General features: G+C 35.9%; 27 protein-coding genes and 1 long non-coding RNA gene across 58 annotated transcripts; 12 read left to right on the top strand and 16 right to left on the bottom strand.

Annotated features, from left to right (window-relative positions):
• The first annotated feature begins 6,565 nt into the window (after window positions 1–6,565).
• Window positions 6,566–14,831, top strand: LOC135689562 (uncharacterized). Of its 4 annotated transcripts, none has more exons than XM_089116308.1 (5): window positions 6,566–6,751; window positions 8,030–8,091; window positions 10,423–12,135; window positions 12,963–13,230; window positions 14,463–14,831. In XM_089116308.1, exons 2-5 carry the CDS (start codon window positions 8,036–8,038, stop codon window positions 14,628–14,630), a joined length of 2,205 nt encoding a protein of 734 aa, XP_088972434.1. In that variant the 5' UTR covers window positions 6,566–6,751; window positions 8,030–8,035; the 3' UTR covers window positions 14,631–14,831. The 4 variants fall into 4 exon arrangements, with proteins under 4 accessions (XP_088972434.1, XP_065062888.2, XP_065062887.2 ...); XM_065206816.2 differs by having other exon boundaries at window positions 8,027–8,091; XM_065206815.2 differs by having other exon boundaries at window positions 7,878–8,091.
• Window positions 14,832–20,053: 5,222 nt separating this feature from the next.
• LOC135689563 (growth/differentiation factor 6-B) lies at window positions 20,054–33,513 on the bottom strand. The gene is made up of 2 exons (XM_065206819.2): window positions 32,469–33,513; window positions 20,054–22,624 (listed from the first exon to the last, which is right to left on the bottom strand). The coding sequence occupies exons 1-2, from the start codon at window positions 32,773–32,775 to the stop codon at window positions 21,714–21,716; spliced, it is 1,218 nt and encodes a 405-aa protein (XP_065062891.1). The 5' UTR covers window positions 32,776–33,513; the 3' UTR covers window positions 20,054–21,713.
• Window positions 33,514–56,944: 23,431 nt separating this feature from the next.
• Window positions 56,945–70,145, bottom strand: LOC135689633 (33 kDa inner dynein arm light chain, axonemal). 4 transcript variants are annotated; one of them, XM_065206929.2, is made up of 8 exons: window positions 70,004–70,145; window positions 60,237–60,397; window positions 59,749–59,830; window positions 59,330–59,417; window positions 58,858–58,972; window positions 58,549–58,612; window positions 57,688–57,852; window positions 56,945–57,090 (listed from the first exon to the last, which is right to left on the bottom strand). In XM_065206929.2, the coding sequence occupies exons 1-8, from the start codon at window positions 70,082–70,084 to the stop codon at window positions 57,052–57,054; spliced, it is 795 nt and encodes a 264-aa protein (XP_065063001.1). In that variant the 5' UTR covers window positions 70,085–70,145; the 3' UTR covers window positions 56,945–57,051. The 4 variants fall into 4 exon arrangements, with proteins under 4 accessions (XP_065063001.1, XP_065063003.1, XP_065063002.1 ...); XM_065206931.2 differs by lacking the exon at window positions 70,004–70,145 and adding an exon at window positions 64,581–66,192; XM_065206930.2 differs by lacking the exon at window positions 70,004–70,145 and adding an exon at window positions 61,082–61,330.
• A 61-nt stretch (window positions 70,146–70,206) lies between these two features.
• On the top strand, window positions 70,207–70,825 carry LOC148960178 (mitochondrial import inner membrane translocase subunit Tim29-like). Its single transcript, XM_089116240.1, has one exon. It carries the CDS (start codon window positions 70,207–70,209, stop codon window positions 70,795–70,797), a length of 591 nt encoding a protein of 196 aa, XP_088972366.1. The 3' UTR covers window positions 70,798–70,825.
• A 233-nt stretch (window positions 70,826–71,058) lies between these two features.
• LOC135689689 (lysine-specific histone demethylase 2) lies at window positions 71,059–91,589 on the bottom strand. Its single transcript, XM_065207003.2, has 19 exons — window positions 91,324–91,589; window positions 90,488–90,577; window positions 89,538–89,739; window positions 89,005–89,040; window positions 88,351–88,507; window positions 87,577–87,706; window positions 87,205–87,268; window positions 86,576–86,752; window positions 86,291–86,365; window positions 85,137–85,271; window positions 84,576–84,750; window positions 83,861–83,919; window positions 82,973–83,173; window positions 82,555–82,629; window positions 81,717–81,833; window positions 80,212–80,337; window positions 78,033–78,152; window positions 75,714–75,866; window positions 71,059–73,673 (listed from the first exon to the last, which is right to left on the bottom strand). The coding sequence occupies exons 1-19, from the start codon at window positions 91,485–91,487 to the stop codon at window positions 73,584–73,586; spliced, it is 2,346 nt and encodes a 781-aa protein (XP_065063075.1). The 5' UTR covers window positions 91,488–91,589; the 3' UTR covers window positions 71,059–73,583.
• Window positions 91,590–95,070: 3,481 nt separating this feature from the next.
• LOC135689484 (uncharacterized) lies at window positions 95,071–106,958 on the top strand. Its single transcript, XM_065206722.2, has 17 exons — window positions 95,071–95,746; window positions 96,722–97,352; window positions 97,809–98,065; window positions 98,538–98,699; window positions 99,165–99,275; window positions 99,536–99,677; window positions 100,250–100,392; window positions 100,663–100,832; window positions 101,171–101,302; window positions 101,678–101,948; window positions 102,407–102,700; window positions 102,925–103,064; window positions 103,183–103,401; window positions 103,897–104,151; window positions 104,450–104,822; window positions 105,269–105,424; window positions 105,929–106,958. Exons 1-17 carry the CDS (start codon window positions 95,381–95,383, stop codon window positions 106,121–106,123), a joined length of 4,017 nt encoding a protein of 1,338 aa, XP_065062794.1. The 5' UTR covers window positions 95,071–95,380; the 3' UTR covers window positions 106,124–106,958.
• Window positions 106,959–107,478: 520 nt separating this feature from the next.
• Window positions 107,479–120,964, bottom strand: LOC135689485 (uncharacterized). Its single transcript, XM_065206723.2, has 17 exons — window positions 120,240–120,964; window positions 118,632–119,073; window positions 117,548–117,804; window positions 117,010–117,171; window positions 116,305–116,415; window positions 115,774–115,915; window positions 115,393–115,535; window positions 115,015–115,184; window positions 114,565–114,696; window positions 113,674–113,992; window positions 112,861–113,163; window positions 111,456–111,595; window positions 110,701–110,919; window positions 110,246–110,500; window positions 109,555–109,927; window positions 109,124–109,279; window positions 107,479–108,494 (listed from the first exon to the last, which is right to left on the bottom strand). Exons 1-17 carry the CDS (start codon window positions 120,723–120,725, stop codon window positions 108,294–108,296), a joined length of 4,011 nt encoding a protein of 1,336 aa, XP_065062795.2. The 5' UTR covers window positions 120,726–120,964; the 3' UTR covers window positions 107,479–108,293.
• Window positions 120,965–121,379: 415 nt separating this feature from the next.
• LOC135689487 (AP-5 complex subunit sigma-1) lies at window positions 121,380–130,366 on the top strand. Its single transcript, XM_065206726.2, has 7 exons — window positions 121,380–121,499; window positions 122,519–122,661; window positions 123,466–123,498; window positions 123,883–123,942; window positions 124,511–124,628; window positions 126,219–126,278; window positions 126,417–130,366. Exons 1-7 carry the CDS (start codon window positions 121,413–121,415, stop codon window positions 126,489–126,491), a joined length of 576 nt encoding a protein of 191 aa, XP_065062798.2. The 5' UTR covers window positions 121,380–121,412; the 3' UTR covers window positions 126,492–130,366.
• On the top strand, window positions 130,233–152,981 carry LOC135689486 (uncharacterized). Of its 3 annotated transcripts, none has more exons than XM_065206725.2 (16): window positions 130,233–130,366; window positions 132,525–133,474; window positions 143,044–143,643; window positions 143,897–143,983; window positions 144,186–144,286; window positions 144,807–144,909; window positions 145,513–145,606; window positions 145,808–145,905; window positions 146,511–146,654; window positions 147,271–147,968; window positions 148,797–148,953; window positions 149,154–149,259; window positions 149,367–149,415; window positions 150,175–150,357; window positions 151,427–151,623; window positions 152,477–152,981. In XM_065206725.2, exons 1-16 carry the CDS (start codon window positions 130,276–130,278, stop codon window positions 152,515–152,517), a joined length of 3,699 nt encoding a protein of 1,232 aa, XP_065062797.2. In that variant the 5' UTR covers window positions 130,233–130,275; the 3' UTR covers window positions 152,518–152,981. The 3 variants fall into 3 exon arrangements, with proteins under 3 accessions (XP_065062797.2, XP_065062796.2, XP_088964820.1); XM_065206724.2 differs by having other exon boundaries at window positions 143,894–143,983; window positions 152,477–152,980; XM_089108694.1 differs by lacking the exons at window positions 130,233–130,366; window positions 132,525–133,474 and adding an exon at window positions 139,071–139,777 and having other exon boundaries at window positions 143,894–143,983; window positions 152,477–152,978.
• A 1,378-nt stretch (window positions 152,982–154,359) lies between these two features.
• LOC135689975 (uncharacterized) lies at window positions 154,360–185,225 on the top strand. Of its 2 annotated transcripts, none has more exons than XM_065207347.2 (28): window positions 154,360–154,634; window positions 158,604–158,688; window positions 159,119–159,319; window positions 160,032–160,170; window positions 160,579–160,702; window positions 160,851–160,899; window positions 161,361–161,387; window positions 161,838–161,990; window positions 162,598–162,643; window positions 162,881–162,955; window positions 164,146–165,535; window positions 167,364–167,508; window positions 168,057–168,257; window positions 168,600–168,738; window positions 168,898–169,021; window positions 169,198–169,246; window positions 169,688–169,714; window positions 169,924–170,076; window positions 170,718–170,763; window positions 172,899–172,970; window positions 177,726–177,912; window positions 178,640–179,673; window positions 180,216–180,431; window positions 181,786–181,874; window positions 182,208–182,301; window positions 182,542–182,673; window positions 183,167–183,275; window positions 183,406–185,224. In XM_065207347.2, the coding sequence occupies exons 1-28, from the start codon at window positions 154,598–154,600 to the stop codon at window positions 183,729–183,731; spliced, it is 5,469 nt and encodes a 1,822-aa protein (XP_065063419.2). In that variant the 5' UTR covers window positions 154,360–154,597; the 3' UTR covers window positions 183,732–185,224. The 2 variants fall into 2 exon arrangements, with proteins under 2 accessions (XP_065063419.2, XP_065063418.2); XM_065207346.2 differs by having other exon boundaries at window positions 154,598–154,811; window positions 183,406–185,225.
• A 4,535-nt stretch (window positions 185,226–189,760) lies between these two features.
• Window positions 189,761–196,286, bottom strand: LOC135689976 (uncharacterized). The gene is made up of 5 exons (XM_065207348.2): window positions 196,126–196,286; window positions 194,938–194,968; window positions 194,700–194,755; window positions 191,251–192,786; window positions 189,761–189,905 (listed from the first exon to the last, which is right to left on the bottom strand). Exons 1-5 carry the CDS (start codon window positions 196,144–196,146, stop codon window positions 189,888–189,890), a joined length of 1,662 nt encoding a protein of 553 aa, XP_065063420.1. The 5' UTR covers window positions 196,147–196,286; the 3' UTR covers window positions 189,761–189,887.
• Window positions 196,287–202,299: 6,013 nt separating this feature from the next.
• On the bottom strand, window positions 202,300–220,452 carry LOC135689977 (uncharacterized). 3 transcript variants are annotated; one of them, XM_065207350.2, is made up of 11 exons: window positions 220,299–220,452; window positions 218,949–219,584; window positions 214,664–214,772; window positions 212,841–213,184; window positions 210,662–210,943; window positions 210,128–210,259; window positions 209,455–209,580; window positions 209,123–209,227; window positions 208,273–208,511; window positions 207,903–208,080; window positions 202,300–207,544 (listed from the first exon to the last, which is right to left on the bottom strand). In XM_065207350.2, exons 2-11 carry the CDS (start codon window positions 219,465–219,467, stop codon window positions 207,149–207,151), a joined length of 2,430 nt encoding a protein of 809 aa, XP_065063422.2. In that variant the 5' UTR covers window positions 219,468–219,584; window positions 220,299–220,452; the 3' UTR covers window positions 202,300–207,148. The 3 variants fall into 3 exon arrangements, with proteins under 3 accessions (XP_065063422.2, XP_065063424.2, XP_065063423.2); XM_065207352.2 differs by having other exon boundaries at window positions 209,123–209,209; XM_065207351.2 differs by having other exon boundaries at window positions 218,949–219,632; window positions 220,299–220,440.
• A 3,515-nt stretch (window positions 220,453–223,967) lies between these two features.
• Window positions 223,968–243,358, bottom strand: LOC135689978 (uncharacterized). 2 transcript variants are annotated; one of them, XM_065207354.2, is made up of 7 exons: window positions 238,755–243,358; window positions 235,726–236,338; window positions 232,131–232,176; window positions 231,034–231,101; window positions 229,561–230,436; window positions 227,854–228,125; window positions 223,968–226,697 (listed from the first exon to the last, which is right to left on the bottom strand). In XM_065207354.2, exons 4-7 carry the CDS (start codon window positions 231,098–231,100, stop codon window positions 225,942–225,944), a joined length of 1,971 nt encoding a protein of 656 aa, XP_065063426.1. In that variant the 5' UTR covers window position 231,101; window positions 232,131–232,176; window positions 235,726–236,338; window positions 238,755–243,358; the 3' UTR covers window positions 223,968–225,941. The 2 variants fall into 2 exon arrangements, with proteins under 2 accessions (XP_065063426.1, XP_065063431.1); XM_065207359.2 differs by lacking the exon at window positions 238,755–243,358 and having other exon boundaries at window positions 235,616–235,727.
• Window positions 243,359–243,629: 271 nt separating this feature from the next.
• LOC135689919 (chitinase domain-containing protein 1) lies at window positions 243,630–257,760 on the bottom strand. Its single transcript, XM_065207280.1, has 15 exons — window positions 257,575–257,760; window positions 256,177–256,224; window positions 255,460–255,603; window positions 254,364–254,449; window positions 253,792–253,838; window positions 252,647–252,691; window positions 251,712–251,818; window positions 250,902–250,963; window positions 250,038–250,130; window positions 247,212–247,310; window positions 246,098–246,234; window positions 245,135–245,150; window positions 244,613–244,690; window positions 244,077–244,122; window positions 243,630–243,741 (listed from the first exon to the last, which is right to left on the bottom strand). The coding sequence occupies exons 1-15, from the start codon at window positions 257,758–257,760 to the stop codon at window positions 243,643–243,645; spliced, it is 1,293 nt and encodes a 430-aa protein (XP_065063352.1). The 3' UTR covers window positions 243,630–243,642.
• A 1,454-nt stretch (window positions 257,761–259,214) lies between these two features.
• LOC135689760 (beta-1,4-galactosyltransferase 1) lies at window positions 259,215–278,066 on the bottom strand. Its single transcript, XM_065207093.2, has 8 exons — window positions 277,376–278,066; window positions 268,961–269,079; window positions 266,298–266,414; window positions 265,278–265,465; window positions 264,126–264,248; window positions 263,698–263,793; window positions 260,947–262,875; window positions 259,215–260,385 (listed from the first exon to the last, which is right to left on the bottom strand). Exons 1-7 carry the CDS (start codon window positions 277,575–277,577, stop codon window positions 262,707–262,709), a joined length of 1,014 nt encoding a protein of 337 aa, XP_065063165.1. The 5' UTR covers window positions 277,578–278,066; the 3' UTR covers window positions 259,215–260,385; window positions 260,947–262,706.
• An 11,702-nt stretch (window positions 278,067–289,768) lies between these two features.
• Window positions 289,769–298,883, top strand: LOC135690144 (beta-1,4-N-acetylgalactosaminyltransferase bre-4). The gene is made up of 7 exons (XM_065207621.2): window positions 289,769–290,870; window positions 292,140–292,264; window positions 293,238–293,354; window positions 294,179–294,366; window positions 295,527–295,649; window positions 296,109–296,204; window positions 297,404–298,883. Exons 1-7 carry the CDS (start codon window positions 290,660–290,662, stop codon window positions 297,591–297,593), a joined length of 1,050 nt encoding a protein of 349 aa, XP_065063693.2. The 5' UTR covers window positions 289,769–290,659; the 3' UTR covers window positions 297,594–298,883.
• Window positions 298,638–333,027, bottom strand: LOC135690140 (poly [ADP-ribose] polymerase tankyrase). The gene is made up of 46 exons (XM_089108593.1): window positions 332,699–333,027; window positions 330,483–330,734; window positions 329,686–329,848; window positions 328,777–329,029; window positions 328,549–328,654; window positions 328,003–328,163; window positions 327,336–327,420; window positions 326,910–326,996; window positions 326,311–326,448; window positions 324,096–324,170; window positions 323,546–323,709; window positions 322,974–323,256; window positions 322,495–322,651; window positions 321,875–322,119; window positions 320,880–321,032; window positions 319,309–319,482; window positions 316,821–316,970; window positions 316,098–316,196; window positions 315,554–315,586; window positions 314,822–315,049; window positions 314,426–314,501; window positions 313,997–314,178; window positions 313,478–313,560; window positions 312,990–313,105; window positions 312,307–312,550; window positions 311,760–311,940; window positions 311,043–311,119; window positions 310,504–310,599; window positions 309,908–310,067; window positions 309,566–309,727; window positions 309,234–309,351; window positions 308,989–309,106; window positions 308,178–308,385; window positions 307,733–307,882; window positions 307,014–307,166; window positions 306,135–306,322; window positions 305,279–305,384; window positions 304,513–304,682; window positions 304,080–304,236; window positions 303,209–303,333; window positions 302,732–302,789; window positions 301,360–301,537; window positions 300,903–301,016; window positions 300,064–300,260; window positions 299,579–299,671; window positions 298,638–299,189 (listed from the first exon to the last, which is right to left on the bottom strand). The coding sequence occupies exons 1-46, from the start codon at window positions 332,912–332,914 to the stop codon at window positions 298,905–298,907; spliced, it is 7,017 nt and encodes a 2,338-aa protein (XP_088964719.1). The 5' UTR covers window positions 332,915–333,027; the 3' UTR covers window positions 298,638–298,904.
• A 3,085-nt stretch (window positions 333,028–336,112) lies between these two features.
• Window positions 336,113–353,643, bottom strand: LOC135690143 (protein PHTF2). Its single transcript, XM_065207620.2, has 20 exons — window positions 353,271–353,643; window positions 351,376–351,432; window positions 351,076–351,157; window positions 350,860–350,956; window positions 350,527–350,635; window positions 349,787–349,822; window positions 348,812–348,924; window positions 347,927–348,069; window positions 347,150–347,386; window positions 346,842–346,927; window positions 346,341–346,439; window positions 345,567–345,649; window positions 344,979–345,075; window positions 343,047–343,178; window positions 342,343–342,429; window positions 341,620–341,693; window positions 338,206–338,302; window positions 337,583–337,678; window positions 336,996–337,121; window positions 336,113–336,412 (listed from the first exon to the last, which is right to left on the bottom strand). The coding sequence occupies exons 1-20, from the start codon at window positions 353,307–353,309 to the stop codon at window positions 336,389–336,391; spliced, it is 1,914 nt and encodes a 637-aa protein (XP_065063692.1). The 5' UTR covers window positions 353,310–353,643; the 3' UTR covers window positions 336,113–336,388.
• Window positions 353,644–354,678: 1,035 nt separating this feature from the next.
• On the bottom strand, window positions 354,679–365,499 carry LOC135690141 (cubilin). Of its 2 annotated transcripts, none has more exons than XM_065207619.2 (11): window positions 365,304–365,499; window positions 364,617–364,795; window positions 363,190–363,534; window positions 362,297–362,500; window positions 360,951–361,277; window positions 360,212–360,565; window positions 359,439–359,771; window positions 358,825–359,160; window positions 357,129–357,482; window positions 356,466–356,711; window positions 354,679–355,957 (listed from the first exon to the last, which is right to left on the bottom strand). In XM_065207619.2, exons 2-11 carry the CDS (start codon window positions 364,684–364,686, stop codon window positions 355,731–355,733), a joined length of 2,796 nt encoding a protein of 931 aa, XP_065063691.2. In that variant the 5' UTR covers window positions 364,687–364,795; window positions 365,304–365,499; the 3' UTR covers window positions 354,679–355,730. The 2 variants fall into 2 exon arrangements, with proteins under 2 accessions (XP_065063691.2, XP_065063690.2); XM_065207618.2 differs by having other exon boundaries at window positions 354,680–355,957; window positions 362,297–362,653.
• A 3,059-nt stretch (window positions 365,500–368,558) lies between these two features.
• On the bottom strand, window positions 368,559–412,652 carry LOC135690145 (uncharacterized). Its single transcript, XM_065207623.2, has 23 exons — window positions 412,534–412,652; window positions 410,689–410,802; window positions 409,257–409,604; window positions 406,609–406,962; window positions 405,821–406,150; window positions 404,406–404,762; window positions 403,872–404,207; window positions 402,164–402,499; window positions 400,623–400,958; window positions 399,950–400,189; window positions 383,754–383,804; window positions 383,113–383,351; window positions 382,437–382,526; window positions 379,190–379,513; window positions 378,987–379,060; window positions 376,711–376,774; window positions 376,239–376,424; window positions 375,513–375,727; window positions 372,633–373,095; window positions 372,046–372,423; window positions 370,598–370,873; window positions 370,282–370,390; window positions 368,559–368,982 (listed from the first exon to the last, which is right to left on the bottom strand). Exons 2-23 carry the CDS (start codon window positions 410,762–410,764, stop codon window positions 368,780–368,782), a joined length of 5,385 nt encoding a protein of 1,794 aa, XP_065063695.2. The 5' UTR covers window positions 410,765–410,802; window positions 412,534–412,652; the 3' UTR covers window positions 368,559–368,779.
• Window positions 386,176–394,543, bottom strand: LOC135687257 (uncharacterized). Of its 6 annotated transcripts, none has more exons than XM_089108705.1 (4): window positions 393,994–394,543; window positions 393,737–393,841; window positions 393,357–393,393; window positions 386,176–388,149 (listed from the first exon to the last, which is right to left on the bottom strand). In XM_089108705.1, exons 1-4 carry the CDS (start codon window positions 394,115–394,117, stop codon window positions 388,062–388,064), a joined length of 354 nt encoding a protein of 117 aa, XP_088964831.1. In that variant the 5' UTR covers window positions 394,118–394,543; the 3' UTR covers window positions 386,176–388,061. The 6 variants fall into 6 exon arrangements, 4 of the variants coding, with proteins under 4 accessions (XP_088964831.1, XP_088964830.1, XP_088964829.1 ...); XM_089108704.1 differs by lacking the exon at window positions 393,357–393,393 and adding an exon at window positions 388,861–388,897; XR_016143800.1 differs by lacking the exons at window positions 393,357–393,393; window positions 393,737–393,841; window positions 393,994–394,543 and adding exons at window positions 388,861–388,897; window positions 389,242–389,343; window positions 389,466–390,200 and having other exon boundaries at window positions 386,179–388,149.
• Window positions 394,990–399,940, bottom strand: LOC148960177 (uncharacterized). Of its 2 annotated transcripts, none has more exons than XM_089108707.1 (4): window positions 398,812–399,940; window positions 398,584–398,689; window positions 398,195–398,231; window positions 394,990–396,778 (listed from the first exon to the last, which is right to left on the bottom strand). In XM_089108707.1, the coding sequence occupies exons 1-4, from the start codon at window positions 398,920–398,922 to the stop codon at window positions 396,712–396,714; spliced, it is 321 nt and encodes a 106-aa protein (XP_088964833.1). In that variant the 5' UTR covers window positions 398,923–399,940; the 3' UTR covers window positions 394,990–396,711. The 2 variants fall into 2 exon arrangements, 1 of the variants encoding a protein (XP_088964833.1); XR_016143801.1 differs by having other exon boundaries at window positions 396,295–396,778; window positions 398,584–398,692; window positions 398,812–399,931.
• Window positions 412,653–435,914: 23,262 nt separating the features above from the next.
• LOC135690047 (uncharacterized) lies at window positions 435,915–474,047 on the top strand. 6 transcript variants are annotated; one of them, XM_089108692.1, is made up of 26 exons: window positions 435,915–435,930; window positions 442,067–442,155; window positions 443,611–443,958; window positions 447,321–447,674; window positions 453,826–454,155; window positions 455,639–455,995; window positions 456,139–456,474; window positions 460,230–460,562; window positions 461,048–461,383; window positions 462,146–462,391; window positions 463,270–463,515; window positions 463,756–463,926; window positions 464,252–464,455; window positions 465,018–465,077; window positions 465,452–465,690; window positions 466,193–466,282; window positions 466,519–466,842; window positions 466,972–467,045; window positions 467,173–467,236; window positions 467,572–467,757; window positions 468,387–468,601; window positions 468,884–469,346; window positions 470,785–471,162; window positions 472,331–472,606; window positions 472,813–472,921; window positions 473,524–474,047. In XM_089108692.1, the coding sequence occupies exons 2-26, from the start codon at window positions 442,080–442,082 to the stop codon at window positions 473,736–473,738; spliced, it is 6,030 nt and encodes a 2,009-aa protein (XP_088964818.1). In that variant the 5' UTR covers window positions 435,915–435,930; window positions 442,067–442,079; the 3' UTR covers window positions 473,739–474,047. The 6 variants fall into 6 exon arrangements, with proteins under 6 accessions (XP_088964818.1, XP_088964816.1, XP_088964817.1 ...); XM_089108690.1 differs by lacking the exon at window positions 435,915–435,930 and adding an exon at window positions 436,717–436,871; XM_089108691.1 differs by lacking the exon at window positions 435,915–435,930 and adding an exon at window positions 436,733–436,871 and having other exon boundaries at window positions 442,070–442,155.
• A 1,385-nt stretch (window positions 474,048–475,432) lies between these two features.
• Window positions 475,433–491,566, top strand: LOC135690052 (uncharacterized). Its single transcript, XM_065207500.2, has 19 exons — window positions 475,433–475,994; window positions 477,299–477,367; window positions 480,710–480,783; window positions 481,861–481,930; window positions 482,703–482,818; window positions 483,070–483,191; window positions 483,349–483,427; window positions 483,762–483,929; window positions 484,041–484,145; window positions 484,486–484,591; window positions 485,199–485,322; window positions 485,623–485,754; window positions 485,987–486,198; window positions 486,855–486,924; window positions 487,148–487,307; window positions 487,706–487,855; window positions 488,875–488,965; window positions 490,227–490,325; window positions 490,433–491,566. Exons 1-19 carry the CDS (start codon window positions 475,614–475,616, stop codon window positions 490,511–490,513), a joined length of 2,409 nt encoding a protein of 802 aa, XP_065063572.1. The 5' UTR covers window positions 475,433–475,613; the 3' UTR covers window positions 490,514–491,566.
• Window positions 491,567–493,801: 2,235 nt separating this feature from the next.
• Window positions 493,802–513,676, top strand: LOC135690048 (cubilin). 5 transcript variants are annotated; one of them, XM_089108696.1, is made up of 17 exons: window positions 493,802–494,171; window positions 495,797–495,874; window positions 497,178–497,513; window positions 498,053–498,397; window positions 498,516–498,851; window positions 500,073–500,420; window positions 501,086–501,430; window positions 502,108–502,455; window positions 503,466–503,813; window positions 505,256–505,501; window positions 505,918–506,091; window positions 507,796–507,999; window positions 508,707–508,769; window positions 509,959–510,180; window positions 510,632–510,709; window positions 512,358–512,421; window positions 513,596–513,657. In XM_089108696.1, exons 1-14 carry the CDS (start codon window positions 494,156–494,158, stop codon window positions 510,153–510,155), a joined length of 3,384 nt encoding a protein of 1,127 aa, XP_088964822.1. In that variant the 5' UTR covers window positions 493,802–494,155; the 3' UTR covers window positions 510,156–510,180; window positions 510,632–510,709; window positions 512,358–512,421; window positions 513,596–513,657. The 5 variants fall into 5 exon arrangements, with proteins under 5 accessions (XP_088964822.1, XP_088964821.1, XP_088964824.1 ...); XM_089108695.1 differs by having other exon boundaries at window positions 510,632–512,421; window positions 513,596–513,676; XM_089108698.1 differs by lacking the exon at window positions 493,802–494,171 and adding an exon at window positions 494,182–495,278 and having other exon boundaries at window positions 510,632–512,421; window positions 513,596–513,676.
• LOC135690056 (uncharacterized) lies at window positions 497,145–501,171 on the bottom strand. Its single transcript, XR_010516570.2, has 3 exons — window positions 501,069–501,171; window positions 497,638–497,820; window positions 497,145–497,279 (listed from the first exon to the last, which is right to left on the bottom strand). It is a non-coding gene; the product is annotated as an uncharacterized LOC135690056 (long non-coding RNA).
• Window positions 513,677–515,468: 1,792 nt separating the features above from the next.
• Window positions 515,469–523,991, top strand: LOC148960176 (von Willebrand factor D and EGF domain-containing protein-like). 3 transcript variants are annotated; one of them, XM_089108700.1, is made up of 5 exons: window positions 515,469–515,644; window positions 516,531–516,914; window positions 518,464–518,733; window positions 519,196–519,304; window positions 523,647–523,991. In XM_089108700.1, exons 1-5 carry the CDS (start codon window positions 515,594–515,596, stop codon window positions 523,850–523,852), a joined length of 1,020 nt encoding a protein of 339 aa, XP_088964826.1. In that variant the 5' UTR covers window positions 515,469–515,593; the 3' UTR covers window positions 523,853–523,991. The 3 variants fall into 3 exon arrangements, with proteins under 3 accessions (XP_088964826.1, XP_088964828.1, XP_088964827.1); XM_089108702.1 differs by lacking the exon at window positions 515,469–515,644 and adding an exon at window positions 515,655–516,067; XM_089108701.1 differs by lacking the exon at window positions 515,469–515,644 and adding an exon at window positions 516,074–516,357.
• A 9,377-nt stretch (window positions 523,992–533,368) lies between these two features.
• Window positions 533,369–535,593, top strand: LOC135690053 (uncharacterized). Its single transcript, XM_065207501.2, has one exon. The coding sequence runs from the start codon at window positions 533,941–533,943 to the stop codon at window positions 535,072–535,074; it is 1,134 nt and encodes a 377-aa protein (XP_065063573.2). The 5' UTR covers window positions 533,369–533,940; the 3' UTR covers window positions 535,075–535,593.
• Window positions 535,594–536,890: the final 1,297 nt, after the last annotated feature.

The following is a 536,890-nucleotide window of genomic DNA, read 5'->3' as shown; positions in this document are numbered from 1 at the left end:
CATCCTTTGAAAATTACAATACAAATTCACAAGTAGCGCTGCGCACGAAAAAGGTCAAAGGGATGATACAACGGGGATGCAATATACAACGGGGCATCAAAAAAGCTAATATTTACATATGTGCTATTAGAACGGTCTAAATTTGAACTTCTAGAAATGTAAAACAACATTGATGGCTTACTTAGGTATAAGGCAAGAAACTATGTTGAAAACAGCTAGTTCTGTTTATAAAACATTTGTTCTGTTACCTTAACACTGCATCTATTCAGTTCGTTGCAAACGTGGAGGTGGGAGGTGGGATGTTGTTGGGGCACATGTAAGCAAAAAAATATCCGCCTCAACATGCAAATAGGCACTTTTATTTTGATCCTAAAAAGTAGGGCTAGGTGCGTTCCCATTGTGACCCCTGGAAGCTAGGTCCATGAGAAAATATGCCACATCACCTGGTAGCATTAAATCATATACAGCAATTTATGACAAGGAGCAATTTGCCAAAGGGTAACATTTGCCAAAAGCCAACCAATTCTGTCGGTGACTTTTTTCCATATTTGTAGGACTCGTGTCATCGGGCTATACAAGCGCTTTGAGAATCTAAGATCTAAAATCATTCAAGTTTCTTCTAAGATAAAAAGCGATACCCTTATTTTATTCATAAAATATTCTAGCTTGTTTCGATTTCTTCAATTTCCAAAAATTGGCAAGAGCTTCCATTTGATCTGTTATTACTATATTATCCTGAACTTTCCCTTCTTAAAAAAGAAACTGGAACATGAAACACCTCAAGATATGTTAAGAGGGCTCAGTGGATGTCTCATAATTAGATGGAGTTGGGCAACAAGAAGTAAAGGAAAAGATGAATAACAGGTACATTTCCGAGACCATCTTAGTGAGCACGTGACTACAATTATCAAATCGACCCAGTCTCCTTTCCGGCTCTTCTGTCTAATCTGACGTCACATTGATATCCACTAGTACCGACCAGTTGCTGATTATCCTTCACTTCTTTTCGAGTTATTTATCGACCAGAGGTATTGTTCGTTTCGGAGTTATCTACGATTTGGAATCATATCCTTTGCAACATGATTAAGTTCAGTATCGGCGGGTTGTTAAAGACAGCCTTCGCCGGTTTAGTTCTAGCGAGTGTCGCGTCAGTCACGACGCCACCGCCAATCGTGAAGACGATTTTTAAAGGCAGAAAGACCCGCCTGTCGGAAGAGAGGAGAAAGAGAAGAGAAGAAAAGTTGGTAGAATTGGAGAAGAAGTTGATAGAAGAAGATCCGGAAATAGCAAAGTTGAAAGACGATAAGGAAGAACTACGCCGAAGAGCATTAAAAGGTAAAACTACGATTAATTCTGTCCCCTTTGAGTGAAGCATTTATTTGTAACTAATGTTTTATATCTCGTAAATATCCAGTCAGCTCTATCTATTCATGTACTCAAAAAAGGGGCAAAAGAAAAAAAGAAATCTTTAGAAGCTAAACTTTATTTGCAGAAGGACTTCAAAATGTGTAATTCAGCAATAGGCCAGTTCAAAAAATTTTCATTTTTCAATTCACTGTATACTTATGAGAAAATACAAGCGTGAAATGAAAATTTTGCGACCTATTACATAGCAATCCGTACATATGTGTGTGGGTTTCGTGATGTTGCGAAGAACTAAATCACAAAACATGCTACAAATGAGGCACAAGGAAATTATTAATGTTTTGAAAACAATTTTATCGACTGAAATTTAAGAAATGGTATTCTGATATTTCAGAAAAAAGAAAGCCCCTTGTTATCAAACCGAAGAGTGTTCTTATCAATGAAACGATGTGTTTACCCCTGTTTAAAGAGCTGCAAGAAACATCGACTCCATTTGGCTTTACACTAGACCAAGCTTTGGTAAGAACACCTGGTAGAGTAAATGGTAACATCATCGACTTCATAGCGGGAGATGTTCACTGCTACAAAATGTTCTCCAAAGTGTATGAGCCAGTGTATATTCCAAGGGCTCTAAAGGAAGAAAGACACCCGTTTTGCTTTGACTACACCAAACTGGAAATGCCTTTTGGCCACGAGCCAGAGATCGTCAAGTCAATACAATTTGCTGTTTCGAGGTCCATAAAGGAGCATCGGTTCATGTCCGTTTCCAATGTAAGTGAAAAAGTCGACTTGGAAAAAGGTTTGCTGAAGTCCTTCTCGTTTTTACCAGAAAAGTACCAAGGTTCTTATTTTTCATTGAAGAAGAGGATGTTTGGTGGACTCATGGGACTGTTTGAGTCTAGAATCTATGGTGATATGAATCGATTATACAAGTTTCTGTGTGGTCTTTTGTGGGTTAAAACGGTAATTGCTGCAAAAAGTGTTTCAAAAGATAAACAAAACTCAGCTTCTATCTGCAACATTACCCCAGAAGAACTCTCCAAGGTTCCATGTACCGATTTAAACAATGGTGCCGGGATCAACAGAGACTGGCCAGATGGGCGTGGCATTTATGTCAACGAAGACCAAACGTTATGTATTGCAGTCAATAGAGATTGTCACCTAAAAATTTATCTCAAATGCGAAACTAATGACACTCTGGATTCCTTCAAAAATCTTTGTGCTGTTTACCGCGGGATTCAACGCGGGTTACAACGGGAAAATCTTCACTTTGCATATGATGACAAATTCGGCTTTGTAAACTGGAATCCAAACAAGATTGGGAGCAATTTGCAACTCTCGGCCAAAGTTGATCTTCCTTTGTTGCAAAACCACGAAATGCTTAGGGTATATCTTTGTGTGAACGGCTTGCAAGGAAAGTTTCTCAATGACGAAGTTGATTCTGTGGAAATCTTCTATGAATCATCGTACGGAGAAGCAGAAACTGAAATGGTACGGTCCATGACTTTCGCATTGCGCATGCTCACAAGATTGGAGAACAGATTGGATGCCGGGGTATTCTCAGATCTTGATATTCCTTCAAGGTTTTTTGTCGAAAGGGCAGCCCCTTATTTAGATGACACCATCATCACCTGATGTTTCAAAACTTTAGTATCAACGGAAAAGGGAAAGGACAATGGCGGGAGAACGATTTATGGCTTTTAATGAATATCAGTTATTGAGAAAAAAGACTCTTAACTAGTAGGAGGTTCGCAAGAAAAGACAAGACAGATTCGAAGTGACTCAGGAATGATTGAATTCGTTCGTAGAGACACTAATGTCATGGAGGGAAAGGAGATATCGCAACTCTCTAAAGGCTTGTTGTTGCTGTTTTAGCAACTCGTTTGCTTTTGGACTGTTGTGGTAGTTCAATTGAACCTTCTTACTACGTTTAACATCATATTTGATATTCATCATTGTCCTTGCTTATTTTGTATTTATCAAATGTTATTCTTTATAATGGAGAATTGTTTTCTATTGTTCTACTTAACTTAACACTAACATATTATCGCGATATATTAAAGGAACGGGGCTCATCTCCAAGCGAGCTTTTGATAAAAATATACAGAGTAACCCTTTTCTTTCACCGCAAAAAGTTTGGTTTTCCGAGATCACTTTTATACAAAATCTATGAGAAGTAGGATAGCTTTTAGAACTGTAACCCCCGGTGCTTACTTCGTGAAGTTATATTTTCTGGTGGGGGACTTTTTGAAAGGGGAAGACATATGCAACGGTAGGGGTTTATCTAGAAGCAGCCAAAAATATAATTAGGGTAAATTTTCTTTCTCTACTTAAGGCTGGTCAGTATTCTCAAAATGCACATATATTCGGATAAATTTATAGTTGCCAAGTAAATACCTCAATTCATGGGGGCCTTTTCAAAGTCGGGGAGTATTTAACAAAAATAACTTTAGGCGGGGGGTTGTTAGAGGGAGGGGGTGCTTATCTAAAGATTGGGGCTTATTTGAGGACTGACGGTAAATTTTGGAAGAAGAGATACGCAGCAAAATGTATTTCTGTTATAAGACAAAGATTGATTACCAAGTAGTGTTTGCCAAGAATGTAGTGATTGAAAGAACATTGAAAGATAAAATTTCCTTGTCATTCGGATGTTTTAGAGTCTATTTAAATCTACATTAACTACAAAAAATTTCTTCGTGACAAAATTTCGGACAAATATTTTGACGAAATTTTTTTCGATGAAATTATAAATAGGACTTAATTTGGCCACGACGAAATTTTTCGCATTTAAGATTTTTGAGAATTTGCATAAAAACACTCTTATATGAGGATAGGAATAAAATTGATGTGTCCTTTTTATCTTTTCAATGTCAACTACGTCCTTTTCCTCACTGACAAAGTCTCCGTAATTATCTTTACTGTCGGCATCATGATCATGATCATCATTTTCTGACGTTCTAAAGGGTGTAGACTCTAATTTTCCTATGATCAAAGCGTTTTTGCCTCCCCCCCCCCATCTTACCACCTTGGCTACCTGTTCTAACTGTCTTTTATCGCCGGTTCAAACGATTCCACCCTTACCTTCTTTTATTCAATTTTACTATTTCTTTCATTTGCTAAAGGTATTTGCATTTTTCAACCCAAGGAGATAGTTTTATGCTTTTCGAATCTTATACTTATATTCACACTTTTACTTTAAATTATACTTTGCCTATAAACTGTCATACCATTTAGATATAGAGTAGAGACTCTTTGAATGCTAAAGCATTTCTGTTGACCCTGCCTTTGCATAAACTGAGTAAATAACCGCTTTAATTTGGTTTTTCTGACATGCTGCCTGGGGGGTTGGCCAAATTCCAAGCGGGTGCTCAAGCCCCTAAGTCTTTACGAAGTCGGTACCTTTGGGATTGAGTAAAAAGCAACCTGTATAATTTTTCCTTTAAAGATTTTTGTAATATGTTGCTATCTTTTGCTTAAAAATTCCCGACGAAATTCGGAAAAGTTGTCCAGAATTTTTTTCTAATTAGCCTTAAGAAAAAAAATTCTCTAATTAAGGCGCCACGTAATTGAGCCTTAAGGGAGGGAGGGGGGGAAGTTGGCTAAGAATCAAGTTTAGTGACATTGGGTCCGACGCGGAACAACATTTTTGAACAATTAAGCCTTCTAGAATGGCTAAAAATGCATCTCCCAGACTAAAATTCAACAAATTACTATGCTGCTCAAAATAGACAATTAGAGGGTTTTCAGAAAAAACATTGATTGTTGATTTTAAGAAAAAATTTGGGTGGGATAGAGTCATACTAAAACTTTAGTGACAGACGTAAAAGAAAGAAAGAATGGGCGACCTTTGGTTCAGATTGCACATCGATGTGAATAGCAAGAAGCTGTTACATTGATTTTGAGAATTTTATTTCCAGAATAGAAGTATGCATCCACTTTGTCTCGAGTATTTTCAGTAAGCCGTGTTTATTCACAAAAAATGCAAACATTGCATTGATACGAAAAATTATCTACTGAATTGATGCAAATGATAGAGAAATGACTCAAATTTATCTATATTAGTGAGTAAATAGATCAAATAAAATCAAGCTGTATAAAGACAGTTTGTACTCATTTTTAATTCATACTCTGTTTTTAAAAATAATAAAAATGACCGTCAGAAAATGCGTATCTCTGAAAGTGTTGGGGACTTAAGCTCTCCCCCCCCCCACCAGCTGCACCAGTGGTGCCGTGCCTGTAGGGAAGCATGGACCAAGGTACAAGAATCACTCTTTTTAAGTATTTTTTCTAAAAGAAAATTCATCAACAAGGGTAAATCAAGAAGTAGAAGGAATCGAACTTGACGATTTGAAACGAAATACCCAATTGACATTTATTGCACTGCACTGAATTCTATTGCTTTTTCCGTATGATATCATCTTCTAAAAAGTTTTACCCATAAAAATATTTACAAGAGATCATACAATGAATTTGTAACTGTAACCCTGAAAAGAATCCATGGTTAATTTATTGCTTGCATCTGGTGTTTGATAAATTTTGCATGATGAACAAATTTAAGGAGAAAAAAGTAAACAAAAATTTCAAGAAAAATTGACATTTTTAGTTTGTCGCATAAGGAGCTGAGATTCACATTCTAAAACAGATGCTTGCCTCAAATTTTTGAGCATAAAATTGTCAAGGACACTTAGTTGTAAGCTCTGAAAATCATCACAATGCGTTACCCCACCCCTACTGACTCCACCTTAAAGCTACATGCATATTAGAAAGCTAGATACAGAAACAAGCAGTCATTAAAACTCAGCATATCTGCAGAGGGTGAATTAATGCCTATATTGCCTATATTGACCGTACAATTGAATGTGGCATGAGAAGGCATTAACCTAAAAACCGATGCTTCAAAAATCTTGATTTCATCGAATGTATCATATAATGTTATTTTGGGTAAGTTTTTAGGTAATAGAATAATACAGTCTATAGATGAATTTTTATAAGTTGCTTTCGCCAATCATCGTCAAATGACTTAACTAGTTGGCAAAGAACAGCGATAAACAAAACCCCGTTCACAACATGCTAGCTTTCGATAAACCCTGCTGAATTTTACATATCACAGTCTTAACTTTAGTAAATCCATTAGTAGCAAATGTAATAAGGATGATCAAAATTAAGAACAGGCTAAAGCTTCTTAACTCAGTCGTCCGTCAGCATCGGCTACGAGTAATGTTCTAATCAGACTAGGACACTGGGAACGCTCAACAAACTCAAGGCCTGCTTGTAAAGGAATTCCTCTCAAAGTTGTTGCCTTGCTTGTTGAAACAAGACTTAGCATGAGCCACTAGTTACTGTCTATGGCAATGGTTCGATTAGGCCTGAAATCAACCGGTGACAGGTAAGGCTGTTTCTTACATTGAGATTTACAATGAGAGATTCTTATGAACCGAATATCCTCCATATTTGGGCAACCTTTTTTGTAAGAAACGATCAAGCGAAATGGAACTTCTAGAAAATGTTTGTCCGAAAGTAACATTAATTTTTCCCGAAGTTGTGGAGCAAACATGTAGCGAGTGATCTTGTCAACGTGATGGTACAATCTTGCCAAAAAAAGCTGAAGTGCCTTAACCTGAAGACATGCAAACGGTAAAAGACAAACCTAGAACTGCCTTTTGCGTATATTACACTTGCTTCCAAACGTTTAGCACCCCTCCCAATCCAGTGTTGATTTCTTATCTTAAAGGTTGCTACAGAACCAATTTGTTACAGAACCAGTGACAAAATTTCTATCTTTAGCCAAAAATTGGTGGGAATTAGCAACTTTGTGATAAGGAAACAACTCTGCATTTGTTCTCTAGCAAAATTTGGCAAAAACTATAGGCTACATGACTCTATACCAATTAAGAAATTACCGCAGTAAATAGTTCACTTAAGAAAACAAATACATAAACACTGTTACATACGACAAACTACGGACAGATATTATCAATTTTATGTACAAGTAATTATATTAGAAATAACTTTACTTAAAAGCTCAATTCTTGTGGTAGCATCCTCATACAGAGAGCTGTTTACGTTTATATCTCGCTGCAACCATTTTCATTTTGTGAACTATTTATAAATTAATGATAATTTGGAAGCTGCAAATTACCCATTCCAAAGGTTAGGCCTAAAATTAATGAGCAAGTGCCTAACATAATAAATTGACTTTTGCTGAGGAGAGTCCCTTATTCAACCACTCTCGGTATGGAGACCTATTCAATGCCAAACATCGATATTGGGACAAATCAGAGAGCTTTCTATCGAAAAAATATTTTCGTTAGAAGTCGTTCTTCAAAATTTACGAGCGAATTTTTAAAAAAATTTAATAAACCTCCCTTGCTCTCATTTTTAAAATGTAAAAGCACTTTAATGGTACTTCCCCCAAGAATATATCGAAGCTATGTTACTGTTTGACGGTCAATATTAGATGTAAACAAAAAATCGGCTTATTGTAAAGTAAGTATGTTTTATTTTCCATTTAGCCTGCAAATTGAGAACCGATTGTAAGCTGTCTTGGACAAGAGGGCGGCGTCCATCTTTACTGTCTTCGTTTGCTAAGCTAGGAATATGATCCAACACATCGTCTATCCTTTTGTGTATTAAACAACCACAATTATCTTTCTTCAAAAAGCAGTTGGGCATGGAAGCTGTAAGAAATCGTCGCTTTGCGCCGAATCCGACCAGGAAACACCACCTGTGAGTTGCATTGTACTTGTGATTGTTTATGGGATGGCTAGGCCGACGAAATTCTAGTAAAAATATGTTGAGCATTGCTTTAGTAGCATGATACTGATCTGTGTTTTAGAGCTACGGCATATTTTCGGCATCTAGTTTACAGCTTTGTATTTAGGCTGACAACTCATTATTCCATTTAGGCACCTTCTCTTGTGTTTGTGCGTTTAGTAAGCCTGAAGCACACGTAGAACGCTGTTATACTTCAACTGTAGCATGTTTGCTGCTTCTGAAAATTTGCATCAGTGACGGACTATATGATATTTACTCAGTACTTATAAGAAAGATACTATTTAATTCTGCAATAAAACCACAGGTTCTTTAAAGCAATTAACATAAATAGTTTATCTGCCTTAACTTTTAATGAAATCCGTAACAATTTTACTTCCCAAATTCAAGAGTAAATAAGTTACAGCCCGATGAAAATATTTCGATTTTTCTATCATATTTAAGCTTAAGAGGTAGTCTTTGTTCTCATTGAAAATAAATAGCCATGGATCAGTGAATTTTTAATCAGATTGCTACTTATCGTTTTTGTATTCTCCAGCTTCGTTTAAATCGTTTTAAGAGGGCTCTTATTTGCAAAATTCTTAAGGTCTGGTCTCATTTTGGATGTTCATGAAAAGCTACTGTTGCAAAGCCTCACCTTCTCATTAACCATAGATGCAGGAGGTATGGAGCGCCTTTTCGCAGGATTTGAAAACATTGCAAGAGCAATGCCATATTTGCATGTTTCACACCGTGGTGCTTGTGCCCTTATACACGAGTGCTCCTTTGTAGTTTAAAACAGAATTTGCAAAGGACCTGTCTGCTAATAGTTATCCAACGATAATTTGTTCTATCGAATTAAGAAAGTTAAAAAAGCCACAGTTATCTTTCTGCTTGCTTCTCACGACTAGGCCTTTCTGTATCTTCTAAACCTAATTTAAGTCTCACATTTCTTTAATTGCTAAATATTTCTCTCAAAAACTTGGGTTATTCTCTAGAGCACGTGGATTCTTCTCACCGTCTCAACTTTTAACAATGTATAAGTCCCAAGTCCGTCCTTCCTTGGAGTACTGCTTCCATATCTGAGATAGTGCTCCTAAATATTCCTTGCGCCTGCTTGACACAGTCCACTCCAAAGCAATTCGCCTCATCAATAAAGGTAGCCTCACCAAGTCTCTTCAGCCTCTTTCTCATCGGCGCTTTGTTCTTGATATCGCTATTTCTATAAATCTTGCCATGGCCATTACTCTCAGGAGATCTAAGATATGATCTCAGGTCCCCCTGAAACATGCTCGCGATACCAGCCATTCTTCCAGTGCTTACCCTTTCTAAGCCTCTTTGCCAAACGCACTAACTCAATCCCACAACTCTTCCTTCCTTCCAAGAACTTGTAAACTTTGGGAGGAATGCTCTACCATCTTCCTGTTTCCCAGACTCCTACAATTTGCTTTATTCAAAGCCAAAATAAACAAGTAGGAAATAAGAAACACCGCAATGCGCCCAGAATAAACAACAATAAATTCACGTAATTTAGTGAAGGCTAATATTTCGTTCAGGCATACGGGGCTTCATCAGAGCAAAATTTAACGGACTAAAAATGTATACATCTAAATAAGAAGTGTACATGGTGGCGTCGGATTACTGAAACTGAACGACAAACGATAGAGTGTCCGACGAGCCAAAGAGCAATACCTCATTGGCCTGGCAAACACTCTCACACCGAACGGCATGAACAGAACCACTGACCGTTAACCTTACAGCAACGTTATCATTATTTCATATTATAGTACTTCATCCTCATAACATTTTTATTCCACCACCACCACCCACGCTTTCTCATTCGCCACCCTTCCCTCCTCCACCGCTGCGCTGCATCCACACCATTCCACAACAGCCAATCCGACAAATTTACATTTTTATCGGCTTTTCGCCGCAGGAACTCCTTAGAGCCCGTCGAGCAGTTTGGTTCCGTGACCTTTTCTTCATTCAAAACAAAAATAAACAATCTTGATATTCTCCCTTTCTCTTTCTATTCCTCCTCCCCTTCCCTTGTCAAGGCTTAGCTTTAGGTTTTTGAGCCTTTACCTGTCTTCACCAACTAAAAAAAAGAAATAAAACAAAATTGTGTGTATAGGTCATCAACGCTTCGTAAGCATGTCAGCTTTTTAGAATAAGTAATCACGGAGTTGACAAAATGATTCAGAAATTACATCTTGTAGGCTTATGCTGCGGAGGTATTTATTGTTTTCAAACAAGTATTGCATCTCTTTTAGTTGCTTAAATGGTTCATTGATTTTTTTCGATTAGTGATAGCCAGTCAACAAGCAAGGGACTAACGCACCTGGAGACACGCTCTTCACTCGCAGACGGAAACAAGCGTACACGAGAAACCTTGCCGTTTTCTTCCTTCAAACAAAGATGGACAGGCGAAAAGCAAGCAGTCGGGACAGACACCCACAAGAGTCTTGCATCCTTACGAAGCATAAATAGTGAAAATAGGAGCCTTGGATCACTGCTCGGGAGGAATAGGGGTGATAATGCCGGGTTAGGCACGCCTCTCTCAAAGTTAAAAGAACTGCGCCAAAGTGAGGCTCGCAATGCGAGTAGAACGTGCTCTGGCATCAGCAGCCGTTCGAATTTCAGTTTAGCTGAACGGTTATCTCAGACATCATACGGTCGGGACAAACCTCTTTTTCAACATCGTCGCACAGCAGCTTCTCAGCTGAGGGAAATTAAGCAGATATCGCGTGATGGAAGCATTATAACGAAAACAAGTCAATCTGCTTCACTAAGTCAAGAGAAAAGCACTGGAACGAGATCTCGCGCAGGCAGTGGATCTTTGAAGGAAGACGTTCTATTGGGAAAAGCTATCAGTTCAAAGGTATCCGGGGAGTGGACGACATTAAGAAGAGAAACTACTGAAATTGATAATGATGAGAATGCTGAAGGCCAAACTGGTATTGGCAGCAAATTGAGAAGCCGAAGATACGAGCGTAGCTACGGTGATTACGTATCAAAACGATCGGAAATCAGCAAACGATCAGAGCAAAAAGGTGACAGGGAAACGTCAAAAACCCCTCGATCGGATTTGACAGACACAGCATCAAGGGCAAGTGAACTTTTGCAACGAATATTAAGTGATAAAAGCCGCCCGTTTCCCAGTTTGCCTATTGATCCTAACTTGGAAGTAAAGGAAAAAATCGAACCAAAACCCGAGGAGAACCTTAAAAATGAGCCAAAATGTAGTAGTCTGACCATCAAACATAAATCTGAGCACATCATACATAAAGAAGTTCAGGCAATAAGTGACAGCAGGGTGCAGCATACACAAACAAGTGCTTTAGCCCAAAGGATAGAAGAGAAGGTTCTGCGTATGCCAGAAGATTCAGTAAGCAGCGAGACCCCAAGCTTTGAACGATCTCGTGAAATTGCCAGTAAGATTTTCCAAAAACTTGATTCTAAAAAGGACATAGAAGCAATTCCTGCATTGCAACGGTTGAATAAAAGCAAATTAGACAACGATTCTACAACTGAGCAGCTTATGGTAGAGGAAGTTAAAGCAGCCGAGAAACAAGACATATTCAAGAAGGATGAAGTTGAAGTAGGTAGTGATCACAAAGAAGAACAGAAATCTGAGAGAGATAGGCAAGAAGTATTATTGAAAATACATAAAACAAAGGCTATAAGTATACCGCCAGCCGTGTCCAACATAATGAAATGCAGTAAATCTGCCGAGGCTGAAGTAAAAGTCATGAAAAAAGACGTAGGGGACAAGGAACCCAATGTTGTGTGTTCGGTTGAATTTCAAAGCGATGTACACGGAGTTAGAAGCCATGATAAAACTGATGCAGGAGGACAACGCCCCAAGACAGAGCCTATAAACATACCACCTGCTGTGTTACCAAAGCCTAAATCGCCGAAATCGTCTATAGTTCTTGGAAGTGCAGACAAAATAACAGTTTCAATCGAGCAACCAAAGGAAGAGGAAGTAAATGACAATGTCTTCAGTTCACCAGAGAGGTTTGTTCTGTTTGATTAATATGAGATTTGGAAATATGTAAATTTTCATAAGACGAACAAACCAGGGCTAAAATTGACTGAAATTCAACTTAAGTAGGGAAATACATACGCATAGAAAAAAGTGGGAAGCTGTATTTTTAATCGACATATCCGTTACTCGATCCAAGCAAATTAGACATAATGAATTATATCCCAATGAATTTCGGATATAAGGTCACTGTTGGAAAAGGATAAGGAATGCGGAACTATTTCTAAAAAAATATATGAATAGCAAATGCGCCCCAGAGGCTTTTATTAGCAAGAACTGTGGACTGCCGGGAAAAAGTAATGATATCTGTGAATTTTAGCTGCTTATCAAGCCACAAAATCAAAATGTCTTTAGAAAGAAATAATGAAATAAAATTGAAAATTAAGAGGATGAAAAATATTCTATTTGCTGTTGAACTGTTAATTTCATCGACGTGATATCGACGTAAAAGTTTGCAAATATTTCTATAAAACAGTCATCTATATACAACTGGAGAGTCTCAAGTTTTTAACAATGATTGAGTAGTAATTTTTAAAAAAACTGTGATCTGTCAGATACTTTTTAATGGCTATTGGACAATCTGTATTTCATTTCCATCCAAGAATTGGAGAAAGTGCTGTTACTTTGAAGTACGTGAAGTACAAGCAGTTCTGTTAAACTGTTAACATTGTGTACTTTGTATTTCTCTCATTAGCCACAAAAACATCAAACTTTGATGACGCATTTCAAATCTGCATAACTAAAGAAATACTTTCTGGCAATGTTTTCTCTTAACGGCCTTTTGTCTTTTCTCCAACAGATGCGAGAGTTCGATCGAGGAGCCTGAGCAGATGAGTGTTGCCAGTCTTAGAAATTCTTTATTTGGTGGAAACTCTTCACTAGACAAGATCTTTAGCAGAGGTATGGGTGGAACACTTACTGGCTCTCCAGTTTTATTAAGGAAACAATTGATGGTTGAGAGGAGGCAGGTTGTGTCCAGTGTGGAAATAACGCAACATGGCAAGACTGCTATGTCAATGGCCCAGATGTCATTTAGAGTGGAAACAAAGAGCGAGTCTGACTCTGCGGTAAGACGTTTTTCAGATCATTGTATAGAGAAAATAAAACACTTTTACTAAACCCTTTTTTTCAAGATAAAGCCTGCTAAGAATCTTTTTGTTACATCAACCTAGAGGCTACATCACCCTGGAGGCCTAACTAAGAAAAGCTTGTGTAAGAAGGAAGACACGCAGGATAGGCTGTCCGCCGGATTGTGTGAATCTTGCAATGAGTAATAATTTTAAGGTAATTGTAAGGATGAAGCAAAATGACGATGAGACTCCAATGTTGTGTAATAGAATTTTAAAATGAATTACATTTAATATATAGACGACATTATAGTTGCTGTTGTGACTAGTATTGATTCTGGCGGGAATTTTTAAAGTGTAAAATTGCTCCAGTTAATGTAGGAATTTTGCAAGGTTTTGCCATTTAGATATCCAATCATTGGAATAACAACAAAACTTGGAGAGCTAATAAGTCTTACTGAGGTCTCACAACCGCTGGTGATTTTCTTCAACACCACTAACGTTTTTTGAGATGTGGAAACTTGTGTTCATCATCATACCTTTTTCCAACCTTTCAGGGTGATTCAAATTGGGTTGATTTGTAAACCCAGCAACTTATTTGCAGAGATTGCTTCATCATAAATTGAAAAAAAGTATCTCAATTAGTTTGATACACTATATAATCTGATAAACAGCCCAAATATGTGAAATGTCAAAAGAAAGGAGATCTTAACAGCATTGACACTGCAAGACTTCGCATCGATCTTTCTTGAGCTAGATTCTTAACCTAATGTATTTCATGTTGACGATACTTTCAATAAAATTTCCAGGCTGAAGATAGTTGGGCTTGAAGATTGTAATCCAGTAATAATGGTTTATTCTCAGAGTGTGAAATGCACTCAACAAACGTTGGGCGCCAAGTATTGTAAACCTTAAGCCGTGTGAGTTGAGAAGTATAAAACCGAAGAATAACTACCATGAAATGAACAGAAACGATTTCATTATAAGTTCTTACTAATGCTTGATTCAAAAACCCAAATTCAAAAACCACACCTCGTCACACGTGCTATATCGTTAGAAAAAGACTGGGGAGAGTGCAGAATAACGACCAATGGCTAAAGCTGCGAAGCCACTTTACAATAACAATCAATGAAAATTTATATTTAGAAAAACGTCTAACATTCAGGAAATTGAAGCATAATTAGAAATGATGCAGTATAGCTACATAATTAAAGATATTGTTTTAATTGCAGATATCAACAGGCGATTCAGAGCTACTTCCTACACTGTTCACACGTTTTGAAAAACCTAAAAAGCCAAAGACGTCGCCCAAACCACGTGTTGGAATGAAAACAAGTCTTCAGCCAGTAACCTTGCAAGTAAAGCTAAATGAAAAAGATGGCGCCGAGAAAGGATCATAAAGAATTTATCATATAATCAAATGATGATTTTGTTACATAAGCGAACACAGGTTTTCAGTTTTTGATTGGTAGCATGTCTTTGAAACATTAATATACCAATTATGTGAGTTGGAAGAATGCTCTGCACAAAAGGTGGCTTTGCAGCGTGCATCATCTTTGTACATTATTGTAGTTTGTATATAAATACTCTTTTGCGAGGTATAGCTGTTCTCTTAACTCAACAGAACCTGCTCGATGTTACAATGGTAACATTCTTGAATTTCATGCCATTTCTGCAAAGCCGCTAGCAGGCTGTGTCGGGGCTTGGCATTCTCTTGCAAAAACATTTAAATTGTTTTCTGTTAGGGCTATTAAAATGTCAAAGTCAGCTGGCACAAGTACTCTAGTATACTAGTATACTAGTACCCTAGCAAGTTTGGTAAGAAATTTGAAATGAAACCTCTGCAATGCTATCAATGGTAGGTTTTTCCAACTGTATGACTGGGGTATGTTTTCTTGCAAATAGCGCGAGTGGTCGTGAGTAAGTTACAGAATAGAGAGCTTCTTTAGTGCATTAAAAACCAAAACTTAATCATTCAGGTAAGAGGTTTTAAGCCAAGTGCCAAGTCAACTTTATTCAGTTTAAAAAGAAAAAAGAGATGCTATTCATTTCGTATTTTATCACATTTTCATTAAATCCCAAGCCACAAAAATTTCACTCAACCACAAAGTTGGTTTTGATCACTAACTTTAAAAGAAACCTAGTTTTAAAGAAAAGAAACCTTTCGTAAAATTTTGATATGAATCAATTTGGAGCAACTGTTTAGCCCAGGTCGTTATAATTATATGTTGTACTGTTATCTCTGCACTTTACAATAAGTGTTTGATAACCAAACATAACTAATTAAACGTAAGTTAGACCACAAAAAGTCTGTTCATATGGAACTGTCAGTATACATTGTTCAAAGCAGTAATAGGTACTAAAAGTCCAATCTGATCCGCAAAAAAGTCTTTACTCTTTGGCAGCACCTCTGAGGTATGTCGTAAGCTGATAAGCATGATTTCTTTTTACTTGCATTCAATTTCTTGCTTCATAAAACTGCCTATATACGTAATCACCTGTCATTTTCTTACCAACTTTCCTTTCTCGCAGTTCTAACTTCCTCTTACCTACAAATGCAACATTTAGTTGCTTCTTTCCATATTTTATTTTCATTTGTCTTTCTTTCGTAATTGCACAAATACTCATTTACACTTTCATAGGCTACCTATGTCCTTCTAACCACATAATTTCAATCTTATGTCTTGTTGATTAAGATATTCAATTTTCTTACTTATTTATTAAGTGTAGTATAAACCATAACAAGGAGAATTTCGTAGGAATTTATATTTTTGAAACTGTTGTAAGTCTTCTTGAACAAGGGGTTCATATGTTTTTCTTAAAAACCAATGACAATGGAACATATTATTGTTCCTCAAAATTTCACTCATTGCAATGTGCACCATAAATAATGCGCCATCTTTTGACTGGGTATCTTCTTCATTGCGGTCCAAAAAAGGCCAATATATTGAGTCATATTAGCGCTACACAATAAAATACTTTTAAAAAATGGCTTTGTTTGAAAGCAAGGGACATCAAAACAGAAAAGGCAATTTTGCTGAAGAATATTCATCCGATCAATTTTGCCTAGAATAATACTTTATGGAATAATCTCATTTCACATTGCTAAAATAAACCTTCCTGTGGGCTCACTACTCAATCTTGAACAGTAATAAATTCCTTGGATATTTCTGTACAAAGTAATGTGCTGTAGTCAAATTACTATTCAAATTTTACCCACTGATTGTCTTTAAGTATACCCTCTTGCAGAGCTTATGAGATTTACTGGGTTGAATAACCAGGATAAGCAGCTGCATTGGAAAGATCAAGAGGACGGAAAAAATTCATATTGTATTGCTGTCTCACACTTCTAGCTCTGTTTAAGATATAAAGAATTCAGGTTATTGCAAAAGACCTTCAAATGCTTCTTTAAATCTGAAGATTACTCTTATAGACATCAATTTTGCTAATCTGTTAAGCTGACCCAAAGAACGAGAAAACATCCAACTTGTCGAAATAATTGGCGTGGGTTAAATGGCAGTTCTAACTACCTACCTGACAATCTTGAAACAGCCTTGGGGAGCTTCGTATTTTGGCGGCCTTTTGTTTGCTTATCATGGGCGGGATTTTGCTTGGGTGGGCCTGCCATAGCAAAAGAAGCATAGAAAGAGAGAGGCTTAGATGATTTTCAATCAGATAAATGATAAGATTTTGATTCTGAATAAAAAAGCTCGTTATTGACTTTGTCCAAGCCCAGAACAAATACATATCATAAGCTGATAACCGGGTGGCCCTAATAGCTATGTAGCCTAAATTCTGATTGGGAACAGCTTGTGAGTATCTTTTCGACGAAAGAGAGGGAGTAGCGATTGGTCTAATCGGGGATTCGCGTATGCTTAAGCTTAAGTGAGTCATGATACATAAGAAGATGAGAAGTACATCGCGTATTGTTTGTAGGAACAAAATACCTAAAACCCAGGAGGAACCTTTGATTTCTTTTGAATCCTAGTGGAGAACATAAACAACAATATCGAAATGAGAAAGTTTTCATTATGCTATTTCCAGTGCTAAAATCGAGTAAAAATGTATACTAGAATTAGAATGAAATAAAAAATATATCATTGTACTAATCTAGGTAATCATAAAACATTGAATTTGTTGATGTGATGTTTATGTGGATGGGAAATGTAAAACAAGAATCGTTTAGCATACAACAGCAACACATTATCCCTAAGAAGTGACAAGAAGTGCCAGGTGAAGGTTTGTCAGATCTTTGTTCTTGGTGATTCTTGAAAAAATTTCTCAAAATGTTTTGCCAAACCACAAATCATAAGTTTCAAAACAAACAATGTTAATTTTAAGACCTCTATTTGTGTGTAAACCTTTTTTTATCAGCTAGATGAATTTTGTTAAACAAATTCCATTCCACAAATTTAGAACCGCTGTTAAATGAGATCTGATTACAAGTTGATATGTTTTTTCGTTTCGAATTTTCAGAATCCATCAAAAGCACGTTATTAAGTGGAAAACGAGCATGAAAATAACTTACTAATGATATAATTGAAAAAGTCTGGAGTACCCTCTTAACCATTGATTAGCTAATTCTAAGCAAATGTGAACAAATGTGGCTTGTATTTATTCAGCCTGTACCAATATGACGTCAAAACAACTAAAGAGCACAAATGAAAAGAGACATATGACCATTGAATAGGGACTAACAGTTACTGTGAAGTTACTTGGCTAGTTCGATCCAACTTTTTTAAGTGGCTTGCACGTGCCTTGATATCAAAATGGGAAACGTTTTCTCTAAATTGCAGGCAGTCGTGAAAAACACTCGAAAAGAAATTCAACACAGATATTATTTATGTTTGAGTTTTTTTCAAATATTCTGCTAGCATCGATGTATTAACATATCATTATACTGACAAAAGACTTGTGTGTCCGTATCCCTTAAACAATTTTTAAAAAGATCATGAACTAGTTACTTGCTATGGGAACCATGTTGGTTGGCAATGAATTGGATAACACTGGGCCTTGGTTACATCATTTGAAGAGCATATAGAGTAGTCCTTTTCTACTCAAAACATCGAACATGCAAATTGCCTGTCGTTAGATCATTGGCGTAGCGAAAGTGACCGTAAAATTATGCTGAGAGGGCAGATAGAGAGAACCAGATATCTCTCTGGTTCATATTTTAATGATTTCATTAATTCTTTATCATAGAAAGATTATCTTACAGGTTTGTTTAAATTGACATGGTGTATTATTTTCAGTTCTAAATGAAACGCACGAATTTGCATTGTTTGTTGAACTTTTAGCAAATATCATCCCGAGGGTCTCTGAAATATTCGATTCACGACTCAAGTATTCTAATCAATATTGACAATGAGTGTTATACTTAAGATTAAGTTGGCTAACTATCATGCGTAAAGATTAATATACAAAACTGGCTCTAATTGCACAAACATATTTGAAGCTTTAGGTAGCCTATCACCAGTATTACGCCAGATGAAAGTTTATCAAAAATGGGAAAATTACAACATTATGTGCTTTAGATGCAGCTCATATCAATTTAGCAACCAGTAGGGTGCCTGAAAGTGGGTAAAGATATTCTTTGAATGACATCATGGAAATACAAACCAATCATCAATCAACCAAATAACTCGTGATAGCCGACTATTTTTCGTGACCGTTAGACAATTCGACATATTCTTACCACGCAATATTTGTGGAAGATATTATTATGAAAAGCAGTTATACATATTTATAAATTTTAAACGGCTCTTAAAACAGACAAATGTGTTTTGGCTACTGACTGAGTAGATAACAATATTGGACGGTAAAATTTGTAAGGTATTTTCTATTTGGTTATGACCAGTATTCTGTTTGCTGCACGAGAAAAAGCCTTAGTTCAAGAAACTAAAAATAAACCGTACGCAAACACATAATTCAGATATGGCAGAAGCCCACACATGTGGTCACCACTTTCTGAAATCAGAGTCCTTTGTAATGAGGTACCTCTAGATTATAGCGTGTGGGTTTACAATATAGGATTTAAAGGAAAATTCTTAGAACGGCAAGTTGGTATTGAAATATGACAAAATGATAGTCTACAACACCGGTCTTGGATTTCAAAAACAACCCTGAAGTCCTTGTATCTTTGGTTTCTGAATGCTGAACCATTAACCAGCATCATCAAATACTCAGCTATTCAAACTCCATGCAAAGCCTTAGTTTTCTTCATGACTACCAGTTATTTTCTTCGTCAAAGCAGCTTTGTTCTCTTTGCATATTTTTTGTGTCCATCAAAGATTATTTGGCAATCATGGGGTTCTTTTTATCCAAACGAATAAATGAAACCATCTTGACAAGGGCTCTTTAAAAAGGAAAGTGCCGTTTTTCAATGACCTAAAGCAGTGGTGGGCGATTGATTTTCAAAAGGGGCTACATGAGAAACCTGAATCATGCCGGAGGGCCAAACCAAGGATAACTTTTTTCTGTCCAATTACTTTCTCCCAATGCAATAAATAATACCATACAGATATAGATGTTGCATACATTTATTAAAACATGAGATTGTGGTGCAGGTCAAGTGTGAAAATATGTGTCTTCAAAAGTTCATTTTCTGATTGACCTAACAGTCACGCGGGCTGGACAGGGACGTCCAAAGGACCGGACGTGGCTTGCGGGCTGTAAGATACCCTGGTCTGGTCTAGAGCATTGAGGGCGACAATGAGTGGGAATTTTGAACTGTATGAATCCTTTTCTTCGGCAATGTTGACAGACTTGCTCAGATAGTTGAGCACAGGCTCACATAACGCAAACAATGAAAAAAGACAAAGTCTGCTCCATACGAATATTTCATAATTTATCTTTGATGATTATTAGCGTTAATAATACGGTACACCGATAATACAGATACAAATGCGCGAATTTTCCATTACGAAATCTTTGGTCGTATCCCGATGGACTCTAATTATTACAATTTACTTATTTTCACAGTGTATAAATATTCAAAATGAAGGGATGGCTGCCCAGAAACACAGAGACTACCAGCTTCTGCCTTCCTTGTTTGGACCTAAAGCCACAAAATAGGCAGTTACGGCCTCATGATTAAACTAAGTGCGTATATTGCCCTCGGAAAAATTGCTTCTGGTCGATAAAGAGGGAGGCTTTGTGGGTTTTAGTACTACTCGAGTGGATGTTCAAAACCACATCATTGATAATAAGTTAAAACGTGACGTCAAAAATGGTTATGAGCAAAAAAGGATTGAAACATTGACATTTCCTTGAAGAAACTAAGGTACCTGGTGATACAGATATGGCACTAAAGTATCTGGAACTTGGGCTGTAATTCCTTTTGATTAACCGAATGTGAATGCAAATCCTATTCACCGAGTGTGAATAGGGTTGGTACAAGGGTGAACTCTAACACCATTCCTACTTACAGCTATAGCTTTCCCATTTTGTTTGATGTACAAGGGAAAAGGTGGGGTCACAACTTTACGTAAAGACCATGCAAAATATATTTGATGCTAAAACCCAGCTGAAGTAATTTACATGTTTGCTTTTTCTAACGCTCAAAAGTTTATAACGTCTGCAATGCATAACGATGTCAAAAAGAAAAACAACCTCAAAGAAGCAGCTCCTGCTTTATACATTTTGGGTAAAAATATCAATGTCCCATCGTAAAGAAAATGGATCGGTTTTTGTTGAAGAAAGATGCCAGGGGACTATTGATTGACGAAATCTTCATTGTATGGAAAAAACTCACGTCAACCTGGACGATAGTATCGAGCTAATAAAACACCATGACCACGACATAATAAAGATTCCAATGGTCGGTAGCTATATCTTGGAACATCTTTTTGTAAATTCTTTGATCAAAATGCGATTGCCTAAATGTTGAACGTTAATGTGATCGCTATGCAATGAGATCGGAAACTATTCTAAAAGCAAGCAAGCATCAAAATGACGACTAAACACGGGATTATCAGGGATATAAATGCACCTTCGCATTTTCCTGATATATCCCATAGAGTTGAGGTGAACAATTCACTTTTGCAACACAAGTAGTTGAATTTGTTCTTGGAAAGGCTGCTGGTGCTGACATATTAAGATTATCTTTACACAACTACTCTGTCTAATTTTTATTTTACATTATTTCTGGTCATACACTCCCGTCTTGTTCGCACGATGAATTCAAGGAAACTAAAGGGAAATTGACCCTGAGCCAAACGTTTAGGCCTCTTCACTTGTAGAGGTAGTTTTGGGCTCCATTTCAATGTTCGCTTCACAGAATCACGTAAGTTCATCAAATTTCAGTAGGTATTTCATCAATATCTGACTTGGCGTACCTCGTTCGTGCTGGACAATCCCTGAGATTTCATGCCTACTCGAATGAATAGCCGAGTGGTCGCTCTTCCCTGCACACGAATCGGTGGTTGCGGCTGGCTTCGTATCGCCTCATTACCTCTGCAGGATTCCGATCGCAATGCACCTATTTATTTGCAGGCGCAACTCACGACTACCATGTCCTCCTTTTTCTGGTAGACTACTCGATCGTTTGTGTCTAAATATAGCATTGCTATGCTTTTTAGTTTATCGGGCACGCAACAAGCCGGTTTCATGAACTGTGAGTTCATGCTGCTAATAGTACTTTGGATAACGGCGTGACTTGTTGGATTCAAGTGCCCTGGAATAGGAAAGGCGCAGCTTCCACGACAGTAAAATGCCTCGTAGCCTTTTGGTGCAATTATCCAGTTTGTCCATCCGAAATCATCGAAATTCACATACATTTTGCGTCTTCTGCATAAAGCTTTGTTTCGCCGTCTTGAGTGGCTTTTTCGATCTTTCCTTCGACCCCGTCGCGCACCTCGTTTCGTTCGCCCTTTTAGAAACTGCTCTTCCTCGTTTTTCTTTGTTTTATCGTTGGAAAACATGACAACTAGGCCGTTTTCTTTGTCTTTTCGACCCATTTTGTTGAAACCAATTTCATCAGGCGAAACGATGTTGCCATTACTTCTATCGACAACGTACGCCGCAAGCTTCATAACACCGATATTTTTGTCCTTTAGAAGCTGTGAAAACTTGGCAATTTTGTCGAATGAAATCCACTTTGGGGTTGGCATCGTAAGATCGAAAATGTGAGTTGCCAAGCGCATAATCTTTAACCGTTTCGAGACCGTCGAGTTTGTCTTGAACTCGTTGGCATCAGGTAAAATACCAAGTAAGACTAATTGATAGGATTTTCTCTGGTTGAAGTTTCGCCATCGTCGAAACCTTGACGCAACTTTGAAGGGACTCCAGAGTAACCGAAATTCGCATCCAAGCAGTTCTTCTTCTTTCGGCAACCCAGAGATGTCGAAATGATATATTTGATGGAGTATTCGAAAAAGTGACTCCTTGTTTTTATCTGCAATGAGAAATAAGTTTACTTTAGAACTTTTATTGAGCAAAGAGTTTATCCAATTGTAATTATAAAAAATATCCACAGCTGGAAAATGCAGTACCCATAACTGTTGATTGCAACAACAAGAAAAAACAACAAGTTTAACAATTAAGACTAACAAGGTTGCCAAGATAAAGTGCACCCCCCCCCCCACACACACATTACCAAGCAGTTATGTCAACCCCCACCCCCTTTAGCTTCTGTTCCTTGGAAAGCTTTAAATTCTTTGCGTTGGACTTCACGTTTTTGACGTTTCAACAACTACTATCCCTGTGGAAAGCGATCTCAAAGAGGTCTCTGTGGCTTCCCCTCTGACTTAATCAAGAAGGCTGGCGATTAAACTTTCTGTCCCATCGCTGACCATGGCTATGGTAAATTGCCTTGCGTTTTGTTCTAAGGTGGTTTCGTTTTCACATAAGGCAATGATAACTCCATAATGACGAAACACTTTTTATAAACACGCCTCTCGCAAAGGTGGCAATCTCACGGGCTATATCGAATTCAGAAACAACTAGACAGCAATTTTCTTGATTCTCACTAATTCTAGTTAGCATCTTGTCGTATATTTTTCATAACAGAATGGAATTTTGCCAGGAACAGAGTATGAATTAAGAGTTTATTCGCAAGGAGACTAATTTAACTCGACGTTTAACTACCTTGAACGACAACATATCAAAAACCTTTAAGACTTCTGGCTTTTGTTATTACAAACGATTGCAAAAATGTAATGATTTATAATGAAGAATTTACATTAAAAGTTATTCTATACATTAAATGTTTACCATGTTAAGAAGGTTAAAATATTGCATCTTAACCTTGATTATTGAGCTAATTGCCCCTAGCAAAAAAGATTCCTTTTTAATTCCATTCAAATCTAAATTCAACACTTCTAATTAAAAGAGCATGACAATAAGAAATCTATCCTAGTTCTAACCAAGATTCACTAATGAAATACCCAATGATTAGAAAGAGCAGGCTATAGGTTCAGTTCACTAGCCTCAAGGTCGTTCTGACACAGAAACCCACTGAATGCAGAACTAGAAATGCTCCTCTGGTTTTCGCGAAGTCGTCTTTGAATCTCGGGGTATCTTACGGAGAGGAAGGGGGTTTGTTTGGATAGTACGGTCTATCAATCTTTTGTGCTGAACATATCTTCGAATTCTTTTTTAATTTAACTATAAGTTTTTGAATCACAGAACCTTTTTTGCCTTGATGTTCATTAAATTTTTGATATTGAGTCTAAGTTCATTCCTAAACTTCTCTTAATTGAAACCATTGAATGAGAAAATATTTTTCTTGGGTATGTTTGATATTTTCCCCAGAAAATTACATTATTTTCAAAAATAACTTGTGAAAAAAGTTCATAAGTAGTAGAGACTTTGATTACTCTTAAATTACTTTGATAACTTCGAATTATATACTAGGCAAAAATATGTCTGGGGACGAAATTTTAAGAGTGAATTTTATTTGATCGTGTGCTAAAAGCGAATCCTAACTATTTTAGCGGTAACAGATACTAATTTGAAGGAAATCGTTCCGGATTCATCCATTTTCAGCATGGAAGAGCTTACAGTTACGAAAGAGGAAGTCAAAATCAGGTAAGCATTCAACGTATCCAGCCCCGGAAGCTTCTTAGTGCCCGGTGTTGTTACTGTTACAAAACAAGAGTGAAGGTGCCTGACATGGCCTAAACTACGAGAGGGGGTCGGGGGATAGAGGGGTGGCACCTCTCTTGGAAATAAAAATGTCATTGTAAAAACAAGGAGTCTTTTGAGATTTAGGGGTGCTTCTTCGGCAAGTTTTCAGATTTGTCAGCAAATAAAGGATGACTTGCCCACTTTGTCGACAAATGAGTTTGGAGCATACCACGCTCTTAAGCTCCATGGCTAGGCGACAGCACTGGTGCCTTGTTTGAAAGAGAGAGAGAGCGAGAGAGGAATCTTTCGTTAGAAGGGTCAAACAAGAGAATCTGAAGGTGACACAATGCTGATTTGTAAAACTGCCTTCTACTTACAGCACACTATAATTAGGATCATCTGCAAGGGTATTACAGAGAAGTGAAGATTTGATGCAGGTCGCGAAGACGGGGCGAGATTGCATTCTGTTCTCAAATAGGAGGGCACAATCAGTTTAACAACTCGGCAGAGGATTGCTTGACAAGATAACACAAGCCTATGGCATTCACAAACAAAATTGCCCGAATGTGAAATTTGGTCAATGACAAGCTCTAGCAAGGGTGTTTATTTCCCAATATTGGTCAGGCACTTGAAATAAATACGCCTCTTGAGAATAGCTCGTGTGGCGAAAAATGTAAATAAACAACTGTTAAAACATACCATTGAGTATGGCAATAAAGAAGAGGCATAATCAGGAATGTACTACATCATGATGATTATTATGAACAATCTGTAATGATTATGATGATTTTGCCAATGATGTTTACTAATGAAGATCATATGATCAAAGGTGATTGCTGTAGAAAAATACCTATTTTGTGCGTGCCAGACGGTCATCGCAGGTTAGACGATGTATACGTATAGATGCCTCTTAATTCATCCCAATTCCGATTTGAATCGCACAATTAAAGACAAGGCGTGGTTAGTCCCTTCTGACGCACAAATCTCTGCTGGCATATTGGTTATAGGCAATGCATAGGCATTTGCACAATTCAGGGGAAATTTTTGACCTTGCTCATATGACGCTTGTTTTGTATATTGACTTAATTTGCGAAAGGGCGGCTTGCCAAGTGCTAAAACAAACGCGCGGTGAACCCAGCAAGGCAGGAAATTCTTGCACAAATTTGATATGGCGTTGCAAGCTTCAAACCGGTAGTTCTGACATTGCTAGATTATCCAGAGAGATCGGTGTTTCATTCACCGCATGAATAAGCAAGGGAAAATCGCAGCAAGGCCTAGTCCACTTATATACGAAAACAGGGACAAATGACTTGGTCAAATTCAGTAGATATCTATATGACGTCGCTCTTCTCTTTCCAAACGCATACGTAAATATCCCAACAAGTTAATACATGCACATAAATTAAAATCGTGGCAACCCACTAAGCTTTGTGTTAGCATAAAATTTTATCTTGCCCGCAACATCGCACCGATGAAAGAGGAAATGCACACCGTAAGCCCTAGAAAAGACTGCGTTATTTACAGCTGCCAGTTTGTTTGATTGCAATGAAGAGATAAATAGGCACTGCAATGTATGTGAACAGTGTATGAATTGAAAATTTGATTTTAACCCTATCGGCGTGAATTTGGAAGTGAGGTACCGCTCAGCGATGTCGGTAGGGGCTTCAAACTTGAAACAGGTGTTCGATGATTGATATCATGAAATACTTTACGATCTTTTCGCCGCTTTTTATATGTAAATAAAGCCTTCGCTGCAATGCTTTAAATTTCAATGAAATATGATTTTTCATACGAATCATATTATGAAACAAACATGGAGATGTTCCGAAAACATAACTTCAAGGAGAGACCAGATGTCAATTATGGGGTTTCGTTAATAGGAAAGCAATGTTTGGGTAGCTTTTTGACAACTAAATATCTCAAAAGGCACGATGACAGCTGAAATTATGATTCAAGATTTATGGAAGACCTCCAGACCGACGAGATTTGTCTGTTTTGCTTTTCAAATAAGTCGACCCAGCGCACACAGTGTCTCATGATGTCACGCTAAACCAATATGCGGTAATTCAGCCGCGCGGTACGAAAAATTGCCGCGCAAGAATGGCGGGCAAATACTGATATTGATAGTGATAATGTGAGAAATTAATAGTCTTAACTTTTCATTTATTTTGAATATTGAATCAAGTTTCAAAAATGAAAATAAAACGCGACAAAATGATCGTATTTCATAATTTATCATTTTTTTGCGTAATGCTTTCAATATTCTGGCCAGTTGAATATTCACAGGTTGAAATATTGCCAAAACTGGCAAGCACGCTTACTTTTACCAATTTATTACCAGTATTGACACGAGGGAGACAAGTTTGCTTAGGGCACTTTGAATGAGCCAAAAAATTAGCGATGGTAAAAAGTTCACTAAAAAAGAGATATAAGAAAGACAAAGCATATATTGTAAGATTTAGTCCGATGGTAACAAAAATCTTTCGTAGCATGCTTAGGCTGCAAAAACAAGCAAAACCACTCAAGCCCACTCTTTTCTTGGTAAAGAAAAAAATTTGAAAAAAGCAAAAGAATTATCGACCAAATGTATTTAGGGAAATCAATAGTTGAACGGATCAGTCTTTATGTGATGCCACAAGTGTGTCATGGACTCCTATTGTGAATTAAGTGACTAAATTTTGTATCATTCGTCTAAAAGCACCGATGAAAGTATTGGTTTAACAAAAAGTTTTTCAAACTTTAGCTTCCAACTCATTGGTGTAATTGCCCTACAGAGCGAGAGCAGCAAACAGCCTGTCGACATTAAAGTGTTATAAAGCAACACACTTCGATGATGTCGACTTCTCATAGTGGTTTTCATGCCATTCATAGAAAGTCTGTGCCACGGTGAAAGACCAGGGAAACGTTATATATGTGGGACTCTTCGTGAAAATTGTCGTAAAACTTTCGTTTCGAAACAAATGGCCGTTTCTGAAGAGTTCCCAGGCTGTGTTTTTGACGAAAAAGCAAAACAAATAGACACGGAATAGACATGGAATAGACATTTTATTTCTCTAAATCTCCGTTGAATGAAAAATGGCTAATGAGCCTTCTTTTTCTTCGCGCAAACAGCCTTTTAAGTGGAAAATTATAAACAATTAAGGACATAATACGAAGAAATGCATGGCTACTAACACTTAAGATTGAAGTCCTATTGCACAGTGAATGTGTGGGTAGATTAAGGGATTGAAGCACTAATGATGGTTTCAAACAAAATGATTCGGTAAACTTGAGCACATGTGTATGTCTCATTGAAACGACTAATCCCAAAGTGAACAACATCTTAAGTGCTAGATCCGAGTAATCAAACAAACCAAGGGCCTGATCTCCGCAGATCGTGACTTAGCAAAGATAAGTGCTACCTCAAGATTAAAAATTCAATTTCCGATTTCAAAGGTAAATAGAAAGAATATTCTTGGCTTTGCGCAACGGATAGCATAGCAGATTGAAAAGGAAATAATAGATATTTTGGTATGGTACATCTTGTGACTGTTATGATGTGCGCTGGCTGGCAAGACAGCGTAAAGAGAGGTTTCAAGTTAGAAGAAAGAGGTTCAAGTTGGAATTTTAAAGATATATAGCGGAAGTATAAGAATTGAGCACACCTATTGCGAATCTTCAAAATATATCTGATCATTTCTTGGGCCAGTTAAGTACCAATGAAAATATCTAAAGGAATATGAAAATAGACTGCTGTGAATGACAGAATATGGCAATCTGTCTAGTCTAGTCAATTGACAGGAATTGTAAATAAATGGTGGCTAAAGAGTGACGTGTCATTTACAGGACTTGAGAGATTTGAGGGTATACTTGTGTTAGACTATTGACCTTATGACCAGGTCAAGAGGTAGAGTTTGTGAATAAAGATAGTTGACAGGCAGAGAGCAACTCGAAGCAAAACGATTAAAATAAATCCAACTAGTTAATAGCAATCGGAAAAGGCCTTTTAATAACAAGGCTGTTGCTTTCGTAGTTTGACAATGTTAAATTTTTTTTCAAATAAAGCGAATGAAGTGACTTCTAAGCTAGAAAAAGGCTTCACGTCGTAAATATTCGAACTGTTAGAGAGGTGAATGACTGACCTTGCAAGTCATCCATAGAGGTTGAATATAGATGTTTAACATTAGTGCGGTGAAAAGTACCGTTTTTGCTTGTTAATCCAACAGAAACCACACTATGCCATTTTTCGTAGCCAATGATAAAGTGCCAAGAAACAATTTAGGCCAACTTTTGGACGGAAATGAGCTTATGGTTTCGTGGCACAATGAGTGTTTGCCAAGTGTAAGGCTGTGTTACAACAAAAAGATAAGGAAGAAACTCAAATGACAGCGAATACACTCTTTTTTATAAGAAACTGGCTATAAGAAACGAGTATTGGACAGTCAGAAAAAATTAAGAAACTTCAGTACTCGAAGCAAAAATATTGAGAAACTATTAAATCGTGATAAAACTGAGAACAACGAAATTTTGCAAAATCAAAGAACATGATTGCCCTGATGGCCTAGAAATCAAGACACAAGGGATAAAAATATACTTCCCGCGTCTAAATACAGCGTCAGAATGGAAGCGAATCTCTTGACGTGAAAAAAGGTGACGAACATTTCATAACATCATTCATGACATCATAATTAAGAAACTCTTAAGAAACAGTGAGTATTGAAATTTCCAGAACATTAAGAAATTGGAGTACTCAACATCGATCTTTGTTTTTTATAAAAAAAATGAGTGTAGCTTGTCAAAGCACCTGACTCAGCTTGATGTTGTTATTAAGCAAAGCTTTTTTCTTTAAAAGAGTTGGGCCTACACTGGCCTACATAGATTCTTTTCTGAATCGAAACAGTAATGAAATAAGAAACATTTTCTTATCCGTTCAAAAACCAGGCCTTCGATAAACTTAGCTTTTAGAACTAAAGATTATACAAGATTAAATATATCATACGAATATAACATAAGCATTTTGATAGTGGGTCTGGTAATGGAAAATTTTGACGGCGATTTCGAGATTTTCACCAAAGATTTTGAGATGGCTCCTCCACAGCAAAAGCTGCAAGGGATCCAAGAAGTGAATTTATACGGTGAATTAGCAATGGTCAACTTAACTTGTGTTCGTACAAAATTGGCAGATTTACGGATCAACAAAAAGATATTTTTAATAATTAAGACGTGAATTATATAAATTGTGGTCGGTTTTTCCCAAAAAACAACGTGATGTTTCAAGCAGATGTACGTCTCCAGACAATTCAAATGTTAAGGATTATGGAAGGGTTATTAAACGACGTACAAAGCCTCAGCAACTGACTTCACTTTTACTTCTGGTTTCCTGTCATAAAATTATCAAGTCTTTCAAAACACATTAGGAGTTGTTTGTCATCTTCCCACACCCTCTATCCCATACTTCATAATTTTATTGGAAATAATGGGCTTAAAGCATTGTAGGATTCCAGCCATGAAATTGCACAAAATATCACCCACAAAAGGGGTGGCGTTTTCAATAATTTTAAATTACATGTTAAATTACATTATGTCATGACCACCAAGGAAATCGTCTGTTATGACATTTGTAGTATTTTCAAACTTGCAATTAGCCCAATTGCATCCAGCATGTTAGATGTGCAACAGCAACAACAGCACTGGTTAGGAAATCACAACATGAAAGCGAGAAGGAAATGTGATAATGGAAGAGAAAGGTGAAGGAAAAAAGGGCAGGATGTGAGCATGGCAGAAAAAGGTGAAGGAGAAAAAAGTGAAAGAGAAAAAGGACTGTCATTGCAAGAAGGTTGTACAAAGTATCACCAAAAATATTATAAAAACCATTCTACCATCGACTAAAACACCACCCCCCCCCCTCTCTTCAGTGTTATTTCTTGTCAACATACGAAAGCAATTAGGATTAGGTTTGAAGCCAAAGCAAGTGGGATTTGTCTATTACGCAATATTTCCAATGTCCTGTCAAATTGCTGAGTAAGGAGGCTTAGGAAAGACTGACGTCATCAGCCTCACATGAGCTATGGCAGCATGACTCATTACAACAGAATTTTAGGTATCGAAAAGTAACAGATATAATGAAACCGGAAAGTGGTAGAAAAAGTTTTTTTGATATCAGAGTGCTTTGAATGGCAAATCGGGTTTGGCTATATGGTGATGCTGTTGTGTTGGTGTCGGTATGCAGTACTGCCGATGTCTCACGCAGCTCTTCTGGATAGGTGGAATTATTGAGCTGAGAAGTGATATAAATAGGATGAAGTAGTTTACGTGGCCCTTATCTTAAATCTGATTTGCTGAAAATTGCCAAATAGTGATATTTTGAAAAAGGGACTAAAATTGGTAGTAAGGAAAACTTAATTAAAGCTAGAAGAAAAAGCGCTTTACCAAGTAGCAAAAAACCTATATCCTTAGGCATGCAACTGATGCTGGTGCAAGATTAAATCTCTTGTGCAGAAGAAATAAATTTCACGACTCTTTTGCTGATGCAACGTACAAATTTCATGCCATTTCCAAGAAACGTTTCAGGAACTCGTCTTAGCCTTCCCCAATTTCAGAGAAAATACTGTTTGATGTAAAGTTTGGCATTAACGTAAAATTGACACTGATTTACACTTCGAGCCTATATTTAAAAAATGTCTGTATGTAAGATATTAATGTATCCTCACACAAAAGTATGTAACGGACGTTTCAAGATTGCAAAAAAAGCCGTGCTTGCAAGTCTTGGGTGAACACGTGCCTTGGATCTTGTGGAATCGCAGTAAAAAGAGCTGGTAGAAATACTTTGCTGATCCTTAGATCTTAATCAAAACCAGGTGTCAATTTTACTCAGGAAATGCGGTAAGTGTGAGAATAAAGTCCTATGCTAGGTGACGATTTGATTCGGGAACTGGTGTTTTAATGTCAAGATCTATCCACCGAATATTTCAAAAGATATCGCTTCAGCTCTCCTATCTGTCTGTTAACAAAGTTTTGTGAATGGTTTGCTCGACTGGACACTCGACTCGCCTACTTCTAACAAATTTCCCTATTCTTGTTACCCGGTCTAACAGAATAACGGTAGCTATTAAGACAAATGCCTGCGCTTTCAACGTGTTAAACTCTCGCCCCAGGATTCGAGTCTCAAATACTTGAATTTCAAAAACTGGGCTTTTTGTCTGTGGTGATTCAGGAGCTGTTAGAAATTCTGAACCACTAGGAGATGATAATAACCGAACTTTCAAGCACATAGTAATTAAATCCCTAAGACCAATGCGACATTTTTTCATTCATTAATTCCCATGAAAGCTAAACGATCACGTCACAATCCTGACATTAAATACAGAAATTCTTATAGCAACAAGAATTTGCCAATGGAAAGAAAAATAATTAGACTTAATATAAGTCTCACAATGATATAAAGGTTAGTCGAGCCACAGTATTAAGGAAGGAAAAATGCGTTTGAGAATGAGTCTGAAGATGGTTCGCTTTCCAGCCTCAATAGGCGTCGAGACTACGCTCACTCGAAAACCACCATCAATAAACATGACAGCAATATCCACATCAATTACATTTTAAACATCTTTGTTTTTTATCGTTTTACAATCTTTTTGGTGGATATTGCAATCTAAATTTTAAACGATTTAGTTCTCTGGAGTGGGAAATCCATTTACTCTGAATTTGGTTTTAAGTGAATAAATATGTAGATACCGCAACGCGAGAAATATTACACTGGAAGTGATCGTGTGCCTTGTGGATCGAAAGATTTGCTTCTAAATCCATGCTATAGTTAATTCACTGGCTGACTTCCTAGCGGTTCCTAACTGTCAGAAATCTTTCTCACGATATTTTAGCAAAGTCGATATTCATAAGTTTGTCTTGCAGTTTTCGATATTCATAAGTTTGAATGTCGCTCAGAAGCTTAAGGTTTCAATTCTACGGAGAGACCCTTGATTTGAAATTGACTGATTGGGTTGCTTAATGCGTTCTGAGGCATTCATGAAAAGGCTACACTACTGTGACTAATGTTGGGGAAATAGATAGATGAACCTAGAAATGAACCTAAGTATATTTGGTAAAAAAGGATCAAACTAAACATATGACTGATGAAGTTTACAAAATTTTGTACATTTTAAGGACAGCTGAATTTTGAATGATTAGTGCAAACTTACCGGTGTCCATTATTCCACGCACGGTGTTAATTTTGGTTCTTCGCGCCACATCACCATCGCCGCTCAACAGCGAGTAAACCTCGATCATGTAATCGTGCGGTGTGAACGATTTGGATGGTTTTCGCTTCATGTCCATTCCAAACGAACGCAGCAGACTTTCTTGCGTCATATCAATGAGAGTCCTTGTGATGTTTTCTTCTGCAGGACGGTAATGTCTTGGGCTAAATGTTCCTGCTGTCCAAATACATGTAAAGTATGTCATTAATGGCAAAAGTGAAACAACAAAAGGGTGTTTTTGCCCTGCCATTATTGAAGATTTTAACAGCTTGTGCAGCACCAGTGACCAGAATCACAGCAGCTAGTGCCAACCAGTTCCAAATAGCTCCAAATGAAAAGAGACGAGATTGGAACAAAAATGTTACAGATGACTAAATCCTCCTTAGATTTTGATTATAAATCCGATATTCTTAAGATATCAGCTAAATAAGTAACTTTAAAGAACTGCTCAGATTATAGCAAATATTTTACACACTTCTTCCAACTGGGTCTTGATCAGCAAGGTTCGATGATAGAGAAATCGTTTATGCGCCCGACAACTTTGAGGCTCTTTTGAACAGAACTGGTCAATATCTGCGATTTTTATACTGGCCCACGTTGGTAGCACAAAATCCCACTGTATTGTGCCTTTATATGTGCTTTCCAGGGTCAAGTTAATCAAATCTCGGAATCCTTTGTTATTCGTACACAAAATCCATTGTATGTTCTAAATTGCTCCACCTTCTAGCATCTAAATCGCGAGATGACGGGTGTCATTCAAAACCACATTCATATCCCTGATTTGTTTCAAATAACCAATTGTTTACTATAAGACGAAAACGCAATTTCTCAAGCAAAAATTCTAATTTCTCTCCTTCCACAAAAGTATGTTGCGTTTGTGTGATGTGAAACCGTTCTATTGAAGAGTGTGCGTCGAACAACCCAGTCCAGTGACCTACCACTAGTGTTGAGAACGTGTTGACGCTATCCGCACCAAGTGTTAAACCTTCAGGATGGCGAGAAAATTAAAAAGCTATGCACCCTGTGATTGGCCAACAGGGATCCCGGATCGTCCACTAAGAACCTTACTAAAAATCGGACCACAAATCAAGGAAGAGAAGCTTATATGTCATATAGCGAAGAATTGTGAAGTTTCCTTTCGATAAATCGCCAAAAATAATTAAGTAAAAACATTATGAAGAAACAGTGTAGAACAAAATGAAAAAAAATACTTTTCCAATATATAAATGTAATGATTCTGCACAAGAAGAAACTATGTATAAAGTGAACAATCAACACGAAAGTTGGACCTCCGGATCCACAGAAAGTGATTGAGAACGATGTACTGTAATCAATCAATTCTTTTAGAAAGTTATTATATTATATTATATTATATTATATTATATTATATTATATTATATTATATTATATTATATTATATTATATTATATTATATTATATTATATTATATTATATTATATTATATTATATTATATTATATTATATTATATTATATTATATTTTATTTTATATTATATTATATTATATTATATTATATTATATTATATTATATTATATTATATTATATTATATTATATTATATTATATTATATTATATTATATTATATTATATCATATTATATTATATTATATTATATTATATTATATTATATTATATTATATTATATTATATTATATTATATTATATTATATTATATCATATTATATTATATTATATTATATTATATTATATTATATTATATTACATCATATTATATTACATCATATTATATTTTAGTATTGTATTGCATCATATTAAATCATATTACATTAAATTACATGTGATAGAGCAAACCGAATATATTGTTGGCAATGATGTTCTTAGACAACTTTCTTTCTGAAAAGAAAAATGTCCAACATTCATGTTTTCTTGATGAAAGATGAATTTAGATGAAATCCAGGAACAGCAAAATAGATAGGGTCTATAAACTTTCGATGGCCATTCCATTAAAACCGTCTGCAACACACCTATATCTTCTTTTTTCATACACATTCCGTACTGAAATTTTATGTCAATTGAAAGCTTTTGCGATCATCATATTCCGTTCTCAAAAGAATTTTTGTAAAATTATTTCTCGTCTTACTTTTCACGAACTTCATCTAGCATGTGAAGAAATAACTTGGTTGTAACTGTTGTTGCCTTTTTTTTTTAACATTCACCTTTACAGGGCCATAAGCTTGAAAAACCTCAAAAAACCAACTCAGGAACCTCAGCCCAAAAAGCCCTTTATTGCCCGTGGCTATTGTTTGATCCAATATTTATTCGAACTTTTCTTTTCAGAGTGGAATTGCGAATAAGAGCATCAAAAAGGTCGTTTGTCCTGTATTGGCTCAGAAACCTGAGGTAAAGAAAATAGGGATCTGTATCAGCAAAACTAGTCAAATTGCAGGATATAGCTCTTCCATCGCAAATTTGCATGCAGAGATTCAATACCACAAATTATTTCGACTATTCCTTAGTAACACTAGTGGTTAAGTTTCAGCAATTTATAAACAGTTTTTTAAGAACATAATCAAAAATATAATCTTATCATTATATTTGTTAAATATAATTACGGAGTAGATATTAGTGTGATTAAATGATTGGTTTTCCTTTTGATTGCGTATGTAGGAAATGCCCTGACGAGAGAATTTACAAAACATGCTCTTTTGCCGGAACTTTTTCACTGTAGAAAACTGCGTCGATTGCGGACAGTAATAACTGTCCAAGTGTGCTAAAAATAGGAGAAATCGCTATAGAAGAGAGAAAGCGAGAAGGCGCATTAAGAGCAATACAAAGGTACGCTGTTTCTCGGTTGTGAATGCAGGCTTATTCTGATCAATAGCAGTGTTTAGCAAAACCATTGCAGGCAGATCAAGAGTACTGAGACACATAACAAGGCAACTGTTTAGGTCTAACGGAAAAATTCTAACAGTATTTCCGGCAAGATTTTGTCAATAGTGGCTTGCGGCACTTTATACTCTTTGGATTTCACAAGGTGTATATTGAAACATCGATCTATTCACTGTATTGTTCCTTATTGAAACTTATGCAACGATGCAGACAAATTCTGATCCAGGTACTTCACTGAATAGGCTAACGTCCCTTGTGAGCATGAATTATCTGCAAAATGGTAGTTTAGACTTCAAGCAAGCTGCAAAATAGCATACATCTGGAAAACTGGGTCATGATGTATTAGAATATAGCAGAATCATGTCGTTTAAACAAATGATTGTAACATTAAATTTAGATAGCTAGTTTTACCAAAATGACTGCTTTTCAGGTATATATTTGCAGATATGAGTATAAGAGTAAAAGAATAACCCAACAAGATGGAACTCGTTGAGTGAGATAATCAAAACTTTCCAAAAATAGTAAAATTGTTACCCTATCATGGCTGGCTGGCTTAAAAGAGAGGACAACACTAAACACTAAAAAATGAATAAATGGCTGGCAAAGGATAGAAAGCTAACTGTTTACTCGAAAATTGAAGTAATTATACATATGCAGTAAAGAGGAAGTCGTGTGGGTCCATTATGGTAGAGTGTATAAGATGTTGATCAGTTTATATCTAAAATGGAGAATAAGTTGAGTAATGTTGAATCTAAAATGACGTGATCTGTTCTGCGATTTCATAAGTAAAAAACGGATTTTTGGAAAAACCGAATTACAGAGTATGGGAATAAAAAATGTTTCATTTTGCTTTTGTAGTTGTTGAACTGTAAAAATGATGATTTAAAAGAAGTCCACATATTTGAATGGTTTGAAAAGTTGGGCTAGTGGATATTTTTCCAGAGGCTTCATCCTAGCTTCTTGCCCTTGCGTTGCCTGGGTACCAGACCATCTCTTTCACTGAGGGTAGCGCTTGCGATAACAATTGCCCAGCATTTGTTGCAGAATGACCTTGGACCAAAATGATAACTTTGAGACCTTTCTTCGTTGGCTTTGTTGGTGTAAATACATTTACAAAATATAGATTAAGTCGTTTAACTATCAATCTTTTATTTATCCACAATATATTATTTTCCCACGTTAATCCTGTCAGATGAGACTGACTTGCCATCACGACGCCATTTTAGAGTAACATTCTCTTGTATATAAAATCTGTGTTTACTGTAACGAATTAGCTGGCAATGGTTAGAAAACTGAAACAATCGAAGGATCAGCAGAGATTAGTAATTCAAAGGGTTTTTTGCGCCCGCATAATAGTGTGATGTGGTGTTTATGTTAATTTAACTAGCCCTGTGCTTAAGTTTCATGAGAATCAACCATTGAGAACACCAAGCCGGATAATTTACCACTCAAGAAATAAGAAGTAGATTTTGTTTTTGAAAGTTGTGTTGAATAACAGCCAATACCTTAAGGTAAAGAATAGTAAAAGGCAGAGACGAGAGAAAGAATATAAGATAAAATTGATTTCAAGTCACCAATTTGCAATAGCTAAGAAATTGAACACCAAAGCAGCAATGAGGGCAAAAGATAAATCGAGAAAAAGCTTTACATTTTTACAAGCAACTTTAACGGATCTATTCTAAATCAACCCTTAATCCCAGTTTCATATTACTTGGAAGTCTTTCAAAAAATTTTTTTTTTGAAGTAAGCAGTTACTGCTGAAATGGTCATAAAGGAGGCTAACAACGCCATTTCAAAACCGCACCTCCCACGAACAAGGGTATCAAAATTTTCGCCATTAAGTCAAATGCTTTCTTGGTTTTCAAAATTTAAATCAAAGCAATCAAGGTATTTCAGCAAAAACACCACAGAGATTCGTATCCAACATGATCACAAATCACGTGCTAACTGATACACAAGCAGCCACAAAATGGTTGCCATGATTTTCGTGCATTGCTGATCTTATTTTCAAAGTTCTAATGATAACCACAGATATGGATTGGCTTTATCTTTATTCAAATGTCGCACCAATGCATTAGTTTCAGGAAAGCATTATGAATTTCCGATACTTTAATCTTAAGCCTCTCTTAACTTTCCAATTAACATTTTATATCTATAATAGTATTCCTGTCTGTGCTTTGGACTTGCACTTTTTCTTCCAGACCAGCACAATCTAAGTCTCTTACGGATGCACGATTCAACGAAATCTTAGTAGGCCCTACCATGGTTATATTTAGTTAATGAAAATGAGAGCAAAACAATACATTTTAAAACATCGTGCAAATTCCTCGACCTAGGCTCTTACGATCGTTTAACAAATCAAAATTTTATGAAACATTTCATAACTTGGCTCTTCGATTCCTTGATTTTGTTCATGAGTTACTTAAACAATTTTATATTACCTACTTCTTATATTGCCTTAAATAGGCCTAACTTCTTTAGCGTGCCCATCAATTATCCGACAAGAATTTGCGTCCTTAAAAATCATATTTGCCTGAAGGGGTGTTGATATTATTATCATGAAATTTTTTTCCAGTGATCTGATTATCTGAGATCTCATAACATATTGTTTGCGCCTTGTATAGATGAAAAGGGAAACCCATCTTTACCAATCTGCCCGATCAATCAAGAAAGTTACAAACGACTGTAGGTTTTGCATGTTCATCATTTGGCTTAAAATTTTTATTCCATAAAACCAGTTTTGTTTAAGATTTGCACATTAAACTTTGAAATGAATGGAAGTGAAAAGATCGTTGCTACAGATTGGCTCTGAATCAGAATCCACGACTGTTTATATACATCTAAGCAAACGATTACATCATGATCTGCAAATAAGCCGTGCTTTCCTGGTCTAAATCTTTTGAAATATATCTTAATCAAGGTCCCTCTTTCAATATCATCCATGATGGAATTAAATTCTTTAAAGCGAGCAATTTGACACCTATTTTGGCGAAGGAAACGCCTTTCGCCTCCCGTTTAGCTAGTACAAGGTTCTTAGCGCTCTTGGCCGGCTGGCTTTGAAACGAGAACACCCATATTTCGCTTGGGTGTCCTTAAACGGATTTCGCACAAATCGGTGCATCCTTCACGGAGCTAACAACATTTCATCGCTCTTATCAATAATAAAAATTATAATCCAGCAACTATTTTCTTTCTCGTTTATTGCCTATGTTTGTTAGTTACTCATATCTAACAGTGTCCGCTTCAATCTGTATTGGGTTGTCAGACAAGTACATATTTAATTTTACGAGGCAGTCAAAGCTTCATTTGTCACGCTAGAAATATGCTAAGTAAATGCTTCAAAGAGAAACAATTCGTTGAAATTCTTTAATTTTGAAGAAAGTTTACCATAAGCGACAATTTCCGAAGCCATCTTGCATTTTGACAGACATACTTGTCAAAATACAATTACTTTGAAGTATGGTGTATATCATCTCCTAGGAAATACACAATGAGTTCTTCATTAATTGCGAAATTTGACTTTCTGTTTGTTATTCATTGGTAAGTTACCAAGATGAAAATTACGGATGTCGAAACTCGAAAGAATAATTTCACTTTGGTAGGGGAATCCGAGGACAAAAATTGGATATTTTATTGTTGAATCATTTCAAAGCCTCCGTTCCCGTTAGAAATCTGAAACATTTTCTTATCTATACTGAGTTGAATTATTGTATATTGAGATGAACAATCTAAGGATCTTTCAGGTAAAGCAGCTCTCCAGGAAAACTTACATTTCTTTTGCTGTTTGAGGGCAGTTTTCTCTGGGTCTGCTGCCATAGAACATAGCAGAAGAGCTACCCTATTCTCCTATTTGTTAAATCAAGTATTACTTTGATGTTATTGGTATTCCTAGACAGAAATGGTGGGTAATATTTTGAAAAATGTAGATTATCAACTGTTAGACTTCTTTAACCTGAACATCGCAAGAAACATTATTTATATTAGCCATCTTAGGGTTTGGCTGAGTGGCAAACAACAAAGACTCGTCTGCTTGCAAATCACCCATGATCTACAGTTGATAAATTTTTTATTCATTCAATCTTAAACTCAAACCCCTGATCTTAGAATTATCTTCAACTTAATTCAATTTTGGTTCAAATAATTAGTTATATCCTTTTATCAGGTTGACTTTTTGGATGGTTTCTAAAACACTAAACAACCACCAACTTGACCGTTGCTCTAAACATTTTTGAATGAAAATTTCTCCAAATGATAAATAGCCTAAGTTCACATCATACATACATTGACAGGTCACGTGACGCTTTTTGGTATCCGATTATGATAATCAGTGAGAGATAAATTTAAAACTCTTTATATAGTCGTAATCAAAATTCTATACGATTGGAACAGACAAAAAACATTTTAAAAGAAAGTCTCCGCCATGTTGATTTGCCGTAGCAACTCGCAAACTCAGTCTAATTAATCTTATATGTTGATAAGGTAAATTATAGAAATAGTGAAGGGCCTTAGGATTCGATGAGGATTAAGATAAATGTAGGAACAATCCAGACGGAAAAGAATAAATAAAAAAAATACATTCACAATTTTTAGAGGGATATTCAAAAATATCTGATGCATTGAAAGAGAATATAGGATAGATGTATTAGAGATTTTGTTTTGAGGGTGTAGGAAAAATGATGTTAACAGAAGTAAAATCTCTTTTAGTAACACGTCAAGGCCGCTGGAAAAGATAAGATATTCAAACCTGTATATGTGGTAAACTTTGAGTTAATTTATACCGGGACGCCGTATCACAGTTTGCGATGGGGGAGGGGGGTTGGTGTGGGATCTAGACAAATTGGCATACTTCTATGGAAGTTTTCCCGTCATTATCTTTGATATCATAACATCATTATAATGCCTTAGCAATAGATTTTATTTGTTAATGGCTTGTATATATTCCAAGTTCTGAGACAAAAAATGGTTGTGCACATCGGTCAAAAATAAATTTAACATTTGTTGATATTAGAACTTGTTGAGTTTTTCAGGAAGATGACAGATTCTAACAGTAAGTTTCAAAATTATTTCCCGTCAATCCACGTAGTTGTGCTAGGGTCTTTTGAAATTGAATAGTGCATCTTAGAAAATAGTTGATACAAAGGGCAAAGAACAATAAAAAACTGAGCAATATCAGATTAAAATCAAATGGATGGTAAATAGGACCAATCTACTGGAACAAGAAAAACAAAACGGTGACCTACAAGATCCATCCTGCTTGTTTTTCTGTTTGGACATCTGTTTGGTGGAGGTTGATATGAAGTCGGTACTTCGTAAACAGATACTCAAGGTTCGGGCATTGTGAGCTTGAAATTTGTAGTCATGTAATACTATTTTCAGTTAATAAAAAGGAAATTGATACTTGATATTAAATAGAAAGTGTCAAAGGAAAATATAACGAGCTCCAAGACGGAAAATGAAGAGTTTGTTGATCAATTTAGCAATAATTTCTCTGGGGTTATTAAAGCATTCACCGCTCCGTCCTTGTAATTGCGGCACTGCTTAGAAGAAATGCGGCACGTCATGGCATCTATTAGGGCAAAAAAGACTAAACACTTTAATTACAGTTTACATTTGATCGCTACACAGGGTGAAGGGGCGACTGCGGGTGAAGGGGTTATGATTGCAGGTTGAGGACAAGGAGAATATTTCAGTGTTCGTCAAAAATCGAGTGAAAGTTTATCAAGACCAAAGTCATAAGAAAAGCTTAGGGTGGCCATTTGACGTCATATCTTGGTTCTATCTACAGCTAAACTAACAGCCTGAAAGTTTTGTCATGATCCAATGTGAAACGTTCAAAGAAAATCACTTCAGTTTTATCACTACGGCACTATCACGATTTCTCGTTACTGATTTCTAAATTGCAATATCTGGGTGCTTTAAATAACGATTCCCCTTAGAGGATAACATCCAATAAATAAAAAACATGCAAAAAAAACCAAACATAACAGAGGGTTCTGGAAAATAAAGCTTTTAAAAACGGAATCATGAGAAGTGGAATCGCGCGCGTTTCCAATTTTACATGGATGAAGACTTGCCAAAACTTTTAGATTAGAAAACAAGGGGAGGAGCAAGTTAATCATGGGATAAAAGCAGAGGACTAACAGAGCGATATTAGTTTAAAAAATTTCAATGATAAAAGGTGTAACTGATACTTAAGGTTAATTTATGCCTAACAACGATTTTTTTCGTACTTCCATCGTTAATGATTTCCGTTTTGCAGGGGCACCAAATATGAAAATGTGATGCTAACACGTTATCATGAAGAGACTGTTTCAAGAGAGCAAAGATCCCTTCAAAAGTGTCTCTTTAAGTTGAAAATATTAAATTGCAATTTAAGAGTGCATTTGTTAGTATGATTTGCATCAAAACATAGAGAGCGTTACATTGACTTGAAAAAGTGATGCAATAAAAGTATGATGACGTCACGATGACTCAAACGAAAAACAACGATCAAGCTTGAAACTTCCAACTTTACAAAAGCGTTAGTTTAGTGCAATATTTCTATCTTTTTAACAGTTTCTTAGCCATTATCAGCAAGAAATTTTATATCTAAAAATTAAACTTGTCAACTATTCCTTTGATTCAATGTGTTACAGAAGACATTGAGAAAACGCATTCTTGTGGGAGCTTGAATGGTCCACAAGGAACTATTTACAACTTGTTTAAATAGGGTCAAACTTTAAATCAAAGGAAGGCGGAGATTTTCAGCAAGAGTGTAGGATTCTATTCCAAAACGAGAAACCACTAGGAGTTCTACCGTTATGGTCAATGCAGGAGCAAGAAAGTTCATTGCATGGAATTGATTGGCTGGGTGTGGCCGGTAAAGAAAGACTTGCTGTTTTGTGTTTTGAGATATGAAACTGACATTCAGTTACACATGATCAGATGAGATCACTAAGTTTCTCATTTGTATGGGATACTGAAATAAAGAATATTGTGACCCTAGTTATTTTGTATACTAGGGAAAAGATATTAGTCGTTTGTTTTATGTCCAGGGGGTCATGCATAAGTCAGATTATATGTGTTTTGGGCTAGATTAGTCACAGACAGTAACTAACTCTTCTACGACATACGGTTTTTTTAAGCAGGTCGATCAAGAAATAGTGTAATTTGTTTTCCACTGACTTTTTGGCATAATCGCTACTGTTAATTTATTTAAATAGACCTCACTCTTAGGAAAGCACTTCTTAGGAAACGTTGATTTTTAGTTTAAACTTTCGACGTTAATCATGGATGGAAGATATAAAATTCACTAAGTAGCATTCGTTTTATAGAAAACCTTTTGTTTAAATGCGTCTGTCTTAAAAGAGTAAGAAGACTTGATCGTTTTGGGCGAAGATCCACAGATGAATGACTGCATATCAAAAGCCTTTTGACAGAGGTATTTCCAATATGGTAGCAGTGAACTAACCATGCTAACAGAAGGGAGGGTGGAGTAACGTTGGAAAGGTCTTGAGCCATCGTCAAAGAGGTACAGTTAAAGAAAACAATGCCAGTGAGTGATTGCAAGTTGTGAGTTAAAAAGAATGGCCTAACTTCGTTTTGTATGAAGTTGTACATAAGAGGGGGCTTGAAATGTAACTAAGTGAGGTCAAGAAAATTGACTTTCTCGTCCACGAAAAAACTAACTCGAGCTTGCCTTCATTGTTAATTGTGAGATAGAATGAGAAAGTTTCGTGGTTATGAAAATAAAGTTCTTACACTTGAAAGAAAATCGACGACGGTAAGAGGATTACATAAGGTTATAGTTCAAATGCATAATGAATAATTGTTTAGAAAAGGTTTTTCCACAGCTTGCTGTGAGTCAATTTAATTAGTACTTTAATAAAACTTAATGTAACCACTTACGTTGGATGGGTGTTCACTTTCTTCAATCGTACCAAAAGTTAAGCCCTGAATTCCCATCGACACTGGAGGTTTAGCATAGGACTATAGTTTGTGAGCACAAGATGACCAAAAATCGAAAGAATATTGGAAAAAAACAATCTCAAATAATACAAGGAATAAAATGGTATTTCTTTGACAAACAAACCGTTAAGCCAAACCAATCTCTATTTCCTCTAAGGTGTAATGTATTGAATCCAATGTTCATATCCTCCGAATCAAGATTGATTCTTCATATTAATTGGATACTGTACTTACTAAGTGGAAAGCAAACACGCCTTAAAGTTTGCAACCCAAAGCCTATAGTGACCCCAGTTACAGGATGTAGTAACTATGAAAAAGATTGAGGCAAATTATGACTGCATATGTCGGAAGAGATTTAGAGACGTCGAAAAGAGGCGCTGTGCACCGAGTGGCTATCTACGAAGGACCAAGTGCATCACAATTCCCACCAGACATCGACGTTACACAATATACTAGAGCCTTGAAATTTCATTACCAGGCCTTTTTAATCAATTGTAGGTACTGTAATAATTGTGTTTTTGGTATTATATATTGGATATTTGTTTGTGTCAAAATTAATTAATTTGCAAGTTTAATAGGATTGGCTGTGGTGGCATGGGGTTGAATGACGTGGGGCTTGTTTACTTGGGAATAATTTCAATGTACCCAGCTACATTTGGTGGAAATTACTTGCAAATTAACATTTATCTGGAAACAAGTTAAATATTAAGAACTTCCTAAATATTCAGGTTTTCATTTCATGCTAGAGATATAAAATAAAACAATATTCAAGTGATGTCTAGGTTTATGAAAACAATATAGATCTTCAATTTTTCATGCGCGGCGAAGAGCTATGCGCGCAGCACTCTCTCTCCGCGCGATTACCCGCTCATTTCCGTACGGAAACATCTGTGCGGCTGAAGTGTTCGCCGACAGAAGGACCATACAGTACTGCCTTCTCTTTTGAATGCAGCTAATTCAATTAAAAGTGCTAATAACAAACGATTATTACGTGTATCTTATCTTTCCTCTGCACCCTGAGCCCACAAGCAGCGATGGATTAGCAAAAATTGCCTAATTAAGAAATGATTCAATGAATGTACGTAAACATCCATGGGTCAGATGGAAGCAGCTCAACATCAGATATTTCTGCGTTATGTTGACCATGAGGTAGGAGCCTTATACACAGAATAGCCTTATAACAACGACCATGAGCTAAATATCCAAATATGAGATGACCAGCAGAGGCTGTCTGAGCACGTGCTCGAGCTATTAAGAATGCAGTACCTACCGATTATCGGTCGCTGGAAACCAACTTACTACATCGATTTAACAAAAAATGTCATTAATTTAGAGCAAGACGGACAAATGTTGAGATTCTCAATGACCTTCCCCTTTCTAACTCATGCGAATATGGTGTAAAATGGACCAATTTTCTGTGAGAACATATCCATTTTGGTTTGGTTTATAATATGTTGCTTCCAAAATCAACGAAAGTTTTGTGTAGGAGTATTGAAACTAGACATTCTTGACTGAAATGAAATTGTTTAATATTCTTAGTCTAGAGGTACAGGAATCTTCTACATAACGTGGAAAACCAAAATTATAATAACATCTAGGCCTAGTGTGAAGAAGGGGGTGGGTGCAATCGTCCTGAGGGCTGGCACTGGCAAGGGGTATTTATATTACAATAATATCCCTACGTTAGTTTGAATTTCAATCATGGCTTCAACATTTTTGTGTAGAAAATACATCTGGATTCATTCTGTCTGCTTTCAATCTCTGTGATAAATTTGCAACATTAAACGATTGAGGGCTCTCCTGTCCTGCCTGTGTAGCTCAAGTGTTCATATTGTCTCCCAGTGGGCCTAGCAACATGGCTCACTACAATTTTAAACTCGCAATTTGCAGTTTAGCTGTGTCTTGCTTAATCGTGAAGGGATCAACAAAACTGAAAAGGATGTGAGCGCTTCATTATTGAGGGATTCCATTGCATTAAGAAAAACCAACGTGTTAATGATGGGTTTAAGAATCAAATCATCTCTAAGCAATAGCGCACCGTGTGGTATATAAATTTTTCACTTGCTTACGGCACATTCTCGTCATTCGTCGCTTCGGTGCTAAATACACTTCAAGAAAGCACAGTACAGTGTGAAATCTGCCAAGCCCCGTACTGAAGACGAGGTTAATGGCAAAAGGTGAAAGAGCATAAAACCATCACGTACATTGCTTTGTGGAAACTTTGTGTTGTTTGAGAAAAGCTTCGAGGCGCTCTCAAAAATAGGCCAGGTAGAGGGCTGTTCGGAAATTTCTGAAGCTGGGACATAGAGAAGACAGGAGTTTTTTTCTAAAGAAAGAACCGCGCTTGTGCTTGAAAAATAGCGTATAAGGTCCACCGAGGCAACGATAGCACAAACGTATACACAGAAGAGTAAGCATGGACAAACAACCAATTTCCCTGACTAAAAACCGAAAATTGTGACAAATGTGTTTTTTCATACATAATGCAAAACCTTGGCAAGATTAAAGTATATCCCATCTTAAACCTACGAGAACACTTCCCTTGAGTCTATAGATCGATAAATTTGAAAAACCCCTTGGGTCTATAGGTCGATCCATTACAAACACTAGCACGTTTGGCCGAGGCACGGAGCAGAGAGATGGACACAGCTTTGGTGAGTTTGAAATACAAACCGGCTAAAGTTCACATTTGATACCTCCTACTTGACAGAAAAAGCCATAATATATATGCTGCGAAGTTTTTCTTAAAATGGACTTGATTTCAAGTGCTAATGACAATAGCATTAAAGCTTAAACAATCGAGGTGAGATGCGTGGCAGCTAAAATACTTAGAACGTGGCTAGCTGGGTTTACCACAGAACCGAAGGTGCGTGCTTAGCGCCCTGCCAAACACGGCTTTGAGAAATAAGCAGTTGGCACATTGCAATTTGCAAAATTCAGTTGGTAGTTTGTTATATTCTCACTTCACGAAGTGGCACAAGTCCCGTGTTGCTTTTTGACAATTTGGTTTGAACGAGAAGCACAAACACACTGTAGAAGTGAACAATCTCAAGCACTGTAGCCAGGATATATTGTCAAGGGGGATGGTATAAGCGAGGAAATTGAAGAGTTTTGTATGAGACTACCCTGGGTTCCAGAGCATGAAGTGGGTGGGGGGGGGTCTGTAGGGAAATGGGGCGTTGTTGGAGAGCGCGGACGCTCTGGTACCCAGGGTAATATCTTGATTTGACGTAATATCTATGAAATCAGGGGGCTAGGGGCTCCCACACATACACGCAAATACTGTGGCTACCTCACTGCCTCCCAAGTGCTTACATATTTGGGCTTGCATAGATGTGAAAAGGGGCGATAAGCTGATGCAAATTGCAGTATAGTATTTGGAAGATCTAAAATGTTCATAATAGTCTTCCACTTCAGTTGCTGTAGTTATTTCTGACAAATGACGTTTACACTATTGTTGGTAAATTGCATAATGCCCTTTTCGGACCGCATGGAATTTGCCATGATATTTCTTGCGTTTTCAAAAAATGCTCGTTGTAACAAGCTCTGAGAAAAGTGGACCGAATCTTCTTTCAAATCTTCGATTTTTCCTGAAGACAGAATTTCAATTATGGGGCAAATTAAATGCACCACTCTAACGACGGTCAAAATTGCATCGTACCTGTCCTAGGTATTCGTATACAGCTACTGTGAAAATCGTATTGAGTTTCAAGGCATTGAGTTGTGCAAATAATCTTTTTGCGCAATTGATTACCTTGTACCCCTTATCATGCAGAAACCCAACTGAAGCTTCCCTAATTTGCTCATTTGATGATCTAATCGAAAGAAACAATGAAAGGGGTGGTCAACAGACAGATAGCAGCATTTCTCAACAGATTATTTGTTCCGGAATGACCAATAATCAGATCCACCAAACTAAATCTTTGTTCGTTAGAACCTCCCCAAATTAATATATTAACCAAATGTAATGAAGAAAACCATTGATAAATAAATTGTTCCATTCATTGATACAAAACAAGACATTGATTCGTCAGATTAGCTAATTTAGATTCTATATCAATCAATCAATCAATCAATCAATTAATCAATTTATGCCATCATTGATTGGTAAGCCAACGCTTATCTAAGTCTCTTCCATAGAGAACTTCAGGATATAACCCTAATTTCCTGATGAATTTATGAAACTGCGAATGAATGATGAATGTTATGAAGAATCCTTGGTCTCGCTTGGGACTAGCTATCAACAGAAGGATTTGGAATCCAATAGCCATGGATGAAACCGCTACGCCACCCACTTTTGCAAGAAATACGAATCAGGATTAACACTACTGCAGCAGGTTCTTGGTAACTCAAACTCAACGAACCAGCTTGTTCTCGATCAACCATTAGGCAAGTGTAAAATCCGCACCTCTGAGCCAAGCACGCGTTCGGTTTAAAATATCCTCATCTACGTACAGACACTTCGTCACTTTGAGGGAAACAAACTGAAAGCGCGGAAATTAACAATCTGGTATAAAAAAGGGGTAAGGGTGCCATTATGCATAAGGTGCGAAGGACCAAATGTCCTGTCCCTTGATTATGTCACTAGTTAAAGTCCTGTATGATATAAGACATTATAAAGAGACCTCTTATCTAAAATATTAACCTTTTCCTACATATCTATTGTTAAAAAGCATAACCAAAAGCATCTTTAGTATCTAACTTCCAATCATTGCAAAGTATCCATTTTTCAATATTTGGGCCTGCCCGCCGCACCAAACAATCTAAAGGAGGCTCTGATAATAGCGTTAGAATAATCCCAAATAGTGGAAAATACTCGAATAAAGTATTCATGATTTAAAATAAAGTATTAATGACAAAGTTTCAGAATATAGAAATATCATTGTCAAACATTTAATTATCCAACATCAGCAAGCGTTTTGCATCTTGCTGCGCATTTTCTTAAATGGTCTTTTGCCCTAAAGTTGTCATTACTAAACATATTCATTAAATTTTCTACAACTTCTGACACCAGAAAAAAGAAGCTTTTGTATTCTTACTATTGGAAAGTTTACTAACAATAGCAAATGCGTCTTCTATCAACCAAAGAAAGTGTCATCAAAACATGCATTGAACAAAAGGCAACGTTTGAAACAGGCATTGATCATTTACTTTTGATTTTAGGTGTACCTGTGTGTATATTCTACCGTTTACTCTAAGCTTAGTTAATTAGAGAAGAACAAGCTCCGCTTCAAAAGTTAATCCAATGAATCTGTGATTATCTGCTCGGAAAGAGAAGGAGGGGCATTTGTGAAGGTCTCATTTATTCTGTAGCAAAACAGGCTAACAAGAGCAAAAGTCATATTCTTATCCGTATAATGGATGTTTATTTTGGATTCTACGAACCTGAATGTCCATTTGTTTCATAACAATGGATACAATACAAGGTAAGTGTCTAAGTCACGTTTATCAACGTTATCATACTGATATCATTTCAACCTGCTTTGATTGATCAACCAAAGAAAATACGAAGCCTGTTCTCAGGTGTATCTCCTTTAATCATTTCAAGTAAGCAGTCAATCCCCAATGACGTCACAGATTTGAACAAAAGTTTCTATGTGGGAAAAGCTTAACCAGCATTGCTAGCTTTTCCGTTAGTTAAACACAATCCAGAACCAAGAGTGGCGTTTACACCTTTTTAGAATGACTGAAAAAGCGATTTGGATTTCCAATTTTTTATTTTTAATCGGTCTCTTCTACAATTTAAAATCCTCCTCTACTTCAAATTATATGTGACATGGGCAGTTATGCACTTTTTAATGCGCTCATTTAAAAAAAACCACAAATAAAAACTGATCCCTAAGATGAAAAATGCTTGAAATTGCTTGAAATCCTACTTGTAAAGATGGAATGGAAGTGACTCTGTTCAACCTACTTTCTATTTAACTTGCATAGATGAGTATAAAGAAATGCTCCATCCTTCTTACCTTCAAGATGTTCTTTTCATGATAAATCGTGTGGCTTTTTTGGGTTTATAAAATATAGCTCTTTAGAGTCTATGATAATAAGTCTGGTATATAAGAGACTTTAAAGAAACTCTCAGTCCTGAGATCATTAAAATGTTCAGAAACTTAGTGCTAACCCTGAGCTTAGTTTCTAATAAAAAGGAGTTAAAGTCTGAAAAATGCTTTATTTTCTTTGCATCGAGTCTTCGCTACTCGTGCTTGAGGAAATAGATTTCTAGAGAACAGAATAGAATTTGAGGGCAGTCCATTTTATCACACAAATGAAATTTCTTTGCAAGGGAAGACGTTAGTTTCCCCTTATTATAAATATAATACTTGGCTTGCTGCCTAATTTTGCATGCTTAAATTACCACCTGTTAAACTGCCGCGTGTTTTTTAGGTCTTTGAAGATTTAGTCGTAATTCCATAAGATAGCTGATTAAAACAGAATAGGTTAAAACTTTTAAAGTCCTTCGGGATACCTTTTTACAGATTACTTAAACATCCAAAAACAATCTTTCTTCTTTAAGTTGCTGTCCCAATAATGAAAGCATAAATGCAAAAGAACTTACGTTAGTTCTGAAGCCTGTGTTTGAAAACAAGCTAAAGAGCATATCTTGCTCTCGTCTTTCAATCGACAATGGTTCTTTTGTAAAACTTCTCACTATGTTCTTAGACCCCATTAAAATAGTGACAAATTATGATGCAACTTCAGAAATGACAAGGGCAAATACCTGGATATTTTTCTGCGGTATCAAAAATTAGGATCGACATCTGTGAATGTAAAGGCGACACTTACATCTACCACCACTGAATCTCGTATTCATACCGACTCTGTTCTTTGGCTAATGAAAGTTAGAGCTGAACAATTTTACAGCATCGTATTTGCTTATAAATGCATTCACATTGTGACATTTAGCATCCTATTTCTGACAAAACCTGTAAATTTTCATTTACAATGGCAAAGAAAACACTTCCTTGAATTCTACAATGTTATGGGCACGTGATAATGATGGTAGGGACAATAATTACGATTGAAAATTACATTGGAGACCTGATCGTACCTTATAAAAGCAAATGATTCATTTTTTAATCAAAGGCCATCATTTCTTTCAGTCTGTTTAGGATCTAGAAATATCCATAATTTTCTTTTGAGAAACCGTCTAAGGTGTGTACAGATTATGAAAAGGTGGAGTACACAATCTAGCCAGGTTTGTCATTTTTTGTCATTCGTAGTATCTTTGATGATGATTATGACTCCATTTTCAAGCATCAAATCAAGCACCGCGTCGAGTATTGAGAGTTTCAAAAGGTATGATAAGAACGTGCTTAATTGATGGAACCCGCGTTTTTACGTCATTTCTCTTCTTACTTACTCTAAGGCCCTTAATAGAAGGGGGTCTTGATAGTGGGGGAAGGGGGGGGGGTTGGGAGGTGGGCAGAAATTTTTCAAAAATTAATTAAGCGGGGGAGGGGTCTTAGTAAGTCGCGGGAGGGGGTCGGAAATATGAAAAATCTTAAAAATCACGTGATGATTCTTTTTTGGGGTCAAAGTAAGTTTCCAACTAAATTTCTAAATATACTGGCATTCATTTCAAACCCTTGGGAATTGTGCGAAAGTCATTGGAAATTGTGTGACGTCAAAGTGCAATTTTCAATCACCCGTGGTAATTTTTTCTGGGTAACCCAAATATCAAATATCAACAAATGTCAACTTCAAATTATCAGAACAAAATGAGAACAAAGTAAACTTTTTAAAGCTCAAAGAACATGTCTACCCAAAAAGGTTTTCAAAAAGAATTGGCATCCGCCTCCCCAACAACAACTCCTTACTGTAACTATAACCTGTTTTCCTGAAAGAATAAAATCCACTCATTCATTAATAATGCAATGCAATGTTTTCCTTTACATGTTAAAACTTTGTACAATGCAACCTCTTCATTTCAGAGAAACTTTACAGAAATTTCACAGCTGGAAGAACAAAGGACAAATGAAAAAAGGGATATGAATGACTGCATATAAAAATTAATCAACGGGAGGGGGTCCAAATAAGCCCCGGGGGAGAAAATCAAAACATTAATAAGCGTCCCCCTTCTATTAAGGACCTTAGAGTAATTATTCGAATCAAGGAGCTGAAGTTTATCCTCAATCTTGCTGGATATTTGACAACACTTCCTAACCCCTCCCCCTTGTAAACCCCCTGATTACACCCATTACACTTCTCTAAACATTTACTACCCTGTCTGCTGAGCATAATACTTCTTAAGGACCTTCACATCCAGGATATTCTTGAGAAATTCACTTTCATTAGCTGAATGGTAACTTTATCACTAAAATTTTTCATGATAAATCTACTACACAACCTAAGCCCTGGTGACTACCAAGGGTAGAAATACAACTTTTTGTTTGGAGGGGGCAATCCCTAACGAATAAGTGTAACAACAGCCATATTTTACATGCTACCAAGGCCCCTCCCCGGCCCCCCGGTATCTCGGTCCTTTGTGACTACAATTACCGTAACAAAGCAGGCTACGCTACAGAGTTGATAATATCAAGGAGATTTTCGTAACAAAAAACAAAGGCTCGCTATATTCTAGAGATCTTGAGATTTAGCAACACTACTTCCATTCCCTTTTAAGGTAAAATGCGTTAGTGAAGTGAGATTTAACATTAATTGTAGAAATACATTTGCACCAGCTTTATTAGACTTTGTTATCGTGTTGTGTAAAAGTAAACTTGGTGAAGTGCCTTTTACAACGGACCACCAATACGACAGAGTTATTTTTGATCTACTTATCAAAGATTTCCTGAACATTTATGAAGCTGAGGAATCATATCAAACCGAAGAAGAAACACATGATTAAGGCCTCTGTGTTAATGCGAATATGAAGAGCTAGATTACAGGGTTTCCGAGTGGTAATACGTAGGAATCGATTAGGCAAGTGTCAAGCAGAATCATGAAAGCATACGAGTTGATAGAGTACTTGGTAAGAAACCATTTGTCACAATCGTTCAAAGAATTTAAGGATGTAGCAACCGGACAAGAGACGAGCAACACGCCTTATCCAATCTGCTGACCATGCTCACAATATTATCTTTATAATCTTTTTCCTTGTTCTGCTTTTCTCACTCTCTACTTATTAATGCTCGTCTCTGTCAGTGTTCCTTTGTGTTCATATTTCTACTACACTTTGCTGTTACATCCCTTCGATAATGTCCCTCTTCATTCATACTAACCCTCTTTCATCAAACAACTCTCTCTACATGTACCCAGTCATGCATACTACTGTCTATGTACGACTTTCTCTGCTAACACCTCTTTTTCTTTCCCTTTTCCTCTGTGATTTTGCTTCTTCGTTTAACCTCTAGATGTTTCAAAGTCACTAAAAAGACAGGCTGACCCTAGATACTGCAACCACTATCAGAACATTTAAACATACAATATAGAAAGAATTCTAAAATGGGAAGCTCTAAGACTTAGAACGGCAATTTTCAATTGAATATCTAATTACATTTAACAAACGATAAAGAAATCCGGTTTTTTCCAAAACCTAATTTGAGGGCTTTCCAGCTATTACTCAAAAGCAAAATTCTCAAAGCCTTGGCAAGTGTTGTGACATGATTTTAACTCGATCGATTCAGCAAGAAGACGTGTTCTATAAAAATCTAATTTATGGCACAAAATCGAAGTATTTTCAATTGAGAACGCAGACCAACAAAACATTATTGTAATTGAATGTAGAAATAGAGTTAATTTATGAATGGTTTTCAAGCTGAAATCCTCAATGATCTTTAGCGTAATTCTTTTATGTTAACAGGGTTACATTTCATGGCAAACCGATTCACGGTTGTTTTAAAATAGATTTGAATTTGAGCATTGAGAGATGTGGGTTTTGATATGATCAGAAATACGGCTACTACACCTTGATTCCATACACATCTAATGATAAAAGATATTTTAAGATTGCAAAAAAATCAAGGCCATCATTAATGATATTTAAATCCAATCTTGGAGGCAAAGCTTTTTCATTTCTTGGAGTGCCCTGGACCTCAGCGATCTACGGATAAACTCACGAGATGAGGGTTCTTTAAAAAAAGCCTGTTGGCAGTTGAAGAACACTCTCGTTTTACAAGTGAGAAAAAATATTTCAATTATCTGAATGCAAAATGGGTGATCTGAATTGAATTGCTTTAAAACAAAATCGGTATTTAAACTGGCACATGCATACTATAGAAATATAAAATTTTCACAGCAAAAGTGCCTTTCGTTATGTGTTTTCAGTCTAACGGAAAGACAAATCAAGTTTTAAGGTCGAATTCTAGTTGAATAAGCCTGCGTGCAGACTTTACTTTCCGTTGCGATCCGTCTTTGCTCTCCTTCGCGCGGGCTTTAGTTTTATCAATGGGCGCAGAACGTAGGACTACGAAAGATATTCTCTTTAAAAAACGAAGCTCGCCTTTTTTTGTATTCTCAACGCAAATCCGTAGCATGCAATAGAATTTTGAGCAAGCAATACATATTTGAAAACCTTAATGTTGAGAAAGAATATAATTATAGACATGAAATTGAGAATGCCTGTTACAAGCATTGAGTTTGTTAAAAGAAGGAAAATCTTTTTTATATCAATAAATAAATTCATTTTGACTTTGGCCAAAAAGTGTACATTTTCATACTGTATATGAAATAACGCTTGTGTGTTTGCAGTTTCAATGAATACAAAGAAAAGTATTATCCCAAGCGAAAGAAGATATCGGATAAAACCATAACCAAAATCTAGATCCTGTTGCAGTTTGTTTATCAAATACAGATGAAAATAACAAATCCAAAAAAAGGTATTCATTTATTCAATTGGGATTTATTTAAAGATATGAGATTTGAGGTACATCTGACCCAAGAAACAACCTCAAACATCAGCTGAAGGCACAGTAACATAGGCAACATGCGTGCGACCTCCAGATACGCAATTCCTCATTCCTGTTCTTCACAGAGATTAATAAAACAAGAATAATTTCTTAAAATAAACAAATATCTCCGTTAATAGCCTTAAAATCAAGATTTCGTGTTATCAAATTAACATTTTGAGTAAGTATTCTAAAAACCACCATGACCCAGCAGTCCAATATTTAAACTTAAAATAGCAATGCCATAAACTTTCAAATTTGTTCCGTAAATTCGATAGATTGAATTTTGACCTCGTCTAGATGCTGGAAACAAATTTAAGTCTAGATGAATTGTTTTCAACATCAACATAGGTGGCCCGGGTCACTCTCTGTCTTGAAATCAAATCTGCTGAAATTATTAATAAATGTGATTTATATAAAAAATACAAATAATCAAAGGGGAATTATTGATTCCTTCGAAAACATATTCCTGGAAAATAGAAACATCATCTTAGCTAGCTTTGCCTAAAATTTCTCAAGCTAATTGTTGGTGATTCTGTGGTTTAATTTCTTAATTAGAAATAATGATTCCCAAAATAAATCTTCTTTTTATAGTCTGATTCAGACAGTTTATCTTAAGGCAACATAAATAAAAGTTTGTTCTCAAGACAGCAAGTCTAAGCATTCTTAATGAATGCTGAAACAAACAAATTAAAGGCAAAGTCTGAATGGAATGCATTTCTAAGCAAAAAGCATTCACTTATTTCATCAGAGACGCATCAAATAACACTCTTAAGAAAAATTCAAATTTTAAAATTCTTTTTAGACCTACCCGGTTTACAATTAAAGACTAAAAAATGAGACATTTTTCGTGTTAACAAAATAACTTGACACTGATAAAAAATTGATAAAATATAAGATTACTGCATGGGAAACTCTACAGATCCCTTGTAATATCAAACCTGCCTCTAGCAAGAGGGAAAATGGGGAATGTATTGTCACATAGATGTGTGAATAAAAAGAGCTGACGATTGTCCAAGCTGGTGAGCTATCAGTTATGTTAAGTACTTGCTATAAGTGTTCAACAGTAATAAATTCAACAACAACTAGCAGGCAAAGACATTGACACTTCTGCCGGTTCTCCTTTGCTTTTCACTAAACATGGCGTGAAGAATATTTCAGCTTCAAATTTCTATACACAGATTAATAATGACGACTATATTTTAGAGTTGATTTCAATAGAAAGCTTACGGACATTGACACTGGAGTGTGACTAAGAATGAAATGAAGTGACCAAGGAAGAGGACGCGTGAAGAGCCACGTGCAAGATTCCAGAAAGCCAATCAGTAGGGCTTTATCTGAGAAATCTAGGAAACTCATATCTGTTGGCTGTTTAACCCGTCACGTTTACATCCATTCCTTGCATCTTTCGACTAAAAGATTTACTGCAATTCATTTATTTGCCTAAGTCAAAATGACATCAATGACGTAAGGTATGATGATATCAACTGTCGATTCATAACCATCGAATAACGGACGTAGGTGACTTAAGTTGAAAGGAAAGGTTTTGCTTTGACTTTAACTATTCACAATTATACAACTTAATATGAAAAAAAATGAAAAGCTCCAGGTGCCAAAAGATAATACCTGAGATTCTCAACAATCGATACTTTCTACAGAAGATTTCGCCTGATCGACTCTTTACTAACAAGATTCAAACCTATACTTTCTGAGTATATTAAAAAGTGCCTCCAGTGCGAAAAAGTGTATTTTTTCACTGCAACATCACGAAAATTTTCATTTGTATATAAGTTGTGTGAAAAGATCTGCAGGAAGGCATTCATCAACAACAAAGATGGCTCCTGCTGAAAGCTGTCAAGTTTATTGTGATTGATATTGTATAAAGATAGACTGTGTAAGTTGCGTGTAGAGAATACATGCCCGAAACGTCCTGTATTTAACAGTCTATTTCATGTTGGTACTTAATTTATACGCTCATTATATTATCGAATAAAAATAGGCTTATCATAGCGACATTGCCAAACTGTGTAAACAAAGGTGCTTGGAGGCAAGAGGAAAGCATTCAAAGCATGGCCATATCGAATACTTCTTCGTGAAAACTATGCAAAAAGGTTTGGTACAGTTTTAAGACGAGACCAAGCATACAGTTAAGCAACATTTACATGTGAAGACTTCCCATATACACGATAGCAGGCAAAATCAATAGTCATGAAGCTAGACGTAACAAGAACAAACCATGCGAATAAAGAGCCTAGTTAACAAGCATACGGTAGCCAGTGTCTGCGACAAGAACTGATACCATAACTGGAATTTGGCTCAAATCTCCCTCAAGTTCTTTATGAAATAAAAATGAGGAACAGAAGATGTGCCAAATTCAACTGTTATTATAGTTTGTAGAAGAGTGTGTGGACACGCGGACACAAAGAAAACTAATTTTACTTTGTTTGATGATTATTAAGGAGACATACACAAATGATTTGATATAATACAACAATGTCTGGAATATTTGATAAACATGAAGCATCTTTTTACTAAATATCATAAAAATAGCTCGAGTCAGCAAAAAATTCAATGCCCTAAATAATTAAGTAAGCCTTTACGTGGCTTTCTTGACAACCATCAAGCATTGTTACACCTATATGAAACTTAGATAAAATAAATCTAAAGTATGGTTAAAAGGTTTTCAAAGACGGTGACAGAGAAAAGAAAACATCTTGGTTAAAATAGTCCAATATCTGAGCAAAATTTACATTAGCAAAACTTCAACTTTAAACGACGAGACTGGGAAAAATGATGTTTCTTAAGATTGAGTACTTCATTCTTACTTTTTGGTTGGTGCAATTATACCTTCCAGCTGGGTCTAGGGAAGAAAAAACAACGTTAATGCTATAGTACCAAAGTAAGGAAAAAAGTAAGGTACTTGTGGAAGGTACAAAATAAGGTACTAAAGTAAGCAGTAAACTAAGGTAATAAAGTAAGGTACTAAAGTAAGGTATAGTAGAATCGTTTGGTTGAAAACATCTCAACGGCAGGCAAGAACGTTAGGAAAGCATGAACGTTCTGAAAATAGTTAAAAGCAGCTATGATTATAATCCATATTTGCTGTGTTTGAAGATACACAGGGCAACTTCAGCATTTGATTAAAGAGATTGTTTAAAAATTGCGAGACTAGTTCTCATGGGACTTAAGAAGCTAATGCTGTATTGACGTCATCATGACGGTATGCTCACTTGATTAACCTCAAGAATTTTGCTGGTAATCTTTTTGTGTTCAGATGTAAGTAAGGGTTAACGCAAAATGTTTTCATTTGAGGAATTTGAAACTGAAAATATTCGAAAACTCTATGGAAGTTTGATAACAGATTAAAATTGAATCATTTTATCTAAAAACCACTAGATTTACCAGAGAAAAATTGACAAAACATTAAACAGCAAACAGAAGTACAGTAAACACTCACTTTGAGTTGCTGGTTGGTTCTCTTCAAAAACTGTATCTCTTCAGCGTGTTTTTTCTCCTCGATTGCGCGTCTCTCAGCCTCTCTTTTCTCGATAGCCTCGCATTTGGCTTTCAGTTCATTCACTTGTCGTTCTAAGTCCTTCTTGTCATCCTCTAGCTCTTGTATCTGGGTAAGTGGACAAATTTCAGGTGTTAATTACTTCTAACAACTGCTTAGGCAAGGTTAGCAACTGTCGGAGCAAAGTAAGCAACCACTAGATTAAGGTGAGCAACTGCTGGAATAAGGTATAGAACTGCTGGAGTAAGGTAAGCAACTGCTGGAGTAAGGTAAAAACTGCTGGAGCAAGGTAAGCAGCTGCTGGAGGAAGGTAAGCAACCGGTGGAGTCAGTCAAGTAGCTTGTAGAGCAAGGTAAGCAACATGTGGATTAAGTGAAGGAACTGCTTGGGCAATGTTAGAAGCAGCTAGGTCGTATTTTCAGTGTGAAAGAGGGGGAGGGGAGGGGGGGGGGGTAAATAAGTTGCTTTAGCCATCTGTAAATTGACCAATCAATGGCCAATCAATAAACGTGCGAGTAGTAGTAGTAATAATTGGTCAATTTTTATTTGCTTAAGCCACTTTAAAACCTGTTGATTGCCTTAAAGGAGATTCTGAAGTGAAATTTTTCTTTCAAAAAAACGACTGCCACATGTGTAAAGAATTTTAGAAAACACTTCATATAAATGTAAAATAAAAACGTTAAGTCTGTTTGAAAATCTGCTTGAAGAAATTTAAGTGACAATAGATAAAAGGTTTAAACGAATACTCATTCATCATAGATAACGTTGAAGATGAATTCTTTTTAGAGTGCAAAATACAAATACCTTTTTCTCCATATCTGACTTTCCTTGCTCTGCCTGCAAAGCCTTTCGCATGCCAAACGCAACGCTGTTATTCAAGAGTAAAAATTCATGAAATTAGATTTATCAAATTTTCAACAGAAGACAATAAGATTTCAATAAATTATAAATATTCCCACTATATCCCGGAAACTTCTCTTTAGAAGCTAAAGAATAAGTTGTAGTGATAATCTTAAAATGAGCAATATATGTGATAGATGGGTAACATGAGTTGAGTCAGCTGTAGGTGGCACAAGTCAGTTTGAGAAGATCCACATTTTAGATGTTGATTACCTGCTCTCGTAAAGAGTCTGGTAAGCAGCGATTGTCATTCGTATTTCATCTCTCACACGCAGCAACAACAACCCTCTCTCGGCGCAGTTGATTGTAACTTGTCTGATCAGCTCGTCTAAAAGAAAGTCGTTTAAACATAAAAATAGGTTCATTTGTTGAAAACCTGGAAGACTCAGAAATATAAAGTAGGAGAAACGATATATTACAAGGGCACGGTGTGCAAGCTTGGATTTGAAAGCACAATGACTTCCTAGGCCTGTTGAATCCCGCAGGAATTTCGTATCGTGAGTGGAAAGGTCGAATCTAAGAAAACTATCGAGGGAATCGGCACTCGGGGCCCTGGGATGCAATGCTTATGATGTATGGCTGAATAAATGTGCTGAATGGATTGAAAAATGGCATGATTGCTAAAATTGACGTTTTTCTTGTGATCTCTTATCAAAGAATCTCTTATCAATCGAAGAATACTAACCGAAGCATTGTGAATACAGCTCTCTCCTCACAGGGCAAATGCCAGTTTCTCTTGCCTGTCGTTGCTGCAAACGCATGTCAAGTTGCTCCTGTGATGGAGATGGAGGGTAAGATGGCTTAGCAGAGCATAATACATTTATATCTATGAAAAAGTGATTGCGTTTCTATGAAAAGTGAAAAGTGTTTCTACAAAAGTTTCTACAAAAATAAATATATCTGGCAAATAGCCAAAGCCATAACGAAAGATGCTCTGCAAACCAGATAAAAAGTACTCAAAGAACTGGAGCCGAAGTTTCATGTATCCCTTGAAGGTATCTTTTAAATGAAATGTCGGGTTTTAGACATTACCTACAATTAAAGCCTTAGAGGTCATGTTAACTAGCAGTCATTTAAGTGAAAGTTGGCAAAAATGAGAGTTACCTGAAGATTGACAACATCGAGTCTAGTTGCTGGTGTGCTTGAGACCTGCTGTATCCACAACTGTCCATTTTCTGTCCATTCTCTACAAAAGAGATCATCACTAACATTAGACGTAATTAAAGGCAAAATTATTTTGCAGCATATCGAATAGCAGAAACATCACGTCCATATCAAGGCAACAATTTAAAGCAAATCAGACAAGCAACCAATGGACAAAGGTTTAGATTCTGAAATCACGCTTACAGGAGCTGCCTTTCATAAAAACGGCTTCAATTGACCAGAGCCTGTTAGTAAAATCTTAGGTAATCAGCTGAGGTTGTGGAGCATATTGAATTTTCAAATATTGTAAGTCCTTTTGTCTCTGACTCTTAAAGAAAAATTTCAACGGAGAGGAAATATGAGTTCTGCACTGTGATTAGCCCAACTATGACACATGTCGAGCAACAGTGAATGAAAAAAAACTGGGCAGTTTTCCCGCCGAATATTACCTTGGTGGAAGGATGGCATTCAGGATTTCTTCTGTTTGATTTTTATTCAAGTCGGAGGACATCGGAGGGAGTTTCCCAGTCCGTGGAGCAGGAGGCACCGGGCTTGTCGATCCTCCATTTGCGCTTGAGTTTGGCGGTTGACTTGCCTTGAGAGGCCTAGCCTGGAAGGTAGAAAGGAAAATCACAAATTGTTACTTCTAAACTATGCATTTTCAACGGTGGTACGTTACCAACGGCTAAGCTGCTTGAAAAATAAGCATGGTGCATTTGAGATATAGTAGCCAGACGAAGTCCCCGTAGTACCTTTTTCTTTTTGAACGAATAATAAATTCACTATAATTTAAGTATCCTTTAACATCTAACGACATTGAATACTTCACAGTGTATCCCCTGATTCAAACAAAATTTGGTTTACTATGACGCAATGAAATACTGATACATAAAATCTACCAACAAATGGGCTAACGTAAAAGGCACGGTGTATAAATCTGAACAAACCTGAACAACTTTGCCCGTTACAACAAGCATGTGTACAAAGTAAGGCGAATAGTAACACAGACATTAAACGGTCACCTTAGCAAAGCGACGACCCACTAAGCCTCTATTGCCAAGTAATAATAGTGCAACATTAACATTTAAAAGGCTAATCTTGTAATGCTTAGTGCACTAAGGCCAATTTCAAGAATTCCTGACAAAGCGACGAGCTACTTTCTAAACCAAAAACGCAAACCAAAATAACTATGATGAAAACGAAAGAATACATGTGATATAAGTGTAAACATTCCCTATATCTGTCCAATGTCGATTGGTAACCAAGTTAAAATGCATTGGCTGTATGTATGCACCTCTTTCAAAAGCAGATCCAACGAGATTGAGATGTCTAGAATCATCCCTTGCAATTTGAAGTGTCAATCCCGCAAACTAGCTGACTTGCTTGAATATGGCGTTGTCCTTCATTGAATATTAATGATGCTACTTCAGAAACATATGTCGTTACATATATGATTTATGCTTATCATTACAAAACAATCAAGGGTCTCTTTTCTTCACCTGCAAAACCAGTAGCCTCATGGCCTGGGGGAAAAAGCAGAGACGTTTATCTGCTATTCGAAAAAATTTTGATGAAAAGTCTCTTGAAAATTGCCTAGCACTGCGAATATGATATTTCTTGTTCTATTGTGCTAACATTGATCAGAGATTTGGGCTTCTTTGCCCCAATCCCAAGAAGTCGATCACCTCTGTGTAAAACAGAAGACTTCGTCGCACATCGTTAGATATGCTATGCAGGACCCTAAGAGAGACAACATGCTTTGACCGATATCTTTAAATATGAACTGATCTGAAAATTTCTTTTCTTTCATTATATTGATTTCGGGTAAGAAATCCCTAATGTGGTGTCAACTGCTAAAAACCTCCTATTACAACATATTGTCTTTTTATGTTTTACAGTGCGAATCATCATTTAGCCAATTGATCTAATTTTCATACCATGATTTACCCAGCAATTCCCAAAAAGATGGGTCACATTGTGCCTTCTTCGTTGGACAGAGATACATTGTGAAGGTCAACCTCAAGTAGAATTAACAAGCTTAATTTGGCACAAATTATTGCAAGACCAACATCAATTCGACTGTATATTGTTTGCAAATACCAGTCGACAAAAAGGCTTTCCAATGTGATAACAACATGAGACACTCTTAAACTTAAGGAGAATGAAAAAGGCCTAGCAGAGAGATTGGGATGTCAAAATGTTTAATCGGTGTCCGCAGGAGATTAAAGTTCCAAAAATGGAGATTCCTCGCTTTAGATTCAAAATATTTCCAGGCTGTGACTTAAATAACCTAATCGCATTTCAAGCAGATTTGACCCAAACCCGAGTATGCGACCTCCTCTTCAATTTATTGCTTAACAAAAAACGCCCACCACAATTAACGTTGCGTTTTATAAATTATTACAATTCTAACCATTTGGTTTACAAACACGAGTCTTGCAGACAAAATTTTGGTCAGCTAGGCAGCAAAATTCTGTAAGCATGATTTTAAGATAATCTCTTAAGGCAAACATATACCATACATTCTTAGCACTATAATTAGGGAAGCGTAAACAAAACGAGGATTTAAATATCAATGATAAAATATAAAAATGAAAGCTCTAATCGGCGGTGTATTTTAGATACATCTTATTTAATGACAGCCTTTAGCAATGTGACCTGTATGTTATGACATAGATTCTTGCACAAAATATTACTTCTGTGTGGTTTCCAGATACACTGCAAATAGATGGTGTTTCTTGGGAAAGATGGCAGCAACGGGAAGCATTCAAATCAAGCAATAAAAAATACAAGGCCAGCTTCTAAAAGCATGCTACTTGACCTAGGATCGGCACTAGCAAATTTATCTTAATAAGAGCATTTTCTTTCTCCAAAATGTTTTTGGGGAGTTTCTATGTATTTAAATGTTATGTGCCTGGCTATTTCGAACGAAATCTCATACCCTTTGCCATTACATCACATTCATCTCCATTACATTCATTAAATACATTAATTTACCTTAGAAACAAAGGTCAATGTCGAGAACTCTTAACAATTCAGCATATGTCAATACTCATTTATGTAAAGAAATTCTTAAAAGATGATGTCATTGATTTTAACGTTAGGTTCTTCTATTCAATTCTTCACGCCAGTAAGTTTCCAATAGAAACTTTTTGAGGAAGGTTTTCGCAGCTGCAAACATTGAAACTCGTCAATGCGTTTATTCTTTCTTCAAATGCTCATGACATTCCTATCAAAAGATTTACTTCCTTTCTAATGTCGTCCTAAGGTCAGGAAAGCTTATTTTTCATTCGGTGTCTAAAGTTTTGTGCAAACCAACCAACCATATCAATAGATTATGAAATTTTGGAGCTCTGGTTGTTTTTAAAATCCGAGTGATGAACTTAAGGGCATGAACTTGAAAATATTTAAACATTTATAGGATATGAGCCAGTCACTAGATGTCCTTGACAGAGTCACGTTTGATTTGGCAAATAAATGTCAAGAATGGAACATGGAATTACAACCCGCTGGGACTAGTAAGATAGGATTTGAGTATTTCAGTAAGGTGGGTTTGAACTCTTTTCTTTTTTGGCTTTATTCTTTTGCTGCTTCAGCTTGGGCAATGGCAGTAGCTTCAAAAATTTCATTCAAATCGAGGAAAAGCAGGTATTGAAGAGAAAATTTTTGGGATAAGACAAATAGTATCACGTGGAACAACTACCTCTTCTACTTACGTCAAGGAATATATCCAACTAGAAACTTATCTGTATTTGCTTGTCTCTTGAAATTCCTAATTTCTTCAAAAATTCTCGTTTACAAAGTAGTTGTGGCATAGGTTTTCGAATTCAAACAAGATTCAAAATGTTCACGCTAATGGCACGAACAAGTAAGCATGTTATCGGTTTTTTCCTTCTTCACACCTGCTTCTCCACTTAGCCGAAAATGCAATTCTCGTTCAATATTGCTCGCACTTCTGTAACCAAAGAAACACGTTCAGGTGTAGGAAAAGTCAGATTTCTCCAAAGGGGAACTAGTGGTGAAGGGACAAAGTCGAGAAGGGCAGGCACTTTTGAAAATTACGCTATCACACTAACATAAACATTTGCAGAAAGAAAGTTCCCAGCAAACATACTACTTTTTGCTGACACCAGACAAAACTTTCCGATGTACTTGAATTGCGTCCAGTTATTGATAAATCAATATCACGATATTTTTAGTCAGTAGGATCAATAGATCTGCTGACTGATAAAACGGAGCAAAAAAATTGTTGATTGGGTAAGAAGGTTGAAACTGCTCTGAGAATTCAGTTTTGGGGAGGGATGGATGTATACACAGTCAAATAGATCGTATAGGGCAGCCCATCATGCTGCTGCAATACTGCCAACGCAAATATCAGTCTCTTGGGTTCCAAGGTGCTACCTAATACACCCAACAAATATAACAATGCCAAAAAATTGAATAAAAAGCCAATTTTAACCTACGAGATGGATCATGTGCACTTAAGCGCGAATGTTGGCTCATGAAATAAATCCGAACCAGAAAGAGCAATGGCTGCGATGAAAATACTGGTGAATCTGATTTTAGCATTGTAAAAAGGACATGCTCTATATTCTCAAGAGACAAAGCAAGGAATTTTTCAAAATGCTTCAGAACGAGCTGTGGCCTTCCAGGTGGACACAAGTAACATTAAGATGCATGTGTAGTCTGTAGACACCAGTAACATTGGGCAAGAAAGCTTATGCCTATAACTACAAAGAGAAGTAACAGGCTAACAATACGTTAGCAAAATATTATAATAAAGAGATACATACATGTTGCCAGAACATATCAAACGAAGCTGTCGACATTTCTTGACCAAATTAACACACGGAATGAATGTTTCCAAGCAAAATTTTCAATGGACGAGTAAGTGTATACTGGCTGGATATTAACGAAGCTGTGTGCGTGGGAACTCACGACCTAGACACCAGTACTCAAAAACATTACGAACAACCACAAAACCCGAGCTTTGATGTGAAGAGAGCTGGTAGATCGCGATATAGTGTCACCTGTCTTTATAGTAGGGTAAAAACATGCTTTAATAACATAAAACCGAATTCTCAGACCTGTTAACACATTTCACAACACTAAAGATAGGAAAAATCAAATGAAACTTCACAAAGCAAGTTTGCTCTTCAGTATAAAGAGGCAAGACAGTAGACCTTAGCATACAAATGTACAAAAAAGGCCTTTGTGGATTTTAGCGACATTAAGGAACATGATAAGAGCAGTACTGAACATTGCATATTGAGAAAGCGTTTGATGGCGGTTCAATATAGAGCGACACAGTCAAGAAATCAATAATGACAGTCTGTGAATACTTTTTATTGAAAGCTGAATACGAAAAAGACAAGAAAAAGGAGAGTTGATTTCAAAGGTACGCAAGGACTTTGATAGAAGCTTTAAATCTCGAAAAACCAAGTGAAATGGAAACTGAAGACCACATGTCCAGCCTAATGATCTAACGAGGCTAATTGGCAACTCTTTCCAGAAACGTTTAGCGACAATGACAGACAGTCGAGCTCAGAAATCCAAGAAAAGAATGCGACTGTACACTTTTCATTCAACATGAATGAGGTCAAAATCCGATTAGCATTTTTTGAGCAAAGAGCAGCTGCTATGGTGCTAATGACTATGCTTCTAATTGAAAATCAACACATGCTTACGTGTCTTTGTAGCAAGATCCCTAATTCGCAGTTGTAGCAGGTGATGAAGTCCACACCAAGCTATACCAATTCTTTGTTAAAGAGCTACGTTTCGTACACAGCAACGAAAGAGAAAGCAGCGTAGGTCATGCTGAAATTGTAGTGAAACTCTCTTTTGGGATTTCATCAAACAGGTAAAAATTCTAATTCACTGAAACGTGAAATTTATGACATTTATCGTATCAATGAAGAATATATTTTTTAACAATTCTGTCCAATAGTGCTAGATGCGGTATAAGGGTAGCTGCAGATAAATTGGTACATAGAACAAGCGGTTCTAAGACAGGTGAAGACAGCATAACTTGGCAAAGACATCGCAACTTAGACAATTCTTTTCTCTACACTTGTGTGTTAATATATATGATACAATGATTGTCAAGAAATCCATAATAAATCTGCAAAAGAAATTTGCAAATGACCTCTATCAATATAGCGAAAAAACGTGATATCCAAAAATTAATTCACGGAATTTAAGAGGGCAAAAAATCTTATGAAAAGAAGTGAAGCTAGGATGAAGAGAACAACAAATGTAGAGCAGTAAGATAAAGCCAAAAAATGTAGAGATGGATTCTTTGGTGCTCAGAACTCAGTCAGTTTTACAGCAAAAATTTATAAAAATTATTGTATAAAAGAAATGAGATTAAACCGTGACTTTGAAGCTATAGCGGACAACAGATTACTAATTCAGATTGAAAATGTTCAGTCTTAGAATTCAAGAATATATGCTTTGTGCCTCAGTAGTACAGAAAAATACAAAGTTTACTTTAAAAGTTTTCCATAAATTCAACAATAAACTAATATAAACTGTTTAAATAAAAAGGTAAGTGGAATCATGTGAAGAAATTAACCAATGGTGTTTGAAAATAACAGGAAAACTGACTAACATGGTATAAGCTAAAGTGGCGAGAACATGTAAAAAACAACAAAAAGAATGAAAACAGAGGGCAGCAGTAGTTTGGGTGTATCTTTGGAAACAATTTGCACCAGCTTTAATTTATTCTATTTCTTGTATGTATACATGTAAAAAATTTTTGGAAAAAAATTACTTTTGGTCTGTACCACAAAGATGATGAAAGCAAGAGTGAAATCACAATGTGGCCCCAGGTAGAAAGTGCTATTGGGTCCTGGGAAACTTCATTACAGAAAGCTGTTATCAAAGACTTGTTGGCATGCTGGAAGTTTATTTTCATTGGTATCACTTTTTACTGGCATGCTGGAATTTATCATGATGGCATGATAAATTGGCATGCGGCATTTTTTAAAATCAATGAAAACCGAGAATTGGTTTGAGGGTGAGCAGCAGGTTAGATGCAGAAGTGGCTCAAACCTCGACTAGACTAGATGTATCCAACAAAACCTTGACTCAACTAGATGTATCCAACAAACGAATCATTGAAAAAGTTGATGGTGAGCAAGTGCTTTTTGCAAAGGATTGCAAATATGATACCATGTTGAATGGAGTTAGCAATTAGCTCAAATAAACTTTCAGAATATTTTAAGCAATTGTTTCAGATGATTCGCTATTTTTTTAGGCATACTTTTGTAACATTTGATAAATACCATTCTTGAAATGGAACATGTTACTTCAAGTTTTTTCTTCAGGTAAAGAGCAATAGAATGAAAATTTTGAGGGTTCCTTCTCAATATTTATAAGAAGTGGGGCGAGTACCCTAAAATGCCCTCAAGTTCATCTGTCTTTGATTGCAATACTAATTTGATATTATGAAACATTAATTTGGATGTCAGTCAGGGCTCAACATTGTGTATTTTCAATTGGATTCAGGCTGGTGGATTATGCTTAGCCTTACTTTTAGTATATTGCAATAAAGTTACTCCATCCAATATCACAATAAAGTTACTCCATCTTTAAATGAATATGAATTTATGAATATTTTATTTTTATTCATAGATCTAGATGTCTAGAGAGTTTTGATAAAGAAATTCAACAACAGACACTTAAGTTAACAGGCTAACAAACAATGGTAAAATGATTAAATTATACTGAATGAAGAAAGATGATATGAAAAGTCATAAATAGACAATGACATTCATGAATTTGCCATCATAAATTTCCACAAATGGTTTTTAGTGAATCAATGTAATTCTTCCAAGGGGTTTTTTACTTTTTTTGCTCAACAGCAATGGATGCAAACAGTGGCAGCACCAAGGGGCGTATGGGGTGTAATTACTCCTTCCCCTTACTTTTGCAGAAACATGTTCTACATATTTGGTCTCAAAATGGATTTAAAAGCCCTAAGGAAATATAACCTGGTAAAAGGCATTGAAACAAGGTGAAAGAGGCGTGGTCTCACTGGCCATGCCCATTGTCCTCCCACTCTGCAGTAGCTAGCGCCACCCCTGGATGCAAAAGAAGGTAGATGGTGATATAGTCTTTCAAATGGTAATGTCAATGTAAGCTGCTCTTGTTTATAAGCAACCCTTGCAGCTTATGATTGAATATACATAACAACAGCCATTTTCAATGCAAGCTTTTATCTCAACTGTTTAGGTAAGTGGAACAACTTGCTACACTACAATCTACAATATTTGCATTTGAGATTGGACTATTATCATCACTTTTTAGCCCTCCTCCAAAACAAGTTTTCAATATTCACATTACAAAAGGCCAACAAAACTGCTGTGGTTAGGGTCTTAAACACCAATTGATTTAAACAGAAATAATCAAGGCAAGTCTGAGATACATTCAAATGCATATAAACCTAATCAGTAAAATGCCATTACCCTTCCTCCTTGTAGACAGACTGTATCATGCTATTTAGTTTATTTCCTTTTTCCATCATTGATCTTATTGATCTTTTAATTTGTAGCAAGCCTGTGTTCCAAAAAAGTAGCTGGGTGCTGAGCATAACCCTACTAGGTCCCTCACCTGTCTAGTCCTTGTAATTTTAGTCATCCAGTCTTATATACACCCCTCAACACAGGTCTAGAACTCCTTAGGCTTGCTCTCTATCACCCATGCAGCACCATATTTTAAAATTTCTGTTTTGCCTTTCTTTCTCTTAAATTCTTATTAGTTTTCAATCTTGTTTGATTTGTTTTGTGTGTTTTATCTTTTTGCTGAATTTCTTTCTTTTTGTCAAAAAATTCTTTTTGTTAAATCGTTTTGTTTTCATGAACCTTCTTCAAAAATTCAGGAAAAATTATTTGGTTTATAAAGCCTTGTACACCTTTTCAAACAATGATACACCCCTGAAGCTTTGTTGAAGTTTAAGGTACAGTTAACTTTTTTGCATGATTCTAATTCCCGTTTAGAATAAATTTGAAATAGTTTTGAATGGCCACAAGGTTGTTATATTCCATGCTCCTGTAGTCTTGTTGTGCAGAAGGTCTGTAATAGTGTGATAAAATTCTATAGCATGAAAATTCAGCAAGGCTTCTGAAATGGAAACATCTGAAAAAGGCACTCAATGAAGCGCCAAAACTCAATGAAGTGCCAATGACACCTAATTAAAGAAGTAACTGATCTTCTATGGTACTTGAAATTTGAAACAAAATGAGACTAGCAATCTACATGCAATTTTGAAATTGATTGGAATTTTACATTTGGGGGAAATTCGGTACAGGCTAGGAACAGGGCCACTGAGAGCCACATCTAGCCCAGCAACAACAGTGGTGTAACGCATGGTGTGCACATTTATGCACAAAACTAAGGGCCCCCAAACATTTGGGCTCAGAAAGGACCCCAAGAAATTTCTTGGAAGCAGATTTTTGGATGAAGATATATGTTTCTAAAAAGCATTCACAGCATTATTTAAACGAGTGACTTAACGTGAGCAACCATAAAATAATGATGTAAGATATAGCATGTCAATAAGGTTTCTTTTTAATGCACATCTACGTCAGTCATGAAATTTAGTATTAAGTCAGGGGTATCACAGCCAGAGGGGGCAGGGTTGGGGAGATGGGTTTAACTAAATCAGGTTATAAAGTGGGGTCTTTTAATTGGTTGTTCCAACCAATTTGGTGCATTTGATTGGTTGAAATTCAACCTAGCCTAAATATTGCTGATTTAGCTGTGTCAGTGTGAATGCAGCATAATCAAACATTTATTATTCATACCAGCATAGCTTTCTTTAATACTTTGATAAGTTTCACATTCAAATTATTAGGGAAAGAGAGGAGTTGTTATTTCATTTCATGTGCCACCATTAGAGAACATAAAAGATTTTAGGCAGCATAATTTTTCTTCATATGTTGTTGTATGTTATTTCCTGATCTGTTATTTCCTTGCCATCCTGATCTAGTCAGAATGAGGAAACTAAGGTGAAAGCAGATTGAGCTTTCGGTTGTTATTTGCAAAAAGTTAATAATTTACGTTTGGCATTTCAATTTTCAAGACTAATAATCTAATTGTATTTTGCCCGAATCAAGTTCTTAGGCCAATAATGATAGGCCTTCTTTCTAACTTTCAAAAGCCTGTTTTGAAAAATCCAATAGACAGAAACACATAAACCCTTTTTCCTACTTACCCTTGGTGATTTCTTTTCTGTGTTTCGGCTAACCAAAACTGGATTATCATACTTGACAAGTGAGGCACTAGGAGGAATCATGGTTTCTGCGCTCTTCAACAATCTGGAAAATATTGTTTAGGGCTCAAAATTGCTGAATCCTTCCACTTTGTACATGTAAACGTTGTTGCTATGACGATAAAACGAAACCGAGTCATCATGCAATGAGAGGCTCTGTAGCTCTAGCAAAGATGGCGGGTTGGAAGCAGTTATCACGCGTGAACCAAGCATTGTTTCCACAGTTCGAAAGTCTAAAGCATGGTAGATTGGCTAAACTGTTCCATCTTGTACGAGATTATAAAGCTGTTGCTATTTCAGGCGTCAAATATGCTCGAAAAAGGCCGATAAAATTTGGTTCCCAACTAATTATATTAGGCTCTTGCACTTACTTATGGACAAAAACGCCGGATATGCAGTCTTATGAAAATGACCTATTTGACAATTCAAATCAGTTATTGCAAGTAAGCAGTTTAATAAGGAACAGGAGGTCTGAAAGTTATATAAGAGAACTTATAGAGTGTTACTATCAAGGGAGACTTATATGCAAAAATTTCGGAATATTCTCTCTCGTTATGAAAAGTGATTTTGGAAATGAATGTGACACTTTTGACAAGAACTGTTACTACAGGCAGCCAAGATGGACAACACTGCAAGAAAGAATTGTTGATATTGGTTTCCACGGAAGATGGTTATTCTTGGAAAGTTATATGACGGATTTTGATGTAAATGACGAACAATTTAGTACACAGAGCTAGACATTTTAAATGAATGATATTTAGAAGAGCTGTTGTTGTGATCTTGTTGTATTGCTCCAATTCTTCAATAATTTTTTTTAATTTTATGACACTGCGTAGTCAAAAGACGTATAGCTTCGGACAATGATAAACAAATTTTCTCTCTATTTAGCTGCCTTTCTACAAATCCATGTTTCCTATAATTTGAAAGTTCGCCAGTAGATAGGAAGATTTACCCTTGGACTGGGAAAGGTTATAAAATGTCATTGGTTTGTCATTAAACCATAGAATTTCATAAAGAATCAGTCTTGCTTCAGTTTGTTGTCTGTAAACAAGTCCATGTCAAAAATCACAATATAAAATCTGGAGCCTACTAAGGCTAAGAACTTCTACATTGCAAAAATTGTCATATTGTCCACATGAAATTTAGCACTTTCATGCTTCTAAACTTAGAACCTTTTAAATTTCTATCCTAACTTAAAAAATGTGGCCTCTTGCTGTTTTCTGAAAAATTTAAAAGAAAAATTCAGATTTGATTTTCTTGGCACTGCTTGAAGTGAAATTACATGATAGATATTCCTAGAATAGGAAGCATTGCAGACAAGTCTTTATTTGCCATTAGCTAGATCAACTTTGTGGAAATCTTTCAAGAAACCCACCAGTTACATCTAAGATACCCTTTGTTTGAAACCCTGGTTTAAAATCTGCCAACATATCTTTGATAATATTCTGATGAAAATAATCTTGATTTGATTTGATTTAATTCAATCTTGAATATTTTCCCTAAAAATATACTGTGTAATTGACTTGATTTGTGTTGAAAAATAATCATGATTCAATTTCATTGAAAGTTATGATAATCATTTTCTTGACATTTGTCAACTCATCTTCTTTGTTAAGATAAGTCCTTTCTGCAAAAAACATTACAATATCTGAAATTTTACTAAAACAGGACCCAAAACAGAGCCTCGAGGTACTCCTGATAGAAATGACTGAAAAGATCCTAACAGACATTTCAAGAAAGTGTTCCATATCTAAGTAAGAGTCAAGTTGGGATTTTGGCAAAATGATGGGGCAAAATTGATCAGGCAAAAGTTAAAAACTAATGGTACATTTCTCCTCTCCTTTACCTAAGGGAAAAAGTGGTGCATTTTCTATCAGTTAGAAAACTAAAAGTTTCACATACGTGTATAAACTGCATCCGTTTAAGTTATGCAAGATCTTCTATTGTTAATAGCATAATAGTTTGGTACTTTTAATCTTGAACTGCTCACTTCTCATGGTTCTTAACTTAAAGGTTTATGGAACTTAAAGGCCTTGCACAACAGGCATGCTTTGCAATTATATTTTCAAAGCTGCCTAATATCTTATCGCATGAAAAACAAGATACAGTCAATTTCTTTGCGTCTAAGGAAAGAGTTACTGCAAAGCATGCTGGTTGTTCAAGAGCCTTTAACAATTTTTTTGAGTGAGGCTAAATTTCAATATTGTAAAAGAGTTTTGAACTTTCAGTCAAAAGTGAAAGACATACCCTTGATAAGTCAGACATTTACTCAGTCAGGTACCCTCAATAAGTCAGACATTTACTCATTCAGACTATTTCCTTTTCCCTTTCTTGAAGACCTGACTTAACAGGATTCAGCTGTAGATTATTTCAAATATCATTTTTATCAAATGCTTGATGGTTGTGAAAAAGCTTGATTTGTGAGAAGTTGTCAACTTTGGTTCTTGTTAAATAAGAATGCAATTTTTATTAGTAACATTTTATAAGATCTTCTGCTTCAAGTTAGTAGGCATTTAACAACAATAGAAATACCAGTAGAAAACAAAAAATCAATTTTTTGGATGAAATTAAAAAAAAATTCTCCTTTCTCAGCTGACAAATAGAAAATCAATTTATTACAATATACACAATAGTATCTTTTGACAAGGAATACAAACAATAATACAAACATCGAGAAGCAAAATATTCTGGAAGATGATTAACCCAAGCAAAGTTGAAAGATACCCTGGGAAATTTGATGTTCTGGTGGATATTGTAAATTTGCTGAACAATGAGATTTTATGGCTTTTGCTAAAATTCTAATATGATGCTATAAACATGCTTCTCTTTTTGGCAGCACACTGCTATTTTGTTTGGCAACCATTAAGCACAACAATTTTTATATAATCATTAGGATTGCTACATTTGGTATTATTAAGAGTCACTGCCTCACAGAATTATAAGAGTGATTTCCAATTGTCGTAGCAACATTATCACAACTCTTTTCCTGTCAGGTCTTTATCAACTCTCTTAAAAACCATAAAAATAATTTTGTACAATAATCGCCTACTAATAATGAGTATTTTCGCATGCTATTTGCTGTTTATCAAATACTAGTTGCAGTACAATGACAAAGCTTACAAAGTGGCGAAAAAGTCACCACAGGCATTTAACTTCACTGTCAACACGATTTTACCAAGATTTGTTTTGAGAACCATATCAATGTGTAACCAACGAGTCCAAATCAATACTGAAATTCTAGAAAACCCTGACTTATTTCCACTGATCACAATATGACATATCAAGATAACTGTTTTGAGCTATTATTTGATACAGCTACACTAGAAATGGATATTTATTAACAAAAGTAAAGTAGAAGGTATTATTTTACACACAGCTATACGATAAAGAGCAAATCGTTTTCAGTTTTCACAAGGCAAGGGCACAATCCCGTTATATAGCCTTGATTTATCTGAAATTTACAATTTTATTGAACCAGCCAATGTTTAATGAAGCAGTCAAGCAAGGTATTATCTGTGTGAAATCATTGAACACACTTCAAGATCTTCCTAGCTTCCCGAAGACCACTGATAAAAGCTCCTGTGACAGTTTGAGGAAATTGTCGATTTGTTGCCTAAAAAAGGAAGTTTCATCAAAGTTTTTAATGCGTATCTCAGTTTCATCAATACAAATGTGACTAAGACACAAATGTATATTTAACCGCTTCTAAAAAGTAGCAAAAAATGTCAAGAACGAAAATTAATGCCCCAACAGATACAGAAACCAGTAGAACAGTGACATTCAAGCACTTGAAGGCAGTCTGTCCCATATTGTGCTCAACTTTATTTCCATGGGAGTGAAATTCACGCACCGTCGAGCTTGATCGATAATTAAATGATTTAAAGCAATCAGAGACAACTTCGATTCAAGAGCTTTTGGATCAAATGGCTGTGTTCCCATTGAAGTGAAGCTGTGGCTAGAAAATTTTTATTCCCTGTTTGATTTGTGCGACAGATATGTCAAGACCGAAAATAAAATGCTTCCAGTATCATCATTCAATTCCTGTAATTAAATCTCCTTGCCATTTCCGATAGCTTTTTCCTCGCAGTTTCAAATATCGCTCACTACCGCAGCTAGGCCAGCCAAAGCGAGCAGTGTAATCCGATAAAGCGGGCAGACCAATGGTACAGTCTGCCTTTAAGTACAAAGCAGAGAAAAAAAGGAAAAATCGTGGTCAAAATCCAATGAAATTGGAAGTTTACGATTCACATAAAGAAACAGTATTTGACTAGCTAAGTTGCTGGAGCATGCAGAGGTTCTAGGAAAGCTGCTCAAGCAGGTATAAGAACAAAAAGTAATTGCATTGCTTTGACCACGTTCAAACCTCGTCCTCTAGCAATAAAATTTATTCCCCAGATGATTTCTTTATTTAATAATGAACCCCTAAACCCTTTAAACTCGAAGTTACGGGAGATAAGTATATTTAAGAGAATCCATCACTAAACAGAAATTCTATTCAATTAAACCTTGAATTAACCTGACAATCGGATTTCCTCTTCATTTTTGATTTTATAAATATTTCATAGATCTTATCTATAATTTTTTCTTAAATGTATTACGTTATCCTTGTGTTTATCATTTGTTTCCACCAATTCTGTCTAAAATGTTTGGGCTAACTGTGATGACTAGCTACCGTAACCTGAATATGATGAATCAGCGTTCGACATATGGCTATTAAAAAAAATAATGTTGTTTAACACGTCAAATGTCTTTCATGTTTCAGAAATTTTGGAAAAGCGTTCAAGCGCTAAAATTAAAAAAAAATCCCCTTTAAATCTTGTGCTTGAATAAAATTATCAAAAATTGATGAAAGATTTTGAGAAAAATAAAATTGAAAGAAAAGTAAAAAAGAAAAATAAATTACTCTATTACTTTTTACTATAATGATAATTCGTTAACAAAATTCTGTAAATTCCATTGAAGATCAACAGATATTAACAAACTAAAGTTTTGTGCATTTTTTTAATATCGTTTAGGCTTGGATGAAAATAACAAACAAAGATTACCACAGCTTCTTGGATGTTTGCCAAACCCAAACAGAAAAATATCATCATAGATCATTGGACCCATGACGCATTGGAAAGTACTTAAGAGATGAGGAAATTGCTTTAAAGAAATTAGTATTTTTTATGATGTTTTCGCATTGAAGTTTAATCTAAAGGCCTCGCAAATAAAAAATCTAATTTACGAATTTCGTCGTAAAGTGTCGGTTTTCTTGAGCATCGATTGATGTCTCTACATTGCAAATGTTATATTTCACATTCACGTTCAACACTAATTCATCAAAGTTCCCGTCCACATGGATGACTAGGAATTTCGAATAATTAATAGTAGCAGTGAAAGACGGTAAAGAAATGGCTAATATCTAGTGAGCTGTCAAATAAACAAGTAAAAATATCTGTGGAATCCGAAAAATCTAGACCTAGAGGAAAATATCGTGTTTCATTGAATTGGTTTCTTATATTTTTCAAGAAGTAGAAATTATTCCAGGAATATGACATCGACATTTGGCCAGTAGAGAAGTCAGTGCATGTAGGAAAAGCCTTCTTACTTTGCTTTAGATTTCTAGTAACTTGCGTTCACGATTATCAAAACCTAGAGATTAGAAATGTACCTCGCCAGCAAAATAGATTTTCTCGTCGATTGTCTCCGCAAGAACATCGTAGTCTTCACCAGACGCATTGACTCCAATATATGAATACGTCATTTCAATGTGCTCTTCAGAACCCCAACGTGTGACAAAGTACTTTGAAGGTTTATCGACAGTCTAAGAGTTGAAAATTGTGATTAGTCGAAAAACCAAATACAGATCAATTATAGACAGGAAGGTGGATTCAACCCATGATAATTCTGAAAATGTAGCTGGGAGAGTAACTAAATCTAAAATCTTCTTTGCAATTTAAAAACGACCAATTTTAAACCTCTTGATATGTTCTTTATTTACTATTAGTTAGCTTTTCATTTAGTCAAGTTACTATCAGTCAACATACTATTGTTTATTTACTATTAGATTTCTTGCTTATTTTACTTATTTAGTAAATAAAGAATAAGACAATTAAGTAAATAAAAATATTTAGTAAATAAAGAATCAAATTGAGGGGTGCAATTTGAGAATTTACGGTAACAGTGGGGGCTTATTCGAGGGGAGGGGGGGAGGTTATTGACAATTTTTAGTTCTAGGGTGGGGGCTTATTCGAGGGGGGGGGGAGGTGGGTGGCCGATTCGAAGATTTACGGTATCCGTAAGAAAAACCTAAAACCTGTTTTAATAACTAATCAAATATAGATAGTTTGCATCTACAGTCCCTGATAGACGTTGGCAAGATTTTTCATCCCCCCCCCCGCATCAGTTCAATGTTGCTGTCTCTACTATTAAAGGGCATATATACCAACATTGAATATGGGGTTGAATGGACCTTGAATAAAGGGGAGGGTGTGGGGTTGATGCATGCTACCCAACATGTGTTTAGGTGCTTGTCTCAAATACCATGAAACAGGACAGCAAAACATATTTTTTTCTTTCTGTGAACCTGTTCAATTATATTACAGAAATTATATTATTATATTACATTACAATTACAGAAAGTACCAATCAAGAACTCTCAATCTTGATTGGATTTGCAACTTTTTATCACCTGCATAGAAAATTCAAAGACATTTTTATAATATTCTTTTGGCATAAAAGTAATGCCAACATATTTCTCCTTGGTTAAAACAGCAGGCAGCTTCATTCCAGCTGGACTGAACACACAAGTGTAATAACAGAAAAATCGAGTTTCAAACTATCCTTCAAATTAAACCAGCCACTACAAACAGCCAAAGAAGGTCAAATTCACGCACTTCTAATGGTATGTTTTTTCATTAAACTTAAATGCAAATAACCCAACCTCTCGTTAGAGTGAAAAAATAGCAAAAGTGGTTAGGCTTGTGTATTTGCGGCTGCAATAACAATCTTGATGGTATTGATGGAGCAACATCTGGGAACCATGTCTTTCAAAAAAAGACTTATTTTCTGATTATAAATGAAAATTCTGTTTATGGAAATTTTCAAATTGAAAATCGCAGTGTGTTTTTCCTAATCAAAATGCAAACGAAGAAAGAAAAATGGCTTTGTGAATAACAGTAGATCCCTGCCAAGAAGGAGCCAAAATCTAAGAATCAACAAACTGCCTTTAATTAAGCACTTTGTATTTGATAGCCTATTCTAGCCTGATCCTATTTTATATTTGACATATAGTATATCATTATATACTATATTGTATGAATCATTTGATCCTATATTCCTTCTAGAGCCTATTATATTTAAGGTAAAAATGCCTTTATTTCAAAAGGATTCTCCTCTGAACCATCATAAACAAACCGAATAACGTTAATTAGACATTTCTTACAACTGATTAACGCCAATATGGACAGAATCAACTACTGTTAGTAAGTTCTGAGCAGTTGCACTCATTACCAGAAAATCAGCATTTATATACCATAAAACCCGTTCAATCTCATAAAGCGATACCTCTTTTGCCAGGCATCAACGGCCAAATTCACCATCAAAGTAAAACATTTATACAAGAATTAAGTGTTATAGCCCCAAACGCTCCAACTTTCATATGCATCTTTAAAACAAGACCCAAGAACAGTCTGAATCACGAAAAATTAGGTTCTTCAACGCAGGGGTTTATCACACTGTCCTAGATATAAAGCTGTGAAGGAACACGTTGGGCGACTGGCTGTTGTCAACTTGATTCGGAATTCTTAAAGAATAGGAATAGTGGCTGTCTTCTAACGTTACTACACAAAAATGTTTAACAACGTTTTGTGAAGTATAACAGTGCTTTCTTTTTAGGCAAATTAATCTTGAAATGACATTTTAAACTTACAACGAGAAAGCAAGGGATACAGGTTAAGATATAAACGAATGATGTGGTCGATAGGCCTACCTGTTTAGGGAACATCTTTGCTAAAGTTTGCAGACAGCGATCAACAATATTTTCATCGCTCAGTTTCTGAGCTTTCAAAGCAGCATCGCCGGCTAACAGAGCCATTAGAACAGGACTGTCCTAAGGAGTAAAATAAGTGCTTTAATAAATGAGGCAACCTTGGGAATACAAAGGCTTAGATATATATCATAGCACTACTGAATGCCATACCTGAATTTGCTTTCAATTCAACACGTGATGTACAAAAATCAGACAAGTTATTTGATAGAGGAAGGCACTGTATGAAATTCGATACACAATCAATGGTAGACAAACTGATCTAAAATCGCTGCTTGCCATCTAAAAGCATTCTAAAAAGGTAGGTACGAGTCATATCTCCATACGCTCATTGCATGTTTTGCATAAAAGCTTTGAGAATAATCCCATTGAACTGAAAATGCACTTGAAAAGAAAATCTTTATTTAGTCTTCTATACTTTGTCACACGACTCTTCTTTTTTGCGATATTGATATTCAAGGACTCCTAGATGATTGAATTTTTTCACAAAGTTTCTTTTCGTAACAATGATAACTATCTTTCAACAAGCTTTTTCTAGGAGCAAGTTCGGAGCTTATTTGGAATAGTAGTTGTGGAAATTAAAGTTTCAAAACAGTTTGGCTGCGAAACAGCAGCATACACACGAGATGGTATCATGTTGAGTAGAATTTTACGTTAAGAGCCTGGTAACTAGAATTTGGTTCATAATTCCTAAGGGTAGAGTCACATTTCTTGTTATTAAGATGAGTCGCGAAAGTTCATGATTGCATAGAAATGCAAGGATAACTATGTCAGTTTCGTAAAACTTCTGTATAAACTGTCTTCTCAATACTTAAATTCTATTGTCTTAGGAAAGAAAAGCATTAACAAGATAAAGGCGTATGTCTATAGGCAAGAAAAATGAGACTGATTATTCAAAAAAAATAAGTCCAAGATCACTTATAGTAAAACATGAAACGTTCTGTTTATTGAATATAAACAAGAAAAAACTGTGATGAAAAGACTAAAAGATGTTGCGAAACTTTGAAAACTGGGGGTTTTATCATAATTTACATTATCAGTGTTCATGATAAATAAACTCACAGAGTTCAACATTTGCGACGGCGGGATCTGAGGCAATGGGAAATTGCCTTGAATTTTAACATCATTAAAAGATAATTGCAGTTGCAAAGATCATCGGAAAAGTAGAAAAATTTGTCAGTAGGAAATGAATCCAATCGAGTCATTAATTCCGATTTAATTTACCCAAAATAAAATCAATTAAAATCAGGATTCATGTGGAAAAAAACAAGTTATCAATGGCTAAAACTAATTTAGTCTAAAACCACAAGCATTTGACGCAAATGAAAATTAACATACATTTTTCATAAGAAAGTTAAAATCTGAATTATTTTTAAACAAAGTAGAATCATTTCTGTAGCCATCTATGCGGTTAGAGCATTTGTTATCAAGGGTTTGACGAAAACAACTGAAACTGCAGGAGATGATCTCCTGATGTCTCATCCGTGGACAAAACTTATCAACTAAAATGAAAAAGGAACAAACCCGGACAGCTGTTTTGGTATAACATGAATAGCAACTCAGACTGAAATTAGTTTCTGTTACCAGCTAGCATCAATCCCAATTTAAAGAAACTAATATAGTTTTTGCCTGCCAAAGTTCCTTGGCGAACCGAACAAGAGGCGCTGTATTTTTGTATTTATCATTCCTCTTTAAAATGCAACCCTTCCCCCTTCTAAAGAGCAGTATTGGTAGTTTAAGCAAATATTATAGATCTCCTACGACGTTTTATAGAAAACCATTATTGTTCCAAAGGGTGGCTGAACTTGCTTTTGAAAAATGTCATAGTGCTCTAATGCATTTGACAGGCATTGTGGCTCTTTCACCACTTTCCCTGGCAATGTCTGTTGAAATCTTGCAAAAAAGATGAACTATAAATCTTATCTCAGAGCAGCATCTCAAAAATACCCGACAAAGCAGTGCAAGACTAATAATGGTATTGCTGGTGATTTGCAATGGGCAAAACGTTAAGCATATGTCCTTAATCACATTCCAAAATTCGGTGTTTTGATGCTTCTAACAAGTCAGCAAAAGAGGGAATAACAAACGATGTTTGATCGGTATCTGTGATGACAACACATACCTTTCCTGATACATCATAGAACAAACAGCCAAAACCTCTGTCTTCGCATGAATCCGGAATGTGACCGAAATAGTCTGCAGTCTCAATTTGATCACTCCAGAATTTTTTCTTAAACTGCATCACTACCTGAAAATAAATCTTAAAGATCGAAACATTTGAAGCTATCAAGCAGGGTAGCGAGTGAAAATCAGGGTAACGTGTATTTACATTTACACATTCATAATACATATCGGTTTTTGGGTATATTTTATTGCAAATAAACAAAAAGTAAAACATCATGGGCATTTCTTAACGATCTGTTTGCTCGTTACCAAGTTGCAACATACAAAATAACAAGAGAGGCAGGAAATGGTTTGTGCTGTTGCAGAAAAGGTTTAAGCTCCTTAAATTATTTGAAAGAATTAAGTGCTAATCTGTTATACCAGCCCATCAGCAGTCAGCAGTAATTGAAAGCACAGCACGATAAATACCTCTACTTCCAATTTAATTTGTGATGCAAAGTTAACATTCATTTGAAGGAAATGATTTTAGTCTAATGTGAATCAAATTAACTTCTGATTTACTATGCAGTATCCACATAAAACATGGCATTTCCCCACACATTTTAATCAAGTAACAGTACTTTGGGGTCGATAAAAGCAGCAAACGAGGAATACAAACGATAACTTGAATCGATTATACAGATGATCCAGTTAAATGAAAAGCATTTGGTGGTTTTCTCCAACAGGATGCAAGATGTCTGTGGATCATCAAATCAAAACCATTCGAGGATTTTTTGAATACATTGCCAATATAGAATTTGCATATTGAAAAAAATAAGAGATGCCAGATGCATTGGACCCTGGGATTGTTGTAAAATGACACTGTCAACTGGCAAAAAATGAGCAAAAAAGGTTTGATTGAAAGCATATCCTTGTCCGGTGTCAGGCAAATTGGTAATATCGAGACTGGCCAAATACATACAAAAATGTTGGGTGTTAATGAAATTTTTACATGATAATGATAGCATGTTCTTGCCACTGACGCTGTCAAGATTTATATGTTACTGGTATTGTTAAAAAGAGGCCAGTTGGAGAGAAACGGCTCAAGCCTGGCATTGAAGCATCAACTATGCAATCATAGCTGGAGCATGGGCAACAAATATTACATGAGAAAATGTCGGGGTGATTCCATTTAAATTCATAGGATGATGACTGAACAAATAAAAGTGTGTACTTAATTTTACAGAAACAGACAGGTATCATGATGCTTCATATAATGCAGTTAAATGAGTCTCAGGTCAGGTGACTTTTCAGAACCTAAAGACTTTTGAAATGGCATGAAATAGCAAATAAATCGAATTTACTTGGAAAATTGTTAGAAGAATCGCACAAAAAAGTATTATAAATCTTGCCAACATTTACAGGAAAGTTTGGAACAAGTTGCCTGATGATCGCATTAAGCGTGAAACTACACCAAAAGCGGAATTGTTGTAACAGATATAAACAAACTAGAATATTTCTAACCTTTTCGATGACACCAGCACCAATTTTTGATATTGACTCCTTCTTTGGTTCAGGAAACGACGGTAGAAATTCCATTGATCCTTTTTTGAGAACAGATAGTGGTACCGCAACGACAACCTTTAAATATTCAAAAACATTTTAAAGTTTTTCGAAAAAGTGTTCGTATCAAGAAAATACTAGCAACAAGAAATTTTGCTTGCATAAAAAGTGTGAAAACTGCATGTTAACTGCGAACAGTGTGACCAATTAAAACTTACTAACTTTTTTAAGATACGATATACGAGAGCGAGTATCATTGAGTATTTGAAACAAAAAGTCCTTTTCGTGCTGAATTAATATATGTATATAACAACTTTAAACACGACAAATCTTCTTGCAGATTGCAAGGGGAGCGCCTGCAGGCCCCTCCAATCGCTATAAATTCCTCAACTGCCTAAAAGTATGAAAAACAAGATTGCTGGTTGAAAGTGAACTGCTTAAATGCAAACCAGGGCATGAATTAAACGTACAACAGGCGTTTTAAAGCCATAGTAAACAGCGCACGTGATAAAGAAATAATTACGCAGAGATACACGTTTTTAAGGTGGTGCTGATGGAGTGCAAATGGGAACACGAAATAGTCTTAAGTAGACTTAGGATACACGATAATTAAATACGGTAACAATTACTTCTGATCTGTTAAATATAGTTATAAAACACAATTATCCAATGTCTTTCCAAGATGTTTCCAGCAATTGGCTTTCAATGAGATGTATACAGAGTTGATATGAGAACTGCCAGATATGACAAATACAGTTAGAAAGCTTAATTTCGTATTACGAAAAATCCAGATGATAACCTTATCAGCTGAAAATGTTTCCCCACTGCGAGCTGTTACTTGCACTTGGCTCTCAGCGTAATTTACAGCTACCACCTGAAATAAAATTTGCGTTCGATTGGTAGTAAATTATACTCATATGGTTTCATAACTATTAAGAAACGGGTAGGCACACAAACGGAGTGACATAATTATAACTTGGCCTAATTAATGGTAGTTGACATTTTTTATTATAATCTCTGTACTATTCATACAATTTTATATTTATGACAAGAAAATTTCTCTACGATGTCCGGTTTCTTTTCTAGAGCGTAACCTATTTCAAACAACTGCAGACAATAAATACAATAAAGAAATCTTTGTATATTCATAAGACTAAAACAGGTCTACCTTTTTTATTACTGCCCAATTTGCAGACAGAAAAGGATAAAAAACCCACCTCACAGGAAAGATTAATATCTAGATCTTTTGATAGAGCCTCGGTGACAGAGCCAAAGCCTTTCTCAACCCAGGCATGATCTCCAGCGAATTGCAGCATCGATTCGTTTTGATTCCAATTTAGCGCAGAAACATTTTCAATAGGGGCACCAAATGCATACTCCAAGTTGGCAAGGTGAAATTGCAGTAGACCTTCTTCTTCCTTTAATAACAGAGGCGACAAAATGAAAATTAAAATGCAAATACAGAAGAGAAGAGAGGTACGATCCTTTGAATCTTTTTATCGAGGAAAATATACTAACAACCTAATCTTCAGAAAATAAAGAATAGAAATATGAAGAATAGAAGTAAAATTCATTACTGGCAGAGGCTCGCTAAAGGTAAAAAAAAATTGATATGAGATTGTCTTGTTTGGATCTTTAAAACAGGACTGTCAACAACATTGCAGACACAACATTGACATTAGAACAATGTAATCTTTATTACTATTTAAAAGTATGATCTTAAATATTTGAAAGTATGATGGCAAGTTTTTGCTGCCTTTAAGCTTCATTGGTACAGCTTTCAAAATCATATCTTTCTCTTAACTATAGGTTATTATTAATTACTCTGATAAGTCAATATTAAATCTGTAAATCTGTAGTACGTAGTTCTGCGTACAGAATGCGAACAGAATTGTTTTCAAATAAGAACATACTATAAACCCAGTAACCGAAATCCTATGCTTATTCTGCCAAGCGTGCTCTGGCCTACGATCATCTTATGACTGACTTTCCTAGCATTCATAAGAAATTCAGAAAGGTTGCTTCTAGCAATAAGTGTTATCACCAGTATAAGCAGGTGAAACGATGTGAAAACGCAGCCATGATAACACGCTGACTAGACAAACCTTTGTCAATTTGCGATAAATTTGAGCCTCTAGGTCTAGCTTCCTGGCGTCAAGGTGATCTAAAACAAGCAAGCATCGAATCAAATGCAATTCTCGTCTCTTCAAGTAGTTAAAACTGTGAGCAGACGTACAACAAAAATTAATTATCTGCAAAAAATGAATTGAATGCAATATGACTAAATTTCTTCCAAACTGCTTTAATACCTTGTTGATAACTATCGAAAAAATAAGCTCATTGCTGATCAATACTAATGGAGCATTTGAAAATACATGGAATAAACAAATTATTTCTCATTCATTTAGAACAGTATTATTTGCACTTCCAAATAAGTGAAACGGGTTTAGACTTACTATAAATATCGGACCAAAACAACTTTATTTTGGAAGTCTTGCTTACCGTGCAACCAATGAAAATTGGCAAGTAATGACAAAAATTATTTTATTGTTGATGAATTGCTTAACGTTCCTCGGCTTAGTCAAGTGTTACGAGAGAATGCTTTGATCTCATAAACAACTTTCAAGATAAATCAATTCACCTTTTTTACGCAATCAATATTAAGTTATAATTTCCTTCTTTCAGATTTTCAGATAGAACACATTTCTATGTTCTTCCTCTCCTAAAAATTCTCCTTTCTATGCAATTATATTTAAGGGCGATTATTTGTTTCTTTCAAAAATTTCCAGACACAAATCGAAACAATTCCAAGCAGCTTACTTTTTAATGAGATTTGCTGTATGCCTTGGTTTTCGTCATTCCTTTGATCTTCATCAGGCTCAAGCATCAGATTGAAATAAAACTCTACTTTCTGATCCATCTCTTCTCCAGCAACTTCTCCGTTTTCGTCAATCAGATTGCACTTTGAGCCTAAAAAGCGCAACGGCTTGCTAAGCTGAAATCAAATCGAAATTCAAGTTATTCATATATCATAGAGAAAATATTGTTAGATCAGAGTATTCAAAAGATAAAGGATGCAGATATTGTATATAAGTAGTTGGAGGCCTTCAGCAAATGAACCACTACAGACTGATCGTTTAAATTTATAGAATCTTAGTGCACAAGAGCTAGGCATCTACATTTTAGATGGAATGCATGTGCGAATCAAGGGAATGCAACCAGCCCTATGCAATAGAAATTGCGTCAACAAATAACAAATAGCGTTAGGTTTACCATGTATCTTAAATGATATTTTCAATGCTCACAACAAATGAAAATGCAAACATAACCGCCCAATAATTCGACTAAAATTCTGTAGAGACAAATAAACACACAAATCACCTGTCTGTTCATTATATACATTGGATTATTGATGCAGCCAGTTATTATTTGAGGCCCTTTGCTAACGCAAGCGCCTAAAGAAGTATCGTCTTGAACTCTTCCACCAACAGAATCTCTCGCTTCTAGAACCTTAACCTGCAAGCAAAACAATGAGGCTTTTGGGGGATGACATTTAATCAATCTCCGGTCATTGTACAGTTGCTTGTACATCGTAGCATAGAGTAAAGCTCGATTAATCAGCAATTTCAGAATAAAAGGAAACTAGATGCTAAATTGGTATAGAATTACAAACATAGTTGGGCGTACAACGACATTTAAGAGGTAAACACGGGTGTCGTTGATAATACACGAGGAAATGCGTCACCGTTATTTATCACTGTTATCTATAGTGCAGCTTAATAGACCACCTACTCCAAGTAGCACATATGTTAAGGGCACGTTATCTCCAGAGCGATTATAGAAATAACCCTGCTAGAAGTGGAAGAGAGGAATTGACGAGGCAGATATTATGTTTCTGGACGTCCTATCTATGACCCAACAGAGCAACTGGCAAGAGTTAAAGTAGAGTTACTTCGATAGAAAAGGTTAGATGCACTGAGGGAAAGGTTTCTCAAGCCCTGAAGTATCTGGGAATTTGCTTAAGCAGAAAGATATCGAGCAGCTAGAAACTGCAGGTTATTGCAGTTGTACACCCTTTTATAGCGTAATTCTAGACACATAAGAGCATATAATTACCATAATTCTATGCAATACACAGTAGAATAGTTACTTTGAATAGCAGTACATGCTGGTTCAAATTCATATACATTGCGCAGATCCTAATACGACAGGTTTTCACTGACAGTAAACATAAGCAAATAATCGTAGTGACAAAAAAGAGAACCCGGATATTACTGATAAATACTGTACTACAGACATAGTACAGAGAAAATACAGATATTTTGGGGCGACGTTTGATGACCTGGGGTTGACATTTCCTCAATTTTATAACTGTGGCTCCAGAGTTTATAAGTAGAATAGCTCAGGGTTTGATGGTTTGGAATACTAAGATGGATGTGGCCATTTTTTTAGAATATCACCAACAAGAATCAAGTTTATGGAATGCACGATAAAAACAAACATTCTTATTTAATAATCTGATGAAAGGGCAGTACCTTACATCCAGCTCTTGTTAACTGAACCGCGGCAGAAAGTCCAGCAAAGCCTGCGCCAATTACTATGACAGAGCCCTGAAGAAAAATAAAATAACAATGAAAGAATGTGAGGAAATCATATTGATTAGAAATCACTGACGAAGAAGAACGCGATAAAGGTTTAGATTCAGTAAACAACACATGGAAATAGGATTTACACTATGTTTTTAAAGAAGGAAGATTTCATAACAAAGACTAAAACAGAAGTAAAATGAAAAAGAGAGTGAAATAAAAAATCATACTTACCATGAAATATTCTTTGTTCAGAATTCCATCTCTAGGTATATCTGACATAACGCCAAAATTTATTCGTCCACTAATCGTTAGAAAATCCAACACATCTTTCAGAATCTCGCACATCGTAATTCGCGTAAGCCCTCTGATCACAACGAATGGTAGGCAGCTCTCCAGAGAAAGAAAAGCCTTAGAAAAGGAGGAAAATTATATGGCAACGAAATGTTTTGCAGGAACGTTTTCAGATGAAGAAAAACAAGAAAAATCTTATCAGGTATTAACTCACGCTCTGTAATATCAAAGTCGAATTATGATATTTTTGTAATATGTGATATCAAATGTTTTGAGTAAATTTCAGCAAATGACATTGATAAGGAACTGATAAACATTATCACTACTTATCTTTAGAAATCAAATACAAAAAAAACAAAGTTTGGAAAACTTTTACTTTTCTTTGATTGAAGTTAGAAGCCAGTGCAATTAGGCTTTACTGCTCTTCGGTATGAGGAGCTTCTTGATAGGGCTCTATAAACCATCTTCAAAAAGATATTATTCCAATTTCCGCAGCTGTTTGGTTACTTAGATTGGAGGTACTTTAAATTTTCACCGTTGCTTTAGGATAATAATGTTTTAAGACGTACCTTAACATTCGAATTCCAAATCGACAAAGCCAGATTTCTCAAGCCAAGATAGATGGACGAATATCTATCAAGGTAAAATGTATATGGAATAGATACTTTGGGAAAAAATTAGCAAATACCATAATGATAACAAAGTAACTAAGAAAGTTTTTTTCACATCTTTTAAACATTTCTGCCACCTCTGTTAGAGAGAAGATTATTTACAAAACATATGTTCACGAACACTTTTAACATATTTGGTTGTTTTTTCAAGTAAAAGTGACCATTTTAGAAATCAAGGCAATTTTGATTAACGAAACAGGGGAACGACAATCAACAGACAAAAATCACTTTGTAGATTCACCTTAAACAAACTAATTTCCTTTAACATACTTTAAAAGATAAGGGAAAGCATCTTTTTCTTCGGGTAGCATTATATCAGGGCTGTAGCAGCCGGCTTTCTCTGTGTCATCAGGTGCATGGAACGGTTGAATGAAATCCTTGTCTCTCTCACTTTCAGTGTCTGTGAAAAGAGAGAGGGTTTTATAGGAGCATCATATTGTCTCTACTTTTGTCACATGTGAAGCACCTAGGTACGTCTGTCAAACAATTATTGCAGTTATTTTTGTCCAGAGCATGCAACTACAAAACAGGTCTACAATTGACTAAAATCAAGAGAAAAACTTCGAAAACTTAACAGAAAAACTGGACGTTTTAAACAATAGAACCTAAAGCATTTCTATTTCTACGCCACGTGAATCAGCTCAGCTACTTCTGACCGGAGCAATACTTCTGTTCGGTGTTTTAGACCCTCTCGTAACAAATACTGAAGGAGGAGCATATAGGATTTACCAAAATACTGTCAACATAAATGAACATTTGTCAGCCGTATGTGAAGTCTTTGAGATCGGGAATACCTCAAATAAATAGCCATTTGCAGAGGTGCAGGAGCAATAAGTAAATGAGGTGGAGTGGTAGATGTAAAACATCCACCAAAACAAAAAATTGTCGAAAAATGCCAGATATTGCTATTTTGTCGGAAATGGTAGAACAACTTCATCTTTCGCATCACCTCCATCCCCGACTTCCTTAACGAAAGAATATTAACTCCCACTGCACCCCTGTGGAATTGCAAAATAGTATCAAAGGGAATAAATGGGATCTAACCATTTCCATTTTGCTTCTCAGACGACATCGATAAAGCACTGAATCCAATGCCATCTGGAAAGTATTCTTTTAACACTGAGAAGGGCGAGCTGTACTTTAGCAGGGGTAGATACGTTAAAGTGTTGAGCCAGTCTATCGATTTTGCTTCTTGTGCTTCCTGTGACAGGAGATAAAACAAACCGCTACGATGCTTGATCTTGCGCAAGGGCATTTTCAATTTTTGACACTTATATTATCACTTTTAGCCTAATGAAAACAGTTCATATTTTTAAATGTTAACAAGCATAAATAATTGTAGTATAGCTTGATATTTACTTACAAAGAACGAGAGATTACCTTTCACTGCAGCTAATAATGTAGATAAACATGTGATCATCGATTTAATTGTATTAGCCTACTTTAAGTATATTCCTTTTATGGATATAAATATACTTACATACAATAACAGAAGAATAAGAAATTTCCTTTTGTCATTGTCCTCTTACAGCATTTTTTATATATAAAAATATATTATTTTATAAAAGAATATTTAATAGTTAATATTTTCAATATTTAATATAGATGTATTTGCTCATTATATATATCTATTATATATATATATATATATATATATATATCATACAATTTTCATGCATGTGTCAAAAAACTACCAACCTGGGCCTCTTCTTCCATACATATCCATCCGCTAGCCTTGAAAAAAAGGTTATGAAAGGCTTTTAATTTTGGCAAATATAGATTTTATCAATTAGATTGTAAGTGCAAACAGTGGACTTAATGGGAAAGGTTCTATTCAAGAGATAAACATGAAATAATGTGAAATAAACATGAGAGCAGTACTGAAGAATGAAACGTTTTTGAAAATTTCACACCAAAAGTCATAAATATGAGGTTAACATTAAAGGCATATTCAAATGATATTCATTCCTGCTATACATAAATCATGGTATACATAAATTTTCATGGTATACATAAATAAACCTTATTACCAATTTCTCTAAACTTTTAAAAAGCAATGATAAAATCAAAAAGCCAAGTGCAAAAGTAACATTCTGTAAATTGAACAATTATCTAAAAAAGTTTAAAACAACTGAAGTCAGCTTTGTCAATACCAGATACACTTTGAATCAACCCAAAAATAATTGCAAATTACTTTTCTGCAGATAACATGATTGCAGACATGACCCTACCTTTGAGCAATGCCATTTGCTTTTAAGAACACCATTTTGCACTACTGTATCAGAAACACTGCGCCATTTCTTACATTTGTGACATAAAACCCAATAATTTAGAACTTCTTCAGCAAAGAATAGTTTTAATGACAGCTCTTTCTGGCAATTTGCAGCAGCTTCCAGCTTCCAATCCGTAAATCTTTTATTCCCTTCTTTGTGACTGAAAATGAATTGATTAATATGCAAATTAAACTATATATATTTGTGGGACTTAAGGGGTGTTTGTTAAACAGAGAAAACAATTGAAAGCTCAGATATTTTAGCAGAAAGAGCTATAAAAGAAACTCAAAAAAGCCAATAAGCTTTTCGCTTATTGCAATCTTGGCCACAGCATCTAAGAAACCCATAAACCACACAATTTGAAAGAATATCACAAAAAAATGTTAATGCATTTTAATTTTTATTTCAATGTCCAATAAAATATTCTGCAATACCTATAAACAGGTGAAAATAATTTTCAGCAGTTTAAATATTGTGTCATTGCCCCCTCTACAACTTATTTCATTGCCTCTTCATACAAAAACCTTTCAATGGCTTAGCATGGCCATGCTGGCAGCCTCTGTTTTTTGTCTACCAATTGGAATTAATGTCAAAATCCAGAATAGGTCAGAGTGTAAGTGTCCATGGCAACGTTGTTGGCCTAAGTTTTCACAAAATACAATATTTATTACAACTGCAATAATTTGGAATAGCTTATGTATTTAAGATTAAAGCAATCATAAACTACATTGTCACAAGTGCCTTTTGGCAACAATTATCTTTAAGAAGGAGTTATCTTCTTCTACCTCCTCTTTGATATTAATTTTCCCCTGTGTGTCAGCAAGTTTCTAATATTGCAATGATGTTTTGTAAACATTATGTGAAAGTTGAAAAACTTTACTTTGATGACATCACATAATGTTCAGTACCTTCTATAAGTATAGTCAAAGCATTCATTACAGAAGTGTTCTCCATTGGACAAGTGGTACCATCTTGATGTATACCCATCTCTTGCACAACTAAAAATTAATAAGACAAACTTGATACAAAAGAACCAAAAAATCCTGATATTTTTTAAAAAAATTGAAATACATTTTCCAATCTGTTTGATTAACTCCAACCAAAACCAATATTTTTTATAAATGTTCTCTTTTTCAATAAAGCATACTTTAGATAACAAAAATTTAAGATGGTAAACATTCTGTTTTGTTGTTAAATATGGATTTGTCTTTGTAAAATGATAGAGTTCACCAACGAATTCATAATTTTGTAGATGGTCAAAATGAAATAGATCTATTTATTTTTTTAAATAACATACAAATAAGCACATTCTTGCAGTCATTATTACACAGTGTCTGAAGATTCTTTGCCTAATCAAGTGACATAAGAAATAACTCAACAGTGAGGGCTCAGCAGCGAGGGCTCAACAGTGAGGGCCCAGTGGGACTTGGGTACACCCTTCATGCTAATATTCTAAATATGAGAGTAAATAGATATTTTGCTGTAGTTTGTCCCGAGACACCTCATTTATTATCTACTCTCCGGCTTGCACAAAATTTAACTGGTTTACCTTTACACTCGTCTCCTGTTTTTATCACGAGAAGCGGAACAAAATGTCTACTTTGTATGATTTACAGCCCTGCTTTAAGATTTTCAACGCCGATTGATGGTAATAGTAAAATCAAACTGGGCCTAGGTGCTAGTTAGAGCTGGATAAAAATTTCCATTTAAATTCTACGTACTATATCAATGAAAAAATCGATACCCGCTTGTTAGTTTGGCAAAGCAAGCCGGTTGTTCACGTGGACATCCGGTCTTTTCACATTTTCTGTAGGTTCTTTTCCTTGGTGAATCCTCAGTCTTTGAAGATTGTTTTCTTTTGGGTGTACGTCCACTCCTTCTACACTGCGCTGCACTCTCTGATGCCATATTTGATCAATGATTTATTCTGGAAACACTATTATCCATCCCTGCATGGTGATGGAACACAACCACGAGTTCGAATCACGCGCCCTTTTTGTAGCGCCTCGCTTTGGCTACTACTTTTCGCTATCAATGATATATAAGCGACTTGTTCGCTATATACCAATACGTATTTGTAATTAATTTTGCAATATTTAGTCCAACTTTATGCATTTCTTGCTGTAAAAGGGCATATTAAATGTAGAGAGACGAGGGCCATCTCGGCCTATATGCCTAATGAAATAAGAAAATAGAAAAAGATTGACAATTTGATAGCAACAGTACGACTTTAGCCCTCCAAAATCTACACCTTTTCCTTGGGAATTTGGCTGAAAATATTGTAGTAGGGTTTCTTAAATAATTTCTTGAAACTTACACCATGTGAGCTGCTAACACGCGTGTTTGAGGAGAGAGAGAGGAGAATGGAAACGCATGGATGTGCTACCGGAACCACGCCCCTTTTTGGAACTTCCCATTCTCTTCAATAAAATTCAAGTTGGTTATGTTCGTTTTGAAGGGTTTTTGCATCTGCTTCTCGCAGTCGCTGGCTTTTCATAAATGCAGCTAAAGAAATTTTCATGAGCTCCGCCACTGTTAAGAATTGATACCATTTTATAAAAAGTTTGAAGTAACCTACTACTTTTGATTCATCCTGTCTTTATGGGTGGAATTTTAGAAGGAATGAGACTTTGACCAAGAATTTGACCGTATTAGATTATTTTCATCTTGAAAATGGATATTTTTACTGCGCACGCGCAAAAATGATAACGAAATAGTTTAAAATAAGCTGTTTTCAAAACCTTTTCTTCCGTTTCGGTGCTATTTGAATTGATTTTTTTCAGAGGGGGGGGGGGGGGGGGCTCAAAAAATTAATGACAATTCCTAATGCAGCTGCTGATGTCAATTTGTCCATAGCTATTATCACGTCAGCAAAGATCGCACGTTGCTTCCTCTGATGCTTCCAGCCTCTCTGAAGGATTGGCCTCGAGTGGGATCTGACCTACCCTGGGTACCAGACTCACTTGAGCCTGGTACCCAGGGTAGATCTGACCATGTTCACGATAAATTCATACTATATTTTGCTGAAAACGCAATTATCTAATGCAACAAATCTTATGCGTGAAACCAATAATGTAACAAACTAACCTAAAAATTGGTAAAGCACTTCCTTATTTTCCAGGGGGGCTCAGCCCCCTCGGTTTTCGTCAGGAGGGGCTGAAGCCCCCAGAGCCCCCCCCTGAGTTTACGCCTATGTTTCCAACGTCTTTATCTTCGAAGAAGTTCATCGTTTCCAAATCTTAAGCTTCTACAGGTTACCAATCAGGAGGTATGAGTAAGAAGGCTAAGGTAGCCCACCCGTGGCCTTGGGATGCTCCAAAAATCTTTGTTCAGATAGGGTTAAGCTTTTCGCTTGACTTTTTTTGCCTGAGTATACAACATCAAAATAAGAATTGAAAGGTCAAGAAAGAAGATTCATACCCAATTGTCGATCGAAATAATCCAATCAGAAAAATGCTTCCACATGACCGGTATAGTTACCCAATCAGTACCGTGTGCCTAAAGAACAATTACCATTGGAGTCTTATAGTCTGAAGCATCTTACATGAACAGCTTACACAAATAGCAGCCCACACAAGTAGCAGGTTAGCTTTTTTGCGACTATGACCCATTATGAATTGAATTGATCAGAAATATAAAAGAGGAGCATAATTAGAGTTTCAACTCAGCAGATTGCAATTGGAGCGGTCGGAGCGGAGTAACTTTTTCTCGAGAATGATAATTGGGGTTGCAGTTACACTACGATGCTCCTCCGCTTGCTTGTACGACTTCATTACTTCCTTTGCTGCTTTCCTGGTCAACAGTGCTGTGCACTTTTGCGATCATTTGCGAAGCGCGCAGTGCACCAGATTAAATTATTTCGTGATTATGTACTGTTATGAATTCTTTCTCAATAAAAACTAAGAAGAATGACGAAAAAACAAAACCCCTCAACTCCCCACCCGCTTCTGTGCGGTCCCTGCTCAAAAAGGCATTCCCGAAAAACTAGAAGGCGCGGTAAAAGAAAAGTTCCTGGGGATACGCCCTTGGACCCTATTTTTTGTTGTGTGGCAGTCAGGACCAAACATTTTCCCTTCCTTTTAAAAAATCTCACTCATTTTGAAACTTGACAGGTCTGCATTCATTTAGATGCATTCATGAAAGCACTTTCTAACTATACAGTCATACTCAAATTGAAAATTGAACCAAAAGCGGCAAATTTTCTAAATTTTAGATTTTAACGAAATAAGATGGGGGAGAGAAATAAATAAAACATGGATTAATAAAAAACATTAACTTTGAAATATCAACAGGAGAATTGACAACTAAAAATAAAAAGTTAAGCAATTTTGTAGAGTTGAGATATAACTTTGTAACATCTGATCTTAACTTTTTCGGAAATTAGGTGCTTTCACAAAAATTTGAAAAATCTTCAAACTGGGCTTGTCAAAATGATTTTAGACAGAATTTATGATTGCGTCGATATTTGCTCTTTCTTAGTAGGAATACATTATCCAAACGATCAAACACTTAAGTTTTCTTGATGATACTTTTTAAGAACAAATCTGCCCATACTTTTTTCTCATATCCTCAAAAAAGTTCTTTCCAGCTGTTTCTTTTTCTTCAACAGCCGATTTCCCTTTTTTTGTAATGTTTCTGAGAAAGTTTTCGTTAACAAATAGACCTTGTGTGCCAAGTTTAGGCAATGGAAAAAATGAAACTCCGTCAATTTGTGCTGGCATCAAGTTATTCTGGACTAGGTTTTTCGATCTATTTGCTAAGCCAAGCTGTTACTCGTTGTAAAACTTAGACAATGAACGATTTCTCCAATCTACATAATTTCCATATTGAAATTGATGTATGTCATCTATGGAAAAGACATAGCAACCAAGGTAAAGCTAAGGACACATTTAAGAGAATACTAGACAAAGTTACTTACATAAATCATATACTACATCCTGTATTTCCACTTTTGCTTAAAATTTTACTTTAGCTCTGCAGAAAAGTGGAGGGGGGGGGGGGCATGGCGCCCGGCCCCCCTGTTTCGCCGGCCCTGTTTGCAGAGTACTCTAGCAGATTTGAAGCTACTTTAGCGGAGCAGCGAATATTCAGTCGGAAAATTCATCTATTGAGATACTTTCAGTCATGCTGTATATCATTGCTTTGACACAATTATTATGACAATTTTCTTAGAACGTAAACAGAGAGCCTTCTGTTAATGAAACCCAAACACCTGTTTATGAAGCAGCAAAATTATTTACATGCTACTTTAGATCATGTCTCGATTTCTTTTTATAGCCAGTAATTTCTGTAGTTAATGTCAGAGATGAAATACATAGATGTTTATGGAAGATTTGTTTACTTGTCCTTGAAAAATCATTTTTTTTAATTCGTCCCATGACATCAGTTTGTTGTGGGTCTTGGTTTTGAGTGGGTAGTATTACCATGGCAACTTTTTTATGTGGTGAGGATATTTTCGCGTTTCATTATTTTCCCCTACAGTTTTCGCGTTTTTTCTACTCTGGCCAATAGCTCGATAATTTCGCGATGATTTGTAGACTCGCTAAATGGTGCGAACAAAATGGCAGCACGACTTTCATCCTTGAATTAAGTTTGAACGTTGATTACGGCACAACTCGAGCGAAGGTTTGATAAAATCACAAGTATTTTCTAGAACAAAAATATTAATATTGTATTCAGGAATTATTTGTTGGTTCTTATGACTTAGAGATAGGGGAGCTCAACAGGAGCTGCTTAGGCCCTATCAACTCGTTGTTCCTCCGTATTAGACAGGAAGTTAACGTAGCCTCAAGAGTGTGATAATGCCGGGTAAAAAGGAAAAGAAGGGTAAAGGAAAGGCCAAAGTTGTTCGGAAATCGCTTGAAGATCAGAATAAGGATTCGACAGAGAGCATTGAAGCTGGACCTTCACAAAACTTTGAGCTCAAAGAAAATGTTTCGGTTTCCAGCAACGAAGTCGATGGGTCGTCCTTGCTTGGTTCGAGAGAAGCTTCTAACTCGAGTATTGCCTCAGGAAAGCAAAGGAAAGGCGACGAAGAGTTAGAAAGGGAGACCTCATTTGGTAAAGATGAGGTCGGTGAGCTAGAAAAGGAGAAACCTTCCGCACCTGATGTGGTAACAACCGAGCTAGAAACAGATGAACTGCCTTCGAATTCAAATGGCAGCACGGTGAGAATCAATTAAGTCTCTATTCTTAAATTTGCTGGAAATGAAACATTAATGTGACCATTTTTTGAAGAACCGTAGGTAATGCATTTGAGGTCTCTTTGGGATACGATATATACATATCAAGAATCAAGCTAGCTTGCTGAAATGTTCCTCGGAAAATATTTTTTGGAATTTTTTAAAGAAAATGTTGCTGTGTGCTTGGCATATTTTGAAAAAGACGGTAACTTTAAATGCATGATTCAATGGTTTTTAAAGAAAATATCAAGGAAGAATTAATATTCAGATAATTTTTTAGATGAAATATTGCGAAAATTTTGGTCTAGTGGGAATGTGAGTCCAGAATGGCAGATAAATGGAGATGTGGCACCTCCAAATCATAGTTAGCAATGGGTGCAGGGAGATGTGACACCTCCAAATCATAGTTAGCAAGGGGTGCAAGGAGGTGTGACACCTCCAAATTGTAATTAGCAGGGGGTGCAGGGAGATGTGACACTTCAAAATCATCATGATTTGGATCTTCAGATGGTTCATAGAATCCTATGTTTGGTTGTTGAAATTACTTTTCAGTAGATGAATTGACCCCCAATTTTTTCTTCATATGTCTTTGTCAGTAAACTTAACTATTGATGATCCTAGTCTGGAAGGTCAAGCTAACCACTGATGTCTTTGTTTATCTTTGTGTTAAATAAAGTTCCCTGTCCATATTCCCATAAGTCTCAAAGACTAAAGGGTTGTATGTACCATATTCCACACCATTTACCATATGATTGTAGATGCTATTATTCTCAGCTTGTATAAGAGCATTCTGTTCTAGGAACTTTAGCATTGATTCTGCATTTTTCAAAGCAAGCTACTTGCCTCCAGCTGTAAAAGCCCCTTGGAAGTAGGTCCAGTTCAGCTTTATCATTAGAATTGATTACAATATCATTTACTTTTCTTTACAATTCCATGAATTCATATATTTTTACATTTTAGGAGGATGATCAAGGAGTACAAACAGCTATTTTGATAACAAATCAAGAAAAAATTGAGGAGAAAATAACTTACACTGTAGAAACCAAAATGGAAATGAAAATTGAAGGGGCTGTTTTAGATGAAAGCTCAACTGATGCACCCACTAACCTAGAAGATACATATCAGTCAATGGGATCAGAAAGGCCATTAGTTGAGAACATTCCCACTGATGAAGAAAGAAGAAATCTCTTGCCAGGTGATATGACAGGTGCAGACCATAGCCAAGGTCCTAAAGAGTTTAGCCAAGCAGACACACAAGACACTAGTGGAGGTGGTGCAAGTGAAGTGCAAGATGATAAACGTGAAAGGAGAAATCTTGATCCAGATGGAAAACCAGATGGTACTGAAGTAGATTCTTTTGAAGTTTCAAAGCCAGAAGATGAAAATGACCATGAGGTAAAAGTATCTACTGATTTGAATAAGAATGAAGTAATAGAGCATGAGATTCCAGCTGCAAATGCAAATATAAATCAGACCGAGAATGAAGAAGATAGTGAAGAAGAACTTCCATGGGCTATGTACAGAGACATAAAGAAGAATGAAAGACCTTCAGACGCTGAAGATGAGCTTTCTGATGATGATGAAATAGCTGGTAAGGATTAAAAACTTTAATCAGTTCAACTTTCTTAAGATAGAATCACTTGGAAATGAATTTCCTCAATTGAATCATGCAATATTTAAAAGTTTGTATTGAAAATTTGACATTGTGATCCACTTGTTTGCTGAAAAATTATAAACTAACTGAATATGAGTATTGCACCTTTACTGCATTCATATTAATCATTACGGTTATTTTCACATTTGATAATTTGGAGAACGTAGGTATTTCCATGATTCAATACCAAATTCCTAAGCCCTTAAAGACAAACTCCGCCATTCAGCTATTGCACTGATGCAACAATTTATTGAGTGTAATCTGTCATTGTCTTTGTCAATAATCTTTTATTTGGTGAAGAATAGTGGAGCTGGTATCTCAAATGTATTTGTCTTATCATCAATGCATTCTCTAAGATTTTCATCAATGCATTCATAATTTTCTTACAAACAGAACCTCCAGAAGAGAAGAATTACCCAGAACTCTATGAGTATCTTGGATCTCTTGACAATGGAGACACAGAGTTGGAATCAAAGCATATTCCACCACCTTTGTTTGAAAATGAAAATCAGCAACATATGCACAAAGATATTGACCGTACTAAGCTGAGTTTGGCAGAGGAAGAAATTGAGGACTATTTGGATGTGTTTGAAAGACAAGTTGAGGAAGAGGTCCTAATGATTGGTAACATTGGCCTTAATGAAGTTCAGGTACAGCTTTAGTTGTATTTTTTTAGAAAGCATTTTGTTACAAAATTTTCTGCATTTAAATATGCTCCTGTCATGTTTGAAAAACATGCTAGGGTACATATATTGAAATAAAATCTTGATTGGAAAAACTTCGGGAGTTCCTGTAACTTGACTCCTTTTAGGTAAAACTTGGCTCACTCATTAGTTCAGCATCCAAACCCAAGTCCTTGCCACTGCATTCAAAGACCTGAGCATTTGGTTGTGAAGAGGGCAAATTATATAATTTGTTTATTGTAAATGAATTTCTTTAATGGAACGGCTTAAAGATGAAATATACCTACATCTATGGCAAAAATATCTATATTCAACTAGAAGCAAGCCATAAGAGATAACCATTGAACATGATTTAGCCAAGGATATTTCGATATGCCTGTTGTGCTTAGTGCAGTTTTTGAAATTGAATATGTGATCTATAAAAAACACTAATTTTCAGGATGAAGAACGCAACATAAGAGAGGAGCATGTAGATTTCCAGAAAGCAGAAACCAAGAAACAGAAAGAAAAGAAGCAGGAATTAAGTGCTGCAATGGATAGGGCAAAGAAGCACGTCATGAAAGTTTTCAGGGAGAAGTATGGGAGAGTAAAAGACAAGGAGGTAATGTTTTCAATAGCTGGTATTCAATATATTTTATTCTATTTGATTATTCTGTTTATTCGACAAGCTGTTTATTCTGCCAGCTGAGCTATTCAGAGTCACGTTTTCAAATCCAACCCCAATGCTATGCCACTCACCCACCCTGCCCCCTTTTCACCAAGCGTGCAAGCGAGCCATCTACCTGACCTACTTTGAAAGGCGACTTCCAACATTTGGAGGGGGACATTTCTGCCTCCAAAGCTGGTTAAAGTTGAGAGGATTTAGTCGAGAATATAGTATAACAGGATTTGTGGAAGTTGTCTGAAGAAATGCAGAGGGACTTGTACAAATAGAGCAAAACTTGAACCAAAGACCAGTGACGCTTTAGGTCGTTGCGTTAGAAGCTACGTTATCCGGTCACGTTTTCAAATTCAAGCCCAAAGTTCTCCACTCAACCATTATCACATTTTTGCTTTTAATGTTTAGGCCGCTTTGATGAGAAGAGATCGACACATCCAAGGCCAGATAACCAAGGCATTCAGACGATCAGAGAACCAGCTGCAAAAGGCACTAAGGAAGCGGAAAGCTGAAGTCATGGTAACTCTCGTCTTTTGAATGTTATTTCCTGGAATATTATCCAAATTTAGGCATGGAATTTTTCACTGTTGGATGTCATATACGACAAGCTCTTTTCGTATTATCAACTCGTCAGTCGTATAGTCTATGCCATGTGTTTTTACATATCTGTCTCTTCAACAAATTAAAATTTTTGCTCGTATTTTTGCACTTATAAAATTATCTTTTTAACAGCTTTGGATTAGATGTTCGGTTTTGCAGTAACTTATTTTCTCATGCAGGCAATGTATGGCGATCTAGTTTTCGCTGATCGCGAATTTGGCGGTGGTAAAGGCAAACGATGGAAAGTGGACTGGGACAAAACTCAGCAACCTATTCAAATCAAGCTGAAATGCCTCCGGAGTGTCAGAGATAAACTGCCCTGTAAGTTTTCGCCGATATATCAACAGGGGTGGATAAAATGTTTTTCTTGCTGGTTAAAAAAATGTTTTTCCCAAAAATTAGTAGAATAGACAACTGCTATTGCATGAATTGAGCTTTTTGAGCATTCTGGGAGCCAAAATATTTCTGAGACCACAGGTTTCATGGCCCAATACTTTTTCTACCGCAGTATATTAGCAACTAAGCAAAGCAAACACTTACTTTTTATTTATCATCATCTTATGGGATATTAAACCTGTATAAGAGGCATCACATGCATATTAAACCCGCATCAGATCTTATTGTTTGAATATTCATCTTGAAGAATAATGTACAGCAATAGGCTTTAATGAATAGATGTATTTTGCTTTCAATAAGAGGCATGGTAATAATTAAAGGCGCTTGCCGGTTTTAGCAAAGCATAAATTAATGTGATTTTTAAATTATATTTGCTCCAAACGCTATGATAGCACTTGCAATGCTGGTGGCTTTGTCTTGTGTCCCTCTAGTGCTTAACAAAACATTTGCAAACTTTTCTTATAATGGTATTTCTAGCATAACTATTTTGTGTTTAGGTGGTGAATATGTTTTAATGGTGTCGCTATTCAGTCGACTTGGTGGTCACGTGATGAAATGGTCAAATCTGCGAGGCCAGCAGTGGGGTGCTGCAACTTTGCCTCTGTTCCATGATGGGGAATACTACAATATAGAACTGAAGGTGAATTAAGCACCATGGTGTCATTATAGATGATCTTCATTTCTTATTAGTTCTATATATTTTTTAACTGTTGTTCAGTTTATTCCGGGAAAAAAATTGATACTAGATGTGTCGTAGTACTGGAGGCAGTTTAATGTCACGCGATACATGTGGATAATTTTGTTGTCTTTTGTTAGTCACTTTGATAATCAGGTTGAATTGAATATAGTATGGTTTGATTCACGGGGCTGGTTTAGTATGCTTTAATAGCCTGTTTTACTTTTTCATTAGATTGACCAGAGCGTCTTCACTGTTTGCCCGTCGAAGCCAGATATAAGACCAGGAATGATTTTAATGTTCGAGCTGTTTATTCTAAGTGGATCATTCACCCCAACGGATAAAGTTGTTGCCTGGGGCAGCTTTCCGATTTGCGATGGCTCTTTCAATGTTATTGAAGGAAAGTAAGTTACAAGGGTTTGCCAGTAAATATTTTTTCATTTCTCCTCTTAAATTTTTCTATCCAACAATTTCAGCTCGAATAAATTATCTTTCCTGTTTTTAAGAAATCCGGTAAAACCCACAATGTTATATTGGCAGTTTTGCATTTTTTAATTCAATGGACATTCATCATTGCTTGATTTTGTTTTATATAAATTTTTCATTCCTTGAATACCAATTCTGATAGGATCAAAAAGCCCTAAAATCCCTTGCTTATTTACAGGTTTGAGCTACTTATTTTATAGCTTGATAATCCTGTAGCAAAATGCTTGAGTATAGTAACAGTGTTTGTTATTTTCAGGTACAAAACTCCTTTGCTGCGCGGTACAATCGATCCATCAATCGATAAATTCCAAACGGTTGAAGAGCTGATAGCGTTCGATTTAGAACATTGGCTTTGCAATTTGTACTTTGAGATCAACAAGTTGCCAAGGTTCATTTTGATAATCCTTCTCTTGAAATTCTTGCTGTTTAATTTTGTTTTCGTTGTTTTTTTTATTACATCTTAAAAATTGCAGTTTGAAGATGTAATAGAAGTGATTTAGTATACAAAAATGGTAGCAAAAGAATAACCTATAATGCGTAGATATAAAGTGCTTTCCTCAAGTATGTCATCATCCCAATCTTCAATTAGCAAAGAAATATGTGGCAAATAGAATTTCAAAAAATCCATACCAATTTTTTGTATGATTATTTGGCAAATAAAAGTGCTTAAAATTACATGTTTATTTAATCTCCAGATGTTTTGTAGAACGTACCTTTTCTATTCTTGATTCAATGTCACACCACCATTTGTCATACTACTCAGGTATCTAATGGGCCAGAAGGAGTACGAAGTCGAGCTTCAGTTTACCTCTGGTTTGGTAAGCTATCCCATAAGAACCAAAACTGGTGAAGAGTTCGTGGATGGTGAGCAGCCAGTATATGGCTCCGTAAGCGATATGGCTTCAATTGCAGCAAGCAGGGTGTCATTGCCGAACTCAAGGGCCAACAGTGTTCTTAGTTTTCAAGAGAAGAATGCCGATGCCAAACCTGGAATGAGCAATATCAAAGTCACTGTAGAACCTCCCAATAAGAAGGTAGGTATTCCTTTTTTATCTTTGCTTAAAAGTAAGAATTCCTCGATGATAATGGCTCGTATTAATTTGTGCCGTGCTTCTATGCTTTTTGAGATTCTAGGGACAGACTCTAGAGACTTTTTAGCAACTCCTAAAAAATTTTTAGTTTGTAGTTTAATATTTAGTTGGGATTTTAATCAGTCAACTGATCGTAGGATATTATCAAGGAACAAAATTACATTGCTTTTAAATTCCCCAGAATTTATAAAAATCTCGATTTATAGTATCTATCGGAAATAAAGTTTTCTTAATTAAGTACGATAGGTGACCAGAAAGTCACTATAAATAGTCACTAGTGTTTGCCAGTTCGCCTCTTAATAGACAAAACAAGCCTATACTCTTTTGCAAATAGCTCGTTATTTCCTAAATAGTTTGTTTGGGTATTCTATCCACTATGTATTTTTTCTGTTAATTGTCAGCCATCAAGGCCTGGGTCAGCTGTGTCAGTGCTCCAGAAGGCGAACGAAATATCAACAGAGCTCCGACAGAGAAGAACGTCTCGCACTTCCATAACTTTTCAGCCATTAGATGATACAGCTTCTCGCAAGTTGTCCGCGTTTGGCTCGCGAAGATCCGTGGGAGAACGCAGTTTTGCGTATAGTGATGATACGGATTCGGGCAGTGGAACAGATTACAATGATGATGATGTCTGTATTGTCAAGAAGGACTTTGGGTTCAGGAAGGTCAATGGGCAGCCTGGAATGTACTACAAGGTTAGTAGCGTATTCCTCCAATAGTTCTTGGTGCTCTTGGTTTGAATTCGTTCTCATCCACCGTATTAACCGTAGGTGCAATTCACTTTTTCTGTTATCTCTGCTTCTTAACGTCAGTAGATTTCAAATTTTTATCTAAATCGAATTTTTGTAACGGTTGCCGCAGTAATTAACTTTATTGTAGCTAGAAATCACAAAAAGATTTTGTTACGATTTTGTATCAGGTGCATCAAAACAATCCAGTCGATGTCTACAACCGGAAACTTCTGAGGACAATACCGCTGACAGCTCAGCCATCAATAAGACGGAAGAAAAAGAGACTCACCCATCAAGACGATCTCAAGCAGCACACGTATAATGTCAAGTAAGTAATCTTGTAAACTTGTGAATGTTGAATCCTTTTCCGAATACAACCAAATAAAAGTATATACTTTTGCTCAGTAATGGAGCCATCATTGTAAAGGTTTTTTTCTTATCTAAAGATCTATTTGGTCAAACAAAGGACACATGCCTCGCAAAGGCCGTGAAAAAATTCAGTACATTGGCAGAATGATGCTTGCAGAACTCGGATTGTCTCAATGGAGAAAAGGTCAGTTCTGGGTGACGTTGTTCATGTTGCTGATCACGTGGTTCATGAGAATGTACCTGCATTACTTCGGTCAATGGGTGCTACTCAAGGCACTGTCTATTCCAATTAACAAGTAGGTATTATGTAAGTTTTACATAGAGTGCATTTTCATTATTCTTTTTGCTTAGATGTAGGCAAGTTACGTTGCCACTTTCAATTATATCTTACTTATAATGCCGGTACTAGGAAAGCGTTGGCAAATAGCATTACACATTTTTTGCTGCTCCTTTCGCTCTCATTTGCTTTTGGCATGAAATAAGTCTTGAAGTTAAAATAATTGCAAAATCAACGCCCAGCAATGAATTTAGCGATACAAGTACATTTACTATTCGAGACTATTCATTTCCTCCATGTTTTCCACTTTCTTTCTAATTTCTTTGATACGTGGCCTACTGAAGCAATCAATCAATTAATAATTACTTTGATGTCCCAGTGATGTCACAATGCTAATGACAATAGTTGTTATTCGGAGTAGAATATGATATTTGCTACCAAACGCTTCTTCTTTCAAGCAGCAAAAGCATTTGCGCTAATCCTGAAAACTTCTTAATAATTCTTCCTTTTCTAGGTACAACTTCTATCCACACACTGTGAACTTGAACTACCAGGACACACTGCTGCAAGCGAGACATGAAGTCGGCGTGGTCATTGTTGGACCTTTTGCCAACTTACTTTTGTTCCTGCTATTTATTCCAGTGACAATGATGTTCCAGCGAATCTTCAAATGGTTCCCTGATATCATTACTCACTTTATACTCGCCTTTGGACTACAAGCGCTCTTGGATCCGCTGTCAATTTTGATCGTTGACTGCATTCTTGGAAGGTTAATTCAGTCACTTCATTTACCCTTCTTAAAAACAATTACTGCTTTGAAAGTCAATTTTTTTCTCTTTTAAACTTAGTTCAAACTAAAAACTCTTCTGTCAATGAATTTGAATTTCTATATATGTATTTGTATATAGACACCAATGAAATGTTTTTTGTGTTCAAAATGGAAAGTTTGTATTTTCCGATTTACATGGCTTCTAACATGATATCCCTTCTGTTCATGATTTAAAATGTCTTGCTAAACTTCTGCTAACATTTGGTTTTCTATTTAATGACATGCTTTTTGCTTCTAGATATCAAAATACAGGAGGAGTTGAACCAATCGGCGATGCATTTAAATTGTACTGGCATTTCTACCGTAACTACAGAAATGATGACGTCACATTGTATGTGAGCATTTCAATGACAACGTTCCTTTACATCTGTATTGCTTTCTGCATCGCTGCCTTGTGGTATATGTTCTTTATACGACTGCACAACAACGGCCGGTTGATGGACGTGTATTGGAGGCTGCATGGAAGTGAGGATGAGTTCTTCCTGCCTTATGATTTGGAGGTCTCAAATGAAGAGCTGAACTTTATTTGTCTTAAAGCAGAGCAATGGCGGGGAGAGGAAGGAGAGAGAAAGAAAATCGCAGTTTATGATTATGTTTGGGAGCAAGAAGAGGTGATGTAATTTTTGGTGTCTTCTCGCTTCATTTATCTTAGCGTATTACTAAAGGTAAAACTGATATTTGCATTCACGTTAATATACCGTAGAAGCTCTCTTCTCAAATTGGCCCCTACATATATTAAAAAAATAGTCAGTTTATAGCAATTTCTTTGCGATGGTTTTTGGCATTAGGAAGCATGTAAAGTTTGAGTATGTAATTTGACTTTTTACCCTCTTCATTTTTATCTAGTTTTTTGGGTAGCCAATTTTGTTCTCTTTAAAGATATTCTGCATGTCAGATAGGCCTTTTCGAAAGAAGATCAAGCTGCAGATAAGCCCCCCCCCCCTCATTTTCAACCCCTCTTCTTGAGGCTTATACGCATTTTTACAGTAGCCTAGAAAGCATTTACGCTTCTATCTGTTTGTTCGTATAATGAAGATTAACATTAACCGTCCTATAGCTGGTCGATGAATTCTGGGATGACCCGAACGCGCACGGCCAGAAGACTGGAGCCAAAGAAATAACATCCCACGTCTCAATTCATTCCATCCATACTGATGGGCTTATTGAAATATACAGGCAGTTCTTGCGATTGCCAGATGGTGCAGTTATTGAGGTAAGATTGTGAATTAGCTGACTCAAGTAGTGACCTGAAGCATAGACGTAGAAACCGGTAGGGCACAGGAGACTCGTACCCGGCTCCCTTTATTTTACAAATAGGGGTAAAGTGCTTGAGGTACACCTTTACGTCTACAGGTGCCATCCTCCTCCTCCCCTCTACTTATAAAGTGCTTCCTACTTCCACAAGGTGAAACATTTTGTTTCTGAGACCTCTATTCACAATTAATGAAATTCCGCCTATTAAGAAATTAATCAAGATAATCTAACTGCAATTGCGATGTTGTTCATTTTTTCACAATAACTATAGTCTTTAGATAATAATGAAATAGTAGAGAATGGCCAAGTTGTATATTTGCATGATTTAAATATTGTTTGTTTATCCGCTAAGTTATTACTGCATAGCATGATAAGAAGATCTTTGGGTAGTTCAGAGTTAAGAAAACATGGCTTGATTTATCCGGTTCATCATATCATAGCTCTCTGTTATCCTTTCTTAAAGGTCTTTGGTGAGATGAACATGCCAGGAATCGACGAAGGAGTCAAGCAAGCTCTTCTAAAGAGCTCTGGCTTCAAAGGCGTTTCCAATACAGTGAAAAGGAGCAGATCTCTCAGTGTATCATCGCTTAGTAGCTCATCTGGTCGGAAAACCTCCTTGAGGCGTATGTCATCAAATCGTCTGGATGTTCCTGTGTAGAGGGGTTCTTTTGTATATATGTAGATATGAGCACCAACGTTTAACTTATGTATTATCATCAACCAGTAATTTAACATGTGTAAATAGATACATCTTGAGTTGCTCTTAAGTGTGCCAGTAAAAGACAGGACCTAACTAGACCACGTGTCATAAATAGCTACGTTATTTGAAATAGGTTTCCTCTCGCATCTCCATTTCCGTGTTTCTTTGCTTAATAAGCAAGCCACAACATTTCTAATGATAATTATTCTATTTTCAGTTTTAACCTTGATAAAAAGGCTTCTTACCCCATCGATCAAACATGTGAATTTTTCTTAGACCCCAGAAGCTGCAATCTAGAGTCTATGCCAATATTTTTAAATTGCTTTATAGCTGACGCAAAACTTATACGTTGAGCTGTGTCATGAACTCGTGTCTTCTTTCAACTAGAAGAGTTACTGTTATGCAACTATAATATATAGAGCCCAACCAACCAAATTTCTAAATTTTTACCTATGACAGAGGTCTTTTTAAGCGTGGCAGTTTAAATAAAATATTCCCATTAAAGGTTCAATCGTGCTTCAGTCATCAAAATGCCTTACTTTTGCCTTACTTGCAAAATGCTGAAATCTTTTTTCTTTACTGAAAAGGCCCTACTTAACCTTGACATTGCATCACTGAAATAATAGGATCGTTTGTTTATTATGCTTACCATTTTTAGTGTGTGTCATTATGGATATAAAAACTAATTTGGAAGTGATCTTGTTGTTCTAAACCACCTTGCAGCTATTTAAACTGATTTAACAATCACTACGAGACGAGATGCATTTTGCCATCAAATATATATATATTTCTACATGGATTTGTAATTATTTGTCTCTTATTCTTACTTATTCTTACCAAGGCCTTTTTATATAGATTTTAACTAAAATTTTTTCCCCTTTTTGAACATCCTTTTTGACCTACTATAATTGTCTGCAAAAAGATATACTTTGCAAGCCTAAGAAAGAGAATACATTTGCAAATTTCATATCTGTTTTCTGTAGTTTTTTGCAACCATAGAAAAGAGAATTCGTTTGAAAATTTAATTATCTGTTCTCCTTGAGTTTTGGGTATTTTCCAGTCGAAATTTGTTTGCTAAAGTCAAGTATAGACAAGAGATTTTTCATATCTTGCGAGGCAATGTCTCTAGTTGAATGCTCAATCGCTCATGGAATGCTGAAAAAGCTGCCGAGGGCATGCCATTTTTGGGCAAGTAATAAGCCAAAACAGCGAAATCTCAAGCTACATTCTACAGGCTTAAAAGTTTTTTGAGCTCATCTATACAAACTTGCTTTTACAGTATACTAGAAGAATCCATGCAGAAAAAAGACAGATTTGTGTCTAAAATGTTCCATAAGAGTGATCTTGATAAAACATGCTATTTACACTATCTACAGCATTTTACAGCTTTTCTAGGTCCTGCCTCTACACGTCAATGTTAGCATTAAATGAGGTTGAGCAAAACATCAAATAAATTAAAACCACACATAATTATTTCATTCCAAAACTACAAACTTGATTTGCATTAGCTAAAATCACACTTAAAATCATTAAAATCGTTTAATGCAACGGTAAGTAAACGAACCCTGTGGAGAATGCCACTACAAATGGACAATGCATGAATAAAAAAAGAAGAGAACACGCAACTCTGTAACTTGACTGGCAATTGAAAGGTGATTTTATAATCTTATATTTCAGGCATCGCTGTAAAATGTTTCCCTTGCCTCCTGTTTCGCGGGTGAGAACAAAAAGTTCCGAGTGCAAAACTAAGCAACTTCCCTTAATTTCAAGTGCTCTTTCCAGTTATACCACTCACTAATGATTCTAAGGCACTATTTCTTTGAACAATGATTGTTAATAATTAGCAGTTGCATAGTGAACACAGCTGGGGCTGTTTGATAAGAAAGTGGCACGAATGACTACTAACAGTCCAGGAAAATTGTACTTGCTACAGATGTTGTGCCTTTAACAAGATGTGGATTAGCAGCTGATTAAAATAAGGTGTGATGTGGAATTAAGGTGGACAATTGATCTCACCATCTAAGACTCCAATGTAAGGCATGAGGTTGCCTGCATGAGAAGCTAATACACACAGATATCTATGAGTAGCTCTATATACACATATCTATGTGCTAATAAACACATATCTTCACTTGACCATCGATGGTAGGTCCAAAAATTGTGATGGTCTTCTCTCCTTCTCCGCAGCAGGTATGCTACCACTGGAGGATGCACTGTAGGACCGATTCACCCGCCCGTGCACAAATGAGCCACCGTGCAGATTGCTTTTTGGTAAGCCTGTTAGTTGAGTTCTCTGAGCTTCATTAGGCATGCTGACCTCTCCAAAGACCTGGGAGAAAAGCACACATTTTCTTACAATAGCAATAATTATTCGTAATGTTTGGGACCTTTTACCCGCAAGTAATGGTTTCATTGTCAACTTTGAAAGCCCTAATTTTATCATTCTAGATGTCTTATAAAAGATTAATTTTTTGGCTATTACTTACTTGTTTAGCGTTTAATTAACTAAGTTAGCTTTGTTACGGACATGTCTGTGATTCTATCAAAACTTTACACTTTGACTTGACTGCTGATACTATAGGTTTATCTCTAGTTTTTTTAGGTTCTCCAGATCAGGTGTTAGCCAAGGACAGTGCATTTGTGATACTCTACGTAGTGGCAGGGGGGCATGTTTCTTTAACAAAAGATTTAGAGCTTACTGTATTGATTAACTAAACCGCTTAGCGTATTAAACCGTCGTATAATATATTAAAAGGGAGATTTGGAACATCCATCAAAATTCTGTCTCGTCAAATTGGGGAAAAACTTATCAATATTGGTCTATGTTCTGAGACTGAAGACTGAAGGGGCAAAACTTCCATAAATATTGCTGACACTTGAAGATGGTCCCTGAATAAAATAATCAGACTAAAACCTTGATATAACAGCTTTCCGTGCAGTATAACAAATGCTGCTTACCTCAACTATTGCTCCGTTGTTTAGCTTCAGAAAATGTCTGTGAAGTTCCCTTAAACCATCCAGATGTATAGTGTGGATTGAAATATGGGTGATTGTTTCCGTCCGAGGTATTTTCTTCTTCTTTGGCTTTGTGTTCTCCCAGTCTTCTTCCGGGACCTGTTCATGTGACAGAATTCAATGAAAGTGACAAACAAAGAGGAAGAAGATAAATTAAAAAAAGCTTTATTGCTTGACAGGTGATAATGCAACAAAGAAATGAAATGCTATTCCAGCAGCCAACAGTAACTATTAAAACAAACAGGCTACATAAATGTTTCATCGTTTTCAGTTTTGTCTTTGGCAGCTCTCAAAATTTCTCTCAAGACTTAAGAAGTACGTAAAAAACTTTGACGATTGAAACACAGCATCGTTAACATCTAAAAGCAACCCACCTCTTCTTCCTCCCAGGTGTAATGGTAGACACTGACTTTCCGCTGCTCGCCTTCTTGTCCTCTCCATTTTTCTGCTTTTCTGCAGATGAATGCAAGCTCCTCATTCGACATTTCCAGGTCGTAGGGTACAAAGAAATTAGTCTCGATTCCATGTAGCCTCCAATAGATATCCATCATTCTGCCATTGTTGTGAAGGCGCATGAAGTACAAATAGAGTATGGCGCATGCGCAAAACACGGTAACGGCGTACAGAAACAGCGTAATCGAAATGCTGATGAACAAAGTAACTGCTCCGTTGCCAAAGTAACGGCTAAAATGGTAGAACAGCTTGTAAGCATCACCAATAGGGTTATCGCCGCCAAGATTTATGTACCTGAAACAAGACAAACAGCATTGAATGGGTTGTTTGCATTCTCTTCTGCTTTAGATATAGACACGATCGTTGACCTTATATTTCTGCGTTGCCAAAAGGTTTTTTATCAGAAATTGCAAACTAAATGTAATGATATGAAGAAACAAGGTTGTAAAAACTGTCATTGACAACATGATCGGGAGATCCACCTCGAAAGCAAGGGAGACTTAGAGCACTAATGAAAAAAACCGGCATTTTTGGACTGCGGCCAGTCAATGATTAATCATAACATTATTTGTTGTCATATACTGATGATTAAAGATAAATAAGAACTATTACCTTCCCTTGGCTGTATCAACGACGAGAATCCAAAATGGATCAAGCGCAGTTTGAATTCCGTAAGCGATTATGAAGCGGGAAAGTAGATTTGGAAATCGGTCGTACAGAAGCTGGAAGAAATAGCAGAAGAGGATCATCACGATAAGAACCATGATGTTGGTGAAAGGACCCATCGCAATGACGCCGATTTCCTCTCTTGTTCTTAGGATGGTGTTCTGGAAATGGATGCTCACAGTGTACGGCAAGTACTGAACGCTGTAGAGAGAAAGAAGATTTATGCTACAATACTGAAAGAACATCTGGAAGATATGCGAAGCAATAAGTACATGCAAAGGGGAATGACTTGGTGTTGGGGAATGGCAAAGGAGGAACGGTAAATACACGAATTGTCAAGTTATCAACGAGGAAAACCAGGTATCTAATGGATATATAGATAATTCAAAAAAGAGGCATACCTATTGATGGGAATGAGCTGACCAACCAAGAAGATCCATTGTCCCACGTAATGCAAGTACATTCTGATCCACCATGCGAGGACTAAGATCAAAAGCATTGACCAGAATTCTTTGCTCTTGTACTGCCACAGATCAAGCTCAATTGGCATCATACGCCACACATAGCGCATTCGTCGTTGACTTTTGCGAAGCATGCTGTCCTTACCTGACCACTTTGTCCTGAAAAAGCACAACAGTGAAAATCTGAGTAAGAATTCTAAAAAGACAGCAAGTGAAGTCTCATTTAGTTAACGAAATAGTCCATTAATGAGTAGCTCCGGACAGCGTTAGACTTACAATACATAGTTGAATCTCGTCAAGTCGGACCTTCAAGGAGGCAAAAAAATGATCCGACTCAGCAAATGTACAACTGACCCTTGGAACGACTTTCCCCTTCAACGTGAAAATAACAAAATGAGAATCATCTGTTATCAACGATTATTTAAATGGCTTTGAAAAAAGCAAACATTTTAAAACATACAATAGCTTTTCGTCTGACACTCCCCTGTTTGTATAGGCCGTCAGAACATAGATCGAAAACAATACGCTAGGAAAAACATAAATCATAAACTATAAACATGGACTATAAACTATAAACTCTAGCGTGGAGTTTTCAATCTATGTTCTGACGTTTTATACTCTGGCGTGTATGAGACACCCATTTTGTCTTTTAAACAAACAATTTGACTTGAACAACTTAGGGAGTAGCAGCTTACTTGATGGAGTAGTTGTGTTGCTCTAACTCCTCCAGATGTGTTAGCTTTTTCTTCTTACGTTGCTGTGCAAGCAGGGGTGTCTTTGGCAACATCGTGTAGAATTTAGATTTCTCGTCTTCACCCTGATGACTTTGACGAACCTGAGAACAAGATATACTAAAGGTTAAATGACAGGCATCACAATTTAACCGTGTCATCTAAGGAAAGCATGGCGCACCACCATTGCCAAAACTAATCGAGACCTTCACGAAAACAACAGATATTCGGTACAATGTTTGTAAGAGAATGGAAAGCGACTATGATTTCCTTTACAGTAACCATAAACAATGAGATTCATCTGCATGTCTTAATGTATAGAACTTAGAGTTCGAGTTTCATGCTTCATGGGATCATCAGGTAACTGTCAAACTTCTCTTTGTATTAATATCCGTATTCATACAACGAAACTTTGAAAAACGTAAAAAGAAAGGATCTGTGATAAAATTCAATATAAATATTTGATGTGAAAGCAACGTAATTGCCGTTAGGACCTATTCACTACTCTACAAGGGGATCATGTTTTATTGTTAATACAGTCCTTCAGATGAGCATTTTGAAACAGCTTTGAATTACAAGAAAGTATGCAGTTCCATAATAACGATGCTGTTCCATGCGACAAAAGTTGTATGATAAACGCCTTTTTTAAACATATTCACGGTTACTTCTAGAAATTAGGATGCCCTTGCAGTTTCTCGAATCGTAGTTTGAATGCAAGGGTACCTTTTCTGAAATAATTTCCGAGATATTCTGTCCATGATCTGGTACCTTAACGAGTTTCCTATTTTTAGCTGATTGATTGCATTCGACTGGCTGTTATGCGTTGAGCCATTATAGAGCCATTGGTTTTTATCGTCAAATTCGTAGGTTTGGTTTTGTAGATTTTGTAGAATCCTTATTGTGGAGCTAGGCATATTTTCTCAAAGTAAATTGTTATTGTTCATGTCAGTTTATTCCGATGGTTTTAAGCTGAACAGTATGTAAATGGATAGAGTTTAAGCAACGAAATGAACTGACTTTACACGCATGAATTTACTATATGTCATGACCCCTGATATAGAATAATAAGAAAGTTGTTATGGAATGATGAAAACTAATATGGAAAGATGAACGCGAATAGTTTTTACACATTGATGACAGGCATGCTTTTTCAAATTTTCTTCATCACTCCATGTTATCCATAAGATCTTTGCATGCCTCATTATTTGATAGTTCTCGATACAAATTTCATCAATGATCTTAAATATTACAATGCCTAATGATTCAAAACTTTTTATCCATCAGATAAGACGCTCCTTCGTTTATCACCATTGCCATACAAGCTGATATTATGTGAAAAGAATCCCAAAACTGTAGATATTTTCTTTACCTTGTAATAGATCCCAGGTTGTCCTTCAACTGGTTTCAATCCACCGCCCTTGCCAATGATATAAACTTCATCTCCAGAATACTCTGAGTCACTAGAAGACTCCTCGTCACCCAAATAAACACCCTGCTCCTCGACTACTTTCCTAGAACCATACACAGTGAAAGGCCTTTCGCCTTCAGCATCTGGAACCTGCACTTTTGCTGGCTGCCTGGACCCTTTGCGTTGCCTCAAATCAGTTGAAAGTTGTGAAATCTTCCTCAGTTTTGAAATGGAGGGTGCTGGTGAAACACTGCGATCAGAAGTCTGTTGGGCGAAAGTAATTAAGTTAGCCTGATACCAAACACACTTCAACAAAAATAATCATAAATTGCTGACAACCATATTCAGGACATCACAAAAAGTGACTTGTAACAAAATTCGAGGCAAATAAATGTGAATGCGCATCAGTTATAGGTATATCTAATTTGAAAATTCAGTTATCGGAACTACCATAGGAAATAAATTATAAGCATAAACGTCCAAGGGATGGAAAAGAAAATTTGATAGACCCAAGAAGAAGATGAAAATTTAAAAACGATATCAGCTTTTTGGTGGTTAAAGAATTAATGAAGCATTCTGTCAAGCTTTAGGATTTTACAAAAAGTTGAAATAGTCACTTAAAATTGAAGTTGTTACGTGGAAACATGGAAATTTTGGTACAAATCCCTGCGAGCGTCAGTGACAATATAAGAAAATCTAAAAACTGAGCTTATAAGAGTACGTATTCAAGTGTCTTCTATAATGGAATGGAAAAGAGAAGCGAGAAAAAAGTACCTTTCGTTGAGGAACGGCTGGAACATCAATAGTTAGATTATCTGCAGGAGCGTGGCTTGGGCCGGGTTTGACATCATCATCGTTAGAAACCAAGTTATTCTCAGTATATATATCAGAATAAGCAGGAGGTCTGAAGCTCTGTATAGAAACCGTGCTCGCCACGATTGACGGTGGCATGGCTTTTTCGACTTCAGAGCTGGCGTCTTTACTTATAGAAGGTGCGGGCTTCTCATTCTGTGCTATTTCTTTATTAAGAAGTTTCGACGTCTGGCTTGAAAACTGCAATTCGATTTCGTACTCCTTTTGTCCAGCTAGGTACCTGTAGGTAAAAATGCAATAACAACTTGCCATACTTGAGCACAGAAGAGGAAAAATATCTCCAGCGTTTCTCTCAAAAAAAGGGGGGGGGAGAGATGGGAAAAGCAGAGGAAATTGTTAACAACTAAGGTACCGTGCCGGAGAACTGGAATTCTTATCATAATGTGAACAATTTTTTGGCTGTACAGAACTTTAAAATGGCTTTGAAAAATGCAAACATTTCACAACACACCACTAAATGATCTTTCTACTTATTCGATCTACATACAAACGAAAAGCCGCCATTATGTAGACAGAAAAAGTTCGTGTTCGTGGCAGAATACGACTTATGCTTCTCTAACAAAGGAGTCCAGAGGAATTTTATCTGTTATGGGATTGTATCAAACAGCCTGAATTCTTAGCACATTGAATTTACGTATTCTGAAACGATCAAAGCAACGTAAGACCAAAAAATATATTGAGCAGGGGGGCATGGGTCTGAATTTTATGTGGAGTCTAGGTGGTTAGTTTATGGATACCTAAGTGATAGATTACGTGAAAGTAACAAAGTTGCTTGGCTTATATTTTACTTACTTTGGCAATTTCACAATCTCAAAATACAAATTGCATAACCAATGGTCAATGTCCGAAGCAACCAATTTCTCGATTGTTTCGAACTTGTCGATGGCAGGATCCATGCTCCCACGTAACAATGGTGATTTGTGTCTGTAAAAAATGTCTGCCTGTTTAGAGCAGCTGTTGCTCGTGGAATCATTAACAGTTAAAAGGAAAGATAACTAAGTTGCATATCATGAATATTGATACAGAATGTATCAAGCGACATGGACCTTTTATAAAAGATTGAGACCGTTCTGAAGCTAGCAATATCTTCTAAAACATATCAAAAATCAACAATAAATTTAAATTTACGGGTATAATATCAACAGTCGCTTTACTGTAGTGTTTTGGTTTCATACACCAGCTTCTTGCAAGTGAATTATGACAGGTAAATAAATTGAACTTGAAAATATCATTCTGACTTACTTTCCTTCAGCGACGTTAAAGTTCCCATCGCAAATGGGAAAGCAGCCCCAGCCAACAACTTTATCAGTGGGTGTAACTGAGCCTCGTAGTATCATCAACTCGAAAACGAGGATCATCCCTGCTTTCATATCAGGTCTCGAAGGGCAAACGGCAAATACACTTTGATCCATCTATAGATGCAGAAAAATAAGGATACAGTTTTGGGATGACGGCATACATACATACATACATATATGCCATCAGAAGATACATACATACCACAGGTATGGAAAAAAGTAGGCTTCTATACGAACAAGATATAAGCAAAACAATTATTCAAAGAGCTTTGATTTTCATAGGTTGATCCTCAACAGAATGACTTGCAACGGTGAAACCAACCTTCAATTCTATATTGAAAAATTCACCATCATGATTCATAGGCAGTGTTGCGCCACCCCATTGCTGTCCCTTTAGATTTGCCCATTTCATCACGTGACCACCCAAACGGCTATACAAGGAAGCCATAAGGACGTATCTGCTAGCTGAAAGATGAAAAAAAGGAAGTTTGTAATTTCGCAAGTGAGATTGATTGGAAGCTAACAAGAGATAAGAAACTAAAGAGTTGCAGAATTAATTACATGGATCTCTCAAAGTATTGAAAAGGGTGGCAGCCAAACATAGACAACATCTACTCTATTGAGAAACAGAATATGAGGTCACTGAAACAGCAAGGCAGAAGACAATAGGAAAATGGCTGTATTTGATTATACCAAAATGTACCTGGAAGCTTATTCTTGACACCACGGAGGCACCTCAGCTTGATCTGAATTGGCTGCGGTGTCCGAATCCAATCAACTTTCCACCTTCTGCATTTACTCCCCTCATACTGGCCATCAGAGAAGACCAGGTCACCATACATTGTCTGCAAACAAACAGGATGGGAAGTTCAGACATATAGTGACAAAATTGACATAAACAAACAACATTATCTCAAATGGCTCAGTAGATAATTAAAACTGGCTCAGTAGTTATGGTCACGGACTAAGATCCATGGGTCTGGGATTTAAGTTCCTGACATGATCAAATTGTCACTTAGAGCAAGGAGAGTCATCAGCTATCTGTAATTCCAGGCGTAGTAATCATGTAAAGAAAAGATCAGGACACTGCTCAATAAGCTTAGCTACTCTGTGCCAAAAACGTGTCGTTGGAAGGTTATAGCAAATTACATATTATGAGCACCGGTTTAACTTTCTAAAGCAAAAGCAGGAGAGCATTGGCAATAAATTTTTATGTAAAAGGAGTTCAGCTCACCTTAACCTCTCCCATCTTCTTTGCGAGGGCTTTTAAAAGATGGTTCTCTGATCTTCTGAAAGACCTGTGAATACGATCTTGCAGCAACCTGTCTCGCTGCATCAGATGTTCCTAGCAGAGACAAAGAAAAAATCGATGAGCAGCTGAATACAGGTAAAAATTCATATGAATATCAGGAAAGTAATTAATCAAACTACGATTTCCAAGAAAATCTGATCTAGTGAACAATTTTTGCAACCACACCCTTTAGGCTAGCTTAAAATACATTTCAGAATAATCCTTGCGGTCCTTTTTTGCAAACATCTTCCTATTTTTAAGAAATGGTTTCTTATGTTTGATTAATTCCAGTCTTATAATGGAATCCGTTAATTTATGGGACACTATAGACCCTGGCTTGTTCCTTTGAAAGAAAGCAATACTGTAACAGGATTTATCGCACTAGTCTTTTCTTCTATTTCCATTTCATCTAATCTTTTCATTCTTATAAAAACACTCTTTTGCAAAAAAGAGGGAGAGCTGAAGCCCCCAGCCCCCTGCCTCATACAGCCCATGTAAAAAGCCTTGACTGATTCCAAAATCCTATCGTTTATTTGCATCCATACAGGCATCTGTTTCTATGTCACACCAACTCACAGCTATGATTGACTAAATATATAAAAATATGAAAAACATGGGTTGAGGATATATACAAAATTACAGACAAACCTGTCTCATGAGAATGAGCTTGCACTTCTGCCTGAACAGGTTCATGACATGTTTCTTGGCTTTTTCCATGGCCATCATGATTTCATTCTGTCTGTCTCTCTCGACTCTTGCCTCTCTTTGTCGAAAAGCTATATGCTCTTCTCTCAATCTTCTTTCCTCTTCCTAAAAATGAAAGAAATGCGCTATCACCGTTGATAATGAAAACAGCAAGGGTAAAGTCAACTTACCATAGGAGCATACTATCCTGCCTTGAGAAGGCAGCACAAGATGAACTGCCTACTTTTGGAAAAAACAAGGCAAGCATTTTCCCAAAAAACAGAAAAAAATTTACAAAAATTAAAAACAATCTGGACCATGATTAAGTAAGCAACTTAACCAACCTGTCATAAAATCTTTTGGGGATGCAAACTGATCAAAAGATTGATTAAGAAAGACAATAAAGATGTCTTTCATGCAAATAAGAAAATCTGACTTCTTTAACTGCCTAGATTCATATACTTCTTCCTGTACAATCAATTCTGAGCTATAATTGGCTTACCTGTACATCCTCAAGGGAAATATCACCAATTTCAATTATTTCCTCTTCAATCTTTCTTTCAAACTCAGCGAGGTAAGATGCTATCTCTTCATCAGCCATGCCTTGTCTAAGTTCATCAACATACTTGTGCATTTCTTTTTGTTGCAAGTTATCATAGAGTGAGGGTGGGGGCTTCTTAGTTCCCAGATTAGACTTCTCATTCTCCAAGTCGTCTGCAAAGCCATCCAGGCTCTGCAAATCTTCTGCCTCTTTGTAATCTTGGAGAAAAATAGATCATAATAAATTAAATTGAGAATTACAGAGTAACTTGACAAAGCAAATAAAAAAATAATGATTAATGACAGAATATGGTTCAAATTGAAATTATTTCAATAAAGGTTTTTTCAAAATTATAAAGTATTCTAAATTCAAGGATTAGTCTTTTTCCATTTTTTTTGTAAGTGATTGCTGTATTTTATGGCAATTCATTACAATAAAAGACTCTCTTCTAATAGAGGACTTTGAAAATTATGTTGAAAATTTTTCCAAAAGTTTACAAGATCAAGCAGTCATTGTTTGGCTAAAGGCATATTTTTCTCCTGACATAAGGCTCCAGACATAGTGGATTTATAACCAACCAACAAAGGGCCTGGGTCCCTCTGCTAATTTCTGAGGGTCCCAAAAGCAAAAGGTTAAAAACCCGAGTTTGACAACTGAGAATGCTGAAAATGCACACATACTGCCCCCAAACCCTATTTCCCATGACCGTGTTGGTTTTTACATGTTTGTGTATTATCTCTTTATGTTATTTTTGCCAAGTCATTTCTATTTGTTCTTAAAAAAATTGTGGGCTCTTTCAATTTCAAAATCTTAACTACCACATGCTAATTAATGCAATATGTTACTAATAAACAACAGACATGCTCTACAACAACAAAATACATATATACCTAACATTTACACTGTAGCAAAAATCACAGTATCAAATTGCATGGTCCTACAGTTATAATAGGAGATCCGAGATGGTAATGTAAGATTTGAGGCAAGAGACAGAGATGATAGAAAAAAAGTAAATGATGAAACTAAAGAAAATATATAAACTTACCATTTCCAGTTTTTTGGCCATCATACTCCTCAAAATCAGTATCTTCGTCTTCTCTTTCTTTCTTTTCAACATACCTATACATCTCCCAAGGTAATGTGTCACTACCTTCAAAAACATCCTCTTTTGCCACTTCTTTTTCCTCATCTATTTTATGATCTTCATCTTCTTCCTTCAACTTTTCAGGTGCCTGCATGTTAAGGGCTTCATCTTCCATTACTTCAGAACCATCTGGAACTGGGTTTCTCATTGGGGCATCATATTCACCAACAGTCTCATCTGAAAATGAAACAGCTTTGAGTTGGAGCTCATCATTTTCTTGAGTATTTTCAACCTCAACCTCAACCACTTTTCCTGGGTCATCTTCTACTATGGTATTTTCTTCCACCTCAACTTGTTTATCTTCTTCTTGTTCTTCCTCTATGGAAATTGAAACATCCATCACCTGCAAATTGGAAAAGAAGAAGGTAAATTTCTGATTCAATTGACTTGTAGAAGGGATGATAAAATCTTAATTGAAGTTAAATTTTAAATGTTAAAGTACCCACTTTTTGTCTCACTCCTCAGATTCTAAATGTGGGATAATGACCAAAGGTAAGCAGAAATTTATATGCAAATGCAGATCAAAAAAGTATGAGAGAAGGAATGGCATGTTTGAGTTGTACCTTTAGGCATCATCCTATGTTTATGATATGGTGTATAAGACAAAAATTACTTTAGCACATTATGTTTTCTGCTTTCAGGTGCTATCTTCGAATTATTTGGTACCAATGGCTTACATAGAAATGCAAGAATTATGGGCAAAAGATCATGCTGTTGCAGTCTTGGTCATTATTTACATACTGATTTCTATGTCATGCTAGCTCTGCAAGTACAACAGTATCACAACAGATCTTTCATGCAGAGAAGATCTGAACACAGGTAGTCTGTGGGCTGGCCACTCTGTGCAGGCTAAACGCAGGGGCATCATGGCTGGGGATGGCAGGAGGGCATGTGCCCCCTTAGCATTGACCATTCAGAGATTGCCTTGGAACCCCAAAAATTAGGTATTATAAGTAAAATACTTTCAATGTGTAAAATATGGATGTTTTTCACTAATCTATCAGGTCTGCCCCTCCCCCCAAACAAAAAGTTGCATCTCGGTCTTTGTTTGCCATTCATAGAAAGCTAAGAAAGTTCAAAGAAACTAATCATTATAGCAGGTGATTGTGAAGAATGATGTAGACAAGAAAAATCTTCTGACAACTTACAAACCCTAACTGAGAAAGTGCAAGTAAAACTAACAAAAGATACACATTACCGTTTTATAAGTCTTTCAGTATTTTGAAAAAAGTGTGCATGTCCTTAATGACATCATTTTTTTATTTTAATTGATTTTCAGAAAATTGGTAAGTTATGTAAAAAAGAGACTTCCTGCAATGTCCCAGTCGGAGCTCTGTGCTATTTCAGGTTGGCAAGCATGTTTAGATGATTTTTTGCATGCATACTTGGTATGAAAATGATTTTTGTGTTGCCAGAAAGAAAAAAACACATATTTGTTCATAGAAATTAATTTGTTTGGCTAATTCTCAATCAGCCCATACTTGCACCTCTAAACAATAATACACTTACATTTTCATTTATTTGCTCAGGCTCTTCAGTGCTATTCTTTCCCTCGCCTGCAAGGCTAGCCCCTGAGTCGAGCCTTGACAAAGTCGCTTTTCGTCGTGGCGAGAAAGCTTCTTCAGCCTGAATAGGGCTTTCTGCTTCTGCTTTTTCTGCTTCAGAAACAATTTCTATTTCGCCATCACTTTGTTCTATGGTTACAGATTCATCTTCGGCTTTGACAACAACTATGCTTGTAAGTTCAGAATCTGATCTTGCAACTGACCTTCGAGGAACCTCCGCTCCAATGTCAACTTGTTTCTCTGTTGGTGGAAACGAAGTTTCCGATAGTTGTTCTAAACTGGGACTTCCTTCAAGACTTGACGATGATTTTGTTTCCTGTAACCTTATTTGATCAGCGTCTTCAGTATTTTTCGTCTTTTTTCCTTGCGACTTTTTTCCCTTTGCTTTTTTCCCCTTTTTTGTCTTTATTCGTTCTGCAGCCTCCTCCATTTTTCAAGCTCTGTGTGTTGGCCTAATGAGAGTTTATCTCCACAAAAACTTTACAAAGCCAAGTTTACCATAATACAATCGAACTTACAGTTCGCTTAAACCACTTATCTTTTTACGTGAATGATTGCTGTCAAATAGTTTAATTCCACCAAGATATTTTACGAAAAATGTTACTAAAACCCTAAGGTTCGCCGTCCGCCATTTTCTGATTTTCAATTCTTGTTGCTATGGCTACAACTCCCACTCAAGTCGCAAAAAACATTTTGGGATTCAAAAGGACATCCTTTTCAAAAAGATTACGATTTTTGATAAACCAGAATTTATTGCGTTTTTAAGTTGAAAGCCACTACACTGAGCACTGACTGCTAAAAAAGTGACATTATGTACGTACATATAGGGTAAAAAGCGTAATAAGGGTATTTTCTTGCTGCAATTCCTACAAGTACGTAGAGCAAGAACTAAAATGAATTAAACAAATTCACTTTTATTATCTTATCCGTTATATTCCCCTATATTCTGTACGTGTTATAAACCCAAGAACTTCAATGAAAATCTTCAGATCAAAATAAAAACGGTCAGTCACAACACCCTTCAGAAAAAACAAACAGCGACCTCCTATTCCAAAAGAGGCGGTTGCTTCTTTGAAGGCCTCCTTTTGGCACAGAATTTGACTGTGTTTTTGTGACCATGGTTTATGCATTTCTTCTCCAAAGCGTTGGTATAAAAGAGGAATCGAATAAAATAGTCTATTCAGAAGTGTTTGGTACGGGACTGGTATGTATATTTCTCTGCCAGAGTGTATTTGTGGGCAGTGACGAATCTAGCCTTAAAAATCTGAGGGAGCTAGTGCTAGCCGAGCCGTGGCCAGGTTTCACTTAAATAAAAGAGCCTTTTCCCTACGTGACAAAAGGGTTTTAATGGAATGCAGAAAAGTTTAGTTTGGGCTTACTCTGTGCACCTCACCTCAAGAAGTGCTATCTTGTGATAATATATAACAGAGATAGAATCATATTAAAGAAAAAAGTGGTAGTCAAGAATGAAATTTGGTTTTCACCACGATTACAAACCAAAATGCTGATCAGGGCCCCTATTTTGTCAGATAAAAATGCAATAAAGATCGTATTGAGAAAAATAGAAGGGAGCTAAGCCATAATGGCAAAAATGGTTGAACAGTTATGTAAGAAAATATCAAATTAATCGTAGTAACTTTTGCATAAAATTTGGGGGGGGGGGGGGGAAGCAAGGTGCCTTGAAAAATTCTGGAGGAATCATCACTGTTTGAGGGTATTCAGTTTTATACCAGACTGCAGAATACGTCAGTTTCCAACAAGATGTCAGGTGTGAAAGTGCAAAATCTCATGTGTGCACTCTGATGTAAATGTGGACTTCAGTCACATATTAGTGTGCAAACTATGCTAGAGCAGACCAAAGGATATCAATCAAAAAGGGCAAAAGAGCAAAGATAATAATGTACATGACGGTTGACAGTTATTTTGTTATCAAACCAATGCACAAGGTTATGTCAATCTTGAGGAAACCTAATTCTCATTTGCCCAAAGCAACAAGACACACTCTTGTCCAGCCCTGATCTCACAAACCCACATCCTTTACCAAGTGTGCAGGAACATTTAAGAAAACAATATCCATGGTGTGCACTTGCCATACTTTCATGCAAATATTGATAGTGCTGCACCTGCACTTGAAGTACATGTGGGGCTCTTGGTGCAGCCAACATCTAATCAAAATCAGCCATACTCTGCAAGTTGGAGAAATTGATGTTTTTTTATTTTCAGAATCTTGATGTGCCACCCTCGGATCAAAGGCAAGTGAGAAAGAGACAGCTTATGAGAATTGCTGAAAGAATCAATTCAGAGTACAGGTTTAAGAAAGCATGTCATTTGGAGGCTGTTGAAAGTGATCCATCACATGCTGAAAGGTCAGTTGTGGCTTTTTGATAATTCAGGTGGTGATATGGCTGAATTTTTCTAGCACTGAAGTTTTAGGGTTTGTTGTCGACAAAGAAGGATGAGCTTTCCATAAGCTTACAGCCACAGGAGCCAGAGAAGTTGCAGGCGTCCTCCCCCTTCCTAGTTGGACATAACCTATACCAGTCATCAACTGTTTGCATAATTTATTTTTATGTGAAGTTCATATGTGGCTTCTAAGGAAGTATGCGATATGAGAAAGGAATGTGGCTGTGGAAATGAAAAATAGATGGAAAAGGGAAAATCACAGAATTTAAGTTGAGCACAAATATTTTATGTACATATGTCAGAAGATGATATCTAGTATATTCGTGTATAATATCAATATGACAGGCCACTTAGCAGCCAAAGGTTGACATTCAGCTTGCTACCAAAACCCTAACATGCATTGGTTCCCAAGCTCATTTGAAGAGCTCGGCAAACCCAAATTGAAACACGACTCCCAGGAAGATTGTTGTTTAATTAAATTCACTTAAATTATTAAAAAGTTTTTTAAATTTTTGCCTTCCATTTTTAGTTTTTTTAACTTATCATAACTTGTACTTAACGTTTCTGATGGGATATCGTGTTGAAATAAGAATTTATTAAAGAAAATAATAGAATAAAATTGGTAAAGGCAATCTGAAGCCCAAAGTTAATTCATTGTAGTTCATTTGATATCAGAATAGCAAAATAGCAGTATTACAGTTCCTTAGTTGTTGTAGAACAAACAGTCTCTTTTAGCTTGTCTAAAGTTTTACTTCCCTTGAATACAGACTAACACAGGCCGAAGAATCTGGAGTATTTAGGTAAAACCTTTATTTACAAAATGTTTTTCAGTTTTATACCTTAACTTTCCTTTTGTGTGATACACTTTCTATATTTTTTGTGAAAATATATTTTTATACATTAACATCTTTATCAAAGAAATTAATTTTAATTTTCTTAAATCTTAAAATATTCTGAAAAAATTGATAGAAACAGTTAAATGGGGGAATGTGATCGAGGAAATATTTGAAAATGTGTCAAAGAGATACTTCTCAATTCTCACTTTATATCAAACCTTTTTGCCCATTGAAATAATAGAACCAAAGTCATCTGTTTTCCAATTTCTATTCTTTTTAATGGAGTTTACTTCTAAGGTGAGGTTTCAATATTACACAACCTATATGGACTTTTAATTTATTTTTTAGATTGCCAGCTGGAAAATTCTTGCCTGCAGAAAAGCATGTTGTCTGGAAAGCAAGCGATAGGTACTAACTTCAATGTTGAATATTGTTTAATATCTTTCCATGTTTAATGCCAGCATTTAAATAAGCAAATACTGTAATTTCTTTTTTATCATTTGAAATGCAATGCTACAGGAATTGGGATTGAAAGAATTTCCCTCCTCAGGGCTAGTTTCTTCATTATTCTTGAGTTTATTTTTATTTTTTCACTGAAGTATTTTGCTTTCCAAGTATAGAGAAAAGTCTTATGCATGGTATGACATTGCATTATACGACTTATATACAATAAGACATGGTAACAAGTTGTTTCTTATAATTCTGACATAGATATCAGAATGTATCTTTTACAAGAATGCATCTTATACATGGAGAATTATGTTATTTTTCATGAGACAGCCTATTAAACTTACAGAAGTTTATGTCTGGATATTCCTTGCTGAAATATAATGAATTTGAAAGTTGCCCCAATTTTCAAAGCCCAAATTTTCAAAAGCCGGAATTTTCTAAAGCTAGAATTGTGTTTAAGATTTTTATATCTTATCAGAGCTGTATTTCTAATAACTATACATAATTCTTTTGTTTCTTTTTTTAGTTGCTGCTTTTCTATGATTCTTTCGCCCTCTGAAAACAAAGCTCTAGCTGAAAATGTTTTGAGTTTGATCATACGCTATTTATTGCAAACATTCAAACATTTTGATCAAACTGAAGAGGTAAGGTTTTTTACTCCTGTATTATTTCTACGCAATTGTAAGAGCGATAGGATTATTGAAGCGTAGCATTGCTTTGAGGTTTGAATGTAATATAGTTTAAGATACTGTCTTAAGAATGTTATAAAATGCTGCTGCACATTTACATTATCTTGTGAAAACATTTGCCTTGAAATTTTGAGAAAGTTACAAATTACACCTTTAATGATCAGGCGCAGATCTAGCCAAAATTTTGACCGGTTTCAGGGGTGTTTTACCCCATTACAGCCCTGTGTGTCAATGGTACATGAATATTGCTAAAAGATGCACTGGTAATGAACATTTATGAGGTCAGTAAATTGTGATTAATTTGCCATCCCTTTATCTGAACTGTCAAAGTTTTACTCCGTTGAGATGGTCTTTGATCCTCTTCTTGCAACTTCGATTCTAATTTTCATGAATTTTCCAAGAAAGAAAGTCTAATACAAGAATCCTAGGACTCAGATTCTCATTTGCATCCATGTTTCACTTTGTTTCATGTTGTATCGGAGCCTCAATATTTTCGAGCAATGGATATCAATATGGAATATGCTTTTTAGCCACCAGTTTTTTTCGCATAAGGGAAACATATGGGGGCACCGGTTTTCACAGGTTTTCAGATAGCATAGATGGCATACTCAAAACTGTCTCTTCAAATGTTGACTGATTTCCTAGATTTTGAATTCCTTGGATACTTAGGAAGAAAAGACGAATTAGAAAGCTGGGATCTCTATCAGAACGAAATTAAGCAATTGTGGGGGGTGGGGGGTGAAGCACATGGATATAACCATGGATATAACACTCTTCTTTAATCTTATACTTCTGCTGCTGCTTCTTTGATCAATGTTTTGTTGCTTCTCATCAGCTTTATCATAGCATTTTATGATAAATTTTAAGGTTGTCTACAAAGTACAGGGGAGCTTAGCATACACTCGTTAAGATGCTTTGAGAACTTCTAGCAATGACAGATCTTTAATGTTTGCAATGAAAACTCCCACTTCCAATTGTTCTGATCAATACAGGGTATTATTTTTTCAAAACTGCAGGCTAAATCAATACTGGTAGTAAAATTTAAACTTTTTATCCAGAAATTCACCTTGCCTGTTCAAAATTATCCAGTTTAACTTAACTCCTGTCAAAAAACAAAACGGTGTAATGGCGCAATTTGAGATCCAGGACTTCACATTTAAAAACGATTAGAAGATGTGTCTGCTCCAAAGTTCGAATTATAATAAAGTCTAAGATTTTACGTTTAAAATCCCAAAATCCCTTAGCTATAAAGTTCACATATTTGGTCATGAGAGTTAGAAAAAAATCCAAGTGAACTTTTAATTTTTCTAATTTTAATTGGATTTTCCAACCTTTGGGGGGGTCGTGCCCCCACGCCCCCTAGTATTTACGTGCCGGCAAATAGGGCTTAAGAGATGGGGGTGTTTTTTTTCTTTACGTTTATTCTCTGGCAGAAATAGACAGTAGGCTTTTATTAAAAGAGCAAGGGAGTTCCTTAGATGATATATTGCACCCTTTCTGTCGGTTTCTTAATTCCTTTTGCATCTTGTTCTTTGTAATTTACAGATGGCTGTCCATCCAGATAAGATTGCAGCGATTTTACACAATTTCTTACCAAACGGACAGGTATGCACATTTACCTACAGCAGCAATGCATAGTGTAACTCTTTGCATGCTAGATAATAGAAATTCGACTGTAAAAATAAATTGCTTGCAATTGATGTCTAGATTAATTCTATTGTCCAATTTCTCTCTGATTAACAGCTTGTTTTTATGAACCATCGAGTTGTGAAACAACTGGAAAAAGAATTATATCGAATCATCAACGACAGCAAGTAGTGACTGGAAGCCATTTCCGATCCACTGAAGTAAGGAACTATTTTACGAAAAGTGGAAAGATTAATCTTGTTTATATGACTGTAACACAATAATAATGTTGTCCCTTTAGTTTGTTAAAAGATCTGTAGAGTTTTATATTTTAAAATTATTGAATATTTGGACAGGAAATGAATTGTTATATAGAAAGAGATTATATCATTTGTTTAAAATTATTATAACAAAGACGATAGCAAAGAGCTGGTGTTTAAAATTTTGTATATTGTGCCTAAGAACATTGCCACTGTTACTAGTTTTCATGCGTCAAATTACAAAGTATTTTGAATCGAGAGTGTTTTAGAAAAGGATTCTTTCATCTTTTGCATTATTTCTTCCAGCCTTTCAATGTCAAGCTCTATCTCTTTAAATATTGTTTATTCCCTAATATTTATCACCCTTTCGCCTTGTCTGACGGAAGATGTTTTAGAAATTATGTTGCACCTCCAGGGACGCCGGAACGACCAACGGGCAAGGGGAGGCAGGCTTGAGTAAAAGAGCATTTGAAAAAATTATTTCCCAGCTACCAACAATTCTTTCGTAACTGTCATTTTGTTTCGATCTTCTGTCAGTATCTTAAAATAAGGCTAAATTTTGGCATAAGGAATTTCTTCACAAGTTTGGAGTAATGTCGTCATAAATAAGACACTACAGTCAGGATTTCATATGAATCTCATTGACTTTTTACAAAAGGCCGGCGTCAAATGCACTTCTATGAAAAGGGCACTTTAGCCCCCTTGCCCCTCCTATCAAAAGGCAACAGAGGCGGTTGACCCCCCGTGCCCCCCTCTCCGGCGTCCCTGTGCACCTCTCCCACGTTGACTGTTTTATGATATGGATATTTCAAACACATCTGCCCCGCAATATCTTTGTCTGGATGTGTGGTGGGTTCAATATAAACTTGCCATGTATAAGCAGTCGCGAGTCCTTTCCAATGTCACAATTAATCCTTGGGTTTTATTTGCTTTTTGATAACGTGGCGTGGCTCTTCAGTTTTTGGTTTTGTTTAGTTCACAAGATTTGCTCCTGCCGAGTTTTCTAAACTGGCAGTAAAGCCCGAGTTGTTTTAGTGGAAATGGAACTGCGGGTGTTTGGGCCGTTTCATTTAAGGATGCATATACATATCTAAGAGCACCCGAAGATGTCGCTTAGGTTGTACATGTCCCAATAGTGGCCTTGCTAGAAAACTATTTAGCAAATTGGGTTTTGACTTTTAGAGGACATTAAAATGCTGCATGTTCAAAAGTTGTGCACTCAATATGTGTTTAATAAATGGCCTCTCCAGCCAAAAAAAAAAAATTTTTATTGACTAAAAAGTTAGCATCTGGTGCGTGTATTATGGCAAAGTCGTTGTTTTTGCAAAATTCCAATTAGATTACAAGTTATAAGGGTTTAAAGTTGCACCTTTCCGAGAAAAAAAACGATAAAAGCCAAATCAATTTGGTGACATTCTGACGTCACAGTGTGCGGCTCTCGTTCGTCAGGAATTTCGTATATCTTCCACCGAGTCGTGAAGGAGTCATGGTCACGCGTTGATAACTGCATCTAAGTCTACAACAGGAGCTTTTTAGGATCGAAAAATATTAAATGTTTACAATCATTCTAAGTTTGCGGGTCGGAATGTGTCCATGCTGTGTCACGACTTTGTTTTGATCACCTGTGTAGGCCCACAAAGCTACGGCTTCCTTTTCCAGCTCTTCCTTCGCGTATAATTAATGGAAATTGACACTTCAGTTGTTCTTCCGAAACGAGGAACAACTAAAGGCTTCAGAGTTGATATCTGAAATGCTCAAACTAAAAGCCGGTGAAACAGAATATCAGAAATTGTATTTCAAAATGAGCTGTTTAATTTAGACTTGGAATGCTCTGCTGATAAGCTTTTGCTTGTGTATCCCGCAACTGGCCCAACTGTTTGCATGCCAGAAAAGTCGTTTCCAGTGCTGCACGTGCAACAATGAAACGCAGGCAGATAAACGCCTTAAAAACAGGGGCTCACATGCGCCACTTTCCCAGAATGAATCGCCAACAAGTAAAAGTTGAAGGAACGGCCCGGGGTGCGATGATATCCCAACATCCCTTGCCAGTTCACTACTACACTTATTTGCTTTTTCTCACAAAGGCTGCCGATTGAAGTGATGCATTGAAGCGATGTAACTAACAGGACCCGCGCCACAGGGGGAGGGACAGATGGGCCATGGCCTCCCCACTTTTCCGCTAAATGAATTATTAAGATCAGCCATCTCCAATTTAGAATCGGTGGTGCAGGCTCTGATCAGGATTATTAACGAACATCAGAAATTTTTTGTGTCACGATATTTTTCAAAATACCCCTTCAGTTCAAATTCGATTTTTTTATCACAAGCAATAACGAAAATAAACTCACTAAAAATATTGCAAAATTTGTGATAAATTTTCTAGCCATCGAAAATGGATCTCTGCACCCCTGTAAAGAAAGTCAACTTCCATTTTTGTGCTTCTGTTCAGTTCTAGTTATTTCTGTGGATAATTCCTTCTTTCTTTTCCCTCACTTTTGAATTAATTACTTAAGCTATTTGTACCCTGTTTTGTGTTATAAATTCTAAAAAAAGCTTCTTTATACTGTTTCATTGATAAATTAATAAGTGACAAGCTTAGCAATATGTTTAGTTACTTAGTGATCTAATTCAGACCTTAGAGTACTTGGCTCGAAAACTTTCATGGTTCTTCTCAGGCCCTCTCAGTGTCCTAGACAACATATTTTTTGTCTAACTAACGTGATTTAAATGAATCTATTTCTCATGTACAACTGCAGCATCTTCATGTTCCTGTTCATGTTCATCTTCAATATATTGTAATTAATGTTGTTGAATTGAGTGGAATTTAAATCCTGCTTGCTCATGGGCTTCGACACAGGTTGGAGGGAGGGGGCAGGGCATAGGGAAAATTCAACATCCATGGCTATGCCCCCTTCATCTGAGGCCCTGTTGCTTGCTATTTTGTATTAAAGGTAATGTGTCCATATAAAAGGACTGCGTATACCCAACTTGTCAAGCCACCCATCAAAATAACAGTTTGCGATTGGTTAGTATTCTTGCGATGCAAAACTGCTCACATGAAAAGCTGACCTCGCAGCAGTATAGATAAACAAAACGACCGTAATGGCTGGGGCGATGACATGAAAATCACATGTTTCTAAAAACCCCCGCAGAGTCGCTTGCTTTAGCTGGACACATTACCTTCTAATGTAATTACTTTTTGTGAAAATGGGGCCCCTATGGCTATTCTACCACTAGCTGGCATGCGGAGCCTCGTTACATTGAAATATTTTATAATATGTACTGATGAATTGTACTTATGATGATGATGATGATGATTAAGACAAAGATTTGAGGTGAACGGCGAAATTGAGACTCACAGTTGCGCAACATGGAGTCTGGGATTTTGTTTTTCCACTGCCGTATGTTTTTCCTATCTCCACATGAATGTGTCACATTTCATCAATCATGCGTCAACAACCAACCTACTGTCCTATCAACAGTGGATATATTTATACTAAACTGTGCTGTTCTTTTCTCAATAACAAAATAAAAATCACTTTACCAGTCAGTATTGTGTTCTCCAAGAACATCGACCAGCAAACAGACGAATTTCTGATTTTGAAAATGATGTGATATTCACCAGGAAGTGGGGTCTTTTCCATCGAGGTCTTCACGTGAGGCCAACTTTATCTTCAGAGCGTCGAGCTGGTGTTTTGGTCTTGTCTCCACGGAGCATGGATCCGGACCAGGCCCAAGATGAGCCATCTACATACAGAGGGCGCACTGTTTCGGATTTGGCCCACATGTTTGAGTCGAAAGTTAGAGGTATTTTGTGTTCTTTAAAATTTCTTTCGATTGCATGTCGTGTTTTTGCCTTCAGAATCACAGTCGAGTTTTAAATTAATAAACAATTTTTAGCGGGAAGTAGGAAACCCTAATAGATTTGCTGCAATAGGCCTGGTAAAAAATGAAAATATCGAAGAACTGTTAAAGATGAAACCATCGCATTTGAGAACATAAGGGTCTGGTCAAGACATTGAAGATGCGTTTAGCACAACAACAACTACAGAAGAATATTACTATAAAAATAACGGAACAATTCAGAGTTTAGATTCTAGTTTACGAGTAGTATTGATGTGTTGTTTTTATTCGCGGCATTGTCATGTCATTGCCAATAGGCTGCTTGTAAAGGGTTATCACACTAAACCTTCCACCAATCAAATGCACGAATACCATTGATACCCATGAGCTCCCCTTTAATGCTTTGGACCAATAGCAGAGGACCTTACGCACGAGAGGTTCCAGATATCTGTAAAACTATGATATTATGTATACAGTAAATTTTTAATTTTTTTGTTATATCTTAATGTGTATGTAACTGTTGTTGTCAAATTACAATGAAATTGAATTTGAAAAATTTGAATTTGGAAAATTTGAAATTAAAAAATTTGAATTTAAATTTGTTACTATGCAAACGAGGCTAACCTGAACTCAAGTGTCGAAGCCCGAATATAGGCCTAAATTTATATAGGTATAAGCCAGAATATAGGCCTAAATTGCAAGGTAAAGATTTTCTTGTCTTAACTTATTAACACCAAGTGATTGTCCTTATATGAGAAAGTATTTATGTAAATCCTTAACGGTATAGTTAAAGGATTTTTACTTTTAAAGGATTATCTCAGATAATTTAATAACGAATTTTTTCCCATTTTTAAACATATTTAGAATTAATGGTTTCGTAATATGACCTCAGTTAACATGTCCTCTTTAGAGCTTGCACACTTTTTCAAAGATCTTTGCATTTTTCTGAGTTTCTTAGAAGGGATCTTAGAACCTTTCTCTACCAGAGGGGTTGTGGATCCTAGAAAAAGGCCGGGAAAAACTGAATAATCTCCAATCAAAAACCACAGGTCACCAGAATTAAAAAGAAACCAATTTTTATCATTATCAAAGGTTCATCTGCATTATTTGGTAGGGGTGTATCCACCTTAGTCTCTTTATGACTTGAACAAAGCCATTGCTGCACACTTGATATAAACACAGATGAAACATAAATTTTTTGCGACCACGCCCTTTGAATTAGTTCGAAATACATTTCAGAATGTTTCTTGCAGTCATTCTCTTGCAATCGTTTGCAACGTTTTACAATTTTGTACAACGTGGTACTTTGTTGTGTTTCGTTACGTTAAAATTCAGTGCTTTAAATGGAATTCCTTACTTTAGGATGCCCCCTAGACCTGGAGGCCCTGGGGCCTCCCTTGTTCCCCTCTCATCAGCCCTGTTCATCTTTCACGTATCCTTTTCACAGGGTCAAGTTTGTATATGCTATCTCTAAGTCTTTAATTCTAAACTATGAACTTGAGTCTACATGTAAGTGAGTGATTTTTTTCGCATGGAACATTTTCCTGGGTTATAAAAACTCACTTGAAAGGGGCCAACCGGGAAATTTCCCAGTGTCCCGCCCAGCCACAACAGATTCTCACCAAGAACTGAGCAAATAAAAATATTTTTTTAACAAGGATGAATCCTTTTTTTGGAAATAAAGATGCGCAGCTGGAGCACAATTTTTTTTGTTTGCATATGACGCGATAAAAAAATTAGAAGGATAGGTTATGTTTAGAAAGAGGTTTTGGGTGCTTTATCTGTATCTGCCCTCAAGTTAGGAATTTTCATGCTGTACTTATTTTCATGCCGTTTCCATTTTCTCGCTTTTCTGCAGTTAATCAAAAGGTATTCCGGGTTTCAATCCACGTGGTTGGATATCCCCAAGCTTTTAGAAAAACTTTCTATAATGAACTTATTTCAACCACTTTGAAACTGCTTTGAGGTCTCGTAAAGCATTTTAGAAACTAATTTAGTATGGCATTTTTCAGATACCTGTTAAGGCTACAATTTTCAGTATTGATAGCATTTAAGTTCATCGACAAGACTTTAATCCCTTTTATTGTAGTAGGTAATATATGCAGCTCTCTTTCCGCCGTAGAAAAAGTGAGGTCAAGTCCATATTTACGACACTATGAGAAGTTCAATGCTGCTAAATTCAGTGCAGAAAAGCATCTACCGCCTACAGTCAAATCAATGACCATGCCAATTAAGATACAGAATCATTTTGATGAAAAACGCCCTTCAACTCCTGATGGAAAAGAAGCCTCAGGGGTCTACAGTGAGCCTAATGTGAAAGTTTCGTCTGTGGCAATCAAACATCGAGTGGAGAGCAAAGCTTTTGTTTACCAGGGCTCGTTGGAGTCAGCTGATCAGCAACGACCTGTTGTCTTAGTGAAGGAGCCAGAGGAGCCGATCGACAGTTCCAATGTTTTGGGCGCAAATTCTTTGAAGGTAGTTTCGAATCCCCGTCGCTCAAAGTCGTTCACAAACGGAATTCAGCGGTTTTTAAAAAGGGAAAAACGTAGAGGCTCCTTAGATGCACGTGATACAGATAAGTTACGTCAGAATGAAGATCTGGGTCACGACTTTGAGGAGGCTTTCCCAAAAACTGACAAGCGAGCACCTCGTTTGAAGGCAGGGCGTGACAAGCAAGCCAGTGCAGCCACAGTCACTCCAAAAGTCTCTTTGAGTAAGAGAAGATCACGATCTGACAACGATGAATCCACTGAGGGCTGCGAGGCTAGTAAAAAAGAAATGAAGAAGAAAAGCAGTAAATTTAGAGGGTTATTCAGGGCAATTTCACTGAATAATATTGGTGAAGCGAGAAAGACTGCAACCTTATCACATGAAAACTGGTGTGCAAACTGCCATGGAGAAATGCCAACCAGAAAGAAGGTTTTGTCCCTAGAAAGGTTCAATACTTTAAAAGATGAAAGAGACTTGCTACGAAATGAAAGAGATCGAGCAGTCGAGGAATGGAGCGAGACTGCTTCAAGATGGGAGCGTATGCTGGATGATATGGATTCACTGATGAACGAATTGGTGCAGGTAATACGTCTTTCCTTTCAATATCATTATGCAATTCTCGTTGATTTACCAAATTGCCTTAGAGAGCCAGGGCTGTCGCTATGGGGATATTGGGACATTATACCCACTTGGGAAACGTTATGTTGGAAAAACAAGAACACTTTCGCCATCTGGGGGTTTTGTCGGCAAGTTTAAAAAATCCCCAGCAAATAATTGATGGCCTTTTGCCTTTGTCCATAAATAGTACCTAGACCAGTGTTTTTCAACCACTGTGCCATGACACACTAGTTAGCCGTAAGATATTGTATGGTATGCCGCGGAAAATTCTCCAATTTTTCCTAATTGGTCTGTAAAATTGAAAAAAATTGCATCTTCCATTCCTCCCAGGACATCATCTTTGTGTTCATCAAAACAGGCCTAGATCTCATACTTTAGTGAATAAAAATATTCTATTTTATTCTTAATATTTTCCTCTGTGTTTGTTTGAGTGTTATTCAAGAAGCTTTGATAAAAATTACTATAAATTGTGAATATGGGTCACAGAGTTTCATTTTTCAACATTATCTGTTGTTGGGGTACCTCGTGATTTTTTCTACAGAAAATGTGTGCAATGGGTCAAAGAAGGTTGAAAAACACTGACCTAGACATTTCACTCGTGCACAGTAGCTTGCGACGGCTCTGAACAAAACATAAGACTGAAGCAAACTTCTGTTTGTCACTTGTAACTGTTGGTTAACGTCAGGGATGTAGTGGTTTGGGCTCAGGAGGGGCGCAGCCCCTAGCTATTTGTGCTTTGACAATGAGAAGGGTACTGTAACGCATAGAAAGTTTCGATAAAATGGTTGCTTCACTACAGGTCTGCCATTGACACGATAGAACTGTCACACTAAAATGTTATTGTCATTGAAATGTAAACAGCCTGATATACACACATAGGAAAGGATGGCTCACAAATCTTGAAGATTCCTTACTGAGTACGTTTATTTCCCATTTTTTCTAAAGAAAAGAAAGGGTTTCTTAATTGTTGCTCTGAAAATGGTTTAAGATTAATTTCTTGGGGCCAAAGCTGTAACTTTAAAGACGGGTTTCCACTTCATTTGCTCTGGTCGCGCGTCTGAACGAATACACATTGGAGTATGCGCAAATTGGACTTCCTCATTCGCTGCGAATGTGCGACCATATGGTGCGTCCATACGCGGAGTAGTTCGACTAAGTTGAACGACTGGTCGCGTTCGCCGATTCGCTGACTTGTTGATTCGATTTTGCCAAGTCGCGCGAACAAAGCGAATCAAACGGAAACCGGCCTTAAGAAGTAACTTTGATTTAACTCTGTCTGGCCTCGTTTTTTATAGTTAGTAAAATAGAAATGGGGTTATTAAGTTATAAAATTATTCAATATCAAGGGCCTGCCGTGTTGGGGCTGTATGGGGATGCGCCGGTAATGTCAGTAAAAGTTGAAATTGTGTTCGGTTGGACAGTCCATTAACCTCGTCACTTGCTCTGTGATAACAAACAATTTGATTGCAGATTTGCCGGGAAAATAGTTTTTTTCATATTATAGAGATTGAGACGCCCCTAAACAATCTCCATTAAATAAATTCCTTTTCCTACAATGGTATGATTTTGTCTTACCTCTTATCTCATGTTAGAATTATATCTCGAGTGGAAATCCCTCTTGCTAACCTTAACGACTTCACCCCCTGGTTACTGTGTCACATTGCTACTCATACTTCTTTGCAAAAAACAAGTATTGACTTTGTACGCCTCTCTGATTGTGCATAATAAACAGCTGTTGCTGAAAAAGAAAATTCAGTGCTCCAGAAGTGACTATGTTCAATCAGATCACATTATAGTTTGTGTCCGTTTGTTTATATAGTCATCCATATAAATTCACGTGGCATTGTTCAATTATAAACATTAAATAATTCACTGATATACATTGCTCAATCAAATTTTGGTAAAATTCCGAAACTCATTTTTACCAGTTTTGTAAGATCAAAATAAAACCCATTTGATGTAGAACACAAAGTTCGCACATTTTGCCATTTGATGTAAAAAAGGCGACATGGTTTTCTATATGACATTTCTATATGACATATAAATGACATTTCTATAATACTATGATACTTAAGGGTTTCTATTCCACTGTTTAAACTGATAACAAGAACCAGATGCAATCATCATTCATACGAGAATTGTGACTCTGGTAATGTCATTAGTTCATTTCGATCAACGCGGTCCCTCTAAAAGTATCGAAATATCATCAAAATTTTATGCTGACGTTGATTTTGCCTGATATAACCCTCCTAACGAAGCTTCAAAACCTACACAACATGCAATAGTCAACCACGCGGCATTTTTATGAGGACCGCAAAGCGCGAATGAAGGTCAAGATGCCGAGCAAATTTTCTGGCCATGTTGATTTTCCTTCGCTTGCAATTAACCTCTGCCCTATGCAGTTGCATTTTGATGCAATATTTCAGAGTCTTGAAAAATCATATTAGTTTTTGCGTGGCCAACACATTTTCCCACCAAAATCAGATAAGCAGATGGTGGGTGTTTAAGATATTCTCTTAGCGACATCAAACATATCATTTTCATCCCAGTGCGAAATGATATCATTTTCCTCATTGACCTTGCTCTACAGACTGTTCCTTAATTGTACTACGTTTGATATAAGGGTTAAGTTTTGCTATGGATGTGGAATTTTCACGTCTAGATCGTTGGGGCAAGATAGGCTGATATCGTTACTGTTTATCCTTGAAATGGAACCAAATCAAAATTAGTTTACCCTCGTTAAGGTCTGTCCTTTAAGAAATGAGTAATTGAAGTTGCTCTACTTGATCAATACCACACCTAGAAAGGCACTTTAAAGCTTCTTTGAAACAGGGTCCAATTAAGATTTGTATGTTATACAGCCCCAATGATTCACCGCAAACATTACTCCGGTCTCCCCTTGTCCCCACAATAGCTCCTAGAATACATTTGATCAAAGATGATGCTCACTTGTTAAAAGGGATCCTTTTTTTTAGCAGCAAAATAAACCATGTTGCATACCTGCTCTGAAAACTGTTTAGATAAGATCACAATGATATCAGCTAAGATCACACGTGGAGTCAAGAACCGATAATCTTTCTAGAAGCGTCCATTGATAGTGTTAATATGTGACCTATAAACTATTGGGAGAGGCTTACTTATAAGCCATTTCTGTCATACATTGTGAAACATTGTCAGCCTGGCCATGCTTAGACAAGACGTAAAATTTCTTGCCTCTCTTTCATACGTATGATATTTCTGCCGATGGAAAAAATTAGATGGAATAACGAAGGTATGTAGTCATATATTGTCCCGAAGCGCTTGCACCTATGTTCCCTTGGACGTCTATACAAGTACTTCTATAAGAAACTAAGCTTAGAGTATGTAGTCAGTTCCATAATATACCCGATATAAAACTGACTAACTTTTACATCTGTAATTATGACTCAATGCCAATTCAAATTGAATGGGATTTGAAATTGTTTTTAGAATACTTGGATATATTGATTCTTTTTTAATATTATCAGAGATTTCTAAAATACCAAGTGCGTAAGAGCTATTTTATAAAAATATGAAAGTGAGAAATATGAAAATATAAAAATATGAAAATAAGAAGCAAAATGTGGCATGATGTAACCAGGTGCAATATAAGCAGGCACCCATGTTTAATCGCAGTCTGCTCAAGAGAGAATTCCCACAGCAGTAGAAATCAGCCCAGGGGTCATGCCTGTTAAAAAGGCCCTGTTTTGTTGAATTTTTCGTGCTAGCGATTAAAGTACTTTATCCATAGTAGAATTGGAAGAATGAAATTTTTAGTCAGCTTATCCCAACACTAAATGGACCTTGAAGCTTGGATTAGTGTCAGGTGAAAAGGAATAATGATAAGGATATTTTTCTTTAACAGCTAAAATCCTTTTACGAACTTTTCCGTGAATTAAAACGTTGAATGACGTCACATGTGTTTTTTAAGGTGATGTTCATTTGCAAGTGCAGAAAACAGAACTGAATTGCAATTATGGCTAAAAATGGCATTATGTTTCATTGCTAATCTATTATTTGATAGTGACATTTTCTTGTTCATGATAAAATACACAAAATTTGGCTCCTGGAAATCGCAGGATATCTTTCATTTTTTTTGTAAGTAAAATATATTAAAAATATGGAAAGAAGTCAAGGGAATATGGCACTTGGCCGCAAACTGTGTATAGTGCCAAAATGATAGGATGGACTACATAGAATTTTTGGTATATGCTCTAGAATAATTTTAAGGGTTCAAAAGTTTTGGGATAATGAAATGGTTTTCGCTTTTACGAATCATGTTCTGAAATTTTCATTCTTTTTGAGAGATTATTGGTCGAGATGTCAAAATTTTCATTCTTTTTGAGATGACAAGCATTATAAGCAGCGTAGAGCATTTTCAATTTAAAATGCTGGTTTATAGAAAGTGTACCCGAAATATACTCAAAAATGTCCTGTTCTCGGGAAGAGAATAAAACCTCCAACCGACTTAGAAACAAAATACCATTTCCAGTAAGTGATTTGCAGTCTCTGCGTCTTGAAACGATGTGTATCATGGGAATTTTTTTAAAAAAATTACCTGTTAAATGGAGTATATATTAAATGTTGTGATTGCATACTTACCAAGGTTTCTAATATGTTTTCTGAATCCTGAAACAAATAAATGTTTATGTACTTGATATGCAAAGCATGCAAGTTGACATTTTCATGTTTCTTGGATCTCTAAAATGAGAAACCCTCATGAGTTTAACTGCGATCATGCATTCTGCTATAAAACCTCTTAGGAGGTGAATTTGACAATTGTTTGCTTGTTTGTTTTTTTGAAAAAAAGCAATTATGCAAAAGTCTTTCTTTAGCTTTAAACTACAAAAATTTTCATATCAATCAAATTCATATAAGTAGTTTAAAACAAAGATCGATGTTTAATGTTTTATATTGGATTCAAATTATATATTTATAGGATCGGTTGATTTTCTAAAAAGAGGCATTATCGGATTACAGTCTGTTTGACCAAGAAACTTTTAAGCTCTAGTTTTCCTTGAAATGTGCCTTGGTCAAAGCTAGCGTTTATCAGCTAAGTGAATATGTCCTTTGTTTAAAGCGGCTGCTAGGCCTCCCCCTGACTTGACCCGTTGCTATGTCGTTAACAGAGAGTGCAGCTAATCTGGTATGAACTAAGTAATACCACTAAAATCAAGGGATCGATAAATACCATCAGCATTAAAGTTTCAGTTGTCTCTATCCACGGAACGTAAAGTGATTAGGCAGAACAGCGAATTTTGAAGCCACTCAGGCCAAGATCTTTTCAACCATTTTTTAAATCTGTTGTTGGGCAACAAAATTCTTTTACGCATTGGTTTGGAGTGACTGGAGAGCAGGCCTGTTATACGGACGAGTTTGTGAAGGGCAGGTGGTAAGAGAGGATTGTTGTGACGAGAAAACAGCTCGCAGCAGCACAGACTTGCTTGCATGCTCGTGAGCGGTGTATGGACTGAGGCATCTATGGAGAAGTAAATTCTACTGAAAACAGTCGCCTTGGGGACTGCCTAGGTATTTAAGTTAATATTTCATCTTGGTAATTTTTTAAATTTAGTGAGATGGAAAGAAAACTTTTTAGATGATTCTCTGTATTGCCAGGGGCATTATGCATATAAAAGTATTTCTTACATGATTACACATCAATCTATGAAGCATATTCATTTTATATACAATATGAACTACAAAATTATTGTTGACTTTGCATTTGAAAGTGCTACATTTTAGCGTGACACCATACACCATATCGACTTTATATGTATGAATTACTTTCGGGCTGAAAACTTAGTTAAATGAATTTGACCATACACCATTTCGGCAGGTGCGTTCGAATCTGCTACCAGACTATTTTATTTCATAACCATGTGATAAGTACAAAAGTTTGGAAATTGAATCATATCGAAATTTGCCATTTAAGTAATAAAGCTCATTCTTTTTATCATCAACCGTGACATGACCAAATAACCTTTGAAAATGGCTGAAAGAATTACCAAAACAAATAAGTTTGAACTTCGGTAACTTTTCACATACAAATCCTACAACTTGAATAGAGAAAACCTGGAATTTTCAATTCAGAACTGGGTTATCACGGATCAGTCCGTCAAATATCTTATTGGTAGCTTTTGAAGCCTTTTATGGATCGTCTAGACTGCTATGGTACTTCATGGTATGTCAAAATCATTACGGTATTCGTTGGCTGTGTGCTTGTACTGCTGTGATTTTTATTGGGAGGAGGTGAATAATATTGCTTGTCTAATCATTTTCAAGCCTACTGCTCGAACTGCTAGCTTAACAGGACCATTTGGCATGTTATAAAATCCTCTTGTGTTGCTTTTTATACTCAAAATGTTATCAAATGAAGAATTGCTTTAGATCAGATGAATGTGCATCTTCTGGCAATCGGAATTGGTTCGAATATGCGTTGTCTTGGTCTCCCATTATAAAGTTGACCAAAAATGCATCGTTTTGCAGAAAAATTAAGTTGCTTGCTTTTTAGATATTGATTCATGTGTATGTTAATTTACTTGCGGTCAAAATATATTTTAAACACTTTGGTTTCATCATACCAAATTCCTTCATTTCTTTCATTAAATTGTGGCTATTATTCACACTCTTCAAATGCCGTAATATTTTTCTCAATTAAATATGACGTTTTTATCAATTTATACTTTATTAGAATCCATTCGTGCATGTAATTTGTTGGCAGAGAATGCATGGAATATGCATTTTCATTTGTCTGCCATATCTGCCGAACTTTTGTCTGATTCAAGCGGCATAACAACGCTGGAAATTCGAGTGTGATCAATCAGTCTTTTTTGATATAATCAACAAATCATAATTGCTATCTTCTTCTATAACTGCATTCTCGAATCTATATGCAAATCTCTCTGTTTTGAAACAATACCGGCTTAAGTTTGAAAATAATGGAAAACGCTTTATTTTATTCACTTTGAGATTTTTGGAGATAAACAGTCTGTTTAAATTTCCAGTAACCAATATGTGGAGCATTCCTGTTAATCGTCCCACCAATCTGTGCGGATCGGGTAGGGAACGACTCCCTGGAAAGCTTTTCTTATTTTGAACAAATGAGAAGACCAGAAGATGAATTTTGATGTTTCAGGTGACGATTTAATCGAGCGAATCACATAACGGATCTCTCACAAGGCTAAAAATGTAATTTTGGACATACCTTTTAAAGGGCATGTGTCGTGAACATGATTGGCTAATGCAACACAATTATCTCTTGTTCAGTACAAAGCATAGAATCGAGGGTGAATTTTTACGGCAGTAAAAATTGTCTAAGAAAAAATGAAAAGTCACGAAACAATGGAATTCCAATCCAAACGCTTTTGTTTTAATAGCCAACTGCTAATGCGACATATGTCCTTTAAGCCAGTATTATGCGAATGAACGGTGCTAAAAATTATTAAAAGAATATGACATTTGATACAAGACGAAGTAAATATTTTATCTAACTATAAGGAAATAGTCACCTATTTAGTTTGTCCTCCTCAAAGAACATCAAAAGAGTTTTTTCATTTAGTTTTATCTTGGTAAAGACTTTATTTTAGCGTTATTACTTGTTTTATAATGCATCTAAGACTGTATGTTTGTGGAAGTTAGAGTAGACTGAAACTTTATGGTAGGAAGAATCAATTAAACACCCAATTGTCTGGTTATTAGGGCTCTCGAAGGCCAACAGAGCTGAATAAGACGTCTTAAAATTAAAAAATTTTCCGGAGCAGAATTTTACCGACTATGTTTTCATAAATTATGTCAAACATAAATTGTTCTCATGTCGTCACTTTTCCATTCCATTTCTTTCTCGTTGCAAACTCTTTTGATATTGCCTGGTCTCTGGCGATCTCTGTTTAAACTTTTACTGTTCTGGAATGCAAAAGGCTAGTACAACCAAGTACAAAAGCACTTTTGACAGTTACAGGAATGGACCCTTATATGTGATTATCGTTTACGCTGATCCTCAAGTGATCATAATGCACACGTGAATTATCATATTTTTGATTAATGATTCATCACAATCGTGATTCATGATTCAGCATACGTGATTCATCACATTTGTGATTCATGATTCAGCACACGCGGTTCATCACATTTGTGATTCATGAATCAGCACACGCGGCTCATCACATTTTTGATTCATGATTCAGGATGCGTAATTAATCAAATTTGTGATTCATGATTAAGAACACGCGACTCGTCACATTTGTGATTCATGATTAAACATACGTGATTCATCACATTTGTGATTCATGATTCAGGATACGTATTTCATCATATCTGTGAGCTGTTTCCACCTGTGAAGAAGATTGGGGATTTCTTAGGCGTCTTGCATGTGATAAATTTAGACCCTTGATTTTAATTTGCTCGATAATTCACATCTGTTAATTTGAATTCCCTAAAATTAGGTGTCTGGTGAAGAGATTCTAATCGCACACCTTCCGCTTCTTAAGCAGAATTTTCACCGAACATGTGTTAGAATAGGCACCTTTTTTATTGCGTGCAAATCACTTCTTAAGCTTCTGGCCTCCCTAAGCTGTTGCCTTATGTTGGCTTTATGTCGTCCTACCTTGTACCTATTCTCATTTGGAAAAGACTGTATAATTTCCTGAATCATTCATATAAGAATTACTAGTATACAAATACATATTGTATGGTTTGTTTAGGCTTGGGATGGCATCGTACTTCTAAGCGTTCAATTCATACAAATCAACAAAGATTGTGTTTTACAAAGTTATTTCAAAGAATCTTTTTCAGTTTACAAAGACTTCTAGCTTCTAAAGCTAGGCTAAGATGTATAAATTGGTTTTGTAGATGTTTTTCCAAACCCGTATTATAATGAGTGCGTGCTCTATGTGATTTGTCTTGCATGAAAATAAACACCTGGCAGAGATTAATTAGCGCCTTTATTTTGGGTGTCATGGAGATTCTCACAATAGGTTGTTAGAGATTCTCGCAAAAAATATTTAAGCTACTAACAGTTCTGCTTTCGTGAATATTGGTGTTAGTGTTACATGGTAACTACATGCATTTGACGATTGGTAATGAGGAGCTACTCAGAAAATTAATTGTGCAACAGATCAGTTAAAGATTGATGATGAAAAAGGCAAGTGAAAGAAAGAAGGAAAATTAAGGAGTATGAGGGTTGTTGAAAACTTTTGAGATTTTTTCGATCGCAATCTTTCTTGTAGAGAAAAAAAAACAATGCATGAATTTGAGTTTCGATATATTTGAATTGATTAGAAACGAAATATGAACAGCTAGCTAAAAGGTTCTACACGATGAAGGACGAGGATATTTTTGTTATTTTATTAGTTTTTGATTCATTCCAATTTTAGTGGTTCTCATGTTCAACATATCAACATGTTGATGATCAACACGAGGAAAAGAGGTAGATATCAAATGGTGTTAGTATTGTGAAGTTTATAAATTTAACACATTAATCAGTGGAGAATGAGGCCAAGTGTCAAATTGTTTTTCAGGTGAAGAATGATCGTGACGAAAAGGCTGCTGAAATAGGCGAACTCATTAACGAGTATGAAGACGAACTGAAAATTAGGGAAAGCGAAAACGATCGACTATACGCCGATTTCGCTGTAATGGAAGACAACCTCGCTGTTGCAAAGAAAGAACGAATAGAGGCCTTGACAGAGTACGACGAACTTCTTAAACAAAATTACGATTTGAGTAAAGAGATCGAAAGATTTGAAGATATGTGCATGGAATTGCGGTCTTGTGTAGCAGTCAATGAACAGGACGTTGCATCGCTGAAACACCAACTCGATAATCTGCAGGAAGAAAGGGACCATGCGTTGGAACTATGGAATTCATCTGTGGAAGAACGAAAGAAGTTACACAAGGAAATGGCGTCTTTGATTCAAGCACGTGATGAGTCATTGCGCAAAGCTTTCCAGCAAGCAGAGGAGATTAACAAAATAAGAGAGGAGAGAGATTCCTTGCAGCGAATGCTCGATTCTAAACCAGTTAATGGACACTTTGACTTGATTGATTCTGTCCGCCTGTCTCATGGTAGTCCGCTCCATCATCAAAATAACGATATTTCGTCGAACCGGAACCACGTGGTATGTTACATTTTCTCCTTGAGAACACCTGCTGTTCTCGGATACTTCATTATTTAGTGGTCATCTGTTACAAATTTAATTCCTGCGTCTGTGTTCTAATTTTTTTAGCAACATTTCTCTTTTTAGAATGATTCTATATGCTGCATTGTTTAACTTCTTAGTGATAACAGACTTTTTCTTGATGATATTATTTTCTACAATTTACAGTAATTTATTTTAGAATTGATTATTTTGCTTGTAACTTTGACAGCAGGGCTCGAGTGAAACAAAGGAAGTTGCTGTGAGCAATACAGAAGACTCTGTTTCAGAATTCGAAGAGTTGGCAGTTTCTTTGGAAAGAGTAAGAACTGTTATGATTTTTCCTAATTATTTTGGCTTCACTGCTGTGCAGACCCACGTCATGTTTCCAGAAATACAGTGCACGCTCCTGTTTCAGATATATTTACTGATTTTTTTACAAAGCTATTCATAAATTACTGTTCAAGTTTGACTAGGCTCTCGTTGGAATGTCAGTTTTGATTAAGAAGTATAAACTCTTGCAGCTCGACTCAAAATATGGTATACGAATTGACACTGCGGTTGATGAGCCAAGAATAATGGTTGTTCACGTTGGAGCCCACGCAGCGTCTACGAGCAATATAAGGTAATGCTCTTTTTTGTTTCCTTTTTAGACTTTGGAGCTTGCAATGCCTGCCAAAAGTCTAGGAACACTGACATCAATTTCCAAGGTCAAAATCAATCACCCCCCTCTCCCCTACAGAACAATGTTGGTTTACTATCAAACGGGTTAGGATTGTAGGAAGCACTTTCTTTTGCGCTTCTTTTATGATATTTCTCTAAATCATCAACATTGTTTTAGGGGGAAGGGGGCGAAAGTAGCAATTTTTTTTCATGAAAGGAATGAAATATATCAAATGCAGCATAAAATGCTGGGTGTTCCTAGTACTTTGGGCAGGCATTGTAGATGTTTTTCATGTTTTTTAGATTATTTCTTTTTCATTTTTTGATTGAATTTTGGAGAGATGATATTTCATCCTGATGTCAGCTATAGACCTATTCACACTTGTATAATTATTTATCGTACCAATCATGATTTATTAGCAGTTCTTGAAGAAATATCGGATATTTTTTTTCTCGTCTTATATATTTTCTTTGGCTTTTAGGAAATATGACAGAATAATTTCGATAAACGGAATTTCTGTTGTGCGCGCTGACAAGAAAACGACTGAAAAGATGATCAGGGATTGTCCGGGAAGGCTGACAATGGTGGGATAGATTCTCCTTGTATTTTATGCCTGTTTTTTGTGGTTTACTCGAATATCACTCAATATTTCTTTGATTTTAATTTATTTGGATTTATTCATGAACGTTGACGTGAAATTAGTGCATACTGAGAGAAATTTGAGAAAAAAAGCCTCCGTTCTTTATTCAAAGCCTGTCATTTCTAGATTTTTATTGCAATCTCTTTGAACTGCACTCAGAATTTGTAAAATCATATCGAGTTTTCGTATCTATCAAGAACGTTAAAGTGAACATTACATTCATTTCTAGAGAGAAAAATTCATTATTATTTTTAAGGTTTTAATTTGCCTTTTATCTTGTTTCAGCACTTCAAAAATTAATTTTACTTTCAAACACAGTTTTTCTCATCATATATCTTTTGCAAGAAGATGATCAATTTTATTCAAATTGACAGCAATAAATTGCTTATTGTTGTCTTTTCCAAGATGTATGCTACCCATTTTGAAATCTATGTAATACACGAATGGGTGGTAGCGTTAATTTGTTGTCGGTTTGTTTATTTTGAGCTGTTGCAACAAGAACGACTTATTTGCGTGTGATATAGTCTTATTCGCCTTTTTGTCCCAGGTTTTACGTCGAGAAACATCTGCTGAGAAGTTTGAAAAAACGAAAGATATTGAATTCGCATTGCCAAAGACATCATACCGTAAAGGACAAAGAGGTGAATTTTTAAAACAAATTTTATACTGTAAGAGTTAAGCATAAATAGATTGATAATAAATGAAAGAAAATTCAATTTGTTTTTTGGGTGACTTGCAAACCGAAATTATTAGTAGCTACTTATCAGTATTTTATATGCTAATACGGGGCTTGATCTGATTCGATTTCTCACCATTCTAATATGTTCGTTTTTATGTGGTAGATCTTGGGGTAACGGTGAAGGTTCAAATCTTATCAATCGATGAGCGATCCCCAATTGCAGGCAAAGATATGATTGAGGACGGGGACCTAATCAACAAGGTGCGACGTTTGCTTTCAGCCCTGCTGCAATTCGTTCAGCCTATTTCATATTCTTCTTATCTTACTCTTTATACTACAGTTAGGTCAAGAATAAGCTGAACATAAAAGGTTGTTAAAGTTGAAAAATGAGACATTAGATTCCTTTAAAGTATTGCTTGTACTTCATAAATGTTGGCAGCAAATTTTTTCGTACATCTCACAGTCGCACTTTTGAGAAATTGTTCTCACTTGTCGTGTAACTAACAAATATTTCTGCTTTATAGCCTTTGAGCATCTCTCTTTTCTTTTACCAGGTTTTCAGAACAACATAGACTTAGATAAAATCCTCATTTTTGCAACAATACATTTCAAAATGCTGCATGCGAATCGGTAACATAAACAATTTTCAGTTTCAGGCTAAATTTCCAATCAAACATATCTCCAGTATGACATTTCAGAATAAACAACATATGTTTGTCTTAAAACCCGTCAAATTTTTGAGTTAATCTGCTATAAAGCACAGTGTCCAACTAACAGCCAGAAAATATACTGAATTGTTATGCTGTTTAATGTTTATTCGTTATTGTGTAATCAATGGTCACTCCTCACCGGTTATCTTGTTATAGATAAATACTCAAGATATAAGCAAAATATTTGAGGCAGTTTTGTACAAAATTGCAAAGAAGCATGGAGGGAAAATTGCAATGAGGGTGCAGAAGAAAAATTATGCAACTCGATCTAACAATGACGTCATATCCAGTTCGAAAAAGGTATCTTTGCGTTGGTAATAATCTGTTTAAAAATAGAGTTCCGAAGTGATGACGTCAAAAAAAATATTTTTAAAATTTTTCAGTTTTGACCATATATCCCAAAAAAATATTGCAAAATACATCTATCTGTACATTTGAATCATTTGAATATGTCAAAAGTTGGATGAGATATAGCAAAATGAGCACAGGTTCATAACTTTTTAACCGGGCCAGAATAACAGATATTCTTTAGCAAATTTGAAACCTTTCGTTGGCCATTTTTCGCCCAGTTTTGAACATAATTAAATGATTTTGCACATCGAGAGTTATTTCATGCTGTTCTTTCAGATTATGTGGCCAAATTTGAGAAATTCTAAAGATATTTTTGATGACGTCATATCTTGGTACTCAAGAACCACATCTTTTAACCCTATCATTACTGCACGGACAATTTATTAACTGCATATGTAGAATCCTTTGTTAACACCAAGGCAACTCCTAACTTTTCCTCTGCGTAGCCCTCTTTATTGCCCTAGTCATTTTATGATTCCAGTTTATATCGGATAAAATTGCATTTGTTCCTTGCGCTTTTTATGTGTTCTAAGAAAGCTGTAACAATATTTTACAACATTTGCAGGGAACGAAAGTAAGCGTCCCTGGTTCTTCGAATGAACATGGGATGGTATCAACATCATCCACAGGTTCAACGCTTTCTTTGTCATCCATGACATCAGAGCGAACATTTACTTCAGCATACACCGACGACGCTGAGAGTCTCTTCAATGGCAGCCTAACACCGTCCATAGTCGTTTGTCCGTGTGATGAAAGCGAGGATGATGCTGCATCGATTCAAAAGACAAAGGATGCTCCTTCCGACATTCCAAATGAAAATGGATCTGCAGATGAAAAAGGCGAACGAAAGAAAAGCGAACAAGAACAGTTAATAATTGACCAAAAACAAGAAGAAATAACATTAATCACTAAACAGGCTCGACCGAATGGTCATGTTAAGCTTGCAAAGAGGCATTCTGATGTCAAAAGCCTTCGTTCTCTAAAAATGGCAAGCTCAGCAAAGTCCAACAAGCAAGCATTACGGCGAGTGAGAAGCGACGCAGTTGACCGAAGAGCCTCGCCGAAGTCGGAATTATCAAAAAATTTGTTATTTGCTGTGGAGGAGGATGAAACGGACTCGGAAAGAAGAGAAAATTCTTGGCTATTACCAAGTCCTGCGCGCACCCCAACTGAAAATCGTAGAGGCAACGATGCAGTCTCTGTCTTTGCTACTCTGCCGCGACAGAAAAGAAAAACAGTCAACGAAGCTGACTGTAATAAAAGGTGCTTTTCCTTATTTCTTACTTAAAAATTTCTAATGTATACAAATTTCTTAAGCCTCAGCTTGTCAAACAGGCATGCAATATATAAGTGATATGCTAATGAATTTCTGTATGAGCCGAATCATTGATTTTCACCGGCCAGGCCAGTTTCCTTATGATTAATAAGGCGAAAACTTGAATCTATTCTTGGTTGAAGTTCTAGCTACAAGCATTTCTATCTTGTATTTTTATCAAATTGTCTTTAGGTTTGAATTTACAATTACAGCCACCCTTCCGTTCTCCAATAATAATCTAAGTTATCTGCACTATATTTATTGACAGTCTAAGAAATGACCTAAGCCTGTTATCTTTTTGGCTTTCCTTTGCTTGATCATGCTGGATACTCTGGTATATGTGGTTTCGTATCTTGGCTTGAGACGACAGAAATATTAAGTTTTACTGCAAGCTCTGTTCAGTTTCTTGTTAGTATCAACAAGTTTTGTTACATATTGCAAAATCAAGCTCAATTTTTAAAATGTTTTAATTAGCGACGAAGTCATGAAATAGCCTCATTTTATGCTAGTCTTGGTGCAATACGGAATGCATGCATCAACAACAAGAACGGGATTCTTCACACGAGTTGTACAATATGCATCGAACAGTTGCATTGATGTTTCAAAATGCGCTAATGTTTACAAGTTTTTGAATTTATCAAACTTTAAAGATAGAGCTTGTGATAACACATTATCTTGCACGTCACTGATGGGTTTTGCCTACTTTAGTTTTGTTTTAAGTAAGCTTGATTCATGTAACTAACTGAATTCTAAGCTGAAATTCTAATTTTTCATAGAACTACGCATCGTGTTCTTCGCTTAGAGAAAATTGCCAGTCAGCCACTTGGCTTTGAAGTCTGTGGTGGCAATAAAGTTGGAATTTTTGTCAAGGAGATCAAGGATGGTAGCATGGCTGCAATAGGAGGAATGAAAGTTGGAGACAGGATTTTATATGTGAGTTCGTAAAGAGTCCTCTCATAGATTTATTAAGATTCTCTTTTATTATTCTAAGAATATCATTATGTTTATCAGTCGTAGAAAGTCTGAGAATTTCTGGACAATGATCTTTTAACTTTAGCTGGCTCAACCTCTTCTGTCTGTATTTCATCAACATTTAAGCAAATACAGAATAATTATATACCATTATTTCACAGATAAATTCATTTGACTTACATTGTGCAACTTTGGATTATGCGACGAGAATCATCTTCAAAAGCGAGCGATTAACACATTTTAGGATTGAAGTTAAATTTGAAGAAAGTAAGTAGAAATCGCCTCTGTTTTTCTTCTCCACAGTTCACCAACAATCTCGTAAGTTTTGAGGCAATCTTTTCTTATTACCTGTTATTGTTTCGATTTCTTTATAGAATTCAAAGATATCCTTAAAGAAGGATCTCAAGATTCACTGTACGTCAGGTAAAATTATTTCATACGTTATATTTTATACGTGAAAGTATATGATACAAAAAGGATTCATGTCAAACAAATACTTTGGCATCACAAAAACACATCAATGCTAATGAATTATTCAGGTGCCAGCACAGTCTCTTCTCAGTTTCTCTTCTCATACAAAACACTCTCTCTTTTTCCTTGCTACTTGGCAGATGGTTATATTTCGAAATATTCGGAAATCTTGCCAACAATATCCTAATGCTGTTACTAAAAGTAGCAGCCTGCAGAGGATCAGCTGTCAAAATCCAAATGATAGATCAAACTCTTAGTTCTCGCCCACGTATAACAGCCCTGAATTAATTCTTTAAATTTTTCGTGCGTGTTTATATTTCCAGCATGTTCGTCCATATTTTCCTTACTTGTACTCTTTCATTGGCATCAGTAGCTTCAATCTAATTACAGACATAAGGTGTCTTTGAATTAACTTTCAAAATCACAAAAATCTTTTTCCAAACATCAAACGTATTCAGTATAAATTTTATACTCCCATTTACTGTAGATAGGTTTTTATCGAAATGCTATCTTGGTTTAGCCAAGCAAAGAATACGTTTTTGAGATTCTCTTTGCTCAATTTTGGTTTTATTGCAGTTTTTGTCTGATTTTGAAGAAAAACCATGTTTTCCATGGCTGCATAAAAAATGTATGTTATACTAAACTCTTGTAGGGGCAGAATTTATTCGTAAGGTACTGATTCAACGTTATAAGAACAGTTTTTTATTTCAGAACACTGCGATCCTCTGACTGTAACAAAGAAGGCTCGCTTCAGTTTTGTGTTGGTGAAATATTGCACGTGACCAATACGTTAGCAAACTATAACAAGCAAAAACGAAATTCATGGCAATGGAGTGCTGAAAAGGTCAGCAGGAACTCTGCTGGTCAACGGGGTTTTGTTCCACGGCTGGAAAGGTAATATAACATCATTTAACATAACATAACATAACATAACATAACATAACATAACATAACATAACATAACATAACATAACATAACATAACATAACATAACATAACATAACATAACATAACATAACATAACATAACATAACATAACATAACATAACATAACATAACCTAACCTAACCTAACCTAACCTAGCATTATGCGTATAATTTTTGTCGACGAGTCATTGATATCACCTATTGTGGCTAAAGTTCATTTTTCATATCAAATAGCTGAAATAATTGATACGCAAAGATTAAATAGTTGAATTTATGAATAATTTTAAGCAAACACATTTTTTCAGTGGTTTTTGAACTTGACTGTGATTGACAAGTTGCGGGGGCTCGACTTTTCGGAATGTAATCAGTGGCTTTAACCGAATTATACTTTGACGCAGATATTTTCCCTTTGAATGTTTCCTGGTTTAAGAGCAAGACAGAGCTATCGTAATCGATTTAATGAAAAAGATTATTTCTTAGAAGCGATTTCTTAGAAAATCACGAAAATATACCGATTGACAAACTATTTTTTTGAGGTTAAGCAATAGAGGACTGCCAATCTTTATGGTTTCTTTTACCTTACCGGTATATTTGAGAGAGCCAAGCTGATTAAATAGTTACTTTTAAATGTTCCATGTTCACAGCTGGGTGAACTTTTTGTTGTTGCTCAAAACCGACAATAATTATCAAGTGCGGTGAAATATTTTATCTCACATTAAAAAGCCATACTTTCTTGTGACTTTTCACTTTCAAGGCTGATTTTTAAGGTGACAATTTTTCTGAAAACAAGAGACCGTCAATAGGCAAGAAAGTCTGGGGTTTAGGAGAATTATGAATCGTAGTCGCCTGAGTTCTAAGCATCACGTTATCTTTTTACGTAAGGTAGACTTGTGACCTTTTCATCTGGTACATGCCAATAAATCATATGCTAGACGATTGCCCGGTTGTCAGGTGTTTCTAGGGTAACTTAATTATTTAAAGGTCAAATGTATTTGGAATTTTCTTCACAAGTACACACTGCTATTGTCATTCCACAGTTTTGAAGAAACTGAAGAACAACCCCCAAAACAGCCTCATAGTGAGACCGAGTGCAGCCCGCAAAAAAGTGCAACGTTTGACAACAGAAGGCGACGAAGGCGCTCTGCTTCTGACGTCAGAAAATGGTTACTCAGAAAACCCAGTATGAGCAAAAAGAAAAAGGATAAAGAAATTCAGCCTGCTGTTGTTGATGTTGGTAAGAAAATGTCTTGGTTGATTCTTACCTTGATTCACTGCTTGAATCTGAAATTTTGAAAGAAGGAAGAATGAAGCTGTGAACGTACAAACTTGTTTTCAATGTGGCTTTTTAAAATATGATAGAGCTTTAAAGACACACAAAGACAGAAACTGATATTATAAATTTTTAATAAAATTAGGCGAAGAGTCTAATCCAACTCTTTCAATACAATCTCCGAGGTACATAGGCATACTTAAAGATCATTTCCGTACATTTAATTTGTTTGTTTACAAAAGAAGGTGATCAGAAATTTCAAGTGAATCATCCTTTGTTGAAAACAAATTATTGTCAGACACAGCATTATAACACGATTTTGTACTGAAAAAATTTTGCCCACATTTACGTTTTTATCTTGAAAACTGGTATTAATGTTCGATTTTACTGCTTTGCTGCAAATTGATTAAGTAACATTTGTAAATTCTTAAAACGTTTAAGATTTTAAGGAACCCCCAATGATCTGATATACTCATTTTTCTTTTTCATTTCTTTTTTTATTGATTACATGATTTTCTCTATTTATTTATTTTTTGTGCATTCAAATTCTCAATAGTCGATGAAATATGTTTAGCTATTGGCTTTTTAATATAGCAATGACTTATGTTCTATGTTGATTGCAATTACTGCTTATAAGAATTGTTTTGTACTTGTTAGTTATTAGTTATTTTAGTGAAATGTAGAACTCAAAATATTATAATTGATAATTACATATAGCATAGAGAAAGCAGATTTCGAAATATTGTAATCAATTTCATTTTCTTTAATTCTTTCGCATATTCATATCTTTGATTCTTTCGCGCTTTTTTCATTTCAGGTGAACAAGGCCCTTATTACGAGATTCTTTGGGACAACTGATAAACATGTCGAAGAGGAAAATACAACGAATCAGAAGAACAAAACTTTTCAGATGAAAATTGGCATTGTTTCCTATGTTTGTAGACCAATTGGAGTTTATGAGAGGCACTAAATTTTTGGTTTGCTACTATTTTCTGCCATTGCCAGCCATTCTAGCAATCTCATCTTTAACAAAGACAATCTTCTTAATATGGCTATTATCATGTAAATACATACAGGCACTTAATCTAAAATTATGTAAAGAATAATTTTTTCATTATTTATGATAATTTTGTCTCCAGCGCTGGATTTGTTTATCAGCTCACCATGACAATAAATACGGGCAGAAGGCTTATTAAACTGAGAAGATATTATTTAGGTTTTTACTTTGCATTTTAAAATTTTATCAAATGATCTATATAGTTTTTTATACCACGAATAAATTTGTCTTGTAAATGATGAATAGAGAAGCAAATGAAGAAAGCAAAGTGTGTTGCTTTTTCGGCTCCTTCCTTTTGTAATTCTAGAAGTTTTTGGTGTCGAGTTATATATCGGAACATTTGGGTATCAACTCGATTGTTAATTAATAGCCGGAGGCCAGGGTGAATGAGGCCATATTAAAGTTGAGTTTTTAGCCATGGTCAGGTCCACAAACGGTTTAAGAGCCATTGTAAAGGTGGTGACTCCAATACGAAATTTTGATCTGAAGCAAAGAACTTATTTTAGTGTGCCATGACCAAACATTCTACCAGAGCACAGAGCGCTAGCTTCTATTAAAATTTATGCATCACAGAGAGGTACTGAAGACAGAGCACAGAACCTCACAATACGAAAACATTAAAAACTGTCTTAGAAGTATTTGCATTGCAGATTTCGTGAACCAACAAGCATTAGGTTGTATCAATCTACCATCCGGCTCTGGATGTGTTTATATTTTGGCAGGCTATGTTAAATGTGATCGCCTTTCTGTTTGCGCCAATGACCTCTCATGCATTCAATTAAGCTTTCTATGCATACACAATAAGCTCTTCAGGTCGATTCCAGTAGAATACTGAATACGAGAGAAAGAATGCAAATGATATTCAGAACGAGGTTAACCTCCGGTATTTGTCGACAAACTATTAAACAATGCGTTGCGCTGGTATTTAAATTGTCAACTGTAAAAACCAACTTCAAAATAAACTCACCTTATGGCGTTTGCTCAATATCCATGCAACACAAACAGATTCGTGTCATGATTGACGAAATTTTGAAACAAAACAGGCTGGGATCCCTTCCCGAATATTTTGCAATGAACTCCGTATCCATGATTTTTAGCAAACCCGAGCAATTTTATGAAAATTTGACATCTAGAAGAGATAAGTAGACATGCGAAGGTATTTTAGGAAACGCCATTTTAATGATTGGAGTCTACACTCCTTTTTCTTTAAAAATCCTATAGATTTTTCCAACCTCTATATTCTTAGGAAATTTTTCGTTTTGTGCCTGGACATATTCTTAAAGTATTGTTACATTTTTCAAATCTGATTTGGTTTCAGGGTAACATCGAAAAATATCCATCATATTTTATAGGGTCAATAGGGTCAGACTGTATCAACATCGCTTTGTGTGCAGCAATCAGCTTCTTAAACGCTCAAAGAGGGCATAATCTCAACATCTAAGCTAGAAATATCACACAATCTTTCAATTTGCTATTTGGATAATGTGTTTAAATTCCCGCATAATGAATGACAAGTGTTCTCTGAATATCTCATCAGATTTTTCGTATGTTTCATCCATCTTTTGTTGCTCTCTTTGCATTGTAAATATTGTCATTCTACTGGTGACACTTAATCGTGGGCTAAGTTTAGAGCGTGCACGTCAGTTACGCGAGCAAGTGAATCCACGCTCTGGAAGCTAACATTTCAAGTTTCATGGGAACAAAAAAGGAATCTCGCATAAAAGGAAAAGGAAAAACTGCTTCTAGCCGATGAAAAATATGCCCGTGATTTCACAACATTAACCATTTATAAGGCGTAAAAGAGATAATTAACTCGAAGGATGCGTCGATTTGAATCAAAACCACAAGACACAAGATCATGAAAATTTGATAAGCGGTGAAATGGCCCAAATTGAGGACGACTGTGAATATATCAAAGGTTTGTTGTTTAACAATATTTCAACGATTATGAATGAGTTAAAGGCCTGTCGAAAAATGTTAAAACCTTGCTTTGATCAAAGAAGTTTGAGGACTTTATGATGAAGGATGAAGCTAAGAGCAATTTCGAGGCATTTTGAAAGCAGTGCTTTTGCTGGTGTCAGGTCATCACGTAAAGGTTTGTTTTAAGTATGGTTTCTTTCAAGGCAAGCATAAGATATTCTGGCATTAACATGGAAGAACGATAATTTAGTATTTCTGTCCAGGACAGATAACGACAAACTAGTCTAGCACGTTAATTTCTATAACCCCAGATATGCTTCTTGTAAATAAAAGCTTCAGTTAATTCTGACAAAAAGCTCAAACAGGAAATGTCATTATGAATACAAATTTCAATATTGTCTTAAGAGAATGAAAGTTAAATCATATGAAACTGCGCTATCATCAGAAATGATGCTTGGTAAAGACAGTACTCAAGAATTTACAGCAATAAGCAATTTAACCTTCTGTGTTAACATTTTCATTGTCCAGCTGGAAAAATACTTAAGGTTCGGTGCCCTAATCTCCAACATCCTTCACCGCACGGAGAAGTTTTGTCCTTCTATACAATATTATACTTTTCCACTTGTTTTAACAGTTGAAAGATTATGAACATAAACGAAGAATATTCACATTTTAAATTGATAGTTTCAGTCTCATGGATCAAAGTTATTTATAACACAGGACGATGAGAATGAAATTTTATTTCGTTGCAACTATGAAGAAACTTTCGTTGCAAGAGCATATTGAAGAATTGTATTTACTAAGAACGGTTTCCTTGAAGAGCCATTCGATCTCGCATTCATTATCCAGCTTTAGCTCATTTGAAAGTAACAAAGAACTGAAAATCCGTCACATTCATCCAGTCATTCCAAATAGTTTCAATCTTGAATCCTATCAGTAGCACATTCCATTTTACTAACCATCCTCTTGCATTATTCATCCAAGTAGAACTCCGATTGATCCCTTTATAGGCCTTGATAACAAGACGAGTTTCACAGCACATTATAAATCTGACCTTGCCTTTAGACTCGCTTTGTTCTCGACTTCAAAATAGCGACGAAGATCACTTTTCCAATTCATTTTCAAGAAGAAGAGCTCAACATCACGCCAGAAGTGAAAATAATGTTCTTACAGAAGTGCTGCAAATATTAAAGCTGATAAATGCTATAGAACAATCGATTGAAACATCTAGATCAGGCAATAGCTAAAATTGTCTGAGCCCCTTATGTTGCATTGAAGTCCAACTATCACGAGTGTTGTACGTTATTGCAATCCATCATGGCTTTACAGTATCGTTACAGTTCTAAAACTTTTCTTAAGCTTGTACAAAAATATGAAGCAAAAATTTAAAAATTTTATCATTTCGAGGCTATAAAATGTTCAAGTTATTCTCTTAATAAGTTATGAAATATATTTTAATTTTCTCTCTCTTGAAAGTTCCATGTACTTTATCCCTTCTCAATCCTTTCACTTCCGTATCATTACATACAACCAACGCGGTCGTGCTCTTTTTTGATGTTTGTTCTTTTCCATTCTTTGACTATCAAATGTGATCGTGGGATATGCATACATAGACAAAGTAAGCACAACCTTTGCAAGGCTTTAGAAGAGAAATGACCCTGTAATGTTTGGCTCCGAAAAGAGGTATGTCATCATTGAAAGCTTAGCTCCAACGTGTCAAAGTTAATTGAAGTTAATTTTTTTGGTTTGGCTCAAATTACCGTCCTACTAATCTAAGCAGTGTCTGGGTCGCTCTTTTATTGATATTTGAATTATTTTGAGTTACATAGACAGTATATTATGATGTTTCTTTAAGCGGCAATGTTGGGTGTTGGGAAACTGTAGCTATCTTGCAGTTTTCTGAGATAAGGTTTTTCAGTAACATGCCTCATTCATTCCGTATCAGTTGTCATGCAACCAGCGAATATGGCACAACAAAAAAGCAGAAAAGCAAAGGTTAGAACAAAAACAGCAAAAAGCAACAGAAACAGAAGCAACAACAACAACAATGATTGCAACCATTGTGTTGCTTTTGTTTCTATGACAACAAAAATCGCAATGTTGGATTCAATATATCAAGTCATTTCATATTTTTCCAAGCCAAAACATATTCCGGAAAACATTCATTTCCAGCATGCACTGATGCCTTTGATATCATAATAGTATCAAAATCATAAAAATCGTTAAATTTTCACTTAAAACTCAATTTAGGGCGTAAATGATATATTTGAGGTACTGAATCTGAAAAACAATACTCAAAGCCAAAAATTTCAAGGAAACACAAATTCTTGAATTGCAGAATCCGAAAATCGAAGCTTTAAATTCAAAGTTTTCAAAGGAATATAAATAGCGAGGGTTAAAAAAACAGCATTAAATTTATTGCTAGCCTACGTGGAGACTAATAGAGGGAAATTGTAAGGTCTGCGTATGTTAAAATCAAGGAAAGACATCCTATTGGCTCTAGAGACATAAAGAGTTTTGAATAAGACAATAGTCTTATGTAATAAGTGGGTACAAAAAAACTGCGCTATTGCGCAGACCTCACAACTTCCTCTATTTGTAAAGGCTGCACGCAAACTAATTTCTTGCAGCCATCGATGACAACAAGACTGGTCTCAAACCGTATTTTTTAAAGTTTTTATCGCAGATAAAGGGTAAGATTTCCCACTGGATAAAACATTGAAAAAGTGACAAATTGCAGAAAAAGCCTTTCTTGAGATTATTTTAAATCATTTATGGGCCAAAGCCCAATTTTACCAGTTTCTTTGTACCATTCTACTAGTTTCCAGTTTCTAATCCATTTTACTGAAAACAAGTTATTCTTAGGTATCAAAATTGATCTTTCGAATCGATAACTTGTGTTTACTTCTGCTCGTATTCCTCGCCATTTTCATCAGAGTCTCGACAACGAGTCCAAAGAATACTTTCATTTTGGTAGTGTACATAAAAATTAACCTTGCACGATCTTTCTCTTTCGAAGCAAACAGAAGCGTTGTTTCTAGCACAAGAAACCGAAAGGGAATTAGCTTTTCATTACTGTGTTGAAAAGGGTTATAAAAGTGCAGGTACGTTCGGGCTCAGCACCAAAAGATTCTTTAGTATATCGAATGAGCCAAAATCAATAAATTCTTACCAAAACTTGGTATGTGAGCTAATTTTCACAAACACAAGCATGAATTTACCTTAATCCTAGATAATCGGAATGTACTACTTTGTAATCGGATAATTTTCCACTTTTAAAAATAATTTTTATTAAATACCAGCATATTCGACGATAGGACCCTAAAAAGGCAGTTCAGGCAGGCTACTTTTACTTTCAAGAAAGGCTATCAACGTTTCCTTAATCTTATATAAAGGAAATAAATATTTCTTATATAAAGAAACGAAAAGATGAATAAATGAATGAATGAATGAATGAATGAATGAATGAATGAATGAATGAATGAATGAATGAATGAATGAATGAATGAATGAATGAATGAATGAATGAATGAATGAATGAATGAATGAATGAATGAATGAATGAATGAATGAATGACGTGAATCCACATCAGCCGTATCTTTATATCTTCATTTCAGTTACAGTTGTATCTTCGTCTCTTGCTTGCTTGCTATGACGTCATTATTTAGCAACTCTTTGAAATCTCTTGCATAATCTCACGCATATTGACAACAAATGATCCCAAGACTAATTGCTTTCAACTATGACTATGTTTAAACATACTGATCAGAGAAACATACAGGAAATTAACATTTTACAAGGAATGGTTTAAGGTGTAAATAAAATTTTTGTGCCTGTTTACATTTGGAACTTTCTTCGAAGCATTTTGTTTCTAGACAAAGTATGAAGATCTTGTGAGAATGTTAAATAAACAGCCCCAAAGCCAGTCAAACATGAATGATAAGTTTTTTTCTTCATTATCTTTAGATGTTGCAAAGGATTTGAAAAAAGAAATAACAGTGAAAACTGATGATCTTCGTAATGGATATCACGTAAGGGAAGAGCTTGGCAGGTGGGTAATAAAGAGAAAATGAATTTTGAATTGATTGAAAAAGTTCCCAGAAAGAAATATTTCTGACTTTCTATTTATCGTTGAACAATTAAGAATATCAAAAAGATCACATGGGTAGTAATTTTCCTTATTTCCTCAGATGTCACGTTAACTTTCAGGTTACTGCCCTCCTATAATTTCCTCGATTATCTTTGCCTCTCCAGTTGTTGAATTCAATGTTTATTTCTTTGCTGCGCATCGGAAGTTTCCACAAAATGAAAAAACTTTTTATCATGTGCTGTACAGATTGTTTTAGGACATGACAATAGAGCACTTATTATATAAGTAAATACATCTTTGAGATGCAAGCTATAACCATTAGTCGTGCAAGAGGAAAAAATCATGTTTCTGAGAGCAGACATTATCTATGTAAATAAACATTAATTTGTAGAGGAAAGTTTGGAGTGGTTCACAAAGTGATCAACAAGGAAGACGGAGGGATATATGCTGCGAAGTTCATCAAAGTGTCTGAATCCAAAAGAAACGAGGTTTTGCGGGAGGTTGAAATTATGAAGAAGTTGAACCATGAAAATCTTATCAGCCTTACTGATGTGTACGACATGAAAACAAGAATTGTAGTTATCATGGAATTGTAAGTTGTTTCACATATCTTCGAACGTGTCAGAATTATTTCAGGTGTTAAGTATTCTTTCCTATTAGAGAGTTTTTGGAGAAATATGTGTAGTGTTTAAGCATCTGAAGAACACTAGATCAAGATATCTTTTATGTACGTATGTTTTGTCCACGTTTAAGTAAGAATCGTCGCTGAAGCTGAGTAAACAATAATTTTCTATAAACACGCTGATTAAGGCTACTTAAGTAAAAAGAATAAGAAATTACAGTCGTTGCACTTACTGCTACCTCTCTGGCTCGTGCTTTTATCCCTGCTTTTCTATTTCTTCTCTTTGCTATACATTAATTGGAGAGAAATTTTGTTATTCTTAAAATTTGGAAGTGCTTTTGGAAATGAGTGTTTAATGAATTTCATCTTTTTTTAAACAATAGGCAATATTCTATAATTTTTGCAAAAGATCTTGAAACTATCATTTTTCTACCTTGAAGAGTTAATGTCGTAAAAAAGCTAATCAAAAACGATAGTCTACGACATACAACTATAATGCAACGATAATGGGGGAGATTGCGACTTACGATAGATTGTACTGCTAAGGAAGTTCAAAGATAACAAAGCTTGCTTTTAATTTTCATTCAATAATCGAAACCGGTCGATAAACAAAAAACTCAATTGAATGCTTTGCAATGACTTGCTTTCCTCTATCCTGTTTTTTCTGCTTGTATCTTCATAGTATATCAGGTGGTGAGCTCTTTGAGAGAGTTGTCGAAGAAGATAATCTCACAGAATCTGAAGCTGCTATTTATATGAAGCAAATTTTAGAAGGGCTAAAACACATGCATCAACAGTATATTGTTCATTTGGATCTCAAGGTAAGAAATAAATTTATTACACTTATAGGTGATAATATCAATTTGCTGTTTCAAATCTAGTTTTTGATATCAGCAAACATCCCTTTCAATTATGATATTCAGGGAAACTGTGGCTAAGGAGCACAAAATGTTTTGAAAATCGTGGAGATTTTGCACGTTTGTTAGAATTTGTATGAAAATTCGTTTTTAGCACCTCAAAGAATAAAACTATCCCTACACTACCCCTAAACATTTGATTCATTAAGAGACTAAATAAATTTCTGATTTTTTTCATCATTTCTTTTATGTGCAGTGCACGACATATGTGCAGTGAGTACTCCAAAGTTTGATAGCCCTTATGTTTGTTTTTTTTCGTTATAACGCTTGAGGTTATTTCTTCAAATTTTTTATCTAATGTTAAAATTGCAGCCAGAAAATGTAGTTTGTGTGCAGCCAAGAAGCACAAAAATCAAACTGATAGATTTTGGCTTGGCCCGTCAGTTGGAGCAAGGAAAGGAGACAAAAATCACTTGTGGAACACCAGAGTTTGTAGGTTTGTAAAAGAACATCGCTCATTAAACAACATAACTTTATGTATTTAAGGAATCTTAACAAACATTGTAGAGTAAATTCTGGCACAATAGAGTTTGTTGATAGAAACATACAACTAGACTTTTATTCACCTTTCCTTCTCTTTTAAGCACCAGAAGTACTAAATTACGACCCAGTTACATTGGCCAGTGATATGTGGTAAGTTTCTCTATTATAAAATAGTCTTATTGTAGTCAAATGTGATTATTGGGGACTTTCTTCTTACACCGAACCATAAACTGATCACCACCAACGTTAAGAAACTCCTCGAAAGATCTTCTTTTAAAGATGGAATGGAAATTATCCTTTTTCGAAGATTAGGCACCTATTCCCTGCATATTTGACATTGATAGTAAGAAAAGCTTATTGTGACTTATTAGGTAGTCTTTTTAATGTTATATCGTGACACGTTTTTGTTTTTTCTAAAAAGTAGCTCTCTTGAATTTGGTATGCTAAGAAACTGTTAAGAAACTTTTCACACTGAAATTTACGAAAATATTAAAAATCTGAGTACTGATCCTGTGTTTTACTCTTAAAAAAATAAGTTTAATTGTTTGTAAACTCACGAAGTAATAAAACTTCTTGAATTAATGTGAAATTTGTATTTTGTTTTGCCATAGGAGTGTTGGAGTGATCGCTTACATCCTGTAAGTTGTTCTTTGTTTCTTTGGCCATGTACAAAGTCTGTTATTTTTCGCTTGCGATTATTGCACTAAATTTCAAGTGCTTTGCTAATGTCATATAGAACGTTTCAATTTACATTTCGCAATAACATTCTTGCATATGGGATGTATTTTTGCCATTGAAATCTTAAAAAAGGAATCTTGTCACTATTAGGCAAGAAGGCAATAAGATATGTCCTCAAATCAACATGGAAACATTTTACCGGCAGTGCAAACATCTTTACACTTAATCTTCATTATCTGCTTATTTGTGCCAGCCGGAACTCTTTTTTGCGATGCATCTTCTTTTGCCAGCCATTCAGTTACAATTGCATCTGTAAAGTTTTTTTCTTGCAAAGAGCTCCTTAGTTAGAAACGTTTACAAAGAATGTAAGAGATACTCGTTGAATGATAATACTATGCTTGCTTTTCCAGAATAAGCGGATTGTCACCTTTTCTCGGTGACACGGACACCGAGACATTTGCCAATGTGTCATCTTGCGAGTGGGATTTTGATGACGAATGTTTTGATGAAGTTTCCAAAGAATCAAAAGATTTTATCGAAGGGCTGATCATAAGCAACCCAAGGTTAGTTTGACACTGATACCTCGTTTAGGCACACTTTCTAATAATGAACACCTTCTTCTTGACGACCAAGGTCTTGTACAAATAGTCTCCAAGCAAAGACACTTACTTGCGCCGGACACTTCTCTACAACGGACACTTCCGTATTGCGGACACTTTCCTACAACGGACACCACTTTCCTGCAACACACACCACTTGCCTACAGCGGAAACTTTCGTACAAAGGATATCACTTTCCTACAACAAACACTTCCATTCAACGGACATCACTCTACAGTGGGCGCCCCTCTAAAACATACACTTAACCGCACCAGACACAGCTGGCACTTGCTGTGTCTGCCTACATTGAACCCTTTCGAACAACAGACACCATCCTGCCACCAACAGTATCTCTTATCTCTCTTTTATTTGTCACATTGAGCTTTCAACATCTTTTAGAACATTAGCCACACTAAGATATTTATCTTTTTCATGTACAGACCATCCATTTTATGCACTCCCAAATAAAAACTTTCTATTCATTTTTTTCATTCCACTTAATGGATGCTTAAAGAAACAGTTTATAAATCCTATATCAATAAATTCAGTGAAAAACAACCATTATCTCTAGGGATCGCAGAAACGTGGACCTTTGTCTTGAACATGATTGGATCCAGGTAAGGCCCAGGCTTCTTATCTATTTTGCAATAATGATTTTTTATTCGTTTTAGCTGATAAGATTAATGTTCAGGCTAACAAAGCAGGTGCCTCGATCTCAAAATAGTTTTCCTTCATTTCTAAGAATTTATCTCTATATAAATAGCGCAAAAATCTCTTCATATAAGTGGAAGATCTCGATATGCTATATACGAATTTTATACCCAAGGTGATGATATATTCCTTATGTTTTCTAGAATCACAGTTTTAAAAAGAAACGGAAGCTGAAGATTGACAATTTGCGTAAATTTCTTGCTAAGAAGCGATGGCAGGTACGGAGAACCACGTGTTTATCTGATTGTTTATACACGTTAATTTGTATATACTCATATTTTTAGTCGCAAAGCAATATAGAAGCGGAAACTCTATCACTGCTAGGCAGCCAGCACGCGCAGAGAGGTTTTGCTTTTGCTGGCTCCACTTAATTGTTGATATTTTCCTAAATGGTCTTAGTAAATGAAGCTAAAAATGTCGTTCACCTATGCAATTTCTGTTGTCCTGTGAATTTTGTGCATGAATACCTTTTGCGTGCACCTGCCGCTGGGGGCGAATGCTTTTTACGAAAAATTAGTCTTGTTTTCTCTAAGCGATTGCTGTCAACCAAATTCACCCCGCTTTCATCATTTTGCTTTTGCGTGAACCCCTAAAACTTAGCATCTGATTCAGTCTAAAAAGTAATTGACAACGCATTAAATAAATGTATGGCAGATTGAGTTGCTTGTTAAACACCTCAAACCAATTATCATCCTTTCATCCTATTCATAATGGGCTTTTGATAAGCGCGGCCATAAGCAGAGCAGATACTTCAACAGAGGAGCCTTATGCATGGCAAATTGCTGCTGTGCAACAGTTCTCATAAACTTCCATATAATCGCAGTCGCCTGCTAAAGACGCTATTATAATAAGAAATCTTCTGATCCTGCAAAAAGAACATTCCATATGCTCTTTATTGCAGCTTAGAGTGCGATGTTCTTTCCGTGAATATTCCTTGAGAGTGATTAGCCAGCATTCCTCGCTATAACAACCCTCCAGCTCAACTATTAAGTCATTATTTATGTACGATAAGCCATCGATAAACCGAGCAATCTCCTTTCTATTTCTTCTATTCAAAATTTGATACTGTTTATGTGTTTGTCATTTGGGAATTCGTTTGCATCACACGAAGGGGAGTCGACCCTCTATCCTAACGTAAAATATATTTTTCATTTCGGAGTAAAACCAATTCCCCTTCGTTAAGCTAGACTGGAAGGGGAAGTAAGAAAAAAACTAATTTCTCTGCTAGATTGCATTGCTTCTTTATCAGCTACATAGTAATATTTTTAGATTAACGATACTAGTTAATTTCTATTTTCAGAAATTGAATGTAATTTTATTTTTTATCCTTTTCCTAATCAAATTCTTCGCTTAAAGGTCAATTAGGGAGATTCATAAATTTTACCAGATTTTTGTGTTTTTAACCTAGAAATCAGTCAATGCAGTGCGAGCAGTTCGCCGCTTAAGTTCTTTCGGAGCCTCGCTTTTGGGGAAATCGTCGTCGTTATTACGCGATAAGCCGAAACTTGGGAGTCTTGATTCCCCAACTTTGTCGATATCAGAAGACGGAGAAGGCCCAAATGTAGGTGAAAAAGTATCAGATTCGCAAGAAAAGAAGTGCGTCTCTATAGGGAGCAGAGAAAGTAAAGGAAAGATAGATATTGCCAAGCTAATTGTAAACAGTCCTGAGAAGGACGCAAATGCAAATGAAGCCGACAATTTGAATGAAAGCACCGTCCAAAGTAATGAGAACAAGTCTTCAGGAAAGAAATCTGATGAAAACGATTCGTCTCATAGTCTAGCTAATATTTCGCAGCTACGACAAAAATTCGAAACAGTAACGGGAACATTTCGAAACTCGCGCACTTGTACTACCAGAAGTAGATCAAACAGCTGGGACTGGGACCGTAAAAGCGAAAAAGACAAGAACGATAAAAAGGAAGCGAAGCCAAATATTGATAATGTCAATTCAACCGGTTTTTCAAGTAACGGAACAAAAATAGATGAAGGTGAACGTTTTTGGAAAGGAAGGTCTGAGAAAAATACAATGTCTTTGGGACGAAAGTTTCGAATGGCTGATGCTATGGCAAATCTTTTAGCTGCAGAAAAGAGTAAGGAGAAAGCTTCTTCAATTGAGACATCAAGAACTGGCTCTTCGTGGAGCACAAAGGTTCCCTCAGGCAACGACGCCCTTGCAAAGGACTTCGCCATGCCTACCAAAGAAAGGAAATGTTTAAACGATAAAAGTGATGTCTTAAAAGATCCTGTTTCAAAAAGGAAGGCTGTTATGACTGAGGAAAGCCCTGTTAGGAAAGCAGTGATTAAAGAAAATCCCTCGAGTAAAATTGGAAATTTGCCAAAAGATGATTCTCATAATAGGAAAGGTAATTTGTTAAACGAAGAAATCTTAAAGGAAGAGTCAGTCTATAGTCAAGGACACCATAAGGAGAAGGTCATTGAACAGCAAAGCAAGCAACGCCAGAGTGAATGTCAGGTGTCTGACACGGTCCTCGAACGAGGCAATGCTGATCATAAGCCTCCTTCTGAACCTATTATAGTCAATCGGGAAATCTTTAAGAAAAATGGAGAAACGATTAGCGAAAACGCGTCTGTTGTATCTGCGAGAAAATTATTAGAACGAAGCAAAGCTGAAGGACTGCAAAGTTCAAAGAAACTACAGGAGGATTTGTCGACTGAGGTTGGATTGCGCTCTTATCTCGAGCGTATGATAAAGGAAGGTAAACTCCCAGGTGGACAGGTTGACATTGAAATGCCTCATAAAAAGAGCTGGGCAAAGTCGAGTGCTGCTGATAAAAGAGGTTTGTGTGATTGAATTCGTTTCTCGAATGTCAGTTTCATACAGGCATCGGACTTTCTTGTGAACATTTTTAACGCCATGCCAAAATAAAAAGCTTCACCGAACAGTTAGATTTTGTTGCATATTCATACGGTTGTTAAAGAGGATTTTGAACATCAGGTTATTGTTTCTTAAATGTCCGAAGCAATTGCTCAGCGAACAGAATGTCTGTGAAAACAAAAATGTTCTTCACAAACGGCGAGCAAGATTCCTCTAATAAGTTATTATCCGGTTTTTTGTCATTCTTTCGCAATAATATCTGTTCTATACTCATTTTGTGTTGTCTCGGATTTATTTTCGAGCATTTTTGTTTGGTCTTTCTATTGATACAAAGAATCAATCGAGTAAAGACAGTTACAATTTTTTTGAATAGGAAGAAAAAAAACTATCAAAATTTCACGAATGAATGCTAAACAAAACATGTTCAGTTTTTAAAATGAATGATGTATTTTAATAATTTGTCTTTTGACAGTTGTGAGAGAACAACAACTCCATGTGGCTATTTATTACCGTTTTGCTTCTTATTTATCAAGATTATTTTTTCTATCTGTAATTCCTTTGCAAATTGTCATCAAACCGTGGAGGCGAATAACTTAAACATAAATGGAAAATGTTTGGGACACTTAGGACGGGAAACTACGAGAAAGGAGCAGAACCACGTTGTTTTAACTTAAGTCAAGTTTCTATGATAAAATTTGCTCAAATGAATTGTCTCGATTAAGATTGCCTCAACAGAAAATTTTTCAGTCGAAACTCCAAAGAATCGATCCCCCTTTTTGAAAAAATGACGACACAGGTAAATCTCAGCAATTTCAAAACTTATTGTTTGCCTTATCTTTGCCCCAAATGACTTCCATTGTTTATACTTTTTTTTAAAGAACAACAAGACCATTGATTTTTTGTAAAAAAAATTGTATCTTCATGGCTTGAGACTCTCATTGCTTTTAACGTTATGCTATTAACAGCCAGATTCTGATGTTTATATATGGCATGGCCTGAGCGTTTCATTGGCTGATCAACTCGTCTTCAATTCAATGTTCAACCCTGATTTTATTAGCACCAAATCCGTAATAAAAATATAAAAGATAATTTAAATTTTGAGTCATTTACTAGTAAAATCAGATCTAAGCCAGTTCCTCCTTCGTACATTTTCTTCCTTGTGTCCCTATGAAAGCAATTTATGACGTAACACGGACCTAGGTGGAGCAAGCTTTGTCACCGTAAATGTGCGCAACGTGAAAAGATACTGCGCTAGCAAGGCCTTGATCTGCAGATGATTGCGTCGCTTTAATTGAGAACACGCGGGAAAGCTGCTTTTGAGTCACACAACATGAAATCATGCATATGAATTTGTGGAAACGAGCTGAGGTTCATCTTGGCTAATTCTGCAGCAAAAGAGGATACACGATTGGATAATGCGCTTTCGTGGATTAGTAATTCTTTCAACAGAATCTTGTGACCTCTTTACGTGCCAAATCAGTTCTTGCACATAAACAATATATTTTCTAGCATATTTCAAACTAGGCAAAAGACAAAGTACTTGATTATTATTCTCTTTCAAATTTCTTTTTTTTCTTTTTTAAACACAAAGGCTTTCTCGTATTTAAAAACATTTTGCTGTAGATCTAGCACTTGATATTTCACCACGTTTGTGCTAGAATTATAAAAACTTTAGAAAATTGTATTCCCAATCAATTATCTAATTTTGCACCTTTGCCTTAAAGTCTGTTGTATGCTGATCCGATAGTCGCTCCAGTCAATATTTTTAACGATTGCATACTTTTTTGAAGCCTCGTTTCGAGAACTGCTTTCCAAGAGCATAGCAGCTGAAGATGTGGAGGAGAGTGGAGGCTCAGAAGATGAAGAGCCTATTAAGATCACAGCAAGAAAAGAGAAGTTTGAAGATTTCTACGAAGACATAGAAGAAATTGGAAAGTGGGTATTCTTCACCAATTTACGATATATTAACATGTTAAGTCTATAAATGTTCTCCTGCTAACGCTGCTATGTTGATAAAATTGCCAACATTATATTTCACTTAAAAATTAGAGCTAGATTGACACTATCAAAGTCTTTTGATGCAAAGATGAAGGCAATATCAAATCACTCAACATTTATATGAAAAAAGTATGTTTTCATATCTATTTAAGTTTTCCCTTTCTTTTTCACACCTAAATTGGTGAAAAAGCATTTCTCCTTCCAGAAAGGACTTATTGGTCCAGGGTTAAAGGCACTGGTGCAGCAGGCATGCTTTCCGGCAATTTTCAAAACTGGCCTAACATCGTAGTAAATGAAACTAACAAAGATAATCAATCTCTCTTCGCTTAAAATGAGCTACCGCAAAGTAAGCTGGTTGCACGAGAGCCTTTAGAAAGCAACCTATCTTAGTTGCTGGATTTCTAATATCTTCCGTATAAACTGCACACTCAATGGTATAGTAGCCCTATTTCGATCAATACTTCAAATATAGCGTTTTTTCTCAGAGGCAGATTTGGGGTGGTAAGTAAAGTGAGAGAGAGGTCAACAGGCAAATACTATGCCGCCAAATACATCAAGGTGAGAGCTGCTACCCGTTCTCTGGTGCGGCAAGAAATCGATCTGTTGTGCGCAGTGAGGCATCGAAGGATCGTGAAGCTATACGATGTATTTGAAGAATCGAGGAAATTCATTCTGTTGATGGAATGGTAAGCAAAGTTGTTCTTTGGTACAATAAAATAGTTCGTTATAGTGCCCCTGGAACACAATAAGTCAGTTTCTTTACATGCAGATTATTTTAATTGCCCTTTTTTTGAAAAAAAGAATTCAAGGCTTAGTGTGAAACTGTGATCAATGGTGATATTAAGTCTAAAAAGTCATTTAGTATTTTCTAGATCAACCACAAACAACCTATCTAAAAACACCCAAAACCCTACCAAAATTGCTAAACTTTTTTTTATTTTCCCACATTGCTTTTTCGAGACTTTGCTGTTCATACTTCATGCTGGTAGTAAAAATTCTGCAATCACGGAATTGTCATTGCCTTCCAGGGTCGCTGGTGGTGAACTCTTTGAAAAACTTTCTAGAGAAGAAATTATTTCTGAAGCAGAGGCTGTTTTCTTTGTGAGGCAGATCCTACAGGGCGTTCGATGCATGCACAGGAAAGGAATACTCCATCTCGATTTGAAGGTGGTAGCTTATTCCTTATGGAGCATTATTGCCATTCCATTTTATCTTTATTTACCTAATTACCCTTTTTGCCGTCTTAGAGATGACTTCTTGCTTCGAAACTTAAATAACCTAAGAGTGGCTCATATTACGATAAAAACTAATTTAATATATTTCCAGCCAGAGAATGTCATGCTGGTCGATCCAGATTCAACTGACATCAAAATAATCGACTTTGGTCTTGCAAAGAAGCATGATCCCAAAGATGACATCAAAGTGTTGTCGGGCACTCCTGCCTTTGCAGGTGAGCAAGTTAATGCGTAATAATAAGCAAAATGTTAACACTGTTGAAGAGTCACCAAGTGACGTGTGTACCTAGCTTGCAGAAGATTGGCTGCTATTTCAAACAACTCGTAAATGTGTTTTTTAACCCTCAGTTACAATGTGAACTGTATGCTAACAATATCTTCTCTATTTTAGCTCCTGAGGTGATAAACTTTGAAAAGATAACGAAGGCAACCGACATGTGGTTAGTTATTGTCATTTCCTGTTCCACAATCTTCTCGTGTTCGACGTAATGCATAATCAACATATGTAGTCTAGCTATGAAGTGCTATAAAGCTTATAAGCATAGTCTTTTCGTCGCGGGTAGGATAGGGGGGGGGGGTTGCCTTGACATGTTTGAAGGTGCGGGGACGTGCCATTATTGAGGGTTTGACGGGGAAAAGCATATGCTCAAGTGGCCAAAGCCAATTGGTAACAAATTAAACTGATTTAGCACATTTAGAGGTATATCTTGATGCGCTTTCAGGTTGTGGGATCAAAATTTTAAAATAGATAATTGTGACGTCATCACTTTAGAACTCTAATACGTTTTGCTATACCACATGTATTATATCACTCTATTTATTCTAAAAATGTTTTAATGTATGTTTTAAATACACCACGTTTCATCATTATCATTTTTCAGGTCGGTTGGTGTTATTGCCTATGTCTTGTAAGTATCTGCATTTCATTCCTAATAAATACGATATTATAATACGTTACAAGCCGTTTCAAAATCGTTTGCGATTGATTTAACATTTAAAGGAATAATAAAGTGAGTCGTTGCAATTTAATGTCATGAATCGTTTATAAGAATCTGAAATTTTGCAATTGTCTCTTGCCTTAGTTTTTTACTGGGGTTTTGATATTGTTGTGTTTCAGACTTAGTGGGGTATCGCCATTTTCTGGGGACAGCCACCAAGAGACATGCAGCAACGTGACGAAAGCCACTTGGGACTTCGATCATGAGGCTTTTGAATCCGTTTCGGAAGAAGCAAAAGATTTTATCAGCAACCTTGTCATAAAACCCCCTAAGTAAGTTGAAATTTTACTTGCAATTTTTTTGTGTCCGCTAATACAGTAAAGTAAAGTGACTTTCATCTAATCATTGTTGTCTCACATCTATTTCTGGCCATTTCACAAAATTTCATCATGTTTTCTTCGTTAATCTTTTTTATCAGCTTGTGATACAGAACCTTTTGAAAATGTTAAAAGCAACAAGCTCTGAGAATCTGAAGATTCGTTAAAAATGACAATTTTTTCTTCAAACAATTTTTTGTTAATCCTTACTCTTAGCTTTTGATACCAGAAAATTTTTCTTTGAGAAACCGGCTCTGAGATTCTAAATAATGGTGACAGTGACAATTTGTTCATCAATTAAGTCAGACAAAAGTGAATTTTTGCTATTTACTTCGCTATAAATTGGATTTTTTGTCAATCTAGATGTAATTAGTAAATTGACAAATTAGTAAAAATATATGTTATTTGTACAAACAAATTTAGAATCAGATGGAGTGGCTGAAAACCCTATCATACAACATCTCGTTGAGGCACAATCTTTTTCGCCTCTTGAATTTTCATCCTCTTTCCTTATTATATTTTCTTGTTCAAGCAAAACCTCTTCAACATTAATTTTGCTATTATGCACTCTTATTCGTTGATTTGTTTTTTTGAAGGCAACGAATGAGTGTTGAAGAATCGATCGACCATCCTTGGATAAAGGTAACTTTATAATCTCAGGTTTCCAGGGTATGATTCAACGCATTGCTTTCAATGGCGTAACGTAGAGAGACGTAATGTAAGGTCACTTTTTCCTTTAGGCCCGAAATGATTAGCATTTGTAAAACAATAACAAAACATAGGACAAAAACATAAAATGGTATTCAACAGATATCAGGCAGTTTCTGGGCCCCTAAAGTCGTTTATCACATTCAGAATTCCAGCTTCACGCCTGTTACGCTACTGCTTGCTTGTGCTATAGAGTTTTTTCTGTAATTGCCAGCTAATATGGAATTCTTTCCCCATGTTTTTCCTATACATTGTGACATTTGAAATGCTGGAGATGAACCAAAAACTAACCATCATAGTTCGGTTAAACATAAATTAACCAAAATAGATATTTTTAGTTGTGGTTTGACAATAATCATTATCTTTTTGACGTATATACTACAGCCCATATGATAATAATTTTTCGTAAGACGATGATAACCGAGAAACCTCTTAACTCAAAAACACCAGGCAATCACTTACAAATGCATTGTAAATATTCATTCTGTACGTTCCCAGTGTTTGAAGCTCGTGTACTTTCATTTTGGGTTATAAAATCATGAGCTCTAAGAGCCAAGCTTTATAAATATGTCTACCTCCTTTTAAAGAGCAGTCAGCGTGTATTGCACTGTGGTATTTCAATCAAAATTATCTAAGTTGAATTTAAAGACACAAACAATATGTATGAATATGCAAAGCATGCTGTTAGAATATGAAGTACAACTGCTCTTCAGGCAGGAGTGCTGCTGCATGATACATAGTACCTTTCGGTTTCTAACAACGAGTCAGCAATCTAGGCGTAGACATTTTAAGCCCAATTCCGAAGCCCTTTCAGTTTACACTGATCGTTGTGAAAGCGGCCATGTTGGCCTAATGTTTTTATAGTTGCTTTTTCTCACAAATTCTTAAAGCAATATAGACAACATCAGCTCATTCGGCAAGGTTTAATTTTAGGCTTATTACGTCCTGTTGGTTGCAACAATTAAGATCAATTAGGATTTGCTTGCTTTTTCTTTTTTATTTGAAATTATATCAGGAGCTAAGCCTGTCTCCAGACATGAAAGTAGCTTTTTAAAGATAGGCTATTTTTCTGCTTGTACAGTCGATCACTGCAAGTTGCATGATCAGATTTTAAAAATTGCAACCAGGAAAGGAAGAATTAAATACATGGATATCTTCAAAATGATTTGATTTGAAGGGGAACAAATAAAGAGGCTAAAAGTTTATAACCAGTTTATTTATTGCCAAGTTTAACCCCGAGGTAATTTATCTTTAAATTCATCCTGGAACAATTCTGATGATAGGAAATATTTATTGTTTTTCAAGTAATGTTGCTGAGTTGCTTGAAGAGAGTTGAGTTGTTGCATTACTGTTTATTAGGCAGCATGTAACAGCCGTGAATATAAGGATATTCTTCGGAAAGTGCAATTCCTACTTTTTATGCTCAGAGATATATAGTTTTGTGCATCCCTGACTTTGTTGATTGTCTTGTAGAACTCTTGCTTTTAACATACGTTAAAGTTCTTTAAACTCATCAAATCTTGCGATTATAACTTTTCCTATATAAAACTTTACAGAAGCGTAGTGACAAATCCAGTGGTGTAATGGAGAAGCTTTTCGGGCAAAGTTTGGGAGTCCTATGTTGGGGATAAAAAGTTTTAGATCTTAAAGCTTTAGATCTTTTAGATACTAGCTAGATATGGATGAGGTCTTTTCAATATTATTGCGTTTGTATTGACAAGGTGAACAATATAAGCAGCTAAAAATCGCAGATTCTCCACAGATGTACTTTATCATCGTAAACAAACGACTAAAGGCTCAACCATGTTTGAATCTACCGGAATGTAAACATTTTATATCAACTACTTCATAAAAATTATTTTGTAGGGTTAAGTAACTGTCTTATTGCCAATATCTTCCTTTTCTATTCTATTTAACAAAAGATATTTTTATGGATACTGTATTGGACTATCTTTAAGCTGGCTATAAAAACATTCAATATCAAAAATATAAAACGTAGCCAATTCTTCTTCCTGCTCATTGCTGTAATTGATATTCATTAAATTTTGTTCTTTCGTTTTCATTCACAGAACGCTCGAAAAAGAAGAGAGAGCCAGATCAAGACTAGGGGCCTTTTCCATTTTACAAAGTCTTTCTCAAACGTAAGTCATATTTTTGTATTTGTTTCTACCTAGCATGAAATTTTCTTGAATGATGATGAAAATGTTTTTTACAATAATCATTGCCAGACTTGAAAGTGGCAAAAGAAGATGGCAAAATTATTCTTTTTCTAATAGCAACGTTGGTTCTATCTACTTTGAATATATTGTGCCTTTTGCAGCTTCAATCCTACCCTGGGTAGTGAGTCTGGTACCCAGGGTACTTCCACCCCTATCTTTGAATATTCCCAGTTGTGCCCCTGCCTTGAGAATTGCCTAAGGCACTTGTCGAACATCTTTTTTTTCAACGAAGAGTTCCCGCTTCCAGGTTTTTTCTTTCGGGTAGCAAATGTGGCTGAATTTAAAAGTCTTCAAAAAAGCTGCTTTCAGACAATCAAAGTTCTTCTTTTTGTCCATCTCTTCTAAATGTTACGCTCTCTTCTACCACAAATACCAAGTGCTTATTTTTGGCAGTGCTTGCAAAACGAATGCTGACACGAAAAGCGTATTTCTGGTTCCATTAGGAATAAATTTCGTTCCTTTTAATAACTCCCTGTCTACTAAGCAAAGAGGCCTGGAGCATTCAATTCATTCTTTACTCTCTAAAAATTTATTGCAGGCCTCAAAAACATAGATAAATAAATTCGATAATAAATTATCCATGCGATAAATCCTTAAAGAACAATAATTTCAAGAACAAACGTAGCGACGGCGCTGGGTTTATCTCTGGTTTATCTACATATAATTAGCAGAGATATCAAACTTGAAGATGGGAGAGGAAGCGCCAACCCCAGGGTTGAAGTCAACAAATTTTGTCTAACTCTTTAAGGGTATGGCAAAAAGATAAATACTCTTATATCAGGACCGCCGGACGTAGGTTTGAACAGGGGGGCCAAAACGAATAAAAAGGGCACAAATTTTTTTTCCGAAGCATTATTAAGAAGTGCCAAAAAATGGTACAGATTTCACGGTAATTTAGACAATTATAAAGATTATGACACACGTTGGACATAATAATGATATTAATTTTCTTACTTTCATATTTAAACAATTTAGTCCCCCTTGGTATTCGCACCCTCCCATTCCCACTTAAGCACAAATTTGTTCGCCTCCATGGAATTTATATGAAAAGCTACAAAATTTGATGGTTAAGACATCTTAACGCAATCGGCTGAAGGTGCGGGCACATTCTTTACTGCCATAGCAAATTTAATTTGTAACATTGATTAGGTTTATCTCGTCAGCCTTATGAACGAAACAAGTTTTTAACTCTCCTTAAACTTGATCCCGGGGGGGGGGGGGGGGGGGGTAAACGTATTACATGTGAGTTCCGAAAAACTCGAAAAAAGCTAGAATTCTGGGACATAGAATCTTGAAAATTGGGTTGCATTCTTAATCAGTCATCGGAAACACAAAAGGGCAGGAATTTACTAATATGATGTTGCAGATAATTTTTTAGATAAGTCAATGGCATATTTTTGCAGTACTTCTAGTCTTGTATATTGTTGTAATTCTAGATAAGAAGTTTTTGTTAGCATGTAGTCATTGCAGGGACACAACTTTTTCATTTCTTCATAAAAAACATTGAACACAATGTTGTGAAGCAAGCAATATGTTGCAGTTATAGTTTTACAGATGTCTGATTTTGTTAATATGTATGTCAAGAACCACAAAGGATTTTTGTTGAAATCAAATTTAGTGAACTCTGCTTTTTAACTTGCCTAGTCATAAGTTTATAAAAAGTAATGATTGTAACATGAATTGGTAGCAAAAATTCCTGCTCAAGCTTGAATTCTCAGTGAAAAGAGTTTTGGCAAAGTTACAGAATAGGGTACATTTTACGCATCTCAGAATCAGAGATAGGGCTCCAGTTTCTACTTTCAAGAACACACACGATTTACATTGGACCAACTGACTGTGGAACTGGTAGTCTCCTTTACAGTTGATATTGTTCATCACAGGGGCTTGAGTTTTTTTGCATCAAGACCAACTAAATATTGAAGGAATTTTCAGTGAATGGTCCTCCAACAACGTCCAGAGTTATGTTGTTTTATTTTGTTTCTAAAGGCAGAATATCTGGCATTGAAAAAATACACGCATTATATTTTTCAAAAAGGGGCACTTGTTTATACTTTTTGTAAACAGGGGGGCCTGTGCCCCCGTGGCCCCCTGGCTCCGGCTGCCCTGTATATGCTGCTTCTATGCGGTTCTGTTTCAAAGTTCATACTTTAATGCCATTTTTTGAAAGTTCAACAACTATAAAAATGTTAATAAGTTGCAATTGTTGCAAAAAGGTTAGAGGAAGAGTAAAAAAATTGCTTCTTTTGCCCGGCAAAAATTTCTTCTTTTGCCAAATGACAAAAAGTTCGGGGTTACCGCACCCCCTCCCCCGCACCCCTTCTTTGGCGAGGCCCCTGCCAAACCCTGACATCGTCTGTACGGCAATGTACTATTAAAAAGGAAACTGTTCGCACAAAATGAATATGTTCATAATGGCAACCTTCATTGTTCTCCTCTTGTCTCCAAAAGAGGGAGGCCTTGACACAGGGGCTTCCAATGAGCATGTCAAATCTCCCGAAGAAAATTCATTTCTCATTTCAAGAGATTATTCTCCCTAAATTATAATCGAATTTCACCACAGTCATTTCTTCATAATATGAAGTAGATTTTCAAAAGCTCACGCAAACTGCTACCTCAATAGCACTTTCAATCTGCAGGTCCTTGTCTATAAAACAATTGCCTAAGCTGAAATGAATGGCGACGCCCTGCCAACCCAGGTCATTAACGCCATAAAAATTCCATTCGCACAGGCAGGGCCTTAATAACCTCATCGTAACCTTTGTTTACAAATTTCTGTATCCTATTAAATATTAGATATTTTTACGAGACCACCTCGCAAACCATTTTCTGAACACACTTGCCCCTGTTCTTTTTAAACCACATTTCCTGTTTATATTTATAGTTTCTTTATCCCTTTAGCGTCGCTTTGTTGGTTTTTTTCCGCAAAGAAACTATTTATCATGTAAATTGTCTCTTGTATGAACGCATGCACCGCTAACCAGTTGATTACAGTGTTCTCGTTTTTCCGGAATGTTTTCTTTGGCCTTTGTGATTCATCATGTCTGTGTTGATGAGCTCTTTGTTCAAGCAAACCAACTACAAATATGTACCATCCATGCTTTGAGTTGTCATTAAAAACAGTGTAATATTGACCCACGATGTTTTAGTACAGCAGATTCAATGTACTTTTAGCAATAGGAAGTCGTTCTTCATATTATTCTCAAGTCAAAATGTGCCTTATACAATGATCGCAGTTACTTAGTACTCTTTGGCTTTGAAATTACAAGCACCGGGGAAAGCAAGGAATCGAACATCTAAAAGCAGGTAAGTTTCTCGCGAATCATGAAGAGAAATATAAGGTATTGCTAAAAGAAACATGTTGCAAACGCGGTAAAAAAAGATTGACTGTCATGATTGACCAACAGTCAATTCAAATCAAGGCAGATTGCAAGTTTTTGAAGCGAAGACAGAAGTTCCAAAGTTTCCACTGCTTGATCAGGGTAATTGATGTCATGGCAACCTAGTTAGGCCTCATCCATCTTCTTTTCACTGGGCAATTCCTTGTTAACCGCAGCACTTAGCTTAGTTTCGTAGTTTGTCCATCCTTGAAGCAAATATTTAATCACATTCCACAACAGAACTATTGTCAATTAAATAATTCGTACAGCTTCAAGCTTTTCAAGAGGCCCTTTCAAGTGCGTGGAGCGATCAATTGTTTACAAAAACATTTGAGAAGTGTGACAGATACATAGTGTAGGAAATTGAAATCAGTATCCAACTTGATGCTTAGAATCGACAGGTTTTTTATGTTTCTTGCTGTGTTTGCCGGTAACATGTTTTGTAGTATTTACCGAGTAATTTTATTGTGTAATTTTACCGAGGCTCGATGTTCTTATCATTTGGATAATTTAAGGCTCGGACGTTAGTAACATTGTTCGTTTTAGAAATATTATCTGTTTTTGAATGTTTCATAATTTCTCTATAGCTACTATTTCTGGTATTGCTTCACCAGGCAATCTTATCTTAGCAGAACTTGAGATTGCAGTCGATGTTCAGTTTTAGTTTGTTGCACCCAGTCTGCTTTTCTTGATCCTTTTTTCGCCGCACAAAAGAAGCTATTTTCAGGGGGTGCTAGAATTACAAAAGTAACAGAAATGGTAGTACTGACAATGTATACCATTACACTGACAAGAAAATTCAGTTCGCTAACATGATGAATATCACAAGTTATATTGCTCTTATAGCTGACCAAATTTCTAGCTGACCAGTTTTTCAAAATAAGTAGACACAATGTTTTTGAATTTTTACTTGGTAAGTTGTACCGATTGCTGTGTTCTACGTTGTATTTCAGGCTACCGATGGGGTGTCTGTCCCTTCTTGACATCCCAAAACGCGTTTGAGGGGCCCAGGCTTTAGGATGATGTCATTGCTGCCTGACCCCCTTCTACTTGCTACTGCTACATCCGAAAAAATTTCCTTTGGTATTATCTTGGCAAAAAATGACAAAAAGAAATGTTCTTGGGAAGAGGGGTTGCCGTACTCCTGCCTTCACCCCGCTAGCAACAAAGCCGCCATTCTTAGCCCTTGCTAGAATTTTTTTTACAAAAACACACTTCTGAACCAAATTTTTTATTTTCATACATCACAAAGCTCAGATTAAAGTTGAACACTGTAACTATTGATTTGTTTTATTTTTAGAGTGCCGAATTTCAAGATGACGTTTTCACGGACAATCCAGTGCCTCTACCAGAAACTAATATCCGGCACGGAGCATCTGGCATAACAAGGGATGCAAAAACGCCATTTGGAGGCAGGACCTGCAAACAGCCAGTCTTTGAAGTTATCAACACGATGGACGAGAGCACCACTGACAGTCCACCACCTGGTAAAGTACCATTGTTAAGCTGCCATTGCATCTGTATATGGCTATATATAAATATAACAAAATTTCACAAGGGGATCATGACTTACAAAATTTGTATGGCCCCTGTGCCGAGAACCTTCGTGCTAAAGTCATTTAAAGACCCTAAAACTATTAAGCATAGCACAAAAAGCCATAATTTGCATTTTTGGAAATTTATAAAAGAAGATATGCCAAACGGAGCTTCGAATTGCCTGTCATTTAAAACTTGAATAACCCATTCAGTGGAACGACTCTTTGTTTCAATTAAAGGGAGGCCTCACAACTTATCTTTTGAAGTAACTGAAACTCCACCCCTTGGTAGAGCAGTACTATACTGTTTTCTATATTTACTTCTTACATTTTATTTCATAGGTACTTTTTTAGGTGTTCTAATTTGTATCTTTATTGAGCAGAAAAGGTTAAAGGAAAAATATGCCTTTATGAACAGGTAGTTGCGTTGCATGACAGTAAAGGATAGATGTCTTGACTAAAGAAAGGCAGTCAAATATGTGGGGTTGTACTTCCAGTCTATATTTATTTCACCTCGTAATTTCGTCTTGTATTTTCTGGCCATGCACGAAGATAGCTAATTTTATAAACAATACCCTTACCCATTCTAAACCCTACAAAAAGCAAAAAAAAATTGCTTAGAATATTTATGACACATAAATACTTGTAAATGAATAAGAATCTTTTTTTTGGTTTGAAGGATCGCCAAATGGGTTAAAGAACAAAGAGGAGTATCGCGTGCTGGAAGAACGTTTCAAGAATATGGAACGTGGTTACAATGAAATGAAGCAGAGATTACGAAAACATTCGGAGCTTCAGAACGAAATGGAGAATTTGCGTTCCGAACTTGAGAAGTCGTTATCCGCCCATCAGAAACTGCAAGAATCGTTGTTAGTCCACGAGAAGACGAAGGATGAAATAACTGAAAGACACGATCTTCTCAGGAACAAATCGAATAAGCTAGAAAGTGAAAATAAAGTGCTTGTACAAAATTTAGAAATGGTTAATGAAAGTTACGAAAAATTAAGTAGAAAATACAAACGACTGCAAGAGAAGTTAGAGAAAAATGAGGATCTTGAAGATAAAATTGAGGAACTGGAACGGACGAAAGCAAGAAAACTTGAAAAAATTAGAGAATTGGAGGATCTTGTTGCTGACTTGAATGAAAACAAAAGAAGAAGTAACAAAGGAGATGAAACAATGAGAAATAGACTTGAGAAAGAGAATAGATCGTTGCAGAACACGATTGAAAATTGTCATCAGGAGATTGAGGAACTAGAAGATAAGCTGGGAAATTTAGAAACGGAGAATGGTAAATTACGAAGCGAACTGAAACAATGGAGAAGCAGTGGAAACATCGACAACAACAACAAGGTCGATCACAAATCAAGAGAGATGGTCGAGAAACTTGAAACATTGAAATTAGACCTCGAAGAACAAATTGAAATTGAAATTCGTGATAGAAAACTTGCTGAGAAAGAGAGGGATACAATCGAGGAAGAATTTGCAGAGGAAAGAAGTAGCTTAGAGAGTCGAATACAAAAGATTATGAGTCACAATCGACAACTAGAAGATGAGATCAGAGAAATGACGTGTCTTTTAGATGCAAGTAAGAAAAGTTATTTCCAATTGGATGAAGAATTCCAGGAATTGAAAAAGGAAGCAAATTTTGACAAAAGAAAGCATAAAGAGGAAATGAGATCAAAAAACGACGAGGTTGCAGAAATCTCTAAGGTTTATATGAATCTTTTACTGCCTTTTTAATTAAGCAAGTTTGTTAGTTTTTACAAGTCGTCTATGTTATATTTGTTAAAATAGTATTTTTGTCAATTAACCATTTACAAAAACTACAGTTTTCTTGCAAAGGAGTGATATTTTTGCTACTCTATACTTTACTGCGCACTGTGACCTTGCGCACACTAACTGCACAAATTCATTGTTTATAGAGACTTTCACTGTATTATTTTTCTCTTCTTTAATAAACTAATTCATTCATTAATAGGCCTTTTACCTTGACCTAGCTCTATGTACTGATTAATCATTATGCAATAGATGGTAGATTTCCTTACCCTATTCAATAAAATCCCCATTCATTCCTTGTTTTGTTAGTTTGCTTGCCTTTTACCTACACCTTCTACAAAAATCTATGCATTTGGCTTTCATACAATCTTATTTGCTTTTTTTGTTGAAATCTCTGATATAAAAAGTTTTCTAGAGTAAATGTCTTTCTACTTTTTATAAGAATGAGGTTTTATATCCCATAAACTTGTTCTTAGGAAAAAGATGTTCTCAAAATAGAATGCAGCAGATTAGATAAAAAGATGGCGGAGTCAATAGAAGAGATAAGAAGACTGGAAAAGGATCACACCACTGGCAGAAGCACTATTGACAGAAAATCATCTGGACCGAAAGACTTAGAACGAGTGCGGGAGGACCTGAAAATGACACAAGAACATCTTAGGATTGCAACAGACACGAATTCTCTTCTTCAGGTAAATCTTGCTTTTCTTGAGGACTATTAAACTATTCTACAGAATGCCTTTTCATTAGATGTCCCGTTAATGACGCCATCCGTCACTCGTCGCTACTCAAGTCATCAATAGTGTCCCATTGCCAAACAGAACCAAAGACCGAGATGCAAATTTTTGTTCGGAGGGGGGGGGGGGGGTAGCCCTGATAAATTGGTTCAACAACAGCCATATTTTACATAATAAAAGTATTTTACTTATGCTACTTAAGTTTTTTTGGAGGGGGGGGGGGGCAAGGCTCCTACGGTCCCCTGCATCTCGGCCTTGAACAGAAGAAGAGCTTTCGTCATTATGCTTTGTTGTTGCTAATTTTGTTCTTGTGTTGTGCTGATATATACCTGAGTATAGAAATTCAAAGCACAATCGCAAGAGGTGTAAATAATCAAGAAAAGTTAGAGATGAAGATAATCAAGCTTGTGTCTATGCTGTCCACATAACACACATAACATCTTTGTTGAATTCTTAGCTGCAGGATTTTGTGATTCTTCAAAAGACGTTTGAATCTTCAAGTTTACCTTTATGTCGGGCTTGAATCTTTAATCATCGAATTTGATGATGAAAGTGCTGCGTTCAGTTGACTCCTGCTAGCATAGCTTTCTGTCATCATTTCCTACAGATTGTATCAAAATGGCCTCTTTTCTATGAATGAGAAATTGCTATTTGTTAATGAATGTCTAAACTAATTTAAAAAAACTTACGCGGGCACACGAAGAGTCCTTGCAGATAACCAAATCTCGGTAAAAGTGAACTTTTTTTATTATTCTCATAAAACGAGCTTCTTTTCTAAAGATTTGTGCAATATCACCAGGATGATGACTTTATTTTTTCATTAGATTTTGAATATCTGAGATAAGTTTAATATCTATCTGATATATCATCTATTTTCACTAAAGAGAAGAGAGTTTTACAAGGAAGTGAAAAAAGCTCAATGCAAAAATAGTTTGAACGAAGCTAAATTATGTATTATTCAGTAACTATATCATCAATGTTTTATCTATGACCATGACAACAAACCAAAACTCAGATTTTGGGATAGTTGGAGGGTCATGGTAGCCAACCTTCTGATAGAAGATGGTACCTGATGATGATATCATCATTGAGCCTCTATTTGGCAATTCAATTTGAAAGAATAGTCCAAGTCAAAATTAATGCTGTTAGATTCATTCAACAGAATGTCTTAGCGGGGCGACTTTAAAAATTAGCATGAAACTGTTGCAAGGACAGGTGAACATTCGTTTACATTCCTATACAATAATTAAAAATCTACTTATGCTTGTTATATCAAGAATTCGTTGCAAACAGTCGTTGTTTATTTCAGCTTGAGATAAAGAAGATGAAACAGGATCACGAGACTGAATTAAATATTCAGCTTATCGAATTAGAGGCAAAGCTGAGCAAGGGTCACGAGTGAGTTATTGACGGATCGAATTTAGAATCAATTCGTATGTGTAACAAAATTATCAGAGATGGTTGCTGTTTTCACGAGCACGTGATTATTAGTCAATCCGATCATTCGATTCTTTGTTAATATGGTGTGGATTGCAAGGTTTATTCTGGTAGCAAAAAAATTTTATTTGTTTTCTCTTTGGTGCTTGCTTTAGTGACTTGATAGCTTAATTAATTGAATTATTTTGAAACTGAAAACTTGTATGATTAAAAGCCCGGCTAAAATTTCATGGTAGCACGATTAAGAACTACATTTTTGTTCAAGATTCATTCATTAGCCAATCTGTTTTTCAGAGGGGAAATAAATCGCATAAGGGAAGAACTTTCATCTTTACCAAATATTGAAAGAAAGGAACTGGAAGACAGAATTACTGTTCAAGACTTTGCTGTGAGTAATTTCTACGACTTTCCAGAAATGTCCTCTCTTCTAGGAACGTGATGTTGTAATATGTTTCTGAAACGGAATATCACCATTGCAACGAAATCTCAGAAAATGTTTTTGCTGATATTCGGCACTCATAAATATGTCACCCCGAAAATGTCAATTTGCATCATAACTTGTTGCTGTTGAAAACTTTCTAGTTTCAACGCACGGATGACTTTCATTTTGAGAAATTGTGTTTTTTAGATTCGTAAACTTCAAGCCATCTTGGAGGTTCGCGAACACGAAGAAAGAACCCATGAAGAGACACAAGAAATTGCCCCCGTCACTTTAAATGGAAGCGAAAGCCCAACAACAAATTCAAACAAAGCCTCAAAGGTATTTTTCATTAAAGGGTTGACAAATATAACCTTACTTCGGCCTGACTCTGTAAGACCTAAGTGACAATTCACGTTATTATTTCTATCAAATCTTAAAATGATACGAAACCTCCAATGTGCCAATCACAGAGGAAAATTACAACCACGACTGACACTTACAATTTTTTGTGACAGCGGCTACGATTGGATTCATGTTTGAATCCTAGATTCAGTATTTTTATTTAGAATATCTATACAGATTGATAAGCTACAGAATTACGTACGGTTTTCAAACTGACTTGTTAACAAAATCAACGTTGCAAGAAGAAAATTGGTTAAAATTTTGTGTACTGTTTTTTTCATTATTTACTGTCTGCTAAAAGGAAATTTTTTTTATACAATGATGTTGAATAATGTAAGGCATGAAGTGAAGTATTTGTGTAACACATTTGGCACAAATTTGTCCGTCTTTTAGAGCTCTTCCGTGTAATAAACTGTTGATTTGAATTCAGTTTTCACAGAATCTACCAGATTCCGTTAACGTCATAATATCAGGTGGTAATGAAGTGAAGGTCACACAAAGTATCGACCACGATGACGAAGAGGATCCTGAAGAAAAAGGTATTAACTTCAGGTCATGTAACTGCTCAATTATCAGATAAAATTCGTTTTCCTTGCAAAATAGTTGTAACCCGATCCCTATTCATGCGAACCTTTTCCAGAATTTTAATGTTGACCTTGTCATTTCTAGAAACACTAACCGACCGCGAGCTGCGCCGGGTTTCTTACAAAATTGCTGGAGGTGCCTGGAATAACATGGGCCAGGCGTTGTGTCTTCGAGGCCCCAAGTATGATGAAATTATGAATAGCAACAACAATGACCAAGAAAAGATTTTCGGGTTGCTATCGCTTTGGAAGTCGGAGATGAAGCAGCCAAGGAGTGTCATGATATCACAGTTGACTGTGGCCATCGAGAGAATGAAACGTAGAGACATTGTCAAGTTCGTTAAGGAGCTCAATGGACGCGAGGGATCTAGTTTGTCAATACGCAAGAGAATTCGTAATTTTGTGCGGTAGAATACCAAAGGTGTATGACGTAACCAATGGAAGATGAATATCCAGTGGCAAAGGCCACAATCAAATCTAGCAGGTCAAGCGATATTCGTTTATTCCTTGGTGATATGAATAGCTGCTTATTAATGATTTATAAGGACAGCGTTAGAAATGAATATTCAAAATATACAACATATGCCGATATATTTTCAATGACACGTGGGTTTGAGGTAACTTTTACTGGCTCGAAGTAGGAGGAGAACGCATTGCCTTGGTCTTAAAGATATTAAGCTTGCAAAGGGTGATAATGTTAAAACGCAATCGGATTTGCAAACTAGAAAGTAAAGCAACTTGAGCATGATCGTTTCGCAAAGCAGCGTTCAACAATGTTACTGTTGGTCCTGAAATCACTCATCAAATCTCAGAATTTGTTAGAAGTTAAGAACAAATTAAGCTACTGTAAAATGAAATTTGGAAAACGTTTATCTCAAGCCATCTTCGGTGAATACTCAAACGTGTTGGCAAATGAGGCCTGAACACCTCCCTAGAGCGAAAAAGCTAGCTGCTGCATTGCTTACACCCTTATCATTTATGAACAAATTAAGAACATCCAGCTGAATTTCAATTCTCTGGTTCTTATGCAAAAGAATGTAATGCATGAAATTTTTGTGTATGCACATGAGAATTTGGCATTATTCTATTCATGTTTCCAAAGAAATTTTTTTAACAACTTGAGCTTGTATTGAAGATCATAATCAAGCGACTGAATTTTTAATTAAACTTAGCACAGAGTTTGTGTCGCCCATGACAAGTAACAATTTTTTTCAATTCTAAGAAAATAAAACAAAGCGGCGAAAATTCTAGGAACAAATTTTGGTCGTGTATGAGTGTTTTTAATTATGGTTTATAAACACATTTAAGGTACCAAGTTGAAGAAATATAATTTGTCATACAACACACGGGATCTCATAAAATCTATTTACCATACTCACGGAGTATGGTAAATGGCAGCCAGTCAGCCAGTCAGCCAGTCAGTCCTTGAGTTGTGTAGCGAGTGGAATGGATGTGTTAACACCTTAATTAAGGTGGTAATGTAAAAAACGTTATTAAGAGCAGCCAGTGTAATTAGTAAGGTCTTGTCTCGTGATAATTTAATGTAAGGCCTATTTAATGTGGGCCTTGCCTAGTGATAATTCGCAAAATTTGCATACAAGAATTGACACTCTCAATTCATTCAAGTGATTACCATTTTTGTATCATGAAATTGATCCAGTCAGAGTCTTAGATATTTTGAAAGCGTAGCTTTGTTATTTTTAAATGTTTTCAAATAAGCTAATTTATCCAATAGAAAAGAAGAATCGCATCGCAAGCATATTTGATGATCTGTTCCTCGACTTAATTTTGAATTTTGATAGACTATTTATACTGTTACTTAAGTGGAACAACTTGTGAGCTTTTAAAAATAATTTGTTATTCATAAACGATCTCAACGGAAGAACTTAAAGAACGATTTTTCTTTTCGAGGTTTGCACTGCTTTCATCTAATTTTGGCAAAAAGTTTTATTTATACAGGCATGTGATCTAATTTAATTAACATTGATGAGCAACGAAAACAGAACGAATATAATCATATTTCTGAAGATTTAGAAAGTCAGGAAAGTTTTTGTTCAATTTCCATAATTATAGAGCAAGACGAAACAGAAACTCGAAGGTGCGTCAACAACGTTGTCATAGAATAATCGATATCAGAAAAGGTGTGAATACCTGCAAGTTGAACAAAAATACATGCAAAAAATAATTAAATGAACATTGTTGCTAACAAGAGCGCAGCTGAAGAAATGTTATTATGTCAAATCTTTCAATTTTGTCAAACTCAAGAAACAGGGAAGAATCAAAATGATTGAGAAAGTGTCGAAAAAGAAAAATAACTAAAATTTATGCTATATCAAGTTAGCTGACAGAACACGTTGGCGTAGATGCAACTGGTAACGTGGGGTTCAAAAGCTAAAAACTTTTGCTTTCTGTAAAGAAGTATGATTGATTGCCTTGATGCAACTCTGCGCAGGGTTCTCCTTGCTATACAGTCTCGTACAATGTGTTAGTACATAATAAATAAAAGCTAGATTCAGTACTTATTCAAATTAATCAAACATTAAGATTGAGAACATGAAGAAAGAAAAAGAAAAGTAGAAAACCATGATCATGTAAAGATACGCAGTGCAGTGCCCAGGAATAACCATTTCAGGGCTTGTGTTAATGTCTAACTGGCTTGTTGCTTTTTCTACATAATTGGCGAGAAAAGCAATTCTGCGTGATAGACAAATACATTCAGCGTTTGGAATCATCAATGACGAAATTAGCCTCGATTTGGTTGGAATCTTGTTTCTACCCGAGGTTGGGAAATTTTCCGCCATTACTTCCAAACAGAACAGAAGTACAATGTCAAAAGTTGACCGAAAACACTTACAATGCCTAAGAGACGAGGAAAAGTTTTTGCTTAAAATGCAGAATCAATTATTGAATCAACAGAAAAGACTAAAAGTAGAAGAAGCAGCGCTTTTAAGGTTGATGAGTGCTAGTGGAACTAGTCGAGGGGGCGTTGGGAAGCAGGGAACAGCCGCCAAGCCCGAGACTGTTGTTAGTCAGCTGGAGTGTAAATCTTCTCATACCACAATTAAAAGTCAGATTGATTGTCTAGATGATACAGTAGTAAACGTTGCTCCTCTAAGTTTGCATGATTTGACTGTTCCGAGTTACAAGGAAAAGGGTCTAGAAGATTCCATTGACCAAGGCAAAGAACTGTTTGATGCACCCCAAGAGGAAAGTGAACATGACAGTGACAGCGAAAGAGACTTCAGTGAACAAGACGATGATGACTGAAATGCCCTATCTTAATGTTTGCTCTCACAAATGAGTAAATTTGTCAAGAATCATTGGAATCCTCTCAAATCCCAGCAGTGGTGATTAAATATTGCTGCTCCTCCTACGAACACCATTCCCTCTGATGGTACCACTTACCTGCTTTTTCTGAATGGCTTGAATACTTGAAGAGTTATGCAGCCTAAAACGATCAAGTTTTGAATTCGCATAGTTGCCAAACTGTGATAATAGGTTCCTAAAGAAACAATGTTCAGCAGCAATTCAAAGGAGATCCAGACAGAATATGCAGTACAGGAAAACTCTATCACCATCATTAGTATTTTGTGAATAATATTCAAGAATTTCTTTTATAAATTTTCAACCATTAAGTTATTCACATTTGATGTAGTGCCATTTCTATCAAATTGCCATTAGTTTTTTGTGAATTGATTGTCAAATGTCATGACCCAGAAAGTATCTCATCAACAAGAATGGACAGATTTGAGAAAAACCTTGATGGGACAAGAGAGAGAACAAGGACTTAAAGAAAGAGTTTCTGAATGAATGAATCCCCTCAATGATAATTGATGTGGCATCATAGATGATTGCCTAAAACCAACAATTATTTAGTTATATGTATTTTTTGTCACAGTTGAAGCCAGAGGGTTCAATAATGGCACATCACAATTTCAGTTTAATTTCTTTTCTGGTATATAAGTTATGCAATAAGAAAGTAAAAATTTAAAAATATAGTTTATCTGATCAACCAAACAACTCACCTTAGGCAAAGAATTTTTCATCATCTTCATATTCAGTTTAACTTCCATTTTCCATGCTAGCATGCATTGGATGGAGTTAAATGATTTCCAAACTGACCTATCTTCCATCAGGTCTTTACCAAGCCTCTCTCTCAAATCTCTTCTTATCAACTTATTAATTCAGCCCATGTTTTCTTTGGCATAACTCCACCAACTGGACCTGCTACCCCAACTGCTCTGCATTTACTTGCCTCATCTATAGGCAAATAATTTGATATGGATGTTTAATGTAAGCCTAGAAGACAGGCTTAGATCTGATGAACTTGAGGTTAGATTAGATCTGGAGAGTATTGGGGTATGTGTGCAGAATAGAAGACTTCCCTGGTTTTATCACTTTCAGAGAATAGATATTAATCAATTGTAATTCCACATTAAATTTTTACAGTCCAAATGTATCTGAATAGAATGCTAAAAAATTGGCATGTGTAAAATTGTTCAAAAATTGACATTTTATTTCTTTAAGACTCATGAACATATACTTCAGGATAACTTGTAAACTTATCCAATTTAGAATGCATGGATTGTTTATATTTGAATTTATTGGAGGGTACTGTCCATGTTGACAAACCCTTAGTCTATTTGTATAATCAGTTTAAAAGGTATCTCTTAAGAAATTACTTTACATGTGCAATTAAAGCGTATTTTGTTGGAACCTCTACCAATGTGTTTGCAGTGACCATTCACAGACTGTAATAATGTTCTCCATTGTCTCACTGTGATTAACACCTTCCATGATCTATGTATCCACAATAACATAATCAACAACACTTCTTTGTAATTAGGTAGTCAGTAAATTCACCAAGATGAACAGTGATGCAACAACCCCTCTTGCTGGCTCCGTTTTTTTTGCATGTTAAACAAGACATAAAAACGACAGCACTCAACAGAAATAACATTTAGGAACCAAACATGATCATCCAGCGTTCCTATAGGTTCCCTTTTTGGGTACCAATCAAACAAGAGACAGTTTTGTGCACAATTGTACTGAGGGTAGGTGAATCATTCCTACCATAACTTAACAATTTGTTTCACACAATAAAGTTTCAAGTCATAGCTTTGTGCCAACCTACACCACCAAATCGCCTCTACAAGTACTCCTCCAGAAAAACAAGGAAACAGTGCAGAAAATTGGTATTTGCTCCCTTTATGCAGTCATGGGAAAGAAACTAGATTTAAATTCAACCTGTGAAATTTTTCCAAGCTGCAAGTCTCTGCTCTGTCTAGGGACAAAGCTCATTACAAAGACACCTCATTAACAACAGCTTGCTTAAACTTGATTCTAATAATTATTGAAATTATCATTTTTTGATTGAAATTATTTGGCTTGGGCAACTAATGGAGAGGGGCATTTGCTAGACAAAGATAAATGTTTTTCTGATCAACCCCTACTCTGCAGTATACACAAATATTTTCATTTTTATCTAAAGCAATTTCAGTTGACAGATTCTCCTCCATGCCAAAATCTTTCTCGGTCTCTTAATAAGATGTAACTGCTTTCAATTTTTCACAACCTGCATGGCATTGCTCACTTTCTTTTTTAACAAAAAAGAAATTTCTTGATCACTTTAACCATCAGTTGACAAGGGCAACCAGCCACACTGAAATTAATTCCTAATATCTTTCTCAAAATTGCCTTTTTGCAATATTTCTATGGGCATATATTGAAGTTTGGATTCTATTAATGGGGCACTTAGTGGGGAGGGTTCCCTCCAGAAAGAGGGAGTTTAATAAATCAAATACAGTATTTCAAACCTTATGGAATTTCATATTGCAAGCTTTGTACTTTTTGGGGCAGATACAGTGCAAGATTAAAATCACATTCAATATATTTCAAGATACAATATTATTTCCAAATAATTTTCTCATTTGTAACCTTATCTCATCATAGTGCCCATTTTACTACAGAGTTTTGATTTTTAAATACAATTTTGCAATTCAGTTCATGATATAACTCAGGCAGCAATAAAATGACACTAACACCAAACACAGGCAGCAATTTAATTGATTGGTTTATCTAGCAATTCCAAACTGCAAACTTTCAAATGTCATACTGGCCTGTTACTATATCACTTATTTTTGAAAACAAATTAGAGGAAATACTAGGAGATCTAAATGTGCCGAAATTCAGTTTGCTTGATTACTATCAGAATGAAAGACAATTTTGACCAAACTCATTATTATTGATCATTTACATACTTTCATGAGGATTTTGGTATGCATACAGGCAAGTTCTTACTGTTAGAATCTGATAGGCTTCAGGAAATTCGGTAGAAATTTCTTTTTAAGTTTAATAAAATTAAGAACATTTTTCGTAATTCTGCTAGGTTTTAGTATATAGGTAGAGGTGAGACAAGAAGAAAACAAAGACAACAAAAATAATATTAAGCCAGTGACTATCATCAATGGGAATACCAATGATTAACTTTTTGCTTTGAATATTAGGTTTGTGATATTTTTAAAAGAAGCGTGCAAAGACACAATGCTTATTCTTTTGAATTAACCTTTAAGGTACCTTTTTCCCCTGCAAAGAAGAGAGAAAACTTGGTTAAAAAGGATTTGGCATCTGGTAACAATCAAAACATAATGATCAATATGTAAATTCTCACAAATTTACTAATTAACATAATCTTTAAATATACATAGCCTACATCCCTTTTACTGAAGTTATGACATATTACATATAATTATAATGAACTCAAAACCAATTTGTACACAGAAATTAAAGATCAAGGTTATTAATAGCAGTGGTTTTCCATGATAATTTTTATTTCAAATCGGTCATGGAGTAGGCAGATAGCACATCCCATTTCTCTGTGTCATCGAATAACAACTTGTAACAAAACCTAGCTTACATTTGAATAAACAATGAAGCCAACAAACAAATAAAAAACAAACAAACAAATAGTCCAGTAGCATAAAAGCAACAAAAAGGTGAATTTCTCATTTCCAGGGGGCATAACCCCTTGCTATGTTTGCTTTAGTGTATGTATGACAGAACCTTAAAAATGCAAAGCAAACCATAATTGGCAACAAAAATTTAAGAGGAAATTGAAAACTATAAAGAATATGATCAAAACTGCATATCCATTTTCACTTACGATTTTGTTATTCTGTACTACATTAGTAAAATACTAGCATGTTTACACTACCCCAAAAGAGAATTGTAGCCAGCAGAGGATTGAGGACTGCATTCAGCCACAACATACATTTTCTGCTTTCTATACAGAAGTTGTATAGAAAAAATTGTTTTGTAAGCTCACCAAATACGAAGTCTGCTAAGTATGTATTCATTATGAATGCAAGGGGTGCAATGTGAATCAAGCATGTATTTTCGGAAGATTTCTGTTTGACATATTTCCAAACGATTTTGAGTCTTGGCATCTTATAATGTTTGTCTACCTTCATCACAATTTAATTTATATATGACCCTTCTATTATATATGGCCATTTTTATTGTCACAGGAGGTTAGGTCATCCTTTTCTGCCCATTTTGCCATTGTATGGTAAAAAGGGCTTGAATTGATAAAACCTGTGCAGTGGGGCTCATTGTCATGTATTGAGAAACAGGGAACAAACTAACTTCCTTCATTAATTGGATGTCATATAAGTCATCCAATGTCAATGCTCTACACCTCTATTTTGAATTGATTAAGGTGATGATTTACATTACTGTTCAATACTTGTAGCTGCGAGACTTGCACAGTACTTGGAAATGAGCACTGTTGTGCAGACTGTAAAATTCCTTTTTGGATAGTCTCCTTGCAGGCTAGTCAAATGGCAAAAACCTCACAGCTTCAAAGAGATGTTACAAAACATTCAACAGATATATTCATATCATAAAATTAATTAGACCAATGACGACATACCCTGAGCTTTGCATCTTCCTCTTGACGTTGCTCATAGTGACTAAAGTCATCAAAGATTGAGGTCTGAGCCTTGTAAGAGTGCACAATGTTAATAACATGTTTTCCCTTTTCTGGAGGAACCTCCTGTGTATCCCTAGAGTTAGTAATTGGCTTGTTCTCGTTGTTTTCCAAGCGTATTGGTCTCAAAAGATTGTTAGGTACATCCTTAACATAAATCCATTTGACATCAAACCTGCCCTTCCACTTATCTTGTACCCAGACCCCTGTCTCAACATGAATGTCCACAAAAGACATCATCTGGGCAACCCCACAGAAATGCCCACTGCCATTTACACTAAACAGCATGTAAATGGGTCCATTACCATTCTTGGACTGTTCTTTAAATGCTTCATTCAAACGGCGATTTCCATGCTCTGTACTTGTCCAAATGCTATACTTAATAGAGCGAAATATATCATCCTCACTGTAGCTTTTGATTATAAAGTACCTTGCATTCTTAAAATCCAGATTGAGTTCCTTCGGGTTGAAATTATTTCTGGTCCAAAGATCACGAAGCAAGGGTGAACAATCCTTTGGAATTCGCGAGTCAACCACACTTACACTAGCAGACTGTCCATTAGCACTATTATTCTGGCGGTTCCAACGACCACCATTACCATTAGCTTGTTGTTTTCCACCCCCATTTTTTGCAACGTTCCCATTTTGGTTACTATAATTTGGTTTTGAGGCTGATGGTAACTGAACTGGTGCTTTCTGTGTTTTAGATGATGGTGGTTTGGGCTTTGCAGGCTGGCTAGCAACAGCTGCCCACGATGCTGGCTTACCCGGTGCATTTGATGTCCCTGATTGTGCAGTACCAGAAGAGCTCTTTGAAACCTTAATTGATGATGGACCTGAGCTACTAACTGTTGGGTCATTACTGTCTTTGATATCTCCTTGATTAGTACCTGATACCGTTAGTTGGGACAAAGACTTCTCAACTGTAGCAGTGGCCGGATTAACAAATGTTCCAAGACTCTGGTCTGGCACTTCCCCATTATCAAATCCTGAAAGTTCACCTTGTTCAACCTTGGCCTTTTCGTGTTCAGGAGGTGGTGGCGGCTTATACAAATCCTGATGTAACTGTCCACTTGGGTTTTCTGCTGTGCCCCATGTTAAGTTCAAATCAGTATTGCCCGTAGGAAAGAAGAATGAGCTTGGATTGTTGAAATATGACCATGCAGTTCCACCAACATATGGCGTAAAAGTGTTTGCAAATCCAGAATTTGATGGATTAAATACATGATCAGGAGTCATAAATTGATTTTCAGATGCCCCACCGGGAGCAAGTCCTCCATAGCTATAATTGGTAACATTATGATCAAATCCCTGGGGCTGAGAACTGGTAGCAGCTGACCAAGCAGGTTGCTGTCCGAAGCCTTGGTATGGTATCTGATATGCGGCTGCATTATTTGTGTTAGTGTAATACCCTGACATAAATGCCTCTAGCATGTTTGCAGCTACCACATCTGGTTGTGGTTGAAGTGGCTTTTGATTCTAAGAAAACAATGGGTGGCATTAGAAACATACAATTACCTCAAAAAACCTAGAGTTGAGATCCTTTCAACAAAATCAAAATAATAAACCCCCAAAGAAAGGTTTTATACTACTTTAATTATACTACAATTTTGTGTTGCCAGGTTCCAAAGAAAGTCTGGATTGTGGATTAGTTACAAAATTAGTAAATAGCCAATGTGTGGCATATAATGTCCTGTCTTGTCTTTCTATTTGATGTAGGCCTTTGCTCTAGGCCTTGTCTAGGCCTTTGTTCTAGGTCCTGCACCCTTACTAAGTAATTTGCATGGGCTAGTGATGGCCTTAACAAAAAAATATTTTTGCCTGCCGGATACAGACGTCAATTTGTAGCTTTTTTATTCAAAAGTCGGTTACTATGAGCTACAATTATTTTGGAGGAAATGAAGGAATATAGACTGAGATAAGTACAATACAGCATGAATGTAGCTATACAAGTGCCTGAGGAACATAAGAGTTTTTTTGTTTTAATAGTTGAAAGCGTTTGTACAAAGATTTGGCCAAAGAAGCAGTCAATCAGCCATGTAGAAATCTCTTCAGAAAAAGGCCTGATCCTCACAAAAATTTGGATCTGTCATATCAACAGCCAAAATCAAAAGCCCAAACAGAACATCAAAATTTATCGTACTAGCACTAGATACTTGCAAGGAAAACAACAACAGTACTGTTTTGCAAAATCTATCATCTTTGCAAACTGCAAAATGTTGACACAAATTGAAAAAAATGCTTTTTAACTGAAAGAGAATCCTTTCTTTATAAGAAGCACTTCCAGCAAATATAGAGGGATTGAGTAAAGATTCAAATTGATTAAATGCAACAGTATTCTGTGTTCTCTCACTGTTAAACCAAAACTGTTTGATTTTAGCTTTTCACCAATTCCCCATTAAATACATTTCCCGTAAATATATATATAAATATAAATATATAATAATCTTTATGGTTTGATGCTTTAGAAAGTTGTCAAGCAAAATTGCAAATGAAATGAACTTGAAAATTGTGAAAAAGCTAGCAAGCCAGCTATCCATATGGCAACTTTGATGCAATTTTTATAAGCTCCCCTTTTTATAAACTCCCTACTGGAAAACTTTCTAAATTTATAAGCCCTCAGGAATATAATTTAAGGATGGATTTACTGTTTACAATCACAGTTTATGCAATATAACAGATACTGCACTTGAGGCAGGTAAACTATTCAAAATATATGTTTATATAATGAAACGCACCCATCTTTAGCAACGCAACCAGATAACCACTTTCAACATTTCCCTGAACCGGCAGGGTGATGACTCAATACAAATTTTATAAAATGCTTGCTTTTGAAAATAGTTCAGGCCTTATTTCTTAGTATGCCATAAACACAACTAGTTGTCTCACAATATATAAACACTTGTTACAGATATTAAAGATAAATTGTATGACAAACTAGACATCAACCACCTCATGATTTCATTTCAAATGCAACAACTTATTTAAAAATTAATGCAAATCATATTGGAAAGTTTTCTGAAAGAATTTATCTTCAATTTATGCAAATTGATCTTCCTTGAAACTTCTCTTTTTAATCTTTAATATACCCACAATCTAGTGCATATAAATGTATAAATGAAATCTCATATTACCTTCTGACTTATATAATAAACAAGGGCTACAAAAAACAAATATATTGTGTCTAGGTAACATGATAAACATCTATAAATAAATAAAGTTCATCATAACAAAAAGCATTTTCGAAAAAGACAAATTATATCTTACTAGTGAAAACGATATGCAGATCAAATTCCCACTGGAAGCATATCTGACAAAAACGCAGCACCAAAGTCCAATTCATTAGATATAAATATATAGTTGTACTGACAAGAGAAAAAAATAACACTAACCGGCAAGTTATTTGCGTTATAGTTGAATCCTTTCGCTTCAGCCTTTCTGGTTGCACCTGTTTGAATGAGGAAAACAACGAGATAAAAACAACGTTCAATGCACCATACTTATCAAGATTCCTAATAATAAAATATTTGAAATTTTTTAGGCCAAGGGACTTTCTAGGCTTGGCACTATTCATTTCTTACTTCGACGTGCTAACAAGTTGCAATGATATAGAAAGAGGAATAAACTAACCTGGATTGCTTGGCCCGTTTTCTTTCCCTCGCTAAAACAAGAAGAATTACTCGTTAGTTGAAAAACGTCAGGTAGAAGAACAAAATACTGAGTCACAGAAGATTCGGAATAAATAGTTCTCTAGCAAGTCTCAACATCATCTCCAGCCAAATAGCGAATAAACATTTCACCCACAGTGACGAAGGTGTCAAAGTGATGAAAGGAATTGTACATGAAAGACGGGCTGACAGGAGTATATTTTTATAGATATTTCCTATCGTGGGTCCTTCCTTGTTAAATTGTACAAGAAATATAATTTCGATGGTTCATCAAAATTATCTGTAAATTTGGTGCAAAGAAGAAACTAAACGGAGAGCTCCGCGTTGCGTGACGTAACAAGTAAGGTTCTCTGCACAAAATCTAAATAGAAACCTTTGATGAAAATAAACTCACTACAAAACTCAAACTGTTTCCGTTGATAACAAAATAAATAGGTAAGTGAAACTGACGAATAATTTCGATGCCACTGAAAATACTGGTTCGCTCTCGTAAGGAATTTTAAATGTATGCAACTTTCGTTATGTTCAAGGCCGGGCTTCCGACAAAACTAGCGTCATTGCGAAGGAAGTTAAGCTAAGGCCTAACTAGCATCGATCCAATATTAGTTAGTGTCGCTTTTAAATTAAAAAATTTCAACCAAAGAACGAGAAAGACTTTCACTTTGCCTGCGTATAGACCACAGTTTACAAAGTAAAGCCAGCTACGTTGACAGCAATCGATGGTCGAATCTTTTCATTCAAGGGGAAACTTTTCATTCAAAAATTCTTAAACGATACACAATCCACGATGACCTTCGCATCAGAAGGCTTTTTAAAATACGAGTTCTTGAAAAACGAGAATGAATTGCTTCCCTCCAGGGCCCGATCTTGAACCCAAGCTACAAATTCTCGCTCTTTGTTTGCAGGGAACGGAATCGCGTTGACATTTTTGAGCAGAGAAAAATCTAACAAAGCGTGTAGCTTCCAATATTGTCTCGGTATCTATCCGACATTAAAGGTTCAGTCAAGTAACATCGGGCCATGATATTATTTCCATTTTGCTGAGGTTTGATAGGCTACATGAAACGCTTAACGCAGGTACAAGTAAGATGGCCGCGCTTAGGCCAATCTGAAAAGAAGCATCAAACAAAAAGTTAGGCTATAGACATACTTGGTCCAAGGTAGTAGACATCACAACATGAATTCAGATTTGGTTCGACGATAAGTGAGATCCTTTTCCAAGTCCTAAAATGAAGTTCCTCCGCGTTGAACGTGGTTAATTCCAAACAAAGGACACTTGAGTTTTTCCACTGCGACAATCAAGCACATTCATCTGCACCAATGGGCACACCTTACGTCATCTGTCAATCAAAATATCCTTATAAGGAGCATGCTCTTTGTTCTTCAAGAAACCTAAAGATGGCGTAGTAAGGTTAAAAACCACGGAGTTAAGAAACTCAATGTTGTAAACCTGCTACGTTCAGAAGGGTCACTCAACTACTGTCAGTAACTTGAGAAATTATAATTTTTATCAGTAGCTCTTCAAACCTATAAGTAAACTAAAGTCAAACGAATTAGTTTATCGTGGTGGTAAGGATGATGTTGTACTTCCTTGTCGACACTTTTTTATTGTGACGGAACCTTCTACAAACAGTCTAGTCTTCATAAGTAGAAAACTTTTCTCACTGGAATGATGTCAAGCTTTTTCAACATAAATCCTGTGTGGACATCTGCAGCAAACCAATCCCCAGGCCCGGGAACAGCGTTATTTCGTTGATCACGAGACCCCACAATACAAAGAAACTCGATTTTCTTGAAACCACAGATGTGAAACCTTGTACAAAATATCCCTTCAATGCGACTTTCACTTTAACGCGTTGGCCTTCTGGATCTTACTAAATAAGCAATGCTTTCACTTGAAAGGAAACTTCCTCATAAAGGAAATTGGACATCTTGGAAGGAAATGAAGATAGGAAGAAAAAACGAAAGGCATTCTACCAATAACAAAGATAAAAATAACAAAGAATAACAAACAAATAATGAAAGATGTTCAAAATTTCCCTTGTCTATTTATCTAGCGTGGAAATATTGCATATACATGTATTAGTATATGCAGAATAACTGTGGGGAATCCAAAGCCGCGTTGGTGACACGCGACAGACACACTGAATAGATTGCAAACAAGATGCGTCTCTTTCAACGGTATGAAAAGGTAGTTCTTCTCCAAAGAAGTCGACAATGAGTCGTGCCTACGTATCCACAAGGCTGCCGAAAGTGGGAGGACTGGAGGGTCTGGGATGGGGCTGGAGCCCCCAAATAGTACCCAGACTGTGGTAAAAATCCTCTAACAGTGTACTGAATGGGGAGCAATATGATGGGCAGCCAGCCCCCTCCCAATATAAATTTCGTTTCGACGGCACTGTATCCATCAAAACTCTCAATAATAGGTTCTCAACTAAAAACGAGTTGCTGCAGCAAGCTACTTTTCTCATATGTATAGTGCATAACAAGAAATTTCTGGAATATGCTCGTGCAATATCACGTGTCAAATATATGGAATAAGCATGTTACAGCATGTTGCGTAAAGTTCACTCTAGAAGTTTTTACATTTAAATTTTTTTAGTCAACTTGACCATTGCTAAGTGCAGTAAACAGGTCACTGATGCTTCTATTGTAGAATTGGAAATGCTTGCTTCATCAGCATTTAGAGTCACATTGCATAGTCCGAAAGATATTGGGAGATTGTAAATATAAATCTGAAAATGAACCTTGAAAATAAACATGAACCTTGTAGTACACCTCAATCAACCCTTTGTAGTATTGAGGATATGCCATTAACCATCATCATCATCATAAATTTATTTACCGTTGCTACTTCTATAATTCTAAAAAAGTTAATGTAAGCCAAATTTTACAATGAATCTAAATAAATATATATTAATTACTGATAAAAGGAATACGAAAATCTTTATTTACAAATTTTACAGAGGCAACTGGCTCCATTCTAATTCTTAGTTTCCCTTTTTAAAGCTAAAATTTTTTACGTGTATTGTAACATCTTCATGCCTTGAAAGAAGTTCTTCGAAAGGGGATTCAAAATCCTTGCACAAAATCCTTACGCACTTTTATGTACTCGATTGACGTTATTATTGGCAGCTTTCTTACAGAGTAGCTAGATCAGAGAACAGTAGTTGAAATTTGACATTATAACAGCATTGAACAGTATATTTCCTTGATTATCATCAATATAGTTATCGTGACAATCTAGAGAATGCGTTTACTTTCGTGCTTTCTTTTATGCAGAGGTCCTCTTCGTGTTGGCAAAAGCCTTTATCGAACATATAGTGCGTTATCCTCTGCAAAGTTGCAAAAATCTGTCTGAAGATTGATAAGGAATAAGTTATTGATAAATATATACTTAAAAGCAAAGGACCTAGGGCTGACCCTGGTGGTACGCCGATTTTTATCAGCTTATACGAACTATACTTTTTAAGTAGCTGTAGGTAAATTTCAGGCTTTTTCTTTCAACTCCGTACGCCTCCAATTTTGCGATCAATAAATTGTGCAGTAGGCAGTCACAAGCCTTTGGGAGGTCCATTAGAATAGTACCCACAATGTCCTTTGAATCAAACGATCTTTTCCAATTTCAATGACCATTTGCAAAGCATGTTGGGTGCTGTAATGTTTTCAGAGCCCTGATAGTAAACTCCCTAATATATTGTTTCTAATTATAAAGATGTCATTTAGTTGATAGCCGAGGAGTCGCCTGTGGGCTGTCGTGTCGTATCACTTTGAATTTTGCTAAAGTATGTTCTGCAGTTGCAGATGAAAGTGCAAATGAATTGTACAATTGCAATAACGTGTGTAGCTCTGGCAGACATTCTTTATGGCATTCGTTAAGTCATGATTGATCAAAGGGTTTCCATCTTTGTTACCGTCTTTATTGGTATGGCAACTTCTTTACTATAAATTCTGATTACTTTGCTAAAGTTCACCTCATTTATGAAAGCTTTTAGATTACTTCAATCTAAGCTTTTACTAGTTAACTTGGATTCGTATTGCGTATTGCATAAATGTTTGACATGCTACTAGAGTCCGTTAAAAGGGGCCCCATCTCAGTTTTCCCTTAGGACCCAGATGCCTCCGTTAAACCACTCTCCTTATTCTACAGTAATTTCCTACATTTTAAAGTCTTGCCGAAAGAAATAGCATAATTGCATATAAATTCATACCAAATTCACCCAATATTTTAATTGCTTTCATTTTGTTCCTAACCGCACTAATGTTTTATCTCATCCAAGAAATTGAGATTTTATATATTTATTACATTCGCATAAACACAGTGTTATTTTCACAACGGCAAAGTGCTGAGCTTTTGATACATATTCAAAACATAACAAAACAACATTAGAATTGAAGATAAAGTCTTATTTTTTACTTGAATTCATGTGTCACAAATCATAATGATTGAATATTCTATGGTCTTCTCTTCGAAAGGGCATTTTTAAGTTGCCCATCTGATTTAAAACAACTGAAGAAATCGTTATAATAACCTTTAAAGGCTGTCCTCTCAAAATCTGACAAAATCTAACAAAATTTGTTTGGCTTTACATGGGGTTTTTTGCTCCACCCCCGATCTCTCTCTCAGTCACGGCGCCACTGAAATTTTTTTTACCGTCCTTTCTATTACTTTTCAAAACAGAGTATGAAATCAAAAGAGAATGAAGTGTTTTTATATTGCTTGATTTTTTTGATCGATTTACTAACTTATTGAGGTTTATTTCTATTATTTGTCTTTTATTTGCATCAATTCGGTAGATAACTCACTCTATTATTGCAATGTCATTTTTGATGTGTAATCATGGCCTACTGAAAATCCTCGAGAAAAAGAAGATGCACATGTGTGTTCAGGAAGTAAAATTCTCTTAGTTAACTCAACATCATTGAAATGTGCACTCTGAACCAATGGTAACCCTTTCCCCAACGTCTGTCACCAGAGTTTTAGCATAACTCCTCCCCTCCAAAATGTTTTCTAAAAACCAATAATCAATGTTTTTCTTAGAATCGTCGAACTGTCTATTCTAAGCGGTATGGTATTTTGTTTAATTTTAGTCATGGAGATGCATTTTTAGCCATTCTAGAAGGCCTAATTTAAAAAATGTTCTTTCAAGTCCTCCTATGTCACTAAACTTGATTCTTAGCCCTCCCAGGTTCAATTTCGTGGCGCCGTCCCTGGTCTCTATCTACGCCACTGAAAAGTGATGAGAATTTCTAGTACCGAAATATTCTTAATTTTTAACTTCTCATAGTTTTACTGAACTGAGGCTCAATACTGATTGTAAAGTTTCAAGTTTCCCATTCGGAAATTGACTTTGCCTGTTCAAAATAATTCAATTTGATGGATGGGTCCGTACATTTGTTAGAACACAGGGTTCCCATTCATCGCAGGACATCACATGCGCTGCAATTGCATCAGCTTTTGTAAATTGTATTCTTCTTAAGGTATATAAGGGGTGGCTTTATAGTTAGGTTCAGTCTTGCCGTAAGATTGTCGAACTCAGTGTACCTTGTCGCTAGCTTGCAGAATTGTGTTTGCCGTTACATTTTCGCCGTTAGCCATTTAAGATATTTTTAGTCGTTTGCCGTCAACTGATGAATTAGAAGAAGTGTATAGAGAATTGGATAACAGTTTTTGCCGTATTTATCGTGTACGTTTCTGCGAACGACCTACGAACTCACATTTGTAAAACCCCCTTTTTAAGTGGTTTTACACATTTAAAATCCCCAAATTTCTAAAATATAAAATTCACAAGTTTGGTCTTAAGAAAAAAATCCAAGTGAACTGTTGACTTTTTTAATTGTAATTGGGTTTCCAATCTATGGAGGGGGGGGGGGGGCGTCACACTCCAACGTCCCTCTATCATTTATGTTCCTGGGCAAACTCAAAAGCAAACTGTGCGAAATCGTAGTGAAGCTGTTTACTTCATACCTCAAAGAATGTATTTCGAAATCAGGTATAAAACTCAATAAAGCGATACATGTGTGCCAGAAGTGTTTGAAAAAGAAAACGAAAGCGACAATTAGGGAGTGGATGATAGATACGATTGGCAAAGATTAGCCAAGATTCATGTGTAGGCAACTTTCGGCCTGCGGGCCAAAATCCAGCCAAGGAAGAGAACCTCCATGGCCAGCGAGATGACAAATTATATTATAATTCTTTTGGTTGGCAAGGATGATTTTCCGAGGGTTCGGTAATATTTAATGAAACATTTCGATACAATATGAGTTTATCTTCGTGAAACCTGGGAATAATGAGAAGATTTTTTTACTATCTGTTGTGATCATTTTATCCAGCTTAAAGCAGAAACTTTGAATTTATCCGGCTTAAAGTAAAACAATACGGAAAACGATAAGGGAAGACATTCGAGAATATAAAACCAAGTCAGTGGGACAAGCAGTTGAAAAGAGCAAGGGGAAAAGTTGAAAAGTGACCAACCGAGGAGAAGGAAACAAAAAATGCTACCCAGCAATTATTAAAGGAAGCAGATGGTACCGTAACAACTGACCGGGAAAAAGTCGTAGAAAGATGAGCAGAGTTCTATGAAATGTTGTATTCGAGGAATGGAACAGAAGTGTTTGGAATCAACCCGGAAATTACAGAAATGATACAGCCTGTGCTAGGGAGTGAGGTTGAAGCAACCCTTAAACAGATGAAGAATGCGAAAGCTCCAGGAGAAGAGGAAATCGTAGTGGAACTGCTGAAAGCAGGAGAAGAAACATCTATAATAAAACTGAAGGAGATATTTAACCTAGCCCAAAAATGAGAGACTATCCCAGAGAAATGGAAGAATGCCACCATAATACTAATCTCTAAGAAAGGGGACAAGAAAGGATTAAGAAACTACCGACCGGTCAGTCTACTCTCGCAGGTTTTCAAACTATATATGAGAGTTTTGAAAAACAGAATTTGCAACACACTAGAACCAGAGTCAACTACCAGAGCAGGCAACAAATGGATCACTTGCAAACAATCAAGTGCAAGAAAAATGCAGAGAATACCAAATTCTATTGTTTATGGCAATTGTTGACTATGAAAAAGCATTTGATTCAATAGGACAAGGCACAGTCATGAAAGCACTGCAAAACCAAGGATCGGGCTCCTAGTTGTGTTTGCATCGATTCATTCTTCTTTATTCATAAAAATTCACGTTACCAGAACTCAATTTTTACCCAATGAATTTAGCTGAACCCGTATGGTATTAAATTTTTTGTGCAGCCAAGAGAATTGTACAAAAAAGAAATGCATTGCAATGCAAGCAAGATGAAAATAAAGGCAAGTGACAACTGCATTAAACAATTCGGAAGATCATATCTTTCCCTATTAAATCAACTTCCAAGCAAATATGTTACGCTTAAAAAACTGCAGATAATATAAACTCTTTACACGTATGCTCTATTCATTTGAATCTAACAAATATATTAGGTAGATATAAACTTTGTCTAAATCAACATTTGTTAATGAAAATCATGAAGCCAGTTCACCAACTGGTCAAATAAAGATGCAATCTAAAATGCAAACCATTCGTTTAAAAAGCTGCTTCTTTATCAGAAAGAATGCGTACGCTACCTGCTCCAAGATTGCTCAATAGGGTTTCAAACGCTAAACTGGCTGTTTCGGGATTTTCCTTTTACTCAACAAGTATTTGTAGAGGTCTTGTTCATGTGGCGCCCAACAAAGGGCGGCTCAAACCTTTCAAAAGTGAAAAGTGAAAAATTTATGACAATTTTTGTCTATTGGAATTCTGGTTGGAGCTTGTCGATAGGATGAGGGTGTGGATACAACGAGAGGGGCCGTAATGTGAACTTTGCTTGAAGCAAGATTAAAAACAGAAGATGCCGAGATGTATCACAGATGCATCAATAATTTAAATTTTTTAGTGGCTTTGGAGATACCGCATCTACTGGGGTTTTTTAAATGCTTTTTATAATATGCAAGGAAGAAACGGGCATTCAGCATTCTTTCTGTAAAGTAAACATGAGATATGCGCGTGCCAGGCTGCTTTTGTAGCAAAAGGAATGATAGGAATAATAGGAGGTATTTTCTAAAACACTTTTTTCTGCCTTCATAAACAAAAGGAGACTTTAGAATGTAGAAAAAGCTAATGGTATTTCTATTAGTCCCTCTCTTGCAATGTCCTTTATCCATTCGATGAAACTGCAACTACTCCTGGGAATTTATGCAAGCGGCATCTCTAAATGCAAAATGAAGGGATTTATGCCTCAATTTTTCCTATGCTACACTGCAGCCATGGTTATATATCACTCTAATATAACAATCTAATATATTTATGCAAATCTGACGTGGCTTTATGCTTGATGCTAAACACAATTACTAACACGTACATTACTTCACTTTAGTCACACGGTCTTTATAACGATAGTGACGCTGTCCCAACTGCACTTTCAACTCGCATGGACAGGTCGTTAATTAATATCTAGCGTTTATTATACATGACTACCAAATACAGGACCTTTTATAAACCATAAAGTAAATTGCATACTATCACATTGCTTTAAATGCTAAAAACAAACCTAACCAAAATATTTTGAAGAAGATTAAGATACGTTCTTTGTTCACACAACGTTTTTGGGCCTAAGTTAAACAAAGCCTATAAAAACAGTTTTAGTTCAAAAATATAACGTGGCAATAAAAATCATCTAACCAAACATACCAAACATTAATTGTTTCAACATCTTTATATAATACGTTGTATAAATACGCAAGACCAAACAGAATTCCAACAGCGTTCGCTTAGAGGTGAAAACATTTCTTGCAAACCACTTTGGTGCCAACAACTGTACGCGTATATGGAAGCCTTTCTATCGGCTAAGCCTCATAACTGTGCATATAGTGTTAGGCCTGATAAGATGAATTGCGAATCTATTCAGTCTTGCGCAAAATTATAAGTTGACTTTTGTAAACGAAACGAACTAAATGTAACGAAAATGAGATACTTATGCGAGCAGAAGGCTAGCTCCTGTCACGCAAAAATAAAGAGATGATGGGATAATCATATTGTAAGCCAATAAGCTTCAAAGGACTCCCTATAGTTATATCGATGGTTTAAGGTTCGAGAAATTGAGTTCAAAACGTGTTACTGCTTGTGTTTTTTATCCCTATATGATCGGCCTATAGCATTCAGGTTTTAGATGGAGCCTGGGTACAATATGGAGGAAGGGGCATATTTCAGTCTAACCTGGAGCTTTGTTAAGACAAAAAAGAGCATTGGTTTTGCAATTTCGATTCAATTTTTCCACCACGGTAGTTTCTGCTTTCCTAAACATGACTTCGCTCTGGTGTAATAGGTGTCCTGTCAGAAGACAGTGACTGTCAGGGGAGTATGGAGGATAAGTAAATAAATCGTAATAAACCATGGCTTGTCTACCTTCAAACTACTTTCTAATCAAAATTTAAACTCTAAATGCTAAAATTAATTCAACATCAGTAAACAATATAACTCCTGACAGACCCCAACTGCTACTAGAACCAATGTTTCTAACTGTCTTCTATTCTAAAGTGAAAATTAGATCCTGGGTACTACAGAAACGAAAACACTGCCAAAAAGCGTTTTCTAGAAAGAGCAGTCACATTTTCCACGTGCAGCTGGGGCCAGACAGCAAGACAACTTAAATATGCTTTAACAAACTCTTGTAAAGTTGACGACTATAAACGCCGTATCAAACAGACACAACAAACAAGATATATGAAATGTAAAACAGCTAAGAAAATTCATATTCGGAACGAATCTATATCTTAAATAATATCAACTGTGATATATCGCCCAAAAACTAATCTATGCATGATTGTGAGAATCTGATATCATAATTAAATAGCAAACAATCGATCCCTTTGTAATAACTGCATGATTTAACAGCGATTGATACATCGTTAAATAACATAAGAGACATACAATTTTCTTATAAAATTACCCTTTCAAAATCAAACAAAAAACAATCTTTAGTTAGTCTACAATACTACTTAAACCAAATCAGTCAAATTCGATCCATTATGGCTTATAATGTCTGAAGAGAATAGGATGTAGGTTAGATCCTTGGCCCGATTTTAATATTTTCTACGGTGTTAATCAAATCTCGGAAACTTTGCACCGATCATACTAACACTGCTAAAGAGCAGCCAAAATCAATGACTTTTGCCAAATGGCTGCTATTACATAGGAGATTTCGGGAAAACTTTCTGTTTTAGACACGTGCACGGATAAAGGGGGATAATCAAACCTACAAAGGCTGAAGTTCCTACAACACGATGGCTGTTCAAAGAACTTTTAGCAAAGGTTGGCTGTTCACTTTTAGTCTTGAGCACTCACAAACATGCAGCAGAAATGTTGGCAATTTGCGGATATGTCCCATACCACACAATGAACAGAGATCGTACGCGTTACAGAAAATTCCGATTTTTAAAAAACGAAAAGGCAAGGGTGTTACGCATGATCAAGTAGGATTTATATTTTAAAAGTAAGTTTGGGCTCCGGAGTTAATAGCTGAGTATCAACAAGAATAAAAAAAACAAAATCTGCTTGTAAGAAAACAAGCTATTTTAAAAATTAAAAACAAATCTGTGTGGCTGAACAGAACTGCAGTTTAATAAAAGAAGAGGATATGAATTTTGAGGTAGGGAATAAAAACGACACCTACCTTGGTGATGTAGGTTTATGATGTCTTAATCAAATACGATAAGAAAGGCGGATACTAACACAGCCACAAAACAAACTTGATTTAACAAACTGAGAAAGAAATTTTAAAAGAACTACTGCTTCTGTCAAATAAGATCGAGAATAGAATCTTACTCTATATTATATACTTTCGTGGGTTCTATAGTAGGACTAAATCGGCGTATAAATGTTTATGAAAACATGTATTATGTTTATATACATGAAGCAACAAGGATCACACGGGACAGTTCCAAGAAGGAAGTTCGGTAGAATTCCAAAAGACACAAGGATACTTGGCAAAAACAGTGCACTTTTGAACCAGTGGCGGACACTTGGGGGGGGGCGAGGGGGGGGGGCAATACTTTAGAGGACAATGGTCTTTTGTTCGAAAACAAAGGGAAACGTGACGTCATCTTATTGAAAGAATAGGCTTGCCCCCCAATATTTGACCAAGTGTCCGCCCCTGTTTTGAACCGTATTGGGTGTCAATTAAATAGCCAATCATATTCACCAAAACTGACACTAGTTATAAACGAAGGTTGGAGGCATACGTCAACAAAAAATGTTTATTCCTGGATATCACGACTTTATTGAATTACTAGTTCACATCGAAATACCTGGCCAAACGAGCACAGGAATACAAGGCCTCTTAAAATGGATCTGTAACGAGACGAAGGATGCACTTCGCAAAAAGGGAGATATGCATTTTGATTCTGATCCTTGTTGCTTGGTGTGTGACACATCAAAGTATCTTTTTTACATTAAAGATTACTCAACAGACTATGTTCATGGAACTTTATCCAAAGATAAAGTCTCTGATTAGTGCTTAATGGCAAAGCTTTATAGATAACGGATCTTTGGAACGTTAGTGGCAAAATATGTCAAACTACAATGAACTCAATTTTGGGCATGAAAATGATGAAAAATTAGTCTTTGATAAACCTTAAAGATAAAACTTAACTATATACTGTAAAATTATAAGTTTAAATTCATATCTTTGATTGCCAGATAAATAAACGTTTGACTTCCCACCACTGGAGACGATTGAGAGTTTGCAGTATTAGACGTCATCACGATGCAAAACAAAAAAATATTCTGCACTGGGTCTCGTGAAACCTGACATCTGTACAATCAACTGATAAAACCTTTGACATATATAATCTCTGATGAAAATGAAATGAGAAACTTGGTGGTAGTTTTAGAAGTTTTAGAACTTACGTATTAACAAAACTTTTGATGGTAAAATTCCAAAACAAAAGTTGAATTGAAGAAAAGTGTGGTGAAGTCAAACGTCAATAGGCTGTCGAAAAATCATGAACAAATTTACCACAACTTGAAATTACGAATGAAAATTCAAATCAACTCATACCGTTACGAAATATACAGGACATTCTGCTACTGCGAACTGCTGAATAAAACTGCCATTCTGGACTCACTCAATTCTAAAACGAAGCCAATTGCTGCTTAAGAGTTGAAGCATTTCTCCACGTGGGCCCTGAATGCGTCGCCATCCGGACACTTAGAATCGCATTTTCTACAAATGAATCCTTCGTGGTTGTTATTACTTTCTTGGCTGCTGGTGGATGATGTTGTAGGGGACGTGGAAAAAGGGTTTTCATCACGCGGGTTCACCGGTGGACTTGGCTGCTCGTCAGAGGCCGATGACCAGCTCTCTCCAGACTTCATCCCAGGAGCACGTGACATTTGTGGGGATCCAAAGCCAGGTTGATGTTGCTGCTCAGATGACGTCAAAGGCCACATGTGGGGCTGATTCATCCTCATGTTATTGAATCCAGATGGGGATCTAGGGGCTTGCTGCTGGGACCAAATACCGCCACCATACCCGAATCCAGAGCCAAACTTGGGAAAAAATATCAACAGGGACTGAGCATCACGGTAAACACAAAAACTATAAAAGCTCAAATGACATAAGTTTGCTTATTAATATATTTTCAAAATTTGATAATTATATGAAACATGCGGGTGAGGGATGTTGCATATACACCTCTGCAATACTTTTATGCTCGAAGTAGTAAGGTGCAATATGAAGCGACAAAAAACAGACAAACCGATCTTCACATATAAAAATCATACCTTAAGAAACCAGTTTTAGATGATTATAAAACTTTATTCAGCTATGGCAAAACTCAAAGTTATACTTTGTTCCAAGAGGTCAGCTAATGACATTGCAGTTGAAAAAGAAAAGAGTAGAACATACCTGGCTGTTTAAGGGCTGATTCTGAGGCATGTTCTGCTGATTACCAAATCTCCATGGCTCAGCTTGAGGATTTAACAAAGGAGATCTTGGGCCCTTGTTCATCAACGAGTACTGGTTCTGCCCTGGTGGAGGTCTAGGCGCGTTCATTTGGCGCTGCCAACCATCAAACTGCCCTGGACTGAAAAAGAAAAGGCAAAGATCCGCCTTTACAAAAATCTCTCACAAAAAACAGTGCCAACTCTCAAGAATTATCAGTAAAATTCAATAAAATGGAAAGAGCGAGAAGGAGCGTTTATTTTGCATCTTAACATCTTTGCCTTGATGGAAAAAGACAAGCGAGGGTTAAGAACATTAAAAACAGAAAACATACCCTCCTGAATTGGGGCGTCTGTCGCCAAAGGGACGATTCGGTCCGTAGTTATTATAGCCATTCCTGTAGCCACCTCTTCCACGATTAAGGTCATCAAGAGGCCCAGAATTAGGTGGGCGCATTTGGTGCTGGTTGGGAGGGCTGAACTGGTTTTTGCCAAGTGCTCTGTCAAAACCCATCTTGGAACCCATAAAGGACGGAGTTGACAGCTGACGCATCAACTTGTTACCTTGATTTTGCTACAAATAGATTATGGTGCAAAGGTATTAGCGAGAAGGTATATATTGTTTGGGTGTGGGGGCTGCTGAGGTAGGTCACAAAATAAGAGCAAAATAAAAAAGGCATACATATAGTGCCACCGTGATATATAAACTTCAAATAAAAAAAAACTGGTGCATAGATTATTATAATATCTCCGAACTGCCAGCACATGCCTGTTTACTCAATTTTTACTCAATTGTCAAGGTATATACATAATACAATGACAGCAGTGGCGAGCAATTTGGGGGGGGGGGGGGCAAGCCTTTTATTTTGATAAAATGAAGTCGCATTTTCCCATTACTTTCGAGTAAAAGACCATTGTCTTATACCATTGTCAAAATATTGGAGTGGGGCGACCGCCCCCTTGCCCTCCTCCAGGTAACCGCCACAGAATGATAGTACAAAATCTTAATGCTTAACCATGTTTGATGAAATTGTTCACAATGAGATTAATAATGGAAACAAAATGAAATATTACAATCTTATGTATAAAAACACTGTTTTACTTTGTAATGAATAGGAAAAGACTCTAATATGGGAGGTTGCAAATCTCTGTCATTGGAGTTTAGGTAGTTGTTTCAATACATACCTGAACACCAGTGGCAGCTTCTAACTGCTGGGCCAGCCGCTGGCGGTCACCGTTCAGCTTCAAAATGTGCTCTTGGTACTTGTAAACCTGGCGAAAGGAGTCGCACTTCAAGTGTACAGTGATAAAGATGAATGAACACGAAACAGGCATATGGGTAGGGTGGAAAAAATACTAGTAAAATATTGGTGTTATTACAGTAACATGAGCCTCTATGACTAATCCCCCCACAAACGCGAAGATCAGCTTGAAATAAGTAACTATTACTTGAGAAACAAACGAATGCATGTAAATTCATTACAAGCACAGTGCAGAGTACAAAGATTTTCTGTTACCTGCTCTTGGAGGGAGGCTAGCCTCGCTTGGGAGGTCTCATAATCTCTGCGCAGTTTCTCCCTCTGAGCCTGTGCGCGCTCTCTGTCCTTTCTCTCACTTAAGACATCTTCTTTGTACGATTCAGCCTAGAAGCAAATTGAAAAGTCAACAAACACCTACCAAGTAGAAAACACAACAGCTTGCTACGTTAAACAGTATTTAATTTGAACTAGGTGAATAGGCACAGTGGTAGCACTAGGTGAATAGGCACAGTTGCTGAGAGGGCGTGTTCTCCAGGATGAAACTTCAGACAACCTATTTGAATAATTTAAAGATATAGGAGCATCGAAAAAACACGAAATCATCGCCCCAGTCGATGTATCCATCTTGCTTCTGCTTTTCATGCATTATTGAAAACGATTAATGACGGAAAGAGGAGCTGTTTCACAAGACAGCTTGAAACCTTAATTTTGTTTACTATTCAATACATGTAGCTGGTCAATACAAATTTCGTTTCTGTGTGTATCAATTTAACATTCCATGATTTGCTGTCATTGTGTTTAGTTCTATTTGATGAGAGAAAAGACATAAATTTAATTTCTCTTGACAAAGGCAGAGCTGTGGTGTTACTTTGGTAGGGCATGATGTTAAGTATGACCAAAAGTAAACGGAAGATTGTAAACGAAACGAAACCTGTTGTTGCAACATGATCAGCTGGTCGTGGTTCGGTAGGCCATGTTCTTGAATCAGTTTTTTCAGCTTCCGAAATCCATCAACTTCTTGTTCCAATTCATTTTGAATTCTCGTCAATTCGTCGTTTTTAATCTAAAATGCACAAATGGACACTGAACGGTAATCCGAATCGGCAGTCATTTTATTCGTAATTATATATAAATATATAAGTTAGGTAAGACCCTTGACAATACTCTGTTCATAGTTAGACAGGTGACACGCTATGAAATATGTGCATATGAACTAGCAGCCCTCTATTAAATGGACTGAAGCGACTTTGTCGTAAGCTAACAATTCAAATATGTCAGTAGACAAAACATTACTGGAACTGCTTTAAAAACTAACCTAATGAAAAGGCAACTAAGAGCAGTACAAAAGTGCAACATGAATTCAAGCAGTCACTTGAATTCTGAATAAAGCTGAAATTCGAAGAGCAATAATCGGGTGATAATGTCGTAATATAGAAGCAGAATTTATGGACACTATGAGCTATACCTGGTAGGATTTCAAGCTTTCAGTCATTTTCTCAACTTTGTGTTTTAATTTGTTTTGCTCTACCAACAGCAAATACTTATCCTGCCTGTCCTTTTCTATGGCTTCTCGGGCGGCCATAAACATACGCTCGACTTCTGAAGCTTTTCGAACCTCGTCTTCTTGACTTTGGGCCACGTGTTCCTTAAGTGTCTTAAGTTCTTGCTCCAGTCTATGGGTATCAATTTTCATCAACGCCTCTTCATGAGAATGTTGTGTCTTCAAATCGTCAACTTCTTTCAAAAGCTATTAATTTAAAAAATATCTTTAGATGTTAATAGGCCATTGTTCATTGCATATTTTGGCACTTTATCCCTTCTCATCTCCACCCCGTCCTCATTGGTGTTATTTATATTGTTGTCATAAACTTAGAGGCGATTCTAAAAACACGAGATACCTCCTCAATATCTCGGTTTTCCTCCAAATGATTAAAAGAAAATACAGTCCTGATCACAGTTTATTGCAGCAATTTATCCAAAACAGAACCAAACCTTAGAATTATCACTTTAAAGATATATCCACCATTACAATTCTTGGCAAACGAAATATCATTTTGTTAATGCTTGCTAACCAGCTTTAAATTTATACGTTAAAATCCCAAATCGAAGATAAATTATATTTAGATTTTATCGATATTTTCACAATTAAAACAAAATTGGGAACAAAATCGGGTGACTGGGGCTGAGCGTCCAATAACATATTAATGGGCGAAGCATTGGGTTGGAAAATGACTGCCCTGAAATGACTAAATACGTGTCTGTGGTTTTGTGCAGAATATTTTCCAAACTCTTTTTCATAAATTACGAAGATGGTTCGATCTAGTAGTTCTAAGGTCCATCTTCACGAAAACGAAAAAAATACGCTAATGTCTTGACACAAGGTGTTCGTTTCTACCCTTGGATTGCATTAGAGGACTAGAGGAATGCAAAAGCTGCTGTTTTCTACGCACATGTCAAAACTACTATGAAGAAAAGGAGCAAAAACTTCACAATTTTCTTGAAGTATTTTTGAGGGCATGCTATCAATCGGTGAAGCTATTTTGGACTCAGTCTCTTGAGCTGATCAAAAACATCGATGGCATCAACCTCATTTAACTGATTTATCTACAGGGTCTTCGATGTTTATTGCGAAAAAGCGGGTGGCTTAATTTTCTTTGATTTTTAGCTCATCCGTAATATTTGTAAAGTATTTGTTCAGGATTTGTGCAATTTTTAGGTCGCTGTTTAAAAATTCTCCATTTTCCAGAAGATTTTTCTTCCATTTTCCAAAAGTTCTCCATTTTCATTGGTGATACTTGTACTTTATCCGCGAGAACTGGTTTGACTGTTTACCAGAACTTTTGTCTGCTAAATTTTGGGTGTCTAAATTTTTGTAATAAATTGATTTAGATTTTCTTAATATTGCAACACGTTTATTTCTCGAATGCTTGCATGCGTTCCAGTTTTCGTTGGTCTTATTCCTGTTGTAAACATTCTTTAGCTTAGACCGGTGCATTTTTGCTTTTCGCAGTTCTTTGGTCATGAACGGACCATCATTTGCACGAACAAATTTTTTCTTGATTGGAGCATGCTGATTAAGTACTTTTGTCATGTTTGTGTTTATACAATCAAAGGACACTTTTCCTGATAAATCGTTTATGGTATTAGCAATATAGTGTGTATCTCGATCCACAACCGGGTATATATACATCCTAGCTCAGAAATTCGATCACGACCACTTGAAGAGTATGAAACGAAAATCTTATATTTGACCGAAAATGTTTGCTTTTATTTAAGCTGACTGACCTGGCCGAAATTCGCCCTAACTGAGTACACAATTACGACCGTCGCAGTGCAGAAGATTTTTCGCATTCCATTCTTAACGTAATCTGGAAACTTTCATATCAAATATCCTTAACAAATAAGACAAATAAGAAAAAAACTTTGATACATAACAATTTCAATTTTTCAGGGGGACGCTGCCCTATATCATGAAACTGCAAACGTGTAAAAAAGATATGGTAATTTGTTCCAAATATGACATAAAAATACAAGCCATTGCGTATATATATATTTAGCAGGCCTTCAAGCAAAATCTCAACTCTAGACAAACAAAGTCCATTCAACAAAAAGCTAATAGAAAATTTGGTCAGTGCCATTCATACCTTTTCTTTCTCTTCCTTTGACTTCTTCAAATCCTCTTTCAACTCATCTGTTAATTTTGACAACCCATTCTTACCGTGGTAGTTGTATTTGTCATCTTTCTTAATCATTTTCTCTTCGACTTCCTTCGACTTGTTGTCTAGTTTCTCTTGTAGTACTTTCAAATCTTTTTTCAGCTTAGTCACCTCGAACTCCCTCTCTTTCTTCGTCTTTTCCATTTCAGTAGTTTGTTCAGACAATCTCTCTTCAAGGCTTCTGTTGTCACCCGTTTTCTCATGCAAAAGTTGTTCCATTTTCAGTAACTGGAGTGCTAGAAATACTGGGTCTGGTAACGCATGAGTATTTCCTAAAGCAAAATTTACAAGAAAATCAGCTTTTTGCATTAATGCTAATAGATAAAAACAGAAAATATATATATATATATCTACTTTGTTTGAAAAAGTAAAATAATCCATCTCAGAAGAAATCCACTGTAGGTTACAAAAACAGAACTGAGAAAAGTTGACATACAAAAAAATTATTATTCCTGGCTATCAATTATAAAAGACCGTTACTGGTGAATTTAAGCAATAACCAACTCCGTGGTTAAGTGGCATTTTCTTCACTTATTAATCTCCATTTGTCGGTGTAGGTTTCAAAACTTTTGCGGAAAATATAAGGCCCACAATAACCTTGAAGTCAGATAAAACAAAAGATATTCGAGAACTGTTTGGAGCACAAAACCTTCTAAATATATAACCAGAAAAAGCCAAACTAACTGCTTGGGAGCAGTTGAGTGGGAGTCCTTATGCACTGTTGATAAAATCCACTTCTTTATCTCGAATATCACACGATTTTAACTCAATTACGGGTGACAAAAATTTCCAATAAACCTCATCTCGAGCCTTAGAAACGATCAAACAAAATATTATTTTAATTTTCAACCATTATTGATACTTTGACTTCGACGAAGTTAAGAATAACACATGATTCCAGTCAGGAGTTGCTAGTCTTTAATGGGGATCAAAGCATTGTACAACGGAGCAAGAGTAATAAGAAAACAGTGACAATCGACTTTCGATAGTTGATAACTTTCGTTAGACTAAACTTAACAGAGTTTAGACTTGTTGGAGTCAAAATTACTATAGACATCCAATATGAAACGAAACAGAAGAAAGTAAATCAAGGCATTTCAAATGTCTGACATTTTCGAGCTAAAAACTTTTTGAAATCAGCTTTAAGCGAAGAGCTTGAAACTGTTAACTGATTTTTTCTAACTTTGGTAAGAAAGCCAAGTACTTCAATTTCGAGAGGAACTGTTTTCAATTGTGCTTTCAAAGTAACTAAAAAATCTTCTTGAATATTCTGTGTGTTTGTCAAACCTTTTTGCTTTGTTACATGAAGCTAGTAAAAGCGGGGAAAAACGAATTGTGAATAAACCTTTGCGATGTCGAATATATTTGGTATCAACAGCAATGCAAGGAACTTGGGTAATCGATTGGATCTGATCTGAACAGATCAGCAAAAAAATGAAAATGCTTTTGGCGCATCCACAGATCTTCAAAACGCAATTCAGAATCTGTTGATAACTTCTTGATGCATTGTGCATATTTTTTGTAAATATTTTTTCTATTATAAATATTCGTTCATCTGTTATTTCATACAGTTTATTCCTTTTTTATACAGCTAACTGGTCACAAAATTTCCTTAAGATTCTAGATAGTGCCCCGTGGGCCCGTAGGTTGCCCAAGGCCGGTTTATGCAAATGAAGCAGTCACAGGAATCGTCTCTGCCCTTTCACTTCACTATAACATGTTAACACATAAATAGTTTAAGTTGCACATACCATCAGGGGGCATCGATCCATTCTGTAAAGCATGGAGCTCTTGAAGAACTGCCTTAAGCTCTATCACTTGCCTGTTCAAAACTTGGTTCTCACTTTGAAGGAACTGAGTCTGCAAAGAATGAAATAATAGATCATAGCTGCTTTTGGCCTTTCGAGCGGCCTAGTGACGAATGCTACAGCTTTTACAGGCTAATCAAATGCAATGAATTTTTTTTAATGAAATGAAATCTCATTTATGCATGATTTATAGTACAGTTGATGGAGGGAGGAGGCGGAAGGTAACCATAAATTTAAAGCGTTAAAGAATTTCGTCAAGTAATAAATAGGTTTTTTACCAAAAAATATATCACTATCATAAAAAAGATCAGATTTCTGCTTGGGGTACAAAAAAATTCCACTTGCTATGACAAATTTGTCATTATTATAATCATCACTACACAACATGATGGGACATAATTTCAACCAACAATTACACAAGAACAAGAGCTAAGTAAATAGTTTCTCAGTCAGTTAATCATGTTTATATTAATCTTTCCACAGTCTAACTTTGGTTCGGTATAGTTTCAAACAGCATGACTTTAAGGGGATTTGCATTAACGTAACACAGCTTCCTCTAATGTGATGGAAGATGCAATTTTTAAGATAATAAGCTTCTGTTTCAAAAAAGGGCAGGGTGGCACCAATTGACTTTGGGAAAATATTTTCCCTCTCCCCCTCCCTCCCTTGACAAAGTATAGTGAGTCTTATCTTCTAAAAATTAACAAACACTTATTGAGTAGGGGCATGACATACTTGGTTGCATAGTCACTTATGGATACAACCATTAAAATGTTGCAAAATGGACATTCCATGTGACAGTTTACAAAACCTTTGGTGCTTTGTGCATGGTAAAGATAAATTTTGATGGAGAAAAACAAGTGTTCATAGCAGAATGGCTCATGTTTGGGAATGGCTTTTAATTGTTAATTGGAAGTTGTCTACATTCTAGCTACATAAAAACATTGCCTAAAAGACCTCAGTTACTGGAAATCACTAGCTTCTTGAGATTGGTACTTGAAAAAGATAAATCACTATAAGATATGAATTGCAGTTAAATACTTTGCAATTTGGCACTTGACAAAAGGGGGAATAAAAGCATGTTGATTGTGATCTCTAAAGAGCATGGAAAATCCTGGAAAGGACCTGTGCAACAACTTATGTTCAGATTACCAAAAAGATTTTTAATAAGTCTGATTGATCCATAATTATTGCATAGAAGCTCCTGTGATAAAGGCAACACAAGTTCATTCTAAACAACATTTTACATCAGAAATTAATTTTGATTTAACTATTAGAAAATGCACATCAACGCAAGTTCCAAAGATTGTTAGAGAATCAGATGTGAAAATTTATTCAAAGAGAACACAAAGTGAAAATTTATTAACAAGCCTTAGATTCTATTGGTCGCAAGAATAGTCAATCAGTCTTCATAATAAGCTTGCCAATATAATAGAACTCTAAAATCATGATGAAGTAGCTATATTAATCAAAACTTCATTATGTGCAGCATGATGTAGGAACGTTGCTCTCTTGCCAAAAATAGATATTTAATTCATTCATAAATTCTGTTTGAAAACCATATGACCATGCAAAAATTTAAAAACTTGATGTTTTTCAAAATACTTTCTTGAATCTTAAACCTATGAATCTTCCAAGCTTTCAAAATTTCATTAGAGGAAGAAATACACTGTAAGTCACATGTCAGGGCAGACATGGCTCATGACTGCAATTTTTATGTCATTCAGCCTTCAAAGTTTGTATTCAAAGTTATCAAATATAGAGCTACATAGGTTTTGAAGATAATATGTGAATGGCTATTTGTTTAGTGGGGATTATAGGAATAGGCTGGTGTAGATTTTCTTATCTGGATGTTGAAAATGCCCTGTGGTTATTGATTGCTTGTGGCAAATATTTGGTTTTACACACATAAGTAATTAAATAACTGAGAACATAAGTCTGATAAGAAATCTATATTTTGTGGTTATCGATTGCAGGTATAATTCATAAGCAAGGTAAACATTTGGCCAGATTTTGAACAGAGGATTTGAATTTTAGTAAGAGGTCTTTTTCCTGATTTAATCTGTTTTTACAAGTTTCTGCCAAAAATAATACAAGCCTGTAAAAACATCAAAGCAAAGTATTTCTGTTTATTGTGTACATCTGGGAGTCACAGGGACATTAAGACATCTTAAAGTACTGGCAGCAGCCAGATATTTGTGTGTGGCAACTTGAAAAAATGTGTTGAAAATTTTAACAAATCACTGGAAATTTTGTTGTTACATTACATAACTGATTAAATAACTTAGAACATAAGATTCTGATAAGGAATTTATATTTTGTTTCTTAATAGTCAATATTGAAATTGATTTCTTCCTTGCTATCCTTTTATAACTAATTTTACGTAATGATGCTGTTAAACTGCCAATTTTCAGCATCTTCCATTAATAAAAAGTATTGGAACATATAAACTAGAACAATCATAAATGACTGCATTCCAAATGTCTGGATGAATCTTTTCAGACCTGTCAACCCTCTTGGTTTAGCTGGGAGACTCCTGGTTTTGACTGCTTTCTCCCGGTCTCCCGTTTTTTAAAATTGTTCTCCCAGTTTCAAAGATGTCTAGCAGAATGTCTAGGAAGATTCTTCACCAAATTTTCGATTGAACTGCGCATCTTATGCTTCCAAGACAGGTCCATTGTGTATGTTTTCTTTTTACAGAGGTATAATTAAGATATAATGGTCACATTGACTTCCACATGACAACAATTTTTTGTTAGTGCTAACTGATTAACAAAAAAGCACTAAAAGTTATTATGAAGATACTTCACATGATAAATTTTGTCATAAACTGTTTGCCCAGCACAACATTTTATCAGGGATATTTATTCCATTAACAAATTATTGTGACCTCCCTGTTTTTGACCAAATCTCCGTTTTTCTTTAGGAAAAATCCAAAATCTCCAGGTTTTGAACATTTAAGGTTGACAGGTCTGTCCTTTCCAAAATTATGGGCCACTTGAGAAAAGCTGAAGCTATTTTTTCAAGACAAATCCTCCTTCCCCTTTGATCAGTGCTAAACTGTTGAAATTGTGTGGGTATTTAAAGTGTATGGGGGAGGAGGTGAAAAGTTCAAAAGGAGGAGCAATGCCATACCAAGGATCAAGTTTATCTTGAATTGTCTTTGCATGCCCTCAAGATCTGGCATCAATTTGTTTCTGGCAAGGGTTGTATCTACTATGGGGGCATATGACTCAAACACTTTAATCAATTTAATAATCTGTCATATTTGTACTTGTTTCTCTAGAAGTATAAATAAAAGATTAGGTATAAAGATTACTTCATACTATCTTTATTTTTGTGCTCAGATGTAATATTCATTCTAGAAATATACTAATCAGCTTACACTATTTGGTGTATAGAACAGGGGGGTTCCAAGTTGCTACTCTCGAGTCACGCTTAGTGTGATCACCAGTAAACAGTTGCCTGCCTATATGGGACCAAGCACTTTACGAAAGACAGTAATTTTCATTACTAGTGTATTAGAAATAAAAACAGGATTGCAGAGCTTTTTAAAATCTTTAAAATTTTTAAAATAAGATTTTAGCAGCAAATATGGGTTTGTTTTTTATCAATTTCTAAACCTGCAGCAGAACCCTTACATAAGACAAAGCAATTTCTAAAATCCATTCCTTAGATTTTTGGACTTTTATTTGCAAATTTCCTCACTATGACATGTGTTCTCTGACAAACATGAGAGTGAATATTGAAAAGAGGCTCAACTTTATCATCAAATAAGCATCTTGGTGAAAGTTATATATTGAAAAATAAAAATCCAAAAGTGTTGTCCAAGCTAGAAAAGCGCTAACATCCAAAATGGGAAAACAGGTTCTGATTCTTAGCCAAATTTGTTCAAAGACTTTGAAAGGGCTGACAAAAGCTCTTTGTTGAAAGAGCTGGAGAAATGACAAAAACAAAAGAGTAACTTGACCAAGATTGGAGGCAAGTAAGAAATTTAAAGCGGAAACAAAGACCCTTGAAGCAGTGTTTTGCGGGTATACTGAGGGTTTCACGGCGGATTAAAGTAGTTTTGTCTAGTTTTTCAAACAGCTGACCAAGGCCTGAGGTTACATGATACACCAGCAAATTCGGTGCGAAGTACTGAAGCTCATAAGCAAATAAACGAAACAGTTGAAGCAACAGGTCAAGCCATTTCGAGAGATAAATAAACAAGAGCAGCAATTCTTACCCTGAGGTCTCCCCCGTGTCCACTGAGAGAAAAACGATTGTCTCCCCTTCCATTGACACCTCCTTGGGATTGTTCCTCAGTAGGACTCGTGATTTGGGCCTGATGCGATGGCAAAAACGAGGGGGAATGCGGATTCAGCGAATTCCCAATGTGAAAGCCATTCCTTGATAAATTGTTTCTGCTTGTGCTATTGAAATCAAATATTTGATGACTCGAATGATTGAAAGCCCCTGGCTGATGACCTTTGCTTCGTTGTGCCTGTTCTTCGGCAGGCAATTTTCCATTCATGAACGTATGTTCAGAAAACGGAGGTTCATTTGAAGAGAAAATATGCGCTTTCCCATGCGGCCCGATAACATCTTTGTGCTCCTGTTCCCAAATTTTGTTTCTCATTTCAGTGCCCAAGCTGAGCTTTGAAAAGTCCATCCAACCCTCCGGTCCACTGTCTTTGTTCATCTTTTGCATTTCGGATACAGGTAAATCCCATTCTATATGTTCGGTCTCTGTGCTGTTCGACATTTTCGGACTTTCCTTGCCTTAACTCTCTAAAAATGTGAACATATTTCCAGTTGTTTTTTACATGAAACTCAACAATATGGGCCCTTGACCCTTGCTTCTCCGCATCCGTTGTGTAACCTGCAACGTAGCCCAAGCAACATGAGTCCGTAGTAGGCCAACTATGGACTAACAACATGGCATAAACATATTTCATGAGCATTTTGGCAGGATTAATCTAAAATCATAATCAGCCAACGACGTGAATTGCTATGGTCATTTAAATTTAAATGCCACTTGGAACATTCATGCGTTGATAAGCTTATTAATCGTGGGTTCATTCAAATATGGTAAGATTCTGTAGAAACAGAGTCATAGGTGTCGAGGAGTTTCAATTGTGAAGTCCACTGTGAATAAAAATGCCGATTGCCGTATACTTCATAATTTCCCAAAAAGATTATATGAGTTTCCAATTATTTAGTTGGTCAAAGAGTTTATAATTTTTGAGTTAATCTATGAGTGTAATGAATTTGTTGAGAATGACAGTGTTGAATCCAAGAAGTCCGGCCTTGGTGCTTGGTATAATATGGTCAATTCATTCCGGTCAAATCAAACTCAGAAAGACAAAATTGCATAAACTCAATACACATATTCTTTGATGAAAATCAGAATTTAACGGAAAGGAAGTAGAAACTTGTCGCCGATAGTTTGTTTTGAGGAATATGACATATATTTGCCTCACGACAACAGGCCTTTTACAAAAATCAATCACGCTGAACTAACGATAGACAATATTCCAATTAAAAAACAAAGCCTAATGATAGTGGAAGATAAAGGAAGTTAATCGATACTTACTAATTTGCTTTTTGTCTAAAACTGACTTATCTTTACCCCTGACTGCCTTCCTAAACGCCGAGCACTTGACGCTTCTGCCGACTTTCACTACGCCAGCTACAATTCTTCTTCGCCTGCTGAGTTCCTAAGCCATGCAGTGCTAGCATGTGGAGATCTGGGCACAACATCAACAAACGTCATCAAATTCGCTGAGCAAAGAAGAGAAGCAAAAACACCGAGAAGGATTAATTAATGGCCATTTTTGAATTATTGAAATCCAGCCTAAAGCTTAAAGCATATAATTTGAATAAAAAGCACATATCCACGAAACAGTCAAAATACTGACTTGTGGCCAAAATAGTTGCCTAGAATTTACCATTTGATGTTGCGTTAAGACTTTGCAAAATGGTGTTCTCAATCTAAAGATAACATGGAAAACTGACCTTCATTTGAAATTTCTTTCAACTATTAAGTCTTTTCCAAATAAATGTCAGGAAAGTTCAGACATGCAAAGGCAAAGGACTCAGAGGGATGTTGTTTTTGCAGAAACGTATTCATTTTCTGGAATTGTTTTATATTATTTTCGTTTATTTTCAAACAAATTTATTATGCGTGAGGGCCTTGAAATCATGATTTAATTTGCAAATGATCGGAATGTGCAAATTGTTGAGGCTGGTCTGAGTATTTCGTGTTGTTACATACATTGACGTTGTCAGGAATTGATTTATATTATTTTCGTTTATTTTCAAACAAATTTATTATGCGTGAGGGCCTTAAAATCATGATTTAATTTGCAAATGATCGGAATGTGCAAATTGTTGAGGCTGGTTTGAGTATTTCGTGTTGTTACATACATTGACGTCGGAGCTACTTCAAAGTTGGAGGGGCACAGACAGAAAGGAACTCTCTGAGAAATGGGGAATTTTCCAACAATTGAGGAGGCATATGGCCCTGTTGCCACCACCCTCTGTCCCGATTTACAAGACAAAGAAGTGATATATTTTTCATGAAGCCGAATCCGTTACGAAGCGAAATAGTAGCAATAGACCATAGCATCACTTTTGGACTAACCGAAAACTTTTGGACAAACAAACTTTGGGACACAAGTTTATATGATGCATGGCATTTCTGGCTTTGTTTCACGATTATTTTCTTTGGGTTTAGTTTCATGGCCTCATCTTCAATCATCATTAGTAGCATATTTCTGATCATCGACATCTTCTTGGTCATGGCCTTCTTTACCAATTTCGCTACTAACAATTTCTCTCTTTTGCTGTTAAAAACGGGAAATTCTGTCATCGATAATCCAACTTCCTACGTTGTTTCCAAATCGTAGTTCTTAGAATTAATTCCTTTAGTAGATGGAGATACCTCCTCTTTTTTCGTCTGATATCTTGGAAACTGTATGTACTCAGAACATTTTTCAGTTCTCGACGAGGATTTGGCGAAGGGTGATCTTTTCTATCGACAATTTAACTAGCCACCTTTCCACCTCAATCAAGAAAAGATCATCCTTCACATTATTCTGAAACAAGCCAAACTATGTTTTGAAATGCTGCTATTCGATTTCGCCTCGAAGAAAGCCACCAAACATTGAGATGTTTTAAACACAAGAAATCGAAAAGCAGTGAGTCAAAAGTGGAAATAAATTTCTCAGATTGCTTCTTTTTCCATGCTAGTTACCCAGGGGCGAAACTACCGGGGGGGTGTGGGGGGGTGTGACACCCCCCCAATCCAAAAAATAGTCGATTTCGCAGGGCAATCGAAGATTTTGCAGGGCGCCAAGAAGAGCTTTGTTGCCACGCAGAAATGCCACCTCTGAAGTTGGTAAAGGGCCGTTCACGAATTTTGAAATGGAAATATTATATTTGTTATGATATGACCGGGAGACTCCCGATTTCAGAGGTCATCTTCCGACCTCCCGACAATTAAAAAATCCTCCCGATTTTTGAAAAAAACTTATAATAAAAATAAAAAGCTGGTATAAAATAAAGAAGAATCAAGATCACTGTCAACAGTGCAACCTTTTCATAACAGACGAAACGATTCGATGTATTCACAACATTACAATAGTTACGACATCGGATAAAGCCAGACGCCAGACTGCCAGAAGCCAGACGCCAAACTTTTTAACATTTGTTGTTGTTTATTCATCATAAAAGATAACCTTTCTTATAATTTCAAACTAATCTAAGTGACATAAAATTGCCAAAAATTTTTGTAGGAGTTAAATCGGGGCTCGCATGGGTTCGCATGGGCTCACACTGATTGCAAGAAAACATTTCCTATAAAAATATAATCATAATTGTGCACAGTGGCGTTTCTAAGTCCAGAACTTTTTCGGCCTCTTCATTTGCCCCCCCCCTCACTTTCTAAGAAAGTTCTTCGATATTACTGACCTATTGATTACGAAGAACTGTTTTTCTATTAACATATTACAGACAGAGAAAATAAAGAATCCTGAGTCATTTTGAGGCCTCAGAAATGACAAAATGTCAGGAGCTTCCGGGGGCTTCGTCCCCTGGACCCCTACCAGGGCGATGCCCTGGACCCGCTGGGGGGCTCAGAGCGCTCCCCAGACCCCCAGCTCTAATTTTTCGCTCGCTCCGCTCGCGATGTCCCCCGCTTTTCTTTCTCTACAGGTTGGAAGGTATGGAAACTGCACATTTCTGTTCAGGAAAAAAAATTCTCCCAATCAAAACAACATCTTCCTCTGTCATTCACAACTACGTGCAATCTGAGATGAAAGGTTGCCGTTTCTTTCCTTCCCCAACGTCTAACACTAGAGTTTTAGCATGACATCCCCCTTCCTATTTTTCCCAATAAACAATCATATTTTCAATAAACATCAGTTCTTTTAGCACAATAGTATTTTGCTAAACTTTTGTCTGAAAGATGCTTTTTAGCCCTTTTACAAGGTATAATTTCAAAAAATTTCTTAACGTCGGACCCAACCATGGTGGGTCCTCCTACCTCACTAAACTAGACTTGTTGCGCTGTCTACATCATGTACCCCCTCCCCCCAATTAGCTGTTTATTAGCTTAATTTTGCAAACCAACATTAAATGAAGTGAATATAAAAAAACAATTTACGCTCACGTAGAGAAATAGAAATTTCATAGGCAATGAAGTTTCAAGTTTGTTTCTATTGCTTAGAAGTTTGTCCTTGGTAAAGACCAGTGTACACTGGTAAAGCTTTCACTAGTAACCTATAGACAAACCGTTGCTACTAGGTCTGCAGGGCACCACTCAGTTTTGCAGGGCAGAAACCCTTTTCACCCCCCCAAAACTATTGGCCAAGTTACGCCCCTGTAGTTACCCACAGCTTTTCTACTTCACCTATATAGCTAGCTGAAGTTACCCATGACAGCTAGCTTTAGCATATATTTTGGTATCGTACAAAAAGTGTTTTTCCGAAAGTTTTTCGTCCAAAATCCCCGAAAATACGCCCAAAAGCTTTTCCTCCGAAGATACTTTGCTAAAAATTTTTCGTCAGAAATGTTTTGGTTTTGATGTAGCGAAAAGGCAGCATTTCCAGACTGCATATTGGACTGGGTGGATTTTACAAGGCATAAGAAATCTACTGAATCTAAATAAAAAAATGTGTTGAAATGTTTGACAATCAATGAACACTTAAAGATATTTCTTTAAATCTATCCAGAAGAATGAAAGCCAATAAATAAAAGACGGTTTTTCAACTATAGTTTCAATTTGACAAGACATTTAATTATTATACACAAATATAACATATATAACATGCTTTAAAATACTTGAATGTTTACTTTAAAGATTCGTTAAAAGTAAACAATTTACTAGATTTTGAATAACTTAATTCAGACTAAAGGGCAGGGGTGTAGTGGTAGGGGGCCCAGGTGGGCTGAGCGTCTCTTGTTAATGCCGGAAATTAGTCTATTAATACTTTTGACATCGTTTTTAGCAACATTATGTGCAAAAGACCCCCTTGTTATTTTCATAGCACTACACCACTACCAAAGGGGTTGTGAAAAAAACATCGTAAAATTGTACAAAGTCAAGGAGATTTTATAACTAGGGATAACTGTAGTAAACGTGGCAAAGATTGCTGATGCATGAGAACCATTTTGACGTAAATATTTCTCATCACACGATTACTTCGCTGCTCTCTATGGGGCTCTATGGATAAGGTTTGAAAAAATTCTACATCTGTGTTAAATACAGTTCTGGTAAATGTTTGAATACAACGTAATTGTACAGTTCTAATTTTCTGCAGCTCTATAAAATATATTCTGAAAATGTTTTTGAGCCCAGAAGTTTCATGCTGTGTTGCCCGAAATTAGCTGAAAATTTTCAAATGACGTAGAAATGAATCTCTATTTCATCTACCCAATACAAATATGATAACAAAAAATTCTCTTTGGTTGCAAAAAATGCTCATTGTCTAAGAGGAAATTATCAGTGACGTAGCGATGTTACCAAATACACGCCCTTTTGTGGGCGATTATGTTAGACGCTTTCGGAAATACGTGCGATGTTAATCTCAAATTTGGAATATAAAGAGGGGTATTTTAAACAGCAAAGAATAAACGGCTACGGAGCTGATATAGGACTAGCAACATATCTCTTTATTTCTGCCCTTGTCAGTTACACCGCAGCAAGAACGAAATCTGATACAGATGAAACATTAAGAGTAACATCGAAAACCAAACTTTGCTCTTGTCATCACCAAAGCATGGAAAGCTCTGATAATCATCTTTTTTAAAGACAAGACACAATTATTGTAATTATATAAAAGGTCATTGTTAGTATGAGCTAGGAACTCCAAGCGATAAGGTATGATAAGTGAAAAACTCATCCATTCATAATAGACATCAAATCAATTATTGTGGTTATGAAAATGGTTTATTCAAATAAGCGGCTACGGTTTTGTACTGATCAACTTGCCTTTCAACCTAAGGAAAAGTCGATTTTCATAACTGTCGATGTAGCATAATAGCCATATCATGAAGCAAAACGAAATATCATATAGTTTTATATATTTTTGAAAAAATATCTGCTTTTGCTTCTATTGGTTTTACCCAGCTACTTCATTAAATGAGAAAATTAAAAACAATAGCACAGAATAAATTTTTATTTTGATATAGAACAAGGTCTTATGAATCAGTTAAAGCCAATATTCCTCGAGCCTTCAGTTAATTTGCTCTTCCATCAATATTCTTTCAATGGATCTTAAATGTGAAGATAGATAACGAATGAAAATTGATTGAAATTTGTGGTTATAGAGCAAAAAATGAACTCTCAGCAATTTCCAAAGTAAAAGACATGTTGCTAATCCACTCTTGTCGTACTCCTTTGGTGTGTGGTTTAACTGGGATTTCGCGTAACAGTTTGCCTACTGCCTCAAGCAATGAAACGTCACTTGTTATTTTTGTGGATTCATGTTGAACGTAACTGTTGCAAGATTTAAGTTTGTTCTACGTCAGCGGTGGAGTTCAAGGAAGTCACGACCGTCACAAACCGGATACGGTTTCATCAGGATAATTGCTATTGGTTTTAAGCGGTTTAACACCCCTGGAAACTTCAAGTATTTGGATTCTGCTCATAGCATTGGCTGGGTGCGGAGATGTTATGATTAGCCACGTCCCTGAGCTTATGCAATGTCACCGTGTTAAGTTTATCACTTTCAGTTTAATTTCCATGGGGGACCTGTGAATTCCTGACAGTCAAAATTGACGGTCCCATCATTTTCATGGCGAGTTGGTCAGGTCTCTGGAACTGCATAGCCTGCAAACCGTTTCCCATTGGATTCTGTACTGTAAATGCCATGCTCTGATTGGGCATTGAAGAAATCGTCGCATATACTGACGAACTTGAGGTTGGGGAAGCAGAGGAGGCGGTCATACCTTGCAACAGACTCTTCTGCATTGCCGGAAAATTCATGTTCATATTAAAGGTGTTGGCAGCTGTAAGACTGCCATTGTTCGCTTGGGTTATTGCCATAGCCTGGGAATAAGCGTTAGAGTCAGCGATTACAAAATTGTTAGGCCAGTTGAACTCATTGTTATTTCCAATGCTGCTAAGTCCATTTTGAACCATTGCACGTTCCGTTTCGTAATTAGGTGTCGGGAAGGCACTAAGTCCCTGCGCGTTAATGTTTTGCAACCCGTTTACATTTCCAACACCGCTACCGTTGACCATGCCGACGCCGTTAAGAGCGTTGAATGCCGCAAGGCCATTCATGCCAGTCATACCCGCCTGGTAAGCATTTACAGCAATATTATTCAAGTTGTTAACGCCGTTCGAGTAAGCGGCCATATTGCTCAGTTGGTTCAGCCCATTGATCGTGTTCATGTTCATTCCATTGACGGCTGCTAGGCTACCGCCCCCTGGGAAAAGTTGGTTATACTTGAACCAAGTTGGAGAGACTTTCTGGAACACTTGCGACTGTCAAAAAAAGAAAAATAGAGTGTAAATGCTTGAATGAGAAGTGTGTAAGTTGCAATGCTATTCTTATACTTGTAGCAATTATTCAAACTTCAAATAATAACAGGGGCAGACAAATTGTAAAGCCTAGCCTTTATTTAACACGTGCCGTAGATAAGTCGTTCTTAACAAAGTTACTTGTGGCAATCTGAGCACTGACTATGACCCAAGTAGTGTCACTTAGGCCCCGCCCCGTTCACATTGCTCCGGATTCCAATTAAAACGGATAAAAAAGTATCCGTTTTCACCTTGCGTTCACACTGCTCCGCTGTTAAAACACGGAGACTTTTGAAAACGGAAACTTTTGAAAACGCAAAACGCAGTGTGAACACCGAAAACGGATACTTTTGGAAACGCTAACAACAACAACAACAACAACACAGCAAGATGTTAGACCGCGCCAATTTGAACAACTTCTCTTAACATGGCTGATTCACTCGAAGTTAGTACAGCATTTGGAGGAATATTAATGGCAGTGAGTTGTTTAAAAGTTTATCAGCAGTCGCAAGGTCTGTAAACCAGAGCGGTTTTTATCCAGAGCAGAACAATGTGAACGCTTCATCGTTTTCACGCCGTTGTCAAATGTATCCGGAGCAGTGTGAACAGGTAAAACGGATCGATATGAAAACGGTTAAAAACGAATACGGAGCAATGTAAACATAGCTTTAAATAAACTGTCCGTAAGGTTTTTAGTTCAACATAATGGAAAGTAACTAAGCCACTAGATGTACATTTTTTAAATAATTACGGAAGTTTGTATTGTTATGCTCACGAGTGTAGTGTTCGAGGGGGTCATGGGGGCTGGGCTCCCTTGCTGATGCTGAAAATTTGCAAATTCTACTTTTGCTATTGTTTTTCGCAACATTCTGTGTAAGAGCCCTCCTTGTTATTTTGGTAGCACTACACAACTGGTTATGATTGCCATATTCCAAAAAAAAATCTAAGCGATCGATTATCCTTGTTGGCTGAAAGTAATAAACACAGCAAACACAAACGTCAATGAAACCTAGCTTGCTGCCATTTTGTTTCGGCCTTCCTCAGGGGATTTAAAAAGAAAAGAAAAGTACGTAGCTAAAAGACGCTTTGGAGAACTGAAACAAGGCCGCCGTGAACTAACCTCAGCATGGCTTGTTAAGGGGCTCTCGACTAATCTCCGCCGTTTCATGTCAGGACTCGTTGATCCATTTGTGCCCTGACTTGTCGTCGAACTTTCGCTGGGGGTACTCAGCTTCTCTTCGCCTTGCGTGTCATCTTTCCCACCGTGTCCATCTTCCGACCTTTTTCGCTTCCTCTTTGGGTCCTCTTTGTCGCTTTCGCAATCCCTCTCGCCTTCCTCATTTTTGATTTCTTCGCCAACCTCGTCAGTTCTTGACGTTTTCAGGTGTTCTCCTGCAAAGATTGAATCAATAATTAATGAAAATTTCGATACAAACGCATGGTCCACAAAAAATACTACTACAAATCGAAGTTACAGGCTTAGTGTGTAGACGGAAAAGCATGTGAAAAAAATGGATGAGGATTTGTCAATCAAACCTTGAGAACAAACGTCAAAAGTTTGAGAACCATGGCGATTAGAGCAAATATACTGGTTTACCTAGAGAATTCTGTTGATAGTTTCGACAGTTTATAGGAAAGTTTTATCTTCAAAGTGTTCTCGGCTACAGTATTATCATCGAGCTTCTCTTGGGAGATGAGAGAAATTTCGAAAAAAGCTGTTCACAAGCAACAGCACTAACTGGGCTTGCACAGCAGTTGTGCTTGAAGTACACTTGTTTTTAACAAAAATGTAAAAAACCACAAGAAGATGGCAAAAATAGCGGAAACATAGCCCACTGTATTACTGTTCGTGCGGCACTCTTCAGAGTAAAGAAATTCATTCAAACATTTTCTTGATACTTAGGTTCATTCACACTATGTTAACGATAAATTTCAAATGTCAGTGTGACAATGAATGAATGAGTAACAAGCTATCCGTTATCCCGCTAGTCATATCAGTTTAAAACAAAAGCCAATGGTTTATAAAAAAATGGCAAGATTAACTTGGGAAATCCAATATGAAATTTAACGCACGTTTGAGGCATCATATTTAAGCTATCAGCTCTAGAACTTTCAACAAATTTGTTTCTAAACACCACTAACTAAAGCACGAAAATTCCCCACAGAATGAACTTTCTGTGAGTTTTCCAAACATCGAAATTGAAAAAAAATTAAATTTCTTATTCTGGTTAGTTATAACTTATTCAAAGGCTTCGAATATTTTTTCGGGGCGGCCTGCAGTCAAAATACAAGGGGATTTGACAAAATCAACAAAAACAAATGCCGTTTTGAAATAAAGAAATGATTGTCTTGATTCAACATGGTTAAGGCATGCAAATTTAGAATTGAGAGAGGGGGTAACAAAACTAGAACAGGCATAGCGTTCCCGAAACTTACATCATAGCACATGCGTCATCAGATTACTTCACTTTAAATGTTTCAGAAGATGATTATCATGATAATGCAACTCACACCAAGAAGTCAACAGAAAATAACGATGTCAATGGAACGGTAGGTGCAAACTGTCTAGCATAAATATAACTTCTCCATTTTAGGGTTAATAGTGAAGATGGTAACAAAACTTGCATTAAACTTTTGGAGTCGTACAAACTATTGTACTAGATCGTGTGCTTTTATACTCCCAGGCCAGAAGCTTCTTTAGAGCAAGGAAAAGGACTCCAAAAAACTTTAATAGCAGGTCAGATAATTTGCGGTTGTTTAACTTAAGAGCGTGACCACACAGGAAGGAAAAAGCTGGACATGTAAAAGTACCACTAGAATGCCTTACCGACAGGTGTATTTGTTTCCCTGTGTCTGTTCTCCCGATCTCCAGACGAAGCCCTATCTTGCTCCGTAGTTGTTTGGTGATGGTCCGATTGCATGTGTATTGTATTCTGGGGGTGCGATGTGTGTGATGACTGTTGATGTTGTTGTTGCTGTTGTTGTTGATGATGTTGTTGCTGTTGCTGCTGATGTTGCTGTTGTTGCTGTAGATGAGCCGTCGCTGCATAAGAAATGTCTCCGTTGATTTTTTGCCGCTCCGGAGATGGGGTGTTTAGTGGTAGGGTCATTATTTGTGGTTGTTGTAACTGTGGTGCTAGCATAGGAAAGCCGGTATTTAGTGCGAAAGGAAATTGTGCATGTGATTGGTCAGTTAAACCATTCAAACCACTAAATCCAAATCCGTTGAAACCAAATCCATTCAGCATCGCCGGTGCAAGGCCATTGACTTTTTGGAACTCTTCTTGCTTTCGCTTGGCCTCCTTCGACTCCTTCTCAGCGGCATGGTTCCGTAAAATGCGGTTGATTGAGCTAACACTCGGTACATTTGAATTGTCGCAAACCCCTTCGGACAAAAGGGTATTCCTGATTTCCCATGCAAACATACATGGGTTCTCTTCTTTGAGTTTGACGATTCTGGCCACTACCTTTGGCGTTGCGACTTTCGGCTTGCTGCCGCCAATGGCCCCGGGTCGAACCGACCCCGTCTCATAGTAACGCCCCAGTATCTTGCTGACGCAACCGTGCGAAACTAATAGTTGTCTCGAAATTTCAGAAGGTCGTACACCGCAATGCGCCAGCTCGATGATGCGATGTCGCATATAATCCGGCAGGGGCCTGCCGTTGACGAACACACCTCCTAATTGATTCACTCCGCCAGGGCCTAAAACGCAAAACAATTACACTAACGTTACATTCATTGAACCAATTTCAATAAACACATGGTGCTGCTACACACAGCATTAGAGTCAATCTTAATGCGAACATCCAATCCTAAAACTCTTTTAAAACATTCTACGTCCAAAGCATTTAAAAAAATCAACTTGTTAAACTCCAAGTATATGTCTATGGTTGTATTTATAACAAAGCTGGTAATAGAAGTAGAAGACAACTGACAGCTGTTTTTGCACTGAAGTACCAGAAAACGACAAAGGACTTGATAAAGCAATAAGTAAAATTGCGTAATTGACGTCGCACATGATTTCTATAAAGCTCATTCAATAGTAGAAAGGCAAATCGTGTCTGCAGCAGTCTTCCAGAAGGCCCGCATGTCTACCATCCAAAGTAGATTTTACTAGTTTCGTTTGCTCCTCTTTTCCTTATTTTTTCTAGCTTATAGTAAACCTCTGAAGCTAGTTTTCATTTTTCAGTTTTCACATATAACTACGCCTTTAAGAAAACTTTCATTAAAATATATTTACTAGAAACACTACAATGATTGCTTCAAGAAAAGCAAGATATAAGTTTACATCTTTCTCACCAAGATTGCTATTGCCAAAAATTCCAATTTCGTCTTTGTAGGCTTTGCCGTTCAATATGCCATCCATCCTAAAAGAAGATTAGATTATTTATAAAAAAGTATTAGGATAAAAGCATCCTAAAGTCAATTAATATTATCATAAAAACCATTAATTCGCACTAAGTCAATGCGTTTGGTATATTCTACATGCTCGTGGTTTCCTTAACAATGTCTACGCTAGAAAGATAGCAATACTCTAGAGAAAATTTTATTTGCATATTATCCTATTCGTCTTTAGAGAAATGATATTATTCAACCTATGTGATTGCCATTGAAAATTATTCTTGCTAGGAAGGGGTTGTAGCCTCACTCAATATCTGAAGCGATGATATGCAAAATCATGTTTTGAATACAGTAATGACAATTCTGCTCCAACTATTACGTGAGGAACATATCACCTAAAAGAAAGTGTTTATCTGGACAATATACCCGTTCGTTATTGACTTCCTTTTGGGAATTCTACCTGATGGTTTGAATCGATAGCTTTGAATATTTCGTCACATGTTTAGATCAAAGGGTCGCTTCAAATTGAACGGCATTTTTCTTGTTTTGTCTCTTAAAAAGATAGCCTCTGACAATATAATCGAAACTATGTTTTCTAAACGTATGGAATGTAAGCCTTTTTGGCGAGAACTTTGAAAACTATGAATTCTAACAATATGATCGAATCTATGTTTACTAAACCTATGTGAAGTAGGCCTTTTTGACGAAAAGTTGAAATCAAGACACAAAATACAATCGTTGAAGAAGTAAAACTTTATACTCAAGCTCTTGTAATAAATTGCTTTGGAAAATATGGAACATTTCTTTGCAACCGAAAACAATTGACACTGATTTATTTGAAATATTGTTACGGGACGGTACAAAGTAAAACTAAATATATGGAAATTGACCAAACATAAAACTTCATAGAAAGAAAATATTAGCCTTTCGATAAAGGTAGCAATGATGAAAACCCTTTGGCCTGGTTAGTAGGAAACCAACATGCGTAAAAAAGAAAATTGACAATTTTTCTTTAAGAAGCGCTTCTTCAAGAATTGAAAAAAAATCAAACATACCTCTAAGTGGCATCTTTAAGGGCAACTGGGACGCCCAATTAATGCCCTAAAAAAGCAACATGTCTCCGTTATAATTATGATGTAGAGTAGTGTTAGAGAGCTGCTAGTAAAACGCGTGTACGTCACACTCTAGAAGCAACGGCTAGGCCTCCAACGTGATCTAGCGCATTCCGGTCTTGCTCGGGTTTAACGACAGTTCCACGTAGGAATATTTAAAACGTTCGCAGCCTTAATGTGTTATTGAGCTCTGTTGGTATTTGGCGTTTCCTTGATTCTCGGGCACATTGGTTTTATCGTCGTAATGGGGGCTGAGATTTGCGAAGAAAGCTCCCCTCTAGGCAACAGGTACCCTTTGTCAACGTTTGCGATTTGCATTACTTAGTGTTAAGCGGAAAATGGAGCACGCGTAGAGAGCATCGCAACAGGTCCACAGAAAACGGGTATTTGCAATATGGGACCTGTAGGGAAAGGGCTGTCAGGGCAAGCTCTCTAGTAGGTGGCTGTATCCAAAATTTGATCGACATTTTTATTAAGGTCTACTGATCATCGAAAATAATTACAGTTAATATCGAGATGTTTGTGACAAACAGCAAATGTTTGAAACGAGGCTAAGTGCAACTGATTCTTAGGTACCCAATTAAATATGCATCGTCACAAGATGCATTGTCACAAAGGTTTAATCCTAACTCCCCCAAGGCTTTCTAAAAACGGAAACAGTACAAAAAGAGCCATTAACAAACTTTGTCTACATAAATTATCTCAAAGCAAAATTCAGTCCAAAATCTGTGTTGTCCATTCTTGATTTCCTTCAGCGCAAAAATTGAGAGTTTTAGTTCTGAGACAGAAACAGAAAAAGGGGCGTGGAGATTCCATTTGGGAAGATAGCGAGAAGAATATTTTAAAGGTTATTTTGGAGGCTATCTGGGAGGGTAGTGAAGAGGAGAAGGGTGCTCCAAATAACGACAACATGATACTTTCCAGTCCGATTTTGCAGTTTGAAAAATGACCACAATAGATCATCATAAAATTTAGTAGATATAAAACCGAGAGCATGCAAATTTACTAATCCTGGGAAGATGCATACAGTTCATGAAAAATGAAATGAAAATGAAGATGATCATATAAATGGTGAGATGCTGATGGGCATAACCTTTTTCATTACTCCATGGAAACTATATGTTGGCAACAATCAAATCGTTGTTGGTGACAAAATATTAAAGCAGGGATGACATTGAAAATCCCTTGACAATGTGATATATTTCTTTGACACGTTGTGCGGATAATAGTAAGATTTCTAAAATTTTTTTGTTTTTCAAACCCGATTTTATCTTTCTCAGTTTTTTCACGTATATAACATAGGCTTGTTCTCAAGCACGAAAACGAGATCTGGATATCGCACTTGAAAAAATCAGCTATAAAGTTTAATTGTCAATATTTTAGTGTATATTATTGAGATGGTTTTAGAGGCTTCAAAAATGATTGTTTTAAATTTAGTGCATTAGTTAGTTAGCGCAAGCGATTTGGTCAACTGGGCAAAAGCCAAAAACAAAGCTTTGTAATAAATATATTTGGTTAAACTTTTGAAAATTATGCAAGCGATTGAGTCTTAGTTTTTTTGCCCTTTTTCAAAAAACTTTCCTGTTTGTTTTTCAGGAAAAAAGAAGGACGGTGATAAAACATTACTTTTTCAGCAAGAATGTAAATAACTAGGAAATTTGATTTCAGTTACAGGAGAAACTAGAAACAACAGCTTCAACCGTTCGTAAACCGATGATGATGGGCAAGCTTACTCATTTGTTAATGTTTACAAATTGTTTGCGACTTGACAAAATTAAGTGCTCGACGATGTGCGTGATTTGGCAATGATTACGGACCGTCTAATCATTGATCCGGAGCAGTGAAGCCAGCTGGTCCGGTTGCAAGCCGCGGTTCTCCCGCGTTTACCATTCATCAGTCCCGCGCATATTACGATTAGATCAATAGGTCAGTAGATCATGTCAGTACTCAACCTGTCAATCATGCAACTGCTTACACAGCGCGCAAGATAAACCATTGTTTTTAATTGAGAAATTAAACTTGGAGTGCGACGAGAGGTAACTTATTTTGGACATAATGCGGCAACGTCTAACAAAACTGAAACATTCAAGAAAACCACGCAAGGATGCACTATGGGCTATATTTACATTAAAAGCACAAAATCCCTCCCCAACATAGCTTATGAAGAATCACCAACTCTTTCTATGACGCGAAATATTACGAGCGATCCTTTCTATTCGGCTCTAGTAGAATCGTTCATTTTCTCTGTTGCAAATTTTCAATGCAGTTCTTACAGGCAAGACAAAAACAAACTTACCAAGAACTCATAAACATTTTCTAATGAAAACCTTAATACGCGTTTGCAGTTGCTAGATCAGTTGAATGTGGCTAGAACACCTCTACTGTTGTTTAGAGGACGTTGTTGGTGCGTGATTGCTAGACGTTGTTGTCTGATATTAGTGCCGCTAAGACAATATTCTTGATCGTTCTCGAGTAAGTAAGTTGCTTAATCATTCTATCATCATAAACTCTACTTTCAAGAATGATTCATTGTTGAGTATTTTATATCAAATTTTCATTCGAAATAATGTCCAATCTTCTGCTCCCGGGCGCTTTAGACCAAATACATTAATGCATAGATGTATGGGACAAGATCACCATTTTCATAGGTTCCTAAGAAACTTCCATGTGGAAATTATTAGAATTCTCAATAACCGCTTGAAAAAATTGAAATTTTGAATGAGTCCATGAGTAAATGAATCTATGTTGTGTTTTGCCATATTTAAAAACTAATTTTCAAGAGCCAGCAAGGAAATTACTAATCATTGTTTCCAAGGTGTATAATAACAAATTATGTGCCCTACTTCCATTCTGGCAAATAATGCCGGAAACTTTGATCATGGTATGAAAAAATACAAATTAGGGTTAAAATAAATATGCAATTTTCAAAGAAAGGTTTTAAACAGTTTCCATTTTGTAGTTAGGGACCATACAGAAATGTGACGCTGGTAGATAGTGGCCATTATGATAGATTCAAAATCTGTTGTACTTTGATTCAGTTTCTAGACAAACTGATATTTGGGCATTTGCTTTCCAGCTAGTAATTTGATTTCTCTTATTTACCTACTGAATATGAGTTTCTTTCAAATATTGGACATCTAATGATGATGATAATAATGATAATGACGAGGTTTGAAGCGCAACCACGTTCGCAACGCAGATAAGGCAAATGTAGCGTTACATTCCGCGACTTCTTCGACATTTTGGACAATGATATGTTGACCAGGTCAATTCCAAGTTTTCAGGAGATTCTCTGAGCTGAAAATACTTCATGCCACTACTAATTGCACCAACACGTTGAAATATCGAGATTTTTCGCTTCGAAAATGACATCGTAACAATAGCGACGTAACGGCATGGCGAAAGTCATAAATAAAAAGTATACTTACACATAGCACCTCTCAAAGTCCATAAAGAGTAAATATTGCCATATATTGATAAAATAAGAAAATCTTTGAGTAACAATAAATAATATCAAGCAAAAAATTGCATCTCTTACCGTCTTTCAAAGCAAATCGTTGATCTTAAGCTTTGTTTTTAGACTCAGAACAGTACGCCACCTTGAACGAGCACAGGTTTCCTGATCTACGGGTATCGAGAAGGCGACTTTAGAAGGCGCTAGCAAAGCGACTAATCTAGACCAGAACGCATGCACGGGGGGTAACCTCTTGAATGCAACACTAAGTAATGTACGATCTCTCCATCAGAAAGAGGCACCATGCTGAATGTATGTTCTAATTCATGTCTAGCCAATTGCATTTTTCAATTCTTCCAATTTCTTGGTCCTTGTATTCAAATAGTTTCGATTTTCTATGATATTTAGTTCCTTAAAAATCCTTGAACTGAAAAATTCCTCTTAGTTCCAGATTCAAACGATCGCTTTTTTCCCTGTCAATTCATCCTCCCCTCTTGATTAGCAGCATAATTTTCAATCTGTTGGAAAAATACCCAACCGCTTCCTTCCTACCTACCTTGACAAATTTCTGTTTTGGTATTTCGTAAGCAAACCCATTGCATTTGCTTTCACAATCATTTGTAGGGTAATGATTGAATTCTTTTGTATTTGGCATAACGTTTAGGTTCGTGGCACTGAATGGCAAAGCTAGAATGACCTAAAACAATAGAAAAAGATAGTCAAAACCCCAGGCTTCAATATTCATCAAAAACTTTCAGCTATAAAACTCTGATTGTATCAAATCTCACTTTAAAAAGATATAGCACTTCTGCAGACATATGTTTTGCCACTAGAAAATGAATAATTTGACTAAATCTTTCGAGTAATTTTCCAAATAAAATAGGAAACGTAAAATATTTCAAAAATAAAAGCTCGACCAAAAATTGGATGATAATCGAATTTTTAAGTCTCCAATAAAACAAAATCAAATTCCAGCAATACTAGACAACTGTATTAACCCCCGTGCTAATGGTTTATTGGTCACGCATGACCACTCAAGTTCAAAAGGGCAATCGTGATTATTCATTTTTAATTGGTTGCCCGGGTGGCAAATGAGCACTTGGTCAAGCAATATGCATTCAATAAGCATAACCGAACCGGGGTGAGTATGCATATCTCTTGCCAGCAAAAGGAAGAGTTCTGATTGGCCCATTACGAAGAAAATCACGGGTCGCGCAACTCGTTAGGCTTTCTCTAAGCATGACAGGGCAAAATTATTGACTTTTATAGTTTGGTCATCTAGCTGCTTGCAAAGTTAAAGAGAACCATGTTCAAGGGTCCATTGTATATATATAGATAAGGTGCTTTACTCACAATGCGCCTTATGGGGAGGGTGCCACTAAGTTCAGCATTGCACCTTAATATATTGTTCTTAAAATAAAGAAGTTGCAATTTTAAAAGAGCTTTAAAAGACAAGAACAGTGCTAGGCTTTCACGAACCATCCTGATGCTCATCTGGTTTTCATTAGCATACATTCAAAACATTATAGTTTATCAGGGTAGGCGATCATTTGCGCTAAAATTCTATCACAGATTAGAAATGACTATTTTGCGATTCTATATCCACTGAAGCAAGTGGACTGCTTTTCAACAATCGAAAAACCAAACGACACATCAAAAAACCCTTTAGAGTGAAACATGCATATTGTATCTATGCTATGACGAACGCTGCGATTGCAGCGGTTATTTCAAACAATCCAACATATGCATAATAGAGATCGAATGTTCTAAAATTATAGAGAACATACAAGAGTAAAGTATCGTCAAAATGGCTACGTTTGCGTTTGGTTCAAAGTTCCAAGAAGTAAAGTGAAGATATGTTGATGCAGAAGATGAGATAGAAAACAGAATCGTGTCATGTCTGTTTTATGTTTATGGTGTCATAGATCGCACTATTTGCCGCAATTTGAGATGATTTGTCGCCTCAGGTCTCGCCTTATACGACAGCATACACGTCTGTATCCATTCTTACTTGCGGTGGGTGCGCCTTCAGACAGCATTAAATATTCTTCCATCATTCATTATTCAACATGAAATGAATGCTACACTAACTGGACTAGGATAAAGGCATGATGAATAGAGCAAAATCTTTCAGGCTTCTATCTTCATTGCTAACATTCATAGCAGAAAAACTTTTATAAGGTAGTGAAAGCTGTGTAACCAAAGCAATGCAACACATTCCTGACAAAAAATTTCACCTGCATAAAAAATACTACAAAAATTACAAAATGAGTATATAGGCTAATTTAGACATTTTTTATTTTAAATGAAACTTGATCTGGTAGTTAAATTTTTTAAGACGAAATATTTTTGCAAAGTTTCAATTCAGAGAAAGCAGCTTCTTCGCAGAAAGAAGAATTTAAGTGTTTAAGAATATACAGACTTCCTTTTCATAATTACCGCAAATTAATATTTCAGCCTCTTCTCCGCTAAACCCCTATTTTGGAAGCACAAAACCCGTTTTTTCTATTTAGCACCCCCATTAATATATATTTCAAGCTTTAAAAAACATAATGTCTTTTTTCTAGCTTTTTCTGCATTGAAATTGAGCTTGTGGCTATTCAAAATAACCCCCTCTCTATCTACCTCCCCTTTGGTGTCTGGAAAAATAGGCCTCAACCCTGGGAATTTGATATAGAATTAACTATACCGATTTTATGTTTAAGAAGGCTGAAATTTCAGCCTGACAGTCTGCTGTACCATCCATTTTCATAAGGACAAATCCCTTTTACGAGCTATCACTGACTAAATAAATCATCAAAAACATTTGTTCCGAAAAGATTTTTATAAAAGCCTTTAGCTATCGACCTCGCAATGTTTGCAGAGCAGAGTAATGGTGTTCTTTTATGGATCGAACAAAAGAAACAGATGATTCAAAACAATTTAGAAAAGAGGTTTTCAAAATATGTAGGGATTTTCTTAACATAAACTTATTAAAAAAATTGCTATCTTTGTACTGCATTGCAAGAAAGACTCCAAAAAAGCTTTAAGATTAAAATATTATGCAAGACTGTAATATTCATCATTTTCTTGCTTGAAAGTTTAAGCAAAAGTGTAACAAATTGTAGATTCACCTTTTTGAGTGCCTTTTCAAAAACATGTATCCATTTTTCCATTGTGCTCTTTACACTACATCTGTCTTGCCTTAAAAAGAAACGTTTTCCAGATTGAAAAGCCTTTCTTTTTCAAAGTTAAGACAAAGACAAAATGTTGTATACTGATCGTGGGCAACAGCCTAAGATAGAGAACAAGGGCATGCACATGGTAGGTATGCTTCGAGGCATGATTCTGCCTTATCGTACCTCGCCAAAATATTCTTGCATTAACTTTGATGTTACAAACAGGCAGTACACCTAAATTTCCTTCAGCTTCTATGACTCATCATGGAATGATTGTCTTTTGATTGGAGATGAGAGTGCTCTTTACCTTATTGAGTTTACTGTTTATTTCAGGGGAACGTAAAAGAAAATAGGGGTACAAATGCGGAGAAATGACTCCTCTCTCGTGTAGGTCATCTATATACTGTAAATATCAACTTGTCAATTTGTTAATACAAATCATTTCCTCATTGTTTCTTCTCCTCCTATACTTCTAACAATTTCCAAAGAGCAAGGCTTTAGTTAAACGATCTAGCACCAATATATTATCAATATATATAAACAAAGCAGCACTTTGTATCTGTGTTTTGGCGTTGGATTTGTTCTATATCAATAAATTAAATAAGAGTTTACGAATTCATTCATCAACATTATAACTATGAAGATGTTTGTTAACGAAAATGATGATTCCTATATTACTGAATAGGGAGATGATGAAAATGATGATGATGATGATGATGATGATGATGATGATGATGATGATGATGATGATGATGATGATGATGATGATGATGATGATGATGATGATGATAATGATGATGATGATGATGATGATGATGATGATGATGATGATGATGATGATGATGATGATGATGATGATGATGATGATGATGATTGATGATGATGATGATGATGATGAATATGATGATGATGATGATAATGATAATCTTTCGAATAAATCAAGTCCAAATCAAAAATTCACTGAAAATCACAACCAACTTAATGATCTTTAACCTGCCAGGGCGAGAGCAATTATTTACTGGTTCTTGTTCATTGATTCAATTCTATTAATTAGAAGCCTAAAAATTCACAGTAACCAGTGGCCATAAATTTCCATTGTTATTTATGAATAAACCAATTTCAAGATATCCCCTAGCTTGGCCCTAAAATGCTTTTGCAAAGATCAGCTCCTTTGTCTAAGTTGAAGAAGACCAAATTATTGAAAAATGTTGATTCTAGTTTGCTATATAAAAGGATACTGGGAAATTGAAGGATTGCTGTTTTCTGCTTAAGTATTTTTTGCTGAAGTTACTGCAAAATCCAGCTATCATACATTGTAATGAACTGACTAACAAACCAACTTTCTAACTAATAAACTAATACATAAATTTTCTAACTAGCAAGTCAACCAATTAGCTAGCAAACTAACCACCTCACTTGCATAAATGTTTACTAACTAACCTTTCAATTCAAACAAAAAGATTTTCATTGGTGTGTGAATATGATAGAAAGAAAATGATTTTCGCAATTGATGTTTTCTGGCCATACAATGCCCATGTGAATAGCTTAAGAGACATAGGAACTTTATGCGGACATAACAAAAGTAATTTAGTTCGAAATCAATAATATTTACCTTAAAAGCCTGGTTACATGCTCTATACTTTGCTTTAAACATCGACATTTTTCTTGTATTAAGATACCTTTGAAAACATAAAACAGATAAAGATATAAGAATAGCTAAAATTAAATTGAGAGGATAGAGAGGTTAATGATATATGAAGAAGATTAAGGATATACGAAGCACCCTCGTCTTCAATTCCATTCCTTACTGTGGTTTACATGTAACTGTGGGAACAATATTGGTAATTCAGTACCAGCATGTTCCAGTTTGTAACCCAAATTAGAATAACATGGATTTGATGTGAATAGCACTTTCTGACATTGCATCCTCCAGTCATGATTACAATGGCGAATAAAAAGATCATAATTCACAAACTAGACTTAGATCGTGCATAAATTCGAAATCAACCGAGGTAACTTTACTTTTAGCATCACAATTTCTATTGCTGCAAAATTGCGCCTTGCAAACATCAAATTTCTCCCTCAACACGTTACACAACCTTTCGCATTTTTCTGTTAATAGAGGCAGTTGTCACATCCAGAGATGTTGTTTTCCTAGCCTTGAGAAGAAGCCGCGTCAAACGTCTCTAAACTTTTGAGATTTACGTTCTCTTCTCTTAATTCTTAAATAAATATCCTCATTTGTACAATTTTTTGTGCTAGTTTTCATCAACATTGACAGCAGCTAAACTCCGTTTTTAAAAGATTATTTTTATTTGACTTCGTAACTTTTTTATTCATTGCAAGTCTTTTAAACAAATAAACATCTAGACTTAGGAATGTTTTAGTAAAAACATTGCAAAATGAATCATCACATAAATTTTTCTAAGGGAAACGATTTTCCACCTCTCGGCTGCCGCATTTTTACACATTTCTAAATCTCGGCTATTTTCAAATACAGCTTGAATCGTTTTCGGGTCTCTAGTTATTTTATAAAATGATCTGGTTGAATTTTTCATGAATCCATTAAGAAATTAAGTTAAATTACAGGTGTGGTTAAATTGGATGCAAAGATGATAAACATCTAAATTTCGGTTATCCTTTCTTAGATTTGAAATTATTAGCTTAATTATAGAAAACAGTACCGCTATTTCAAGTCACAATAAACGCAAAAACAAAATAGAAATTAAAATAGATAATAACTAAATTTCAGCATGTTATATAAAAGATGATACAGTTGTTTCCTTTTTTCTGTGATTCCGGAGTCTTATGTGCAAAAAAGAGCAAGTGTAAAGTGCAATAGAAATATAATTTATGAACCCAATAGAAGTATAATCCATAGAAGTGTAATCAAATAGCATAAATGGGGCAGAAAAGCAAGTGAAATTCGTAATTGGATCTTCGTCAACTTTCTAAGAAGGTTTAGTCTAGATGACGTCACACAACAAGATATATCTGGCTAATATCGCAAGACAAGACAAGCGACACTGAATTACAGATGCCGCTTAAACGCGTATAAAAATGCCCTTTTACACTCCATTTAGTTATCAATAAACAAAAGGAACTAAATTGTTATAAATCCTTTATTTTATGCTTCCTTTTCAAAATAATTTTGAATTGAAGCTATAAGAAATGGAGTCAGTCTTCTGCATTCTGAAATGTTCTCTAGAATTGCACTTAGGCGATTTGCAATCTAGATAGGATGCGAAAAAGCATGAAGACACAGCACTGAATTCTTGAAAAACACCTTCCAGACTCAGTCGCCAGAAAAAAATGGTTCGAATCGCGCGTATTTCAAAAATAGCTTTCCGCCCGGCCACCGCTTACAGAACGATGAAATTAAACATAAATATGTGCTTTCATTATGAACATACTTCTCTTTGCTTCTTGATAAATTTTGTGTCTCCAAACTTTAATCTCGGTAAAAACATCCTTCCTTAGGTAGAACAAATCACTGCCAAGTTGGATCACTTTCATATTTAATCTCAACACTTAACCAAGGGTCCAAAGCGAGTTTCAGTGGACTGAGTTGTATGTTAGCTGCCTTTTTAATAAATCTAAAATTGCTCACAAGATGTTATCAAATATAAGAGTGACCTGTGATTAGATTGATTAGGGATGCACTCAAGAGCTTAAGAGCATCACCTACGGCCTTAAACTGCAGTGTTCACTGGTCACTCACACATTGGCTTATCTGATTGGCTAGAAAACAATGAACAGTCTAATCACATGTGAAAACAAAGCACACTTTTACAGACCAGTGGGAATAGTGAGATGAATGCAACTGTACTCAAGCAAACGGCTGAGCAGGCTTGAGAATCAGAAATCACGGCGAAATATGCGCATCTCCGACCTTGAACACAAGGGCATCGGCGATGAGCACGAGCTGAGCAAAACCGTCATTTCTCGTAATAAGGTAGCTTTTACAAATCTCCGAGTAAGAAAACAGTTGCCGTGTAATTTCAGCAATTCTGATAAAGAAATAATATATCCGGATAATTTAAATAGCCTTTAACTTTGCTAACATAATTCTATCCATTGCAGGCTTTGGCGAATATCAAAATCGTTCAGGTGACGAGTTTAGCTAGCCAACCGAGTTAAGTGACTTTTTAGAGGGTAAAACTCAAGCCTATAATCAATAAACTGACATCACAAGACTCCACCAAACACGGCCAACGGGATCTCTAAATTTGGCAAAATTAATTCTTTACAATCTTGGTCTTAACAAGCTACAAATGTATTGAAAAATGTCTGATGCCAAACATTTCAAAATCAGATTTTTGCGGCTATGTGAAAATCATAAAAAGCGCCTTGGCAAAAGACTTGTAATAATCATATTTGAATCGAATGTTAATTAAAAACATAATAAAGGCTTAATAAAACAAATTTATAATATTACAGACAGGCCATGCAAATCGGATATATCTTTATGCTCTAATAAGAACCCAAATTTGTATGCTTTGTGAAATCAAGAACATTGCAATTTTGTTTTTCTTTTTTTCGAACCATCCCTAAGCATTATTACTACCACTGATATCCCTGATTCTCAGGCATGGGCTACCTAGCAGCAGCAATTGCTAGACGAAATGAGCAAAACATTAGTTCATAAAAGCATATAGGAATTCTTGCGTGGAAAATCTTTTTAGATCGTTGAACAACAGCAAAACTACAACTGAATCATTCTTCTTTCTATCCCTGAACGCAAATAGATAGATAGGATATTGCTTTTAAAAATTTCATAGTCAGCACTGTTTCAACAAGGGTAAAGGCAAAACAGGAAAACGAGGCCACTGATGTTCTCATCTCACAATAAATCATAAAAATAATCTAATCCCTGGCCTATTTCCCATATTGATATCCCTGTGCCGAGTTCTTCTGCTAACAACAGTCTCTCTTGAATGGACTAAAACGAGACAGAGGTACAAAAAGTAAGCTACGAATATGCAAGTAAGGAAGAGACAAATTAATAATGACATCAAAGCAACAAGGCACAAGGACGAAGATGCACAATTTTTAAGATATTTTCATCTACTAGTAAAGTCCCAAGATAGAATGAATCAATAATTATGATTATTAAATTAAATTAAAATGAATCAATGACTCAATAGTCTGAGAAGAGCGGCTATTCGGTTGTTAAATACATAGCCTCTCGAAAGCACCAATCAATTCAACAATAGTTTGAGATAATTTAGTGCCAAAGTTAGAAAATGCACGAATAGAAAATTAAATGAAAGTTACCTTTAATGTTGGATAAAAGACTTTATGCGAATGACCATTAGAATCCCTGAGAGGCAAACGACAGCAAAATATTAGAAAAAACTACAAACGTACTACTCAGCTGTACTACTACCCGCAGAATTCTGTCAGAAATCTGGCTAGAGTCTTTCAACTGGAATTAGATTTTCCTGCTCTCGCATTTAGTCGTTGAGCTAATAAGTCATGCATAATCATCGTGTCAGCTCTCCATTCCAATGTAAGCAGAGAGCCCTCGCACTCAATGCACGTTTTCCTATCTTGCGCCATTTGCAATCATGCACTGCCGACCCCCTTTTTATCTCACCCCCCCCCTGGATTATTACGTGAAAAAATATTCAAATATTTTAGTGGATAAATGCTTTACGCAGATTTTCAATCAATGGATATCGTCCAGAAAAAGCTTGTTTTGTAAGCAATTTTTTAACTTGAACAAATCTTCCAATAAATAAGCTGAAAAAGAAATGAAGCAATGGGCATAATGACAAAACAGGGGCAAGAAAATCGAAAGACACCCTTACTTATATTCTACCAAATGCTCCATGTCACCAGGCAACCATTTTGTTTTCACTTTGTTATTTTTCAATGCATCTATATACCTAAATATCAATAAAATAATGAAAAAAATGAAAAAAATGAAAAACTGAGAGAGAGAGAGAGAGAGAGAGAGAGAGAGAGACCATGTCGAATTTTGAAGCAGCACAAATTATTCTATATTTCAAAATAAATAATTTATATTTCGGAAAGAATCAGAAATGCTCATGCTCTCAATAGACGTAGTTTTCTAGAGCTGTCTATTAGTAACGTATAAGGCTTTTTTCTGTAGGTGGCAAAGGCTGTTATTCTGAGACATGCGTAGATGATCCTTTTATACCTGACTATCCATAAAATGTAGAGATTTCCAACTAACAAGGTTGCATAGAAACAATAAAAAACCAAAAGACTGCTCATGTCTGAAAAATAATTCTGCAAACATTAATTGATGCTAAGACACATTAAAATCAATAACATATATTGTTGAAAATGTCTCTAGATGTACTCACGTGTGACCAACGATTGCTGGGGAATAAAAAATCGTCATTAAGAGCAAAGAAATATTCCAACTTTTCAAAAAATTCTACAAGATTGATAGAGGGGTGATATAACAGCACCACATTCATATATTGCAAATGATTAGCTACCTAAGTGAACATAACAGAAAAAAAACCAAGAGCCACCAATTTTTAAAAATCCTTTTTTTAAAATTGTCAGCAAACTCACTCTACTGTTTGTGGTAAAAAGCTTTGCCTTGAGGCCAATAAAAGTTGGCAAATTGTTTTCTGCTTCATCCCTTTAAACATGCTAGCCACAAGTTTTATTAAATGGTTGTAGTTTACGGTAGGCTCAATATGTTTACACGACAGACAAGTAGACCTGATCTATATATTCTGTGTAAATGCTACTCTATGTAGTTCGCAAGGGTGTCGCATTGAAAACAAACTTTCACTTCTAACGGTTCAAAGACCAGTGGGTCTAGGTGATTCTAAAATGGTTATTTTTATACCAACTAAAGAGGAAAAAATTTTCCTACTTTTTAATACAAAAGAAAAGCAATTTCTAAATAAATATAAAATGAAAAAAGCAAACATAAGCACGAAAAGACCGCTATGGCGTAGACAAAAGGAGTTAGTTTTCACCTTAGGACTCCATTGGCAACATTCTCAATAGGCAAGCGGCACTGAGTGGTCAACCTTAACAGTGATGTGCTCGCGTTTCTGATTGGCCTATTTCCATCCACAACTGGGTATATATAATTCCTAGCGTAGAGTTTTCGATCTATGTTCTGACGTTTTAAACTCTTAAGATTGTCAGACGAAAAGCTTTGGTTTACTCAAAAGTTAGATTTTTCAAAGCCATTTTCATGTGTTGTACCACCAAAAGATTGTTTAAAATGAATAGCCCAATATCTGTCAGACATAAGTAAACAACATATACAATAATTCGGCACAAATTACAGAATGGCTTACGTGATGCTCCTCCCCTGGTATAATCCATACCGTAGAAATTTAAACCAAGCAGTATCTTCGAGCGATCCAATTCTGGGGTGGGTGCCAAGGAGAGAACACAGCTCCTTACCCAATCGAGAGGGGCAACAGGTCCAGGGCTACAACGGAAAAACCGAGGATTGGCCTAACTAACAAAAATCTAAAAAGCTTATTTTGCTCAAAAAATGCGCGTAACGCTTTTGTGGTCAAATTTATAAATAAGGATCATTCTATTTGTTTGTACGACTAGTCTCTGTACGACTGGTTATAGCAATATTTTCGTGTGGATCGAATATGATAAGAAAAAGACCAATTGATTTTGTAACATGATTTTCTACGGTAATCTTAGTTAGCTCCTTGTAATAAAATAAAGAAAATTTTCCAATCTAGATTGCAAAGATCCCTGTCTAGATAAATTCAACCAGTTATCAGGCATCCGGTCTAGAGCTTAAAACTTGTTACAAAACCTAGTGATGAACGATTAATCGTTTTTGTCCTAGCAAAAATTACACCGTGTTTAAGCTTACTCTGATTTTCAATCTTTAGCCCTCTTTCCAATGACCAACTAACCATAATTTTCGTTAAAATTATAATCATCAGCCAAGAACTTCCTTAGGATATTCGACAAGAAAGATTGTTGGCACGAAAAATAAATGACTTTTTACTTAAAGTTCAGCACAATAGGAGAGGTAATATTCATCCTGCTGAAGCCCTTGATGATTAGGCAAAGTATTAATTTACTCCATTCAAATATTTTCTATTGCGTGTCAATACCTATTTCGATTTTATTATTTCTTGTTTTTTTGCCTTCTTCCTGTATTCTGTTATTTGTTATTGCTTTCACAAGATTCTGGGAACCAAGCAGATGATCTTTTCAGTGTTTCTTCCTTCTTGCATATCTTATAAGTGCGTTTGACTGTAGGTAGTTTATCAGCTAACCAGAAATATACACGCTAACCAGAAATCTACCTGGTGGTAACTAAAGGTGTCCGGGAGTAACCACAGTTGCCTTATAAATACTCTCTATAGCCTTACCATAAAATCCACATTTAAAATTCAAAGTTGTTTATTCAGCACTTCTTTGTTGTTAACATACCTTCCGTGATTCGGATAGTCATACGTCATTAGACTGAATCCATCGACGACAGGCGATAACAAATCGAAATCGTCCTTTGAAAACATTCCGGGCGAATCTCTGTAAAAATATTAAGTATATGTAGGATGTAGAAATCAAACTGAAAAAGACCTGCAAAAACTCTTTGGCAAAAGAATCGCTTGTGAATAAAACCAAGAAATTATAGGCCGGAATTTCTAAAAAAATTAAAGACTGGCGAAGAAATAAAATAATAATCGGAAATGTTCAGATCTTCAAAATAAACTGTAAACTTTACAATTACTGTTTTAGATAATTTCCTAATTAATAAGTGTACTCTGGGCTAAATCTAGTTGTCTATAGTAATTCTGGATGTCGTGAAGTTCTTTAATAAATGCAGTTGCTTTTACCGTCTTAGTTAAAAAGAAGAAAACATAGAGCCAGTAAAAACGATGTTGTGTGATCATTGCGTTTAAGGTGTTTATTTGATTACATAAAATACTGTGCGTATATCTAGTTGTGATGTAAAAACCAATGCTCATTGCAGAATCCGCGCCATTGATTCTTAACTGGAAGGGCCAGCAATGTAAAGAAAATTTCCTTTTACCTCCTCTAGCCACACTTATGGCAAACATTTTGCTAACGTTATTCTACTTGTGTACTTTGGTTCAATGTATTTGCTGTAAACTGCAGGCTTATCTATATAAATTATTTGTGCTGATGTTAATTTTTGATGTTAAAATGGCAGATCATTAATATTTTGATATAAATAAATGATCTGTAATTTTCTCTTCAAAATGGTCAGGTTATCATGTATGTGGACGATACCACCATATCATAATCTTCCAATAACATCGATGATCTCAACGATAACGTAAATAGAGACTTGAACTGCCTGGAGCAGTGGCTTCGAGAAAATAAGCTATCTTTAAAGGTTATTAAGACTCAAGCTATGGTTGTAGGATCTCGACTTAATCTTAAAAAGATCTCTGAAGGAAAAGTTCAGTCCTCCTCCTTTGCTATGAGTGACTCACAGATTGAGATTGTTGAGAAATTTAAGTACTTGGGAATTCAGCTTGTTCAACGTCTTGCTTGGGATGAGCACACTAGATTCTTGCGTGCTAAGGTCTCTCGTACTATAGGGTTTTCAAAGTATTCTAAGAAAATACTACTCTAAGAAACTCTTAGCCAAATATATAGTGGTATCGTAGAACCGCATTTCCGCTACTGTTGCTCTGTGTGGGGGAGCTGTGGGGAATCCAGAAGACTTGGGGACACTGCAGAGGTTACTAAATCGCGCTGCCAGAATTTTTACAAACAGTAGCTATGATGCACCTGCTTATACAAAGGTTAAAGTGGCCTATTATCGCTGAAATCATAAAAGTAGAGACAACGGCGATCGTTTACAAATCCTTTTATGGTCTTGCACCAACATTTCTCTCACATATCTTTTCAAAGAACTCATCGCGGGGCACGATCAAGTTGAGAAACTCTGAGACTGACTTCCGCATCCCTCTTTTTAAATCCAGTAATGGGCAAAAATCATTCCCATATCGTGGTGTGCATGTGTGGGACTGCCTTGATCCTGAGATTAAGCAAGGGCCTTCTTTAAATGCTTCTTTAAACATCGACTTTAACCCTATCCAGACTAGGCTTTTTGAAACTTTCGGGAGACTAGGGGGGGGCACAAAGTGCCCCCCCTCCATAATTTCTTTGTCCCTCTAGCTAGGACAATGAACTTTGTTTGGATGGTACTCTTATCTTTTCTCCACATTTTAGTATTATTGTTCAATTTTTAAGTCACGTGGTTTTACGATGACGTCATCATAATGGTGGCCGGGTGAAGCAAAAATTTAGAAAATTTTAGAAAATCTTAAAATATTCATTAATTCCAAAGCATCGGGCTAAGATACTAAAATAAGCAAATTTGATGCATTTTCTAATAGAAACAAGAAGATTGACACAATTTTAATGTTACTTCTCAAAATTATTAACGTTCCAAACAAAAGAACTCAACATATTTTGTACTTGGCTATAGTTTTTTCTATATAACAAAATGATCGATACAACCAAATGTCATGTTTGAGTTCATTTTTAATGCCTTAGCAGACAAATTATTCTAAACTTGCAGTTTTATTAATGTAATACCTATAAATATGCCAACAAATGTGTGCGCATGCGCAGCAGAAAAATCATAGAAAAGGATGTTGAATTTGAATTTTCTGGTCAGAATCATGAAGAGAGCACAAATTAATGCCTAGATACTAATTTTCATCAATATATATACTTTTGTTGCGAATCCGTGGCAGATTGAACTATTTTTTACTTGACTAGTTTTGAAAATGCCCCTACACAACCCCTTGATTAATAATAAAAAAATTATCTTTTTATATGAACATGTGTCAGACAGGTTAAAACTAAAAGTCAGGAGGTCTGAGGGGTATTGCTTTGAAACTCTAGAAGTTATGTAAGAAAAACCAACTAGGGGGGCACTTTGTGCCCCCCCCCTAGTCTGGATAGGGTTAAAGCTTGTATTATAATTATGTTTTGATTTTAACTTTACTTTAGCATTGTAATTAAATTATTTATTTTCGTTTGTAGATTATTTTACTTGTGAACTGTAGATTTTAAATTTTTTTCACGGCCCGCTGAAAAGCAACTATACCACAACGACTACAGGTAGTACGAGCAGAACTGTAGAAACAATAGATAATTCTCACTCACACACAAATGAGCAGATTTGATAACATCAGCTACAAACGAAAAGATACTCACTGGATCATATAGTGGGCTTTAGGAAATCGAGCATGAATTGTAATGCAAACTTACTTAGAATACAGTGGTGGGGGTATTACCAATATGAATTTCAATTGTTGAGAAATGAAGGCCTCTCCAAGCTCCTTGATTAGTGTTGATAATTCACTATGGCGAAAAAGGACAGAAAAAAGGTTTAGAAATGTTATAGAACAGAAATAATTTGTAGCATGCATCAATCATATGCTTTGAAAATCCTAAAAGTATGAAAAGACCTACAGGGAAAGCAAAACATAAAGTTTGTAAGACATAAGAAACATAAGGGAGTTTTGGGCATGTACCAAACATATCTTTAGTATGTATGGTAAGTGCTCAGGGATTGAAGGCAAAACAGAAATTATTTAGAGTCATCAAAGAGCAAAAACAAATTGTGGTATGTACCAAAATGATGCTTAGAATATATCCTTATTAATCAGTGATTTCACAAGGAGAGCAAAACAAACAAATTTGTAGAGTCATCAGCATACACCAAAGTTATAGTACACAGGAAACACATATTAGCTAATAAGTTACCCATGTCTATCTAAGACTATTTGATGCATGCTTTATATACGAATCACAACACCTATATTTCAGTTCTTAATCTTTCCTGAGAAATTTTTAAAAATAATGCAATTTAGCGTACTTTGCTAATTGACCTGCTGTAAAAAAGTTCATGTTTTCAAAATTTTCATCTCCAAAAACCAAACATTTGATGTATTGTATTTACATTTGATGTTTGAAATTTGAAAAACTGTTCATATTTTCATAAAATGCTTTGTCAAGTTTGATCATTCAGAGTCTTAAATGCTTGTCATATGCATAGAAAACGAATGTGCATGTATTTCCAATAAGCCACTTTCTATAAAAGTATATGGAAACATGGAACATATTTCTCACGCTTTATAATGCCCACCAAACTGCGACCAAATTTCAAGAACAATGCCATCAAGTCTCTTATCCTAGGAAGAATGAGTCATACCAAGAACTTCATTAGATTAAAATCAAAGACAATCAATCACAAATAAGAATGAAAATGAAAGGCTGGAGAACAGTTGCTAAAATCAGAAAAGAAAAATGAGGGTGAAGATGGGAAACATAGTTGTCACAAATAATACAAAATAGTTCATAAGAGTAATTTTACAACATTCATAAAAATTGCAAGCTTTCAAACTCTAGTCCTTGCCCCCTCCATTCGTGACCCAATAAAGAGACTGGGAAATTCAAATAACAGTAGACAGCATCACTTGTCATCATAGGCATACCGGGTGAGTTCAAATAGGGCAGAAGCCCCCCCCCCAAGCCCTCCATCCTGTACGCCTATGCTTGATGTTTAGTGCTTGCACTTTATCAACATTTCTTGTGGGTTGGTGAGCATTTGGATGTGGTGCTCACATAGGCTGGAGTGCAATGATGTAGAAGGCAAAGTTACCCAAAAGCTAAAGGTTTTGATATCCCCAAATTGTAAAGCAAATCAACTGCTTTTTTATAATGGTGATTACCGCACTGGGCATGAAGAATGAAGTACTTATGATTTTGCTTTATCAAGTGGCAATCTGCTTCATCAAGTAACACCCCACAACATGAGGCATCACGAATTCCATTTGAAATTTTCACTTAATAGTGCCTTAAATTTTGTTTTCATATAAGGTTTTAAATATAGCTAAAATTAACAAAAAATTCTCGTTTGTAGTAAGTTATAAATCACACCTTGGTAAAGCCAACAATGAAATCTACCAGTTCATATAAAACCTCTTTGCTTGCAAAGATGGTGTGAAAGTCACTCATTGAAAATCCTTCAAATAAGACCCTAGGAACTAGAGAAAAAATTTGAGATTAATATAAGTAAAATAGTTCTGATCACAAAGCTCAGCAACATTCAATTAAGAAGAGAAACCTGCAATCAATGATACCTGCAATCTGGCTGTACATAAAGCTGCTAACAAATGTGGTAAAGTAGAAATGGTGCTTTGGATTCCTTATTATTGGCATTTGGTTAACACCCAATCTTACCAATAAATACAAATGACCCGTTTATTTCAATTAAAAACTCGCAGAAATTTGCTTGGTTGAATAAAGATTTGCAGAGCCTTCAGTTGTGGGTGTATAACAGCTCACGAAGGCACATTCACAAACAGGTGTGGTGTATATAAAGAGAATGTCTGGAAATCAGCAGGAAAATTAGTCTTCACTATAAAAAGCATTCAGCTTCCATGGAAAACAAGGCAAGACAAAACAAGGCACACAAAACTACACGAAATTCCCAAAGTAAAGAAAGAGTAATTTACAAACAGAGAATTCAGAGTAATAAAACCAGGACTGTGCAATTACATTCCTAATGAAAAAAAACAGTGTGATGATATTGGAACCTTTAAGAAAAAGTTTAAGACATTTCTTTTTGATAAGTTTTAAATGAAAATTCTTGGTTTCAGAGACATTTAGGAACTGTGAAGCCCACTTGCAGATGTTGCGTCCAAACTGCCATATAGTAAGTGATTTATTTGTATTTCATATTTGTATAACTAAACTGAATCTAATGGAAAATACCAGATGGAACAAATATACATTTCAAATTTATGAATAAAAAAAGCAATTGGTAAAATTTATTTGAAGGTAGCAGAAGAAAATGGCAAACGAATTCATACTTATGTGAACTTTCGAATTTGCCTTTTTGACATCATGTATCCAGCCTGCAAAGTAACACAAATCTCTTTAAAATGACTGGTACATACATTCCTTGAATGTGAGAAATGCTCTGACATTCATGATAAAAAATTCACAGGTGTGCTGCATGCTGTGAATGCAACTGCTAAAAGAAGGCTGCCAAGCTTTTGTGTGTTTTAAATGGTTACCTAGAGTTGCCCCAGTTTTAACTGATTTTCTTTATAGGGGAAATGAAGTGACAAATGAAAAGAAGTTTACAAGTAGCTTTCATTTTGCTGATTTCAAATATCGACACTAAAATTGTGTTTTTCTTATCGTTTTTCCATGACAAGTATAAAATCTCTCAATTTCCCTGACGTAAAGTTGTGGACATGTTATCCAATCCTATGGATTTACCATAGTTACGCCTTCTGAGAGCTAGGCACAAGACCCCATTTTAAAAATAGCAAAATAGATAATTCTGAAGTGGGGACCACTTTTATCATTTTCAGTAAGTCAAATTGTGTAGGTTTGCCAAGTTGCATGGCTTTTTAGCTAACAGAAAGGATTTTACCACAGTAAGGCTTCTGAGTACTGGGCACAAGAACTCCAGTCTAAAATAGCGCACAAGTTTTTATCCCAAAATGGGTCTATATTCTATCTTGTTTTGCATATCGGATTCTGTATTTTCATCAAGTTCATGTTTTCATCAAAATTTGCATGCTTGCTACCTGTCATGACCCTTATCAAACCTCTACTAGAATACATCAAAACATTTCTTTGTGTCAACCACTTATTACATCACAAGGTCATGTGACACAAAGATCTGACCGCATTCACGCTCTGCCATTGATAAGGCCAAATTTCGAATTAATAACTTCAAATCTATACAATGTATTAAGAAAATTCAGATGGTTCTAGAATCACCATGGGAACCTTTATTATGCAAAAAACTGCTTTTCACCTCATTTCCCCTTTAAGGAAATCACAGAAAAACAGAAAAATTCTTTGTGATCAAATACTTCATATAATTATCAAACAGAGATAAACTAGAAACAAGAAAACCATTGATGTCTTGCAGCATCGCAAAAAATCACCAGCAGCATTATGGAAAGATTAGACAGAAATAAACAAGAAGATTGCATACTTTTATCCATATCATGTGTTCCATCCATTATGTAGCTTCCACCTTTTCTAAAGTTATATAAGGACGAGATATACTTCTTATAACAATGTGCAAGAGATTATTAATTCACCAAAATGCATATCTTGGACGAAAATATTAGATAAGTCTGCCAAGTTAACAACACTGCTTTCCTTTTCATGGACACTGATTCATAGAATCTCTGCCGTACTTATATTTGTAAGTAAGGAATTCGCAAAAAACTTGTCTTGTGCCTAGCATTCTTGTCATTCAGTGCTAGGCCCATTAACAGGAAATACAATAGAAACTCTAGATTTTGATTTTATACCAAAAGATGAGACATGATCTTTCAAAAATGGAATTACTAGCCTCTCAATCAACATCAAATTAACAGGACTGTTATTTGAACTCCACCCATTCCAGGAATAAACAACCTGTTTTCAGGAAAGCCATGACAGCACACCACTCCATCTTACAAAATCAAATTCATCAAGATTTAGAAACTATATTGAGCAATTCCTAATAGTTATTACATGCATGCAAAAACATGCTGTAAAATTATTTCTGAGAATTACCTCCTCTTCAGTTGAAGCCACACAGGGGAAATATAATTGAACTTTTTTCCAAACGTTTTTGCAACGTCATACCCATGGTTATTCCACTGAAAGGGAATCAGAAGTGTTTTATAAAGAGCTATTTTTATTTCAACATAATTCAAAATTTGTAAATTAAATTTCTGAGTGTTTCTTGCAGAAAAGGATGTTTTTGTGAAAAAGACTTTGCAAGCCAATAACAATGGCCATCACAAAGATAGAGCTAACATAGATGACCATAGCAAAAACAGCTAAAAAAGAAGTAAATAAAAAACATTTGGCAATAAATAGCCAAAGTCCTGAGAATTGTTAGATATTATTAACAAAGCAATTAAGTATACGTGACTGAGAAAAAATAGCGATGAGAATGGAAATCCCTTCCTAACAGGCTCTGGTACCCAGAGTATGTGATCTCAAAACCACAGGCAGATCCAAAATTAATCCTGATCTGATATGGGGCGTGACCCTTTGAAAATTAATTGTTTGCCATGCCCTCTAGATCTTTGGTAGTGCCTACTTTAAACAAACATTTGTTAGACCCTGCTATGAACATTTTTTGCAGGTTGTTGTAACCAATTGCCAATTAATACTTCCAAATCTTAATTAAAGCTTTTAAAGGGAGATCATTGTCCTCTGTTGATTACAGCAGAAGTTACTTGGTTTCATGGTTGCAAAAGATCTAGTATTATATTATTCAGGTAGACAAGAAATGATGACACTAAACTAGACTTCTGATAAATATGGCACCACTTCACCTGTGGAGATTTGCTATTATATAGTAGTTAGGCCTTTGGAGATGGACCTACATTTTCTCTTTTGTAGCTAGACTCTATTAGGAAAAGGGATTTTAGCTAGGATTTGGAAGAAAGCTTAATACAGTTGAATAAACCAAAACTTTATTATAGAACACACAAGAATTGTAGGTTGATGAGTGTGCATGTGGGAACTGGTCATGAAGCATGGTGTCTCATGCAAAATGCATTAGACTTGGAAGGTCTGACGTTGGCATATTGAAAATGTTTGCTGGTGTCTTAAAGCAAGGACTGAAAAACACAAGAAAGTATTAAAATATACTCACTGGAGTTACATAGCCCAATACATCTCCTGTTAATGATTTGTTTGTATTCTTGCAAAATGTTTTGTGATATCTCACTATTGTGTCTTGTTTTAGATTTTCTGTTACTAGTTTTCTTTGTAAAACTGTTTCTTCGACCCTGTAAGACTTAAAATAAATGACATCTTAGTTACAATATATAAAAGTATGATTTAAGAAGGGTATACATCTGAACAATTCTGGGACATAGCCACTGCTGCCCTTCTTGGAGAAAGCAAAAATCAGACAGGAGAATCTTTGTCCTTTTTATCTCTAGATCAGCATTGTCTGGCACAATTTGTAAACAGGCAGCTGCTGTCCTTAAGGTTGATGTGCTCAACTATAACATGTAAGGAAGCAATACCCTTTGCACATGTGTTAACGGCTCATTGCCATGTCATAGCTCAGATAGGGTCACAATACTTGACTTGTTAATAAATTTCAAACTTTGCTAGAATAAAGACTTGATGCTGGGCATGACAAAACTTAATTTTTCTTGTTTCCTAATAAATCTTTGTAAAAATTGTTTCCTTTTATTCAGGTAAGTTTTTGTTAAAACAAATTGTATTTGTGTGGAATTCTTTTTGTTACTTGTCATGAACCTTTTTGAGCTACAAAACCTTGCTTGGTGTTGAGCTTTATGTCTTTCAGTTTTTACCAATCAGCTATGTAGTAAAACCAACAAATGCCTTCTTCTTTTACCTCAATTTCTGTGACCCTTTTCTTGGTTTCTTGGCCACTGGAACCTTTCTGGAGAAAATATTTGATTTCTCACAGCTGTTGTGTGGCTGCACCCAACTTGCTCCAAATTTTTTTTTTATAAAAATCTCCTTTCTATTCAAAATTTCATTGCAACTCTATTCTCATCTGACAACTTTTTTCTTTAGAAGCAGCATATCTTTTTGCAAAAATAATGCATTTTAACAAGGTTTTTAATGCTCCATCAAGATTTGCGAAATTTTTTACTGCCAAAATTTGTCATAGTAAGCCTAAATCATTCAGCTAATTCATGCACTCATATTTTAGGTTTGGTTGACAAGTCAACAAATGGTTTCCCAATTTTGAACAAGGTGGTGCAATAATTTTGAAACAGTGGAGTACAAACAAACTGTGTACATTTAAAATGAAATAATTTTTTTCATAGTCCAAAAAGATATGGCAGAATTTCATATGGTTCAACCAAATATCATCCACCCCTATATATAGGACCAGCCCCTAACTAAAATACACGTGTAAAAGATATGGTGTTTTATGTCCAAAAATGGTGTTTTAGCCTCTGGTTTAACAAGTTAGTTGGCCTTTGGAAATAGGCCTTGCAAATTACCAAAAATTGTATTTTGGCTATGAGATTTGATTTGAAATGTATATTTAACATAAAATCGAAAAAGCGTTTAGGCCGGTGTAATATGCGTTTTGGTACCCTATGCAAAAGTGTAACATTGTAAAACGCAATGTGTTTCAAATCATGTGATTTCATCGTAGTGCGATATTATGACACGTTATAAATAACAAATTGAACTCAATGCTTTTTGAGTTTAAAATTTCACAATTTTCAATCAAAAAAACTTTGGAGTCGCCATTAATGTTTTACTTTTTTGTATAAACTTAACAAGGGAAATCACAGCACTGCTTCTTGTTAGAACCCCTTGTTAGAAATAGTTTGATTGTTCTTTACGTTCTGAACAATATAAACAAGAACATTTGTGTTCCCAGACCGGTTCGCATGCTAAATTCCACCATTCGTTTTGGTTCCCTGTTTTTTAAAAGTTTGGGTACGTTTTTGTATAAGAAAAATTGCCATGCGTTTGTGTACCGGGACCATTTTGCATGCTAAATTCCACCATTCGTTTTGGTACCCTATTATTTAAGTGCTTTGGTACGTTTTTGTATAAACAAAATTGCCATGCGTTTGTGTGCCCGGACCGTTTTGCATGCTAAATTCCACCATTCGTTTTGGTACCCTATTGTTTAAGTGCTTGGGTACGATTTTACATAACCAAAATTGCCATGCGTTTGAGTACCCGGACCGAAATGCATAAGGTTACCGAAACGCATATGACACCGGCACAGCTTACAGATCAGAAAATAATTTGGAGTTACCTCTTCAGTAAGTGCTTTACTTTTACTCTTCACCTTTCCTTTCGATTTTTTATCCTTTTTTGACAACGTCGAAAAGGACAATAAGAATAATCCGAAAAAAAATATTATGAACAATGTGGTACAGTGCGCCATTTTTTGCATCCACCAACAGTTGTTGTCGTTGCACCTAAACTGTTGTTGTTGCATTCTAACAGTAATCCGCCTTTGAGATTGTTGTCCTGCCAAATATGAAAATTGGATGGAAAATAGAAGAAAGTTGTAAGAATAAAAATATTATAACAAATCTAAGAAAATTGTTTTAAAATTTGTTTTGCCTATTTATTCTGGCTTGAAAACAATGCTAATAAATTCATCAGACTAGACAGAATCACTGACGTCGATACTGTTTTGACAATGACAGGTTTAACAAAGAACAATTAATGCGAAAATATGATGCCTATTGACTATGGCATAGGAAAGCATCTGTTGTAAGGGAAAAAGTGTCATAACTTGAAAAGAAAGTTTCTGAATAAAGCACAGAAATCATCTGATGACTGTCATAGCACTGTTTGTTTTGTTCATTTTATAAGTGACAATTTTTTCCAATATTTTACCCCAATATATACACTAAGGACACAGGGGGCACATGGCCTCGATTTTTTAAAACTGGTAGCTTTGTTCTATATATATACTCATGGAAGTGCCTCTTTTTTGTCTTATGTGCCCCTCCCGTGTCTAATTCCTATGCTCTAATGCAATTATTATTTTGAATCTGTTTCTTCGCCTTGCTGAGTGACTGAGTTATGACTTGTGAGTGCCATTTCATTGGAAGAATTTCGTCAGCCTAATGAAGCACTATGTCACTTTAACATTCTGTAGCTAGGCAAGCATTTTGAAACAAATTTTAACTTGTTTGAGCAATTTTTCGCATATATACAAAAAAGGAAATCAGAAGGAAACTTCTGATTTTAGAGAAGAAAATTTGAATAAAACAACATGGAAATCTCATTTCTGGAAGTGAAGAGGAAGGGCTGAAAAGGAACCTTCCGAAAACTCTTAGAGCTTCTGAAAACGCTCCTTTTAGAAAATAGTTGTTTCTTTCCATTAATTACCTATAAACCGTCTGATTCAGAGAAGATATCAATTACAATAAAATAGATACAAATAGCTTGAGGAATATAAAGCGCCAATCTAGCCAAGATAGAAAATAAAACATACGTTAGGGTAGCAAAGGTATGGAAAACGGTAGGGCAAAATGGCGACATGCAAACGATAGCCTAAGGCAGGAAAATGTATTCGCCATTTCTCCGATTTTTGGTTAAAAGAAAATTTAATCATTGGTTTGCATTTTGTGGGAAAATCAGAAAAACCTGAAGCACTGCTGCAAAAGAATTCTGTAAAATATTGCCAAATTATTTATGGAAGGTATTTTTGAAGAAAATTTGAAGAAAAATAAATGATTCTTGTTTAAATTTGAAACAAACCGCTCAAACCTTTTTTGATAACATTGTACATTTGAATCTCAATACTGTTTAGTTATATTTCTGATTTGCTCGTTAACTAAAAACATGACAAGCAAACAATTAATCCGAAACATCCTACGATCATTATGCCTTTGAAATTAATGAATAGAACAACCTAAACACAAAATACCTAGATTGTTTAGCAATCCAACAATTTTGATACTAAGCAGTTGCCTTAGAAATTATTCAACCCTACCCCCCTAAATGAAGTTGTGATAGGATAACTCTGGTCCTTTATAATCTCGCTATCATATCTGTTTCGCTTTTTCTCTGTAATGTATATAATTTTTGTTCTGTTTTTGTAAAGCTTTGTATGATGGTTTTCTGGTTTTTGTAAAAAAATGCGTTATTGCTGATTAAATGAACATCAAATGAAGGAAATCATTGTCTCTGTAATTAAATCCTTTCGCAAGGCCTATTTATTCCCCGCTCTTCCACCCACACAGTTGACTCCAAAGCTTCGACTGGTCTAAAAATCGCTTTAGGAGTCGTCACTTGTTATAACAGCCCCCCTAATATAATTGAATCAATGACGTTAGCCGATTTCAAATAAAAGTAAACTGCTTTCAGCGAAGCGAGATTTTTGCTAACGGCTAGATCTATGACAAATCTTAGCCTCGTTTACAGAAATAAGTGGAATTCCTGAAACAGAACGAGAACGAGGGAAAGAAAGAAACCAACAAAACCAATCACTGAAATAAATGACATAGCAGGAAGAACTCTATTTACTTTACTAATACATCACAATACATATACGGCTTAATGACACGTGACCCAATAACGAATTCAAAGAGGCCTTCCAATTGCGATTGTCTTGTGAAAAGTGTGTTAAGGAAAAACGAAGAAGCGAAAAATGTTTTTCTACATCAATAATACGATGGGGAGGGTCAGTTCAAAATGTTATTATTTTGCTTTACTAAAAACATGAATTACTAAAAATTTCTAACTAAATCTCTCCAAACCATCAAGTTACTCTGTAGTTTTTGAGTCTGAAAGGGAAGTGTTTTTATCTTGGTCGTTTTCATCCGACGAGCTTTCCTGGCTCACGCTGCATATACTGACGTTGAAAGGAGATCCGCATACATCTCTTCCGTTCCATTTGATAGATACCTGATACAGCCCTGGGTGTGTCGCGTAGTATACAACACCATGCAGGTTTGGCTCAATGCAATAAATATCAGATTTGAGCGACTGCTGTGGCAACTCGCTGTTCAAAGGGCCTTTTATCCCATAGCTGAGATATAGGAGATCTAAGGTCGCCGTATGAACGAAAAATGATGTTGGCTTGCCAACCGTTCCTCGAATGAGCCTGGGAAAAAGGCAAAGAAACACATTTAGTAATACATTCGTTGAGAACTTTGCAAGTTTCCCCAGCAATGATTTGACAGAACCAAATACGTGAATAAATTTCAGAAAGAGCTTAGCAACGTAACAAGGTGTTCGATGCTCTGCGCAATTAGATTGTTCTTTCAGCAAAAATAAATTTACTTTGTAACATACTCTATTCTTAATCAAAGCACTTTAAAGGCAAATACCAGCAAAGTTACGTTTTGTTTGCGGAATAACTTTGAAAACGTAGTTATACTGAGCCTATCTAGTTACCGTTGCTTACTAATATGTTACATTCCGGTAGCAGCTCCTACAAAACACTCTGATGGCTGCCTAAACCGTTGATTTTCTTTGATATGTAACATCATGCATTTCTTCAATCTTTTTTTAGATATGAAACTAGAAAAATATCAGTTTTATTAACCCTAGTATCAAAGCCCAATGAATATTAGGAATTCTGTGTTGTCAAACTACAGTTCATCTTTTTTGTTAGTGTACATTGAAGATGGCTTAAATGTGAAAATTAGTACTGATAATTTACCCTTTTCCTGAAACTGTACAACCTCCATAATCATCGATGGATTTGTCTCTGTTTAGCCTCATTTTCCTGTAATTTTTTGAATATGCGAAGTCTCGGCACTCAGAATAAGCTTTTCTCCGACTTATCCGTTTCTTGTACACTAAATTTTTCTACCAGAGGACACGATGATATCAGCAAACTTCATTACGAACAATATTATCAAGCGCTGTTTTCTTACAAGAATTGCTGCATCTAGCAACTTCCTAAATTCACTGAGCATGCAATTCACCGACTCAAACACACGCTTAGCTTTCTGAGAATAATTTGAAAAAAGATTAGCCAAATGTTGCAGCTGAATTCTCTGCAAAAGCCAGAGAAACTTGCAAACAAAAGAAGAATTACAGTTTTGGCAAAATATTATCGTTTGTCGGAACAGTTGCACAGACGTACATGTGGCCATCTGCCCCTTGGAAAGCTTCTCAAAGCGATGTTACTCCCATACGTGCATCGTTAAACAGGAAAAATTGCATCAAATACTCTTTAAAACACAAGTACTATTTTAAGAAACAGTTAGTGAGAGCAATTATCTTCCTAGTAATCAATGACTAAGTCGAATGCAGAGACTTTCTTGGGATCCTCCGGGACTGTCGAAATTTTGAGAGGTTGATTAAGAATGATCATGCCATAAAAGCTACTAACAGTTTATATTTGAAAATGCGATTCTCTAAAACTTAAAACGATTATTTACACGAATCTAAAAAATGTTGTCATAGCTAACGAAACCTAAAAAAACATATACTCTCAGTCTTGAGACTTTTGCACGCTTGTCGGACCATAAAATGACTCAAGTCCGGATAACATGGCGGTCAATCAGCCTAAAGGCCGGTTTCCACCTGAGCGAAATCTTCAGCGAATTCGTCAGCGATTAGAATGTCTTGTTCTTCCCGGGCATAGGCGAATTAGCTATCGGAATATAAAAGTTGCCAGAAGCTCAACTTTCCAGCGAAACATTACTTCCATCTGAATGGAAACGCACTTGGTGAATTCGCTGAAGAATTCGCTCAAGTGGGAACCGGCCTATTGTAATTTTTAGTCAAAAAATTTGTGCTTTGTAGACAATTTAGCAAAAACTGAAGATTGATAAAATCTTTGGGACAGGCTTGATCAGAAAAATTTGAATTCGAAGTGGGATTGTCGAATTTGAGGATCATTTTGGCTTAATTTTGATTAACTGGCTTGCTCTAAATGTTTCAATATTATGGTAGCTTTGGCAAAGATTTGATGATCTATCTAAAGCTCTTTCAGTAAGTAGGTGCAAAGTTTTTGAATGTGACTGCCAATATCTTTGAACCTGGATTCAAACAGCAGTTCAAAGAATGAATCACAGTTCCTATTTTGAATGCTTGGTTGACTGAAAAGCTCTAGAAATGGTCAATGCCTTTACTACATCATTTGAATTTGAAGCGCCAAAACATATTTGCAGTATGTAGAAAGGTCACTCGTTGAACAAATCTCGTGACCGTATATTTATCAGTCAGTATCAAGAAGTCTCTGACATAGACAGACTTGGAATATGCACGACTATTGTAAAACGCCAAACGTGCAAGCAAAATGTCTGTTGGGTTTGACTCGTTAGAATGATCTGATGGAAACTTAATTTCATAGAAGAAATTGCTTAAATTAATACCAATAACAAATTCAAACGATTCTGTTTTTACAATTCATTTAAAGATTTACAGATAAAATTTTCAATTTAAGTTGCTGGCTCGAATTGATACTTTTCAATTTTTTCCTTTGGCTGTCGTTAATTTCTTTTCCTCTTCTGTCATTTGTGAGTCAACACCAATCTTTGTATACAAAGTCATATTTCTTGTAGCCACCACAGTGTACCTCAAAGATTTCAGGCCATCTTTATCTATATATTTTTCAACTTTTTCTAGAAGCTTTTTTCTAAGAAAAAATAATTTTCTAATAAATAAATCAGTAAGTTGTGTTTGTGTAATGCTTGAAGATTTAATGCATAATATTTTTTAAAGCCGAAGTGTTGCATTTAGAAACGTTCAAATTCATAAGTACTTAGAACTTATTTATGATATAAATGTATAGGGTATAACAAAGGGTTTTTAATTAGCTAAGTTAATAAGGAAAGGTCCAAGGACCTATAACAAAGCTCTAACAAGGGAAATTATCGAGGAGGTGAGTAGAAAGAAGGGTAAGATCAAGTTTGTTGATTTTAGCTCCAAAAGATGAAATAATTAAAAATTTTGGGAAGCAAAATTTTACAAGCTATTTAGGAAAGAAGCTAACTATTTAAGTGAATTATACTTAAAGAGTTCACTTGGTTTTTGAAAAGAACCTGATAATTCTAAGCAGCAAATTATAGATTTAATTTTTCTGGTTTTCTTAGAAAGCAGTTTTAAACATTTGGTACCGGAAATAGTTACAGAAAGGCATTGACGCGAGTGCATAGCTTTTTGTCCTGTAAAAATAACAAGCTTTTTCTGGATTTGGCAGATATGTTCATAGAACATAGAAACATAGAAACATAGAATCCCCGATCATACTGATATCAGAGTACAGTCCCTATATAATTCTCGTTGATCTCTTCAGATTAGTGGAAAGGACTTTGCATTGAAAGGGAGTATAGTTTAATCTATTTTCTATTATACTGGAATTTTATGAAATTCTGTGAAAAATTTTGCACTGATATCAAGAATCGGACCAATTTTAGGCACAGGGTAAAGTTGGAATATAGTCAAATTAATCACTTACGCATGCGCATTCTTTTCGCTTTCTTGGTGTTTTATCATAGTATAGCGCCCAAACTCCATTGCTGGCCGCAAAAAGCGCAATCTTCGAGTTCTGACTCTACAATCAAACGAAAATACGTTATTGATAGACAAAATAGCTATTAAATATTTTGAAGATGTACCGGTGATGTTGGCTAAAGAAAAGTTTATTTCAAAGTCAGAAGAACAAGCTTTTCTCGGCGGTCCAGGTTTTAAACAAAGGGGAGCTTTGTTTAAAAAAAATTCGTGACAAGCAACATTTCAACAAATACATGTCTGTACTTGCCTTGCTGACTTCCTGTCTTAGGGACAGATTCTTCATGAACATTTCTGTTGAATGAACGTTTCATGAACATTACTTTAAAATTAAATGGTCAAAATTATCTTGAAATATTGGGAAAAGATTATCACCGATGGAACATATCATCGTCTTCTGCACCCCATCCGTAGTACCTGTTCGGGAAACCATTCACTTTAACAAATTTGTCCTTATTGAATGACGTCACCCCTCCAAAAAGATATGGACTGAATAATCTGAAATGGAACATAGTTTCATTTGTCAAAAGAGGTTTTCTTGTCGGATTCATTCCTTGCTTACAATTGCTTACAGTTACAATTGGGCAGGAAACACCAAGAGATGCTCTAATAATGAAATCACCCAGATCATCAACAAACAGTAAGAATAACACTGGGCTTAAAAGACAGCCTTGTCTTACACCACGGGTGCAACTGAAAATGGTAAAAAGTGTCTTATAACCTCTAGCACAAGATGAACCAACTGCAGACAATTTGATCTACAACAAATTCATCAAAAGAAAAGAAATTTTGCCTTAAAGGCAATCGACAGAAGCTGAAGTGGCCTAAGCCACCTGACAATCAACAACTGACCAATCAGTGGGCATGCAAACACACTCATGCTATTGATTGGCTAATGTTGATTGACAGATGACTCAAAACATTGATTGTTTCCAAGATGTGGCAAGCTTTACATGGATTCTGCACATTCAATACATTCATAAAATTGATTATTGAGACGACATTGTTTACGTCTACAATACGACGTATAAGATAATGAATAAACTCAGCCGTGAAAGTCCTTGGGATAAATTTGAGCTAAGATTACCGCACTTAGGCTATGCAACAAGAAACTGCCAAGATCTTCAGATCCTAAGACTAAATACAGAATATACGAAATACTCGAAATACTCGGCTCTGAAATTATAGAACGACACATCTGTTGATATATGAGAGGCCTCAACTCTTGGTTGCTTTAAAAAACAACTGGAAGCAAACCTACTGGCTTATCAAATATGCGAGCGTCAAAACACGACCCCCTAGAAGAACAGCTATATCAAAAATCTACTCATACCTTGCTCATATCATATACAACAATAATCTTTGAGTCAATATGCCGTCTTCGTCGTCTTACCATTAATTTCTTAATAATATACATTGAAAATATTTGACATAAATAAATTTGCTACATTTTTCTTTTGGAGATCCCAGCAAATTTTTCGTATAAAAAGTTGACTACACATAAGATGGAATTTGAATAAGACTAACTTGTAATTAAATTTATCAACGGCTGGTGCCATGTGTCTCACACTTGAGGGACACCCATAGTCATTTCTGTCATCTTCTGGTATCATATCAACATCATGGAAGACAAAACAGTCAAAATCGTTATACTTTTGCGAATGCTGGAATCCAACGTTCATCATCTTGCCCTTGTTAAATGGCTTGTCGTCAATCTAATAAAAATTCATTACTTTTAGATGGAAAATCAGCAATAGTCAATTTTTCTGAATTACTTTCTTTTATGTGCAATGCTCTCATTTGTTGGATTATTAGAGGCTCGGGTGTTCTCAACTTTGTTTTTATTTCAACATTGATTTTCTACAACTACATAGAATTGTTTCTAAGTCAACTAAAAAATGGTTTGTCTGATCATTTTAGTGACGAAGTTGATAAGCTAATGAAATCAAGTTTGTTAAGTAAACATGATGGAAAGTTTCCAAGAAACATCACCTTTTTCCTTCTAATTCTCCATTAAGGTTGGGCATGTTCTTACGGTGTTTTTAGATTTTCTGAAAATGGAGCCTCAATGTTCTTCTACGTATAGTGCGTTCTTTAAAAAGAATATTTTTTCTTTTTCGTAAATTCATTGGGTACAATTTTCTTCTAACTTTATAAAGACGAGGAAACTATCATGTTTTCTCATCCTAAAAATTTGACATAAAAACTTTATTTAAATTTCCTATGTAAAATAAAACGAGTCGGAAAGGCAGCTATCTATCAGAAGTTTCAAACGTTCAACAAAGAAAGCTGCCAAAAACATTTAACTTGCTGAAACTTTATTGAAGTAAAAGAAAAATATTTGTTAAAAGAGCCTAGCATAATAACTATTTTATCTGTTTCACTTAATTCTATTTTAGCTCTATCTTCTATTTGCTGTAATACTTTGCGCCTTCAAATTAATCAAGCATCACCCAAGAACAATATTCATAATTATAGGGGCTTCAAAATCGCAATGAACTTGTGAGTTCATTGATAACAGTTGGGAAGGTGAATTTAGCCTCTTACCTGTTCAACAACAAAAATCCTATATTCTAGTTTTTGCTTTTGAAGAATTGGATGCAAATATCGCAGTAAAATGGCCAAGTGTTTTTCACGATTGCGAAATGGAATTATAATCGCCACCTGAAAGGTAAATCAGATAGGTTGGTGACAATTTCATGGGCCAACATGGAAATCATTTCCAAAATTTTGCCTAAAAGCAAAGGTTGAATAAATTTTGGCTGGATGTTTAAACCACCGATATTCAAAGGAAACGAAAGTTTTTGCACTGGTACTTTTGAAAATTTTATTTGAATGACCACTAAATTGGAAAAGGGTGAGACAAGAAACAAAGTAAAGAAAACAAACAATTGAGAAAGAAAGCATAGAAAGCTTTTGCCACTTACAAGCCAATATTGATTACGCCATTGCTTTTGTAAAACGTAAATTCTTGGCAAAATGACTAAATGCCCTATATATTTTACTAAACATTTCATTAAACTTTTGTTTAGTGAAAAGTTTAGTGGAAAGTTTATTCGATTTTCCGCCATGTTTAGCATTGTTTAGTGCTGTTTAGCCAATGTTTAGTCGTTTTGCCGCCTATTAAACTTTTGTTTTCTAGCATAGCGCCGTAGCTGTGGGAAATCTAAGGTTTTCTAGGGTTTTTCGGTCAGTCCGTTTGTGACCCAAAATGTCTATAATGCCTTTGTGAGAAATTTGCTTCATCTCCTTGTACGCTACTATGTCTTCAACCGTCATCTTTGTTATCAATTCGCTAAAAAGTATTTTCTTTTCCTTTCGTGTCATCAAATTCTTATTTTTATCCCGTTAACGTCTTTCATGATAACAACCCCACAGTGTTCTACACAGATCGCAGTTCAAAAATGTGGAGTAAAGTTCTATGAAAAGTTTAGTCACGTTTTGCCACCCTCGCTAAACTTTGCTCAACTTCACTGAACAAATGTTGAGTGAAATGTTGATTGAAGTGTTTAGTCGTTTTGCCGTGGCTTAAAAAATTTTGTCTCAAATAATTCCAAATATCTGGCAACCCTGATCTAGAATAACACTTAATCTGATATATACATATAACAGGAGCAGTAAATGAAAAATTGTAAATCATCTTATAATTTAATACTAATGTTCAAAATGAAATTATATAAGCTAAAGATTGCAATTGGCATGCGAGACATGGTCCTCTTTTGCCGATATAATCCACTTGTTGCTTCTGACCGTTAGAGAAAGAAATCAAAGACAATCTCCCGTGTTTTAAAAATGAAATGAAATGTTCCTCTATAGTAAATTTCCAAAGATTTTTCTTGATTAAAATATTGTAGGCAGGCAAATCATGTTAGCAATGTTTGAATGCCAAGGCCCTTACTGTTTTAGGGTGTTGTATGAAATCGTTTTGATATTTTCATTATGTTTAAATGATACAGATTTTCAAAAATTGTAAAAGATCATGCCAAGACTGTCATTTTATTAATGAAAAAACTATCGGGAATTAGTTCAAATCTATGCCACCACCGAAAACTTCTAGTTACGCAACTGGTATGACAAGATGGCCTCTGACATAATCACGATAGTGACATAACATGAGTAAAATTACAACGAAAGCAGCTCGTTTGGCACTAATATCAGCATAAACTAAGACAGCAAAATTCTGTATATATATAAAAAAGTAACGACTACCACATATTAAATTCAGCATGATAATAAACACAATGGATGGAACCTTTTTGGGCATTGGTACTGTGCCAATAGTACTTAATCTCATCTCAAAGCATTTCAATACAAATTTTGCAACTAAATTAAAACATCTTGAGTCCTCATAACTCACTATCAAGCCAAATTGATTCCAAATTGTTAGCTGTTTGAATTTTGAGCTATAAATTGGAGTGCATTTATGAGGTAGCATCTCTTGTTTGAAACCACTGGTCATGCCATTATAAAAAAAGAATTCGTTATCTAAAAATGACGAGCCTGTCGATAAACTTGGATACCTTTCTTATCTAGATATACATTTATGCCAAATCGATCTGTCTCTACTTCTAGATTATGGGCACCTAGTTTTGACCATGCAAGACTTTGTCTGTTTTGAAGTCTTGTACAATGTCATGATGGAGTCATTTGATATATTGTGATATGCACACCCTATGTCTGCTTATTAGCCACATGTTAGTTATGTAAATAGTTAGTTGAAATTGGAGTATCGACTCGAGAACATGAACGTTTCTTTAAGTATTTCTACACAGTGAGAATATAATATAATTAAAAACTGCTTTAAACTGTGCAAGTATCTTTTTATATTTCAATGTGCCTATTAAGTCTGCTCGTAATTTTCTTCCCAAAAAGCCCCAAAACCAGGGTACTGTCCCTAAACGTTAGAAAGGGGGCTGTTCTGTAGGCAACTTCAAGAAGCCACACCCAAGACCGCACCCTATACCACACCTATAGTCATATCCTGTATACTTGCACTATTGTTAAAGATCGTTTCAAAAATTGCTATAATCTTATTACTTTGTGTCTTTACGTAGCAAAGGTCCATTCTTTTGCAGAACTATTCCACACCACTTTTTGTGCCAGTAAAGGCATTTTGTTATCTGTTTGTATCTGTAGTGCATCATGAAGCAAAATAATCTATAGCTTCAATTAGTTAAAAAATACTGTTGAAATGTAATCTTTGAGTTTACCTTGCGTCTTGGTTTGCATTCAGATGGCTTCCAATGCCCACCGAACTTGACTTCAAGAAATCCATTCTTCTTTGCTAGCTCGTTCAAATCAACATCACTGAGATCGACTTTCAATCTTCCTACCAAATAAGAAATAGAGGCATGACAACAGAGCTGTTGAAAATGAAGTTTTGAAGCTTAGAGATAATGCTTAATCTTTCTTTGCTGAATGTAACTTGAGCATGACGTTGAAAACGTGATCAACCATAGTGCCGTTGCTACTGTAGGGCGTAGTAAGGGGTGTGAGGTGTGGTGGTTTGGAGTGACAACTCTCATTTAAGAACAAGTTTTTGTCATGTGGGGGTACTTTGTCGGAAAAAATTCCTACTTGTCAGCAAATAAAGCATGGCTCACCAATATTTACGACAAATGTGACTTGAGCTTCCCCCTTGAGCAAGATAGCTAGCACCGGTCCTAGATTTTATCGAAAGAATTTGGAAGAAAGACTATGATTTAAAGTATAATTTCTAGGGCAACGCCTTGCTCATCCAATTTTTGGCAAGATAACCATCTTAATGCATGACTGTAGTGTATTCCTCTGTCTAAATATTGGACAAATTAAGTTTAGAAGCCCATCCGAGGGTCAAATTGCTCTATGAAAATATCGTACACCTTTGATGAAAATCATATTGTTTTATCTGAAATCCCTGGAATAGAAATCCTTTTGGTTTTGTAAAAGTTTCGTATGCCATGTGCAAGAATGAATTATTCATCGTGCTAATCAAGTGAGAAATAACAGACACGTTATCAATGTTTATCAATAAAGATGAAAATTACAAAAGGTTCATGATTATTTCTTATTTTTAAACAATACTGGAATCTTTTCGCCCAAGCGTAAAAAAATTCATGTAGAGATATTTCTCTCAAGATGACCTTTTGGTTTTGTAGAAACTTCGTATGCTATGTGCAAGAATGAATTATTCGTCCTGCCAATCAAGTGAGACAATCGTGAAACAAATTTTTGATTCATGGAATAATGATAATCATCGGTGGCTGAAATTCACATTTTGAGGTTTCCAAGACCCAATACAAGAACATAGGAGTAAGATATGAGAGGCACTGTGGAAAATAGGATCGAAATGATCAAAAAAGGCCGATTTCCATTTGACATTGTTTGTGCGTATTATGTCTTATGTTTGCCCGCAGTGTAAGTGTATAAATCGGGAAAGAAACTCTTGTATATCTCTTGAACATAACATCAACCTTCACTTTGGCTAGTCCGATATACAATAATAAATAATAAAACAATAGTGTCCATAGGGAGTCCATAACATCTCTCCTCTTCTTCAAAAACCAAAGTTACTAACATCGGTAATTTATTAATAAAGTAGTTTTCAGTGTGTGATAGCTTGAACATAATACATAGGCATCATGCGTGATCTCCTTGGATATCGACGTACGTCTGTATGAACTGTATCATCATCATTATCATCATCAGTTTCTGAATCGATTTTTGACTCAAAGGAGTTATAAAACTTCTTCTTTCAGCGATTACTTCAGTTCCTCTGATGTCAATGATGCGATATGGCTTCGGATCGAATTTACTTGTCAGTTTGTTCTTTCTCTCTTGTTTGACGAGTACGAGATCTCCTTCTTTGATGTCGGATGGTTTTGTGTGCTGACGTTTGTCATAGTAGACTTTGGCTTTTGCCTTGCTATCATTTCGTTTGACAAGCTTATGTTTGTTGGAACTTGGGCTGTGCAGTGCAGTGTTGACCTATAGTTTAAGAGAAATAAGTGCAGCTTCTTTCTCCAATCGTTTCCTTCAATTTTAGACGTTTGAAGTAGTTTCTTGAGAGGTCGATTGAAAGATTCTACTTCTGCATTCTGTCTAGGCCATAGTGGTGTTCCTGGTTTGAATTCAATTCCCCATGTTTTCATGTATGTTTCCATTTCAATTCCGTTAAATGGTGGACTATTGTCACATATAAATTTGACTGGAATCCCGTGTGTTCCAAAAATACGATCATGTTTTGGAATGATGCTTCCTGCTGCCGTTGATTTAACAATTTCGACTTCAGGAAAACGGCTGTATGTGTCAATGACAGACAGCAAGTATTCTGCGAATGGTACTGGTCCAAAGAAATCCGCTTTGACCGTGTGCCATGGTGCTGGTGGTAGGTCTATTGACTGCATCGGTTCCTTGCTGTTTTCATGTCCCGTTGCTTGGCAAGCAGTGCATTGATCTACGAATGCTTTCACTGCTTTATCGATATATGGGAACAATACTTTCTCGCGCAGCAACATTCTCGACTTAGTTGTCCCTGAATGTCTTGGTTTATGAGCAAGTTCTATAGCTTAGCGGCGTAGTGTCTGTGGTATGACGATTCTTGTGCTCTTTAGAATTATGTTTCCTGTGACAGTCAGATCCTGTTTGATGCTGCAAAGAACTTTGAGATCTCTTCTGTTGATGGTAGGATCTTGGATTTTAGCCATTTCATGCCACCGATTTCTGCAAATCAGCTCAATTGCAATTTGGAGGGTTTTATCCTTTTATCTTTTATCCGTCTCCTCCTCAATTTCTTTCAATGTCATGGCTTTTGGGATGGCATTTTAGCCATTTCATGGCATCGATTTCTGCGAATCAGGTCAATTGCAACTTGGAGGGTTTTATCCTTTTATCTTTTATCCGTCTCCTCATCACTTTCTTTCAATGTCATGGCTTTTGGGATGGCATTTTAGCCATTTCATGGCATCGATTTCTGCGAATCAGGTCAATTGCAACTTGGAGGGTTTTATCCTTTTATCTTTTATCCGTCTCCTCATCACTTTCTTTCAATGTCATGGCTTTTGGGATGGCATTTTAGCCATTTCATGGCATCGATTTCTGCGAATCAGGTCAATTGCAACTTGGAGGGTTTTATCCTTTTATCTTTTATCCGTCTCCTCCTCAATTTCTTTCAATGTCATGGCTTTTGGGATGGCATTTTAGCCATTTCATGGCATCGATTTCTGCGAATCAGGTCAATTGCAACTTGGAGGGTTTTATCCTTTTATCTTTTATCCGTCTCCTCATCACTTTCTTTCAATGTCATGGCTTTTGGGATGGCATTTTAGCCATTTCATGGCATCGATTTCTGCGAATCAGGTCAATTGCAACTTGGAGGGTTTTATCCTTTTATCTTTTATCCGTCTCCTCATCACTTTCTTTCAATGTCATGGCTTTTGGGATGGCATTTTAGCCATTTCATGGCATCGATTTCTGCGAATCAGGTCAATTGCAACTTGGAGGGTTTTATCCTTTTATCTTTTATCCGTCTCCTCCTCATTTCTTTCAATGTCATGGCTTTTGGGATGGCATTTTAGCCATTTCATGGCATCGATTTCTGCGAATCAGCTCAATTGCAATTTGGAGGGTTTTATCCTTTTATCTTTTATCCGTCTCCTCATCACTTTCTTTCAATGTCATGGCTTTTGGGATGGCATTTTAGCCATTTCATGGCATCGATTTCTGCGAATCAGCTCAATTGCAATTTGGAGGGTTTTATCCTTTTATCTTTTATCCGTCTCCTTCTCAATTTCTTTCAATGTCATGGCTTTTGGGATGGCATTTTAGCCATTTCATGGCATCGATTTCTGCGAATCAGGTCAATTGCAACTTGGAGGGTTTTATCCTTTTATCTTTTATCCGTCTCCTCCTCAATTTCTTTCAATGTCATGGCTTTTGGGATGGCATTTTAGCCATTTCATGGCATCAAATTTCTGCGAATCAGCTCAATTGCAATTTGGAGGGTTTTATCCTTTTATCTTTTATCCGTCTCCTCATCACTTTCTTTCAATGTCATGGCTTTTGGGATGGCATTTTAGCCATTTCATGGCATCGATTTCTGCGAATCTGGTCAATTGCAACTTGGAGGGTTTTATCCTTTTATCTTTTATCCGTCTCCTCCTCAATTTCTTTCAATGTCATGGCTTTTGGGATGGCATTTTAGCCATTTCATGGCATCGATTTCTGCGAATCAGGTCAATTGCAACTTGGAGGGTTTTATCCTTTTATCTTTTATCCGTCTCCTCATCACTTTCTTTCAATGTCATGGCTTTTGGGATGGCATTTTAGCCATTTCATGGCATCGATTTCTGCGAATCAGGTCAATTGCAACTTGGAGGGTTTTATCCTTTTATCTTTTATCCGTCTCCTCCTCAATTTCTTTCAATGTCATGGCTTTTGGGATGGCATTTTAGCCATTTCATGGCATCGATTTCTGCGAATCAGGTCAATTGCAACTTGGAGGGTTTTATCCTTTTATCTTTTATCCGTCTCCTCCTCAATTTCTTTCAATGTCATGGCTTTTGGGATGGCATTTCTGGTGATGAAGTTTACATATTCTTCGGCAATTGTGTCTTGCTCCGAGCGATGCGACGCTGGATGTCTTGATAGGTAGTCTGACGGATTATCTGATCCATTCTTAAACTTTATGGTAAAGCTGTAGTTTTGCAGTCGCAATTGCCATCTCTCGATACGAGCGGGTGGTTTGGCAACTGGATTGTTGAAGATTGTTCCCAGTGCCTTGTGATCTGTAAAGACATCGAAGTTTCCTGCTCCATAAAGGTATAGATTTAGACGTTCAATTCCCCATACTAGTCCTAGCTCTTCTCGTTCAGTCTGAGAATAACGCTGTTCGACAGGTGTCAACGATGTTGATACATATGCTACGATTTGTGATCTGTCGCTTCCGGTGTCGATGTTTGAGACAGTATTGCACTAATTCCATATGGACTGGCATCTGTAGTGATTGCTGTGTGCTTGGCAATATCAAAGTAGGCCATCACTGGATCCGATAATTGAGCTTTCCTTATTTTCTCGAATGCTTCTTGTTGGCTTTTTCCCCTTTGAAATTGTGCATTTTTCTGTGTCAGCCTTCGCAGGGGCTCTGTGATTGATGCATAGTCTTGAATAAATTTTGCGCAGTATTGAGACATTCCTAGTAGGCTACGGACTTCACTAACAATCTTTGGTGGTTGTGTATTGGCAAAATCTTGTACAAGACTTGGGTTGGGGCTAACTCCTTCCTTGCTGAAGACTAGGCCATAGAATTGAACACGTGTTTTGTTGAAACGGCATTTCCCTTCATTGAAAGTGATTCCCTTTTCCACGAATCTTTGCAATACTTTCTCTAATGCAATATTGTGCTTCTCAAGGGTCTTTCCCCTAATAATTACATCATCAGACATGTTTTTGGCATTGCTGATATCTTGAATAGTCTGAGAAATTGTGTTCTGGGAAATTTCTGCTGCTGAGTTTACTCCAAAACAAAGTCTTTTGTATCTCCTGAGTCCCTTGTGTGTTGTGAATGTTGTTGGGTTTCTCGACTCTTCTGCCAGTGTCAGCTGATGGTATCCTTGTTTCAAATCAAGTTTAGAAAAATGACACGCACAGTTACAATCAGCAATCAGTTCATCTGTCGTTGGCATAGGGTGTCTTGTGCGTAAAATTGAGGTGTTAGGTAAATGCATGTCCACGCAAATTCTAATTTCTTCGCTGTTCTTCTTCGGGGTAATCACCAAAGGACTTACCCATTGTGTGGCTCCTTGCACTTTTTCGATTATGTCATCTTCCTCGAGTCGGTTTAGTTCTTCCTCGACTTTCTTTCGTATGTGGAAAGGGATACTACGTTGGGCTTGGATGACTGGTTTGATTGCAGGATTTGTGTGTAGCTTAACTTCAAGTTTTTCAAATTTCCGACGCCTTTAAAAATTTTCTTGCGCTGCTTCAACAAATGATTGACGTAGTTTGGTGAATTTACCGTGGGCTGGGCTGAATGTGTTTGTGTGGCTGTTTTGTTTCTTGTTGCACTCTGTTTATGTTTATCTTGATAGGTGCAAATCTTGAGCCGTTTGAGAACTGAGCAAATTCCCTTTTACATTCTTTGCAACGTGGAATCGTGCGAGAGAAATCTTTTTACTTGTTTAACAGTTTCTTCGAAAGTGCCTATTAGCTGGAGTGGTGCTTTTGATCCGTAGGCAAAGATTTTGGTGTTTGAGTTCGTGATCGTGACTGGTTTCCCTGTGGTAGTAATTCTGTCAAACGACTTTTCATCCAGAATGTTGACACTCGCTCCTGTGTCGATGAGAAACCGAACTTCCTGTCCATTGATTTTGAGCTTAGTCTCCAATTTCTTTGTGTATTCGTTCGATCTGATTGGTCAACCTTCACAGTCATGTGCTCGTGTTTCTGATTGGCCTATTTTGATCCACAACTGGGTATATATATTTCTTAGCGTAAAGTTTTGGATCTGACGTTCTGACTTTTTTCAAAGCCATTTACAGTAAACATATTCCTCTGAGCTGTCATCTGAGTTGGTATTGCCTTGTTTACTTGCCATCTGAGTTTACTTTCTCGCGGTTTTGTTGGCTTTTCTGACGTTGTCTGCAACAGCGAATGAAGTGATTTTGTTTCTTGCAGTAACTGCACACTTTTCCCTTGGCAGGGAAGGGTTTATTTCGATGAGGGTAATCGAATCCACAGTAATAACAAATAGCTGGTTTCCGTGAAGGTGGATTTGCAGAATTGCGTTTTTGCTGTGTTATTCCTTTCCCACTCGGTCTGTCCCGTCCACCGCGGAGCAGGGGGCTGGGGGCTCTAGCCCCCCACTTTTTGCAAAAAATGACAAATAGCAAGTAATACCAGTAAAGCCTCTTTTCATGCAGTTCTAGCCCCCCCCCCACTTTTTTTAGACCCCCACTTTTCTCAACGCTCCGCGGTACTTGATCGGCGAGTGTTTTGAAAATGTCCTGGACTTCAGAGCCTGCTTGGTAGGGTAGCAATGCTCGCCGTGCAGCAAGGTTACTTTGATCGCTATGGGGATGTAAAATCATCCAAATTGTTTTTTATGGAAAAGATTTACCAGGATTCAAAGCTATATCACCACTAGTCAGCAGATCCTTGTCAGTAGGTGTTTACGGTTTTTGTAACCATAACTATGATCTCGTTTTGCTTTTTTCCTTTCATAACCAAATTTCTTTTCGTGGACCTAAGCTTTAAAACCAACTTGAACCTGATGCCAAACAGGCACCTTCCCTTCCCTTGCCACCTTTAAAGAGAAGAATGAAGAACTAACTATGAACGACCATTCTTACTTGGTAGTATTTATCTCCTTCCTTATAAATGTTTTTGTAACGGCCCCCTGAAAAGCAGTTCTCGTGGACTCACAAGGCTACCTTGCCTGAATAATTAATAACGTAAAAAATGTAAATGTAATGTGAATATAGGTCCATTTTGACATGTATTCCCTAAGAATCACACGCGTATTAAAATTGCATCTTCTATTATTCAAAGTTATACCAGACCGTTCTGGAAAACATTTCTGGGATCTCCATTCAATCCAAGAAGGCTTGGTAAAATCATTACTCTTTGACAATATTGTGAACATGCCTTGCTATGCAGGCCAGACAAATTATAAGTGAGAAAACGCCAGAAAATTGTGCTAAAAATGAACGAGCTTCCAAAATAATTGCACCTGCACGAGTGCTAGTTACAGGCGTAACTCAACATATCGAGAACATTTCTCAAAATTCAGACTGAAAGTGCCGGTAACTTTTTTCGCGCAAAGATTGAAATTTTTATGCAAAAAGAAGCGCCACAAGTGCTCCTCTAGTCTTCGTGTGTATTTTTGCGTATCGACATATGCGACGTATACAATATTGCAGACAGTACGGCATCCTCATGTACGAGCCTACGAACGCTGTACTGTACTTGTTGATTTAAAATAAAAAAAGTCGTCTCGAAAATTAAAAAAAAAGACATGCAATGCAATTATATAGGGATTATTATGTCTACTTTTTTATCGTGTTTACTTTTTTACGCTCGGAAGCCTGTTTAAGAGAATTAAATTGTAAGAATTTTGATAAAAATTTGAAGGAATAAATTCTGATTAGGAAAACATTATCCAGACATTTTCCGAATTGAATCATTTTCCGTAATGAATCAATTTCATCCTAAACCTAATGAAAATCTTGTTGAACGCCTAAAAAGTAGTCTGCACCAAAATCGTAATCTAAGTATCAGGCCACTGGGCTCTAAAACCTTTTTGGTTTTAATATATCTTTTTGGTTATCTTGTATTCGTTGAATTGTGAGTATGTTGCCTGATCACATGAATATGAATTTGAGTTTGCATTTTAATTTGAAATTTATCGCTGCTGTCTATGTCTATTATCGCTGTTTTCGTTTGTCAAAGCACTTTTTCGCAAGTTTTGAAAATGTATCTTGATAACAAAATAAAAAAATTAAAATGAGAAAACAAAATTAGAAAAGGTTGATTAAAAATTTTTTTCGTAAGAGGGCATGTTTGATTAACCAAAGTTTTGTTGGTGAACTAATTTCAAAAGCAAAGAAAAATTTAATACAGCAAATCTAACTATGATAGAAAAAAGTTACCAAGAATATCCTCATCCCATTTGCAGCATGGTTGTTTGACTCTCTCTGACATCAAAGGAAACTGCAAAACGGAACCTCTGCCAATGTATTCAGTTGAGAAAACATTTTTGTCCCTGCTCTCCCTGTTAACAAGGAAGGTATTAAAGACGGTTGCTGTTGAAAGTAAGACTATAGCTGCAGCAATTGCCTTTAGTGCGTTCATTCTTGTTTAAGTGAGACCAAGGCCTGCTTTGCTGCGTTTCACGGTGTTGCTAAGGAAGTTTCTTGTAAACTTTCGAAATTGAATGCTTCTAAAGGCTTAAAAGGAATGTTTTTAGAGCTTTTGTGGACACAAGAGGGCTATTAACCCAGTTACGTTCTACTATTGAAAAGATTTCCACCACCTGCAAAAAAATAGCTTTGCAGTACAGTTGCCAAGCTTTGCTAACTAACAAAGATTCAACTAACTGTAGCAAGTTACACGTTTTATAAGAACTTCTGTGTCTGCGCAGAAGCGGACTGACCCACCGAGACGGGAAATGTCCCGATGCGCCCTTTGATTGACCTCCTGATCAGCAAATTCTGCTAGACTTTCTGAAATCCTTAAAAAGAACATATTTTGTTTTGAAAACAGCTTAAAAAACCAAACTTTTTGCAACATACTAAAAGCTTTTTCGTCTGACATTCCTCAGAGCATAAAACGTCAGAATGAAGGGTCAAGGTAGCCAGTCCGCCAGTGAGAATCAGATTTAGATTCCGGTTCCGGAGTCATCATCATCATCATCATCAAAATTACATTAAACGATCCATTGCGGGTTGATACAAATGTCTACGCATCTATCGTTTGCTGAAATGGTTTCTACATAGACTGTGAAAGGATTCTGAGTTACACTGATTAACTATGGTATCAGGCAAGCTATTCCAAATGGGTATGATGGAAAAGAAGAATGAAAATTTGACAACATCAACTCTTCCAAATTTTGGCATAATCTTTTTTGAGTGTGACCCTCTTGTCATTCTAAAAGCTGCCAATGAAAAAAAGTCAAGGGGTTTCAAAGCAACCTGGCTTGTAAACATTTTATGAACGTATTTTAACTGAAATAATGATCTACGCAGTTCGAGTGAATCCCATTTTAAATGTAACAATAATTCTGTTACACTTGACCGCTGACGATAATCATCCATTACAAAACGGGCTCCATTTCTCTGTACCATTTCAATTCTATGATTCAATTCAGCTGTGTGCGGGGACCAAACCTCGCAGGCATATTCTAAATGGGGTAGGTTGAAGATGCGAATAACTGCCAAAACAGAATCTAATTTCCTATTAAAGAAATCACTCACTAGTAGCTACTATTTATAACAAATATCAGTTGAATGTCTTACCTCGTTTTTCTGAAAAAACGGGGTGTATACCGACCGTTAGCTGCTCTGCTTACAGGGAAAAAACTAAAAAACGAAAATAACAAGAAAAGGTATTCAACTGGTTTTTGTATTATTTATTTCTGACAACTTTGCATTGTCTCTTGTAGAAATTATCTGTTAATGCTCAGCAATTTCTTTCCAATTTTCATGGATTATGAATGCTTACGTTGAAGAGTACCTAAATAGACGTGGCAAGATACTTAAATTTACACGCACACACTCTATTTTTCATAAGAACCAGATATTTTTGCCGAGCCTTGATGTTTTCAACTATTTGATAATTTTAGGCTTAAATGCTCTTAAAATTGTTCTTATTTAGAGAGTGGTTTTTTGCAAATATTTGAGAAGCTACATACTGTATATTTTTCTAGAAATTTTTTTTCTGGGTAAAATTGTAAAATTAAACGAACCTACCTGTAGGTGAAGTTTGATTGTAATTCTGTGAGTCATCGGTCGCGACCGGAGGAGCTGTACGAGATAGTGTGCCGCAGTGCATGTGAACCAGCCTTGAGAGAGTAAAATGGATCAATGACAAGCGACAGGAGGAACTGGGCGGGGTCAATGAAATACTGGGAGGGCGTACAGCTCCTCCGGTCGCGACCGATGACTCACAGAATTACAATCAAACTTCACCTACAGGTAGGTTCGTTTAATTTTACAATTCTATTTCGTCATCGGTCCCAGCTCCCTACAGAGCTGCACGAGATTTTAGAGCAGTCATTGAGACATTTACGTAGAAAACTAGAACAAGCATCAAAGGGTTAACCACTATGATTGTAGAAAAGGGAAGAGGCGCCATTGCATGTAAATCGATACTGGAAGCATATTAATTGGAAAAGAAACCATAAGAAAGCATATTAACTGGAAATTAATGCTGTTCCAAAATTAAAATTATTTTCTGCAGGCAAATTATAGAAACGGCGAAAAGTTTGTTCGTTTGACCACCCTGCAGCTTGCAGAACATCAGCCAAATGATTGCTATTGGAACGCACAGCCTGTGACGTGGATGCGGCCCGAATACTATGGCATTTATACATAGTTGTGTCGATTCCTGCAAGAGCAAGGAATGCTTTACTCCAACGTGCAATTGTGTCAGCTGCAGCAGCGCGATGCGGTTGTGTATGAGTTATCAACAACTGATGAACTCCAGAACGTAGCTTTTCTGTTCGTTTAAGGTATTCTGCTAGGTGGGTATACACACACAGCTTTGGTTCAGCGCAGTACTTTTCAAATCGAAGTGGTTTTTGATGATGGCCTGGACGAGAATGCTTTAACAGATGAACAATGTGAAAGACGTAGCTAGAAGTGGTAACTTCCATTGCATCAATACGTAAGGCTTGAATTGTCTGTCGTCTTTGACCACTCAGCAAGCATAGGAGAAAAGTTAATCGAAGAGTAAGGTCTTTAAGAGTCAGTTGTTCCACGCACGGACAAGAGCGAATGAAATCAAACACAGTATGGACACTCCAAACAGAGTTATACTTCGGAAATGTGGGGCGCAATTGGAAGACACCTCGCATAAAACGTCTGACAATCGGGAGGTTTCCAAAAGATATTTCATCATTACTAGAGTTTAATATGGAACTTAGTGCACTACAAGCGGTGTTGATACAGCTATACGAGAGGCCGGATTCAAAAAGCGAGGTTAGAAAGAGCACAGCATTATGTACATTTGTTTGAACTGGATTGCAGCCATGTCGAGTACAAAAGTCAACCCAGCGTTTTATATGAGTAGCATATTGTTTTTGAGTTGAATCTCGCCACGAAGCCATAATGATATCTACAGAGCGGGTCGTGAAACCCTGCAATGAGAGGGCTTCCCGGATACTAAACAAACCATTAACTGCAGTTTGTGGAGAAGCGGATGTTGTAATTGAGGCATTGTTGGTAACCGCAACAGATTTTTTCTTGGTCTTAGACCCCGTTTACACTGTCCCGTGCAAGTTTGGAACCGTGACAAAACTGTCGCGGTTCGCCCTTGCGTTTACACTAGCACTGTGGAACCGTGACGATTTTGCTCTGCTATCCGGAACAGTTTTGACCCTGCTTTGAAAGCGAACGAATTTTGTACCGTCACGGTTCCGTTTTTGAACGGGACAGTGTAAACACCTATCCGAGACGATTTTGTCACGGATTCACAAAGAGGTCTTTTGTATGGCCGTTTCAGGTAATCGAGGCTTTGATTGTGGCGTAACTACGTTCTCAAATTCTGAAGAAAAGGAAATTCTGAAGAAAAGACGACCACAGAAAAGGCTTGTAGTGTTTCCCAGTCCAAGCCTTGATTGGACTTTGCAGTTTTGTAGTCTAAAATAACACTGAAAATTAAAGCCACCTTGTCTTACGTCCAAGAAAAGTTTTAATCGGTCTTCCGCTCCATTTTAACTCACAATAAAAATTCGATTGTTGACTTCAGCGGCAAAATAAAAGCCTTGGTTGACTAAATACAGCTTCTTCTAAACAATGTTCTACCATTAAATTAAGGTCGTACCGGTACAGTGTAAACGGAACGGCTAAACGGAACAATTTGGAACCGCGACAGTGTAAACACTTGCGAACCGTAACGGTACAAAATTGTCCCGGGACAGTGTAAACGGGGTCTTAGATGGACTGGTGGGGCACACAGCATCTTTTTGAGAATGGGAAACCACGGTTGAGTAGGCCAGTTTGGGGTTACAAGAATTCCGGTTGCTTGATCTTGTTGAATTTTTTGTAGGGCAAGGAGAATGCAGCTAAATGGAGGGAAGGAATAAAACTTTAGATTGCTCCAAGGGAAGGTAAAAGCATTTATTACCTCAGCATTTGCACACAACTGGTTCACATGCACTGCGGCACACTATCTCGTGCAGCTCTGTAGGGAGCTGGGACCGATGACGAAATAGAATTTAAAATAAAGCAATGACTGCTAGCGTTTACGGGCAAACCTGCATAGTTTTATTCTGTTGACATGTTTTTGTTTTTTTCAAAGTTCTCATCTGCAGCTGAGCATGTTCTAGCCTTGTGAAAAATAAATATTCAGGTTATTCGAGGGGGGGGGGGGGCTTATTCGAGCGTGGGGGCTTATTCGAGGATTTACGTTAGTTAATTTCTTTGCTTCGCAGACAGGACAAATACTCTATCTCGGGATGTAGCGAGGAAGACAAATACGATATGTTCATGTCATATTCAATCCAACAACTGAACTTTACAATTTAGATCTAATCATTCTAAACAACATCACAGTTTGTTAATCAACACATCGAAACAGAACAAAAGACATACGGTACAAACAACAGAGTACAAAGATTCAGATAAAGACGATGACATTATTAAATTACATACAATAACAATCAGTTCCGGGAAGCACATGCTACAGGGAATTTTCTAAATGTGCGGTTCAACACAAATTGTGCAGTTTTAAATTCTTTTGTATGCTGTTCTAAAGAAAAATATGTGCAGTTCTAATAGATTAGTGAAAATAGATTAGCCCACCAATAACTATGGCGCGCATATACCGCCAAAAATAGCTCTTTCTAAAATTTCACCAACTCTCTAAAAGTTTAGTGATCTTCTAAAAGTTCAGTTGCTCTGTCTATTCTCGAAATTCCTGTCATTTCCAAAATTTCAACCACCGTTCAACATTTACTAAAATTTCAATTACTTAAGCAACGTTTCTAAAATTCCAATCGCTTGCTCTGCGAGATTTCTAAAATTTCAGTCATGCTAGGTTAGTTCTAATATTGCAACCATTTCTAAAGTTTGAACCCCCGCTCAAAATTTTCTAAAATCACTCAAAAGTTTCAGTGGCTTTTCCAAAATTTCAATGGTGAATGTTGATAGCCTCTTCCTGAACTTGCCAAGCAGCCTCCTTTTTTGCTCCAGCATATAGGAAAGTCATGGCGGTGTCAAGAATAACTCTGTTCCCTGAATAAGTCAGTGGAATAAGTATGTTCCTCTATTGTTGTTCCTGACTAAAAACATCACGTGATTCGTGAAAATGAATACGAGGTTTCCTATGTTCAAGGCGTGGGGTGGATCCAAATACCTGTCTATTGCGACCACCCTATGATTTCGTGAAGTATGGCTGTGTGCTCGACTGTGCGAATATCAAATGGTGTTGCGGACGTATTTCAAAGCTTTTTAGGTTGTTTCGACCCCAAAGAAATTTTTCTAGAAATTTCTTATTTTTTGAGTTTTTTTGCATATCCGGGGTCATGGATTTTTTGAAAGTTTTGAGAGGTACGGGCCTGAAATTCATCGAAAACTCCACAAATGGTGTTGCGGACGTATTTCAAAGCTTTTTAGGTTGTTTCGACCCCAAATAAATTTTTCTAGAAATTTCTCATTTTTTGAGTTTTTTTTACATATCCGGGGTCATGGATTTTTTGAAAGTTTTTGAGAGGTACGGGTCTGAAATTCATCGGAAACTCCACAAATGGTGTTGCGGACGTATTTTAAAGCTTTTTAGGTTGTTTCAACCCCAAAAAAATTTTTCTAGAAATTTCTCATTTTTTGAGTTTTTTGCATATCCGGGGTCATGGATTTTTTGAAACTTTTTGAGAGGTACGAGCCTGAAATTCATCGGAAACTCCACAAATGGTGTTGCGGACGTATTTTAAAGCATTTTAGGTTGTTTAGACCCCAAAAAATAATTTTCTAGAAATTTCTCATTTTTTGAGTTTTTTTTGCATATCCGGGGTCATGGATTTTTTGAAACTTTTTGAGAGGTACGGGCCTGAAATTCATCGGAAACTCCACAAATGGTATTGCGGACGTATTTCAAAGCTTTTTAGGTTGTTTCAACCCCAAAAAAATTTTTCTAGAAATTTCTCATTTTTTGAGTTTTTTTGCATATCCGGGGTCATGGATTTTTTGAAGCAATAATGCCAGCCATGCTGCCACCTGCACTCACTTTCTCGGGGAAATGGTGGAAAAGGAGGCTGCTTGGCAAAGTTCAGGAAGTGGTTATCAACATTCACCATTGAAATTTTGGAAAAGCCACTGAAACTTTTGAGTGATTTAAATTTTAGAAAATGTTGAGCGGGGGTTCAAACTTTAGAAATGGTTGCAATATTAGAACTAACCTAGCATGACTGAAATTTTAGAAATCTCGCAGAGCAAGCGATTGGAATTTTAGAAACGTTGCTTAAGTAATTGAAATTTTAGAAATAGTTGAACGGTGGTTGAAACTTTGGAAATTACTAAAATTTTAAGACTAGACAGAGCAACTGAACTTTTAGAAGATCACTAAACTTTTAGAAAGTTGGTGAAATTTTAGAAAGAGCTATTTTTGGCGGCATATGCGCGCCATACACAACAGGCGCGGATCCAGACCGGTTGCACAGGTTTCAGAAAACCGGTCAAATTCTCAAAGCTTTGTTTCTCTGTGAATTTTGAATCTTTATCTAAAATTTTAATTGCAACTGTAACGTGTTAATGAATTAGTTGTGTTGCGTGATGTATCTGTGATCAATCGTTATCTTTTTGTCAGGTATCTATTGTCTTACGTCAATGTGTAGTTTCCATTTAATCGTTTATGATCGCTGACGATCGCTGAGGATCGCTGGAGTTTTGCAGCGATCTGGATCGCTCGTGATCGCTCACGATCTTTCACGATTGCTGAGGATCCCTGCCTTTCTGGATGCTTCTGGCGCGCTTTGTGCAGATTTCTTGAAATGGCGGATGTAGACGAAAGATTTCTGATGGAAGCAAGCATTTTTGTGCTACTTTTATTGAAGAAGCAAATCGATCGGCATAAGCGAAGGCAGCATCGATTTTGTGTCAGAGAAATTTTTCAGAGAAGAAACGAATATGGTGCGTTTTACACTCTCATGCAGGAATTGCGACTGGGCGATCGTGAATACTTTTTCAGGTGAATACGTGCAAATATTTTTAGGGTAAAATTAATCTTGAAATCTGGTGATAGATTTCTGAATGTTTTCGCATATTTCAATTAAAAGCACCTTATAGGGGTGTATAGCAACACTGATGCATCTTACGTCTGAGGAAAATTGATGCGCAATGTGGGATAGTTGGATCGCTGTGGATCGTTTGGGATCGCTGGAATAGAAATCATTTATATTCCAGCGATCCTCAACGATCGGATCGTTCACGATCGCTGGGGATCGCTACAAATTTGACATGCGGTTTCCATTTGATCGTTTACGATCGCTGCAAAACTCCAGCGATCCTCAGCGATCGTCAGCGATCATGAACGATCAAATGGAAACCAGGCTTAAAAATAAGTTTGTGTTGTCTTGAATCCGATTGAAACACGTTGTTCTATAACTACGCCGTTGTTTTACTTGGCTCAGGTCTTAGGGCCTAAGGACGCCAGTCTCTCCACACTAGCAAAGAACCTAGAACGTTACACAACATTGCTGCTTTTGTCGCAGGGTGAATAAAGGTCTTCTGTTTACATACTGAATTGAGCCCCCACACAATTCCTCATTTCTTAACGACAACTCTCCCTTGTTGCACAGATTCTGACAGAGTTTCCTAAATTCATTTTTCATCCCAAAGTATCCGAGGAATTCAAAATCGAGGAAATCAGTGGCCACTCGAAGTTACAGTTTGGAGTATGCTATCTATGCTCCAATATGGAAACCGGTGGCTATTGTTTTCTGAAAACCTGTGGAAACCGGTGCCCATATGTTTCCCTTATGCAAAAGAACCTGTGGCCAAAAAGCATACTCGATATCGACACTATAGCGCAAAAGTGTGGACGCTCGGTAATCATATGCTGCAACCTGATACAAAGTGAAATATGGATGCAAGTGAGAATCTGAGGTCTTGTTCTGAGGGTCTAAACTTTCTTTTTCGGAAAAATTCGTGGAAAATAATATCGAAGCTGCAAGAAGAGGATCAAAGGACATACTGAACTGAGTGAAAATTTGACATTCTCAATAAAGGGAGACAAATTACAATTTACTTGCCTCATGAATTCTCACTACCAGTGCACATTTCTGTTAATGCTACACATGGGGCATTGTGTGTTAATGGTTCATAAATATTGATAAAAGAAGTACGGGCCTGAAATTCATCGGAAACTCCACAAATGGTGTTGCGGACGTATTTTAAAGCTTTTTAGGTTGTTTCGACCCAAAAAATAATTTTCTAGAAATTTCTCATTTTTTGAGTTTTTTGCATATCCGGGGTCATGGATTTTTTGAAGCAATAATGCCAGCCATGCTGCCACCTGCACTCACTTTCTCGGGGAAATGGTGGAAAAGGAGGCTGCTTGGCAAAGTTCAGGAAGTGGTTATCAACATTCACCATTGAAATTTTGGAAAAGCCACTGAAACTTTTGAGTGATTGAAATTTTAGAAAATGTTGAGCGGGGGTTCAAACTTTAGAAATGGTTGCAATATTAGAACTAACCTAGCATGACTGAAATTTTAGAAATCTCGCAGAGCAAGCGATTGGAATTTTAGAAACGTTGCTTAAGTAATTGAAATTTTAGAAATAGTTGAACGGTGGTTGAAACTTTGGAAATTACTAAAATTTTAAGACTAGACAGAGCAACTGAACTTTTAGAAGATCACTAAACTTTTAGAAAGTTGGTGAAATTTTAGAAAGAGCTATTTTTGGCGGTATATGCGCGCCATACACAACAGGCGCGGATCCAGACCGGTTGCACAGGTTTCAGAAAACCGGTCAAATTCTCAAAGCTTTGTTTCTCTGTGAATTTTGAATCTTTATCTAAAATTTTAATTGCAACTGTAACGTGTTAATGAATTAGTTGTGTTGCGTGATGTATCTGTGATCAATCGTTATCTTTTTGTCAGGTATCTATTGTCTTACGTCAGTGTGTAGTTTCCATTTAATCGTTTATGATCGCTGACGATCGCTGAGGATCGCTGGAGTTTTGCAGCGATCTGGATCGCTCGTGATCGCTCACGATCTTTCACGATTGCTGAGGATCCCTGCCTTTCTGGATGCTTCTGGCGCGCTTTTTGCAGATTTCTTGAAATGGCGGATGTAGACGAAAGATTTCTGATGGAAGCAAGCATTTTTGTGCTACTTTTATTGAAGAAGCAAATCGATCGGCATAAGCGAAGGCAGCATCGATTTTGTGTCAGAGAAATTTTTCAGAGAAGAAACGAATATGGTGCGTTTTACACTCTCATGCAGGAATTGCGACTGGGCGATCGTGAATACTTTTTCAGGTGAATACGTGCAAATATTTTTAGGGTAAAATTAATCTTGAAATCTGGTGATAGATTTCTGAATGTTTTCGCATATTTCAATTAAAAGCACCTTATAGGGTGTATAGCAACACTGATGCATCTTACGTCTGAGGAAAATTGATGCGCAATGTGGGATAGTTGGATCGCTGTGGATCGTTTGGGATCGCTGGAATAGAAATCATTTATATTCCAGCGATCCTCAACGATCGGATCGTTCACGATCGCTGGGGATCGCTACAAATTCGACATGCGGTTTCAATTTGATCGTTTACGATCGCTGCAAAACTCCAGCGATCCTCAGCGATCGTCAGCGATCATGAACGATCAAATGGAAACCAGGCTTAAAAATAAGTTTGTGTTGTCTTGAATCCGATTGAAACACGTTGTTCTATAACTACGCCGTTGTTTTACTTGGCTCAGGTCTTAGGGCCTAAGGACGCCAGTCTCTCCACACTAGCAAAGAGCCTAGAACGTTACACAACATTGCTGCTTTTGTCGCAGGGTGAATAAAGGTCTTCTGTTTACATACTGAATTGAGCCCCCACACAATTCCTCATTTCTTAACGACAACTCTCCCTTGTTGCACAGATTCTGACAGAGTTTCCTAAATTCATATTTCATCCCAAAGTATCCGAGGAATTCAAAATCGAGGAAATCAGTGGCCACTCGAAGTTACAGTTTGGAGTATGCTATCTATGCTCCAATATGGAAACCGGTGGCTATTGTTTTCTGAAAACCTGTGGAAACCGGTGCCCATATGTTTCCCTTATGCAAAAGAACCTGTGGCCAAAAAGCATACTCGATATCGACACTATAGCGCAAAGGTGTGGACGCTCGGTAATCATATGCTGCAACCTGATACAAAGTGAAATATGGATGCAAGTGAGAATCTGAGGTCTTGTTCTGAGGGTCTTAACTTTCTTTTTCGGAAAAATTCGTCGAAAATAAAATCAAAGCTGCAAGAAGAGGATCAAAGGACATACTGAACTGAGTGAAATTTTGACATTTTCAATAAAGGGAGACAAATTACAATTTACTTGTCCATGAATTCTCACTACCAGTGCACATTTCTGTTAATGCTACACATGGGGCATTGTGTGTTAATGGTTCATAAATATTGATAAAAGATGCACTGGTGGTGAAAATTCAGAGAAGTAAGGGGAGAAAGCACCCAAAAACCGGTCAAAATTTTGGCTAGATCCGCGCCTGGTCACAATGATTGGAAAGTAGATTAGTGATCACCTTGAAGCAGAAGAAGATGAGTTGAACTCATTTTCTTTGGGATTTCAAGCAAAAAAGACACTGATAACGATAGCACTTCCTATTCAACAAAATTTACTTCTGTCCAGCTTATTTCTACTATTTAAACATTTTGAGACTCTCTCATCCATGATTTCAAATTACCTGTGAAAAATTATGACGTCATGAAATGATGATAACGTCATGCAAAAATGATTAGAAGTAAGAAAAGTAGTAATTCTATTCATTCTTCAAAAGCACTAAATATGCGCTATGCAAGTATGGAACTTGGTCGACAAAAATAGTTGCGATCAAACAATTAATGCGGTTCAAAGCGAATTTTCTTAAGTTTATGACGTCATCAAAAAATTTGATATCTGTTGAAAATATTTTCTATTAAATCTTGGATTCTATATCTGCATAGTTTATTTAGTTGAAAAATACGATAAAAGCTGAGGTCAAGTCTTTGCCTGATTTTTAAAAAATTTGTATCAATTTTTGATGACATCATAAAAACAAGCAACTTCCTCGTAAATTTGTTGGTCCGTCTTGGATTTGAATTCTCCATGGCCGATTTAATTGGTATGTGAAATAAGTTCGTTGCTAGTTTGTTCTACATCTCAATAATTAGCCTAAAGCATAAAAGCCTAAATCTCTAAATTTTTATTAACATGAAACAAACATTAAACATACTGTAAGAAGTAAAGCAACATTTAAGCAAAACCAGTATTAGATATACTTAATGATTAGTAGTATTCTTTCAGATCAATTGATCAATTTTATCTAAAATACATTTTTTCACGATATAGAAGCACCAAGAATTTGGGCCTTTTATTTTCGTTCTTGATCGAAGAAAACTACCTTTAAACTTTTCAGAGGGCCAAATGCCTTTTCATTCTTTACAATTGAAATGATGATTTGAGAACAAACTTGTGCATATGCCTGATTCGAAAGATGAAATACTCTTCTTTGATCAAATACTTCTACTGCAGTTTTTGCAATGTGTTCTTGCTCCACAGCAGTTTTGTCATAGGAATTTATGATAAGGACTCAAGGACATTAACAAATAACAGGGGGAGTTTAGCATAAACTCGTTTTTTATAAGAAGCGTTGAGAATTTTTAGTACTGAAAGATTCTTAATCTTTTATTGAATTAACTACTCGTAGTTTCTAAAAAAATTCCCACTCTAATATTTTCTGATCAATGCGGGTATTATTATTCCAAACTGTAAGTTTCAAGTTTCTTATCCGTAAGTTCACCTTGCCTGTTCGTAATTTGATTCAACTCCCGTCAGAAAGAAAGAAAAAGAAAACGGGGCAAGTGTGCAATTTGGATCCAGTGGAGACGGGATTCACAATAGAAAACGATTGGATGGGTCAGCTTCAGCCTGTGAATTTTAATGTTTAGAATTTTTATATTTAAAATAAAAAAACTTCTTAAAATATAAAATTCACAAGTTTGGTCTTAAGAAAAAAATTCCAAGTCAACCGTTACGTTTTCCAACTGTAACTGGATTTTCCAAACTTTGGGGGGCGTTACGCCCCCCACGCCCCCCTATTATTTACGTGCCTGTCTGGGCTCAACGGAAGCATCGAGAAGAACCGAAGACAGAATGAGATGGAAGGCGGATGTTCGTACATCGGTGCTTCAAGGGCTACGGTCATGACGAGGAACAAATAAAACTGAAGCTCTTTTATGGGATTACTATCTTTATTGAAACATTGTAGTCAATGTAGCTGTTTCTTAATTTCAAAATTTCCAAGATGTGCATTGTTGGTCCACTGTGATGAAATTGACATCCTAGTTCAATCTCTTTTTTAAGTTGCTCTCTTTATAGCTAGGAGATTTAGAAAGTGAAGACTATTTTTCTTTTATAGAAAAGCCAGGCCTTACAAATGCTTGCTTTTCGGAAATGTTTATAGGTAACTCCAGAAAAACTAGAGGCATACTTTTTGACTTTGAAAAACAGCCTGAGTCTGAAGGCCAAACAAACTTGATGACCCTCTCTCGGGGTCCCCAATGATTTCAACCCTTGAGTCGATATGCCCAAAAAATATGTTCAGGTATGACACACCCTTTCATCAAGCACGACACGTTCTTTCGTCAGGCATCTAAGCTTCATACACCCTCTAATGAAAATAATGAAGTTTCGCCCCTAGTCGGGGGAACGGGAGCACGGGGCCACAGGGGCATGGGAGCTTGAAGCACAGGGGTACAAGGGCCAAGCTTAAATTCAGAGAGATTTCGCAACCTTTAAGACTTTCTGAGACAGTAAGCATTTTAATGACTTATTGTACACAAAAGAGAATTTTTGACACAAATGCAGTATGTTTTATCTTTTTTATGAATTGCTTCAACTACCTTAAAACAAACAGCCAGAACATAGCATTCCGAACAGACATAAGCAAGCTTGCTAAGAAACGAAAAATTGTTTTCAATGCCTCGCCTACATTTGATAAATAACCAAATCAACTTATGAGCAATATGGTTCGTCTAATGAAAAGCAGTGTCATAGTACTGCTCTTTCTTATTATAGCTAGCATCTTTAGTATTTTCTTTTCGAGCATGCAAAAGACTGGAGAAACAACAATTTTAAAGGAGTACTTTGAGATTGGATCGATATTGCCGCTTCTATTTCCAGAAAATGATCGCAAGCATTCATGTGGTTGGGACGAGGATATTCTAGGTAAATTACGAGGATATTCTAAGTAATGTTGCTCTTTGAAATGATGTCATTTAAGTGAATATTTACCTGCGTCCAAGACCTTAGGGTGTTGGAATAGAAAAGATTTTCTACCAATGGAAGATCGATGTATCATCTTCATGCATATCTGTCAAGCTACTGCTGTGACTTGCCCTACAAATTTATTATACAACCATACGTTTGTGCATAAAATTGTAATTAAACTATTACAAAACCATACTTTTGTCATATGTTCTTTATTTGCTTAAAAAAATTTACATTGAAAGCACGATGTAACGCATAACTCAATATGAACACCACGTGATAAAAGAAAGCTGATTCAGTGAGTACAACCAATGAAATGTTAACATACGTAGAATATTTTACAACGCCCGTGTGAAATATTGCCTGTAGCTCGAAGCTTTTCATCGGTGATTAACAGTTTTAAGCGGATTTAGAAAACATCAGATAACTTTAGAAAAGATCAGGCCATGAAACGATGATGATAATTATAATCAAAACATTTGAATACACACTTTTTTATAAGAATATAGTCTTTAAAAATTTTAAGGTTCGTAATCACAAAAATTTTATAAGTTTTTTTGGAATGCAAAACATACGTGAGTAAGACGTATCTGCTCTGTCCAAACGATGAAATTATATTTTCCAAACCTAGGCTATCATATTTTTGCCCAAGACCGTTCAAAATCCTCTTTCGTCAACCTCGTCAAGCACTTTGCTAGTCTTACAATTGAACGTTGCTAGTCATAAGAAGCGTGTTTATGACAGTTCCCTTAACAAGCTGAAGCATTCCTAACGTAATCGTATTTGGACCAAGTCTTCCTAGAGAATTAGAGAGAATGCTTTGAAGGATCGGCGAAAGAAATCTGATTCATCGTCTGAAGATGATTTCTAATCTAATACGTGTGAACTCCGCAACAAGTGAAATCGGCGAAAGATCCTTTGCAATAGCAAGAAATACGAAGACGTGGCTGTGTTGAACAATGGCACAAAAACGATTCAATCATTTGTCCATTCTAAATATATACAGAGAGATGGATTGTCAAGATTGTCAGGCTAAGATTTTCTGACTAAAGTCTTTTCCAACATGATTATGATAGTCTCTGCTAACTGATAATGAATTTTTTTATATAATTTAATATGAAATATGTATTATAAATATAATTGATATAATTAAATAATTTCGTGCAAATAACGAAAAGCGAACAAAGTGCGATTAATTCGAAAGCTAGCTTGTTCTTCCTTTTTTAGTTGGAAGATTGCCAATGGATCTAAGAGATGTTAACCTCGATGAGTTTGCAAACAAAGAAACGTTTTTTAGAAACGTCAAGGCTGGGGGACATTGGAATCCCATTCAATGCAGTGCAAAGAGCAAGGTAAATCCCGTAGAAGTAGTAAATACTTTCAGGCTGCGTTTTAACGAGAAATTTTGGAACGGTTTCAAATTTAACTTTCTTTCTAAGCGATCCCGTTTTGGTACGGCTAGCAGTTCCATTTTGAACGGTTCCAAAGAGTCTCGTGTAAACAGAAGGCATAACCGTGCTCATTTTAGCACGGTTCCATATAGAACTGGCCTCGTGTAAACGCTGTCTCAGATAGCTGATACATTCAGAGAAAGACAAGATCGGTGCAGACAAACCCAACAGACAGGCATGTCGGGACCTAAGCAAATAAACACGATAAAGTACGTGATGTCAGGAGCGTTGAGAGGGGGAGGAGGGGGGGTAGGAGAGTAAAAGGTCCTAGGGCCGTGCTCAGATGGGGCATGTAATAATCTTATACCATGTTACTATCAGATTGCACAAGGTAGAAACTTTGTTCAACTACTTATATGGAATAAATGCCTATCAGTCTGTCCACACGTCCGTACAGAGACGAGAGATATCCACAAGTTCTTGATCATGGATCGAGGCCCGTTTAAACTACTCCGTTCTCAAATGGAAATGGAGTCAGATTAATCCATTTTTGCCTTGCATTCACACTGCTCTGCTATGAAAACGAAGCAATTTGAATACGCAAATGAAAAGGGATACTTTTTAACACGGCGCGTATTGAATACGCTCAATTTTCAGTGTAAACGGAGACATCTGAATATACTAACAACGGCATCAAATTTCAAAAATTTTAAAATTGAGAATTCGCAATGGTAGCTGTTACAATAGTAACATAGTTTTGTTGATTCAATCAGCCACTGTAGACTTAACGACGGTTAAACACATCATTACATGCACAGTACGCATTCTTGCTTTGCACATTTGTGTAAAACTGATTGATTATCTTCCTCTCCTCTCTGTTACATTTTTAATAATACAAAAATGTACAAGAAGGCAGTTTGATTTTCTTTTGAAGGTTGCTGTTATAATCCCATTTCGCAATCGTGATAAACACTTGGCCATTTTACTGCGATATTTGCATCCGATTCTTCAAAAGCAAAAACTAGAATATAGGATTTTTGTTATTGAACAGGTAAGAGGCTAAATTCACCTTCCTAACTGTTATCAATGAACTCACAAGTTCATTGCGATTTTGAAGCCCCTATAATTATGAATATTGATGCTTGATTAATTTGAAGGCGCAAAGTATTACAGCAAATAAAAGATAGAGCTAAAATAGTATTAAGTGAAACAGATAAAATTGTTATTATGCTAGGCTCTTTTAACAAATATGTTTCTTTTACCTCAATAAAGTTTCAGCAAGTTTAATTTTTTTGGCAGCTTTCTTTGTTAAAAGTTTGAAACTTCTAATAGATAGCTGCCTTTCCGACTCGTTTTATTTTACATAAGAAATTTAAATAAAGTTTTTATGTCAAATTTTTAGGTTGAGAAAACATGTTTTTTCGTCTTTATAAAGTTAGAAGAAAATTGTACCCAATGAATTTACGAAAAAGAAAAAATATTCTTTTTAAAGAATGCACTATACGTAGAAGAACATCGAGGCTCCATTTTCAGAAAATCTAAAAACACCGTAAGAACATGCCCAACCTTAATGGAGAATTAGAAGGAAAAAGGTGATGTTTCTTGGAAACTTTCTCTCATGTTTACTTAACAAACTTGATTTCATTAGCTTATCAACTTCGTCACTAAAATGATCAGACAAACCATTTTTTAGTTGTCTTAGAAACAATTCTATGTAGTTTTGGAAAATCAATGTTGAAATATAAACAAAGTTAAGAACACCCGAGCCTCTAATTATCCAACAAATGAGAGCATTGCACATAAAAGATAGTAATTCAGAAAAATAAACTGTGACTATTGCTGATTTACCATCTAAAAGTAATGAATTTTTATTAGATTGACGACAAGCCATTTAACAAGGGCAAGATGATGAACGTTGGATTCCAGCATTCGCAAAAGTATAACGATTTTGACTGTTTTGTCTTCCATGATGTTGATATGATACCAGAAGATGACAGAAATGACTATGGGTGTCCCTCAAGTGTGAGACACATGGCTCCTGCAATCAACAAGTTTAAATACAAGTAAAAATATTTTAATTTATTTTCATTGATTTCAAATATAATTTTGGGTTTCTTACGCTGTTCAAAAAGTCTTTTCTAACGACCACGCTTGAGAAAAAGGCTTTGTGTATCGAAGGACTTTTGCCATTCGCTCGTTTCAGTAAACATTGTGCGAGCCACAGTTATTTTCTCTATACATTATATTTTCTATATAACGAGATTGCAAAATACGACCAGACTTTCACCAGGGACAAAATATAGAAAAACTTCTGTCATAACAAGATAATGTTGTCCTCTATTTGTTAAGGTCCTGTTTAAAGAATCTAAAAGAAAGATACTAGAATGGTGGCATTGCTGTCATGCATGACTTCTAGGTAAATGGTTATCTGTCAGTCTTTGTCAGTCTATTTCGATTTCTTAAGAAATCTTTTGTAGAATCCCTCAATCTTCCTGTCTAGGTCTCCTTCCTTTTATTATCTACCCGAATGACTTAGAGAAGTGCCTTAAATTATTTTAAGGCAAATTAGAAGCTTGGTCACCTATCTAGAAAAATACGAGAATATTCATTCAAAATCACAGCTTTGTTCAGTTTATTATGCATTAATTGAAAGTCACATGTTTGCTGCCGATGTTGTATATCGAAAGCAAATTTATCTTTTCTCAAACGCCTACAAAGTTTCTCCTACTCAAAACGTTTTGTCCTGAATAACTGTGGGACAAATGCGAACCAAGGTTTTTGCATCATTTTCTCTAATATAACCAGGCAATTTAAAGATCTCTAGATTGATAGGTACGTAACAGGTCAGAAATTATCACAAAAAGTTTTCATTATACAGCGTGCAAAGCATGGAATGAAACTTCTGATGAAATTCGCAAAATAACTTACTGAATATCTAAAAAAAAACAACTTAAAATGTATTTAAAGTGCTAAACACATTTGCCTGGAGAAGCAGCAAATTGATTTTCCAAAGGTTTCTTTCTATTAATATATTCCTATTTGTAGATAATTATTTAGATATTATCTATTTCTGAATGATTTCTTTATGTATAAAAAATTATAAATGAAATGGAGTGAGATGTGCAATAAACTATATCCAGCAATTTGAAGGGATCAGGACAATTTTTGCATCATGTTTTAACACTTAACTTTTATAATAATGGATAAATGAATTTCTTTTCAGGCTTCCTTATCGCTTTATTTTTGGAGGAGTGACATCATTCAAAAAAGAAGCATTCATTAAGGTGAATGGATTTGCAAACAAATATTACGGATGGGGTGCGGAAGACGACGATATGTATTACCGGTGACCACCATTTGATAAATTCTGGTTTCATTTATTGCACTTTAATGTCATTTTCCCTTATTTTAATAGATTGATTTAATTTCATTTACTTCAGAAATATTTTAAAATCGTATACGCTAAAAAAAACATTAAATGTCTAGTGAAAGCAAAGCCAATTATAATTTAACAAACATTCTACATTAAATCTTTTAGAAAATATTTTTCAAGTCAAATTTGAATCGTCGAGTTTGATTTTATAAAAATGTTGTATCCCGTTTCTCTTGATTTATCCATCTTCCGCATGTCTAGAGTTTTTAGGTGATCCGGGCCGCTTGCAAAAATAATTGAATCTCTCCAAAGTTATGTTTTTCATTGATAATCTGTAAAAAAGTGAACAAATAATTTAAAAGATTGGCTTGATGAATGCAGCAATTGTGACACCAGTATTTACACACAACTCATTGGCCTTTTTTCCCCCAGTGTACAAAGACACGAGTTTCGTCTTGTCCGGGCACCGTTTGAGACTGGTCGCTATACCATGATAAAACACAGTCAAAGTGAAAAAAACAAAATGGCGTAAGTGATGTTTATACATACTGTAGTTACCTTTACTATAAGATCTCAGATTTTTATTGAAAACGGATTTAACAGAAGGAGGGCATTAACTGCATAGAATCCTTTGAATAAGGATATTCGGACACAACTCGAGCTCTCTCTACTGGAATGAACTAAGATCGGAGAGAGGCTGTCTCTCACTCACATGCAAAAGAGAACAACGTAACAACACCCTAGAATAAATCTATATGCGGGACAGGCAGTATTTTCTGTGTAGCTTCCCCACTTCAACATGTAAACTCATTGAGTATCTTTGCTATAAGACACACAAATGCAAAAATCTATTTGGATAATTTTGGTTTTAAGATGGATGTAAACCTCGTGGTATTGCATTGCTTTGAAGCCCAATATTCGTACTTTTAACTTTTCCATTTTTACTTCCACTTTAAACCTTTCCATTTAGCAATAATTACGCAGCAATGAAACAACGAGCAAACTTTATGATATCAAAGGCATGAAACCATCGAAAATGAGCTACCGACTATGCGTGAGAAATGCTATAATAGCAATCAAATGCCACAGTTCAGTTTCTTGCATAAGCAATAACAAACTTGTCGATTTTGTTAGTATTGTCGGATGCATTTTGTTAGTATTGTTAGATCTCAGCAGACGTTGCATAAAAGATCGTCAAAGAGTAAGGTTATGTCGGTACCAACTGTATCAGATTTGAATTCCAGTACCATTAACTTGGCACATGAAAATAGAATAAGAAATCAAAGATAAACAAATACACATAGAATTTTTCAGCAAAATTTTGATCTAGCAAGTTTGGGTTTGTCTTGCTTAGAAAAGCAAACACAACGCCTGGTTTTCAATCTGTTTTTCATGTAGTCAACGTCATGTAGTCAAGTAACTATTTGAATGAGTAACCTGTCCAAGAACTCCATAATAGGGTCAAGCTATTGCTCGCTTTAAAGTGGATCATGTTGGTTTTTCCGCACAATTATCATCTTCTCGTATCTGTTTGCATTCTTTCTGCGGCGCAACATTTTTGATAAACGGAGCAACAAAAAGATTTTACGAATTACAGTACATATCTTCCTGTATGTTTGTTTTCATATAGTGGCACAAATTTTCCCTGTACATAGAGAAAACTGCAATATCTATATTTTAATCACATACCTACAGAAAGTAATTTGAAACTTCTTCATGGTTTCTAGAAAGCAGCTCCTGGATAGAAGAAGCAAATTTATCGATAAAGATGGACTAAGCTCTTTGAGATATTCTGTCGTGACAACCGAAAATATGACTCTGTACACATGGATTGGTGTCGATTCACAAATGACCAAAGAAGAGAAGAAACTCACAACAGCCCAAGGCAGTCAAAATAGTACAACTGAAAGGATATAACTTGGCCAATGATTTCATAAGCAGGACGAACATCATGCTGTAAATACATGGACACGAAAATGGCCTAACACTTGCAGAAAATCAATGGACGCTTAGGAATTAAAATGTTTCACGCTAGACGTCGCATTGCTTTGACTCTGCAGTCAGAATTTCAAAGCAATGGCAGCTAAAAATTAGAGAATGTGACAATAGCAATTATGAAATCTTAATTTACACCTAATAAAAATTAGACTATAAATTGCACAACTCCTCAAAATTTTTTTTCGTAAATTCTTCGTTTTTCCTTTGTTTGCATTCATTTGTTCTTAAGTAATTATTTTTTTATCATCAAATTAAAAACATTCATACCGACATTTTGAAATGTTTTTAATCTCTGAATGCACAAAGAGCATCATCAACTTTTTCAGAATTATCTCCAGATGTACAGATGATAGATTGTCATTAACAAATAGCAAACACGTTTCTCTGCGTGAAAGATGTTGTTTTGATACTGTCAAAGAAAGGAACGCTTGGATAAAAGAAGATTAAGCCTTTCGCCGGATTTAAGAATCTTGCAATCAAGGGTAAAAATTAGGCAATAAGTAGGAACTACAAGATCTACAAATGATACAATATTAAAGATAAAATGTTTTACAAGAAAATTGTGGATACAAAATTGTGGAAACAAAATACAACTCTAAAAGAATACTAATTCAAAACAAAGAAACCCACTCCATTTTATTTTCAGAGTTTCACTAAAACAACATAAGAATCTCCTCTCTTCAGGTGATTTTAAATGCCTTGGCAAACTCATTGGTGTCAAAAACATTTATCATTTATGAAAATGAAAAATCAATGTTCTGAACATTGCTCAGCTCAAAAAATAATCGACTTTCTCGCAGATTTTTACAACCTGAAATGATATCCGCTGCAACCATAATAGATGGCTACAGTAGAAATTCCAGAACAAATGAATAATTTTTACAAACTATAAGTCGTCCGAGGCCAGTAAAGGACGCGATACTGCAACTGGATCTTCAGACAGTTTAGTAAGATAATGTCATTACAAAGATCATAATTATGATTGTGCAATTTCAAGTTTACATAGACAAGGTAAAACGATCCTTGTAGTAAAATAGTGCTATTACCTATCAATTTTAACTCATTCTATAGTCATTATCAACGAATAAACACTGCAATATTGTGAAGATAAGGTTCTGATAGCTTGAGAATGAAAAATAGTACCCTTTTTGCAACTTGCAGGGTACAAATACCCCATGTGCCTTAGCAATACAAAGGGATGAGTACGTTGCAGTAGTGCAAAGGCTGGGTTCACCGAATCATCACTAAATAGCGAAGTTTTATTTGTCGATGATCTTGCACGAGACATTCGTGTTCATTGTGGCACCAATAGTCTTCTTCATCAGGATTCTCTTTCCAACGACCAACGCATAGCTTCGCCCCGTACGGTGTGAATACATCCTGGGTTGGGTCTGGCATTACGTCGCAGTCAAGAGCGCGAGAGTGGTATTTTGCGCTACCAATATCAGCATCATCGTCATTATCACTGTTGCTCCAGCAATTTCTAGCCGCCACTTGCATGTCTCCTAGAGCCACCTATCAATGCAAGATTTAACAAGCTTCTATTTTGTGGTATGACGTAACCAATGATATAATTACATGTTGTATTGACTAAAAAACGTTCTTTCAATCAAATATGGCAAACATTGTTGGGGAATGGTTAGGGCAACAGGAAGGAAAATAGATAAGTAATAAACTGCAGGATTTGTCAAATCTTTCTATAATAAGGAATTTCTGCGGTTCTAAAAGGTCAAATTAAATGATTCAGCTTTCCTTTCACAAATGTAAAAAAGATGTGTAATAAAGATTAAGGAAATGTTGCTTGAATGTTCTCAAGGAGGCGATAAAAAGAAGAATCCACACTCAGGCTTACTTTTCTAGCGTTCGTATCAAAGAGTTTCTCATAAATATATCAGGCAAATTACCTCGCATAAGAAAACAAAACCAGGGCTTTTGCAATTATTGTGATAACTGGAATATGACATCGCTTTTTTGAAAGACAGAGAGAAATAAATCCCCTGAAATGAAAACGAGAAATTGTATAAATTGAAATCCAGGTAGAAAGAAGTGCGAGAAAGGACGCTTAGAAAACAATTTTACAAGAAAGAAGCGTATATTATTCTGATGCAAAGTCGAGTAGACAATTTTGAAGAAGCTTCCACTGCTATGTAAAAATTTACAAAATGAAGCAACTTGAGATTTCATCAATAGCTGTATGATCGCTTTGTCTTTTTATCCAATTATTATACACATAACCATCCTCCTAAGAACTAAGACTTCCTAAAAATACAAAAAAAATTAATATTGACCATAAATTCAGTACCTTGATGTTTGGTTGGTTAAAAAAGACATGCGAGAAATGATAAGCACCTGCTTTTCGTTCCACCCTGCTAATAAAATTGCTACTTACACAGCCCAATGAATTTCCTGTTTTCATGGCATGGATTTCGTCTTGCTTAATTCCATTCTTTAAAATGCTTATCACATGAGAGGTGTCTGTACCATGCCAAAGAAGTTGGCGGTTGTGCTTGACTCCGCAACTTTCAAAGTTGTTCTCTTCCTCGTCACGCTTGAGGCGATACAGGCCAGAGACTGTCACAGTGTCACCTTCAAAGCAATGTTTAAATCAAATTACTTGAGGGTATCTTTAAGTGGTTGAAAGCTTATGTAAAGTCTGATAGATATGAGCATTTTGGGTACAAAAGTATGGAAAAAGAAGCTAAAATTCAGCCTTAAGTGGCCCAGGTTGACAAATTGACAAATTGACAGAATTACTAGTTACTGGGTGTAGGGGCTTGGAAAGGATGGTTTAAAGCTAGAAAAAACATTTAAATCTTCAGAGTTTTTGTTGAAAAAAAATTTGAACGATTAGCTCCTTGTCGTGAGGGAAAAATTGAGTGCTTTGATAAGGCTCTGTAAATATTATCCTTGGCTCTGATTAGGAAAAGATGCGCTATTGCCTGTATTTAAAGCATTCTATCCAATCTTACCACAAAGAAAGAAAAACAACACGTGTTAGAGAATGCCGATGGGTCACTTCCATGCATTGTCACTAGGGGCAACCATTAGGCATGAAGAAAATGGTCGAGCATGAAAAACGATGAATGAACTCTTCAACAAAAAATCCTTTTTTCGTTAAAAAAAATTACATAACAGCACGCTATTCGTTGTATCGATTGCACATTGAGCAGCCATTGAAGAGAAAAATATCAATTTGAAATATTCTCATGCCACCTTAGTAATTCCTACCTTGAAGAGAATTCTCAATGAATTGAAGAATATATTGACTCTCAGTTGATGTATGGTCCATTATTTCACAATTCACTCCAATACCACGGAAAACATAATCGACTGGATTGATAACTATGGAAGAAAGAATTAGTACTTGCATGAGCACGTGCTTCAAGTTCTGACAAATTTCGCTCAATTATGACCTAATTCAGGGGTCTAGCATTGGATCATGCACAAAAACGCAAATAGGGATTGTATTGATTGATGCACAACACGCAGAACTACATTGTTTATCAGCTTTCATTTAGCTCTGGCACAAGAGCTAACAGCTAGCAAAAGCTTCTCAAACAGCTAACATTGACGAGATAAGAAAAGAGATTGGTTTCTTCCTATAGATACCGAAATGTTTTCTTGGGTAGGCAAAAAGCTTTTTGACTCTTTAGATGACATCAAAGTGATAGTAGGTAATGCCTACCTTGTTTTTTGTGCTGAGCAGCTAGTAACAACTCACTAGCTGTTGATAAATCTGTTAGCATATTTAAGCGCTCCAAATACTTTTTGACTTCATTTAAAGTGTTCAGAGGTATGATTCGCTCGTAGGCATAGTGAGCTGGCGGTACCATCATGTAAAGATTGTTGCTCAACTCTGCAACCTGAAAAATAGGTAAATATCGACTAATGAAAGAAATCATCACAAAAAGCTGCAGTTTTTCTAGAAGAAAAACACTGTTAAAGGGCGGTTTGTGTTACCATTTTGAAAGGGAATTGCTTATTCGGACAAGGTTTTTTAAAATAACAAAAAATAAAAGCTAGATATCGAGATAACTGTAGCAACCTAAAAATGAAAAAGGCTAGACCCAACAACTTCACCAATTCATACTATTAGGCAGCCTTTCCACTAGCCTGGGTTAAAACATACCCGGGTTAAAAATTATCCGTTTTTAAAGTGAGTCAATGGAAACGGCACTTTTCTTCGACCCGTTTTTAATCCATTTTTGATCGTTCCCACTAAGCCGGGTTAAAATGCATGCAGGGTGAAAAGTTGTAAGAGAATTCAGTATTTTCATCAAAATCCTTCAATTTCTATCGTTGTAGGCCAATGGAAGCAACATCGACATCCAGGATTTTGTTTTTTTACTTTTGGCGCCGTCACAATTTTTAAACGTTGCTGTTGTTGCAAGTGGATCAAAAGTTATCCGGGTTCGGCGTTTTCATTAACTCGCAGGTGAGTCAAAAGATACCCGGGTAAAAACTGACCCACTTTGAGACCCGTTTTCAAACTTATCCGTTTTTCAAGTGAGTTAGTGGGAACGCGACGCGGAAACGGATAACTTTTAACCCGGATATGTTTTAACCCAGGTTAGTGGAAAGGCTGCCTTAGTGTACAACAAGCCAATCAAAATATGGTCAAAATTCGATGGTTTACGTCATTAATCTCCTGATCATAATCAGAGTGATTTGCTTAGGAGTTCCCATTTGGGAATTGTTTTCACCGAATTGGCTAAAAATGAAACATACGGTAGAGTCATTGACTTCAATCTTCACCTCAAATATTCGTCACGGGGTGATTGAGTACAAAAAGATTTAAAGCACTAATAGAATTGATCGGGAGGGAATAAAAGTGTTTTGCAAATAGCATATCTATTTTTTAGAAAAAAATACACAAATAAACAAAAAGAAAAAAAATCAGCATAGCTAACATTTCTATCAAAATAGCTTCTAAAGAAAGAATTAGGAAATATCTTTCATTTCACGATCCCCAAACGATTAATTGATTTTCCATGGGTGAACAGATATCAAGATTATATCAGAAAAGGTAAGCAGTTCTTTCAAAAATCAGTGCATACCTTTTCATAAATGAAGACGTCATTCGCTTGGGAGTCTTTCTTGCTCTCCAGCAATCCACTAAAAATAAACCCATAAAATCTAACTATACTTTAGAAACATTAAGGAGAGTAAATTTAATTCAAAAACTCAATTTAAAACGGTTAGCACTGACTTGGTAAAATAAGCTAGGGATTCTTTAAACAACAGGAAACAAATAAAAAATATTAAAAGGCTTAAGCGACTTCTTTGGTAGATCAAATATATTTCTACGGAAACACTACTTTGAGATTCTAAGTTTGAGAACATCGAGACAAATTGTATGAAGCTGACACTACATACGTCTTTAAAAGACATCGATAAAAATTCTTAAAGACACAATATTTTAAAACAGTCTGCCAATTTTAGGTGCCACAAAAAGATTATATAAGAAGGAACATTGTTTGAACGATGAAAATGCAATTCAAGCTCAAAGGCAGCGTGAAAATAAATCCACAAACCGTATTTCATCTAGGATTAACTTTGCTTGCTCAATCACGTCACGGGATATCAAACCAAAAGGTAAAAAATCCCTGTCCACCTTGCAGAAGTTTTGCAGCCATCGGTCATAAGCACGAAGATCTATCTGTAAAAAATGAAACACATCAATGGGGGAATACATCAATGGGAGATTTTATCAATGGGGGAATACATCAATGGGGAAATTGACAATGGGAGATTACATCAATAGGGGAACACGTCAATGGGGGAATACATCAATAGGGGAATACTTCAATAGGGAAAGACATCAATGGGAGATTTTATCAATGGGGGAATACATCAATGGGGAAATATATCAATGGAAGATTACATCAATGGGGGATTACAGCAATGGGAGATTACATTAATCGGGGAATACATCAATAGGGAAAATTATCAATGGGATATTTTATCAATAGGGGAATACATCAATGGGGAAATATATCAATGGGAGATTACATCAATAGGGGCAACATCAATAGGGAAAGACATTAATAGGGAAAATTATCAGTGGGAGATTTTATCAATGGGGGAATACATCAATGGGAAATACATCAACGGGAGATTATATCATTAGAGGAATACATCAATGGGGAAAAACATCAACGGGAGATTACATCAACGTGTAGTCAAACTTGAAAGTAACTTCAAAAGTAAAGTGGAATATTAACAACATCAATCTTATGCATACCACATTTTCAAGGACACAGTTTAAGGTTTCTTGGGGCTAACTAAGCAAAAAATCATAAATCAATCGATATAATTAAGTCTATCAATGATTGATTTCTTCGAACAATTTTCCCTTCCATTTTTAGATGCTGCTAAAATCAAACGAAAAACAAAAGATCTTGCCAAGTTTTGCATTAAAATTTCCAGTTCTTCTGGCAAACTTGATCCTGGGGATTCTTTTTGAGTAAAAGGCTTCAATATTTTATTTGTCTTGTGGAGCATCCTTTCAGGGTTTTTCTCGTTTCTTACCAACGAATACTTGTTGGGCGTCTTCTGGAAGCTACAAAATATGAGAAACTCCAAAGCTGACTAGAAATATGACAAACGTACAAGTGCAGAAAGATCCAAAATACACATAAAAGACTGTAACCCAATTAAAAAAACAACCGGAAACACAAAAGATAAAGGCAAAAACTGCATTAGAAAGCTGTTTGAAAACCTAGTCTTGTGTGAAAACAGTAAGGTCGATCAACTCAAGTTTTCTTCAAATCAGTAACAGGAACTACACAGGAGGAAGAATGTGTTACTTAGGCTTGCAAAATGTCCCACGACCTACTTATTCAAATCAGCCCACTTGTTCCCCGTCTTGCTTTTAAAAATCTTCTGAAATTCATTGCACGCATCCTGTGGGTTAGAGAATGGAGTCTGCTGGTGTTGGCCGCCAGAACCTATCCTTCCCCACCGATTAAACAGAAGCCAAAGTTGTTTCCCTTTATGATGGACAACCTAAGATGAAAAAGCATCTTGTCTCAATGAAAGTTAGATAAAGAGTTACACGGGGAAGAGAAAAACAAGTAACAGTAGAGACTGGATCTTTCAAATGTTAAAAAATCTTTAAAATGTTACTACCAAAATTTAAAAGGTAAAAGAAAAAAATGATAAAAATATTATAAAATGCAAATATGAAACAGACAACAAGCAGAATTAAAACATGCAATGATGGTTATTAAAAAGGGATTGTATTTCCCTTTAGTTGCCTTTTGTTGATAAAGAAGGGTGAAAACAAAGATTCATTTGAAGATTGAGCTTGAAATGCTGCAGCAACATTAAATTTATAATGAAAATAAGATTAATGGTAAGATTTGGACCGCAAGATTGTACTATGGGATGACAATAAAGATTTTGCCGTATGACAAAATTTTGATCTGGCAATAAGATTAGGAATCTGCAGAAATATGAAGATTCTACAACAACATCAAGACTAGGCTTCTGCAAGGGCAAGATCTTACTGTAAGAACAAGACACAGAGAGATTTAGAAGCATAGAAAAATGCTCTTATATTGAATGAACTTGACACTTGAAAAAAATGATCCATGTAATACCTGAAGTTTATAGAACACATTGATTCCATATAACCCACGTCGGACATCGACTTTTGTGAGCACAACATCGTAGAAGACTCCTGTCTCTTCATCCATGTAGACAGCACTGTGTAAACAATACAATATTAAAAGCTTTGAAACAAAAGTGGACAGGTAGCTTTGAATATGAATATAAGCTTAAGACCATTCTACAAAACGACATTCTAGATACTTGGGACATAAAAATATGCAAACCAATTTCTTAAAGAAAATACATATTTCTAAAAAGATGCAATTTTAAAAGATTCGTAGTTCTGGTTAATAAAAGGCAAAGCAATTATCACCAGCTTTGAATTTAAGGAGAGAAAATCCTTTGGTCATGTAGATATAAAAGCCAAATTATTCCTAGAGTCGTCAGCTAAACTCTAAACATGAATATGAGTTCCTTGACGATAAATTAGACATGATTCAATAAGCCTTTCGTGCCGCAAAATTTGTAAATAGCAGAGAAGGGCAGAATGTGTCATACTAAGGCATTTTCCGATGTTTATACTCTGAAGAGTGTTGGACATTTTCATATTACAATTTTTGTTGATATCAAAGGTGTTATTTTACAGAATCTCAAAATAGTGACGAAATGCAAGAATTTAGCGCTACACTGCTCATCTTACTTAGGATGTAAATCAATAAAAGTGATTTACTTGAAAATATCTTGCGATTAATAAAATCAGCAAGCAGGGGTTGTATTTTACTTAATAATGGAGACTACATAATCATTTGTGAGACCAACTTAACGTAACAGTATTCGTGGAATCTCTTGTGAGAATGGGACTAACAGCCCACAGCTGTCACCCGCCTCATATCCCTCTAGCCTTACCCTGTTGCAGCCATGTTCAAAGCTTTATCAACTGTCGGTGTGCTTTCATTCAGTTGCACCTTTTTAAGCTTCTTAATTTCCTCTTCCGCATCGCGCTTTACATCCAACTTAGTGCCTTCCCAGAATTCCCCTGCTTTAGATTTGAATGGGAAAACCTCCTCCTCCTTGACTGATTCAACAGTGAAATTCTAAGAAAAATGTGAGTTGAAAACGCGATGAAACATAATTCAAAAAAGTCGCTTCTTAAAGTATACAACGTACGAATAAAAATCGAAGAAAAGCATACAGGAGTGTCAGACGAAAAGCTCAAGTAATTCTAAAATGTTTGCTTTTTGCAAAGCAATTATGTATCGAGAAAGGAAAGGAGATTGATGGCAGTTTTTATAGAGCTATAGATGAATGAATTACACCATGAAAAAAGCAAGTTAATCAAACAAGAAAATTAAAATACCTGTCAGTTAGATTTATATGACACAGCTATGCTGATCAGTTATAATGCTAGCACACTTGGCTCGATAGCTCATGCGAGTTTCTTCAAATTTCCAAACCTTTTGTTTATCGTTAATTGAACTGAACTGGGTTGAATTGAAGTGAGTTGGAAAAGTAGCTTTTTATAGCAATAGAGAGGCTGTAGTGCGAGAAAGGGGCCAATTAGAGGTTTTGGAGTAGATTAAGGTCATAAACAAAATGAAGAATTAGTCGAGTTTTAGTTCAGTTCTTTATGAAAGGGATGAAGGGAGACGGCAGCGCATACTTCAATGCATATCATTGTCCAGTGTGCTCCACTTCCTTTACATCAAAATTTTCTTTGTGAAAGCAATTAGTTAAAAGTAAAAGTAAAAGGATAATTGAATATTGAAACACAGAAAAATGGCACACCTGTTTAAGTCGGGCAGGAAACAAACTTGCCATAACCCCAGTGGGTTGCTTCAATGCATAGTACAATGGAGCATGTCCGAAATCATCCACATGCTCCAAACCTATTCGCTTCTTGAGCAATATTTTGAGTATTTCCGTATGCTCTGTATAAAACTAAAAAGGAATACAAAACTTAACAAATGTTCTAAAAAGTATCAACAGCAACGCGTTTTGATAATGAGAACATCTTGGATCTAAACATACAACCCAGGATCCAATGTGTAACTGGATCGTGACGAAAATTCCTATTCAAATTTTTGAACATAATTCTTTATAGCAAGAAAGGAAGGCTGTAAAGCAAATAAAGGTTGGTTTGTACAGAGTTGAGGCAGAGTCAGTCCTATAAAACTATTCCTCCTCTTTTTAAATCTAGTTTGAGAAAGACGTTTCTTAACAGAATGCAAAGGGCATTTTAGTACAACAGGTGGATAAAAATTGCATCATTAATTTTAAACCAACTTATTTTGAATATTTTGGATATTTGAATATTTCGAACAATGTGACCTATGTGACCTTAGAACGTGACCTATGTAACCTCAGAGCGTGACCCATGTGACCTTACAACGTGACCTACAGTATGTGACCCCAGACCGTGACCTATGTTACCATAGAACGTGACCTATGTGAATTAAGATCTTGACCTATGTGATGAAACTGGTAAAAGGGAAAACAAAACTTACACCATCCTTTGAACTGAGGCAAATGTGGGCCAAAGAAGATCCATTCTTGGTCACTACATCAAGATTAATTTGTCTGTAGCTCAGGAGGAGCTTCACCATATCTTGATAATTACTCATAACAGCTACCATCAAAGGAGTTATTCCTCTGCGCTAAAATAAAAGTCAGTTTATAGCTACGAGTAAGCTTAAAACTTCTAAAAAATACAAACGTGAAATGAAAGAGAATGCATACTTTTATGATAAAAAAGAAATGATCTAGGGTCGATGATTAAGGATATGTTGATGTATTGCGGTATGCTGAGCTCAAAAGAAAGGTATAGTACATAAAAAACGTCCCTTGTCCCTTGCCACGTTTAATATAACATGTATTACCAACAAAGAGGTTTAAATAATCAGGACTCTATGTTGATCTTTTCTTCAAAAGTGGTTTTACGTAAGTACGTACGTTCGCAAAGTTGATATCTGCTCCATTGGCAAGGAGATACTCAATCGAGCCTTGTTTATCGCTTGATTTAGGGTCGGCAAAATTACCATCGTTTTCAAGCAGTACTAAATCGTTGAGTATTGTCGTTGTTTCTGCTAGAGCTTCGTTGTCTAGTGTGCCAGTGGAATAGCAAATATCAAAAGAATTAACACCTTTGCTCACAAATAACCTAGAAAGAAACAGGTCGAAGTAAAATGCTGCCAGTCGCTAAATAATTATGTAAACTATCATTTGTCCAAGTCTATCAACATTCTCTTACACATTGATCACGAAAGTTAGAAGGAAAGATATTTTACTACAATTACTACAATCTTGCTGACACAGAAATTTCAATTTATTTGATTTACTTACGCTAGGTAGCTCCTCAGTTTCGATAACGGCACACGAACATGAAATCAGATGCATAACGTATAAGAAAAACCTTATTACTGTATTACAAATTGAAATAATTACTGGAAATGGAAATTTTAAAATAAGAAAAAAGGAACGGGTCAGGCTCTCAGGCAGAGGTCGAAGATATTTTCTTTAGCTAAGCAGTGAACGTTGGTAAAGGAGTAAATGATTAAGCTTCTTTATAAAGGCCTCGTTTCCAATTGATGAGTTGAAAACACTTGATTGCAGATAATATTTATCGAATTGCCAACATGTTGCAGCGCCATCTACCCATCTTTCACGACGCTAGTTTCTAGGCTTTTTGACAAATGCTTTTAGAACACTATGTTAACTAGATATTGTAAAGGACTTAAGAAGCTACACTGATTCAAAGACTCACTTTATCAATTTGACATGTTTTTCCTCGATTTTGCCATCATTTACAGCGGTGTTAAAAACAGCAGCCAGAGGAGTAAGCCCTTCTTTATTTGATCTATTCAAGGAGACCAAAGAGTAATCTGCAAAAAGAAAGACGGTTGGAAAATTAGTAGAAAAATATCTACAAAGATTGTAGGGAATGTGGGAAGCAAATGAGGTTTAATACCTTGAGAAAATATATAACAGTTAAGTATATAGAGAACATACCAAGAAACAAACTGCAGAGAGAAAAATGAGCATTGTGAGCTGCAATGTGTAAAGGAAGCACGCCGTCCTTATCTTCCTTGGCCACATCAATACCTTTGTCAAGCAAAAACTTCGCAATCTAGAGAGTAAATAAGATAATAATTTGAGACTGTTTCGATACATGATGATTATCGTTTTTCATATAAAGTGATTAAAAAATCAATGCGACTTGAATGCAATTTAAAGTTTTTAAGAAAACTAAAAGAGGAAAACTTTTCACTTCACAAGTAGATAGTTTACAGCTTAATACGAATCGACTAGACATCAAAACTATGAAAATATGAAAAGCTCACTTGTATTAACATTCCATCATCACTTTCATCCAGATTGGAATGAGTGGCCAAAACATGCAGCATGCTTGAGGAGTTTCCATCGAGAGCGAGAAATGCTTTTGCATTCCTCTCCTGCTTGAGCAGGGTCCAGGCCAGACTAAGCCTGCTTGCCTTCAGCGATGCCTTGAAAAAGAGGGCAAAGTTTGAAACGGCTCACCGAGAAAGAAGTTACGGCAAATGGGTCAACAAAATTATTGTTGAAGAAATAGAATGAAAAAACTGCCTTAATAAATGAAATTCTAGCTCTTTCCAAGCGGGTGTTGCCAATGCTTTATAAGAAAAGACATCTCAGTTATTACGTACCCTAAAAGCGTCGAATAATGGTATTCCCCCGCACTCGAGTATCATATAGGCGACTCCTGGCCAGTCCTTCTCAATTGCAATTTGTAACGCTGATTTCTTCACTGGCTCTGGCTTTTGAAGGGCACAGTTGGCAGCATGCTTCCATTTAGAACTCGCAACTCTGCACATAAAAACGACCATTCAGAGCATTTCGTAGGCGTTTAAATTTAATAGAAAAATGAAACAAGAAGGATATAAAGAGCAAAGGAATGGTTAAAATGAGTAAAAGGTCATCATTATCATCATCATCGTTATCATTACCAGAAGACCTACTCGAAGGTGTTTCTCCTTCAAGTAGGATACTAGCTAGTGCCTGCGTGTCCTTCGGTGCTCCCCTTGTGATCCCCCGTCTCTTTCTTCTCCTGTCTAGCGCACCTTCCTTCACTAGTCCCTTTTATGCTAATACCTTCTCAGAAGATCTCTACCAGTTTGTAAAGAAAAAGGGAAATAAAACCGACAAACCAACAAAGGTACAGGAATAAAAGCCTGGAACAACATACATGCTAGTTTCTTCTCTTTGCTTGCTAAAGGAAACATTGAAAATAATAAATACTTACTCTTCTTTATATTCCTTTAATTGCTCTTCTGTGACGGGGGTTATCACATCCCAAGTCGACAGTTTGCTACTATGCTGTAAAAGGATCATTGCACATCTGCAAGAAAAGTAACCCTGATAGTTTTAGATTACCCAGGCTAACCGATCTTTTCTATAAAGCTACAGGGAAGACTAACGAAGAGAGGAATTACATAATTTAAGTGAGTTGGTGCATTTAGTTTTTCCAAAGCATTCAAGAAACAAAAAAAAAGGTTTATCTGAAAGGATTCGTTTATTGTAGTAAAAACAACAGCTGTTCATTTTCAAATTTTAGGTGCTCCATATTAAAATATCAATCAAAGCAGGTCAGTTTTCTAAGTTAGTCAACCCAATTAACAATCAAATAATACATTCTAAATGCATCTACTTTGGCATTGCCTTTGGCAGTTTTCCTATTTTAGTTTGCGTAAAAACTTTAAATTGCATTCAAGTCGCATTTATTTTTTAATCACTTTATATGAAAAATGATAATCATCATGTATCGAATTATCATGTATTTACCCGTGGTGTCCCGAACGTAATGCTAGTGCCACCGGCGTATTTCCATGCTCATCAACTCCATTAGCCAATGCGCCATGCTGTAAAGAATTCGCAACAACACAAAGCTTAGTTTCGTTGCAAAGCAGCTATTCTACCAACAGGAACGCATAGAAATCGGATACAGTAAATGCCAGATATCATCTCAAGAAGCGCCATTCGGCAATTAGAAGATCGTGTAAATCGTTATTTGGGGGTACGATCGCAACAGTCAAAATTTTTCCCACTCTCCCGCCGCCACGTGCAGTTTAAATCGAAAAATAACTATGGATGTTTAGAGAAATTGGAATAAAGTGACGTGATTTAGAATTGCAATGAAGAATGTTCTTTCATATCACATTTTGTAAGACAATCTGCTTTTCGAAAACTAACATCAAAGATCATTTTTGGAAGAGCAAATTTTCACGTCTAAGTGCTTTCACGTCTAAATGCTTTTGCAAATGAATGGTAGAAAAAACTGTTGCCAATGATCAAATGTTAATAACGAAAAATTGAAGATTCTCGATAAAGAGTTTGACTGTTAAAACTGACAAGAATGGTGAAACTGCTAAATACCGTGCATAGATCAAGTTTATTATTGCAAATATGCCGACTCATCACATCCACGCATTGATATCAACGCGAGTCAAGACAGTCATGCAGATATTGATAAAAAGTAAATGATAAAACTGCGATTTGAACCTTGAGCATATGGAGACAGGAGATCGATGCACCTCTTAGAGCAGCATAATGCATAACTGTCCTTTGTCTATTGTCTTTATGTGACAGCACGGATGTGTGTACTGACTTCGTTTCAGCATGGTCGCATATCAAGCGGACAATGGATATGGGGTCGATCATGCTAGTTTCGTCTTTTTGCTTGCTATTGAAAAATTAGAACATAAACGAAATAATCAAAGAATGCACATTCTTTGAAGCTCAGACTTTGAGCAGACGGTAAGGGAATTTAATAATAATCTATACCTATAATATATAATATAAATATAAAGTAAGAAAAATTCGAAAATAATTCTAAATATTCCAATATTCGTAGAACTGCATTCTATATTGAATTTCCATAAGTTTTTTTAAGGACTTAAAAGATGCGTTATTAACCTACAGGGCAATTATCAAAAGCTTGGATACAAGACCTTGCGAGCTCATGTCTACAAGAACGGTCTTCAAGAATTCCTACCAATTTCAAGCAAAAACAAATAGTTTCCTGGGAAAAAATTCCCATTTTGCCTACCTATTGAAGTTGCTAAAAGCGTAGAAAATAGGCATCTTTTGCTTGCAATCAGTTGCAGTAACATCAGCATCAGAAGAAATGAAAAACTCTTCGACTTCAGTTAAAGCTTCATAACCACCACTGGATGAGTTGATAAGGTGATGGAGGGGCGTCCTTCTGTTCACATCACAGCTGTTTACAATGGCACCAGCGGCAACCAATGTTTTTACCAGTTCAAGTGCAACTGCACCGACATACGTTTTATCTACGGGAGCAACAGTGGCTTTTTCAACAGGTAAAAATCCCCCGATACATTTTTCCAATTTTTATCACAATGCACCCTATTTTAGTCTTCAAAAAATAAGTTCACAACTAAAAAAGATACGGAAAAAAGGAAAGGAAGGAAGTACTACTTTGCAAAGGGATCGTGTAAGTGTCCCGTAAGTTTAAGGGATACTTTTGAAAGCTTGCTTCAATAAAGCGATTTATTGTTTTTCCCGTGCTATAAACTTTTGTATAATCCTTGAGAGAAAAGCATAGACGTACTATAGAGAATAATATAAAAGGCAAGCTACAACAGAGAGTAAACACTAATTAATTTTGGAAGTAAAACAAGCTTTGAAAATGCAGAAGAATATTTTCGCATGTAATCTTGTATATTTTTGTACGTCAGACTATTATAACTAAAAGAAAAGTTTCATTACCCGATACGTTTTCCACTGCAAAGCTTAGTGGAGTTCTTTCATCCTTTCCACTTCTGACATTGGGGTCTGCCTTGAACTTGATAAGTTCCTTTACAACATCTAGTTGACAGGGTGGTCTAAAAACAATTATCACAAAGCCTGAAACAAAACCTTTGGATCCATCAAAAATTTCAGGAGAAAAAACGTATGAAATATGGAGCGAACAGAGGGACTTACAAGCGTTTAAAGTATATCCCATTTTGTCTTGGTTTCGTAAGACAAGAGGGTGTTGCCAAGGTACAGAACGAGACACAAGACAGTTCAACAAAAGACGTCCACATGTTTTGCAATAGCATTAATCAGGTTCTCAAGTCTCCAGCTAAGACATGAGACAGAAATATCCAGAAGGTACCCAATCACATACCTTTAGGTAAACAATAATGTGCCAAAATATATGACCTGATTGAGCTAAAGAGAGAAAAATAGGGAGAGGAAAAAACAGAGCCAACCTTGAAGCCAAAGCAATTGGTCCAAGAAGGCAGTCTTCTTCAAAATTCGAAGATTTAATCGATATATCACAGCCAGCGTTGATCTTTGAGAAGGAACAATTGGCATTATGTTAAATGACACATTTCATATAATAACACATTCAAAATTACCCCAATCTTTTCAACACGAGGAAGATGGAAAATGATTGACTAAAAGACGGGAAAATGATTAAGAAATTCAACATAGTTTAATAGGAAATCTGATCATTTTGAAACTGAAAAAATGGAAAATGATTGGAGAAATATACATTGCTATAAGAAATATAACACAAATTTTTAGAAACTTTGATTGAAAAAAATATTACTTAGCAAACAAAAACCAAACTTAACACTAACTTACAACATTGGCTTACAAATGTGAAAGATTTTCTGTACAATTGTAAGATTCAATTGTCTCATAAAGGTATATCATAAGAGCACTATTGTTTCTGTTAATAAACTTCACCATGAACAGCCGAATATGCTTGAATAACAACTTACAAAACAAACAGCCGCATGATAATTTCTAAATTTGATGGCAATGTGAAGAGGCGTTCTTCCATGTCTGCATTTTGCGTTCAGCAACTGGCCATTGACTGTTTTCATTATCATGTCAACACAATTAGCTTGATCATCTGGCCCCAGGTGAACCATGGCAAGAAAATGTAAACACGTAAATTTGCCTAAAATAAAATCAATGACTTGTTTCTAAGTTTCTGAGATGATCACAAAGTAAGGATATAGATCTAGAGAGATTACTTGACATAGAAAATTTTAAGTTGTGCAGAATCAAAAGAATAAGAAGTTCTTCAATAAAATGAGCAAATGTCTCTGTAATTTGAAAAGAGGAATTTGATAAAGGCGATAGCTACTAATCACACGATACTAAAATGAACGATAGCAACTTGATATAGAAAATAATATTCCTACCGGTAATTGAATATGGGTCATTCTCAATCTTCTTATCTTTTTCAATTTTAAATCCAAATGTAGGAATACTTCGATACTGAAACAGTAAAAACATAGAATTAGCTATCGTACAAGTTTGAACAAAATATATATCGTTGATACTTGGCATAAAAGTACCCACTATTATTCATATATCAGCATAATCAGATTATTATACCACCCAAGCCATGCTCAATAGAAACTCTTATATAAGGCTTTATTTTGGGTCATTATTAGGTGACTAATTAATGACCCAAAATAAAGAACTTCGAGGTTATGCTAAAGGTCTTTTCTTCAACATTTGTTACAAGTAGGAGATTAGCATATAGAACCCAAATGCCGTCCCAAAATCGTTTTTAATGCAATTAGTCCTCCAACCTTTTTAACAGATTCTTCAGATCCTTCGGATTCTTCGGGTTCTTCGTATTCTTCTGATTCTTCGGATTCTTCAGATCCTTCGGACTCTTCGGATTCTTCGGGATCTTCAGATTCTTTGGATTCTTCGGGTTCTTCAGATTCTTTGGATTCTTCAGATTCTTTTTTGGAAAACACTTTCTTCTGAATGACGTTGGCACTGAAATCCGGGTTGCATTTGTAGGCAAGAAACTAAAATTAGTCAAAAAACTTAATAATTGATGAAGGAAACGAAAATATCGATCTTGGAATGATACTTGATAAAATATTACAGACTGTTCTTGAAAGAGGAAATAAGGGTTTATGTGGTAAAAGGGTACTTGAAAAGATAATATAAAAGATAAAAGTTGAATAATTGGATAATATAACGGTTATAGTTGTCAGCATCCGGTGAGTAATTTCTGTTAAGATTAGGAGGTTTATGTTACAGACAAAAATTTAAATTAAATTGTCTGTATTTAAATTAAAAATTCTTGTTTTCCAAAGAATAATGAGCAATACGAAATACGAGAATGCAAATTTTGGCCTTAACAATGTATAAGACAATTTTTCCAACAAAAAGCATCGGTTTTGTAAACAGCCTTGTCAGCACTTACTACACTTAAACATCAAAGATTGAAACTTTTTCTATTAGCAATAAAACTACTAAAATGAAATAAAATAAGGAATAACTAGAATTTGTAGTTTTTTGCAAACCTTGATAAAAGCTTTGAAATTATGCACAGCATCCTGAGAAAAAACAAATTGCCATTGATAACAAATAAATTGAAGAACCATTGAATAGCAAATAAAGCGTAAATCTGAGTAGAATACAACCCTGTTATTCTAGATTGGCATTCCGGAAAAGGTGAGCCAAATGCCGAGCCGGATACGCTCAAGGATGGCCATTTTAAGCCATTTTATGGTCTTTGATGGTTGGCATTGCAGAAAATTGGCAGAGCCAGGGAATGAAAACTCTTTATTCCTCACACTCCTTAATAATCATTTTTAAGTCTTTAAAAAGTATTTTGTTTCTAAGCCCCAACCCCCCACAACCCCGTTTCCCCTAGTAAAATGTCTAGAAAGTCTTTATTTTGGCCAACTTCCGTCTTCACAAATGTATGACCAATGCCTTTTTTGGAAAATAAACTTTACTAATACTGTTGCCATTTTATCTTCTCGGCTTGAAGGTTCGTGCAAACCTTACCTGCATAGGGTAAAAAATTTGAGAAAATCAATAAAAAACTTTGATAATACAAACCTCTTTGCAAGCGGAAGTAGCTAGTGCTTCAAATGCTAACAACACTGGCGTGTAACCATCGTTATCAGCCTCATTGATCAGATCAGACATTGGACCAAACTGCGGAGAAAAGATACAAGCATCTAGCAGTGATTGAATGAAAATACTAGCCAGAAAAGTTATGCAGGCAAAATCACCGACAAAGATTATGAGGTAAGCCATATTCATAACCAACATAAATGTCAAAATGAATATCAGAGTTCAGGACGAAAACTTCATCCATAGAAAATTTCGTAATGCTTCGCTGCCACGCTGTCGCAGTGGCGAAATATTGGGCAAATTCTTTGGTGTATTTATATTTTCACGTAATACCCCGGTTCATTACCACAGGGCTAATATAACTTACAATGATAGCATAAGTCTACAGCTGGCGCATAAACTCAATTATTTAAATACCAGTTTCAAGGGTGATAGCTCTATTAACGGAGCTGAGAAGATTATATAACGTACAAAGCAGCTTTGTCGATTTTGAAGGTGTATTTTTGCATATTGGAAGAATAACAACACAATGATACCAGAGCACAGGCAAAAATGTTAGGCAACACTAGTTTGGGAACATGCTTAAGAATATTTGCATGTTACTCTCACGTTCAGAATACACATAAACAGAACATATACATGCAGTTGAGAACTCATTTAAAGGAAAAGTGACAACAAAATAAATACGCTAATGTTAAAACTAACTTTATCGACAGCCAATGACATTAACTTGGACCAGTCAGCAGAAATGCAAGAAGAAGCCAAGATATGAAACGTATTCTGTCCAAATGAATTTTTGCCGATCCTCGGATCTGCTCCATTTGAAAGAAACATCTCTGATTTCTTTACAAAACCCTATAAATGGGAAAAGAGGCCAAGCAGTAGGCAATCAGATACATGCTATAAAACCAAATGCTTTTCAGTATTTACATTTTGCTTACTTGACAATCATTGATTGGTTGTTATCGTGATATATATGTAAGAAAAAAAAACAAAGTCAAGAACTTAGTAACAAGTTTTGAGATTAAATGAGCTCTTCTTATAGAACAATTTGCATATCTAGTTGACTACAACGCTTTGCCTGTCTTTGCGAAATATTAATTTAGTGAATAGCTATACAGATATTTTTAGCTTTTCATTTGATGATTTTCAAACATATCAGTTCTCCGGTACCGAAATGCAAGGTACTGAAAATGAACAAATAAATAAATATGCGAATATGCAGACAGTTGAAGCTCGTGAAGAAATAGATTGCTATTTCCGAATCTGCGCTATCATTTGCCTGTTGGGCTTTCAAGCAAGTGTATCCGGCTAAAAATCGGACCCAAATAGAGCCAGTCCTGGAAAATGCTAATCCTGAACAGATGCAAACGGCACATTTCGAAATAGGACCATTATGAATGTTGCTTCCTTTAAACAAAGCCCTAATTGCTGCACTTGATATTAACCTCATATATTTGAAAGAAACTTTACGGCATTAACTTAATTTCTAAGATAATCTTTCTATTAGCCTAGTTGTTGTCTACATTCCGTTTTTATAATTTATTTCTCCGTCGTGGTTTCCTTCACTTAAGCGACACACCTTTCCCGACCTTCGTATTCCTAAACACACTAGCTTTAGTTCTTTTCATGCATGCCTTTCCTTAATATAGCCTTTTTGTTGATCAACATCGAAATTCTGATAAATTTTTGTCCCACTGAATTCTCATATTTCATTTTTCATCCCTGTGTACCATCAAGGTGGTCCCATTTTGATCTCAGGGTCTAGGTTACCTCGAAGATATCTAAAAAGGTCATGAGTCAACCAGGGGCGGATACAGAATAAAAGTTGACGGTCCCACATTAACACTGCCCAGCAGGCGGTCTAGAGGGCCTCCCTCATGGTCAAGGGCGGAGCCATGATGGGGGCCCAGCCCCCCCAGAACCAGAGCAATTAGGACTGGGGCCCTGAAACGCTCAAATTTTTCAGTCAAACATTTTTCGCTTTAAAAGGTTTTCCAAATTTTCCAGCAAATCCAACACGCAGTTGAAACGAAATATCTTGAGATTCAGAAGTGTACACTTCCTGTACCCTTCCCTTTCACAACTTACAACCTCATCCACTTTCTTCCCTTGCCAGCAGTTGTGCGGCACAGTAATCTAACATAGTGTTTACAGACTTTTCGTGCCGCACAAATATGTGAAAACTTGAATTTTGATTGGTGAGATTTGGTAAAATATTTGCATAACAAAGAGCCCTGCATATTTGTGCGGCACGGGCGACATGCTTAAAAATCATACTGTTTACGGTCTAGGATGGTATTGGAATTTTTTCTATATTGAATTAAATCGTAGCATTGTGTGTGAGATCGACAAAGTTCGGTCCTGTGTTCATTGTGTAAAGAGAGCAGAATGTATTATCTTTAAGGAGGAAAATAAAAGATTGTGATAAACACGATTTCCTTACTTCAATGACTGAAGACTAAAACTAAATTCTGAAAATCTGACGGTCTTCCGTGCGACCTGTGCGACACCCTGAATCCGCCCCTGGAGTCAACGGCTAGGATCGGATGCAAATAGGTACAAATCCAATTGAATTGGAAAATATCCATCACGAGGTAATTTCTATACGGTTTTCTAGACTTTTCACGAAAAGACGGAAATTTATTGTTTCGAATCTTTTCATTTGGTTTAACCTGAGCTATTAAACCTAGTTTTTAACTGTCTGCATTTTCTCAAAATGAATAGAGAGGTTAATAAAGGACCAAAGTTGAACTGCCAGAGACAGCTCTTCTGCTGAAAGTTGCGCTTGAATTCAAAGTAAACATGTTTTCTCACTTCTTATGTAAAATAAGTACAGCCGAAATTTTGCTGTTAGAATGCGACAGAAAGCCACCCCTCTTGTATCCATACGGATCCGATCCTGAACAAGGCCTAGGTCTATAGAGATGGCAAGGGTAAACATGGTGGTGACACGTCAACAGATAGCATGTCACTAGATAGAAGCGGTCAACAGATAAAATGGGTGCTGGGAGAAAAGAGCATTAAAAAAAGAATGCTAGCTATTTTCCGTGAAGAGAAACAAGCCACAAAAAAGGATTTAAAAATAGCTGAGCTGGGGAACGCATCAGGCAACCGTAGCCTCAAAAGCAAGTTTTGATGATCTAATGAAAGCTTGATAATAGTTTCAGTAGAGAAAATGAAAAATATTTACTTGTTGAATCGCTAACATGACAGGAGTTGTTCCGTCTTCAGCAACAGCATTCACATCGGCACCGCATTTCATAAAAAGCTTAAAAAAGGCTTCCTTAACTTCGGCGTTTTGTTCTTCATAGATTTTCTCAATTTGGTCACCAGTCAGGTCATCAATATTTTCATGCTTTGAGCGCTGTTAAGATACAGAAATTAAGAAAAGTGAGTTCGAAATACAAAGCAGAAAAGTAAAGGAATGACCTATGAAGATCACCTATGAAGATCACCTATGAAGATCACCTATGAAGATCACCTATGAAGATCACCTATGAAGATCACCTATGAAGATCACCTTGGAAGATCACCTATGAAGATCACCTATGAAGATCACCTATGAAGATCACCTATGAAGATCACCTATGAAGATCACCTATGAAGATCACCTATGAAGATCACCTATGAAGATCACCTATGAAGATCACCTATGAAGATCACCTATGAAGATCACCTATGAAGATCACCTATGAAGATCACCTATGAAGATCACCTATGAAGATCACCTATGAAGATCACCTATGAAGATCACCTTGGAAGATCACCTATGAAGATCACCTATGAAGATCACCTATGAAGATCACCTATGAAGATCACCTATGAAGATCACCTATGAAGATCACCTATGAAGATCACCTATGAAGATCACCTTGGAAGATCACCTATGAAGATCACCTATGAAGATCACCTATGAAGATCACCTATGAAGATCACCTATGAAGATCACCTATGAAGATCACCTATGAAGATCACCTATGAAGATCACCTTGGAAGATCACCTATGAAGATCACCTATGAAGATCACCTATGAAGATCACCTATGAAGATCACCTATGAAGATCACCTATGAAGATCACCTATGAAGATCACCTATGAAGATCACCTATGAAGATCACCTATGAAGATCACCTATGAAGATCACCTATGAAGATCACCTATGAAGATCACCTATGAAGATCACCTATGAAGATCACCTATGAAGATCACCTATGAAGATCACCTATGAAGATCACCTATGAAGATCACCTATGAAGATCACCTATGAAGATCACCTATGAAGATCACCTATGAAGATCACCTATGAAGATCACCTTGGAAGATCACCTATGAAGATCACCTATGAAGATCACCTATGAAGATCACCTATGAAGATCACCTATGAAGATCACCTATGAAGATCACCTATGAAGATCACCTATGAAGTTCACCTATGAAGATCACCTATGAAGATCACCTTGGAAGGTCACCTATGAAGATCACCTATGAAGATCACAAAGTTCTTAAAACAGAGTACATTCAATAAAACAGAGTGCACGTAAATGTCACAATCAGGCTGGCTGGGGCAACTTTGACAGTAATTGACAGTAATGTCAGTGGAATTGTAAGAATAGACTTCTTCTATTTGATTTTCTACACTTTGAGCTACCTCACATTTACTGAGGCAAGAAAGTTTTCAAAAAAGGTTGTAACTAGAAAATCACTTTAGATCATAGAACAATGAACGTGAAGAGCACAAAGAGAGCTTTGCAAACAACTCACATCATCAAACATCTCTATCAAATCTAAACACTCGGTTTTTGATAATAGAACGTGAAGCATGGGTTTCAGGGTGCTTCCATCTCGCATGGTATTGACGTCTGCACCGTTTTGAAGAAGCAGCTCTACTAACGGGAAGTTGTTCTGCAAAAAAAATTAAAAACAAGAATGTTCAAGACAGATGATCCAGACAAAGATTCTAGCTAATTGATGATAGTTACATAACTCGCGCATCTTTTCCCTTAAGTTCACTCGTAAGTGATTAAAATCAAGTTGCCTTTCAAAAGGGGCACGTGTTTTTGTCAATTCAGAAGATTATGAAGAAGAAATTTGTCACAGAACTCTTTTAAGTGTTAGCAAAGAAAACACAAAAAAGGAAGTTTCAAGCAAGAATAGATAAATAGATTTAGAGTTAATCGTTCTACCCTTTCTATTCGGGAACAAAATATGATCAAAACTTTTGATGAATCAAAATCAAAACGTCTGTTTTTTAAAAATCAAAACTTCTGATAAATCAAAATCGAAACTTTCTGATCAGTTACGATCAAAAATTCTGATAATTCAAAATCAAACCTTCTGATCAGTTACGATCAAAACTTCTGATAAATCAAAATCAAACCTTTTGATCAGTTACGATCAAAACTTCCGATAAATCAAAATCAAACCTTTTGATCAGTTACGATCAAAACTTCCGATAAATCAAAATCAAACCTTCGCACCAACCACAATCAAAACTTCTGATCAATCACAGTCAAATTTGCTAAGGGTGTTGTCTATTGGAAAGAAGAGTGAGAATTGACACACACACAGATATAATTTCATACTACACGGCTTTATTCAAGATAATTAGATGATAATAGACAGGAACATTTTCTGGAGACTTTTCATGTATTTTTTTCAATTACAATTCAATTCCTACTGGCAATTTCCATGCAAGACACTGCAAATAAACCTCATGTATAAAGTTTGTTTCGAGTAATCTAACCGCAAACTTTAACCTGAAAGCCAATACACATTATATATTGATTACTAACCTTCCAAATATTTCCCATATTTGGGTCTGCACCAGCCTTAAGGAGAAGATTTACGCAATGATACCAACCATAGGCAGCGGCATAGTGAATAGGGGTGTTCAGGGAGGAGTCTTGGGCATTTGGGTCGACCCCAATGTTGAGGAGATAAGCCATCACCTTGTAATGACCATTTTGAGCAGCTAACATTAAGGGCCTTTTGTTGTGCTTCACTAGAACAAAAGAAGCATTCAAAACCAAATCACACGTGACGTAGGATATTAGCTGAATGACCTTCCATTTCTCGAAGAATCGTTGTTGCCTATGACAAGCAGTTCATTGTGCTTGTTTCGAGCAACAGATAAGTGACAGGCCGCATTTTAGTAACATTACACGAGCATCATTCAAGTTGCATACCGTATATCGTAAACGTGATTATCATGGCGCTATGAATGAAGGCTCCTTAGAATATTTGGTTTTTTTATGATAGCATATCCACCCTTCACAAATTTTCCTTTTCATGGAGCTGAATGTGCTTCTATTTACTTAAAATTTCTTTTCCATTCTACAGCGAAATTTCATATACCAAAATGGAATTGCCAGTATACCTTTGCCGTCGGGTGCTGCTCCAAGTTCTATCAGCGTTTTCACGATTTTCAAATGCCCTCGCTCCGCTGCCAATGCTAATGCAGTCATGTTACCTTTACTAGCACCAGTCTGCAGGTCAATGTTTGCTCCCTGCTCAACCAGCAATCTCACGGTACTCTATGAATGAAACAGGCAAGCTGTTCAACCCGAACCTCTCGCTATTTGACTGTAAAATAAATCTAGAGACATGGTCTCCTTTTTTAACAGACAGGCTTTTTAAATAACTTAAAATAATTAAAGATACAGAATAGTAAACAGCTTATACCAAAGAATAATAACTAGTCAAAGAAAATTGATAAAACAAGTTTAACTAAGAGTCCATATCAATTTTCAAGCAGAAACAGGTATTTCGGTCAATTGAATTTAACAATTGCGATTCGGCATTGGAAACGTTAAATGATACATCAAGATACATCAATATGACAAAACAATAGCAGACCTCATGGCCATTCTTTGCAGCATAATGTATGGGGGCTTTGGTCGTTCTTTTGCCCTTTGCATTAATGTTGATGCATGGAGCCATACCCTTGCTGGAAGGCAAAGGATCTTCGTTGTCGTCCATCTCCTTGTCAACTTCGTCATCCTCAGCATCATCCTGGTCTTTAAACTCTATCTCGATTTTAACTTTCAGAAGCTCTTCTACATTTGCGCACCTACCCAGCTTGGCAGCAATCATCAAAGGGGTTGTTCCTTTCGAATCTACATCGTTAGGGTCAGCACCTCTAGAAATTGTTAGTTATTTATAAAGATGAGTGTTTCACATTAAAATCAGCCATAAAAAGATATAAGACTACTTTGATTTTGATACGAGGTGTGTCAATCTGTCAAAGATCTCAACCCTTTTTCCATCAAGGCTCACTCATTTGTCCTAAACTTCTCATCCTGTAAATCAATTCGTGACTTCCTAAAAGTAGCCTCCTTAGAAATCAAGAACTCAGAACTGAGATAGAAGTCAAGTGCTAAGAATAGCAGAAATCATACATTACTCAAAATATACTACAGCCACTATACCTCGATATCAAGAAAGCCAAGGGTCCTGGGCCTTCACATGCAGCTGCGTAGTGGATCAGTTTCCTGCCCTTTGAGTCCTGAACATGGCAATCAGGGACTGCTGAGAAGAGCGCTTGCAAATATTTTGGGTTCGGGTTTATTGCAGCACAGTGTAGAGGCAATATCTAAATAAAGTATTTCAAATTGTGTTGCATCAGTGAACCAAAGAAATGATTTTCATTCCAAGAATACAGGCAATTTCTCTTGACAATCAAGCAAATTTTATCCATGATTTACGTCCTGGAAACATCGCTAAACTCGACTGGAATCTAGGATATACACTCTCCCTATGAAATCACAGTGATAATTTGTGATCTTGGTTCTAAAAATTATGAGCCAAGCAGCAACAACGTTGCTTCTTTAGCCAAATTCCGCCATTTAACTGGCAATATCGCAGCCAATTTGCACAGCTTTGAGCCAATTTCAATTAAAAGTCAGAGGCAAAGTAAATGCATCCTTTTTTCAGATGTAATGGTCGAAAAAGAGGTTTTTAAAAATATAGTCTTATTACCTTTTCCATAAAACTCTTCTTTGTCACAGACTGGCTTCGGAACTTCGATAATGGTTCGGTATCAAATGAAAGGACCTACAAAGAAAATAACTTGCTTTAAATGGCTTTGAAAAAAGCAAACATTTAGTAAACTAAAGCTTTTTGTCTGACACTCTTCAGAGTTTAAAACGTCAGAACATAGATCGAAAACTCTACGCTAAAAAAATATATATACCCAGTTGTGGATCGAAATAGGCCAATCAGAAACAGGAGCACATGACTGTAAAGGTTGACCAATCAGTGCCGCTTGCCTATTAGAATGTTACCAGTAGGGGTGTACCGGATCAGGATTTTCAGAATCCGGCCGGAACCGGATTTACCTGATTTCTTCGTGGAATATCCGGCCGGATTCTACCGGATAATCTGACCATTTATAGAATTTTCAGTAATAAAAAGTTTTGAGCCACTTTGCGAAAAAATGTATAGCGAGAAGATCAAAGAGACCTATTCAGGGTTGCCAGATTGAATTTACAAACGAAGGCTAGACTGGTGAGCAATTTAAGCCAAAATGCTCATAAAAAGGCCAAATCAAAAACTCTCTCAAGAATCCATCGAGCAGGCACTGGTTATATTTCTACGCTTGTGCCTGTTAGATAATTTCTTAACTTTGATAAGAATCTTACATTTTTCCAAAACCCTTTGCTAATATCAAGATAATGTTTAGGTTAGGTGATAAAATTGAAATTTCGTTAACACTTTGTAGTTAACTACTAATTCTTATTCTATGAATGTGGTAATTACTTATTAATTTTGGAGGTCTGCTGAAAAGGCCAACAAGGTCAAATTTAAGTAGCAAGCAAAAAACAATTTTTCCAGGCAATCTAAATCTAAAAAACAAAAATGAAAAATTTGGCCTAAAAAGCCGATCTGGCAACCCTGGACCAAATCTGTGAATTATATCATCCAGTCTTCCTGTTTCGTGATGACGAGCACTTTCATTTCAAATCTGTTTTCAAGGCGCTTGTTTTATCGTCGATATTGTTTAGTTCTAGAAAATCCATTTTTAATCACTGTATGAAGGTAGTCTGACTTGGTTTTCCAAATTTTCTTAGTTATGATTAAAGTTCTGGAAAATCCGGCAACTGGCCGGATTTCGGAAACAAATCTGGCCGGAATCGGATTTTCAAAAAATCAGCGATCCGGTGCCGGATTATCCGGCCTACCGAATATCCTGTACATCCCTAGTTACCAGTGGAGTCCTAAGGTGAAAACGAACTCCTTTTGTCTACACAGTAGCGGTTTTTTTGTATAGTACAAAAAAGGCCCTTCCGTTCATTCAAAAGGACTGCGTTCCTGCCACAAAAAAAAGTTCTGTTGTAAATGAATTTACGTGCCAGTGTGATTCTGGCTACGTAGGACGCACCACCCAAAGATTGGAGGATAGAATAAAACAACATGTTCCGTCTAATTTTAGAAACAAAACCCATCCCCAAAGAGAACAGCCACCTCGGTCTTGCAAATCTAAAATTACAACTAAAACCTGCAATTCTGCTATCGGGCAGCATGTTTCGGATTATTGGTAAAGCCCGATCGTCGTTCCACCTAGCAGTTTTAGAATCTATCTACATAAGCACGAAAAAACCGCTACTGTGTAGACAAAAGGAGTTCGTTTTCACTTTAGGACTCCATTGGTAACATTCTAATAGGCAAGCGGCACTGATTGGTCAACCTTTACAGTCATGTGCTCGTGTTTCTGATTGGCCTATTTCGATCCACAACTGGGTATATATATTTCCTAGCGTAGAGTTTTCGATCTATGTTCTGACGTTTTAAACTCTGAAGAGTGTCAGACGAAAAGCTTTAGTTTACTAAATGTTTGCTTTTTTCAAAGCCATTTACAAGTTTTGTACCACCAAAAGATTGTTTGCAAACTTGCTTTAACTTTTATATTCATTTAAATGTCGCACTAATTTAAATTGAGGGCCCCTTGAAAATCAGCCTTGCTGAAGGAAAAGGAAATAAATGAACTATGGAGATGACCCTTGCGATACCTAATCTTGAGGATGACGTAATCTTTAAGTTAACGAAAACAGCATCTCCAATGCAAAAGGAATAATGAGTGACACCGTCAACATGTCTGATTAATCCTCTAGGTCTATACTTAATGGACGTTGCATCATATGACATACGGATGTATTCGTGTATGTATTAGGTCATTAAAAAAACCTTTTTATACCTCCTTATGTAAAAAGTTGAATCCATATGACGTTAAATCTTCTTTTTCAGCATGCTTGTTCAGAAAATGAGCAGCAATACTTCGACGACCATTCCTGATGGCTGAACCCAATTCAGTCATTAACGAGTATTGATTGTCCTAAAAAGATATTTATTTTCCTATAATTATACAATTTCCAGTCACAATTTGAGAATATTTCTCAACCCCATTTCCATGCAATTAAGAATCACTTGCATAAAAAGATGTCGTGTTTGATTGCCTTATATCATCTCGAGATTATAATTGATGCTGACAAATTAGATGAAAACATGATAGCGGTCACTCGATTAAGATTATAAGGACATAATTGAAACAATATTGATTGAGAGGAAGCATCATAAATCAACAAAAAGGGTCGCAAAACAGTAAATACGGAAAAACAGAGTCCGGACTCATTACAGAGAGGGCAGCCACTTATTTTTGGAAATTATCTTAAATCTAGGTGGCCTGAGGGTGGTTTTAAAAACTTCCTTTAATAAAGGTGCTATTCAAAGAAAAAGGTAGGTAACAAAGAGAAATAAATATTTTTCACTCCAAATTGCTGCAAGCAAAACACTTACCTGCTTGTTATAGTAATATTCAGTCATTTCAGTAGTGACGTATTTCAAGCAGAATCGTTCGCTTACATCATCTTGATAGTCTCTTTCCTAAGACGAGACTACAAGTACAAGTACCTGGGACTAAGGGAGGATCTAAAGATAATATAAAGAAGAAATGGCTCTTCAAATTATCAACTAAAAAATAATTTATATGATTTGTCTGCCCAGCAAAAATGTATCAAAAGGAACAGAGCTTGGTAAAACCAACTGATGTCAACATTAATGAGTAAAAAATGAAGCAGTACGAAAGCACTGCGACTACACGAATGGGACTTTAAAACTAACCAATAAGCTTAATTATTAAGCGATGAGAATACATCTAAGGATGCGAGTCAAGAACAAATCATCACAACGCCGATAGTAACAGAGCACCAGGCTGCATTTTACCTTTAGAAAAGCGTTATTGCCTTCTTTTGCGCCTCTGCTTGCCTGTACTTCTCTGACAGCATGACCAAACGTATAGAAATTGTATCTAAAACAAATATGGAAGAACGAGCTGCTTACAAGCTAGCTTAAAGAAGTTGAATCCTAGCTTTAAGAGAAAGCTCTTTCTTCTTGAAATGAAATTGAGCTACCAGTTGCAAAACAGAAGCAGTATGATGAACATTTGTTTGGCTCATTTTTAACGTCTGCAGTATGATGAAAATTTGGCCAGCAGCATTTGGAAAATATAATAACTTTAAATCCACAGGTGGATTTAATATAATAACTCACAAGGTTGTATTTTGTACAGTCTGAAACTGTATTTGTACTGTATTTGTACTGTCTTGTATTGGATTGTGCTGTATTGTGCTGTGTTGTTCTGTATTATGTATTTATAGTGTATTTATATTGTATTATGCAAAGTTTTGGAATATTTGTCATGTTGGATGTGAGGGCAACTCGATAACGTTATGTTTTTGCCTCCATCTCAATAATGATCAACTTGAGTTTTTTTGCATTTTTTTCATTGTGATAAAAGAAATAATTTTGCAGTTAATTGCAAACTCTCAAATGCTCTTCGTGAAAGTTGTTTCTTATCAACAGCTTGATGCAAAATGTGAAAACGTTATACCTTCCAGTGTTCATTTTTTCCAGGGAAACAGCAGGTCGTTTAGCTTTCCTTTCTTTTGGCTGTTTATCGTTCCGCAAGAGATCTACAGCCATTTTATTTTCAGTCAACAATGCATAATGCAAGGGACCAAGATGAATATCAGCACTTCGATCCCAGAATACCTAAGATATGGCATCAACCAGTTATTTATGATATTAGGACTCAAAAAGGGGTTGGAAAGATAGATGAAAGAAAAAACAGCTAGTTACCAATGGTCAGCAAGTGAATTAAAAAGATTTCAAAACACATCAGACCATTTTATGACATCTGTTTTGTAGATAAAGAGTTCTTGAAATCCTGAGAATCATCATATAATGCCTAGCGAACAAATTTAAACAAATAAACTTCAACATAAAATTTTTGAATTGAGATTCTACGAAAAGACAAAAAGCCAGATTTTGGATCATCAACATATGCCTTTCATTTGAACTTTTCGTTGCTAGGCACAACTAAAAAACTAGGCACAAACAAGAAGCGATAGCTAGCAAAAATTCGAAAATTTCTCACCGTGTATACATTTTCAACATCATCTATTGCCTCTTTGAGCATCTGCATGTCATTAAGAAGGACGGCACGTACGCCTCGCTTTACGTTTGCAATCGGTAGATCATTCCTAAAAAACAGAAGTAACAACACGAACGTGAGCCAGAACTAATTTGTTGTAAACAGTTGAACGCAAAACTGAAATATTCTCAATCATTCTGAGAATTCACTATTAATACCCAAGCCCCATACTTCTCTTCAAAGAGTGGGTCTTTCTCGACAATCTTTATATCTTGATTAGGCATTAATCCTCTTCTTTTCACGATCTTTGCTTTCTTTTCCTTCAATTTTTTTATTTTAGATTTGTTGTCATTCTCCGTCGGTTTTGCTGCTCTTTTCCGCCTTTTCTTCGGTGATGGGCCATCATCTGACTCTTCTTTTTCTTCTTCCTCTTTATCCTCTAAATCCTCAACTGAATCTCCGTCGTCTTCATCATCGCTGGTTTCTATCAAAGGCATCAAGATTGTTATTAGTTTGGTTGAAATTTAAAATTTGCTCGTCATAACTGGCTGTCTTCAAGCAAGCAAAGCTTAGAGTTGAGAATCAATCTCCTACTGGCGAAACACATCAAAACATTGGCAAAAGTTTATAAGAAAAAGAATGCCAACAATACATTTAAACATTTTAGCTCATCATTTTATGCAATGCCTGGCAAAAGTCTTAGAACACTGACGTCAATTTTAAAGTTCAAAATCAATCATCCCTCTCTCCCCTACAGAACAATGTTGGTTTACTATCAAACGGGTTAGGATTTCAGGAAGCACTTTCCTTTGCTTCCGAAATTAGATATTTCTCTAAATCATCAACATTGTTTTAGGGGGAAGGGGGCAGAATGAGTAATTTTTTTTCATGAAAGGAATGAAAGATATCAAATGTAGCGTCAACTGCTGGATGTTCCAAGTACTTTTGGCAGGCATTGTAGATAATGCAGCTGAAATGGAGAAAGAACATTATGCAAGAAATATCTTGAATGTTTACCTTTCAACTATCACTAGATATTGAAAAAAGCCAGCTTGAAAAAACGATTTTATTCTTTCTTTTTTCTTTAAATAAAAAAAATTTATCACAAGTTATGCCTTCAGTTGCAAAGCTACTACATACCTGTGGCTGGGAGATTTGCATTCTCATTTTGAAGGGCTTCTCTTAGCAAATCTTTGACTTGTTTTAAGTGTTTCTTTCCAAGGTGAAGCATCCCATCACCGCCCTCTGTTAAATTGACTCTGTCAATTACTGACTCTTTGTAGCAAATGTCATCATATGAGGTCTACAAAATAGAACATTAAAAATTGAGGGCATGCTCATTTCTAAATGTAAGACAGTCAGACCTGTTACTAACTTTTGTGTTGAAGGAGGATTTTCAGGTCACACTTCACTTCAAAATTTGGGCGGCATCCTTTATTTGCTGAAAAGTTTGCCAAAGCAGTACCCCTAGATTTCAAAATTTCACACTGTCAAGGCCCAACCCTATAGCAAAAGCTCTGGGGACAGTTCCAGCACTTAACTTTATCAAAAGGCATTTGAAAAACCTTTTTTTGACAAAGGGTTTTAAAGTGACTTTTGGTAAGTGAAAGTGATTTTAAATGTGGCTTTTGGTAAACTTTAATTTTTTACAAACAACTTGCAGTGGTGCTCTTATACCTGCTTAAGAGAACTGTGTCAATATGGGAGCAAGATTTTCAGATAAAAATCGATTATAATGGGGGAAAATACTGAAATGGTTAGTGATGGTTGCAAATATTTTTTAGAAATTTTCATTGTACCAAGCAATTTAAAACTGGATGTTGCTTAGATTTTTTGTACCAAAATTTGCATTAAATATTTGAATACTAGGTGTATCAACCAAGATTTAGATCAAGACAAAATGATAAATCTTTAGGTACAAAAAAATCAGCACACACCTTAAACACTTGTTTCTTCTCCCCTACTTGGTCCAACCAGGCAATCTGAAAACTCTCCTTGTTTTCAGGAACATCTTCCAAAACTCTGCACAAGTAAAAATCATATCCTTGGCCTCTAATGGCAAGGTAGTCATTTGCAACATACAAAAATTTCATGCTCTTGTACCTTTCCAGCTTGCCACGTCTCTTTATTGACATGATTCTGCTTGAGGCTCTTTGAGCTTGCTTCTCCTCTGATTGTTGATTAGTAGCCTTTAGGGCAAGAGAATTGATGATTACCTTTAATCGCAATTGAATGAAATTTAACCAGATGGAATTTCATGATAGGTGTTTGACCTTTAATTGGTTCTGGAAAAAGATCTGTGGATCAGATCAGATCATGTTGTTCTGATCAGTTCCATTCGATCCACAGATTGATTCAGATTGGAATGCAAGTTGACAATTATCTCCACGGGATCCTTGTCTTATGACGCAAGTGCTCTATTGTTAAAAAAGTTCTAATTCGATTTTGATCAAATAAAAACTTTGGGATTTATTTTAACCCAGAAGATATAAATTCTGTTTCAGATTTAGCTTCAGATGTACATAACATTTTGTAATCTCTAGTGCTTTTAAAGATAAAAACAAATGGATGCTTCTAAATACACAATATTCTATTGTGAAACTTAAAGCATTCTGAAATGAGGCTTCATTTACAGTTTAAATAAAGAACTAGATACTGAATACCTCTTTGATAAGATATCCAACAACAGCCCCTGGCATTTATGGAGGCAATTCTTAATATTGCTTATAGGAGGGTATAACATCTTGTATTGAAACAAGAAACTGCTTACAAAGTTTATTTTAACATTGCTCCATCTTCTAGTCATGATGGGGAATTTACTTCTGCTTGAAACAATAGCTACAAATGGGTGAAATTGTGTTACCAGGATGAGATACAAACCATCTACACAGCGCCATCGCGAGGCAAGCCTTTCCAAATTTTGATGCTTCCAGTTCCCTGGAAAATGCACTCTTTTAACAAATTTCACCAAAGCAATCCTTCAAAATTTATGACAGGAAGGTCTCCGAAATACCTAAAGCGTTTCTTCCAGCGAGCCGATTTTATCTGAAATTTCCTATAGAGATACTATTGGGGGTGTGGTACCCTCCTACACACCCCCTGGTCACGACATACCTGAATCTACATACAAACGTAAAGCCCCCAGTGTGTAGAAAGGAGTTAGTTTTCTCTCTTAGACTCCAGTGGTAAATTTTTTAGGCACGCGGCACTGATTGGACAACTATGCCAGTCTTGTGTTTGCGCTTTTCTGATTGGCCTATTTTGTTCCACAACTGGGTATATATTTTTCATCATGTTTTTTCTGACCCTTATACTGACATTTTATACTCTGAGAAGTGTCAGACAAAAAAAAAGATCTTAGCCAATATGTTATAAAATGTTTGCTCTTTTTAAAGCAATTTTCAAATAATTTTTAGCTATTTTAGCTGGTTCTTCCAGTTATTTGGCTTGTATAATAAATTTTCTATAACGATTTTAGATTCTTGGTTTAATGCTTTCAAACAGAAATCCTTTTGAAAAATACAAAATGATTTACAACTAAAGATTTCGAAATCATCAAGTTCAACAAATATTTCTGAATTAAACATTTTTCTGAAAACAGAGCACTAAGTTTCCAGCCAGTGACTTGCAGAAAATTTTGCTTTTTCACACCTGAGTAATCTTCAAAAAATGGACCAATTCCTGCATATAGGGGTAGGTAAGCTAAGCACCCCTGGTGCCCAGTCTGCAGAGTATGGCATGTGCACACCGGAGATATTTTTGTGCAAAACCTGTTGCACACTAGGTATTTTTGGGTGTGGCAACTAATATGGGCGTGGCTAGGTGTGGTCCCATAGAAACTTATGTGGCTTCTATTGGAAGGACCCAGACAAGAAGAAGAAAAGGCGGGCAAAAGAAGAAGGCACGTGAGGCAGGCTCCTTCGCATTTTTACGGTGAAATGCAAGTTTAAAACTTTAACCATAACAGGGGAAAATTTAATAGCTGGTGCACACCAGCACACCAGAAATTTTTGGTGGTGCACACCGGCACACCAGGCTTTTTGCTCGTGCACACCGGAGATCTCGTCGAAAAGTGCCATACTCTGCAGACCGGCCTGGTGCGAGACACCTGCCCTAAAACTAAAAGTCTAAATAAACGTCAATGGCCACTTACCTGCTCCTCAGTATCAGAATCCGATGCATTACTCATGTCAGTATCATCTTCTTGCTCAAAGCTTTGCTCAACCCTGGCTCTACCATCGTCCCTGGCATTTTCTTTTGCAGATTTAGATTCTTCCAGATTGATCGAGGGAGGTACGTCGTTCCTCTCTTGATCAACTCTTTGCGAAATCGAGGAGGTTCTTTTAAGCAAAGGCCGATTCATGCTCATTGCAAGCGCTGTAACTCAGCTTCTGGGCGTCAATCTGAATGCTGGGTCTTCAAGGCACCAGTTTTATTCAGGGGCACCCGGAAGCAAGAAGCAATTATTCAGCAAATCGTGATTGTTGTTGTGGTTGACGCTCCCTGCACAAAGGTACGGGCGGGATGAGACTTGCCGTCAAAAATCGCTGACATCGCAAAGAATCAGAGCAAAATGTTTTTGTTATCGAGAAAAATGACATAGAGCAAAAAATTTATCACAGGGCTGCAAAAAAGTTGATTGATCATTTTCAAAAGAGTTAAGATCCTGTTTTGGAAAATTCTGTTGTTTAAGCTTTCCAATGCTCCCTAAGAGAGACAGTGGCAAGTCGTCTTTTGGGTTCTAGGAGGCATGGTAAAAATTCATACATTACAAATTGCTAAAAAGTTCATAAACAACGAATGAAGAAATTCCTAAAATCGATACAAATGTGTTCTTAAATTTTCTCAGTGAACCAATTAATCAGATTCAAGAAACTTGTTTGCTTTATTAAAGCGTCCAATTCCATCGAGTACAAACTGGAAAGGCAGATAAAATTTTATGTTAGGAAGAGACAAATCTTATTCAATTTACTTCAATTCCATTTCATTTGAACATCACAGATAGTTACGTTAAAGAAAAATATCTGCATTTTCTATGATGTGACGACCTATTAAAAATATAGGCTGCAAAAAAGTTATTTGTGACCAAATTATCAGGGGCGGATTTAAGCAACAATGATCGGGGGGTGTTAGACACTAATTTTGGTGCTACACCCTTCAGGTCACTGGAAAATGATGGAAACGCCCATTTTTAAAATTTGGTTTTCAACGGTGACACGGCCAGGTTTGGAAGATTGTTAGGCCAAAGAGGAAAATATTTTTGCTCATCACGACCCTAAGAATTTGGGAAAACAACCATTTTGTAAATGTGTTTGAAAAAGCCATGGCATTTTTACGTGGCAATTTCCCTTTATTCAACGTCATAGGTGGCTGACGATATTCTACAACTGTCCACTTCCTTCACAATTCCACTAACGTTTGAATCCTCAATTGTGTAAGGCGAGTATTCTCTACGTGGAAAAAGTGATTTTCCAAAGTTTTAATCAAATAAGCGAGCAGAAAACTTTTGCGACGATGCTCTCGAGATTAGGTTAGAGTAAATTTGAGAATATCCCCCCCCCCGCTGCGCTACTGATAAAAAGATAAATACTGCTAAAAAAATAAAGTAAAATCTTGGCGTTACTTTGTTACTACTGACTACCAACAAATGATTTTTCACAAATGAAGCCAAATTTACCGAGGGTACAGAACTATTTAGGGGTGTCGTACCCCCTACATCCCCCGCTAAATCCGTCCCTGCAAATTATATGTTTAAACGATTACTGTACAAAAAATATTGGTCGTAAAATTGTATCGCACACTGCACTGAAAAGTATTTGAAAACGTTGCTAAAAGCAACCTTGCAAAATGGAAGATGGTAGGTTTTGCTCAAACCATGCTCAAACATTCAAATTTTCACATGATTAACGCTCAGCCAATTTTTGTTTTTCACAACTTTCATACATACTGTGCCCAACAATTCAGTTGCTTCTAAAAATGTTTGTTTTAATGAATTAGCATGTTTTTGTGATTTTATGTACGTGAAATTATTGAGATAACAAAATAGCTAGGGAAACTGGTTGCATATTGTTCAGCTGAAATAGGGGGGATGGGGGGGGGGGGGTGGCTAAGAAGTAAATATTGAATTTTGGCAAAGACAGGTTACTTTCCTCGACAAAAGTCTTTGTAAGTGTTATGGATCTTCCAGTTGACTTGTGGATTTGTTTGTCGTCGTTTAATGCTTAACAATTGTCTATTTTAGTACTTTCTGCACATATAACACTTTTTTTGAAATCAACAAGCGAATAGAACCAAACAGAAAGTCTGCTAATGAAAAGAGAATTAAAGCACATAGCCCCGCACTAATCCGGTCCCCAGACGAAGGAGGACCAGGGAGCAATTTCCCCGACCTGTTTACAAAATAAAAGAAACTTTTCTGATTGGATTGTCACTTGTTCTAGGCTTACCAGCTTTGGTCGGATGGCCTTTGGTGCTGCATATTACCAAACGTTGAAGCTGATTTAAGAAACATGGCAACCTGCGCTACTCTGTTCTCGTCACAAAATGTTCGATTGGAAATCGCAATCCAACTTCACCATTCCTCCTAACTGTCCTAGATCAATGGTAACTCCAAAGGATAATGTAACGTCAAATTTTAGCAACCCCTAACTAAATCTTCGTAGAATCTAGCCTCGCCAACTTTTTACTTTGTACTTCAAAATGTTTTCAACAGAAAAGCTTATTTCAACATGATGGTATGACATAGTTTTAAAAACACCTTAAATCGTTTCAAAATTAGATCACGAGAAACATCACTTGGGTTGCCGGATGGTAATTGCGAAATTCTAAGAAAAAATTATCATCGTGTACCTGTGTTTTTAATTATGGTTTCTAAACAAAATAAAGGTACCAAGTTATCTAAATATAAACATCATTTTGACTTGGCATTATTGTCTATCTATTTCCTTAGGACTAACCAATCGCAAACACGCGTGATGCTTAGAAAGGGCCACGGAAAGAAGAAACAAAGAAAGAAACATGAAAAATCACGTTTTCTTAGCCACAATCGTTCAGAAATGGCAGCAAAACCGTATTTTTGCTGTGACCAAGTTAAAATTCGAAGGCAGCATTCACAAAAAATATTAAAACACTAGTAAATAAATTGTTCGTTTTCTTTTTTATCTGTACACTGGACTGTTTCCTACTTCCTTTTCTATTCATATAGACGTCTAAAGACTTCGACCATGCTTGGTGTTCCTCAACCATGCCTGCTTCTACCGTCACTAAATTCTTCGCACATGATAATATTTGGTAAACTATTGTTTAATATTTGAACTGTTTTGTTCTGAAGAAATGGTGCGTGTAGTAAAGTTCTTCAGGATTGTTGAAGAATGAAATTTGCTATACAAGTAAAGAAGAAGTTCAAAATTCGAAGCAAATTGACAAATCATGAAAAATCCTTGGACCATCAAACAGTCTTTGATGAAAGAAGTGAGCCATATGATTGGATGCTGAGTGAATAATCGAGGCTTTATAAACTTTATAGAAGGAAGATGAGGCTTTAAAAACTTTAAAGAAAGAAGATGAGTCTTTATAAACTACAATTTGGTTAAAAATGCAATTTTAAATGCACATAATATATACTGCGAACAGCTAGTTACCATAATTTCTATTTAAACATAAGTTTTTATTTCCAAATAATAATTCACTCTATACACTAGATGCAAATTGTAGAAGGACAAGTCTTCTAGTTTTGACTGCAATGCACAAACTCATCATTGTGCAATGAGAGAAAACACGTTTACAATTTGCCAGTTACTAATTTGTACGAGTCTTCAATCAGCAACACAACGACTGCAGATTTCTACTCAGCTTTTATCTTCCATAGCTGAAATTGAAATTTTTATTCAGTTTATTTAGAATTGATAATACAAATGAAAACCATCAAATTTTTATGCAAAGACATAATTACTCGAAACGTTTTAAGCGATGAAACGTTCTTTAGCACAGCTTGAGGAATTTATCGTACTCATTATGATAATACTCAACAGTATTATCATAATGAGAACTCTGCTGGATTTTTTGAACTGCCTCAAGATATCAATGAAAACAGTCTGATGTGTAGGGGTTGAGGAAATATTCAACATAATTGCGTGCAAAAATACATAAATATTCGAGACATCCATAATGAGCATTTAGGTTAAGAAATATACGAATATTTTTTTCTCCTCAAGTTGCCACAAAGCAACCATCCTAAATCCAACAATAATAATACCTATCTATTTACAATTTTGAATGAAAGAAATTTGAAAGTTGAAAAGCCAAATATTTCCAAAGAATAGACACTATGTCTCAGTTAAAATTAGAACTTAATTAAAATAAGTTACAGTTTGGCTAAAGTATTCATTGAGGCTTTATATTCTCAGATGATTATCGCCCCAAAAGGCGTGAATTCACATAAAACGACAAACCTTTAATCTGAAGCCAAGGATATCAGACATAACGCCAGAAAACAGGGATAATACAACCACACGAATGATGTTCGATAAAAGCGGACTCATAATAAAACCAGAAATTTTGAACGGACTCTCAAGTTCCTGCAAAAGAGATAGCATCGAAATGAGGCCTGGCAACAAAAGAGGAAAAAAATTGTAAAGGCAGCTTAGCATCAAGGAGCAATTAATTTGTAAATGCTTCTCTGGACATTATAAAAAAAATACGGCAGTATCTAATGATGTATCTAATAAAAAAACAAATATTGCATTTTGGCGATATTGAGTATGAAAAACGACAAATTTTGGGGCACTTTTTGAGGCATTCTCAGCCTTAACCACCTAGTTAAAAGGGCCATCTACATTTCGAGAGCTTTTTACACTACAAAACGATTTAAATCCGGAACATGCTGCCCAACATGTTTGAGGTTATATATCTTAATTTCATCATTAACATCTTCACAGCAAAGCAGTCTTAATTTCCCTCGCATAAACTTGAGAGTTCTGCTTTCAGGATTTCAAGCTAAAAAGGTATTTAGAATATAAAATAATTGAATTATCATTACCTTTAACAGTTTTGACGCTAACTTAAGTACATTATTTGCAATGGAGAGTTCCTCTTTCTTTTGCGGAGTATATTCCATTTGTAAATAGAGATTAATCTACAAAAGGAGAGATTAAAGAAGATTATAATTTTGATACAATATCAAATGAATCGTGTATCTATCTCGAAGGAAAAGGCATGATGCACTCAAAAGAAAAGTCTACAATCCTTTCTAAAAATAGTTGGAGCGCCTTCCTATTGCGGCATGCTAATAAACAAAGCAAGTATAAAACTACCTTACCAACACATCGCTGCCGCTTCCAAAGTTTCGACCCCCTCCCAACGTACAATTTTGATTTATTTTCTGAATACCTTCATACAGCTTTCAGTTAAAATTTTTTTACTTTCAGCATCAAAACAACAGCCAAATTGAACAAAATTTTAATGTAGGGGGTAAGAGGGTGGGGAGGGGGGACTTTTTCAAAAAAGCTTTAGCTTTGCGCAAGTGCTCCAAAAATTCTGAAGCCGTGTTATTTGCGAAGATGCATCGAAATTCAGGGCAATATGGGAGGATGTGAAGATAGCATTTAGCTGTTGTGAAGAAAGCATTTAGCTGTGACAAGATGATTCAAACTGCACAGTTACCTGTTCAGTAAGTAAAACAGTATTGTTTCTGTATTTCAAGTTGATTTCGGCACCAAGTGTTAAGAAGCGTATTAAGTAGATTCCAATGATCATCGTCCTGCAAGATAGAAACATTTTCAAAGTAGCTGTTACTAATAATGTGACTTAGGGAAAAATCGGGATTAAAAATACATTTGTTTACACATCTATATTCAGTTCCATATTGTGCAAAGTGGAGTTTTGGAGGCACAGTGGATGCATTTGCCATCGAAAAATCTATTATCCTTGGGTTTAATTCTGAAAAAAGACGTTCAGCGTTATCGATGAGCATAAATGTACCTTAGAGATGGCAAATTCAAATCAAACGTCACACGAATAGGCGCACCGAAACATTGCTTGCATTTTGACGCATCTATGAAAAGCTTTTGATTATATATCGGAGAGGCAAAAACGTGGTTTAGTTTTGTTCGCTGCAAAGACAGAGCGCTACTGACAGGGCTAAAGGAGAAAAAATGCTAGATATTGAAGACCCAAGGAGACGGGATCACATACCTTACTTGAAGCATCGAATCAAGATGACCAAAAAGAAAACTCGATCTATTGAAACCCGTTTGTTTTCCTATATAAATGAAACATCTAAGCTTTCGAGCGTTATGGATAATTTTGTAGATTTCTTCGCGAATTATGGAACGGATGAATCTGGCGAAACAGGTATGATGTTGCGAATATTTGCACGAATATTCAAGCAAGCAAACGGGCATCGTAAAATGCGCCAGAAGATGCTTATGATCGTTGGAGCCAACCTGAGACATGTCAAAAGAGTTTATCGAAGCGCTAGAGAAGCCTTAATTGAATACAAAGATAGTTGCCGGAAGATGAAGTCTGCAAGGAAACGCTATGTCACGACAAAGAGTCTGTTAAAAAAGGGAAGGACGGTTCGTAAAGCAAAAGATCTTGCAGCGAGAACAGAATCTGAGCTTTTTGAAAAGAAAGGACAGCTTAAAAAACAGATCGATGAATTTGACAAAGAGTTACGAAAAGCACTAATGAATTTCTTCTTTCAGTTGATCAAATGTGAGATGTTCATGGCAGCAAGAGTGCTGGAAACGTATTCTGAATGTTATTCAAAACTGGATAGATGGAGCAAAGAGATTAAAGAAATGAAAGAATGGGTTGTAAATCACAAGATAATAGACCAGGGGGCACAAACAGGGCACTGAGCAGAAATTGCCAACAAAGTGTAAACTTAAAGCAAAAGTTTTTTGATGTTATATTATCAATTAATATGAATTTTAAAAACAAATCTGACTTGGCCTTAAAATTTTTAAAATGCAGATTGACATGTCATACTATCGAATTTGTTTTCTTAAACCTTTACTTTAATCTTTAAATTACTTGAAAAGCGATCTTGACGATAAATGACGAAAAGTAAGTACATAAACCTCCTTTCTCGATTACACATGAATAACAACGAATGTGTGAAGCATTGAAGTAATAATAAATGCTTGCTGATGAGAACCATAGAACTAGCAAATCACGAGGGATGAAATACGAATGCCAATATGCTTAAAGCACGATTGATCTCGCCTATATTTTTGTATTTTGGATTTAATGACGGCTATAACTGAATCCCTTATATAACAGATTGGATGTAACATTTGACGCTGATAATCTAGTTATAACTAGCTCATCTTCTGACAAAGAAAAATATTGAGGAGCATTTTACAATAGAAGGAAAAATGATCGCTTTGATCTTGTTACCCAGAACAAAAGAAACAGTAGTAGAAACAGTCTTTTTTAAATATCCATTCTTTAACCAATCTCACGATTTACCTCTTCTTATCATCGATCCCTTTTCTAAACTGCCCGTGTAATGTCTTCTCCTTATAAGCGGTTTCGTGTTCCTTTTGTACTTCTTCTTTGCATTTTCCACAGCTGCTGACCCCAAATGTATCATTTCTATTCACTGCCGCTAGGAGCTCCTCCTTAGCATTTTGTATATATTTCTCCAAACTGTCAATTTCTACTACTACGCAATCTTTTAATCCAATTAAACCTCTTCCTATTTCAGCTCACCTCAAATACATTCTATCTACATCTACTCTTGGATGGTGTGCCCCATACATCGTAACATCTTCCTAGTTTTTCTGTCCAAAGCTTGCAGTTCAGCCTTTGACCATCCTATGATACCGGCTCCGTATCTTGATTGATACAGCTCTCGGGTTGATAGCTGATATGGTATTCCCACCGTTTAGCTTCGACTTTAATATGGCTCTGAGCCTTCAAACATACTCTTTGGTTACTTGATTTTTCATCTCCTCTTGTTTTATTTCATCCGTCTCCCAGATCCCCAAATACTTATAACCACTCCCTTCCTCGACACATTTCATCATTATTCCATCAGGCATATCAATTCCTTCTCTTGTGACAACCTTTCCTCTCTTCATTATTAAAACCGCACACTTCGATAATCCTAATTCCATTTTTATATCATCCGAGAAAATCCTCACTGAATTTACTAAGCTATCCAATTGTTCTTCATTTTTCGCATAAAGCTTGAGATCGTCCATACATAGTAAATGATTGATTTTCTCTCCTCCCCTTTTTAATTGATAAAATAAATTTGTTTTTCTTAACATCAGCGTCAGTTGAATCATCGCCGACACAAACAAAAGAGGAGAAAGGCTATCTCCTTGGAATATACCATGTCTAATCCAAACATTTCCTAATCTTTGATCACCAGACATCAACTCTGTATTCTGTTTCATGCTGCCACTATGAAGCGCCCCATATTGATTGCCACCACAAACATCTCCATTTCCTTTTCTATCCCGCCGTGAGGTACCGTGTCGTACGCTTTGCGATAATCAATCCATGCTACCCCCAATGATGTTAATCTTCTTTTACAATTCTTCACTATCATTTTATCAATTAGCAATTGGTCCTTTGTGCCCCTACTCCCTTTTCTACAACCCTTCTGCTCTGCAATTATTATTACTATCATTATTATCATTATTATTATTATTATTACTAATAGTACTATTAATACTTGATGTTGGCTGTTCGAAATAGCTAAAAATAAAAGCTAATTTAGGCCAACTTTTTACAAAAGGTGTATACGAAAGAAATAAATAATAATTACAAAAAACAGAAACCATATATAAAAGTTTTGCAAATCCTACAGTTGCAATGTTCGCATTTTGTTGTCTTAAGATGTTTTTTAAAAAAGTCAAAGAGACTGGAGTTTTCACAGTAGAGCGAAAGTTTGGAAATAGAAACATAAATAGTGGTTGTTTTAGCCACTAAAACATGTTCAAGGATTCTAGCAGGCAAACAAAATAAACATTCTTAACTATTTACAAAGTAATCCATATGCACTGTTTTGAAAGTAATTTGCCCTTGTAGTGGCATACGTTTGACAGAATAATTACGTACCATGCTGTAACTTCCCAATTGAAGTAATAAGATATAAAGGAGTCTTTGTCAGAAATTCCGTTGTATTTGATGAACTGAAAGAGCCAGACAATTTAGATTTAGCATTATCATAAGTGCGACATTTGCATTTAAATATGATGGCAAAACTAGCAGAAATGCCTTGCTATCACACGAATGGCAGAATTTCAAAAAAAGGATGTCAAATGTACAAAAATTTTCAAATCTGAAAAGTCTGTTACCCTCAAAAAGCGCGTTTTGAGCACAGGTCAGAGTAGGCAAGGGGCTACCTCCCCGAAATGCATTATAATATGACAGATCCAAATGTAATTCAAGGGTGCTTATTGTGCAAAGCATTCAACGACTCCGTTCTTTCAAATGGGAAAAGGGTAGTTTCAATTCTACAAGAACAAAATGAAACATCTTCGAACAGCTTTCTGCAAACAAGATTGATAAAGCCAAAGATCATGGAGCAGTGGCGGAGATTAAAGTTTGAAACATAACAAAATATGAAGTCGGTCAGGACCATTAACTTGTCAGAAATAACATCAAGAGAGTAAACTCTTTGGAAATACAACTTTAAGTGTCCATTGCAACAATCTCTAGATATATACATACAATCACACTTTACGAAGGTATACGAATCCGATCAAATGTATATCCAACAGATCTTGTTGCAAAGCAAACATCTGCTCAACAATACAATCAGCAAAAATTCAAGTGTACCTGAATGCACGTGATTACGACAAATACCAAACCAAGTAGGAACGACGAAGACATAATTGTATCAACTGATCGCTGAGGTCCACGTTTCTATAAAGTTAATTTCAACACCAGTCAAAAACAAGAATGATATCAAATTCTAAGAACAAATTGAAAAGGATTTGTTTGAGCAACGGGAAAGTGATAATAAATAGATACCCAAACTTATAAAGACAAGGTTATTGATTACCAAATAAAAGTGAAGGGAAAACAGCTTTTCCCTATCTGTTGATGATATAAGTATTAAGGAACCTCGGGGATAAATCAGTTCTTAGATACCTTTATTCATTATTAGTAACGCTAAATGCCAAACACTGCAATTTTCTTCGGTCTTACGTTGCAATGTTACCAGAAACGGCATGATGATGCATCAATATCCGCATCAATTATATTTTCATTTTTATAATGTATAAGATATTACCCAGATGTCAGTGAGAAGAGCGCCAGTTGAAATATCTTCGCAGAACGCAATGGAAAATTTCCAATTGGCATTATGTGCACAATTTGGATTGTATTCTAATCAATACCATAAAATTATGCCGTAATTTCTAAAAAGATTAAGCGGTATCTTTTCTTGACAGAAATGTGGATGAAAATGATGTGTCTATATGGCTGAGATGCAAGAATGGTTATATTAACATTTTGGGGAGCATCGCGGAGACTCTTACCTTTAGAAAAGATCTCAAAGACAGCCATGTCTTAATGTGTCTTACTTTGTGCAGTCTAAAATGAGGTAAGCAATTCCGCCTCGCTTTCCTCGCAGATGTCAATGCCCCGAAGTATTTTGCATATAGATATCTCTACAAATTGACAAGATGTGCAAGTTAATACAGCATTTCCCCTAGCAATGAATACCAAAAAGGCTGAAAAGTAGCTAGTGAATTTTCATCAAGTTTAGAAAATATTAAATTGCAAACAATATCGCTAATTTTGCTATTTTCTAACTGTCAGAAAATTCCAAATGAAAAATATGTGGAGGAAGGCAAATAACATTCATAGAAATGAAGACAACAGAAGTATTAGAAAAATATTACAGGGAAAATGAAGGCTCGAATAGGATTAGCGGTAAAACGTCGGTCTTTATTTACAAATGGATGAAAGAGACGAGGTATACAGCGGAAAGAAAGCTATTCTCAAGATTGCAGATATTGTATTGTTAGCATTACGCATACAACATGGAAGAATTAGTCCTCAAGACTTGTACTTCACAAATACTCGTTTGGACCGTGATTAATACTTGGGCCAAACAACCCCTCATTCAACATAAGAAAGGAAGAACTATAGAAGTGTTATAGGAACATGTTGGCCTGTGGAGAATAGTAGTTCCCATGATAGTAGGAAAAGCGGTTGTGGACTGCGCCGTTTGCCATTCGACGCAGAAATTGGCTAGGGTCATTGCATTAACCTTCGAAGAAAATGACTATAAACATTTTAAACAGAACACAAATTCCATATATGTGAGCAACAACTTTAAGTTGCTGAAAGGAATACAACGATTAAACAAGGCAATTGGACAACAGCGCATTAAGAATCTTAGCAAAGCAAACATCCTGATTTTGGCCAAAGAATATTGATTGGATCATATCCTCAAGGCGCCGATGAAAATGTCAAAACACCAAAAGGAAAACAGGTGAATTAGCTTTTATGAATGAACACAGGACGATTACATTAAAGATTTATAAAAAATGGACGGATTATGGTAATTGTACCAAAAAATTTGTCAATTTTGTTGCGAAGATACAGAGACATCGATCAATTTCACCACAGGATTTAAGAAACTCTCTCCACATACCGTTGATAAATGGAAGTTATTTGGCTATTTCAAGAAATAATAGACATATCTGAATTATGAATTACTAAACTAACGCGATGATGCGTAAAAGAGAAAAATTCTAAGTTGCCAGATTTATTGTAACCACCTTGCAAATCTGTAAATCCTTGAAAATCTTTAAGAATTCTTGAAAATTTCATTTTTATCCTATAAGTATTAGGTCACTCATACATTCATCAATGTTACCAGACGGCTATCTTTGTCCTGTTTATCAAGTTTAATGAGCAGCACATTTTCAGTTACAGAAAATTTCGCGCCCTGAGTTTTTAAATGTTGGACAGCTGAAGGGGAATTTCTTATAGTCAGGGATGTTGTCAGAAGAAGATCAAAAGACCAAAAGTCATAAAGAAATGAGCAATGAACGAATCAGTGGGATATTAACGACAGAAAGAAGTGAGATAAATAAAATATTCTTTGTAAGGTGGTAAAGAGAACTTTTGAATTCATTACTTACAAGCATTGGATTTGCTTCTTGAGAATGGGGAAAAAATTTTAAGGCAGCAAAAGTTTTGTTTGCAAAAAGATAAAAGACGGGCAATGAGATTTCCATATGCGACATCACCTAGCCCAAAGATTTGACGGCAAAAAAAGAAATGTCAATTTGGAAGTGGATGAATCAAAGAGGCAGGAAGTAGTGAATAAAGAGAGGGTAGAAAACTACACGAAATCGTTATCATAACAGCAGAGTCAGAAATCAGGCGCCTACCCTAATAGCTTATTATATTTCAGTTATTGCGAAAAGTTTTGAACAAATATACGGATGACTCACCATTCGATAGGCTCGCTCTGCCACGCAAAGAAGGAAAAAGAATGAGAAACTTAGAGAAAACCTCGATACCATGTTAATTAGAACGACGAGCTGAGACCTAAGGAAAAAGAAAATGAAACCTTATCATGATGTAAAAACTACGCGAAGGGCAGTGAAAATGTAATTGCTAAGTTAAATAGAAAGAAGGAAAACAGCATGAAGATCCTAAGGTATATTATACGAAGTCTGTCTTCGAAATTGGAACAACATAGTATTTTAAAGTTACGCAGGAAAGACAAAAGACCTTGTTTAATAACATACATTTAAAATATCTTTTTTAATGTGACAAATACCCGCCCTACAATCTTTTCTGAGTTTCAAGGCGGTGAATCGGAAGCTAATAAATTATTACAAGTATCGGGAGAGATCGTTGCAGCTTGGCACTGGGCCGCCACATTGACTAAAGCATTTATTAACAGAGTATAATCAGGTGTTATTCTCGTCACCGCACACGACTAAGACTAAAGTCTGAGGTGCTAACTGCCACGTGACATCATAGAAATATCAATGGAAAGTGTAAAGGACCTGAAGTTAACAGGTGCAACTTACCGCGAATGAGACCCACACATTGCTATAAATAACTGATGTGAAAAACTAGATGCGCCATTCAGTGTATCAGGGATATCAGGAAGCTACAAAAGCGATTTGATAATCAATAAACAGGTGACTTGTAGCGATTCACTACAACCACCACAAGGGCCTTTATTACTCATGCATTTCTCATGCATCTCTTTAGTTTAGCTTAACGCGGTGTTAGATCTTTAGATCAGTGCTACGGTGTTAGATGGACAGTGGTCGAAAGAACAAAGGGTTTTAGGATAACAGAACCAATAAATTGTTTCGTTGTTTTTTATAAAACAAAACCACCAAAATTTGTTTACAAAGAATTCTGAGAGTAAAATTTTGACAAAATTCATTTTACTTTCCGATCTTTCCAAAAACAGACAAAGTGGTTCAAAGATTTTCGTTGCAACTTGACAAATTATTTCAAGAATAATCCAATCAAACATAAAAAGTAACTGACAAGGGAAAACAGGCAGTGGGTCTATTATGTGAAAATACCGCTTTAATTTTTGCATCTTTAGATACCCATTTTCAAATCTTTAGAAGTCTCAGATACTGAAAAATTGTTTTTATGACGACATTTCAATAACCGATTATTGTTGACCATAGCTAAAACTATTTTGATTAATACGAAAAAAAATTTCATAGAAGAAATGGTTATTCACGAGTCTTTTCAAAAATGAACTGTTAATAACCATTATTTCATTCTCATTAATAAAGACTTTTAGGGTAATCAAGCCACGGACAAATGATACTCACTCCCTTTTTGTAAATTCTAAAGAACATTGGCAGAAGAGATAGAAAAACAGCGGACAAGATTCCAACTGGAAAGTAATCATTTGTTACTTGATGCGAATCCTGCAATAAAGAGAATAAACTATAAAACCAAGTAACCACATTCCGCAAATTACAATATTTTGCCTTCTTGAAATAACTACATTTCGCAAAAATAAAACAAAACCTGGATTAACTTGAAAATCCGGATTTATTTACAAATCCGATAAAGTTTCAAAGATAATGCGATAAACTTGACAGAAAAGAAAGTGAATATTTTAACTAAAATGGAGATCTATAAAAAGCTTAATTCATGAAAGATTAAAATTAGTCATTTTGAAAATCATTCAGTAAATAACGCTTTATGACCAAATTTCCGAATCATCATCAATAAAGATTTGGTTTTTTAAGATAACACAGCAAAGATGACTGACTGCCGAGCTCATCTTTTGGCAAATACTATGATTGAGCGATGAAAGAACTTACAACTTTCTGTACAATTGTAGAACTGATTTCTAGCAATGTCATCTTGACTTTTTTGAATGAATTTCCATCCCATACTGATACCATAACTTGAGAAAAAAACAGATAGTCCATCATAACAGTTTATCCGACAAGTTCTGAAGCTAAAATGTTCCATTACCATATCATATTATAACAAAATTAACAATATGCTAAACACTCCTCATTTAACCAGTAAAATTATGTTATACTTTGATAACACTCTTTAAAACTTTCTTAAAAAAATGAAATAAAAGAGAAGCAGAGAATTGAATATAAGATCCTTCTCTCACCTGTTTCTTCGACAGGCGATGGTCTTAAATCAAAATGTGAATTCTGTCCTTTATTTACTGCCGTGCTAGGCGCAGTATGAAACGGGTTTTCGTCATTCAGATCATTGCCATTTTCAGAATCTGATATCGAGGAAGTCGAAGAATCGCTGCTGCTATCAGACCCCGATGACGTGTCACCTGTGCTGGAATCCCTCCCTGACGAAGGCTTATCTTGACGCTCTTCTGCATCCTCTTGACCTAACGTTGAAAGCAATTCATTACAAATGTTTACTTTTCTAATACGATTCCCAAATGTTTCCTAATTTGAATGAGATTGCCTTGACAAGACAAAACATAGCACAGCACAGTCAAACATTTGACAAACTGGTTTGCTTATTTCAATACATAAACTTTTATATTTCTTCTTAAAAACAACGAGACTAAGACCATTATCCACGAAAGAAGGAAACATGGTAATACGTAAGACATGTGTACTTAAAGTACTCAAGTGCCGACCAAAGTGTCGGATAGAGACCAAAACGTCGGATATAGACCAAAACGTCGGATAGAGACCAAAACGTCGGATATAGACCAAAACGTCGGATAGAGACCAAAACGTCGGATAGAGACCAAAACGTCGGGTAGAGGCCAAAACGTCGGGTAGAGGCCAAAACGTCGGGTAGAGGCCAAAACGTCACCAGAAAAATGAGTATCTTTGTGAGTATCGAAAAATGTGAGAGGAAGAATGGATTAAATTTCGTTATTAATTTACATCTGTTAGTGTTAGGAATGGCTTACACTTGGCCTCTTCAGGCTGCTCCTCCTTAACGCTGTCTTGAACCTTTCTTTGCCTGACAGTTTCGACTGTCTTAGTGGCATGATTTTCCTGCTGTTGAGGGACATTTTGTGCATTCTCTTCTTTACTTCCCTTTCTTTTTTTCCTTTAAAAGATGGTATGCAAAGATAATTTAAATTTTCTTCAATAAAACATACTTTTAAGATGGCTTAAAAAGCAAAAGTGATGGGCAATCTTGAAGGTTGTAGGACAAACCACGATCTTATCACAGTTAATGTGTATTTTTGTATCATATTTTTCTTAATATGTGTTGGTTCAAGGGCCGAGATAGGTTTCGAAATGTGGGGGAGGGGTGTTCATGGGTGATATCATTATTTAGACTTTGCCCTTGTGCTGGTTCCTTTATGCAAGTACTACATAAGAATTTTTAAGTGAAAAAAAGCCATGTCATTCGTGTTTAATGTTGGTAGTGTAACCCAACAGCTGCTGATCCGATTAAATTTGAGAAATACTATTTCATCAATCAAACAGCTCTTGTCCCTCATGTATAATATTTCATACTAACTCAAAATGTCCTTGAAATCTATTCAAGGTAACTATGGAACAAACCACAACTCTACTTTTAAATAAAAAAAATTAGCATTAAATTGCAAGACAGTTTAGAACTACATGAGCATTATCAAACAAGAACAAAATTATGCAAACATGACCAGACCAATTCTTAAAATTTGAGCAACATCCTACTTTGTGAAAACATGCTTTAAAATGATTAGCCAGAAAATATGATATGCTAACTGGTAATTCAACTAGTTTTCTATATAAATAATGTCTTCTTGCTTTACATGCATGATAAAATGAACTAGAAAATACACAGCTAAACTATTTACCTTCCATTACTCCTTTTTCTAACTTTTCTTTTTTTCTTCACAAGATGATTTGAGGGCTTTGTAAAATTTGTTGATACTACATGGATATATACTTCTCCCAATAAAATCATTATCTAAAAATATAACCAAAAAAATACATAGCTTATTAGTTAAACTGTCAGGAAGTTTTAAGTGCCTAATAGAAAAATGAAGAATAAAGAAGGTCAAAGGCAGAAAAAGATAATCTAGAAATGTAAGTTTTAAATATTACATGTAACAGGTTTAAAGAATAAAATAAGATTTTAATAATGATTGGATATAATGAATGTTCTTAAGTTTTATTTGGTTAGCTTTTAGTTTGGCTTTTGGAGTTGAAAACTACTAAAAAGCAACATGTTGGCGATCCTTTATATGGATAGGGATAATAAGTGGCAAATATTCCTATATGATTTTACAAAAATTGCTTATCATTAACAAAGTATTAGAAACAAAACTCGTCCCCAAAGAGAACAGCCACCTCGATCTTGCAGATCTAAAAGTACAACTAAAACCTGCGATTCTGCTATCGGACAGCATTTACTGGAAAACCCAGATTGTGCAAAAAACTATAATGGCAACATGTTTCGGATTATTGGTAAAGCCCGATCGTTGTTTCACTTAGCAGTTTTGGAATCTATCTACATAAGCACGCTACTGTGTAGACAAAAGGAGTTCGTTTTCACTTTAGGACTCCATTGGTAACATTCTTGATAGGCAAGGGGCACTGATTAGTCAACCTCAACATTCATGTGTTCGTGTTTTTTGATTGGCCTATTTTGATCCACAACTGGGTATATATATTTCCCAGCGTAGAGTTTTCGATCTATGTTCTGACGTTTCAGAGTTTTTGAACTCTGAAGAGTGTCAGACGAAAAGCTTTAGTTTACTAAATGTTTGCTTTTTTCAAAGCCATTTTCAAGTTTTGTACCACCAAAAGATTGTTTAAAAATTGCTTACAATAACAGGACTGATGGCTTCTGTAAATGGAATATCCTAAAAGAAAAATAATTATGTGAATAATAGAATAATTAGCTGATTGCATTTCAAGAAAATATCATAAGACAAACTGCAACCTTGGTAGAGCTGCAGCCCTCAAACCATTATTTGACAGTTGCATAGCACCAAATCAATCTTTGTCTACTTGATGTCTAAGCACTGGTCACTGTAACCATCTACTAGGGCCTATTGATTTGAACAAAATTATCTCACTTTCAAGCAAATAAGATGAGTGGTGAGATACCACTGCCCTATGCAAACCTTTGTAATTTCAGGGGCAAATGAAATCATTCTCTCAGGTTGCTGGATTTCATCTTGTGAGTGAAATTTTCCCATGAAAACACAAAATAGGCTAAGATATGGGATAAAAAACAGCTTTGATGGGCCAGAACTGGTTAATTAAAACATGTACAGAGTTTGTCATAACTGCCAGCTCATGGTCTTATGGGTTTAATAATTATGCTAATTTAATCAGGTACATATACATTAACCTCTGTTGCTAATGTGGAATAAGCTTGATAAGAAAGATTTACCAACATTGTCACATATGATATTTGCCCCATTCTTGATTTGGTGAAAAATTCTAGGTATCTTAGGGCTGTGATATAAAATAAAAAAGCTCTTGTTTTGGCTGATAATGATAAAAGATGAAATAATTGACTTGAATGTCAAACAATATGACGGTGAATAAGCAGTGTTACCTTCATATCATCTGTTCGATCTGAGAGATAGAAGCTTAAGCTTATCAACTGAGAGAAGTATAGCATCACAAAGAATAGCCATAGGATGAAAGATGTCTGTTGTTGCCACCTTGAAAAAACAAAATTATGTTTCTAATTCAGGAAATCTCTTACCATACAGGACAATTAGTGAAAGGATTCTAAATGCTTAAAAGTTAAAAGTAAGGATAAAAATGGTAAATGAATAGAGTCATTTTATTATTCAAGATGCTTTACAGGCTTACAAGTCAAAGTGTTTCAGTCTTACTTAGTTTAATTGAAAAATTAGGAACACTACTGTATCAAAATACTTGCCATTGCCAATAAATAGGGAAGAGCAAAACTCTCAAAATTGCTTTTCTTGTGACTTGAGTCCAATGATATCCAGGTTTTGCCTTTGAAAATGTAGAACCTGTGAACAAAAGAGAATTTTGGATTCTTCACAAATACATTACTATTAGGCTCTTATAGACACAATTTTGGACCTGAGAACTTTGGAACACAGGAGAAAAGTAAATAAATCAAACTTACCTCTTACAAGGTCAACATCAATAAGATCTGTGCGAACTCTTACACTCCTTAGATGTTGTATTTTCTGGAGATCTGGAAGGAGCTACAAAATAACCAAACTCGGCTTCAAACTTTTTTACATATAAGGCTTACATTTATGAATAAGCATAACAAATAAAGGAATCTTCACAAAACCATATGGTTATGTAACCAACAAGGAAAAATAAGCTGATGTGAAAGACAATCCACCAAGAGAGCCAATGCAAACAGGAACCATAATGAGCAAAAAGAAGAACAAAGTAAGAAAGAAGCAAGACTCACAGATATTTCATGTTTCTCAACAATCCTTTCCCAGTTTGCTTTATCATATGTACCAATCTAAAATTAAAAGTTTTATTTATAGAAAAATAAATACATCATAAAGATATATAAAGGCAACAAAAATCAAATTTTGTAATGCATGTATTGTTGGGCAGGTTGTTTTTAAAGAAAATATACAAAACATCAAGCAACTGCTCACAAGGCTATAACCTTGATGCAGATCTATTGATCAATTACTTGATAGAATACTTTATCAAAATATGTCAAATTCTATGGTCTCCTCTAAAATTAAAATAATGCGTGAAGTATCATTTATGTGGACTTTCAATTAAGGTGTCAACAGTGGCGAAGATAGGAAATTTTATGGGAGGGAGGGTAGATAGGAACTGAGATTTTCCAACAAAAACATAGTAAACATTTCCAATTTTTTTATACATTAGAACACAGTTCAGTTCAATTCAGTTCAGTTCGGTTCAGTTCAATTATATTCTAAAACTCCTCTACCTACAATATCTAACTACAACTACATTACAACAAATTACATAAAATGTCCACACATCACATAAAATACTTACAATAACAGACAATAAATAACAATTACATAAGATATTGTTTGAAGGGGAGTTTCTTTAGGAGGAGCTCTCTCAGTAGATGAACTAATCGAGGAGAGAGCACCCCATTTTCTAAGGTGGTTTTAAATGTAATTGATGATTTACAATAACAGAACAATAAGACAGAACAATAAATTTCACTTCAAAATCAAATTTGATAGTTTTTGTTGAATAAAAAGGCTTTTGACAAAAAACTGACAAAAGAAAATGATCTTTTATATCTACTGGAATCTTGTTTTACCAAAAAAGTGCACAGATCTGATATGATACCAGATTGCAAAGTATTTTATCATATTAGAAAATATCATTTTGTGGCTTGCCCTGAACCATATTGGTGAGCATTTGGCACGGATTCAAAAAAGTTGTGACACAGATTCAAACATAACAAAACAACATTAGAATTTAAATATAACAGAAGATCAAGTCTTATTATTTACTCAAGTTCATGTGTAATAAAACATAATAATTGAAGATTTTATGGTCTTTTCTTTGCAAAAAGAAATTTTAAGTTGCCCAAATGTTTCAGAACAACTGAAGAAATCGGTATAATAACCTTTAAAGACTGTCCATTCAAAATGTAACACTTGGATAAAAAATAAAACCATGTTAAATTTCCGACGAGATCAGAAATTTTCTGACGAATTGGCTGTTTTCCGAAAAATTATAGTTTGGTTTTTGACCTCCCCTGACCCCCTTTTATCTACACCACTGGCTGTCAAGAACATGTATTCGTCAAGAAGATGTATTCGTCAAAAAGACATCTAATACCCGCCAGTCTACTCAAATAATTCTCTAGTTTTCATTTCCCTAGTATTTCATAATCGTCTTTGAGCTAATTCATAAAGCTTGTGTCAATCTGATATATCTTTTGCAAAAGAAAGAAATGGCAGCGGCAGCCATTGTTTTAAAAAGTTTTAAAAATATGTTTGCTAAATCTCACACTTGAGAGCAAACAGTACAATAATGCATCACGACTGAACAATTGAAAAAGTCGATTGGTTGAGATCTAGCAAAAAATCTTTAAGGCGATAAAAATAAATCACTTAAGTGGGTCACGAAAGACTTTCTGCAATCAGAAAATTAGAATCAGGTAGCACAAATAATTTCGGAGCATAGAATTAAGCGATAACTATTCAGTTCTTTGTTGGCAAATAGAGAAAAATGAAGTGACAGACTTTTAGATACAATTAAGCTTTGTTTTGGGCAACTTTATTGACAAAGTTATTTGAATGCGAGGACGGGCCTAAACTACGAATAGAAATTAAACGACATTCTTGCACTTACTTTTGTCTGAAACCATGAAATTGTGTGATCATAATCCATAAGCTTTAAGTTTTTGTCTTGAAGATTGAACGCTTGTGGGCAAGTTACAGTTTTTCCAGTTCAACTCGGTGTAGAAAGTGGAGATTTGTCGTGTTTCACTTTCTTTCCTTTTTGAAGTCAAATGCTACCAGCTGTGGTGAATTCCAAAGATTCTTTTAGTTTAAAAGACAAAATTACAATTGTCTTAGTCACAAGAATGCTTTGTCATGAGTTCCAAATGAACTAATTTTCGTCAAAACACTTAGAGACGTCAATTTGTGATTTTTTTTATAATTTCTATCACCACACACTTGCGAAGAAACTACTCAAACCCAGGCGCTAAAACCGTTCGAAAGCCGGACAAAACAATCTCGTATTGTGTTCTACGTCACATCCTCCTCTACGTCACATCCGGCATACAGTGATACCCATTGACACCCTAAGAAACTGGAAATGGGAAACATTGAAAGAGAAAAGGGCGAGAAGAGAGAGAGAGAGAGAGAGTTAGGGAGAGGGAGAGAAAGTAAGAACCCCGCACCTTAATCTATACTCTTCTCTCATCTCTATGTTCTACCCGACATCTTTGGATCTGGTCCCCAGGGCTATTGACACAGTAACATAATTTTTCATGAGATTTTGATGGCGAGGTTAGAAAACACGTTCAGACAGGGGCAGATCCAAAGCAAATTTGAAGGGGGCAATTGATAGTGGGGGCACTGAAATTTTTTTTGAAATTGGTGATGAAAGTACACTGTTTACAACAATGTCCAATCCAAAACACTGGTAGAAGGCTCCCTATTCCTATTCTAGACGATGATATATTGTCTGAGCGTGATTAAAACTCTCTAATTAAGGTTTTCTCCTAATAGATAAGTGAGGGTACCCTGATTCCTGCTACGTTTTGAAACTGATCCCGATTCCCAACCATCAAAACCCATGTCCCGGTGTCATTGATTTCTAAATATCGGTATCTAAAATTTGCCAAGTCGGATTCCAAAAAATGGCGATTCCCGTTTCCAAAAAATATATTAGGTATCCTCATCAATTTACTGGCTGAACATTCGCTGCTCCAACACAGTGGCTCGAACTGCTGTTCGAGTACTCTGCGACCGGTGCGGGCTAGAATGCTCTATTTTTATCTGGAAATTGAACTTGGGGAGCCCAGAAAGTTTGCGTTTTGTGCTTGTGGTCTAATTTTCAATTGGCGTATGGCTGTGTTTAAAGAAGTTAGAAGTATGGATCTAAATTTCAGAACCACATCATAATTGTAAAAGGTAACATTGTTTGTTCATCAGCTTGGTGAAGGCCAACACCATAGCTGGCGGCAAGAAAAATTTTGCAACTAGATATTCAAGGGATAGCCGGTCAATGGGTCTGGAATATTTACAACATTAATCATAAGGTAACATTCTTTAATAATTATGCTCCATAGTTCTATTTATTTTCTATCATAATTATGCTTTATAGTTCTATTTGGCTTGATTATGACTTTAAGACAGGACAACTTTTAAGTGCCAAAAATGAAACGCGGTTTGAATTAAGGCAGGGATTAAAGAACAAATAATTCTCAATTCATTCTCATCATAGACTAGTAGCAATGTGTTTTGTTTTCGATTTTCAGGCGTGGGCTCCAGCCTTCTAGCACTCGGTTAGCACCATCCCTTTCTAGTCCTATGAAGCTATTAAAATCAAAATGTACTTCATTGTATGATTCAATAAAGGTACAACCATTGCGAAAAGTACTTGGACAACCATCTACATGCGTTGGGAATTTATATTTCTCAATTTATCATAGTCAGGCCAGTCGCTAGCTATTTTGCTCAAGGGGAGTTTCCAAGTCCCATTTGCCGACATAGTGGGTGAACCATCCTGTATTTGCCTAAAAGTTTTGAAATTTGCTGAGTAAACACCCCTAGACGCCAAGCAACTCCTTGTTTTTCCAAGAGAATTATTTTTCAAGGTCGGCGTCGCGCCCCACGCACCACCTATAGTGACGGGCCTGATCATAGCGGTCGCAGGAAGAAAGGTGCTTCCTACGTCGTTTTGTAGTAATCCAACATTGTTCGAAGGGGGAGAGGGGTAGCTGAATTTGCCCTTGAAAATTGACACTAGTTTACCAAAACTTCTGGCAGGCATTGTAGCTGCGGAGTCTAGTCGAAACGCTTCTTCTTTCGAGCAAATCAAGTTCAAGTCACTTTGATATCTGCATAATTATCATCTTTTAGGTACTCCCTAACAAACCTGAGCTGGAAACAGTAGTTCATGCAAGGGATTGATTTTTCTTTGAGGTTTAGCACTGTTTGATAAAATATACGACAGACAAGCGAAAAATGCTAATGAACTTTCGTTTATTTCTAGATTAATTTAATTTAGAGATTAATTTAGAGATCAGAGAATTATTTCGAGAGAAAAAACTGGTAACAGCAAACTGGGAAACATGTCTCAATCTAAATCTTTCGTCGTTTCCTTTTCTTCTTTAGGTTCTTGAGTGTTTTCTCTTTCTTCGCTTGGACCAGCGGGCTTCTTTCCATCTAATTCAATAGGTTCAATCTTTTGCTTTTTACGGTTTTTTGTCTTTAAAGAACAAAAAATAAGTACTGCTGCCACAACGCAAATTATAACCAAAGGTGAGATAACTGTGGCCAGTTTGTTTTCGTTTGTGAGAGTCACTGAAATAAAATAAAGTAATTTCAATAGAAGAAGCGTGTTAATCTGAAATACATTAATCATTTGATATCTGACTGGTTTGAATAAATGTTCTTGATGTAATATATGCAGAGCCCACTACTAGCAAGAGATTCAAAGTTGCAACTTGCAATTCTCATTTGCCTGCTTTAATTAGATCAGCAAACACTACGTGACGCCAAACCAATTGATGCTTTTATCAAAACTAAACTGCCTTTTTTTATTTCTGCATGGAAAATACTCATATGGAACATCCGTAATAGGAATATATTTATTCAGTAATGATAAAAAAATTATATCAAAGTAAAATCTATATCTTTTATTATGAATAAAATAAATGTAGTGTTGTATAGCAAATGTTGTTAGCAAGTATAGCAAATGTAAGAGATGTGTCCTAAGAAACCTTCATGACGAGACAGGCAAGCTCATTTCTAAAGCACGCAAAGCATGGAGAAAACTAGAGAATAACACAAATGACTCCAGTTCACTAACTTGAATTTTTTCTGCAGCTGCCAGCTCTCAGGCCGTTGCCACATTCACAAGAATACTGCAAATCCGGACCGCTGTAAACTTCTTTGCAGATTCTGTTCTTCGGACAAGGATTCGAGTCACATGGACGAATCTTGATGGAACAGTTTCTTCCAATAAAAGAAGCAGGGCATTTGCATCTGTAAGACCCACCTTGGGTATTGGTACAGGAAGCGTTATTCATGCAAGGGCTTTGAACATCACAGGGTCCTTGAAAAAATAAACACACTGAAAACTCAGAGAAGATGACAATTTGAAAATGGAACACAAAATCATAAGCTTCAGTATGAATGCATTTACGTGCACATCAATTTTTGAGTAATAAGAAACAACTGAAAAGCTAAAATTAGAGAAAAGTATAGGAAGTTCAAATGTTTGCGGTTGGAGTTTTGTAATTTTGAGATATTGTTATCAATAGATGAAAAGTTTATACCTTTGAAGTGTAAATATTTAAGAAACTATTTTATATCACATTTCAATTTTAAAAGTAAGATGACTCTGGTCATTATAAGGCTAAATTGATTTTTTATTCCATCATATTTTTTTTCCTTGAAATGGTGCTGAAATAAACAAGTTGATGGAGAAATGATGAGCAGTTTCCCAGTTTCCCAGCAAGTATTTACTTGCCTCTTTGATCCACGCTGTACTGAATTTTGAAGCCAGACCAGACATTCCAAACCACAAAAAAAGTCCTCAATTCAAGAAAAACTGAGTTTCCACTTGATAAAAACTCGGTTCTGCTAGTGCCAGACATATTTCGAGCCAATGATGCTTTCGAATTCAAACCATCGTAAACCTGGAGGCAATCTTTCCGTTGCATGTTGTATCTTGTATCAATTGTAAAGTTACTGAAAAGCAGTTTTATTCTGGTTCCTTCTTGCATCCGTATTGCGTAAGTGCAAAAGATTCCTGGTGGGTATCGCGAGGGAAAATATGGTGAATACAATGTTCCAGATTTTTCCGTGAGAAGAACGCTGCAAGCTGGAATGTAAGATATTTGAAGAATCAATTTGTATGCAATGAAGATGATACGCTCCTAACTTATGTTATTTTCACTTGCGTTATATTATGATCTAAAATGGTCTTTTAAACAATACACGCGCCGAAAGTATTGCAATATGCAATATGATGAAATCTTTAGTATCAATAACACAATAACATTGAAGATCGCTTTTACAGGTCTGTTGTACTGGATAGTGGCCTATGTTGAGTAGAAAAAAGCTTTAAACACCTCGATGTGTAGAGCAGAATAAATTTAAATTACCCTTTTTATAAATGGCGCGTTCTAAAACGTTTTGTACCCACAATTTGTGCTGGCTTACCCCATAATGGTTGGACGAACTTTGATGTAACAAAAGTTACATGATGCCTTTTTGAAAAATCAATGAAAAGTCACAGTAGCTTGGTAAATTTGTAGTGGCCAAACCATTGTAAACAGTACAAAACATATATGCATGAACCATTTCTGAATTAGTCACTAGAATTATGACTGTTTAATGTTGCATGTGTATTTATCTTGATCCTGTTTGAAAGTATCAACATCCATGTTCGCTGTTTATAGCAAGTAAACTAATGCGTTGTTTTCATTAATTAATTAAGTTTTCTGAATGGAAACGAGAGAATGATTTAATCCAATTGGAGGAGCTTCTGATATCCTCTATATCAAATGCTAGCGTTTCACACGGATGTACAAATGGCTCAGTGGTTAGAGTCGCAGACTATATAAGTTAAAGGGTTCGATTTCTTGAAATGACCAAACCTGCACTTGGAGTGAGCACAGCTAGCATTGAGTGAGAGGACCATGGCATTTCCCGATAAGCATAGCATGTCTGGGTCATAAACTCCACCCTAGAGAGCTAGGTAGAAACATTGAACAGGTATTTCTTAAATTAACGAAAGACAGACTCCTTTTAGAAGCTTTTACTTCAATATTGATATGCTTAGAACTAGAATCAAGCAAAGAAGCTTAAATCATAATTTTCTGAATGAATTGTGAAAAACTGCCATAAAAATTTGTTTTTCCTTCAAAGCAGAATACTAACAGCTGGCAATGTTTTTCTTTGATGATCTTTTTGAGAGTCTTGAATGGTCCTACTTTTCTGTATGTTTTACTTTAAAAATGATGTTTTATATAAAAAAATTTCTTTATAGTTAGATTATGAAAAAAATTGAAAATACTATTTGGGAATAATGATAGACTACATATTAAGAGCTCTGTGTTGGTAATCCTATCTTTATCTTCACGCGAGCCTGTGTCCATTTTGGCCAACGTTCTAGAACTGGCGTCATCCATCTTGGGTCATTTGATCACAAAGTTCCTTACCTTGGGCATAGATGTTGAAACCCAAGCCAGGCAAGTGTTTATTTGTCTTGAATATCACAATCAGTTTGCCTGGTTTACCAAAAACTTCCTTGTTGTTATTTCCACATCTAGTAGCAAGCAATGTTCTATTTGAAACGATTCCTTCGTACACTTTAATGTAGTCGTTCTTGCACATAAAACTTTTTTCCAAAGAAAACCTAAGGAATACCAGCCGAACACCAAAGCCATGTTGTCCATAAACTTCGTATCTGCAGTTGCATTCATTTGGATATGGGCGAGGAAATCCCGGGGAGCGAAACCTGTGCTCATAACTAGATTGAAACAATCCTCCGCAAGCTACAATTGGCAAATAGAAATTTACTTCCATCAAATCTCATAATAAAAGAAAAAAGGGATATAATAATCAAATTGTGAAGGTTAGATTGAATATCTATGATTTGAAAATTATGGTTTATTAAATTGCTAAATTTCAAACCGTAAGAAAAGAGCAATTTTTATACGAATTTAGCACTGCTCGGTAGAACACTTTTTAAAAAATAAATTGACAACTTCTTATTCGTAAAAATAGCGAGGTAAATGCAAGTGGTTTTATTGTGAATGACTTCTAGCCTTACTTTCGTAATGCATGCTATATCCTCTTTTTGAAACATTCTGATCGGAGTGAAACTTCAGAAAAATTGTTCCCGTCTTAGAAACGTATGACCAAGGCTGATTGCCGCATCTCTTCGCTCTCAAATTTTTAGCTGCAATGGATCCATCGTAAATCTCGAGACTGTCTTTAGTGCAATTGATGCTTGACTCAAGCTCAAAGTATGTGAAGTCCAGCATTACTTTGTTTCCATACTCTGTTTGGATTTTTGTTGTGCAAATAAGCTTGTTAGGGTAAGGGTTTGGAAAATTGACTGATTGAATGCTGCCTTCGGGTGCGTCGTAGGAAGAATTACAGGCTAAGGAGTGATCATGAACAAAGCTGTGTAAAATGATTAGAGTAAAACAGATAAAAATAGCAGAGCAAGACAAATATTCTTTTTTTGATTGACAATTTCAGGTATTAGATTTTTTCATTTCTGGCAAGTTCATCTCTTAAGTCTGTATGTTACTGCTCGATATTGAATCGAAGATAATCTAGAAGCAATCAGCTAGCGAGAAATAGACGGTTTGTATAAAATGGTATGTCTTGTTTCAGGAATGTTTGAAAAAGCTGAGAGAATTTGAATCAAAAGTTTTGTAGTTTTGTATCAAAAACAGTGACTATTGGAAAGATTCTAAGAACATATGAACTGAGATCGTCATAAAGGAAGGAAACAGTAGGTAAACATTTTTCAAAAAAGTGAATTATCTTATTACAGTCTTCAAGGATTTATGAAATAAACATTAAAAAACTCACTGATGTTGACTGCACTGAAATAAGCTAGAAATCCTCTAGTTGTCACGTTTGCATTGGATAAAAACTGAGTAAAAAACTCTCTGCCAGAAGCCATGTATGTTATGCCAGACCGAATGCCACACACCTTGTCCAAAAGGAAGTCGTTCTTGCTTGAACCCTCGTAGATCGACAAGCTATCGGCATCGCAATCTTGCTGGGATTCTATATTCAATTGAATCAAACTAAAGAGAGCCCGAACAGGGAACATCGTGGAAGGGTATTGGAAAGTATAATTGCATTCAACACCATTTGGGTAACTTGAACTGAATAGTGGAGACGCAATGTAAGCGGGCCTCCTCAGGATCAAACTGCAACCTGAAAATTGAGATATCATCATAGTTTTTGGAGTGAGTTGTTATCTTGGAGCATCTGTTACAAAGCAGAAACAGAAAATTACAATTCCAAAATTACCGTTGTTAGAGAGAATTTAACTTTTTCAGCAAATAATATTGTCTATTACGACATCGTCTTTGTGATAACATCCATTAGCAGCATATATACTAATGCATACGGTAACATTAAATTAATAGTGTTTGAATAATAGGCATCTTGTTTTGCCGCATTTAAGGATTCAACATTGTCACTCAAGACATGTTTACCCAAAACAGCTGAAATGTACTTAGTAACTGGCATATAAGACGCTTTTCAGCGTTATTTGGTCGGCAAGCTTTCAGCGTTAACAACACAAGTTTTGCTTTACCTTCTAGTATAACATACTGTAGCCTGAATCCACCACTCGGAAGGCCATTGTCCGACCTGAAAACAATTACAACACTGTTGCCAGCAGAAAGGTAAACTCTATTCAGGGGATTCAGTGCTGTTAATTGCGGCTGCCCATTTGACTTCATCCGCTCAAAAATCTGAAGTGTGGCACCAGGATTCAGATCGACAGTGAGAAACTCTATATAAATGTGCTTGTTTCCATGCGATGAGATATTGTAAGCACAATTTGCATTTCTTGGGTAGGGACTTGGATACAACGGCGAGAGTATTTCAGCCTTCTGCCTCGTAAAAAACTGATCACAACCTAGATTAAAAGGGATTCTAAATCAGCAAAGGCAGCATCGACACTCAGATCAAGCGTTTTGATTTGTTCCAAGTAAAAACAATTGGTTTGTCGATTCTGTCGCAGAATTTATGAAAAAGAAGTTGTGCATTCTGCATTTCACTTGGTATTGAAAGTCGTTACATGCAAATACATTTTGTTTATGTAAATTTCAACTCTGTTTTAATTTGAGAGCTGCAAAATTCTGAGCTTGTACGTTGGTGACTTTTTTCTGTTTAATTATTTTGAATAATGTAACTAGTCAACTTTTGTATTGTTCTTCAGAAGAGCAGAAGTCAACTTGTTATTGTTCTTTTGTTTTATAAATAGATTCATTTGTTTGAAAGACAATTAAACCCTTTAATAAAATCGTATTGAAAAATATGTGAAATCCAGAATCGTGTATACTAGAAGTAAAGAAATTAAGAAACAAATGGATTTGGAAAAACGCAGAACTCCATGTGTTGTGAAAATCAATCAATGTTATCGGCCTGTCCACTTGCGATAAAACTTGCGATATAAAGAATATATATTTGCTTCCTTTATCAAAGTACAACATCAGAACGAACGTGAATCTCTGGGCAGATATGTCACGAGCATTTGAAAACAATAGAGGCATTGATGTTTCTTGCTATTTGAAGCTACGATAGCTGCGATAGGTCTCCAAAAAGTTTCTGTTGAAGGATTTAACAGAGTAAGAAACTAAACATAGGAACATCAATGTTAAACCGACGACATCATCATGAACTCTACTTTCTTGATCAATTTACGTTCCTAAACAATTTTTATCAATGTCTGAGCAATATAAAACTATTGCCAATTGTTCCTTGTTGGTTGGAAGATGATGTGTGTTTATGACTTGATTCATCTTATGGTAATGTTCTGTAAATCTGTCACAATTAAATAGTTTCAACTTTTGGCATAAAATGATAAGATCCCACTTCCTTCCTCTAACGAAAAAATAAAGCAACATTTGCAGCTAAAGTCAATGGATAACGTACCTTGTACTCCGATGCTGTAATAAATTTGGAAACCAGGATTTTCAATCATCATACCATCACTTTTTGCTTCATATGTCAGGACCAAGTCATTGTTTGTTGATAAAAACTGAGCAGTGTCATCCCCACATTGAGTTTTAGCAATGGTACGATTACTGACATATCCTTCATATATGAATAAGCACCTTGCTGGATCAAACGGTGCTTCTCCAAGATTCATGAAAGAAAAGACCAAATGAATCCTTGTGCCAATGCTACCAGTAATAATGTATGTATAATTATCGTTCTTTGGCAGAAGGCTGTTCATTAAATTTGGCGATGAGATGACTCCTTCTGAATTATTATAAACCATGTTGAAACCTAAAGATGAAGGATTTCCAAGATTAAGTCAGAATTTCATCTAAAGATGCTCTATAAGATCGCAAATGTTGTCGTTATGAGTTGGTAAAAGCAAGAAGAATCTTAAAGATTGGAAAATTGTTATTGAAAACAAAGTTAGGTCCAATACCATGTTTAGGAAATTAGCTTTCTTTTTTACTGCAATATGGAAAAAAAGGAAGGTTTCAACGAAGCGTTTTTTCATCAGAAATATATTATCAATCGGCAAATCAATTAGATTGCATATAGGTAGATTTAAAAAAATATATATTGTTAAACAAATGTCTAGGTAAATTTTTCCAAAGAACTTTCATGTGAAAAAGTGCATGATTTTAAAAACAGTCATGATGCTTTAAGTGAAATAATGTTTAACATTTTTTAGTTTTAGAAATAAAGAAGAATATAAAAAGTAAATGTAAATGAAGAGTAAATGATAGAATAAGCGCAGGAAGTGTACCAATCCCGGTAGTAGACTAGGATTCGTAAATACCATTATTCATAGAAGGTTGCAAACTTACCTTCAATAATTGTGTACCGTAGTCGGAATTTGAAGGAAGTGGGCCAAAATATGTTTCTTGTATAAACTAAACGAATCTCTGTCCCGCTTGAAAGAAAAGTGCTATGTAGATCCTTTAAGCCGTAGCAAAAGCTTGCTGCTTCAGCGTTCCCTTCAAATACACTCAATCTACTACCATAACAGAAGTAGTAAGGCATATCTGTGACTTCCAGAAACTGCAACTGGATACTTTGACCATTTTGAGCCTTAATAGTATTTATGCATTGTCTCAGCATGCTCGGTGGCTCCGCAGGAAAGTTTGGAGATGATATCACACCAGTTTTAAACATAAAGATTTGACCACAATCTGTGAAAATTTATTATATCGATATTAATTGTATCAAACCTACATTACTTAAAATCTCTATCATCCTTCTAGAATTGCTTATGACATTAAATATTTTGAGAAAATTTCATTGAAACTAAATGTAACTCATAAAAAGCATTATTAATTTTAATATCTTTTCATGAAATTTTGCTGATACAACCTTTTACAGAATTCCATTGAAAAAAATTTGAGCCTGCAGCTAAGAATTTGGCGAGAATTTTTCCATAATCCATTATTAAATATCCAAATTTAAACTTCTAGCCTAAATGCTTATTAGATTTCACTGGATATTTCTTACAGCTGTATTTATTTTCTAAGAGAAAAATTACATTCCTTTTCTTCCAAATGATTCCTACTCAAGAATGGTTAGACAACATGATACAACTATTATTCTCTGAGTTGAATGCATGTACTGAAGAACGATAATCGAGGCAAATAATCAACCGGCACGTGTGTAATATTATATTATTATTGTAATATTATAATATTATATTATATTTGTAATATCATTGTAATATTAGCTTGAAAAAATCATATTTGTCGATAAAAATCATATTTGCGCTGATTATTTCAATATATACTTGAGTGCTTGAAACTCTCTCGTATTAAACAAATATGCAAGAAAACCGAAATTCTCCTTGTTATGAGCAACCCTTTATTGAGCAAAAAAGGCCTCCCTGGTACTGTATCATACCAAAGCATCGATTAAAGCTGCCTAGTAACTCATAATTGTCTCTTAAGGGGCCTAATAACTAGGCTGTGTCCTTGGTAAAGCAGGGTGGTAGGTTCAATAGGTTATTTATGTTTCAAAATTTTTGTTGTTAATCAAATAATAATTAACATATTGTTATTTTTTCATTCGCTCAAGCTATATTATCTTTGCTAGAGCTAACATAGCTGCTGCTTTGTCACTGTTTGGTTTCCTATACAAGAAAAATGAATCAAGCTTGTTCATATACAATGATACTGCAAAAAAGAAAAACTTCACATTTCTCTCTAGGTTGAAAAGAATGTGATTAAAGATTTAGATCATCACAGATGCTATATTTTAAAGAACTTACTGATGGCTTCATTGACTCTGAAAACGGCTACATCAATAGTGAAAAAGAGAAGTATTGGTAAGACTTTCATGTCTGCAATCTGCTGGAATCAGCATCACCTTTAGTTACAGTATCCGCGTCACTAAGGCAGGCTTCAAAATTTCTGTTTCTCAAATAGGAAACCCGGAAGCCAGTGCACCCTAATAGGCGTCAAAAGAAATAACAACTAGAGAATGAAAGGGAGGTGAATTTATTTTTGCTTCATAATTCAATGATCGTCTTAATTGTTTACGTTAGGGTGCTTAAAATAACTTAAAGACAAACACCCATGCATTTTCAAATACTTACTGTTTATATATCGCAGTTTAATCTTTTCTTGACCCCCATCCTTTTCCGATACAAAGTAACTATAAAATAGAGAGATGGCTAGATCCAGGACACGATACTTGTATGTACTGCCTCATATACCACATAAATCATCTTTGCGATTATGGAAAAGAAAAATTTTTGGATAATCCTTCAGCATGCATTTTATTCCTATTGTTGCATCTAAAAAATTTAGTCCTTGCACGAATGTCTTCAACTATGCGTGAAAGGGTTCTGAAATAAAATTTTCTCATAAAAGGCTGTCCTCGTGAAAAGGTGAAAATATATTCTGTACGTAAAACAAAACATCAAAGCAAGAGATAGAATATTTGCCAATAATACCTTCTAATTGTAGAGATCTGTATTTACGGCTTACGATTCTAGGTGTACCGAAACTTTTATGTTTTGAAGCCTGTTTGGACACAGAGATGAATGATTAAAGAGAAAACTTTAGTCAAATTTGAGAACTCTGACTTTCCACGTATTTCGACACAAAGAACTTTGCTCTTGAAATTCAATCTAGCCAACAGAAACCATATGACTGAGTGAACGCATTTGTAATGGCTGTTAAAATTAGCTGCAAAGCTTTGGCATGTTTATAGGCAGAAAAGAAAAATGTGTCCAGGCTGAATGAAAAAAAACCGTTGCTGCTCACAACAGTGTCAGGTTAACAATTTTATTTTTATCACAGTCAATTATTGATAGGATCGGGTGTTATTGTAGAAAATAAAATTTCTGATGTACTAGCAGAGGCGCTGGAAGCTTCATGATGCGGTGGGGGGGGGGAGCAGGGGGGGGGGGGAAGAGCAGGAACCGCAGAAAGTTTATTGTATGGTATTGTTTGCTACCTAGCTTTTGAAGGTAGTTTTAGGACATTAAAAAGCTATGCTTATCGAGCAGTGTCCTGGTCTTTCCTATCGATTTGGTCACATCTCATGATGTCACTTATTTTGTTTGCTGCTAAGAAGTATAAAAAATCTTCGTCTAGCTATTGGTGAAACCTAGTTGTTTATGCCCAGGGAGAGAGAATCAGAGGTTTGGCAGGCCCAAAAAAATACGAATTTTTCCTCCCTCCCTCCCAAGAAGACTCATGGAAATATGATATATGCTTATTAAATTACATTGGAATCAAGATTGCAGTGCAGCTTCATTCTTGAAAATTATGTCAATCAAACATCAACCATCAAAGGAGGCTGGACCCAATCCTACGTTACATAAAAAACAAAGAGTTGCTCTGTTGACCATATACATGGCCAGGGTTGCCAGGTGGTATGGGTACTATGTAGCCAAACCTTTTATGAAAATAGGCCAAATCACGTCAAAATAGACCAAATTTTCCCATAACACAATGGCGTCATAATGCGCAGACGCAGTAAAAAACAAGCTTAGTTTGCAGTATATCCGTTGCCCTTTTCATTAGCAGACTCTGTAAGCCAAACATATTGCGCTTCCTAAGACTTTTTGTACTTCCTTGCACTGTAGTATCTACCTTGCCACTTGGTTGGGATAGATTAGAATCTCGAGAAAAATAAAGCATTGTTCACTATTTATTGTAACTTCTTACAACTGTGTAGATCAGTCTCTGCGATTATGCGTGTTATTGATTACTGAAAAATTTGCTAATTCTATTTCAAAATGGGTTTGAAAAAAGCAAACATTTTGAGTCATACTAAAGATTCTAGTCAAGCACTCTTCAGAGTATAAAACGTTAGAACATAGATCGAAAATGTTTAAAGTTTTGCACCACCAACAGATTGTTTGCAAATTCTATTTAAATAAATTATCCATGGGCACCGACACAGGTTGAAAAAGGGGAGGAGGGGGAGCTAACGGAAACTTTAACAGTCCTCACAGGAGATTTTGAAAAAAGCCCTATTGTTTTGGAGAAAAGTGGGGGGGGGGGCGGGGCATGGCCACTCGGCCCTCCATTCGTCGGAGGCCCACTTATCAAAGGAAATACTCAAAAAGTAAGTCAATCAAATGTTGAAAAAATAAGCTATAGCAAAGACTTCACGTCATTAAATGAGAAATTCAGACATTGATCCATTTGGATTGAATCAATCTGACCCATTTGGATTGAATCAATGTCACCTCAAGTGTCTGCCTGGCTCATAGACATATTATGATTATCCATTTTATGACTTTATGGGGTTTCAATCTCATTTTCGAACATTCCTTTAGGAGGCCAAAAAATAGCCAAAATGAGGCAGGAGGCCAAAGGTAAAATTTCGTAGCCAAGCATTCTTAAAAAAGACTAGAATTTTCAAATTTGGCCCCCCAGTAGGCAACCATGTACATGGCTTGATATAACATTTGGAACCCCTCTGAACATAATGTGATCTTAAGAGCAAAAGAAACCATATCATTCTATTAATTTTACTAATGAAGAGAAACAAAGCGGCTTCAAAAAGGCTTCAAAGAACTTGTTTCTGAAATTTCACATTGCACCAGAGAAATTCAAATCGCTAAAAATGTAATGACTCTAAGGCCTGGTTCAAACGTCGCGCTTCTCATGTGCCGAACCTAACTCGAGAATTAAGTACATGAGGGGCGCGACGTTAGAATCGATTTGGTACGGCAGATTTAGTTAGGAGCGGCAGACTAGTTTGGATCGGCAGACATTGCCGAGCTGCATGGCTCTAGCACGGCACGGTTTCAAGCGTCGAACTTGTCATGTACCGAACTCAATGCATAATTATATTTAATTTATTTTCCTCCCCAGAATTCATTTCTTTCTTGGAGGGCGCATGCGTTTCAAACAAATATTTGAGATTGCGCGCCTTAACCAAGATACTTCATGTAACAATCCTAAAACCCATTTGGCGCGACATGATTAAGTTCGACGTTTGAAACGAGAGTCGCGCTAAACATGCTCAAGTGTCGCTCCAAACAGAGTTAGGTTCATCACATGAGAAGTGCGACGTTTGAACCAGGCCTAAGAAGCTTTCAGTACTAGCACAAAAAAATACGTGAGCATTTTTGCACAGTTTACCAAATTAAAGCCAAATTTTTAGGATATACTTTTAAGGATTTTCAGCCAGTGGGGATTTAATCGATCATGATATTTGAATTTATGACGACAAAAAGATAAAAATTTTATAAAGGATTTGACCGTGAATGGCGACTAGGGGGGTAAAGTTTTCCCCAGAATGATTTTTGCGGTCAAATTCTTTACAAGTTTCCAAACTTCATTTCTCCGTAAAATCTAAAATACAAGCACAAACAATAGGAAAAATTTTACCCAGCCTAAAAATTATGGCGATAAAGCCAAATCTGAGCTTTAAAGTTCGTTTAATGAAGTTTGGAGAAATTTTCAAAAGGAGGCCGTAAGTCGAATTGGTGTTTTCCAAGATGGTAATTTTCATTGGATTTGATAAGTAATAAAGACTTTGAGCCTTCTATAAAAACCAGTTCATATAAAGGTTTACTTGACCCCTAGTCGAATAAATCTAAAGTTTTTTATAGATTAATTTTTTGGCAAGGCAATTCGGGCAAAAGATTTTATGCCGTAGAATGTGGTTCCGGTATAGTGCTTATTTAATAGAGAAAGTCGAAGAGGAAAGATTCTACATCAATATAATTAAAACACAAAGCAAACTTGTGTACTTTCTTTACTATAAAATACGTTACTTCAATACAATTTATACTTTTAGAAATGCAGATGATTGATAAATACCAAGGTTAATATCTGAAAAAGAAAACTAGCAAATCAACAATATATGATAGCACTGTCATCATCTGAACTGCTCTAGAAACAAGTCAAAGAATTGTGTTCATAAAAGGAATGTTCTCATTGCAAGTTTGTTCTTGCAAACGCGTCACTTTGCATCTTCTGTTTTTGCTTGAAAAGCCATGTTGCTAAAGGTGGCGGAAGTGGCCTCGTCAGGCTCTCTGGGTTGGGACCTTTTCTGCTTTCTCCTATTCCTGAAGATTATGCAAATCACCAAAGCCATGAAAATTAAAGATCCAACAACTGCGCACACAATTATTAATGTAATGTTTTGGCTATGAAGAGTGCATCCTAGAAAAGAGAGAAACAATAGCTGCTGTAACAAGAATTTCGACGTTTGGATTGTTATGCACCATTCATCATGCAAAACCGCCAGAAAGTCTTTAAAAAAAAATGTTTTCGTTCAGCTTTTTGCTTGCTATTAAAACACTACCCTTAGTGCCAGAGCCTCCTTCAAATAGTGGATCGGTGAAGGGTACGTCCAAACTATCTCCATATTCCTAACACAGCTCGACCATCTCCTACACTGCAGCTACGGCGGCTACCCAGGGTATTAAAACTTGTACTTTCTAAGAAGATTGAGAGTAATGCCAGAAGTAGTCAGCCGACGATATAAAATGTTCTGATGTTTCAAGGATGATTTAAATGAGATGAATTTAAAATCAGAGCATTGAATTGTTCTTTCTAGTAAATTTCATTTTGTAAAAGTAAGCTAATGTAGCCTGATAGCCAAGTGTTAGCTAATAGGGTAATATTTACAACATCGATAAGGAAGATCCCTGGCAAAATTTGTAAACCTTCCTTTTTACAATTATGACCCATTGGTTGGATTTTGAATTGACACACGTTATATGGAATTAACAAAACAGAGCAGATTTTATCAGATAACGAACCGAGCCACTATTTTGAAATAAGAGAAACATGAAGAACACCCGAGCCTGAAATTATTAAAAAAATTGATCATCGAACGTCGGTAAAAATTATCTTGTTTTTCTTAAAAAGAGTGTTGTGCATGAAATATCAAAATTAGGCAAGACAGTAAAAATAGCACTCGGCTGTTGATTCAGGCAAATAGCTTCAGTTTTTAATGCAACACTTGAAAACAACTGTCAATTTAAAACTGCAGCTAAATTTCACAGTAAAAAGTCTTTCAAGAGTTCTTTATCTATAGATGTCAAACTCTGTGTACATTTTCATGCATACAAAGCTTCCAATACATTTAAAGCTGTAAGTTTGCTGTTTAAACAGTTTTCTTTCATGGTTTGTTCCTCATTGGCTGGCCTGTGGTTAAGCAATAATGCTTCACAGCAGTTCTTTGCGTTACACGATTATTGGGTCTGCTCAAGCACAAACAGCAAAGAAGGCTGAGCCCTCCCCCCAAAAAAAAGGTGTCCCCACCACTGCACCCTTGGTGAAAAGATATATTGCGCAAAAATTAAAGCGCCCAAACTTAAATTACGTTCTTTTTCTTTCAAAGGCGTGTATGGGAATATACCCTGGGTACCAGACTCACTATATAAAATAATATCTCTATTTTATTTCATATATAGTGAGTCTGGTACCCAGGGTAATGGAAATACCGAGACATACCAATTGAAAACTCAAACTTGTCTAATGATGGTTTGCAGACGTAGCAGGGGTCTTTTGGGTATTTTTCGCCATCCAGATAGCAGTGACCATTTATGTTGCATGTATGCGGCTGCAGAAATGAAGTATAAAGCTGTTAGTAAAGTATAAAACTATCCCAAGAGCATCAAAAAAGAGAACGGAAATTTTATTTCAGTTTACCTATTTGTCCTTCAAATAATGCTATAAGTCGTTCAGAAAGGCTATATCATAATAAGAACTATTTGTAAAATCAGTTTACTTAGTTATACTAAGGCACAGGATTAGACATTCATTGTACCTTTAGGGAGCATTCTTTGGTGGTGGCATTGCATTGCATACATTTGGAGTCGTAAACCGTGTATTGTAGCCTGTTACTGCTGAAGCGATTCCCATCATTTGACACTTGAAGGCGATAACTAGCAAACGGAATGCCCTTTGAGCTTCTAGGGTCACCAACAGTAGAAACAGGGTGGTTGCCTAAATCACACAGGACCTCACGAAAACTGAGTAAGTAAGCTGAATTCACTTTCCGCTTTCCATTTTGATCATTTTTACTCCCATCTTTTACTTCAACCTGATAAGCAGAAGATTTCATATCTTACAAAGGGATGATAATCTATTTATAATCAAATCATAGATGAGGCTCCTTTAAGACGTCTTCTAATTATACATCTTATTGACAATACATCAGCCTATGAAACACCGCTTTTAGTTGCACGTTTAAGGTTCTACTACGCTATAATAATAATAAAAATGATAGTCTTTCATATTTACACAGGTTAATTTGTCCAGTAAGTAAATTACTGTTATCAACCAAAGACCTGTATGTTACAAAATAAAGTTTACAAACTTAAACTTTACACATATAAAAGCTGAAATAATTACAGGATTAAAATGACAATCAAGAAAATGACGGAAAACCGAAGTTTGTGTCTTTGCTGGATGCTTTGAATCTAAAAAATGATGCTTCAGTTTGCAAGCTATTGGGTAGGTTATTAAAAATCTTTGCTCCCTGGAACAAAAAGGTTTTACGCCCAGTTTTTATCCTTACTTTTGGGATGACTAAACTTTTGTTATTTTATGCGATTATTTATTTTGTGATTGTTGCTCGTGAAGTAATGTTCAGATGCTTTCGGTGCTATGCTGTCTAAGCATTTAAAAACTTCTAATGCACATAGTTTGTTTCGAACATGCTGAATCATCATCAGGTACCATCTTCTATCAGAAGGTTGGCTACCATGACCCTCCAACTATCCCAAAATCTGAGTTTTGGTTTGTTGTCATGGTCATCGGTAAAACTAAGGGGCTAATAGTAGAGATGGGCCCCCAGAACTACCTCTACGGTGTTTTTAAAGGGACACTATTCCTCTTTTCAGGAGTTCTTCCGCCCTAAGCCGTTGACTCCTGGAGTCGTAGCTCATCCGCCCTCCTTAAAACAATCTGAATAATTAGCTTTAAAACAACATTGTTTTCCTGCATTGCAAAGAAGCTTCCACCAATGAAAATGTGACTTTATGCAACAACTTCTAATCAATTGATGATTACCTCTCAATGCTATTACCAAACCCTCGTGGAGCAAAATGAACAGAAAAATATTAGGTGGAGATAAATTTTGAAAAGAAAGGCCAATATTTTTAAGCTGATAATGATGTTTTGCACGGTCACTCGTCGCTAATATTGTCTTGACTAAATATTGTGTTTTTGTGCATAATATTGTGTAAAACAATTCAGTTGAATTTGTTTCACCTTGATGGATAAGCACGTAAGTTGCTCCGAGTCGATGAAATCTTTTCCTGAGATTCTTATCAAATGACAATCACTACGGTTTCTTGCATCGCATAAGCCATTGCCTGGTATTGACGTCACCACAGGTCCTTTGTTTTTGTCGATGGAACAATCAGCAGATGTAAAATTGCCATCACAAACACACGTTGCATTTACGCATCTTCCATTTCCACTGCACATACCTGGACAAAGGGTGTTGCCCATTTCTAAAGAGGGGACCATGGAGCCATTTGACGACGGGTCTGTTTCCCAATATGAAGTATTCTTCAATAGAATTTCCTCACATGCATCTTGCATTGCACGAACTGCAGCTCTTGCGAATTCATTGTCATCAGTAATCTAAAGATACGAGATGACAGTCACTTCAAAATAAAACATGCAAGTGCTTCTCTATTAGAAACGCCAAAATGACTTGAGCAAAAAAAACGTAGCAGCCATGTCAAAATTGTCATGTATTTCTTTTGTAGTAGCCAAATGTTTTTTTGTGTTTATTGCAAAATATTTGAGTAGTTAAAGAAACAAACGAAAATTGATAAGGAGAAGGTTACCTTGATGTCTTCTACGCACTGCATGATAAAAGTTGTAAAATTGAATTCATTAATTTTAGCACATATCTTTCCAGGAAGCGAGTCTTTAACGGTTGTTTCACAAAAAACAGTAACATTTTCCTCTGTCTTTCCTAACTTTGTTGGCCATGATGCTGTCACATTCGGCAATGGTTTCGGATCATAAACGTAATCAAGAGCATCATTGTCGTCAGGTAGTGTGACAACGTTGCTGGAAGACCTTCTCTTTCTTTTGGCGCATTTTTGTGCATTTGGATGCCGAAGTTCTTTCCAACCCCGGTAGCTTTGCTTGAATTCCGTCTGTTGATAAATCGATGTATACTTCTTGCATACAGGCTTAGATGTGCTGCCGGCAGGTAAGCTGCAGTCACAATAGGCCGTCTTTGAGTCTTTACATTTCGATGGTCCTCCACGATAATAAAACAAGCTTTTTCTAACCGGCATTCTGGGTGCAATAATAGAGGGATCATAATTAAATCATGTCACTGACAAAGTCCGCAACAATGAAGGTCTAATTATTTCAGTATTTTTACAATCATATTGTGGAAAATGCTTAGTTTCTGAAAAACGTTTGAGCAGAAACAGCCATATTGTTCCCATGGCCATGCAGATAGAAGGTTGGAAAAAGTTTGAAGGCGGATTTCCACTTCACAGTATGGACGGAAAATGGAAAACGGTTAACGGTAAACCGTTTGGAAAGTTTCTACTTATCAATTTCCACATCTTTTTGCTTCCTCAAATCCTATTTCGTGCAATGAACCATGCCCGAGGAAGGGGAAAGAAGTCATGTTTATGTTACATAACTTTTATGAAGCTCCTTGTTTGGAAATAAGATTGAAACATTCAAGGAGAGAGAAATACGAGAAGAGTATATGGGTGAAACAAATTTAAAAAAAAAGCAAAAAGGGAAGTTCCACACAGGGAACTACGAGATTTCAAGTGTTGCTAAGAAAAATTCAAGAGGGGCCTTCTCGAAAAATTTCTCAAAAAGGTAACAAAAAGTAAAAAAGGGTCCATTATTGGCATTTAAAAGGGGGGCTCTACAACTCTGCCTGCTTCCATTGATGAAAGGTAATACTATTTATCAGAATGTCTGTGACTCGGTTCCAAGCACGGCTTGTTGCTGAATTTATGACGCAATGCTTCGAACATGATTGGGTCAAACGGTACGAGTTCCGTGGAAAAACTTTGATTTCAATTTTCAAAAATGGAAAGCGGTAAGGTAAGCGTACCGTTCTTGAATCCCAAAACATCTTTGGCACAAGCTTGTACCGTATACCGTTTTCCGTCTATACCGTGAAGATGAAATCCACCTTAAGAAAGTGACAATAGAACAAAATGGCCATATACGGATAACCAGCTCTCCTTAGATGCTAACGATGCAGTCTTTCTGTATTTCCAGTCAGTGGCGGAGTACAAATGGCGCCTATGTCCCCGCTCCAGAATCTAGCCGGCCCTCCTAAAATTTCTTTTTTGAAACGTCATTGAAAGGCAGTATACATTATGGGAACTCGTTGCCATCATGTTGTGTGGGAATATACAGACACTCCAATCTAAGACTTTTTGAAATTGTTAGATCTTTGAAAAATTTCCCGTGAAATATTGGGCATTGATCGATACACAAAATTAATGACAAAAATAAGTTCTTGCTAATTCCCTTAAAATGTGGGTAAGAATACAAATTTATTCATTTCATCTCCTTATTTTGAATAAAGAATTTTATGGAAATTCCTTTTTTGATAAGAATAAACTTTTTTCAAAAACGGTGCATCAACCGCTAAAAAGTAGAATGAAATACCTTTGAATGCATTAGTTGAGACGCTTTAGTTGAACTTGAATGTTCTCTGTTGTATCTCATACATGCAGATTTACATTTTTGTGAAGAAATTTATTCAGGAAACTTGTTTGTGTTTTTTTATTCAGAAAAAATTTGTTGTGCTTTTCTATTCAGAAAAGATTTGTTGTGCTTTTCTATTCAGAAAAGATTTGTTGTGCTTTTCTATTCAGAAAAGATTTGTTGTGCTTTTCTATTCAGAAAAGATTTGTTGTGCTTTTCTATTCAGAAAAGGTTTATTGTGTTTTTCTATTATGGCCTGGTCATTTCTAACGACCAGAAGAACATTCGGCTTTGCATGGCCAACCAGACAATTTTAGAAATTTGATCGCAAATCTATGTTTCAAATCATACCGTCGAATCCTATTCCTAATTTAGTAAACCGGATGACAAACTGCAGTGGCGAAGGGTCATTCAGTGTTTCAAAACGCATAAAGAATCAGTACCCGGGACTGCCCATTGTATTCCGTCTCACTCAGTACACTGTTAAAGAGAGAATATACTACACTTTGAAAATTACTGAGGACTTCAGCCCCTCCCCCCAGCCAAGCTCCTTTGGTTTCAACTACACAATCAACTATAAGTCAGACTCGAGTGGATAGCCTGTTTATTCTAAGCGTTGAGCATGGTGTGATAAACGGGCCTTCAAAGGACGACATTTTCCTGACTTTGCAGCTTCACAAATTCGAGAATAGTTGATTCAATATAAAGTATGTTATTGCAAAAAAATATTTTTTTTAAGTTTTTTCATATGATCTTAATAAGTAATTGTCGTACATCTTAACATGTTATTTCAAGTTTTGTAATATACATTAATGCCGTTAATGCTTTGTTACAATGCAGTATTATTATTCTTGACAGAAGTCGGCCCCAGAATAGCTTAGGTCCCGTCCGGCTCTGGTATTGGTTAATCCGTGACTGTTTCCAGTTGAAAAATGTTTAAGAGCTACATAATCCAGTCCAACTAGTATACAGAGTTACAAAGTAGATCTTAGTTTATTCAAATTAAGAAAGTACAAGAAGCTTACTTCCAGCTTTCTGAGAATTCTTGCGGTGCAGTCCACCCGTATTCATGATAATAATAATTTCCATCTTTGCTAAGCAGCTCGTTAAAGTAATTTCCATCAAATGTTCCACAGAGTCCTGTCGTTGATTGGTAATCGTCGCTGGGAATTTGGACAATGACATTTGCATATGAATAGAACGAGTCAAAACGCACATACGATCCGGACGGAAATTTCATCTAGAAACGTATTTGAAAATGGTTAAAGGAACGAAATTTGAATATTGCATCAAGTTTGTACACTTACATAAAAGTTTTAAGAAATTCATGAAAAACAAATAATTGCTTATAAGTGTTAAACTGAAAAGACTTGGAATTGCATTGAATTGGAAAAATTTGATGTGATTTGAAAACAGTGTCAAATACATTTTTTCTTGCATTAATCTAGATTTTATTGCATTTAACTTTGGTCTTTGAATTAGCACTTTTGTTTTTTCCCATTCTTTTTAATTACAAAAGTAATTTTCACAACATGTTACAATATATGAATAATACTTACACTTGCTTACACTATATTGAATTACAGAATTCTAGATGAAAAGAGCTAATTTTATTTATCAATTCAAGACATATTTCATACCATCTACATTAAAAAAGATAATTGTTGTCAAAATTATCTAAAAATCTCCACCTTGTTTATATTTAACATAAGATTTTAAGAGACCTTGTTTATCATGGAACAATTTCTTACCACGAAGCTCTTTCCAGTAGGGTCTCTTCTAACTGTTGTGCCTTCTGCAGGCTCCTGATTGCTTAAGAATCGAATTCTTGGAATACCATCCCAACACATGTCGAGAATGATGGTGTCATTGCCTTCTTTTGCTGCCACTCCACAATTACATGTAACAGATCCACACTGCCATGTGCGCACGTGGACCTGCATAAATTAAAAACATTCTGAAAATCATAGTGAAACTCATACTGAAATGACAATAATTTCCAACAAACATCTTACCCCTTCTAGCGACTTGATTATCTCCATTCCTCTTGAAAATATCTAAACTCGTCAGCGCAGTATTATATAAAAATGTCTTTTGAAATAAAGACTTTGACTTGGGCCTTTAGCATTCTTAACGTCCCGAATTGAAACGAAAGGAGGAATAGATGCGAAAATGTACAAAATGTAAAATTTTATGCTAATGTTGCTTGAAACTTCTATGTACCTCAAAGTTGCGTGCAGAGCTTTTGACAAAAACATGGTCGCCTGGTTGGAAGTGTCCAAAATATCTGTAAAAAGTTAAAAAAATTTATAAACAAATACATACAGATAATGTAATATAAATACAAATTTATATTACAGTTAAATTATATCTAGCATATTTTCGTGCTTAATAAAAAATTTGAACAGCATTAATGGCTCAGCCTGAGTAGGGGGTTTGGGGACAAATACTTAGCCAATAGCTGGAGATCAGGGGGTTTATCACGAAAAATGTTTGGCAGACCACGCCCTTAAGAAACTAGGAAACGTCTCTTTTTGCATTTTTAAAAAAATCCACAATCTATTCTAAAAAACCCTGGAGAGTCAAGCAGTCCATAAAAGATTAAGGAAAAATTTACATTTTCCTGCCGTACGATACAGAAATATTCCATTCTCCCCAAAAACAATTCTTGTTAAAAAGCCTATCTTGAATTATCCGAAGGAACCCTCATTGAATATATCTTAAGGTCTGAAACAGCTTGCTATGCAACATATTTCTTATTTGGAAGAGGTGGATGCCACGGAAAATATGCGAACATTCAGCTTATTGTACCGAGACCTTCTGCAAGCATTGTGCTCCATAGAGTACCGAAGTTTGACACCATCAAAAACCGTTTTTGACATTTCTTAATTTTAAGAAAACATTATCTGAAAGAACGGCATAAAATAATTCTCAACTTGAAAAATCATTTAGAAATATTCAAAATTGGCTAGATATGGTCAATGAAAGATTTAAATTTTTCTGACCGATTACTGCTAACCTGGCATGGTTCAAATCGATATAAAACGAGACAAAATTAAAATGCTTTGATAGAAAAAGAGCCTGTGCTTATGTGGCCTTTTCTCAGTTTGCCGATTCGAAATGTTACCAGTTGAGTCCTAAGGTAAAAATGAAGTTTTTCTGTCTACACAAAAGCGGCTTTCATGCTTTTGAAGATAGATTCCAAAATGGCCAACTGGGAGACGGGGCTCTACCAAAGATAAAAAATATGCCACCATTATAGTTTTTGCACAATTTTGGGTAATAAATGCTGCCTTATAGCGGAGTCGCATTCCTTGGTCGTCGTTTTTTATCTGCAAGACCGAGGAGCTTTATTTGTGAAAATCGATTTGTTAAAGCTGTAAGTAAATACATGAAAATAATAAATCGAATTTAAACGTGGTAAGTTTCAAACTTGGTAATTTTCCTAGAAAAAAGGTCCGACAAATCTTTGATCAGGATTCCGGTAACTGTAACAAACATAAAAACAAGGCTTTTACAGATTGTTTGTCCCTTGTTCCTTATTTTGTGTAAGTCAACATCATGACGATTAAATGAAATTTATTTAGAGATAACTTCACGAGGGGCGCTCATTATTTAATTAACTTACAATTCGAAATGTTTGCTAACTATTATTGTCTCTCATGACATGCTTCTTCACTGTTTACTTGTTCCCCTTCCACAAGATATACGCAATGTTGTGAAGGCATTTGTCCTCCTGAGAATATTTGGTTTTCAATACTTGGGTAAGGTGTGTGGTTTCGTATCATTTTTTTGGTTAAACCAGCAGGATATATAGGCTTGACATAATGTGGGTCTAACTTTGCTAAGCAAAGCTTTATTACATGCTTGCTGTTTGTTTTTTTCTCAATCCACCTGCCCTCATTTATTATCTTATATCAAAAGGTTCTTTCTCAGTATAACCCTAACCGTTTTATTTTTTCCAGCATCATGAGAATTTCCTATGCCTCTATGGCATCATTTATGCCTTCAGTGTTTTTAATGCTTTCGGGACTTGTGCTTCATCGTCAATTGAGGAAGGTATCAATGCTTTCCCAATATTAGTTATTTTGGGCTTTTGTGTGAGAGTTTTATGGTACGTTGAGCAAAAAGCACTGATGCACCAAAGGCCAAACTCCCTCTCGTTGATAGGGGAATGTAGCCTAATGCTTGACTTTCTTATGTCTATGGCATGTTTTTTGAGGGATCATTACTCCTTACTGCTTGCATTGTTACTTTCTTCCCCTATTTGGAAGATTAGTTCGACAAAAACGCCTATCTGATGCGTTTATTGTTCATTTGTTGAAACTGATACTGATAGCTGAAAGTTGGTGAATTTTACGTTTATTTTTACCGAAATTTTTGAGGTTACGCGTAAGCAATAACTCCCTGATGTACTAATTTTAATAGATTAGTTAATTAGCACCAGGAGGCATACACCCCAAAATGCTATTGTATAGCAAATTGAAGAGATCCCTTACTGCTTATCGAAAGTGAGAATCCGTGGATCACCATTTGACCAGCACCTTGCAGTTGGAACATCAATGACATCAATCTAAGATGGCAAAATAAAACAACCTTGACATCATGTCTTGATAAGCGATAGCAGAACATTAAAATATCTTTATTTATGAACTTCGTGCATTAGAAAATTCAAGGGTCAGGTTAAGAACTTGTTACCTACATTGATATTGTCAAATTCTTGGTGAGATAGCCATTCAGTGGCATTTGTGTCTTGGTCGATTGCCATTTTCAAAGTAACCGATTTGTCACCATCGTCGATGAAATCTCTTTTTGCATGAACCTCGATTGTTTGCGAAGAACGCTTGTTATCAAGCAACACCGAACAGGTGCTCAGTAATATCTCCGGATTGTCATGACTAATATACAAGCGAACAGAACATTGCTTCGATCCTGAGCAAACAACATCAATTGTACGTGATACGGTTATCTTCAGTGGTTCCCCTGCTTCCCTGATTTTGTGTCGCTTTGCATTGGGCAGCTGCACCTGCATTGGCAAGGAAATCAAACAACCTTTTTGATGAATATTAAACTATTTGAAAATGGTATGATGGAGAGGATTCCTTGATACAGCGACTACACAGAACATCTTTCTGTCTCAAGTAAATTATAAATATCTACTTAATCAAAATTACTATTTACCATAAAGTTCTTCATAACGTGAAGCCAGAGCTGTACATACCCTATCTGTCGAATAGAACAGGACTGTTCTAAGTTGCTACACCTAGTTTACGCTTAAAGGTGAACTAACACGCAAAATCAACTTGACCTAAAATGAAAGCATATCGACCATAAATACTTGACACATTGTTATATTTTTAATATTCTGACTCCCTTACAAACCTTTCATAATAAGATTTGCAAGAATATCGTATTATTCAACGCGTTTAAGGACCCAGTGTATGGCGGGCCCGGCCAACATATCATATACACTCTTTTTTTATACAAGAACAATTTCATAAGAACACGAGCCTCAAAACTGGTCAAAAGTTAAGAATAATTTAAGAAGAAGCTGAGGCTGTGCTTCTGCAAAATGCAATTTTTAACAACGTTTTTTCTCAAAATCGAGGATTTTTAGCGATGTGTGGGTGCTTTTTCGGTGAATATTCAAATTTGTCAGCAAATTAAGGCTGTCTCACTCACTTTGTTGGCAAATGAGGCCTGAAAACCTCCTTAGAGCGAAAAAGCTAGCAATCGCACTGCTTACATCCTCTTAAGTTAAGAACAAATTAAGAACAATCCAGCCTCAGATTTTCGAAAAAATTAAAAACAGTCAGCCTGAACTTAAATTTAGTGTTTCTTATAAAAAAGAATGTAATGGTAGCGATAAAAATATTGGCAGGATTTTTATTCTCTGGAAACCTAAGTAAAAGACTTTTATTTTGTTAAATACGGCTGCTGTTAGACTAATTTATCAGGGCTGCCCCCCTCCCCCCCGAAAAAGTTTGTCTCGGTCTTTGATCCTGACTAACTGCAATATACGCAGCAAAAATTTCGAATTCAAGTCACTCATTTTCAGCATATTCTTTATTCAATCACATGAAAGATTTTCAGGGGTTAAGAACCTGGTACGATCAGGTGGCTATTTGCATGGAAGCAACTTAGTAAAATTTTCAACTCCCAGGCCGCTGCACTCCTATAACTCGGGTGAACCGATGAGTTTGCAAACCCAAAATAAAATAAAGTTCATGATTCATATGGATGTAGAAATAATCTATCGAAGTAATGGTATTTTGAATTTATTTGAAAAAAAAGCTAGATGAGGTGAGAGACTTTTTGCAAAATTGCATTGCGTCCTGTAAAAGAAACACAAGAGAGTAACAGATCTTGCCTAGGCAAAGCCAATGTTTATATTTTATGCCCTCGTTAATGGAACTTCTAGAGGTTGTATTTGATTATAAAATGAGAATGGGGGAAATTCGTGGTCTTAACTAGACTTTGCAACATACTTCATCTATCAGATCGTACAGTATATAATTACCAATTGCGGAGATACACAGGCTACATCGCTCGCAAATCACTTTTTTATTTTGAGGAATGCAGCCAAGTTAATCGTTTTAGAAAAGATGATGGGGTACTTCAGGGATCTTGTTTTCTTGCCATGACATTGCACACCTTAGATCGGATATGAATACCAAATTTTGTGGAAATATGCTTCTTACATTTTGAAGACTGGGACCAAGTTCAATGTTCTAAAGATAGAAAATGGAGCAATTCATAGACCTTCTTTTTTTGCCATGCTGTTTTTTGCTTCAGACTGTATATGATTACAAAATTTTGCAGACAAGCTCTCGTTATATCGCTCGCAAGTCATTTTTACATTTTGGGGACTGGGACCAAGTTCAATGTTCTAAAAATAGAATATGGGGCAATTTATAGGCACTTTTTCCTTGGCATGACATTTCAAACTTTAGATTGTATATGAATATCAAATTTTGCAGATATACCTTTGTTAAATCGTTCGCAAGTGACTTATTTCATTATTTTCATTTTTTTCATTTTATAGTATTTATACAGGTTAAAGGTTCATACATATGTTTTTCAACCTGACCTGTTTAAAATGATTATGAGGACTGGGACCAAGTAAAATGTTCAAAAAATAGTTTTTAGCGGCATTTCTCGGCTTGGGTCTATATTGCATTTTATTCTACACCTCAAACTACATAAGTTGTGAAGTTTTCATGCTGGTATCATATTTTGCACGATCGTTGTGCCTTCAGACTGGACTAAAAGAACGCCGCGGTGTTTTTTAAAAATTCGAAATTTTGGATGCGGCATTCAATAGGGGGCGGTGTTTATCAGAGGGTAGCGTTCAATACAAAATGAAAAGTTTTTCAAATGAAAAATGACAAGAAAAATGCGACGAAAAAGGATAAAATCAAATAAAGGTCAAATCAAATGTCAAGAATGTCAAGTCAAATAAAGGAATGTCAATATCCCTGTTTCCGTCAGAGGCCACGTCTTTATGAGATAACAACTTTTATGGCTTTCGAATAGTAAGCGTATAAACGATTCTTTACCTCTTGTTTGGTGTGTTTTCTATCGAACGCCGCTTTTGAAGATGCGGCGCTCAATAGGGGACGGCGTTTATCAGAGGGCGGCGTTTTTTCCAAATGGTTGGCTGAAGGTGCGGCTTTCAATAAAGGGCGGCGTTTATCAGAGGGCGGCGTTCATTAGAGGAAATACGGTTACCGAAAACTTGAAATTAAGATTCCATGCATCGTTTTCTACATTTTATCAAAAAATAGTTTTGCGTGTCAGTTCATCTTTAATGCGATCATCAGGCAACTGTCTACTTATTTATTCACTTTGATTTCTATTCCTTTGATTGTAGTTTCAAATATAACAGACTTATTTGATTGGTGATATAAATTACCTTAAGAGCTATAAACAAAGGTAGACTAACACACCTTTATGCCAGGATAAAAACGATTGCTTTCGTAAACTCGGCTCTTGATTGTGGTAGACGTTTTGAAATAGCTTCTGACACGACAGTAAACCTGTAAGAAAGAAAATCATTAGAGATTGTTATGTTCATAAATTTTCAGTGGGACAAAACTTGAAATTTCACATACTTGATTTTTTCAATTAAATATACTCTGCTGTTTATACTTGCATGTACTGCAATACCCAAAGCTACCACTATAAAGGATATTGTTTCAAATCCCGTTTCTCCTTATAACTCATAGAAAGATTTTAATTTAGGAATATTATGGAAACAAATGCCTAATTTGGATATTGGCTTGTTCCAGGAGGCAGTTCTGACGAGTAATGATCATAAATAAAAAAATTCTTTCTTGCAATATAGGGCATTTTTTAAAATACTAAATAAGAGGAAATTTCTTATAGAGACCAAGTAACTTTTCAGTGTCTAATACAACAGGAAATGGTCTTCCTCTTTCCATATAAAAGACTTGTTCGCGCAGCTAATTGCCCTTCAAATTGACTATGAACGTAGCTAAAGTCGATTCTAAAGAAACAAAGAATATTCATAAATCTACTGTTTATATATCATCATCTCATCTTGTTTTCTATTTTGAAATTAGAAAAATACCAGGCTGGTGGTGAAAAATGATTGTATCCCACCGTTTTTCCCAAACGAAAGTGCCATTTTCCAGCCTCGTGTTCATTTTGCACCGTATCCCTGTTTTCAGTCTGTTTTAATATTGTCGTTCGAAATGGTTTGATGGAATCGCCTTGATACCATGTCACTTCGTAGCGAGCACGATCATCCTTCTCTTTTGTAGTGAACTGGCAGACAAAAACGATATTGCCACCGTTGTAGGATGGTGTTACTTTGACATCCCATACAGCAGGGACTTTCCCTTTTTTTAAAACAAAATCAAAATAATTGATTAGAATAAAGTTGCTTTGAAATCAACTGAATTTTCCAGAGCATGAAAAATATAGTAACATTTTATATGAAACAATATCAGTTATTCTTTTGGCACTTGAGTAACAGATGCATTTGGAGTCCACCATTAATGAAAGTTTTACATCAGAGTGAGGATGTTAATGACGAACTTTGTTGCTTGACACAAAAAGATATTTTTGGGAGGCTTTTAAGCACAAAGGAATTACGAAGCCTCAACAATAAACTGGTTTTTTTCTTATGAATATCCGACTATTTTGTAAACTTGCTGCCTTTTAATCAAGTTGTTCAAAGCAAATATGAAAAAATTATGCAGCCTCGTTGACATAAAGTAGTAAAAATACATACAACATACCGTTACATGGTACAAAACCAGTTAAAGAACCCGTTCCTCGTGGACATAGTGCTGTAATGTCAAGCATTCAAAGGCGTTAATGTAATGAACAAGTTTCAGTAATAATTTCCAATTTGTCTCTTGCTTTTGGTTTAGCTCAGAGAATTTATTAACATAATTAAAAGCCTTCGAATTCAAGAAATTCAAGAAAAGCAAACGGAATCAAGAAATTGTTAATCGACTCTTATGCCAGTAGAGAAGAACACTAGCTAGACCTCTTATGTATAATATGCAATTAAAGTGCCTTTTTGTGCAGCATACATTAACAATGAGTTTTCAACCGGCTCCAGCTTTGACCATATCAATAAGGAGTCTTGCGCTCTTTAGAAACAAGACTAGCTCCCCTACGAAGCCCGCTACGCGGGCTTGCCAGTGGCCCTACGGCAGGGTACATAGATTAGCCTCGGAAAAGACAAGAGGTGTATTAACCTCCATTTGAAAACAATTGGCTCCGCACAGGTCACGTGATCAAAAAAATTGCTTGCACTCTTGTGCGCATTAAATTCGCACTCCTGTGACTATCGCTAGGAAGGGGGGAGCCTTAAATAGAAAGGGGGTAGAGGCTCCCCCCTTCCTAGCGATAGTAACAGGAGTGCGAATTTAATGCGCACAAGAGTGCAAGCAATTTTTTTGATCACGTGACCTGTGCGGAGCCAATTGTTTTCAAATGGAGGTTAATACACCTCTTGTCTTTTCCGAGGCTAATCTATGTACCCTGCCGTAGGGCCACTGGCAAGCCCGCGTAGCGGGCTTCGTAGGGGAGCTAGTCTTCCGTTAATTGAAAGTTGCTTCAAAACATTTGCAAGCCCAGGTCTATTCGTGTTCTTCGTTTAAATATTTTAATGGTTTACCACCTAAGTAAGCCCCCCTTGCATAAGCCCCCCTCGAATTAGCCCCCTGGGGGCTTATTTATTTTTGATATTTTTGGATGGGGGCTTATTCGAGGGAAGGGGCTTATACGAGGGGAGGGGCTTATAAAATTATTGTAGACATTAAAAAGAAATTATTAAAAGATCTCGTTTATTTTAGTAGGAATTTCTTTATGAGCTTTTAATTAATTATTACCAAAAGTATGAGTTTTTGTGGCAATTCAAGAAAATGCCAAAGGAAACCTCAGATGGCAAAAATTCATCAAAATAAGGGGGTCGGTCCAATTCTAGAATTAACGGTAGCAGTGGGGGCTTATTGAAATTTTTAGTTCTAGGGTGGGGGCTTACTCGAGTAGGGTTATTTCGCGGATTTACGGTATTTGTAAATCTTGCCGCGGCTATCGGGTGCGCGCGTAGCGGGGCTCTTAGGGGAGCTAGTCTCCCGTTCACTGAAATGTGCATACAGATTTAATGTATTACGGTTGCAATATCGAGGCAAGTTTGAAACTTGCTTAAATACATTTTGTGAGCCCCGGTCTATTCGCTGTTCTCGTTTATGTATTTTCACGGGTTACCCCCTCAAGCTCTACTGTTTTTTCTGATTTCAATGATTAAGTTTTTTATCACTACATTTCTTTTAGCCCTTGTGGGGCTCGTTTAATATTGGTTACATGTGGGTATGCTCGAAAATGCGGCCAAGCTTTTCGCAAAAGAAAAGAGTTTTCGTGCAGAATTTTTCTTATGAGTCTTTATTTGATTACCCTTGCCACCCCTCCGTACTTTTCAACTGGCGTCGGAGCATAGATATCGCTGCTGAAGAGAGAGAGAGAAAAATGTTTTGAAAACTTTCTGAAAAGATATGAATGAGCCCTATAAAACTTCTGAACTAATTGCGAAAGCCTGTTGAAAAACGTTGACAAAGGTTCTCCCATAGAATTTCCATAAATGAGCAGCGATGGACAATGGCAACGCGATAACAAAAAATATTATATTGCGGATTGCGGAAAGCTGTTGTAAAACGTTGACAAAGGGTTCTTCCATAAAATCTATACGAATGAGAAGCGATGTACAATGGCAACGCGATAACGAAGAAAAATGTTATATATCGAAAAAACCAAGGCAGAAATCGAAAAACGAAGCTCGCCATGTAATATTAGAACCCCTAGTGGACCAACCCGTAAAAATTGAGCAAAATAGGACCAGCGGCGTGAGAGGAGATACTGCTCGCAAAACAATGGCGATCAGCAGCAATATCAGCGTTTTTAGCTCATTTGCATATTCACATATTAGTTATAGTAGACTAGCTCCCCTACGAAGCCCGCTACGCGGGCTTGCCAGTGACCCTACGGTAGAGTACATAGATTAGCCTCGGAAAAGACAAGAATTCTGTCGAAGCCCTCAATGAGCATGCAGATTAGCCTCGGAAAAGACAAGAGGTGTATCAACCTCGATTTGAAAAAAATTGGCTCCGCATAGGTCACGTGATAAAAAAATTACTCGCACTCCTGTGACTATCGCTAGTCAGGGGGTCGCCTGAAATAGAGAAGGGGTAGAGGCTCCCCCCTTCCTAGCGATAGTCACAGGAGTGCGAGTAATTTTTTTATCACGTGACCTATGCGGAGCCAATTTTTTTCAAATCGAGGTTGATACACCTCTTGTCTTTTCCGAGGCTAATCTGCATGCTCATTGAGGGCTTCGACAGAATTCTTGTCTTTTCCGAGGCTAATCTATGTACTCTACCGTAGGGTCACTGGCAAGCCCGCGTAGCGGGCTTCGTAGGGGAGCTAGTCTTCCGTTAATTGAAAGTTGCTTCAAAACTTTGCAAGCCCAGGTCTATTCGTGTTCCTCGTTTAGATATTTTGATGGGTATCCCCTAAGTCTCCTGTTTTAATTTTCCAGAAAATTTCATGGTAAGACTTCCCAACTTTACTTATCTGTTTACTCCTCTGACAAATAACATTAAAATTGAATCTATCCTGAAAATCAAAGTAAAAAGACAATGCCTTCCTACATTCTTTCAATTTAATAAGGAATTCAAGCAAAAAGTGTAATATCATACGGCAAGCAGGCAAGCACATTCTAAACATGACAGAAGACCAACATAATTAATCCAATCCAAAGTCACGCCTACTGTGAGTAGCATATACTATTGGCAAGAGCAGGAAATAATTGCTCGAGGACAAAGTATTATTTACTCACAGCAACAACCCTATTGAGATAAGAGCTTCTTTTCTGTAGGAAGATAATGCTTTATTACCTTGAGTGTAATTCAGTAAAATCTTTTAGAAAAGTAAAACCCAAACTTAATTACTTGCTGGCTCCAGATACCGATACTTGCGAAATTCCTAGTAGAATCAACCCAATGAGTAGTTCCTCGATTATTAAGATTATCAATTAGCAATAGAAACACGTTCGCGGCGAGTCTAACGACTCTATTTAGCAACCGGTTTTTAGTGTAATTTCAACCAAATGAGCATAAAGTCATTTGAAATGGTTTCTAGAACGATTAATTTACAATTCCGAAAATGATGCAGGCACAATCTACCGTAACAATCCAGCTTCCTTTCAGTACAAAGCCACGAAATGAAGTAGGAATTCGCCGTTAGCGGCAGGGGTCTAGCAGTAAGCAACCGGTTTTTAGTGTAATTTCATCAAATTAAGCATAAAATGGTCTTATTAAGCGACCAATACAGCAAATCCATTTTCCTTGAAGGACAAAATTTTCATGGGTTAATCCTATAATTTCTCCTATTTAGTCAGAATCAAATTTTCAAGTTTTCCAATCATACACTCTTAACCCTCGTCGACTTATAGGGCGCTTATAAATATTTTCTAAGGCCATTCTTAAAGCTGTTATGTTAATTTTGAATCCAACGTGAATATCTTTATCATAGCATTTCGCTCAATTCTTGTTCACTTGTGATGCTGTTTTAAGATATAATTTCGGGCCACCTTCAAACTTCCTCTGTTTATTTTGAATCAAACATTAAAGTTTTCCAACAATAAATTCCTGTTAGCCGTTATTGGTCCATGGTGATGGTGCTCGTTTAGATATATATCATCTAAAAATTTCTTAAGAATCAAAATTCCTAAATATTTATGCCGATTCATAAAGGCATTAATGACTCCTCTTCTAAACTCCAAAGAGTTATAGAGTTATTATGCAGTTCTATACATTTGAGGTCCACATATCACATCTTCGTCACAATTAGCTTTTGAAACACTGCAGGAACAAAGCAGTTAAGAAATAGAAAGATAAAAAACAGCCAAGTTCCGTGCATCAGAAAGGAATCTTACTCTAACAACAAATTAACAAAATACAATTTACGGACAACAGCTGATCTATATAACTTTAGTCCTTTTCTCCACAGTCAAGTTTTTTCTTGTTTCATCATTTGATTTAACGCCAGCATAAATGCCATAAATTTCGTTTCGAAGGTCCGAGAATCATGTCTGCGTCATAATTATTGCTTGAAACGCTCTTTGATCTAGATGAAGAACAAAAAGATTAATGAAGTTGTTATTCCATGGTTAATGAAAGCACGTTTCAAAGAAATCGATATACAGCAAATCCATTTTCCTTGAATTACAAAACTGCGAAGAGGTAAAAAATTCAGAGAAACACGTTCGTGGCGGGTCTAGCGACTCCTTTCAGCAACCGGTTTTTAGTGTAATTTCACCCAAATAAGCAAAAAGTCATTTGAAATGGTTTCTAGAATGATTAATTTACAATTCCGAAAATGATGCAGGCACAATCTACCGTAACAATCCAGCTTCCTTTCAGTACAAAACCACGAAATGAGGTAGAAATTCGTCATTCACGGCGGGGGTCTAGCAGTAAGCAACCGGCTTTTAGTGTAATTTCATCAAATTAAGCATAAAATCATTTGAAATTGTTCTTGTTAAGCGAGCAATACAGCAAATCCATTTTCCTTGAAGGACAAAACTGCGAAGAGGTAAAACATTAAGAGAAACACGTTCGTGGCGGGTCTAGCGACCCCTTTTGGCAACCGGTTTTTAGTGTAATTTCACCCAAATAAGCAAAAAGTCATTTGAAATGGTTTGTAGAATGATTTATTTACAATTCCCAAAATGCTCTCAAAAAGCTAGAAATAATTTTCACTGAAGGGGCAGGCAAATCCCATTTGTCACAGCGGGAAATCGTACAAAAAGTGAAATTTTAATCGAAAAATACTCACTTGTTGTACCAAAAAGTCAGCGAATCCGATCGTTTATCTACAAAAAAGGAAGGCGGTTAGGAAAAGTTGCTGCAAAGGATTCTCGTTAGGCATAAAAAGTTGGGGGCTGGCGGGATTACATAATTTGCATTACAACGGGTTTCCTATGAAAATCAAATTTTCTTGCATCAAGAATAAACAGCAGGAAAAATCTACCACAATTCTTCATACTTTTAAAACCGATCCAGTTTCCTTTTAGCACAAAACCACGAGAAGAGGTAAACATTTTTCGTTCGCGGCGGGGTTCTAGCAGCCGGTTTTTAGTGCAATTTTATCCAAATGAGCAGAAAATCATGTAAAATAATTTAAATTTCGAAAACACGTAAGAACAACAACGCTTACTTGTATTCGCATGCCATCGATTCTGATGCTAGTGAAGAAGGGGATCAGCCAGCAGCAATCGCAAAACCAAAAAACGGGCAGCAGCGTACGTACCGTACGTAGCTACTAAAACGAAGAAAAGGAAGATCGTCAAAACCATAAATTACATGGCTCTTGCAAATGAAATAGCAACAAACGGGGTATCGATCGATAAAAAGGAAAGGAAAATAGCTAGCGAGACTCACCTGTAGCACTGTAGCACTGTAGCACTGTAGCACTGTAGCGCTGTAGCACCGTAGCACAGAAAACGACCGTCGACAACCGCTTCGAGTTCGAAAAGGAATGCCAACCAGCAGTGCACGTAGATTTATTATCATCCAAATCATCCAAATCACCTAAATTATCGGCAAACAGTAGCTTCTTTGTGTTAAAAACGAAACGGATTTGAAAAGCCTCCGTTGAAATGGAAGGGTTGCTGGAGGAAGAAGTTTTGAAATCTTTTGTAGTAGAGAGCAAGAGATATGAGAGAGAAAGGACCTTTAGAAAGGCGGGACAAAGACCTCGGAGAGCACTAATCGAGATCTAGAGGATTTCGAACGAACCCGGGAGAAAACGTACAAATATCTATAAAAAAGGGAGGAAAAACGAAAAAAGAAACCCCACGAGCACAAGTTTGAGGATCCAGGACGACGTGGAAAAAAGAATTTGGAAAATCAGCCGAGCGGTTTTGGCTGGTAATCTTCTCCAAGATCGGGCGGTGTCGTTTGAACCGCTATACGATTTTGACCCAGGGATCTGCTGGAGCATTGTGTTGGGCTTTTGTTGTCGAGGAGAATAGAGTTGATTTGCATATCCGCACATTAGTATTAGTTAGACTAGCTCCCCTACGAAGCCCGCTACGCGGGCTTGCCAGTGACCCTACGGTAGAGTACATAGATTAGCCTCGGAAAAGACAAGAATTCTGTCGAAGCCCCCTATGAGTATGCAGATTAGCCTCGGAAAAGACAAGAGGTGTATCAACCTCGATTTGAAAAAAATTGGCTCCGCACAGGTCACGTGATAAAAAATTACTCGCACTCCAGTGACTATCGCTAGTCAGGGGGTCGCCTGAGATAGAGAAGGGGTAGAGGCTCCCCCCTTCCTAGCGATAGTCACAGGAGTGCGAGTAATTTTTTATCACGTGACCTGTGCGGAGCCAATTTTTTTCAAATCGAGGTTGATACACCTCTTGTCTTTTCCGAGGCTAATCTGCATACTCATAGGGGGCTTCGACAGAATTCTTGTCTTTTCCGAGGCTAATCTATGTACTCTACCGTAGGGTCACTGGCAAGCCCGCGTAGCGGGCTTCGTAGGGGAGCTAGTCTTCCGTTAATTGAAAGTTGCTTCAAAACATTTGCAGCCCAGGTCTATTCGTGTTCCTCGTTTAGATATTTTAATGGGTTACCCCCTAAGTCTCCTGTTGTAATTTTCCATAACATTTCATGGTAAGACTTCCCAACTTTACTTATCTGTTTACTCCTCTGACAAATAAAATTAAAATTGAATCTATCCTGAAAATCAAAGTAAAAAACAATGCCCTCCTACATTCTTTCAATTTAATAAGGAATGCAAGCAAAAAGTGTAATATCATACAGCAAGCAGGCAAGCACATTCTAAACATGACAAAAGAAAAACATAATTAATCCAATCCATAGTCACGCCTACTGTGAGTAGCATATACTATTGGCAAGAGCAGGAAATAATTGCTCGAGGACAAAATATTATTTACTCACAGCAACAACCCTATTGAGATAAGAGCTTCTTTCGTGTAGGAAGATAATGCTTTATTACCCTGATTGTATTTCAGTAAATCCTTTTAGAAAAGTAAACCCAAACTTAATTACTTGCTGGCTCCAGATACCGATACTTGCGAAATTCCTAATAGAATCAACCATAGAAATGGAATCAACCCAATGAGTAGTTCCTCGATTATTAAGATTATCAATTAGCAATAGAAACACGTTCGCGGCGGGTCTAACGACTTCTTTTAGCAACCGGTTTTTAGTGTAATTTCACCCAAATAAGCATAAAGTCATTTAAAATGGTTTCTAGAATGATTAATTTACAATTCCGAAAATGATGCAGGCACAATCTACAGTAACAATCCAGCTTCCTTTCAGCACAAAACCACGAAAAGAGGCAAAAATTCACCGTTAGCGGCAGGGGTCTAGCAGTAAGCAACCGGTTTTTAGTGTAATTTCATCAAATTAAGCATAAAATCATTTGAATATGGTCTTGTTAAGCGACGAATACAACAAATCCATTTTCCTTAAAGGACAAAATTTCATGGGTTAATCCTATAATTTCTCCTATTTAGTCAGAATCAAATTTTTTAGTTTTCCAATCATACACTCTTAGCCCTCGTCGACCTATAGGGCGCTTATAAATATTTTCTAAGGCCATTCTTAAAGCAGTAATGTTCATTTTGAATCCAACGTGAATATCTTTATCATAGCATTTCGTTCAATTCTTGTTCACTTGTGATGCTGTTTTAAGATATAATTTGGGGCCACCTTCAAACTTCCTCTGTTTATTTTGAGTCAAACATTAAAGTTTTCCAACTATAAATTCCTGCTAGCCGTTATTGGTCAATGGTGCTTGTTTAGATATATACCATCTAAAAATTTCTTAAGAATCAAAATTCCCAAATAATCATGTTGATTCATAAAGGAATTAATGACTCCTCTTTTAAACTCCAAAGAGTTATAGAGTTATTACGCAGTTCTATACATTTGAGGTCCACATATCACATCTCCGTCACAATTAGCTTTTGAAACACTGCAGGAACAAAGCATTTAGGAAATGGAAAGATAGATAAAAGCCAAGTTTCGTGCATCAGAAAATAATCTTACTCTTACAACAAATTAACAAAATACAATTTACGGACAACAGCTAATCTAAATAACTTTAGTCCGTTTCTCCACAATCAAGTTTTTTCATGTTTCTTTGTTCGATTTAACGACAGCATAAATGCCATAAATTTCGTTTCGAAGGTCCGAGAATCACGTCTGCGTCATAATTATTGCTTGAAACGATCTTTGATCTAGATGAGGAACAAAAGGATTAATGAAGATGTTATTCCATGGTTAAAGAAAGCACGTTTCAAAGAAATCGATATACAGCCATTCCATATTCTTTTAGGCACAAAACTACGCAAGAGGTAAAAAATTCAGAGAAACACGTTCGTGGCGGGTCTAGCGACTCCTTTCAGCAACCGGTTTTTAGTGTAATTTCACCCAAATAAGCATAAAGTCATTTAAAATGGTTTCTAGAATGATTAATTTACAATTCTCAAAATGATGCAGGCACAATCTACAGTAACAATCCAGCTTCCTTTCAGTACAAAGTCACGAAATGAGGTAGGAATTCGCCGTTCGCGGCGGGGGTCTAGCAGTAAGCAACCGGTTTTTAGTGTAATTTCATCAAATTAAGCATAAAATCATTCGAAATTGTTCTCGTTAAGCGAGCAATACAGAAAATCCATTTTCCTTGAATTACAAAACTGCGAAGAGGTAAAACATTAAGAGAAAAACGTTCGTGGCGGGTTTCAGCAAGCGGTTTTTAGTGTAATTTCACCCAAATAAGCATAAAGTCATTTCAAATGGTTTCTAGAATGATTAATTTACAATTCCAAAAATGATGCAGGCACAATCTACAGTAACAATCCAGCTTCCTTTCAGTATAAAACCACGAAATGAGGTAGAAATTCGCCGTTCGCGGCGGGGGTCTAGCATTAAGCGACCGGTTTTTAGTGTAATTTCATCAAATTAAGCATAAAATCATTTGAAATTGTTCTTGTTAAGCGAGCAATACAGCAAATCGATTTTCCTTGAATTACAAAACTGCGAAGAGGTAAAACATTAAGAGAAACACGTTCGTGGCGGGTCTAGCGACCCCTTTTGGCAACCGGTTTTTAGTGTAATTTCATCAAATTAAGCATAAAATCATTTGAAATGGTTTCCAGAATGATTTATTTACAATTCCGAAAAAATGCTCTCAAAAAGCTAGAAATAATCTTCACTCAAGGGGCAAGCAAATCCCATTTGTCACAGCGGGAAATCGTAGAAAAAGTGAAATTTTAATCGAAAAACACTCACTTGTTGTACCAAAAAGTCAACGAATTCGATCGTTTATCTACAAAAAAGGAAGGCGGTTAGGAAAAGTTGCTGCAAAGGATTCTCGATAGGCATAAAAAGTTGGGGGCTGGCGGGATTACATAATTCGCATTACAACGGGTTTTCCTGTGAAAATCAAATCTTCTTGCATCAAGAATAAACAGCAGGCAAAATCTACCACAATTCTTCATACTTTTAAAGCCAATCCAGTTTCCTTTTAGCACAAAACCACGAGAAGAGGTAAAAATTTTTCGTTCGCGGCGGGGTTCTAGCAGCCGGTTTTTAGTGCAATTTCATCCAAATGAGCAGAAAATCATGTCAAATAATAAATTTCGAAAACACGTAAGAACAACAACGCTTACTTGTATTCGCATGCCATCGATTCTGATGCCAGTGAAGAAGGGGATCAGCCAGCAGCCATCGCAAAACCAAAAAACGGGCAGCAGTGTGCGTACCGTACGTAGCTACTAAAACGAAGAATAGCAGATCGTCAAAAGCATGAATTACATGGCTCTTGCAAACGAAATAAGAACAAACGGGGTTTCAATCGATCGATCGATTAAAAGGAAAGGAAAATAGCTAGCGAGAAAGTTTATAATAAAAAGCTAGCAAGACTCACCTGTAGCACTGTAGCACTGTAGCACTGTAGTACTGTAGGACTGTAGCACAGAACACGACCGTCGACAACCGCTTCGAGTTCGAAAAGGAATGCCAACCAGCAGTGCACGTAGATTTATTATCATCCAATTCCAAATCACCAAAAAATTATTAGCACATTTGAAAAGCCTCCTTTGAAATCGAACGATTGCTGGAGGAAGAAGTTTTGAAATCTTTTGTAGTAGAGAGCAAGAGAAAAGAGAGAGAAAGAACCTTTAGAAACGGGACAATGGGACAAAGAGCTCGGAGAGCACTAATCGTGATGGAGAGGTTTTGGAGCGATTTTGGAACGAACCCGGGAGAAAAGGTACAAATATCTATAAAAAAGGGAGGAAAAACGAAAAAAAGAAACCCCCTACGCAGTAGTTTGAGGATCCAGGACGAAGTGGAAAAAAGAATTTTGAAAATGGGCAAAGCGGTTTTGGCTCGTAACCTTTTGAAGCGCTGGGTGGTTTTGATGGAGGGATCCGCTCGTGCATTGTGTGGGGCTTTTGTTTGAGGAGATTAGAGAAAATTTGCATAGTCGCATATTAGTATTAGTTAGACTAGCTCCCCTACGAAGCCCGCTACGCGGGCTTGCCAGTGACCCTACGGTAGAGTACATAGATTAGCCTCGGAAAAGACAAGAATTTTCTTAATACCCCCTATGAATGAGTATGCAGATTAGCCTCGGAAAAGACAAGAGGTGTATCAACCTCGATTTGAAAAAAATTGGCTCCGCATTGGTCACGTGATAAAAAAATTACTCGCACTCCTGTGACTATCGCTAGTCAGGGGGTCGCCTGAAATAGAAAAGGGGTAGAGGCTCCCCCCTTCCTAGCGATAGTCACAGGAGTGCGAGTAATTTTTTTATCACGTGACCAATGCGGAGCCAATTTTTTTCAAATCGAGGTTGATACACCTCTTGTCTTTTCCGAGGCTAATCTGCATACTCATTCATAGGGGGTATTAAGAAAATTCTTGTCTTTTCCGAGGCTAATCTATGTACTCTACCGTAGGGTCACTGGCAAGCCCGCGTAGCGGGCTTCGTAGGGGAGCTAGTCTTCCGTTAATTGAAAGTTGCTTCAAAACATTTGCAAGCCCAGGTCTATTCGTGTTCCTCGTTTAGATATTTTAATGGGTTACCCCCTAAGTCTCCTGTTTTAATTTTCCATAAAATTTCATGGTAAGACTTCCCAACTTTACTTATCTGTTTACTCCTCTGACAAATCAAATTAAAATTGAATCGATCCTGAAAATAAAAGTAAAAAATCAATGCCCTCCTACATTCTTTCAATTTAATAAGGAATGCAAGCAAAAAGTGTAATATCATACGGCAAGCAGGCAAGCACATTCTAAACATGACAGAAGACCAACGTAATTAATCCAATCAATAGTCACGCCTACTGTGAGTAGCATATACTATTGGCAAGAGCAGGAAATAATTGCTCGAGGACAAAGTATTATTTACTCACAGCAACAACCCTATTGAGATAAGAGCTTCTTTTCTGTAGGAAGATAATGCTGTATTACCTTGATTGTAATTCAGTAAATCCTTTTAGAAAAGTAAACCCAAACTTAATTACTTGTTGGCTCCAGATACCGATACTTGCGAAATTCCTAAAAGAATCAACCCAATGAGTAGTTCCTCGATTATTAAGATTATCAATTAGCAATAGAAACACGTTCGCGGCGAGTCTAACGACTCCTTTTAGCAACCGGTTTTTAGTGTAATTTCACCCAAATAAGCAGAAAGTCATTTAAAATGGTTTCTAGAATGATTAATTTACAATTCCGAAAATGATGCAGGCACAATCTACAGTAACAATCCAGCTTCCTTTCAGCACAAAACCACGATAAGAGGCAAAAATTTGCCGTTAGCGGCAGGGGTCTAGCAGTAAGCAACCGGTTTTTAGTGTAATTTCATCAAATTAAGCATAAAATCATTTGAATATGGTCTTGTTAAGAGACGAATACAACAAATTCATTTTCCTTGAAGGACAAAATTTTCATGGGTTAATGCTATAATTTCTCCTATTTAGTCAGATTCAAATTTTCAAGTTTTCCAATCATACACTCTTAGCCCTCGTCGACTTATAGGGCGCTTATAAATATTTTCTAAGGCCATTCTTAAAGCTGTAATGTTCATTTTGAATCCAACGTGAATATCTTTATCATAGCATATCGTTCAATTCTTGTTCACTTGTGGTGCTGTGTTAAGATGTAATTTCGGGCCACCTTCAAACTTCCTCTGTTTATTTTGAATCAAACATTAAAGTTTTCCAACAATAAATTCCTGATAGCCGTTATTGGTCCATGGTGCCCGTTTAGATATATACCATCTAAAAATTTTTTAAGAATCAAAATTCCCAAATAATTATGTTGATTCATAAAGGAATTAATGACTCCTCTTTTAAACTCCAAAGAGTTATAGAGTTATTACGCAGTTCTATACATTTGAGGTCCACATATCACATCTTCGTCACAATTAGCTTTTGAAACACTGCAGGAACAAAGCATTTAGGAAATGGAAAGATAGATAAAAGCCAAGTTTCGTGCATCAGAAAATAATCTTACTCTAACAACAAATTAACAAAATACAATTTACGGACAACAGCTAATCTAAATAACTTTAGTCCGTTTCTCCACAATCAAGTTTTTCCATGTTTCTTTGTTCGATTTAACGCCAGCATAAATGCCATCAATTTCGTTTCGAAGGTCCGAGAATCATGTCTGCGTCATAATTATTGCTTGAAACGATCTTTGATCTAGATGAAGAACAAAAGGATTAATGAAGATGTCATTCCATGGTTAATGAAAGCACGTTTCAAAGAAATCGATATACAGCCAATCCATATTCTTTTAAGCAGAAATGTACGCAAGAGGTAAAAAATTCAGAGAAACACGTTCGTGGCGGGTCTAGCGACTCCTTTCAGCAACCGGTTTTTAGTGTAATTTCACCCAAATAAGCATAAAGTCATTTAAAATGGTTTCTAGAATGATTCATTTACAATTCCGAAAATGATGCAGGCACAATCTACCGTAACAATCCAGCCTTCTTTTAGTACAAAACCACGAAAAGAGGTGGAAATTCGCCGTTCGCGGCGGGGGTCTAGCAGTAAGCGACGGGTTTTTAGTGTAATTTCATCAAATTAAGCATAAAATCATTTGAAATTGTTCTCGTTAAGCGAGCAATACAGCAAATCCATTTTCCTTGAATTACAAAACTGCGAAGAGGTAAAACATTAAGAGAAACACGTTCGTGGCGGGTCAAGCGACTCCTTTTAGCAACCGGTTTTTAGTGTAATTTCACCCAAATAAGCATAAAGTCATTTGAAATGGTTTCTAGAATGATTCATTTACAATTCCCAAAATGATGCAGGTACAATCTACCGTAGCAATCCAGCTTTCTTTTAGTACAAAACCACGAAATGAGGTAGAAATTCGCCGTTCGCGGCGGGGGTCTAGCAGTAAGCGACCGGTTTTTAGTGTAATTTTATCAAATTAAGCATAAAATCATTTGAATTTGTTCTTGTTAAGCGAGCAATACAGCAAATCCATTTTCCTTGAAGGACAAAACTGCGAAGAGGTAAAACATTAAGAGAAACACGTTCGTGGCGGGTCTAGCGACTCCTTTTAGCAACCGGTTTTTAGTGTAATTTCACCCAAATAAGCATAAAGTCATTTGAAATGGTTTCTAGAATGATTAATTTACAATTCCGAAAATGATGCAGGCACAATCTACCGTCACCATCCAGCTTCCTTTCAGTATAAAACCACGAAATGAGGTGGAAATTCGCCGTTCGCGGCGGGGGTCTAGCAGTAAGCAACCGGTTTTTAGTGTAATTTCATCAAATTAAGCATAAAATCATTTGAAATTGTTCTTGTTAAGCGAGCAATACAGCAAATCCATTTTCCTTGAAGGACAAAACTGCGAAGAGGTAAAACATTAAGAGAAACACGTTCGTGGCGGGTCTAGCGACTCCTTTTAGCAACCGGTTTTTAGTGTAATTTCACCCAAATAAGCATAAAGTCATTTGAAATGGTTTCTAGAATGATTTATTTACAATTCCCAAAATGCTCTCAAAAAGCTAGAAATAATTTTCACTCAAGGGGCAGGCAAATCCCATTTATCACAGCGGGAAATTGTAGAAAAAGTGAAATTTTAATCGAAAAATACTCACTTGTTGTACCAAAAAGTCAACGAATCCGATCGTTTATCTACAAAAAAGGAAGGCGATTAGGAAAAGTTGCTGCAAAGGATTCTCGTTAGGCATAAAAAGTTGGGGGCTGGCGGGATTACATAATTTGCATTACAACGGGTTTCCTATGAAAATCAAATTTTCTTGCATCAAGAATAAACAGCAGGAATAATCTACCACAATTCTTCATACTCTGATTGCAATAAAGCCAATCCAGTTTCCTTTTAGCACAAAACCACGAGAAGAGGTAAACATTTTTCGTTCGCGGCGGGGTTCTAGCAGCCGGTTTTTAGTGCAATTTTATCCAAATGAGCAGAAAATCATGTCAAATAATTTAAATTTCGAAAACACGTAAGAACAACAATGCTTACCTGTATTCACATGCCATCGATTCTGATGCCAGTGAAGAAGGGGAACAGCCAGCAGCCATCGCAGAACCGAAAAACGGGCAGCAGCGGGTGTACCGTACGTACGTAGCTACTAAAACGAAGTAAAGGAAGATCGTCAAAAGCACGAATTACATGGCTCTTGCAAACGAAATAATAACAAACAGGGTATCGATCGATAAAAAGGAAAGGAAAATAGCTAGCGAGACTCACCTGTAGCACTGTAGCACCGTAGTACTGTAGCACTGTAGAACACGACCGTCGACAACCGCTTCGAGTTCGAAAAGGAATGCCAACCAGCAGTGCACGTAGATTTATTATCATCGAATTCCAAATCACCTAAATTATCGGCAAACAGTAGCTTCTTTGTGTTAAAAACGAAACGGATTTGAAAAGCCTCCGTTCAAATTGAAGGGTTGCTGGAGGAAGAAGTTTTGAAATCTTTTGTAGTAGAGAGCAAGAGAAAAGAGAGAAAGAACCTTTAGAAACGCGGGACAAAGACCTCGGAGAGCACTAATCGAGATCGAGAGGATTTCGAACGAACCCGGGAGAAAACGTACAAATATCTATAAAAAAGGGAGGAAAAACGAAAAAAGAAACCCCACGAGCACAAGTTTGAGGATCCAGGACGACGTGGAAAAAAGAATTTGGAAAATCAGCCGAGCGGTTTTGGCTGGTAATCTTCTCCAAGATCGGGCGGTGTCGTTTGAACCGCTATACGATTTTGACCCAGGGATCTGCTGGAGCATTGTGTTGGGCTTTTGTTGTCGAGGAGAATAGAGTTGATTTGCATATCCGCACATTAGTATTAGTTAGATGGACAGGAAATATGGATTGGAAAGTGAAGTAGAACCACTAAGTGCCAATGGGTGTGTTGATATGGAACTTCAACCCATAATTTTAATTCAGTGTTTAAATTAATCATGCGTTTTTCCCTTTTTAGCAACGCCACCGTCTAACAATATGGCATAAATTATTGTGACTAATTAATTTATGCCGTTTCAACAAAGATGAACTGGTTTGCTTCAGCGGTCCCGATATTATTCGTCACTTTTGAAAAACTACAAGAAAGCAAACAATTTTTAAACCATATAAGAACCCAAATCTAATAAAATATCATTGAAAACCCTGTAAGGGCAAGAACAGGATCTGGAAACATTTGAGACAATGCAAACAAATTATGTACTACTAAAAAAGGGGTTCCTATAAACATTCAGTTATTACGTCAGTCATTAGGAAAATGAAGGAAGACCTGCGTTAGAAACAAGATCAAAAACACCAATTTATGGTCATTCTGTTTTGCAATAAAAAAGGTCGGTCCATATTGGTAATAAAAAAAAATACTGCTCACCGATCTGACATCTGTCTCCTTGAAAATCCTCCTTGCATCTGCAGGTAAACGTCTTTTTGCCATGAAAATTAAGATCTGTACATGTCCCGTTGTTCATGCATGGATTCGACTTGCATGGAATGATCTCTACGGAGCAGTTTCTACCAGTAAAACCACTCGGGCAGCTGCATGTATAGCCGCTGTCGCCAGTATTGGTACAGCGAGCATTGTTGTAACACGGCTTGTACTTACTACAAAAACCTCAGAACAAAAACAGTTTTCGTTAGCAAATCTTTCAATTAGAAAAGATAAAGGTAGAAAGCTTAGCAGTTGTATAGGAATATATAAAGAATCATATTTAGGTTTAACTGTTTGACAACACTTATGCTCCTGTAACTACAGAGAATAGATCGAAGGCACTTCCAAAATCGTTAAACAAAATGGCACAATAGCTCGTGCTGTATTCACTATACTGAAGTTCTAAAAGTCGTTATCTTCACCTAACTGAAATGTTTATAAATGGAGATTGAATAGCAATCTATGATTCTTTTGAAATACCACATTTGGAACATGATAGAAGTCACTGGCAATGGAAGATACAGAATTGTGAAATAATTAGGCATGGTATTACGGAATCATTTAGAGTAAGGGAAAAACTAGAAACTTTAGAAAGGTAGAAAAAATATTTGGACACCTTCACGATCATAATAGTAGATTTGAAATCCACTGAAACGAGATATAGAGGCTGCTCTTGAGAAAGATGTAAATGTGATTACAACTTCGTTGCCTGTCGCTAAATAATCTTTAGCAATGGAGCCCATATACCCAATGCTGGAAGATTTATGCACATCATTTATTGTTAGTCGATCTCCACGACCAGAGAAGAGAGAGAAGTTGCGAAAAACCAGCTGGATCTTGGCACCTTTGGGTAGTCGAATGACATACGTGCATTTTGCATTTATTGGATAAGGGTACGGATATTGTGGAGAGAACAAAGTTCCAGTATCGTTTCTGAATAATCGGCTACATGCTACAAAAGAAAGTGCTCCGCTAAATGCAAATTCAGGATTTTTAGCTGTTGCTTTAACTAACAACACAATTTTGTCCATATTCACTGTAATATACTTTCTATATTATTCTCTCAAGAATACAAATTTTATCATTTTTAGCATTCATAGACATAGCCAGAAAAGATTTGATAAATACCAAAAAGAAACGCTCAATATATTTGTGAGATTCAATTTTTCACAAAAATAACTTTTCACATGCAAGAAATAGAATATGCGGGAAACGAGAAGCATGTCAGAATTAAATGAAGCAGTTGAAGGAAATTGTCTCAGAGCGGAGAAGGGAACTTTCTTTAAGGAAGGAAAATCTTTTAAAAGTTGGAGGGCGAGACACACGATTTCGGCGTAAAGATATACAAAAGATGAATAAGCAAAAAGAGCGGACAACAAAACAGTCCAAACCGAAAAATTAAATGGTTTGTTATAGTATAAGAAATCACATGAAAGGTAAATGAAGGAAATATCGACAGGAATCTATAATTAAACAAGAAATTATCTTTAGTAGATCAGGTAGCTAGTAACTCGACCAGAGATAAGGTTTTATTGGAATTTTTATGTTAATTTGGAAATACGTAAAAACAATTTAGGACTACTTCAATGGATGATTCTATCATTGAATGATAAGCAGTTACATATTAGCGACCTTATTTTGAGGAAAATACTGCCTCAAGCAGTGAAGAGGTTAACAGTTTCAATGAATGGGAAACGTCTTTGCATGTGTGTAGATTCTTGTGTTAACCACAGATAAAAAGAAAAAACAAAAATAACATAGACAGATTAATAAATTGAAAATTTGAAATCACATGGTGAACTTGATCATTAATTTATCTGCATTATCTTACACTGACATCTTATATATCAGCAATCAATTGATGACTTCTTCAGAAATGAAACTAATAAAACACAATATCCAAACAGTTACCTACTAGGATAAAAAGTTTGCACAACTAATGAATTAAAGTCTCAGAATTGAAGAAAATCATCAAACGCTCAGAGTGGAACGATAAAGCAAAGCATAAATAATTTGTCGTCGTATCATGTGGAATTTTTGTTTGTTTGTGCGTCATCTTGCAATGTTTACGTATCAAACGAGTTATTCAGTTAATCAACTTTTAAATTAACACAAATAGTGTTGGAAAACCAGTGAATATTAAAGCATTTGACAAACCTTGGACAGTAACATCAAAGCCAGTATCATCTATGTTCTCGTTCGATCGAAACACAAATATCACTTTTGCTGCACTTGAAAAGAAATCCATATTTATGTTTTTACCACATCTTGACTCAATTCTATTTCCAATTGAAACTGTCGTTTCATAAATTGTAAAATTGTCATTCTTGCAATTTAGGCTTTTTTCCAGGGAAAATTTGTTAAATACAATTCTTATTCCGAAGCCATGTTTTGCAGAAATCTCATATCGACAGTTCGAGCCATTTGGGTATCTTCCATAATACATTGGAAACTTTATTCGGTTTTCGTAGCTTGTGTATGCTCCCCCGCAGGCTAAATAAAACAGATAAATGATATTAAAAATGAAAAAAAGAATTGATCTAAGATATAACTGCGATGAAAACAATAGTGTTAACAATAAGTTGGTATTTTAAAAGAGAAACATTTTATTGACATATTAACCGTCGTGTAAAATCATTCTTATAAGCAATTTTTTTGTGACAGGTTTTCTAGTTACCAGACAGACATCTTGCTTAGGAATTGGATGTTCTTTATTCAGTAATCACTTTCAACAATGTAGAATAGAGAAACAATGTCTGTGTTGCTGTTGACATTTACCTTATTTAATCTTCGGAGGTTAAGGTACAAAAATTGTCTCGTCCTTACCACTTGATTTACTTTGTACGAAGATGTGCTTTTTTGATGAGGATGTGAAGCCATTTTATTGCTTTTTTTTAACGGCCTTAGAAATTGTTATCAATTGATCGAAATAATCAAACATTAAACTTCTATGCATAATTTTTCAAGAACAAAAATGTAAACAATTTTCAACTCTATTGCGGATACAAGAAAATTACCTAAGTCTTCTTATGAAAATGTTGGCTCTTAAGAAAATTAAGAGAATACTGTAGGTAAATCATCTTTAACTATTGCGATCGGTTTTGTTACGTTTTTTAATCAATTTTTTGTTCTTATCTTGGAAAAAGTAATCAGTCGTATAGTTTCACGAAAATATTTGACAAAGCTTTGTCAATAGCTTTGAAAAAGGCAAATATTTTATAACATATAAAAGCTATTTCTCTGACAGTCTCTAACGGTGACACTCTGAAGATAATAAAGTTCTGAAAACATATATAAATTCCCAAAAATACAAATCAAGATTTATGAAAAGATATCAGTTTTTGACAAGGTTTTTGGAATAAGCGTTTTGAAATCTCAAAGTTATTCTTATAAGATATCGTTTTCCCTCAAATCTCTTTTTCATAGAACACCTAAAAGTAAGCCGATTCAAAATAGGGCGAAAAATTTGCTTCGATAAAATTATATGCCACTGTCTGGGCCACCATGGTCATCATAGTTTAAAGCCCAATCTCAAGTGAAAAAAAAGTCAGCAAAATGCAAAGTGCGCGTGAAATACGTCTTGTACATGCACTGTGAACTTTTGCTAGGATTTTTGGCGAAAAATTTCTCTTCGAAAAAAGTTAAAATGAGTTTAACTTTTTTCACATTTCGCATGAGAAATCAATCCTTTAGCAGCCAATCATAATCTGTATTGCCTTCTCACGCTTCCACACTCTACATTCCACTATCGTGTGGTCAACAAAAACATTCACAGAAATTTATTGGCGTGAAGAAATTTGCAGCGAAATAAATATTTTGATATTCCAATTTTGAATTAAGTGAGGATAACTAAAAATAATTTAACCTTCAATATTAGCACGGTAGCCAGTCTTTGAAATCCTTTCATCTGATGTAAACTGCAAAATAACGTTGCTTGAATTGGAAACATATGGAGCTCCATTACTTCCACATCTCGTCGACATCAGGGATTCGGTTGTAACTGACCCTTCATAAATCTTTAGGCTGTCTTTAGTGCAATCTGTGCTATTTTCAAAATCGAAATGCGTGAATATAATGATGATTCTGTTTCCATAAGTAGTAGAAATGCGTTTTACTGACGACGTTCTATGTGGGTAATTGAAAGGATGGTTCCAAGACATCAACGTGCCTGTTTTCCATTCAGGAACTCGATAGTCTAATGCTAGAAAATAAAATAGAAGATTCACTCAGTAGCCGAGAAGTAAAGGTCTAGAGTATGTCATTTGAATAAAATATTAAAGAAAGCGGGAAGCTTGTTTAACATACATCGAAGAAAAAGAAACGAAATAATGACAGGTATTTAAGATATCAGCTATTGGACATGAAAATGGAAACATGACAAATGAAAAAGAAGCTTTACTTAGGTAAGTATATGTGAAATGTGCTTGAAATCCCTTGAAGCGATTCATCCCGTTCGATTTGAAGTGCATATATAGTTTTCCTGCGGATGACATGACCGTCTTATAACGAGATGTGCCACAGAGGTTGTCAAGAAGCACAGCAGTATCATTTCCACCATCGTAAATTTTCAGACTGTCATCTTTACACGACGGACTGCTTTCCAATTCCAGTCCACGAATGCGTACACTTATTCTGAAATCACGTCTGGATGTCTTTTCACCAAAAGCATAGTTGCAAGTGACCCCATTTGGGTACTTGTTAGGGAACAATGGCGACAGCACATTCCCATATGTTTTTTCACTGAACAAATTGCAACCTAATAAAGGTAGCAAGCAAAGATAAGCTTGGATTGACAAGCTTTGAAATCTTAAGTGAAAAATCGTTGGAAATAAATTTTCGTGGTAGCCAATATCTGTCTACTAATCTTTTTTATCCATTCTTCATCTCTATATTTTTCAAAAGTCAATCCAAAATATTTTTTCACTTCAAAATTGTAGTTTATAGTGATGTCAAAGTATTCTAAATCGTTAAGCATTTCATTGATGGTCCCTAAGGCTGATTGTCCTTTCAAAGGTAAATGCAGAAAGAAAGAATCTCTCTGCAATTTTTCGGAAAAAAACTAACAATCATTGGCATTGTTTAAATTAATTTTCACAGCAAGCTTATGTATCCGTAGTTTTTCGAGAATTTTTTTCGAGAATTCACTTCACTCATGTCTCATTACGTTTCAATTAAGTTCACATACAGAAAATTTGTATAAACCGAAAATTATCTTTGATTTCAACTTCCCTAACTGAAAGGGAAATTAATTGTTTGTTTTGGAAATACTCCATCAATTAGACACGCAACTATAAAATTCTGATTCGCTTAATCTTCTGAATAACGTTCGATAAAGAAAAAAGACACTGATTATGTGCTCAGGCAAAGAATACACTTGCTTTTATGAAATATAAGTTAGTAAAAATTTCTGAGTGTGTTTTTATCAGGTATAATTGTTGCTGTAAAGTCCATTTTGTTTTATTTAAACACAGAAGAACCAGAATTTGGTCATGGGAAAGATTGAAAATGCTTGACTGGCAAGATTTTTACTTCCACGTATTTTCTTTTTCTCTAGCGGGTATCTATTTCAATTTTAGTGCACTTTAGGACTCATTAGAAAATTGATAATTTGGAAGTGTTTGCTTTTTCTAAGTTGCCCAAATTTATTCATTTGTCAACAAGTTTATATTTGATCAAAATCATAATTCCTAACTTCATGAGAATAAATGAAAATTTTAAAATAACGAATATTTTTGATGATAAAAAAATGCTTATAAGAATAAATTTTTTGTATATCTATTAAGTTTTTTTTCTAAAAGGGAGGCAAAATGTTACCGTTTGTGGCAATGTAACGCACTCTTAATCCTTTGCCAGAAATTTCGTTACCACTCTTAAACACAAGTGTTATTCTATTTCCGATTGACCAGTATGTAAAGCCACCAAAACGCAGCAATTCAGTCTCAATTATTGCACCATCTGCTTCGCTTTTTTCGTAAACTTTCAAAGAGTTTCCATATACCCGCTCATAATATTGTTCATCGATGAAAATCATTTGTCCTTTGTTTACTGTAATCTCATATTTACACTTCGTATTCTTTGGGTAATTGAATGGGTACAGTGGAGAACTGAATTCACTTTGCGATGAATTCATGTTGTATGCACAACCTAGAAAAAATAAAGAGTACCATATTGAAATTATATTACTCAAGTCACTTTTTAATTGTCAATATTATGAATCTTTTATGCTTGTTGTTGTATTTCACGCTAGACGGGGGAATATTTTCTTCAATTTGATAAAGACAAGTAACATCAATCCTTGATTTCAAGCCTGTTTAGAAATTGCAATAAAATCAGCTCACAACGACTCTCAGGTGGAATCTACTGCTGATTTGCCATTGTAAAAGGCGACAGAACTGAATAGAAACATCGGACTGGATAGGTCCAAAGTGAACCATATTTGACGATTCAAGTAACATAGTGACGAAGTTTTTTTGTGAAATAAAAAGGAAATCAGCTATATTCAAGTTGCGAATTGCAACATGCAGGATTTTAATCCACACAATCTTTTCTGTATAATCTACACAATATTCTGAATTAAATACGTGCAACTTCAATTAACCCGCCTCTCGTTCCAATATGGTAAAATATTTTGAATCCAGACTCGGCTTCCTGAAGCGATGCCCAGTTCTCCAACTTCAAGGCAATAATGTTCGTTGATGACAAATATGATGTCGTGTTTCTGCCACATCTTGTTTGTGCTGGCACGCCTGTTGCCGTAGGACTTTCATAAATCGAAAGACGTGCTCCAGTGCAAATTTGGCTCGACCCAAGGTTCATGTAGGAGAAGAAAAGCTGGACTTTCATTCCAGGCGCTCCTTCCAAGCGGTAGGTGAACGACTGGCTTCGTGGCAAGAGTCTGTTCATAAAATTGGGCGAGGGAATGAAGCCTTCAGATAGATTGAACACCATGTTGTATCCTGGAAATAGGCAACAGATACATAATCCATTAAGCAAGAGATTCATCAGTAAATCAAACAGGTCGTCTCAAGTGCTGCAAAAACGAGAGTGCAACAAGTGCATCAAAGTTGCCATAGAAATTGCTCGTTTTGCAGCTTTTCACGATTTTCAAGTTAATTTTAATTGCAATTTCATCGAATAAATCATGCAAGAATTTGAAGTCAAAGCACAGATAAAAGCATGGACAATAGTTTAGTTTGAAATAGTGAACAAGCTTAAAATGCACGTTGTACTGAATAAGAAATTATGTACATATGCTCAAAATACAACGGTTATCAAATTCGAATCCTATCTTGAAATTGTCAAAGACTTTAACAAAAGACGATGCCTTTCACGGTTAAGACTAAGCGCTCATAATCTAGAAGTAGAAACTGGCCGTTTTGGAAAAAACCCTATCCCTAGAGAAGAACGACATTGCAGTTTCTGCTTAGCGACAAGTTTAAGGGTTTTAGGAGATGAATTTCATTTACTCATGGTGTGTCCAGAATTCGCTGATAAAAGGTGCTATCTCTTAGATAAACTCCAACGAACAGCCCCTAATTTAAAGCAGCTAACAAGTTGGAATCAGATTTATCTGGATATTAAGCCAAGAAGACTTAAAATGTCTAAATTTAGTTGCCACATTTCTATATAAATGCTTTGATTCAAGATTAAAAGAACAGTATAACAATACTAATTCCCAAGATATTCAAACCCCGGATTCTAATTATTAGTTAATTAAATTGACTTTTCGCTATAAAATAGCTTTTTGATATTGCGTATGTTTAATTTTTTTGTGGTTTCGTAATAAAAAATTGTATTATTTTAAATTGAGTTGATATTAACGTTTGACAAGCTGTTGTAGCAGTAATTCTATCAACTTTTATTGTTATTTTTACGTTGTAATTAGGTTAGAGGCCATCTTGGCCTAGATACCTTTTTAATAAAAAAAGAAAAGAAATACTTATACGCTGATTGTCTTTGCCTGTATCTGTGCAAGTATAATAATCAACTTACCTTGCAAAGTCGCCACTAAATTCAGCTGTCAGTCAAGACTGAAATTATACATATAGACCAATGAAGCCTCGGGCACGTTCAAAAGAAAACTTGGCAGTTCACGGTGGAACTAGAGGTAATTGTGATTTAAACAACGTTTGAAGGCTTTATTCAAGGGAGAAGACTTTTCGATATTATTTGTCATTCTTAGAATGTTCCTTAGAGGTTTTCCGTAGAAAAGAATAATCCACTATCATAGGATTTTCTTAGTTCGCACTTTTAATTTGCTGATTGGTAGCAGAAACATTGAAACATAACTGGTCAGGTTGCACCGAAATCAAAATAAATTGATGAGTTTTAGACCATTTCATGGTCTTCAAAAGGCTTCAAAATGTGAGATTTGGTTCTGTGAACCTTTTTTCATTAAAATAATGGAAAAGCACCCAAAGTGTACAAACGTACATATTGACAAAAATGCTCAGTTTACTTGGCAAGCAAGTTTACCTTCAGTATCTCTCTACATTTGACTCGCATGGACTGAGAGTTTAATTTTTTTCTTGTCTTCTATAGCTTTTCCTTTTGGTCAAAGAACCAATTCCCTTTTCTCAGTTGCTCATTATCCACACCTAAATATATTCTGTAGCTTCACTTTGATTAATGTTCGAAGTGCATGGTCATGGTCATGCTCGAACGAAGATTCTAAAGTGCCCTTGTTATACATTGGATTAAGTTTTCACACTGATCCTTAAAACATCAGCGTCTTCTCCTTAGGAGCAAAAAAGAGATAATTCTTTATGGGCATGAAAAATTATCTTTGAATTCAAATACAAAAATCCACGAGGCAGCATTATGATAAACCCAGACCTCTGAATGGTTTATTAAGTAGTTTTAGAAATATTCTTTCCTATGTAATTTGTCTTTCATTTTTTTTTGCTTTGTTTAAGTCAATGTGTTTTTGTTGTTGTTTACTTGATAATTGTAATTGTTATTTGTTATTAGTAATCTGTAATATTTAATTTGTAAAATTTAATGTGAATTTAAGTAAAATTTAAGTAAACATGTTTAATGTAATGGTCACAGGGTTGTTATGTATTTCCATGCTCCCTGTGGCATCGTCTTGTAGTTTGTCTGTTTTATTAAACTTTATGAGAATGTATATATATATATTTATATATATATATATATACATAAAAGGGTTAAAATCAAAGATCGTATAATTGCATTCAAATATCTCATGAAGTATCAAACCAGAATTGAATTTCTTCGTAAAGAAGATCACCTTGCACTCGTCTGTAATACATTGTTGGGAACATAAATTTGTTACGAATTCTTCGCGTAAGCAGAACCGTAAGGGCATTGGCTTGAGAGAGATATGTGGGACGATCGATGTTCGTTCTGCAATATGTAGCAGTGGGAATATCATTCACAATGTCAGGATTTTCTCCCTCGAATAGTCGCAATGAGCCATAATAACAGTTTCCATAAATAGTCGTAATGTTTGTAATTTCAAGCTGAACACGGTGCCCGGATGGAGCTTTGATTATATAACGGCATTCCGTTAAAAAGTACGAGGGATTCGTTTTGAAAGACACCACGCCATAACTTGCTGTAAAATTCTGGTCACAGGCTACAAATTTGAAGAAAGAGAAAAGAGTCTTCAATTTATGCATATAAATGTGATGTAATGAATGCCTAACAATATATACACTCATTTTCAGAAGGTATTGCAGCACCCGCTAGAGAGAATGGCAATACAGCCGCCATAAATTTTTATCCAACGAATATTAAAAAAGCTGAGGAAGTTACGTAAAAGCTTTGAAATGACCGTTTAGGTGGCAATTAATTAAACACGTTTAAGAACTTTTTAAGAACTGCAGAAGAACTTTTAAGTTTTCTTATATCTAAAAAGTATTGACGATTGTGAAAACGCGAAATTTGAGCTTTGGTTAAGAGGGTACCTGCAAAGTGTCACGAAAACAGCCAAAAATGTGTTACTTTCTACAAACTATCAAAAGTTGCCAAAAAGGTGTTACTTGTCAATGATGTGTTCTCCAACAACTAGACGTTAATTTGCAAACGCTTTTCTTATTATTTCCGATTCGTTTGACAGAACCCATAAAAGCTATTGATCAACTTCAAAGCTCTGAGACTGTACAATAAAACTTGTACATTTTTTACTTTTGAAAATAGATTTTTGCCAAAATCTGAACTGAAAGTATTGTCGGTGGCTTGTAGTTTTGTTTGATTGGTTTTTAATAATATGATTCAAATGAACAGCTTGTGTACAACGCTGTTGCCATTACTAATTCGTCAAGCCGGTGCAGTACTTCCCGAATGAAAGTGTATATATACAAAATATTCCAACAATGCTAGAAACAAAACATCAAATTGATTTCCTTTCCTATGATTTTACTGTGTCTTTTCTGAAAATAAACGTTATATAATATTACGCAATTAATAAAAAATATGCCAAAAAGGTCCTAAAAAATCGTTTTTTGTGTTATTTAAAAAAGGCTTTTAAAATTATTGTTTCTTTTAATCATACTGTCACTATATAATACTGTTTTACAGACTCACTTAAGAGAAAAATAGCAAACATCGTTGGTATTCTACATTGACAAAAAAACTTGAAAGAAAAAGCTATATTGATTGAGAATCACAACGGTAGCAAAATTTAAGTGAATCCCAAATTTGTGTACTCTTAAACTTACAAATTGCCAAGCAGCCGTTTAAGCAAGATATCACCAGAGCAATCCAAATCCAGAATGAATACAAACTCTTTTTCATTTTTCTTCTTCGTTTGTTTCTTTTTCAGAAAACACAAACTAGATAAGAAAAATATCAGGGAAGCAGATAAATTATGAAAATAAAGAAAAGGAGAGAGGGCTGATTGGATTCAGTGGAGGGCAAAAAAGGAGGATGAAGAGTGAGATGCGAATTTAGTCCAATGAAGTTTCCGAGGCGGCAAGAGTTAACGCAAACACTAACATGCAAGCACTTCGTCCTGCCCCGAAAGAGAGCCATGTCTTTATCTTTCTTTAATAAATATCATCTTAACAACTTTCAAATTATTCAACTAGCCAGCTCTATTTTGGATTGAACTGTACGATAAGTGGAATCTCTCTCTACTTTCTTTACTTTGTAGCATTAGGGTAAGCCTAATCAGAGTAATCTGAAGGGTTAGAATTTGGGTTTGGGTTAGGGCTAGGGTTAGGGCACTTTTTAGTTAATCAGGTTCGACGAACAGTATTGAGGCGCTTAATAAAAGGTGGGAAAAACGCCTGGAGCCTTTCTCTGCCGTGCATTTGGACTCCTAAAAGGCTCTGGCACTAAGGTGAAAGCTTTATACAACTAAGTTCCTCATTAACCATTCTCAACATAATTTATCATTCCCAAGAACGATAAGAATCGTTGATTTTTTGTGTGTTTCTGGGAATCGTTGGAAGGAACTGAGTTGTATGTAAGTGGAAGTGAAAAGTTACTAATGCATAAAGTATGACTAACAACAGGTGATTAAAGAACAGAGCCTTAGTTGAGAAAGAAATTATCAAAGTAATTTTCAGAGTTGCTTTTACGAAAAGGAGACATGTTTCATGGATACGTAATAGCTCTGTAAGTTGTAACTCATGCTCAACATTGCCAAAATGACCGCTAAGTTTATCATTGACAACCACACACCCAAGGTCCATGCACCATGACCTTATGTGATACAAGAGAGATATCATATATCTTACAGTGGGAGGGCGCTAATAGCCAATATCATTCCCATGTTTTGACCCCGGTACAATGTGCCGATGAATGTATAAGCCATGTTTTCAAGCCAACATAAATTATCTAGAAACATTTAAAGTTGTTAACTATTTTTTCAATTTATTTCATACTTCTTTGTCAAACTGTTTGTTTACATTCAAATTTCACTTACTTCTTTCTTCCGTACAAATGCAGAATGCTGTTTCTGTTAGAGATATTTTTATAGGATGTTGTTAATACTACCGAAAAGTTAACTTTTAATTTAAAACAATCATTTAGCAGTGATCAGTAATAATGTAATTTTTTAATGAAGTCACTTCGGCTAAATCCTTTGGCTAAACTTTTATTTGACGAACACTTAAAACGAAGCGAATCAATGGCTCCGAAATAATTTGATGAATTGAAGCAAAAGTTGAAATGAAGAAAGTGGATTTTGTTTGTGTACATAAGAGTCATTATTCTATATAAAGATTTATTTGGTACTTCATGACCCATTTTCTCGTAAATTCTCTTGTTGAAGAACGAAGTGCTACTTTTGTTGGCTAGTCATATGTTAACAACATCAGCTAGAATGGCTACCAATTTAGTAAAAGGCTGGGTTCTGTTGTGACTGGAGTTAATTGTCTTCACGACTTAGAAAAAAGGATGAATTTGCCTAATCAAGAACGGGTATACAATCTTCTTCTTCCACCATGCACAATACGCTGCAAATACGAAGTATACTTATGTCCCGACCAAGAATTCAACCCTAATTAAAATGACAAAGTAATCGTTTTGAAAAAAAAGAAAGTGTTGATAATGAATACCTGAAAATGTACTAGAACCAAAGAATCGGCAGCATTTGTGACTGAAGCTTTAATGATGATAAAGCGGTTTAATGATAATGGTTTTAAACTGAGCAAATAAACTATAACATTGTTCATATAAAGGTTAGCTGGATTTCCGCCGTGGTTTTGAGGGAATTTTTCCGCATGTTTATTTATAAATTTACCTTACTGATACGGAACTATCCATTTTGGTCATGAACCAATGAAGCATGCTCTAAAGAATTTAGGAAGCAAAATACAAGGAAGTTTTGCTTTATCGTTTTATTCTTAAATTAGGCAGCAGGAGAGGCTAGTTGTGTGCTTACCGTAAAATCCTCGAATAAGCGCTCGAATTAACAATCTAACAAATATTATATTCAGCTTCATGAATATCTCTTTTTATGCTGGTGATTTAGCTCAAACTAAGAAAAGATGAAGGATTTGCTGTTTTGAAATCAATTGTTAATATAGTTACAGTGCCAATTTTGGAGTAAAGGAAGCCATAAAGAAAGGAATAAAGCGAAATAATATTTGTAGATTGTTTGTGCTACTGAGTTTCTGCAAGCAAATTTCCTGGAATGCTGGAAGTTGAAGCAATAAAATATACAGATAATGTTGTTGAAATAAGTACTTACAAATAACATGGACAGCTGTAGCTAACGGCTTGATTATCATAGCAGAGGAGAGAGTGACATCTGAAGAGAGTGTTTTAAAAAGATGTTCCTTTAATTTACCTGAGTTGCACAGCTTTTGATTCAAGCAATATGAAATAACATATAAGTAATAAACCACTGAATATTATATGGAAAAGCTTGAATCTTTTCAATGCCCAAATTTCCGTGCAATAACAGGTGCATGGAAAGGTACTTCTCAAAAAAACAACACGAGGAGATATGATGGAAAACTCTAAGTCCTACGGCTTTTCACCTTCTAAAATGAAATATTTGTTTTCGTAATCTTGTATGCTGATAAGGGGTTAACTTTTGAACCAAGTAAAGCAATCATCTAATAACACTAGCGTTTGTTGAATTCTAAAAGATATGTTTCAATCGATTCTGCAGAATTTCCATTCCTCCTCCAAACTCAGTAGTATAAACTACAATGTATCCTCGTGCTCCTTGTGGTATCTTCTTGTAAAATATAAAATATAAGTCTTTGTATTTTTTAGATTATTAAAAATATGGCGTAGATGTTCAGCGCATTTCCGGATCAAATTTGTGGTAAACGACACCGCCCGTAGTCTAGGTGTAGTCCCACAAATTATTTGAAAAGTTTGGTCCAACACAATCCTAGAAAATTTCTGGCATAGAAAACCTATCATTTAATTCCCCTCCTTGCCTGGCTGAAGGCCTCTTTTAAAAACTTTGAAGATTTGATTGAAAGTCAAGTTGCAATCAAAATGCTTGTGCTCAGGCTTTTTATTATTTTCATTATCCTAGCAAAATGACTGGATGGGAGGCTTTAGTTTATTGCAAGAGACATCTGCCTTTTCCCAAGCAGAATGATATATTTCATGTCTGGAATGAATTTTTGAATATAAAACTGAAGGGCTCAACTATCGAATCATCACATCATTGCGAGTAAAGACACATGTTCCGGTTCATTTTCAAGCTTCTTCATTCTATCGAAATATTTACCATATGAACTGATATATTGTTATAAATATTTACTAGAGATTTGTCTGTGTCAAGGGCGCAAATTGATTGTAGAACTTTATCCGTATTTATGGTCATATTCGTTAAAGATGAATTGCAACGAGGTAAACAGGTAAGATTTGTTTTTCTAGCTAAATTTGTGGAACACATCTTCACCACAAAGACACGTAAAATTTAGGGCCTTTGACATTATTTATACGTTAAGCGCATATATTGATTCCGGGGTGGACGTTAAGTACTCCAAGTTCTACGTCTGCAGCAATCTCATAAGGATGAGATTGCAATAATCATTGTTTCTTAGTTAGGAGATCTTTTATTACGGTTTCATGAACTTAGAAATTCTGGTTTCTATGTTTAGTTTTTCATGCTATAAAATTTTCCATCAGAAACTTGTTGTAGAGGGCTATCAGCACAACTGCAAACAAAGGCAATTGTCGATGATTCTTTTGGCGATGTCTCAAATGCTCATGACATTGCTGTTAAGAAATTTTTCCGTGTCCTAAATTATTATGTGAGCCAGTCAATCATATCAATGGATTTTCAAGTAATTTTCGAGTTCTTGCCTTTTTCAAAAATTCAATCCGACTGCCCAGTATTCGTATATTATGAAGATGTTCATAAAAAACGAGTGCATTTGTCTCATAAATTTGCCTATAACAGTTACTTCTGGATAATCATCATCCCCCGATCCCCTCCCACCACTGAGACGATCTACAATTAAAATGTCCTGTCATGATTAATGCAGTTGGCTTCTCCTGTCTGAAACGGGTAACAACCATTTGCAATTTGACCAGGAAAACCTCAAATTGTTCGCTGTTTTGATGAAGACTGCGGTAAACTGTCACTATGGACTATGAATATGTTCCTGCCATCTAAAGTTATATCAGCAACAATTATTCCCTGCGATTGTTCAAGATCATTTTTACGTTTAATTGACAAACCTTCTCTGAAATACAGGCAGAAACCAATTAATCGTTGCCAAATGACAGCCGTAAAGTAGATAGAATTCTTCATGAGGTATCCATAAAATCTTCTCAAGGAATATCTTCTTTCTAACACATGAGCTCCAGGTAAAATATAATGCTTTAGGTAATCAAAATGCAACAATTGCTCAAAATGGTATATTTAACTTCAACTTTAGTTTAAAGAATTAACACTTTATGAGACTATTTTATATTTCTAAATTTAAGAATCGCTTATTGATATCCTTCAATAGAAATATCATCAATTTGAACTCTACTTTCTAGGATATATTCCAAAATAGCAATTATACTAGCGAGAATTATAGGCCTCAATAAGTAAAATTTTGAGACTATTTCTTGCACATATCTCCTGGGAGACTTATGGAGGAAAAGGAAAATCGAATCAAATGCTTTATCAATTACCAATGCATATACCACGTCTGGAAAAATTGTCAAAGCAATTATTCTAAGATGAATAAACTTCATTTGTGTCAGAAGCTCTATGTTTAAGAATGAATGGAGCACCACGTAGTGACCGAACTCAAGAACAACAATTATCCTGCAATATATCATAAGTCACAGCAGAATGGCCGTCACAGAAAGGGCACAAATAACAACAGCCAAGAGGCACAAAAATGAAGCTCCTAAACAAGAGATGAATTGGGTGAATATCGAAGCTAGTCTATACCTAAACGCTATCTTCTCACGTGCGCGTCATCCTTGACAAGTCTCTAACCCAAGTCTAATCAAACACAATAAAAAAATAGCAAATAAAAATGAAGGTAACAACAAAAAACAACATAATGAAAATGAAGAAAAATATCAAATATATAAGCCTTAAGACTGCGTTCGATATTCCTTCAGACTACTCCTTCAGAATATCTCGTAAACAGTTACATTTTTCGTGGTGCAAATGTGGGTGATCTAGCATAAAACTGTGTTCAAAATGCGCTACACGTAGATATATTGTGCCTATAAATGTAGCCACCTGCAAAACGAAAAATAACCTTAATCACAGGGGTATCAATGTCATCAAGGACGTTTTGGCTGGTTATCAGTATTTTTTCCTTCCGTTGCACCAGTCTTGGGCGACTGATCCCATCGTCGCGGTCAACGACAACATCTGGAACGTCAACTCCTTACTCACTGAAAACATTTTCTACATTTCCCAATGGCTTTCACTTTCGTCTTCGTTCACGCTGTTTGTAATTCCATTCAATCTCACCCATCACCCATTTATCCTGTTAGGCCAGGCAGAAATGTGCAAGCCAACCACACTTAGAAACATCTTTTATAAACACGATGAATTTTGGAAGAAACCTGTTAGCTTATTTTTTGATAGCATTAAGGGAAATTACAGTTTCCAAAAAGAAGCTCAATATCTTTGAATACGTCGTAACGAACTATCTAAAGAGTTGGAGAAAAGGAATTTTTCATTGCAAATAAATGATTTACAGGTAATACTATCAATAAAGCAGAAGATTTCCCTCTCTGCAAAGTCAATATTGCTTAGAAATACGACAATAAACATTTTTGCAAGTTTATCGCTGTTACTAAACTCTGATAAATTCTTTAGCATTTCCCGTTACCAAGTCATTTTGGAAATTTTAGATAAGCTGTGAAAGCTATTTGAATTTTTTTTATAGCTAGAAGAATTTTGTCGCCATTCTGTGATGGGCGGTGCTATGCTTCCTGTTGTTATTGATAAAGGATAAAAAATAAAAACCAAAGAACGAATATGTGACAAATCAAAAACAAGTAGTTTGAAAAATATTAAAAAAGAGAAGAAAATGATAAGCCACTATCACTTGCTTACAACTTCAAGCCAAGACCAGGAATAGGTTTAAAGGTCCCTTGAATATGGTTGGGGGAATAGGCTTGGGCAAAACTAAATATAATATAATGTAGGAGATCTTCAGCCAAATCATACACAAATTAAAAAAAAACAAATCATCAGCCAGAATCTCATAAGGGACATTTTGGTGTTTTAATTCAGGTTAGTCTTTTTCGCGTGGGTATTCAGCGCACTCCTAGTTCCAGCCAGGATAATGGTTGAAAAGTAAAGAAAAGTAAATGTCAAGATAATTCATAAAGATAGGTTTTTCCGCAAAAGTCAGTACAGGGCCAGAAAGTATCACAGAGTATATGAAGGCAACTTGATTGGGTGGGGAGTGACTATCGATAAGAATGTTTTTGAAAAAGGGGATGTGTCTTATTTGTATTTTTGGCCATCAAGCTAGAATGGACTTGGATAAACAGGGTTTGGTGCGGTTATTGAAGGGAGGGGTTCAGGAGGCCCTAATTGATTGATATAAACTTTGTATTTTGATCATGTGAATGTTATCTGGTATCGGACGTCGCAAGTCATTGACCAAATATACAAAACAGTAAATCACTTAAATATTTATGAAAGGAATATTTCAGTTGAATAAACTTGCATATAATTTACGAAATCAATTGTTTATGCAAAAAAAGCCGAACACTGTTACTTATAGGCTCGATACAATATCCTATAGATGTAATGAATTGTGGAATTCTATACGATTAGACATTCGATCGACAGAAAATTGTAAAGTATTCAAAGCTAAAATTAAACAAACGGATCTTACTTGCTCGTGTAGACTCTGCACACCATATATTTCTAATATTGGATACTTGTAAACATCACGATTTTTCTTAGATATATTTGTTATAGTTACAAGTTGGTGTAAATTAGCTGTTTATTAGCTATTATTGTGTAAACCAACATTAAAAAAGTGAATTAAAAAAATGAACCAAAAGGAGTTTGGTGAAATTGCCGGTGGCAAGCCTGTAAAACAATAGAAATTTTAAAACCAACTGTTAATTGGAAAATCAGACTTAATTGTTCTAGTGACAGATCTGTGATACTTTGTGACACAAACTGCTTCTGAGATCAACGATGGTGGTAGCGACACTAACTTTGCTGTGCTGAAGTTGTGGCATCGATGGAATCAACTGCCATGTTGAAAATCTGTGTGGTATCATAAGCAACTAAAAGCTGAAAAGCTCTTTTCATCTTTAGTTCACCGCAACTGACACCCGGCAAAGAACAACCGGAAATATCGCTACGTAAAGTTCAATGGCACAACAAATTATGCTTTGGGCGAATGCTCATCGAGAGCTGATACGAAGACTCAGTTTTGTCACCTATTGTAAGTCCTCAAATTGCCCCCCCCCCACCCACTCGAAAAAACCCTCCCCCTCAAATAAGCCCCACCCTAAAACCACAAATTGTCAATAAGCCCCCTCTCAAAAAGGCCCCACTGCTACTGAAAATATTCGAATTGGAACCCCTCAATTTGATGATTTTTGCTATCTGAGGATGCCTTTAGCGTTTTATTAAGTTACAACAATAATTCATGCTTTTGGTAATAGTTAATTTAATGCTCACAAAGAAATTCCTACAAAAATAAACGAGGTCTTTCAATAATGTCTTCTTAATTTCCACAATCATTTTATAAACCCCCCTCGTATAAGCCCCCCTTGAATAAGCCCCCATCCAAAAATATCAAAAATAAATAAACTCCCAGGGAATTTACGGTACCCCATGCTAGGATGACAATTGCTTGATGGTTTGGAGATTTTAAAAATGTAATTTTCCCGTCACTAGCCAGAGAATCGCCATGGTATTTTGGGGACAGGCAAACAAGAGTTAATCTTACCAAAGAAAATACAGAGCTGTAAGATCTGATATTAAGGAAAATACCATTTCAATACCAAATTAACATGCTGAATAAAGTTTGTATGGTGGTCTCGCTCAAAAGACGAAATTTGTTAGGGGACAAACAACTTGTTCTATTAAATGTCTTAATGGAAACATATTTAAAGAAATCAATAGCAATTGATTTTTGTCGAGGTGAAAAAAATTTATATTAATTGTACCAATCGAAACACATAAGATATCATACCACAACAAAATCCTCCCTAAATGGTCTCTTTGGCACAAATTATGTGGGTGTCTTTTCGACAAAAATTTGGAGGGTGCTCTGAGTGACACCCCTATATAAAGTAATTTGGACCAATATGACATTAAATTACAACAAAATGCTTGTTATTGTAGATTTTCCTAGACTTATCTGACATTTTCCACATTTTCACTAGTTTCCTGACTCGGTGTTATGAACTATACTTACGTCGTAGTAGCAAAAGTTATTTATAACCTTGTTGGCAACCAGCAAGTTTGTGCGTCAACCAGTGTGAACAACATTTTTCAGTCCTTTTTAACCAGTATTTTTCATGTTAGGAATTTATATCTTCCGTAATTCCTTGAGCAAAAAAAATGTTTATTTTAAAAAGTTTCTTCAAAGGTTTGATCTAAGCTACAAAGGCAGACAATATTTTACTTATCTACATGCCAATTTAATTCAACATCTGAAATACAATATCTTGAATTTTTTTTGAGGGGCAAAAATGAAGTGCGAGGACAAGATTGACCGATTCCTTCACAATTGATTGACATCGGAATAACTGGATCGACTTTTCCAAGCAAACCAAAGCAGATAAAAAAGACCAAAAAAGAGTTTCTTTATAGAAATACCAATAAACCTGGGCCCTTAGGCAAATTTGGAGCTCTTTTTTCATTGGAATCGTGATGATCATTTCGAGCTTTGTTGGAAAATCTAAGGACACCAGACCATAAGGGCATAAATCCTTATGGTCTGGTGTCCTTACTTATGCCCTTATGGTCTGGTGTCCTTGAAAACCAATTACATAGGTTTGAATAATCCCTGTAGAACAAAAAAGAGAGAAAGCTCTTCTGTGAGGCTTCCCTGTTCCGTGGTTACGCCAATAATCAAAATATCTAAATGCCGAAGGAATTGCCAATAGATTTTTTGGTATCAGAGACACAGAAGCCTCTCCAACAAAAGGAAACACAGCCCCGACACACCAACTTGGTACCGGGACATGCTCTTGTATCAAATGGGGGTTCAGCGACAATGTCCTTGAGAAAAAATTTAATTTTTAGAAGACGATACCGTTTCTTAATCTCAATTGTTCACTAGAACCGACAATTTTTGCTTGAAAACTTTTCCCAGGAGTTTTTCCGACCAGACACAAATCTCACTCAGGGCTTTACAGGAAGAAAACGCTTCTTTGCTAGCCTAGTTCCAACTGACCACTCACCCTTCTCCTCTATTCTTCTTCCTCCTTCATCTTCTTTTTCTCTTCAATTGCTATGCTCAAATATTACCTTCATGTTCATAGACCTGGTTTCCCTTGCATCTACTCTTCGTATGCAAGTTACGTATTCTATAAGGTTTTTAGGCAAAAGTTTGATAATACAATAACAGAACTTGCCATTTTTAACTGGTTTATCCTTATAGTCCATCGCATAACTCTAATAAATTTTGAATAATATCTCAGAGGAGAAGAATGGTGGTTCTCGCTTCATTAGACGAATCAAGATTAATAAACTAAAGAAAGAGATCGTACTGAAAGAGAGTACGAGAAATGATATTTTACTGCAAACTCGTAATAGTCTGCACTTTCCATTGAACCCAAAGTAGCTCTGTACCGTTTAAAGAAAAAGCCCTGTTTCAGATAGCCATAACACGTTGGATCAATATGACCCAACCCCAGGATTATATCAATTTTGCAAAACCAGCATGAGTCCGTTGAACTAATATGCTTACAAAAGTTAGACCAATGTGCTAGAGTGAGATACTTTTAAACTAATATCTACTTTATTTTAAAATTTTGGTTTTCATTCCACATTAAACTGAGATTGAATTGCTTGTCACAATTTTCGGTTTGCCTAACGGGCATTGATTGAACCTTCCACAATGGAAACTGGAAACTGTCACAACTTCTATTTTGGTGAGGCTAAATGCGCCAAGTCTTTAGCCTATTAACTTTAGCTTCGCACTTGTTTGAAATGTTTATAAAAACAGAAGAAACCAGCCATCCTGTAATTGGGACAATCAAGGCATTATGTCGAAGACAAGGCAAGGAATCTTGGAAGAATTATGTCGAAGAAGTAAAACAATGTACTTTTCGTATTTCGCTTGTCTAAACATCGCAAAATAAGAAACTTTTACCAGGCCCTAGACTATTGCAAATTAGATGTCTAACCTTTTTGCTTAAAAAATTCAGCCGGCTTAGCTTTTCTTTGTTATGTAAGTCAATTTAGAAATTCTCTCATGATTCTTGCTGTCTTTCTATTTGCCTTCATGATTATTGCTCTCTTCATCTCATCGTGTACGTGACTAACTCATTTTAACATTATGTTGCCCAACATAAACTATAAGAGGCCCCATTATTATGTTCCATTCTTTTTACTCAGTTTTGCATGCTTTTGCCGATTTTATCGTCAGAGCCGTGTCTTTTTTGCTTTTACAAAAACGTTCCAAAGAATATACTTTTGTAAATTATGCTCAAACCAATTCGGTTAGGCAGGTTGCTAAATTCTATGCAAAATTCTCCGTTGGACTCCAATATCAGCAATCATTTTCTGTGGCTTGCTGGTAATTTCAATGAGCTACTTGTTTTTAATATGGATGCAGCTCTTCAGCCCTCGATCTTTTAAAGTTGGGCGAAAAATATGGTAAAAAACTGTGTATCCAACTAACAAAACTAATCAAGTCATTGCTAAGAAGCCTCACATCAAAACTTCCTTAAATTTCTATAAGTCAAAATTAAGAAATTAAATGTTAAGAACTTAAAAGAAGAAGATAATTTCTAGAATATTCATTTTGATCAAACAACAGAACGACCTGAAAAACGTAAAGGCCACAAAAGCTATCAAACAGAAGATTATAAATACGCTACTTCTGCTGAATGTTAGTAGATGTAAAATAAAAATTCAGGTTTTGTAAATATGTTAATGAATATAAATCTTTAATAAAAACCTCTATAGGTGGAGTGAAGATATTTATAGACTTTAAAAAAATGCAACTGTGGGCAAAAAGGCCTAGCTTCTTGCACATTTCTAGTTACCGAAGATTCTGCATCATCAGAGAGCCAGTATTGGATTAAAGCAGAACTCAGAACAATGATTAGAACTAACTATGTAAACTATTATAGAATAGACTAATATAAAGTTTAAAAATGTTTAAGTGTGCTATATAACTTGAGGGAACAACTTTTTTTCAATTCCTCAATTATGCGCTTTATCCACTTCACAGTTTGCTTCGAAGGCCTTGTTGTTAAAAGTAGTTGAAGTTGATTCGTCGGGATCACGTGGTGTGATCTTTTTTGTTGGTCTTTTCTTTATTTTGATGAAAAGTGCCCTTTTTCCTGGAAAATTGCTTGAATATTTCAACTATTACGCTAAAATGGTTGGTCATACAGTAAATGACACACTCCGGAGATGTAATGGACCTCGCAGGAATACAGATAAATGATTTAGTCAAACTTTCACGCACTTGTTGGGTCGAACGTCATCATGTTGCAGTAATAGAGTCTATCTTCAAGCCCCAACTCTACAACATGTTTTATGATGCGCTACGCACTGGCTTTGAAGAAGAATGGTTCTGGGACTCAAAAACCAAAATAAAGGCACAAGATTTTGAACGGGATAGAGCCTCTACGACCTCTGTTAAAAAGTTACAAGAATAAAAACCAAGACATTTTTCAAGCCTGTCACATAGTTGACAGGGTCATAGAAGACCTTTGCATGAAACGAGCGAATGCAGAGAAATATTTTCGGACTGGTATTAGCAAGCAGTAAATATGGCACAAAAAGTTGATGTTCAGCTGTTCCGTTCCTTGTCAGTATTACAAATCAGCTGAAGGCAAGACTTGGAGACAGAAACCAGCTGAAGGCAAGGCTCGTGGAACTGTTCAACCTCCTCCAATCTGTAGTGCGAAGCAAAGAATTCAATTATAATATTTTAAAGCGCAAAATGTCTTCGGATATGGAAGATGATGGGTTGCTATTCAAAAGTGAGCTGGCGCTGGGAAAAGGAGATGACAGCAGGGTCGCCGAGAGGGGGACAAAGGGGCAAATTGCCCTAGGGCCTCGAGGTCTAGGGAGCCTCACAAAGCAATGAATTCCGTTTTTAAATGGAATTTATTAAAAGTAACAAAATTACAATTAAAAAGTAAAACATCTTAAACGAATTAGTGAATTTAAGCTATTTGCAAGGGTGTGGTGGCAAAATTTTTGCTCGCTTTGCTCGCAAGAGGCATTGTTTTTTCCATTTCCCCCCTCCTTCGGGCCTCCTAAACTTCATCACACCTCACCACAAAATAAACCGTACACCACAACTTTTCTCTATTGATCAGTTTCCCTTGTCTGGCGTACAATTTTTACAGATTTACTAACTGCTCATATTTTCGGTGTACCTAAACAAATGCCCCGGTGGACCTTTAATGAAGTTTAATTAGTGCCCTTTTTGTGTCTTGGACCCCTGCCCTCTGAAATTTCTGGTTGCGCGCCTGGGGAGAGCCAACAAGTTTTTTCTGAGGGGTAGCATTGATTTTTTGCCGACAAAAAGGCCGTTTATCACTCTTTTTGGGTGTGGTCGTAAAATAAGTAATTTAATATGCTGTTTTTATGTGTTTCTATCTCAATATTCAGAATTCTAGAAATCTTAGCACGTTGCAACTGTTACAAAAAGATAATAATTATACTACAGGGTGCGAACAAAATCATGCGCTGACGGATAAAGTGTGGGGGAAAGCGCAAGGCAAGAACTTAATTGAAGGCAAGAGCTCAAGTAACGGAAATGAAGAAGCTTCAAAAATTTCAAAAATTTAATATCTTGCGATTGATACAGAGTTGATGAAGAGTTACTATCTTGCACCGGGTAAAGATTTTTTGCAATCTAATTAATTTTCTTGTCATCTTCTGTCAATGGCGATTAGAAACGCAAATATCTAAAGACAAGTTTATTTTCTATTTCGCATTGCACAATTAAATCCAAAAAATCTTCTCCTATATAAAGAGCCTTATCACTTCTTCTACCTGAAAAAGAGTTTTCAAGGTTTTTGCTCCCAAATATTTTAAAAGTCACCAAAATTCAGTGACATCAACATTGTCGTTCGAAATGAACATAGCCTTTTTCAAGGGAAACTAGCTGCTGGGACAAATGGGGTCATTAGCCTATTGTTTAAAGCAATGGAAAGCCACTTGGGCTTCAGGGGCAATTGCTCCCCTAGTTAGTATGTTAAAAAAGGCCCTGAAAATGAAGTCAGTTTGAGCCACGTTTTGCAGCTTGGCGTCTTTGTTAGGAGCATCTACCTTGCTCAGTGTAGAAAAAAGCATTCAACGCAGACTGAATTGACAGGGAATTCCCACAACAATCGAGCAAAGTGCCTAACCTTAGTTTTTGTTCTTCATTTGGGTACTTTCAGCCTTGCTGAATATTTTAAGCCTTGGATACATTTTTGTAATACAATAGAAATCACGTGATCGATGACGTCATTTTCCCCGGTCATTAAAATTTTCACTTCTTTTTTTGAAAATCTTTTCAACCATCTCGTTTGGCATTGTAATAGGAGCATAATGTTTTAAAGAATTAACTCTATCACACTTGCAGATAACGAGTAATTGCTATTTAAATTTTGCATGACGTCATCAAAAAGGCCGTTCTGCAGTTCTCAAGCACGTAGAAAGGCTGATGGTCGTGATTTAGGTTGCTTTACCTCTATAATTAAGTTTTTTTGACTTTGATGTTATTCAGTAACTCGAAAATGTCATTTGAGCTGATATATTTTGCATGCCAGGGAAACTAAGTATTGAACAAAGATGCAAGATAAAGGAAATGTTCTGATAACAATTAGCCTTAACCTACCCTGGATTATATAGTGAGTCTGGTACCCAGGGTAGCCTTAACCCTATCCAGACTAGGGCAGGGGGCACAAAGTGCCCCTCTCGTTGGTTTTTCTTTCATAACTTCACGAATTTCAAAGCTATACCCCTCAGACTTCCTGACTTTTAGTTTTAACCTGTCTGACACATGTTCATATAATAAGATGGATTTTTTTTGTTAATCAGGGGGTTAATCAGGGGCGTTTTCAAAGCTAGTCAAGTAAAAAAAAGTTTAATCTGCCACGGATTCGCAACAAAAGTAGAAACATTGATGAAAATTAGTATCAAGGCATTAATTTGTGCCCTTTTCATGATTCTAACCAGAAAAAATAAATTCAACATCGTTTTCTATGGTTTTTCTGCTGTGCATACGCACACATTTGTTGACATATTTCTAGATGTTAATTTAATAAAACTGCAAGTTGATGGTATGAGCCAAGGCAGTTTAAATTATTTTGTCTGCTAAGGCATTAAAAATGAACTTAATAATGACATTTAGTTATATCGATCATTTAGTTATATAAAAAGAACCACAGCCAAATACTAAATATGTGGAGTGCTTGTGTTGGAACGTTAATAATTTTGAGAAATAGCATTAAAATTGTGTCATTCTTCTTGTATCTATTAGAAAATGCATCAAGTTTACTTATTTTAAAATCTTAGCCCGATGCTTTGGAATTTATGAATTTTTTAGGATGCTCTAAAATTTTCTAAATTTTTGCTCCATCCGGTCGCCATTATGATGACGTCGTCGTTAAACCACGTGATTTAAAAATAAGACAATTGTACCTAAATGTGGAGATTAGATAAGAGTACCATCCAAACAAAGTTCATTGTTCTAGCTAGAGGGACAATGAAATTACGGAGGAGGGGGGCACTTTGTCTCCCAAAACTTTCAAAAAGTCTAGTCGGGATAGGGTTAAGTTGTGTTCTTTGGGATAATTTGCCTCCATTCATTAAAAAGCATTTTTGGTAGTCAAAAGTAATCGAATAACGCCAATACTTTCCTTTCTTTATCTTTTCATCTTCTTTATCTTCAATTTAAAACCGAATTTTAAAGATAGCGTTTCCATCAATATCCAGTGACATGAAGGGTGTGGCACCAAAATCCAATTATTATCTAACACCACGTACCCCAATCCTTGCCGCTTAAATCCATCCCTGACTATGCATCCAGCTTTCTCAGATCTGAAGATCAATGGAACTGGTGTAAGAATAACTGGTAAGCCACATTCCTAGATTTCACAACGAATGGCTCAAGAGAGAGACAAATATTACATCAAGACGTTTTCTATATAGCTCTATACATGGAAGTCAATACATGGGTTAACATGGTTCATACACATTGCATGATCAAGGTAGCTCTTGGAAAACAATTACATAACAAGACAGCTTCTAAGCATAACGACACAACAAAGAACAAAAAGAAATAACACCCAAGGCACGTATCAGCCCTCAAATGTAAGTTTCGATCGTATAGGTTATTAAAAGTGAGTTTGAGGATAGAAACCTATTAATGCTGATTCTGAGTTGAAGGAGGGACGACAAACCTTTTGGATCATTATATCAGTCGCTGTTTCTTTGAAAGAAGCTTTTTTCCTTCTTGATAACTTTCGTCCTCGGTGCCGCTTTCTATTGCAACACGTTTGGACTGTTCCGCGCATCATCGAGTACGAAGTTGATGCTGCAAGACTTGCATATATGCAACAAGATATAGGATGCAGTTTCGCCATAACTTTGAAAATTTAAATGTGCCTATCAAGTAATTGCAAGGTTTGTGCAAAGTGAGGAAAGGATATTATGCCTTTAGTATCCTTCATTGTCATCGTCGTCGTCATCATGGTCGTCGTCGTCATCGTCGTCGTCGTTGTTGTCGTCGCTCATTAAGCCATTTGGTTGACTGATTGTGCTTTGTCTGATGGCCACGTCCCACAGACTTCTATCTTGAGCTTGGCGTATGCAGTCCACCAAAGGAGGACCCGTCAAATGTGTGATGTTATCTGTCCTTCTGTACTCTGGTCTTCCACTGCTCCGCCTGCCATCCACGTATCCGAGCATCACTGTTTCCTCGAGTGATGTCGAGTATGGACATACTATATGGCCAAAAAATCTCATTTGGGCCTTCTGTATTTGTCCTAGCAGGCTACGTTGATGATTTAACTCTACACGGATGAATGTTTCATTGTCAGTAGGAACGCACACATGTAGAGTCTAAAGAAATAAATTTTTGTTCTTACATTCGTGTGATCTCAAATAAGTAGACATTTGGCTTGTGTTTCATGCAGTAATGCAATAATCAGATCAAGTCCTTGTCTAAAAAAACACTGATGTTCTCGTCCTTTTAGTTTGGGCATTCACGAATATACAAATAAACTCACAGGTTTGACAATTTTGACCACGAGAGATTCGTCAAAGTTGGAAGCATTTGCAGAAGCCTCAGTAAAAACCTTTGGTCTTCGCTGCCAGCATTCCATTTTATCACAGAGTGTGATACCACATCCTACTTCTACAGGGCTGAGAAACTTATTAACGACGATTTAAGATACGAGCATATTGAGAACTTGGCTATTTCCTATAAATTAGGTAAGAAAGCCTTGGATGATGCACGGGAATTCATGATGCATGCTTGGATGATGCATTGCCAAAAAGTGTATTCTACAACAATAAAATTCTATCAACAGTTGAAAAAGAAGAAGTGTATTTCTTTTATTCAAACTCACTTTATCAAATGGCCGAAAGAAACTTTGTGGCTCTCTAATGAACCTTTGTTCAAGAAACTCAGGCACAGGACTTTGCCTTGATGGAAGCCGATATGGTATTCTGTGACACGCTTCTGCTTACCGGTTGTGATGCATCTTAGATGTCTGGTGGGAAAGGGCCCATGGGATCCAAACTTAGATCTGAGGTCCGATACGTGCCTTGGGTGCAATTTTTTTTCTTCGTTATCTTGTTTAACTTCAAAACTGCCTTGATGTTCAATTGCTTTCCAAGAGCTATTCTGATCACGCATTGAGAATGAATTGTGTTAACGCACGTATTAACTTCCACGTATAAAGCTATATCGTTTTTAAATTTCCAAATATGGCTTACAAGTAATACTTGCACCAATTCCCAAAACCATCAAGATCAGAGAAAGCTGGATGCATCCTTTTCTTCAAATGACTAAGACAGACATTTTGATAACTGCAACATCGTCCGTAACTGTGATGATTGAGTACAAGCTCGGTATTTTACTGCGATCTGATATTACACTCTCTAGGTGCTGTAAAAGTTTGAGTACAGTGCCGAGCGACAATGCTGACAGAATGATGATGTTTCTTTGCTGACATTTTAATGTTTTCTTTAGCTTACATTTTTTCTCAATGCTTAGTTTCCCAGGCATGCAAAATATATCAACAAATTCTGATCTTGAGGGCTATGCACAGCTCGGAATCGTTGAATAAAACGAATCATTTCTTCAAGGGTGGGGGTCGGATATTTTTTATATCAATTGAGTACAACTAAAACTGCTAAAACTGCAATTACATAAAGCTCTGACATTCATGGCGAGGAAAGACACAAGGTCACCGAGTCCTCCAATGAATGCCACATACAATTCAACAACAAGTTACATCATCTAAGAAAAAAAGAAAGAAAATAAGAAGAAATAAAAGTTAGAGAAAGAAAAGAAAGGGGTGCTGCGGCTGTATTTCGGCATAAAATTAACTTTGCTGAGGCCTTAACGAAGGAAATTGTTGCTTCTAATATAATTCTGTTTGCAACTGTACCCAAATTCCGATATCCAAACAAGAGCAAATGACAAAGGTCTTTCATATTTACATCGGCAAAATTGAATCCATTGATACCTGAGAGCTGGTGAAATTGGCGCTTTATGCTGCATAGAGAGCATTGCAGGAGAAAATGCTGATTGTCCTTTTACCAGTGCTACAGACACACATTGGACTTAAACAGGCAAAGTTGTGTTTAAAATCTATGTTCATTCAAAGCGCTGAATTCAACCCTAAGCATGGCTAGAAGTCTGATACCCAGAATGTCACGGATGTTGTAGGTAGGATTGTTAATTGGCCTAATGATAGCAAGCAGATTCTTTTTAAATTTGGAAATCGAAGGAGAATTTCGTTCTTTATTATCCAGAAGATTCCATTCAGATATGTTATTTTGGAAATACGAGTTTGAGTACCGAATTGTTCTTCCAATAGGTCGTTCATAACTATGTGGGTTACTTAGATTATAGACCAGGTTTCGCTGCTGAAGTATCTCCAAATAAAGATATTCTGGTGCTTTAGCTTTGCACAGAGAAAAAAAAAGGCACAATCTTCGGTACCATCTACGATGGTACAGGGTTTCCCATCCTAATTCGTCATAGAGCCTTAGAGGTCGGATTGGAATCCAGAAGTTTAAGTCGGAAATTTTTTTGAAGTTCTTTCATAAATTGGCATGTCAGGAGGGCTGTACAGGCATCGTTCGCCAGGGATGAGTCGGCTTTGGCAAAGAGTTCGCGAAAGTCCAAAATGTAGGTAGCAGGATCTTCATGTGGGCGTAGAAAACGGTTTTCGAATTCAATATAACCCCGTTCACGGTCTACAGGCGGGCAAAGGGCGCGGATCAAGTTCGTCTTGAGGCTTGCATATGTTCCTTTTGCTCGTCAGTTAAAGGCATTGAGTTATGATAAAATGGATTGGGTAAACCAAAAGTGCCAAAATCCGCCGAATCACGATTTTCATGATTGCGATGCTATTGGTTGACCTTAAACTGGCCACATGAACTGATTAACAAAAGAGTTTTCATCAATAACAAGTTCTCAACAACGGATGCCAATATCACATGAAACAGCAGCGATCACGCCGAAACCAAATGAACCTATTTAGGCCTATTTACCATGACTCAATGCCTTTAAAGCAAAGTATCGAAAAGCCGCTTGTCCTTTCAAAAATGTAGCTAGAATGAGGAGCTTTTTGCATCGTTCAACGAATTTGCAGCGGCACAAAACTCAGATTGGCGGATCCACGAGGTGATATCGCCGGATTCGAATATTTCGGGGATCGCTGATGCGGTCTCCATGTCTATTCTGTGCTCTTGCCCCTACCTCTGTCAGGGTTCTATCACCAATTGTAGCGTTTAAAAATCGAAGGCGAGGATCAGAGAAACGACAAACGTTTCCTCTGAAGCTCAGCGATCAGCTAAATCAGATTTACTATTCGTGACACTTATACATTAGATTCAAATGTAGGCGGATCATATAATATGTCTATTAAAATATAGAGCAATGTCAAAAGTCTGCACGTAACACTAGATACAGTCGAACATATTATTTGTACATTTTGTTGAGGGTATGTCGTGGTAGGTATTTGGAAATAAACCTAAACATTCCTATTCCGTGCCTGGCTTTTGAGATGGCAGTTCTGATGTGACTAGAAAAGGACAATTTGGAGTCCAACATGATCCAAAGGTGTTTTTGCCCATTGCATGTGATTTACGGGATTTACGGGAGATCTTTCTTGGAGAAAGGATTGAAGGACATTCTCCATTTACGTGCCCAAAGGCTAACCAGGGTCAGATCGTTGCTCATGTCGGCAGCAGCTTTGTTTGGATCATGAACGACAGTGAAAATTGATTTACCGTCTGCAAATAGTTTTCCGTTACATTTTTAACTATCCGACAAAGAATTTATGTAAATCAAGAAGAACAGCAGCCCAAAGATAGAACCCTGTGGAACTCCAGCTTTAATGACACCCCAATGCGATGCTTCAAAAATCAAAACAGAACGCTGCTTTCTGTTGGCAAGAAAGCTTTGGATAAGTGAAAGCAGTCTACCAGAGATGCCAAAACGACGCAATTTTATCAAAAGACCCTCATGCCAGACCCGGTCAAAGCTTCTGATATCAAGGTAAACAGAGCGAGCATCAGGGCTGGGGTTGCAATGAAATGCTTGAGGTATGGAATTGACAATAGACAGAAGCTGGTTAGCCGCGGAGTCACCTGGAAGAAAAACAGATTGATCTGGATTTAGTAAATTATTAGCATCTAAATGCTGATAAAGGGTATGAAATTTGGGCTTTTCAAAAAAATTACAGACTTTTAGAAGAAGTGAAATAGGACGATGAATTTAAGTTTTTAAGACTCTTCTAATGAACTGGGACTACATTCCACATTTCAGGGAAGACACCTTGACTTAAACTTTTTCCATAGACCAATCTAGGGGGCAGTGATAACGACTCATAGCAAAACTTAATCATTCGAATTGAAATATCATCCCACCCCTGTGCTTCATTTGCATTCAATGATCGGACGATTTTCAGAATTTCCTCGTCGGAAATAGTTAATTCAATCAGAAATGGAGCAATTGGAAATATTGAGAGATTGTCCTATCAATATCAATAGTTGTGCATTGCTGCATAAAGTATTCATTGAAGATTTCAGCCTTTGCTGCAAAGTCTCATATGAATATATCATTTTCTAATAGGGGAGGGATTGTTGGTGCTTTAGCGTTGATCTAGCTAGATTTTACTGATCATTGATCAATATGTTTTGAATCAGGTCTTTGGATTTGAGTGAGTTGTACCTGTTTCCTTAAAGTATTTGTCACTGGTATCTCTAATTAGTTTGAATCCTTAACTCTATCCAGACTAGGCTTTTTTAAACTTTAGGGAGACTAGGGGGGCACTAAGTGCCCCCCCCCTCCGTAATTTCTTTGTCCCTCTAGCTAGGACAATGAACTTTGTTTGGATGGTTCTCTTATCTATTGTCCACATTTTAGTACTAATGTTTCATTTTTAGGTCACGTGGTTTAGCGATGCAGTTTACTACAAACAACTTTTCCTAGATGATAAAGTTTTTCTACCAACGTATAGCGGCAGAAACGGATTTTAATGGCAAGGACGGATTTTGAGGGGAGAGATAATCCTAGCCAAATGAGCAGTATCACTCTAAGTTGGCAATCAAATGGCTTAGTTGTCTAGCTTTTAAGAGCACCAGAAAACAGGGAGCAGACGTTGCATGCTTTTTTATAACGAAATCTAAGCAGTTTGTGTTTGGACTTTCTCCCTTCGCTATGGACAGCTCATTTCGAATTTGGACATGGACAGCCCAGTTTTGATGTTGCAAACTTTACGCAAAGGTTGACTTGCACAAAACTTTTATCCGGCTGCGAAGATCAGAAGGGAGCTCTAGTTGGTGTGATCTGATAAACTAAGGCATGGATAAGTGACCATTTTGTCAAAATCTATGAATTTCTAGACAGCATAAAATAGTTGAATGATTGATTACACATCAGTGCTTATAACTCTGAATAAAAATTGACATAAAATAACAAACATTCTGTTTGATTTTGATTGTATTTTATCTTCACATAGCAATTTTTCTATTCATTGACTTCTTGAGCCGGACGATCTATAATAATTTTATTTTCAACTTGTTCAGCAACACAATTTTGATACACTCCCCTCACAAAAGTATTGCACAACCTCGAAGGAGGTGAAATGGCGCAAGAACTATAAAAGGCTATTGTTGTGCGAATTGATTATGTTTTAAGTTGCGAATGGGGGTGGGTCGGAAGTGAAACAACCACCAATCAAAACTTAATTTTTTTACAGCACTTTTCAACAAAATAACAATAAGAAACATGTTTTAACAGTTTCAAAATTTAATATTTTGACTGGAGCCTTGAACTTTTGAAACCACTTTCAGCTTTCTTGGGTTTGTTGGATAATATTGGGCAATCTCTTATTGTGGAATTTCGTGTCGAACCTGAAGAATTCTTTTTATCAATGATTCTTTGGTTCTTCAAGAACCATTTGAATCGTGGTTTGTAATGTTTCTCATATGAAGCATTCTCATTTTCAAACATTTTCAACAATTAGCAAATCTGGACATAAAAAAAAGGCCATGTAAAAACTTGAATTCTTCTTGTTTGAAAATAAATCGTTGTAAAAATGGTTTCCTTTTATTCAGGTAACTTTTTATTTTGCATTTGTGTAGTTGTATTTGCATTTGTCTGGAAGAGTTTTTAGCTAAAAACCTTGCTCAGCCAGGAGTTTCATGTCTTTTAGCGTCCCTGAGTTCAAACGCCATGAAGTGAAAAAGACAATTTCTATTCCCTCTAACATCATTTTTTACACGTCTATTCCTTGGTTTCTTTGCTTATGGAACACAATAAAGAAAATTTAAATTCTCACATCTGTTTTATGTTTGCATTTAACTTGCTCATCAGTTTTCCGAAAATTAAAGTCCTCTTTCCCTTAAAAATTTTAAAGCGTCTAGCCTCTCATTTGACATTTTTTCCCCTTTGGGCATGTACTTTATTTCTACTGTGTAATTTATACATTTAAAATTATGTTTTCTATGGCTACAGCAAGACTTTAAAGAATTTCCTGCCAAAATGTGCTACAGAGTACACTTACTTACCAATTGCATGCAATCAATTGTTTGGTATGGTTCAAATATTAACAGGTTGAAGTGCCGTCATTTTGAATAAGGTGGTGCAATACTTTGTGAGGGGAGTGTACACCTTAGCATTGCAACTTAAAGCTTGTCTTCTCTCGTAGTGCTTCCTAAACGACTCTTTAACATCTTTAAACTTGGAAAAAAACTTTCACTCTAGACTAGACTTAAGTGACTTGAATGTTCATAAAAGTTTGTAAGACAAGCAAAGATTGCCTTAGGCCCGCTCGTGCTGTCAATATTTCGATAGCGTAGATTTAACAGTCCTTGCAAGCAACTTTGACTTGCATTTAAACGCTTAAATGCTGTTTCGTTTTTTATCTTCTGTATAGTTGCATTTAATTTTGTTAGCGATATTTCTTTTTTTCAGATAAGAATAATTTTGCTCCACGGAGTTAAGCTCATCTCTTTCGTTTTATACGGCAATAGATGGGGCCCACTTGCAGATGCTTCCCATATATTCATTTTCTAAAGAACTGCTTGAAATTCTCTTATCTCATTTTCAAAGCTTAATTATAATAAGAGGGTTTCATTTGATTTTTTGTAATCATCCGCTAAATGATTTTGTTGTCTGCAATTTTAGAATAAACAACTTTTATCAAATGCCAACACGTGTTGCATTTCTTGTTTTGCTTTTCAAATATGAGGAAACTGTAAAATTTTAGTTATACCTCTGGATAGCAAATTAAGCTTTCATAAACATACATCAAATCTTGGGAATAAAAACGCTATATAACCTAATGTTTTGAAAGTATACTGATCATATGTTGGATTTGAGCAGAAAAACGTTTTAGTAAAAAGCTTTTATACTCTAACTTCAATTCATGTAAATCAGAAAATTGAAAGCGTCCACATAGAAATTTTAATAATGGTCATATACGCTCATATGTTGATTTATTCAAAAAATTCAGAAAGTGGCACTATAACATTTGTCACGCCAAACAACTCGCACATTGAACTGAAATCTACAAAGTAGTGAATAAGTTAGATCAACAATTTATGCAAACTTTAATCAAACTCGGATTTTTACACCTTTATGAATCAAAGTATATAAAACCAAAGCAAATCGATTTTGTTTCGATTAGATGTTAGTCCACTGACCATCAAATATGTGATTGTTTACCAAAAAAGATGAAATCAGCTGAAAACTTTACATTTTGGTGAAAAACTGGAATCCAGAATGTAAATATAACCCACGCAGTTTTATTGACTTTATACAATAATAAATCTTGTCTGATCTTCAGTTTCATTCGACTTAGATTAGGTAACTTTGTATATTCTGTTTACATTCCTATCTATGCTTTTGGTTTATAGAACAGAAGTCTTATAAAAAGGGAACAAATTGTTTATATACTGCTTGATTTTATTTGATATATTTACTAACTTGTCTAGGTATTTTTCTATTATTTGTCTATTTTTCTCATCAATCACTTTCTGTATCATTGCAATGTCTGCATTTTAGATGTGGAAACATCGCCTGTTGAAATTGCTCGAGACAAAGAAGATGCACATTTCGGTCCAGGGAGTAAAATTCTTTCAATCAATACAACAGCTTCCTGATCTAAATTATTCATTATTCAAATCGAAGTGCACTCTGAACCAAATTTCACCCTTTATTTCTTTCCTTATCGTCTGTAACTAGAGTTTTACTCGTCATTTTCCACCAATTTTTCCAAAAAATCAGCAATAAAAATTTTTTCTAAAAAACGTCGAATTGTCTCTTCTGAGCAGTATATAATTTTTATTAAAACTTAGTCTGGGAGATGCATTTTTATTCCTAGAAGGCTTGATTTCAACAATGTTCTCTTGCATGTCACCCAACAATGGTGGGTCATTCTATGTCACTAAACTTGATTTTTAGCCTCTCCCCCCAGGGGCGCCGTCTCTGACTCATAAAGCATTGGGCAATGCTGGAACACATTTTGGGGCAAAGGGGATCTAAACTAATTTGCAAACTTTTATGGTAGTTTTTCCACCATTATCTTTGACGCCATAACATTGATATAATACTTCAGCAAAAACTGCGCCATGCGTTGGTTATCCAAGTAAGCAGCAATAAAATCCTACTACAGGCTTCGGTGTGTCTGCATACTAATAAATAACATTAAAAGCGTGTAAAACTCTGCCTAAGTAGCCTGCATGCAGACTCTAACCCTCACGAACATAGCCTATGCATAAATGGTATCGAACAAAGTTGTCTAATGTTCTAGATAAAAATTTGGAAGCCAAAATTAAGTCCAGATTACAAAAACTGCTTACACTTGCGCATTGGTAGAGTCAAGAAAAGTTGTCAATCTTTCTCCAGCGAAATAATTCTCGTTATGAAACTTTCCTCGCATTCAATGGATTTAGAATGGGCGTGGTAAGGAAATTTGTTTACTCAACTAGGCTGAGGTTGATTTCGGTGAGGCGAATTTTGTTCTCCTTGAAATTCTTGTTTGCTCTTTGGGTTCATATTTCATTTTTCAAAACATTTCCAATTCAAAAGTTGTCAGCGGTTGAAGAATCGGCATATCCTAGAGAGGAACCAAACCTTAAGATTTAAGTCAACTAATGGAAGCAAATGGTAATTCAAAATTGATCATTATTTTCATCCTCGATGATTTTATTTCATTTCAAACCTAGAGAGATTATCTTTACCTAAACTCTCTGTTATTACAGTCAGCGGAAAGTTTTGTTATGAAATTTCTTAAAGTTTCTGGTCATAACTGTGTTGTGAATTAAAAAAAAGTGATGGTCTCAGGTAATTACAACAAAAAGTTTAGATTTCATTAATGTAAAAGATGTGTAAAAGTTGATTTCTTACAGAAGCCTTTTGAACACCATTTCTAATTGAGTAAGGAATGGAGATGTAGCCAACAACTTTAATGAAAAAGCTTGAGCTAGCTATGAACCTATCAGAGAGAATGCTGTCAATCTAAGAATCTGCTAAGAATATTTTTTGCAGGCCATGCAGAGGGTGCTTGGAAAGTAGACATTTGTGCTAGACACATACAAAGACCTTGGAAATGTCGATATAGAGCAATCTTGTCTAAGGATTCCAGAGTAGGTTTGCTTGGCATGAAATCAGATAAGATCATTTGCCATAGTGTCATAAAAGCCTTAGACAGCTTGACATTTCCTGTGTCGATCATTAAATTTGAAATTAGATACGCCATGAGAGAATGCTGCTCATTAATCTAGTCTCTCTTTTGGTAAGAGTATCATATTGCTGCTTCCAGGTCAATCCTGTATCGTTCCGTTTGAGTCAAAAGCACAGATTACTTCCCACTAAAAAGGATCTGGTAACGAAAAGGGAAGTGAGACTGTCATTTAAATGGACAATGAACCATTGAAATCAGAAACAGTATCTGTAGTAACACTAGTCAGAAACAGTATCTGTAGTAACACTAGAGTGTTATTCCACTTCAAAGAAAATTCTTTACATGAGCGAACAAGCACATAAGCCAATTTCATATATGCTGACAGCTAATCTGAATGGTCTAGGGGAGTGCAAGAATTTTGCAGGTATTTCTCACTGAGACAGAGGTTGTGCCGATGAGGTGGGTTTGGGGGAGGGATCAAGGCACACCCTCTTTCAATTCTTATTTTCTTTAAAATCAGGAATGAGGGGCGAATTCTGTTGACAAAATTCAGTTCAAGTTGTATTTCTTTTCTTGCCTGGAGTTTTATAATCATTGTAGGAAGGCGTATCCATATATACCTCGTGTTAAATGCAAAGGCGAAGCCGTCTAGACTGCACACAGTCACACATTTTGTATCTGAAATTTCTGGAGATATCATCAATCATCCCTTAAAGGCAATTCATTCCTTAATTTGTTTACGCTGAAGGATATTTCATGTTCATGGTATACTTTCTGCGCTTGGACAAGTATTTTACCAAGACGTTGCATTGCATCTACATATCGTAGTTCTTCTTCTTAGGTTTATTTTATTATATCAACTTGAAAACCAGCAGAGAAAGGGGCCATTTCCCCGGAGTTCGGAACTTGTAAGGATCGTAATTTTGAATTTTTTTTAGAACACACTTTTTAGATTCCATACCATTTTAATATCATATAATATGACCCAAAGTGGCGTTGGATCATATTTCTAGACTGCAGTTAATTGGGCCGGCAAAGAAATGACCGGGAGAGCAAATATATTTAAAGAAAAGTTTAGGCCAGCGATCAGTTTGGAAGTGGAGCTTTCAAAATGACGCCTTTTATCTAAGCAAGGTGGATTAATTGAGATATAACAAATCCTAATTGTTTTCTTCCTAAGGCAAGAACATTACTTTTTGGCTCTTTTCTCAGCTCAGCAACGACCTCCCTGTCTTCGTTAAAGTATGACATAGGTATGAAAGCAACCTTTTGGACAATAAGCACCCGCACAGCAAGGCAGAGGAAATTGTCAAATACAACAAAAATATTTCATAAAATGGAGAAATTTTAAAAAAGATTCATCATTTTTTTATATATCTTGGCTACAGGCTTTAACTGTTGATCTGGTGAATCCAAAATAAAATGGCTGTATCATTTCATTTTTCTAAAGCTCCTTTTATTCAAATTTGGTTAAGCATTAGCTCATCGGCAAAGCATTTATGAACAGTTGAGACAAAGACACATTTAGAAAAATTGCGCTTTTTTTAAATTTTTTTGTACTGCTATAAAATCTGAAGTTGATGCAAAGTGATGAACTCCCACAAACTGAGTTGATACTGCCAATAAAGCAGAATCAATAGAAGTATAAAACGCTTCCTAACCGAGTTATGAGTTAGAATAAAAAACTTGCACGACAGAGAAATTATCAAAAAGCCTTAAATTGTTTTGAAATGAGTTACAAGGTGGGTCTGCAATCTGCATTATCATGGGCACTTACTCTGGAGGGGCTGAGGGGGCAGCTGTCGGTCTTTGATAAAGGAAAATTCTTATTCAGAAGAGAATGATAAACCAACGGCGTCTTTTAAGATACTGACCTTTTTGCCTATTGTCAGAACGATAATGTTACGCTTATTTTATGCTTAACACGCTTAAGCAAACAATTATTTGATTTAACTTTGTCTCTTGTGATTATTATTCTCCACTCTCAATGATTCTGCAATCATGAAGTTTTTGTGACTAAGTGGGAAACCAAAATTTTACAACCAGCTCATTTATGATTTTGGGAAAGCTAGACATTTCGAATAATGATACGGCCATTTAATACCCACCTGCATGGATAATTTTGTCAACTATATGATTATGCATGAAGCCTTTGATTGCAAAAAGCCCAGCTGTGTGGGTTGAGCAGATCCATGCCAATATTTTATTTTGTACCTCCCCCACTCACAAGTACTCAATTGTGGTAGCGGAAAAAATTATACTAGTTGCCCTAAGCATCAACACTGTCTCTCCTGCCTTAATCTGGTAAAGGCGTCCCTGAGCATTACCTAGACGCTTTCCCAGTTGGATGGATTTCTAGATATCAAGTAGAAAAGCTTTGGCCTTGCACAGACCAAGTAGTGTCTTCCAGGGCCGTAAATCTGTCATGTGAATTGGGGAGGGGGAGGAGGGTGGGTTCAGCAGAGCGAATGAATATAAAGTATGCAGTGGGTCATGGCACAACAAGGGTATGTGTTATGTTTTATGGAAACAGTTGAGGGGCAAATTACTTTAAAAACAAAAGTCAATATTTTTGGATTTCTCAAGACTTTCTGCTCTATAGAAGGTATTTACAGATATTCCTTAGTACATTGACTTGTGTTGATAATTGGATGGATAACATTTTTCAGAGATGGCCCCAAGAAATTGAATCTTGGGAGCTAAGAATCAAGTTAACTGTCGTCGGAGGACCCACCATGGTTGGGTCCGACGCGGAAGAAAATTTTTGAAATTTTATCTTCTAGAAAGGCATCCCCCAGACTAAATTTGATAAAAAACTAGAATCGCTCAGGATAGAAAGTTCGGCGTTTTTCAGAAGAACACAGATTATTGTTTATTGGGTGAAATTTTGGAGGGGAAGAGTCATGCTTAAACCTTAGTGACAGACTTTGGGGAAATATAGGACGCTGTTGTATTGATTGGTAGAAATTTGCTTTCTGAACAGAAATGTGCGTCTTCCTTATTTTGAGTGCTTTCAGTAGGCCATGTTTACACATAAAAAATGAATACATTTTAATGATACAAAAAGTGATTAACTGAATAAAAGCAAATAATAGACAAATAATAGAATTGTATGTAAATAAGTTAGTAAATAGGTCAAATAAAATGACAGATTGCTCTCTTTTTATTTTGTACTTTGTTTTCAAATAATTTGTTTTCCAATATATCTTTCACTTTGTTCACCAACTTCGTAACATTTCTTCTGAATAGACTTCTCTTCTTCTTGTCCTTTTCTAAATTCTCCATATTCACTGTAAACATCCGGCTCGGTGGACCATTTTTTGCATTAATTGCTTCACTCTACTGATTCGAAAGAGGTTTCAGAAGTGAACCGAATTTCTCAAGAAAAAGACCATATCGTTTTCGTACATCTTTAATTTTCTGTTTTATTCCACATACAATTATTAAGTGACTCTACGTTGCTCGTCTCTTACCTACATTTCGAGCGACTCTACTCTAACTCTACTTTAGTGTTTCTATTTAAATCTTTTATACGAAATTGCTCCAATTTATCTAATAATGCTGATTAATCTGCTTTGCTTACGGTTTTTACTACGATTTAACCATGTGCCTGTGCATCATGCAGGATGTTGTGTGCATTTATGGTTCCTTAATTTCTGTTTCCACGAGTCTATTAATTTTACTGTATCTGTAAGTATCTAATTTGGTTTCTTAAACATGCGGATAACTAAATTTATACGTACTGATAAGTTACTAACTTCCCACAACACATGTGTGAGCACGTCTCCAGCACAAAAATAAAACGGTAAAAAACGGTAGAAAACGGTAAGTTTTTATTTTGTAAAAATTATAAAAACCACTCTGCTTACAAAAATAACCTTATTGGCTGAGGTTTGTTGCAATAACAAAGAAAAACGTAGTTTGGTTCTAACATGGCAACCAGGGATTTCTTTCTTTCAAGGAAAATGATGGTAATTTCTCCAAAAAATCGTTTTGCTCCAGATTTTTTTTGGGGGGGGGGGGTCCAGTCCCCCCCGTCCCCCCGGGATTTACGGCCTTGGTGTCTTCACCTCTATGGAGATTGTATAGTATAAACTTCATCAAGCTTATGGTAAGTGCACAGAGAAAGAATAAACTATAGATTTGTTTCAAGAAGACCGTCTTTGCTTTATTGAAATATTCTTGCCGTATATGGAAGTCTTGCCATACCCCTGGACCAAGTAGTCATCCCGTAATTAAGTAATCATCTAGCTATCCCGCAATCATTTCGTAATCAAGTAATCATCCAGTAATCACGTAATACATTTTGGCATGTGCATGCGTGTGGCGTGAAGCGTACATTCGTTAGACTGGACACATAGGTGTACGTCTCTTAACAATTTTGAAAAAAATGCAAAGTTGGAATTAAGACTATGTAACAAAATGAAACATTAAAGAGATAAAAAGATATAGAAACAAAAAAAGAGCTCCCACCTTTTGATTCTCGTGATCCAAATGCCTGCGAAGCAAAATTAGCCGTTGATATAAGACTCTGTCCTATTGGCTAAACAATCAGATAAACATCTCACACTGATCAAGGGACAAAATTCTTAGAAAATTTAAATGACATACTGATAACACAGAGCTCCTAGCACTCTGATAAAAAGGGAAACCAATAAAAATCGAATGTTCGTCCACCAAAGCTATGACATTACTATTATTAATATTTGGTTTAAAGTTTGCAAATGAATTATAGATGAAAATGCGAATTAATATTCTATATATGTATGTTAGTATCCTTTTACTTCCTTTATCTTCCCTTACTTGAAAATAGCATTTTGGGACATCTTTCTAAGTGGCTATATATCCATTATAAGCTTTCTGTCCATTTTGGCCTTATGCCTTAAGATATTCAAAATTTCTTTAACCTCGTCGTTTTAGCTGTATTTGTATAGCGCATTGGATTTCCTATCATATTTTCTTATAGAATTACACCCACTACGAGAATGTCGAGCATATGCACTCTTTTTGTAATGTAAATTCCATAATGTAAAGTAATGGCAGCAGTTAGAATATCAGAAGACGAAAAAGACCAAAAGAGAGATTTCAAATAAAAGAGCCAAAATGTTTTAGATGTTTTCCGATGTTTCTTGAGGTCTTTCCAAAAATAGATGCAGAATGATGCAGATTGAGGATTAGGATGTTGTAGTCTGCAGGCAAAGCTCTCCGTTTTTTCATTTATCACCGTTTCGTCATTTCAAGTTTGGCACAGACTTTGGCTACAAATAAAACAAAATGTGCAGGACGAAAGCAGGTTATCAAAAACGGTGCGATGTATCACTGTATTTTAGACAACATTTGTTAATCTTTTATCTTCAGCTTTGTTAAAAAGGTTTAATAGGCTACCAAGGAGATTTCGTCTCTGAACATCATTCAAGCGACAGGACAGCAAAAAGCGTTCCCTTCCTTCAATGCCAACTTTAATGGGACACATCAGTTCCTCTGTCAGATTCTTCTTTCTATTTGTACAAACTTTGAGCATGACTTGACATCTTTTCTCACTTTGCATTTCAACAGGACTTTAACAGATTTGCTTACTAAATATTTTACCTTTTTAATTTCATATACTCTCATAATAAGAAGAAAAAGAAAAATGATGGAAAACTTCTATTCATTCTTCCTATTCGTTGCTGTGGGGATACTTGCAATAAACTGCTGCTTGGCTACATGTAAGTTCAAATTATGAAACTACCTTTTCCTTTTATACGTTACTCTAAATAAAAGATTTAATGTACTAATGATACAGGGACCTTGTGGTCAATTTTTCTTTGTATTCGCTGGATCACAGCTCAAACTTTGAGAACTATTCATTTTTTCAAGAATTTCAATTTGCGGCAACATGGAAACGGAGTGCAAAATCGTTGACAATTTTGCCTTTTGATGAAAGATGGAAGAACTAAGAAATTTTCTTAACCTTGAAGACTTAGGCACAGCAATCATTGCTAACACTTTTTGAAAGATAAAAACCCTTATCTTTCGTTTCGTTACCAATGAGTGCCCTTACATTTAATACTTTATTTAGATCTTTATTTATTTATTTAGAAGTTCCAATTTTTAATACTCTATACTAATGGAAAACTAAGAATTTTTAAAAGGCAAAGACGTTTTTTGATAATTATACAAAATTTTATGGGGGAGAAGAGAAATAAGAGCCAACGCCTTGAAATTAAGGGCATTGAGTCATGATAAATAGACTGGGTATACCCTAAGTGCCAAAATCCGCTGAGTCATGATTTCCATGACTGCGATGCTATTGGCCGGCCTTGAACTGGTCACATGAACTCACCTTGTACTGATTAACAGAACAGTTTCCATCAAAAGCAAGTTGTCAACAACGGATGCCAATATCACATGAAACAGCAGCGATCAAGCCGAAACCAAATGACCCCCTATAGAGAAAGCCTATTTACCATGACTCAATGCCTTTAAAGGGAACATGAAGCATGACATAGAAGCAACAGGCCTAGGTCTAGGGAACCCCTTAATTACTTAACTTTGAGGAGCCTCTAGCAAAATTTTTAGAAGCCCATGAAATGCTGCTGATTTCAGTATAGTGTTCGAATCAGGTAGTAAGGGCTTCAGAAATCAGAATGGCTTGATTAAATTGACAATTTAAGAACAGTCAGAAACTACACTGGACGTCGGTTCACGTGTTTTGTCCACCCCCATTAGCTTTTCCTCTGGCCCTCTTTAGAGATAGCTTCAGCCAGGGCTGCCGAAAGGGGGACAGGGGGGACGTCCCCATGGGCCACGGAGTCTAGATGACCTCATAAAGTAATGAATTTCATTTTAAGAATTGAATTTATCAAACGTAACCTAAAAAGTATGCCTTTAAATAGGAAAAGGTTATAAAGGATTGTAAGAAGTGTATGTAAGAAATACTCTGAAATGCATTTCTGAGCTATTCTGAAGGTGGTCGAAATTTTAGTAAATGTGCAAATTTAAACCACTTTGCAGCTATTGAATTTTTTAATGTAAAAATGTTAGGGATCTTATTCATGTTATTCTGTTTATCGAGTGAAAAAGTCCAGAATCAGTATGCTGTATCTATAGCATTAAAAAAACCATGATAAATGCAATAAATAATATCGTCCTAGTTACTTCAATTTTATTCAAATTTTCAGCCTGTCAGCAGAATTTTGCAGCAAATTATGGCGTGGTGTCTTTAAAACCGAATCCTGTGAACAGTATTACACAATGCCGATATGTAATCAAAGCTCCATCCGGGCACCGCGTTCAGCTTGACGTCACAAACATTGGGTATATCTCTTCTAATTGCTATTATGGCTCGTTCCGTCTTTACGAGGGAGCAAATCCTGACATTGTGAATGACATTCCCGCTGCTACATATTGCAGCACAAAAATCGATCGTCCCACATATCTCTCTCAAGCCAATGCCATTACAATTCTGTTTACAAGAAGACATGGCTACGATTTTATGTCCGCTACATTTCATTACAGACGTGTGCAAGGTGATATCTTTTCATCATATGAATACATTGTTTTCCTCTGCTTTCTTAACTATAGTTCTATCTAGATTCCTCTGCTTGTTTATGCAATATGCAAAGGAGCTTGTTATTTAAAGGATGAACAAACGATGAAAAAGTGTCCAGTTTATTGATTACTTTGTTAAACATCTTGAATTCCAATATTCTACTACAACGTGAATTCTTGGACGCTTGTGTGTTGTTTTTGAAAGATAAAAAAACTGAATAGTGATGAAGGTATTCGATATATGAGGGGCTATGCATTTCTTTTGATCATGGTTTTTAAGATTGGTTTATCCCAGCCACGTTTATTATTTAACACTAAAGGACACTAGAAATACCGTAAAGGCATTATTAAACACCCTAGGAGCTATCTTAGGGACAGCTTGCCAGAGAGAGACCTTTTTAGAGAAGGCTCTTAGTTTGAAAATCAGCATTGATATCTAAGGTAAAAATTTCTTCACAACGTTTTACAAAGGCAGCCACTGATTTTGAATAACTAAATTTGTTCCGAAGTTAGAAATTTAATTTGCTATTAAGAAGCTCTGAGAGTGCCAAAAGCCAACAAAAGCAGAACAAAGCATGCTCCAAGTGACCTTAGGAGTTGCTGAGGTTGTTCAAAAGAGCATGAAAGCATAATAGGCCTAATGAATGAACACAATAACAGAGTGGCTGACTCACTGACGATGGAGCCAAAGCAAGTGTGGATTAATCGACAGCAAAGTTCATGACGAGTAATCTTCTCCTATCTCCATGGAGAAAGCAATTTCAAATGTTTTGATCTAACACAAACAGAAAATCGTGGCGTTCATCTCGACATGTTTGAACCATAGTCAAACAGCTGCCGTCGTAACAAACTGTGTTGCTATTCTTTGGTCTAGCCATCATACCACCGATGATAATAATCAAACTAAGATGGCGGAGAGTTTCTGGATCTGTTTAATTGACCTTTTTTGTATATATTGCATTTGGCTGCATTATTTACTCCAGATAGTTACCAATTGAGGAATAATTTTGTTGAAATAGTAGCAAGGCCGACACCAGCCATGATATATAGGGGGCAGACGTCATTATTTTTCTGAAGACAAATCTACTTCAATGGAAAATCTAATACAACGCACGTGAAACCATTTGTCACTTCCGATTTGTGAGGTTTAAGGCTTGTGGAAATGGTGCAACCGAATCTTCTATATTTTAGATGAAGATATGTTTCCTCGTGGTGTGGTTTCCTTCTTTCTGAAGAGAAAGCACTTTTCAGTAAAATTCAAAAGGTTGCAATTTGAAGAAAGTTAAGCAACGTTATCAACACAACATAACAGGAAGGAAAATCAAATACAGTTTCCATATTACCATAAAGCCAAAAAGTCACATTTTTTCAACCAAGTTTTTCTCTCTTTTTCATGGCGGCAAACTTGTCGATTATCTCGTCATAGTCGATTTCAGTGCTCCTGCAGAGACTCGGGTCATCATGTTTGATAGACAATCATTGTCAATGCATGACCGAAGGCAGTTTTTTACTATATTCTGCTAAACAAGCGCTCTGCACAAGCTGAAGATTCCAGTAAATATACTCAGATTTGAAGCAGCGTATAGAGGTTAGGAAGCGTGCAAAACCGATTGGTCACCATAGATTTCAGGATGCTCTTCGGTTACTTGAGATCATCTTCTTCTATGTTTGTAACATTTCACAATGAATGTTTTATCGAAAGGTTGGAAATTTTGAAATTCTTCGATAGTGTCTGCAACATGGACATCTTTCTTGCAACCATTTGATTGCGCTTCCACATGAGACCCTGCCTCTTCAGCTAGGATTCTTTTGAGGAAAAGATTTTCAAATTTTAACAAATTTCCATCGCAATGTTGAAAACGTCTTCTTTCGTTTAATCCTTTAAGAGCTTTCCTGGTTCACATCGAATACCACATCGTTCCTTGTTGCGAATTCTCTTGAGGCCTTAATTTCCTGTGAAACCCACTGTCGGAACGCATTAACAGTAACGAAGCTTGGGTTGTCTTTATACAACACACTGTCTTAATCATGTCAATATCAATTCTTTGCAGTTCTTTTGATAAGATGTTTCTCCTTCTTAAGATCTCTTCCCGCACAAAAAGCAAGAAAATGAAATTTCATGACTGTTGTACTTTTATGTGACCTGAGGCTGTTGCTGCTCCATCAAGATTGTTCCTTTCAATCCATTCCATCGTTGCGAGCAGTTCTCCAAAGACATATTTTACGGCTCGAACTGCGTTATATCTAGCACTCCATCTAGTGCCAGATAGCTTTTTGAAAGTTGTTATTCTTATTCCTTATTCCTTATTCCTTATTTCTTATTTCTTATTTCTTATTTCTTATTTCTTATTTCTTATTTCTTATTCTTATTTCTTATTTCTTATTTCTTATTTCTTATTTCTTATTTCTTATTTCTTATTTCTTATTTCTTATTTCTTATTTCTTATTTCTTATTTCTTATTTCTTATTTCTATTTTCTTATTTCTTATTTCTTATTTCTTATTTCTTATTTCTTATTTCTTATTTCTTATTTCTTATTTCTTATTTCTTATTTCTTATTTCTTATTTCTTATTTCTTATTTCTTATTTCTTATTTCTTATTTCTTATTTCTTATTTCTTATTTCTTATTTCTTATTTCTTATTTCTTATTTCTTATTTCTTATTTCTTATTTCTTATTTCTTATTTCTTATTCCTTATTTCTTATTTCTTATTTCTTATTTCTTATTTCTTATTTCTTATTTCCTATTTCTTATTTCCTATTTCTTATTTCTTATTTCCTATTTCCTATTTCTTATTTCTTATTTCTTATTTCTTATTTCTTATTTCTTATTTCTTATTTCTTATTTCTTATTTCTTATTTCTTATTTCTTATTTCTTATTTCTTATTTCTTATTTCTTATTTCTTATTTCTTATTTCTTATTTCTTATTTCTTATTTCTTATTTCTTATTTCTTATTTCTTATTTCTTATTTCTTATTTCTTACTAGTCTCATATGACTGAGATTTGAATGATGCAATAGAAACTTTTAAAGGTCTCTCTCTATAATGGTATTTTGGAACAAACTTGGTGGTTGACATGAACTAAGCAATCAAACTAGCAACGAACAAGGAACCGCCTGATCTCTCTTTACAAGATTATGGCTCAGTTCTGCAACCAAAGTTTGATCCTATGATAGCATAAATTCTTGCACTCATGTGTACGCATACATGTTAAAGTCAATAAGTTTTTGTAAAAAAATTTCTTCAAATAAAGTTTTGTGCTATTCTAAGAATTTCTAGTTCGTCTTTATCATCGTCTAGTTGTTATTTTGTAATTTATATCTCATGTTTACTTCAAGGATACAACATGGTATTCAATCTATCTGAAGGCTTCATTCCCTCGCCAAATTTTATGAACAGACTCTTGCCACGAAGCCAGTCGTTCACCTACCGCTTGGAAGGAGCGCCTGGAATGAAAGTCCAGCTTTTCTTCTCCTACATGAATCTTGGGTCGAGCCAAACTTGCACTGGAGCACGTCTTTCGATTTATGAAAGTCCTACAGCAACAGGCGTGCCAGCACAAACAAGATGTGGCAGAAACACGACATCCTATTTGTCATCAACGAACAAAATTTCTTTGAAATTTGATAACTGGGCATCGCTTTCGGGAGCTGAGTCAGGATTCAAAATTTTTTACGCAATTGGTACCGAAGGTAAGTAGAATGTTGTTGTACATACGGTTGTTGATCTTATTATCATACTTAAGGTATGGATATTTGTTCCTAGTGATCCCTTTTACAAATCCAAACATTGTTTCCATGCTTCCATTGAAAATTAAAAAAAGGTTCCCTTGCTCCAAACGTTCCCTAATTCCAAAAACCTGACTAACTTAAGAACTTTCTCCTAAAAACTATTTACAAGAAGAATGGAATTATAAATAACCTGCTAAAAAACAAAAATGCAAAATAAAGGTAGGTTGTTCCGCAATTTCTTTCCCCAATAAAAGAAACTTTTTTGCACGTTTGAGGATCTTCTTTTCGGTTGGTTTTCCAACCCAAGGTTTTTATTGGCCATTTACTACAAGTGCCATAACTATTGACAGTGATTTTGACACTTTTGTAATTGCTGAATTTCAGTCAATCCACACACTTCCTAGACTGATCAACAATATTGAAGGTGTGGACAAATCATGCTAGTAATAATGTTTTACAGTAACTCAGGAAGTTGGAATCATTTTCCATATTTGAACAGCCCAAATGATCGTGATTTTTTTAAGATTTTTCTTGAACATGTTTCTTTCAATCAAGGGAGTTATCAATGTAGACCCCTAGGTATTTCGGATTTTGACCAGCTTCTAATGTGTTATGGTGTATGCCTTATAGATCTGCTTGATGTTTTTAGGGCAGCAAATTTTGGCTTTGTAGATATAATCATCGTTTATATAATTAGTGATAGTTTGCAACCCTTAAGTCATGAATCTCAGGCTTCAAGGTCCTAGTTGAGGGCCTCGCTAAGCTGTGACATGTTATCATTTCTGAACCTAAGCTAATGTCTTTAATGCTATTGGGAAGTTCGTTAATAGCAAGATAAAGCATAGATTAGAATCAACAAGAGAACTGGAAAAGAGCCTTGAAGAACTTACATTTTTTCTGAACTTTGGTAAGAATGGAACGATTTAAACCATATATGCTCTTGGGACTTGGGTACCGCAATGTGCCAATTTCCGAAGAAGAATTTCGTGATCGCGAGTGTCAAAAGCATTTTGTCAACTCAACGGATACATGTCCCACATATTCCCCGTGTCCCACATAATCCCCGTGTCACTGCATTGGTTAGACCAACAAGATAACATTTTGTTCTAGACCAATCAGCAGGTTTATTTACAAAAATTCATTAGCCAATCACCTGCCTTCATTTCGAGCTCGATTTTTAAATTTTTCGAGACAAAACACAGTTGCTGTGGAGAAAAACCTACGGAAAAAAATTTACGTTTTTTTACTAAGAAGATTTTTCAAACTTAGTTTCTAGAGTAATTTTTTGTTACGAGCCTAGGAACCCTAAGCAGGAACACAAATGTTTTGAAAAATTTCTGCAGTGAAACATCACCTATTTTCCACCTCGGCCCTACCGCCAAAAATGCCCATCCCCTAATTAACTCCCATATGAAGCTTTCGTTAATTACACAAGGAAATATGTTAGGATATGAGTTACCAGATGTTTTGGGAATATTGTATTTTTTTGAAATCTTAGGCGTTATAATTGCCTATTCCCTCCCCTATAATACCACACGGGATGCGTAGGCCCTTTCACACTTCAACCGATTTTGACCCACGACAGGAATGCACTTTCTCGTAAAAGGAATATTCTTGAGATTTAAGCTATCCAATACTTTTTGAAATATGTTTCTTTGCCCTAAGCTGGGAAGACTTTAAATTTTGGAAAAAGCACATTGAGCTATACATGCTGTACACTAGGTAAGCCAAACTTTTGTACTACTGTACACAACAAACCGGCAGTTCTGTCGCAAAATGCTGTGACCAGTTGCATAAGAGTTCATGACTGTTTAAATGGAAAATAATTAAAGATCTATATGGGTAAAGTAACAAGTATATGAAAGTTTTCAATTTATAAACATTATCAAAAATTTTGAAAGCACGGAAATTGTGCTATGATGACAGGTGTGCACTGTGCCTAGAAGTACCTCTCTATTTGCAATAAAATAAGCTTTTCTTTGCACAACCTCGTAAGATTTCCAGAAAGTAAACTCGTCGATACATAACATTATGCCTGGGTTTCTAAGACTGATAAGCAGACTGATAAGACTTTCTAAGACTCATTTTCCTCTGTGTTATTCAGGAAATGCTCAGTTTCCTCATTGTTTTAAAAAAACAGGATTAACGTCTTGGTCCATATTTTCTGTGTTCAAATAACGGTGTTCAAACAGCATTCAAAGCCTCAAAGTCCATCTTTTTCAATTCATTGCGATATTGTTCAATCCAGTGTACGGAAAACTAATGCTGCAATTTGATCAAAGCCACATTTTATCTCCTTAAATGGATACACTCCCCTCACACTCGTGAAAATATCCAGATAGTTCGATGATCGATTACCTTTTCGAACAAAAGCAAATTCAGGCTGGCAATAATGACTTTATAATTTAGTGATAATAATATTGTGAGAAACTCTTCTAAAATGAACCAAGTCGCCAAAATGTTGCAAAACCTTTGCTCTTCTCATCTGTTATCATTTTTGTTAAAAAGAGAAAGCTTTGCGCTACAGCCTTACTACGCAAATCAACTGTCAAATGTCAATGTCAAATAAGCGAAGAACAGCAAAGTCAGGTGACTTGGACGTTAAAAAGGGCCAATAAAACGTGGTGATTTTTTACAAACTGGTTCTTGAGGCACAAACATTTTGAATAAAGAGAAATACAACGTGTTTACTCTCAGTTGGGGAAAATATTTGTTTGCATACATCGAAAGAAGTAATTTTTGTGCATCCAGTGATGTAAGGAATTTGATGATTGCTTTTCCATCATTGCGATAAACGATTATTTCTAGCCGCTGTTGTAAGTCAACTTTCGTTTCCTTCGCTATCAGCTTGACAAAAACCCTCACAACATTTACTAATATATCGATAAAATAAATGTATTTGACGAAGAAATAGTTCAAAGGCCAAAGAATCTTACAGAAAAAATTAGAGGAAATTTAGAAGAAAGGCTTCCCTAAAATATGGCTTTTAGAGTTGTAAACAATTTTTTCTAACAACAGATTTGCAATTCAAATCTGTAAATTGTAAATCCTAAGCTTTCTGGATACATTCGTGAGGGGAGTGGATTTAGAATATACACTTGCAACAAAATTCGAGGCCAATATTATCATAATGGTCTTCCAACAACTAAATGTGACTTCGCAAAAAGATTTCAAAATCTATCATGCCTTGTTCAAAAAACCTTTCAGCAAGTCTCAACAAGGCTTAAAGATTGTCAAAAAAGTGGGTCTTTGTTATTTTTAAAAAGTTGATTTTTCTCAGATATTAAGTTTTAACTATTGCCAATATTTTTGCCTTTTTTGGTTTCAAACTATAGACTGATGGCTTCACAAAAGTGGTCTGCTGTGATGCCCAGGAAGGAGGTTCAGAAAGGGCCTAGGCATCCCGTGCGGTTTTATAGGGGAGGGAATAGGCAATTATAACGCCTAATATTTCAAAAAAATACAATATTCCCAGATGATGGCTGAGTGATTTATTTGCGCAAAACAACTGGTAACTTAAATCCTAACATGTTTCCTTGTGTTATTAACGAAAGCTTCAAAGGGAGTTTATTAGGGGGTGGGCATTTTTGGCGGTAGGGCCGAGATGGAAAATAGGTGATATTGTACTGCAGATATTTTACAGACCGTTTGTGTTTCTGATCAGAGCTCCTCGATTCGTACCAAGAAAATTACTCTAGAAACTAAGTTTGAAAAATATTCTTTGTAAAAAAACGTAAATTTTGAGATGGAGACACAAGAGGCAAGCTTAGCAAAACTCTGCCACTAGACGTGAAGCTGTAGGTTAGCAGTGGCGAAGCTAACCAAGAACAGGTGGTCCTGCTCAAAGGGGGTCAAAAATCGCGTGAAGCCACGCCCTAGAGACCCTCGGAAAAGGGGGAAACGCCCTTCTGGATCTGTTGAAATCAAGATTGCAGTGAAACATTTTTTACTGCCACATTTTGGAAAAAAGGGGATGAAGATTCGGATCCTTTCAAGTACCTCCTGCCTTACATTGAAGAAGTCAAAAGAGCATCACAAAAATTCTTTCTAAAATAAGTAACATTTGAAAATGTTTTCATTGATTGAAAATTTTGAAATCATGGACTAAAAAGAAATTGCTTGTACAGATAGGCATATACAGTTGTAATACATACTGGAAACATAATTGATTCAAATTATTTAAAAAAGTAAAAATATTTTGTCACAACATATATCTGATGAACGGTAGATAGGGTCTTGAATCAATTTGTTGTGAATATCAGAGGAGACCCCTGACATTTTGCCAGTACAATACAATCTGAGTCACCGAGTACAAAAGCTCCCAGTAATTACCATTGTTTTCATTTTCATCCTTTTCAAAGCGTCCTTTTCATCGGGACCTCTGAATTGTATGGTAGTTCCTGTTTAAGGCAGGAGGACGAACATTCCATCTCCCCTCGATCTCGACTTTCCTGGTACAAAAAAAGAAGTTTCTTTCGGCAGCGGCGGCAAACTTTTTCTACTTTTTAAAATAGGCCTTTGAATATGACTTCCTTTGCTCTCTACAGTCTGAGAGAAAACTATATGCATATCAGGTTTCTCGCGATGTCTGTGATATTCCCGACTTTAACAGTAAATAGGACCAACAGAACGACCCTAAACAATTTGATTTCCGTAAGTACCATTCGTCTTGAAACGATCAATTCTTGTATAAATCAATTGACGACAGTGTAGGGCCGAAGCTTCTAGCAGCAAAAACTTCTTCAGCAGCAGAATCATGATGTCTTCGTTACAGTTAGTTTTATCCATGATATCAAAATAGTTAAGGCCCGAGTAACTGATCTGACTATGGCCTGGGTGAAAATTCTTTGTGACCTTTGACCACGGCGCAGAAAATCAACAAATTATAACGAAACATAGGGCTCCAAAAATCTAGGTCCTGCCTTCATGAAAGAGCAGGACCTGAGGTCCTGCCATTTCTGAAGGGCAGGAGTGCCATTGTTTTCTTCTATTGTGAGGCAGGACCAAAAACAGGGCTACGAGGCGTTTGCCCATTGTTGGGCAGGACCAAACATAGGGTTTAGTCCTGCCTACGAGTATTGGGCAGGATTGACCACAGGGCTAGATTTTTGACGATATCAATTTACGAATGGGATACTCGAAATTCCATTTCAGTCACCCTGTGTCTCAAAATTGAAAAAGGGCACAGCCACGAAGTATAAGTGTAGAATAAGACAAGAAATGCCTTTGAATCAGGCATATAATGATTTCCTAAAGTGAATCAATTTTTAACATTTTAAAAATTGTTATCTTTGGAAATTCGTGGTCCTGCCCGGCAGGACAAGCAGGACCTTTGGCTTCGCCACTGTAGGTGAGGCTAGGGCCTAGTATGCTTCGTATGTTTGAGTTTTAAAAAAGTTTCTGAATTATAGACACAATGTATTTCTTGCGTTTCACTCTCTGGCTTCGTGACATCTCCGTTATCATGATCAATTATTTCATGAAGGTGGAAATTCAAAATTATTCCATTTACCGTGTAGTTGCCTCTCAGGAAAATATTTGGAGATGCGGCTTTTCTTTCCGCTAACTCCTCTCCCACAGAGCAAAAGTATATTTTCATATTATTTGAGATTTCCCTTTTCCTTTGGATTTGAGAAATCCCGATCTTGGAGAAGGATGTTCTTTGTAGATTTCCTGCACTAATTGAGAGCCTCATTTGCATTGTTGTAGAGATTCCTGTTTTTTTTCATGTTATCGTTATGATCGATAATCTTATAAGTAAAATATTGCTTTTTTGCAACACATTAAGGCTGTTCACATTATTCGCACCTTTTGTAGCAACGCATCATATCTGAGATTTTGTGCTTAACGGCAGCTTTGTTTAATTTGTTTCTTGACTTCATCTGATACTTCACCTCACTATTTACTAAATGAAAGTTCTCATCTGATTACCTGGTCTTGTCTCGGTTTCATTTTTTCAATTTTAAAAAGTAGCTGTGTAGTGATAAAAGTTTTTGACTTACTATGTATTGCAACAACTTGCTTGACGCAAATCAAAGGAAATTGACAGATATAGAGTGAATTGCACAAGATATTATGATATAAGTGATGTGAAACACTTGATTTTTTCTAGGTTGCAAGCGCAAGTACTCTGGATCCAGTGGTGAGATCTCGTTTCCACTCTACCCATTCAACTACCCAAACAATACCAAATGCAAGTATGACATTTCTGTACGCGATGGACAAATGATCTTTATCTATAGGCCATACTATTATTCTTCCTATGGCGATTCTTTGAATATTTTTGAAAGAATTGGAACTACTGGTGAAACAATTGTGACAGATCTGCTAAATGATGCGTATATGACATATTGGTCCATCGGAAAAGATATAACAATGGTGTTCCAGAGTGATAACAACAATGTCATTACAGGAATGGCGATGCACTACACCGCAACAAACGGTAATTTACTATTTTGGTTTTAGTAATAAGATCTCATTAAGGTGTAAACGATTCTAGAAATATTTTTTGCTAGAGAGAAATCTTGAACTCTTAAGGTCACACAAATAGATAGGCAAGGAGTATAAAAGACTGTTTTCCTCGTTTGCCGTTGTACAAGGAATACTAAAGCAATTTTTTCACCACATTTCCTTTCTGGTGCAAGGGTAATTTTCAACATTGTGGCTGAATCAAAAACAGGTAAAAGAGTAACCATGCCAACAATATTATTGATGCTTCTAATTCCTGGTACTTAAGTTTTTAATATACCAAGTGCGTTTCTTCCAAGTAACTACCACTTCATGTATGCAAAGCGAGAAAGGAAAAGATGACGATGAAAATGAGTTTTCCTTTCATAGCTTATCATGTAAAATAAAAAATTGAAAAACTTACCTTTGGGTAAGTCGTCCCGAAAAGGTTTATCTGAATAAGCTGTCCTGTTATGTTGGTAATATGTTATGGAGTCAAACTCTGCCTTATTTGGTTATGTGTACAGTCTATTGCTAGATCATCATAGACAGAAAGTCCGAAAAATTTGCAAAGTTTCCACATTTTTGTATCGATTTATCAGTTTTCATATTTTTGCATTGATTTCTCTGATGTTGATTGAGTGAAGCAGTTAATTGTTATACCCATAACCAAGATTCAAACTATGGATATTCATTCCACAAGGTGCAACAAATTATTCTGGTAGAACCTCTTAAAATTATTTAGGAGATCTATCGGTTTTGACATGGGGCCGTGGAAAATATTTTCAACAATTTGTGCATGGTCCTCGCAATTTTTGGTAAGTTCTTAGAAAAATGTAGACAAGAAGCTGAAAGGAAAAGTGAAAGTCTCAATAATCTCTAGTTGTATGACGATATTTTGGAAGCCTGCCTCATTAATAACTTGCTAAACCTGTGGATTTTTTTCAAAATATGCGCCACATAGTTTTAATCACAAATCTATGGAAATGCTTTGAAAAAATGCTTTCTTCTCCATTGAAGCCTTTTGCTTCGTTTTTCCTATAGAAAAAAGACCCGCAGAGATCGGCTCACATGAGCGGCCTGCATGCGAAAGAAGCACCCGAACGCCGGGTAGCTTATTGCCAAATATGTTGACAAACCTCTGATTTAGAAGCACTTTCAGGGCAAACAAGCCTGAACAGAACCTGTTGTCTGGTTTTTTAAAATGTATGGGAACTACGTGCTTATCAAAATTTGCATAAATATTTTCTGAGTTTCTCTTATTTCATTTATAGTATGTTTTCTGGTTGGGCTTAATTTTTTCTGTTGAAATCCGCAGAGCACGGTCCATTTGCACGGTTACCATGTCAGAGCAGCGCTCGGACAGCGTGTGGCTTGACTGCCAAAATTTTGAAAAAAATTTGGCAGGAAAAGAGTCTTTAGACTTACTAGATACATCATATTTATGTTTTATCATTAATGCTTTTTAACTTCGTCAGGTTGCAATCTGGTCCTTGGAACCACGATGACATTTGTTTCTTCCCCGTTGTTCCCGCACAATTACCCAAATGGACTCACTTGCACTTACTTATTTGGCCAAGATCAATCATCCAGGGCATACGGAATTGAAATGGTACTTCAAGAAATGAGACTGGAGGCCAGTCCATCATGCAAAAATGATAGTTTGAAAGTTTACGATGGTGCAAATGCCACCACATTGCTTTTAGACAATCTATGTGGATCACCTGGTCATAAGCAGTACGTAACCTCTACAGGAAAGTTATATATGATCTTCAAAACAAACGGGAAAAGTCGCTTCAAAGGATTCAGAGCACGGTTGAGATCTAGCTACAGATGTAAGTGTCTAAAGTACATAAAGCACTGTTTCTTTTTTCTATTTAGATTCGAGTAACCACTTGATCTCTGAAGTATTATCTTTAGAGAAAAGATTGCTTTTTTCATTTTCGGCTACTGAGCTATTCATGTTTTTTCTTTTCAGATTTTGACAATTCATACAGCGACTGGCAAAGAGGTACATTACAATCATGGAACTATCCATACAATTATCCACATCGAAGGTCAGAAATAAGGCGTATTTCTGCTGCTTATGGAAACAGAATCATTCTTGTATTCACACACTTTGATTTGGAAAAGAGCACAAGTTGTAGCAAAGACAGTCTCAAGATATATGAAGGGTCAGTTTCAAAGGAATCTCTGAAGTCAACAAGATGTGGAAAGGACGGTGATCCATATGTGTCCAAAACGAGCAGCGTCATTTTGCTCTTTACCTCAGATGAAAGAATTTCAAAGACTGGTTACAGTGTAAATATTGAAGGTAAGTTGATATTGGCATCGGCAATAGACATCATATAGCTCCTGAAAAACATCGCTTTTGACAAGTAACGACAATAATCATGTAACGACAAGCCTTAATGTATCTATAAGATTTTGTTAATGAAATGCAAATTTTTCATCTTTACATGCAGTAAAAATATTAGAAGCAAAGGATATAAGACATATTCTCTGCAAAAACCTAATTTAACACCTAATTTTCGTTTGTACAACAATATGCAACGAGTATAGAACTTCTATTTTAAGGTTCTAGGCCGCCATTTTTAGCCACCGACGCACAGGCCAACTTCGGCCTGCAACAAGATTTCATTCAGTCCGCCGACTACCTTAACATGAAAAAAATCATGGCTTACACTAACAAAGTTCTAAATATCTTCAGTAAATGACAATATGCTTTCCATTGTCCAATTATTGGTCCGAAAGTTAATACCAAAATTGGAAATGCTGAAATAAAAAACTTTTAGAGTTTAAAATCTAGTTTAAATGCCGTTTCTCGCCATCCCTAGATTAACAAAGCCTAAAAATTTGTTGTCGTCAACAAAGGTGGCAACCTTCACTAAAAATATCCACAATAATAACATTCTGGCCTCTCTTCAAAATACGATCCGTAGTCGCTGGATCTGATTTTAAGCCCTTCAAGTCGATCTAACAAATATTAACGTCCAAACCTAGCTATAACACAACTACCTTTTGACTAACTCTGATTAAAGAAACGTAAAATTGCAAAATTCTGTGAAAATTTATTTTGGATATATATACTATGCTACAGATTGAAGAAGCTCCCCGAGAAAGTTATCCCTGGCCTCGGGCCTGTGAATCAGTCGTGCATTGCACATTGGCCCAGTCTCTGCAACATCTAGCCAGCACCATGCCTTTCAATGTTATCTTTAGCTCACACTATCCCTTCTATCATCCAGATTTGCAAAACTTATTTGATAAAAATAAGCACACTCAATAATTTTTGCGAATAAAGAATACAATTTGCCTGCCTATCTTATCTTTAAATTAATCTGGTAAGTATGGGAATTTCATTTCAAGCAGCATTTTAGCACAAGCTATGTTAAAGATAAAATTTCCAGGGGTTTCCTGCAGAAAATCTACATGTTTTTCTGGCCCGGCACTTAGAATACTTAAGAACCCCGTTTATTCCATTATATTTCTAGCACTGGGTAAAATATAAGATAATATGATTCTAAAAAAGGTAAGTGTATCCCTGTTTTCAAGCTCATTTTCATTTACCACAAATTCATTTAAACTGTGAAAGACAGTGACTATGAGAATAAGCGCAACAAGGAGGAAATTGCTATAAGAAAAAATATGATTATCTTGCCCAGAAAAGAAAATTCTGGGAGCTACGCAATTTTTTAAGTTCTCCGAATAGTTATTCGTTTTATTCCACACTGAATTTTGCCACTTGATAACAGATTCAGTGGCGTTGCCAACCTAAAAAGACTTAGGTGGCCACAATATATTTTTTCACCAGGCCCTTCATATTCTCAGAAAACATTGGGATATGCCTCTTTTAGAATTCTTAGGCCATGTCGATATTAATCTCAATGATATTTCTCAAGCAACATCGTTTGTAATGGGGGCATTTTTGCAAAACCGAATGTCGATATCGATCTGATGCCCACAGTCACCCGTTGCACCCCAGTCCACCCGTCCATCAACCATGTCCAATGGGATATTTTCCCTCAGAACCTCGGGTACCCAAGTTATAAATAATAGTTCGAATAATTCATAATTCAAATGATTTTCTAAACCAAGAAAACTTTAAACACAAAAAACTGTCTTACCAATAATTAAAATTTTAGGCCAAATATTTTATTAATAGAGGCAAGAAATATTCTTTTAACACTCACACGACCTCATTGTCTTCGACAAACGGTACAAATAAACTAACGAGACATTTTTTTTAACTAAGGATTGGAAATGATGCATGAAAATAAATTTTGGAAGAGTCTTCACTGCTTGCTGACGGGTGCATGCGTTTCATACAATTTAGGAACTTCAGTTGCAATAATTATTCAAGACAAAGAATGACTAATCCCTGAATGGCAGACCATCGTCTTTATACTTTCGTATATATTTTTAATTAAGTGAATATGGGTAGTGCTTTATTGGTTAAATTGTGTATGGTCAAAGAAAAAAGGATCCAAATACAAACAGTTTAAAAATATTGATGTTGAATCTTAGCGTAAGTCATGAAATATTTTTACTTCTTTGAAGATATTTGCAAATTACTGTAACATTAGTAATAAAGTGCTTTCTCCTCCATATATCTTATTCGTTTGCACCACTAAATGATAGTACAAGAAAGATACAATAATTGAAAAATATTGGTAGAAAAAATCTTATACTGTCCATGATTTCTCTTGAGCACTTAGATACATGTTCGGTGCAATGAACACACTGTTTTTGTTTACTTAATAAGCAATTTACTTCAAACTTTTTGCAATTAATTTCAATTACTTAACTTCAAAGGCAAGGCAACATATCTCAAAATCTGCTGTGATGCGAGCTTTTCAAGCTTCTTCTTTACTTTTTAGCATATCAATTGCATATTTTTTAAGTTCTCAAGATCCATTTCTTGCTGATAGATTTGTAATTTTAATAAAATTTGTTTGTCTTTAGAAATGTACTTTTAGTATCACCATGAAAAGACAAACCACCTTGCTTTTAGATCTTTCTTAAATTCGAAAGAGTTCACAAAATACTTAACAACCTCTTGTTTTGTATCATCAACAATCGAGCTTTCGGCTGATTTTTTAGTATAGGTCAGAAATGATGACTTCAAAAAATTTTTTTTTATATTTTATGAATCTGGGTCACATGATTTGAAAGAGCATCATAGATTACCTCTCAATGTGCAAAATCAACTTAAAGGGTTACTAAGGGCCTGAGACAAGGCCCCATAAGCACAGGCTCTTCCGCTACCAAATAATTTTGATTTGGTCTTTGTTCTAAATTTTGCGAACATACTAAAAACAGTAATCTGCTCGCAAACTTCAAATATTTCAGCATCTCATCGTTTCCTTTTAGGTTATGGGTTCAAAATTCAAATATTCTGAGAAAATCATTTTTGACGCCACACTTTAAAACATTATTGATTTGTTTATCTGATCGAACATAATGGAAAAATCTTGATTGGTTGCAAGCAAGATCCCCTATTTTCTCCTTTATAGAATCAAACACCAATAATAAATTTTGAGCATTTTAACCACCCCTAAAAACCCAGTGTTAATTCTGCCAACATATTTCGATAACATTTTTTGACTAAAATAATATTTAATCTTGCATCTAAAATTCGGCCGTGCACAATTCCTCGATTGAAAAGTTATTGTGATTCAATCATTCAGTAACAGTGTTAGTTATAATTAATATGTTCTCAACACTAATAAACTCACCTTCTTTGTTTTAATTTATTGAAAAGACAATATCCGAGTTTTTTTCAAAGAAACGATGTTTGTACACTTACTACTGGAGCTAGGATGATGGAAACAGCACGTTTTCCGACAAGAAAATGGCGAAAGAAACAAAAACAAGATCAAGGAAGATTTTTTTGGCGCTGAGCCCTCTCAAAATCAAGTAAAAATGGGGTTTTAACTAGGGAGCTCCGTCTCCACCCTTGAATAAATGATTAACCTCGTTTTGTGTTGTACTTGTAAGTTCTACGTTTGCTAAAATCTACTTTATGTAACCCAGTTAACATACAAACGAAACTTTCTCAATTTTTAGCATGTGGAGGAGTGTACTCAAACTACGAAAATAGAATCAGGTTCCCATGGTATTATTCAAGATACCCGAATGGATCCAACTGCCGGTATGAAGTTACTGCAAAACATGGCTTCGGAATAAGAATTATATTTAACAAATTTTCCCTTGAAAATAGTCTAGACTGCAAAAATGACAAATTTTCCGTTTATGAAACGGCAGTTGCAAGTGAAAATTTAATTGCAACAAGATGTGGCAATAACATGACAGATGTCTTTTCAAGTGCAGCGAAGGTGATATTCGTATTTCGATCGAACGAGGACATAGATGATACCGGCTTTGATGTTACTGTCCAAGGTTTGTATTATACTGTAGTTTTTCTAACTTTTTAGAAATTAGAACGCAAGGATATAAAATTTATATTTTTAATAATATAAGATAAAATTCTTAGAATTAGAAGGTTGATTTTCTAGTCTAGATTCTTCTTTCTGTCCTGAATAGTTTCAACAGTGTGCAATAAAATGTAACAAAACGTGTTTTTAAGAGTGCTTCAATTTTTGCGTCGTGGTGCCAACCAATAAGTAAACACTAATTTCAGACAGTATTTTATTATAGAGAGTGATAATTAAAATAGAGGCATTTTATTTGCTAGCGACCAAGGGGCAGCCTCTTTTCTTAATGGCCAACCTCCTCTAAGTACACCTGTGCTTTATAATTTGTTTTGTCAATACTAAAAGGACCAGATTTGGTGAAAAATTACGGAATACTTGCTATATTGTTGGAATTGATAGAAAATTTGACATTTCTGTAATGAATCAAAAGCTAACTTTTTTCTTTTGCAGCATGCAGCAGTTTATTCAGAAACGACACAGGAACATTGTTCTCTCCCCAATATCCTTACAATTATCCAACGAACTCAAAGTGCACATATTTCATTCGACTAGCCAAAGGTGCCAAAATCCAACTGGTGTTTCGCAATTTCTCACTCTTCACTTATCAGAGCGATCGATTGACAATATATGATGTGCATGCGTCTTCCAGTTTTTCGTATTATGGCTCCAATGCCAAAGACTATTTAGCGTCAGGCAACGAAGTTGTGCTCACGTTTTCATCTTGGTGGAGGAGGACCACAGTAAACTCTTTCAAAGGATTCCGAATCTACTATTACGATCGCCAAGGTGTCTTATTCAATTTTACATTTGCGTATTTTTTACTGCTTTGAAACCAACAGCTTGTGCCACACATTATTGCTGGCCCTTTAATCCTTTAATCAGTTTTGTATTTGCTGGCCCTTTAATCTTAAAAGGACTTGCAATAGATTCTTTAATTTTAAAAGGACTTGCAATAGATTCTTTAATTTTAAAAGGACTAACAAAAGCTGTAAACAGGCTCCACTTTCAACTGGTTATGCAAAGAAGTAAGAAAAAAAGAACTTGCGTGCATTTTCCAGTTCTCTAACAGAATTATCTTAAAGTCATTTATTCCTACTTAAATTTCTCGTAAGAACATCTATTTTACATACCTAGCAGTATTAACTGACTTTGATCTCATAAAAATCTGTAACGTCAGTACCACTAAGGGATTTTTTTGCCTCTGACATGAATCATTTAAAAGAAATTATGCGACTATATGAAATACAGGAAATTTTATTTCTGAAACCGATCGCGCTTTAAAAGATTTTTTTAATTCTATCAAAATTTCAACACCGAAATTAGTTTCTACAATACATCAAAAAATGATTTGTTCACAGTTGTTCACATTATTGTACATTCTATATTTTTAGTCCAACTAATTGCTAAAAATTAGTTATTCACTCGCTATTTAGGTTAATTTTATTAATATTTCGTTACTTCAGATTTCTTACAATTGAATCATGCTTTAGAGGTTTATTAGTAAGAGCATTGAAAGATAGGCTTACTTGCTACTTTCATTTTTTAAAGGTTTTTGTAGTAAGTACAAGCCCTGTCGCAACAATGCATCATGCACAAACATTGGAGATAGCAATTATACATGCAGCTGCTCAGATGATTTTACTGGTCGGAACTGCTCTGTAAAGATCGTTCCATGCAAATCCAACCCATGTATGAACAATGGAACATGTACAGATCTTTATGGTCATGGCAAACCGACGTTCAACTGCAGTTGCACAGATGATTTTCAAGGAAACAGATGTCGGAATCAAATTGGTGAGCAATATGAATTGCATGACTCATAAAGATCAAACGAATTCACTTCATTGAAAAAGATTATTGCCCTGGGCAAAGAGCGTTTTGGTCGGACGGGTTTCCAGGGGTATCACATCTTCCAGTTGTCAAGTTTCTTGAGGAAATGCCTGCTAGGAGTTTTTCGATTACTAAGTGCCAGCATCTTCCTCACCTGTTTTTTTAACGATATCGTACTCTTAGACGTATTCCCTATGAAGGAGGTTCACCTATGACAATTGCTTTTGAAAGAAAGTTCTAAGAGAATGAGTAAAAGTTGACAAGTGAGTTTCTTTGTTGGATAAAAAAATTTAAAGCAACAAATATTAAAACCCAAATACGGTCTTACTTTGCATAAAAATGTATCAGTGTCCTTTATTTTTGTACGAAAATAGGTTTCTAGGACTCCTAGTAAAGTGAAGGCAATAATGCGGCTTCTGCATCTACAGTAGAATGCAAGATAACTTATGCAACATTTTAAGTGGTTACAATAATAACTGGTCTAAGCTACTTTTGGCTCTTCTCAAACCATCTTCTTTACTTTTGCTCCACAATTTTCAAAAACTTCACTACCTTTCATTGAAATGTTAAAATTACCATAAGAAATAAGCAACAATAATAGCTTGCACAAGGAAAACTGTCTAAGCAAGGCACAGTTACTTCTCAAATTTTTCTTTTAAAAATTACAATTCAAACAAGAATTTCAACGTTCACAATGATCATGTTTGCCCTCTCTAGAAGTAATTTCCACTTCTACCAAGATCTTTAGCTTGCAGGATGGGTCTTGGGGCTCCGAGAAAAGCCCTTTAAAATTGAATAATTTTGACATAATTGATATTAAACTTGTTTTCAATTCGTCAAAGGATTCTGCACAAAGCACAAGCCCTGTCAAAACAAAGCATCTTGCACTTCTACTGGAAATGGCATCTACACTTGCAGTTGTCCAGTCGACTTCACTGGAAAAAATTGTTCCATTAAGATTGTTCCTTGTAAATCTAACCCATGTCTGAACAATGGGATTTGCACTGACATTTATGGCCGTGGCCCACCAATGTTTCAATGCAAATGTCTATATGAATATTATGGCACACGATGTGAGCACGAAAAAGGTAAGAATAAACTTTTCTTGATTTTTATTTATGTAATATGGATTTACATTGGAAAATGGTTTTCAATTTATTGCTTTGTTTGTAAAATGCTAGAAGGTTTTTGCACTTCTTTTGAGATAGTGTATTGTAAAATAGAGAAAGAAATGAAAAATGCGATTTTTCTTCAATGTTCACAGATCTAAAATCTTTTTCCAGGAAGAATTTTTAAAAGCTTTGCCTTTCAAAATTTTTGTTCCATAGATCCATGCAGTCACTATTTATCAGATGATACATGGAAAAGAAGCACTAGCTTCAAACACAACCCATCGCGGACTCCTTTGTGTGACAAGGGTCTCACACCAGGATGGTATCGTTTCACAAGCAAAGCTGGTGATAAAATGCCCAATGAACCGCCTAGTATCGGAGCTTGCGGTAATCTACTGCATTTTTCTGGGTTTGATTTTCATTATTAGCATTTCCAATCTAATCTTTTGTTATCTTTTGTTAAAGCAGCTTCGTTTAGATTTTTCTGAATACAAGTTATGATTGAAAATATCTTCATTGAATACGCAGTTCTGAAGAGTCGTCATTCGATATAAATCAATTCTAGATGTAAATTCCAGTCGTAAGCTCTAAATCAAACGACTCTTTGTTACACAATGTATCTTAATTCACTCTTGATCTTTTTGTTGATTGTAATTAAGGTATTTTTGCAATTACGCAATCAGTTGTTAAAGGTACATAAAATTTATTTTAGGAACACCTAATTCGATTTGGGCAAATGGAACTTTGCCAAAAACTGATGGTAGCTACAGTTCATTGGTGGCCTGTGTGAGAAACATTGACTCAACCTGTTCAGAGTCTTGGCCATTACCTGTGAAGCGATGCCGTGGAACTGCAGCTCATTTTTTTGTTTATAAGTTGAAGGACCCTAACAAATGTCCACTTTCTTATTGTGCAGGTATTGCTTTTATCACTATTTGGAATTGTTTGGAATTTAAAGCTGACCAAAATATTTTTACTGAGCACTTTCTGTCATTAGTGATCGAAATGTTGATGATATCTAGACATCTAAAAATAAGATGATGAGTATGTGATGAAACCGTTGCGCATAATAACAACTTGGTATTTAGGTTTATTATGATTGATTTGAAAATTTCTCAATTGTTTTTTCTTCTCCATTCATTTCAGATAATGAATCTATGATTGATTTAAAAAATTACTTCAATCTTTTTTATTCTCCATTCATTTCAGATAATGAACATATGATAGAGTTTAAAATCGGGATTTTTCTTGGATTTTTCTTCATAATATCAATATAAAATAATAATAATGATACATATTTATTCAGGATAAGCCTTTTCAGTACATGAAAAATACCGCTATCAATGAGGTTCCTGTTGATCTCATCCAAAAGAGCATTATTATGTAAAAATCATTAACTGAAACATTCCCATTTTATTAACTATTGTTAATGTCTTTATCAATCTATGATTTATCATGATATGCTGTCATTTATCAAGGTTTTCAAGTGCCATGTCCAAGGGGCAGAAGTTCTCTGACCGGTTTTCCACCGTGTGATGGTATGTTGCACACGTTTTTACAATTTCATGCATGTTTTTTTTGCTTTTAATTCAAGTCCAAAAAGCCCAGAAAATTGAGCAAGTTAGAAGTCAACCAAGAAATTAATTTTTCCATAGACACAACAACCTGATTTCTGTTGCTTCTTATTGCATCCCTTGTATCCGTCTCTCAAAAATGTGACTTCTTGTCAAGCACCACAGATTATCTCTGACATTCTTTTCAAGATTTACCATTTTTTTTAAAAGCAAACAAATGGTGCAACAGTTATTCAAGTTCTGAATGAAATTTTGATTATTCAATATCGAATCTCGCTTTACTTTATTCACAAATTCAGTTAGATTCAAAGCAATATTAATCTAATCTTTTCTTGAAGATCCTGTTCCTGTTTTTTGGAATGTCCAAGTGAAACCGTCCTACAATGGTGGCAACATCATTTTTAGTTGCAAATTCACTACAAAAGGGAAAGACGAAGGTGCTCGCTATGAAGTTAGATGGTTTCAAGGCAACTCAACGATTCCATTTCGAACAGCAATGTTAACACAAACTGAAAACAGTGACACAGTACAAAATGACCACAAGGCTGGCAAATGGCACTTTCGTATTGGAAGAACGGTTAGATATACATTTTTTCCCTTATAATTCCACCAAAATACAAACGTTTTTACATGTAAACTAGTAATGAACGATAAGATAGTTGTATGTACATATTATTTATGAATATTTTTGTTATCTTTTGCATTTATTTCCCTAAAAATATATGTGTCTTTCAATTCTTTACAATGTCTAATAGCTCCCATAAAGGTCCATGTGTTCATAATACTTCTATTATCAAAAGACTGTCTGTCCCAAGGGCCCTTTTCCTAACTTAATTTTTTAGCAGATTTCCTTCATTTTGTGCTTTCACGATTCTTTCTATGATGCCTCAAAACTTACGTGCGGATTTAATAATTATAAAAAGTAAATTACGGACATTTCAGCAGTTGCATGAATTGACAACGATTTAAAAAGCATCTTGAATGTACTACACATAATACACATATATACGGTTTGTATAGTATACTAGGTTAACTTCTCAAATACTTGAATGTATAATTTTGTATTAATTTTTTTAAAGGTTTACTGTCGTGTCAGAAGCTTTTATCAAAAATCTGCCAATATTAAGAGCCAATATTCCGAAAGCAATCATTTTTATCCGGGTTTAAAGGTGTGTTTTCCCTTTATTTTTATTAATACGGTATTTCACAATAACTTTATAACTGCACCGTGACTTATGAAACTACCATTAAAAGAATAAAGAAGCAACATGAAGTTGAAAATGAGGTTGTCATATTAAGGTCATATTATCATATTGTCATATTATTGAAAATTTCTGATGGAATGAGGCAGTTTCCGTCATTCAAGTTGCCTTTGTTTCTAATCTTAAATTCCTTGCTGATGCAGGTGGAGCTTCCCAATGCAAAGCGACACAAAATCAGGGAAGCAGGGGAACCACTGAAGATAACCGTATCACGTACAATTGATGTTGTTTGCTCAGGATCGAAGCAATGTTCTGTTCGCTTGTATATTAGTCATGACAATCCGGAGATATTACTGAGCACGTGTTCGGTGTTGCTTGATAACAAGCGTTCTTCGCAAACAATCGAGGTTCATGCAAAACGAGATTTCATCGACGATGGTGACAAATCGGTTACTTTGAAAATGGCAATCGACCAAGACACAAATGCCACTGATTGGCTATCTCACCAAGAATTTGACAATATCAATGTAGGTAACAAGTTCTTAAACTGACCCTTAAATTTTCTAATGCACGAAGTTCATAAATAAAGATATTTTAATGTTCTGCTATCGCTTATCAAGACATGATGTCAAGGTTGTTTTATTTTGCCATCTTAGATTGATGTCATTGATGTTCCAACTGCAAGGTGCTGGTCAAATGGTGATCCACGGATTCTCACTTTCGATAAGCAGTAAGTGATCTTACAATTTTGCTTAACAAACCTTAATACATAACAACAAGATTTTCCTCATAGAATATTTCACTTACTTCTGTTAACATTCTGTAAATATTTCTGAAAACTACTTCTCAATTCACAGATATTTTGGACACTTTCAACCAGGTGACCATGTTTTCGTCAAAAGCTCTGCACGCAAATTTGAGGTACATTGACATTTGATACCCAATTTTCGTAAAAGCTATACAATCAACGCTTTGACAATTTTTGTATCTTTTCGATTTAAACTCTTCATGTAGAGTGAAGAACTCTTGAAGTCTTCATTATTTGCTAAACCAACCTTTATTACAGTTAATGCTAGATAAAATATATTTTACATATGAATGTTGATAACAGACTTTAGCTGTGAGAACGAGCTAAAGCTTATGTGACTTTGAAGGTAAGTCTTTTACTTTTCTAAAATTGCTTCCAACCTTTTTTAGCTCTTTCAAAATATAGAAGGAATTTTGTGAAATGCAAAATTTTTGTCTACTTAACATAGGTCCACGTGCGCACATGGCAGTGTGGATCTGTTACATGCAATTGTGGTGTGGCAGTAACGGAAGGTGATGACACCATACTTCTTGACATGTGTTGGGATGGAATTCCAAGAATTCGATTCTTAAGCCACCAGGAGCCCGCAGAAGGCACAACAGTTAGAAGAGACCCTACTGGAAAGAGCTTCGTGGTAAGAAGTAATATTTGACACAATTATAAGCGGTTTGATCAAAAGAAAAGAGGATAATGGCTTAAAAGGAAACCTATTGATCGTTGTATTATATGAAATAAAATGAATCTGAAGTAAAACATTCGTAGCTTGTGGATGTGCTGGTCAAGACGAAATGCTAACCACATTGTCAAAGAGGCTACCGAAAGCACTTTTGTCTTTATTATTCTCTCACCTAATTCGCAAAGGAAATATTCTAGGACAGGAAATGCTTGTGAATGATTCCTCTGTAATTTTGGACAAGTTAATTTTAGGAAGAGTGTGTTCTATACCGAATTTTTTTACTTTTCATTAGAAGGCTCATTAAAAATATTGAAAGCCTTTGAGTGTTTATAATGAAAGGGCTTAGAAAGATCTTGTTCCACTTCACTGCTTCAATCATCTTACCTTCTTTTTGACCAAATTTCTATTATTCATTAATGATAACAAGCAATTTCACACATTCCTTTGAATTTCAGAAAGTTGTTTCAAAATCTATTCAATTAAGAATTTTATGCTGTTTCAACTTGGACGCATTTTTTGAAACTTCAGTCAGTTTTTAACAGTTCTGGTAATTTAATGCTTTATAGAATGTATGAATATGTTTCTAGATGAAATTTCCGTCCGGATCGTATGTGCGTTTCGACTCATTCTATTCATATGCAAATGTCATTGTCCAAATTCCCAGCGACGATTACCAATCAACGACAGGACTATGTGGAACATTTGATGGAAATTACTTTAACGAGCTGCTTAGCAAAGATGGAAATTATCATTATCATGAATACGGGTGGACTGCACCGCTAGCATTCTCAGAGAGCTGGAAGTAAGCTTCTCAAATTTTTCTAATTTACATATTCTAATATCTACTTTGCAACTATTTATACTTGTTAGACTGGATTACATTGCCATTCAATTCAATCCACATCTATTTCTCTTCCCATCTCTTCATTTTGATATGATGGGTAATGTTTCAAGGGCACTCATGTGATTGCCCAAATCTACCAAGCAATTTTTATAAAACTATATTTGGAACTATTATGAGCTTACATTTGGTAGCGCTTTGTTAAGTAATCTTTTTGATGAATAATTTCTTATTTTTATCTAGAATGCAGCTTGGAAGAAGCTTGTTTTATTATCGTGGGGGATCGTCAAAATGTATGAATTCAAAGACGGCCTATTGTGACTGCAGCTTACCTGCCGGCAGCACATCTAAGCCTGTATGCAAGAAGTATACATCGATTTATCAACAGACGGAATTCGAGCAAAGCTACCGGGGTTGGAAAGAACTTCGGCATCCAAATGCACAAAAATGCGCCAAAAGAAAGAGAAGGTCTTCCAGCAACGTTGTCACACTGCCTGACGACAATGATGCTCTTGATTACGTTTATGACCCAAAACCACTGAGGAATGTGACAGTATCATGGCCAACAAAGTCAGGAAAGACAGCAAAAAGTGTTACTGATTATTGTGAAACAGCCATTAAAGATTCGCCTCCTGGAAAGATTTGTGCTAAAATCAATGAGTTCAATTTTACAACATTTATCATGCAGTGTGTTGAAGACATCAAGGTAACCTTCTCCTTATCAATTTTCGTTTGTTTCTTTAACTACTCAAATATCTTGCAATAAACACAAAAAACATTTGGCTACTACAAAAGAAATACACAGGGGCGCAGTGGCTGGGGGGGGGGGCAGCCGCCCCCCTGGCAAAAAATTTGTCGGATTGTCGGAAAATCCAACGTTTGTCGGAAAATTTGAAATATTAGACAAAATGTAAGGTTTTCATCGATCGTGTCCAAAAGGTCGCATATTTCTTTTAACCTGTCGTAAAATAGGGCATGCTCAACCCTTCTTACTTATTTTCATTAGAGTATTTATCGGAATCATCGCATTGCTGAAATTTGTAAAGGAAATTAACGCTCTGGTCTCAGTTATTTCATAAACTCTCATTTCGAGCGACGAATACGCAGAAAGAAAAAGATGCCAGGGGAAAATTGCATAGATGAATAAGAGGGAAATAGGGAATCCGTATATCATCGTGATAGTGGATACAGCTATCAGCTCAATGAATACAATATTTACGTCTCATAAGGCAATTTTGACAGATTTTGCCTTGCTCAACCCTGAATGTTTTCAAAAAACAATTGAAAGGCAGTTGTGTGCAGTGTAATTCAAAAAGGTTGCGAAGAATTACGGCCTGGATGACGAAAAATTAAGAGATGAGTACAGCTTTTTCAAAGCTGAGGATTGTAAAAAAATCGGCTACGGTCAACGATGGGACAAGACCGCCTTTCCTCTCTGATAACAATCAACGTCGAAAGTGATATTTTACAGTCGATAGACTATGGTGACATCATCGATTTGTATGCTGCAACACCTCTTTTGAGAAAGATGCTGCTTGAGTAACAGTTTATATAAATTCAGTTAAAAGAAAACTATTCTTTTGGAGGCGTTATATCTATTAAAGGTTTGGCATAAATAAATGCAAAGTAATTATGATGCGATTTAAAACTTGCCAAAAAAACTTTTTGCTATAAACAGCTATAAACACTGACTTGTTTACTGTAGCTGTTTACTGTCTAGTATAGCGAGAAGATTTGTAGGGTGTAAATTTATAACTAGTTGCAGTTTTGTTCATAGCGATTTATATTTGATAAGTTTTGTTAGAATAAAGGCTATTGTTGAACTTGAATGTGTATAACGAACGATCCATTCGTTAACGATTTCCAGATCCATTCGTGATATTGTAGTATCAAGTGTTGCAGTTTATGCAGCAAGGGTAATCTTCAAGGAATGTATTGAGAAAAAATTTGTCGGAAAAATCATAGTTTTATCGGAAAATTTTCAGCTTTGCCCACCCAAAAAGTTAACTCCCACTGCGCCCCTGGAAATACATGACAATTTTGACATGGCTGCTACGTTTTTTTTGCTCAAGTCATTTCGGCGTTTCTAATAGAGAAGCACTTGCCTATTTTATTTTGAAGTGACTGTCATCTCGTATCTTTAGATTACTGATGACAATGAATTCGCAAGAGCTGCAGTTCGTGCAATGCAAGATGCATGTGAGGAAATTCTATTGAAGAATACTTTATATTGGGAAACAGACCCGTCGTCAAATGGCTCTATGGTCCCCTCTTTAGAAATGGGCAACACCCTTTGTCCAGGTATGTGCAGTGGAAATGGAAGATGCATAAATGCAACGTGTGTTTGTGATGGCAATTTTACATCTGCTGATTGTTCCATCGACAAAAACAAAGGACCTGTGGTGACGTCAATACCAGGCAATGGCTTATGCGATGCAAGAAACCGTAGTGATTGTCATTTGATAAGAATCTCAGGAAAAGATTTCATCGACTCGGAGCAACTTACGTGCTTATCCATCAAGGTGAAACAAATTCAACAGAATTGTTTTACACAATATTATGCACAAAAACACAATATTTAGTCAAGACAATATTAACGACGAGTGACCGTGCAAAACATCATTATCAGCTTAAAAATATTGGCCTTTCTTTTCAAAATTTATCTCCACCTAATATTTTTCTGTTCATTTTGCTCCACGAGGGTTTGGTAATAGCATTGAGAGGTAATCATCAATTGATTTGGAGTTGCATAAAGTCACATTCTCATTGGTGGAAGCTTCTTTGCAATGCAGGAAAACAATGTTGTTTTAAAGCTAATTATTCAGCATGTTTTAAGGAGGGCGGAAGAGCTACGACTCCAGGGGTCAACGGCTTAGGGCGGAAGAGCTCCTGTAAAGAGGGATAGTGTCCCTTTAAAAACACCGTAGAGGTGGTTCTGGGGGCCCATCTCTACTATTAGCCCCTTAGTTTTACCTATGACCACGACAACAAACCAAAACTCAGATTTTGGGATAGTTGGAGGGTCATGGTAGCCAACCTTCTGATAGAAGATGGTACCTGATGATGATTCAGCATGTTCGAAACAAACTATGTGCATTAGAAGTTTTTAAATGCTTAAACAGCATAGCACCGAAAGCATCTGAACATTACTTCACGAGCAACAATCACAAAATAAATAATCGCAAAAATAATAAAAGTTTAGTCATCCCAAAAGTAAGGATAGAAACTGGGCGTAAAACCTTTTTGTTCCAGGGAGCAAAGATTTTTAATAACCTACCCAATAGCTTGCAAACTGAAGCATCATTTTTAAGATTCAAAGCATCCAGCAAAGACACAAACTTCGATTTTCTGTCATTTTCTTGATTGTCATTTTAATCCTGTAATTATTTCAGCTTTTATCTGTGTAAAGTTTAAGTTTGTAAACTTTATTTTGTAACATACAGGTCTTTGGTTGATAACAGTAATTTACTTACTGGACAAATTAACCTGTGTAAATATGAAAGAATATCATTTTTATTATTATTATAGCGTAGTAGAACCTTAAACGTGCAACTAAAATCGGTGTTTCATAGGCTGATGTATTGTCAATAAGATGTATAATTAGAAGACGTCTTAAAGGAGCCTCATCTATGATTAAATTATAAATAGATTATCATCCCTTTGTAAGATATGAAATCTTCTGCTTATCAGGTTGAAGTAAAAGATGGGAGTAAAAATGATCAAAATGGAAAGCGGAAATTCAATTCAGCTTACCTACTCAGTTTTCGTGAGGTTCTGTGCGATTTAGGCAACCACCCTGTTTCTACTGTTGGTGACCCTAGAAGCTCAAAGGGCATTCCGTTTGCTAGTTATCGCCTTCAAGTGTCAAATGATGGGAATCGCTTCAGCAGTAACAGGCTACAATACACGGTTTACGACTCCAAATGTATGCAATGCAATGCCACCACCAAAGAATGCTCTTTAAAGGTACATTAAATCTATCTCTTTGCTTGAATAGACCATGGTCATAAGAGTTCATTTGAGCAAACTGCGATTTGATTCAATTAATTAACATTCTTCCATAGCATTTCTGAGCTCCTTTCTAGTTTGCTGACCTACCATTCGATTTGGTATGAGTCTTTTTTGAGAGGTTTTTGTGATGCTATTAGACTTTGTACATCTTCATTTTGCAGCCAAACACCTGCAACGTGAATGGTCACTGCTATCTCAATGGCGAAAAATACTCAAAAGACCCTTGCTTTGTGTGCAAACCATCATTAAACAAGTTTGAGTTTTCAACTGGTATGTATTAGATTTAGGTCGTGCAAATATGCTACCATAGTAATTTGAGCACACTCAATTCTTGAGGAATATAATCACATCACAATTTTAAGGATTTCAAGAAAATTAATGCTATCTTATAACTTCAAATTTGTTTTGTTATGCAAAGTGTTATATGTAGCCCTAAATCAACTATTCTTGATGTTGGCAAAAACAGCTGAGGCCCTTGTACCTACCTTTAAAGAAGGTGCGAAGCTTTTTTAAATTTTCCGCAATTCCAATTATTTTTTAGTAAGTTATCTGTTGATCACATCAGGAATCACAGTGGCATCCTCAATATATTTATCAACACAATCATAACAATACATTTTCCATAGAAGTTTCAACCGGCAGACATGCTCAATATTTTTATGGCCTCTTAAACTCTATCAAGCAGACGGCAAAAATTGATCTTAATATCTATCAATATACGGATATTAATGCCGTGGAATATGACGAGAGAGAACATGAATTTTTGAAATGTATTTTTCAACATTTTCACAAGGTTATTTTTTCATTGCAATTCGACTTAACATCGTTTTTGCGAGAGCAATTTTTTTATTGATGTTCCCTTTTCCTTCTAGAATGCACTGCAAGTAGCAAAAACTTGACATTACTGATTGTGTTGGCAAGTGTCGGGTCTGCAGTTTTTGCTGCTTTGATGGTTTGCATAATCATCAAAATAAAGAAAAGACCAACAAAAAAGATAACACCACGTGATCCCGACGAATCAACTTCAACTACTTTTAACAACAAGGCCTTCGAAGCAAACTGTGAAGTGGATAAAGCGCATAATTGAGGAATCGAAAAGAAAATCTTTCTCTACAGAGATTCAGAGATTTAGAACACAAGCTTGGTAATATTCTATCCTATAACATTTTAGATAATTAGTTTTATATATTAGTAGTTCTGAGATCTGTCTGAATCCAATACTGGCTATTTGATGATGCAGAATCTTCAGCAACAAGAAATGTGCAAGAAGCTATACCTTTTTGCCAACAGTAGCCTGTTTATAAAGTCTATAAAAAACTTTTCGCTGCATATAGAGTTTTGTAATAAAAATATAAAGCAATAACAAGATTAAATGGAATTAACCATTTTGCTTCAAGTTTGCATTCTGTTCTTGTTCTTTGTTTTTCCTTTTTTTTCAATTGACAGATTTATGCCATTGATGTATCATTTGTTTCTGTTTTGTGACACAGCCAAGTTTCCGTAAAAGTAGAATATAGATTGGCTTCCAAATTTTTACTTGGAAAATAGGCTTTTGCGTTTTATTGCCAAGACTATTTTTATGTGGCACTAAGTTTAGGACATGTTAACTCTGTGTTCATTCGTTGAGTGAGTTCCAAAGTAGATGCATTTTGCCATTTGCTGTTTGTTTAGATCATAGTCAATATGTTAAGATCAGGGGAGTGGTGGAAATTTTCATGAGCCGGGAAAATCAAGTTTTGAGGGGCACACCATTTTGATGCTGATTGCCTCTTCTTTACATCACTTATAATATATTGGAAATGATTGCCGTAGAGGCAGCGTGGTGCCTTATTTCACTTGTTTTTCTCACAAATCTGGTGTTACAAGTGATAAAAGCTTAAAGGAAGAGAAATTCAAGAGGCCAACATCGCGGTGGGCCACCCCTCCCCTGATTTTGATTGAAATTAAAAAGGCAGTGAATAGAAATGAATGTCCATCAATGACTTACAGAATGTTTCATTTAGAATTTTCTGACAGAAAAGGCAAAATTTTACTCATATGACGCCATTTCTCTCACTTATAAAGCCTGTAAACATATCTGCCTTTTTGAATTTGTAGTGATGGCCTGTTTCAGTTTTAAAGCGGAACAGAAAGCTTTTGCTGTTGATGCTGAATAATGTACATTGTCGTATTTTCAGTTGTCGGAAATTTGTCAAAGTTTCTCGAGAGTTCAATAACAATCTTAAAACCATGTGTGAATCAATATCCTGCTGTGGATTTGCTTTGAGCATCCAAATGATTAGTTAATATTTGTCCGAAAATTAATTTGTCTGAAAATTCAAAAAGATGACCCAAAGAATTTTCGCCGAAGTTTATTGTCCGAATTCTTATCAGCTGATAATTTGTAGTTAATGTAAACCAAAAAATTAACTCTTTTATAAATATTTGTGAAAGTTTCCTTTCGTTTCATTTCATTCCATTTCATTTCATATTTTCAGCAATTAATCCTAAAATGTATAATTATCAAGATGCTAATAGTTAAGAGAAAATTTGTCAAGATAAAATTTTATTGTCAAAAGTTACATCTCAGGTAGTTAGAAAAGTGCTGACAGGCATATGAAAATAAATCAAAAAAGTTTTCGAGCATCATGCCCACGGTGATGTATTCGTATGTAACAAAACAACATTAAAAAAAAATTGACTAGTTAATAGAACGATATTTACGGTAGGATGCTATTATGCTAAAATACTATTTCCCTTATTGTTTTTTCATCTATAGGCGCATAATTTATAATGTAACAAATGATTTGTTGTAGAAAATTTAAATCCTTTGCGGGGCTATATACAGGCGAAAACAATCCTGCCTGTGTTTCAGAATGCGGAACAGGATTGGCCCACTACCTGCCTACACCAAATCATTGTCATCTCAACAAAAATTGGTTGCTAGGTAACCGTCACAACCGGGGAAGTGTTGTGATTACTCATGTGCTGCTCATTTACTGACAAGAACAAGGGAAAACAAAATGGTGGCAAACTAATACTCAGTGGCGGGTGGACGCCAGATTCTGAAATGCCTGCCGATTTTAATGATGTTAGGGAATATGTAGGTATAAAGCCAATGCCCACATCATCTCACGTTGGCTTACGGATAACCGCTCGATGTTCAACTCCAGTGTACACATGCGAGAGTCCTGCAAGGCCAGAGGTTGTGAAGCAAAACTATGACAGGCGACGACATCAAATAAGTAGCTGCGGTTACAGATCTGTTAACTTTAAGCCCTACAAAGAAGTTGGAGAAGTAATACTGAATGAAAAGGAGTTGATTTTGAAGTCGTTGGGACAGGGCATCACAGAAAATACAGAGGTTTGTCATTAAAATCAATCTAACTTTAGCTTCGTCGTACAGATAAAAATTCAAAATTTGAAACAATCATCAGAGAACCTTTAAATTCTGAGAACCAAGAATCTGAGAACCTTTAAATTTAAAACAATGTAATTGATTTTTTCCCCAACATGTGCTTATCTCAAAAGGTTTTCTGTTTTTGAGGCAGAGAGTGCTAAATTTTCGCACAACAATAAACAATGAATTATAAGAACACTGATGCCACATTTAAAACACGACAAAATGCCTACTCAGTATTAACAAAAGACTCAAGTTGTCACTAAACAAAAGGGAAAGAAAAGAAATTATATTTATTCAACTGGAGCCTTTTTCACAAATCAACAAAAGGCAACAATTGCATGCTGAAATGGAATTCTGATCTATTGTTTTGATTTTCTATGGATCAGAATAATCAGATACTTTGCAAACAGGGGTGCCATTTGCCAATAAGGTAATGCAGGACAATTACCATTTTTGTTCAGTACAAGGCATGGAGTCGAGGAGGAATTTTCATAACAATAAAAAATAATCAAGCAGAAATTAAAAGTCATGAATGATGGAATTCCAATCTATAATTGTTGTTGTATAGACCCACCATTAAGAGCTCTTACCATAAACAAATACCTCTTAAGAGCTCTGTGCCTTTCTGGCCTGTAAAATAGTATTTTATTCTAATTGAGTTTTCTTTTGAAATATTTGGCTTGTTTAATCATTTTTTTACTCTCTATTTCACTACATTGGATTACCTGTTTATTCACATTTGCTAGCCTGTTTTTCTGAGAGAGATATCTTTAATATTTTTAATCCTTTCAAAATTTATCAGACCTTCGATGTTATATACTTGTTTGAAGGTTGACATGTACAATGCCTGACAAAGGTGTTAGAACAGTCCCTTCATTTTTCCTACTCAATGTCTCTTTCTCTCTCCCCCCCCCCCCCATACAATGTTGGATTCTGGCTAGAAAGTGACAAAAAATGTAAGTTAGACAGTGAATTGTATAACCGATGTTAAGCAAAGTGTTGATCTTCCTTCCCAACAAATTCAAGGGGAGGGAAGGGGGATTGGTTTGCTTGAATAGGGAAATGAACTGAAAAATATGCATTTGATACAAGTACAATCATAGTGTTCCAACTAATTTTGGCAGCCATTGTAGCTTTGGCCTGTTTTTGAACCATGAATCATACTCTATTGACTAGAAACATTTCTATATGGAGCCAATAGAAAACCAAACTCTCTTTTAACAAATATCCACTGCTTTCATTTTTTGCCATCTGTAATTTTGAAGGGTCAAGAGGATGAAGACAAAGAGCAAAGTAACCAGTTGAAGATTGATAACAATGATGCCCAGAAGGAGGTACGAAATGGCTAATAAATACATTTAAAATCCCTAACCCAAGGTTTTGTGGTTTATAAGTGTCATGACATTCAGCAATCGTACAAACTGAGATAAAGCATGAAACTTGCTAAAAGATGATATTCGCAACAACATTGGATATAGACCTTTAGGAAAATGGCCCCTGTGCTAATTTTAGGCAGGGGTACTTGTGCTCTGTACTTCGAAGACAATATTGTCATAATTGCTTTACTGTTAGCTATACAGCTGTGAAATTGCTAATCCTACACAATTTGGTTTGCTGAAAATAACAAGAATAGTTTGCTACCTGAGAAATACCCAGGCTTGCATCATTGTGAGACTGGGGTACTTGTGCCCAGTCCACTGAACATGATATCATGGTTAGTTATACAGCTGTGAAAATTGACAACCCTATAAAATTGATTTCACTGTAAAAGGGTAAACAGTTTCATTTGCTGAATTAGACAAAAGTGATCACCTACCTTTATGCATTTTTAAACTGGGGTACTCTTGCCCAGTCCTCACAACAAAAAATCATGATAGCTTCCATATAGTTAGCCAACAGCAATAAAACCTGGTAATCCTACTCAATTTGATGTGCTGAAAAAGGTTGTTGTCTCCTAGGTAAAAAATAACCCTTGCAATATTTCCAATGTAAGGCCATTCATGAATTGTCTCATTGCTTTCAAGAAATCCACTCACCTTATGAAATAATTTACACATATAACTATTTATCCTTCCGCTGCCAATCCATATTATATTCTGAAATACAGCTAAAGAGCTTTGCTCAAGGCAGATCTTGAAAGTGAGCTTCTTTTTCCCACTTGCAACTTTTCAATTCGCTCGGTACTTTTGAACTTTCTTTATTGTTGTCCATCAAGCAGATAATTTTGTATCATAATATTGCATCAGGCAGCATTACATCTTTTGGCAGTCTTGTCCCCAGACTTGCCGGTTATACGGCTGTACAGATCAAACATAGCTTCTTCGATTTTCTTTTTCACACTTGTGCATGTCAGTTACCACGCAGAAAGCTAATTTAATATCAATGCATGCAGTCTTGAAGGTTAGCTCATTAGAGAATCATCAACATGGACCAAGTGAATTATTGAAAGAGCTATGCTTTCAAAGCTGGAAACGAGCATTGGAATAATGAAATACATCTCTAAAAATGGCTTTGAAAGAAGCAAGTATTTTGAAACACACCTAAGTTTTTCGTCACTCTTCAGAGAATAAAACGTCAGAGCAAAGACCCGAAAATTCTACGCAAGGAAATATATGGATGGAAATGGGCCAGTTAGAGACGCAAGCACATTACTGTCGAGGTTGCCCACGTTTCGATCCATAACTGTGTATATCTTTTTTCTAGCATAGAGTTTTCGACGAGTGTCAGACGAAAAGCTTAAGTATATTTCATAGTTTTTACTTTCCTAAGCCATTTTTAAATTCTGTTCCCCAAAAAGATTGTTTGCAAAATTTCCTTTTATCACATAAATACTTGGAAATACAGTCCTCAGAAAGTTTTGATATAATGTGTCTTTCGTTGGTGGAACGAGAACAATTGGTCTAAATAGAATTCTTGGTGATTCTTGGAAGGATTTTCAAATGTCTCTCTTGCAAGCAATTCTTGTCCTGCACAATGTCGAGTATCATCTTCCTCGTAATTGCAAGGACCATTGCAAGGATCTGTCATTGGTAAGAACCACTTCTATTGCTGTGCCTACGATAGCTGTTAGTCTTCTTTGTTATGTTTTGATGACGATAGACAAAACTCCTAGCATTTTGAGAAGCTCACATTTTATTTGCAACAACTCTCAAGACGTTTTTCCAGGTTTCTGGCAATAGATTTTTATCTAAACTGAACTTAAACTAAAATAAAAACAAAAAGCTGTTGAATTTGGCCATTATCAAGAAGTGTTCCAAAAAACAAGGCTGCATTGTTGTCAGCGTAATCTTGGAAAATTCTTTAACTGGAAAGGAGACACCATATGAGCAAAAGCTGCACCACCTAAGAAGACTGCCAAAATTTCCTATGGCCTCTCTGTTTCAGCAAGAATTCATTGATCGAAAATGTTCAAAATGGCTGGTTTTGTGGTTTGCCTCATCAACACACATTGCGGTGTTCATGTGGGGAAACAATTACGTAGTTACTTTCTATAGTTCTCTTACCTAGAGAGGCAATATTTTCCGCTTAAAGACACATTACAGCATTAAAGGTTATCACCTAGTTTCCTCAACATGTCCAATTGTGTACATTTAGAAAATTTCATGGCTATAAGCTAACTACAAGAAAGTTACCACGAAAACATATTGCTAGATCTGGATACGAGTACCCCAGTCTAAGAAAAACGCAAGGGGAATTTAGCAGTAAGCGGACAACTTTTATCTTCTTCAGCATATCAAATTGTATTTGTTTGCCAAGTTTCCCGTCCGTGTATCTAACAGTAAGGAAATTTACGTCACAATGTGTCTCGAGCACTGAGCACTAGTATCCCAGTCTAAAAATAGCACAATGGTATTTTTCTGAGCGGAGCAACTTTATCCTTTTTCAGCAAATCGAATTATGTAGGCTTGTCAACTTTAACGGCTGAATTGATAACTTTATGGAAGCTACTATGATATTTGTTCTGTTAACTGGGCACATGTACCCTAGTCGAATAATAGCTCCAGTGGTTTTTCTCAGTTGGCCAATCTTTTTTTCAGCAAATCAATTTTTGTGGGTTTATCAAGTTTCACTACTGTACAGCTAACACTAAGGTTTCTTTAACAGTAGCGTCTGGGCACAAGTACCCTAGTCTAAAAATAGCACAAGGGGAAATTTTTTAAAAGAGGTCTATATCCAATCGCTTATCAAATTGTGGCTACTGCAGGCTACTGCTGGCTACTGCAGGCTACTGCAGGCTACTGCAGGCCAATGGCCTCCACAGACCCTTCCACTTCTGCCGATCTTGTGCCTCTCTCATCGACGTGATACCAACGATGGTCTGTAGGTCATCACGCCATCTTCCCTTTGGCCTGACTTTTCTTCTTTCCTTCTGAGTGGTGTCCATCCCGTTTCTTTCTTTGCCAATTTTTCCTGTCTCCATTCTTGCCACATGTCCTTCCCATTACAACTTCAGTTTATCTGCTTTCTTTACAATGTCCATAATTTCCTTGCGCGATCTTATATCTTTACAGATGTTTCTTCTCCTGCTTTCAGCATTCCACTACAATTCCGTCTTCTCCTGGAGCTTTCGCATTCTTCCTCTGTTTAAAAGTTGCTTCAAACTCACTCTCTACCACAGGTGGTACATTCTCTGTAATTTTTGAGTTGATATCTTTATAGTTTTCCTTAAATTTCAGAAAGATATTATCACTATCACACACCCGAAGCCTGAAAATTTGCAAAAATTAGAAGACCAGTTGACTAAAGGAAGGTAATTTCATTACTTTGGTTTTTTATTTTATTATACATTACCATGCCACGATACTTGCCTTTTTGCTTTTCAATCCAGTTGTTGCCAAATGAGGGAAATAATAATTCCCTATAACTTATCTGTAGTCTCTTGTGCCAGAGGTTGAGGTTGTGTTTATAGCCCCTAATTGTGTTTAATAAAGTGTGTGTGGCAATCTTGTTCCAAACTTTAAATCTTTTTATTTTCATTGCTTACATATTTCAACATAATAATAAAGTTTCCAACATTAATAAAATCTAAATAAGCATAAAATACACATGGCATTTTTATGATTATCATCAGGCATCTAAATAATTTGATGTTAATTGCAATCTTTTGATTATCATAACACTTCTAACATTCGTTTGAGCGGACACAATTTTAAAATAGCTTCAAAGTGGCAAGCATTTTTGACAATTGCTAACAGCTAACAATGTTAACAGCTTCTACTTTTCGAACACTTCTTCATGTTATATTTTGTTGGTTTTCAAACACTTTTTGCTGGGTGTCTATGACTTCATGAAAATATTTCAGTGGTCTTGCATTATGTTGCTGAAAAATGGCATCTGGCCTTGCACCGTTTGCTGAAATCCAGCTATAATTTCTTTTCCTGCTATGAGAGACTGTAGCAAGTCTGACATCAACTGAATTTGTTGAAATTCCTTTAGATCACCTACCCATCCAACTAATTTTGGCTGCCTTTCGGTGTGCCTGACAGGAAATCTTCATTACGCTTGGCTAAGCCCCTTTGCACTTGATAGGGAACTCGAAATCTGACAGTTTCGCCAACCACCTGTATCTTCAAATGGTTGTTGTCTGTCATTTCAGCAACTCAAGGTCCGTAGTTAATGTAATCTAGAAAGCCTTTTGTTACTCCGCACTTAAGGAAATTCGGTATGCCATTGTTAGTGGTGATGTAAGAGAGTCAATGGAATTTCCGTCATGTTTTCACTTTATCAAAGAGTTTATCTAGCAATTTATCAGACCTTTAGATATAAAACATTACGCTATATGTAAGGTCAATATCGAAAATTGTAGCCGGGTAAAATTTTTCTGCAGGCATTTAATGAACAAAGTTAAATTGGGTATTGGCCTTTTCAAACTTATCAAGGAGGAACAGAACAGAAAGGTATCTGCTGCCTTTTTGTCTTTTTTTGGATTTTCACTTAAATTTTGTTATTACATACCACAAATAAACTTTGTATTTTTTAATGAAATATCTGATCAGGTTGAGAAAATTATGTATGAATTTCCTGTAAGTAAGGTTGTGTCGAAATTATCGTGTCAGCTCTGACTTTGTGACTTCCATCAAGATATTTTTAGATGATTTAACAAAGTGTGACTTGAAAAATCCTTGTTTGTGTTCTTAATTCTCCTGTATGTTAAGAAAGTTCAAATTAATAGAGAATACATCGGAGTAGAAGGCGTTTGGACAGCACCTTCAAGGAATTTGGCTATAAACATTTTCAAGTAGAGAGTGATGTGAATGACGATTAATCAACCTTGTTCTTTAGAAAGTGTTAACTTGCCAATTTTTATTTTTCTTGTATGTTTCAATAAAGTTGTTTGTTCATTAATATTCTAAGGTATCAAGTAGTCACAAACGTAAGGTATTCATGTAAATCCACTTTAAAATTGAACAAAGCAAAGATCGAATAATTATATTTTGGTTATTATGTTTTTTCGGTAGAAGAAAATACATTTTATTTTATATCATATAGCTTTCGTGTGTATTTTTGTGAAAGATATCCAAAATAGAACTTCTGTTTAGGAATTCGTTCTGCTGGAGTTAGTTATTTCAATTGCACCGTGTACTTAGTAGTCATAGTACTTAATTTTGAGCACTTCGCTGTTTGATAATAGTCTGTTATCACTAAGAGATACTTTTTGCACTGTTTCAGGCAATTGAAGAGGAATATAGCAGAATTAAAAGTGAAGTTGAAGCAAAAAAGTCTATGAGACCATATGATCCAGATTGGGATTTTGAGGATGAAATTGAGGATAGTAACGATGTCAGGTATAAAATAGTACCCTCTTTGCAACTTAACTTTTTCCCTTGCTTTCAGCTCTACCAATTGTGATGTTTCATTTCTCGTTTTCATATTCATATAAGTATCATATTTTTGACCGTCATATCAAGACACATAATTTTTACTGTGGATTTTTCTCTTCGAAAAGTTGATCATTCTAGTTGTAATTTCAAAGTATCTAATTATGACTTTTTCGCAAAATTTTTTGTTCATCACAATCAAAGATCGTTCTATTTAGTTCCCTAGTACATGACAACATTCTCACTGAAACAAGGACTACAGAACTAACAAGAATTGAATTGCACACAGAAGAGCACGAGGAGAAGAATGAAATTCCTCTCAAAAATGGTGGAATAGAGTGTAAGTAGATTCAAAGTAAAAAATAACAAGGATAAATTGTTACCAGATCTCAAACAGCATTAAATTTTTTATAATTATATTTCTAACTTTTTGAAGCCTGTTTAAACAACGATCCGTTTGACTTTGAGGCTTTTGACTACATTATTGATCTTTTTAGCCACTGATTTAGTGCTTGCAATGAATACCAGTGATGGGGAAAAAAATTCTGGTTGTTTGAATGAAAGGCCAAAGTCAAGGTAGTTGTTATTTTATTACCACTTACAGTCTATAGTAGTCAAAACATTACAGCGGTTAATCTCATGTGCTACAGTGTTTGCCAGTTGTTGAATATAGAACGGTTTTTCTGTTTATACCACAATAGCCTTTCGTATGTTGTTTAATAATTCTTATGTCAATTACACCGTATTTGTTAAGGCTTGTAATCTTCTTACATTACATTGTATAATCATCTGTCTTTTTTTCAATTTCTAGATATACTAATTATACGAATGATGGACTAGTATAAACAATTTTGTTGCGTTGTTAGAAGTTTCATGCAACTTAGTTTTATCTACTTTTGCCTCGATTTAGGTCCTTACATCTTCAAGAGAAGAATGATGCAGATGTTCTATCTGTTGGAAACTGCAGTAGCCGTATTGCTAAAAACAAACTGAATAGGAGCAAGAAATACAAGATAACCATGCCTAGACCATTTTCTCCTATTTTCACCAACGTCAATTTTTACGAGACTGGATCCAAGTATGTTGAAAATGAGCTTGTTTTATACCTGTAGAAAATTCTTTAAGCAACTGTTTGAGCATCAGCTTGTACAAGATGCCCAATCATAAACATAAATCCATTTTTTTGCAGAGAGTATACATTTCGTCAGCTATGTGCGTTATACTGGATACTAGAGGCAATGTCACAGGACCAGAATATTGTGATGCCGCCTATTTCTACATGCTGGAAACTCAAGTATGAAGTTATTGTTGTAGAGAAATAAATCATATTTTCACTCAAAAAGCGAAATCATTACTTCACAGCTTTTGATTTTTTCCTGACTTAATCTTAAGCAATTTTATCTGAACAGGTTATTTGTTGTATATGTAGCTTTATTTCACATATGATTACTTAATCTATTATATCATATGTGTTAATTAAAAATTGAAATCACCATGATTAGTTTTCTTATGTTATTCTTTTGGTGCTCATTAACTGTGTTGTTATTTGCCAATTGTGGTACATCTCTTAAAATATTTGTATTTATATTAATATTGTATTTTCTATAAAAATTTGCTATTTTTTTAAATTCCAGAGATTTGAAGCAAGATCTACACACAGCACAATGGAAAGTTGATAGAGACAAAGCCGTTGACCCAATATGGACAGCCTTTTTAAGAAATCCTAATAGATTCACAAGGGTATGCCCTTTTGTGAACCACCGTTACACATTCTACATTCTGAAGCTGCTTGTCGTGGAAATATTGTCATTGTATCGTAATTTTACAGGGCCTCTTGATTTAATGATGTCAATCTTTACATGTTTTTTAGATAAAACGTTTGTTTGGGAAATGCATTTTCTAGTTTGAAATATGAACGATGTATCATCATAACATGATGACGTTAAAAAATTTTGATTTTGAAATTTTTCAGTTTTGACCATTCATCCCAAAAGATCATTATAAAACACCTCTTAATGTCCAAAATCAGTTAATTGTGTCACAATTTGGCGAAGGTATTGCCACATTAGCACAGGCCCTTTCCCCATCAGGCTATTTCCCCTTTAGAAGGCCAGATAAGTAGTAATCCGCTAGCAAACTTGAATTCTTTTATTGGTAACATCTCGCCCAATTTTGAAGGCATCTGAGTGATTTTGCTTTTCAGTGGTATTCTATGCCTTTCTTTAAGATAAATAAATTCTAAAAATAGATTTTTGATGACGTCACACTTCGGTACTCTATTATTGTCTCCATTGCACTTTTTCCAAGATTTTGGCTTCAATCAAAGTAATTCATTCAATCCTTTTAGTCAAAGCCAGGTGGACGGGGTGGTCTGCTGCAAAGAAGAATATCAATTGCGCCTAATGCACTTCGAAGAATATCGGCTGCTTCAAATGCGACACAGGCATCAGGCTTCAAATTTTCTTCACTAAGTGAGCTTTCTGAAACTTTCTACACTTTTTCGAATTCCTTTTAAACTGTCAGTGATCTTTGGAAATTCTTCCTTTTCCGTCATCCGATCTACATATGTTCATTGATGCTATTTAGATGAACTTCCTTTCCCTCCAAGAGGTTCATTGCTCTCAAAAAAATTAGGTTTTATATGACGTATAACCAATGTTTGCAGACGACAAACCCTTGTTCTTCGGTTACCTTAAAATTCGATCACAAGCTCAGACCATTGTTAAAGATCCCACAATAGTGCTTTGAACCTCTATACCATTGCGTTGTAGGCGAAGATTCAGCTAGCACTTCGGCATCTCACATGCCAGCAAGCAAAGAAGAGTCAAGAGGAAGGAGTTTGAGCAAACTAGGATTTTTATTCAAGCGAGATGAAGTTTCTGCTGATGAAAGACGATTTAATCGTAAGCTTTAATTCGTGCTGTTGCATAGCTTTTAAGACTATTAATATTGTTCAGTCTTGATTATAAAGTGTACGTTCGTCTAAAGTTAATTCATCACTTTGGGGAACGAATTTGTGGTGAATTTTGAATCTTGTGAGGGGGGGGGGGAGATGTAGGTAGGTTTGCAGAAATGTCATTAACCATGTTTTCATATCTCTCTTCTATTTTACGAATAGCTATTTTTTAAACTTAGCACGAAAACCAACTCTAGCTCAAGTTGCAGAAGAGGCGAAAACGCAGCAAGCCCAAGTATCAGGACCCAGCCTGAAAGAAAAAGCTTTCATTGTTAGAGAAGTTGTTATTGCCAAAAATGTTTTTGGTAGACGAGGGTCAAAACTGAACAAAGCCAGATCATCATCAGTAACATTGGCAGCGGCGAAATCTGCTACCGATAAACTAAAAAAGGTATATTTGAAAATTTTTGAAAGGAAGGTATATTTTAGAAACTTAGAAAGACCAAAATGTTTTCATGCAGACTTCTAGTTTGCACAGCCTTGGCACATTAATTGGCATTAAGGAAGGTCTTTAGACTGTTTCTATAAAATTTGTCTTTATTTCGTCGAAAAATATTTTTTCCACAAAAGTTTATGTATTAGGTGCCAGTCACAGTAATGGCAGCGGCTGTCCTCCTTTTTTTATCAAGTAGTTTAGTTTTGCTTATATAAAGCTTGCTTTTGCTTATATATGGCTTCTATACTTTAATTATAGGTTTTTTCTGTTTCATTTCAAAATAAATATCCTAGGCCCATGTATTCACTTCGAAACTAAAGTGATAAAGGACACTAAAGTAATGTCCCCGAAGCAAACAGTATCCATGAGTCAATGTGCGTCTCTCAATGCATCAAATTACAAGTATAAGATCTTAAATCCCTTACTGGTTATCCCCCTAATGTTCTTATAGTGTTTAGCAAGTATATTTGTTAATACCACATTTCCTTCCATGTATAGCGTATATTTGTTTTTAGACAGATAGTTTACACTCTATGCTTTTACTAGCTTTACAGTGGAGAGTCTCCAGCCTTCTTAGGTAATTTCAAATTATGCCTTGAATTGAATTTCAGAATAAGAAGACAATAAAAGAAACGTCTCGGAAGGAATCCTTGGGATTTCCAGGCGATATCCCAGAGACAGGTAATAGGTTTAAAGTTGAAAGTTATATCAAGATTTTTGGATTTGGTTTTGATATCATTAATCCAATTTCGATTCTGCTTTAAAACCATTTTCTTTGTAAAATTATGATTTAAGCAGTCATTGAAATGAAGCAACAAAGTATTCGCATTGTGTCTCTTTTTTCATTGATAAGATAAGGTTGAATTGAATGCTATCATGATAAAAGCTTCATTTTATTTGGTAGGCAAAAGTCTTGATCACTTTGGTACAGAAACAACTGGTGTTAGCGAAGTTTCAATAATCGATGAGAATCAAAATGTTCCACTGAAATTTAAAGAGAGATTCGAAGAGCTTGCTGCGGAAAAAGCTCTGATACTGCATGATAATTTAGAGCAAAGAGAAAAGTAAGGTTTTTACTTCCAGCTTTTTTTTGTATCATTTTCAAAGAAATGTTTTCCTATTTTTTCCTAGTAAGTTTAGTTTTTTTCATCATAATTTTCCAATTTTATAAAACAATTTGTATGATTTATATTACAGGCTCATATTTTTAAAACACCTGTTAAGCGCTGCGCTAGTTGGATTTATTAGCGCTATTTATGTCTGATTATTGCTGATGCAAGGTTTATTTCGCCAAAGTGTCCTCCACTTGAGATTTGCACTTTTATCTACGGAGATTTTTTTAGTGATGGCTGTTTTTTAATTAACTTGCACTTTATGTCTGTAATTTATGTATAACGAATGACTTAATTATAAACTGAAACCATCCAATTGCACGTACAGATTTCTATTTTACTTTGTTTAGGACCAGTGTGCAATCAATGGAAAGAAAATTTTGTTCTCTTCGCATCATGAGTGATGTAAATAAGGCAATAAGTGTTATGCGATCGAAAAGTAGGTTAAAAGTCGAAACTGACGAGGAGAAAAAAGCAAGGTTTTCAGAAGAGTGTTCATGGTACGTATATTTTGCAAGCAACGGATTATAATTCTTCAAATTTGATGTTGGCTTTATTTTCTTATTAAGTTGTCTCCTTTTTCTTTAATAGTCCGAGAATAACAATCTTATCCACTGTTTTTGAGACCCGATTATTTGTCATCATTCGACTGACTATTTCCCATCACTAAGATAAAAGAACGTCCTCAGCAATAATTTCTTATTCGTTTTATATTGATGCGACCTTTTATAACGATCTCCTCAAATTGGTTACAATTTTATCTATCTACTCGCATTTTTTAGTTTAGATTCAAATCTGTATTGGCTTTGGAAATTGTTTATGCAGATTAATAAGAATTGCTACCTGAATGGTTTTATGAAAAAATGTTTGTCACAGCTCTTTCTCAATAATTGTAAATGGATAGTTCTCCTATCACATCTTTGAATATTTTCTCTTTTCTATACAAGCACTGAATTTTTTGGTCAACACTCAGACATTGCCCATGCAACCTTATGCTACCTTTTATGGGCAATCCTATTATGAAGATAAGGAGAACAATTTAAATGCAACGTGTAAATTTTTGTAATGATCTTGAGATATATTTGCACAGTGTATAAATATATTCTTATAGGTCAACCAGTCTGGAAACATGTCTTTAGAATTTCACGTTTTAGCTGTAAAGTTTCTTCCAATATTGACATTAAATGTTTGGAAAAATTTACAGAATGTCCTTAGCTAACCATACGTGACATTTGTTGCTATGGATTTTCCGGCATAACAAATTGAAGGTATATCAATCAAAGATCTGGACAAGTTGCAATATTTAGTGACGTTTGTTTAAAACATTTGCCAAGTGCAACCAGAAACTTTCCCTCGCCGGCAGATATTGAACCATATTCATTTTCAAACTGAACAGTCTGCCACAAATGAATAAGATAACTTTTTAGCTCAGAAAGTTTTGTTGAAGCCCCTTTTTAAGACATAATGCATTTATTTTGTTTTCTTTTGGAAACTTTTTGTACCCTAAACTGTATTCCAGGTACAAGAGCCTCCTTGAAAATCTTTCTCCTTGCATTCGCGAGGACATGAATAATGCTCTTGTGTTGGATAAAATTGCAAAGTATGGCTCGGTATGTAATACAAGTCCTAATCTCCTTTCCTCCTAAATTAATTTTTTTCACATTTGAGTTCATTTGCATTGATGATAATTGCTAGAAACAAAGTGAGTCGATAAGCCCTTTCTGAGAACTTTAGAGATATTCGATGTGACTGATCTGCAGGAAATTAACGTACAAAGGCTATACTCGCGAAAACTTTCTATATTCATGAACAACGCTCGATTGAGATTGTTTTTTATAAAGACCGGTAAACATGCAAATTTGCTTCACATTTTCCCATGATTGCAGATTTTTATCAAGTGGACGGCTTTACAGGTTGCTACTAATTGCGTTTGGCTTCTAAAGTTAATCACAGATGTCTCATTTGAAAAGTCTATCACATATATACAATGAAAAATCTTAGATTTTTTTCAAAAGCACCTGAAAGCTATATTTTCCATATGTCATTAAGCAAAGGTACATTTAAGCTAATCAAATTCACTTAGAACTTTTAGCTAATTAGAGGTCGCAATTCGTAAGTCAACAGTCATGCGAACAGCTCTAGCTGTGGGGATTTCGATAGAAAAAACACAAACCATCGTTTTGCTAACGATGCACAGTCTAATTGCTCACAAATTCAATAAATGTAGAGCTTATTTTTTGTCGAAAATTTTTACTGTTTTCCAAGCAATGAAAAACCGAGTTTCTTTTACAAACTTTCCACTGGTGGGTTGTGATTGGTAGAGTGATTAAAATGTAAACAAATCACTGACTCTCTAAAGAAAATTTACCCTTCCCGTGTAAAACTGTCGAAGTTGGTGCACAAAAATTTCTTTCGGATGCGTTCATCGCCATGAGAGTAATTTTTTTACAGTTTTAATAGCTGCTAAGTCCAGTATTTTTACTGAATAGTATTTATTTTGTTGGCTATTATTCTTCTTAATTTGTATCGACCTGTTGTTTGGTGCACAGAGGTGAAAAATAACAGCAACTTTTTTCAAATTTTTCTTATAGTGACTGTTTTGTGTGACTATTTTTAGTGAAGCGTTTCAATTGAATCACAGGTGCTAGATTTCGTTTCTAGTTAAGCAGCAAAATATATTTTAATGGCTGTTTAGCTGCCCATTTTTTGATCATTCAAGAATTGGAACTAAAATTTAACTGATGATAGATAGAGAAGGATCTTGCTAAAACATGCTGTATTAATGGATATAAACGTCCAATTAGGTTTCAGTTAATTCATCCAAGGTGATAACTCAGAGTTCATGCAAGTTTTATCTTAATTGCACTTTAGATGGAAGGAAGAAAAGTGAGCAGCGTACAGTTTATCAAGGCGTTATCGATTCTAAGGCCGTGGGAGCTCTGCCACCCTGACATCAGTGCAGCTATCGAGGTATCCAACTCCTCCATTTACATTGCTCTGTAGCTTTCTGTCAAAGATAGATTTTGCCTTTTAATACAGTTATTAGCTGTGTCTTTAACTGCTCTGTTATTTTCCAGTTTGTTCGTGATAAGATTGTGGCGATGGATAAAACCGAGTTCGAAACGTGGTTTGAGTCAAGGCTATCTGAATCTAAATGAAAACATCCTGTCAAGTTGGAAGTGAAAAGTAACGCAGCAGTATGATATAGTCACGCTTTACCTTCCAAAGAACTGAAGAAAAGTCTCGCAAATATATTCCTTTCTTTTCATAGACGATTTGTAGTCTCTTTTGTACTTATCTTATCTTCAAACTTATCTTCTAGTTTGTAGGATCAACAATAAAATTATAATGCAAGCATAAGCAAGATTTTATAAGAGCGTCAGAACACGAGGCTGTTTTACAAGTTTAAATAAAGGCAACATCGGTCCATAAAATGTGCCTACGAGAATTTCTTGAGTTTTTTCAAGTTCAGGTATTTTATAAAAAGAATAGAAAATAGATCGCACCGTTCTTCTAATGATTATCCCTCTTTTGTAAAAAGTGGTTGTGCAGTGGAATCTCGCATTCAAAAGGAGAAAAGCGGTTGTCAGTGTTTTATACCTATGCTATACTGCAGCTGATAATGGCCAATGAACTAGGATCTGTTGCTCTTTGCCCCAGGATTTATCAATTTTGAGCTTTTTTCTTTGTGTGAAGAATTAACAAGAGAAAGCTGGTCCAAGTGCTAGAGAAGCACCTTCCAGTATTTTTCCTTTTTTTATTTTATAAGATGACCCTAGCAACTGTTCATAAAGTTTTTTTCTTGCACCCTTTATTTGCACATCCTTGAGAGAAAGTATTGATCGCACCACTTATAATCACTGAACCTTAATGCAAGTGACTGCTCGTTTTGGGCCACTTTATATCTTTCTGCGAGAACATTTCGAAAATGTATAGAAACTTTAGTTATACAGTATAGTAAGTGTTAAAATATAATAGCTCTATCTAATTCATTCACCTCAAAGTATTTAAGTATAACAAATATTTTATATAAAAAATATGTTTACTGTATTTCATTGCTGGTAAACAGTTGGTTGATTGACATTGATTCATGGTAGCTCTTAAGATTTATACAAATTTTTATATTATAATGTGATATGGGAATAATGTATTTCTATTTTAATATATGCAATCATTCATATCAATAATTTTAATTTTTTTCTGTATCAACTTCTTCTTCTAAACTATTTCTTGAAAATAAAATCTTAGCTTTCAACCATGAAGTAGCTAAATCGTTGAAGCATTGTGTTTGAGGAAATGCATCTACATGCATTCAAAGCATTGATCAAGTTTGTCACAAAACTTTTTTTTAGCTTCACGTCAAAGAATATCTTTGCAAAAATATATTCTACCAAACCATATTTTTTTTTAATGTTAAAAAAGGTGAAATATTTCAAAGCTTGAAAATGTAACACTTGATAATGGCACGGAAGGTGAAATGATTACGGTAAAATGAATAAGCGTGATGGTAGAGGAAACTCGTGTTTTTCGTTTTTCGGTAGTGTATGAATCGTCGAATACAGTTTTGAAATACAGGAGAAAAATACAAACTTTTTTCTACAAAAGTTTACATCATTTGGTTTAAAGGCTCTTGCCCAACCGGCTTGCTTAGCAACAGTCGTGTTGAGAAATTGACTGTGTTTCACTTTGCTCATTGAATTTTAAATTCAGGATTTCTGTTGAGCTGACGAATTTGTAGACCATCAAAGATCCCAGCTTTCAATTTCTCGATTGTCAAACCTGGAAAAACTTGGCACGAGTGTTTATTCAAAGCAATAACTATCCTTGCTCTGTCCTTTTGCGAATTGCCTGATCAAGCTGAGTTTGATGTGGCTCTTTGATGATGTTCCTTGTTCTGCATGGTAACAACTCCTCCCGTGCAGGCCACTCTTTCTTTTGTGTAATGTTTTGCTCTGTCCCTACTGTCCCACATACACAGAAAATATGGATACGTGGTAAACCCAGACTGTTGTCCCTAAAAAGTGTTTAACATTTCACGTCGACACACATCAACCACTCATGCTAATTATGACGTATTTTCTCCAGAACATACTTTACAGCGTCATGGTTCTCTTTTGGTGTAGCTGAGTTGTGCCAATGGCACGGAAGCAAAATCGTTCCCATTATGCAACAAAACCCATTTTCAAACAATCTTTTGGTGGTACAAAACTTGTAAATGGCTTTGAAAAAAGCAAATTACTATTTGTACTTTGCACGTGTTACTATTACTAATTACTATACTAATTACTATATTAATTACTATTACTAATTACTAATTACTAATTACTAATTACTATTTGTACTTTGCACGTGTTGTTTATAGTACAAAAAAGGCCCTTCCGTCCATTCAAAACGACTGCGTTCTTGCCACAAAAAAAAGTTCTGTTGTTTATGAATTTACGTGCCAGTGTGATTTTGGCTACGTAGGACGCACCACCCAAAGATTGGAGGATAGGATAAAACAACATGTTCCATCTTACATTAGAAACAAAACCCATCCCCAAAGAGAACAGCCACCTCGGTCTTGCAAATCTAAAATTACAACTAAAACCTGCGATTCTGCTATCGGGCAGCATTTGCTAGAAAACCCAGATTGTGCAAAAAACTATAATGGCGACATGTTTCGGATTATTAGTAAAGCCCGATCGTCGTTCCACCTAGCAGTTTTAGAATCTATCTACATAAGCACGAAAAAAGCGCTACTGTGTAGACAACCTTAGAGGCAAGCGGCACTGATTGGTCAACCTTTACAGTCATGTGCTCGTGTTCCTATTTCGATCCACAACTGGGTATATATATTTCTTAGCGTAGAGTTTTCGATCTACGTTCTGACGTTTTAAACTCTGAATAGTGTCAGACGAAAAGCTTTAGTTTACTAAATGCTTGCTTTTTTCAAAGCCAAAAACGCATTTTAGCGATCGCTTGCTGATGTCGATGAACCAGTAAAATCGGTAAAACATAAAGCAACATAAACTGTACAAACAATGTAAAAAAGAGATATGACAATAGTTAAAAGTCAGCTCAAAAAGTCTAGACACCAAAACGTTTGCTGACCAGTGGAATTGACGAATATTGTCAATCTCAGAAATTTTGATCTTACAGCATGAATAGCCTGATATTACCAAATGAAAAAACTTTTCCCGAACAAAGCAATAAACGTGAACAAAGATTTAGTTTTAGAGCATTTGCAGTGAATTCCAACTCACTTAGTTATCAGCACGAAGGTTGCGGCAGAACTTCGGAAAACCCACAAACCCACTAATGACGTTAGAAAATAAGTAAACGTCAGCAAACTCTTGAAATTTGCATTCACATAAAATCTAGAAATGCTTCATTGTACAATTTATTTTGAATATATAACGGATTTATGACTGTTTTTGCCGTTGTCGATGACATCATTAATCACTTGATACTGAGGCAAAATTTTTTGGTCCCATCTTGGATTCTGAAAATCCATACTCGAAAGTTTATAAAACCACCGAGATCATTTCGGTTAGAAATCAGATTTTCACAGCCATAGCCCTGCCTATAATCTCTTGCACTTTGATAGAGATTTGCATGAAGACAACATTTACCATCAATCCATTGAATCGTATCAAGTTTCCAAGCCCTCGCACTCAAATGTTGTACTGAGGTGGAATAGCGTCAAGGAGCAGCATTGTGTTAACGCTCACAAGCGTCTCGTTATTCTGTTGTCATAGCATTAAGGCTACGAACAGCCCCGGCAATATGTGAAAAAGGTGACCTGAGAAGAGCAAAGTATGGCGGAAGTAAAAGGTTTGTTGGTTCTACTGAATATCGTTGTAGTTTGTTGCACGATACAAAGATAATAGTTGAAATTTCAGCAATGCTAAGAAGCAAACCAAACATTGCTTGAAAATAACTGGTCAGGTTTAGAAAAAATTAAGGACCCAGCGCTGGCTGACATAATACTATAGTCACTGAACGAAACCGTACCTCCAAGCATCTTTTACAAAAGGTACAAGTTGATTGTCTAGAAATTTCTGAAAAAGGGTATTTGATGTTGAAATTTTGCAGAAGGGAGATGTTGCGGTTAACTTTAGATTAATAGAGTTTTATTAGCGAATTTATCAAATAAGATCTGGCCTGGAAATACTCGCAATCCATAGGCCTGGAAATACAGAAAAGGTCTTGAATCTGTAGTCAACGCCCTAACCACTGAGCCATCGTCGCACTTTATGTAAATATAGTTTTATACTGAGCATTAGTTTAGTCTGTTAAGTGTTATTTTTATACGGTTAAATTGGTTTTAATTTTCACTTAAACTTGCGGCATTGCTATCATTCAATCGAGACAGGTAGAATGTTGAATGAAAACACGGGTGAAATATAGAGTGGAAAAATAATAACATCATAAATTATATCTGGCAAATTCCGCCCACAGGCAAAAATTATATTCATTTGTTTGTTGGTTCAAAAAGTATGAATCTAGCCAGAACAAGCGTGATCGACAAGCAAACTTCATGTCTTTTGCTGGTCATATCTCATCCATTCTCTGTACAGATTTATTTTTCTTTGCACATTAACATTTATAATGATTGTGTTCTTTTTAGATTGCCTTTTGAAAATAAAAAAAAGTTAGAAAGGTATTGAATGATGTCATCAACTAACTAGTCTAATGAGCTAGAGTTTATCACATGGATTGTTAGTACAAAATATTACATTATCGATTGTTACAGTAGTAAAAAGAGAACTGTCGGTTTAAACCAATTGCAACTATTTTCTTGAATTGCAGCATTATTTTAAATGCAGGAAGACGCTAGGGACAATAACCAGCTCTGAGAGATGCCAATGTTTATTGCTTAAAGCCACGGTATCCTGATCAAGTGGTGCTAACTGGTAATATAAAAAAGGCCAATAACCAGTAAGCTCCAATAACGCTAACAATACATTGGTTAGGAATACAAAGAGACCGAGAGCTCTCAACCAACTTGGTAATGACCAAGGAAGTAATACTTTTTCTGTACAGTGGAAATTGACTCAATATTTTCAAAGGCCTTTTATCGTTGAAAATTCCTGCACGTACACGTGGTTTTATTAATGCAAACATTTGCTGGGCTTGTATACACAATTACACAATTACTGAAATTTAACCTGTAAGAAAAGAACAAATTCAAAACACAATGCTCTTTCAGAGACTAGAGCGACCCGTGCCATAACAAATTTTTTTAGTTGGATTCAACGAAGAGACCAGCTAAGAAAACTAGGCTAGAAAACAATTACGTAGTCAGGCATGTCGGATATCTAAGAATGTGGAACGCCTTTTTACATTGTATCTGCTGCATGCGATTTACCAATTTTTAGTCAAATCAAATTTATCTCTCAGGTTTAGTGTACTCCTCGTATAGAATTTTATTGCAACATCTGCTTGCGTTTTTACAGTCATGGAACTCCCTGCAACGAGAATGATTATCTTGGCCGTCCATGTTTTCATTTATATTCATCCGATCAAAGCGTCAGGTAAATTGATAACTATTTTCTCAATCCCTAACTAACTCATATATTGTAACGATATTTGCATACTTGATACTTTCGCTGTGAATATTGCAGAAAGGTTTCCAGGCAGTAGCTCGCATTGCAAGGGACTTAATGCATGCTATAATATAGGTTGGGGGAGAGTTAATGCATGCTATAATTTTGTGCTAGATGCGAGTTGTCAGACTTTGGGTATTTACAATGAAAGTGAGCAAATTTCGCTTTTCAAAACCGTAATAAAGATTTTCTGGCGTCTTTTAAAAGGAAAACAGTTAACAGAGTATAGAGGAAATCTCCTATCCAATTTCTGCTTCCCTTCTATACCTGTACTGAATATCAGAAATGTGGCACAAAATATCGTGAGCTGATGAGCTGATGAGAATTACACACAGCGATTCGTCCAGTTGGACCAGTTGGCCAATTGAGCAAAATGATTTGCTAAATAACCCCGTTTGATGGCACCAAAGCATCTTTGGACACCCAAAAACCGTTGTTCTTCATTTTGGTATCGATACATATGCCCAAATATGCATGGCAGTCATGGCCACCAAGAAACTTAACAATGTTACCCCAAAAACTTTCAAAACTTAACTTTTTAAAGTTCCCCTCAAAAAACAGCGATGAAAAATGCTATTGAAATTTTTAAGTTTTTGAAAACACAAAAAAGAAGTCATATTACAAAACAATTTCACTATCACTTGACACCAGCTTCAAATGCAGTTTAGCAATCTTTGAAACAGCAATGCTATCAATCTTACGAGTTTCTATGTAAAGCATGTTCACCATACGCCAAGGCAATGCAAGTTATTGCGTGTAAACATTTCTTAAAAATTAAAAAGAATGGGTGGAGCGATAAAAGGTGTTACTTATCGACAATAGATGATTATGAATCATTCGAGTCATTTCATGAAGTTTTTGATAATGACAGTTTGGCAAGCTACTTGAAATTCCGAGATACGACAGTAATATAAGTAAGTACTTGTGCGATAGAAGAAGAGGATTTGGAAAAAATGTTCAGCAAAGTTGAAGTCCTGCTCTGGATATTTCATTCTTCTACATTCCCTTCCAGTGAAGTAATTTATGTATTTTTCCGATAGACCGAAATAGAGAGATGGCTTCTATAGTGTATTCTACCAGTCACCCATATCTTTGTCTCTGATTTGAGCTGAATTGCATGCTATTTTTAGTGTATTTGAATTCGATAGTGCTTAAGTAGAAAAAAACCGAAGGACAAGATTAAATACATTTCCTAAATCATCTTTGTGACATAATTTTAATCATTCTTCAGGTTGTGACTTCGCATTCGACTCAACGAAAGGCAATTTTTCTTCTCCTGGTTTTCCATCGACATTTCTATCAAACAAGCAATGCACTTACTCCATCGTGGTGCCTGTTGGAAAAACAATCCAACTTAACTTCGTCAATTTTGATCTGGGCCAGCTGGGTTGTGCATATGCGGATTTCAAGGTCTACGAAGGTGCTAGTTCATCTGATAGACTAGCTTTAAAAAGGTGTGGGAAATCACTTGACCCATATTTGTCGGAAGGCAATCGCCTGTTTATATCCTTCAAAGCAGTATACATGACGACAGCGGGATTCAGAGTGAAGTATAACGTAAGAGATGGTATGAAATTTGAAATTTTCGCTTAAGATGTTCATTATTTGACATGAAAAGTTAAATTATTAAACTTGACACGATCAAAACTAAAAAGAGCTTAAAGCCAAAAGATAAGTAAAAACTGACTTACCACAAACACATTTTGTAGTGATTCGGAAATAAATTAGTCACGATGATGCTTCTAAGGAAGGTGTTCTCTTGTCGTGGTAGATATTCGATTTGGCTTGTGACGAGTTTGAGAACATCCTCATATTGCGAAAGTTTCCAATACCAGAGACCTAATTTGTTAATACTATCTTTTGTGATTTTGCTTCTATGAAAAATGAGCAATTCAAGAATAAAATTGGAGCATATAACACAATTTCTGTTCTTTTAATTTCTTTGTCATAAAAAGGCTAAGATGCTACTTCAAGATTATCATGATTTATACAGAAAATTTTTTTTATCTAAGATGTTACTCTAAGACGAATCCGGAATTTGTGATTTCTTCGAACCTTTGATGATAATTCACTAATGCTTGTCCGCCCTGGCCAACGTTCTTTCAGGCTGCAGCATGGTTTTCGACGAGAAGGAAGGCACAATTGTGTCACCGAAGTTTCCATCAAACTATCCTAATGGCGTCAAATGCACTTACAAGATCACAGCACCTACCACCTCTAAGATTCACCTTATATTTTCGCGATTACGGTTAGAGTCTAGCTCTTCATGTGCAAAAGACAGTCTTTCAGTGCATGAAGGTAGTGACGAGAGAACGCCAGTAGTCCTCAAGAAATGTGGCACAAATACAACACAGTACCTGTCTACAAGCAACAGCATATTCCTTCAGTTTGTCTCAGATTCATCAGGAAATGAGGAAGGTTTCAAAATATTCTACATCGTTGGCAAAAGAGGTGATTCGTCTCTTTGGTTATTAAGTGTCATTTTATATCTAGAAAGCAATCCGTTTTTATTCGTCAATATGCATCTAAAAATTCATAGCAGAAAGTTATCTGGACGATCTTTTTTTAGGATGCGAACAGACGTTTAATGCGGTCACTGGAAATATAACATCACCGATGTACCCTTCAACCTACCCAAACAATGCTAAATGCACTTATAAAATCAGCGCAATGGAGGGCAACTTGATCCAGCTGTCTTTTAAAAAGTTCTCGCTACCTGGCTATGGTGACAAGGACAGACTTAAGATATACGAAGGGACAGATGAATCTGGCATGCTTACTGATTCAAGAACATGGGCAATTAATTACCCTTATATTTCAAAAAGCAATAATCTTTTCATGGTTTTTCAAACAGATTCCACTGGAACAAGTACTGGCTTCGAAATAGAATATGCAGCAAGAAAAGGTTTATATACATAGCATTTTTTTTTTCATTTTATTCTTTTGTAACATTATATGCAGTATAAATATGACCCTAAACATATGCTTGAATGATGTTCCATCATACCTAATTAATACCTTGTGCCATTTTCAAATAGATCTGAAAACATCTTTTGCTGACTTTATCAAAAAATATTGCATTTTGATAGCATTCAAAAGAAACTTTAGTTAAAGTTGTAACGAATTCAAAAATATTTGTCTTCTATAGACCTAAGTGTACTTGAATTTTTTTACATTACATTCTTTGCAAAGTTTTTCTATCGTTCCCAAAAGATTTCATGAAGAACATGGCTAGATAAATTTGTTTGAACATAACTATGACCATGTTTGGAAACTCTTACCTTTCTAGAATTATCTGTACCTCTGAATACAACGCTTAAATAATATTCTACCATATTGTTTTTAATGTCTATAAACAATTGCAAGCGTAATAAAAACTAAATTCGCGCCAGCAACTAGCGAACAAATTTTTACCAATATTGACGTCATTTTGCAGTACCATCCAGTTCTAACAGAAAAACTCATAATTCTTTCACTGCTTAATTTAAATCTCCATAATTACGTTCCCCTCTAATTGCGTGGGCATTCTTCGCTCCTAAATCTTGTCATCATTTCAAGAAAAATAGTTTTTTCCTTTTCTGAAGTACTGCTTTTGTATTAAATATTCTCTGCGTCATCTTGTCATTGTTAAGTCAATGACCACATACGTCATCAACAGCTTTAACATCGGGACAGCTATTCAACTTTATCGTCATTGGTGTGTATTATTGGCATTTTCATCTTTCCAAATGCTTCATTCGCATTACACAAGCACATTGTCATGGCGAGGAGAGATATCATCTTTGAAGCATTGATATGTGTCTGGAACACCTGATACTCTTTTTGTTCTTATCGTTTCCAGGTTTCCTCGCCATACCAATTCCTCTCACTCAAGAGCTTGTGAAATTTTGGACCATTACTCTCTTATTTCTTCTAATGCTCTGCAACCTTGCCTCTTTCAAAACAATAAGAGAAAACTTACCCAATCACCCTACCTTCTCATCCTCTCCATTTCTTTTTAAAATCTTTCCTTAGCAGTGGCTATGCTTTTTACTTTTCAAATAATATAAACTAAAACTTGCATTTTCCAAATTCAATGAGATTCAAGAGCATAGTTTTACACTCAATAAAAATCTTCTATCTATAGGTTGCAACATTCACCTTGCATCCGTAAATGGGGTTTTTACTTCTCCTTTGTATCCACACACTTACGAAAACGACACAAGCTGCAATTACACTATCACAGTACAATCTGGAAAACGCATTCATTTATATTTCCAAAAATTCGAACTTGAGTATGACGAGTCTTGTGCCCATGATAGTCTCAAGATCTTCGAAGGATCTGGTTCTAAAGCTACATTAGCTGAAATATTGTGCGGAGAATACAAAAACAAGCAATTCATTTCAGCAAGCAACCAAGTATTCTTACAATTCAAGACAAACAGCAGAATTTCTAAAGCAGGGTTTTTGGCAAACTATTACACTACACAGCTAAGTATGTGGCATTCATTTATCATGTTAAATAATGCAAATTAATAATGCAAAAGTTAACAATGTCAATACCACTGATGCTTGTGTACGAAAGTTATACAAAATAGTAGTAACAAAATGTTTTTTTACGGACAATCATTTAAAATTGTGAATAATTTTGCTGGTAAAAGGCACAGTTTAAAAAGGTTAAACTATGCTAAATTTTGAGCAGTCAAATTGAAAATGAAGAAGAAAATACATTAAAGTTTTAAAAATTGATTATGTATAGCAATCATTTGCAAAAGTTAATCAATATGTTTGATGAATAAAAATTTCAAAAGGGTACAACATGGCCAGAATGTTAAGAAAAATGGCTTACTGCTCACTGTTTCGTTTGTAAGATTGGGTTCTTGTGCTTTGTTTCTCTATTCGATGCGACCATAATCTGAATGACCACTTTGTGAAAGGGATTTTAGGAATTTTTAAATATGGAAAGCTTGTTGATGTCTATTTATGACTGAGTGCCATTAACTATAGAATAAAACTGACAAGTTGATTTAGGTTGTTATAAGCTGTTTCGTTGCATAATGAAGATTTCTAAAACAACTATACACGACTTGGATTCAGGCAGTAATCTAAATGAATTGATAAAGACCTTTTTTATTCAACTTACCCTCTTTTTCGACACAGATTGCGATGCATATTTGACTGCAAAAAGTGGAACAATTCAGTCACAGAACTTTCCAAATAATTACCCAAACAATGCTAGATGCACATACCAGATCAGAGGAAAAAGCGGTGACAGAATCCAGTTGATATTCTCCACGTTTTCCATTCAGAATAGTAACAGATGCAGTGCTGACAGCTTTAAGGTTTATGGTGAGACAATATCTGAAAGCTCACTGATAGAAACGCGATGTGGGAGTAATGTCACAGAGATGTCCAGTGCAGCTTCTCGACTATACATTGTTTTTACTTCTGACATAAGCAAAGCTGACACAGGTTTTCAGATATTTTTTCAAGTTGGACCGGATGGTAAGCATGCCAGCATCGATGATTTAACTAATTATTTCATTTTTAGAGTTTTCATATTCTCTTGTTCTGAATTTTTATAATTTTTCAAGTCTGAATTCAGCTACATGGAGACCATCTGCAAATAAAACGACCATCTGTGTCTTGGTCTCTGCAATCTGATGATTTTGATGAGCTGTATCCACTGAAATACTCCAGACCCTTGGCGCAGTGTACAATGTTTTAGTCTGTAGCCATTTATGAAAATTGCTTCAGGCCAGGTTACTATGCAATTCTGTATTGGGGTGCGTATCTAATAGAGACGCATGATGTTGCTCACTTTTAAACAGATTTGAGTTTTTGAGCAGGCTTCAATATGGATGCGCTTCGTGCACTGTGAACGGGCATACAAAAATTTGCTTTAGTATTTCAACAGAAAATCACAATAAGAACATTTTCAGAATAATGGCCATGCACCAGGAACATTATAAAAAGTGTTAAACATTGAAAACGCAACTATTTTCTAATATGTTGAGCTATCATAGGTTTAAAAAGATGCGGAAAAACTGTCTATGCAGCTAAAGGTAATGGTCTGGCATTTTGCATATACCGATCCACTAGAGATAACAAAATATTCAAAAAATCCATCTCAGAATTTGCTGTAAATGTTGTCTTTATACGTTCTATTGTTATCATTTTAGGTTGTGGTGGTATCTTTAACTCCGACAACGGTCTCATTACGTCACCAGCTATTTCAGGGAAGTATCCAAATAATGCCAACTGTAGATATAAAATTTTTGGTTCATCTGGAAAGAGAATAAGCCTACTTTTTTCATTATTTGCAATTCAGTATCATGAACTGTGCAAGTACGACAGCCTCAGAATCTATAATGGTCTGGCAAAAGATAATAGGACGTTATTGGCTACAAGATGCGGGAGTGATGCAACACCAGTATTATCTATTTCCAATCAGATATCACTTGAGTTCAAAACAGATGGCTCCGCAACAGGGACAGGGTTTCAGATCTATTACTTTGTTGGGGATCAAGGTAAGATTGCAATCTTTTTGTTTGCGTTAAACACTAAACCAACGTAAGCTATTGATATTCAACTACTGAATGCCTCCTCAAATGAATTGTGTTCGTGAAATGAACTTTACTGTATGTTATTTTAAGAGAAGTAAATCTTGCAACAGATCTACCGGTGAGTTTCGACATAGTCAATCTAGTTTCAACATAGTCATCTACGGAATGTTTTACAATTTCTCTTTGTTCTCCAGCTCTTCCGATCTTTGCCTCTCCAATCTTCCAGCCCTGGCTACGCCACTGCATAGCATTAACCCTTTCCTAACTTATTAAGGTAAATGCATTATCTCAGTTAATGGTAATCGCACTTTGGCATAGCGGATGTTAAACGTGTAGGCATGGATCTTCCCCGAAAATCGTTTCTTTATTGAGATAGAAAGGTCCGAATGAAGCCTGAAATATGGCAAATGTTGTTCCCGCCAATTCTTCCCCACGCCGAAGTTCTTGCAAATGAAAACATCTGATTCAATTTGATGCTTAAAATGTATGTTTACAGTCATATACTTCTTTTTATACCGTTTATCCAAGCTAAAAAATCTTGCGTTTTGCGCTGCGAAATTCTAAGAAATCTTACTCCTGAGTAAGAGTGGTGACAAAAATGCCTACAGCCCTGAACTGCATGATATGAGCTGACAATAGTTTTTATAATATCAGGTCAGAATAGATTGTAAAATTACCAATGCTCTCGAGAAACACTCAAAACTCAACAACAATCCTATACACCTGTTTTCGCGCGCCCCTTTACTTATTGATCACGTGATTGCAATAAACACGAACAAAGAGTTAGAACAAAAGGCTTCCAGACCAAGTTTTTCTATTGACTATGGTTTCAATAAGGTCTTTTTATATTATTGTGTAGTTGCATTATTTTGTCGTTAATAATTGTTTGTAGACGATGATAATAAATCAAAACAAAAACAAACAGCAGAAAACCAAAAGCCAACAAATCACTAGTTTCTTACAATTTTTTGCAGGGTGCAACCAAAACATCACAGCATCCAGTGGAACAATTTCGTCACCATTATTTCCAATTCCATATCCAAATAATGCATTTTGCACATACTCAATAGAAGTTCTAAAATCCCAAAGAATAGAATTGATTTTCCAGTCATTCATGCTACAGGCTTGCTGCTCTCCTGTTAGCTGTGATACACTAAAAGTGTATGATGGAGGTGACTCGGCTAAGCCTTTGCTTAGATCTATGTGTGGTACACAGCACAAACCACTGATATCTTCGAGTAACAAGATCTTCATAGAGTTTAAATCTGACGGCAGTATACCAAATTATGGATTCAAAGCAAATTTCGCTACAAAAGGCCCAGGTGGGAAAGCAATCTATCTTATAGTAAAAAAAATTGAATTTCAAACAACAAGCAGTTGTCTAAAACTTAGGGCAATCAAGGGGGTGCTAAAGTAACATAAAGGTGACTTAAAGGTGACTTAAAGGTGACTTAAAGGTGTATTTAACGTAATCTATTGATCATCCATTGAACAGTCAATGAGCTTGATACCACGTAAGCGGTAATTGATTGGGTAATTTATTTTCCTTTTGTAGGATAGATCGATCGGTTTCTATTTTAGTCTAAATTTAGACAAAGCAAGCCTATCGACTTGCAGTAATGTACTCTTTCTCTTACGGTTACTCTGCAAAACGGTGCAGAATAATATTAGAGAGAAAAAATTCCACCTGCAGCATTGATTCAATAGGTGATTTTAATTTTGCTTAACCTGATAACCAGACCACTTTTAACTCTTGATATTGCCTGATAAAACTTCTGCATTGTATTGGTCACAAAATTGATTGACCTTTTATCGTAAATTATCAGTGGGAAGGATGAAGATAGGATCAAAACCTCATATCTAAACTAAATGTCGAATATTTCGCAATAGAAATCCATTTATCTCTCTACCGTACTGATAAAACTTCAATTAATTTTCTTATTAGGAACAGAAGTAAAAATACAAGCAATAATAGGGCGATAATTGTTCCCACAGAAGACATTATCTAGCGAGTCGCAAAATTTACGTTTCTACATCATCGAGAACGTGCAGGTCCGTCGATCCATCAGTAGCGATCGCTCGACCTACCATCAACCTCTGGCAGGAAAAAGCTTCTTAGGATGTTTCAAAAAAAACCTGAAATGTAATTTACTTTTGGAGGGGATGGGGAAGAAAAGTGCCTTTTCGCCATAAGAAGTCGATGCAACAATCCTACCTAGAAATATCAAAACCCTAATAGCAAAAAGATGACTAAAGCTGTGAGAATTTTAATGCTGCTGGAAAAAAAACTCAAACTCGAACTGAAAATTGTTATCTTCGTCCATTAATACCCAGGCAATTGAACCAAAGCAACAGAAATGCTACGATACAACACATTTTACCTTAGTTTCTAAACCAAAAACCCAAGGAGAATATTAGGTTTCGCCGCATTTTGCAAATCTTGTAGGAAGGGTACAAGTAAATCACGAGGAAGTATGTCACAAAAGACCATAACGAATAGAAACAATAGCATCTCAAAGCGAATGAATTTAAGAACAACAACGCTTGTTAATTGGACTCAGATAAAATTTCGTTTAATCGTCATGATAATTAGAATACTCTAATGTAAGTGAGTGCAAATTAGAAGAAAGTTCGAGTAAGCATTTTGGTCTCATTCTAGATAAAAATATCTATAGTTCAAAGTTCTCTATTTCTTCAGATTCATGTATCATTGCAAATATTTTCAACTCCTTTTTGTATAATAGATCTTTTATTTATGAGGTAGGGATGTGCAAGAAAAATAAACCATGCATGAATAATGGCACCTGTGTTGACGTAGCTTCAGAAAATTACAAGTGCCAATGTCTCCCTCAGTATACTGGTGTGAACTGCAGTGCGAGTTTTGAACCGTGCAATTCCAGTCCATGCTTGAACGGTGGCATCTGTAAAAACGTATACGACAAAGTTTCTGCTAATTTTGAATGCATTTGTCGGGATGGGTTTACAGGAAACCAATGTGACAAGCGATTTGGTGAGTTATATGTAATTTTTGTGAAGGCGATTGCCATATTCAAGAAACGTATTAATGTTTTTGAGCTATGATATTTATCAGACCATTAGCATTCAATGAAAGGGAATTTAATACAATATTTTGTTTTTATTTGCAGTTTGCTGTTTTTGTAAGTAATTGGTCTTAGAATATATACATTTTCGAGGTTTTCTCCTCCCCAGCATTATACGGGAAAAAAGCCTTATATGTGAAAGTAATTGATGAAGACTAGACTAGCTTTGAAAGTGATACAATTAAAGTTGAACGAATCCATGGTCAACTTCTTCTAATAAGTGTCATTTTGACGTTAGAAGTGTGTGCAAAGTTTTCACAACCCCTGTGACTCGCTGCTTGAATTAAATGCAATTTCAATGTAGCATAAATCATGTTGTTTGCAGACGAGTGTCTAGGCTATCAGAATGACATTAGATGGCAAAGGAGCATCAGCTACACGGCCAAAAAGGACACATCTGTCCAATATTGTGACAAGTCACTTGCCAGTGGCTGGTACCGGTTCACGAGTAAAGCTGGCCCTGATATGCCTACTGCATGTCCCCCTGCTCGCTCCTGCGGTAAGACTATCTTTTGCATTGTTTATGTTTACAATATTTGCATTTGGTATGCAAAAAATATTGTTTTATTTATGTCTCAATGTTAGAAAACATATTTTCCTATCCATTCCTTTTCCATTACCGCTCACGCTATTCACATGCATTTAATCACATGTCTATGGGGATTAAAATTTCTCTTCTTGACGATGTCAACGAATTATTCCAGCTCATATCCACAAACTCTGGCCACCTCAGCCTTCATCATTTTATTTCTTTTATTCTCTTCCATTTTCTTTGATTCTCTTCCAGCTTATACCGGCACTTTTGTTTTGGTTTAATCATAGAAATTGTAAATAAGAATAGTCATTTCTTCACAAACGCAATAATACTACAAAATTTTGCATGCTTTCTTGCTCAATATCATCGGCGTTGTAATATATTATGCGGTACCATTTTCTCTTCTGTAGCCAGCTTGTCTCTCACTCACAATCCCTTCAATTCTGGGTGCTATCCGAATCAGTATTATTGTTAACACCATATTTGAAGCTTGGACTGATAGAATGTCAGACTCTCAGAATAGATTACATCATGAGCATACTCAGATCATTGGTTCAGCCACGCTTTGGTTCTCTAAAATTTCATTGCACAGTTTGTGTAGTACTTTTGCTGTTGTCTTCCGTCCATCTTCAATTATCTCTGAACTGATCCTTTTTGCACCAGGCGACTTGTCCCTTTGAAGTTCTTTAAATGCCCACTCGTCCTTAGATAATAGAATTTTTCTTACTTTGTAAAAATTGTCATCGTGTATAGGCCGTACTTGCACAGTGAGTGCCTTCTGTATGTCATTGTTCCAAGTTCTTGACAATAGCCTTCTCCAATGTTCCAATTGTTCCAAGGCCTTTTCTTAGTCTCATGATCCTTTTTTTCATTTAGCTTCTTTGCAACTTCATGCCTTATTCTTATGTTATGTTTCTTTGATTGTCTCCGACTTCCTCTGCTTAGTTTTCAATGTATACAATAAGTCTTAAAATATTTTGAGCTAATGCTTAGCATTTTCTTTCCTATTTCAATTGATTTTTGCATGCTGGAAACATTTTGCACTGGGTTTTATGGTATGAAACTTATTAGTACAAACAGCAGTTTCTCTCGTGGGCAGTAACGAAAGGCCTAATTGTGGCATTGTGAATCCGGGCTCTATTTTCATTGTCTGTAACTTAAGCTTGATTCATGTTCTATTGCTTTGTCTAACCAGGAATTGTAAACTATGTTCATTAAGAAAGTTAACCCTTTTATTGGAAAAGTTTGTAGTTTATTTTCTGATGGGCGCATTTTTTTCATTGATTTTTTCGTGTTCTCCAATTGGTGTTTCTAATTTCACGATTTGATATAGATGTGATTCAGGTTCAAATATTGCTCATGCTTTATGGAAAAGCAAAGAAATACAAAAATATTTCCGCACGAATCCATGAAAAAATAGTACTGGTTTTTATATCTGTTTATTTAAATTATCAACTGTATTAATTAACTTTTACTTGTAATTATGATTTTTATAACTGATAATGAATTGATATCGTGATTAAATAATTATTAGAAATAAAAATAAAGACTTTGAGCCAAAAAAAACTTCTATGGCATATACTTTGTGGAAAGTAAGCACTGCAGAAGTTTACGGATGCCAAAAGCCTCCTAAAATAAACTGATCTTTGAGATATTTTCATTTCACAGGTTCAAGTCTGTCCATTTGGGCGAATGGAACATTTCCCAGTAAAGTTGGGGACTATGCAACATTGCAAGCTTGCGTTCGGAATAACGTTCAGTGCTGCACAGCATCGTGGAGCATCAGGGTTAAAAAATGCATTGAAAACGGAACAACTTTTAATGTTTACCGACTAACCGAACCACCAGCTTGTCCAATGGTTTACTGTGCAGGTACGACGTTGCAAGTTTATGTACGGTGACAAGTGAATGTTCTGATACCAAAACAGGACAGAAGTAAAAATGTTTTAGTACATTGATACAATCATTTGTTGGGTTAATGCTACCAAAATACAGACTGATGTTTATATATATTTATATCTATTCGTAATTTTCATGTGGCTGTCTAAAGTGCTCAACCGGGGCGTTTAACTAGTTAGACTAACATAAAGATATAATGGTAACAAAGCTCTGAGTTGCATATATAAAAAATCGTTTAGTGTATAAACGAACGCAAAGATCACATTTTTGTGTTTATGGATTATAAAAAATGAGACATTTTGAGTCATACTAAAGCTTTTTATCCGACACACTCCAGAATATAATACGTCAGAACATAGAACCCTTTGCTAGGAAATATATATATATACCCAGTTATGGATCGAAATAGGCCAACAGAAACACGAGCACATGAATGTTGTTAAATGCCATTTTGTTTTGTACCAAAAAAAGAATTGTGTACTTGTGTTTATATTTATATTTCTATAAGAAATCTATGCTTTGATTTTTCTGTGGTAACATACTCGATTTTCTGTGGTACCATACACGTAATTTAATCTACAAGCCCTTTTCGTTAATAAATCACTCGTTGGGAAATGTTTGACTGAGCCAAGATTATTGATTAACATGTAAAAATTTACCTTTTTCTGTTACAATTTTAGGAACTGAGGTACCTTGTCCGGCTGGTTGGAACTCCCCAACTGGTTTCACACCAGGTTGCACCAGTAAGTGTTAGATTATTTTGAAATTTGTCCCAACTACATGCAATAAAAATTTCGAATTATCATATATATCAGCAAATGTTAGATAAAGCCTTATATAGTGAAATATGAAGATGGTAAAGAGGCATGATAGTGTCTTTTTTTCTATCGCAAAAATTATACTTACTATAACAATATATTTAAAATTTCCTGTGACTGCTATAGATGGAAAGGACATCTTGTCGGCGAGTTCCATCTACGACAGCCACTTACAATATTGATACAATACAAATTCAACGAAGAAAATCTGAACAAACAAAACAAAATTTCTGGGATACAGCAAAGCTTATTCTCGTATATCAACAAGTTTCTAAATTCTATCATGTCGTGTTGTCAAAGGAAAATTCTCATTGAAGCAAATATTTAAAGTCTTAACAAAATCATCGTTTATAAACACTAAAATTTTGAATATTCTTGCAAGGCTATTTTAAAATCATGAATATTTATGTAAATTGAGAAGCATACGTAAAAAAATAAGTGTGTTACACTTTCTTACTCAAAAATAGGTAAAGATATTCAAAAGATATTAACAAGATTCTCTGTTTTAAGAGTTAAAAATCAGATATTGGAAGAAAAAAGAGACAATAATTGTTTAATATGGGAAATATACAATACTTTGCAAAAGTTAAGCTGATTATTACAAGGGAGGGGGGAAGACTATTCGTAGATGATCAATACTAAGTGCTAAGAAACATCTCTACAAGAGGATTCATTAAAAGCAAAGCCTACCTTGGAGTTGCGAGGGCGTGGGGGGGGGGGGGCACGGCCACTTTTGCCAAATTTTCGATTAATAAACAGTTTTTAGCGCTTATGTCTGTAAACCTGTTGGCAAATTCGTATGTTTTTGTGGGCTCGCTCCGCCACCTGGAAAATGAATTTCTGCCACTGTTGCTTCGTAATTGTACTCTAAACGTCATGACCTACCTCTGCTGTTGCTGGTGAGATATTTTCTTGATGAGATATACAAAAAGAAGCTTTAGAGTGAAAAATAATCCGCTCTGTTATTTTTAGTTTCATTTGGAAATTCTGATGAACAGAAACTTATTCTTTAAAACGGGCTGAATAAAAGATTTATTACAATTCTTACATGCTTACAATGCATCACTATACTGTGGTATCTTTTATTCTTTCCTCTTTCATATTTTCTATTTAGACAACTTTCCAAAAATTATATCAAATCCTGAAATTTCACCCGGAATCTTCAATAAACAACTACAGTTTACTTGCAAGTTTGGCAGTGACGTGAAAGATCCTACAGCCAAGTTTGAAGTAACGTGGTACGAGGGATCTCCTGCAAAGAGAATTAACCACACAGTGTTTTTAAAAGGGTCACTGTCCGGACTGGAATAGTCATCACAAAGTACCTGATATTGTGGTAAGGGTATCCTTAGCACGGTAATATCTCAGGGTCAGGGCATCAAAAATTTACTTTTAAACCTACAGAAAGAGAGCATTTGTTCATATATTGCCAATATTAATCACAGTATAAAAGGTTTTGCTGAATTCACCCTGTCCATTTTCATTCGGGTTTGGAAAATGTGTCATTGATTCAGGAACAGTTTGGAACAATAAGTTCAGCAATTTACATTACGTCTTATTTCTATGAGCTAAGCATACTTTTCATCAATCTATTGATCATACCTTACAAGATACTAGATTTTTTTTGTATTCCTACCGACACTCAAATAAACTTTTTCTCTAAAAATATTAACTGCACAGTTATTGTAAAGTATCTTTATATATGCGCTTGACGGCAATGCATAATTTGTGAAAAGAGCATCTTCCCCAAGAAGAATCTACACCTTTTTGTTTTTGCTTTCTTGTAGATCATCATTGTCGATATCAACACAGAGCGATGCACGTCAAGTGGAGATCCACATCTTATCACATTTGACAAATTGCAAGTACTGCTAAGTGCTTTTAGCCAATTTTCAGTTGTCTTTGTCCTAGGGAAAACAGCTGTCTTCCTTCACTTAAATATATGATATTTTAATACAAAATTTTCGCCACGTGCAAACAGACAGTTCGGATCAAAGATCTCCCATTGATTTTATCCATTATGAATATGGTGAGAAATCATGATGAAGCCCTGTATGCCGGGGCGAAATATTAGTATACTCTTTAAATTTAATATATTTTGAAAATTTTATTTCGTGACATTGGATTTTCGTCGTCGTATAGCTTTGTTCCTGTATATCTTTCATTTTAAAATCTCATTGCAAGATTCACAGAAACCGGCGGACAGCCTATCCTGCGGTTCTTCCTTCTCATACACGAGAAATCATTTCACTGTCAAAACATGAATTTTATTGCAAACAATCCTTGCGACAAGTATTAAAAAAACCTTGCGAAATTTCTCCAATACAACTAATCTTTTCCTTATGCAAAAGTGGAAGATAATGCAGAAAAGCGAATTGCATAAGAATGGTGAGCATAAATTTATATCCTGATACTGATCAGAAGAAGCCTCAATGAATAAAGACACGCTTGATTGGTTCCTCGATATTAAGCGATTGTCGGCCGCTTTCACCCTAATTCTTAGGGGTCTTTTCTGAGCCGAAAAAAGTACAACCAAACAGAATGAATCTAGAAGTTTTTTATCGGCAGTTGCTCATCTCCTAAAGTTGGTTCGTGAAAAGCCTCGGTAGATCTTGCTGACCAAACCCTTCACTAATTGGTTAATCAACAAAATACTAATGCTCAGACCAAGTGTGCTGCAACTCCTATAACACCCCCTAGACCTGTCACTGAGTGAATACAAGCAGTTTCTCTAGATCAAAAAAGTGAAAATATATCGAAAGTTAGAGATTACTAATTATATTAAGTGCTTATAAGTTATCTGTTAGAATTTAGAGAAAGAATCAAAAAAGGTGATTGGTATATTTTTACTAATGCAGTAGAATATCACGGATACCGTACACATTACATCTTAGACACAGAGTTCACAAGAAAATGTGACTTTGTTAAAGATCATATTGACCAGCAGATGCCAGACTGCAATGCGCTAGCAGTGAGTTACCTGATCAAGAAGCAGAAAGTTTACATCAATCTCTAATAGTTTTGTCAATTTTCTTTTACATTTACCATGGAACATAACCTGACCAAGAAACATCATATTTTGATCAATTTACACCAGTTTTGCCAATTTTACATTTGCCACATATTTTTTCTTTTCTTGTCACTCATTTCTCAACAATGTGATGCCCTATCTGATTGTGGTGCCCTAAGCACATGCATAGCCTGCTTAATGGTTAATACGACCCTGCATCGTCGTTTTCATGATCACAATGTGCGCAAAATCATCGCTTCAAAGCCCTTAGCTACAACACTATGATCTGCTGTTTAAGACTAAAAAAGGCTCATGCGTAGGTATTAGTCAAGACGCTAATTTAGATATTGACTCAGACATGAAAACCTTTAATAAAAGTAGCTTAAAAGTGTTGATTGACATGAGCTTAAAAGTAGCTTAAAAGTGTTGAAAAATATTAATCATGTAGCAACAGATCGAAGCTGCACCCATTCATTCTATCTTAAACTTATTATCTTTTGCAGATATTACAATCATTATAAAGCAGGAGACTACGTACTTGTTAACAGTACGTGCAGAGTGTTCGAGGTAATTAGCTAGTGACAATATTTTGTTATCATTTCTCATGTCAAAATATTTTTGCACGAATTGATGTTTTTAGCTTACAAATACAACTAAATAAGTCACTAATTTAGTTTTGAAACAATGCTTCCTTGAATCAAAATCTTCTTCAGAAACTAGTTGATGTTGTTCCAGAAGATCATACTTTAAGTTTAGACTAGAGCTTTTATTGTGCTTTTGCTTAAAACGATTCAAAGTCTGCAACTCATACATTTTTTTGGAATAATCTCACTGTCTAATGAGGATGTGATCTTTTTATCGACGTAAGCCTTGTCCCTATTGATCAGGGTCGGCCAGTAAAGATGTGATATGGACCGATATTTATCCAAATTTGTTTACGGACAATTTTTCCAATAATCTCGAAGGTTATCACATTCTTGTATAACGGATAATATTTTTACGTGCCATAATCGAAAGATTCTGCTATTTACAATCCTGGAATTTTTATCAATGAGCAAGTGCAATTTTCAAGGAGTTTTAGAGCAGCTACTTTTGATGTTCATTGGCTACCCCAAATTGCAAGAGTTTCGTCAGACCCATTGTCTGCCTATATGTAAAATATAAATTAAGAAATCTATAAATGCTTATATTAAGATTGTCCTCAAAGCATATAGCCAAAAACCATTCATTGAATACCATAATGATGGATGAAACTATTATTTCATGAAAGAAAGGTTTTAAATCTGAAACAAATAAAGTTCAGAATCATTCTTGAGTTTGGCAAGTTTAACTGGGCTAATCTGCAATGGTAGAACATACACTAATAATGGAATAAAAATCAGATCTAAACAAACTGAATCCGAATAGTGAAAGTTGTTAAGAGAGGTGGGATCTGTGGTACAAGAATGCCGTGATAATTGCCAAAAGCACACAATACAACTCCAATCTCATGTCTCAACAAAGCCTTTTTCCTGTCCCAGTCTACCTCATTAATACTACGGCTGTTTTATACTTTAATTAAACTCATTAATACTGTGGATGTTTTATACAACAACAAGTTTGAAATGACAACATTAGTCGTCCAAATAACTTGTAAGTTGTAGCAGCTTTAGTAACATGTTGCAAGTGCAGTGAGGTGTTTTTTGCTAAAATTGTATAGCTGCATCTCTATAACATTCTGTGATCTTTGACTGCTGTTAAGGTGCATGTTCGAACGTGGAAGTGTGCCGCTGTTACTTGCAACTGCGGAATTGCGGCTAGAGAAGGTGATGACGTCATAGTGGTTGATATGTGTAGAGATGGGGTTCCTAGAGCGAGGTTTGCAAGCACGACAAGACCGACCACTGGTACATCATTGCATCGAGACGAAACTGGAAAAAGTTTCATCGTAAGTGAGCTAGAGAAAAGAAACGCTGATGCCTTCAAACTAACTGCATAAAATAGGCTTTCTAGAAATTTCATGTGGATGAATGATGGCATAAATTGAATGTTTCATAAGTTAAAATTTTTTTTTGTTAAAGATAAATGATTATTGTGCCAATGGACTGTCATTACGATAAAATATTGTAAACTCGTATTATCTCTTTCTAGATAATTATCATATTATTAGCAAAAAAATCATTATTTTCACTTTTGCTACTCAAAAATTTTGTTAAGGGAATGAAATAATTTTGTTTACATATATTAAAAACAGATTCAATTTCCGTCTGGTGCCTTTATTCGAATTGATAACTATCGATGGTATGGCAATACGTACTACGCAAATGTGGTTGTTCAAGTGCCAAGTGACGACTTCAATTGTACCATTGGTTTATGTGGTACATTTGATCGCAACATGCATAATGACATGCAAAGCAGAAGTGGCAAAATCTACACTTCAATGAACGTTGGTTGGCAAGCCCCTGTCGGATTCAGTGAAAGCTGGAAGTATGTAGAACTATGTTGGTTGTCGTACAGCAAAAAGTCGCGTGTAGTTTTATATTGTACAAAATATATTTTGCAAATTGGGCAATTTCATTCATCACTATAGGTCGTATGTTATTTTTAAGAGAAAATAATTTTAAAAATGTTTTTCAATCTAATTAGCTATTCAACAGTTAAAATATTTTAGAATAGTTTCGTAACTGTACATGCAATAGCTTCTTGATATGTTGAAACGACATTGGACAAGATAATTTTTCAATCTGAGATTTCCTTTGAAAATATTGTGAGAATAGCTTTTTGAAAGATCTTATTCCTGGCTAGATGGTCATGTACTTTTATTGAAATAGCAACTCTGAGACGAGACGCAACGCTCAAATTGTATACATATAAATTTGGTAATCAGACTTTTCTCCTCTGCCTCAACAAAAGTAAAAATTGCATTCCTATTACTGCTTACTAGTCCTTCTTTCGATCTGTTAATTGTTCACTGCCAATTTTTTTAAAGAATACAAGCAGGAAAAAGTCTGTTTTACTATAAAGAAAAGGGAAAAAGCTCTTGCAAAAAGATACTAAAGACGAAGTTCTGCACTTGCAAAAGTAGCTCAGATGGCTCATCTCACATTAATTGTCGTCATGAATCAATTGCCGATCGCCCGAGCTATCTTGATACCAGTCAAGGATGGAGAGAACTAAAACCATTGTTACCGAGTTGCGGAGAGAGAAAAAGAAGATCTGTCGAAGAAACCATTTTAATTCCGTCTACGAATGACGATGATGCATTCTATGTTTACCACCCTGCGAACATAAGTTTCACGGTGCCTAGCTGGCCAACACCGCTTGGAAAAAGCAAACTGGAGGTCGAAGTTTACTGCAATAACACAGTGAAGAATTCTGCACCAGGAAAAATATGCTCTGCGATCAAAAAATTTGACATCGATTCGTTTACAAATCAATGCATTACAGATGTTCAGGTCAGATTATCCTTTTAAGATCAAATACAAGAATGCTATTTTGTTTACATAATTTCTTGTTTACATAAGTGTGTTTTTGTTGTTTTTGATACCATTTACAACCAGCGTTTTATTCCAATTCGCTCATATCTAAATATTTTTGTCTTTTTACATAGGGTTATTTTTTTCAGAGAAAACTAGTTACTAGTTGAAGAATTGTCAAAATGCTAGAGAAAGTTTTCATGTTGAGGTGTGAGTAGAGCTATGGTTTGTTCATCAAGCGTGCGAAAGTTCAGTTAGAGAAGCAAAATTAGGCGCTGACAACGATGAGTCGAATGTTGGTTCGATCTTCAATTACTGAATTTCTAGTTTTCATGGTGAGAAAAAGCTGAAAAAGTCCGTCTGTCCCACTGTTTTGAAATTTCGCTTTTAATGAAGCATCTACATTTTGTCGCCTTTTCCCAAGAGTTCTTCTCATAATGACTAAGAGCTGTCTCGAGTTCAGTTTTATCTCTTTATTCTGTATTTCTAGCTCGTGTCTGAATCAATCACTGCGGAAACGCTTTTTTCTCAACGAGAAGGATTTTTATGCATGAATTTGTCGAATTCATGAGAATGAAATGATAAAAAAAAGAAAAGCTCTTGCTCTAAAAATGGTAACAAATTGAAAATAAGAGACTTCAATTCAGCTATGGTGCTCTTTCCTGTCAAAAGCTAGGGAGAAAGCTTCTTATAACACGGTGTATTGGTTGCTATCAGAAACTTTGAAGAGTTTCCGGCCAACGGTAAACTAAAATAATGTGAGAAAAGCTTTTCTTGTGTTTTAGTTTTGATCTCTAGATTCTCAATCTCAAAGTGACATTAAAAGCAGTATGTCTAATCAATTGGAAAAAAGACAAAATTTTTTCCTGCTTCCATCTATAGCTCTTGACATCACATTTTTTCCGCAATTTCGTTCCAGGTTGTGCTGGTTTTCTTCCACGTGATAAAATGAAAATGCAAATTTTTTATAGCTCTTTTTCAGCAGCAGTAGTCCAGTCGAGCTTAGAAACGATTAGTTATGGCCAAGAACATTAGGAAAATCATCAGGGTAATGCTTTAACCATTTAAGGCATCAGAATACATTTTTGAATGCGTCCTTCTTGCTACAAACAATGGAATAATTTTAAAATGTATGACCACTTATTTGAAATCGAAAATAATGTTCTTATGCATTCAAGGCATTCAGCAACAATAATAGTTCACATATTCATCTCCCTGTAGATCACTGACAACTACATCTTCTCCATGTCAGCTGTGCGTTCAATGCAATACGCATGCGAAGAGATCTTTTTGAAAAACACTTCTTACTGGAGGCTCGATTCTACAAAAAATTCAACTCTGACACCACCAATGGAAATAGCTAAAACACTTTGTCCTTCATTGTGCAGTGGTCATGGCTCTTGTGTAAATGCGAAGTGCAGATGTAATGAAAGTTACACGGCTGCTGACTGTTCCATCAACAAGCACAATGGCCCATCTGTCGTTTCAGTGTCGTCAAGAGGCCTATGTGATGCGAGAAAGAGAAATGATTGCGAAATTGTCAGGATACGTGGATACAATTTTCTGGAATCTGAAAAGCTTTCCTGTCGTGCCACGAGGATCAAGGTAGATTTTTAAATTTTTGAACTCCCATTATTTTTAATCTGCAAACTTATAGTCTAATTTTTAACAGACTTGGTGAAACGATTGTAATAAAAAGTATAGCAATCAAGTTGAAAGGAAACAAAGCACAAACAAGGAAACGTCATCGTAGCTGTAAGGCAATAAAGATACCGGCGTTGATTATCTAGTATGACGTTTGCCAGGCTTCTTTTGAGCATACGAGAACTTTGGGGGAAGGAGTAGATTTTTAGCAAAACTTTATCTATGGTCCCGTTCACACTTGATTAGTAAGTGGTTTCAGCTTAACACGAACACAATTTTTGAATCAATTTGTGCAAAAACTCATTTTCAAACCCTAACTTTATCCAGAGAATAACTACCTTGTTCTGAATTTCAAGCGGCAGCACTTGAACGACTTGGCCTTGGCTAGTTTGATAAGCTTGGTGAAATTTTCAGCAAGTATGTTTTTATTTTAAGGGATAGGGACAAGTCTAATGAAATAGCACTTCCAATCTAACTGTGTTTAGCGACTGCTGTTTCTCAAAGGGTACTTTCTTGATTTATCTCGCTCGAATGCTTTCTCCTATATAAATCTTAAAGGGCCTCTCCACCAAAAAAAAAATTTTTTTATTGATAAAAAAGTTAGCATCTAGCGCGTGTGTTATGGCAAAGTCGTTGTTTTTGCAAAATTCCAATTAGTTTAAAAGTTATGAGGCTTTAAAGTTGCACCTTTCCGAGGAAAAAACGACAAAAGCCGAATCAGTTTGGTGACATTCTGACGTCGCAGTGTGCGGCTCTCGTTCGCCATGAATTTCGTACATCTTCCACCGAATCGTGAAGGAGTTTTTGTCAGGCATTGATAACTGCATCTAAATCTAGAGCAGAATCTTTTTAGGATCGAAAAATATTAAATGTTTACAATCATTCTAAGTTTGCGGGTCGGAATGTGTCCATGCTGTGTCTCGACTTTGTTTTGATCACCTGTGTAGGCCCACAAAGCTACGGCTTCCTGTTCCAGCTCTTCCCTCGCGTATAATTAATCGAAATTGACACTTCAGTTGTTCTCCAGAACTAAAGGCTTCATTCAGAATTGATATCTGAAATGCTCAAACTAAAAGCCGGTGGAACAGAACTGAGAGTACCATCACTTGCAGTGTACAATTTGCGAATCGCCTTCGTTCGATTCGGTTTGAGGCGAGACTAACGAAATACACTGTGACGTCAAAATTGCGTCATAGTGTCACTAAACCGAAAAATTTTTGTTGGTTAATTCAATTCAATTATCAAAATGCAAGAGCTTATATCTCACAAACTTTAAAAATTATCGAAAAACAAATAACGAATTCGGGATCAGCAGGTTCAACTCCTTTAGATTAGCCAATAAAATGCAAGTGAAAAATTTTGCTGGAGAGGCCCTTTAAACAATATTTAATAACAAAGGATATGTTAAAAACTGTATAATATCAGTTTGAAATGGTTTTCACAGTTGCTTCACAACTGTCATGGCAGCAAAGATCTGTAACTCTTGATAGTTATTTTGTCCGTTTTGTAGATCAACAGTATTGGATATAGAAAAACAGCCATCTCAACAACACATACCGCGTACCTTCTTAGCTTTGGCGAAGTGGTTTGCAAAATCAACAATCATTCCATTAATTTAGACCATTTTTCCAAAACATTTTATAGCCCTTCGTACGAAGGATACGTTCTTGAAGTGACAAATGATGGGAGAAAATTTTCTAGAGAAGAGGTTGTTTTGTTAATATATGACTCGAAATGCATTGCTTGCAACACCAATAACACTGTTTCATGCAGAATAAAGGTAGATTCATGTTTTCTTTCAATTCTATTGCTCACCAATTTTTATAATATATCAGAACTAAAGTTTGGCGAATAATTTGCAAAATATTATATCTAGGTAACTTATTACCCTTATTGAGATTTAAATTCATTATCAATTAGCTTGCAAATGGTTTTGTTCATTATTACTTCATGGTCGCGGCGTTCAATTTTTTTATCAATTTCTGGAATGATTCAGTTGACCACATTTGAATAATCTAGAGTATCGCTTACACATAGGTATTCATTTTGCTCGCCCTTGCATTGTTGACAAAGAGAAAACCAAAAAAATTTCCTTTCAGTAGAAAGTCGTTGAATTTGACTGAATGGTTGTTAAGCTGAATGGCAATTTCAGGGCATAAATCAATCTCTAGTGAACGTGGAAAATCTGGGTGAATATGTAAATTGCAGTTTAAACTTATCAAAATTTTATTAAAATTTTCAGAATGGCAAGTGCAACATCGATGGATATTGTTTTGACGATGGCGAAGTGTCAAACTTTGACAGCTGCTCGAAATGCAATCCAAGTCTGAGTCAGACAACTTTTACGCGAGGAATTGGCAAAAGTTTAAAATGTAGTTGTTTTTTCGTATAATACTTTCAACTTGTTTTAACCTAGCAACTATGAACTATCCCTACAATCACACTGATGTCATGGCCAATATCCTTTCTGTTATCTGAACATCAGTGCTTTATATTTAAGCGGATCTCGTTGAGACACAAAATAGCGATACACTAAAACATCAGACGAAGTATCGAAATTAATTGCTTTAAAATCTCCATTTTAAATGAAGTCGATGTTCTTCCAAATTGAATTTTTCTTATTATTGAGAGAGGTTGACGTCATCAAACATCTGTTTGTCACATTTCCATCTCACTGGCCAACGCTGGTCAGATTCATTCTTTTTGTTGACAAACTCGTGGCATTTAAGTTCGTTGGCATAAGCACTTAGAAAATAGTGACTGTGCTTGCGGGGAAAAAAACTTGCGCGATATTTTGTCTGACAGCTGTTCACAGTTAGTTTTAATATCAGAATAGGAAGCTGGAGTCGCCTTGATCTATAAAACAACACGGCCTTTCCTATCAAATGCATTTTCTGCATAATTCTGTCTTCTTTCTTCAAGTTTACTTTCACGTTTATTTTAACAAGAAGAGCATCAAACGTTACTTACTTTAAGTTCTACCTCTAAAGAACATTTTTCTTTTTAAAACACTGCTTCTTTCAATTACTTAGTGAAAAATTTTATGGCAATGTTATCAGCTCAAAATTATTGAAGTTTTCAAAAATTCACTGATCGATCCATCATTGAAGTTTGGACGCAGAATACCTAAACTTTTCCTAAGTCAGGTTTTCGTATCTTGGCGATCATCGCTAGTGAAGGCCTTGCAATGCTTGTGATGTATGACAACATGAGTTTCCAAATGTCAACAAAGATTGCCGCTAGGGAACTTTTTGGAGAACATTATCTGGAAAATGTCTCGTTTCCAGTCTACATCCATGGTCAGGCTTGCGCCGACAAAAAAGACCGAAGCCGTGGATACGATTCAAGAAAACTCAACATCAGAGTTTCAATTTATCGAAGAAATATGAACATATTACGATAAATCATGTAACAGCTTTCAGGAAAGGAAAGTAGAAGTTTATTTCTAGAAGAAAATTGCAAAAGCCACAGGAATGACTTGAAAATGAGCAAAGACACAAAACAATATGAACGGCATCCTTGAAAAATTGGTTGACAATAAGTGAAAAAGGTAGAAGCATCAGGGAAGTAGGCTCTATTGACCAAAACGTGAGCATGTGCCCTGGCCGATGAATGTCATTATAAAGTCGTGACACAGCTCCAGTATACAATTTATCCAATATCAGACGACCAAGAAAAGTTTGCGGCACCTGGCGAAGATTCAATGACATGTTAAACGAAGTAAAGAGAGGTGAAAACCACACAAATGAACAAACTGGAATTTCTTATAAAGTCGGACTATAACATGGCAAGAAGACATTGCTGCAGTTTTCTGTTCAAAATTGGGACAGACTTTAGATTAAGGCTCATTACAGGCAAGAAATATATGGAGACACTTGCATCAGTGGCGTAGTTTGAGAAGGTCAGGGGCGACCATCCCCTCACCACGCTTCAAATAAATCTTGTCGGAAGTTTCATAAAGACCTAATAAAGCATTTGTCGGAATATTTTGTAAAAGCATAGAGGTTCGGGACATGATATGTTGCATTGCATTCAATAATTTTCTATGTAGAATGAGACTTTATCTTACAGGAGGAGTAGAATACAAAAAGTTAATATCACAATATGATTATAATTGAATATGCTCAAAAAATATTTTCAAAAAGTAATAATTTATTTTGAATAACACTGTTTTGCAGGGAAACGTATAAGAAGCAAGCTAGTATGCAGACGACAAATATTTGGTCAACGGCAAACAAAAAATTAAATGCTTTGAATTTCTTTCGATAATGATTACTGAATCAACGCAAAAATGACACACTGCAATCATAGCTGCTCATTGCAATATTCATTGCAGAACAGTTGGAGCGCTTAGATGTCATTTCGCTTTGGAAATATAGAGATTGTGTGAATTTTAGCAAATTAAAGTTCACCCAGTGGCGAAGCTAGCGGTCATGCTGGTCAAACTAAAAATTTTCAGAGCTAAAGATATTTACCATAAAGATTAAAAGTCTTCTTTATTGAAAAAATACTTTGAAAACCCAATTTCGTCCAATTTATTCTCATTATACTACTGCCGTTCCCCACCTTGGTCCCTTGTGGTTAGTCATGCTCATTCTGAAGAGCATGACCTGCCATAGTAGGGTTTCTTTACGCAGAGAGCCCAACCACTCCTGTGAGTCGGCTGAGTTTCAATGACTTTTCAGTTGGTATCCCTGTGGTAAGTCATGCTCATTTGGAATAGCTTGACCTCGTCATTATAATCATAAACCTAGCACCGATTTGATTGGCTGAATTCTATCTTGCGCATGCTATTTTGGCCCGTTTTGGACCCCAAGTCATGCTCATCATCAAATTTTTGCACCAAGAACTATTGCCGAGAGTAAAGAGCAATCGTTTCGTGATACGTCTACAACGAAAAACAGCCCATCTGATGTTGCTACCCATATTAAGATACCAGGTGTAGATTCACTCGAACAGTCTCCGAACGATTTAGCTATTATTCAAAAAATAATTATTTCAGTTGAACATAGCTCCTGACATGGATCTCCTCTGCCAAGCTGATTCAGCTTTTGCTACTGATTTTTGCAGTTGCAATTCATTGGCTATTTATAATCTCCCGAGAACCAAAAATGAAATGAATGCGTTTTTCCGTAATCAATATTGAAAATACGTTTGTTTATGATTATTTCATATCCGGCACCCGTGGCATATTAGCAGTGATTATATGCTAGGGCCTTTACAATTTGAATGTGTACAAAAAAATATTTTTAATATTTTCTTCACGCTTTTTTACTTCTTTTTATTTCAGTTTTAATTTTTTTTGCAGTGTAGCCCATTCAGCAATGCTGATCTTATCATAGATAATTATCATAACATAATCAAAAATAAAATAAATCATTGCAATAAATCAAAAAGTGATAGAATGCGCCACCTAGCCTTTTCTAACTTCAGTCACCCTACCCACCAAATATTTTATACACTTTTCCAATATTTTCAGGTCTATTTCCCTTAATTTGTCAAATTTTATTTAACTAGGTGTTAGTGATTACTCTTTATTTCATCTTTTTTCATTTTCCGGTTTTGTATTTTACATTTTCTTGCACATTTGCTGTTAGTTTTTACTTTTTATGCCTATTAAAACATATGAATATATATCTAATAGTTTAAAGTTCCAAAGCATGATCAAAAAAATTCTAAAGCAAAGTTTGAATTTAATCGGAGATGTTGCCTGCTTACCTTCGGTATCGAGGCAATTCCAAAGTTTAGCACCCCTAGGCCCTAAATGAAAATGTATTCAAAGCTATAAAAATTTGCAACTTGTCACGTTTTCCACGGCAATATCAACGTCACGATCTTGCCATAATTCACCACACCACCAAAAATTCCTAGCAGCTCTTAGCTTACGTTAAGACTCAGTATAAAGAGTTGTAGATTTAGCATAAAATTTTGTTCTGTAACATTTATTTTTCTTTTGCAAAAGACAAGCGTCAGTTTTGTCAAAATAGGAAACAAAACATTCTAATTTTTTTTATGACGGTACAATTTCGTGCACCACTTTTTGCATTTTATAATTTGAGTATTTGAAAGTATGATTTAAAAATACAAAGCACCTTAAAAACAGTAACAAGATTATTTTTTCTAATATGATACTGGTAAAAATTATCTTTAGAAAGCTGAGAGACAGTTTGTTTTGCTTTTCTACTCAAGTCAAGCTCAAACTGTTATGATGTTGTACAGCTGTGCGCACACATCAGACTTCTATCGTTGCGAATGCGATTGTAAAATCGTTTAGTTGCAGTGCACCGCAGACTTTTATCGTTGCGACTGCGATTGAAAAATTGTCCAGTTGCCGAACACAGCAGAATTTTTTCGCCGACAGATTCGATCTTAGACCACTTTGAACTTCACGCATGCTAGACAACGTCAAGAAGAACTTTTCATTTTGATTAGCTTTTTTTGTCACATGATCCACAAATTTTGTTGTGAAGTTCCTTACACAGCATATTATTGTCATGCCTCTCGAGCAATCCGAAAAAATATCCATGTTGGGTTTCACAACTGGTTTTTCGCGAGAAACGTTAGAGCACACAGCATACAACCAATTTTGTAAATTAAAAACAAATACCGCAGTCCGTATCGATAAAAATTTGCTGTGTGAGGTCAGCTTAATTTGTCTGTTATTTATATTAATATAGATGATCTTCTTTGTAGATAAAGCATGCAAGACAAATTCAAAACTAGTCACTGTGGTATCAAGCGTTAGTGCGGTCATCGTACTTCTTATTGTGATCCTTGTTGCATTCATTGTTTTCAAGCAGAAGAAAAAGAGGAACAAAGCAGTTATGCCTTGTCAAAAAGAAGTCCAACTAGACAGAAAGTTTGAAAATTCTGCCTTCGATGGAGACAGTATGCAGTAAAAAAATTAGAGAATTCCACTTGATAATGCACTTAGGTAAAAGTTGCTGAATGTAGTAGAATTCCTTAAAGAATATGTAATTTCTGAATCAACTTCAAATTTACTATTTTGCTATAAATATCATATCGTGGGCATTCAGACCTTATCTTGTTTGCTCTGTCTTAGTGCAGCTGTCGTGCAACGCTAGAGCCATAGCAGACTTATAAAGGATGATTATTATTACGCTGGATTTTAGGGTTTTTACTGACAAGTCTTAATTTCATATGAATAATTAACATGTTCTTTTTTGCTGTATTAAACATTAGAATTTCACTGTGAGTATTGTTATAACATCTGAATCTTTCCATTTCAAGGAGCTCTTTAAAAGAAAGATGTCATTTTATTCACTGTACCTCCCTTAGGAATGCTGCGAGCCAGAAGCTTCATCTTTATCAGAAGAAGCTACTTTCTAAAACCACTTTAATGTTTATTATTTTACTGCTCTTTCTCTTTATAATGTCATAAGTGCTTCAGACAATTAAATCACTCTTCAATAGCCTTTTGATTACTGCTTCAGTTGATCAACGTGTCTTAATCGATTATTTTCTTATGTTTTCACTATTACAACTATTACAAGAATCCATTATAAATCTGAAATTTTATTTGAGCATAACAACTTTCTTCTTGATGATTACTAGATTCCTGACGCCTGGGAGCAAAACCGACGTAAAGAAAAGAAAACTTTTCATCTCTATTATTTCTTCTAATATCCTACCTGCTTTGTTTTGTCACACCTGATAATTTCATCGCTCTTTTTCCCCATAAAGTCGATATCCGCCTACCTAGTGCTTCATTATCTTCTCTACCGTATTTTGCATCACATCCATCCTGTCCTTGCTCTTCAACATCCAGTTTTCTACCCAGCAGCCCTTTTCATAATGCTCTACATTTTTTTCCCTTTTTTGGTATGAAAAGTTTTTACGAGTTTACTTGAAAAAAAGTCCTCCTCAATTACATCCTCAAGTCTTTATTTAATTACTTAAAAATGTTTACTTAACACGTTCTGAATTCATTTTTTTTTATTTGATTTGTTGTAAATTTAATATTGCTTAAAAACCTACTCCTTTCCTTTCTCTATAAGTATCGGGAAAGTTCCTTGATTTTTTCAATTAACTTGAGATGTAATTGCAAATTTTTAAAAAATTTTAACTGGATAAATTTGAAAGAAACTGGCTATTCCTTAAAGGCAAACGAAGGTTGGAAAGCAAAGTGGAAGAGCTCAGTGATTAAACGTTTTGGGACAACTTTAACACCCAAAATTATAGGCTGTCCAAGAATGTGACCCTCGTGCTTCACAGTTTCTTACTTTGTGTTGACTGGGGTTAATTCATAGATTGGTGTGCCAGACGTTTAGTTTTGTAATCAACGTTTGAATGGTGTTAATCAAACCATGACCAACCTCAGATCCAAAAGCTGCCTCTTCTTTGACAAAAAGCGTTATCTGCAGATGTTGTGGCGGCTAGAGTTGATTTCAAAACAACATTGCTTTGTTTAATGGGAACAGTACAAATCTTGGTCGTTTTATCAAGACATAGCAGCAGAAAAGTATGTGAATTTTCCCATGTATCAGCTGTTTTTCTAAAAAGTTTACGATAGAAAAATTACAGTCAAATGATATCAACAGATCGCTGAAATCTTTACTTTTAAAAAAAGGGCTTGCTTTGCGATAACTATATTTCCGCGAGGGGAATGTACTGCATTTTGCATTCTCATACAGTACGGTATTTAGCTGGTTTTGGCAATACAGTCACAAAGCAAACTTCTCTCTAAAAATGCAACCTCTGTAGTGTTAAAACTTATGTATTGACTGGCATCAAATTTGTTGCTTTGCTTGATATACATTTAGAAATATTATTTGCCAAATATGGAGCACCAAAGAATAATCTCAGAATCTTAATATTTTCTAGGTATGTGACAATAATTTGCCAAAATCTTAGCTTGAAATTTTTTAAGCATTACAAGTATGAAATGCATGATTGCACATTTTATAAATATTTAGAGGCTGGAGAAGTAAAAGAATTTTGATACTGCTTTTTCGAAATTAAAAGCCAATAAGATTCGGAAGGGATGACCAGCATTATGTTCTAACCTTATGCCAACTTGTTTGTTTCTACTCGCAATGATTTGGTTAAGGTAGAGCTCTATATTTGCCGTTTGATTAAGAAATAGCCCTCAAAATACAATAGAAAATTATCATATTGTAGCAGAAGAAAATTCAAAGCTAGTCACTGTGGTATCAAGCGTTTGTGCGGTCATCGTACTCCTTGTTGTGATCCTTGTTGCATTCATTGTTTTCAAGCAGAAGAAAAAGAGGAACAAAGCAGTTATGCCTTGTCAAAAAGAAGTCCAACTAGACAGGACATTTGAAAATTCTGCTTTCGGTGGAGACAGTATGCAGTAAAAAAATTAAAGAATTCCACTTGATAATGCACTTAGGTTAAATTTGCTAAATGTAGTAGAATTCCTTAAAGTAATTTCTGAACTCTAAATTAATTTCTGAACTTTAAATTTACTAAAAAATTCAGAGAAAGACTAATTTCTTGCAAAAAAGAGCAGCCGGTATGAAAATAGCCGAATTTTGTCAGGTCACTTGACATTTCTACTGATAAACAAGGTCCAGCCCCTTCAATAGAAAACATTATTTGCATTTTGAATCATAAAATATTCATGTCAGCGAAATTGTTCTCAGTTTAGATACAGACAGTAGAAACTAATTGGTATTTTTATTGTCGTAGTAAAGCAATTTGGCTATAAGATTTAAAATTGAATTTAAAAGTTGGAGAAATAACAGAGCTCTAATGTGTAAGTACGGTGTGGAGGGATAGAAAACTCATACAAGAAATCTTAATAATATAAAGTGTAACAATTGTTTCACTGGTCTGGGAATGTAAAGTAATAATATTATCCCTCGACTAATGATGCTTTACGTGTCCAGCATTTTAAATGCATACGGCTTATTCGTAACGGGTGTTCGTAACGAAAAAGCAATTTTTCTTTCAATTTCATTATAGAAAGATTTGTATAAGCGTATGGGGGCAGCATTGTCAATTTTGATATATGTCATCTCCACACCATCCCCCCAACCCCCCAACCCCTTCCTCCCGTTCACAATCAGGGCACTGCTTGAACAGCGAGGACGGTTATTTTTCTTTTCTCTTTTTTGCTAATCCTCCTCCTTTTCCTTCTCCTCCTTCACCTATTTCTCTTCCTCATTTTCTTCCTCCTCATCCTCCTCCTCTTTCTCCCCCTCCCCTTTTTCCTCCTCCTCTTTCTCCTCCACCTGCTCAATATCCTCCTTCTTTATCTCGTCCTCTTTTTCTTCCTCCTCTTTCTCCTCCTCCTATTTATTCTCCTCTTTCTCCTTCTCCTCTTTCTCCTTCTCCTCTTTCTCCTCCTCCTCTGTCTCCTTCTCTTCTTTCTCCTCCATCTTTTTCTTCTCCACTTTTTTCCTATCCTCTTCAGCTTTCTTCTCCTCCTCTTTCCCTTCCTCCCTTTTCTCCTCCTCTTCTTTCTTCTCCACTTCTTTCCTATCCTCCTCCTCTTTTTCCTCCTCCTCGTCCTCCTCTTTCTCCTCCTCCTGCTCATTATCCTCCTTCTTTTTCTCCTCCTCCTATTTCTTCTCTTCCTCCTCTTTATCTCCTCCTCTTTTTCTTCCTCCTCTTTCTCCTCCTCCTATTTCTTCTCCTCTTTCTCTTTCTCCTTCTCCTCTTTCTCCTCCTCCTCTTTCTCCTTCTCTTCTTTCTCCTCCATCTTTTTCTTTTTCACTTCTTTCCTATCCTCTTCAGCTTTCTCCTCCTACTCTTTTTTCTCCTCCTCCTCTTTCCCGTCCTCCCCTTTTTCCTCCTCTTCTTTCTTCTCCACTTCTTTTCTATCCTCCTCCTCTTTTTCCTCCTCCTCGTCCTCCTCTTTTTCTCCTCCTCCCCTTTCTCCTCCTCCTCTTTCTCCTTCTCCTCTTTCTCCTCCATCTCTTTCCCCTTCCCTTTTTATTCGTTAACATTTTTTGTTAAAACGAGAAACCTTTGCGCTAGAAGCCTTGCGCAAATCAACTGATGTCAGATAAGCGGACAAAAGCAAAGTCAGATGACTTGGACTCAGTTAAAATGGGCTAATAAAAGATGATAATTTTTTACAAACTGGTTCTTGAGACAAAAATATTTTCGAATAAAGAGAAATACAACGTGTCTACTCTCAGTTGGGAAAAATGTTTGGATGGAGATGCCACCGATCGATTATAAAACATCGATGACATTTGGTAACATTTCACCACATCAAAAACTTTCTTGCAAAGCAGACATATCATTCGGTGCAGGGGCATAAAGCCATATTATTTCTTTACCGCTGCAGGTCTTTAATAAAAACCGGTCGGTACGAGGGTACATTCACGAATCTTTATCATTTTCCTTGCAATATTTATCGACAGTTTTTAAAAGTTTAAGTGTTTGTGAACATTTAATGCAATTTTGTGTAATGATGCAATACAGTTTTGATGCAAATTTGGTTAGGGCGGAATGCTCAGACGTTGGTGTCGCGAAAGTTGGTGCTCTTTTTGTCCATGAAAATTCTTTTAAACTTTTGTTTTTCATAATTTTTTTTGTATATCTGGAAATCGGCGGTCTTCGTGCATCCAATAATTCTAGCAATTTTACGATAGCTTTTTCCCATCATTGTGATAAAACATTATTTCTAGACACTGCGCAGAAGTCAGTTCTTTTGTTTCGGTCGCTACCATCTTGAGGAAAATCCCTCACAGAGTTTGCTTACATAGCAATGAGATTATTTTTTTCGACGAATAAATTGGTTAAGGGCCAAAAAAACTTCAAGAAAAATTTTAAGAAAATTGATAAAAATGTTTTGATGAAAACAAACTTTAAAATTTGTAAACAAATTTAGCTAACAACAAATTCGCAACTGAATTCGAAACTGTCCGGATACTTTTGTGACGGGAGTATATAAATATGAAGAACTTAACTGTAACATTTACAATGACGATACGCATAGCTATATATCTTAATACAAACATTAAATAAACCTGCTCTTATGAATGTAAGCTAAGAATTAACAATTAAAAACTATGCTGGTTGTGAAGATTTTGTAATTAATTAACTTGGGTGGAACCATAATCAGCCTAGACAAAGCAGTATAACCTGAAGAATGGCCAGCAATGTCCGTGTAGAGTGTTTTTTGATTATCTTCTGATAGAAATGATTTAGCGTAATCATGAGACTTTGATGTCTTCAAACCTCACAAAAGGCTAGATCTACATTTTGTTTCCAATCCAAGTAGCTGACAATACAGACACCCATGAACTTGGTTCTTGAACTCATTCTAGTTGATCATCATAAAATATTCAATTTAGTTCTTTTTCTCAGTGGCGTAACGTCTATGCATGTTAACATGCAGATTAAGGATGAGAACATCTAGAAATTCCAAAGTTTCTTTTGTCGTAACTGCATAAGTCTTCTCGTCTTTCATCCACTTTGCGAAAATCTCAGATGATTTTTGTAAACACGGAACAATCCTAACTGTTTTATTGTTTGGAGCAATTACCGTAAAGAAAGTTCAAAGAAATAATCTTTCGAAACCAGCTTTGTGTACTGTTACTAGACAGAAAGTTGAGAAAAAACTTGAATCACTCACACTATCAATGGAAAACTCTCCCATACTTTGCGCTGGCTTATGTTCATTTTCAAATGTTCCACTTGATCATCGCTGTTAAAAAAGGGCGGTCTCAAAAAAATCAGCTGCAGTTTTCACAGGTCATCTTAATCTTTCATAAGATCATTTCATGCCATAATCTACAAATTTTTCCTTTTTCATTTTAAATTTTTTTTGCGCAAATTCATCATTGAAATTGTGCCATTGCGTGGGAAACTTCAGAACTGCTTCTCTACCTTTGTTTAGTTGACCGGTGGCCCTTACCTACTCCATACTGGTAAAATAAAAAAGGTTCTCTGCTTTAAATATAATTGCTTATCTGTTTTGAATCAATCAAAGTTGACATTTTACAAAACTCAAAAAAAGTTTATTACAAGAATGGTCAATGGTTCTTGTACATTTTTCTCCAACTATTTTGGTCAAAATTGTGCATTTTTCTTTTGGTACTGTACTTTGAAACATTGGTGTATCAAATTGTATAAGTTAAGAAAGCACTTGTGGGACATATCTCTCCAAATTCTATAAATAGATATACATTCTCAAATTGACAACAAACTTCATTGATCGTGTTTTTTTTAACTATTTGGATAGGATTAAACTTTTCAGAATTTCATACACTTAAAACTTTATCTCCGCTATACAGAAGTGCAAATCCTCGGACAAAGTAAATTTAAATTTAATCCTCTTGATTCTCAACGGCGACCCTGAGTTATATTCCTGGTGATGCTGTAAAAAGACATCACAGGTTATCATTGAAAACTATCAGTTTCAAAGCAGCTACTTGCTGGTTTCAACGAAATGATGCTACAATCTTTTCTAAAAGAACAAGTTGATTTAAGTTCTGATTGGCTGTTTATGATTTCCCGCCTGGATTTTGTCTTAGGATGTAAACATTGCAATCGCTAGCTTTTGTGCTCAAGGGGAGTATTCAGACACAATGAGCCAGCAAAGTGAGTCAGACATTCTATTCTTGTCGGCAAGTTTGAGAATTAACCCACAAAACACCCTTAGATGGCAAAAATCCCCCCTTGTATAAGGTGCATTTTTGAGGGTGTTTCGCAACATTGCACAAAATTACATTTTACTGTACTTTAGCTTGTCTTTACTTAAGAAATCGTTATATTCATTTCTTTTGAAATGGAAATACTTCAATACTGAAAACTGAGAGCCAAAGTTATTTTCTTAAAAATATTATAAGTTTCAAATAAAATAGCAGTTCGGCCTTACAAGGGTTTTTGTACCCTGACCCCTGACACCCTCTACCTTCACCACTTTAGTATTTGTTGATTTAAATGGAAAAGAACAATTACTTCTGTTTGGATCGATTTATGGAAACCACGTTTATATGAATTCAAAAACAAATGATATTTTTGCAGTTTTTTCGCATTCTGCTTTATTTCACCTTATAAAATCGTTGTACAGCTTTTTACTAAAAATTAGTAACGTGTCCCTGTTAATCCTGTTTCGTATTAATTTGAGTTCACTGCCACAGACCACTTTTAAACAAGTACCAGTTTATACTTTTTCGCATAAAATGTCTTCATAAAGGTTAATTTTTTTCTCCACCTAACAAGGTTATGTGATTTATATTTGAATTTTGAAAAAAGGGTGACATTGGCTGGCAAAATAATTACCTTTAGTTTGAAAAAGTAACTAAGAACGTTCCCAAAGTCTGTATTTCCAAAGCATTAATGGTTTATTATAGGAAATTGCCTTAGAGATAAAAAATCCTTTTATTCCATTTAATTTGGCGTCTTCTTTTTGCTTTAAAGGTCAAAGCAAATTATATATTTTGCAAAAAGTTATGTACAATTATCACCAGAAATCACGTGCGTAAAATATGTTATTGTGCGTCAGTCATGTCAAGAAGTCGTCTATAAAAAAGGTTTGGTCCTTTGAATTGAAAAATGTTATTTAAGATTAGCCCGACCCAGCAGGCAAAAGCCGCAAATGAAAAGTAAGTGGATGGGCAGCTGAAAATCAACTACCTGTCCCAAAATAATATTATACTCTTTGACCAAAATGTCTCCTAATACCCTAAAGCACGATGAATCCAACTGATTAATCAATTCATATTCAGACTTAAGAATAGGTTATTTTCGATTTAGACATTAAAATACCTCAATATTTTTAAAGAATTCAATTTCGATGACATCAGCATCAAATAACTTAGATTCTACATTTCTGTAAGCAATAGTTTTAAGTTGATAATGAAGTTTTATTTGAACAGTTCATTTAAATGCTTCTTAAACAATTTTTCCGCTAAAGAAAAACTTGAGAAAGACACAAAATTCGTCGGCATCGGTAGAAGATATCAAATTGCAAGCATCTTTTATCACTTCTTCCTTTTTGAGGGTTTGGAAAGAATTAATTAAACATCTGAACTTAAAGATCGTTTAACCTGTATGGTATACGGCAGTGTAAGTCATTAATTATTTGATTGGAAAACAGGGAAGCCTAATAAAATTGACGAGAACCAACAGCAGCGAATTACCACAAATGAAAAGATGGTCTCTTCAGATCACACTGTATGTAATTCATACAAAGAATAAAAAATTTCAAACAAGAAACGACGATATGAAAAACTCAGACGATTATTTGAAGTTGTCTTTTGAAATTCAATCGACAATGTCTTGTAGAACGTTTGAATTTTATCACCATCTATGACTATAAAAGCCAATTGTAAAGCAACTATAATCAATTATTGAACTAACACTAAAATCAATACTAAAGTCAACACTAGAATAAACACTTAGATCATCGCTGTCTATAAACATTTTCCATAAAGACAATTTGGCCCTCTCTAAAGGCAGACAATAAAACTATAAAAAATTTAAGCTGAAAAGAGAAATTGATGACGAATTAGATACAAGTATAATTAGGCACCAAAACAATAAAGATGATGCTAATTTTATCTAAAAAATAATCTTTTTATAAAGTAGTTCATCATTGTAAATACAAGCAGATTCTCTGTATAAAGTAAAAACTAATATTTTTAAACATAGCAAAACTAATATATATTTTACACTGGGGCTTGTTTATTCAAATGTTCTGTCTAATTTACTTTTCATTCTTTTCGAAGATGAAAATGCATCAATATCCTAAAACAATTACTATATTGGATCGGAATTAGGAAATTGTTAAAAGAAACTAAAAAAGGAAGTGGATCAAAGTACGTACCATGTGGTAGATTATAAAACTTGAAATTGACGTTGTGTAGATACCTAGAAGACCATTACTATATATGTCATTATTTTCAACGTTTCTAGGAAATTTTGATGATAAATGGTGTCAAATGCTTTTCTATTAAACTGAGAAGACTCGATATTGATTGACAACAAAGAACTCATAAAATCAAAGGCCGCTATGTTGCTTAACAGTGGTCTTTAACAAATTAAAGATTTTAAACCAGTGCGAAAACCAGTGCGAAATCTCATACAATACCCTTGATTCAAGCAGCCAAGTAGCTACAGGGGAGTACTGGGGGCTGTGCACCTTCTAATGAAAATTTCGACAACAACTTACCCCCTTGGGCTACAGTTACTCCAAAACCCAACTCTTGGGATATCTTTCGAGGAATTTCTGGTTGAGTGGCTACAGAATCCTCGATTTTTTTTTTCAAAATATGTGTTCGGTTCTTAGTTCATAGCTCTATGTAAGCTCGATATATTCGAAATAAAAGCATCATCCACTGTTATGAATTTCTTCTTGTTTAATAGCCTGCCTCCTCGACCTATGATTCTTGCTAGAGTTTGCCTACCTAGTCGATTTCCACAGCTACGTGGCTGGATTCAAGTCGGAAATATTGTCTTTCTCTATAAAAAGCAGTTATCATGCATCTTAAAATGTGGTTGGATTCATTCAACTCCGTAAAAATATTTTGAATGGTAGCTAAGCATTTTCGCTCCATTCTTCATTTTTTATCTTTTCTGTGTACTAAAAAGTAGCTTCAAGCAAAGTTTCGTTTTGCTTGTCAATAATAAATATAATTTTGAATATATATTGCTATAACTTCCGTTAAATCTTATTGCAGGATTGTCAAGGTAAGGATTGGGCTGCAAATGTCGTTACTTGTTTTGACGCTAGCATCTAGTTCAATGAAAAACGGGTTTGTTCCAAGTCGATCCAAGGCAACGACAGCAAAAGAATCTGCACATCATACACCGCACAAAGTTGTTTTAATCAATCCATGCTCGTGGAGAAAAATCAAAACTCTGTGCATACTTGCTCATAACATGGCAAACATCTTACGATAGCTATCACCTGGCTATTAATCAATTATTTATGAGGGCAAATAAAGATGCATCTGACACTTGAGAGCCATTCAGTAAATGGCAGAGTTAGATTGGATATACAGGATATACAGATCGCTTTCCAGAACAGACGAAAACCAGCATGGCTACTCAAGGAAATGCAAGCAAGGTATTCTGTACAACTCTCCAGCAATCTTTCCGAGTACAAAACGATACTTCTTTGACCTCCACTGTAATATTAACAGTGTTGCAGTCTGCCTCTTGTGTTTTTACTGTAGTGATAAATTTAGCAATTATAATCGCTTTATTGCGAAAAGAGCAGTTAAAAACAGCAGCAAACCTTATACTTACCAGTATGGCCATTAGCGATTTTCTAGTTGGTCTAATAGTACAGCCACTTACTGTGACCCATCAGATATTTAATATATACGGCAATGATTCATGCTTTCTCCAAAACATTAACTCTTTGGTCGCTATCCTCTGTGTTGGGTTGTCTTTTGTAAATGTTTGCATGTTTGCAATGGATAGATGCTTCGCAGCAATCTTTCCTTTCAAGTATCTAGAAGACAAAGTATATAGAAAGTACCTGGCAATTATCATTGCTTCATGGCTGACAATAGGGATTCTGGTAATTCTCACATACATGAAACTATTCAGTGGAGGAATGCTTCAGCGGCTAATGACACTGTTATTCGTAATTTCGATGGTCTTTACGCTCCTTTCGTATTTCATCATCTATGGCACAATCCGTCGTCAGAAGAAACGCATTTCTAATATTTCATCTGCACCAACCAAAAGATTCGTATCTGCAAACTTTATGATACGTTTCAAGAGAAGAAGGAGATTCTCTTTTAGAGATTCAACTACAGACTTCCCACAAAGTTTTGTGTCACCAAGAGCTGATGAAGTGATTGAAATAGAACACGATCAAGTTGTAAAGATTGGTGGAGAGGGTGACATTGTAGATGGCTCAGAACAGAATGTTGAACAGATGATTAACCCAAAGTTGAGAACACAGAGAGCAACATCATACACAGTCATTTTCATACTTGCAGTGTTCATGCTTTGCTATTTGCCGTTGACTGTACTCAATATAATAACGAAGAATATAGAGATCGATGATAAAACACGCATTGTTGCATACGACTGGGCTAATTTCTTAATAGTGTTTAACAGCTCTTTAAATCCTATAATCTACTGTATTCGAGTAAAAATGATTCGAAATGAGGTTAAAGCTACTTTTAGTCGCATCTTCCGCTTTCCGATTAGATCTTGAAATGACGTAAGATACTGGAATGTATAAAGCTTGTGCAAATGTGTAGTTCTAGCTTTTGTTATTGTTGTATCCGTTCCAGGTTTTAAAAAATATCTTTAAAATGACGTGTCGGACATACTACGTAAAGCAAATAAGCTAAATCGGTAATATTCAAAGACAATATAAGACCTTTTCTGCATGTAATACTATACAATGTATATGCGACTCTATGGACAATGTGTAAAAATATTGTAAATACGCTGATAACAAATATGCTGATAAAACTCCCAATATGTTAATATTTAATAATTCTAACAGAAAACAGACTTGTTGAGCCGCTAATCAGGGTTTTACCACAGGCTAGGAAATAGGCAGAAGGGTAACTCTTGTCGCTTCCATTGTTGTTTTTGAAGCTCGAGTTACCTACAGATTTCTTAATTCCCCTTTAACCTCGATTTTATTAGACAAACTGAGCAACGACAAAAAAACATCCATTTATCAGATAATAGCCGAATTATTATACATAATTAGATTTGTTCACTTTCATGGGGTATTTCGTCTCGATAAAGCTGTCTACTTTCAATTCTTAAAAAAAATCACGACAGATACATGCTAAGCCTCGTATAATAAAACGCATGCGCTAGAATATTCAGGCTTCACCTGATGGGCAGAAGTTCCCCTTCTGTCTAATTCCTATTCTAGGGTTTTACTCTCAATGCGATCATCACGCAACTATGATAATATATATAAATAATTCTTTCTATACAGAATTGAGTTCTCATCACTGACGTGTTGATATAAATCATTAAAAATAGTTTCACGTAACATTTGATTCAAAACGATTATTGTATTTAGGCGTAATCGATCGTGTAGAAAAGAAACTGTAAAGAAGTTAATGGAAAAATTCCTTTTTTTATTTTGTCATACCTTGCTCAATGAAGTACTTGAAAATTATCTTCTTTACGTAAAATATTTAAAGAGGATATCAAAGAATTTTGGTTTCAATAAAAGGCACAAAGAATGACTTTATAAGAGTATGAGAAATTGATAAGTATTTTCAGGATTTGAGTTTTGAGTAGATTTCGATAATTTTCATAAGCGTACGCAGGTGATTTATAGTACGCTCCAATTTCTTCTCGACAATTTCCTCGTACATATTTGAACCAGATCTTTCAAGCTTGATTAAGTGGAATAATTGCTTTTACAAAATACATCGCTCAATGTAAGGACATTCCTTGTCAGTGGCAGCGGCACAAGGCAGCGGAATTTGTTACAGAAGCATGTCTCTGAATCAAAGTTGATTTATTTTTTGACTAAGAAATGAGAAGATAGAGTTCTTAAATTATAATACGCGTGCAATAAGGACCGATATATCTAAAAGTACTATATCTCCAACACGATTCTTTACAAGCCCTTGAAATTTGCCTCCTCTGCTACTCAGCAAGGCTCATTTTGATAAAGCTTAGCATGTTGTGATCGAAACTGGTGACAATTCACGTGAAAGCATTCTATCAGAAATAGTCATGCTGTTCTGGTTATCAAATATAACAAATAACAATTGAACAAACAAGTAGTCGTGTAATGGAAACCAACACAAAGCATCGACTGTTAATTCATTTCATCTCTCAAAAATTACATATGATATCAAAGGAGCAGGGGCGTTGCCCAATAAGGGATACCAGAGGGGCTGTACCCTCCAATGCTTTGTCCTTCGGCACACAAATAACTTTTGTTGGGCAAACGAAACCTTTTAAAAATTGAAACATAATTAATTGTAACCTTTTGCATAATTTTTTACGCAATAAAATTTCTGTAGCAGGTGAATTTTCAAACAATG

This window comes from Rhopilema esculentum, chromosome 5 (genome assembly GCF_057945365.1).
Source record: "Rhopilema esculentum isolate cy_ngs chromosome 5, ASM5794536v1, whole genome shotgun sequence".
Taxonomy (NCBI): domain Eukaryota; kingdom Metazoa; phylum Cnidaria; class Scyphozoa; order Rhizostomeae; family Rhizostomatidae; genus Rhopilema; species Rhopilema esculentum.
The sequence above is the reverse complement of the archived record's forward strand: the minus strand, read 5'-3'. Positions and strand labels throughout refer to the sequence as shown.

Excerpts from the sequence above, each read along its gene's own strand:
- LOC135689562 (XM_089116308.1), top strand. The coding sequence starts at position 8,036 with ATGGAAGCTGTAAGAAATCGTCGCTTTGCGCCGAATCCGACCAGGAAA. Across the intron at positions 8,092-10,422 it reads CCGACCAGGAAACACCACCT|TGATAGCCAGTCAACAAGCA; the intron begins GTGAGTTGCATT and ends TTTTTCGATTAG. Across the intron at positions 13,231-14,462 it reads AGAGCGAGTCTGACTCTGCG|ATATCAACAGGCGATTCAGA; the intron begins GTAAGACGTTTT and ends TTTTAATTGCAG.
- LOC135689563 (XM_065206819.2), bottom strand. The coding sequence starts at position 32,775 with ATGGCAGGGCAAAAACACCCTTTTGTTGTTTCACTTTTGCCATTAATG. Across the intron at positions 22,625-32,468 it reads GCGTGGAATAATGGACACCG|ATAAAAACAAGGAGTCACTT; the intron begins GTAAGTTTGCAC and ends TTCTCATTGCAG.
- LOC135689633 (XM_065206929.2), bottom strand. The coding sequence starts at position 70,084 with ATGATTCCTCCTAGTGCCTCACTTGTCAAGTATGATAATCCAGTTTTG. Across the intron at positions 60,398-70,003 it reads CAGAAAAGAAATCACCAAGG|GCTAGGCCTCTCAAGGCAAG; the intron begins GTAAGTAGGAAA and ends TCTACCTTCCAG. Across the intron at positions 57,091-57,687 it reads GAACCAACCAGCAACTCAAA|ACCCAGCTGGAAGGTATAAT; the intron begins GTGAGTGTTTAC and ends TTTCTTCCCTAG.
- LOC148960178 (XM_089116240.1), top strand. The coding sequence starts at position 70,207 with ATGAGAGGCTCTGTAGCTCTAGCAAAGATGGCGGGTTGGAAGCAGTTA.
- LOC135689689 (XM_065207003.2), bottom strand. The coding sequence starts at position 91,487 with ATGGCATCAGAGAGTGCAGCGCAGTGTAGAAGGAGTGGACGTACACCC. Across the intron at positions 87,707-88,350 it reads TGAGAAGCAAAATGGAAATG|ACACTGAAAGTGAGAGAGAC; the intron begins GTTAGATCCCAT and ends CTCTTTTCACAG. Across the intron at positions 83,174-83,860 it reads TTTATCGCAAATTGACAAAG|GAAGAAGAAGGTCTACTGCA; the intron begins GTTTGTCTAGTC and ends CTGTTATTAAAG.
- LOC135689484 (XM_065206722.2), top strand. The coding sequence starts at position 95,381 with ATGCCGGGTAAAAAGGAAAAGAAGGGTAAAGGAAAGGCCAAAGTTGTT. Across the intron at positions 95,747-96,721 it reads CGAATTCAAATGGCAGCACG|GAGGATGATCAAGGAGTACA; the intron begins GTGAGAATCAAT and ends TTTACATTTTAG. Across the intron at positions 99,276-99,535 it reads AGCGGAAAGCTGAAGTCATG|GCAATGTATGGCGATCTAGT; the intron begins GTAACTCTCGTC and ends TTTCTCATGCAG.
- LOC135689485 (XM_065206723.2), bottom strand. The coding sequence starts at position 120,725 with ATGGAGGAGGCTGCAGAACGAATAAAGACAAAAAAGGGGAAAAAAGCA. Across the intron at positions 114,697-115,014 it reads TTTAACGTCGCTGAAGGAAA|ACACAAATCACCATTGTTAC; the intron begins GTAAGTCAGAAT and ends CATTTTTTACAG. Across the intron at positions 108,495-109,123 it reads ACAACGGAGCAATAGTTGAG|GTCTTTGGAGAGGTCAGCAT; the intron begins GTAAGCAGCATT and ends CTTTTCTCCCAG.
- LOC135689487 (XM_065206726.2), top strand. The coding sequence starts at position 121,413 with ATGGTTTATGCATTTCTTCTCCAAAGCGTTGGTATAAAAGAGGAATCG. Across the intron at positions 122,662-123,465 it reads GATCCATCACATGCTGAAAG|ACTAACACAGGCCGAAGAAT; the intron begins GTCAGTTGTGGC and ends CCTTGAATACAG. Across the intron at positions 124,629-126,218 it reads ATTTTGATCAAACTGAAGAG|ATGGCTGTCCATCCAGATAA; the intron begins GTAAGGTTTTTT and ends TGTAATTTACAG.
- LOC135689486 (XM_065206724.2), top strand. The coding sequence starts at position 130,276 with ATGGATCCGGACCAGGCCCAAGATGAGCCATCTACATACAGAGGGCGC. Across the intron at positions 147,969-148,796 it reads GAAGCTGACTGTAATAAAAG|AACTACGCATCGTGTTCTTC; the intron begins GTGCTTTTCCTT and ends AATTTTTCATAG. Across the intron at positions 148,954-149,153 it reads TTGGAGACAGGATTTTATAT|ATAAATTCATTTGACTTACA; the intron begins GTGAGTTCGTAA and ends ATTATTTCACAG.
- LOC135689975 (XM_065207346.2), top strand. The coding sequence starts at position 154,742 with ATGAAGCTAAGAGCAATTTCGAGGCATTTTGAAAGCAGTGCTTTTGCT. Across the intron at positions 162,956-164,145 it reads TTGCTAAGAAGCGATGGCAG|AAATCAGTCAATGCAGTGCG; the intron begins GTACGGAGAACC and ends TTTTTAACCTAG. Across the intron at positions 172,971-177,725 it reads TTACAAAGTCTTTCTCAAAC|AGTGCCGAATTTCAAGATGA; the intron begins GTAAGTCATATT and ends TTTTATTTTTAG.
- LOC135689976 (XM_065207348.2), bottom strand. The coding sequence starts at position 196,146 with ATGTCTACTACCTTGGACCAA. Across the intron at positions 194,756-194,937 it reads AAACGGGCCAAGCAATCCAG|GTGCAACCAGAAAGGCTGAA; the intron begins GTTAGTTTATTC and ends TCATTCAAACAG. Across the intron at positions 192,787-194,699 it reads ATAACGCAAATAACTTGCCG|AATCAAAAGCCACTTCAACC; the intron begins GTTAGTGTTATT and ends TTGTTTTCTTAG.
- LOC135689977 (XM_065207350.2), bottom strand. The coding sequence starts at position 219,467 with ATGTCGAACAGCACAGAGACCGAACATATAGAATGGGATTTACCTGTA. Across the intron at positions 214,773-218,948 it reads GACACGGGGGAGACCTCAGG|ACTCAGTTCCTTCAAAGTGA; the intron begins GTAAGAATTGCT and ends CATTCTTTGCAG. Across the intron at positions 208,081-208,272 it reads AGACGCCCCAATTCAGGAGG|TCCAGGGCAGTTTGATGGTT; the intron begins GTATGTTTTCTG and ends TTTCTTTTTCAG.
- LOC135689978 (XM_065207354.2), bottom strand. The coding sequence starts at position 231,100 with ATGGATGGCATATTGAACGGCAAAGCCTACAAAGACGAAATTGGAATT. Across the intron at positions 228,126-229,560 it reads GGAAACAAATACACCTGTCG|GAGAACACCTGAAAACGTCA; the intron begins GTAAGGCATTCT and ends CAATCTTTGCAG. Across the intron at positions 226,698-227,853 it reads CCTTAACAAGCCATGCTGAG|TCGCAAGTGTTCCAGAAAGT; the intron begins GTTAGTTCACGG and ends TTTTTTTGACAG.
- LOC135689919 (XM_065207280.1), bottom strand. The coding sequence starts at position 257,760 with ATGCAACAACAACAGTTTAGGTGCAACGACAACAACTGTTGGTGGATG. Across the intron at positions 250,964-251,711 it reads TCATTGTTGGCTTTACCAAG|GATAAGAGACTTGATGGCAT; the intron begins GTGTGATTTATA and ends CATTCTTCCTAG. Across the intron at positions 246,235-247,211 it reads GACTATCCGAATCACGGAAG|CCCTGGACCTGTTGCCCCTC; the intron begins GTATGTTAACAA and ends TTTCCGTTGTAG.
- LOC135689760 (XM_065207093.2), bottom strand. The coding sequence starts at position 277,577 with ATGAACGCACTAAAGGCAATTGCTGCAGCTATAGTCTTACTTTCAACA. Across the intron at positions 269,080-277,375 it reads ATGGGATGAGGATATTCTTG|GAAGATTGAAAGTCGATCTC; the intron begins GTAACTTTTTTC and ends CTTATTTGGTAG. Across the intron at positions 266,415-268,960 it reads AATGCAAACCAAGACGCAAG|GTGGCGATTATAATTCCATT; the intron begins GTAAACTCAAAG and ends TTTACCTTTCAG.
- LOC135690144 (XM_065207621.2), top strand. The coding sequence starts at position 290,660 with ATGAGCAATATGGTTCGTCTAATGAAAAGCAGTGTCATAGTACTGCTC. Across the intron at positions 294,367-295,526 it reads ATCAACAAGTTTAAATACAA|GCTTCCTTATCGCTTTATTT; the intron begins GTAAAAATATTT and ends ATTTCTTTTCAG. Across the intron at positions 295,650-296,108 it reads GACGACGATATGTATTACCG|TGTACAAAGACACGAGTTTC; the intron begins GTGACCACCATT and ends TTTTTCCCCCAG.
- LOC135690140 (XM_089108593.1), bottom strand. The coding sequence starts at position 332,914 with ATGAGCATGAATCGGCCTTTGCTTAAAAGAACCTCCTCGATTTCGCAA. Across the intron at positions 324,171-326,310 it reads TCAACTTTTTACATAAGGAG|GTCCTTTCATTTGATACCGA; the intron begins GTATAAAAAGGT and ends TTTTCTTTGTAG. Across the intron at positions 300,261-300,902 it reads CATTGAGAATTCTCTTCAAG|GTGACACTGTGACAGTCTCT; the intron begins GTAGGAATTACT and ends ATTGCTTTGAAG.
- LOC135690143 (XM_065207620.2), bottom strand. The coding sequence starts at position 353,309 with ATGGATTATGATCACACAATTTCATGGTTTCAGACAAAA. Across the intron at positions 342,430-343,046 it reads CTTTGAGATCTTTTCTAAAG|AAACGTGGACCTCAGCGATC; the intron begins GTAAGAGTCTCC and ends TTAACTTTATAG. Across the intron at positions 341,694-342,342 it reads TCGTAATCACGTGCATTCAG|TTCATCAAATACAACGGAAT; the intron begins GTACACTTGAAT and ends TGGCTCTTTCAG.
- LOC135690141 (XM_065207618.2), bottom strand. The coding sequence starts at position 364,686 with ATGAAAGTCTTACCAATACTTCTCTTTTTCACTATTGATGTAGCCGTT. Across the intron at positions 360,566-360,950 it reads ACAGTATGTTATACTAGAAG|GTTGCAGTTTGATCCTGAGG; the intron begins GTAAAGCAAAAC and ends CTCAATTTTCAG. Across the intron at positions 355,958-356,465 it reads CAGCTGCAGAAAAAATTCAA|TGACTCTCACAAACGAAAAC; the intron begins GTTAGTGAACTG and ends ATTTTATTTCAG.
- LOC135687257 (XM_089108705.1), bottom strand. The coding sequence starts at position 394,117 with ATGATAATAAATCTACGTGCACTGCTGGTTGGCATTCCTTTTCGAACT. Across the intron at positions 393,842-393,993 it reads ACAGTGCTACAGTGCTACAG|TAGCTACGTACGGTACGCAC; the intron begins GTGAGTCTTGCT and ends TCTTCGTTTTAG. Across the intron at positions 388,150-393,356 it reads TTGACTTTTTGGTACAACAA|ATCAAAGAGCGTTTCAAGCA; the intron begins GTGAGTGTTTTT and ends TTCTTCATCTAG.
- LOC148960177 (XM_089108707.1), bottom strand. The coding sequence starts at position 398,922 with ATGATAATAAATCTACGTGCACTGCTGGTTGGCATTCCTTTTCGAACT. Across the intron at positions 398,232-398,583 it reads TCGATGGCATGTGAATACAG|ATAAACGATCGGATTCGTTG; the intron begins GTAAGCATTGTT and ends CCTTTTTTGTAG. Across the intron at positions 396,779-398,194 it reads TTGACTTTTTGGTACAACAA|ATCAAAGATCGTTTCAAGCA; the intron begins GTGAGTATTTTT and ends TTCTTCATCTAG.
- LOC135690145 (XM_065207623.2), bottom strand. The coding sequence starts at position 410,764 with ATGAAAAAGAGTTTGTATTCATTCTGGATTTGGATTGCTCTGGTGATA. Across the intron at positions 400,190-400,622 it reads CTACTATTATGATCGTGAAG|GTTTTTGTAGTAAGTACAAG; the intron begins GTGTCCAAATAT and ends TTTTGTTCTGAG. Across the intron at positions 373,096-375,512 it reads GAATTCTCAGAAAGCTGGAA|AATGCCGGTTAGAAAAAGCT; the intron begins GTAAGCTTCTTG and ends TATTGCACCCAG.
- LOC135690047 (XM_089108688.1), top strand. Across the intron at positions 455,996-456,138 it reads GTTGAGATCTAGCTACAGAT|ATTTTGACAATTCATACAGC; the intron begins GTAAGTGTCTAA and ends TTTTCTTTTCAG. Across the intron at positions 465,078-465,451 it reads CGGTTTTCCACCGTGTGATG|ATCCTGTTCCTGTTTTTTGG; the intron begins GTATGTTGCACA and ends CTTTTCTTGAAG.
- LOC135690052 (XM_065207500.2), top strand. The coding sequence starts at position 475,614 with ATGTGCTGCTCATTTACTGACAAGAACAAGGGAAAACAAAATGGTGGC. Across the intron at positions 481,931-482,702 it reads AGGAGGAACAGAACAGAAAG|GCAATTGAAGAGGAATATAG; the intron begins GTATCTGCTGCC and ends GCACTGTTTCAG. Across the intron at positions 488,966-490,226 it reads AAATTGCAAAGTATGGCTCG|ATGGAAGGAAGAAAAGTGAG; the intron begins GTATGTAATACA and ends ATTGCACTTTAG.
- LOC135690048 (XM_089108695.1), top strand. Across the intron at positions 497,514-498,052 it reads GAAGTATAACGTAAGAGATG|GCTGCAGCATGGTTTTCGAC; the intron begins GTATGAAATTTG and ends ACGTTCTTTCAG. Across the intron at positions 503,814-505,255 it reads TTTCGCTACAAAAGGCCCAG|GGATGTGCAAGAAAAATAAA; the intron begins GTGGGAAAGCAA and ends TTTATGAGGTAG.
- LOC148960176 (XM_089108700.1), top strand. The coding sequence starts at position 515,594 with ATGAGTCGAATGTTGGTTCGATCTTCAATTACTGAATTTCTAGTTTTC. Across the intron at positions 515,645-516,530 it reads CTGAATTTCTAGTTTTCATG|ATCACTGACAACTACATCTT; the intron begins GTGAGAAAAAGC and ends ATCTCCCTGTAG. Across the intron at positions 516,915-518,463 it reads GTCGTGCCACGAGGATCAAG|ATCAACAGTATTGGATATAG; the intron begins GTAGATTTTTAA and ends TCCGTTTTGTAG.
- LOC135690053 (XM_065207501.2), top strand. The coding sequence starts at position 533,941 with ATGGCTACTCAAGGAAATGCAAGCAAGGTATTCTGTACAACTCTCCAG.